Source organism: Mesoplodon densirostris, chromosome 5, assembly GCF_025265405.1.
Source record: "Mesoplodon densirostris isolate mMesDen1 chromosome 5, mMesDen1 primary haplotype, whole genome shotgun sequence".
NCBI classification, from domain to species: Eukaryota; Metazoa; Chordata; class Mammalia; order Artiodactyla; family Ziphiidae; genus Mesoplodon; species Mesoplodon densirostris.
The window spans coordinates 80,738,245-81,304,091 of NC_082665.1; the positions used below are offsets into that span (position 1 = coordinate 80,738,245).

Below are 565,847 nucleotides of genomic sequence, written 5' to 3' on the forward strand. Positions count from 1 at the left end.
TTTGCCCCAGCCCTAGGTGATATATGTAGCACAGAGGACACTCCAAGAATGCAAATGTTTTGTTATTAACTAAGCTACAATTCTCTTACCCTAACAACTCAGTGGTTTTCAACCCTGGGCACAGTGGCAATGTCTGGAGATAATTTTGGTTATGACAACTGGGTACCTAGTGCTATTGGTCTCTGGTGGGTGGAGAGTCCAGGGATACTGCTAAGCATCCCAAAGAACATGGGACAGGCCCCCTCACAACAAAGAACTGGCTCAAAATGTCAACTTCCTTTTGGTGAGTTGGGCTAGTTCATTTTCAAATCTTAAGGATTTTCTTGGCTCTTTCAGTCAGGCCTTGAATAGAAGAAAGCTAGAAGGTTCCTATCTCCTAAATCCACACCCTCTTGGGAATTTTCTATTTCCTCTTAAAAAGAGAGAAACAAAAGTCCTTTCTGAGGTGAAATTTTCTGAGCCATTTACCCAATGCCCTTTCTTTCCTATAAGTTTTGGTGCAGCCAGTGGTGTGAAATATTTCTTAGAGCAGGAAATGCATGGTTGGAAGCCCCCAGAGGGCATGGGCCTTGAGCACCCCTGAGAGTTCTCACTACTGCATCCCTGAACCCCTACAAGTGGAGAAGAAAGAACATGTACCTCTAAGGGAATGAGGGTCCTAGCCTGAAGCAGGCCACTGACATATCTTTGAATTCTCTCATTTTATCTTAAAAATGCATATGAATTTTTTCTACTCTGAATGTCTATATTAATTTTATATAACTTTTAAAAAGTATACTTCATTTTGTTATCCAAGTCTTCAAATAAAATTTAAGTTCCATGAACATGTACGTGTTTACCCTGTTGCTTTGCTTACAGGGCCATGTAGAGTTTCTCTCCATTGGCCCTCTTCAGGGTACTAGGAAGGAACCTACTTCCTTTCTACATCAAGGAGAGAACACCTGATTACTTTGGGTTGGGCCAGGGTTAGAAATGCTGAACTGTGCTGTGGTGTCCAGCTCCACCTGAATCAAAAGGAATGGTCCATCATGGTATCCAAACTCTTAGGAGGGGAGTGTTGAACACACCAGTGGATGCATCGTGAGTGACAAAGGGGCTCTTTTTTTTTTTTTTTTTTTTTTGGCCACATTGCGTGGCTTGTGGGATTTTAGTTCCCCTACCAGGGATCAAAACATGGCCCTCGGCAGTGAGAGTGTGGAGTCCTAACCACTGGACCACCAGGGAATTCCCTGAATGCTCCTCAAAAGAAGAGGGATGAAGGGAAGACAGCTGTAGTCTTGGGACTCGAGGTATAGCAAGAGTTTAACAGTGTTTCAGCCAGAAAGCCAGGACTGTGCCTTGCTGGATAAGATACCAGACCAGTTTCTGTGGAGAATTCCAGGGAGAGATGCCAGAAGACTGGCCTTTGGAGGGAGATCCGTGCCCTTAGTTGTCTGTCAGCCCCCTGAGGGATATGGCAAAGTTGGTCAAATGGCTTAAGCAGCAGCGACTCTGGTGGCTCCACTGGGACCCTGGCCAGATGGCCTTGAACTGACAGCACAACGAGTAATGTGGCCTGCGCTGGCTGTTATCAGGTAATGAAACCCAAAGATTTGTATGGGTGGGGCTGCTCAGAGAAGGTGTTCATGAAAAAACATACTAAGGAAGTATCACGAGGATGAAATATCTCAGAGACAGACTGTGGGTGGGTTATGGGTTATGGAGAACTTTTAAGACCACCTGCAGGAGGTCTGCATGTTTAAGGCCCAAATCCACTGGGTTGGTTTCGAGCAAATCACTGGGCAGAAATGCAACAATATTCTTGTCACCTCGAAGAATAAAACTTTTTCAGCCTGAAAGTTTTCTGATTAGTAGTGAAATTAGGGGACTTTTTCGTTAGGCAGTAGAGAAGGGACAGTGGGACATGTTATAATGGCTTGGACCTGCTGGTGCAGGTGAGAGGCACTGGGGTGGGATTCTCTTGATTGCCTTCCAGCTGCAGGATTGGCCTGAGGATCTGGACAAGCCTCCCTCTTGTCACAGTTAATGGTGTGTGCGTGGTGGGCGGGGAGTAAGGGGAAGCCAGGGCAACGGAGAACTACAAGAAGAGTGTAGGCGATCAGAATAGGCCACCCCAAAATATCTCCGTTTGGCATAAGGATTACTTTGAGCTGAAGACAACTGAGAAACAGCAGATGCCAAAAAAAGTTCTCTGCCCTCCCCCACTTTTTGCCTAAAATCAGACATAGACTCTTTTTTTGTATTGAAGTATAGTTAGTTTACAATGTTTCAGGTGTACAGCAAAGTGATTCAGCTATATATATATTCTTTACAGATTATTTCCATTATAGGTTATTACAAGATATTGAATATAGTTCCCTGTGCTCTACAGTAGGTCTTTGTTGGTTATCTATTTTATTTTTTTATGGGTTTTTGCATTTCTATTGCCTATTATATATTTCTATTTAAATGTGAGAAAGTTAGCTGTTTGATTCCATTTATACATATTCCAAAACAGGTAACAATAAGGTTATCTATTTTATACACAGTAGTGTGTATCTGTTAATCCCAAATTCCTAATTTATCCCTCCCCCTCCTTTCCCCTTTGGTAACCATAAGTTTGTTTTCTATGTCTGTGCGTCTATTTCTATATGTAAATAAGTTCATTTTTTAAATTCCACATATAAGTGATATCACATGATATTTGTCTTCCTCTGTCTGACTTTACTTAGTATGATAATCTCTAGGTCCATCCATGTTGCTGCCTATGACATTATTTCATTCTTTTTTATGGCTGGGTAATGTTCCATTGTATATATATACCACATCTTTATTCATTCATCTGTCAGTGGACAATTAGGACTTTTTAATGATGGCCATTCTGACCAGTGTGAGGTGATGCCTCATTGTAGTTTTTTTTTTTTTAATAAATCTATCTATTTATTTATGGCTGCATTGTGACTTTGCATGCAGGCTTTCTCTAGTTGTGGTGAGCAGGGGCTACTTCGCTGTGGTGCGCTGGCTTCTCATTGCGGTGGCTTGTCTTGTTGCGGAGCACGGGCTCTAGGTGCGTGGGCTTCAGTAGCTGTGGCGCAGGGGCTTAGTTGCTCTGTGGCATGTGGGATCTTCCCAAACCAGGGATCGAACCTGTGCCCCCTGCATTGACAGATGGATTTTTAACCACTGTTACACCAGGGAAGTCCCCTCATTGCAGTTTTGACTTGCAATTCTCTGATAATTAGTGATGTTGAGCATCTTTTCATGTGCCTTTTGGCCATCTGTATGTCTTCTTTGGAGAAACGTCTGTTTAGGTCTTCTGCCCATTTTTTGATTGGGTTGTTTGCTTTTTTTATTGTTGAGTTGTATGAGCTGTTTTTTTATTTTGGAAATCAATCCCTTGTCGGTCGCATCATTTGCAAATATTTTCTCCCATTCTGTAGGTGGTCTTTTTGTTTTGTTTATGGTTTCCTTAGATGTGCAAAAGCTTATAAGTGTGATTAAGTCCCATTTGTTTATTTTTGCTTTTATTTCTATTGTTAAGGCATTGACTCTTAATCACTGGAGACAACTCTGGACTCTTAACAGCCACTGAGAAGAATCTACCTAACAAATCTTACTAAATTAACCCTTATCTTTCATTAGTTTTCCTCCACATATTATTTTCCCACAATTTTCCATCCCTAAAAGCCTAAACCACTTTTACTTTGTCTTGTTGATTCTTCTACAGATTTTTTGTTTTCTGTTGAGATGCTATTTAAGTCTAAGTTCTGTCTCTTTGAGCTACTCACTTCCTTGCATGTATGTGTACTGAATGTGTTAATAAACTTGTTTTTATCTTGTTAATCGGTCTTTTGTCAGTTTAATTATCAGGGTCCCCGGCCACTGAACCTAGGAGCATAGAGGGAAAAAATTTCTTCCCCTACAAGAGGAAACCGCAGGATGCATCTAGACTTGAGCTCAGATCATGGAGGATGAGACTGACAGCCGTAAAGAGGCAGGCAGGTCAAATGTTGGCTGCTCACGTGGCACGGTGGAGAATCTAGAACCTCTCAGCCTCTTAGCTGAGATCCTTAATGTAGAAAAGATGTACCAATGCCAGGGGGTGGTCAGGAAATGAGCTTGGAGCCCCAGGCTGGCTCCCTATGGCACCAGTCTCCCCTCCTGTGGACACTCCAGACCCTCTCCACACAAGGGCTGCTCAGCATTTCTGCCCTTCTTTTCCATACCCTCCTCCTCTCACCTCATCTCCAGATCAGCAGGGTAGTAGTAGATTGTGTTAGTCAGCATCTAACCAGGAAAACAGAATCCTCATCTGGTACAGAGGGAATTTAGTATGGTGAAGTGGTTTTTGGAAGAGCTGTATGGCCAAACTGGAGACAGTGAGGCAGCCCAGAAATTAACAATAGCAAGAAGCTCAGAAATGTAGTTTGCAGGTGTCAACCTCCTGCAACACAGAGCAAAGCAGGGGAAGTATGGGGGGAATGGAAGCAAAAGCAAATGGAGAGCTAATCAGCACACGGATGAAGATGTCAGGACAGAGGGAGGGTTCTAGGACCCTATAGTTTATTTTAGTTAGTCTATGCATAGACTCTTACAAGACCTTATAGGACTAGCTTCTGTACTCTAAGCATCCCTGGACCTTGAATCCCTAAAGGAAGTTGTGGGGATCTCTGGGCTCTTAGACCCAGCCAAGGTGGTGAGCACAGAAGTATGTGGTCTGATCTGAGTATGTGTCCTAAGGAAGACCAGTCTCAGCATCTCCATTCTGCATAACCCATGAGCTAGCATGTGCATCACCGAGAGGCATTCTGACAAGCTCTAGCTAACAGAGGCTCAGTGGGACGGGCCTGAGGAATGAATTAACTTCAGTGATTTCCCTGGGCTTGTGGAATGGAAGGCAAACTAAAATTGGAAGCTTGTAGCAGGAGTGAGGGGTGCAGCTTGTGGAAAAGAGATACAGTTTGTGGAAAGCAGAGCAGCACTGGGTAGAGTTATAGTACTCTGTGCCTTTTGAGGTGTTTTAAAGGACTACTCCATCAGAAATCAACGATATAAGCAGTCTATTACAAACCTCATAATGGCATTTCAGGGTATGGAGTGAAACAGGAGGGGAGAATTTTGAATTTTGACTCTGTGACCTCAACAAAGTTATCTAGTCTCCCACAGACTCAGTCTCTCCTCTATAAAATGAGGATAATTGTAATATCTCATAAGATTGTTGAGATGATAAATATAAAATGATTTTCTCTATGCTTGGTATATAGTAAGCACTCAAAAAAATTGTTAAGTTTTACTGAGTGCTCACTGCATGCCCAACAATAATTTTTGTATTGTTTATAACAATACTTAGAATAATAATTATTATTGTGGGAGTTGTTATACATATTAGCCCATGACTAGACTGGGACTTCTAGAATGGATCTACCATAATCTGCTATCTTAAGATTCCCTCGGGAGATAAAAATGAGGGTCAAGTCCTCCCCAATGTCCAGGATATAGCAAAGGAGGACACCTGTCTTTGAATGTCAGTCTATAGGTGAGCTACAAAGATGCAAATTGTATGAATCCTCACACTGCAGCAACTGTGTTTAGGGAGAGATGTTTTAAACACATGGTGTCCCAGCTGTCATATAAGCTCTCTAAGGCCCTTTTGCCATCAGCCTATGCCATGAACCTCTATCTAGAAACTGGTGTTGGACATAACTGAGAGGTCCAATATTATGATAGGATCTTGCCCAGCAAGGTGGGCAGTCTGGTATATTGCAAAGAGCAGGGAATTTGAGTCAAAGGATCTGGATTCCAAACCTGGCTGAATGGAATCTTAGGCTTAATAGACTCTGAGCCTTAGTTTGTCCATTTGTAAAATAGTGATAATATAATCTGTACTCTTCTTAACCACAGAGTTTTTGTGAAAGTTTTTGGAAATGATAAACATTTACATGTGTTGATATTATCATTTTGATATTATCATTACTGCCCTCAGGCACAATAGAAAGTCTTCTTTATCTATATAAATATAGAAAAATAAGAAACGTACTAAAGGGATGAGAGGAGATGTTTTGTTCAGAAACCTAGAGAGATCTGATTTAGCTAAGAAGCTTTTGCCTACAGAAAGACAAGTACTGCATGATATCACTTACATGTGGAATCTAAAAAAGTCAAACTCATAGAAGCAGAAACTAGAATGGTGGTTACCAGGGGATGGGGGTGCATAGGGACAATGTTGGTCAAAGGGTTTAAAGGTTCAGTTATGCAGGGTGAATACATTCTGGGGATCTCATGTACAACATGGTGACTATAGTTAACAGTATCCTACTGTATACTTGAAATGTGCTATGAGAGTAGATCTTAAATTGTCATCACATACACACATACTATGTGGTAACTATGTGAGGTGATAGATTTGTTAATTAACTTGATTGTGGCAATCATGTCACAATGAATATGTATATCAAAACATCACATTGTATACCTTAAATGTATACAATTTTTCTTTGTCAATTATACTCAATAGAGCTGGAAATAAAATATAAAAAAAGAAGCACAGAAGACCATTGGAGTCTATGTAATTGTGCCCTTCACCCCACAGTGAGGTACCACCCCTCTGTCCTCCTATGGTTGTGACAGCTAAGAAGTAGCTTCCAAAAAAAAAGGTAGTTTCTGAATCACATGCAATCTGCCCAGCACTGCAGACTTTCTAGGATGTATTTCATAATGACTCTTATTAAGACAATTTTCTGAATCATTTGGGGGTAATGCTTCTCAGATCTTCATTCTGACATCTCAGTTAGAGACGGACACTTTGATGACATATGTTGGATGAGCCCACTGCTCTCATTTACGAAAATTGCCTCTATTTGAATCCAGATGACTAGATCCCTTTTCCCCAAACATCTGCTTGGCTTATGTAAAGGGAGCTGGATGGTGTTCACAATCAGAGCTTAAAAATCTGTATGGGTCTGTCTGTAGGTTTCTCTCTTCCCAGAAAAGTTAAAGAGGAAATGAATTCAGATTTATGCTAAGTTTTGAATTAGTCTGTCCTCATTACAGTATTGGGTAAGTCATTTGCTCAGAGGGTATCAAAGTAAAATGGCTTTCCAACAGAATACCAAGCAATTACTTCTCTGTAAACTTTCCCACAGTCCTTACATACGGACAGGCTCTTCTGTTCGAACAACCCGTCTCTCTTCTAAATACTCAGGATACAGGCTAGTCTTACATCCTTTGATTAATAATACGCCCTTTGAGGTTTGTGATTATACAGAATGATGTTTCATTGTACCAAGTTTTCAGCCTAAAGTGGAGATCATGGAGACAATGAGAATTCACATCAACATTCAATTTAGTTCTTTTTCACTAAAATCCAGTTTGGAATGAACCAAAAGAGCTCATCTGAAATTATAAATGACTATGAATACATTAAAGGGATAAAACAAGACAGCTCTTTGGAAAAGAGCAAAGGATAAATTAGTCAAGAATTATACTAAAATATCAATGAAGAGATTTTTAAAATATTATACTTCACATTTTCTTTGCTCTTTTTTTCAGGTTTTGTGATCCTTTAATGTCTTTTCAGCTTTAGATACTCAGGATTAAAATAATTACTTTCTATATAGTTTATTCTGCTTCCTTGGTAGATCTTTCTTCAGAGACTCAGTTTAGTCATTCTCCAAACTTAGCTTTCTATTAAGTGTGGCCTCTGAAATCTAATACTGGTCTAGGAAATCAGAAGCTTATAAGAATTGTGTCAACTTCACATACACATACACTCTTATTTTTTCTTTCTTTTTTTTAAAAAAGTCTTTCCTCTGAAAAGAATCCACATCAAGTTTCCAAGAGTGGACAGTAGCTGTTGCCCCACTGATAGAGCACAACTCAAGTCCAGCTCACTCATGACCTTCCTTCTGCATTTCCAAATTCCTCCTTCTCTTTTTCTAGACCTGTACAAGCCATCACTGTCTGCCCCATGTCTTAGACTTCAAACCTTATAGTTGGAAACATTGGATTTTGCTTTCCCCTCTTTCCATCTAATCCAATTAGCCACCAAGCCCAATTCCGCCGATGAAATATTTTTCTAAACAATTGTGTTCAAGTCACTCTTCTGAACCAAAAAGATTCAGTGCTCCATATTGTTTATAGAATAAAGATCAAATTCCTCAACCTGGTACTGTAGAATCTCCATGTCTTCATCCCAACCTACCTTTGGCCTTATGTCTAATTTACCCATGTGTTTATTTTATGCTTCTGGGAAACCAAATTTATAAAGGTTTCCTGATTATATCTGGTTCTAAATCATACAAATTTCTACCATTATTTTACATTAATTTAAAAAGTTATATAGTAACATATGGTGATTTTAGAAACCATAGAAAATACAAATGAGCAAAATTTTTAAAAATCTATCATTCAAACTCAGAGATGATTACTGCCAACATTTTGCTGTATTTTCTTTCAGACTTTTTTCCATATATATATATATATATATATATATATATATATATATATATATATATATTTTTTTTTTTTTTTTTTTTTTCCTTGCTGCACGCGGGCCTCTCACTGTTGTGGCCTCTCCTGTTGCAGAGCGCAGGCTCAGCGGCCATGGCTCACGGGCCCAGCCGCTCCACGGCATGTGGGATCTTCCCGGACCGGGGCACGAACCCGTGTCCCCTCCATCGGCAGGCGGACTCTCAACAACTGCGCCACCAGGGAAGCCCTCCATATATATTTTATACATATGTAAATTTATAAAACTGAATTTTATTATACATATACTGTAGCCTAAGTGTTTCAATAATTATATTTCTGAACATAATTACATGTTTATATTTCCATATCTTGGCTATCAAATGTATGGACGTTTAATTATTTATCTGATCTCTTATTTTGATCACGTAGGTTGTTTTCAATTTTTTTCACAATTAAAATTTTTTTTCCTACAAACTTTATTGTAGCAAACATTTTGTACAAATTCTTAGTTAATTTCTTAGGGTTAATTCCTACAAGTGAAATTGGTTCTTGAACATCTTTAATGTTTTCTTATCACTCATTTTCTAACCTATAATAATTTTGATATTTCTTTTTTGGATCCAATTCAACTTCTTTCCATTTTTATTAATATTTGAAGATTAAACTCAGAACTGTTATTCTAAGAAAAGATCAGACCACTGTACAGCACAGGGAACGCTGTTTCACTTCGCTATACAGTAGAAACTAACACAACATTGTAAAACAACTATATCCCAGCTCATGAGGACCTATTGTTAGAGTTTCAGGAAATTTGCAGTATAGTTGATACCACTTGGAATAGCTTGAATTCTGCCATGGTGGGAATATTTACACTACAGAAACCAGCAAATGCTACAAATCAAGTCCCCTTCCCCAAGCCAGTTGCTAAACATTTACCAACACATGAATGGATGTATTTAACTCCATACACCAGGGTGGGAAGTGGCAGCGAGTAGAAGTGAGAGGTAGGTATGATAAATGGTCATTGGATGAGCCAAGCAGCAGCATCTACCAAGCTTACCATCTGATGGGGAGAGTTAGATGCAACATATGGAAAAGGTTATTAGTCTTTTTATTTAGAAAGACTAAAGTTAACCTTTAGCTAAGGTTATTCCCTTCTGTAAACAAGTATGGATCAAAATTAGGTGTGTTCTACTGGGTATGTTAGTTATATTCTTAAATTTCCAATACATTGGTTTTTACTGTACTGTAGTGAGATCAAATTTGATATTTCAAACAGTAAACTATTCAAAGGTCTTTTAATACCAGTGATTGCAGAAAATCAGAGCTGGGGAGGACCTCTCGAGATCGTCTAGGACAGCGCCTTCATCAACCAAAGGGAACCTGAGGCTCCAAGGGAATGTGCTTTGCCCCAGACCACAAAGCCAGGGAGTGGAGCGGTCCTCCTGGAACCCAGATGTCCTGACAGTCCAGTATTCATTCCAATACCTGAGGGTTTACGACCCACCTTTCTGCTTCCTGCTTCTTCCCTCTTCTCTGTACATGCTCACGCTGGTATCCTTTTTACCAGCTTTGGTACCAGTACATGCTCACGCTGGTATCCCTTTTACCAGCTTTGGTGGTGCTAGGAAGTTTTGCTGCTATCTGCCATCTGTCTCCCAGGAAACCTACTTTAAACTGCTTTGTTTCAGATTTTAGAGAATAGAGCATTGTTTTTTGGTTTTGTTTTTGTTTTTTTTTAATGAGAGAAGCTTAAAGAATTTGATCTCTGCTACAGTACAGTACAAATTAATATTTGAAATTTAAGAATATGCCTAATATACCTAATTGGAACATACCTAATTTCGACCAAAAAAAAAAAAAAAAAGAAAAAGAAAAGATCAGATCAGAGCTAAGGATAAGGTAGAGATGACATTTTGGCTCTTACAGTTCATAACGCTTGTTAACTGCAACCAGAATTACATGTGCTGCTAATACAAAACTTGCTCACAACGTGGTTTATGTTTGGTTGGCCCCCATCCTCTCATCTCTGAGTGAATCAGCTCAGTCACTTCCCACAGTGCTGTTGATCTAGTTTAAGCTTTGTTACTGTGATATAAACTTTGTTAATTTAGGTTTGCCTGGCTAGCTGCCAGAGACTGTTTTTTTCCTTAAGGGCAGTTGGTCTGTTATTCAGGTAATCCACCACTGAATGGATGTTCATTTTATTCCCTTCTACTTAATTGAAAAAAGCATTTATTGAGTCCTATTGTGAAGATGACTCTGCTAGGCTCTGGGACACAGTGACAAATAGGACAGGCTCTCCCAAGATGCTTAAGTTCTAGTAGGAGAGGCTGACATGCAAATACCTAGATTCTTTCTCTGTGTCACGTGCAGCAATAGAAGCACGTGCAAGGTAACAGAGATAGTAACTCTTTAGGGAAGGGTCAGGGGAGGCAGCCTAGAACCGGGGACAGCTGAGATGCCTTTTTGAGGATAAACAGGAGTTTCTTTTTTGGTTGTGTAGTGAGATGGGTGGCGAAGAGAGGGAACAGGGAGAGCAGTATTTTTAAACACAAAGGAGACTGAAACAATATGGTGTACTTAGGAAACAATATGCAGTCTGTATTATCGGGAAAAATGCTGTGGGGAGAGGAAAGAGTGTGTGACAAGGTTTAGAGGAGGCCAGTGGCCAGGTCATGAATGGCTTTGTGCTATCGTGAGCTTGGACTTGACTCTGGAGGCATTGGTGACTTGATGAGATTGTTGTTTTAGAAAGATGTATCAGATAGCAACACAGTGCCTGGATTTCAGATGAGAGGTACTGGAAAACAAGAAGACTAGTTAGGAGACAATAATAATTACCCACGAAAGAAATGAACAGAGTTGGGGACAGGAGAGTGATGATGGTAGAAAAGTACAGATGCCCAGGGTACTGGACCAGGGCAGGGATCTAGAGGGCTTGAATGGGCACAACACTGAGACAGGACTTGAAAAAAAAAAACAAAAACAGGGCAGGGCAGTTGAATGATTTAGGAGCATCCAGGGGGGACAAAATTGAGAGCCAGTGATTCTAAAAGAGAGATGAGCAGGACAAGGTAGAGTAGAGAGCAGAAGCCACGTGAGATACAACAGACTGGGCTCTGGGAATGCCATGTAATAATACCCAGAGTGTAAAATCCATGAATTTTGTAAGTAGGACAAACAAAAAAGCATCAACAGGGATATCCATAAATAGACTACAAAGTAAAATTTTCCTCCAACCTGAAAATCTGTAAAATACCAGCAAAAGAGAAGTCCTTGCAAAAAAATGCCGAATTGATTCCATGGTAATCTTGATCTGGATGTGGAAATCTCATTTAGAATAAAATTCCCTGGGCAACTCTAATAGGCACTGAACACTTCCCCTATTTTACTGGCTTCTTTATATCTCTGGTAGGGAGAAATTTTGTGTACTTGCTTATAACCTTTACTGGATAAAGAGGCAAAAATATGTCATTTATAGATGCTGAAAACCATCCGTCTAAGTGCTAACATCTGCCAGTTACCCTCTACTTTTCCATGGGTATCATTCACTTCCTTTGGTTTGGACTGTGTTCTAGTTATGTAACTCTGTGTAAACAAACCAGTTCAAAAGTTAGTGGCTTAAAACAACAATATTTTGCTTATGAACCTGTAACTTAGCAAGGTCTTGGCTGGGGCAGCTTGACTCTGATCCATTTGATGTAAGCTTTGGCAGAGGCATGGAAAGTTCCCCACTGGCATATCTGGTGCAAGACTCAAACAGATGGGGTATGGAACAACTGGAGCTCCATGGCCTTCTCTCACTCTTTCTATGTGATCTCTCTAGTACGGTGGCTTCAAGGTAGCCAGACATCCTTTGTATGTTGGTAGAGGGCTCCCAAGGCATGGAGAGAGGAAGAGAGAGAGAGAGAGTGTGAGAGCAAGAGCCAGGAGGGAACCATAATGCCTTTTCTCACCTACCTTAGAAGACAGCAAGTATCTCTTTTGCTATATTAAAGTTATTAGAAATGAGTCACTAATGCCAGCCCATATACAGGGGAAGGGAATTAGATTCCACTTTCGGTAGGAGTGACAAATAATTTGTTTTAAACCAAAGCAGTCTAACTGAGGGATAGTTTGCAGGAAAGGAGAGCAGACCTACCATTGTAGCCATAGTTTGGTTGTAGACCCTTTATTTTAGAGGCTCTTACCAGAGACCTTTTTGATTCCTCCCAAACCCTGTTTGGGTTCCACCTGACCTAACCTTCCCAACTTCAGGCTTCCATAACTTCTGATGGCCCCAAAACAACATGGTATAGTGGAAAGAGCAGGTATTCAGAGTCAGAAAGGCCTGATTAGTACTCTACTGGTCTCAGGTGAGCTACTGACTTACTATGATTGACCTGTGACTCAGACAAGCTTCTCACAGGGGTGTGTGTGGGGGGGGGTTGGTCAGACCACAGTTAATATGCTTTTTCCTTTAGTTAGAAACAACCATAGGATTTATGTATGGAGCAATTAGCAAGTTTTCCTGAGCTCTTCTTACATGAAAAATGTTTGCTGGGCTCTGTGGAGGCACCAAAGACTGGCCCGGGAGCAGTAGAGCCTGGTTCTAATCAACAAGTGGGAGCAGGCTGTGCAGACAGAGACCAACAGCATTATTGTACTTAGACCTGGGGCAAGTGAAGCTCCCTGTGCCATCCACTGCTCCTCTCCCCTGGCCCCCATAGACTGCAGGGTTCCTATGCTTTGAAATACCTTCCTCAAATTTTTCTAAGTGCCTCTCCAGTGTTAGTTCCAGCTAGGGCCCTTAGTGCCATCTGAGCAAAGGTGCTCTGACTCTGTACCAGGTCCAGCATAGGCCCTGGTCTCCCTTTCTCTCCTTCAGGGTGCTCTCTGACTCTACACCTCTGTGTGTAGGGTTGACCAGATGTCCAGGAGCTTCAGGACTCATGACTGTAGGGTTGTTCCAGGACTCTGTGGCAGGGTCCAGGTTCTAGAAAAGCATGCTGGCAAGCAGATAGCTTCTCTTGGCTAGCAGAACATTTCTCTTGTAGGTGACTTATCAGAATGGTGCTGACATGCTGATTCTGAGGCCTGAGAATGTGAATTTCTAACAAGTTTCCAGATGATGTTGTTGATGCTTCTGGTCTTAAACCACTGCACTAGCAAGAAACTGTGCCTTTTGAGTGAACTGTGTTCTATTCTTTTTAATCCTTTGAGAACTTTTGTTCTTACATCCTGTGGTATTGGTAAAATGCCTAGCTCAAGAGTAATACAGGTCTAAATTTCCTCATCCCAATACTAGATACACACAATGAAACTGACTCAGGCATTGCCCCGTGAAACGACCTCTGTAAATGCCTTGCCTGGCTGACCTGCACTGTTGGTCACTGCTCAGTCAGAGCAATGAGTTTCTCATCTGTGTGGCTCATACAAACATGATACATGATAGGCCAAGTACTTGGCTTGAGGACCAGAAGGGTGACTCTGCAGCTCTAGGACTATCTGATTCTTACTGTGGTTAAATGCCATGGGGGTTGGTATGAGTGTGCCTTCTTTTACATATTTTCTCAAATTTTTGGTGAAAATAGCGTTTTAAAAAATCGAATCAATGTTTGCTGGAGGAAGTAGCTCTTCAAAGGAAAATGATAATGGATATTTGAAAGGCAGCATTGGTTTGGGAGTTTGGATTGTAAAGAAGGGGCTGAGTTTGTGGCCAGGGTTTCTGAAGTAAAAGAGACTGAAGTCACCCAAAGGGGACCAGCAGGCCAAATGATCCCTGAAGGGTTTTGGGACTTTGCAAAGACATCTCTAGTCCCTATGACTAAAAACAGCAGGGGATCTTCATCAGTCAACATTTACTAAATAACAGGTGAGGACCAGGTCCACCCCAAGATGTGGGTTCAGATGATGTGGAGGCCTTCTGGGGCTCAAGTACAGTTGCCGCACATATAAGCCACTAAGGAGCATTGCTGAGCAGGGAGGGAACTGAGAGGTGTCAACCAGGTGGTGATGCAGAAACCAGGAGAGGGAGGTGTGTGTGTGGAAAAGTGGAATGCAGTAAGGATTCACATACGTTATCTTCGTTGACATTCTATTTACTTAAGGAGGGATTATTATTCTTCTTTTCTAGGACTCAGGGGTTTGCTCGAGATCCTACAGGTAAAGTATCGCAGTCGGGATTTCAGTCATCTACACATACATCGTGTATGTAGAAACAGATCTCTAGAATAGGTGATCTGTGTCAAATCATCACTCAACCATCTACTGGCTAGTTAGCTCTTATAGAAAATAGGGTTGTTTACATAAACCAGGCTTATCAAGAGGAAGAGAGAGACAAGAGATGTAAAGTGCCTAGCCTGGTGTTGGACACAAAGTAGATGCTAGAAAGCTTGGCTTCCTTTCCTTCCCTTCTCTTCTCTGCCGAGGAGCCTAAGGACAGGGCTTCACTCTGATTCACCAAGAGGCACAAAACACAGGTTTTCTCTCAAGCAATTTACTTAACCTTTTCAGGCCTCAATTGCCTCATTTACAAAATGGAGATAATAATGCTTCCTACTTTATGGAGTTGTTGGGGCGTTTAAATGGGAAAATGCTTGTCAAGGTCTTAGCATAATGCACAGCATGTGATTAGTACTCAATAAATGTTAACTGTACATAATAATAATACAAATGCAAAGATTTAAGAACCTAGGGTCGTCGGAGCCAGAGGAACAGTGAGCCCTATACCTGTAGATTTGTACCCTGTGCCTGGCATGCCCTTCAATGCCGAGTTAGGGCAGGCCCAGGCCCAGGAGAAGGCCTAGAGGCCCCAGGAGGAATTCGGGACTCTTCTGAGTCATCCTATTTTATTTACTGTGCATGCTATGCAGCTCTTGCCAAGGAGATGGCAGGATTTTCTTTCAAATAAAACTGAATTTTGCACAGTTCTAAGAAAGGATTTTTTTCCCCTCTGTTGCTAAACTAAGCTTCCTAAGGGCTTCTCGCTGGAATGAAGAGAATGGAATGCTTGACTTTTCGATAACAGCCTCTGGTTTAATAATTAGACATTCCAGGAATAACTGCTTTGGCAGAAGTCAGCTACCTTTTATTTTGACAGTGAAAGTGTCTTCTATTTTCTCCCTTCTTCCTATCCCATCATAATAATGGAATAAGCTATTTGGAAGCCTGGTGTTTTTGTAACACATTTCATTGTTTAAGGACATCATGTGTGCTAAGATTTTCCCCAAAGGTCACAACTAGAAATATTTTATGGTGGAGAGATCATGCAAAAGGCCAACTTCCTGTGTATCCCAGCCAGTAGTATCAACCTGAGAAGTTTTCAACTTAAAGCTATATTATAACTCCTCAAAATTTCATTCTATCTTTGCAATAGGGGGCTGGCACTGTGGAGTTTAAAGACTGGGAAGCTTTGGGGTAGAGAGACCAAAGCATGGATTCCAGCCCAGCCATTAACTTGTCCCTGGCAAGTTATTGAAAATCTGTAACCCTCAGTGTCCTCATCTGGAAAATGCTGGTGATAAATCAATGTTGCAGGATGGTTTGAAGGACGAAGAAATGTATATAAAGCCCACAGTGTGGCTTGAGGTTAGCACTCACTCAGTACATTTCAATAAATACTGGATCTTTTCACTCACCTCCTCCACTGCTTTATAATTAGGTAATCATAGGCAAGTCTCTTAGGCCCCCCTGGTATCAGTTTACTCATCTGTAAAATTAAGGGGCTTGGCCAGGGACCAGAAAAGTCTATGATTCTATAATTCTTGATGATGTTATCATTCACTCACAAGCTGCTCCAACACTGAACTGAATCAGCTCCAAGGTGAAAGGTGGAATGACCACAGGGGGCTGGATGGCCTGTGTGGCCAAGGTGGACCCTGGAAGACTTAGGTTTACAATTCAATGGGAAGAGATCCTCTCTCCCCGCATGTCCACATACCAAATCCTGTGGAAGGGCTCTGATTGGATTTTGTTCATTATAGCTTGTAAATGACATACCACAGTGCTCAAAATACAAAGGCCTGGATGATGTGGCCACCAATATGATGTAGGCCTTGTGATTTATAGTCCAGTGATATCTACATGGAAAAGAGGAGTTGCCATTTACCAACAAAAAAAGACATGCCAGGCAAAAACTAACAATCACAACCCAAGAGATACCCATGGCAGGAGCCCCAGCAAGCAGAACTAAATCCTTGTATTGATCTCAGCCTCCTGTCCACTCAGCCCTGACCCTTCAGAGACCACAGAGAAACAGCAGTGAACCAATGAGCCTGGCCTGCAAGAACTTGACTTTTTTTTTTTTTTTCTATCAGCAGCTTCTTCTTTTCAGTGTCTTGTTCACAGATCTTACATATCATTATCCATCATATGTCTTTCCAGTGCCAATTTCCTCAACCCCCCCATTGGGCTTCCATCCCACCTGCCTGAAAAAACCCAGCTTTGGGTCAACCAAACCATCCCATTTCTCCATGCTTACACCTCGACTGCTGAGTACTCCAGGGACAACCACAGGCCAGCACTCACAAGTGCCACTGAAATTCATGGCCTCCCGCCTCAGGCAGGCCCCATCCCTAGGCAGCTCCTCATCCATCTTCCACAGTGGCCATTTCAAACATTCTCCACTTGCTGGTTATTTGCTGTTTCTCCTGTGGATCAATTCTCCCCCATGTCTTTTCTGTGCCCTGACTGTCTGAACTCTACAGATGACATCATCTGGTTTCTTGCCCTCTAGCTTCCTGTTGGGTTTGATCAAGGGAGGCGCCCACCGACGAATCAGAGGCCAAGAGGACAGAGAGGTTGGGTTTTCTATTTCCCTGCTTCCTCCCTGTCTCCCCATGGGCCTGGCAAGGGCCAGGTCCCTCTGACTAATGTCTGTGTTGAGCAATTCCCCTTTCATGGCTCCAGCACTCAAGGGCCCCTTCCCTCTTCCTGCCCACTGTTGCTAGTTCCTGGTACCTCAGCCTCCCTTATTTGTTCCCTTAACCCAGTCCACATCTATTTGACTCATCCCCTTGTTAATAATCTTTAGTTAAACTCTTTGGAGTGTGCCATCTGTTTCCTCCTGCAAAGTACCTGAGCACATCCTCTCCTCAAACACGTGGCCTCGCCAATGACTCCTTCATCCCCATAAGGGAAGTGACCCCTTCATTATTACATCACAGAGAGGACAGAGACCACCAGAAGGCAACCTCCTCAACTTCCTTCCATTAACTCTAAACCCTCCTGCATCTGTATCCACCCTCTTCCCACCATTTCTCCTGTGGTACTAACAGATTGTCCAGCCCCTGCCTGAAACCAATATATCTACCTGTGTTCTGGACTCTCTGACCCCATCTACTGGGGACCTTGTTCTGTCTGTCATCTTTTCTTTCTAGGATCTTCAGCCTGTCCCTCATACTGGATTCTCCCTTCCTTATAGCAATCAAATTTGCTCGAGCCTGTCCCATCTTTAAAACTCCCCCTCAACACCTACTTCTCCTTAGCTACCATCATATTCTCACCCCCACATCACTGCAATCTTCTGAAAAAGATTGTCTGCAATCTCCATATCCTCATCTCCTGTTTTCTGGGATGACACATGGCCTCTCTAGCCCCAGATGGGCAGCATATCTGTTTAGAGGATCACACCATCCTTTACTGATACATTTATAAAACACTCTAGGTGTTAAAATGTAAATAATGTAACAATAAATGATAACATGTTATCATAATAATGTCTATAGTTTTATGGAGCACTATACTTTCTACTCATTATCTATAATTCTCATAGAAATTGTAATCTGTACTTCCTGCTTGTGCCAATGGGGACACTGGGACTCAGAGAAGTTAATCAAACTTCCCAGGTCACACAGCTCATTCGCAGCAGAGCCTGGGTTGCCAACCTCTGTCTGATGTGAAATCTCATTAAACTACTGCTTCTCCAGATTTAAGTGATCTCTCAGACTCTCTTTTCATTACACAACCACTTCCTTAAATACATGTCTTGTTTTACTTTTGCCAGTCACGTTCTCATTCATAACGATTGTGGATTTTATAAATGAGGCTCCTCTTAACTTGAGGAAATGTGATCATCACATTGGAAAATATCAGTGAGAGCCTTCTTCAAAATATTTTAGTGAGTTTCATCTTAAACAAAATGGTATTCCTGAGGATCAAGAATGGGTGGGAAATGGAGTCACTTTTTCTACCAGGTAGTGAGGCAGTATCAGCCTACAAAAGGTGGGAAGAATACATCAGAAATGTGGGCCATTACTTGCTTTTCCACTGTGGGGCTGAAGAAATATTTGAGTTCATACTGAACTGCATGCTAAGAGCCCAGGTTTGTTATTTTTATTGTAAGTGATTGAATTGGGGTCAGCCCTTAGGACTGGGACCTAAATAGGAACTTGATCAAAATTATCACCGCATCAATACTCCAACAAGGGAGGAGTGGATTTAGATATTGGACCCCAAAATACTTTTTATGAACTGGAAGTGCTTTCTAAGTCTATTAACAAGTGGTCTTTCAAGTTTTAAAGGAATAAGTTTGAGTGAATTATAGCATTAAAGGGCAAAGCTTGGGACAGGATTGTTGTTGGTCTGACATCCCATACGTTTCCTGTATTATCACAAAATGTCATCGATCCTGGTTGTAGCCTAGCAATAGGGCCTGCCTCAGGTTCGAGGCCATGAATTTAAATGGCACTTATCATCAGAACTTATCTACCTTAAAAAATAAGAAAATAATTACCTCCCATTTTACACACTCTCTACTTTTCCTTTTTGGGACCCCTCTTCTCCTTCAAAGGGGAGAAGATGGAGAAAATGTAGACGATTTCTAAGTCTCTAGATTCTGTAAGAGGCTATAAAGCCTCATAGAGGAGAGTCATTTTTTCCTGTTAAGCATTTTTTAATTTAAGTATAGTTGATTTATAATGTTGTGTTAGTTTTTGGTGTATCACAAAGTGATTCTGTTTTGTGTGTGTGTGTATGTGTGTAAACACATATATTCTTTTTCATATTTTATTCCATTATGGTTTATTACAAGGTATTGAATGTAGTTCCCTGTGCTATACAGTAGGACCTTATTGTTTGTCTGTTTTATGGGCAGTAGTGTGTATCTGCTAATCCCAAACTCCTAATTTATCCCTCCCCATCTCTTTCCCCTTTGGTAACCATAAATTTTTTTCTATGTCTGTGAGTCTGTTTCTGTTTTGTAAATAAGTTCATTTGTTTCATACTTTAGATTCCACATACAAGTGATATCATATGGTATTTGTCTTTCTCCTTCTGACTTACCTCACTTAGTATGCTAATCTCTAGGTCCATCCATGTTGCTGCAGATGACATTATTTCATTCTTTTTTATGGTTGAGTAATATTCCATTATATATATGTACCACATCTTCTTTAGCCATTCATCTGTTGATGGACATTTAGGTTGCTTCCATGTCTTGGCTATTGTAAGTCGTGCTGCTGTGAACACTGGGATGCATGTATCTTTTCGAATTAGAGTTTTCTTCAGATATATGCCCAGAAGTGGGATTGCAGGATCATACTGTAACTCTATTTTTACTTTTTTAGGAACCTCCATACTGTTTTCCCAAGTGGTTGTACCAATTTACATTCCTACCAACAGTGTAGGAGGGTTCCCTTTTCTCCATACCAAGAGTGTTTTTTTCTGATGTTTCCTTAAAGCAGTGATTGCAGAGATAGCATAGCTTTCAGCACACATAGCACTGATGGCTTCAGGGTGTTTTCTTTGTTTGCCAAACACTTAAATATTTTCAGAGAGGGTTGCTCCATGCTTTATAAATAGCAATGTTCTAAAATCTATCAAGAGGAACTGCATTTTCTTTCAACAATGATATTCTAAAAGAAATGTGTAGCCTATTAAAGCAGCAAAAATGCTGTAGGAATACAAAGTGACTCACTACACAGTGTTAAGCATTTAAAAGATAATAAAGATGACCAATAGCAATTCATGGTTAGCAAATTAACAGGAAAGAAGAAACCAACCTTATAACAAGCAGGTAAAGAAAAAAATCCAAGGCTTTAGTGGAGCAAAGAACCCATGTGCTGTTTATTAATATCATAAACTGAGAGTGACAGGAACTGACCTCTTAAGAAATATTCAGTGCATAGAGAGTTTGCTCCTGGATAGAATCCAGATTATTGGTGGTGTAAAGGACTCTTCTCCATGTCTCTGGGTGCTAGTCCTTAAACTGGCAATTTGGGAAGAAGTATGGTCTATGAAACACGGTATCTGGCTTTGAGTCCCTGAAAGCTGGTTAAAGTCAAGCAAGGCACACAACCTCTCTGGACCTGCATTTCCTCATCTAAAAATGGAGAATGAAATGTGAACACATGCGAAAGTGATTCAAATCTCTAACCACATGGGTATTAGCCATTGTGGTAAATATTGTTGTTATTCTGACTGAAAGTTGTGACCCTCATTTGGAAAAGGCTCTGGTTCAAACTTCTTCCTGCTGAGACTTGAAGGTTAGTATCCTCATGCTCTTCCCTCTAAACTCTACCCATCATAGCCTATATATGCAATCCCGCCTATGGCAGATATATGTGTGATTCACTTACCTGGGAATGGCCTGACGGTTCCACTAAGTTCCACCAAGTTCAGACGATGCAGGGGGACATTGAAGCTATAAAAATATCAACAGTCTTAGGACGAGGGTTGAAAGAGTTTTAAATTTTACACAGACATGGCAGTCAGGAATACAGAAATATCAATATTCCTCAGGGTCTAGCTTACAAAACCTTCATTTCCATTGAGAACTGAACAAAAATTCTGCCAATTCAAGATCAACAGTCACTTTTGAATGTTAAATTCAGTCAGTTTCAGATTGTCTCCTTGCCTCCATTCTTTTTTGGGTGATCTAAGTTTCTAGGCGGACTTATATATTGTCTTGACCATAGGAAGGCTGTCTGGTCTCAGTGCAATCCTCAACCCTGACAGGCCTGTCCTTCAGGGCTGCTTGTCCCCCTGGGGTAAGAGTTCCTTCCCTCACATCAGGCCACTTTGCAATTCCTTTATCTTGACCCAGCTTTCATCACTGCTGGCTTCCCTCAGTCATTTCTGGATGCCTTTTGATGGGAAGGACCACTGCTACAGAAACAGTGGATGCTGTTCCATATGATGCTGAGGGTTAGGGTGGACACTGCCAGGTTTCGCCTGTTGTTTCTATGTAATTGTTATTAAAAGCACTCTCTTCACTCTCAAACCGGTCCCAGTTTCACAGTACATTCTACAGTCACCTTGGTATGTGCGACCCAGGGAGCCCTGCCCCCTCAGGCCCACATGGCCAAATGCCTCCCTCAGCCATGCTTTCCTCCCACTCAGATGCCTTCTTTGATACAGAGTAGTAGACAGCTCCCAGTGGCATCTCAGTCCTAATAACTCCACTCCTATTCTCTCATCCTGCTTCAAGTTTCTTTTTGTCCTGAGAGAAAGGAGAGGAGGAAAATAATTCTTATGTAATCAAATATCCTTCCCCACATCATGAACTTATGCTCTACGCTTTCACTCTTACTATTTAAATACAAGTTTCTAGAAATAAAGCAAAACAAAACCTTTCTTTTTCAGGTTCCTGGCCTTGTCATTGGCCTTCAAGAACCATGTTGGTGATGAAAGAGAAAGGTACAGTGGATAGGCCGCTGAAGGTGTGTGTGAAAGGAGGTACAGAGGAGAGAGACTAAGAGTAGGCGAAAGGGGGCAGGACATACATCAGAGACAGCAAAATAGTCCAAGACAACAGTAAAGAAGTTGTCACAAAAGCATGTGTGAACAAGGTACCCTAATTAGTTCAGACAATAGGGATGAAATGAGCAGTGAAGGAAATGCTCCTTTCAGGCTATAGGAGTCAGAGGAGGCCTATGACAGCCTGGGATTTCAATGAGGAAATAAGAAAGTGGGTAGGTAGAAAGCATTACTAATGGGAAGAAAGGGGAAGCGGTGATAAAAATGAAGTGGCAGGAAACAGTAGGTACTTTAGGGGACCAGTCAGCAAACCAGGAGTAAAGCAGTCGAATTAGAACACATTCTTTGTGGAGAGAGGCAGCTGGATATGAAACTGAAAACCTAGACTGGAGACAGATAATGATTCACCTTTAAAATCAGTTTGATGGGGAGTTCCCTGGTGGTCCAGTAGTTAGGACTCCGGGCTCTCACTGCTGAGGACCTAGGTTCAATCCCTGGTTGGAGAACTAAGATCCCACATCCACAAGCTGCAAGCCATGGCCAAAAAAATAAATAAGTAAATAAAATCAGTTTGATGAATTTCAACATTATCCTCTGGTATAAGGGAAACATTGAAGGATTTGGGGCAAGATAGAGGTATAATTTAAACATGTTTCTCTTCCCCCACTTCCATTTGTTTGTTTGTTTTTAAGAGAAATTTATTAAAAGGATCATACACCATGATCAAGTGGGGTTTATTCCAGGAATGCAAGGATTCTTCAATATACGCAAATCAATCAATGTGATACACCATATTAACAAACTGAAGGAGAAAAACCATATGATCATCTCAATAGATGCAGAGAAAGCTTTTGACAAAATTCAACACCCATTTATGATAAAAACCCTGCAGAAAGTAGGCATAGAGGGAACTTTCCTCAACATAATAAAGGCCATATATGACAAACCCACAGCCAGCATCGTCCTCAATGGTGAAAAACTGAAACCATTTCCACTAAGATCAGGAACAAGACAAGGTTGCCCACTCTCACCACTCTTATTCAACATAGTTTTGGAAGTTTTAGCCACAGCAATCAGAGAAGAAAAGGAAATAAAAGGAATCCAAATGGGAAAAGAAGAAGTAAAGCTGTCACTGTTTGCAGATGACATGATACTATACATAGAGAATCCTAAAGATGCTACCAGAAAACTACTAGAGCTAATCAATGAATTTGGTAAAGTTGCAGGATACAAAATTAATGCACAGAAATCTCTGGCATTCCTATATACTAATGATGAAAAATCTGAAAGTGAAATCAAGGAAACACTCCCATTTACCATTGCAACAAAAAGAATAAAATATCTAGGAATAAACCTACCTAAGGAGACAAAAGACCTGTATTCAGAAAATTATAAGACACTGATGAAAGAAATTAAAGATGATACAAATAGATGGAGAGATGTACCATGTTCTTGGATTGGAAGAATCAACATTGTGAAAATGACTCTACTACCCAAAGCAATCTACAGATTCAATGCAATACCTATCAAACTACCACTGGCATTTTTCACAGAACTAGAACAAAAAATTTCACAATTTGTATGGAAACACAAAAGACCCCGAATAGCCAAAGCAATCTTGAGAACGAAAAACGGAGCTGGAGGAATCAGGCTCCCTGACTTCAGACTATACTACAAAGCTACAGTAATCAAGACAGTATGGTACTGGCACAAAAACAGAAAGATAGATCAATGGAACAGGATAGAAAGCCCAGAGATAAACCCACGGACATATGGTCACCTTATCTTTGATAAAGGAGGCAGGAATGTACAGTGGAGAAAGGACAGTCTCTTCAATAAGTGGTGCTGGGAAAACTGGACAGGGACATGTAAAAGTATGAGATTAGATCACTCCCTAACACCATACACAAAAATTAGCTCAAAATGGATTAAAGACCTAAATGTAACGCCAGACACTATCAAACTCCTAGAGGAAAACATAGGCAGAACACTCTATGACATAAATCACAGCAAGATCCTTTTTGACCCACCTCCTAGAGAAATGGAAATAAAGACAAAAATAAACACATGGGACCTAATGAAACTTCAAAGCTTTTGCACAGCAAAGGAAACCATAAACAAGACGAAAAGACAACCCTCAGAATGGAAGAAAATATTTGCAAATGAAGCAACTGACAAAGGATTAATCTCCAAAATTTATAAGCAGCTCAGTAGCAAACAAACAAACAACCCAATCCAAAAATGGGCAGAAGACCTAAATAGACATTTCTCCAAAGAAGATATACAGACAGCCAACAAACACATGAAAGGATGCTCAACATCTTTACTCATTAGAGAAATGCAAATCAAAACTACAATGAGATATCATCTCACACCAGTCAGAATGGCCATCATCAAAAAATCTAGAAACAATAAATGCTGGAGAGGGTGTGGAAAAAAGGGAACACTCTTGCACTGCTGGTGGGAATGTGAATTGGTACAGCCACTATGGAGAACGGTATGGAGGTTCCTTAAAAAACTACAAATAGAACTACCATATGACCCAGCAATCCCACTACTGGGCATATACCCTGAGAAAACCATAATTCAAAAAGAGACATGTACCAAAATGTTCATAGCAGCCCTATTTACAATAGCCCGGAGATGGAAACAACCTAAGTGTCCATCATCAGATGAATGGATAAAGAAGATGTGGCACATATATACAATGGAATATTACTCAGCTATAAAAAGAAATGAAATTGAGCTATTTGTAATGAGGTGGATGGACCTAGAGTCTGTCATACAGAGTGAAGTAAGTCAGAAAGAGAAAGACAAATACTGTATGCTGACACATATATATGGAATTTAAGAAAAAAATGTCATCAAGAACATAGGGGTAAGACAGGAATAAAGACACAGACCTACTAGAGCATGGACTTGAGGATATGGGGAGGGGGAAGGGTAAGGTGTGACAAAGTGAAAGAGCGGCATGGACATATATGCACTACCAAACGTAAGGTAGATAGCTAGTGGGAAGCAGCCGCATAGCACAGGGAGATCAGCTCGGTTCTTTGTGACCGCCTGGAGGGGTGGGATAGGGAGGGTGGGAGGGAGACGCAAAAGGGAGGGGATATGGGAACATATGTATATGTATAACTGATTTAATTTGTAAAATAAAAAAAAAAGTTAAAAAAATAAATAAATTAATTAACACTAAAAAAAAAAAAAAAAGAGAAATTTATCTGTCAGTTATGTAGACTGGGTAAAACTTTGAAATGATTAGTGAGAGAAAGACCAGATAACGATTTAAAATCAGCTATTATAACTCTGCTCAGTGAGGTAAAGGAAAATATGCTTGCAGTGAATGAAAAGATAAGAAATCTCATCTGAGTAATAAAACTATAGAAAACAACCAAATGAAAATTCTAGAACTGAATAATACACAATCTGAAATTAAAAAGCTACTGGATACACTTAACATCAGAATATAGACAAAATGAGCTTGAAGAGAGATCAATAAAATTATCCAATCTAAAGAAGAGAAAAATAAGATTGAAAAACAATGAACAGAGCCTCACAAATATGAGGAACTGTATCAAAAGATGTAACATAAGTAGTATTGGAGTCCCAGAGGAGAAGAGACTATAAAAATAATGGCCAAAGTTTCTCCATATTTGGTGAAAGGCAAAAATTTACAGATTCAAGAAGCTCAGAAAATCCCAAGCAGTATAAATACAAAGAAAACCTGAGCACATCAGGGCCAAACTGTTCAGAACCAAAGATAAATAGAAAATATTGAAAACATCCAGCAAGAACTCAACCCACTGCAAACGAGGAAAAATAACTTGACATCACTGATTTCTCATCAGAAAATGTGGAGCTCAGAAGACAAGATGAAAAAACATCTTGAAAGTTATGGAAGAAGAAGAACCCAGAGAAAATACCCTTAAAGAATGAAGGTAAAATAGAGTTAGTTTTAGATAAAAGAGAATTTGTTGCTAATAGATCTATAAGAAATATTGAATGAAGTTCTTCAGACTGTAGGAAATGATAATGGATGGAAACATGGATCCTCAGAGCATCAAAAATGGTGAATATGTGAGTAAGTACAAAGCAACCCTCTAATTACACACACCCCCACCCAGCAAACTTGAGGCTCCTGCATCTTCCCAGTCTCAGCAAATGGCTCAGGTCAAAATCCGTTGGGCCATTCTTGACTCCTCTCATTCTTTTATTCTGCTTTCCTGGTAGCAGTCCACCAGGAAATTCTGTCCTTTTCACCTCCAAAATATGCATGCAGTCTGAACAGTTTTTTTTTTAACCTCCATTGTTTACCCACTGGTCGTCTCTCCTAGATTATTGCAGCAGTCTCCAAACTGCCCTCTCTTCTGCTTCCCTTGAACCCCTACAGTCTGTTCTAGCAGAGTAGCCAGAGAGGTGCTTTTAATAAATAAACCTGAGCATATCACTCCTTTCTCACTGCCTTCTAAAACTCCCTACTTCAGGGTTTTCAGGGGATAGATATTAATACATAATTTAAAAATGATACAACATTGTGATTTTTATATATTTATCTGAGAAGACATTTAAAGAATGAACAATTTTACTATAGTAAAAAGTCTTCAATTTCCATTTGTTTATCTATATGAACAAGGTCTCCCAGAACATATATCTTTAAAAGTAGAAAAAAGAAAAAAAAGGGAATAGAATTGATACTGAATCTTGTCTCATTCTACCGATAAATACTATTACTCTATGGATACATGACCTAATTCAGAAAAAAAAAAAATCCCAACCATATCCGTGTCATTAAAAGATACATTTTCAACAAAATTTTATTTTTTATGTTAAGCAGTAACTTATCAAAATTTAGAAAATCTAGTTTTGACCAATTATGTCCAATAATAATTGTCACAATAACTCAACCCCTAAGATATTTTATAATACTTAGAATCTTATGGACACAGAATATAAAAATTTAACATTTTAATTTATGTCCATATATTTGTTGCAGGGAATTATTTGATAGGGACATCTGTAAAATATTTTCCCACATACAAGTATTTTATATCAGAATAAAATTCTAGGTGAGAGGTAAACAAACCTAAGGAGAAACACGCCAAGATACATAGTAATCAAATTGACAAAAATCAAAGACAAAGGAAAATTATTAAAAGCAACAAGGGAAAAATGACAAATAACATACAAGGGAATTTCCATAAGGTTAACAGCTTACTTCTTAGCAGAAACTCTACAGGCCAGAAAGGAGTGGCATGATATATTTAAAGTGATGAAAGGGAAGAACCTACAACCAAGATTACTCTACCTGGCAAGGACCTCATTCAGATTTGACAGAGAAATCAAAAGCTTTACAGACAAGCAAAAGCTAAGAGAATTCAGCACTACCAAACCAGCTCTACAACAAATGCTAAAGGAACTTCTCTAAGTGGGAAACATAACAGAAGAAAAGGACCTACAAAAACAAACCCCAAACAATTAAGAAAATGGTAATAGGAACATACATGTTGATAATTACCTTAAATTTGAATGGCTTAAATGCTCCAACCAAAAGACACAGTCTTGCTGAATGGATACAAAAACAAGACCCATATTTATGCTGTCTACCAGAGACCCACTTCAGACCTAGGGACACATACAGACTGAAAGTGAGGGGATGGAAAAAGATATTGCATGCAAATGGAAATCAAAAGAAAGCTGAAGTAGCTATACTCATATCAGATAAAATAGACTTTAAAATAAAGAATGTTACAAGAGACAAGTAAGGTCACTACATAATGATCAAGGGATCAATCCAAGAAGAAGATATAACAATTATAAATATACATGCACCCAACATAGGAGCACCTCAATACATAAGGGAACTGCTAACAGCTATAAAAGAGGAAATGGACAGTAACACAATAATAGTGGGGGACTTTAACACCTCACTTACGCTAATGGACAGATAATCCAGACAGAAAATTAATAAGGAAACACAAGCTTTAAATGACACAACAGACCAGATAGATTTAATTGATATTTATAGGACATTCCATCCCAAAACAGCAGATTACACTTTCTTCTCAAGTGCACATGGAACATTCCCCAGGATAGATTACATCTTGGGTCACAAATCAAGTCTCAGTAAATTTAAGAAAATAGAACTCATATCAAGCATCTTTTCTGACTGCAACGCTATGAGATTAGAAATAAATTACAGGGGAAAAAACGTAAAAAACACAAACACATGGAGGCTAAACAATACGCTGGTAAATAACCAAGAGATCACTGAAGAAATCAAAGAGGAAATCAGAAAATACCTAGAGACAAATGACAATGAAAACATGATGATCCAAAACCTACAGGATGCAGCAAAGGCAGTTCTAAGAGGGAAGATTATAGCAATACAATCTTACCTCAAGAAATAAGAAAAGTCTCAAATAGACAATCTAACCTTACACCTAAAGGAACTAGAGAAAGAAGAAAAAAGAAAACCCAAATTTAGTAGAAGGAAAGAAATAATAAAGATCAGAGCAGAAATAAATGAAATAGACACAAAGAGAACAATAGCAAAGATCAATAAAACTAAAAACTGGTTCTTTGAAAGTAAACAAAATTGATAAACTTTTAGCCAGACTCATCAAGAAAAAGAGGGAGAGGACTCAAATCAATAAAATTAGAAATGAAAAAGGAGAAGTTACAATGGACAATGCAGAAATACAAATTATCATAAGAGACTACTACAAGCAACTTTATGCCAATAAAATGGACAACCAGGAAGAAATGGACAAATTCTTAGAAAGGTATAACCTTCCAAGACTGAAGCAGGCAGAAATGGAAAATATGAACAGACCAATCACAAGTAACAAAATTGAAACTGTGATTAAAAATCTTCCAACAAACAAAAGTCCATGTCCAGATGGCTTCATAGGTGAATTCTATCAAACATTTAGAGAAGAGGTAACACCCATCCTTCTCAAAATCTTCCAAAAAATTGCAGAGGAAGGAACACTCCCAAACTCATTCTACGAGGCCAAGATCACCCTGATACCGAAACCAGACAAAGATACTACAAAAAAAAAAAAAATTACAGACCAATATAACTGATGAATATAAATGCAGAAACCCTGAACAAAATACTAGCAAACAGAATCCAACAACACATTAAAAGGATCATACACCATGATCAAGTGGGATTTATCCCAGGGATGCAAGGATTCTTCAATATATACAAATCAATCAATGTGATACACCATATTAACAAATTGAAGAATAAAAACCATATGATCATCTCAATAGATGCAGAAAAAGCTTTTGACAAAATTCAACACCCATTTATAATAAAAATTCTCCAGAAAGTAGGCAGAGAGGGAACTTACCTGAACATAATAAAGGCTATATACAACAAACCCACAGCAAACATCATTCTCAATGATGAAAAACTGAAAGCATTTCCTCTAAGATCAGGAACAAGACAAGGATGTCCACTCTCACCACTATTATTCAACATAGTTTTGAAGTCCTAGTCATGTCAATCAGAGAAGAAGAAGAAATAAAAGGAATACAAATTGGAAAAGAAGAAGTAAAACTGTCACTGTTTGCAGATGACATGATATTTAGGATTTTCTAAACCCTAAATCTTTAGGATTTTAAAAATCCTAAAGATGCCACCAGAAAACTAGTAGAGGTAATCAATGAATCTGGTAAAGTTGCAGGATACAAAATGAATGCACAGAACTCTCTTGCATTCCTATACACTAACAATGAAAGATCAGAAAGAGAAATTAAGGAAACAATCCCATTAACCATTTCAACAAAAAGAATAAAATACCTAGGAATAAACTTATCTGAGGAGGTAAAAGACCTGTACTCAGAAAACTATAAGACACTGATGAAAGAAATCAAAGATGACACAAACAGATGGAGAGATATACAATGTACTTGGATTGGAAGAATCAACATTGTGAAAATGACTATACTACCCAAAGCAATCTACAGATTCAATGCAATCCCTATTAAATTACCAGTGGCATTTATTATAGAACTAGAACAAAAAATCTTAAAATTTGTATGGAGACACAAAAGATCCCAAATAGCCAAAGCAATCTTGAAGGAAGAAAATGGAGCTGGAGGAATCAGACTCCCTGACTTCAGACTATACTACAAATCTACAGTAATCAAGACTATATGGTACTGGCACAAAAACAGAAATATAGATCAGTGGAACAGGATAGAAAGCCCAGAGATAAACCCACACACCTATGGTCAACTAATCTATGACAAAGGAGGCAAGAATATACAATGGAGAAAAGACAGTCTCCTCAATAAGTGGTGCTGGGAAAACTTGACAGCTACATGTAAAAGAATGAAATTAGAACACTCCCTAACACCATACACAAAAATAAACTCAAAATGGATTAAAGACATAAATGTAAGACCAGACACTATAAAACTCTTAGAGGAAAACTTAGGAAGACACTCTTTGACATAAATCACAGCATGATCTTTTTTGACCCACCTCCTAGAGTAATAGAAATAAAAACAAAAATAAACAAATGGGACCTAATGAGACTTAAAGCTTTTGCACAGCAAAGGAAACTATAAACAAGCCAAAACGACAACCCTCAGAATGGGAGAAAATATTTGCAAATGAATCAATGGACAAAGGATTAATCTCCAAAATATACAAACAGCTCATGCAGCTCAATATTAAGAAAACAAACAATGCAATCCAAAAATGGGCAGAAGACCTTAATAGACATTTCTCCAAAGAAGATATACAGATTGCCAAGAAACACATGAAAGGATGCTCAACATCACTAATCATTAGAGAAATGCAAATCAAAACTACAATGAGGTATCACCTCACACGTGTTAGAATGGGCATCATCAGAAAATCTACAAACAACAAATGCTGGAGAGGGTGTGGAGAAAAGGGAACCTTCTTGCACTGTTGGTGGGAATGTAAATTGATACAGCCACTCTGGAGAACAGTATGGAGGTTCCTTAAAAAACTAAAAATAGAGTTACCATATGACCCAGCAATCCCACTACTGGGTATATACCTAGAGAAAACCATAATTCAGAAAGACACATGCACCCCAATGTTCACTGCAACACTCTTTACAATAGCCAGGTCATGGAAGCAACCTTAATGCCCATTGACAGACGAATGGATAAAGAAGATGTGGTACATATATACAATGGAATATTACTCAAGCATAAAAAGGAACAAAATTGAGTCATTTGTAGAGACGTGGATGGACCTAGAGACTGTCATACAGAGTGAAGTCAGTCAGAAAGAGAAAAACAAATATCGTATATTAACACATATATGTGGAATATAGAAAAATGGTATAGATGAACCGGTTTGCAGGGCAGAAATTGAGACACAGATGTAGAGGACAAACGTATGGACACCAAGGGGGGGAATCTGGGGGTGATGGTGGTGGTGGGATGAATTGGGAGATTGGGATTGATACATATACACTAATGTGTATAAAATAGATAACTAATAAGAACCTGTGTATAAAAAAATTAAATTTAATTTAAAAAAAAAGAGACTGAAGGCTTCCCTGGTGGCACAGTGGTTGAGAGTCCGCCTGCTGATGCAGGGGACACAGGTTCGTGCCCCGGTCCGGGAAGATCGCACATGCTGCGGAGCGGCTAGGCCCGTGAGCCATGGCCACTGGGCCTGCGTGTCCGGAGCCTGTGCTCTGCAACGGGAGAGGCCACAACAGTGAGAGGCCTGTGTACCACGAAAAAAAAAAAAAAGAGAGACTGAGGCAGTAAAAAAAAAAAAAAAAATTCTGGGTGAGGAAGAGACTGGACAAACAAGTTCAGAAAGGAAAAGGAAGAATGTAAAATTTCCAACTGCTAAAGAAGAGCATGTTCATGGATTTTTAATATGGATGATAGATATCAAATAGTTCTAGGATTTAAATTCCATGGGATACATTTAAGATAGTGATGTAACAATATCATTTTTAAAATAGCAATACTTATAATATGCTGGATGTGAGATCCTTTGTGACTATTTAAGTTTATGATGACAAATGTTGCATATTTAAAAATGTTTAAGTTGATGCTTAGTTTTTCAAATATTTAAAAGGAAACATAAACAGAAAGTTTGAATTCTAGTGCTGCAGTAGAATCTACCCTGGAGAATAAATACTTATTAAATGTTAATATATGCTAGACATTGATCTAAGTATTTTATAACATTTTGTTAAAGATTTGTAATAAGGGTATATATAATAATTATGATCCAGACTTTATTAGCGGTAAGAAAGCAACTTTTTGCCTCTCACCGTTGTGGCCTCCCCCATTGCGGGGCACAGGCTCCGGACGCACAGGCCCAGCGGCCATGGCTCACGGGCCCAGCCTCTCCGCGGCATGTGGGATCTTCCCAGACCGGGGCACGAACCCGTATCCCCTGCATCGGCAGGTGGACTCTCAACCACTGCGCCACCAGGGAAGCCCAAGAAAGCAACTTTTATTTAGCTCACAATGCTGTGGGTTAGGAATTTGGGCAGGGCTTGTGCCGTTCTCACTTGGGATATCTCATACAGTTGCAATCAGATGTTGGCTGGGACTAGTCATCTGAAGGATTGACTGAGCCCGAACACCCAAGCTGTCTTGTTCCCAGAGTTGGTGGTTGACGTTGGACATTGTCTGGGAACTTGTCTGGGGCTACTGATGAGAGCACCTACATGAGACTCTCCACCATGACGCTCTCAAGGTAGTCAGGTTCCTTACATGGTAGCTCGCTTCCTCCAGAATGAACGTTCCAAGAGTGATGGATGAAAGCCATATGGCCTTTCCGAGGTAGCTGTGGAAGTCATATAGCATCTCTTTTACCATATTTTACTGATGAAAGCGTAAGGGGGCGAGGCAGGCGTGCGGCCGTGAGCGCACGACCATCATCTCGCGAGACTCTTAGTTCGGTGGTTAGAGGTTGCGTTCTGCCAATGGTTGGCGGCGGCGGAACGGTAGTCCTCGCGGCGGAGAGTGAGGTGAGAGGTGGATAGAATTTCTCCCCTGGGTTATCTGGCCTCGGGCTGGCTGGTGAGCGGGGGTGGGGTGGGGTGGGGGCGGCCAGGGACAGGCTGAGGGCTGTGTCCTGCAGAGCTCCAGAGCCCTCGCCAGTGCTGCACACTGGCCGGGCCCAGGCCTGGAGGCAGCAGCTAACCTCTCCCCGATCTCCGTCTCCGCGACCTAATGGCAGTGGCTGTCACCCTGGGTTGCAGTCCACGGAACCTGGTCCCCCGTCCCCCATTTGGGCGGCCTGAGGAGCCTCAGGGCCGGCTGGGCCCTGGGCACCTGGCTCCCTCAGTGATGACAGACAGCTGGGCAGGGTCTGGGGACCTGGTCCTGAGGGCCTTGCCAGCTGAGATCTGCCTCCTCAGCTGGGCCTGGGCACTGATGGGAGGACCCAGACTGGGTGCTGGGCTCCGGGGCAGGGTAACCGGCCCCCGCAGGGACCCCCTCCTCATAGCCAGGACCTGGACCTCAGAGGGCGAAAGTTGAGCCTTGGGGCCTTGCCCTTTCTTGTCAGAACAGAGAACAGTATTTCGGTGGAGGTTTCCGGGAACATCGTGACCTGACCTCAAGAACAAAGTGTCTGACAGCAAGAATTTTGCAACAACTAATTGCACCCCTCCCTTGCCTTTCCTAAAAGAGGGCTTTGCCGAAAGCTTTTGGGATTTGGGGTTTTTAAGGCATGAGCCACGCATTTTCTTGCAGGGCCCTGCAATAAATCTTTCTCTGCTCCAAACTCCGACCTTTTGGTATTGCTTGGCCTCACTGTGTCTCAGGCACAGGGACTTTTGTTCGGTAACAAAAGCAGTCAGAAGCCCACTCAGACAAAGGGGAAGGGAAACAGACCCCACCTCTCAATGAAAGGAATGTCAAAGAATTTGAGGGCTGTATTTTAAAACTGCCACACATATAAAATTACCTCTGGTTTTTGTTGTTGTTGTTGTTTTTATTAGATGAGGAAACTAAAGCACGGTGGGGTTAAGTGATTTGCCTAAGATCACAGAGGAGGTGGGTGATGGAGTTAGGATTCAAATCCAGGCAGTCTGACTCCAGAGCAGAGCTCTTAAACAGAACAACCCTGCCTCCTGAGAAAGGCAAGCCAAGGGGAGTGTGAAGCCCCCTTGGCTGAATGAGCATAAACTCCTCTCCCCAGTTCTACCGCAGAGCCCCCTGTTGACACATCCCCAACAATATCAATCTGGGGAGACTGTCCCCAGAGTCTACACTTTCAGGAGTCTGTTGCTATGGGTACCATGTTGCCAGAGCTCTTCAATGACTCAAGGGATGGAGTGCAGGGAGAGGAGCTGGAGAGGCTGCAGCCACTGGTGTTACAGGTTCCTGAGCCCCCAGACTCAGGTGGAACAGATCTGGTGCTTGGTAGCAGCTGTCCTGTGGCCCTTTGATAGTTGTTTCAGGTGGCTCACGGCTTGGTGGTCACGGTTCTAAGACTACCCTGGATACTAATATTAAAAAGCTTTTACCTAAATGTGGGAGAGTCCATGTGGTGTGATTTGTTGTTCCCTCATCCTTGGCTTGGACTGGCTAACAGCCAAGATCCTCAGAGCTAACTCTTTAAGAAGGGCCTCTTTCCTTCTTTCTCTCCTGCCATTCTCAGAGGCTATAAGGCCTCACTATACCTCTATGATTTATAATTTATGGTCTTGCATGGACAGAGAAATTCACTAACTTTCCTGAGTTTTTTACATGTAGCCGACACTGAGGCAGTTCATACAGGAGGGACTGAGGTTGGTTAGGGGGATGCCTGGGGCTTAGGGCATCACCAAATAACTTTGTGGTAGACATCTAAGTGGGCACTGATATCACTGTCCTCTGAGCTAAGACAGAGGTCAGACTGGTTGGTAGGCATGTGGATCAATCCCATGCATCTTAACCAGAAGGGTCATTAACTGAATTGGCTTTCCATCTTTCAGAGCTAGTTTTCATGTGCAGTGGGCACATACCCCCCCAACACACACGCATCTGGACCCATGCACACATAGGCTCTCACCACTTCCTATCTACTATTTTTTTTCATTCCAACTTAAGCCTCAGTCTCCTCGATTGTAAGGTGATTCTTATGCTTCCACCCATCATAAGTATTGAGGGGGTCAGTTACTGAATCAGTTATGGTAGGCTGCAGAAATGAAAGCATGTTTGACATATGTGGTTCACTGACATTCGAAAAACCTCCTTCTCCCAAAGGATTATAAAATAGATTGAAAATATTATTTTAAGGTTTACACAAAAGGAATAATCCTGCCCGTGCTTTGGTATTGTTAAATTTATTTGAGGAAATTCACATTAAAACTTTAAAAACTCTAAGGGGACTCTAATTAAGAATGCCTAATGAGCCTCCAGTTGTTTTTTTATAACTCTAAAATGATGATCAAATATAATTTACCAAACTCTATGGTTCAGAGTTATCATTGTTAAATGAAGCAGAAGTCCAAACTTTGCAGAAGGAATAGCACCATAAAACTTCAGTGTTACAAAGTCGTTGGGGGTTGTTTTTGAAATTTCCATGTTCCAGGATATCACAAATAGTGGCCACCTTAGCTCTTCCTTAGGAAACTTAGAGATACCCTTTCATCCCCAGCCGGCTCAATTACAGCTTTGCGGCAGGATAAGGTTAAGGGGATGGGGGAGGACAGGAAAGAGGAGGGAGGCAGAAACAGAAAAATCAATTCAAATTACTTTGATGACAGTGACTTCGAGTCTTCTCTGAAAGACACGAACCTCCAGGATGATGGCAGCCCAGACCCGGACGGCAGGGAGTCAGATCTCAGAAGAGAACCCCAAGTTAAGGCAACCATCTGGGCTTCCCATAGAGAGCAAAGACACATCTCCCAAGAAAGCTTCAGAAAGTGGGAAAGACAGCAGCCTCAGCCCCTCGGGGCAAACCCAGCTCAGGGCTCGGCAACTGGCTCTGGTGCGGGAAGTGGAGGTGAACTGGTACCTAAAACTCCGGGAGCTGTCCAGTGAGCACACCACCGCCTACACCACCGGCATGCCTCACAGGTAAGCCTTACCCCTTCCCACACTGGCTTTATGAGACCCTGTTTGAAAGTGCTCTCCAGAGTGGATGCTTAGATTTCTTTTCCCGTGCTGCTGGAGATTTAACAACTCTAACTGCCTTACAGATGATTGACATTTCAGAATGTGTAACTACAAAGAGCAGGAACTTGGTGAAAATGTCAAATAACACTCCCTGGATTGTTATTCAGAAAACACTCTTGTAAGGAGGCAGTAGACACTCAAGGGCTGAGAGGAAGAAGGAGTATGGCATTAAGATTTGTCTTAAGTAACAATCAGAGAAGTTCAAAGATTGTGTGAAAATGCCCCCTTCCAAAGCAACAACAAATTCTTTGCAATCTTTCACCACTTCCTTTACCTTAAGACCTTGGGGATGAGGGAGGGAAATGTGTTTTGCCTGTTTGAAAAGTGTACAGTTGAATAGTGTGAATTTGTTGAATGAGAGCTCAGCATGCACTGGGGATACAGAGGAGAACACATTGTCCACCAACCTGGGGATCTGGGCCCCCTGTCTAAGACAGAGAACATCAGGAGAAAAAGGTACTTTTTTAAAAAAAAAGAGGTCAATGTAAGACAAATCCCTGTAGATTTTCTCTCTGCCCTTTTCTCAGCCTCAGCTTCAAATAATGCAGAGGAGGAATGATTTCACAAATCCCAATCTTATAAGGCAAAATGTATGGAGTAAAAGTGTCTGGAGTCCTGAAATTTAAGAATACTTATTCACTGTAATGGTTACTTTCAATGAAATGGTCAAAGAGTGGAAAACTTCTTTTGTAGAGACTGGTAGCATAGAAATTCTGGAATGTATTCTGTTTATCAAAGCATCCCAGTTTGCTCTGAGCTGCCCCATTTTTATATTTCTAATTCTAAAAAGATATTATAGAAAAACATTTAGCAATTGAATTAACTGATGCATATAAATTAAAAATTTGTTGGACCACAAACTTCAAAATGCCTGAACTTTCATTTACAAACCTTTCCAAGGCAGGAATAAAATAGATATTTCCAAATCTAAGCCACTATTTAAAAATCAGCATTTAAAAAGTAAAAGAGGATAAAGTGTCTGGAAGTGTTTGGTGAAACACATTTACTATTTATGGCTGAAGCGATTTGTCTGAAGCTCCTGTAAGCTGCGGTGCCTACATTTGGGATATAATAGAGGAAGGAGCAAGAACGTTCTCAGTCAAAGAAAGCATGAATGAGTTTGTCGGTGTTGGGAATGTACCTCATATCTATAAATCTTAAACCTTAAAGCCATTATTAAAGAACTTCTGGAAAAAGAGTTAGATGGCAAAGGAAAGTCTCGATAATGTTTTCCTTCCTTAACATAGTCTTTTACTTACTCCAGACCAGAAACTTTCCTTAAAGGAGTCTAACACAGGACTATAAAATTCCTACACTATATTACATTGGAATAACATTTATCAGGTCAGAGGTGAATATAAATTAAGGTAATCAGTTTGAGCCAGCAACTTTTGGGAAAAGAAAAACAAACTCCCTTCTTTTCTGCTTTACTCAGACAATAACAATTTGTCATTATTCAGGAGAGATGATCCGGAAGTAATTGTTTCCATGGTAACAATGGGCATATTATTAATCATCGATTCACAGTAGCCTTGTGAGTCCCTTGTCTAGTGACTCTGTTAAAGAACAGTGAAACTCATGTCTATCTTACATCATCAAAAATGAAAAATGTCTCCTCCCCCTTTATTTTTACAGCCTGACATTTCCAGGAGGAAACTAGTGTGTGCAGATGGCACTAAGCCCATTTATAAATTAGATTTATTGCAGAGCTCAATGTGTGTATAATTCAGAAAAAGGCAGTTTTACTTACCGCCAGCTCCTTTCCATTTTACACCCCAGTGGTAGAACCACTGCCTCAGCTGAGTTCTTGAGATTAGTGGGGCAATGACAATTACCGTGACAACGAGCCATGGTGCAATCCCTTCAAATTGTAATGTAAGCATTAGAACGTGCAGTTCCCCAAGCCACCTGTTTTTCTTTCATTTATAGATGTTGCCTGGGCAGAAGTTACAGAAAGTTTTTCTGAACTTTCAACTGTCCTTTCTTCCAACAGCACAGCCCAAGAGTGATATCTTCTTTAGAGACCTGTATGTAGAAGATCAATATGATTAATATAAAATATAAACAAACGTATCCATCTGTGAAATTTTACTTACAGGACAGAATATGAAATGCTTTGAAGAGTGCTTGAAGACATTACACATTTGCTATGGGCAATAATTCTTTGGGTCTTTGGTTAATGGCCATCAGTAGGGAATTGCTAGAGGGCTCTCACTCCAATTTCTTTTCCGAGAAGATGGAATGAAAATATTTTACAGCAGGTTAATTCTAGTTCATGAGGGACTTGAGGACTGTCTTATGCCCAGATTCAATGGTAACTTATATTTGAAACAAAAGGTATTATTAAATGATTGGAAGAAATTGTTAGAGAAGGGTCCAGTAGTTTTGGTATATTTAAGAAATAAAATTACAGGAATCAGGGCAGGCAATGCACATTAGTCTGGTGGTAAGTGGTTCTGACTCCCTTTCTGGGACTGTGTTTGCATATAGGACTATATATGAAACAATCTAATATAATTTGCTTCATATTGACTGACCATTTTGCCTAGTTGTCTGATGACCCAGTGATGCTGATGTATTTTATATGATGGCTCATTCCTCTGCATAGCGAGGGAGGGTAGTGCAGGGGCCAGAGTCCTGGAGTTGGAGGCAGAGGGCTAGCTTTTACTTCCTGTGTAACTGTGGATGTGATTTTTAAAAAATTTATTTGTTGTTTTTATTTTTTATTTATTTTTTATAAATTTATTTATTTTATTTATTTATTATTTTGGGCTGCATTGGGTCTTCATTGCTGCACACAGGCTTTCTCTAGTTGCAGCGAGTGGGGGCTACTCTTCATTGCGGTGCGCGGGCTTCTTATTGCAGTGGCTTCTCTTGTTGCTGAGCCCGGGCTCTAGGCGCATGGGCTCAGTAGTTGTGGCTCACAGGCTCTAGAGTGCAGGCTCAGTAGTTGTGGTGTACGGGCTTAGTTGCTCCGCAGCATGTGGGATCTTCCCAGACCAGGGCTCGAACCCGTGTCCCCTGCATTGGCAGGCGGATTCTTAACCACTGCACTACCAGGGAAGCCCTGTTGTTCTTTTTTTTTTCTTTTCTGCTGCAACGTGTTTATTATGTGCCAAAAAAACTACACCACAGCTTACTCCACACATCTGTAGGAGAGTGCAGTCTTGCCTGCATATACTACAATGAGGTAGAGACTTCACACACAGCTTCACAAAACCCACAGAGTAGCTGGGCTATGCAACAATGCAACGTCAGCTCAGCAGGGGGGCGGGGGGTTATGACACTGGTTCTTTGGCACACAGCTTCCCAAAGAGGGGCAAGTCGTTTTTTGTTTTTTTTAAAAAAAAAAAGAAAAAAAGAAAAGAAAAGGTCAAGTTTTCAAATTCCAGTAGCACTTCAGTCAACTGCAACTGTTGCTTCAAACATTTCTCAAATGAAAGAAATAAGGGAAGGGTACTTGTCCCCTCTGAGAGAAAGGGCTCCTGTGAGCCTTCATCTGCCCCCACCAAAAAGCAGCCCTTTTTAGCTCAGTTACAAAAGAAAAAAGTCCTGTGACTTTGTGATTAAAAACTTCTATCAACCCTCCCCCCCCACGTAAGTGCAACTTAAGAAGGTGCAATAAACCATTTAAAACTATATACAGCAGCCACTCAAACACCGTTTACTCGGTCCCGTTTCAAACCCCAAAAAAATTTTTTTTCTTGGTTGCAAATGCCTTGATTTGCAACTGTGAGAAACAGTGACCAGCAGTCCCCAGACACAAATTTGCTATAATGTTAAAAGCTGCCAGGAAAGAAAAAAAAATCTCTTGTTCCAAACGACTTAAAAACTGTTTTAAGGAGTGTAAAAAGGAACCGGTAAAAACCCTCGAGCGTGAAATATGAAATATGATTTTGGTTTAAATGAAGAGCAAAGTCTCCTTGTTGTTTACAGTAAAAAACACCAGCTGAACACTCAGTTTATGCCGTTCAGGTGGGGGTTAAATAAATGGAAAGGCACTGTATGGCAACTGCAAGAATGAAACCAATGAGACCTGCACATCATCACCATCAGTATTGCAAGGAATGTAAAAAAGCGCTTTTAATAACTAAACCTAGATGTAGGCGTCGTGTCAACACCTTCTGGACACGTAGTTCTTTTTTGCTTTTCATCGGCAAAATGAGGAACTAAAATCTGGGAAAACTACAGAGTCGCTTGGAGGGTGAGCCTGAGGGTCCGTGCCCTGGCACACCCCCTGAAAACAAAACCCGACAAAACTCATTGTGCATTAATTAGTGCAGAAACAAAGACAGATTCAGCAAGTGCAAAGGTGACTACGATTTTCCCTTGTCCTCGGGAAGCCAGCTCCCTGGTGGCCAGTGGCAGGGTGGTGCAGGCTACTGCCTGACCTGCCAGCCTCAGGCGCCACAGGCCACTGGGCAAGGCCAGCTCCTCTAGCTGGAATCTCGGTTCTTCTGGTTCCGCATCCGGGGGCTGTGGTGGCGCAGGCCCTCCATGCTGTGCCGCCAGTGCCAGCAGCTCCGGCCGAAGTACTCGAAGCACACCTGATCTCTACAGAAAAAAGGGCCGGGCTGAGAACTGCAGATATGACACAGAGAATCTTCTAAGTAGGGGTCAACCTGAACCTTCTTGGTGAACTTGGTGGTTTTGATCTCCACAGAAGCAGCACTGACTGCTTTCAGGTACCTACGTTGGTTATTGAAAGTCACGCGACCAGACCCAATGGGATACTGGTGCTTATCTGTGTCAATCCCAGCATACACCACACCACCAAGTAGGTCGTTCAGAATGGCTGCCAGGGCCTCGCCATTGAGCATCCCGTGCAGAGCACCGACAAATACCGTCCTGCTGGGGTCAAGTCTCTGAGATGGGCTCTGAACAAAGTTGCTGTCGGCCAAGACCCAGGGGATCACTTGTACCTCCTTGCAGCGCATCCTCCGGCTGGACATCTTGAAGTAATATTCACTCAGGCCCTCTGGGCTCAGCGGGTCATGAGAGCAAGCCTGAAGCAAGGCCCGGACAGACTTCTCTAGTTCAAAGACCAGATATACATACCCTTTAGGCATATTACCTTTGGGAGGACACCGGGGGTGCTTGCCATCCTTACCAGGCCACTCCACACTCAAAGAGCCAAAAACACGGAAGGTGTTAACCAATCCAGCTTCCGTAATATCCCAAGGGACACCTCCTAGGAACACCTTGCAAGAGTAGATGGGGTTCTTGTAGTTCCGGGGAGGAAGCTGGCCACTCCAGGTACAGGTGGCTTCATTCACAGCTGCAGCTTGCCTGTGTAGCCTGGCCTCTCTCTCTATGCTGAAGGGGTCTTTGGGAGCTTCAAGGAGGTCCCAGGATGGCCACACAGAAGCTCCTGGCCATCTCTTTGATGCGCTGGTTGGGGAGGGCGTGACTGCAGCCAGAGCAGCTTGCTCTTGGTCCAGCCAGGACCCAACCCCCATCTTTAAAGGGTCTCTGGGACCACCCCCCGTCAGAGACAGGAAGGGCAGGGGAGGAGAAATTCGGAGGCTTGAAATCAAATCTGAGAGATGATCTGATCCAGAGCTGAAGCCACTGGTGTCTGAGTCAGAGGGGCTGCTAGAACGGGAGTCCAGGATGGGCCGGGTGTCCAGGCAGGATCCTCTAACGGAGGGTGCTGGAAACTTGTCCACCAAGTCAGATCCAAGGGGGTCCAGAGGCAGGAAGCTCAAGGGGGGTTTCCCCAGGACACTGCCCAATGGATTGTGGAGCATGCTCAATACTGAGTGTGTGCTGCTCTGGGCTGAAGAATCTGAGTCCTGGGTGCTCCAGGGTCGGTCCCAGCCTGTGAGACTGAGGGACTGCAGGCCAAGGCACAAGTCATTTGCATCTGGGAGGCCACGGGAAGAATCTTGCGCAGAGGTGGGGAAAAGCATCCTGCTTGTAACTGTTTCTTCAGAGTCCTGGAAGTCTGGCAAATGATCATGGATTCCTCGATTTACAGGTGTAGTGCAGACTCTACTGAAATCCAGAGAATTATCCAATATGGCATTTATCCTTCGAAAGATATTGGCATTGCTACACGTGGAGAGCGCAGGTGCTTCCTGATTGTCCCAGCAATCTTTTATCCTTCCTGCGTCTTCCTCCAGCGGGAACGCCATGGGGCTGGCGTGGCCCAGCGGGATGGACGGACCGGCCGGCAGGCGGCTGACCGGCGGGGCGAGGGACGCGCAGACACGTGGGCACTATTTTTGCAGCAAGCCGCCAGCCCTGTTGTTCTTAAATAACTTTTTTTTTTTTTTCATTTTACAGAAGTAACATCTGAACTTGGTAGGAAGTTTTAAAAACAGAAACATAAAAAAGAAAGGGTAATCACTGGTAATATTTTGGTGTGCTTTCACCTAGCCTTTTGAATTGGAATCATACTATATATTTTCACTTAATAGTATGACAGCCTATTTTGTTATCTTAAAAACCACTTACAATTTTCTAAGGACTATATATTATGGCTATATTATTGCTTAGCCATTCTTATTTTACTATTTATCATTATCATAAATAATATTATAATAAACATCTTTATATCAGACTTTAAAAAATCATATCTCTGGTTATTTTCTTAGGCTCTATTTCTAGAATTGGAATTAATGGGAAATATTACATATATAATATTACCTATACATATATAAACTTGTATATATTTATTTTTAATGCAATTGCTTTCTGAAAATATTTTTGCAGTGTACATTCCCTCTGGTAATATTCTAGAGTGCTTATCTCATTGTTTTTTCTATACTAGATAGTGTTTATATGGAATCTATAGGTTGAGTTTTATAGTTTAACAATTTGTTGGGTAGGTTAATTAAATTTCCTGAGTTTCAGTTTCTTCAACTGCAAAAGAGGACTAATAGCATTATAAAGGACTGTTGTAAAAATTAAATGAGATAATGTAGAAATGATTTGAAAAATAATGTATTTTGCTTTCAAACTCTTTGAAGTAAGGGTCAAGATGAGTCCCTATGTTGTGTATGGTGTATTTAAGGCTTATGAAGATAATTAAGGGTGACTCAACATATCTAGCAAAAATTTACACTTCACCTAGCACCTGACTGCCAAGGATCCTATTGTGCTCAATTAAAATTTATGAGAGAGGCATGTTGGGCAAGCCGGCGGCGCTAGGGATAGGAGACGTTGCTGTCGCTGTTAGTGACCCTGTGGCGCGTCTCTGTGGGACCGGGAACTTAAAGATAGCCAGAATGGCAGAAAATGGTGATAATGAAAAAATCACTGCTCTGGAGGCCAAAATCTGTCATCAAATCGAGTATTATTTTGGTGACTTCAATTTGCCATGTGACAAATTTTTAAAGGAACAGATCAAACTGGATGAAGGCTGGGTACCTTTGGAGATAATGATAAAATTTAATAGGTTAAACCGTCTAACAACAGACTTTAATGTAATAGTAGAAGCATTGAGCAAATCAAAGGCAGAACTTATGGAAATAAGTGAAGATAAAACTAAAATTAGAAGATCTCCAAGCAAACCCCTCCCTGAAGTGACTGATGAGTATAAAAATGATATAAAAAACAGATCTGTTTATATTAAAGGCTTCCCAGTTGATGCAACCCTTGATGACATAAAAGAATGGTTGGAAGATAAAGGTCGGGTACTAAATATTCAGATGAGAAGAACATTGCACAAAGCATTTAAGGGATCAATATTTGCTGTATTTGATACCATTGAATCTGCTAAGAAGTTTGTTGAGACCCCTGGCCAGAAGTACAAAGACACAGACCTGCTAATACTTTTCAAGGAAGATTACTTTGCAAAAAAAAATGAAGAAAGAAAGCAAAATAAAATCGAAGCTAAATTACAAGCTAAACAAGAGCAAGAAGAAAAACAAAAGTTAGCAGAAAATGCTGAAATGAAATCTCTAGAAGAAAAGATTGGCTGCTTGCTGAAATTCTCGGGGGACTTAGATGGTCAGACGTGTAGAGAAGATTTGCATATCCTTTTCTCAAATCATGGTGAAATAAAATGGATAGACTTTGTCAGAGGAGCCAAAGAGGGAATAATTCTGTTTAAAGAAAAAGCTAAGGAAGCACTGGATAAAGCAAAAGACGCAAATAATGGTAACCTACAATTAAGGAACAAAGAGGTCACCTGGGAAGTACTAGAAGGAGATGTGGAAAAAGAAGCATTGAAAAAAACAATAGAAGATCAACAAGAATCCCTAAACAAATGGAAGTCAAAAGGTCGCAGATTTAAAGGAAAAGGAAAGGGAAATAAAGCTGCCCAGATTGGGTCTGCTAAAGGAAAAGTACAGTTTCAGGGCAAGAAAACTAAATTTGATAGTGATGATGAACATGATGAAAATGGTAAAAAGAGTAAGAGAAGTAAAGCAGTAAAAAGAGCAAGGGAAGAAACAGACCAAGAAGAACCTTCATCAAAACAACAGAAAACAGAAAATGGTGCCGGAGACCAGTAATTTAGTAAACATTTTTTATTCATTTTAACTAGATTTTAAGCTGCTTTTGTCTTTGGAGGCTTTTAAAAAGAAAACCGAATTAGGTCCACTTCAATGTCCACCTGTAAGAAAGGAAAATTATTTTGTTGTTTAACTTGTCTTTTTTTGTTGTTGTTATTGTTACCAAAATGAGTATTTTTTTATGGATAATTCTGTTTGTGTTCTTTCAGATTATTCAAATATCAAAAGAAACATTCTTCCACTGAATTGCCTTTGTAATATGAGAATGTATTAGTACAAAGTAATAAAATGTATACTGCATAAAAAAAAATTTATGAGAGACCACTGTGTGTTCTTACAGAGGCTTTTTAGGAATTCATATGATCACCACTCTCCTGGAGAAAAGTGACTTAGGGATAGAATAGAAAGAGCTTTTAAATACTATCAGAATTAACATTCCAAACCAGAACTGACTGAACCTATTTATTTGAACTGACTGGACATTTAGTAGGACAAGGCAACATATGAATGAATGTTGAGCTATAGCATTTCAATAGTGATTTCTACCATCTTAATAAATGTTTATTAGCTGGAGAGTAGTTACACTGAGTAGTTATATTTCTAATATTTCCTCTCTGCTGTCAAAGCTCCCTGAATTCTTAGAAGTCATTAACTTCTGTGTGCTTCCAGAGGATCAGACGTGGTCCTATGGGAAGGCAGGCAGTTCTCCCAGGTGAGTTTTGGTGGACTCAGTTCCTGCCAGCAGGGCAGCAGGTGGTCCATGAGCATAGCAACCTCTGGCTTGGGTTTATGCAGGAAGATCTGGCTGTTGAGAATCAAGCCTGCAGTCAGGGAATGAACACTGAAGAGCTGTTGATTGAACATCCTCTCTGTACAAAGACCTGTAGGTGACACAAAGGTGAATTAATTAAGAATTCTGCCCTCAAGTTAGGTGCAGCTTAGGGGAGATGAGACATGTATGTAAATAAGAAGTGCTACATAAAAGAATCATAACAAAGCTCGGAGGAAGGAGTGAGTGCTCCCAGCTGCAATGATTAGATCTGGAACCGCAAGATGCACAGGACTTGAGCAAGAGGAGATGGGGGCCGGGGAAGGCAACGCATGTGGGGAAGAGTGTGAGCAAAGGCACAGACGTTTGAAAGTATGGAGTGGGAATGGAGAGCTGCTTCTATTCACGAGGCTCCTGCAAGCATCCTGGAAGGGTTCTTAGAGGCTGGAGCTGGGAGTGTGGCCAGGAGAATGAGAAGAGAGGAGACCATTTCAGAGACTTGGGAGTTGGGCAGAGACCAGGTGTAAAGGAGAGGCGGAGCATGGAGGCTACTCTCAAGAAGATACAGTGGAGGTGGGGAGAGAGGATGATAGTTGAAGTCTGAAGCAGGGTCGGGGAGAAGTATGCAGGAGAAAGCAGATGTGTAGAAGTTTGTGAGCAGATTGGAGGAATCCAGGGGATAGAGAAAGTATGTAATGCAAGCAGTGAAGCAAAGTCCCTAAAGAGGAAGAAAATGGATTTAAGGGCACCAAATGCAGGTGCTGGCTTTGGCAAAGGGAAGTGTCGGTGGAACCCGGTGATGAAGAACACACTTCTGTAGTCCTGTAGTCTGCAGGGTGCACCCCAGTGGCACCACCTACCAGATGGAAGCTCTGGGCCTGACAGAGGCAGCTGACTTGGGGATTAAGATCATAGATCCTGGAGCCAGGTTGTTGGGTTCAAGCCCTGCCTCTGGCACATAGTAAGTGTTTTATTATACAAAGGTTCTAAGCATAATCCCTGCCCTTGTTATTATCATAAAACTATTATTGGATCTACCAAAATTAGGGATGCCTCCACTTTCTTCAGTCTACTGACTCTACTCTGGTTCTGTAAATGGGTATAAGAATACCTAACTCAGGGCTTCCCTGGTGGCGCAGAGGTTGAGAGTCCACCTGCCAATGCAGGGGACACGGGTTCGTGCCCAAGTCCGGGAAGACCCCACATGCCACGGAGCGGCTAGGCCTGTGAGCCATGGCTTCTGAGCCTGCGCATCTGGAGCCTGTGCTCCTCAATGGGAGAGGCCACAACAGTGAGAGGCCTGCGTACCACACACAAAAAAAACCCAAAAAAAACCCCAAAAAGAATACCTAGCTCAGAAGACTAGTTTTAAATGATGTTTAAAACTAGACATGTTTTAAATGATGTAAAACATGTGCTGTAGATTGGACACGTGATCAATTTTGGTCCCCTTGTCACTTCCTCTTCCCCCTCCTCTATCGACCTAGAACATAGTGAACAGCACCAGTAAAATGATGTCAGGAACTAGACAAAGATGTCTCAAAGAAAGAAAACTACAGGCCAATATCACTGATGAACATAGATGCAAAAATCCTCAACAAAGTACTAGCAAACGGAATCCAACAGCACATTAAAAGGATCATACACTATGATCAAGTGGCATTTATCCCAGGAATGCAAGGATTCTTCAATATATGCAAATCAATCAATGTGATACACCATATAAACAAACTGAAGGAGAAAAACCATATGATCATCTCAATAGATGCAGAGAAAGCTTTTTACAAAATTCAACACCCGTTTATGACAAAAACCGTCCAGAAAGTAGGCATAGAGGGAACTTTCCTCAATATAGTAAAGGCCATATATGAAAAACCCACAGCCAACATCATCCTCAGTGGTGAAAAACTGAAACCATTTCCACTAAGATCAGGAACAAGATGAGTTTGCCCACTCTCACCATTATTATTCAACATAGTTTTCGAAGTTTTAGCCACAGCAATCAGAGAAGAAAAAGAAATGAAAGGAATCCCAATTGGAAAAGAAGAAGTAAAACTGTCACTGTTTGCAGATGACATGATATTATATATAGAGAATCCTAAAGATGCTACCAGTAAACTACTAGAGCTAATCAATGAATTTGGTAAAGTAGCAGGATATAAAATTAATGCACAGAAGTCTCTTGCATTCCTATACACTAATGATGAAAAATCTGAAAGTGAAATTAAGAAAACACTCCCATTTACCATTGCAACAAAAAGAATAAAATATCTAGGAATAAACCTACCTAAGGAGATAAAAGACCTTTTGTATGCAGAAAATTATAAGACACTGCTGAAAGAAATTAAAGATGATACAAATAGATGGAGAGACATGCCATGTTCTTGGATTGGAAGAATCAACATTGTGAAAATGACTCTACTACCCAAAGCAATCTACAGATTCAATGCAATCCCTATCAAACTACCAATGGCATTTTTCACAGAACTAGAACAAAAAATTTCACAATTTGTATGGAAACACAAAAGACCCCGAATAGCCAAAGCAATCTTGAGAAAGAAAAACAGAGCTGGAGAAATCAGGCTCCCCGACTTCAGACTATACTACAAAGCTACAGTAATTAAGACAGTATGGTACTGGCACAAAAACAGAAATATAGATCAATAGAACAAGATAGAAAGCCCAGAGATAAACTCACACACATATGGTCACCTTATCTCTGATAAAGGAGGCAAGTATATACAGTGGAGAAAAGACAGCCTCTTCAATAAGTGGTGCTGGGAAAACTGGACAGCTATATGTAAAGGAATGAAATTAGAACACTCCCTAACACCATACACCAAAAATAAACTCAAAATGGATTAAAGACCTAAATGTAAGGCCAGACACCATCAAACTCTTAGAGGAAAACATAGGCAGATCACTCTTTGACATAAATCACAGCAAGATCCTTTTTGACCCACATCCTAGAGAAATGGAAATAAAAACAAAAATAAACAAATGGGACCTAATGAAGCTTAAAAGGTTTTGCACAGCAAAGGAAACCATAAACAAGATGAAAAGACAACCCTCAGAATGGGAGGAGATATTTGCAAATGAAGCAACTGACAAAGGATTAATCTCCAAAACATACAAGCAGCTCAATATCTAAAAACAAACAACCCAGTCCAAAAATGGGCAGAAGACCTAAATAGACATTTCTTCAAAGAAGATATACAGATTGCCAACCAACACATGAAAGAATGCTCAACATTAATCATTAGAGAAATGCAAATCAAAACTACAATGAGATATCATCTCACACTGGTCAGAATGGCCATCAGCAAGAAATCTACAAACAATAAATGCTGGAGAGGGTGTGGAGAAAAGGGAACCCTCTTGCACTGTTGGTGGGATTGTAAATTGATACAGCCACTATGGAGAAGAGTATGGATGTTCCTGAAAAAACTAAAAATAGAACTACCATAGGACCCAGAATTCCCATTACTGGGCATATATCCTGAGGAAACCATAATTCAAAAAGAGTCATGTACCAAAATGTTCATTGCAGTTCTATTTACAATAGCCAGGACATGGAAGCAATCTATGTGTCCATCGACAGATGAATAGATAAAGAAGATGTGGCACATGTATATAATGGAATATTACTCAGCCATAAGAAGGAACGAAACTGAGTTATTTGTAGTGAGGTGGATGGACCTAGAGTCTGTCATACAGAGTGAAGTAAGTCAGAAAAGGAAAAACAAATACTGTATACTAACACACATATATGGAATCTACAAAAAACAAAAACAAAAAAAAAGAAAAAGAAAATGGTCAGAAGAACCTAGGGGCAAGACGGGAATAAAGATGCAGACCTACTAGAGAATGGACTTGAGGATATGGGGAGGGGGGGAAGGGTAACCTGGGACAAAGTGGGAGAGTGGCATGGACATATATACACTACCAAACGTAAAATAGATAGCTAGTGGGAAGCAGCTGCATAGCACAGGGAGATCAGCTCGGTGCTTTGTGACCACCTAGAGGGGTGGGATAGGGAGGGTGGGAGGGAGGGAGATGCAAGAGGGAAGAGATATGGGGATATATGTATATGTATAATTGATTCACTTTGTTATAAAGCAGAAACGGATACACCATTATAAAGCAATTATACTCTAATAAAGATGTTAAAAAAATGATATCAGGGATGACAGAGTGATGGAAATAGGCTACAATGGAATAACTCTAAATTTTTAAACCAATATTTTTTTCTTAGAAAACACTCTTGATTAGATATTTTCTTATTAAAGAGAAAGCTCTTCTTTTCTTAAAAAGATGATATATATTTCTTAGAGCAGGCACACTTTCTTTAAGTCTCTAACTCTTGGAATATCTATATGAGAAATTACATAGAAGTATCTTTGTAGAGATATTAGAATATGAGGACATTGTTGGGTAGTTTACTGTGATTTTAGACATATGCTAGAAAGATTGCTTCCTAGCTCGTTGTCCTGTTGTTTTGAATGTTAGTGTAAATCTTAGTCTGCTGAACGATTGGATGAGGAATGAGAGGGTGAATCTGAATAGGACAGGGATTAGGTAGCCAGGGGAAGTTCCTAGCATCCCAGCAGCAGCCTCTGGGGAGATGTGGGTCCTTAATGGTGACGATGATGTCCTGTGACTTAAGGACCATAAGGCTGTACTTGCCGTGTGCAGCTGTACCCCCAGGGTGGTGAGTCAGAAGCAGACAAACCTGGGCAGGCACACCCACCCTCACCGTAGAGACTTGCTTCAGTCTGCATCTCTGTGATTGCTATTTGGGTTGTCTGGAGAAAATTGAGCCAGTTTCTCACTGTTACATTCCTATGTTGGGCCATGTTTCTGTGTGTCCAGTTCCTTCAGAAGGATTGCGGACACCTTGAAGGCACTGTCTATGTCTTGGTCCTCTGACTTGCTGTCAGGGTTCTCTCCTAACTGGATGTTAGTGGATTATATAGAGCACAGCAGCTCCAGTTCCTCTTCCCCTGGTATCCTCTGCCTTTCCAGAGGCCAGGCTCATGCAATGGCAGGAGCATTGGTTGAGGGGTTTGGAGACATGATTTGAATCCCATTTTGCTCTGTGACCATAGTTAGGTTTTAAAAGTTCTCCAGAACCACTGCCCCCTCTGTAAAATAGAAGACTAGGCAAGATGATCTCTTGGGCTCTTTCCAGCTCTGAGAATACATGGTATAATGATACCATAATCCAGAGCGAAGGAGCAGAGTTTGATTTTCTGCTCACTGACCTTTACAGGGACTGTGCAGTTGTGTTAACTCTGAAAGAAAAAGGAAATGAGTTGATGCTTCGTTCTGAAGTCCTAAGAGCAGTAGAAAATTCTCTTTGATATTTAGAGTATATCATTTTAGTAATTGGTTGATCATTGCCAGATATGTTTGATTTTTTAGAAAATAAATTCTTTAATAAATTCTTTAATAGAAGGAGAGTCACACAAACACCTTCAATTTGTAATGTCCCTGCTTATGAAATGTTTTCACCTTCATTATCTCGTGTGCCTTCTCGCAGCATAAATCACATGTTCTTATCTCCTACTTTCTGATGGGAGAACATGCCTCATGAATGTGGCCTGTCTGATCATCCAGGCCTAGACCTTGGGTCTCCTGGTACCTCAGCCAGGGCTCTTTACTTGCTTTCAGTGTTTCCAAAACTATGGCACACTAGTTGTACCTGAGATGATATTGGGGGACATATGGACGTTAAATCTCTCAGTGGTTTTATATTTGTTTTCATGAGCATTAGGAAAAAATGTATAACTTACACCTTAAACTTATGAATTCATGGTTATCGTGGCGGGGACAAAGCTAAGTTTTAAAGTAAGTGAGTCAGTTTAAAGGAAAATATTCAGTAAATATGAGTAGAGGTGGAACTCAGATCTGACAAAATCCTGAAGATGGTTCACAAAAGACTATTTAGTTCATCTCCTTCACATTTATCAAGCACCTATAGAGCGTCATGCCATCTGCCCAGGGCTTCTTACATTCATTCCATTTAATCCATACAACAGACCCATGGACTTGTTACAACCCACATCCTCACTGATGAAGAACATGGCTCTACTTATTCACTTTCTGTCTATTGCTGCTTAATTTTTTCTTCTTTTCCCATCAAGAGACTAAAAGATTCCCTGGGCTGTCTCTCTGTGAATAGGCTCAAGTATATTCCAGGTTACCTCTTTGAGCCACTGCTATTTTACTCCATGTCCAAGGTCAGCCTTTCTAGTTCTGTCTCTATATATTGAATATTCTTCTCCTGGGGTGGGGTAACATCATGCTGTGATTTTAAAATTTAGCTTTAGTTATTTAGCTTTGTTTTATTTTATACAGCTTAGGTATATTTTATATAGCTTGGTTTATTAATTTTTTACATTCACCCTTCAGCTTGTTGTGTACTTCTGGTGTTAGTCAACGAGAGACATTGTACATCTTGCTTTCTATATAAGCCTCCGGGGCTATGTAACCTGGGGGCAGTTCAGCATGAGCTCTGATGTCAGGCCAGCCCAGTTCTGAACTCTGATTCCACTGTGCACTACTCACCACTATCTATGTGACCTTGGACCTCAGTCTCCTTACTTGTAAAATGGGAATAACAATATTAGACATTCATAGAGTTGGGAGGATTAAATGAGATATCTATCAAAGTTTTAGCATGGTGCTGAGTGCATAGAAAGGACCCTTCAGCAAATGCTATTATCACTGTTCCCCTTTGGAGTGCCATCAGCCTTCATCTGTTACTTTACTTCCACAGTCTTTCTTCCTCTGGATTCCTTCCATGTGCTCCCTAAGCCTGGGAAAATTCCTGGACTCTAAGAGAAAGGTCTTGACATGCTGCTTCCCTCCTTGCTTCACTTAGAACCCCGTTCTTCTAAGATTTACATTTATGCCCTCATTTAAAATCCTTTCTGATTAGCAAGGACCAAATGTCTGTCTGACATGTCCTCTCTCCATGTGGAGAGGATCAGTCCATTGTCTTTGGAATAGAGCGGCCTGGGTTTAAAGTATGGCTCTGTTGCTGGTTAGCTGTGTGGATTTCAGCAAATCATGTAACATCTCTGAGCCTCAGTTTGTTCATCTCTATGGTGGAAATAGAAACATCTGCATTCTCTATCTTCTAGGATTTTAAAGGTGAGATCCAATAGTATGTGTGAAAATCCTTGGTATGCTATAAACCATTATCTATATATAAATAATCTATATATCTATATCTATATAAACCATAACCACTATATGTTTGCTACTTTATTATTTTTATTGTCTTCTGCCCTGAGACGTTGGCTCTGATTCAGTCTAGAACATGACTTGAGAGCATGGTTACCCCTAATCTGCTTCTCTAGCAAACACAAGGGTAGATACAGCCACACTTCTTTCCCAGACCCTGGGCAGGGTTTCTTGGGTACACTGCAGAGACCATAACACCTTCCTTCCTTTCCTAATATCAGCAACTGAATACCTATTATAGACCCAGCCCTTTCCTTATATTATTCAATTTAATCCTTTCTAATAATTCATGGTGTGGCTATTTTTTATCATCTCCACTTTATGGGAGGAAACTGAAACTTAGAAAAGATCCTCCCCATGGTCAGATTCAAGTAAGCAATAGAAATAGCACTTGAACCTGGATAGTGGGCTGCAGATGTTACCGCTTAACCCCACAGAATATTTCCTTCCCAAGTTTGGGTTAATTGTGGATGGCTACTGAGATGTTACTTTAGTAGTTTTACCTTCCACTTTCCATCACAGTAGAAGGTTCCTTACTGGAACACAGTAAGGAATCACAGCTTCCCTCTTCCTGCTTAAGGTCCTTGCCTTTACCCTGTGAAGGGCTGGGAGATGTCAGGCAGCAGCTCAGATGGGGAGGAAGTCACTCAGGTGGAGAGCAAAGCTCTGTGCAATAGAGTGGACTATGGATTTCAATATTTCTTCAGGCTTCTGTCCATCAAAACAGCTATGTAAGAACAGAGGCCCTGGAGCCCCCCAAGCGGCATCCTCTATTAGATGAATTTAACTCAATTTCAGATCTTAGGTTTGAGTCAGACTTTGGCCATCTCCCTTCACACAAGCTCTAAGAGGATGCAAAGGTTACACAGCAACAGCTGCCCTGGACTTTCCAATTTTAGATTATGATTGTCACTAAATGGCATGTGCTAACGTTCTGCCAGAGATTTTCACTGTTGTATTTTGTGCTTTTGCTTTGCGGAGGAGGAAGCCGCATAGTTCTGAGGAGCACTTGCTCCCACTTCTCTGGAAAGGACAGTTGAAACAATGTTTCCTTTCCCCAACAGCCTTTCTAGCGACCAGATATATCATCAGGTGTCAGTCTTACAGTTTTGGAGGAAAATCTCCATTCCAAGGCAAGACAAATTGGGAGTTTTTTGTGCATTGGCACATACATTGCAACCTAATCACAAACAAAGACTTGCCAAATATTTCTTCAGTCATCAGGAAATTAAACTGGGCTCCAGACCAGATATTTGGTTCTGGTTTCCAATCCAGAAAGAGCTTATTAAGGTTAGGCTGTGGGTAAATGCCCTTTACAAAATAATAGTCCATTGATTTTTTAATTAAAGGTAACCATAGCTGCTAAATCCTGAAACCTCATTGACCTGATATAAGAAAGTTTATTTCCTACTCATGTAAGTCCAATCAAGGGTAGGAAGTTCCAGTTAGGTGGGATCCAGGCTGATGCAAATTCTATCATCTTCAGCTTTTGTTTTCTAAGCTGGCTGGTGGCTGAGTATTGACATTGATCCAGCAGACAGGAGAAGAATATGGAGGATCATACGGAAGATCACTGTAAGTGGCAGCTGTGGATAGAAGTCACATTGGCTGGAATCCAGTCACATGACCACACTGAACTGCAAGGGAGGCTGGGAATTGTAGTGCAAATGTGTGACTAGGAAGAGAGGCAAACAGGCACAGTGAACAGCTGGCTGGTCTCTGCCACAGAACCATGGTCAGAGCAGAGTGAAGGAGGTGCTGAGGTAGAGTCTGGCTGCTTCCTGTAACAGGGAGGGGCCAAGGCACTCCTTTCCCTTCAACGTTATTCCTCTCATTCGAGGCCTGACCCCCCTGACCTGGCCTTTGCCACATGGTGGGTAAACCTCTTTTGGCTTCTCTACTTGGAACTCAATTTCCTGTTTCACTGAGAAGATTGAGAAGATCGATGGCCTCTCAGAAGCCTGCAGATGGTGATTTGACATCAGCTTGGCAGGCATTTGGAACACAGCCTTGCTAATGTCAATCCATGGGTGCTCAGCTCCCATTTTGAACCTCTCAGAGTTTTTTTAAATTGCCCTAAGAATCACAAATGGCTGAACGAGCCAGGAGCCTTCCTGCAGTTTCTGTTTTATTCCTACTGCAGGCAGTTGTGAGGTGGAGTTGCTACAGTGCAGCAGGTCACCCCTTCCCATGGTAACAGCCACAGGCTCTGGCTGACAGCTCATGAGGCAGGAGCAGGCACATGGAAACAAAGACCAGAGAACCTTGTTTAGAGCCAAGAGAGCTCACTGATTCAGTCTGTTATTTCAGAACTGGACAGGTATGTGTCTTTAAGAGGAGTATCTACGATAGTATGTTCATTCAAACAATGTAATCATTACATATGTTTTTCTATAATGCACTTGCAGGATTCTTGAAGGCAGATAAGCCAGTTGCTCTGTTCCCAGCAGCAGGGTGCACCATGGTTTTGAATATAATATTATTAGTAAAACTGCATATCATTTATGATGTTCTGGCATTCCTTCTCTGTTTCGCTATTCTCACACAAGATACATGCATATTTTTGTGTGGAAGGGTGAGGAATTTGAGGAAAAATTCAAGAGCCATTTTTTAATTACAAATTTGAAATAGTTCACTTAAAAAAATCAAAGCCCGAAGTGCATTTTGTAGCTTAATCTTAATATTTAATTTGATTATAGCAGTGAACATTAGGCATGAAACAAGCTGCCCAAAAGGACTGTTGAATTATTTAATTACCTATGGGACTGAGGAGGTGATAGTCAGCATAAACAATTCCACAAGTAGGGTGCATTAGAAAGATGAGCTCTTTCTGTCTCCAAGCTTAGTAAATTGTATTATGTGACTATCCAAACAGCAATTGCTTGTTGAACAAACTATTAAATGCTTAAGTCTGTTTACAATATTTTAGGTTCCAGATGGTCATTTATCTAAAAGAAATGGCAAAAAAATATTAAGTGTAAATGTGTTTTAAATGTATTTTCAGTTGAATGAATTTCCAATGAAGTCAATATTCAGAATTCAAGGACACTCTTTCCATGTATACAATATTGAAAGAATTTCTAACAATCAAACTAGAAAATTGAACAGAAATGCATTCAAGAGGTTTTATCATCTGTTATGTTCATTTCTGGGAATATGGTGATACATGAGGGAGGCGTCTTGCCCTGAATAATCTCAGAGTCTTCTCAGGGAAGACAAGTCTACAATAACATTTGTATCGGTGTGATGTTTGAAGTGTGAATGAAGCGCTATGGAAATAAAGATAAGGAAATAATTAGTTCTACCAGGAGGCAGGGAGACAGGGAATAGAAATGTCAGGGAAAAATACACACAAAATGCACCATTTCGACTTTTATAAGAATATGCAGGAATTTGTGTGCATGTGAACCGGCAAAGAGGCAGGTAGGAAAGGGGCAGCAGAAAGAAGTGTGTAGTCTGTAGCTCAAAAACAAAGTTGACTCTTTCCTGGGCTAGGAATCAGCTAAACCACTAAGTTACTAGTAACAGGGAGAAAGTTGGTGAGAATGGTCAAGATAATATTCCTAAATGCAGAAAATAATTCACTGTTAGGCCTCGTTCATTTGATATTGTCAGAGAGTGAAAATTTTCAGTCAAGCGATTTTCCCCAGTACCTGAAGCTTTCTAATTTAACTGTCAAGAATTTATTTTAACTTTTTAAACCTGAATAAGCAACATGACACCTCTAGTTTATCTCAATAAATGTCAACTATTGTGCTATGTTAAAGTGTCTTCAGGGACTATTAAGGTCTATAGAAATATGTGCCTTGAAAATTAGAGGCCTTGTTTTGCTATTTTATTTTTAAATGTTGGCTTCTGTATTTTTTCCCCCTCCGTGACTTTTTCTGTATCCTTACCTTGCTGTAAATTTTCCTGGCGCCTGTCAGGATGCCTACCTCTAATAGCCCTTTTCATCTAATTTGCTATCTTTGCTGAGGAATGGGAAATAAGAAAATCTGTCTTACTTGAATTATGATCAAGAAGGAGTGGGTTTATGAATTGAGGTACTCTCCCAGGAGGTTTGAAATGTGGGCTTTGTGATATCTTATTTGTTCATTTGTAGATTCTTGGCAATGTTATATCTAACAAGGTTGCTAAAAAGGTGACCTCTAAAAAAATTCAGTTGTGTTTTTTAACATCTTTATTGGAGTATAATTGCTTTACAATGGTGTGTTAGTTTCTGCTTCAAAACAGAGTGAATCAGCTATACATATACATATATCCCCATGTCCCCTCCCTCTGCGTCTCCCTCCCACCCTCCCTAGCCCACCCTCTAGGTGGTCACAAAGCACTGAGCTGATCTCCCTGTGCTATGCAGCTGCTTCCCACTAGCTATCTGTTTTACATTTGGCAGTGTATATATGTCCATGCCACTCTCTCACTTCGTCCCAACTTACCTTTCCCCCTCCCTGCATCCTCAAGTCCATTCTCTATGTCTGTGTCTTTATTCCTGTCCTGCTCCTAGGTTCTTCAGAACCTTTTTTGTTTCTTTTTGGATTCCATATATATGTGTGAGGATATGGTATTTGTTTTTCTCTTTCTGACGTACTTCACTCTGTATGACAGACTCTAGGTCCATCCACCTCACTACAAATAACTCAATTTCGTTTCTTTTTATGGCTGAGTAATATTCCATTGTGTATATGTGCCACATCTTCTTTATCCATTCATCTGTCGATGGACACTTAGGTTGCTTCCATGTCCTGGCTATTGTAAATAGAGTTGCAATGAACATAGTGGTACATGACTCTTTTTGAATTATGGTTTTCTCAGGGTATATCCCCAGTAGTGGGATTGCTGAGTCCTATGGTAGTTCTACTTTTGGTTTTTAAAGGAACTTCCATACTGTTCCCATAGTGGCTGTAACAATTTACATTCCCACCAACAGTGCAAGAGGGTTCCCTTTTCTCCACACCCTCACCAGCATTTATTGTTTATAGATTTTTTGATGATGTCTCTTCTGACTGGAGTGAGGTGATACCTCATTGTAGTTTTGATTTGCATTTCTCTAATGATTAGTGATGTTAAGCATCCTTTCATGTGTTTGTTGGCAATCTGTATATCTTCTGTATATCTGTTCATTGGTGAAAGTGGGATGTTAAAATCCCCTACTATGATTGTGTTACTGTCAGTTTCCCCTTTTATGGCTGTTAGCATTTGCCTTATGTAATGAGGTGCTCCTATGTTGGGTGCATAAACATTAACAATTGTTATATCTACCTCTTGGATTGATCCCTTGATCATTATGTAGTGTCCTTCTTTGTCTCTTGTAATAGTCTTTATTTTAAAGTCTATTTTGTCTGATATGAGAATTGCTACTCTAGCTTTCTTCTGATTTCCATTTGCATGCATATCTTTTTTCATACCCTCACTTTCAGTCTGTATGTGTCCCTAGGTCTGAAGTGGGTCTCTTGTAGACAGCATGTATACAGGTCTTGTTTTTGTATCCATTCAGCCAGTCTGTGTCTTTTGGTGGGAGCATTTAATCCATTTACGTTTAAAGTAGTGATCGATATGTTTGTTCCTATTACCATTTTCCTAATTGTTTTGGGTTTGTTATTGTAGGTCTTTTCCTTCTCTTGTGTTTCCTGCCTAGAGAAGTTCCTTTAGAATTTGTTGTAAAGCTGGTTTGATGGTGCTGAATTCTCTTAGCTTTTGCTTGTTTGTAAAGGTTTTAATTTCTCCGGCGAATCTGAATGAGATCCTTGCTGGGTAGAGTAATCTTGGTTCTAGGTTTTTCCCTTTCATCATTTTAAATATGTCCTGCTACTCCCTTCTGGCTTTTGGAGTTTCTGCTGAAAGATCAGCTGTTAACCTTATGGGGATTCCCTTGTATGTTTTTTGTTGTTTTTCCCTTGCTGCTTTTAATTTTTTTTTTTTTGTATTTAATTTTTGATAGTTTGTTTAGTATGTGTCTTGGTGTGTTTCTCCTTGGATTTATCCTGTATGGGACTCTCTGTGCTTCCTGGACTTGATTGACTGTTTCTTTTCCCATATTAGGGAAGCTTTCAACTATAATCTCTTCAAATATTTCTCAGTCCCTTTCTTTTTCTCTTCTTCTTCTGGGACCTCTATAATTCAAATGTTGGTGCATTTAATGTTGTCCCAGAGGTCTCTGAGACTGTCCTCAATTCTTTTCATTCTTTTTTCTTTATTCTGCTCTGCAGTAGTTATTTCCACTATTTTATTTTCCAGGTCACTTATCTGTTCTTCTGCCTCAGTTATTCTGCTATTGATTCCTTCTAGAGAATTTTTAATTTCATTTATTGTGTTGTTAATCATTGTTTGTTTGCTCTTTAGTTCTTCTAGTTCCTTGTTAAATGTTTCATGTATTTTCTCCATTCTATTTCCAAGATTTTGGATTATGTTTACTATCATTACTCTGAATTCTTTTTCAGGTAGACTGCCTATTTCCTTGTCATTGTTTGGTCTCGTGGGTTTTTACCTTGCTCCTTCATCTGCTGTGTGTTTCTCTGTCTTCTCATTTTGCTTAACTTACTGTGTTTGGGGTTTCCTTTTCATAGGCTGCAGGTTCGTAGTTCCCGTTGTTTTTGGTGTCTGCCCCCAGTGGCTAAGGTTGGTTCAGTGGGTTGTGTAGGCTTCCTGGTGGAGTGGACTGGGGCCTGTGTTCTGGTGGATAAGGCTGAATCTTGTCTTTCTGGTGGGCAGGACCGCATCTGGTGGTGTGTTTTGGGGTGTCTGTGACCTTATTATGATTTTAGGCAGCCTCTCTGCTAATGGGTGGGGTTGTGTTCCTGTTTTGCTAGTTGTTTGGCATGGGGTGTCCAGCACTGTAGCTTGCTGGTTTTTGAGTGGAGGTGGGTCATAGCATTGTGATGGAGATCTCTGGGAGAGTTTTTGCTGTTTGGTATTACGTGGAGCCGGGAGGTCTCTGGTGGACCAATGTCCTGAACTCAGCTCTCTCACCTCAGAGGCACAGGCCTGACACCTGGCTGGAGCACCAAGACTGTGTCAGCCACATGGCTCAGAAGAAAAGGGAGAAAAAAAGAAAGAAAGAAAGAAAGAAAAATAAAATAAAGTTATTAAAATAAAAAATTATTAAAATTTTTAAAAAAGCAAGCAAGAAAGAAGAGAGCAACCAAACCAAAGAAGAAATCCACCAATGATATCAAGCGCTAAAAACTATACTAAAAAAAACAAAAACAAAAACGGGACAGACAGAACCGTAAGACAAATGGTAAAAGCAAAACTATAGAGACAAAAATCACACAAAGACACATACACATGCACACTCACAAAAAGAGAAAAAAGAAAAAAAATATATATATCTATATAAAAAAAAGGAAGAGAGCAACCAAATCAATAAACAAATCTACCAATGATAATAAACTCTAAATACTAAACTAAGATAAACATAAAACCAGAAACAAATTAGATGCAGAAAGCAAACCCCAAGTGTACAGTTGCTCCCAAAGTCCACCACCTCAGTTTTGGGATGATTCGTTGTCTATTTAGGTATTCCACAGATGCAGCGTTCATCTAGTTGATTGTGGAGATTTAATCCGCTGCTCCTGAGGCTGCTGGGAGAGATTTCCCTTTCTCTTCTTTGTTCGCACAGCTCCCGGGGTTCAGCTTTGGGTTTGGCCCCGCCTCTGCCTGTAGGTCACTTGAGGGTGGCTGTTCTTCACCGAGACAGGACGGGGTTAAAGGAGCAGCTGATTCGGGGGCTCAGGCTCACTCAGGTGGGGGGAGGGAGGGGTACTGAGTGCAGGGGGAGCCTGCGGCAGCAGAGACCGGCATGACGTTGCACCAGCCTGAGGGGCGCCGTGTGTCCCCCCAGGGAAGTTGTCCCTAGATCACGGGACCTTGGCAGTGGCAGGCTGCACAGGCTCCCGGGAGGGGAGGTGTGCATAGTGGCCTGTGCTTGCACACAGGCTTCTTGGTGGCTGCAGCAGCAGCCTTAGCGTTTCATGCCCATCTCTGCGGTCCGCGCTGACAGCCGCGGCTCGCGCCCGTCTCTGGAGCTCCTTTAAGCAGCGCTCTTAATCCCCTCTCCTCGCGCACCAGGAAACAAAGAGGCAAGAAAAAGTCTCTTGCCTCTTCGGCAGCTCCAGACTTTTTCCCGGACTCCCTCCCAGCTAGCCGTGGTGCACTAACCCCTTCAGGCTGTGTTCACGCCGCCAACCCCAGTCCTCTCCCTACATCCAACCGAAGCCCGAGCCTCAGCTCCCAGCCCCCTCCCACCCCGGCGAGTGAGCAGTCAAGCCTCTCGGGCTGGTGAGTGCTGGTCAGCACCGATCCTCTGTGCAGGAATCTCTCCGCTTTGCCCTCCGTACCCCTGTTGCTGCACTCTCCTCTGTGGCTCTGAAGCTTCCCCCCTGCCCACCCCCTTCTCCGCCCATGAAGGGGCTTCTAGTGTGTGGAAACCTTTCCTCCTTCACAGCTCCCTCCCACTGGTGCAGGTCCCGTCCCTATTCTTTTGTCTCTGTGTTTTTTTTTTTTTTTTTTTTTTGCCCTACCCACGTACGTGGGGAGTTTCTTGCCTTTTGGGAGGTCTGAGGTCTTCTGCCAGCATTCAGTAGGTGTTCTGTAGGAGTTGTTCCACGTGTAGATGTATTTCTGATGTATTTGTGGGGAGGAAGGTGATCTCCACCTCTTACTCCTCCACCATCTTGAAGGTCTCCTCAGTTGTGATTTTATTTGAATCAACATTGGAATCTTTGGGAAAATGCCAAAAGCTGTACGTGCCTCCAGTTGAAGTTTATCTTGGAATAACCCTTAAAGACTTTAGAAAAGCAAACCATGTAGATGCAATTTTTCACAATGTTGATGGGACACTGTGCTCTTAATTGTATAAATTTCCCCAGCTGAAAAGAACATTCTATCATAAATAAAGTAAGCAAAGTGAAGCTATTCATTTGTCTTCCACGGCAGATGCACAGGGCGGGTTTTTCAGCAGATTGTTTTTCAACAGAATTGCCTTGGCACTTCAGTCAGTGATGAAACATTTGCTATTATGATGCAGTGAAATGACATTTCAAGAGGCAAGGTAGTACATGTGGGGCTTCAAAATACATAAACCAATTTAGCATAGTTAACTCTGAGGAGGTAATATTGTTTTCCCCATTTTTCTGAGGAAAAAACAGAAAACTCAGAGAGCACTCACATCACACAGTAGTACATTGTTGGGCAAGGCTTTAAACTCCTGTCCGTCTGGCTTCTAAAGCTCCTGGAAACTTGTACTTTATTCCAGTCCTTACAATAACTGACTTTTAATGTTGCCAATTTACCTGCATGTTTCTTTCCTCATTGGTAAAACAAGAGAATTGAACCAGCTGATTTCTAAGATTTCTTACAGTTTCAGTAGAATCATAGATTTTTTAGATTAATCTTAAGTGCCCAGAAGAAGATGATGAAGAGGTAGATTGGTTCAGACGGAATGGTCCCAATAAGACCTCTCAGCAGTGTGTCGTATCACAGCACTGAAACTATACATTTTTAGGCCTTGGTTTGTTGCTGAGGTTTACCTATAGGCCTCCCAGCCTTGTCTCGGACAGGTTCTAGACCCTGAAAGAATAATGTGCAGAAGACGATGGATGGGCCTGTTGGCAGAGCAGGAGCAGTAACCGCAGAGGTGAGGGATTCTCTGCCGCTTTCAAATCTGCTTTCTGAGTAGATGCTTAAGGAGGGATGGAGGGATTTCTCGCCAGATGAGGAACGAATCAACTTTATCCAGATAATCTTTCACGTCTCTTTAGGAAGGAGAAAGTGAAGAGGGTAGAGGCCGTAGACCCGTATTTAAAGCCATCCTGTCCATTTTGCAGTCATGTAACCCATAGCATTGAAATCTCCTGAAAATTGTTGCTTGCTCAGTCTGTCCACATCGGATGCATACAGCCAGGCCTGCTGTTCACTGCAACACAAGGGCATCATCCACACAGGCTGCAGTGTTGATGGGCAATCCCTGGAGTTGTGCAATGCAGCAGGTGCTATAACAACAACCACTGTTCATTCTGTGCCAGCTATTCAAATACCATATTCCCTTTAATCTTTGCAACAGCCTGTGTTGTAATATGGTGAGGTGTATTTTCCAGAGGAAGAAATGGCACTCAGAAAGTGCCCATGGTCAATCCACTACTGTGCTGTAGGGGTAGGGATCGAACCCAAGTCTTCCTGCTTTCACAGTCCATGCTCTTTCTACCATACTCCGCCCCAAATCCATGGAAATTCTCCAAGCCAGGCCAAAGCAGACTGGGATAAGGGGGGAACGTGCTCTTAGTATTTTGGAAGCATTGCTTCCGTGATGATTCGACAGCACGTGACCACAATACTATCCTGACCTCAAACCTTCTGTGGCTCAACATTACTTAAAAAGAGAGTGTGAAGCCCATATAATAGGACTAAGGCCTCACCTCCCACCTTGCTTCCTCCTCACCTACCTCTTCTCCAAGGCACTCTGTGTCCCCAGTGGCCATCTCTCAAGGCATTTCTGGCCACAGAGTGTACTTTTGCACATTGCGGCCCCATTGGCCACTTCCTTTGCATTAGCCTTAGAACAAAGTCCACGTTTTGTCATCTTTTGGGACACTTGCAGAAAGAGCAAGGGAGTCACACCCAAAGTAGTGAAGGGAGACTTGCTCCAAATGCCAAAATTCAAAGATGCTTTCTGGTTGTAGATGTGGGTCAGTGTGGGATAAATGAAGGTGCAGTGAAATACCAAGGGTCAGCCCTGCCCACAAGCCCTTTAGTCAAGGAAGAGACCCGAAGACCTCGTAGCCCTTAAGTATGCTTCTGTTTTTCCTAAGACAAAGCTACAATGTATATATCTATGCATATGTTAGCAATATGACAATTACACCTCGGGGAAGGGTTGTTTTTATGTTGTAGTGCAATAGTGTATAATATAGGAGCTGCGGGGATAAGGAGAAGAGATAAAGCGGGCTGAGACTGAGGTGGAGGCGCTGTCTTTGGGAGCTGAGGCTGCCTTAACAGGGGTTCTCCATTACTCCCATGCTGTAACCCCATGCACTGAATGTATGTCCCCTCCCCAGTCCTGCTGGGACTGTTTTATTCTATTCCTAAATACATTTTGGCCTAAAAGGAGGTGAGAGGGATTGTCTAGAAAAGGTCCAATCACTGATAAACAGACTTTCAACATTAGCCTTCTTGCTTGATTGCAAACCTCTGAAAGAACTCCCTCCACCCTTCCAACCCCTTCCCTTTCCTGCTGCTGTCACTGACGCTGGGTTTCCATGTCTCCTCACTGCTTGCCGGTATTGTAGCTCATAGTGCACTGCTCTGTAGCCTTTACTGGTCTCCCTCCTCCCCTCTACTGTGAGCTTCTCGCAGTAAAGAGCAAAGGTAATGTTTTCTTCATTGTGTGGTGTTCATACGACCCACACATCTTTAACTGTGCTCTCACCACATACAACTAGACCTGCAGGGAGCTCTGGCAAAGGTGAAGAGAAGATGGTAATGACAAGAAGAGAAACTTCTCTGATGGTTCTCAGCGGGATTGGAGGCAGACGTTTCAGTCAGGTGACTGCTTTCTGTCACAGCATCACCTGCAGAGCAAAAGGACGTAGTTCCCATAAGTAATCGGAGTGGGAAGGCAGGGTCGGATCTGTGGTCTGGTGTCTCTTGTCTCAATTCATTTGGACAGAACCAGCAGTCCTTCACCCCAGCCATGGAAACACAGTCCCATTCCCCTGGCCTCACTAGCTCCTGCCTCGGTTTTCAACTGTAGTCCAAGACAATTTTTAGATGACTGTACCCTGTCCATAAATCTAGGATACGGTGTTTAATAAGTCACCTCTTTAGCCAACAAAAGTTTAAAATTAGGCTATAAATACAATTGGTATATTCCAAGAATAATAGCATCAATCTCATGGGCCTGGTATCTTAGAGAACTAGCTAATAATTCATTGAGTCAACACAGGAAGGGTCTTCATCTCTGCAGAATGTTTAGCCCAAGTAATTTTTAAGACTCACAGGACATCAGATCTAGAAGAATCTTAGAGATTACTTAAGTCTGAGCCCCTAAAAAAACTAAGGGGACAGAGAGGTCAAGACCTGCCCAAGGTCACACAGTTATTTACGAATGCTGAGCAGGTGTGGATAAAGCCTGTTCACCATCCAGGGCTATGTGAGCTTCTATTTGTGACTTCTAAGTCCCAGGGCCTCTTGCACCGCATCAACAGAACATGGTCGGAAGCATCACTCTCATCAGTTGGCCATGTCATTTTTCCCACACTCTGCTGACCCTGGGTTTGCATAATACTTAAAGATTCTGAACAGTATGTAATAATTATCATCCCGAGACACAGAAAGACAGAAAGACAGACATTACCTGTCCCCCTAGCTGCTCAGAGCCATTTCTTATAGTCTTATACTTGTCATTTAAAATTGATTTGCGTTTGCATTGACAACCAAAAGGGCACACAGTTCCCTTATATAGTTTCTACTCCCCATCTTCAAACTGGGACTTTTTATGACAGTTTTCAACTTTTAGAACTTAGTGAAAAGAAACTTCAGTTTCAGACAAATACTGGCTTTCTCATCCCTCTCTCCTCTCTTGGGCCTGGTTCCATATTCAGAGGGCAGAAAAAAACATTGAAGGGGGCTCATGTCTCATTATTCATGACTGCTCTTCTGGTTCACCTCTGTTTCTTCCTTGGCGGGAGCTCCACTGGAGGAACCACTTCTGTGGCTGATTTAACCAGTGGCTAGTGTAAGTGACTGAACAATAGATATAACTTTACTTGGGAATTTGAGTTTCTCTTTAACTCTGTCCTGCTGCCTGATTTCTCTTCTAACTTTTCTGGCCTTCTCTTTGTAAGCTTTTATTTCTTTCTTGAGGCTCAGAGGCTGCTGGGGTGAAAATGGAAACAGATTGACAAGGGGAAAGGTAGCTTTGGGGAATTTAAAATTCAAGCAAGTAAACCATTAATATCTTTGAAGTGTCGATCGTGCACAGAACACCATGCTGATTATTATGGAGGTTGCAAGCTTTTGCCAGATACAGTCGTCCCTCCCCTCAAAGAGGAGTAAGTCTAGAGGGGAGGTTAGATGTGCACTTGCAGGAGGAGGTATCTAATACTCTGGGGCAATATATTATCATTCTGTGTTTCTCAAGGTAGGTACAAGTACCACTGGAGGACAAGGAGATGATTTTAGTGTGTACACAGATAGGGCATTAAATAAATTTGATTCCAATTGTGAAGGTGGTATATTCCAGTTTCAATTTCCTCTCAATTCTTCTGATAACCTAAAAAAAAAAGAGAGAGGAAAAAAAAGAAAGTCTCAGATCTGTGTTAAAATACCTTAAATACCTCTCTAACTCCTTTTAATCTTCTCAATAAAAACCGAAAAGATAGGACATTTGGACACCAATAATTTCCACCTACAATTTAATACTATTCTTCATTTTAAATTTTATTTATTTTTTACAGTTTGCATTCTATTTTATTACAAGTGATAACGTTTTTCTTTTTGTGATGCTTGTAATATAATGTTTCCTTACTGAATGTCTTAGTTAGGGTTGCTATAACAAATTACTATAGAGTATGTGGTTTAAGCAACAAACACTTACTTTTCATAGTTCTGGAGGTTAGGAAGTCCAAGATCAGGGTGTCAGCATGGTCAGGTTCTGCTGAGAGCCCTCTTCCTGTTTTACAGACAACCATATTTTGCTGTGTCCTCATATGGCAGAAGGAGAGTGAGTTAGCTCTCTGGCCTCATCTTGTAAGGGCACTAATCCCATTCATGAGGGCTCCACTCTCATGAGTTAATCACCTCTCAAAGACCTCATTTTCAAATACCATCACAATGGAGATTAATTTCAACCCATGAAAATTTGGAGGGACACAAACATTCAGTTCATAACATTTAGGTTAAAAAACGCAAGCTAACTCCAAACAGTAAATAAATAATGGTACAGGTGTTACAAAAATATGGCAGAAACCATTGGGGATGTGCAAATGTTTGGGAACAGTTTAGAATTGTTAAGTGAATGCCTTAGAAGTGAATTGCAAGATGAATTTCAAGGAATGATTGTACACCAGGGACTGGGATCTCGGGGAAGAATTCCTAGAGGAGGTGAGCTTTAAGGGAACATTTGAAGGGACTGGCTAGAAGCCAAGTGAGCAAAGATATGGTGATTGGTGGGCTGGGAGCAGGAAGCCTGTTGAACTGGATGAACCATTCATGTCCAGGAGTCATCGTTGGAGGAGAGTCACAGCTGGACTCACAAGGTGGAAGGACCTTATATGAGGAGACTCTTTGCTTTTTTTAAAACTTTTTATTTTCAGATAATTATGGACTCACATGCAGTTGTAAGAAACAATACAGAGAGATCCCATATCCCCCTTACCCAGTTTCCCCCAACGATGACATCTTACATAACTACAGTTCAACATCACAATTAGGAAATTGACAATGATACAAGCCATTGAACTTATTCAGACTTCACTCATTTTACATGCACTCGTGTGTGTGTGTGTGTGTTTGTGTGTGTATTTAGTTCTATGCAATTTTAGCACATGTGTAAATTGGTGTGTCCGCCACCATAGTCAAGACACATAACAGTCCCAGCACAAGAAAGCCTCGTCTACCCTTTTATAGCCAGAGGCACCTTCTCTGCCTTCTTCCCTCTCACCTGGCAACCACTAACTGGTTCTCCATCTCTATAATTCTGTCAGTTCAAGAATGTGATATAATTGGAATCATACAGTGTGTAACCTTTGGCATTGGCTTTTTGTCATTCAGCATAAGATTTACCCACAATGTTTGTATCAGTAGTTCATTCCTTTTTATTGCTGAGTAGTATTCATAACATGGACATACCATGGTTTACCATTCATCCTTTGTAGAAAATTTGGGCTGTTTCCAGTTTGGGGCTGTTATGAATAAAACTTCTATGAACATTTGTGTACAGGTTTTTTTGTGAACATAGATTTCATTTCTCAAGAGTAAATTTCTATTTCATATGGTAAGTTTGGTGTGTTTAGCTTTATAAGAAACTGCCATACTCTTTTTGGAAGTGGTGGTACAATTTTATATTCCTACCAGCAGTTTATGAGTGATCCAGGTTCTCTGAATCCTTGTCAGCATTTAGTGTTATCTTTTTTTTTTTTTTTTTTTGCGGTACGCAGGCCTCTCACTGTTGTGGCCTCTCCCATTGCGGGGCACAGGCTCCGGACGCGCAGGCCCAGTGGCCATGGCTCATGGGCCCAGCCGCTCCGCGGCATGTGGGATCCTCCCAGTCCGGGGCACGAACCTGTGTCCCCTGCATTGGCAAGCGGACTCTCAACCACTGCACCACCAGGGAAGCCCCAAGTGTTATCATTTTATTTTAGCTATTTTGATAGGTGTGTAGTGATATCTCATTGTGAATTTAGTTTGCATTTTCCCTAATGGTTAATAATTAAACATCTTTTCATGTGCTTATTTGCCATTCCTCCTCAGTGAAATGCTTGTTTATACCTTTTGTCCATTTGCTCATTGGATAGTTTATGCTTTTATTCTTGAGTTTGAGTTTTTGTTTCTTTATATGTTCTAGATATAAGTTCCTTGTCGGATATGTGATTTGCAAATACTTTCTCTCAGTCTGTAATTTGCTTTTTTCATTCACTTTACAGGGTCATTCACAGATCAAAAGTTTTGAATGTTGATGTGATACAATCTATAATTTTTTCCTTTTATGGATTGTGCTTTTGGCATCAAGTCTAAGATTCTTCTCTTAGCCCTAGTTCCTGAAGGTTTTCTCCTAAGTTTTTACCTAGAAGTTTTCTAGTTTTACATTTTACATTTATGTCTGTGATCCATTTTGAGTTAATTTTTGTAAAAATGTGAGGTTTTAGTCAAGGGTTCATTAATTTTGTTTGTTTGTTTTTGCTTATGAATGTCCGGTTGCTCCAGCACCATTTGTCAAAATGCCTATGCTTCTATTGAATTGCTCTTGCAATTCTTTGTCAAAAATCAGTTGGGCATATTTGTGTGGGTCCTTTGCTTTTTAAAGTCACCTTATTAATATTTCCTATCATTTGACTGTAACATCTGAAAAAGAAAAATGTTAGTGGGTCTTTCACCCAAATGAATCATGTCACTAGTATAATAAATTATTTGATTATGGAATATTTGATGATTTAGAGAGGTCTCATTACACACTCATGAATCATCCCCAAGGCTTATGAGAAGAGAATATTTGGCTTATCTCCCACCAAAATATTTTCTTTTACCTAAATAGAAAGACATGGGGAAGGGTGCCCATACTTTTTTTTCCCCCAGGGCCAATAAGGGGTTGCTTAAGTTCGACTTTGTAAACTTTACAGGGACAAGAAATGCGATTGGCCTTGGTCAGGCTTCGTTTTGCACAGGTTTTGGCAGGGACTTATAACCAGCAGAATAACCAGCAGTTCTGCCAGGAGCTTAGGAGCCTGCTCGCATACAAAAACGATAAGGGACATCTAAGGAAAACAAGCTGCTCCCTTTTAGGGACACGCCAAAGCTAGATAACCCAAGATAATCATAGCAAGATACAGCCAGTCTTAGAGCTAGTTACTGTGAAGTTAGCTTTGCTTCCTTGAGTTTCTGAAGCATGCATCTGTATAAACCTGCTTGTGCAGACATCCCCAGCCCCAAGCTGGGTCTGCCCAAATCCAGCGAATCGGCTCTGAAATGTAGACGGCACCTAGCAGTAACAAAGCCTCCGCCTCAGGCAGCCTGTTGGCCTGTTAGGCCCAGTGGAGCAGCGGAACGGAAATATCTGGAGAAGTTTTTACGTGTCCATGGAATTTCGTTGCAGGAAACCACCAGGGCAGAGACGGGCATGGCTTACAGGTACTTGCTGGTTGCAATGTTATCCAACCAGGGCACTGCACTGAAGTCAGAGGTTGTTGTTATTAAAGAAAGAAGGATTGAAATAGCAAAAAAAATACTATATAGCAATAGGAAAAGAAAAATGAACGCAGTGAGCCCTCTTCTTGGGCTGCCTTATTTTTTCAAGCTTTAATTTGTCCACTTTCTCTTCACTTGAAAGATTACATAAAGATAGTCAAATTCACCTGTGGAAGTTCCCAACCTTGTGCCATTAGAAATGTCTTTGGCTTGATACTTAAGCAAAAGTATGTGATTTAGCAGGTCATAATGAAGAATGGGTGCTCTCTTCTTCTTAAGGGAATTTATAAATTAAGACTAGAATTTTTTTAATGTTGCCTGGCCTTCAAGGCTGTTATTTTCTTTTAAGCCTGAATCATGTGGTTGTGCTAATAGCTAATAAAGTAGTTCATGAGGCTGAGCAGATTCTTGAAATGACAGCACTTTTTATCAGTGTAGCCCAAGATAAATTACTGGTTGTCCTCTAACCTTCCAATACCATCATTTATTCTGTGAAAGATTAACAAAAGGGAGAAATTTTTTCCTAGTATGGGGTTGGATGTATAATCTTTTAAAATTGCTCTGGAATGGGAAGATCATTCTTTTTCTGAGCAATTATTGTTCAAACCTCTATAAGATATGTCTGTGCTTAGCTAAATCACCCAGCTGTACCCGCACAAGTACTCCCTTGACAAATACCTAGAGTTTTAAATATCCAGGAAGCTGAGCAAAAGCTGTTCAGAAGGACAAAGGTGCTGGAAACTGAAAACAAAAGCAAAAACAAAAAACAAAACCCCAAGCCCTTAGCATTTATAAAGAACAGTTGTCTTAGCTCAAGTCAGAACTTCCAGTTCACAGAATAAGATTGTTTCTGCATAGACAAGTTGTCCCTAAATGATTTTATTTTTCTATAATCAAAAGGTCTATTTTAATGCAGTACCTACTGCTCTAGTTATCAGCTAGTTTGATTAATAAAGCAATTTGCAATGAGATAGCTCATCTCTGGAGAGCAAAGTATTTCACACAGACTATGCAATAAAGGGCTCCTGCAGAAGAGAAATGAACTCTTCTAGGTTTATAGGGCATATAAACATAAGACAGCTCACCCCATCATGCTTTAGAAGTGGAGCCTAAGAAGAATCCACCAACCTTTCCAAGAGAACCTATGGCTCCACACCCTGGGATGGAGGAGGAGATGATGTCATTCCTCACCCACCTTTCCTGAATCTGTCTTTATTAGAAGGAGCTGCCTTCTCTCTGCCTCTCCATATTCTCTCACTCTATTCTCCATGCTTTCCTTGACCCTCAGTGGTAATAGTGGTGGAATATAGATCTGGTGAAGATGGACTGTTTCACTGTTTGAAAAACAATCTGTCTTTGCATCTTTGTCCCAGGATGGGTGGTATCACCATGAACACTTTTATAAATCTTCAGAGGGCAGGCCTCTTTCTCTTAAAGTCCTGGTTTGAATATGTACTACATATTTTGTGATGTGTGCCAGCGTTCAGACAAAGATATGTTCTAGGACAGTGTTTTTTAAGCACTTATGGAGCACAGGAATGCTCCCTTCAAATAGGTAAGAACAAAGGTGTCCTAGTTGAGGGTGGGGGCTTGGAGCCCACCTGCTTGAGGGGAGCAGTCATCCCAGCCTGGTTTTCCAGGCACACCTACAGATCCCATCCTCTGCATGGCTTGAGAGTACAGTTCTGAGGTGACTCTTCAAGATGCCTTGGAGAGCAAGGCTGGCAGGTCCTTCTCACAGAGGCAGGCTCTTAGGCAAGCATATGTGCCACTAGACCACATTCTAGTAAGAAATGGGACTTAGAAGATCATTGTTCCTAGATCAGAATATGAGGAGAGAAAGTACAGTTAAATAGATACTTGGCCCCAGAAAATAGCCAAGGCTTTGAATTATGATGAACATGCTATTCTCTGCCACCTCTTCCTTACACATGTCACCTTTACCCCTCCCCACTCCTTTCTCCAAATGTCCATAGTACTTTGTCTATTCTTTTTTCAAGGCACTTATTAAGTATCCTTATTTAAAACATTCTCCTTTAAGCATTAGGGATGGATTTTTAAGGAAGAGTATCCAGGTTCTCTTGGTTCCTGCCCAACCTGGCTTTTGACCTTGACTTCTTATAGGCATAGTTGGGGTTAGGTGAGGAGACTTTTATATTCTTCTTTACCTTGGTTTCCACCTCCCCCCAAGACCATGGCTATGTCAAAAGACCTCATTCAACCTGCCTTTTCTATTTTCTTCTTTCTGAAGGGTATTATTTCATGTGTACTGGAAAGAGAATGGGCTTTGGAGTTAATCAGGCCAGAGCTCAAATCCCAGCTCTTCTGCTTTACAAACTGTGTGACACTGGGAGTCATATAAGTAGGTGTGACATGTAAGTTCCTAACACACAGTAGGTGTTCACTAAATGTAGGTTCCCTTCCTGCTTATTCTGTGTCTCCTGTCAGTCATTCTGGGGGCGGGGGATGTAAGCCCCCTATAGCTGAAACATACAAATGGATAAGATAGAGTATTCTCAGAAAGAAAAGAAAGAATTAAAAACTTTGCAGTAATAACCCTGTGAATATGCTAAAAATCATTATGTTGTACTTTAAATGGGTGAATTGTATGTATGTAAATTATATCTCAATAAAGTGGTTAAAAATAATAAGAGAAGGTTTTAAAAAATCTGCAGTAATTCACAATCTGTGTAGGTTTCCATGCTGAGCTTAGAATTCTGAGAGGTCTGGAAGAGCCGGGTAAGCTGTTTTCTCTTCCTAATTTGGTCAGATGCCATTGCAGCCTTCAGCCCAATACCAGCTGCTTGGGTCCCTCGATCATCTGTGAGAGAGCATTATGTTGTGTTTCCATGGAGACTTGGTTATATTTCTAACTAAGGGTGACCAGGGGAAGAAAAAAAAATCAGTAAATATGCAAACACATGTATCAACTGAAAAGAAATGCGAGGAAATTGTTTGAATGTGGTGTAAAAAGTGCCAAGTTGCTGTGTCGATCCTTCTGTTGGCTTAGAATTTTCAGCAAAAATAGAAGTTTTTTGTGAATTCATTTTTTAAATATCTATGAAATAGTCACCCAAGAGGTTCCTTCAGTTATTTCTAAGAGGCTATCTCTATTACAAAGCATTGAACTCTGAGCCAGACAGTGAACCTGAGCTTGGGTCAAAGTAGAAGTACACTGAGAATTAGTTTTATGGACAAAGCACAGAAACAATCTAGATGGAGTAAGGATGCAGTAGACACCCAGCTTTGAAGCAATTTTATAATACATAAGCCAGGAGGAACTCAAATGGATGTAAAATGAAGGTCTAATCCAAGGGACCCCAAACTTTTTCTGTAAAAGGCCACATAGTAGATATTTTAAGATCATGGGCCACATCTGCCTTTGTCCTACCTGCTGAACTCTGCCCTTGTAGGTGGAAGCAGCCATCGACAATAAGCAAAAGAGTGGGCGTGGCTATGTTCCAATTACACTTTACTTATGGATGCTGAAATTTGAGTTTCATATAATTTTCTCATACCACAAATCTTCTTCCTTTTTTTCCTCCCAAACCATTAAAAAAAAAAAAGCCAATCTTATCTTACAGACCATATGAAAACAAGTGGCAGGCCAGATTTGGCCAGTAGGCCATAATTTGCTGACCCCTGGTCTAGAAAACAAAGCTTTCAGTTGTACAGACTATTTGTTGTGTTTATTTATTTATTTTTAAACCTCCTTGTTTCCAGAGGTATTTAAGGTGCCCAACTGCATATGATTCAGAAGGATAAAAATAAATTAAAAAAGAGGCAATTCACTGGTGGTCCAGTGGTTAGGACTCCGTGCTTTCACTGCTGAGTTCAATCCCCTGGTTAGGGAACTAAGATCCCACAAGCCGCGTGACGTGGCCAAAAAAAACAAAAAAAGGATGAGACCTAGAAAGATTAAGAACAGGAAAGGAAGGCAGCCTGGGGTGACTGAGGGTGACACGGGCAAGCCATGCCCTTGCACCTGGATTTGGCTCTGCGCTTTCCAGTAGCACCAAGCTGGGAAGAGGGCCATGGAGCTCTTTACAGAAGTCTCAGAGTCCTTTAGGTGAACACGAGCCAGCTGCTCAGGGATGGAACACTTCTCTCTGATGTGGAGATCAGAGAGAAAGTTCTCTCATGGTTCTTCGTTGTGTAATTAATATCTTCAAAAAATATCCTTATAGTAAACACAGCAGTGGGATTCCTTGGGCTCTTTCTCATGGGGCCTCTAATATTAAAAAGGGGCATTATATAAAATAAAAATTCAGTAAAAGCAAGTGGATGTGGTAGAAGAAATGACATTGGTTTAATAGAAACTGCATCAATTAGTTTGAAATTATTTACACTTAAAAAATTCCCCAATAATAATGACACAGATTTTGCTATTTTATAATGACAGGGCTTGTCCAGGTTCATGGAATGAAACAATTGTTTCTCACATTTAAAACAAATGCTATTTGCCAACCAAAGACAAAATTTTCTATAGGCTTGAGCAGAAGGTGGGAGGGGACAAAAGAAGAAAAGGAGAGGTAGGGCGAAGTTTTGGAATTATTGATGTGGGACAGACCTCGGAGATAATCTGCTCCAATTTCTGGTCTTACAGCTGGAGAAAACTGAAGCTCAGAGATGTTGTGTTTCCAGCCAACAACAAAGCCCTTGTCCTTTGGGTCCCAGTCCAGTGCTCGCTCCATAATCCATATTTATTCCCAGCCCTCCAACCCCCATCCCACCCTATGCCAACACACACCCTCACACACACACTCCACACCATACACATGCCATACACACACACCACACACAGAGACACACCCCTACCATACATACCCTCACACACATCACATACCTACACACCCATATAGCCCCTTAATCCACACACCACACACACATACCCATACCCACATACCACATATACACACCCCCCACACACTCCATATCCCCACACACCACACACACACACACACATCACATACACAAACATATACACCCATACACCACACACACACGTACACACACACCCACATACCACACTCACACCCCCACACCCATATACACACCCCCCACACACTCCATATCCCCCCACACCACACACCCCCACACACATCACATACACAAACATACACACCCACACACCACACACACACTCCATATTCCACACACACCGTACGCTCACATCCCACACAGCCCCCACACACCTCCTCCCCTCCCCACACCACCTACACATTCCGTATCCCCCCACACACCACACACCACACGCCCTGCCTCCCGGGGATGCTGCAGTCCCCCTCTAGTCCAGTCTTCCAGGCCCTGCTCTCATTGCTCTGCTCTGCAGTCTGCCTCAATCCTACTTCTTGGCCCACTGGCCTTCCATCCCTGTCCTGAAACATCGAGTCTCACTCATCATTGCTTTCTCCATCTAGAATATTCTCACACGTCCCCCTTGCCGAGACAAATCCAAACCACAGGCTCTCCCTTCCCTCTCACAGAATGACTTGTCTTTGTTCCATATAGTTTGGATTGTTTGTGTGTGTGTGTGTGTGTGTGTGTGTGTGTGTGTCAAAAGTATGCTGTTGTCACCTCGAGGAGAACAACTAGAGCTTGTACTATTTTGCAATCCTCCTGTGCTTTGCACTTAGATAGCGTGTATTGCTTCTTTGAGGTATATGCATTCAGAAGTTGGGGAACAGAAAGAAAGACTCCAAAGACAAGTAGGAATGTCCCTTTCCCCCATTTATAGTGCTCTAGCCCCGTATTTTCTCCTGTATCTTAGATACAGTATGTTACTTAGCCTTGCTGAGTCTCAGTTTCCTCTTTTGTAAAATGGGCCTAATTCAACTTACCTCATGACAATGTAAGAATTAAATGAAGTCACATTTATGAAAGTGCTTAGCTCACTGCCTGCCATGGTGGGAGCCTAACAAACAGGGTTTCCTCGCTTCACCTCCTTCTTAACCAATCCTAGGAGTCCATCATTTAGTCATCTTTCAGAGATTGAAAGAAAAAGGGTGTGGTGTTGTATCTAAAAAAGAGAGAGGGGCAGAAAATAAACACGTGTAATTAAATCTTGCACAGTTCTGAGCATATCACTCTCCTTTCTTCACTTGCTTACATACATTCTTTTTTTGCTTCTACTATTGGAATATATTCTCAGGATCTATTGAGAAGGTTTTTTTTTCTTTTTACTTCACACATGGCTTCCTATGTAATAAAAACAGCCTCAGGAAACATTGGAATAAATTACTCTCCAAGTGGTGTAATAGAATGATAAAAATCATCTTTTATCAGTCTGTGTATTTCCAGTGCCTAGCATTGTGTCTAGAACAGAAATATTTGAAACAGAATGAAATTAAAAGGGCTAAAATACCCGCTGGTACCTTCTAGTACCTCTCCCATTCACTTGCCACACTGCCTGAGAATTTCTTCAACTAGAAGCTCCAGTTCTCCTGTTAAAATGGAGGTGTGTAATCTAAGCTAATAGGCAGCAGAGCAAGAAGGAAACAGGACATCGGCCAGGCCGATCTGAAAACAGAGAAGATAGGAAAGAAGGTTCTAGACTGGAACCAAGGGGCAAGCTTGGGTGTCGGGGCGTGGCACAGTGGTACAGGGGCTGTGCGGGGACACCGGCGGGCAGGCCTGAAGAAGAGGGCGGGAAAGCTAGAGAGAAACCTCACTCACCTACCAGCTTGTAACAAAGGTGTCCTGGCAAAGTGTTTGAAAACATTCATTAACTGATAGAATTTTCATTGATCTCTAAATGAAGATTCTAATGATAAGTAAGAGCTAGTTTTCGCTCTGAAAACTCTTTCCCTGGGTTCTGTCAAAGTGAGAATGTGGTGTCCTGGCTGGAGGATTTGAAGACCACCTTCCCCCCAGTGCCTTTCTCTGATCCTCTGATTCCTTATCTATGAAATGAAAATGCACATAAAGCCCTCCTCCCAGGATAGTGCTATTCACGCAGAGTCACATAGTGGAAGCTTAGGAAAGACTATCCCCCTCCTGACATTTCCGCTTTTCATGATTTCCATGACAGTGTGGAAGTTGAAAATTATTTTTGTTCCTAAACTGAACTCACTGTCTTCCTCCCAGCCACCCCCTGCCCAACCCTCCAAACCCTCCTTCACTGCATACTCCGCTGACCTACTTTTTTCATGGAACGCTTGGCACACTCAGACCTGCTTGAAAAGTAGCTATGGCCATGGCCATGAAAATCAAAAGCCTAGAAAAAAATGCTAGCTGAGCAGGGGGTTGTATTTTCCACATTAAAAAGAAAAAAGCCTACATGAGTTATTTTAGACTGGCCTCATTTTGGTCAGTCTCGGGGCCTGTGCTAATTTTCTCTGAGTCCTCTGGCTTTGGCTCTCCTGGCATCAACTGGGCTAGAGGAATGTGCAGACACTGAGATGGTCCAGGCTCAGAGCCTATGTGACTACTTGAAACCCTAAGAGCCTGCTGGTAAAGGACCTAGAAGGCTTAGTGAAAGGGGCCTGTTCAGAACGGGGCCGAATATTGATTTACTATTGAACGGAACAGAAGTTCTAAAACGAGTATGTTTTAGAAGTGTCAGTTTAGATAGAAAATGCCTTAAAATTTAAGCAAAAGTGAGAGATGAGTGCCCCTTGGATTTGGAATATTATTTTCATTCTGTTTTGAAATTTCCACTTGTGGTTTTCCAGAGGGAAATTTGCTTTATGCATAATGAAAACACTGGAAATTCAGGGCTCAAGAACAACACTGTGTTATATGAATACTCCCTTTCTCATATAGGAAAAATTTGCAGCAGTTTCATATTAAAAACAAAGCATTTTGAGACCTGGTTTTCCTGCACAAGGAACAACTGTGAGTCAAATATATTTTTACCCAAGGGGAAAAAACCAAACAAACAAAACCTCTTCCTAAATTTCTCTGCAGTGCCTGTAAGTGCCACTAGGATGCACTATTTCATTAAAAAAAAGAAGTGCTTCATTCAGTTCCCTGAACCACAGAAAGCAGAAATCTTTTAACTTTTTCCAGACAATCCTAGACCAGAACTTAAACTTGAATCTGTATATTTCCCTTGATTGTGAAAATTAAGAAGCATCTCTTTTTACATCACAATGGGAAATCTTCTATAGTGAGAAAAAGTAAGAAGTTATGACCAGTACACTTAGGATTCTGAGAATCTTGTAGCAGGGATATATGATCATAACCTAACCCAGTTAGATATTTGATAGAGCAAATTTTCTACGTCTGGGAGTTTCCAAGAATGGGATTCTGAACCACACTACAGACCTCTGTGGGTGACTGGTGGAGAAAAGAAAGGCAGACATGTCATCCCCTTGGCCTTCCTTCAGAGAATGTTCTGTTGATGTCTTCTGCCCCAGCTCAGGTGAAAGCATCTTGTCGCACAGTTAAGATGGAGCAGATGTAGTGAATCTGGAAGGATTGTGTTGTCAGGATTGCCTGGGAGAAGTCTGGCTCAGAACCCACGAATGTTCTTAGAACCATGACCCTGCAGGTCTGGCTCAGCACCAAATTAGAATGTGGTCGAATGATGGTGCCCTTCCTCCTCTGTGACCAGGGCTCGTTTTTGCTTATCATGGGACACCTCTCCACGCCTAACACTTTAGCCTCTCATCAGTGATTCCTCTGCCTTGCCCTTAGCTAGTTATCAACTGATGCTCCCTAAGATTTCAATTATACATTTTGTGATGTGCGCCAATGTTCAGATGAAGATACATTCCAGGACAGTGTGTTTCAATTATGATGCAGAAAAACACATGAAGGCAAAGCGGTCCCAGTTGAAGCTGGGGTCCTGGGGTATCTGTAAAATATGTCATATCCAAAGAAACCTCTAATGGTGGAAGTTCAGGTAGTAGAGGAGCTATTTTTAGACAACCTGTCTAGTCTTAAAATCAGATTATGAAAAAAAACCTTTTTTATTTGAAAATAATTTCAAACATACAGAAAAATTGCAAGAATAATATATAGAATATCTGTAGCACTTTAATCTTTAATATATTGTTAACATTTTGCTCCATTTGATCGTCTTCTTACCTGCTTGCTTTCTGCATCCTCCCCCCACCTCCAATGTATTTTTCCAAGCCTTGTGAGAGTAAGTTACATCCATAATAGCCCTTTACCCCTCAGTACCTCCTAAGAGTAAGGATATTCTTTCATACACTCCCAAGTACAATTACCAACTTCAGTCAGATTTACCTAGTTTTTATCTGATCTACTGTCTGTATTCTCATTTTGCCAGCAGACACAATAGTGCCCTTTATAGCAATTTTTTTACTCCACCAGTACTGCATCTAGTTCAGGATCACATATTGTATTTTGTTGTCATGGCTTTTTCATTTCCTTCAATCTGGCATAGTTCGGACTGGAATTAGTTTTAGCATAGGGAGGAGGTCAGTGGGAAAGAGGGTGGTGACTAATTGCAGTGTCTGCTTTGGGTTGGGAGATGGTGCTATGGTGCCAACACAATCTATAAGTTCGGCCCGAAGGCCTCCTGGCTACAGCTACCAATTCCGCATCGAGGACTGTGTCTTCCACAGCTCCCCAACAAGGCCACCACATCGTCATCTTGACCTTTAGGTTCAAAGCTGAGGTGGATCTCAAAGACATACTGACCTAACTGACCTACATAAATTCAGTCCCCTGTGTTTATCTGCTTAGCACTTCTGCTGCGGGGCGTGCCCTGTGGGGGGCTATTGAGAATTACCAGGACCTGAGTGAGGTCCTCTGAGCACTGACAGGCAGGGAGGGCAGGCAAGGCCAAGTATGCGATTACCTGGGACTCTCTAGCCTCCAAATCAGGCACCCATAAAGCTTGGCCAGGGAACCACCCCAAGAAACTAAAGCAGCAGCCAAAGGGAGAGGCCTCTTCCAAACTGGCTGCAGAGCAGAAGAGTGTGGCTTCTGGCCACACATCCTGGTGAGCCCACTGGGAGAGGTGGGAGTAGCTGAGAGGCCACAGCAGCCAGGGAGACACAGGCTCTCAGTGGGTCATGTGGAATAGTTTTAGATAAGGGAGTTTCGACCCAATTGTCTATTTTTCCCTCCATGATATTCCTTTTAATTTGTTAAGGCAGAATGAGATAGAAGCTCTGAAAATTGTAGAGTGTGGGTGCAGAATGTGCAGCTCATTAAGTATCTAAGCTCTTGCTTTAGCATTTGGGGGGTCTGTAACAGATCACTGATTCACCCTGCTTTTGAAATTTTGCAGCATTCAATAACTCAACACACAGTGACAACATGTGCATTTAGAACCTGGTTATGGCTTTTAAAAGGAGCTATGATTGCTTCTTGACATGACCATTGTGTAAGACCAGAATCTCTATGCATAATTTCCCAAAAGGTTAATCCTTGCTGTAACATCTTTGTAAAATTCATCAAATTAGCACCTCCTTCCTTTACCCCTATTTTTGCTCTTACCACTCTTTTTTTTTCCCCTTATGTTTTATGGCTCTAATGTCTTATTTCAAAAGGTCTTCCCCATAAAAGATATGTCTTTCCGCAATGTATTCTAGCACATTTATGGTTTCATACTTCATATGTAAGTCTCTATCACAGCTCAAAGTTCTTGTATGAGATAGCAACTTAAATTTATACTTTTAAAATTCCCGAAGTCATTTTTGATAGCCTAAATTTCCCCCACTGATTTGAAATTACAACATATATAGCCCAAATATCAGAAAAGCTTACCTTGTCTTTTGCGCATCAGATGAAATGGTCTTGAACTGGAAACATAGAATTCCTTCTACTCTCCAGATATTCTTGTGGAAGTTTCTGTTCTTCTAGTCGTTTTGGGCTTAAATTGAATGACCTCAGTTTTTGTTTGTCTGAAAGAAAATTGTATTTAGTTTTCTTTTTCTTCTATTTTTTTTCCTCTTACCACTTGTATTTGTTTGTTTCTGTATTGTTTGTCTCTTTCACTGGAGTGTGAACTCCAGGAGGACAGGGATGTTATCTGTATGGTTAATTGCAGAATTCCCAGAATCTGGTATCTAGTGTAAAACTCAATAAATGTTTGCTGAATAAATGAATGATTAAGCAAGAGTATGAGGAATAAGCCCTCATTTTTCACTGGCAGACAATCTGCTGGATTATCAGACACAGAGGGTTGCTCCACCAGACTCTCCATCCACAGCCTCCTTGCCACTTACTTCCCAACCTTCTCTCTTTACTGAAAAGATCCAAAGTGCCCTCATTTGTTTTAGTGGTACTTGGGGGACAGCATTGTTCTCATAGGAAATAGGTCCTTAAATCTTGGATGTTAGAATCCTTTGAAGCTGCCCATTATAATGTCATAAGTCCACTTTATTGTTTCTTCTCCTCAGATATCCATCTCGTTTCACTTTCCATTCACTCAGTTACTTCACTCTATTCACAGAGTCTTCACTGTACTTTCCTCCAGAAAATTCTCTGTGATGTCACTGTCCAGTCCTAGTGGAGTCCTGGGTTGTGACCAGACGAGATACTCAGAGCATTCACTCTGAGTATTCCTTGCTTCTCCTCAGATGTGGTGCTAACGTGTCCACATTACGGAGTTATGGGTCTCTCCTCCACTCCTTCCCACCACAAGCTCTCCCCTTCTTACCCCTGTCTATCAATCCCATAGACTAACCCTCTTTAGTTTACTCTTTTCCTAATCAATTTCCATTTCCATCTCATTACAAGAAGGGTATCGTCTCATTATAATACCCAGGTGTCATTTCCCAAAAGACCGAGATGAGTCTGGAGGGTCAGCCCTCCTGTTGGGATTCCTGGATGACTCTACATCATCCTAAATATACTAGAGATTCTCTACTCAGCACTTGTGGATGATTGTGAGTTCTGATTTGATCTTCTTGTTCTTGGTACAGATCAGACTTTTCCAGGAACAACATGGCATGCAACAAAGGCACTCTTCAGCTGGTGATTAACAATTGCAAGATGATACCTTGGGGTATCATTAGGTCATTGTGGGGTTTCTCGTTTGAGCCTGGCCCCATTCCACCTCCTGAGCAAGACCCTGACCTGTTCAATTCAGTGTTAGTGGGATGGACAATGGCAACAATAGGGTCGTACTTATCCACTCAGGGGCTTTAATTTCTTGAGGGAGCCTGGTTGAGACTCAATGACGGTGGACAGAGTCCAACTATCTTTTTTCTGCTCCTTCCTCACAACCATTTCCTATCCAAGGACCTTCCATTTCTGACTCCATGTCCACCTATCCTTGGTTTCTGCATGTCCTGTATAGGTTAAATATTTTCCCTGCTATATCTCATGACCCCTTTAAATTGTTGGGTGATCCAAAACATATTCTCTCAGAAGATGGAAAATCAGGTTCACACAGCCAAATCTACAAATCCATATTTTACTATTCATTGGTAGCACTCTTTTATGAAGTTATTTTGTACGACCACTAACCAGTCCTTATTGTTTCGGGTGTAGTATCTATTGTTTTGTTGAACTCTTTAGCTTATTTCCTCCCAGACAGACACAGATTTTATTCTTTCATTCAAGAGCTATTGCTGAGTGCTCACCTATATTATACACTATTCCAGACATGGGGGACACAGCAGTGACAAAACAGACTAAGTTCCCTGCTTTCCTTAAGATTTCATCCTAGTTGGGGTGAGGTAGACAATAAACTAACAAAATAAAGTGTGTAACATTTCAGAAAGGATAAGTTCTCTATAGAAACACAATACATGGAAGGAAGATGAGTATATGTGTCAGGAGAGAGTTACAGGTTTGTTTTTTTTTTTTTTTTTTTTTTTTTTTATGGCTGTGTTGGGTCTTCGTTTCCATGCGAGGGCTTCCTCTAGTTGCGGCAGGTGGGGCCCACTCTTCATCCCGGCGCACGGGCCTCTCACTATGGCGGCCTCTCTTGTTGCGGAGCACAGGCTCCAGATGCGCAGGCTCAGTAATTGTGGCTCACGGACCTAGTTGCTCCACGGCATGTGGGATCTTCCCAGGCCAGGGCTCAAACCCGTGTCCCCTGCATTGTCAGGTAGATTCTCAACCACTGCGCCACCAGGGAAGCCCGATTTACAGTCTTAAATAGTGTAGCTAAGGAAGGCCCACTGAGAAGACAGCATTTGGATAAATGTCTGAAGGAGGTGAAAAGGACAGTCATATGGGCTTCTAGGGGAAGAGTACTCCAGACACTGTGTACAGCACAAGCCTAGAGTAAAAGTGTATAAGGGAGAAACATCACAGAAGCCAGTGGGACATGAGCAGAGTGAATGATCAGTAGAGTAGCAAGAAAACATGTTGAGAAAGTAAAGGAAGTGCTGCAAGTTCAGGAGGTTCCCAAGACCTCCCTAAGGTTCAGTGATTCATTATAAGGACTCACAGAATTCAGCAAAGCTTTTATATTCACACATATAATTTTTATAGGAGAAAGATACAGATTACAATCAGCATAGGGACGAAGTGCCCAGAGTGGGGTCTAGGAGAACCAGGCACAGAGCTTCTAGCTGCCCTTTCCAGTGGAGCCATGTGGAGAGCGCTTTTCTCCCAGCAACAGTGTGTGACAATGTGCATAGAACGTTGCCAGCTAGGGAAGCTTAGCAGAGCCTTGGTGCCCAGAATTCTCATTGCAGATCGGCCACATAGACACACTGACCACCTGTGTGGTTGACCTTGGTCTCCTGCCTGTATGGAGGTCAAGCTGATTCTTTGTGGCCCAAGGACCCTACTATAAAACACACATTTAGCATAGACCATCAGGCATGGCCCAAGGCCTCCAGGTAGATAAACACACTCCTGGTGGGTAGAGCATTCCAAGGGCTTAGAGTTTACCTCTCAGGAGCTGGGGGCAAAGGGTCAGACCTTTCTTTGGTCAAGGTTAATACTTCACTGCACAGAAGCCAAATCATGCAGGTCTTTGTAGGCCATTTACAAGATGTTGGCTTCCAGTCTGTTTGAGATGGAAGACTTTGGAGAGTATTGGTCAGGAGAGTGACATGATTTGATTTATTTTTACACAGGGTTTCTTTTTTTAACAGGACCATCATGGAATGCATAACATTCCAACAGCTAAGTTGGAAAACAGACTGAAAGGTAGAAGCAGGGCTACTGATTAGGAAGTTACTATTGTGGTCCAAGTAAGAGGTATCAGTAGGTTGAATGAGGGTGAAAATGGTGAGAAGCAGTCTGATTTTGGGTCACTTTTAATAGTGGAGTTAAGAGCATTTACAAATAAATTCGATATAGCATATGATATAAAGAATAATCAAAGATGACTCTAAGTTACTTGGCTGAGCAATTGGGACAGTCAAGTTGCCCTTAAATGGGATAAGTTAAGACTGCAGGGGAAGAAGAGTAAGAGCATGGCTTTTGGACACGTGAGGTTGAAACACCTATTAGACCACAAGGGAAAAGTATCAAGTAGGCAAGAGCCTGGAGTTCATGGGAGAGGTCTGGGCTGCAGGTTTATATTCAAGATATAAAGATATACATCTTGAAGTCATCAGTCTATCATGAGAGTGTCAAGCCATGAGACTACCAAGTAAGTGTCAACAGAAAAGAGAAAAAGCCTAATGAAGAAAAAGCCAAATGAAAGAGGCTGGAGAGATGAACTATGTTAAATACTGCTGAGAGGTCAATAAGGTGAGAACTGAGAGGAGACCAAATGGATTTAGGAACATGGAGGCTACTGTTAACCTTAGTAAGAGCAGAGAGAGCTATGTATTTTGTTTTATACCCAGAGATATGCTTGATAGAAGAACAAAAAATACTTAGGAAAAAATTTTAAATTAATTCGGAACTCCTAATTAACAGAACTCTGACTACCACCCACTGAACAGCATCTCTGGATTTCCTCCTACCTATGAACAAAGAGAAAAATATACAAAATCATAGCTGAAAACTTAAATTGGCCCAACATATAACCGGAAAATAGAGTGATTTTCTAATAATAATTATGTTTGTAAAGCTGGATTATTAAACAGATAACTCATGGAGTTATCTGTTTGCCTCATGAAACAGAGCTTCTCTGCTTCCTGAATGACATAATGCCTGTACCTTGTTGTCTGCTTTTCTGATTTTGGTGCTCCCTTTGTTTTGACATCTGGAGATTTCCCTTTCTAGGCCTTAAGCTTGCATTTAAATTTATTTTGTTACATTTTATTCAGCAATTCTTTTTGCTTGGAGTGCATATGTGTGTGTGGGATGTTCCACATCAATTTAGTCTTTCATATTGACCTGATGTTCACTTTTTAAATCAAGAGAAATAGATATCATACTTAACAATCTGAATGGACTCAATTAAAGAAAAAAGGATAGCAAAAAGTTTAGAAGAAAAAACAACAAAATATTAGGAGTTGTTACTTTTAGGTGATAAGAATATGAATGATTTTCCCCCTTCCTCTATTCCTAATTTCCAAATTTGTGTATTACTATTACAAAAGGGAGGAAAATTGCAATTAAAATTAGATTCTAAGAATTTAAGGTACATACTTTTGAAGTTCTTTGCTGAGCTACCTTGGATCTAAAACAAGTATTGAGATTCGGCAGTTTGATCTGCAGTAAGGTTTACAGATAAGGACTCCCGTTCTGAATTTAACCTGGAAAAAAATTTGTGCCTTTATGTAGATAAGAAATTGAAATGCATTCTATCAGAATGCTTTCATTCTGTAGATAACCTTGAATAGCATAGACCATTGATCAGAAATATATGGGTTTTTTTTTTTGTTGTTGTTGTTTTGTTTTGTTTTGTTTTGCAAGTAACAGAAAAACTAACTCAAGCTGGCTTAAGTAACAAAGGAAACTTACTGGCACATGTAACTAAAAAGTCCAGAGATAGGGTGGATTTAAGGTACAAACACTGTAGAAAGGATCTAGTTTCTCTCTCTCTGTACTTGTGACTTTCTTTTTGGTAATGGCTCCACACTCAGCTCTGTACGATGGTGGGTCTCTGACAGCTCCAAGCTCTTCTCTCATCTTCAAGATGACTGACAAAAGCACTCATTCACTTCCAGAAGGAAGGAAGAAAGAAGGAGCTTTCTTTTCCTAGGAGTTCCATCTTCTAATTGATTCCTTGGTTTTGATTGGATGACCTGTCCACTCTGGACCACTTCCTGGATCTGGGTGATGGGAGAAGCTAACTGACTTCTGTGGCTTCATGCTCCACCCCTCGCTTAGAAAGGAGGGGCAGACTACTCTTGATGGGAGAAAAGGGGAGTAGATTATGGTGAGGCAAAATCGACTGCATATGTTGACCACACTCCCTACTGATCATATCTGGAGGGAACAGCATGGCAGTGAACTCATGGCAGTAAGATTCCAGTTAGTCAATCATCTGGAAATTGGGGATGAGGCTACCTCACCATTAACCACCTGTATGCTGTCTCCATTCCTTGAACTTTAGATCTGGTTCTTAGTTCTCTTCTGGCTCTAAAATCCTCTTTTCATATTTAGAGGGATATTTTCCAATATTAGTCTACATCTCAAGTAGCTTGTGCTACTTAATCATATAACCAAAATAAGCAGAAATCTCATTTAACTAAAGGTAAGAAGGGAAATATCGGCTTTTTTTTTTGTTTGTTTGTTTGTTTGTTTTGTTTGTTTTTTTGCGGTATGCGGGCCTCTCACTGTTGTGGCCTCTCCCGTTTCGGAGCACAGGCTCCGGATGCGCAGGCCCGGCGGCCATGGCTCACGGGCCCAGCCGCTCCGCGGCATATGGGATCCTCCCAGACCGGGGCACGAACCCGTATCCCCTGCATCGGCAGGCGGACTCTCAACCACTGCGCCACCAGGGAGGCCCTCGGCTTTTTTTTTAAACATCTTTATTGGAGTATAATTGCTTTACAATGTTGTGTGAGTTTCTAGTGTATAACAAAGTAAATCAGCTATACATATACATATATCCCCATATGCGCTCCCTCTTGTGTCTCCCTCCCACCCTCCCTATCCCACCCCTCTAGGTGGTCACAAAGCACCAAGCTGATCTCCCTGTGCTATGCAGCTGCTTCCCACTAGCTAATTCACATTTCGTAGTGTATATATGTCCAAGCCATTCTTTCATTTCGTCCCAGCTTACCCTTCCCCCTCCCTGTGTCCTCAAGTCCATTGTCTACGTCTGCGTCTTTATTCCTGTCATGCCCCTAGGTTCATCAGAACTGTTTTGTTTTGTTTTTTTTTTTTTAGATTCCATATATATGTGTTAGCATACGGTATTTGTTTTTCTCTTTCTGGCTTACTTCATTCTGTATGACACACTCTAAGTCCATCCACCTCACTACAAATAACTCAATTTCATTTCTTTTTATGGCTGAGTAATATTCCATTGTATATATGTGCCACATCTTTATCCATTCATCTGTCGATGGACACTTAGGTTGCTTGCATGTCCTGGCTATTGTAAATAGTGCTACAATGAACATTGTGGTACATGACTCTTTTTGAATTACGGTTTTCTCAGGGTATATGCCCAGTAGTGGGATTGCTGGGTCATATGGTAGTTCTATTTTTAATTTTTTCAGGAACCTCCATACTCTTCTCCATAATGGCTATATCAATTTACATTCCCACCAGCAGTGCAAGAGGGTTCCCTTTTCTCCACACTTTTGCTAGCATTTATTGTTTGTAGACTTTTTGATGATGGCCATTCTGACTGCTGTGAGGTGACACCTCATTGCAGTTTTGATTTTCATTTCTCTAATGATTAGTGATGTTGAGCATCCTTTCATGTGTTTGTTGGCAATCTGTATATCTTCTTTGGAGAAATGTCTATTTAGGTTTTCTGCCCATTTTTGGATTGGGTTGTTTGTTTTTTTGATATTGAGCTGTATGAGCTGCTTGTATATTTTGGAGATTAATCCTTTGTCAGTTGCTTCATTTGCAAATATTTTCTCCCCTTCTAAGGGTTGTCTTTTCATCTTGTTTATGGCTTCCTTTGCTGTGCAAAAGCTTTGAAGTTTCATTAGATCCCATTTGTTTATTTTTGTTTTTATTTTCCTTTCTCTAGGAGGTGGGTCAAAAAGGATCTTGCTGTGATTTATGTCATAGAGTGTTCTGCCTATGTTTTCCTCTAAGAGTTTTATAGTGTCTGGCCTATACATTTAGGTCTTTAATCCATTTGGAGTTTACTTTTGTGTATGGAGTTAGGGAGTGTTCTAATTTCATTCTTTTACATATAGCTGTCCAGTTTCCCAGCACCACTTATTGAAGAGCCTGCCTTTTCTCCATTGTATATTCTTGCCTCCTTTATCAAAGATAAGGTGACCATATATGCATGGGTTTATCTCTGGGCTTTCTGTCCTGTTCCATTGATCTATATTTCTGTTTTTGTGCCAGTACCATATTGTCTTGATTACTATAGCTTTGTAGTATAGTCTGAAGTCAGGGAGCCTGATTCCTTCAGCTCCGTTTTTCTTTCTCAAGATTGCCTTGGCTATTTGGGGGTCTTTTGTGTTTCACATACAAATTGTGAAATTTTTTGTTCTAGTTCTGCGAAAAATGCCATTGGTAGTTTGATAGGGATTGCATTGAATCTGTAGATTGCTTTGGGTAGTAGAGTCATTTTCACAATGTTGATTCTTCCAATCCAAGAACATGGTATAGTTCTCCATCTGTTTGTATTGTCTTTAATTTCTTTCATCAGTGTCTTATAGTTTTCTGCATATAGGTCTTTTGTCTCCTTAGGTAGGTTTATTCCTAGGTATTTTATTCTTTTCATTGCAGTGGTAAATGGGAGTGTTTCCTCAATTTGTCTTTCAGATTTTTCATCATTAGTGTATAGGAATGCAAGAGATTTCTGTGCATTGATTTTGTATCCTGCTACTTTACCAAATTCATTGATTGGCTCTAGTAGTTTTCTGTAGCTTCTTTAGGATTCTCTATGTATAGTATCATGTCATCTGCAAACAGTGACAGTTTTACTTCTTTTCTGATTTGGATTCCTTTTATTTCTTTTTTAAAAAATTAATTAATTAATTAATTAATTAATTAACTTTTGGCTGCATTGTGGCATCATTGCTGTGCGCGGGCTCTTCTCTAGTTGTGGTGAGTGGGGGCTACTCTTCATTGTGGTGCGCTGGCTTCTCATTGTGGTGGCTTCTCTTGTTGTGGAGCACGGGCTCTAGGCACGCGGGCTACAGTAGTTGTGGCACGTGGGCTCAGTATTTGTGCCTCACAGGCTCTAGAGCACAGGCTCAGTAGTTGTGGTGCATGGGCTTAGTTGTTCCGCGGCATGTAGGATCTTCCTGGACCAGGGCTTGAACCCGTGTCCCCTGCATTGGCAGGTGGGTTCTTAACCACTGTGCTACCAGGGAAGCCCCTCCATTTATTTCTTTTTTGTCTCTGATTGCTGTGGCTAAAACTTCCAAAACTATGTTGAACAATAGTGGTGAGAGTGGGCAACCTTTTCTTGTTCCTGATGAAACGTCAGCTTTAAATGCTATTTAATTTAGCATGGAAAGTAATGCATTTTTAATATGGAACACATTAAAAACTCATCAAATGGTTTATTTATGAGATGGTTAGCCTCTCCCCCCATTACCCCATAAATATAGTCAAGTTCCATCAACTATTCAGCAAATGCAATTATACAAATGCTGTGTTTCATTTTGCATCTTATTACAGTAGTTTTCCCTCCACACACATTGTATGCAAAGAGTAAGTGCACAGAATTTTAGAATCTGAGGAGATATTGGGGATAATTCAGTATCTCATCCCCAATTCCTCCATTAATTTTACCAATAAGTTTTCTGAGGCCTGAAGAGGTTAAACAATCTGCTAATACTCACATAGATGGTTTGCTAAATTCTAGTTAAGAATTTAACCAAAGGCTTTTGATCTACCAGTTTACTCTTTCCACAACACGATTGTTCAAATCAACAAAGATTGACAGAGTACCAGTTGTGCCCTGGGTAGTATGCAAATCACTGAGCTCAGAGCAAGGAAAGACATGGTTCCTGGCTTCAAGCAACTCCAAGAGCAGTCTAGTAGGGGAAAGAGTCATGTCATGCAGATAATTAGAGGCTGATATGACACAGGCAATGTTGCTGTTTAAAACATAGTCATAATGTAGTAGAACAAGTTGATGAATGCTCTCTTGAGAGTCAAGGATGACGTTGAAGAGTTGGTGATTCATGCACAGGGTTTTCTAGGATGAATAAGAGTTCAACAATTGGTCCAAGACAGGGGTGTGGGTAGCATTTGATATGGAGGGAATATTATATTTGAAGACTGAGAAGCGATGGTTATAAAACAAGTTTTGGAGACAGATCTGGATTGATTGCTGGTTCTAAGTCTTACTACAAAGATGACTTACACAATTTATTTATCCCTTCTGCCCATTCACTTTTTTCCTCAATAAAATGGAAAGAGCAATACCTATCCCATAAGGTTATGGAGAAAATGAAATAATGTTACAACTATCAAGCACATAACCCAGGAGGAACTCAGGAGCAGGCAGCTGCTCTTTTCCATCCTGCTTCTCCTTCTCTTCCTCCTTGTGCTGGCACACCTTCTGGGTGAGGAGATTGCTAGAACAAGAGCTAAGAGGCAGGAAAGAAATAGATCATTGGAGGAACTGGCCATGGAAGACTGCTGAGGCGTTCCTAGGTAAGAAATAACAAGATCAAATTTACATCCTAAAAGAGTATTTTTGGAAGAATGGTGCATAGGCAACGGATAGAAAGCTATTTTAATAATCTAGGTGCAAGGGCTTGAAGGTACGAGTAAGGGTACGAATAGAAAGAAGAAAGCAGGGGTTGAGCGATTTGGGAGGTTCTGTGAGCGAAGTGTATTCTGGTATAATTGTGTTCCCTGCATCCTGGTTTTCATTCCCACGTGTCCGGAAGGGAAATCGCCCACCGATCTAATTAGGCCCCGAGGTACCGCCACTGCCTCAGGAAGGAGGCGGTAGGGGAGCGCTCCGCCGCCGCCGCTGCTCGTGGCTCTCGTCTCTAAAGTGCTTCCACACAATCGCTTAACTCATCTACCTTCTCATTCACATGAAAAGAAACCTCAGAGAGAGCCTGCGCTATCAAATCTTTTCTCCCTTGTCTGACTTTAAAACAACTCCTTAAACTACTGCATTCCTGAGGCAATTATCTTTTCACTGCAATTTAGTAACTTGGAGTAACCTCAAATACATTACTTTTAAGCAGCTCAGGACTCCCCTCTAAGGCAGGCCTGTGTCTCCTCTTTAACAGGAATTGAGGGCCTGGTATGGGCAGGCTGGCTCCCGGGGAGCTCTCATCAAATGCCTGGAATTACCTGTATTACCTCCATCACCTCCAACATCACCGTTCTACTTCCTGTAAAAAAAAAAAAAACCCTGTGACCTTTACTACCTGTTTGTCTTTCTTGTCTCGTGTTATTATTAACGGCCCTTTTATTGATGCCCAAACTGAAATATGGAGTCATTAGTTTACACACACACACCTTACCCGCCATCCCCAGAGGACTGATACCAAGAAAAAGATTGTTGTTATCTGACTGCCAAACTCCTAACACGGGTGTGCCGGACTCCTGTCAGAGGGAGGTTTTTTTCCCCTATAACTTCATTTCATGCTGATTTGAGATCTAACTAGTATTTCACTTTTGTCTTATTTTCTTTTTGAATATAGCCATCTATGTACATTTTGAAAAATGTTTTGTTTTTTTTTTTTTTTTTTGCTGTACGCGGGCCTCTCACTGCTGTGGCCTCTCCCGTTGCGGAGCACAGGCTCCGGACACACAGGCTCCGCGGCCATGGCTCGCGGGCCCAGCCGCTCCGCGGCATGTGGGATCCTCCGGGATCGGGGCACGAACCCGTGTCCCCTGCATCGGCAGGCGGACTCTCAACCACTGCGCCACCAGGGAGGCCCTGAAAAATGTTTTTAGTTCTACCCACACATGGGTTTCTTCATAATCTCTGAAGGCTAGTCCACAGAAGCAAAGCACTGTAGCTTCACACTTTTCATAAAATGGTTGATCTTTGAATTAAATACCTACAAAATATCTATATATGTGAGACCAGATAAAAATGAGTGAAGAATTATTGGCAAGGTATTTCTACTTTTATCTGTAAAAATAACTGCTTTGACTATCCATATTAAAAAGACATTACTAATAATTTACTCACGATGACACATATGAATTTTTTGATTTAGGTATGAAAGCATCCTGAGAACTCACAAAACCTCAGAACAAACATTAGAAGAGTGCGCTTGGGATACCTGATTTTCAGCATTGGGCACATAAAAGAAGGCTTTGGAAAACTCACATCTGAAGTGCTTTCATCACTTGAAATCATAACATGGTTTACTAAACATTGCTTGAGGCCAAATTGAATGGATTGTATATTTAGGATATATTTATACTGGATGCTTTTAAGCAAAAAAGAGCATAGGGTAGCAATGTACTATCACTGTTTATTTTTGTGCAATATGTAAATCTGGTATTTCTTCCAATTTTAGGTCTATCAATTATGCAACAATCAGCTAATAATTTTGACCACCTGCTACATGCAACTTATGTTAGACGCTAATAAGACTAACTAGCTCTCAAAACAAAACTTCCCATCAGCTGCCTTCAATCATCTCCCTCCTGACCATCTTGCAAGGACTGTTGTCTTATTTCATTGTATGTTCAACTGAGTCTGCAGCAATTCAGAGTCAGGTTGAAGAGAATCACAGATGTTATTAACACATGGAGTCTTTTACTTAAAAAAGGATAAGGGGGCCACTAACATCCCTTGTAGACATGTGGTGTCGGAAATTTCTTCAGATCATTCTCGTTGGTGACTCAAAGTGAAGCTATTTGCCAGGCAGCATCCCGGCATCCTTGGGTTAAAAAAAAAAAACACAGCTTGACCTTGGAACAGCCTGGGAGTCTGCCTACTCTGCTGGCTCCAAATGAATAAAACAACTCTTCATCTCCTTCATTTGATTAGCTGCTTCAAACTTAAACCAAAGGAAACTAGAATCCCCACTGACCCTGCTTTAAGACAGAAATAAGATCAGAAAAACAAGGAAAAGCATTTTACAAAGTCAGTTATGGGATTCACAAAACTTTGGTGCTCTGAAGTTAGTAACTCACTGCAGAAGAATTAGGTAGTTTAGAAAACTGCTTTTAATACTTAAATTTCAATGTGGTGGAATCAGTAGTGTTTGAGAACAGAACTCATACTGTGCTATCCGATATGGTAGCCACTAGTCACATGTGGCTGTATAAGTTAGTTAATTGACACTAAATTAAATTAAAATTAAAATTAAAATTCAGTTCCTCAAGTAGCATTAGCCACAGTCAAGTGCTTAACATTCACATGAGGATAATGGCTACTGTATTGGACAGTGAAGATACAGAACATCTCCATCATCCAATAGAATAGCCCTGCATTAAAATAGCAACTCAAGGCAGGAATCTCAGACTCAAACTCCGTAAGGCTGTCTTTGCTTATATGAATTTTTTTGCAGGTTTTCAAATGAACTATGTTATTAAAAAATTTTTACATAGTCCCCTACCTTGAACCAAACCAAGTAGTGTGGGCTCTGGTTAACCATCATGTCAACCTCATGGTGAAAGTATAGGAATAATGATCATTAAGTATCAAATTACTACCTGGCAGTAAGGTTGATTTAGTAACTTGTAAATAAAACTCTGTTATGGAGAAGATGTCAGACTGTGCCTCACCAAAAAGCATTTATGCTATTCTACATGTCCAGCTATTTTTCAAGTCAATGAGGAGTATTATTTGGCCTTGGTGATCAAATTACCACAGTGAACAGATTCCTGGTACCAGCTGAACCCTAAAATTAGGGAAAGAAAAATATGAATTTTGTCTTTATTCTTGTCAGTTCAAATCCAGCCATAACTTTTTGCTGGGTGTAGACATTTAGATGAAGAAGTACTTTTTTTTTTTTTAAGAAACTATCTGCTTCATGTTTTTATTTTTACTCCTTTTAAACATCTTTACTGGAGTATAATTGCTTTACATTGTTGTGTTAGTTGCTGCCGTATAACAAAGTGAATCAGCTATACGTATACATATATCCCCATATCCCCTCCCCCTTGTGTCTCCCTCCCACCCTCCTTATCCCACCCCTCTAGGTGGTCACAAAGCACGGAGCTGATCTCCCTGTACCTTTATTCCTGTCCAGCTCCTAGGTTCTTCAGAACCAATTTTTTTTTTTTTTAGATTCCATATATATGTGTTAGCATATAGTATTTTCTCTTTCTGACTTACTTCACTCTGTATGACAGACTCTAGGTCCATCCACCTCACTACAAATAACTCAATTTCATTTCATTTTATGGCTGAGTAATATTCCATTTTATATATGTGCCACATCTTTATCGATTCATCTGCTAATGGACACTTAGGTTGCTTGCATGTCCTGGCTACTGTAAATAGTGCTGCAATGAACAATGTGGTACATGACTCTTTTTGAATTATGCTTTTCTCCAGGTATATGCCCAGTAGTGGGATTGTTTAGTTTTTTAAGGAACCTCCACACTGTTCTCCATTGTGGCTGTATCAATTTACATTCCCACCGACAGTGCAAGAGGGTTCCCTTTGCTCCACACCCTCTCTAGAATTTATTGTGTGTAGACTTTTTGATGATGGCCATTCTGACTGCTGTGAGGTGATACATTGTAGTTTTGATTTGCATTTCTCTAATGATTAGTGACATTGAGCATCCTTTCATGTGTTTGTTGGCAATCTGTATATCTTCCTTGGAGAAATGTCTATTTAGGTCTTCTGCCCATTTTTGGATTGGGTTATTTATTTTATTGATATTGAGCTGTATGAGCTGCTTGTATATTTTGGAGATTAATCCTTTGTCAGTTGCTTCATTTGTAAATATTTTCTCCCCTTCTGAGGGTTGTCTTTTCATCTTGTTTATGGTTTCCTTTGCTGTGCAAAAGCTTTGAAGTTTCATTAGATCCCATTTGTTTATTTTTGTTTTTATTTTCCTTTCTCTAGGAGGTGGGTCAAAAAGGATCTTGCTGTGATTTATGTCATAGAGTGTTCTGCCTATGTTTTCCTCTAAGAGTTTGATAGTTTCTGGCGTTACATTTAGGTCTTTAATCCATTTTGAGCTTATTTTTGTGTATGGTGTTAGGGAGTGATCTAATCTCATACTTTTACATGTACCTGTCCAGTTTTCCCAGCACCACTTATTGAAGAGGCTGTCCTTTCTCCACTGTACATTCCTGCCTCCTTTATCAAAGGTAAGGTGGCCATATGTGCATGGGTTTATCTCTGGGCTTTCTATCCTGTTCCATTGATCTATCTTTCTGTTATTGTGCCAGTACCATACTGTCTTGATTACTGTAACTTTGTAGTATAGTCTGAAGTCAGGGAGCCTGATTTCTCCAGCTCCATTTTTCATTCTCAAGATTGCTTTGGCTATTCGGGGTCTTTTGTTTTTCCAAACAAATTTTGAATTTTTTTGTTCTACTTCTGTGAAAAATGCCAGTGGTAGTTTGATAGGGATTGCATTGAATCTGTAGATTGCTTTGGGTAGTAGAGTCATTTTCACAATATTGATTCTTCCAATCCAGGAACATGGTATATCTCTCCATCTATTTGTATCATCTTTAATTTCTTTCATCAGTGTCTTAGAATTTTCTGCATATAGGTCTTTTGTCTCCTTAGGTAGGTTTATTCCTAGATATTTTATTCTTTTTGTTGCAGTGGTAAATGCAAGTGTTTTCTTGATTTCACTTTCAGATTTTTCATCATTAGTGTACAAGAATGCCAGAGATTTCTGTGCATTAATTTTGTATCCTGCTACTTTATCAAATTCATTGATTAGCTCTAGTAGTTTTCTGGTAGCATCTTTAGGATTCTCTATGTATAGTATCATGTCATCTGCAAACAGTGACAGCTTTACTTCTTCTTTTCCGATTTGGATTCCTTTTATTTCCTTTTCTTCTCTGATTGCTGTGGCTAAAACTTCCAAAACTATGTTGAATCAGAGTGGTGAGAGTGGGCAGCCTTGTCTTGTTCCTGATCTTAGTGGAAATGGTTTCAGTTTTTCACCATTGAGGACAATGTTGGCTGTGGGTTTGTCATATATGGCCTTTATTATGTTGAGTTAAGTTCCCTCTATGCCTACTTTCTGGAGAGTTTTTTTTGTTTGCTTTTTTTTGCGATACGCGGGCCTCTCACTTAGTGGCCTCTCCCGTCGCGGAGCACAGGCTCCGGACGTGCAGGCTCAGCGGCCATGGCTCACGGGCCTAGCCGCTCTGCGGCATGTGGTATTTTCCTGGACCGGGGCATGAACCTGTGTCCCCTGCATCGGCGGGCAGACTCTCAACCACTGCACCACCATGGAAGCCCCTCTGGAAAGTTTTTATCATAAATGGGTGTTGAATTTTGTCGAAAGCTTTTTCTGCATATATTGAGATGATCATATGGTTTTTTTTTTTTTTTTTTTTTTTTTGCGGTATGCGGGCCTCTCACTGTTGTGGCCTCCCCCGTTGCGGAGCACAGGCTCCGGACGCGCAGGCTCCAGACGCGCAGGCTCGGCGGCCATGGCTCACGGGCCCAGCCGCTCCGCGGCATATGGGATCCTCCCAGACCGGGGCACGAACCCGTATCCCCTGCATCGGCAGGCGGACTCTCAACCACTTGCGCCACCAGGGAGGCCCGATCATATGGTTTTAATCCTTCAATTTGTTAATATGGTGTATCATATTGATTGATTTGTGTATATTGAAGAATCCTTGCTTTCCTGGGATAAACCCCACTTGATCATAGTGTATGATCCTTTTATTGTGCTGTTGGATTCTGTTTGCTAGTATTTTGTTGAGGATTTTTGCATCTATGTTCATCAGTGATATTGGCCTGAGTTTTCTTTTTTTGTAACATCTTTGTCTGCTTTTGGTATCAGGGTGATGGTGGCCTTGTAGAATGAGTTTAGAATTGTTCCTCCGTCTGCTATATTTTGGAAGAGTTTGAGAAGGAGAGGTGTTAGCTCTTCTCTAAATGTTTGATAGAATTCACCTGTGAATCCATCTGATCCTGGGCTTTTGTTTGTTGGGAGATTTTTAATCACAGTTTCAATTTCAGTGCTTGTGATTGGTCTGTTTCTATTTTCTATTTCTTCCTGGTTCAGTCACGGAAGATTGTGCTTTTCTAAGAATTTTTCCATTTCTTCCAGGTTTTCCATTTTATTGGCATATAGTTGCTTGTAGTAATCTCTTGTGATCCTTTGTATTTCTGCAGTGTCAGTTGTTACTTCTCCTTTTTCATTTCTAATCCTGTTGATTTGAGTCTTCTCCCTTTTATTTTTTGTGGTACGCGGGCCTCTCACTGTTGTGGGCTGGCCTCTCCCATTGCAGAGCACAGGCTCCGGACGTGCAGGCTCAGCGGCCATGGCCCACGGGCCTAGCCGCTCTGCGCCATGTGGGATCTTCCCGGACAGGGGCACGAACCCGTGTCCCCTGCATCGACAGGTGGACTCTCAACCACTGCACCACTAGGGAAGCCCTCTAACTGATTCTTAACCCATTGGCTTCAGGGAAGGCTGCCTTTTAGAATCAATTACCTAAATATGGTGAACTAATCTGGGAAAGTAGTGAAATATGAAATATGACTTGCCCTATCTCCCCTTTGTCTGTTGACAATTTGCCCAACACTACAGTTTAGATGTGACCAGATAAGAAAGACAGGCAAGTGCATTCACAGATGGTGTCCCATTCGATCCTCACAACATTCTGTATACGAGCAGGGAAGGTTTTTGTGTCACAAATGAGGCAGCTCTCTTGAGAATAATTGATCATTGTCCACCTGTGTTCCTCCCTACATGCCTCTGTTTGTAATTATTTGTATACATGACCATCTCCCTCACCGGATTTGAAGGTACCTGGTGTGGGGACCATGTTCATATCCATCTTGTTTTCTGGGCATCTAGCATGATGCCTGGTGTATGAGTTGTTCATTTGCTCAGAAGAAGAAAGGTGAATGTAACACAAAAGATCTGTAAAGGAATTAGGATTTTTTTTTTAAGGGAGAAAAACATTATGCTGGGTTTTGTTGCTCAGTGTGTTTGCTCTACCCAAGTCCAGGAAGGTGCTGTTTAGCACGACCTGGGTCACACAGTAAGTACCCAGTGATGTAGTTGGATCTAGGACTCAGGTCTCCTTTCACAGGACATTTCCCACTAAAACTTCCTATTTTTTTTATACCATTGAATCTTTATTTTAAGACATTCCATCTCTTTTTGTAGCTAGTCCAGCAAAAGGGAGAGTGAATTGTACCTGCATGTGGAATAAAAATAGATTACACATGCTTAAGTAGGAAGAATTGAAAAGCTTTGCTGCTGATTATACTTTTGTTCCTGGGGATGTTGTCTAAAACCCTTTTGATGTGAAAGGAGATCGTGATGACAGCTAACATGTGACTGAAGTTTTATACTGTAAGCTGGGCTGTGAGCACAGATAGACGGATGGGTTAGCTGGTCCCTGGTGCACACAGATGTGTGATATTGTGTGTGGTCAGTGCACCAAAGGTCTCGGCCTGAAGATTCAAGAGAAGGGGGAGACAGAGCTTAGATGAGCAGAATAGAGGGGATTGAGGAGGTAGGGGTCCCCACAATCAGCAGGACTTTGTGTTTCTCATGAGTTCATGCTCCTAACTAACAAAATGTAGCACGAAGTTGGCTCTGTTAACAAACATCATATTCTGATACGATTCACAGACACAATGTAAAGCTTCTGCTTTACAGGAAATAATACCAGATTATTTTGTCATTTTATAGTTATACTAACAGGTTGTACTATTTTTTTTTTTTTTTTTTTTGCGGTATGTGGGCCTCTCACTGTTGTGGCCTCTCCCATTGCGGAGCACAGGCTCCGGACGCGCAGGCCCAGCGGCCATGGCTCACGGGCCCAGCCGCTCCGCGGCATGTGGGATCCTCCCGGACCAGGGCACGAACCCGTGTCCCCTGCATTGGCAGGCGGACTCTCAACCACTTGCGCCACCAGGGAAGCCAGGTTGTACTATTGACGGATAAGTCTGATGTCAAAATGCACTCCCCACTAGGGAACTAGTAATCTCTACTGCTACTTGGTGGCAGCATGCATGTATTGCAAGGGCAATTATTGTAGGAATCCAAATTAGTGGAACATTTTAGAATTGGAAGACTACATACAGATCATCTAGTCAAGCTTCCAACTATTATAGTTGTGAAAACTAAGGCCCATATAAATGAAATGATTTATCTCCAAAGAGCATTAGTGAAAGAGTATGAAATAAAACATATCTCTGAACTTTAAACAAACAAACAAAAAAACAAACATCATAACTCCTCTACAGATTTATGTTGCATTCAGTTTTCCTCTTCTGAGCAATTGTTTTGGTATATTTAATGTTTTCACTTATGTTTAACATTCCTTTTGTTTTTTGGACAGGAAAGTAGGATTTATTGGGGGTTGTGAGTAAGGTGGGAACAGCCCTGAGATTCTTAGGAGTGCAGGGCCCACCATTTGTCCAAGGGGCCACTATTAGGAATGTATTTGATCCCTCAGTCATCTGGGATGAGCCCCTTTTCTGCCACCATGTCCTCAACTTCTCTTGCATTAAACTTTGTAAATTCCCACTTCTTGGAGATGTGGCTCTTCTGGCAGCCTGGGAATTTGAACTTGGCCCTGTGTAGGGCCTCAGTCATATGCTCCTTGTTCTGCAGCTTGGTGTGCCTGGACATGATGACTTGGCTGAAGCGGGTGGACCCTGGCCACTATGCTCTAGGGCTTTCCAAAGGTACCCCACATACATGTCTGGAGCCTAGTTTGGGGAGAGCATGAGGTCAGGCATGAATGTCCACTGGAAAGGCTTGTCTCCAAGGTCCCTTAGGACAACCCACATGAGCAAAAGGCTGCATACATTACCAAGGAGGCTGCTGTTTGTGGCCATTGCCCATGGTTCTCCCATGGGGAAAAGAGCACGGTTGGCTTAACTGGCTGCAGAGTAACACTACTTTTATATTTATGGTTTACTTGCCTTTTGTACTTCTGATCACTCCTTGTTTCAGTTTTCAAATGCAAATAATCAGTTCCCATTTTTGAATACCATTTCAAATCTTGTTGAATTGGGGACTTGTTTACTGTGTTCTTACACGCCCTTTCCTCCCCTCTATTTCACAGAGTGATTCCTTGAAGGGGAGTGAGGGATTTCTAGAAAGGGAGTGAGGGATTTCTAGGTTGTGCAGAAGAAAGCCTATTGTGATGTCGGGAACTGAGGTGTGGGAATTGCCCGGCTTCTGGCTGGAGTTTACCTCCCTCCCTCATTTCTTCCTATATGCAGATGTTCAGTGACATGTGTTATTATAAGAGAAAGGGAAATGGCCTTACTGAAATAGAGGTAATGGGCCAAGATAAATTGTAGAAGTCATGAGAAAGTGTAATATGGCAAATAACATGATGGGCTTGACTTTTAAGTGTAGTATGAGAATCATTCTCAGTGTTATGCTATGGGAAAAAATAGAAATGAGGTGGCACATTAGTTCCTGCCTTGTGGTCCTGTGGCCTGTGGAGGCCACACTCAGGTTCTAGTACAGACAAAGGCCCTGAAGGTTTTAGCCATCCACAGGCAAAGTGAGCAAAGGATGCATTTGAAAACAAATAGTAATGTAATGTAGGGACCTGTAAAGAAATGGTGTGGTAGAACTAGAGGGGTAGTAACAGAGTAAGACTGCAGGTAACCCCCAAAGAAATAATGTCAATATATTATTTTATCATTGCACTAGGAAAATTTTAAATTATGTGTATATAAGTAGGCAATAACATGGGATATTTTAAAACAACCCTAATTAATGAAATTCAGTGAGATCTCTGTACTACTTACGTAGTTTTAAATCTGTTACAAGGCTTTCAGGTCTCATCTATTAGCTGTTTGCACAAAGTTTCTTTGCTTTTGTGGTACCTGCACTATTGTGCAGACAACCTTTCCAACTAAATGAATAGTTGAAATTGGTAGACAGAATGTGTTCAGTGAATAAACTGGTTGATAATTTTTATGACAACATCTTTATTCCATACAGGCTTCTCTCTTCCAAATAAAGTCCTTCTAGAAGACTGGGCTTTTTGAGTAACTTCTTATAAAGATTTTAAAGGATTTTTATGAACCAGTTTATGTTTGAAGTGGTTTAGTTTGGCAGAACATTTGGGAGTCATCAGGACATACACTGCTTGGCTGTGCTGGGCTGTGCCTGCAGGGCAGCATGACCAATATTGCCCCAGGCAGTCCAGGACCCTACTCTGACCCCAAGAGAGCAAAGAGTCCTTGGGACCCAAGGGATGTGCCCATCCAGCTGCTCCCCTTTCTGCACCATCTTCCCTGCATACCCAGAACTCCCTGCCTGAAGGGCCTGTACAGCCTCTTCTGTGGATCTCTTCCCTGGATAGTGTGGATGTATGGGCTGGGATGTCCACCTGGGCTGGGATGTCTGCAGCGGGTGGCATGTGAGGTTTTTTACAGGGACCGAAGGTGTAGGGGATGGAAAAGTAGGGAGCTTTCAACAAAGATTAGGCACAAGCTTGTCCCTGACTTATACCTACTAAAAGGCAGTGGCAATGTAATCATTGTTACAATCAAATCACTTCTGCAAATTTCTGAAATGCCCTCTAGGAAGTAATAGTACTACTGTTCTAAGTGAGAAGGTTGGCATTCTTTTCTAACAGATAAACTTCCTCTGAAAATGACATCAAACAAACCCCAGGGATGTTTTGTGCTATGACAACATCAATAGAATAAAAGTGTCTAATTTTCAAAGGTGCTTACTTTGAAGAAAAACTCATTGAAATGTGTAAGATCTGGTATGTTTGATAAAAACAAACAGCCAGTTTTAAACCAAATAGCTTTTTGACCGAAAGGAAAAAAAAGTCAGTGCAGATTGGGATTATTTATGAAATTTTTATCATGTAAATTGGTGTGGTACGATATATTCAGCCAAGAGTCAGGAAAACTGTACTCTGGTTCCAGTCCAAGGTTTTTGCACAAGCCATGTTCTCTCAGTTAGATGTGTGACATAACATAATCATCAAATCAAAGATACCATCAGTTGTAAGATGCAGCATTAATTTGTGTACCATTAAGAAAGAGACCCATTGCCTATGATAATTTTGACTATTGACTATAAGAAGCATTCTAATTGAGATGTAAAAATATTAGAAAGTATATCTTAAATCTCTAATATACAATAAATCTTATTCATCTAAACATTCTTCACATTCTTGCAGAGTACCTACCACATCTAGTCATTCATTTATTCATTCAATAAATAAATATAAATTTAGTGTCTATTTCAGGCAATACAGCATGCATGTATCAACATGTATTGAATAATGGAATTTTAGAAGTACATACACTTACCTTTCATAACATCAGCACGCACATGAAGCTGGAGACGCTGGTGAGAAATCAGCTCAAGACAGTGGAGAGATTGTCCTCTTTTGAGAACAGCAAAATCACCAAAAACTTAATCTCTAATGTGGACATTTGCTCCGTAGAAATTTATACTGGTAAATGGAAGGCAGGTAAACAAGAATTCCCAGATCAGTTTCTTAGTAATCAAGGTGCCCTGGTTACTTTTTCCACGTTTCTATGAAAATCTTGTTGAAAGAAGAACTTCTTAATTCTGAGACTCTAATGAAAGTTCTCCTTCATCTGTCATTTCTTTTCCAGTAGGAATAAGGCAAGGAATGAGTGTTCTATGAAACACTTTTATACTATATCATATAAAACAATTTTACATGACTTATTATCATGCTACATTGTTAAATTGATTTTTATACACTTAAATCTTTATATTATCCATTTGTATCTAATAGTAGCCCAAGACATAAATAAGCCCTTAAAGCAACATTTTGTAAAGAGTGATACTTCCCTAGTGAGCTCACTCTCAGAGTCAGAATCTTAAGTTCACCAGACAAGTGACAAATAAGGTTCAGTCAGCCCCAATATCTTCATCTAGAGATGTTGTACTGGGACCTTAGGAAGATGAAAAAAGAATGAGTTGAAAATGCTTGGACCTACTCTGTATAATCGAAACCATATGCAGTGATTTTAAGCCTCATTATATACAGCAAATACTGATGTTCTGTCCCTCTTCAAGAAGGAACTGGCAAAACCCCTTAGAGAACAGTTTCTATTCTTGTTCTGTTTGAATTTTGCTTCTTGAGCTGTTCTTGCCACATGGGATATTTGACTATTTCTAAATGGCCTTTGCTTTTAGTCTTTGTTCAAAGTTTGTTTTAAGCACAATATCGTAATCAACCTCATTTCCAAAGAGGCCCCTTTTCCCTTGACTGCTGCAGGCTGCTTATCCCGAGAATGGCTTCTCTCTGGGCTCACAAGGTCCCAGCTTTCTGTTTCTCTTGGATCTGAGCACACTGTGTTTTCTGATCAGCTAAGTCTTATCCAAACTGGGGTAAAGAGAGGAATTCCACATACTGCTCTCTGGGGGTGAACTGAACAAAACATGCCTGCGAGGACACTTCCTGAGGCATGATTCAAAGGTTATTGCACACTATCTGCTCAGAGTTTCTATGCTTACCCAATTATGTTGTCCTTACCTTTGTGTGATCTACCTGAGAAAAAAAAATTATCATTGGTTAAATATGTTGTTTAGGGCCATTTCTATCAAATCTGAGCATCAGATCAGTCAGAAACTTAACACACACAAACATATACACACACTTAAATCAGTTTCCACTTATATCATTTTGATCTACGATACCCTTTCCAGAAACATCATTGTAAGAGTAAGAATGGTCTATATTGGTTTCTCCCCCCTATAAATGTCATTGAATCATAGCTTTCCTGAGGAATCCTAATACATATGTCTATATTTTAGATATAAATTTCTCCCCAGTGGTCCTTTGGCTATGGAGAAATTAGCACAGTCTATATAAAGCAGAGTGCTTGAAAGAGTCTCCTTAAGGGAAATGGGATAGCAAGAAGGAAAGAGATTTGTACTTTTCATTTAGTGGCAATACTTATTTTATGCAATTTTATATCATTAGGCCCATTAAAAGGACAAGAATGTGAAATATGTCCTCCCTGAAGACAGTTCTTTGTGTTTGCATAACATTTTCTGCTTTGAATAAACCAATCACAAGGAAGAGTCCACTGTGTATGTACTCCAGTGCTCTGAGCACTTATTTCAAGGGCTCTCCATTCCCCACCACCACCCTACTCCCCAGAGAGCTGAAAATGTGCAAAGCCTGCAATCTTTAAGTGCATAACCAATTGTTCTCTTTGGACAGTCTGTTTCTGAAAATTCCCTTTGAAATCAATGACAAAAAAGCCCAGCCTACGGTGGATTCCATCTTGTAAGCTTCCCCCACAAACCACAGACCCTAATCTTTGTATTTATTCAATTGGACCAAGTCGCCACAGATATGGGGGAGTAGAATGTATTTGAGAATGTGAGTGTGTGCCAGGCAAGGAGGTTCTTTAATAAGAAATGTTATCACAAACACTTTTAAAATGCTTTTCAGCTCAACCTGGACACAGAAGACTGGGTTTTGTATTTCTTGGTAATATGCCCAGTACATAGAAATTTAAAAAAAAGATATATATATATATGATTCAAAGATATTTTGAGAAAAATCCTTGAACTAGAAAAAAGATGAATATTTGATGCCCAGTGGATTCACACATAAACCTGGTGATTTTCTTGGTATCTGTATTCATCAGAAGCTGTGAGCAATCACGCTCTAATTCCCTCTGGTGGGGTGTAACAGGCAGAGGGACAGTGGAGTTTCATAACAATTTTTAAGCATTGCCCTATTGTATACTTCAAATGACATTCTTTAATGGGGAATTAAGAATGGTGACGTGGTTGGTCACGTATCTAGGCCAGTGGTCAGTGGCAAGTGGTCACTGAGGGAAGATAGAGGCCTTTCTAGGTAAACTGACGCAGTCATCATGAAGTCACATAGGAAGATAAGACTGAGAGATAAGACTCTCTGGCCAAAGGACTAAGGTGAGATTTGGAACGTCCTATGGGTGATATCAGAGGCTGGGAAGACTCTCTGAGCCTGGGCTTTACCAGCCATAGAAAGAGCTAAGCACATCTGATGCCTTTCAAGATAGAGTGGTTCCTACCTGTCTTTGTAGCCCCACACGACTTCATAGACACCTCTGGATGTAAAGGTTTGGGCTGGGGAAAGATATGGAGGGCTCATCAAAAGCACTTGACAAGAGTTGTCTAGCAAAGAATCCTTCTCTGAAGGGAAAGAAAAGCCTGGAAGAAGGTCTGAATGTCAGATGCCTCAACCCACTGTTGTCAACTTCTGAGAGGGGTAAGGGACCTGGTTATAAAACCCTGCCATGAAATTTGTCCAGTAGAAATGGCCTCAGCACTTTTCTCATAGCACATCTATGATGTCTTAAGAAGTGCACCCCTGGTTTCACTGTTGGGAGGCAACAGAACTGTTAGCAAGATGGCTGATGAGTTGGCCAGAGTGTTTCTGAGATGAAAGAATGATGGGGGACATGGCAAGGCAATGGGAAGAGGAGGAGAAAAAAGGAAGAAAAAATTATCTTCTGGAAGGAGGACTCTTCCTAGTTTTAAACAATTAATTAAAAATGTTAAATGCACCAGAAATGGGTGATGAACTATTTGGGTAATAAGAACAATTATCATACTGTGGTGGTAAGAAAAAAAATGGCATAGTCCATCTGGGTTTTATTTCCAGCATGACCATCAAATATCTGTGAGATTCTGTCTCTTAACTTCACTAGGGACCTCAGTTTCTCCACCTTTAAATGAGAGCATTAACTCCAGTCTCCTCCAGCATTAACAGTCTGTGTAACTGACAGAAGTGCCACAAGGTGTAAGTGATGGTTAATTTTATGTGTCATCTTGATGGGCCAAAAAATATCCACATATTTGTTTAAACATTGTTTCTGGGTTTGTCTGTGAGTGTGTTTTAAGAAGAGTTTAGCATTCGAATCAGTAGACTGAGTAAAGCCCTCCTCAAAGTGAGTGGACAGCATTCAGTCATTTGAGGGCTTGAATAGATCCAAAAGGCAGAGAAAGGGAGAATTTGCTTTCTGCTTGGCTGCTTGAACTGAGACATTGGTCTTCTCCTGTCCTCAGACTAGGACTTACATCATGGGCTCTCCTGGTCCTTGGGCCTTTGGACTTGGATCTATAGCACCAGTTGTCCTGGGTCCCCAGCTTTCAGATGACAGATTGTGGAACTTCTCAGCCTTCATAATCACATGAACCAATTCTTTATAATAAATCTCTTTATATGTAAATATATATATACACATATATATGTATATATTCTCTCTCTCTCTCTCTGGGTACACACACACACATCTCCTATTGGTTCTGTTTCTCTGGAGAACCTAACACCTTGTGCATTTGGGAACAAAGATATTGCTCAAGTCTAGAGTTCTTGTCTCTAATTCACTTAACATAATTTTAGGGACTAAATACTTGGTATTTTCTATCTTTTCTCCCTTCAAGTAATAATTAATTTTTAATGGATTGTTCCCAGGTAAGAATTAGAAACATTGTGTGGCTGACAGTGCACTACATGCAGGGCTTATAAGGGGGAGCTGCTTTTCGCAGCTAGCTCCTTGATGAGAATTCAGCAGGAGGAGCTCTTTAGCTGTGCCAACAGCTGTCAGGGGGTGACTCATCAGCAGGGTCTATGGCACTCAAGAGAATAAAATTTTTCCCGCAGTGACCTGCCTCATAAGAAATGGATGGACCCTTCCCTGATAGCCTGATCGTTTCAGCATATAGTCGAAGTATAAACATATAGTCAAGGAAATCAGGAACCCGCATATCTGTCAAATCCCTCTGTAGGTCGTGTACAGGTGGCTAACTGCCCCTAAGTGTAAGATGTGGGTAAGGTCCAAAGGGCTGGAGTAGCTGATTATTTAGCAAACGTGGTTGCTTCCACTGGCTCTCTGGGTCTCACAGCTCAGCGAGAGCAGAAGGCATGGAGCCACTGATGCAGGCATGTAAAGAGGCAGTGGGAAGCCACGTGGCTTGGGCTGCCCATGAGGGGACATCTTCAGTGAGCTCTCATTTCTAGACGATATGCTAGCTTCTAGCTAACTCTGTCAGGTGCTAGTGGAATCCTTTAGGGCAACATGATGTTTCTCTGGCTGTCATGAGATTTATTGATTTTTTACTTACCTATTTATTTGTTTGATGGAGAATGCCACAGGGCTTAGAGTGGTCTCAGTCAAATAATCAGTTTGCTCCTGAGGCTTCTGATCTTTTGCAGTGGGTTTATATTTATATCCTGCAGGGCTGTCATTAAAGGAAAACAGGGATGCTTGGGGCTTTTGAGGCCCACTTGTCTCCTATCTTCATGCTCCTTTCTCTGTCAGGCTGTCTCCGTTCCTCGGGGTGTGGTGTCCCTGGGGTCCCACTGCCTCCTTCACATCCTCCAAATCTGCTTTCAGCTCCTCCATGGGTACTTTGGAAGCTATATGATGACTTCATCTCCATTGCGTGTGGTAATGATTTGTTTTATTTCTCCAGGGGCATCTGTATTCAAATAGGGAAAACTAATTATATATTTTATTATATACGTAATTATATATAAGGAGGAGAATTCAGGCAAAAGTCCAGGGGTACACTGAGGAGTTCTTATACAGCGGGGCTCATACTGCATTCTTCATATCTCATGATGTGAGGGTTTTAACCCCCAGTCAAACATAGCTGATCCTGCCTTACTCTACCCAGACACTTTGTAGAATTGCCTGGGAAGTAGCCAGTGCAAATTTGAACTTATGTTTCTTAGATTTTGGGGTGATGGATCTTTTTGAGAGTTTGTTAAAAGCCATGGACCCTATCCCCAGTTAAATGTGCATATTCACACATATCCAAATTTTGTATACAGTTTTAGGAGGGTCACCAGACGTCTTAAAGCTCAACTTGGGATTCCAGGGTTAGAGAAGGATTAGTATTTGGAGTAAGCAGACCTGGATTTGAGGTTCCGCTGTGATCTTGGGCGGGTTCCTCGTGTTTCCTTTGGACTATGTCAAAATCTCCGGTTTTACCAGTGGTTCTCAACTGGGGACAGTGCTGCAGGCATATTTTACCCCTCACACCATCCAGGGCATATCTGAGCCTGGGGGGACAAGCAAGTGTTGTTTTGAAAGATATCCACAAGTGAGCTGATATGCCCCCAAAGGTTTGAGAACCACAGGGCAAGAAGACCTCTAAGATGGCCTCTGGCTCCAGTGTTCTACGACTCTGAGGTTTTGCTCCAGAAATTCCACTGCACAAAGTCAGAGGCTACTCCGCCAAGAGCTAGTGGAGAGAAGAAGAGGGGTAGTGGGACAGAGAAGGCCAGAAACTGGGCTTTCCCTTTCTTACAACTTTGCCCCACTGTTCATGGAGGAAGGTGGTGGGAAGGGAGCAGAACTCTTCTAGAATTCTCTTTTCCTTGAGAGCCCATTGAATTGAGGATTTATCTATTTATCTATTTAATCCTCTTGAGAGGATAGAGAATCTAACATATCTTTATTTTTTGAAAGCCTATGTACTTGGCATATTATAGATACAGAATAAATGTTGTTTGGATGCAATAAGTTTATTTCTCATTAGTTACTTTTTTAAGAAGATAATGTGATGAATTCCTGCTGTCCCATTCTGGTTGACACATTTTCTAAGATTTTATTTTACTGAAGTCATTGAAATAGATATTAATTTAGTGATTAATTGAAATTCAAGGAATATTTACTAAGCTCTTATTATGTGCTTGACACAGTAGAGTTTTCAATATAGTGGAGATTTGAGAAGAGAGTTAATAGTCCTGTGCTAATACCAAAACCCATATGTAAGTACTAACAATTTGCTTACTTTTAACATTTCAGTGGATTTCCTTTTAGTATTTTTTAATATAAACATTTACAAATATTAAGAAATCAATATTGTACTATATATACTATTCTATAATCTGTTTTGTTAAAGAAAATTCTCCATGGTATTGAATAGTCTTTAAAGGCTTGAATTTATTTAAAAGAGTCATTCTTACCTTATATTAAAAAAATACAGAGTGAAGTAAGTCAGAAAGAGAAAAACAAATCCTGTATGCTAACACATATATATGGAATCTAAAAGAAATGGTTATGGATATATATACACTATCAAATGTAAAATAGATAGGTAGTGGGAAGCAGCTGCATAGCACAGGGAGATCAGCTGGGTGCTTTGTGACCACCTAAAGGGGTGGGATAAGGAGGGTGGGAGGGAGATGCAGGAGGGAAGAGATATGGGGATATATGTATATGTATAGCAGATTCACTTTGTTATAAAGCAGAAACTAACACACCACTGTAAGGCAATTATACGCCAATAAAGATGTTAAAAAATAAATAAAATTGAAAAAAAAGTAACAAAAAAATACATGCTCATCGTAAATAAAATTTAAAATAATATAGAAATGTACAATTTAGAAAAGTCCTTCATAATCTGGTTATAATTTTTAAATAATTGTGACATATTCTTTCAGACATTTTCCTATGCTTCTACTAACTTAAGTACACATTTAAAATTTTGTATTTGTGGGATAAGATGCTTCACACTGTTCTGAAACTTTATTAAAAAATACTTAACAGTGTATGTTTGAAAATATAAAAACAAACTTTAATGATGTTTCAATTGCAATGATCATTTTGCATTTTTCTCTTCTACTACAGTCTGAGGCCTTGGAAGACAAGCTGTTTTCCTGTAGGTGAACTTATTTTATTATTTTCAGCGTGATTTGGGAGAATATCAGACAGTTATGGCCACTTCTCTCCAGATAACTCCCGGCCCGCTAAGGGAAGATGAGTCCTCATGAACATCAGGCTTTGGCCAGGCTTTGGCAGATGGAGACATCTGCCAGGTGTGCGTGGGGTTGGCTGAGTGAGTCCTTCACTCTGGAGCTCGCCCTGCCCCAGGACAGGTCCCTACCATCCCAAATCCCAGGATACACTTCTCTTGCTCTCCAAAAGTGTTGGTAGTACTTTTGTGCATGTTGAATGATCGCCTTGTCCCTTTACCTGACACATTCTCAACCTCAGTTTCTGACTAGGAAGTGTGGCCTGGTAACCCTTGGGTAGGAGTGGAATCATTGGAGCTCAGCTAATAGGATCACAGGGCCGAGCAGTCAAGAGCTATCCAGATTCCTGAGTAGTCCAGTTAACCTGTTCCACCATGAGAACTACCCTCCTAAAATCCAGACAGCCATCTCAGAGACACAAGCTCTCCTTCATCCCAGAGACTGCGTGAGTAAGCAGTGGCCCATTGGCACTGCCGGAAGAAAGAGCAGATGGTGGGTCAGGAGCTCTGTGTTCCTCCACATGGGACAGAACACTGTGTTGTGGTTGGTACAGGCTGCCACATCACCAAACCTGGTGTTTTATTAAAAAGGGTGTTGGGAATGGGGATGCTGGGGCTAGGGCTCAGGTATTGATGGGTTGTGAAAAATTTCTTTCCCTTCTAATCTTTTCCATCCCCCTCTTCATCTTTCCACCATTTAAATCTCTAGTGCACCCATAAAATGAAGATGTGGCTAGATGGATGGGATCATCAAATGCAGGGAAAGAAAAGCTTACTGTTTCTAGTAGTTGTTAATTAAAAATTCACAATGGCACATGCTTAATACTTTACGGGGACAGGTCAGAAAACATCTGTCTCCAAAATGTACAGGCAATATAGGACCCTGTGTGGGCTGAGGGCATCCTTAGCAGCTAAGGTCACTTTGTTGGGACAGGTGGAAGGGGTGCACAGTCATGTTCCTTACGAAATAAATCCCCAATCAAATCTCTTCCAGATCTGATAATAATACTGGATTGAAGGAGCCTTTGACAGACATAGGGTTTGACCAAGTATTAAACCAAAAGGAATTATTAAAAATAATTTTTAAATGTTATTTATTTCAGGAAAATATGTACAAATATATTACAGGAGTTCAACTGCAATTAGTATCTGAATTGTATTGACTCATTATTCAAAAGCTTTAGTCCTGGGGAGTTCTGTGAAGTTCACAGCTTCACCTGCCCTGCTTTGCTTTTGCAGGTTTTCCCAGGCAACTTCCTAGAGTGTCTGAAAGTCCCTCTTCCTTCTGCTTCCTCCCCCAGTGCTTATCCATCCCCAGTATAGCTGCTAACTATTACCAGTTGCCATCCTGTCCCTTCCTTACCACTAGGGCCAGTAGATAGTGATTTTTTTCTTACTCTTTGTTAAACATAAAACGCTTAGCCCTACATATAATATTATTCATTTATAGAAGTTGATGTGTTCCTCATGACAGCACAAAAATATCAGCTTCAAAAAGTAGAAAAAAGAATCATTTAGGTAATTTCTAAATACAGTCACTTAGTACAAAGTACAAACACAAATTAAAGGGAGTAAATCGCTGTTATTTATCTAACAATTGGGTGTCTGCCGGCTCCCTTTGAGACTGAGGGGAAACCACTAACCCTCCCTGAGCCTGATCCCTCATCCCAAAATGGGAGCAGTAATACTGGCCTTGCTTTCCTCACAGGGCTGTGTGAGGGCCGACTAAGCTGATGCCTAGGAAGTGGGAAAGCACTTTAAAAGTGGCTTTTAATAATTTAAACGCACGGGAGAGAGGTGATATAAAGGCATGCCTCTTCTAGAATGCAGGAGCAGAGGCTTATAAGGATTTCTGCACTTGCTAGAGATTTGAAGAAGAGATGAATTCACTTGTAATTCACCTGTAGAAATAAGCTAATACCAAATGGTTGGATCACAGAGGAGGAAACTCAGAGCATCACATCAAGAACATGCAGAAAAGATCTCATGGCAGCAGCTGGTCAAGTGAGGGTTTGCCCTGTCCCAGAAGCAGCCTTATAAGAGTTCCATGGTTTCCAAATGTCAGCACGTTATGACTGTGATCTGTCCTCAGGGAACTTAGTCCTTCATCCTTGCAAAGAAACTGCACTTCCATCTCGGTGCCAATTTGCTTTGCAGGCCAGCAGCACTATTCCTGCACGGGGCCTGAGTTTCATTTGAAAAGGATTCCATGGGGATGCTTTCTTGTGTTACCAAATTCTCTCTCATCTTTGTTCCCTACACTGGCTGCTCCTGTCAGTAAAACCTATATGTAACCCCCATTTTTTTTTCTGAATCCAGTTTAGAGACACATAATAAAATTATTATAAGTGAGAAAAGGTCTCAGTCAGAGGTGGACAAAATGTGCCCAGAATCTTATAGTTATTGTGGTTTAAGAGAAATGGATTAAAAACCACTTTCAAATATCTTCTTTGTCCCACAGAAGCAGCCACATAGCACAGGGAGGTCAGCTCAGTGCTTTGTGACCACCTAGAGGGGTAGGATAGGGAGGGTGGGAGGGAGATGCAAGAGGGAAGAGATATGGGGTTGTACGTATATGTATAGCTGATTCACTTTGTTTTACAGCAGAAAGTAACACATCATTGTAAAGCAATTATACTCCAATAAAGATGTTAAAAAAAACCCAACAAAAAACAAATGTCAAAACATCAAAAAAAAAAAAATTCTAAGTAACTTAAAAAAAAAATCTTCTTTGTCCCACATATAGAAACCTAAATAAAGAGCTACTGGCTGTTCATAACATTTGCTTTTGCTGCATTCTTATTTTCCCTGATTTGTCTGTGCTTCCCTGCATCATTTGCTATTTCCATGAACAAAGAGAGTCAGAGTCACAATCCCATGTGTTGACTGAGGCAAGCCTCCCAGACAAGGGACTGAATTTGATGTGAAGGAAGAGAAACTAATTCTCCAAATGTCTTCCTCTACAGCTGGCTAATATCTGAAGTTTTACAGTTAGAACTTAATTCCTTTGGCATGTCCCTCCATGTCCCCCTTCTTCATCACCAGGCAATCATTGATCTGCCTTCTGTCACTTTAGATTAGTTTGAATTTTCTGAAACTTTATATAAATAGGATCATACAATATGACTCAACAAATTTTTTTTTTTTTTTTGTGGTACGCGGGCCTCTCACTGTTGTGGCCTCTTCTGTTGTGGAGCACAGGCTCCGGACGCACAGGCTCAGCGGCCATGGCTCACGGGCCCAGCCACTCCGCGGCATGTGGGATCTTCCCAGAATGGGGCACGAACCCATGTCGCCTGCATGGGCAGGCGGACTGTCAACCACTGTGCCACCAGGGAAGCCCTCAACAAAATTTTGAGATTCATCTATGTTTTGTGTAGCACAAATTCATTCTTTTTATTGCTGAATAGTACTCCATTGGATGGATATATTGTTATTTGTTTATTTATTCACCTTTTGATGAGTATTTTGGTAATTTTAAGTTGTCATTAGTATTCTTGTACACGTCTCTGAGGATTTTCTAGAGATCTTCCTGTTATTAACTTTTAATTCCAAGGGGATTAAAGAACATGTTTTATATGATTTGAATTTTTAAAAGCTTGTTGGGACTTTTTTATATAGTCCAGAATATGATCTGTCCAGATATAGTCCAGATATGATTGGTAAGTGTCCCCTAAGCACTTGAAAAGAATGTGTGTTCTGTTGTTTTTAGGTAGAATTTTCTATAAATGTCAATTATGACAAGTTGGTTGTTAATGCTATTCAAATCTTCTGTATCATTACAAATTTTCTATCTCTTTGTTTTATTAATTATAAAAGAGGGGTATCAAATTCTCCAAATGTAATTGTGGATTTTTCTATTTTACTTTACAATTCTATTAGTTTTTGTTTCATGCATTTTGAAGCTCTGTTATTAAGTATATAAATATTTAGTTTTGTTATATCTCATCATGAATTGACCCTTTTATCAATTTGCAATGAGTTTCTATGACCTAGTAATATTCTTTGCTTTAAAATTTACTTTGTCTGTCATTAACATAGCCAGTCCAGCTTTCTTTAGATTAGTATTATGAAAGGATATCTTTTCAATCCTTTTAGTTTTGACTTACTTGTGTCTTTAAATTTTAAAGTAGGACTCTTGTAGGCAGCATACAACTGGGTCTTGCTTTTTTTAATCCAATTTGACAATCTCTGCCTTTTTAATTGGGTTGTTTAAACCATTTGTATTAAATGGGGTTATTGATACGGTTAGATTTAAATCTATCATCACTGTATTTGTTTTCTCTTTGTCTCATCTGTTCTATGTTCCCTTTTAATTCTTTTTGGATTGAGTTTTTCTTTATGATTCCATTTTTCTTTCTTTTTTGGTTTATTAGCTATAACTCTTTGTTTTGTTATTTTAGTGGCTGCTTTAGGGTTTTTAGTATATATCTTTAATTTATTACAGTCAAGTCTTCATTTGATAATATGCTGCTTCACATTTAGTACAAGAATTTTACAAAGCATATTTCTGTTTCTTAGCTCCCAGCCTTTGTACAATTGTTCTCATACACCTTACTTTTACATATGCTATAAAACTGATAATAAATCACTGTTATTTTTATTTTAACCAGTCAGTTGTCTTTTAAAAAGATTTAAATACTTAGAAAAAATCTTCATGTTTACCTATAAACTACATATGTAGTTATCATTTCTGATGCCTGTCATTCCTTTGTGTGGAGCTAGTTTTCCTTTGTTGTTTTTTTCTGCTGAAAGACTTTCTTTACCCTTATGGTTCCTGGAAGGAGCTGGAGTTGTGTATCTTTCTTCCTCTCAATCAGTTATTCTCTAATAAAACCCCATATAGGTTAGTCTCTGGTAAAATAGTTTCTTTTGAGGACAGATCTTGTTGAACAGAATGCTCTGGCATATGTCGAAATGGTTACTTTTCCCCTCTTCTGAGAGAAGCAGGAAGGAATTTTTCTCTGGTCTTCACTGTGAGAATTTGGTAGAACTCCTGGAGGTAAAACTAACAAAAGCATGGATGTCCCCATAAGAGTGCCCCCTCCCCGAGTTTTTAATTCTGAGTTTTCCACATCGGGCCTCCAGCATTTCATTAAGTACAATTTCTGTTTTACTACCCTGGCACTGGTTCCCATAGAGCTTTCTGCTCCTGGGTTTGTACTCCAGTAAGTGTGATTCGAATTTGCCTGTCTGTCTCTCCCATTTTGGGGCAACAGTTTGCCGTGGGACCTCAATTCTCTGACATATGTAAAAAGAGTTGTTGATTTTCAGTTGTTCAGCATTTTACTTTTTGTTAGGACTGAGTGATGACTTCCAAGCTCCTTACATGCCAGATCAGAAACTGAAACTCCTAACTTGCTTTTTCACTTTATTCTCATTAGTTCTTGTAACAATTATATCACCTACAAATTATTGTAATTTTGGCTCCTACATTCTAATTTTTTTCTTCTGATCACATTACGTCAGCTAGAGCTCTCAGAATAATATTAAATAACAGTGTTGGGGAAGGTTATCTTTATCTTATTTTTGATTTTCACAGAGATGTCTTTAGTATGTAAGTCTTTTTCACAGTGCCAACAGTTTTTTGCATAAATATTATTTATCATATTAAGATAATACTGTTATTACTACTTTACCAAGATTTTAAAAATTAGAAATGGATGTTGATTTCTGAAAAATGTTTCTGAAGAACTAATCATATGTTTCATTTATTTTATTTATATGTATTATTAATTACAATAATAGATTTTTTAAAGTTGACTCTCCTTATACTGCTGAAATAAACTCTACTTGGTCACTGTGTAATGATCTTTCACTTGCTACTACTTTCAATTTGCAAAAATCTTATCTCTATATACTTTGTATCTCTATATTCATAAATGAGATGATTTTGATTTTTTGCATTTTCTTTCACTCATTTTGGTATTAGTGCTGTGATAGCTTCATAAAAAATGATTATCTTTTCATCTTTTATATTCTCTAGAATAGGTAATGGAAAACTATGGCCAAATCTGACTCAGTTGCTTTTGTAAATAAAGTTCTGTTGGGAGATATTTACGACCATCCATTAATATATTATTGTGGCTGCTTTCCCACTACAGTGGCAGAGTTGAGTAGTTGTAACAGAGACTGTATGGCCCATAAAATTGAAAATATTTACTCTCTGGCCCTTTATAGAAAAAGTTTGCTGACTCCAGGCCTAGAATAATTTAGATAGTACTGTATAGAAATGCTATCCATTTCTTGATGTTCTAGAGGAACTCACTTCTGAAACCAGAGCATGGGCTATAGATTAAAATAACATTGGGTTTGAACCCATATCCAGCCTGCATTACTAATGGTGTGCTTGCTGTTGGGTAACATATCCTTCCTATGGACAATTTCCCTCAACTATAAAATGTGAATAATAATAGTACTTATTTGAAATAATGCTATAAGGATGAAATATGCTAATGCATGTTCATAGTACTTAACAGAATGCTAAGAACCCGTAGATTCTTAACAAATGCAACTTTATTCTTGGGAGAGTTTCTTGACACTGCCTTCAAATCATGGTTTGTTTTCTGCAGTACTCAATAGCCTAGCTGGTGCCAATGATGTATTCTTATATTCAGTAATTTTAGTTTTTATCTGAAAGTATTTTTTCTAATCCAGATTCTTTCTTTTTATTACATACAATGTCTTTTAAAATCTTACTGAAATTACAAATTAAAGATTTCTAAAGTTTACTCTCCATCTTTTCAGCAAGTCTCTTTCATGGAGAAATATTTTCTTTGATTCTTCAGATCGTCTACTTTTAAACTTCTGTGATTCTACATATGTTCTGTGATTGTTTTCTGGTCATGCTTTCCAGGGGATCTTTTCACTCCTTGCTGGAACTGTAGAGAAGTCCATATTGAACTTATTGGGTCCTTCTCCAATATTTCAGGTCTGGGCAAAGTGTGAAAGGAAGAAGAACAGAAACCAAGTTGTCAGTGGGACATCCACTGTTGTTGAGTTCAGCTATGAAGTCAAAAGCTTCAACTGTCCAAACAAGTTTCTTTTCTATTATTGTTGCATTCAGAAGCTAGCTGAGCACTCTCCTCTTTCCAACCATCACACTTACTGCATTTTTAGGAGCCACCCACTCCCAGGTGGGGTAGGTTTGGCTCTCCTACCGATTGCTGCATGACTCTCCTTTTCTCTAGCTCCTATCACTTGTAGAAGATTGTCTCAGAGTGCCATCCACTTACTTCCCAAGTGGACAATTCCTTTTTAGGTCATGATTCCAGGTTTGGTCAACTCTTTCTAAAATCTGCTTTTGCATGTATTATATCTTACAGATATTCTCAAAGCTATTAGCATATAGAAGACACACTTCCCTCTGTCTAGAATTGACACAAATTCTCCACTCCTACTCATTTGAGTAGAAATAAGGGCATGGTAATTGGGCAGCTAGGTTGATAATTTTGAAACATGTATCAATTGATTTTCTTAGGTTTTAAATTGCAGTATTCAGACAAAAGAGAAAACATTTCAATGAAATAGTCAATATGTACAACACCAAAATTAAATGTCTCGTAAGTGCCCAGGGAAATGATAATTACATATTTAAGTGAGCAGCTCTCTTACCTTTTAGACTCAGCCTTCCTCTAAGCCCCACCCTCTACACTGCCTGTTCTATATTGTCTTTTTAAAATATGTACCTCGTCACTCCCCTGACTAAATGCTTTAATGCCTTTAAGGATAAGGCCTGAAATTCTTACTATTACATAAAGTGGTTCCAAACATCTTTACAGTCTGGAATGTTCCCCAGGTCCCATGACCCAGCCATGCTGGAGGTCCCATCATTCCTAGCACTCAGCACGCTATTTCATATCTCTGTGCGTTTGCACGTGCTGTTTCATTTGCCAGGATCACCTTTTCCCCTTCACTATGTTATCACGCACCATCTTGTCCTATATGTCTTTTAAGAATCAGGTAAAACGTCACCCAGCCCATTAGGGTTCTTGTTCTTGCTTCTGGAACATTTTTGCACCCGTATTTATTTTGTGATGGTTGCTTCCCTGGCATTCATTCCCCTTTTCTTCTGCCAACAGCCCTCAGATTGTCCCTTGGGGATCCGTCCCTCCTCCATTGTCAGGATATTGGGGTTAGACTGGCTCCACACTCAGTCCAAATGATGGGCTCTCACTGACTTAAGTTAATCTGAGCATTTCATTTTCCTGGCTCTAGTGACTGATTCAAGGATGATTCCTGTACAATTAGAGTGAATGAGAACTTTACAGGCATTGCTTCTCTTCTGGGTTTGGTGATGAGAGGGTGCAAGGCTTGGATTCCTATAACCATCCCTCCACCACAAAGAGAACCTTTCTGAGCATCTGTGAGGAGCACTGTGAGGAGAAAGAGCTGAGACAAGGAACCTGAAAACATCAGAGAGCCCCAAATCAGACCAAGGCTGAAGCCAGACCTACCTTCTGAACTACCCTTTTTTGTGAACCAAAAACAAACAAAAAATAACTACCTACATACCTGCCATCATTTTGGTTTAGCCAACATAGGTAAGGTTTATTTGTTTACTTTTATCCCAACATAGGTAAGGTTTATTTGTTCACTTTTATCTTTATATCTCAATGCACTTGAGGAATAGTAGTTCCTTAATAAATGTTTGAAAAAATGTGAAGGAAGGAGAACTGTAGTTTTATCTTAGCATTTTATGCTTGGCTATGTGAACCACAAAGCTTCACTCTGATATTTTTATTTTTAAAATTTATTTATTTTTTAAAATACATTTATTTATTTATTTATTTATTTTTGGCTGTGCTGGGTCCTCATTGCTGTGTGCGGGCTCCCTCCAGTTGGGGCGAGCGGGGGCTACTCCTTGTTGCGGTGTGCGGGCTTCTCACTGGAGTGGCCTTTCCTGCTGCGGAGCATGGACTCTAGGCATGCGGGCCTCAGCCGTTGTGGCACGCAGGCTCAGTAGTTGTGGCGCACGGGCTTAGTTGCTCCGCGGCATGTGGGATCTTCCCGGACCAGGGCTCGAAGATGTGTCCCCGGCACCAGCAGGCAGGTTCCTAACCACTGCGCCACCAGGGAAGCCCCACTCTGATATTTTTAGATTTCAATCCTTTTATTCTTGGCCGAAGGATAGAAAAAATTGTGTCCTTAAAAACAAAAGATTCACACAAGGAAAATCTTCCGGAATTTCTATTTTTCACTGATTTTTCAAGAAGCATATTTTAAAAAATTTGCAGAACCTGACATTGTCCCTGGAGGGGTTGGAAATTAAGAAATTTAGACTGTGAACTTATAGCTGTTCCAGGTGAAAGAAAATACTAAATTTTATTTTATTTTTATTTATTTATTTATTTATTTTGCGGTACGCGGGCCTCTCACTGTTGTGGCCTCTCCCGTTGTGGAGCACAGGCTCCGGACGCGCGGGCTCAGCAGCCATGGCTCACGGGCCCAGCCGCTGTGACTGGGATCTTCCAGCAGCATGTGGGATCTTCCCAGAACGGGGCACGAACCCCATATCCCCTGCGTCGGCAGGCAGACTCTCAACCACTGCGCCACCAGGGAAGCCCTAAATTTTAGTTTTTTAAAATAAAGCTTCTATTTGTGCCAGTTATCTTCTGTTTGCTTCTCCCGATCCACTCTCTCCATTTCTCCACCCCAGTCTCTGCCCCAGGAGGCAGACCTGTATGGCTTCCACGGGAGCCCTTACCATCTGGTTTAGCCAATGGAAGCCCCAGCTGCAGGGGAGGAAACTGATGCGGGGTATTGACTCCTTCCCTGCAGGGGATCACCTTAGGCTGATTGTGTCAACACTGTCAAGTTGTAAGTCCTTGACAATGAATTCATGGCAGCCTTCTCTGTAAGACTCTCTTCAGCTCAACTGGGGAAACTTGGTTGGTTGCAGTTTTGGCACCCACACCTTCCTCTCTGCTGCTACTCACCCTGGGTTACTGCAGTGTCTCATAATTCTTCTACACCTGTGCAAATAAACCTGGTTTGAATTGACTAATTTGAGTGTGCCATCTGTTTTCTGTTGGGACCCCAAGTGATACATATTTATTTCAGAAATTTAAAAATTAAACGTAAAACAAGTCTAATGCACTTTGATGGAGCTACATGAAACACTATCTTTTAAGACTAGTAGAAGAACAGAGTCTATGTTAGCTGTGCTCATGTGAAAATGACTAAAATGACAAACCAGGGAAGGGAAATGCTTAGAGGGCTTTCTTGATTTTTATTCAGGTGAGTCTTCCCATCACACAATCCCAGGGGTGCCATTCACAGGATGATTCAGGCTAACTTTAGCAATGTTTGACAGCCAGAACCATTTCTGCTTAACAAGAAGAGAATGAGAACAGATCAAGCAATTTTATTTGGGTGAAATGAGTTTAAAATGGGTACCAAGAAGAGTCACAAAGAGAAAAAGAAATTGCCAAACTAGTTATCTTCTTTTGGCCTTAGAATTTGCTCTTTTAGCTCCAAAGCTGTATATCAGAGTAAAGACAGATAGCTAGCTTTGCTTTGGAGGTTTGGTATAGGTTAGAATATATAGTGGCCTCCAAGATTTTTATCTAATACCAGTTGGCAAAACTCCCAGTTTCCTTAGACCTGCCATACTGAATTCTTGTCCAGCTCTTTGGTCAGGGCTAGGAGTGTGCCGTCCTGCACCCCGTTTGGAAAGGGGGTTGATCATGATTTCCTATTTCTTAGGGTTGCCCCTGGTCCATCTTGACCTTTGAAACAGTTCTGTTCTCTGAGAAGTGTTTAGAACTCCTCTCTAGATGCCGACCCTTGTTGATATTCTTTTTCATGGCCATGATTCCCAGGACTTGCTTCCCATCCTGTGAACAGGGCTGTGTCTCTGTCTCAGCTTGGCTTTCTCTGAAGTGCAGCTGTAGTGGTGTGGAGTTAAAAATAAAGACATCTTGAGAGATTAGGAGGAGGATGGATTGGGGGGGGGAAGCAGAAAGAATGTTCATTAAGAGCTTTCAAGTTTCAAAATGCCCCTTCTGAGTCATTAACACGCTTGGCTAAGAACATCTCCAACAACTCAGAGAGGGAGAGAGGTGTTCCTGTGTTGTAGTGTGCTATGAGTGTTTATGTTAATAAGGAAGGGTAAAAGTACTTGCCCATGCTGACAATGATGAGCTGGATTCCACGCTGTGAGCAAACAGAACAAAATGTTAATTCTGGGTAAGTCAGCTGTCCGAGGAGCCTGCATCCTGACCACCTACCCTGTTCCCACAATGGGCAATAATTAGCCAGCACTCTTGTTATTTAGGGACATGCTATATATACAAAGCAAGCCAAAGTTTCTCTATTGAAACCTCATTCACTCATACCAGTTGAAAGTGACAACTAATGAGACTTAACAAGAAATCTCAGCTCTGGAATATTTATTTCAGAGATATAGTTTCCAAGAATACACAGTAACAAAAATGCAAAATGGGCAGATATTCTCTCAGCCCTGTCTTCATGGATAACTAACCACTCTTATTCATGTATTCAGTGCTAAAAGAGGAATAGATTCTATGTTTTTTAAACTTTTTATTTATTTATTTTTAAAAACTTTTTAAAAATGGGAGGGGGCTTCCCTCGTGGCACAGTGGTTGGGAGTCTGCCTGCCAATGCAGGGAACACGGGTTTGTGCCCCGGTCCGGGAAGATCCCACATGCCGTGGAGCAGCTAGGCCTGTGAGCCATGGCTGCTGAGCCTGCGTGTCCGGAGCCTGTGCTCCACAATGGGAGAGGCCACAACGGTGAGAGGCCCGTGTACCACACACACACACAAAAAAGGGAGGGAAGTCCAAAAGGGAGGGGATATCTGTATGTGTATGGCTGATTCATTTTGTTGTGCAGTGGAGGCTAACACAACATTGTAAAGCAACCATATACCAATAAAAATGAATAAAAAAATAAAACCCTCCTCTTGTAACCTGAAAAAAAGTGCTTTTTAAAAAAGAAACAGACAAGTGGAGAAGTAAATTTGTGTACAGTGACATTTAGAGGTGATAAGTGTCCTAATCAGAGTGTGCACAGTATTAATGGTACACAGAGGAGCCACAGTTGAACTTGGTGGAAAGAGAGCAGGAGCCAAGAAAGCCTTCTGGAAGGAATGTGGAAGTTGAATTGGAGTTGGATTTGGATGAGCATTCTAGGCAGCACAAATAGCATGTGCAAAAGTCCTGTGGCAGAGAAATAGACTGCACTTATGTTAATGGTTATCTTGTTTAAGATTTATTCAGAATGGTGGAGAATGCTTTCTTTTGGGGAATAGTCCTGAGGGGCTACTTCATATGTCAGTATTTATACTAATTAATAAGCCAACATCCATGTCAATAAACCTTAGTATAAAAGTAGACCCTTTGAGAATAAAGCAGATTGTGCAAATATTTCCTGATAGATGTCATGGTTTTAATATTTTAGACAAAATATATACCACATGCATTTCTGTTCATGCTGACACAGAGGCTTTCTGAAATGTGAGCATATAAATATTCCATACCAGGTCACAAAATGTCTGGAAAACTCCATAAAGAGACATAATGAAGCATGTTGTGTGGGGGGCTGACGTGGGTGCTCATGTTGGTATGTGAGCAAGCCTGTGAAATTCACTTCAAAGAGTTTATTCTCTTGTCAAGGTGAAACACGCCTAGCATCTTGTTCATGCCATTCATTGCATAGTAAACCTTCAAGAATGGCAAAAAGAAAGATAAGCTGTAGCTTAGAGCATGTGATGGAAATCAAAATGAGCTAATTTCACAGGAGTGGACTCTATGTTCCACATTAGAGAAAATTTCTTGAAGACTGTTAAAAACATTACCTTGCTACTATTTCTTTAAAACTACTAAGTCATCAGTAGACTGTGCCCATTTCCCTCCCCCACCCCCAACACATGGCATCTGCAATGGTCTGGACTCATCACATGTGCTCACTAAGCAACCGTCAAGTCATATTGGGTTACGGACTTGGAGGGCAATGAGGCATGAGCTGAGCCCCCGATGGCGAGCAGAGGGCTGCTCAGGAGAGCGGCTTGCTGACCAGGAGTGCCTGTGCTTTCTCTTGCTTTGTTTTATTTTTTATATATCTTTTATATTTATTTATTTTTGTCTGTGTTGGGTCTTCGTTGCAGTGCTCAGTCTTCTCATTGTGGTGGCTTCTCTTGTTGTAGAGCATGGGCTCTAGGTGGGAGAGCTTCAGTAGTTGTGGCTCGCAGGCTGTAGAGCACAGGCTCAGTAGTTGTGGCACATGGGCTGAGTTGTTCCGCGGCATGTGGGATCTTCCTGCACCAGGACTCGAACCTGTGTCCCCTGCATTGGCAGGCGGATTCTTAACTGCTGCACCACCAGGGAAGTCCCTCTTCCTTTGTTTTAGAACATGGTCCTACTCTAGGAAGCCAGTTGCCCCTCCACTTAACTTTGTGTACACTTCACTTTTTCTGGAACTTTGGATCAAGGGCAGAGTTCAGGCCAGACTTGAATGTGTGCAGATTTCATCCTTAGATTTCATACTGTCCTAAATTACAATCCTCCCTCTCCTATGCAGGGAGCAGGATTGCATCTGTAGCATAGAAAATCTTAGCAGTTCCCCCTAGGTTCTGTCACATTGTGTGGAAGGTACCATGCTAGGAGCAGCCATGCTAACTAAAATGGCACTCCACCCATCACCGGACCTAATCCAGAGACAGTCCTAAAATCACAGGAGTAAATAGCAGCACTGACACCGAAAGCCATGTCTTCTCATCCCAGACCCTGTGCTTTTTCTGCTCCCCACAGTGTCTTTGTCAGTGAGCTATGGACTGGCCTCAGCAGGTGCCTGCATCTGGAGCTGCCATTCACTCTCCCTCAGCTACATGCTGCCCTTCTGGAAACTTCCCTTACCTTTTCAAGTTCCCTTTATTTTCTACCTGCTCAAAGAGAACATGGGGTGGAGAAACAAGTGGATAGGTGCCTTCAAGTATGATTTTCCATAAGGTTTGGTCCAGGCAGCAGGGTTGAACAAATGCAAAGTGGAGATTTCAAAGATTAAGAAAAAAGAAAAGAAAAATTCCTTCATGAGCAATAATGAAATCTGAGCTGCCAGGCTATATTTGATGTCATACAAGGGAAGATCTGAGACGGTCTTCAGTGTGAGTGTGGGTAGTGAGGAAAGGGATTACAGTGGGGTCCTGAGGACAATAGTGTAGGTTAGTCACAGACAGGAATCACATTACAGCACCTGAAGCTGCACTTTTCAACACCTTATTTTTATTTGTAGAGGACTACAAATCACAGGGGAGAATGAGGAAGAGAGTCACAGAATGATGAGAAATTGTCTTTAAGTCTTGCCTACTGCCTGATGCTTTCTAGCAAATTATTATTTTCTGATTTTGTTGGGTAATTATCTGCAACGATTAATATTTGGAATTTGAAAGCATGCCATACTTTCAGACATATGGTCAGTGCAATGAGCTGTATGTCTGGACAATTCAGTGGTTGGTTCTTCTGGATATCATCAGAAGGTGCAGATAGATGCCTTTCAGGCCTAATGTAATGGACTCAGTCCTGAAATGGCTCCCTCAGCTTCATAAACCCAGGTGCTATGCTAATGCACACATATAGGGTGATCAGTTAAGCACTATTGTGGAAAAGACATTCAAAGGGGAGTTTGCTCATTGCTATCATGTTATGCTCCAATGAAGATGGAAATAGATGACGCAGTAATGGAAAAATAAGTTAGTTTACTTAACCCATGACCAACAGACTTGCTTACTTCGATGCTTCTTATAATTCTGTGGCAATTACTCCAAGGAAATGAATGACTCCAGGAAACTCAGGAATACATTTGTATCCGTATGACAATCCCAGATGGTGTCCAGGTATGTGGCAGGCTGCCCAGTGGAATAGAGGTAGAGATGGAGCAGACTCAGCAAGAGATGTTTACAGGAAGATGCTCTGAGGAGGGGCTGTGCTCGAATCAGAGGAAGAAGCTGGGCTCTCAGATCAAAACGGGGAGGGAAATCCAGCCAGAGACGGTGATACTTACAAATGTAGCTGCACAGAGAGCTTTGTCCCCAAGATTCCAGGGATCCAACAATAATGGCAAGGGCTTTTATTTATCCCACACCTTGTAAGGGAACTTTACGACCCCCATCTATGTTAGGAAGGCAGCTATACTCATCACTATACCACCACACCATATCCTCTAACCATGTTAGTTCTTGAGGAGAGTCAAGTCTCTTCCTGGCTCCAGTAATGGCGGTAATTTACCCACACATGTGGATATAGAAGAGGGAGTGGTGTAGAGAACAGAGGCTGCCCCAGTGCCGTGGAAGAGGCAGTAAATTTTTCTTCTGGACCATTCATGTGAGCAGAGAAAAATTTTCTAATCTTTCCCAGGGATCATTTCATTTTATTGACCTCCTTAAGAGACTTGAAAATGACATAAAAAAGATATTTTTCATGAATAAAAAATAAAATATTTCTCATTCAATCATTCAACAATCAACAGCTAATTATGACGTCCCTACTATGCACAGGCACTAGGCCAAGCTTTAAAGAGAACCACAAACTGATGGGGGCACTCGTAGAACTGACTGTTTAGTTGGGGGATGCAGTGGGAGACAGAGTAAGGTAACTGATTGTAAATGCGCACCCACTGCTAAGTGGCAAAGGGTGATACGAACTTGTTACTCATAGAGTGTGTTGCAAAACAGTTTCACCAAACTGGGCTGAGATTTGCAAGGTAAGCATAGAGGGGAGCTGAACACTCCAAGTAGAAGGACTAGCAGGGGCTCCGGCCTGGGATGGAGGGATCCTGGGGAGGGCAAGGCTCTGAAAGTGTTAGTCATGTCGAGAGGGCCCGAGGGAAGGACGTAAGAGGTGCCACTGCAGAGGCAGACAAGGGTCAGACCACAGGGCCTTCTGGACAATGCAGAGTTGTGACCGTATCAGTGGAGCAGTGGGGAGCCGTGGAGGGCTCTGAAGAAATGGAGAGGGATGCTTCAAAATGAAAACACTCTGACTGCCGTTTTCAGAATGGATTTAGTGGGGCAAGTGGAGAAGCAGGGAGCCCAGGGCCAGATTTCAAAGCTACTTAGCAACTAAAACCAGTCGAATTTGTGATGGGCTGAGTATGGGGTGAGGGACTGAGGGCTGTCTTCCTGCAATCCTGTGCCTGTATTCTCTTAGTTACCCAAGTAAAGTACTTAGAGTTTTATCCGTCTAGTCAGTTGGAAGATCCGCCAAGGCTGTGACACCCACACGTCTGCACAGTTTCTGGGGGACATAGGACATGTCCCACTTTCCTCCTGGCAGGCTGGGACTGACTGGGGAAACTCTTACCACCCCTGTCATTTGCCTTTGTTTTGAGGAATCTGATAATACATAATAAGCCTCACTCCTTATCTATCCCTACCCAAGATAAAAAAATATGAAGCCTCATTAAAGATCAAAGTTCCCAAACGTCCTGTCATTGCCCCCATTATTGGAAGAAGGAGAGATTTTGTCACCTCAGAGCAAGTGGTTACCTGTGCAAGCGACCTCAGGGCAGGGCATCCATGTTAATGATTTCGGCCCAACCACAGGGTGTATAGACTTGGGAAACAGCCCTGCCTTATTCTTGAATGGCAGCAGGATGGATTGATTTAACAAGCACGCACAGCTTGATTCAAGCCAAACTCTAATTTCGCAAAAGCTCAGATCCAGGCGTATCTTCCCAGTGGATATGAGAAATAAACGTTGAAACATTCATTCTTGTCACCTGGGGATAGTAGGATCCATGTGTCTGCACCAAACACATCAGGCTGTCATGCACAGTTAGCAGGTTCTCAAAACCCCAGTCTCTCAGAGAAGGCAGGCTTCTCTGGAAACATCTGTTCCTCTATCTGCCTCGGGTGTTACTCCTTTAAACCCATTACCCAACAGTTAATTGTTTAAGAGGCAATCATAATTATTCTAAGAGTGATAAAATCATACTTGTTCTCAGTTCTGAGTCCTTACTCTATGACAGGCAGTACACTAAGTGTGCCTCTTACACTATCTCGTTTAATCTTTATAACAACTCAGAGAAGTAGGGGCTGTCTTTGAGATGGGAACAGGGAGGCTATAGAAGTTGGGTAACTTACAGAGTGTAGCTCAGATATTAAATGGCAGAGGTGGGGGTTAAACAAAACCCATGCCCTTGACCTTTATACTGAGCAAATCATCAGTCCTGGCAAGTTGGTCTGTGGCCCACAGTCAGTACCCAATTCAATCAACATTTAATGACTGTCTGCTGTGTGCCAGATACTGTGCTCAGTTTAAGCAACACAAGGTAGATAAACTGCGTTTCTTCTTTGACGGGGCTTAAAGTCTTTTGGGAAGTTAAGCTGTTGAAGGAAAATGGGGTGTGGGAGGATGGTCATGTCCCAGGTTTGAGGTGAGGCTGTGGAACTGGCTGCCAAGTGAGGGATATTGGCTTCACGCAGGAAATAATTCAAGAGGGAGCCATAGTACAGTGAAAGCAAGTTTATTTAGAGAGATACACATTCTATAGACAGAATGTGGTCCTTCTCAGAAAGTGAGAGTGGCCCTGGAGGATACCATTTCCACAGACAGAATGTGGGCCCCCTCATAAGGTGAGACCAGGCCCCGAAATACGGGGTTGTTAGTTTTTATGGGCTGGGTAATTTCATAGGCTAATGAGTAGGAAGAATATTCCAACTATTTTGGAGAAGGGGTGGGGATTTCCAGGAATTGGGGCACTGCCCACTTTTTGGCCTTTCACTGTCATCCTCAGAGCGGTCATGGCGCGTGGGCGTGTCATTTGCATATGCCAATGTATTACAATGAGTGCATAATGAGGCTCAAGGTCTGCTGGGAGTCAAATCCTCCGCCATCTTGGACCTAGTCGGTTCTAACCAGCTTTTGTCATATCCCGTTTTCCTCAAGGGGTGTGTTATTCTTTTCCTCGCGTCTCGAAACCTAGACGTCCACATAACAGAAGACTTGTTGTTTTGAATGCTACCCTGGAGGTCAGGCAGAGGTATGGGAGCACTGAGGTGACAGGTGAATTCTGACAGGGGTGGAGGTGGGGTGGAAGGCACAAGGAAAAGTTTAGAAGAGGTGCCCCCTTTTCTGTTGTGTCTCGGAAGACCAGCAAGCATCTGACAGGTAGTGGAGACTGCTGGAGGAGGTCATCTCGAGGCTGTGACCTCTGGTTAACCCACAACCTGTACCTGGGCAAGCAGGGGCTCCTCGCTCCCGCCGCTGGCCCGGGAATGTACGTTTCGCCCGCTTTTCCCACAGTGGGAGTCATTTCAAGGATGCAGCCTTGAAAGAGTAATGTGTCGCTGAGCCCACGTGGACTGTGTACGGGACTGAACCCCCGTTAAGGCTGCTGCATAAACTAAGATTATGGCGGGCGAGTGTGGAGACCTACCTGTCTTGCTGCGCCCAAGACAAGCCTCGGATGTAAGCTCCCGGGCTCATTAGAACTGCCAATCTGGAGCGGCTGCCTTTCTTCAGCTGCGTGAGGGACCAGTTTGCGAGCCCACGAGAAGGAAGGGGCTTCCACATCCATGCGGCAGCGGATCGAAGGCCCTGAGGTGAGAGGGTGCCTGGCGGGCTGGTGCTCCAGGACCGGCTGCTTCGGGGGCAGCACAGGTTCCGGGGAGGAGGGAAGAGGGGGATGCGGGGAGAGGCTGGGCTGGGGTGAGAATGTCGTGCAGTGCTGGCCCAGGGGTTTATCCCGGAGGGGCGGCCATGGAAGATTTGTCAAGGAGAGAGGTGACGTGATCACACTCCTTCCGTGGGAGAGCAAAGCTCTCAGGGGTTGTTGCTGGTGCTGTGTGAGGTACTACATTGAACTCTATAAAACCACTGGCATTTGACCATTTTGACCTACAAAAATGACAGTTTCATACAGTTCGACCTAATACATTTTGGGCTTTTGCTTCTGATTCTGGAAAAGCCTTTCTATATAGTGTGTAGCTATACATTTGGAATTTCCTGGCCTCTGGAGGCCCTAAGAAGTATTTTTGGTGTCCAGTGACTATTTTGAATATATTAGTTTAGCCAATCAGGCAATGAAATAAAATTTTATTTATTTTAGGCTGGAAGTAGATTAACTCAGGATGGTAACCCCAGCCATTTCATGGAGATCGGGGTGCTGATTAGTTGTTGATGAAATCAGAAATTTCCGATATCTCTTGGGAAGGAGGTGGATAGGGGATGACGATTAAAGAAGGGCCTGATGGTAAGAACTGCTGGCTGACGTAGACCGCCAGGGAGAGGCAGCATAAGCACAGACACACCATGCTTCTAAGCAACCTTGGCTGTCCTGGGGCTTGTGCTTACATTTCTTCATCCACAGACTGCTTTCTGAGTATCTCAATGTTTCATGAACAGTTCTAGGCACTGGGGATATGGTTGGATTTAAACCAGATATATTTGTGTATCTGGTTCCTGGGTTTTAGTGGCAAAAGTAGAATCAATAACAGATGATTAAACTGTTGTTCAGGAAGGTTATCTACTGCCAACCCTGCTCATGAATGTGGCAGAGTAATCTCTCCATGTGGAGAAAGGGTGGGATAGGAGAAAGAGGATCATTTGATGAAGGCCAGCTTAGTGCCAGACTTCTTTTAATCCTCTCCACCTCTGGGCATATTAGGTGTTGTTAGCCCCTTTTAACAGATGTGTAAATTGACTCTCAAGAAAATTGAGAAAATTGCTGGGGGGTCACCCAGCTGGAAGGTAGTGCAGCAGGGATTTAAGCCCGGATCTGTTTGTCTTCAAAGCCTTAGCTCTTTTCATCAGTTTCCCTAACACGAAGTGATTTTAGGTTTTGCATGACAAACCTGGAGGATCAAATGCTTATTTGTCCAGGGGCTTATTTTCTTTTCAACCAGAATGGAACTAGAAGAGTGTAATCCTGATCATTTTGTTGACAATGGCAACACAAGCTGTAGATAGAATTAGAGTGTCAAGGCCAGGAGGCTGACATCTGCCAAAGGCATGAAAACAGCATTTCAAACCCAAGGTAAAGATGAAGCAGCATTCCTGCGAGTCAAACAGATTCCACGATGATTACTATGTTTAGAGAAAGTAGAAAGATATTGCTTAGAGTCAGCAAGCATAATGAGAATTTGGTCCCTGTTTTGATGAATTTGTACAAGTTGCAACCCAGAGGTCATGCTGTTAATTTGAGTGACGTGAATTACCATGGCTTCTCTATCCCAGATGTGTTAAAACAACAACAAAAGTTTACGTGGCTTAAAGCTGCTTGTCACATTATGTTTTGAGATATGTAATCAGGAAACTGGAGTAAAATATGCAAAGAATTCCATTTTCTTTGTTTTAAAAATGACTTTCTGCAGACTTGAGTAAAAAAGACTTGTCCCGATGATGAGTCCATTCATCCTGAAAAGGTTTTTGTTCTTTTTAAAAGTCGTTTAATTTCCACCATAGTTTGGTGTGAACAAAGAAAACCAGCAACTCTTCCTTTAGTTGGGTGCCAGGGACATAGTGTGCAGAGCTGGTTTTCTTCTTATCATTTTAAAATTGCATGAGTCCTGGAGCTGCTTTGGTATTTATTATTGATATGAAAAGGGAGCTCATCATTTAATACACTTGCTCCTACCTCCAGGGGATGACAAGTCCCTGTTATTGTGGCTTTGAAACAGACTTGTCATAATGTCCCATCACATATGCATTTGTCAGGAAGTTGTGTACCTCCAGTGGCCTGGAATAGGGACTCTGGGGCTCAGTGGCAGAAAGTTTTATCTCCAAAAGCTTGTGAACAGCCTTCCATGTTTGGGGGATGATCCTTTCCTCCCATATTCAGAAAACACCCTGCAGCCAAACCCTGACTGCTTGGGGCTCTTCCTCTCTCTTGTATAAACAACAAGCACCATTAATGGTCCTTTCAGTCTTGATGAATTCTGTGCACAATGCTCAAGAGAGTATTTTGACTTTGGGGCAAGTCAAACCATGTGGACTATGTAACACAGACATAAGGTATAAACATTTATTAAAAGAGAAAAGCCCAGAGCCTGGAGCTGGCAGGGCTTGCATAGAAATAAAAGCACGTAAACATTGAATTCCAACTATAGATTAAAAATGCCACAGGGATGATCAAGTACTTTTGGGTTATTCTATTCTATAATTTTTAATGGTTTCTAAAATCTGAGTACTGCTTGGCTATAATGTTAAAAAAAATTATCCATTAGGTCTTTGTGTGAATAGTATTAGGCCATTAATCCACTGATCAGTATCTTCATGCAATGAAAAAGGTCTTTTTTATTCTTTTACAACATGAACCTGTTTTGATTTAGTGCTGAAATGACTGGCCTTTTGTAAGAATGTAACCAATTTCAAGGAAAATGGCAAAGGACATTGTTCTCAAAGGTATTTAATAGGCCCTAAAAGTTTGACTTAGAGAAAAAAAAGTGCTTGGAATATACCCATACCCAGGATGCAGTAAAGTGTGACAGTTCTGAGAGGATGGACAAGACTTTGTCTCTGATTTCAGTCAGAATTGTCTTTTCTCATGATGCTCCTACCAAGAGTGGGAAATATATATATGTATATATATATATGTTTTTTACATGCAGCTTAGCATGTGATTCATGTTTGTTTTGACAATAGGTGATGTAGGTAAGACGGGCATTATCATCGAATTTTAGAAAGGGAGGAAATGGAAATCAGAGAAGTTAAGAGATTTGTTCCTGGTCATGCAGTAAGTAAATAGAAATGCTTGTACATGAACCCTGGTCACTCTTGACACCAAATGGTTCTTCTCTTTTTGTAGAGGCACCAGGGCCCCATTAGCAGGCCCAGTGATCAGTTCTCACCCCAAGCCCCAACACCACGCTTCCAGGGTGCCATCCCCGCTCAGAGATTTTTCAGCAAGCTGTGCTTAAGCAGGGACCTCCCTGAACACCGCTTTTCTGCCCTGACATGGCTTTCCCCACCAGCCCTCTGTCATGTCGATAGTTCAAAGTCTGAAAGAAACACCACATCAGCAACTAGCATGGGAAGTGACTGCACGGTCCGCAGTGGCCTCCTGGAGACACAGAAGAGGGGCAGGGAGCTGGTAGGACACGGTTTTAACCTTACCTTCTTGTTGCATAAATTGAAACTAAACATCAGAAATACCTCTCCCTTAAGGTTCTGCTCAGTAATTTCCTGGACCTTGCTCTGTTCATTCCTTTGCCCATTCCTCACGTCTTGACGGCCCTGGCCCCCCGGCAGACACTGAGCCTGCCCTCAGGACATGCACAGTCCTCAGGGTACAGGGATGGGAGAAAAAAAGCCAGTGCTGGTTTGGAGGTGGTAGGCAGCTAAAACCTTGCGAGTCCCAGAAAGCCATATATCTCTTGTCCCCAGCCCCTTCCTGCGCTCTGCACATAACAACAGCATTTGATGGTTTTGCCTCCCCCTGACTGTGATGTTCTCCTCAAGCATTTCTGGAAGCCCCTGGAATGTGTCTCATGTGTGGTCATAAACAAGCCTGGTCCGCCTTCACGTAGCATCTGCTGTTTCTTCCCTCTCCTCTCCAGCCTGCCTCTTCTGGGTTTTGTCGTGTCCCACCAGAAACCAGAGCTGGTGTGCTAGGCCAAGAGGTGGGAAGGCCTCTGTGTGTAGCCCTCTGCTGGAGGACTTCCAGTGACTTACAGAGTTTTTAGAGAAATAGCTCATTCAGGTTGAGTTCCTGGCTTTCCTTCCCCCAGACCCAAGCTGGAGTTGTTGTGAGATGGGCCAGAGAAAAACCTCAGTGACAGCCACTATGTGGTCCTCAGAATTTCCCTCCAGTTCTGACCTCCACCATGTCTCTTTCCAATTGAGTGAGTTTTCTATCTGTGCCCACAGTCCCCCTTATAGGCCAGTTACTTCCTTATGTAAAGACTCCTGGGAAGCCCACCCATGAATTCTGCTGCATGCCTGAACCCCAGCAGGCAGTTGGGGCCACACTGAGAGGGTGCCGTGCTAGTAGGGAGTTCAGGGAGAGGGCCCTGGGCTGTACCCCACTGCACTCTCACACTCTTCTGTGGCAGGAAGGCTCTGGGGGCCCAGCCGCAGACACAGTCTCTTTGAGGGAGAGGCCTGAAACCCTGTTTAACAAGGAAAAAGACAGGTTTTCTTTCTATGGTTAGAAATAAAAATGTGTCATGATTATGTTGGTTTCATGAATGGAAAGGACAGCACTTACTCATCCTGAAGTGTAATCAGTGGAGGAGTAAAATGACGTAAGGTCATCTGCTAATTTGACAAGAAGGTGAGGTGAAGAAAGCAGGAAGGCATTGGAGGTCTGACATAAAGGAGCTGGTAGGGAGAGTACAGAAAAGAGAGACAATGGGTGAAAGCAGAAATGTAGCAAAGACTGTCCAGTTTTGATGGGGGCAATGCTTCTCTTCAGTTGGGTGTTGCTTAATATTGGCTGTGCCCAGAGGTCCTTGTTTGTGTGGCAGGTAGTGCCAACCGTGCAGTTTATATTTTAAACAGTGAGTTTTTTCTTAAAAACACAGACTACCTCTTATGTCCAAAAATGTGATAGTTGTACTCTAGGAAAACATTTCATTCAACATTTGATGCATATTTATTGAGGACTTAATTGTGTTTCAGGCATTGTACTGAACATTTATCTTGTGAAGATAAGATCACAGGCCTGGTTTATATGACATGAGCCAAAACAATTCATAGAAGGCACTAGCAGGCTTTGCACAGTAACATGGAATTCATAACAAACTTTGTGCCAATGCTGGTAGACATAGAAAAGGGAACATGGGGTAAGGGAAAGGGGAAGAGAGTTTTTACAGTTTATCTGAATCTGAGTGTGGACACTTTATTTCGTTTCAGCAGACCTTGCAAAATATTATAATAATTACGAATTAATCTGTCTGAGAGTGGACACTCTTGAGGGAGGCTTGTGTCATGGAAGCATCTGGGTTCTCACTCTGCCACTCACTGGGTATGTTTCCTTGGGCAAGTCATTGAATTCATTCCTCTGATATCTAGTTTCCTCATGTACAAAATTTGAAATTAGGCACAAGCTACATGGGATCCCTTCCAGTTTAAGATTTAATCATATTTAGGGCCTTGTGTTCATTTATTCCTTCAATTAACAGTATTTACTAAGACATCACTATGTGTCATATCCACTGTACAAGTCATACACAGTGACATTGGGTATATAGTGATAAATAAAGACAAGGAGCTTGGCTTGTGGAGTTTGCATATGAGAGGGAGAGACACAACAAACAAGTCAACATCCAAATAAATAAGTACATCAGCACGACTTGGGCTAAGAAGTAAACACGTGGGATGATGAGATAAAGAATAATTGTGAGGAGTGGTGCTTCAGAAAAGGAAGCCAAGGAAGTCCTTTCTTGATCTGGGTGGTAGACACAGGATGTATTCATTTGTGAGAATTACATAATTGGGCAATCTTCAGTATGTATATTGTATTTCAGGAAAAAGACTTATTTGCTTTAACAAAAAGGCCAGGTGTGTGCACATACTTTAGAGATTCAACTAGTTCTGTGGGTCTCTTGGGAGAAACAGCAGTCCACCTCTGTCCCCTATATTTCCCCTTCCTTGGGGGGAAAACTGCTTTTTCCTCTTAGATGGGTATGTTGGTACCTCCTTGTATTTATGGTTTGCGGTATTTTAGCTTTCTTTCCTCCTCCTTTCACCTGTGGGAAAGGCCCACAGGTGTCCCTTTCCAATCCTCCTGATACAGATTTATCTTCAGTGTGATTAGAGTAATATTCAATATTCACATTATTATGACCACACAAACACTATTCATAGCTGAACTGTGATTACTTGTAATCACATAGGATGACATTTTTTTTCTGCATAACTTTTTGCTTTTCCTGGATTTAATAATTATCTTGTCTTTGAACTAAGTATATTTCCCATATATGTATCCCTTATTCAATCTCAAATACTCTTCCAGTTGTTGATATATCCTCTCAAAATAGCCATTTACAACAGGCATGCTATCAGTTTCATGTTCTTGGAAAAGGCTCTCCTGAATTCTTCCAAGCTGTGCCGTTTGGGGTTAGCCTCTGTGCCTGCAGCCCAGCTCTCATCCTTCACCTCACTCCCTCACTCCCCAGTTGGAATGGTTTCCTCAATCCTACATCTTTCCTTTTTGTTGGTTTTATCCCTCGTTTTGCTGAGGCATACTTCTAATAGTTCCCTGGAAAAGGGTTCATGGGAGGCAAAGTTATTGAAATTTTACTTGTCCAAATACATCTTTATTCTGTCTTCACACTTGCTTGGTGATTTGGTTGTATGGATCTCTAGGTCAGAAATCATTGCCAAGAATTTTGAAGGCATTGCCTCCTTCCAGTCTTCCAGGCATTGTTTCTACCTTCTGGTGCTGCTGTTGAACTGTCCAGAGCTTTGTATACAACTTTGTATACAACTTGTTTTTTATATTCTCTCTGGAAGCTTTTAAGACCTATTCTTTGGCCCTAGTAAACTGAAATTTCATAGCAAATGTGCCATTGTGTGAATCTATTTTTGTACATGGTGTTGGGTACTTTGTGGGGTCTTTCAGTCTGAGCACTCGTATCTTTTTTTCCTGGAAAGTTTTCTTAATTATTTCACTGTTGATTTCTTCCCCTTGGTTTTCTCTTCTCTCTAAGTACTGTAATTGAAATGTGAGGCCTCCTGAACTGTTTGTCTAATACTTTTATTGTTTTTCCCCCCTATTTAGCATCTGAGTTTTTTATCTTTCTAGGAGATACCCTCAATTTTATCTTCAAAATTTTCTATTGAGTTTTTCTTTTCTCCTATCCTGTTTTTCATTTCCAGAGCCCTTTTTTTGTTCTCTGGGTGTCCTAAACAAACAAACAAACAAACAAACCCCATCCCGTCCTTCTTTCTCTTCATTTTCTCTTATATCTCTAAAGCTGTTAATGAGTGTTTTTTTTTCTTCTCTCTACATAGTTCTCTGTTTCTTGCAAATAGTCTCCCTGCAACCCTGCCCTTTAAAAATTTGTCTCTATATTATTAGTGTCTTTCACTAAGTAGGTGGTAAGGTTGTGTTGTCTGCTCACATTGAAGAGTGATGACCTAAAAGCTGATTAAAAACGTTGAACATGTGGGTAGGGCTTCTTAACTCCAAGTAGATCACTCCAAAGGTGATCCGGCTGCTATGTTTTTGTGGGAGAATCCTGGATGTTCATCATTTTGGGTCTTTCCTCTTGACTGGCCACATTCCCCAATAATTTTTCCAATCTCTTTGTGGAGAGTGAAGTCCTGGGAAAGAGGGCTGGGAGGTCTAAGCATACATTGCACAAGCCTTCTCTCTCCCTCCATTTTCTGTATGGTACCCTTGCCCTCAACTGTGCATTGTGTTCCCTGTACAGGGGTCCCATATTTCATCTTTTCTGGAGATAAACCTCTGATCTCTTGCTGGGATCGGGTGGGAGAGAGAACAGCCGCCCCGTTGCAGTCGGGGAGGGACTTTCTACACAGCTTTGGACTACGTTCCTTGTTTTATACCCCCATTCATCCCACTCCCTGAGGTGCTTAGGGCCACCGTTTTATGAACGATTTAGGATTCTACAGTGTACATCAGGTGTTTCTTGGCCTTCCTATAGCCAACTTACGAGGCATCTTTCTCAGAACTGCTATCAGTTCTTACACTTTCCATTGCTTCCCAGCCTCCAAAATTTTATTATTGTGGTTTCCTTTTCTCTTTTCCCCATCCTTGTAGGTTTATGTCTTTTTGAAAAAATGACTTTACTGTATATTTAGTGAGGTTTCAGGAGGGAATAAAAGTCAATATGTGAGTTTAATCCACCATCTTTACCTGTATGCTCCTGTGTGAAGCCTTTAAGGCATGGGTGTGACATGAGCTGATTTATTTATTTATTTATTTTTTTACTGTACGAGGGCCTCTCACTGTTGTGGCCTCTCCCATTGCGGAGCGCAGGCTCAGCGGCCATGGCTCACAGGCCCAGCCACTCCACGGCATGTGGGATCTTCCCGGACTGGGGCACGCACCCGTGTCCCCTGCATCGGCAGGCGGACTCTCAACCACTGCGCCACCAGGGAAGCCCTGATTTATGTTTTAAAATATCATTTCTCTGCTACATTGGAGAATGGATTGGAAAAGTGCAAGGTGGGGCCACTTGCTGCAGTCTGTAGTAGCAGAGACAAAGATGGGACCAGGCAGGGGCAGGAGAGACAGAAAGAAATGCATGGCTCTTAAGCATGTTTAGTGTGTACAAACAAGGGACTTGCTGATGATGAGAAATGAAGGAGAGGGAGGAACAAGGGTGAGCACTTACAGTTTTTGCTTGAGCAGCTGAATGCATGAAGGTGTTATTTACCAAGAGGGAGAAAGCTGGGAGATAAAGGCCTTTCATATTAGTTATTATTAGTTATATATTAGTTATTTGTTATTATTAGTTATTTCAGGGCTGCTCAGAGGTCTTTGTAGACCTGGGCTCCAAAGATTATTGTACAGTGAGAAAACAATTTTTATATGGTTTTATTTCCTGGCTGTTTGTTTTCATGATGGTAGCTTATAGGTGCTTAAGTAGCAGAAGAGTAAAAGGACTGAATGTGGTGTTGGCATATAGCCAAATGCTACTTTAAGTAAATGTTCCTTTTTGCTTTTCTCCTCCAGGCAGTGCTGTGCATTACAATAAGATATATATTTTTAAATAAATAAATTTATTTATTTATTTATTTTTGGCTGCATTGGGTCTTCATTGCTGCATGCGGGCTTTCTCTAGTTGCGGCCAGCAGGGGCTACTCTTTGTTGTGGTGTGTGGGCTTCTCATTGCGGTGGCTTCTCTTGTTGCGGAGCACGGGCTCTAGGCCTGCGGGCTTCAGTAGTTGTGGCACGCGGTCTCTAGAGCGCAGGCTCAGTAGTTGTGGCACACGGGCTTAGTTGCTCTGCGGCATGTGGGATCTTCCCAGACCAGGGATGGAACCCGTGTCCCCTGCATTGGCAGGCGGATTCTTAAGCCCTGCGCCACCAGGGAAGTCCCAGGTATGGGTTTTAACATCGGAACAAATCTAAGAAGTCACAGAATCTAAAGACATTCTTTCTGATTTAGGAAGCACCCATAGGAGTCTTAAAATTCTTAAGTATCTTTTCTCATTCTCACAGTAGTTTTTAATATCATTTGATTTGACTTTATTTAAGAGCAAAAGAACTTGTTGGTTTAGTCCAACAAATAACCAATATTATAAGAAGAATGAATTGAAGTTGCTGTATTCATTTGATATTCAAAGTAGGTAATTTGGTAGTAATTATGTGATCCCTTAGCTGACTTATTTTATGGACACAGATAGTGATACGGAGACAGTTTTACAGACCAACACGTTAAAAAAAACAACCACCACACTTCCCTTCATCATTTAAAACTATTTTCTATACCTATTTGTCTTATTACAGTGACAATCTTAATGAGCTCTTTAAAGTTCAGTTCAGCAAATCACTTAAGGGACTGTTTAATCTTTACTGTGTTTTCACTGACTGTTTTATAGGGTTACATACTTAAAAAGAAATTACATATTGAAAGCTCTGTTCTAAAGACTTCAGGAGCAAATCTCCTGCTGAAGTCTGGGAAGCTTATGACCACAATGCTCATTTGTAGGTTGCTTAAAAGATGTATTCCTTACCAAGGAAAGTTTTTTTTTTCCCCTACAATTAACTGTTAGAGAAGAACTTGTCTCTAGGGCGGAATATGAATGTGTGAATGAAAAGCCATTTGCTGAAGAAGGGGGGAAAAGGAGAGGAAGAAAGTGCTAGATATCCCAGTATTAGATCATAGCTATTTAATAATGCTATCATATTAAAAAATATAGGAAGAAAGGAAGGAAGGAAATGATTTCTAGTTCATGATTTGTTATAAATACTAGGTTATAGCATGTAGAAATCTATCAATGATTTTACTTAGAATTTAATAGTAAACGAGTTATCTGTAACTATGTGATTAGATAGATAACTTGTTTCCTAGTGTCTCCTTTCATCCAAACTCTCGCCTACCGCACCCCCCCCCCCCGCCATTGGTTAAATGGAAATGTAGATTTTATTTACATGGGTGGTTAACATATGCAAACAAAGCTAAAAATAGATAAAACTATCTGAATTATGGTAAATATTAATTTACCTTTCAACACAGTAATACTTACTGGTACTTCTGTTTTGGATCTCAAAGTCCAGGGAAACTAGACTTCAGACTGGCTCTTCCTCACCTCTATCCAGATGCTTTTGTATAAGGAGGCCAATGAGTTCCTTGATTCTTAGTCTGTAAGAATAAACACACTTCTCAATAGTGCCTGCACCACTCCTAGACCTCAGGCTTGGCTAAGAGGGCAAGGACGTGGCCAAGATACTGTACAACAGATCAAAAAACAGAAGCCCACGTGGGAAGGAGACATAGAATTATCTTTCCTGTCTTTGTGAATGCCCCAGGAATCAGAAATGCAAGGCTTATTTTTCATTTCAAAGTGAGACTGTAATGTTTTTCCTAAGTGTACAAGAATTTTAATTTGGAACTGTGAATTTTAAAAATAAAATTTAACAATTACCAAAGTTTTATAGACCATTTGGGGAGAATGAAGGGCAGGTAGTAATACATAAATATTGAAATACCTTAGTCACCATTCTAAAAATAAAATTACACTATAAAAGTATTTGATTTTCAGAAAAACACAAAGGCTGCAGAGAAAAAGTTTTCTTTTGATTTTCCCTTTTTTTCTGGCTTATTTCCTTTCTGGCCTTCCTTCCTTGAGCTGAAAGGTCTCATGCATTATTACATCTTGGAGGGCCATCTATTCGAGAGGCTGAGGTCTCAATGTTCAACTCTTACATTTATTCAGAAAATAATAGTTCTGCACTAAATCTGTCAGGCACTGTTTTAGGTACAATTTTGGGCATGGACAGGAGTGAACAAAACAGTTAAGTATCTTTGCCCTGTGGAGCTTAAAGTGGGTGGCAAAGGGTACAGAAAATAGTAATGTTAATTTAAACATAGAATATATTAGATAGTGATAAATGCTAAGGAGGACAATGAAATAGGGAGGATGAAATGGAAGATGAGGGAGCGGCAGTTGTAAACAGCACTGTCAGGGAAGGTCTCACTGAGAAGATGCCACCTGAATAAAGGCCTGAAGGAGATAGGGAGGGAGCCACTCAGAGATCTGGGCAGACAGAACAGCGAGTACAGAGCCCTAAGAAGGAGTGCAACTGATGAAGAGAAGGACCAGAAGGAGGCAGATGCGGCTGGAGGGAGAAGGTGGGTAGTAAGAAGTATCAGAGGGGTAATAGAGGCAAGTTGTGTAGAATCTTGTAGGCCATCAAAAGGACTTTTGCTTTCTCTCCCGAGTGAGATGGGAAGGCATGCATTGAGCAGTGTCTTAGGATATGGGGCTGAGAATCAAGTGAGGATTGGCAAGGGCAAAAACAGGGACCACTGTGGGGAAGCTCCTGCTGTAATCCAGGTGAAAAACGAGGTGGCCTGGGCCAGTGAAACACAGTGGAGGTGGGGAGGGGTGCTTAGACTCTATCTCTTTTGAAGAAAGAGTCAGGAGGATTTGCTGATTGAATGAATGTGAGGAATGGGCAAAAGAGAGGCCTCGAGGATAACTCTAGGGTTTCAAGTCTGAGATGCTGGAAGGGGCGCATATGTCTTCCTGAGAAAGGAAGACTGGGGGTGGGGGGGAGGTGGAACTGAGGGGAAGAGCAAAAGCACAGTTTCAACATGTAACATCGGAAATGACCATCAGCTATCCAAGCAGAGACGTCAGGTGTGCTGCTGGGTATGTAGTTCTGGAGTTTAGGGGAGAAAACTGGCCTAGAGATAGAAATTCGGGAGGTGTCAGCTCATAGATGATATTGATAATCCTGAGACTGATGATATGGACAGAGAAGGGAATTGTTCCAAGCATGCGACCTGGGGTTGGGAGAGGGCAGGAAGCAACAAAGGTGAGTGAGAAGGAACAGTCAGGGAGGCAGGAGGAAAACCAGGAGTGCGGGGTGCTCTGGAAGCCAGATGAGGAACATTTTAGAAGGAGAGCATGGGGCCTCCCTGGTGGCGCAAGTGGTTGGGAGTCCGCCTGCCGATGCGGGGGATACGGGTTCGTGCCCCGGTCTGGGAGGATCCCATATGCCGCGGAGCGGCTGGGCCCGTGAGCCATGGCCGCTGAGCCTGCGCGTCCGGAGCCTGCGCGTCCGGAGCCTGTGCTCCGCAACGGGGGAGGCCACAGCAGTGAGAGGTCCGCATACCGCAAAAAAAAAAAAAAAAAAAAAAAAGAAGGAGAGCATGATTGGGTCTGGCAAAATGGGTGTGTCTGCTTATGGGAAAGTACCAGTAGAGAAGGGGAAATTGAGTGTAGGAGACAGAAGGGATGTGATTTCCTTCAGGATCCAAGGGGGCCGGGTGCAGAATGTAAGTGGGGGATGGTTAACTAGGAGAGGACAGTTCATCCACAGTAACAGGGAAGAGGGAGAGGAAAGAGGCGCCTATGTAGGCGGTAAGGAGACCAGTGATGGGAGTATCCCATGTCTTCTGTTTCTCAGTGAAATAGGAAGTGAGGTCCATGGCTGAGACTGGGGATGGGTTGGGGGTGTCTCGAAGGTTTGAAGAGGGAAGACCAGGTGGGAAGAGAAGAAGAGTTAAAGGACTAGGGAAGCAGAGCATTGTCTCTGGACACACGAAAGGCCCCTTCAGGTCTGGATCATGAAGTTACAACAGCACTAGTAGGTATGGGTGTGGGTTTTGCTTCAGTTACAGCTGCCTACCTGGGTGCAAGTGTGGAGCAGGAGGGTTAGATTTAAACAGAGTCAGTGTTTGTCCCAGAAAGAAGACTCATGATATCCAAACTCACAGGAGCTGCCGATATATACCAGAGTTGGCTAAAATATAATGAGAAATGTAGCTATTACTGTCTTTGATCTCTTCTCTTTCTCTGCTTGTACATCAGCACCACTAGATGTTGATTTTCTAGTTTTTAATTTCTTCTTGTGAATATTACTGTATCAGCAAAGAGTCAGAACCCCAAGCTTATGTTCCAACATGTCTGTCCTCAGGTGACTGGGCTCGCTCACCAAGGGCTTCCCTCTGACCCAGCAGCCGTGCCGTGAGTGTAGGATTCCAAGTCATGATTCCAAAAATTCCATTTGCTGGGAAAGCACAGCTGCTGACTTCATAGACCCCAGCAGTGCCTCTGCTTGGGTTCATGTTTGTCATACACCTTCTTTACTCAGGCTGCCCTGCTGGCATATCCCTTACCCTCACATCAGCACACTGAATGCCCGGCATTGCTCTGTTCACATCCAGTGTCCACAACTATAGCTCTTCATCCCACCTTATATTTTGTGTCCTACCATCTCTTGTTCTCAAATCCTCAGCTTAATCTTTATATCCTGTCTGTTGTCTCACGTTGTTCTAATAAATGCTTCCTGACAATGTGGCCTCGCCTTGGCCTTCCTTTCCATTTATTAACTGCTCTTTCCCTTTCAACTCAGTCCACAGGCAGCTTCCCTGGGCGGCAGCCTTACTCAGTGCAAGCCAAGCCCTGGGGCTGGTGGCCCATAAAGCTGGTCCTTGTCTTTGTCGTGTATGACAAGTCTGCCTGGGGCCTGTGAAAAGCAATGAGGCCACGGCAGACACCTACCATGGCATATAGTAAAGAAACATAATGTGAAGTCTGTTACTTCTCTGCTTTTGAATGACAGATTCCTGCCAAGTGCAGATCACCTGGTCGCAAGAGGCCGAGGAGATGGGGAGGGTGGTTGTTCAGGATTGGGGTTTCTGAAAAGGTGGTCCTTGGATTCTCTGCAACATAATTGTTTGTCAAAGCTAGAAACTTAAGGATCCTATCTACTGAATCAGAATCTTTGGAGGTGGGGCCAGAATCTCTAGAGTTGCTTATTTAATTAGGGCCCGAGAGGTAGACACTCTCTGAAGTTTTAGGACTTCTAGTCTAGAGCAATTCTTCCTAAGCCACTCTCTCAGGATGGTTACAGTGCAGATTCATGAACTTCATTCCAGACACACTGCAGCAGACTCTGGGTGGGGCCAGAGAGTCTGTATTAAAATAATAATACCAATAAAGAACAATAACAGTAATGAAATCAACAGCACTTCTCAAGTGATTCTGATGATCAGCCAGGTTGGAAATGTCAAGCTTTCCTTATGCCAAGTCATTTTCCAGTTCATCTGAAAAAGATCCTTTGTGCTGGAAAACTTTCTCACTCAGTAAGAGAGCAGCAGCTTGGGGCGCTGGCTGCTATTCTGCTCCTGCCAAGTTCTACCTCATGATGCACTGCAAACTGAGGGCCTGCCAGCTTTGTGCTCTAAAGCTCGGGCTCCCAAACCCGGTTCTGTCACCTGCAGGAGATTTGGGAGAACACAGATTCGGAAGCTCCAACCCAGACCTGATGAATCGTGGTGTCTGGGAGATGAGTCCAGAAATCCCTGTTTTTCAGAAATATCCCGGATGACTGCAAGTCTGAGGCAGGTTTGGGGACCACCAGTCTGCGACCACGATGCAAACTTCCAGTGTGCAGGGACCATGACAGCTCTTTAGAGGTGCTCCGGGAACTGCCAGGTTGATCAAAATGCAAATGAGCCTGCAAACGATACATTTCCTGATCACATCACACCTGACACTTTGTGCTGCCTCCTACCTAAGATCCTTGTCCATGAAAGTAATTTTCAGACTGCCTATTCTCTTACCTCAGCTCCCAGCACACTTCTGTTTGTTTACTCACTGCTGCCACCACCTGCCCCCTGTGTGGCCACCTCCAGTGCTCTGTCACTACTGTGTCTGGTCACTGAAACTGGAATTGTTTATTTCCCAGAATTATGTGTCTACTCTGTGATTGTAGGATTCTAGCTTCTATAATAAGACATATATGACATCTTAGCTGTTGTCAACATGATAAGTTTACTAAGTGCAGCAAAACTCCTGGCCAGTTCCCTAACTGGAGCAAAGATGGAAGCAGGACCTGGTAAAAGGCTGAGTTAAAAGAACATTCTTAAGGAATTGCAGTGCTGTTGTTCTCAAGTGTAGGTGATGACCTGGGGCAGAGGCTGGGCTGGGCTTTTTGTAAGGAAGGCATGTAGACAACTGTTTGCTGTCGGTACCAATGGCGTTTGAATGGATAGCCTAGAAAAGAGCAGCTTGAAAACAGTTTATTGGTTTTAGCTCAACATTGGACTAATCACTTTCTTTGGATTACTTCCAATAATGTATTGCAATGGACAATAAGCAAGGCAAAGTTCAGTTCACTGTGGCCGGAATTATCCCAGATTTTGAATTTAAAAAGTCTAAGTAAGTGAAGTTTATTAAACAGATAAAAATGATCATTTTTTCTCTGAATTTGTATTTTATTGTTCTTAAGAAGGAAAACGAAACTTTTCAGAACAGTTGCTTTTATATTACATAAGTAATTAATGTTAATTGTAGAGTGATTAGAAATTGCAAGAAATGTAAAGAAGAGAATAAAAGTTGCCCATATTTTTACCACCCAGAAAATGACTATTGATATTTTGTAGAAAAACCTTTCAGACTTTGAATACACACACACACACACACACACACACACTATGTGTTGTTATGCAACGTTTAAAAACCATGATTTTAGAGACTGGGATTTTTTTGCAACCAGCTCTGCCTGAAATACTTTACCTACCCTCTCTTAAGTTTTCTTTTCAGATTCAGTGTCTCAGATCGAATGTCACCTCCTCAGAGAGGCCCTTCTGACTGCTCAGTCTAAGACTGCACCCCATTCTCCAGTCATTCCTGATCGATTTACCTCCTATGTCACTGTCTTCATAGTTTATACTTGTTTCCTGTCTGTCTTCCTCAATACAGTGTAGGTACCATCATTCTGTCCTAGTCTACCATGCCCCATTTCCTGGTGCAAATCCAGAGTAGGGGTTTAATAGGTATTTGTAGAATAAGTGAGGAAATGACTGACTGACTAACTGACTGAATGAATGAGACTGTTGGCCTGGGAGGGTGGATGCCACAGGCACAGATGAGAAGGGGAGCAGAGCATCTGGGCAAGCAAACAAACACATGAAGTGTAAGAGGCAGTTCTGAGGACAATCTATCACTTATAATAGGCCCAGAGGGATCTTAAAGGCACTGCTTGGCCCCTAACCAATGGCAAATAGCAAAACATAAAAAAAGTTTGTCTCAGAACCTGATTGAGGGTTTGGTAGAATTCAAATGCCTTTACAATTACCTTAGAGCTTTTAGATTCGTATCTTCATTTTTGGTTATAGTTTTACCTCTTTCAGATTAATTGTTTAAACTGAAAATTTATGATTACTCATCAATTTCCAGTAGTTGACTCCAGAAAAACATGGGTAATTTTCCCAAATGGTATTGCTTTCTGTGTCTTTGATTCGGCTCACTGGCACCTCCTTGCCTGTGATTTAAAATTATGTAAAATGAACAATATGTTGAGATATGAAATTATGCATGAATGCTCAGGCTATAAACTAGCTAGCTGACAATGAAGTTACTGTGAAAAATGTCTACAATAATACTTTGCTTTTGTATCACATAAGACCTTGATTTGAGGCAGGTAGAAAATTAATTATAGGTCCCTTAATTTTAACACTTTTGCGGGGATAAAAAGAGCAGGGTCATTACTCCCATTCAGAGATAAGATAATTGAGAAACAAGTATTTTAATTGAATATTGGTGTGGGAACTGTAATAAACTTGGAGGATTTTATCTAATATTCAGTTTCTTTAGCAGTCAAGGTACACATTGGATTGCATGTGAAATACATAAACAATTTATAAACCTATTTATAAACAAATAGGTGGCCATTCTGCTCCTTTCCAGGGTATTCTGTGGTTGTTGGGGAAATTCTTCTTTTTATTCCCTTTTCTTTCAGGTGTAATATAAAGATAAAAAGATGAACTTAAAGGTAGTAGTTTGTACTTCTAAATGACTATTAAGGAAATCCATCTCGTTGCTGTTGTGATCCAGAGCTGCTTAGCAGTCAGCTAATAGAGTGAGACTGTAAAGTAGGTTAACCTTGTCCCTATCATCTTCCATCTCAAGCTGCTTTCCTCTCCCCTGGCCTAGGTTTCCTTCCCTAACCACCATTCCTCTGGGGTGGTGGAGACCTTATACTTGTTGAAATGCCTATTCTAACCCTGGCTCTCAGGCAGCCCTCTGGAATGTTCTTCCTCAGGCATGTGCAATCCTCCAAGAAGCCTTGCTCAGTACCTGGTCTAAATGAGTCTTTCGTGCACTTACTCTCAATCACATCCCACTGTTTAACTCCTTTTATAGTATTTATCATAATCGGTCTCTTGTTTTTTTATTTATTCATTTATTCGGTCTCCCCCATGGGATGTAGGTTCCGTAAAAACTATGGCTCTGTCTTGACCGTCTTTGTATCCTCTGCCCTCCAAGCCAACGAGGACTTAAGTCTGTCCCCTCATGTTGGGTATTTATTTAGAAAGGGAATAAAAATGCCTTTGAAGGGATGGGGGGAAAACAAAGCTTCATGAGCTAGAGGTACTTTTTAGACTCCAGTGGCTGCAGGAAAAACATGTTGCAGGGAGAAAAGAAGAGAGAATGAGAAACACACACACGCTAATGAGGTCATTTATAACGTTAGTGAGTAATAGCAGATGTATTTAATTGTCTAAAATATTTCCTACAATAGACATGTTTTATGACTTCATGGTTCTCTAAAACATATTTGCCTAGCTTTGGATTTAACACAAGCCTTGGGGTTAAGGATAACAGTCCAGCTGGGGAAAGGCAGCTTCAGTCGTAAAACATTTTGACATTTCTAAGAGAGCTAGCCCCTTTTATCCTTCTCCTTTTTGAACTTCCTTCCTCTTCTCTCTTCCTTCCTTCTTTCCTCCCTCCCTTCCCTCTTTCCTTCCTTCCTTCCTTCCTCCCTCCTTCTTCTCTTCTCTTCTTTCTTTTTTTCTCAACTAAATGATATCAAAATAGTACGTGCTAGTAGTAATGCTATTAAAAGTAATAGTACAATTAAAGGTCAAATGATAATAAAGGGTTTATGTATCAAAATATGGCAATACCTTATCCCAACCTCTCCATTCTCCTGACTTCCTTTTCCCAGAAGCACCCACTTTTGATTCTTTCAGCTGTTCTTTCTGGCATTTATAGATTTCTATGCTCTTAAATAATATGTGAATACTGCTCTCTTTTGATTCATTGATTAGAGACATAATCTATTGAATTTCTAATATGGTAGATGAGGACTTAACTCTCTTATATCACCATACCCTCTTCTTCTCCCCTATTCTCCTCGTATAATTATACTATAAATTTTGGTTAAATATATATTGTTTTAACATTATTATGCCTGCAAGTTTTATTCCCTGTAATTTGTAATATCCGGGTTTCCCAGGAGCAGACCCTGGGGCAAGGATTCCGGTACAAGTAGTTTATTTGGGAGGCACAGAAAACACCAACAGGGAAGCAGGGAAGTGATCAAAGGAAGGAGAGACAGTCATAAAGTGTGCACTGTCAAGTGGTTACCACTGTGGGTAACTGGAGCTTCAGTCCTATTGAGGGACATTCTGGGAAATGGTGTAGAACACACTACTCATGGCATCCCACCTGGAAGGTAAGGGAGCTAAGGTGTTAATATACTAGCTCCTGTCAGAAATCTGTGGAGCATTGCTCCCAAGGACCGTTAATTCCTCAACACTTCCATCATGCTGTGTGCAAATGCTGGCAGTTAGAAGTTGGCTAAGAACACCAATTATATAGTCCATTTTGATTATGTTTTCATACTTTTTCCCTGAAATTAATAATTGCCTTTTAAAGTTTGCTTAATTTTCTTGATACCTATTGCAAATTCTCCCCCTGACTTCCAACAGTTTCTCAACACAAGATTTTACAAAGCAAATTACATCAAGTAATCTTTCAGCTCCAGTTTTTTTCCTTGGAGACACTCCTGCTGGCCTCTGTGATGCTCGATGGACTGCATGCTCTGGGGGTCTTTTTCTGAGATGTCATCCTGGAACTTCCTGTGCTCTCATCAAGGGAATGTGCTTTGCCTTCTGAGCTGGATTCCTTTCTTTCCTGGTCAAAGTATATTTCCCCTTCTTGGTGGAGCACATTGTTTAGAGCATAGTCTGGTTAGAACACTGCTGGGGAGAGTATCTTATCTCCTGAGTCACACTTCTCCCATCCGGCTGGTTGCCCCACTTGCCTCTGCATTGCTGCCATTCTAGTGTCTCCCTTCTACTGCTAAGAAGGCTCCCTTCAACACGATCCTGTGTTGGTTGAATCTCTTTTTTTTTGGTATTCTATGTTTTTCTTTTTCTTGGATTATTTCCTCACGTTGATGGAATAAACCTTCCAGTGTCTTAGAAGAAGTGCCTGCGAGATTAATGTTTTAGATCTTGCATGTCTGAAAATGTCTTTTTTTTCCCCTTGATTGATGGCTTGGCTGGATAAAGAGTTATATGTTGGAAGTAATTTACTTCCAGAATTGTGAAGACATTTTGGTAGTCTTCTACCTTCCAATGTTGCCAGGAAGTATGAAGCAATTCTATATATAAACTTTCGTATTTGGCCTGTTGTTGACATTAATTTTTAACCTCTGCTCTGGAAGCTTACAGAATCTCTTCTTTGGTTCCAATTTTTGAAACTTTATGATGAAGTCACTTGATGTGGGCTGACTTGTACCCATTGTGCTGTGTGCTCTATGGTCTGGGTCCTTTCAATCTGGAAATTAATGTCCTCAGTTCTGGGAAATGTTCTTAAATTTTTTTGTTGATTTTTTACTTTTTCTTTCTGGTGCTCCTGTTTTTCTAATGATGGACTTTCTGCTCTGGATCTCTAGTCATCTTATATTTTCTCTTCTACTTTCCATCTCTTTCTTTTTAAAACCCTTCTTTCTGAAAAATCTTCTCAACTTTACCCTTCAATTATTCCATTAGTTTTTCATTTTAGATAATGTGTTTTAAGTTTCTAAGAGCCCTTTTTAGTTTTTAGAATGTTCTTTTTTTAAAGCATCCTATTAGTACTATTTCATGGATGCAATATTTTTCTCTTAACTTTCCAAATAGACCAGTGATTTCAATTGTTTTTTTTAAATTCATTAATTATTTATTTAATTGGCTGCACTGGGTCTTAATTGCGGCATGTGGGATCTTTGTTGCCGCATGTGTGATCTTCCTTGTGGCACAGGGGATCTTTATAGTTGCGGCATGTGGGATCTAGTTCCCTGAACAGGGGTCGAAGCCAGGCCCCCTGCATTGGGAGTGGGGAGTCTTAGCCACTGGACCAATAGGGAAGTCCCTCAATTGTTATTTTTGTGTTATATTTTCTTCTCTGGTGCATAGTCTCTATTTCCTTCAAGTTGCTTTTTTTGTTTTGATATTGATTTTTGCATCTTGATATATATTTTTCATGTTCAAAGCTTTCCAGGTGTTTGATAATCCTTGATTGTCTGCTTATAAGAGTGAGAAATTAAAACTATGATTGGAAGCTCCAAGCACATGGGTGGGGCTTGTTGACTTTGAGCTTTGCCGAGGGATGAGCTATCTGAGCCCTTTGTAAGGAAACCCCCAGAGCTTGGCTGTGTTTTGTCAGGTTGGCATTACTGCTCCTATTTAAGATTGGGAATTACCTTTCCCAGATCCCCCTTTCCTGTGTGATTAACTTGAGTAAAGAGGGGAACCTGTGTAAGATTGGGAAAGTGGAGGTGAAGTAGGAGCCGTTACTCTCAGAGGTCACAGTGATCAGAGACAGTGACATATAGATACAGACGTATAGCCCATGGGATCCAATCTCTCATTCCGCCTGCTGACCCTGCTAACCGAGAGTGGCCTCAGTCCATCAAGTGCTTGACAACAGTGCTCATAGAGGCCATAGCTTCCACAGACCTGCCATGGGCCCCTTATTCACCATTCCACTTGGATGGCCAAACATGTACTCTTTCTGAAAATTTCCTGTATGCTCTATCCACACCCTTGCTTTTGTAAGTGTGTTTGTTTTCTATGTCTGCTATAACAAATCACACCAAACATACTGGTTTAAAACAACACAAATTTTCTTTTTTAAAAAATAATTAATTAATTTTTTGAATTTTATTTTATTTTTTATACAGCAGGTTGTTATTAGTTATCTATTTTATACATATTAGTATATATATGTCAGTCCCAATCTCCCAATTCATCACACCACCACCACCCTCCCCCCGCCACTTTCCCCCCTTGGTGTCCATATGTAAAACAACACAAATTTATTCTCTTACAGTTCTAGAGTCAGAAGTCTAAAATTAAGGTGTTCCTTCTTGAAGCTTCAGGGGAGAGATCCATTTCCTTGCCTTTCTCAGCTTCTAGAAGCCAACTACATGGCTCCTGACTCCTGCATCCTCAAAACACATCACTATAACCTCTGGTTTGTCTTCAAATCTCCTTTTTCTCATTTTGATCCTCCTGCCTCTTTCTTATAAGGGCTGCTGTGATAATATTGGGCCTATCTGGATAATCCAGGATAATCTCCCATCTCAGGATCCCTAGCTTAATCATACCTATGAAGTTTCTATTGCCATGTAAGGGAACATATTCTGGGGAATAGGATGTGGATGTCTTTGGGAGTTACTGTTTTGTCTACCACAGTGAGTAGTAACTTTCCCTGATCTTCTGATTCCTCTCCTCCAGACTTCCATTTCCCCAGCTCCTCCCACATTTGTGCAAGCTCTAATTCCTAGGATAAGCCCCATGGTCCCCCAATACTTATCTTGGCTCTGATTTCCTGACTGAACCCTGATTGGTACACTCGCAATATCAATATCTCCATGTGTTTTCTCTTGGGCTAGTCAGATTCCCCCTAAATTATTCTTTTAGTTTCCAGCCTGGAGAATAAATACTTGGCTGTCAAGGGTCTGGGAGTCAAGAAGGTGAAAATGGTAGAGGGGCCTTCATTGGTTGTATCCATTCATTGACTTTGCTTTTCTATTTTTGGTTTGACTCTCTCTCACTCATTTGCTATTCGAGTCCCCAGTACAGAGGTCCTTTGCCTTAACTGTCTCCGGAACAGAGCTCCAGTCTCTGGCAATGTGTAGGGGGAGGAGCAGAGTTTCAGGGGCAGAGAAGGGGGAGGCGCTCTAGGGACCTAACTACTTCTACAAGAGTCTTTATCAGATCCTGCTTTCATTAGCCTTCACCCTCTCTTCACTCCATTTCCAAGGGGGCCTTTTGTTACCGGTTCCCAAACCTTTTGAAGCTCCTGTGGTTAAATAAGGTTGCTTCTCAACTTTCCTACTGATTTCTTGGAATTTGGCTTCTGGAGTCAGCTGAGACAGTTATCACATATCTATCTGCTTGATGCTTCCAAAATTTTATTGATGTTACCCATTCTTTTTCTTCCTATTTTCACAGGTTTATTTTTTTAATTAGATTTATTATTTTGAGATAATTCTATATTCACCTGTAATAATTAATTAATTAATAAGAAATAATTCAATATTGTACATCAACTATACGTCAATTTAAAAAATAAAGGAAGAGGGACTTCCCTGGCGGTCCAGTGGTTAAGACTTTGCCTTCCAATGCAGGGGGTGGGAGTTGGATCCCTGGTTGGGATCCCACATGCCTCGCAGCCAAAAAACCAAAACATAAAACAGAAGCAGTATTGTAACAAGTTCAATAAAGACTTAAAAAATGGTCCACATCAAAAAAATCTTTAAAAAAAATAATAAAATTAAAAAAAATAAACGAAGAATTCTGAGAAATCCCGTATACCCTTCACCCAGCTTTCCCAATTATAACATCTTGCGTGAATAATACAATATCAGAATCAGGAAATTGACATTGATATAATCCACTGATCTTATTCAGATTTCATCAGTTTTACATGTACTTGTGTGTGTGTGTGTTTAGTTCTATGCAATTTTATAATATGTGTTTTATATTTTTTTAAGGGAAAAAGGCTCCTTACTGTAGTTTAGTGGAGTTTTAGAAGAAACAAAATTAGATGCTGTGTCCCATGTGCCATCTTTATATGAAAGTTGAATGACAGAAAACATAACAGAGTATTATGAACTTGTGAACAAAAGCAGAGAGCATGGTCAAATTTTATCTTCTTTACATCCTTGCCCACAGACTGACAGGTCAGCTAACAAAACTGTTCATTTAGCTCACTGGGTTGTAAATACTGTTTTTTTTTTTCCATCAGCTCAGAGAAAGGCATTTTGCAACACAAAACTGAATAAACAGACATTTTAGGATCATGATGTTGTATTTTCTCTGTGGTAGGTGCCTTGTCCATGCTGAATCATAACTGATGAGTTATATTAATTAAGCTTGGATAAGAAGAGACATAGTAATTTTTTTAAATTTCACATTCTCTTCTAGAGGAAGAAAATTGTATTTTCTGATTTTTGCATAGATAAAGAATTAATAATCCAGTAGGATGTAGGAACAGAGAGGCCATGAGGATCTATCTTTGGATATGTAGCTCTACCTGAGTCCCCTAAAATCACTCTTAGTAGTTGGGCACTCAGATGATTACCTTGTCTCAGTGGATCACTTGGACTCAATTTAATATAGTTGTGGAGAATTCGCAGTGTGTATTTACACTCAAAAGTCAGGAAGTAGGAGTGGAGGCTATTTGAGACCATCAAAACCAGGCAACTTCTAAACTAAAAGTCAACATAGGCAGTAAAAGAAACCCAACAGTTTATGTTTAGTTATTTATGTATATTGCTTCTGAATGTATTTAGTGAGAAAAAGGAATATTACTTTTCCTCTTTTCTTATTGACCTCTTCTAGGAGGTTGCTTCTGTGATTTCATTTACTGCGTTTGATCAGGAACAGGCAGGGGAGGTGATGAACGTGGTGGGTATAACAGAATGATAACAAGAAAAGATTTTTCTTTTTACCCTTCGGTCTTTTGTTTTAGTCTATCTGTGAGGCTGATCTAGAGGATGAGCACTGCATTGTTAAGGATTCGAAAGGAAACCATGATAGTTTAAAAGAATTAATGGAAACTCTGAGAGGCTGATTACTACACTAAGTTAGGACTCAATTCATTCTTCTTTTTCTTAGCCCTAACAAAATTGTAAACTCAAGTTAGAAGGAGCCCTTTCCATTAACTATAGATGCATAAGAAACCATTCCAAAATTTACTATCTTAAAACAACAACCATTTATTATGGCTCATGAGTCTATGGTTGACCAGAAGAAAAACTAGTTATCTTGACCAGTTCAGGCTGATCTTGGCTGCACTTGGACATGCATCTGTGGTCAGTTGGCAGACTGGCTGGGCCTGGCTGGTTTAGGAAGGCTCTCTTCCATGTGGTTACTCATCCTCCTGAAGGCTAGCTTGGGCTTGTTCACATGCTGGTTGCAGGGGTCTGAGATGGTGATGAAAGTGTGCAAAGCCTCATGAGGGCTAGGCTTGGACTTGACACCGTCACTTCTGTTGCATTCTATTGGCCAAAGTAACTCCCAAAGCCAATTCACATTCAGGCTGAATTCTATGGCAAAGAGAAAAGTACTAACACAGTAACATGACTGATATCTTCCTGTATTATTTTCTGCCCCAATAGGAATTTTTTTTTCTTATGCTCCCAGGCAAACTCTTATTCATCCTTCAAGTCCTAGTTGAAGCATCACCTCCTGTGGGAAGCCTCCTCTGGCCCTTCGCCAAGAAGAGTGGACCACAGCCTCCTTTGTGTCACCACTGAACTATACTGCTATTGTCTGCTTATGGTTTTCAGTACCTTGAGGACAGAGACTATTTTCTAACCTTTTTATATCTCCAGTGCCTAGCACAGTACTTGGCCCAACAAATAATTTGGCCATTATGGCCATTTCTCAGTTCTTTTACTTCGCCCACTCATATTGTCTTGACGCTGCCATCTTGGGGAAACTCTTTTTTCCCCTCTTAATTTCTCTCCCTTGAATGCCTTAACAAACTGTACTATTTGACAAGTGATAATCCATGGAATAATGATACTGTAATCCTCTGTGTTTTGCAGTTAGAGTTTTGAGCATTTGTGAAGTTTACTAATTGCAATGTAGCGTCTCTATTTTAATTTTTCTGCTTGGGCAGGGCTCCCTTCTTTATTCTTTTTTGGTGCAGTTATGAGCACCCTGGTTCTTAGCATTTTCAGCACAGAAATGTTTATGATCAAATGTTCAGAACTCCCTGGCAGTTGTGCAAGACTCAGCTCTTAAAAGTACTTACTTTAACTGGCTCTTTGGTGCCGCGGGAAGTTGGGGCCTATAATGACCCTTCCCTTTTGTAACAAACCCCTCTGTTGCTCAGTGTTGATCTCTTATTGCATGTCATTGCTTAAGGGCATAAGCACTGTAAAATGAGTACCTATAGTTAAGACTCCTGGCGTTGAGAGGATCAAAGATAACATGTAGTTCAATATAATCTTATTTTATAGAAGCGACAATGAAGGGCCACAGAGGTGAAGTAACATACTCAAAGTTACATAGTGACTTTAGGGCTTTAGGAACAGGGTTTGTGCAGTTGGAATAATTCAGAAATGTTCTAGAGAAACAAGCTGCCCAGCCAGATGGTTCTTTTCTAGTTAAGCCAGCTATAGTCCCATGTAATAAAAGTTCTCCTTTAACAGAAATTCATCCTCTTTGAAAATGCATTATTTACCTCCTGGGGGCCAAGTGTGGAGGGTAGCACTTCTTTGACTGGACCAGGAGTCCAGGTACCTATCTGAGGTACATATATGTGGCTCAAAGTCATCTGGTTAAATGCAGATTGCTGGGCACCTTCCCAGATGTCCCAATTTCTGGGGATTTGGAACATAAATCTGTATTTTTAGCAAGTGCCCAGGTGATTCTGATGTATTGAAGTCTGAGAATAAGTGAATATAATGTGTAATGTCAGCAACGATAAGTACTATGGAGAAAAATAAGTTAGAGTGAGGGAGGGTGGAAGGCACACTATTTGAATGGGTAAGTTAGTGGGAATGGCTTTGACCAGAGACCTGGAAAGATAAGAAGTAGCTGGCCATGCAAAGCTCTATGGTAAGAGGGAATATGTAACAGTAAACACTGAGGAACTGCCCAGGAATGAGCTTTGCAGGTTCAAGGAGAAAGAAGGCCTTGCTGAAAACAGTCCAATGATTTCCTACCAATTGTAGAATAAAATCCAAGCTCCTTACCATGCTCTATGAGACCTTTTATGATCTAAATCTCTGTCCACTGGCAAGAACTAGTTTCATGGCCACACATGGCTGTGGGGCTGGTTAGAGTCACTGGGAAAGGTAATTTCTAGTTCAGCAGCCATCTCTCAGCATGGATCCATGCTGTGGAATGGGGAGCACACACCTTTGGGGGAATCAGCTTTAGCAAGGTGAGCTGAAAACTGACCACTGGATTCAGCAAGATGAAGCTCATTAACGACCTTGATGAAAGCTGTTTGAGGGAGGCCAGGGGAAGCTTTGATCAGAGCAATTAATAACTTTTAGAGGATTTCTATTGTGTATGAATGAACAGCATGGTGGCTGGAGGGATGTTGGGTCTGGGAGATTTTTTTTTTAATTGGAGGTTCTATAGCATCTTTGAATGTTGTCGGGAATGAGCCAGCTTGGAGGGAGAAACAGACGATTGTAGGAGAGAGGCAAGATCATAAACTTTGAGAAGGGAGGAAAGGAAGGACTTGTGTACCAAGGAGTGGTTGGCTCTAGACTGCAACAGGGACAGCTGTCCTTTTTTAACAGGGAAGAAAGCAAGTTTGAAGAATTTACAAGTGCTGAAGTCACGATCCAAATCAGTTCTGTCTCATATCCTATTTTATAAATTTGTCCAAAGCCAGCTTTTGTTCAAGAAAAGGGGATTTCATTATTTTTCTCCTCCTCCTTCTTTTCCTCCTCCTCCTCCTATTGTGTGCCATGCGGTCCTTTGTTCCTAGATCCTGTAGTTCCAGCTAATACTACTTACACATTCAACAAGCTTTTCGTGCACTCACTCTGCGGAGTGTGGTGTTCCCAAGTGCGTGGTTTGACATCTGGATGAGAGGTGCTTACCATCAGTGAGGAGCCATTCTCTTTCTCACCCTTGGATATAGAGTAGCTGTCAGCATTCCCAGGAGAGCTGATGGTTTTGACTATCTGGCCACATTCCTGGGCCTGGACCTGGGAGGAGGGCCCTCTCCCATGAACGGGTGGCCTCAGGGGATGATGTAAGAAGAGAATTTCTGCCCTCTCAGCTAGATGAGCCAAAACACCCTGAGGATGGATGGGTGACAGATGTCACAGTCAGACCTCTCTCAATGCCCGAACTACCTTCAGGTCAATGCCTCATGTAACTTAATGAGAATGTTCCTTTAAGGACTAGTTTTCTTGCTAGAAATTGATAAGTGGTTTTATGAATGTATAAGGGAACTCTGTTTATTTTAATATTTTATTTTGTCTGCACAGGTTTTTTTTTGAGTCTACTTTATTTCTCATCATTCTTTGATGCATAACTAAGAAGTTGGAACGTACCCGGAGAGAGATCTTTATGAAAAATAGAAACTCAAGTTAGATATCCAGCTCATTGAAGAGTTTGGATTACTAATACATAACTTACTAGGCACCAGGTGAAAACCTGATGCTAGGAGACACAGCCAGCAAAGAGAATATCTGAGTATGCTTACAACATAAATTTAAATAGGCTTGTGTGAGATAGACTCTTTAAGTAATTTCTATGGTAAAATGTGTTCTGAGTTCCAAGGAGTGGACTGAAGCCAAAGTCCTGATATACGAATCACTCATATATAAGAGGAAGTATGCTTAATTGCCTAATTGTCCTTATTACTAATATTTAAGGTAATTAGCAGAAATATATGAAGGATTCTGGGTGGGGAGAAAGGATAGTAATGTTAACACCAGGATTAACACCAGAGCTAAAGTTAATACAGAGAAACATATGCCAAAAGGTTATCTGTACTTACAAGTAGGCAACAAAGCTTTATGCTTTAAGCTTCTTGGTGACCAGAAGAAAATGGGAAACGTGATTAATTCTGAGTCACAGTGTCCATAAGATGCAATCCGTTTGTAAATTAGAGGCGTTAAACCACTTTAAGGGAAGAACTTCTCTTCTTGAAACAGACAGGCGCGAGCAGCCTTGGGGGAAAAACAACACAATCCGTACAGACTGAGGGGGCCACCCTGGATCCTGTCTAGACCTCCCTGTTTTCTGGCTCACCTTTCTCTGTTCTCCCTTGGTGTGACCTGTTCGGTTTCTGGCTCTCTGTCTCTGTACTCTTTTTGGTGGCAGAATGGCTGACTCTTGGCTGCAGTCCGCCTGGTTCTGAGCTCTCTCTTCAGAACCCACCTATAGCTGCTGCCTTGTTCTGACTCCCCCAGCATCCTGCAGGCTTCCGACCTGCTCAAAGCTGGGGCTCGTCTCTCCCTTCAAACCCAGTCCCATTCCTTAGGCTCAAATCTCCTACTTGGACAGGTGTACACAAGGGAACAGTTGCCTGCTCTAAAATGGAGTTGCTTGAAACAAATATTACTCAACCTTTTCCTTATGGATATATTTGAATAAACTATTCTTAATGAAATGTGATACATTTTTGAATATTTTCTTTTATGATATTTGTTTATGTTGGTAATTTCTTCCTTCCAACTCTTCGTGATTAAATTTAGGTGCTGTAAAATGATAAAGTTCATGGAGCGGGGTGGGCAGAGTGGTGGCAAGCCCTCTAATTTGCATTTGTGATTTGTCGTATCTAAATTAAGGTGGTGATATGTTCTGCTATACGCTTACATGCCTTGGAAGAGGAAGGAAGGAAGGATGGAAGGAAGGAAGGAAGGGAGGAAGTTTGTTCTAAGAGTGCAGCAATTGCCTTGAATATTTGGGTATATATTATAATACTAGCAGAAATATAGAACATGTTTGTCCCTGGATAGGATAGCTGTCAGCATTCCCAGGAGGGCTGATAGCTTTTGCTCATCTGGCCACATTCCTGAGTCTGGGCCTGGAAGGCGTATCCTTTCCCATTAGTAGGTGGCCTCAGAGGATGATGCAGCAGAGAATTCCCACCCATTGGGTGGGTGGATTTATATTGATGAAAATATCTATTCATATGTTCTAAAATTTAAGTGTACAGTTAAACATCAAGAAGGAGCCTAAAATTTCCATAGGTGTGCTCTTTAAGAGTAGATATTCTACGAAGTTAAAATTTAGGCTGCTAACTATATTTTAAAACTGTCTGTAAAGATTCATAAAGTTTGGCGGATCTAATTATATTGTAGGTAAAAAACCCTGCTGCATGTCTATCAAAACCTTGTTAGTCAAAGCTGTGTTGGAAACTGAGAGCTTGTATTTTTCACGCAGTCTTCTTTGGAAGGAAGTGTGACTTCTGATCTTGACTGTCCAAGTACCTCTTCCCTGGTCCCTTCCAGTGACAATTCTAGTTTCCTCATCGCTGGTGAGTTGGACCTTTTTCCTGGGCTCTGATGACCCCCTAGGAAATGGAAAGGTCTTACACACTGAGCATAGCAGATTAGAAGCACCGGTCTCCCCCTGACGGAGGGCATCATTGAACCAAACAGCCAAGGACACTTGCCTGGGACACTGCCTCAGCATCGTCTATGCTGGAATCATGTGGCCAGGCAGAGAACAATCTGATGTGGATCTGTCCCCTGTCACAGTGCTTAATGTTATTCATACCAGAACTAAATCACTGGACTGAAAGTGGTGTCTTTTCTTTTACCTCTTATCAGTATATTTTCCTCTCTGTTTTCCCGCTGGGTGGGAAGTAGAGCGATACTGTGTACAGTTGATAAGCCAACACTTTTATTCTTTTGTTGTTTATTTTTTTTTGTATTTCAAATTCTGCTTAAATCAACAGGAGAAAGGCACAGCTAATGGATTTGTCTTTGACAGCACTCTGTTTCAAGAAGGTGATATCCTTTGGTTGAAAGACAGTATTAGTATGGTATACAATATATTTTCTCTTCCTTCAATATATGGAGTTACTGAGGCTGTCTTCAAAGAAACTGTCCTCCAGAATTGGCAAATAGATTAGAAGTGCCTCTTGGCTGACTTCAAATATATAAGGAAAAATACCCAGGGCCTTGGTGATAAAGTGGCTGTGAAAAGCTAAGTGCCCAGGATGCATTACCTATAATGCTTTCCATCATAATCCCCAAAGTACTCAGGGAAGACTCCTGTCTTAGTGCGGGAGCTTGGATGGGAATTTATGGCAGAAGAGGATCAACAGTTTCCCAGCACACATTGTTTCATAAGCTTTCATGTCCTGCCTATTGGATTTTCTGAACAAGAAAGTGCACCCATCAGTCACTCCATGCCTGAATTTGGTTAAATGACCCTAAGCAATCCTTCCTAACACAGCTTAAACCCTAAACTAATGAGAATCAAAACTGTGCAGGGAGCTAACTTACCTTGTGAGGAACAGCCAAGAAAAGACCAAATTAACAGATTATTGAATGCTTTATGTTCTCAGAGCACTGATGAAGCAGTAATATCTGGCTCAGCTCATAGCATAGCTGTAATTAAATACTTGGGTGTTATTGCACATACAGAGAAGGCACATAAAAAGCAGGTTGCTGCGCCAGGCTTGTATTTATAGAGTCCGGCTTAGTTCAGTTTAAAGGAGTAATTCAAGATCATTGGTTGATTGTTTTGTTTTGTTTTTTATCATGTTATCTCAGAAAATGGAGGTTGTTCCCCCAAGACATTGGATTAGAACGACCTGCCTAGCTGGTGCTACTTGCAGCTGTGCGTTGGTAATTGTGCCCTCCCATGGGGTCCTCTGAGCTGCATCCAGCGCTGATGGGTCATTGGCCATCTTTGGCATCAATCATCTCTGCCTCAGTTCTAGCCCTGGGCTTGTTGGGAGCAGCAGAGTTGAGTGTTATTAATCAGGAGAGCAAGAAGCCGGGCTCAATCTAGACCACAAAAGATTGGCTCTTTGTGAAAAAGTTTAGGTTTTAGTGGCTTCCAACCTAGGAGACTCAGATGGTTGCCATTTAACAGCCGCACACCCACCCTTCTCCTTGTTAAGGAAGCCCTGATTCTGTTCCTTTTCCTCCAAGCAACTGTGTGTTTAAGGGGAGGCTCAGCTTCCTCCCTCCACTTAAGTGTGAACCTTGACTTGTCTAAGCCACTCTCTCCACACGTGGACCCACAGCACAAACAGCAGCCTGAGAACTTGGTAGAAACGCACGCTCTTAGGACCCACTCCAAACTCACTGAATCAGAAATTCTGGGGAAGGAGACCAGCAACCTGTCTCCACAGCCTTCCAGGTGATTCTGACACCCACTCAAGTTTGAGAACCACTGGTCTAAGCCAGATACGGTGGCTTGTGCCCTTGGCTGTGCAGTTCGCTTAGGTGGGGGCATGAGATGCATTCCCAGTCGATGAGATGGGAGGGGAAACTGGGGCTTCTTTAAAAAAGGAAGATATATTCCTTCTTTTTCTCCACTTCTGACATTTATGTGCAAGGATACAATGCCTTCTGCAGCCAGTTAACTGACGATTTTTATGTAACAAGAGTTGTTTATATAGAGGTTTGACAAACAGCTGTAATTACTACTTTGAAAACATAAAATGTTACAAATAAAAAGCAAGGAGGGACTAAATATAGTTTCTGTGAAGAATTTATTTGGAGTATTCTGACGGAGTGAGACCTTATTCTGCTGCTTGTGTTTAGCAGGACCATACCTCAGTCAGCGCAGAACTGGACACACTGATGTCACCTCAAAGTCAGGCACTGGCTACAGGGATGGGGCTGTTCAGTCCATGCAGATCCTTTGCCAAATGCTTTGTCTCCTGGGTGCGGCACTTTCCTGGGGCGGTGGAGAATGGTTATTTGGACATCACTCAGCTCTTCCATGCTAGGGCAAAGAGGGTCCCCAGAGCTGTCTTCAGAGTTGCTCAGTGGCCATTGCTCAAGCCAAGAGCAGTGTTTGCAGAGCTCAACCACTTCTCATCAAGGACTGTTTGCTGTTCTTCCCAGGCTTATGTGAAGTCTCTGTGTGGACTCCTCACAAGGGCATCCCAATATCTGATATTTAGTTACAAAGGCTCACTGCTGAAAATGTGACCTTTCAGTTGGCTCCATTTTCTTAATGGAGCCTTAAAGCAGATGAAGCATTAGTTGCTAAGAGCTGAGCTGGGGCCTTTGGCTTCCTTTCCATCTCAGTGAGAGAGGTAACTTTGCAATGGTCAATCTTATTTCACACAAGTTCCCTTCTATCCTCCAGTCTTCTGGAACATCAAAATCTGAAGCATTTCCTGATTTGGGCTTTGGGGTTAAGTAATGTAGCCTATAAAGGAAGCAAGCTGATTTTTTTCTTTGCATTTTTAATACCAGTTGCCCTGGTAGAAATGAAACTGCTGTGAGTTACAATGGCAGAACATGGAGATTAATTAGCAGGCTCCTTCTCTTTCCCCTGCGGAGTTGACTGTGTGGGCCCCCTCTCTGTATGCACACTGAATTATGGAACATTCATCCGATTAGTTGGAAGGCCTTTTACCAACAGTGGCCTATCTGCCCCAGTATGACTATTTATAGTCTACTTTGTTCCAACAAACCACTTTCATTCTAGCTCCTTCATCTGGTTGGTATTGAACTATTTCCATTATCCATTAGGGTGCTGTGAGCCAAATTTTATTTACAGTTTGAGGCCATTAATATCATTGGTTGAAGGGATTTAATGTGGCACATTAGGGATGAATTTTACCATCACAGAAACAAATTGGGCACAGACACAAGGCAGTAAGATAGAGCAGCTATAGGCAGTGACACTCAAAATAAAACCACAAAAAATATATGTAACATTCATCCTGACCAGACATGGCACCCATCGGAGTCCCTATTACCTTGTGAATAGAGTTAAGTAAGCTGGTATTTAAGATGATCCATGATTTGACCCCAAACCTCTATCCTGCTTCATCTCCCTCTAACGTCCTCTTTCATCACCCCATCCACCTGTACTACCCTGCCCCCTGTGGTCTACATCATGCTTCCATGTCTGTTCACACTTGACCTTGACTTGAGGTGCTGTTGTCTTACCTAACAGTGGGCTCCTGTGTCTTCTAACAATATCCTGCTCATTTTCCAAAGTCCAGAACTAGCATTACCTCCTCCATGCAGCCTTGTCTGATTTCCCACAGTCAGAATTAATGTCTGCTTGGCATGCCCCCCAAAGTTACCTGAGCCTCTTTTAGCATGTACTCCATTCTGCCCTGTATTGTGGTTAGCTGTTTTCCTGTCTGTTTATCTTATTAGAATTTAAACTGCTTAAGGGAAAGATGGATCTTGTTTATCTAGGAATATTCCTTCTGTTCCTAGCACCTAGAACAGTGCTCAGCATGTGGTAGATATTTGACAAATATTTGTTTAATAAATGGAAGAGTAATGTGACTTCTCTCCCATATTAGATTCTCCCCAGAAAAAGGTAGACAAAAAGCAGCTTTAGTTGGACTGCTGAGTTTGAATAATTTCAGTGAATTTATTTGTGTCTTTAGGTTTTAGGGGATTAATTTTAAATTAAAAAATGGAAAAGCATTATGTTTTCAGCACCAGTTGTATTCTTATTTTAATCTTAAATGCAAAGCAATGCTCCCAGAAACCTGAGCTTTCTTTTCTATAATATTTTTCACTTCCTACTTTTCAAATATAATATTTCTTCACATTTTGATTAAAATTAGCCATTTGACTGAAAGAATGGAAGTATTATGTTCAACTGTCTCTTGGAAAATGCCTGAAGGATGGTGAACCCAGCCTTTATAGCTGGTGCCACTTAAAACAGATCACTCAAGACTGTCCTCCCTTTCCAGGGTCAATGTGCACTTAGTGGAGAGGGTAGGTTCTCATTTCATGGTATCCTTAGGCAGGGCAAGCTGGCTCCACCAACAGGAGTGGATGCTCATTGTCTGGTCAGGCATTGTCTTTGTTCTATACCGAAAACAGGACTGGATTGGCCTGTTGCAGTAAAGACTTATCAGTGGGCCATGCTGTACTGAGATATTTTTGCCTACTTGAAGGAAAATGTAGCTGAAATACATTTTGCCCCCCCCCATTTGTTGAATAATTTCCATTTACTGCTCCAGAGCCATGTCCTGCCCTTTTCTACTCTACTTTATACCCCTATGAGGTTCCTCAGTGCTCCTGTGGCCTCTGGCTTCCAGTTGGGTTCAGCCAATTGGCAGGGGATTGGGGGCAAGGGATATTTATTCCCTGAGCTTCTTCCCTGTGGGCAGGGTCACAGATTCTGCCAGGTAGCCTGTACTCAGCCTCCTCTATTTCTAGATTCTGGTAACCATTCCTTCCAGTTATGCCTTCAGGCCTAGGGGTGGTCACAGACCCAGCTGCTACTAAGCCTGAAGCACCATGGTTTAGAGATATACTCCCTTTAAGGGCCACTTGTCAATAGTCTCTGTAGTGCACTCTCCTTTACATCTTGTCAATAGTCTCTGTAGTACACTCTCCTCAGATGCCCTGTGAGTGTACCATCCTTTACCTGCTAGGACCTGACTGAATCGCCATGTCATATTAGCCAAGCCTGGGTGTTCCTCGCTTGGTTTTGTTTTTGAATCTCCTTCCCCTTGTCAAAAACTGATGCCCAAGCCTTCAGCAGGACAGGTATTGGGTAGTAGGTGAGGGAAGGAGTAGAATGCATGAAGCTCTCTGCTTGGCAACGTCCTTTAAAAATCCAAACAGAACAACTGAAAGAGAATTAAAAAGAAAAAAAAGGAACTGTAGAAACCTAAAATTGCAAAGGACACTGGCAGTTGTTTGAGGAGGGATCTGGTCGCATCCTGAAGACCACTTCCACATCTACAATATCATTACATAAAAAAGAAGTTTGAAGCTCTAGTCTCTTCCTCTTCTTATAAGGACACTAATCCTATCATGGGTGCCCCCACTCCCATGACCTCATCTAAACCTAATTACCTTCTAAAGGCCCACCTTCAAATACCATCACGTTGGCAGTTAGAGCTTCAACATATGAACTTGGGGGTAGGGGGCACAAATATTCAGTCCATAACAGTGCCTGACATAAGGACAACACTCCATGGTGGCTGAGTGTGACACCCATACTTTACTTGGATGCATCACATGGATGGTGACTGGCTGGTGCAGTCAGGTTCTTTTCCTTGGGGAATTTGAATAGGAAGTTTACCATTAGTCAGTCTGTAGTCCCAGCAGCCTGTGGGAGCAGAGACCAAGTAGCTGAGTCACTGTAACATGGTAGATAAAGCACCAGAGTAGGAAAGAGCAGATACCACCTGCTGAGGGAGGCCACCAGGAGATGGGCCACTAGAGAATGTGGTCTCCCTACGGACCTTCCAGTTCATACTCCAGCAGGTCCTTTCCTTGGAATAGCCCCTAGATTACTTTAGGCTTGTTTAGCTACAAGTCCAGAAGAAAAAGAGTTTCTCTTTTCCAATAAAAGTCCAAGATTTGAGCTGGAGATTATTGAACTGCAGGGTCACATGGCCATCCCGAGTCAATCACTGTGATGTGGGTGATGGAACTCTTTCACTATCTGGGCTGGGTCACATGCCCACACCAGGAGCTTGGGAGTGGGGTCTGTCCCACTTGATACGTAGGATGCTATTATCAGAAGAAAAGAAGAGGGATGTTGGACTTGCCAAAAGAACAAACCCAGGTCATCGAAGCCCATTTTGGTTTCTTACCGCCTGAAAGAACCCATCGAACACAGCTACCATTCTGAGAAGTATTATAAATCCTCTCTTTTCTCTATCATGTGCTGACATCTGGTACTGTGGCCACAACTGAAGTACTTGCAGTGACAGCAAGCCTACTGTATCTTCATGTGGGTAGCCTGATGTGCTGTTGAACAGCCCACATTGTCAGTCCTTTAGCCTGGGCCCCAACCTGCCGGTTGCCAGTTCTCCTCCGTTCTGTTTCTGTCCTACGTAACAACGTTCCCAAATGTCCTCCCTCCTCCACATGACAGCCTTTGAATTCAGAAGACAGTTAACAATGAAGAATAATTACAGGGAAATTAAAATCCAGCAATTTTTTGCTGGAAGGAACATATTTTCTCATTTACCTACATGTAACATCAAATAACTCACTCCTACTCAATTGAAAAAAAAAGGCCCCAAGCCAAAAACATTAGGAATCCAAATATCTTTCCTCCCCTTCCCCCACATGGAAGCTTTGCTAACAAACAACCATATTGCTATAAATAATGTGCTGTGCTGTTGAGTGAGTGACCGCTGGGCCTAAGCAATGGTGTTAGATGTGGAACGGCAAATCCCCCTCTGGAGGTGGAACACAACGGCAGTTTATACAGACAATCCAGTCTGACTAGCAGGGAAATGGAATGATTCTGCTTCCAATTGGTTTTTGTTTAATGATTTCTCACTTCAGACTGTTACTTAAAGAGTTACAAATGGGTTAGTTGATCTGTAAATGAATCTAGAAACACCTGAGGTATAAACCAAAGAAAGCTCTTGGGATCTAGTGATTACTGCAGAAGCAAACCCTGGCAGAGCCTCCTGTACCTAGGGAGTTTGCCTAAGGCTCAAAGTGAGAAGACTTCAGTGACAAGAAGCTAGTGCCCCAGCCATTATCTCTGGACACCTTGTCCATCTGCTCAGACCCCGCTTAAGAATACCCGAATCACACTCTGATAGGCAAGGAGACTTCCTAAGCTGATAAAGTGAGGTCCCTTTAAACCCAGAAGAGTTGGTCATTGTGGGACATGGAATGTTCTTCCTGGCAGGACAGTCTGGGAGGCTCGAGGTCAAAGGTGACAGCTCACTGGGAGCCTTTCACATCCTGCAAATGTCCATCAGTGGTCAGAAAGAGGAGTTGTTACTGACTGGCCTCTTCTGGTTCTAAAGCCCCTAGTTCTGCTAAGGGCACGGAAGAAGCCTGTAAAGGTAATCCGTCCACTTCCTAAATAAAAGGTTTGGGTAATCATTTAGCTAGTTCAGAGTTCCAGCTCCCCATCAGAGCTGGTCTTCCGGCCGTTCTCCAGGTTCTTGCTGCTCTCCTCTGAGTTGTCCCTTGCTCACCTGGTGCCTGTGTATTCCAAAGCTGTCTCACCTGGTCTTTGGGGGATTCTGCTGCACCTTGTGTCTTTGACTGCAAATCTTGCACTGCCTGGGCGCAGCTCTGTGCTCTGTGACCTCTTGTGTGCCCTGGAGGCCCTGATGATCCTTGGCTGCTTCGTTGCCTCATTCCACAACATGGGTGACTCTGTGAGGCTGCCTCTAGCACCGCGCTCTGCCACTGCTGCTCCGCCATCCCTTCAAGCCGTACCAGACCCAGGGTCATGCCCAATATGGAACTTCTTTGGGATACCTTGGACTCTCCTTCCACCTAGGTAGGGTTTCTAGTATCTCAGCCCTATGATGGAGGAAGCACAGACTCTTCTGGGGAATGCCACAGAAGCTAAACTCATTATGCTTCCTGATCCGGCTTGAAACTCTTCTCAGTGACTTCCCAGACCTCTGACCTCTGACTACTATGGCATATAATAAATTCTATGTTCCAACCTCCAGTTTTTTTTCTAATATAGAAAGGGAAGTCTGGGGCTTAAAAAAACACACTTTCTCTCTCAACAGAGTCATGCTTTGTTTTTTATTAAAAAACCCAGCTTTATTGATATATGATTTCTATACCATAAAATTCATGCAAAATAAATGGTTTTACCAATAATTTCAGTGAATTTATAAAACTGTACAACCATAATCAAAATTCAGCTTTAGAATATTCCCAAAGCCTGAAAAAAAATTTTTGTGCCTATTTGTAGTTAATTCCTGTTCCTACTCCCAGTCCCAGGCAACCACTGATCTGTTTTGTCTCTATAAATGTGCCTTTCGAGACCTGTCATAAAAATAGAATTACATAACGTGTAGTCTTTTTGTCTAGCTTCTTTCACTTAGCTTAGTGTTTTTGAGGATGATTCAGGTTGTTGCATGTATCAGTAGTCCATTCTTTTAATAGCTGAATAGAATACATAAATATAGCACTTTTATCCACTTACCATTTGATGGACATTTGGATAATTTTCTGGTTTTAGTTATTGTGAATAATGCTGTTATGAACATTCATGTACATGTCTTATATATGGCCATATGTTTTCATACTTGGAAGTAGAATTCCTTGGTCATATGGTAAATTTGTGCTTAACTTTTTTGGAAACTACCAAACTATTTTCCATAGTGGCTGTACTATTTGACGTTCTCAAGAGCAATGCATGAGTGTTCCAGTTTCGCCACATAATCACTAACTCTTGGTATTATATGGATTTTAAAATATCATAGCCATTCTAGTGGTTGTGTAGGAGTGTCTCGATTTTTTTGTGCATATCCTTAGTGACTAATGAGGTTGAGCTTCTTTTCTTGTGTTTGTTAACCATTCATATGCCTACTATATTTCACTTGGTAAAATGTTTATTAAAATCTTTCACCCATTTAAAAAAATTGGGTTGTAAATCTTTCTAGTTAGTTACTTGTGTTCTTTATTTTTCTGGATACAAATTCTTTACCAAGTGTATGATTTGCAAAATTTTTAAACCAGTCTATGGCTTGTCTTTACATTACTTAATGATATTTTTTTAAGTAAAATGATTTTTATTTTTAGGAAGTCCTATTTATTTTTTCCCTTTTATGGACTGTGCTTTTGGTGTCATATCTTTGCCAAACCCAAGTTCACAGAGATTTCTCCTATCTTTTCTTATAGATGATTTAGAGGGTTTTTGTTTGTTTGTTTGTTTTGCGGTACACGGGCCTCTCACTGTTGTGGCCTCTCCCGTTGCGGAGCACAGGCTCCAGACACGCAGGCTCAGCGGCCATGGCTCATGGGCCTAGCTGCTCCGCGGCATGTGGGATCTTCCCGGACCGGGGCTCGAACCCATGTCCCCTGCATCGGCAGGTGGACTCTCAACCACTGCGCCACCAGGGAAGCCCTGATTTAGAGTTTTAACTCTCAAATTTAGGTCTGTGATCCATTTGGAGTTGATTTTTGTAGTGTGTGGGGTAAGGGTCTGAGTTCTTTTTTTGTTTTTTGCATGTGAATATCCAATTGTACTAGCAGGATTCTTTGAAAAGACTATCCTTTCCCAGCTGAATTGTTTTGGACACAATTGCTGAAAATCAATTGACCATAGTAAATTTTGAAATCAGATAGTGTAAGTCCTCTAGCTCTTCTTATTCAAAATGTTTTGGCTATTTAAGATTTCTGCATTTCTATATAAATTTTAGAATAAGCTTGTCATTTTTTACAAAAAATCTTGCTGAGATTCTGATAGGGATTGTACTGAATTTCAGTTTGGGGAGAATTGCCATCTTGACAATACTGACTATTTCAATCTGTGAACATGAACATTATTTAGATGTTTAATGTCTCAGCAATATTTGTAGTTTTAAGGATATGACTTGAACTTTTTTTGTTAAATTTATTTCTAAGTTTTTTATTTTCTTTGAATAAAGAGAATAAAAACATCTCTTTGATGTTACAAATAAATTTGTTTTCTTAATTTTGGATTGTTCATTGCTGGTATATAGAAATATAATAGATTTTTGTATATTGATCTTTTATTCTGTGACCTTGTTAAATTCATTTTGTACTTCAAGACTAACTTTTTTTGTTGATTGCCTTCCTCTCTGTTAAATAAATATTTCAATTCCTTTGTTGACTTTTAAAAGCTATTTCTTTCAGTTATTTTCTTATTGATTGCTCTAATGATTACAATATGCACTTTTAACTTTTCACAATCTACTTCAGAATAAAATTAACTTCATTCTGTTAAAACATAGAAATTTTGCTTCAATATAGTTCCATGTTCTGTTCATTCCCCATCTTTTGTACTATTACATATATACATACATATATATTATATATACTATTATATACCATATATTATTACTATATGTACTATGATATATAAATGTATAAAATATTTAAATATATATTATATATATTTATATTTTATAATCCCAGCAACATAGTGTTAAAATTATTGATTTATACAGCATTATATCTTTTATTATTATATCCAAATTCCCTGTAAGTAATTTACGGGGAATAGAAAGTACTTTGGTTTAATATTTTCAGAACTATCCTTCCATTTTAGAGACTGGTCCACTTTGACCTCAGTGACCATTCTGCTGAATCAGTTCCTGACTATCTTGTCTCAAGTTGTCCAGATTCCAAACTTCCTTTTTAATGAGCAGTGCTCAGTCCTTTTGGATTAGATGTCATTCCCGGCTCCTTGGTCTTATCATGAGTCATATGACTGAAAGCCTCTTTTCTCATAACTGAGTCTGGAATTCAAGTTCCAGCTGAACTTGAGATGCTCTAGTCCTGGACCACATAATGCTATGACTACCAGATTCCAAAATCTCTGCTGACATGATGGTTCAAACTTTTACCGAAAAGAAAGATAAACAAAAAACCTTGATCTGGAATATGGTAATAATAGTAAAAAACCAGCCATTTCTTGGGGTTTTATCATTGCCTTGCTAGTTCCTCCATAGCTCGTATACCTCATAGCTTCCATCCTACTTGTTCCATTGCCAGTTGACTGTGTTATGCTGCTTCTACCTCCCAAGTAGTCCAGGCACCATTATCTCACCCCCACCCCCTGCCCAGGCCAATGCTCCTTCCAGAGAGGCCCTCTATTTAGCGAGCCATTCCATTCTCACCATGGATGTGATGATTGATGAACTTTTCCTATGGATCCTTTACGTGTGAATCTCTATGTCTAAGCCAGTCCTGTCATCCCTGGGCAAAGAGCTTCTGTGTGGGGCATGGGCAGGCCCACCTCCCTCATTTGACCGAGGAGAACTCTTCTTGTTCCTCTCTTCTCACCCCATCAAAGAAACCACTCTCAGATGAGAGCTGCTCAAACCTGTACTCTGAATGCCTTTACATCCCCATACAGTCTCAGACTGTTTTGTTGTATTTTCAGTTTTACTGTCTTGTCAGATTGGAAAGCAAGTGCAATCCACAGCCTTCTCCTCTCCCCATCTTTCTTCTGTCTTCCTCCCACTTAAACCATGCCTTTCCCAAGCTGACTACAGTCAGTTGAATGGGAAGCCCTCAAAAGATATGTCCATGTCCTAATCCCTGAAACCTATTAATGTGACCTTATTTGGAAAAAGTATCTTTACAGATGTAATGAAGTTAAAGATCTTGGAATGAGATCACTATTACCTAGGTGGGACTTAGACCCAATGACAAGTGTTCTTATGAGACAGAAGAGAAGACACAGACACATGGAGGAGAAGGTCATCTGAAGGTGGAGTCAGAGACTGGAATAATACATTCCCAAGGAATGCTGGAAGAGGCAAAGACTGAATTGTCCCCTAGAGCATAGCCCTACTGACACCTTGGTGTCAGACTTCTGGCCTCCAGAATTGTAAGAGAATAAATATTTGTTGTTTTAAGCCATCAAGTTTGTGATGATTTTTGATGGTAGTCCTAGGAAACTAATACCCTGACCTTTTCCCAAACCTGACCAACTACCTCCCCAGGGAGTTCAGTCAGCCGATTATGCTCAAGCTTTGTGTCTCTCTTCCAAATCAATCCCTATGTTTGATTTTTGCTACAATTTTTTCCTTTCTGCAACCCCTTATTTCTACTCCTTTGTCAATATTTCTAACATCTGCACAGAAATACCATATTACATTTCTCCCCTCTTTCATTTCATCACCATGGAACTATGTAAAAAACAAGTAAAATGGTAGGGCAAAGGGTGAATGCAGAATACTGGGGAAAAACAACAATTATCAGAGATGTCTTAGAAGTTTCAACATAGTGGTTTGATTTCTATATAGCAGATTTCCACCCAGTTCTGGCACTACCCCAGGGGTTGGTATAAATCCATTTATTCAGTCAAGGGGAATTAGTAAAGCACTCCTCTGCACAACTGTGTGATAGGATGGTTGAGACATGTCCTTTTCTCATAAGAAGCTCAGCTTGCTTTAACTCAATTAACTATGGACTTCCATAGGTTCCTTCCTTTTAGTAGAGGCCAACTCCAGGGAGGGTCATCCAGGCTTAGGTTGGGAGAATTCATAGTCACTCTTACCAAAAGTCCCTTTAATAGTCCATGCTTAACTACTGCTGTCATTAGTGGATCAGACCACTTCTTGCCTGCCTTCCCAGCAGGAATCCAAAACAGATCTGTAGAGAAACAAATAAACAGTAATTTAATTTGCTAACTGTTTCTCCACATCAGTCAGCAAAGCTTAATGGTCACATCTAGGATAATCTGCTCCCAGATACTTGTGTGTTAAAGATTAAGCTGAGTTGGCTTAGTGGCATTAATCCCACAGTACTGGGTGCTGTGAAATAAAAAATTAAAAAGTCATCAGTCTTTCCTCCCTGATAAGTACACCTACAGGCTCCTCATGCTTCAATCATCACTTCTTTTCTCTAGGTACCACTTTTTTTGTTCCATAATACAAAAATAATATGTATTCATAGCAGAAAATCATATACTATCAAAATAAAGAAAATAAAAATTATCCATAGTTCCACCACCCACAGGTAACTACTGATAGTATTTGGGTATATCTAATATATCCAATATAAGAATATATTTGCATATATCTTTTTGTTTATCTGCAGAGATAGGTAATTTTTGTTTCTGTCAAAATAGGCTCATACTGTGCATATTATTTTGTGAACTATTTTTTCAGCTCACAGTGCATTGTGAACATTTTCCCATCTATCAGAACTGGCAGTAGGAAGTATCATTCCTCCATCAGCAGGTTTTACCTTATGGCTGGCCGATTCCAGCAGTCTCCTACTTGTCTTCCTGTATTGAGTCTCTTATATCTCCAGGCCACTCTATTGGCTTCCAGATGGATCTTCCAAAAATACTGCTTACACCCTGGATCAGAATCTTTGATGAACTTTCTACCTTCAACCTCTCCCAACTGCCCCGAAGGGGGAGTCTTCACCCAGAATTTTATTCCAGGCTGTTCTCAACAGACTCCAATTGATTTATATACATTTGTTTTGCATAATTTCTTATGTAAATCCCGTTTTCAAACAAGGTGCCATCCAAAGTTATTAGTCATTATTCCCCAATAAGCTCCTCCACCTCCTCATCTTTGCTACAGCTGCTTCCTCTGCTGATGTAGCCTCTCTCCCCTACTCTCTTTCCTTGCCTGGGAGCTTCTCTGTACTCAATCTTTCAGATCTTTTCTGACACCACCATAGTGTCTCTAACTGCCACAACTCCCAATGATTGCTCCCTCTTCCTCTAGAGTGTGTATTGGCTATACCATTGTCCCGACATATAGGGTAGGCAGTAATCGTCACTGAATGTCTGTACATGCCCCAGCCAGGAAGGGAGCCCTGTGAGGAGGCACTGAGTCCTCTGACTCTTTGCCTCATAGACCTTGTCAACTGAACAATGAAAAACGCATATTAATGTGGTGAGCAATGCATGGTGAGGACAAATAATTGACTTAAGGATAGGTAATGTCCAAAAATGAAAAAACAAATGAACAAATGCCAAGTGATAGCATGAGGTAACTGATACATACCTTGAACAGTATTCACTTATATAGAACAACAACAACATCATCAATAACAACCACCACAAAACTATGTGTAGAAAAGTAAAAACCCAAAAACCAAGATGCTGTTGACAAAAATCTTAAAAATTGGAAGTCTGGATAAATGCATGATTTCTTTTTCTTTCTTGCTGCCATGTCTCACTGTTTCCTCTCAGCTGAATTTGTGATAAATTTATAATAGATAAAATAACTTAAAATTTTTATTTTATTTTACTTACAAGAGTAATGCATGTAAATTATAAAAACTTCAGTCAATACAGGCACTTGATGGAGCATAAGGTGAGAACCTGATATGTATATCGTCCAAAATGAGTTGCATTTTAAAATGTGATGAAAGCTTGAAGCGTCTCTTACAAGAACTTCCTGTGATCTGCCACAGGGAAAGACTTAAATGAGAAAGAATCCCGTAGGATCTTAGATCTGCTCTTTTACGACATCTTCCCTTTGAAAATGAACAGAATAAAGAAGTGAAAGAATACATCTTTTATAAAAATATATTAGATATTATGCCGTAGAGTGACATGTGTAATAATGGCTTTTCTCACCCTAAGAAGACCAACAGATTTGAACTGAAACAAGTGAATTTTTACCCATCAACATATTTTTGGAAAGACCTTCAGTTTGCTTATTTTTCTCAGCCCCATTGGGCAATGGTGACTTTATGTGGAAAGCTCTTTTGGAGTCTGATTCACTTCTCAGTTTTGGAGGAGTGAAGATGAATGCTTATGTAACTCCACTGAGTTATAGAATACTGAGTTGAGAGCTCAATTAACTTACATGCTTAACAAAGGCTAGCTTTTTTTTTCTTTCTTTCTTCTGAAATGAGTAATGGATGTAGAAGCCTTTGGCACAATGCCTAGCACATAGTGGGTGCTCAGAAATCCTTCCCTCCTCCCTCCCTTCCTTCCTTCTACAGTATTTTAGATTTAAATTGCCATGAAATAAGAGTTTATAATAAACTATCTTAGAAATCATCAATTCTTTGAAGCACATAGTTTTCCTTTGCTGAAATAGTGACTTAGTCTCTAGTTGCTCCCGACTGTGTGACCATCAAGATGTGGTTGACAATGCCTGTAAGTGTGCACCGCACACTTAAAGTGTGCACCTACTTTCAGAGTAGGTGTCAACAGCTTGGAATAAACTCCCAGAGACTATAGTTGAGCACGTTTTTAAAAAATTCCTGGGGCTTCCCTGGTGGCGCAGTGGTTGAGAGTCCACCTGCCGATGCAGGGGACACGGGTTCGTGCCCTGGTGCGGGAGGATCCCACATGCCGCGGAGCGGCTGGGCCCGTGAGCCATGGCCGCTGAGCCTGCACGTCTGGAGCCCATGCTCCACAATGGGAGAGGCCACAACAGTGAGGGGACCGTGTACTGCAAAAAAAAAAAAAAAAAAAAAAAAAAATTCCTGCATTACCAACACAAAGGATGACTGTGTGGAGAGATGTGGACATTGATGACTCTGAATAAAACATCCAGAAGCATCAAAATATGAATGTGAGGGCTTCCCTGATGGCACAGTGGTTAAGAATCCGCCTGCCAATGCAGGGGACATGGGTTTGAGCCCTGATCCGGGAAGATCCCACATGCCACGGAGCAACTAAGCCCATGTGCTGCGACTACTGAGCCTGTGCTCTAGAGCTCGTGAGCCACAACTGCTGAGCCCGCGTGCCTAGAGCCCGTGCTCCACAACAAGAGAAGCCATCGCAATGAGAAGCCCACGCACCGCCACGAAAAGTAGCCCCCGCTCACCACAACTGGGGAAAGCCTACACACAGCAATGAAGACCCAATGCAGCCAAAAAAAAAAAAAAAAAAAAAATCTGAATGTGAATACATTTTGGGAATACTTTAACCAATTTATTGTCCTTACATTTTCTTTTGTATGTATGTACAAGAATGAAATTTGGGGCAGAAAAATGTAAGTCTAAAAAGACTTGATAAATTTAAAATTGAAAGTTTGAGGGATGAAAAAAAGCATTGTGTTGTAATTAATTGGCCACAATTTCTATTTTAGTGGTGTACAAAATAATGATGTATCTTGTGGTTAATGGTATCTTAAATTGGATGAAGTATAATAATTCTAACTATCTTTGCAAACAAATTCTCTGTGTGTTAAGCTCTTTAGGAAAATCTTTTACCCAAAGACATGGCAAATATTTCTGACTAGCTTGTTGTATTATAAGGCAATGGCAGAAATTATACTAATGGCTAATAACTTAGGAAGAACTAATGATATTTGTAAAAAAAATAAATAGGCCTTCTGTCCCTATTTCCTCCCAGCTCTACATCCAGGTTCCAGACAAGCTTATGAGAAATTACTTTCCATGAAGCCTGAGCAAAATAGTCTGAATTGTGAATTTTTTATTCTTTCACACCTGCTTCCTATAGCACTATGGTACCTTGCCTTGAATTTATAAAGTGATGGATAAATATTGGAAATCTTGCTGATACATCTGATGTGTCAGAAGTTTCAAATTAAGGAAGTATCAGTGGCTGAGGGTATAGTTTAAGTGTTCATTGAGAAGCTTAACTATTCTTTAACTATATTTGGTTTTGGACTGTGGCCTGGAGTATGAGAAGATTTGTATTGAGCCTGTCCTCAGGGCTCCTGGTAGGGGTTCTCTGTTGAAACTTTTCTTCCAGGGAAGCAGAAGGGTAGACATCTGGAAATTTCTTCTATTCAGCATAGCCTTGAGTGTTTTCTTGTTCTTTTTTTGTTTTTTCTACGAGGACATAGTAACATTTATTTATTTATTTATTTATTTATTTATTTATTTAACATCTTTATTGGAGTATAACTGCTTTACAGTGGTGTGTTAGTTTCTGCTTTATAACAAAGTGAATCAGCTATACATATACATATATCCCCATATCTCTTCCCTCTTGCATCTCCCTCCCTCCAACTCTCCCTATCCCACCCCTCTAGCTGGGCACAAAACACCGAGCTGATCTCCCTGTGCTATGCGGCTGCTTCCCACTAGCTATCTGTTTTACATTTGGTAGTGTGTATATGTCCATGCCACTCTCTCACTTTGTCCCAGCTTACCCTTCCCCCTCCCCATGTCCTCAAGTCCATTCTCTAGTAGGTCTGTGTCTTCAACTGGCCTCTCAATTTTACTTTCTCTATTATTGGCCTCTCAATTTTACCTTCTCTATTATTCCAAAACCTGTGCCTGTGCAAATGTGGGCCCATGCTAATTTTCATGGCTGGTTCAATTTGTCAGAATGTAATAAATTGTTCTCCAAACCCACATGTTAAGTATTTCTAATAAATAGGAAACTCTCACCCTAAAAATTTCTTTTTTAATCACAAATAATAGGCACATAAAGTGGCTTGCCATCTGTACATTTGCATGTTTAAAATTCTTCAGATATTAACAGATTCTTTTCTGTTTTGAATGAATCCAGTTTTGCGTGGCTGCATAATTAAATGCTTCCGGGCTCCCACAGGCTGTGGTTTCCAATGGCATATAAGCCATAAGTTTCTAAGTGGACTCAGCACAAGTCATTTGGTTCTGACTTTATCTATGGGAAATTAGTCAAACAGAAATTTGCCAGGTAACTGGGAAATTTTTTTTTCTTGAGTAATAGGAATAAAGTATTATGAAGTATTTGAAAGGTTGATAAAAAGGTATACTTAAAAGCTACCAAGCGTGGCTGATTTAATTGTACTAAAATTTTTAGACTTTCAATATTGAATTTCTTTCCATCACTCATAGTAAGACTAGGACTTCCTTCAAATTATAGTCATAAAATGGCACCATTTAAAGCCCTTCTCAGAGGAAGTCCTCGCAGTGAGGAGCAGTATGCACAGTGGTTAAGAACCAAGTCTCTGGAGGTAGGCTACCCTGAGGTAAATCCCAGGTCTCAGTTTCCTGCCTGCGTCACCTTGGGCAAGTTATTTAACTTCTCTGTGTCTCCTGTTTTTTCATCTGTAGAATGGAGTTGGTAACATAGCACCTCCTCTTGGGATTATATGAGGATTAAGTGAGCTAATACGTGTAAAGTGTTCCTAAGAGTTCCCAGGACATAGGGAGTGCTGTGTAAGTGTCACTGATATTGGTAATTGCTGAGGTCTCTGGGTGAGCTTGTTTGGGAGGAGGTTAATGACTTCCCAAAAGCCTGCTTTTAATAAATTGAAATGGATGCTGATCAGTTACCAAGTGCCTGCTGTGGGTCACGCACTATTTCATGCCATTCCCACAGTCATCTGGAGAGGAATGTTCGGGCACCCTGTTTTTCTATGAGGATAGAGGCACAGGGAGGTTAAGCATCCCCCTCAGTGGCACATGGGAAGAAGAGGCAGAGCAGAGCTGGGATGCACACCCAGCTCCAACTGAGCCCACACCCTAGAGTCCTCCTATGTTACCATAAAGACTCTATGGACGAGCATGAGAAGACAGGGTGCAAGTTAACTAGCCTGGGTCTCTTCCTAACCAGCTCTGTCACCATGACCCAGTGACCCTTTGATATAAATGCCATAGAATCCCAAATATCAGGTAATGAATAGAGACCAGCTGAGACCCAGGCAAAACTGCAGAATAAGTGATAACTCTGTGTAATCTTGCAACTTCCACATCTCTCTGTGAAAGCACCTCAGGGAATCTTATAGCACAAGAGAGGATCTTGGAAATAAATACATATCCCTCTCCTGTTTCAGGTGAAAGAACAGAGGCATATGGAATGATAATAACACCCAAGGTCACAGGCAAAGCGACAGAGCTGGGTTTGCAGCAAGGCCTAGGCCCGCCAATGCAGGCCTATCTCCATTGCCTCATGACATTTCTGAGGTTGCCGATTCTGGATGCCCAGGATAAAGCAAGCTCGTAAAAGGGTGAACTGGCAGAATAAGGAGATCATTAAGAACAAGTACTAGAAGTGCCTTGAAAACCACTACCTCTTGTATCAAGAGTCACCAGGTAGAGGCTTCATGACTTGGTGGAAAGGAATAAATGGGTTGTATTTGGAACTCTTCTTTGGAGCACATTTGTAATATTTGCTTAGGATGTGTAGAGTGGCATGATAATGATATCCATCATGGCCTAATAATGACTTTTAGGAGCATTTCTTTGGAGAATTCCAATAGTTTCTCTTGACCAATAATATAAGAATTAAAATAAAAACAATATTTATAGCTGTATTAGTTTGTTAGGACTGCTGTAAGAAAATACCATACAATTGGGTGGCTGAAACAACAGAAATCTATTTTTTTTTCACAATTCTAGCGGCTAGAAGTCCAAGATCAAGGTGTCAGCAGGGTTGATTTCTTCTGAGGCCTCTCTCATTGGTTTGCAGATGGCTTCCTTCTCTCTGTGTCTTCACATGATCTTCCCTCTGTGAGTGTCTTAGTCTCCTTTTCTTATAAGGACATCAGTCATGTTGGATTAGGGCCCACTGTAATGACCTCATTTTACCTCAATTACTTTTTTAAAGAAACTATCTCTAATACAGTCACATTCTGAGATACTTAGGGGGTTAGGACTTCATATGAATTTGGGGAGGGCCCAATTCTCTTCATAGCAATAGCTACATCTATATCTAAATCTACATCTATATTTATATCCTCATTTGTGTGTCTTATTTGAACCTGAAATAATAATAGTGAGAATCCTCCAAATCCTATTGTGTGACAATGGAAAGATACATATTTGAAATTTAATTTTCCCAGCTTAATTGGGATATGGCCCATTAGCACAAACTTAGGAGGAATGAGCATTCTCACAGCAACCATTATCTAATTTCTGGGCCCCTGAGACCTACTGCTCCATTGATGCTGGGAAGGGTGAGTACAGCTGTGGTATGTCACCAGGCTGCTCGCTGGCTGTCAGAAAGCCCATGTAGGGTCAGATATGGAAAGGCTCACTGTGGGCAGCCAGAAAGAGGCACTGTGAGCGTTCCTCTGGCCTCAGTCCTTTGATTCTCTTTGAGGCATGTACTAAAGGTGGATACTTGTCTATACACAAGAGGTGCAGACATGAATGTGGGGCAGTTATTGCTACCTTTCAAGTGAGCAGCCTGTGCAAAACTAGGAAGTGCAGGGTTTTCTTTTTCTTTCTTTTTTTTTTTTAAAGGATTAAAGTTTATCTAAGATTTTGGCATCTTCCCATACCCCTTCCTTCCTCCCTTCTTCCCTCTCTCCCCTCTAAGCTTCCTTATCTCCCTCTCTCAATTATTTATAGAGTGAGGGCCTGCTCTAAACAAGGCACCTTGCTTGGTCCTGTTGGGGCTGAGTAGGTGACTCAGAAGTGCTCTGCCTTGCATGTTTTATTCTGATAACCTAGGCCCTGTTCTGGTCTTGGTTATGCTTTCAGGTGTTGCTCTGCTAGTTCTTGGCAAAGCCACTCAGTTAACTGTGTGCAGACCTCACACACCCTGAAACTCTCCCTCCTCCCTGTAGAACTGGCAACTCTCATACCTCAGCCCTTAGCTGCCTTCCCACACCTCCTCCCCCTCAGTCAGTGCCTAAGCCAGAGCCACTGGCTCTTGACCACTCTGGCCCTGTGGTAATCACCATGCTCCATCTTGCTTCCCAGGATGCTTTATTCCCACCCCCACCCCACTTCTGAGCTGTTCATTCTGATTCCTCCCACTTCTTCCTCTTTTCACTTTGACTATTTTCCTGATTCATATTGATCATCCCCGATGAGCCAGATTAGCATGAAAAAAATAAAAGTTCTAATGATCTGCTTCCTCTCTGCCCACTGTTGTTTATTCCAGGGAAAAAAGCTTTGCTTCAGGAACTACTTCCTTGGAGTTGAGGGTAAAAAAAGGAAGCCTAGGTTCATTTGTCCCTTTATACAACCCTCACCCCATCCTGAAGTTACTTTCTAACCACTGAACAGTAGGCAGTATATTTATTTCTTAAAATAAGGAGTGGGAAAAGCATGGAAGGTAGAGGATGAAATTCCATAATGTAATTTAAACCTCACCTGCAGGTTATAAGATGTTGTGATTCTCTAGGCAAGAAACACAAGAGAAGGAAAAGACCTACAATAACAAACCCAAAACAATTAAGAAAATGGGAATAGGAACATACATATCGATAATTACCTTAAATGAAAATGCATTAAATGCTCTCACCAAAAGACACAGACTGGCTGAATGGATACAAAAACAAGACCCATATATATGCTGTCTACAAGAGACCCATTTCAGACCTAGGGACACATACAGACTGAAAGTGAGGGGATGGAAAAAGATATTCCATGCAAATGGAAATCAAAAGAAAGCTGGAGTAGCAATTCTCATATCAGACAAAATAGACTTTAAAATAAAGACTATTACAAGAGATAAAGAAGGACACTACATAATGATCAAGGGATCGATCCAAGAAGAAGATATAACAATTATAAATATTTATGCACCCAACATAGGAGCACCTCATTACATAAGGCAAATACTAACAGCCATAAAAGGGGAAATCGACAGTAACACATTCATAGTACGGGACTTTAACAACACACTTTCACCAATGGATCATCCAAAATGAAAATAAATAAGGAAACACAAGCTTTAAATGATACATTAAACGAGATGGACTTAATTGATATTTAAATGACATTCCATCCAAAAACAACAGAATACACATTTTTCTCAAGTGCTCATGGAACATTCTCCAGGATCATATCTTGGGTAACAAATCAAGCCTTGGTAAATTTAAGAAAATTGAAATGGTATCAAGTATCTTTTCCGACCACAAACTATGAGACTAGATATCAATTACAGGAAAAACCTGTAAAAAATACAAACACATGGAGGCTAAACAATACACTACTAAATAACAAAGTGATCACTGAAGAAATCAAAGAGGAAATAAAAAAATACCTAGAAACAAATGACAATGGAGACACGACGACCCAAAACCTATGGGATGCAGCAAAAGCAGTTCTAAGAGGGAAGTTTATAGCAATACAATCCTACCTTAGGAAACAGGAAACATCTTGAATAAACAACCTAACCTTGCACCTAAAGCAATTGGAGAAAGAAGAACAAAAGAACCCCAAAGTTAGCAGAAGGAAAGAAATCATAAAGATCAGATCAGAAAAAAATGAAAAAGAAATGAAGGACACGATAGCAAAGATCAATAAAACTAAAAGCTGGTTCTTTGAGAAGATAAACAAAATTGATAAACCATTAGCCAGACTCATCAAGAAAAAAAGGGAGAAGACTCAAATCAATAGAATTAGAAATGAAAAAGGAGAAGTAACAACTGACACTGCAGAAGTACAAAGGATCATGAGAGATTACTATAAGCAACTCTATGCCAATAAAATGGACAACCTGGAAGAAACAGACAAATTCTTAGAAAGGCACAACCTGCCAAGACCGAACCAGGAAGAAATAGAAAATATGAACAGGCCAATCACAAGCACTGAAATTGAAACTGTGATTAAAAATCTTCCAACACACAAAAGCCCAGGACCAGATGGCTTCACAGGCAAATTCTATCAAACATTTAGAGAAGAGCTAACACCTATCCTTCTGAAACTCTTCCAAAATATAGCAGAGGAAGGAACACTCCCAAACTCATTCTACGAGGCCACCATCAACCTGATACCAAAACCAGACAAAGATGTCACAAAGAAAGACAACTATAGGCCAATATCACTGATGAATATAGATGTAAAAATTCTCAACAAAATACTAGCAAACAGAATCCAACAGCACATTAAAAGGATCATACACCATGATCAAGTGGGGTTTATTCCAGGAATGCAAGGATTCTTCAATATATGCAAATTAATCAATGTGATCAACCATATTAACAAATTGAAGGAGAAAAACCACATGATCATCTCAATAGATGCAGAGAAAGCTTTCGACAAAATTCAACACCCGTTTATGATAAAAACCCTACAGAAAGTAGGCATAGAAGGAACTTTCAATAAAAGCCATATATGACAAACCCACAGCCAACATCATCCTCAATGGTGAAAAACTGAAACCATCTCCACTAAGATCAGGAACAAGACAAGGTTGTCCACTCTCACCACTCTTATTCAACATAGTTTTGGAAGTTTTAGCCACAGCAATCAGAAAAGAAAAAGAAATAAAAGGAATCCAAATCGGAAAAGAAGAAGTAAAGCTGTCACTGTTTGCAGATGACATGATACTATACATAGAGAATCCCAAAATGCTACCAGAAAACTACTAGAGCTAATCAATGAATTTGGTAAAGTAGCAGGATACAAAAGTAATGCACAGAAATTTCTGGCATTCCTATACACTAATGATGAAAAATCTGAAAGTGAAATTAAGAAAACACTCCCATTTACCATTGCAACAAAAAGAATAAAATATCTAGGAATAAACCTACCTAAGGAGACAAAAGACCTGTATGCAGAAAATTATAAGACACTGATGAAAGAAATGAAAGATGATACAAATATATGGAGAGATATACCATGTTCTTGGACTGGAAGAATCAACATTGTGAAAATGACTCTACTACCCAAAGCAATCTACAGATTCAGTGCAATCCTTATCAAACTACCACTGGCATTTTTCACAGAACTAGAACAAAAAGTTTCACAATTTGTATGGAAACACAAAAAAACCCCGAATAGCCAAAGCAATCTTGGGAACAAAAAATGGAGCTGGAGGAATCAGGCTCCCTGACTTCAGACTATACTACAAAGCTACAGTAATCAAGACAGTATGGTACTGGCACAGAAACAGAAATATAGATCAATGGAAAAGGATAGAAAGCCCAGAGATAAACCCACACACATATGGTCATGTTATCTTTGATAAAGGAGGCAAGAATATACAGTGGAGAAAAGACAGCCTCTTCAATAAGTGGTGCTGAGAAAACTGGACAGGTACATGTTAAAGTATGAGATTAGAACACTCCCTAACACCATACACAAAAATAAGCTCAAAATGGATTAAAGATCTAAATGTAAGGCCAGACACTATAAAACTCTTTTTTATTTAAATTTTTATTTTTTATTTTTTAATTAACAAATTTAATCAGTTATACATATACATATGTTCCCATATCCCCTCCCTTTTGCGTCTCCCTCCCGCCCTCCCTATCCCACCCTTCCAGGCGGTCACAAAGCACCGAGCTGATCTCCCTGTGCTATGCGGCTGCTTCCCACTAGCTATCTACCTTACGTTTGGTAGTGTATATAAGTCCATGCCGCTCTTTCGCTTTGTCACAGCTTACCCTTCCCCCTCCCCATATCCTCAAGTCCATTCTCTAGTAGGTCTGTGTCTTTATTCCTGTCTTACCCCTATGTTCTTCATGACATTTTTTTCCCCTTAAATTCCATATATATGTGTCAGCATACAGTATTTGTCTTTCTCTTTCTGACTTACTTCACTCTGTATGACAGACTCTAGGTCCATCCACCTCATTACAAATAGCTCAGTTTCGTTTCTTTTTATGGCTGAGTAATATTCCATTGTATATATGTGCCACATCTTCTTTATCCATTCATCTGATGATGGACACTTAGGTTGTTTCCATCTCTGGGCTATTGTAAATAGGGCTGCTATGAACATTTTGGTACATGACTCTTTTTGAATTATGGTTTTCTCAAGGTATATGCCCAGTAGTGGGATTGCTGGGTCATATGGTAGTTCTATTTGTAGTTTCTTAAGGAACCTCCATACCGTTCTCCATAGTGGCTGTACCAATTCACATTCCCACCAGCAGTGCAAGAGTGTTCCCTTTTTTCCACACCCTCTCCAGCATTTATTGTTTCTAGATTTTTTGATGATGGCCATTCTGACTGGTGTGAGATGATATCTCACTGTAGTTTTGATTTGCATTTCTCTAATGAGTAAAGATGTTGAGCATCCTTTCATGTGTTTGTTGGCAGTCTGTATATCTTCTCAGACACTTTAAAGCTCTTAAAGGAAAACATAGGCAGAACTCTCTGTGACATCAATCACAGCAAGATCCTTTTTGACCCACCTCCTAGAGAAATGGAAATAAAAACAAAAATAAAGAAATAGGACCTAATGAAACTTAAAAGCTTTTGCACAGCAAAGGAAACCATAAAGAAGACCAAAAGACAACCCTTAGAAGGGGAGAAAATATTTGCAAAGGAAGCAACTGACAAAGGATTAATCTCCAAAATATACAAGCAGCTCATGCAGCTCAATAACAAAAAAACAAACAACCCAATCCAAAAATGGGCAGAAGACCTAAATAGACATTTCTCCAAAGAAGATACACAGATTGCCAACAAACACATGAAAGAATGCTCGACATCATTAATCTTTAGAGAAATGCAAATCAAAACTACAATGAGATATCATCTCACACCGGTCAGAATGGCCATCATCAAAAAATCCAGAAACAATAAATGCTGGAGAGGGTATGGAGAAAAGGGAACACTCTTGAACTGCTGGTGGGAATGTAAATTGATACAGCCACTATGGGGAACCGTATGGAAGTTCCTTAAGAAACTACAAATAGAACTACCATATGACCCAGCAATCCCACTACTGGGCATATACCCTGAGAAAACCATAATTCAAAAAGAGTCATGTACCAAAATGTTCATAGCAGCCCTATTTACAATAGCCCGGAGATGGAAGCAACCTAAGTGTCCATCAACAGATGAATGGATAAAGAAGATGTGGCACATGTATACAATAGAATATTACTCAGCCATAAAAAGAAACGAAATTGAGTTATTTGTAGTGAGGTGGATGGACCTAGAGCCTGTCATACAGAGTTAAGTAAGTCAGAAAGAAAAACAAATACCGTATGCTAACACGTATATATGGAATCTAAGAAAAAAAAAGGTTACGAAGAACCAAGGGGTAAGACAGGAATAAACACACAGACCTACTAGAGAATGGACTTGAGGATATGGGGAGAGGGAAGGGTAAGCTGTGACAAAGTGAGAGAGTGGCATGGACATATATACACTACCAATCGTAAAATAGATAGCTAGTGGGAAGCACTCGTATAGCACAGGGAGATCAGCTCAGTGCTTTGTGATCACCTAGAGGGGTGGGATAGGGAGGGTGGGAGGGAGGGAGACGCAAGAGGGAAGAGATATGGGAACATATGTATATGTATAACTGATTCACTTTGTTATAAAGCAGAAGCTAACACACCATTGTAAAGCAATTATACTCCAATAAAGATGTTACAAAAAAAAGATGTTATGATTCATGTCTGGAATGGAATTCAACCAGGTACCTATTCTACTTGAAAATTTCATTCCTACAACTTAATTTGGGAAGAAGTGGTCAGAACTGCTGTCTCTCTGTCTCTCTCTCTGTCTCTCTCTCTGTCTCCCTCTCTGTCTCTCTCTCTCTCTCTCTCTCTCTCTCTCTCTCTCTATATATATATATATATATATATATATATATACATATATACATATATATATATATATCTCACATTGACACAGCCACAGTGTGTGTTCTCCTCACCCCAGCCAACCTCTGGGAAGACAGACCTTCTCCTCTTCAGCTAATCAAATTCATGTCCCAGGCAAAGTCCCACAGTCTATGAGGGCTGCCTGGGCATCCATGAGCTCTTTGAGGTCTAGCCTCCATTTAAGCTATTTTGTATCCCAGCAACAAGCAGTCAGGTACCTAATTGGGATTCAGTAGAAGTGTAGGGAAATGAGGAACTTTCTCTAGCCTCCTGTAATCACTCCCCTGCTTAATTCTAGTGTACTTGGTGTCGGTACCACTCATTTAAACACTAATGTACCTCTGACATTGTTAATTAGCCTCTTTAAGACTGATTGTTTTACCCTTCCCATCCAGGTTGCCAGTTCCTTGAGGAGAAGGATAGTGCTATATTTTTTTCTCCATATTTCTCTCTGATGCCTAGTACAGAGATGGTGCTCATAAATATTGTTGATTTAAACACTGTTCCTTTTTGCTTGACAGCAGTTTCTGTTGGAAACCACCTTTAGAGAACTGATTGTGCAGAAGGCACAATTTTATTGTAAGTACATCTATTAAAAAACTGTCTGACTTCTGTGCATTTCAAACGGAGAGAGAAATCGTTATCCGCCAGTTGGTGCTTAGTTTGGTTCAACCACATGTACTGAGGAGTTTCTTTGCACCTGCTACTGAACCAGGCAATGTTCCTGCCTCACAGGAACATTCCAAGATGACAGGAGGTGTCTTGCTGCCTACCCTTGCCCTGGGGATAATGCTTGTCCTCACCAATGGGTCATAGATGACCAGCAGGCAGTGTACACAGTTCCAGCCACCTGGCCTGGACCTTCCTGGATGGTGACTTGGACCTGCAGCTTACCTAGTGCAGCCCCCTTCTGGGTGGTGCCAAATTGCTGCCTCCTCGCCCATCCTTCACCCTCCTTGGGGAGCCAGAAGAGATTTGGCAGTGAGTTAGGTGACTTGACTCTGAAAAGTCTGCACTGTGTCTTTTCAGTAAACTTCAAACTTATCAGCTTAAGAAGTAATGTGCAAAGGGGAAATAAATGCTGGTAAGGCTAATAACAGGGATTTCAAGCTGTGTTTTAACAAACCAGTCACAGAGTATTCACGTGTTCATTCACTGGCATGTTCCGTGGCAGGAGCACCCCCATCCTGCCTTCCCCCGGTCCCAACAGTTGTGCCGCCACGGGATTTGGTCTGAGCCTGGGCAGAGCCCCCCTTTAAGAGCAGCCCTCCAGCGTCTATCACAGCAAGAGTCTGGTGGAAGTGATTCTTGCCTTCACGTCGCACACAAAGGCGAGGAGCTCTTTAAAGGGACCTTCCTGCTCCTGCACGCAGCTGCTAACCCGTGTTGGTGCGGACACAGTGACCCAGGCTTCTGCCTGAAAATGAGTGGGGAGGGGTCTTGAGGAGCCCCCACGACCTCCCGGAGTGGGGCAGGGAGGGAGCTGACAGCCGGAGTGGCTGGAGACCACCGGTCTCCGGGGAGCGGCTTGCGATTAGCTGCTTCTTGGGATGCTCAGCGCGCCGGTAGAGCATCCTGCCTGTGGTCCAGAGGGTGCTGGCGGCGCATCCTGCAGCATGCCTGCGTGGATTTGAGCCATCGCCCAGAGGCAAGCCCGCATTCAGACACCGCGGACAGGCTCCTGGCAGGGCTGCGTGCAGTCAGCACAAATGCTTAGCTCCAGGCGTCTGCCTAAGCCTCCCGACTACATGGATTTGGCTGTTTAATCAACCGAGATTCCTGCCCGGGAAGATTTGCCAGCCTGATCCGCGCTCCAGCTGCTGTGACAACTTCAGGGCTAGCTGTTTACTTCTCTCGGTGCCTGGGACTCTGTCCTGCACCGCAGTCACTGCTGCCCTTCCCCTGGCTCTGAAGTCAGCCGCGAGGACTCCTCTGCCCCGAGGAAGGGGGAGCAAGGAGGGGTTAAAAGACAAGCAGACCCTCCCAACTGCTCGACCTCTCTTGACTGCTTGTGTTCCGGCGTTCTGAGAGGGACCGTGCACTGCCCGGGGAAGCAATGCAAGTCTCCATAGCCTGCACAGAGCATAATTTGAAGAGTCGGAATGGCGAGGAGCGACTTCTGAGCAAGCAGAGCTCCACCGCCCCCAATGTGGTGAACGCAGCCCGGGCCAAATTCCGCACGGTCGCTATCATCGCGCGCAGCCTGGGTACCTTCACCCCTCAGCATCACATCTCTCTCAAAGAGTCCACCGCAAAGCAGACTGGCATGAAATATAGGTATGGATGTAAGATTCTCTCTGTCCCAGGTTTCCGTGTTCTATACAGGTGCAGTGGAGACAGTTCAGCGGTTTTGAAAAGTGACTTACTCATTGGTGGGCTGCTTAATTTAGAACTCTCAGGTGTCTTTAAAATAGCTCTTTAGGAAAACCCAAGGTGGTTGTGTTGTGTTGTGTATGTATAGGATTTAAAAACTGTGGCCCATTTTGTATATTTTAAAGTGTTATGAACACCTTAGGAGCCGTATGACTTCCAGTCTGCAGAGAATAACACAGCTGCTGGAAACTGGTATTGAGATCAGGGCAGCTTTTCAAGAGCAAATGTGCTTGTCCTATTTTATGGTATAGACTGTAGTTTTTGTGATTATACTATTAAAAAATAGTTTCTATCTAGTACTGTATCATTTATCTTTTGAAAGCCCAAGGTAACAAATGATATGAAAGCTTTTAAGGAAGTTTTGTTGCAGGAAAGAAACACCTATAATGGTAAGTTAGTTTGAACACTGACATACTTAAACCTAAATTACTGCTTGAAATACAATGCAGACCTTGTTGTGAAATATGGAGAAAAAGTCAATTGTTGTAATACCGCTGGTTTCCTCATACATTTTTAAGCTCCCTCTTCCTCTGTGCTGCTTTCTAGAGTTAGAAATCTTCCTGGTAATGGTTGATGTTCTCTTTAATAGGGAATGACTGAAATGCAATAAGTAGAAAATTCCATTATTCAATTCTGTGACTCCTGCCTCCTTATTGTACCTGCTTTGTGCTGAGTCTTCCTGACTTTATTTCTTTAAAACTACTGTGTTTCTAGTCTCTAAAACTCTTTGCGGATGTAGAGAAGAGCTTATGGTGCATCTCCCAAAGGCTTTGTTGACTCTGGTTTGCAGATATGACTTTGTCCATTATTTATATTTAACTATTTCTCATCTTTGTTAGGAACTAGATTTTAGGATATAAGGAACTTAATGCAATTAAAATAAGGCACACCTAAGACTATGTTTCCCATGTGAGGTTTCTGAAATAAGCATTCAAACCAATTTCTATAAAAGTTGTCCTTGAAAAAGTTTCTTTGCAGAGCTAACAGGAAACTTTAACAGGAAATCTTCTCATTGAAAAACACCAAGCACTATTGTTTTGGTATATTTTTGAGCCATTAAGAAAGAAAGCCATGGGGTGGCTTGGACCCACTAAAAATTATAGCTAAAGCTCTTTGCCTCAACTGCAGTACAATGCAAGCAACTGACTCCAGGCAATTCCTTGAAGTGTTATCAGTGTGAGAACCTCTGCTTTTCTTGATATTTCCATGGTGGAGAATGGGACCCCACGACAGGTTGGTAACTAGGACTGCAATCTCGAGTGCATTGGCATTTTCTGTTGCTGCTTCTGTGGCACACACCCAGCCCCTGCCCCGTGGCCATGGCGTTGCTCTGCATGCAGTTCAGCTGGCCAGATAGAGATGGAGAGGAGCTGCTGCCTTCCTGGGCAGGGCCCCTGGGAACGAGACACTCAGGGTTAAGGCAGATGGCAGAGGTGGTTTAACTGTGGCCTCCAGCAGCACCTTGAGCTTTCTTTTTGTAAACCAGAAGGAATTAAAAGTAACACCCTTAATTTCTTGTGGCAGAGTTCCATACTTGCTTGTGGATCAGTGTATTGGAAGAGTTTGGTCTTATGAAGGCAGGAGATTTCCATTAAGTGTTTTCTAGTAATACGGCTCAGCTCAGATTAGATGGTAATTGTCTCTCTTTACCAAAAGTTCAGTATGTAAGATTCACTTGGGCATCTTTCATTACTGGCAACTAAAGACAGCTCTTTTCTGACAAAAAGCTAGCCATCTGCAGTCTTCAGGATAACTTGAGTTACTTGTTGTTTATGGTGACTGGACAAGTTACCTTGTTTCCACTCCCCCTCTTATTCTGAATTGTTCCATTGATGACAGGCCGGTGGCTTTGTGTGTGTGTGTGTGTAAGTGTGACTTAACCCCTTTCTCTTTCAATTTCAAATTCTACTTAGAGTGACCTTTAGGAAAGAGATTAGGAGGTTATACCAGATGTACACGAAGACTTTCTTAGGGTTGGAGAAAGAAAGAGAGAAAGACAGAAGTGGAAGGGAGAGAGACTAACTATAATACACTTTATAAAAATGGCAGAAATATTTTTATGAGCTGAGTTATCTTTTTCTTTGACATTGATGTCACTAAAATATAATGTGCATGTAGGGACTATTTATTAATGATAACAAATTTCAAAAAATAAAAAATCATGCCATCATGTTGGGGAGGTAATTGGCTTGGGTAAATAATCAGGAGAATGCCTGAAGGAACTAAAATCAGTGGCTAATTGTGCTTACAATAATATTCTCATCCTTGAAAATGATTTCCATACGCATAACTTAATCTTGGATCCATGAATCCTATAGAAAATCAAAAATGTAGTCTTTTTGTGTGTGTATTTTTGAGGAGAGGGTTCATAGCTTTGGTCAGAATTTTAAAAGTGTCTACCACTGAATAATGGTAAAAAAACAGTGTTGTGGAGTGAAGAGGTATTCATTTAGTCAATAAATAATTTACTGATCACCTGTTCTGTATCAGGAACCCTATTAAAACTGGGTACAAAAAGGTGCAGAAACCAGACAAGGTTTGGGGCTTTCATTCTTAGGAAAACAGACCATGAATAAGAAAACACACAAATACATAATAATTATCTACTATGAGATATTCTTATGAAAGTCATATTTTGGGGGGTCATAGTCATAGCTCAGCCAACCTGTTTGACCATTTTGAGGTTACCATCTCTGTTTCAGTTCCAGAGTTATGGTTGCATCTTGGGGCATGAGTCATTGTGCCCATATCTGCCACCTATTTGCCATCCCAAGGACTTCATTCAGGTTCCATCCTTGCTGTAGGGTGCTACCTGGCCATTGAGGACCTACTTATAACCCTGATAAATGAGTAGAATGCCTTCTACTCATTTAATACCTTATGATTTTTTTTTTTTTTTTTGCGGTACGCGGGCCTCTCACTGTTGTGGCCCCTCCCACCACGGAGCACAGGCTCCAGACGCGCAGGCCCAGCGGCCATGGCTCATAGGCCCAGCTGCTCCACGGCATGTGGGATCCTCCCGGACCGGGGCACGAACCTGCGTCCCCTGCACCGGCAGGCGGACTCTCAACCACTGCGCCACCAGGGAAGCCCTACCTTATGATTTTTAAAGCACAGCTCATATCATAGCCTGTAATTACCATCCATTAATCAGGAACTCGTGAACTTGGGATTTTAGAAAAAATTAATATACACTTGTATGAAGTATCTGAATTCTACAAGAACAAAATACTCAAAGCCACTATTACCGTCACATCAGCACTGTGCAAGAATCTAGCATAAAATTAACTATTGTTTCAAGGCTGAGGATGAGAAAAAAAATCCCCTAGAACAATCTGCTATTCACATGTCACTGTCAGAGCAAGAGAACAAGATTCCACCTACCATTTATCTTGGGGACTATCTTGTGTGTAAATAACACAGGACTATTATGTTTCTTATACTTGTGCCTTGTTAATACATGAGAGGTCCTTTATTTTAGTTTTGCATATATTTTTAATATTAGAGTTCATCATACTGTGTTAGAGTTTGATGTATACTCTGCAACCATATATGATAGATGTATACATTATATATATATATATATATATATATATATATATATATATATATATACATGATAGATATCACATAAATGTAAGTACATACGTGAACTTTTTATCCTATAAAGCCAAATCACTCAGAACACAAGTTAAGCCAGATTTGTTTGGTTGTTTTTGCTTGTTTGATGGGTGTTTTTTTTAAAATAACTTTTTAGAATGATCTAGCTACTAGTGTTAGACATGATCTCAGAGCTTTTGATATTCAGAATTGAGCACATTTGTACTGAGCTACTCCCCTATTCTAAAATTGTTACTTTAGTTCCAGAACAAGTTGAATATCAGTGAACCCAATTTCATGAAGAAAAATTTTATCTGTAACATATGCATTATATCAATATAACCTTGTGTTATATAGTTGCATAAAACATGCTTTGAAATTCTTAAGAGAATTATTTACAAGAAGGAAACTGAGCAATAATCTTTAACTCCACTAGAAAACTTCTCTTTTTTTGGAGTTAATGCACTTACCACTTTTGTCATCATTAAATTTTTTTATTCAAATAATTATAGATCACAGGAATTCACACACACACACAAAAAGTACAAGGAATTTTGGCATACCCTCAATCATGTTTTCTCCACTGGGAACATCTTGTATAACTATAGCACAACATCAAATCTAGTAGACTGACATTGGTACAATCCACAGAATTTATTGAGATTTTACCAGTTATACATGTATTCATGTGTGTGTATGTTTCTATGTCTATGTAATTTTACCACATGTAGAAGTTTGTGTAACTACCACCACAATGAAACATTAGAATTGCTTCATCACCACAAGGATCCCTCATACTACCGCTTTATAGCCACATCCACGTACTCCTCCCCAGTCCCTAATCCTCAGCAACTAATCTCTGATCCATCTCTATAATTTGTTTCAAGAACATTATACAAATGGGATCATACAGTTTATAATATTTTGGGAATTGGCTTTTTTCCATTCTGCATAACTTTCTTGAGACTCATCCAAATTGTGTGTATCAGTAGTTCATTCCTTCTTCTTGCTGAGTAGTAGCTCATGGTATGTATGTTTCACAATTTTTTTAACCATTCATTCACTGAAGAGCAATCAGGTTGTTGTCATCATTAGATAACTTCAGATACAACGTTATCCCCAGATTTCTTCAGTGCCATTCTGTAGCTCAGGGGATAAAATCCAGACTACCTAACATGGTACCTGAAGTCCTTCATGGTCTGGCTTCCATCATGCTTTACAGTCACCACTCTTTGTTCTTATCTTATCTCTGACCACTTGTTTTATCAGAAGTACCTACTTGAGAGAGAACTCCTTATAGTATACTGGACCTTCTTGGTTTTTTATGCCTCTGTATCATTTTCCATGCTGGTCCTTCTACCCTGGAATTCTCCTACCTTACTTGAACCGTTAGGCAAACTCCTATGCATCCTCCAAGACCCAACTCTAGCCTAACCGTCTCTGTGAAACCTTCCTTGGCTCCACCCCATATAGCATTAAATACTTCTTCTTTAGTGCCTCCACTGCATCTGATTCTTACTTCTGATATGGAAGTTATTGATTGCATAGTGTTGCTATTATCCATTTACATCTATATTTCCCTATTAGTCTGAAGCAGCTTGAGGTTTGAATTTTGCTCATCTCTGTAACCCCAGAGTCTAACCTGGCACCTGGCACATAATAGCTACTCAATAAATGCCTGGAAAATGTATGACTACATATGTGGGACACTATGTGAACTGCTGTGGATACAAAGAGTCCTCTCTTGGGTGGTTCCTCTCTTGCTTGTTTACAGTTTAGTGTGGCTAGATATCTACACAAAAAGGTTGCATATGTTAAGTGATACAAAGAAAAACTGTTGCTGTAGTTTGAGGAGCCATCATTCACCAGGGGCTGTAGGAATCAGGGAGAGGTTTCATGAGAAAGATCAGGGAAGCTTAATGTTGAGAAAGGAGAAATACAAAGATGAGCAGAAAGGAGGAGGAGAGCACACAGACTACAGCAGTGGGAATAGCCTGTCCAAAGACTGTGCCTGCCGTGCTGAAAAATCATGGAGTAGGGCAGAGGGTTCATACAGGGAAGTGGTGAGAGAGCATCTTGTAGAGGCAAAGAGGAGTCAGATATGATACATTGGAGGTCAAGGCAACCCAGTAAGACATAAGGTGAACATCAGCAATGGAAGAACCATTTCAGGTTTTTAAACAAGGTATCTGGTTACAAAGTTCTATTAAGAAGGAATTAATCTAGCAGCTGTTAAAAAGAAATCTAAGAGTTTTAAGTTTGAAACAAGAGAACTTATGTTGAATTCCATAACACTCTCTATTTTCCTATAGAGAATCAAGACTACATAGAAAAGACTCAGACCAGATGCCTTTCCCAGGCCCTTCCTTCCCTAGCCTCTTTATTAAAGCACACGTCTCATCCACCGTTCTTTACCTCCCACGAATGGTGGGCAGATTTTGAATCAAAGCAATTGAAGTGAAAGATCAACCTTGTCAGCTGATTACGTAAAAGGCAGTGAATGTGTGTGAGTGTGTGTGAGTGTGTGTGTGTGTGTGAGTTTGCTCGCGAGCCTCCGTATGGGGAAAAGTGGGAGGAAATAGGTGGGCTGAAGAGGAGGAAGGGGAGCAGTGCCAGCTCTGTGGCTGTGTTTCAAATAGAAATATCTGATTTTAGTCCAGAGAAGAGAGCAGCTTGGTTATTTAAAAAAATGTCATTTTCTTGGGTAAAGAATGCCATTGTCATTTTCACTTACACTCATGGGTGTGGGCTTTCCTCTCTTCCTCAAAGCAAAATGGTGAGAATGGGAGGTGGAGAAACCTTCCCAAAAGTTAGTTGCTGATTCAGTCTCATAGAGTTTATTCCACCTCTGCAAAGCACCAGCCAGAAGTCTGGCATCCATGGGATGGTGAGAAAATGGTAGGAGGGGAGGGAGCCTCCTGGAAGTTGTTAGGCAAACGTAGTTCCAGTTCTCCCGTTCTGGAAGTGTGTGTGTGCACGATATGTGCATGTGTGTGTGTGTGCACACATGCAAGTAAAGGAATGTATCCAAAGTGTTTCCAGAAACAGCTTGTCTTCTAGCTGAGATCTTCAATTGGGTTGCTACAGATGGAGCCCTTAATCCCAAATCCATTCAGTGACCCTCTTTAGAAGTGCGCTCATTTTATAGACATTCTTTTTTTAAAAAAATTTTCTGTAAACATTTGCACTTGTGGTAATTTGAGAAATGTTCTGACAGAAGAAGAAAAAAAGTCCCATTACATTAAAAAGGAAAGTCAGATTCATGTTTCACTTTGATTTTTTAAATTCATTTCATCAAATGCATAGTTTATCATTAGTATATGAATTCATGAACAGATGAGATTTGGGACCAGTGAATCTGATCAAAATATGGGACTCTTGGTTTCTTTGAGTATTCTTCAAAACTTTTTTTTTTTGGAGAGAATACCACTTTATGAGAATTGAATTCACAAGCATTGATTCATACTTTTCCTTATAAGAATTTCAAAGCCATTCTGAGAAATAGTCATCAGAAATAATAAAAAATGATTTGATGTTGCAAATTAATCATGCTGTATGCTTACAAATATTTCTACAACCAGTTTGCCACTCTTTTCAGAATTAGAAAATAGAGTAATGGAGACTGAAGGATTTAAGGCCAAAAAAGTCTTTCAAATTTCCATTTCAATATTGAGAAATTTTAATCCTATGTAATCACTAGAAATAAGTGAGTTAGCAGTGGATGTTGGCACTCAGGAAACTTCAGATTCCATCTAGTTCAGTCACATCACTTTGTACAGAATGACCAGTGCCTTGGTTAGAGTTACTCAAGGAGCTGATGAAAGGGTCAAGGCCAAACTCAGGTCCTGACTCCAAGAGCAGGATTCCTTATGCTCTGTTAGCTTCTATGCTGCAGCTCCTTGATCGTGCCCCATTTTTTAACACAGGAAAAAAGCACAGTGCATGAAACACTTCTAGAAGGGACAAGTCCTTTCTATACGTATGCACAGTCTGCGGTTCAAGCTTTTATCTCTAGAAGAAGCAAAGCCCTGCTGTGTACTCAGAGAGCCAGACCCGCTTTCTTCATCTGCTGCTGAGTCGTGAGGACCCCAAAGTGCCCCTGCGGCAGCTCTCTACTTGTACATATTCTGAAGCTGGACATAAATTAACTTTCAGATGATAGTGTGCTTGGTGTCACAGTTTCTAAATAAATGGTGTGTCAGAAAGAAATCTACAAACCCATGGCACAGATGATCGGACAGGGCTACATATCAACCCTGGATATGAAATGCTCTTTAGGGCATTCAGCACTTGAACATACTTCACTCTCCTCCATACTTTGAGAGATTACTTTGAAAACTTGTTCCTGAGAGTCAGAATCAAAATACATTTAAAAACTCTCCTTGCAGGTTGATTTTCAGTTACTCAGATTGGAAACAAAAACAGAAGCCCAGCAGGGATTTTTTTTTCCTTGGAATTGACAACTAGGGAGGACTCTGAGAGCCCTCACACAGGCCATCTGGTCCAGCCCTCATGAGAAATCTGTCCTGTTTTTCCAATTTGCACTGTGCAGCAACTACTTGTAAAGGCCCCTGAAAAAATACTGTGTAATCTCCTTTCACGGCAGTCATGAAAAAAATTTTGGCTTGTCTTTCTAAGAATTAGAATCATTTACTAAGCTCTGAAATCCTCAGAGGAAGAATAAAGTGAGGGCTCTTAGAATTCTTGTCTATTGTCTGGACCCTAACAGTCAAAGTCGGGTTGAAAATGATGATAGAAGATTGAGAGGCAAGAAAGCAAGGGCACAGTAGTGAGGCAAGAGGGGGAACACAATGGTGTGCCGGAGGCTCCCAACCTCCTGTTGACACTTGGGGAGGGAGATTTCTTCCCATTCTGGTACCAGCACCTGCTCACCTGGCCTGAGTGTTCTGCTGCTAAACCATCCAAGAGTAAAAAAAAAACAAGTCACCATGAGAAAATTCCTTCTTGCGATAGACTCAGCTCATTTCAAGCTGCATTGGAAGCTTCCTGGCCTGTACTCAATTGAAAGGAAAATGAGCTAGCCGTAATTTCCTGCCTTGTAAGTCTTCTGGTACTTGAAAACCACTATTATGACTCAGCCTCCTAATATCTATGATGGTTCCTCCTAGATTTCATTTTCTGATTCCCAACTGTAATTGTGACTCTCATCTAAACCCTCTATAACATGACTACATCTCTTTCAAGTCATCCAGAGCTGGATAAAATTCCAAGAAAAGGTCTAGACTTTTCAGTACAAAATCACAAGATTGCCTTAGAACAGAAACATGCTCTGTCCCCTTGTCTGCATTCCATGGTCATGCTTACTGTTTTAGAAGAAAAAAGTCATTTTTAACATTTTGAGCCAGTCTTTGAAAAAATTGCTCTGAAACATTTTTAAACATTCTCACCTATTTATTTGAATAATGGAGGATCACTCTGCTGATATGTAGCAACTCTTAGGAGATCATCAGCTCTATATGTTTTAATGGTGACAATTGAAGTCTCTTGGGTTAAAGAAATACGAAAAGTTCAAATCTGACTTATAGGTTTCAATAGCAGTTGAATATCCAGGTAGAAAAACTAACAGCTTGTAATATGATTAATTTGCCTTTTGATACACTCTTATAGAAGTTTTTTTTAATCGAGCAGGTTTAAATGTAAAGGCAACTGTGCATGGCTAGCTAGTTTTATTAACAGAAGAAGTTTATTGTATTGGTAATCAACATCTTCCAAGACAGTGCCCCTGAAGGGACTTAACCGCAGGAAATTCCAAGCACAGTGTTCTCCATGATGAGTTTGTATCTACTGGAAAGCCCATCTGCTTTGACAGAGCTCTTATATAAGAAAAGTGAGTTTTACTCTGAAGAACATATGCTATTAAAGCACCCTCTTTTCCATTTCTTTGAAATTAACTTCCACTTTAAACTTGATTTTTATGTTATATGGTTTTTGTTGTTAGTATCTTTGGCCTGAGACCACAGCAACAAGCTCATTATAAAAATCAGTTGAGGGCTTCCCTGGTGGCGCAGTGGTTGAGAGTCCGCCTGCCGATGCAGGGGACACGGTTTCGTGCCCTGGTCCGGGAAGATCCCACATGCCGCGTAGCGGCTGGGCCTGTGAGCCATGGCCACTGAGCCTGCGTGTCCAGAGCCTGTGCTCCGCAACGGGAGAGGCCACAACAGTGAGAGGCCTGAGTACCGCAAAAAAAAAAAAAAAAAAAAAAATCAGTTGAGTAAATAGCATGGCTTTAATGAATGCTATTCTCTCTCAATCAGCAAAGAATTCCTCTGAGGCATTTGATGAAAATAGACCTTTTGACTCACTCCTTCTCCATTTTCTACCTCTATATGAACAAGCACTTCTGCATTATGGAGTTTTTGCACTTAATGAAAAGAGTGGACATGCTCAGAAGATGTCTTCATCTGATTCTAGAGGGTTTTCATCTTGATGGAAAGCATACTTGTTCCATTCTGATGAAGAGAAAATAAACAAACTACTCAAGGAGACTCAAATAGAAAGTGGGAATTGGGAACTTCATGGTTAACATACAACTTCTCACTCAATAGTGGCTTATCTTTCATTTCGAAAGAAGTTTAAGGTTTCAGTTACACTCAAATACAGTTTTTCCAAAAGCAATCTTCTGGAAATCAGGAGGCTTGGATATCTTAGTCCATAAAAACACAGAATAATTCCTTGACCAGAGAAGCAAGTGTATATTTGCCTGAGGAGTCCAGACTCCACCAGATGTTTCCTGAGGGCTTCATCAGGACTTTTCTGTGGTCCTGTATCAAAACAGGAAGTAATTTAGAAGGGGATACGGCAAGTATCTTTAGGAAACAAAGCTGGACATTTTACACTGTAGTAGTTTCCTATTGCTCCTGCAACAAATTACCACAAAGTTAGTGCCTTAAAACAACACAAATGTACTCTTTCACAGTTCTGGAAGCCAGAAGTCTAAAAATCAAGGTGTCAGTAGGGCTGTGTTCCTTCTGGAAGCCTCAGGGTAGAAATTATTTTCTCGCCTTTTCCAGGTTCCAGAGGCCACTTGCATTTCTTAGCTTGTGGCTCCTTCCTCTTCTAATCACATCTCTCCAACTTCTGGAGACATCTCACATCTCCTCTTTCTCACTTTGACCCTCCTGTCTCCCTCTTATAAGGACTGCTGAGATAACATTGGTTCCAGCCGGATAATCTAGGATAATCACCCCATCTCTAAATCTTTAACTTAATCACATCTACAAAGTCCCCTTTACCATGTAAAGTAATATTATTCACAACTTGCCAGAGATTAGGGTGTGAACATCTGACAGGGGCCATTATACAGCTTACCACATGTATCATGCAAATATGTTATGCAAAAGAGGGGAGAGTAAAGGAAACCAAAGTATCAAGCATTACATCCTCATTACTTTCTCTAGTATCTAAGACTCATTCAGGTGAGGCAAGATACCAAAAGGAATAATGAGGTAATGGAAAATGCAGGGCACGGGAATTTTCTCTGTGTAAGGTTACAGCTTAGGTTTGAATCAGAATAAAAGTTACAGTGTGTAACTTCAGTGTGAAAACGTTTAAACAGTTTTATCTTGACCTTGACAATTACTACAATGGCAGCTATTGCCTGAATCTGCTCTGCTTCTTAGGCCCCTTAGTGCAACATCTGCCAGAAATACCCCTTTTTGCTTTTTTTTTTTTTTTAATCCCAAGACCTAAGTACAAATTTGGAAGTGGACAGTAATAGAAAAGTCAATGGATAGCCATAAAGATCAAGCTGTAATTAAAATTCCCATGACTTCAGAAATATATATCCGCTTCCAAATTTCATGACTGTAATCAGTGAGCTATAGAATCTTACTCCTGAGCACCTGGGGTGTGTGAGCCATGGCAATGCCTCTTTCATCCTGATGTGATGCATCTGTGAGGCTCTGTGCACCTCATATAATAGAACTTAACCTTTCCATAAAACTCATACTGTCCCCGCCTCCTTAATGTTGTCAATTCATGGTGGTGTTGCAGAGGAGGAAAGTAGGAGTTTCTTGCAGGGAGGTGAAATGCTTTTTCTGAATCCTTCTATTAAATATTATTCTCTTGAAGCCATTAGGTTGGCCAGTCATTTTATTTTAATCACAAAGATGCTTTTATTCTTATTCATAAAATTTGTACATATTCTGATACAAATTTTCAAATGTTTTAACTCTCATGCAATTTTCCTCTGTGAAGCTTGGTCTCACATACCAGTAGGGGTAGCTGGTTGTTTCTTAGTTCTCTTCATCCCTTTCTAAGACCCAGAGCTCCTCTATCACTGCCTAGAATATTGGGCTTTGAAGAATTACACTCTTGATGCCAAATCATTTAAATCTGTATACCTTCTCTTGGCCTGTAAGCAGTAAGTACCAGATTGTATCAGATTTGGAGAGAAATATTAGTGGCTGAAGATCAAAGTGACTTAGAAAAGATTAATTTGGAATTCAGAAATCAGAAGAGTCAAGAGTTAAAACTCAACCTTGGGTTATAATTCCTTCACTCATGGCAAGATATTATTTCCTGGAGCCTTTAAGGGACACAATACTTGAGTGAGAAGAAAATGAGGAAATGAGCCCTTTGGGACCTTGCTGATTTTGGACTGCACTGCCACACTGAACTATAGAGCTGGGATGCAAAGCATGGGTTAGAATGCAGTGGTGGAGGAAGTAATTCTACAATAGGAATAGGAAAGTATTGCTATAGAATCCCTTACAGGGCTAGACAATACCACATGCATTTTCAACTCAGTTGCACCATCTTTATATTGACATGAGTGTACTTACAGCCACCAGTGAACACCAAGCCCCTCTAGTAGTACATGGAGGGCAGGAAGGGGAGGAACCAGACCTATCCTTGATGCCCTCCAAACTATTGCCAATAGGGTCTGTATTCTAACTCAGAGAAGATATTTTCCTAATGCATATACAACAGTGACAACATTGGTTAATGTTGACAGCAGAAAAGAAAAATAAACAAGTTGAAGTCTGTATGTCTATTCCACCAATAAATTCTGCTTGATTACAGGTCATTGATGGCCACTAATGAAGCAAATGTGGTAAGTTTAATAAGTGTACTTCAATTTTATTTGTTAGCAGGAAAGTAATATTATCATGTGACAGTACCATTGATCAAAGTATTTGACTTTTAATAATGATTAGTTTTAGAAGTAGAGACATTCATAAAATGTTAGTTTATAATTTTTCTGGTTTGTTACTCTTGCTAAGGATATTAGCCTGGTGTATACCTACTTTGAGATGAAAATACCTTGGGGACAGGGTTTGACAAAGGACAACTACGAATTACCAAAATGTCTGAGTAACATCCTGTGCCACTAAAATCTTACTTTTATGTTATTGCTTCATGTAAACATTTCAACCAAGGGATTGAAAGAGCTTAATTAGTAGTATCTTTATCCTTGATCAGAACTCTGAAAGGGGTTAGCAAGTAGTGTTATGCCCATTTTCAGTTACAGCAACTCAGGCACAAAAATAGAACCTAATGACATCTTGTGCAATCCCAAATATTGAGCTTTAGGTTTCAACTCTAAGTTCAGATAGCTTCCAGCCAATTTTTTCTTATGGTGACCAGCATCTGTTTATGCCAGTCGTGATTCAGGACTAAAAGGAATCCAACATGGGCAAGTGACATTTCTGGGCAAGGTTCTATTTTCCCTTGTTGATATGAGCCATGGAATGTGCCTGGTGCCATTCATCTTTACTCTGTCCAGAAAACCAGGGCAGAGTAGTGGTACAAAGAACACATATGCAGGAGCTCAGGGCTGATCCAGAATCTACAGGCTGATGGAAGGTTCAGCAGCCATTATGCTTATTTTTGTCAGTTCAGACTATTAAAAGTTTTCCTCAAGGGGAGAATAGGACATCTTCAGGTCTTAGTAGGTAAATTTATATATAGCTCAAGAAGGTAACAAGTATTTTAATTTTTGGCAAATATTCATCACACATATTTAGTCCAGCAAGGTGTGTGTGTGTGAGTGTGTGTGTGTGTTTAAGTTGTAGACACAAAGCGTGGAGTACTAACAGTGAATAGCTCCACAGGAGCATGCCCAGTAGCTCAAGGTACTGTAATGTTCATTTACCCAGCTTTGCCTTTTTTTTTTAATTGAAGTATAGCTGACTTACAATGTCGTGTTAGTTTCTGATGTATAGCAAAGTGATTCAGTTATACATATATATATTCTTTTTCATATTCTTTTCCATTATGGTTTACACAGGATATTGAATATAGTTCCTTGTGCTATACAATAGGACCTTGTTGTTTATCCATCCTGTATATAACAGTTTGAATCTGCTAGTCCCAAACACCAAATCCAACCTTCCCCCACCCTCATCCCCACCCACCCTGCAACCACAAGTCTGTTCTCTATATCTGTGAGTCTGTTTCTGGTTTGTAGATGTGTTCATTTGTGCCATTAGAGAGAGAACATATGGTCTTTGTCCTTCTCTTTCTGACTTACTTCGCTTAGTATGATAATCTCTAGGTCCATCCATGTAGCTGCAAATGGCAGTATTTCATTCTTTTTTATGGCTGAGTAATATTCCATTGTGTGTGTGTGTGTGTGTGTGTGTATTTACATATATACATATGTATGCCACATCTTTTTTATCCATTCATCTTTCAATGGACATTTAGGTTGTTTCCATGTCTTGGCTATTGCAAGTAGTACTTCTGTGAACATAAGGGTGCATGTATCTTTTCAAATTATAGTTTTGTCCAGATATATGCCCAGGAGTGGGCTTGTACCTAGCTTTGTCTTTACTAACAAATTCCTTAATTTCTCTGTGCCCCAGTATCTGTAAGAAGGACCTGGTAATCCTTTATGTGGTTGCTTGGAAGATTGCATGAGGTAATATATGTAAAGTACCAACTGTTATCCATTATAATTGTCAATAATATTGAAAACAAGGGGACAAGAATGAATGAGGCTCTACAGGCATATGGTGATACCACTGCAATAGATCTTTCTTTAAACTTTTTTTTTTGAATATTCATATTTTAATCAGCCCCAGTTGCAGCACAGTATCTGACATTTTGCAGATGATCAATATAAGTTTGTTGGATGGATAATTGGATGCATTAATGAGCCAGTTTTCATCAGTTTCTAAGGCTTCTGTGGGATTGTATTACAGTGTAACTCCCTTGGCTTCCCCTGCAGGCTTCATTCTCTACTGGACTTGCCCTTCACATTCATGATGAGTTCTCTCTTTTGGAGGCAGGAATCCTGTTTGCTTTTGACCTTGGCTACTGAAGAGCATGACTATCCTTGCTGTCCCCTACTGTTTCTGTTATATCTACTTACACACAGCCTTGTACCAGAAAAGAATGTAAGGTGGTTCCCAAAATGGCATGGATTACAATGTGAAAAAAGAAAACTAAAATGGCAGAGTAAAGACAGGGATCATGGATGCTTGTAACCATTCGTCCTAAAGCATGCACATTCCTTGAGAAACCTCTGCCAGCCATGCACTGTGTTGCTCCAAAAGAGAAAAGTGCAACTATGTGCAGGGTCCTGGGGGGAGGATTGTGTGGGGACTACTTGAGTCTTTGTTTTTGTTGGTTTTCTGCTAAGAATGTAGTCTGCATAAGATGGTGATTCCCAAGTTATCACTTGATCCTTTACAAAGAAGGGGACAATGAAAGCAAGGTGGTTTATAAAACTATAATCCTTATGGTAGTAAACAGATTAAGTCATAAAAAGAATACCTGCATGCAAACCAGACTTTGTAGGGAAATTATTTATATTGATACATAATATTCACAGATTCATATTGGTCAATTAAAAAATAATACCCATTCCAAAACTCCTTCAGTGTGTGGATTTTGAACACATGATGCGCAGATGAAGCTGGCTGAGTCTACTCATGGCATATCCAGTCACTCTGGCCTTTTCTCAAGGGCTACAGCAGCTTGAGGACCTGAATTCCTTAGGGGTCCGGGTCGCAGGGCCTCTTGAAACCCCAAGTCCAGGTCGACTCCAGCCACACTGAGCTACAACTCCAGCCACAGTGAGCTACAACATTTTCTTCTGAGACGCAGGAACAGAGAAGGGATCTTCTGGTTTGGTTGCAATGGGGGCTTTCAGTATCTGCTGTAAGATGTTAACATATGTGGCTTCTCCCTGCATCTCTCCACTGTCTTTTCTCCATTCAAGCAAGTAGCTTACGCTTTCTTATTTGCAGAAAGTGTGATTTTGTTTCCCCAAACCTAAGTCTGTTGAAGAGAGTCAGGTTTGAGAGCAAAGCCATTTCCCAGATTAAGCTGAGATTCTGTTGGATGGGAGGTTAAGTGGAAGATCTATGAGCCCATGAGTCTTGCTCCCTAATAGCATCCAAAGAACATGATAGGATCTCAGAGGAAATGGCCCTGTGGTATCAGAGAGACTGGGTCCCCAGACAGGGGTTCAGCTTCTCCCAAGATCTGTGAAGCAACCTGTGTGGCATCAAAGTAGCAGAGTCAAGGACCGTGTGGTCTGGGACAGAGGCTGTCTCTGGAGTGACAGTGGACAGATGACCAATGATGGGAGGGATTCCCTGATGCCTGGAAGGGTAAGACTGGGACCTTGGCCCAACCTCAGCAGCATGGAGAGAGCAAGAAGAGAGCCAATATCATCTGAAAGTTAAATCTTCTCTCAGCTTGGCAGGAGGGGGTCCCTGAATTGAAATTAAGTGAATTTATAGAAAAATTTTAACATGCTGTATTTTGCAAACACCTAAGTTTGTGGCCTGAGATTCTTTGCTGCTTTTTGTACATTTTGGAAAGTGGACAAGTTGGACAGGGAGGACAATCCAGGCACTGTTTCAAGATGGGAAACAAGCCAACCAAAGTAAGAAGGACAAGGAAGAGGACAAATGCTTCCTGCTACAGAGACATTAGTGTACAGGCTTCTCCCTGCAGAGACTACAGTGTCCCTCAGTGTCCGCTGGGGATTGGGTCCAGAACCCCCACAGATATGAAAATCCCAGGATATTCAAGTCCCCTATATATAATGGCCTAGTATGTGTATGCATATAACCTCACACCTCCTCCCATATACTTTAATCATCTCTAGATCATATATAATACATAATACAATGTAAATGCTATGTAAATAGTTGCCAGCATATGGCAAATTTAAGTTAAGCTTTTTAGAACTTTCTGGAATTTTTTAAAGAATATTTTTGATCTGTGGTTGGTTAAATCTGTACATGTGGAACCTGCAGATACAAAGGGCCAACTATATGTGGATTTAAGAATGGCAGAAGTGGGGCCTCCCTGGTGGCGCAGTGGTTGAGAGTCCGCCTGCCGATGCAGGGGATACGGGTTCGTGCCCCGGTCTGGGAGGATCCCATATGCCGCGGAGCGGCTGGGCCCGTGAGCCATGGCTGCTGGGCCTGCGCGTCCAGAGCCTGTGCTCCGCAACGGGAGGGGCCACAACAGTGAGAGGCCCGCATACCGCAAAAAGAAAAAAAGAAAAAAAAAAAAAAGAATGGCAGAAGTTATTTTTATGGAAATAGAAAACTTTTCTTATTTAGAAAATTTTCATTATTTCTTTATGTTCTACCTTCTCAAGAATAGAAATTGTTTATATAGTTAAAAATTTCCTCTTACCAGCACACTTATTTCTCAAAAGAATGATTAAATGGTTTCCACTTCTGTTTAGGACAAGAGAGAATTTTATTAAATGAAAGCTGAGTTTCATAGTGCAGAGCCAAGTAGAAAGAGAAAATTAAGGGCTCTGAAGTTGTCTTGGTGCTGTTACCACCACTCGAGGGAGGAGAACTGAGGCCAAGGGAAGTGCAGACATATGGATAAGGCATAGCGATGCCATCTCAGGGAGGCTGTGACTGACCACATTATTATTAAAATACTGTGCAGTGTTCTAACCATGAAATAGCAGGAATTAGAGGACAGATCTGTCTCATTATTAAACAGTTGGCATTAAAGCTTTTTCATATGTAATTGTGATTATCCACAAAGTAGTAGGTATTTTACAGAATAAATAGTTCCTAGAAGAGCATCACACCCATATATATGGATGCTTAACTATTAAGGCTGATGGGATTTCAAGTGAATGGATTCATTCAACAAACACTCCCTGAGCACCTGCTCTGTGCCAGGCACTGCTCTGGGTGTTGAGGATAAGGGGGTGAGCAAAATGGAGCCTTTGCCTTTAAAAAGCTTACATTTTAGAAGAGGGAGAAAGAGAAACAAAGAAGTAAACATTTAGCATATCAGGAGGTGAGACCAGCTATGAAGATAAGCATGGCAAGATGCAGAGGCTCCTAGAGGGTGCTATTTAAAGAGGGTGGACAGACAGAATGGCCATCATCAAAAAGTCTACAATTAACAAATGTTGGTGAGGATGTGGAGAAAAGGGAACTGTTGGTGGTTATGTAAATTGGTACAGCCATTATAGAAAACAGGATGGAGTTTTCTCAAAAAACTAAACTACTGTATGACCCAGCAGTTCCATTCCTGTGTATATATTTGAAAAAACCAAAAACACTAATTTGAAAAGATACATGCCACCCCTATGTTCATAGCAGCACTATTCACAATAGCCAAGACATGGAAACAACCTAAGTATCCATCAACAGATGAATGGCTAAAGAAGATGTGATATGTATATATAATGTAATACTACTCAGCCATAAAAAAGAGCAAAATTTTGCCAATTGCAGCAACATGGTTGGACTTGGAGGGCATTATGCTAAGTGAAATGTCAGAAAAAGACAAATACTGTATGATATCACATATGTGGAATCTAAAAAGACAACAAACTACTGAATATAACAAAACAGAAGCAGACACACAGATATAGAGAACAAGCTAGTGGTTACCAGTGGGGAGGCAGGGGAGGGACAATATAGGGGTGGGGAAGTGGGAGGTACAAACTGTTGGGTGTAAGATAGGTTCAAGGATGTATTATACAACACGGGGAATATAGCCAATATTTTGTAATAACTGTAAATGGAAAGTAACCTTTAAAATTTCATAAAAATAAAAAATTCTAAAAAATGAAGAGGGTGGACAGGGATGTCTGTTGATAACTTTTGATCATGGACTGGAGGAAGGTGAGAGAATAAGCCTTTTGAGTATCTGGGGGAAGATCAATCCAGACAGAGGAAACAGCAAGTGCGAAGGCCCTGAGGGCATTTGCTGCATCTGGGAACAGTTGAGAGTCCAGTGAGTTTGGAATGGGCCAGGGAAGGAGAGGAGCAGCCAGGAGCCAGATCTGGAGGGCCTCATGGGCCATGGTGAGAACCCTGGATTTAACTCTGGGTAAGACGGAGACATGCAAGGTATTGAGCAGAAGTGTGACAAATCTGTTGTAGGCTTTATAAAGATTGTTTGGGTATCCCAGTGGATAAGAGACTGTATGGTACAAGTTAAGAGGCCAATCAGGAAGATGCTGCAGTCATCTTCAGGAGGATGAAGGTGGCTGGAACTGGGGAGATAGGGATGGAAGTAGTCAGATCTTGGGTAGACAAGTCCATGATGATAATGGGGGTGTTCTCTTACATATGGAGCTTCTAGTCTGGATCTGTTCACTGTAGTACTTAGACTCAAGCTTGAATCCAGCTCTGCCATTTATACTGTCTTTGGTGCTGGACTAGCTTTTCTTCAGTCTGGATGATGACAGTATCTATCTTATAGGCTGTTAAGAGGGTTAAATAAAGAGCTTAGCACAGCAGTGTTCTTAACATTTCAACATTTTAACTCCATCCTGTTAATGTTAGGAAGCCTGTTAAGACCAAAAACGAGGATTATTGTGGTCACGTTTCTTTGTTCTGAATAGCTATTATTAAATGGACCACACGTTTTCAATTGATGTGTAATGTTTGCATTTAAGAAATACAGGGTATCAACATAAAAAATTGGAACATACATATATATCCTGAGGAGGATTCATTAACATTAGCTTTCAGATTTTCACTAAAAGTTATTTTTCGCTTTTAGTTAGGGATCCATTTCTTATTTTTCCTTATTTTTTCTCTTCCAAAGAGAAAAAAAACACCCCCTTTCCCCAAATTACAAAACTGGAAAACCAACATTTCTTTAGGGATGCTAGCAAGTTACTTCTTCTTGCCTTGCCTATTTCTCTCTGGCACTCTACTGAGTTGCAAACAATAAATTATTTTTTTAGGAAAAGGAAAACATCCAATCATATGTATACTTTATTCCCCTGATACCAGAAATCTGGATTTTAATTCTGGATTGCTTGAGTTTTTGATGACCAGAATTAATCTTGAATATCATGTATGTACAGCCTTATAGGTCAGCATGTGGCTTCGGCCCTCTCTGTTTCTACATGGCAGTGGGTAGTCACCACAGGTTGCCACAGCACAGGCTCCTGAGGTCTATAGCTCCTGTTGTTCCCCAGTCAAGTCAACAAGTCTTTATCTAGTCCCTGTCTATTATGTTCATAGCACCCTGGTAGGGTCTGTGCATAAAGAAAAGGAAATACTGAACACTGCTTGTTCTTTAAGGATCATCTCACCTTTTACCTTATTGGGGAGAAAAAATTCACCTGCTTAAATGAATTGAGAACAATAGCAGTAATATAAAATAGATTACTCAGTAGAATTATAACAGTATATCAAGTTGAATGTTATAAACCATAGATCCCAACTCACCCAATTTTCGAGGTCAGCGTCAAAGAAAGAGGAGTTAGCTGACCTGTTCTCACAAAAGGACGAGGAGCCAAGAGAAGGCTGGAAGCCCCCAGTTTTCCTGCCATCTTGTGACCAACCTGGTCTATTAAGTGTCACATGCCAGAGAATGAAGGAGCAGGAAACTAGGGCTTCACAATTCTAGGAACTAGAGAGAAAGCTAGGTGCCTAGTGCAATGTTTCCCATTGCTCAGGGATTGAGATTAGTCCCATACAGACTGTACAGTCCTGTACAGCTGCCAAGTACGGTGGTCAACCATGTCCCCCAGGGCTTGCTGAGAGGTGGGATTTCAGCAGAACCAGCCCTGGAACCATCTCTACCAGCTGCTCACCCAAATGAATATAGAGAAGCCTACTAGGGAGAGAATGAGAGGTCTCCTTGTAAAGTAGTGTGGTGGTCTTCGTCCTTTCACTAATGCCCTACAAGGGAATGGGGTATTTCACCTCCCACCCCAAAGCCAAGACGGATTCTCCAGGAGAATCAGTCATCAACCTGCCAAACTGTCCACCATCCTCAAAATCAGGGACAGTGATGGATGCCATTCTGATAGTTATCAAGCCACTGGCAACTGCCAGGGTGTGGAGGAAAGATCAGGGGAGAGCTGGCTGGAACGACCTGGGGCAAGGGCATTAAGGGGCATAAAAGGGCGTGGGGCAGCAGTTAGGCCCTAAACGTGGAAGGGGCAGGAACTCTCCGTAAGCAGAGAAGCAGGGAGAGGTCTCTCTCTTCCCTCATTCTCTTGGATTAGCACCAGGAGAGACAAGCAGGAAGAGAGGGGAGAGGTATCCAAGGGGCGGAAGGCCTCCATCTTCCTCCACTGTCATGTGCCAAAAGTGTCTTGACTAAGGTAGGGTCAGGGAAGGGGAGGGAAGAGAGATGTGAATTAAATATGAGGTAGACATTTTAAAAGGAGCAGGTCTGAGTCTAGAAAGTGTTTTAAGAAAAGTGCCTAGAAAGATATGGAATTGAGCCAACATAGCCTCATGAAAAACATCACCCAGTGGAGGAGGTGGAGCAGGTCAAGCAGTGGAGTTGGAAGCAGTGACTGGGGAAAATGTTTATAATCCAATGAGGTAAGAGTCTGTGTGGTGGGAGGGCAGGGAAGGGAGAGGTCAGTTTGACCAGAGAGGTATCAAGGAGACGGCATGGCTTGAGTCCTCTATTGAAGGGTGGGTAGTTGATTGGAGCTGGGAGAACAGGTGAGCCATGTAGGGTGGTGAGGGGCCCAGCCTGGATGAAGTCCAACCTCAGGGAATGTGACGAGGCTGCACACCTGGACCAGAGGTACCTCAAGCTCCCTGGTGAGAAATTGGGGCTCAGACAGAAAGCCGGCAGGTAGTCATTGCATGTCCTTTAGCACCAAGTGATGTGATAGGAAGAGTGCCTTAGGAAGATGACTGGTCTGTGAAAGAGAGGAGAGGAAAAGGTGCCCTTAGGAAGCTATTCCACCCTCCGTGTGCGGGGCAGAGGGACTCAGAAGCATGACTGCGCCTTGTTACACCCGCACCTTTGTCTAGCCCCATTTATTGACTACAAATAATGTAGTTGTGCACTTGAGTCCCTTCTTTTCAGCATGTAAAGGGCTCACTGGGTAGAGAGGTGGGGGCTTGAAGCTCTGCAGCCTGTTGATAGTTATCCGTACTGAAGCCAAGTCTCCATGTCCTCACATGTGCAGCGATCAGCTTTGGAAACCCCAAATGTGCAGCACATATTTGATTTATGCTACTTACTTTTCTCCTGTTATCTATAATTTTACACTGCTCTATGCATTAGTCACCATGGAAACATGATGCTATGAGAACGGGTAGAACCCAGTGACGTGCTCAATGGGATGTCAGTATTAAGGTGGTTTCACGTGACAGCTGGCAGTGTGGATGTCTTTGCTGAGTAAAGTAGGTGACAGGTATTGTGACCACATTTATGTAGACTGTCACCTCTGGTAGGAGACATGGCTATCAAACTTAAAAAGAAAATAGGGCTACATCGTCACCTTGAAGAAGACCAGTTCCAGAGGTTTTAAATACAATGTAAAATGAACTATTGAGAGTACTAGAAAGAGGGAGACTTCTAATACGCTAAAACCAATCAAATTTCCCCAACATATGTGTACAAAAATGAACTGTGGAAATGTCAAATATCTCATAATAATGAGCATAGTTCTGTGTGTATTTGAATGGCTCAAACTCTACTGTGAAGAAATGGGATTATTACTGCAAGCTCAGAGGGTGCAGGTTGATTGTTCATTTGGCCCTTTCCCCATGGTTGTGGAAATTTCTCTCAAGGAAAGAGGAATGTCAGCAGCTGCCTTTTGGGACAGAAATGGCCACAAGCCTGGCTCCAGCCAGAATGAGCCCTGAAGCCCTCTCTCACTTTGTGAGCATTCTGCTCCCTGCAGCTGAGTCTCCTTAACCCCTCACCCCACCCAGCATCTCTGACTGGATCTTTTTTTGCTTCATGTTTCTATTTCTTACGAAATATTGACTATCTTACCCTTCCATGGCACCAGTAGCAAACAACATTAGCTCAAATCCATACATTCAAGTGAAATTCAGTGGAAGAATTTAAATTCTAATTAACAGGAGACACAGTATGACTTGGGTATGTGTCTTACTGACTCACTGACATTTGCTGGATTCAGTGTTAAGATGGACTGGAACAAATCCACGTTGTTTGGTAGGAACTTCCTTTCTCCTTATTTTATTGGCTATGGTGGTGGGCTGGATAACAGCCTTCAAAGATATCCAAGTCCTAAACCCTGGAACCTGTGAATATTACCTTATACGGCAAAAAGAACTTTCAGATGTGATTAGGTTGAGGATCTTGAGATGGGGAGATTATCCTGGATGATCCCAGTGGGTCTTAAATGTAATCACAACTATCCTTACAAGAGGGCGGCAGAAGGGGATTTGACTACAGAAGAGTCATAGATAATGCATTGTGATGACAGAAGCAATGAGAGATTTGAAGATGTTATGCCACTGGCTTTGGAGATGAAGGACAGGGCCAAGAATGGGCAAGGGCAAGGAATGAAAAAGCTATAGAAGCTGAAAAAGGTAAGGAAATAGATTCTCTCCTAGGGTCCCCGGAAGGAACCAGCCCTGTTTTCATCTGGATTTTAGCTCAGTAAAACTGATTTGGGTCTGACCTCCAGAACAGCAAGGCAATAAATTTGTGTTGTTTTAAGACACTAAGTTTGTGGTAGTTTGTTACAGCAGCAATAGGAAACTAATACAGCTACATATCAAGCTAAACCCAGGAAAATGGAGGGGAAACATCGTCAGTGTTTTAGTGACCAGAGCATGGAGTAACATTCTTTTTGAGCATTGGCCAGCAGAGGGAGGGGAATGATTTAAGCTCCAAGCCCCCTTCTCCATTTAGCCTTCCTTTCCCATCTGGTCAGAGGGAGCTCTCTTTTGCCTCTGTGTATACAACTCACATATGACTTACTTTCTGCCAAGCATAATTATTAATTATCTGGTAAACATCTTATCTCTCAATTTGACAGTAAACTCCTGGAGGGTAGAAACCCCATCTTATACTTTTCCTTGATTCACACATCCAACATTTATTGAACACCTGTATACTAGGCACAGTTCAGAGCACTGGAGGGACAGAGTGAGAGGTAGGTGTGAAAAGGCAAAAATGTAAGTAAATTTTTATAACATATTAAGTGCTATGTCAAAAATGTACAGGCTGGAGTTACCACTCATTGCATTCTTACTATGCATAGACACATTGCTAAGTTCTTGTATTTCTTCTATTTAAAACTCTCAAAAAAAAAAAAAACTCTCAACATGTCTATGAGGTTGGTGCTTTTATCTTCATTTGACAGGCGAGTAAACTGAGGCTTAGAGAGGAAATCAGTCCAAGGTCACCCAACCTGCCTGACTCCACAGGTCAGCCTCTTAACTGTTCTGCTTTATTACTTCAATATGTCTACCCAGCTAGAAAGCAGTGTGAGCAGGAACTTCAGGGATAAGTAACCTCCACAGCACTGAGTCAGAATCTTGCACATCAAAGGCATGGAATGCCAAATGCCTGTTGTCTAATTAAAAGCTGGTCGTAGATCAGGAGGCTGTGACAAGTGCACAGATAACTCCAGCTCAAGATACAAAGAATTAATTGTCCTTCATCTTTGTGTGGCAACATTTTCCTGGGTCCCTAAAAATATCTTTAGGAATCTTGTGAGCAAGAGGCTGGAAGCTGGTACATAGTTTGTTGATAAGAAAATTGAGTCATCAAACAATGACATGATATTCCCAGTATCAGAGAATGAGCCAAAAAGATGGCCAAAGGAAGGTGGGCTTATCTCTGTGGTGCTGAGTGCCCATTTTTCCCTCCTGATGCTGTGGCTGGCCAACCCTGGCAAAGGGGGAAGAGGCCACTGTCAATGCAGCTGTAAGCAGAGCAGGCTGGTGACCAGGGAACACTCAGGGACTCCAGCTTTGCCTCTACTTGACGGTGAACATCAGCCAAATTGCTGAGTGCTCCGGGAGCCCCCTGGCTACCACTTCCGCAGCAGGGAGCACCTTGCTCACTGAGGTGTCCTGGATTCCTCATGACCTGAGGCTTTATAGATTAAAACATTGATTCCCATTCCAAGCCAGTGTCCCAGAATATTGTCAAATATCTACCCACATCCCAGCAAGTAAAGGAGGGGAATCCATCTTTTCACTGTTCCTTACAGAAGCCTGTATCTATTTTTTTTTATCTCAACCGTAACTAGTATGGATTTTGTATCTCAGCTATAGCATAAATGGGCCCAATTTAAGAAAAGATTCCTCGTTCCTGTTCCTGTGGGAATGAAGCCATTTTATAAAATATATCTTCCTCTCTATATTATAATATTCCCTAAGGTTATAGGTATGTCTTGTTACACAGGGACTTATCAATGGTAAGTGAAATTTTCTTACTTTTTAAGCTGATTGAATATAAATGTGGGATCCTAATAGTTAGGACTTATACAACTTTGAACTGTGGACAAATAGTAGTAGATGCCCTAACAAAGGGTTTGTATCATGGAAGAACAATAATGTTTTAACCTACAGAAAGAATATGACACATTCCACATGTGTGAGCACACACACACATATATACATAAGTATTTATAGAGAGATCTACATCCTAATACTGTTACAAATTGTTTTACCCAAGGAGAAATAACTTAAATTTACGTAGTACTCATCCTTTTAAGGTCTTTTCACATCTCTTATCTCACTTTTATTCTTACGAGAATCCTGAGCAATAATTGGAACAAGTCTATTTCCCCCATTTTATTTTATTTATGTATTAATTTTTTTCTTGAGGTATAATTGACATATAACATTACAGATCTTCCTCAACTTATGAAGTTATGTCCTGATAAACTCATTATAAGTAAGTCAAAACTGCATTTGATGCAAGTAACCTACCCAACATCATATCTCAGCCTAGCCTACCTTAAACGTGCTCAGAACACTTACATGAGTCTACAGTAGGGCAAAAATCATCTACACAAAGCCCATTTTATAATAAAGTATTGAATATCTCATGTAATTTATTGAATACTGTACTGAAAGTGAAAAACAGAATGGTTGTATCAATTATTTACCCTGTGATGTGTGGCTGACTGCTGCCCAACATCCTGAGAGAGAGTATTGTACCAAATATTGCTAGCCTGAGAAAAGATCAACGTTCAAAATTTGAAGTACAGTTTCTACTGAATGTGTAGAAAGATTGGCGAAAAATTTTAAGTTGAATCATTGCAAATCAGGGACCGTCTATATTTAGGTTTCAGGTGTACAACATAATGATTTGATATTTGTATACTTAGGAAAATGATCACCACAGTAAGTCTATTTACCACTTATTTCCCCCATTTTATAGAAAATAAAACAAAGGTGGCTTTAGAAAACCAACATGGCCCAGTTCAACAGTGGTAAAGTTAAGCAAGCTCCTCTTCTTGGGTTGGAAGTCCAGATGCTTTTCTTAACACTTTGCAGAAAACCAACATAATGGGGATTCTGTTATAGACCTTGTTCAGTATTGGGTAAGAGCTTGGGCTGACATCTCAGTTCAAATCTTGACTCTAGCATTTACTAGCTGTACAGTCTTGTACATGTCACATAACATGTCAAAGCCTCAATTTTTTTTCAGTCTATAAAAGGGAAATGGTAGTACTGTGTTATTCAGAGTCCAGAAAATAGATGGCACTCTCAAAGTAACTGAGAGAGTTTAATGAGGGACTAGTGACAGGAGTGTAGGCAGAAATAAGAGCACTCAACAAAGGATGGTAAAATGTCCTGGAGAGAGCAAAGTAGCTCCCGTATCTGAAGGGATGAGGAGGGGAGCAATTACCGGAAGCTGAAGAGTATGGTAGCTTTAGGAGAAGACCTCAGACAGGAGCTGAGTGACAGAGGAAAAGCTAGCTCAGGGCCCCAAAGAGACAGAGGTGGAAGAATAAATACTCAGACTTCACTCTTATCCCACTCGGGGAACTCGACAGAAGCCAGAAGGCATGGGAACTCGATGATGACATCTATAAAGGTCAGCACCCAGGGCACAGAATAGGATAAGGAAAGATGGAAAATGGACCCAAAGAGTCAAATGGAAAATAAACTGCAGAAGAACCACGTCTTAGGGTAGTCGTGATGATTATACAACATAAGGCAGGTACCATGTTTAGCACAGGGCCTAGAACATAACAAGTTAGCAATAAACGTTCATTGTTGAAATTATTATTTCCATTAATATTTGGTGCTGTTTTTCAGCTTCTGGGAGATGTTTCTAGAAACTTAACTGAAAGGAAGCCACTTTAATCTGGAATCTAGAGTAATTATTCTGCTCAGAGGTGGGATAGGTAGGTCAGACATTAGAAATATAATTGTAGACACATCTACAGGACTAATTCATAGGATCAAAAGGGAACATTTATAGGTACATTTTAATATTGTGTCTGGTGACAGTGTAATTAAGATTGTGTCAGGGTTTCCCTTGTGTCTTGCTATTTTGAAGCTTTTATAACTTGGTTATAAAATTTTGCTCTGGTGGAAACTTGGCTTACTAAGTCTCAGCCATTAGATGAAAAATTTTACAGATAAAAATGATCTTTTAGTTATCTTTCACTTGAGTACTGGAATATATGTGTGTATGTGCTGTGGCTGTAGATATGTGTGTATATATCCATTAATATGTGTGGTAATAGCTTTGGTGTTCTGACTTACTTCTTCCCTATCTTGATACCATTAACCCTGCTACTTATTAAGGAAATGACTCAAAATATGACTCATCTACAACCCCTCAGGAAGAGAGAAGAAAGGAAGAGCAAAAGAACAAGAAAAGAAAGAAATAAAAAGAATTGCTATAGGATAGATGACTTATAATAATCTTGCAAATAATTTTCTAGTACCTACCAGCCCACATATTTTTTACAAAGCCCATTCCCATTGGACCTGAAACACAAAACCATTACTCGGCACCCACATGCGTTCTTGCATTTGCTGTGAAGGAGAATGATGATGTAGTTAGTAAATAACATTGCAGAGCAAACAGAAGATGTTCCAGAATCTTGTTAAAGGGATATGCTAATTTCCATCCAACTGCTGAACTAAAATTTTAGACAGGTAATTAAACATTTAAGATACCTAAGGTATGTGCACCCCTGGTTATTTACAAAGCTAATCTGCATCTCCAGAATGAAAAGCCTGCCAGAGGGCAGCAACAGAGGGAGGGAAGGAGCAGGATTGAAGCCTAGGAGACATGGCATGTGCTGGGTATATTTCTGTCTTTCCAGAATTGTACAGTCCAGTGAAAGATACTGGGGCTAGGAGGGAGAGAGGGCAGAGGCCATATCCTTTTTTTTACATATACCCACAGCTCAGCTTGTACAATTTGTAACAGTATTAAGATGTAGATTTTCTGTAACACACTTGAAAATACTGTTTTCATTTTATGTTGCGTGTACTTTTAGAATCATGGCTGTTAGGAATAAAGGACTCTGAGAGGTCACTTAGTCCAAGCATCACAAACTCAGGAGCCTACATGGGCCAGACAGGTAAAGTGAGGTCCTGGCTGGGCCTTCCCCACACCTGCAGAGGTGGGACCCGATACCTAGTTTAAAGGTACAGTTACTACTCAGCTTCTCAAGAATTCTTACTGTATTGAAATATGGGCCCCATGTTGCCAGATCTTCCAAATTTTTAAGATAAGCTGGAAATCCTCTAGAATGTTAACTCTAGGAGGGCATGGATTTTTTTTACTTGTATTGTGTATTACAGTAAATCCAGTGCTTAGAAGAGTGCATGGCATTCAGTAAGTGCTCAATAAATATTTGTTGAATGGATGCACGTAGAAAAGCAAGCAAGCAATCAGCAAGCTGGATTTTATGTGAATTCTTTTGACTTATAATGTTGACAAATAGATTTTTATGTTGTGACTGTCTGATTAAAATGTAGAAAAGCCACACCTATGTGGACTGAACAAAACCTATCTCAGGGCTATGTAAAATTCACGGGATGCTACTTTGCTACCTGGGGTCTAATTCAAGTTCCCTATGCCACAGAAAGGAAACTGAGGCCCCAAAATATTACTGCTTTGTTTAGGGGTCACACAGATGGTTAATGGCAGAGCCAGTAAACCAGTAAAACAACTTTCACCTTTTAATTCCCCATCTAAAGCGTTTTTCTCCTTCAAATCTCAATACTGCTTCAAAAACAACAACAGCAACAATGAAAGATCAAGAAATAAATTTATATGCCTTTATAAGGGGTCAAAGCATAGCTAAGAACTTTGAAATTAAAAGATAATTGCAAGGGGGTCAATGAAGCGATTTAGAAGGATACAGGAGGGGACCCTTTAGGGATTCCTGCCCAGCCAGCCTGGCAGCGAGAAAAGCTCTCCTATCCCACTTTTTGTCTGTCAGAACCTAAAGTCCAGGTTACGCTGCAGGAGCAAACAGCCCCCAAATCTCAGTGGCTTCAGGCACAAGGTTTATTTCTCACTCCAACTGCCTGTCTTCATGGGTCAGCTGGGGACGCTCTGCATTGTCCTTTCTCTGGGACCCATGTTAACAAGCAGCCACCTCTGGGACATTGACCATCACTCTGGCAGACAAAGAGAGTATGGCAAATGGCACGCTGGCTCTTAGAGCTTCTGCCCAGAAGTGATGCCTGACACCTCTGCTCACATGTCATCAGTCTTGTAAGTCACATGGCCACACCTAACTTAAAAAGGGCAGCAAGGAACAATTTTACCACATGCTAGGAATGCACGGGGCAGAGCCTCTGGTGAAAAACTTCGCTAACACAGCTCGAGAGCCCTGAGAAAAAGACACCACTTAAAAAGCATTTACTTATGCCTAACTTTATTTCTTAGTAAAAGGAAAACTAAATCTTCAATTTTTCAACATTTCCTATTGAATATTCTCTCTTGTGCTTTCTCTTTTTTTCAAATTATTCCTAATACCCTGGTAGTCAAGTGCTTAACCAGTTGGAAGGAAACAAAAAGCTTAGAAATCTGGCTTGTTATTACTCTGGATTTCCAAATAAATAAGTATGTGTCTGCTTTGATGAAGTCCAGTTTTAACGCCAATCAGAGACTCCCCCCACAATTTCATGAGCATCTTTAAACATGCACACGACCAGCATACTCACTCTGGGCAAGAGCAGAGCTGGGTTCACTCCAGAAAACGCAAAATGTACTCAGAGACACCATATGCCCTTTTTATGAACTCTGAGCAACCTCCAGGCTATCAGCAGGGCTGTGCACAGAGAGGGCCAGGGAGCCATACTTTGGAAGCTACAGGCTGAGTTGCTGTGTCCCAGCTGCACTGAAAAGCAGAGCTTTGGTTTGTCAACAACCAAAGATAAATAAGTCTGCATCTAATCAAAGCTGACTATTTGTTCTCCCTGATCTAAACTGTGAGCTCTTTGGGGTAGGAAATATTCCTTAAACGAAAAAAAAAAACAAGTAAAAGGCTTACTTACCCCTTTTTTAATGTTAAAAATTTTATAGTAACAGTTTTATTATGATTTGACTTCACATACAAAGTTAGAATGGCAATTACACTGATGATGAACTCATTAAAAAAGTTTAAATATCATATTACAGATATGCACTATTGAAGTTCCAGAAGGTGTTCTCAGAATCTAACAAAATTCTAAACAAAAGATTTACTGAGTAAGCGAATAAATGGATGAATGGTGCAAGCAATTGGGATGTACTTAAATGCACTGAAAAGGGTCAGGAAATATAATTTTCTTCCCCCAAATATGTTTTATTTGAGGATACCTTTCTTGAGATCGAGAAAGTGGTGAGGATCCACCCAAGATTCTGGATGTTTTTTCTTTGTGTACAATCCACAGTCTTCTGCCATTTTCCTGTGGAGGACATTTGGGAGACCATGGAGAAGATCTAGAAGTGGGAGGCCAGCCAGTGGGCCTGTGTGGTGAAGAGCTAGATGTAGGAAGGCAGGGCTGAGGGGAAGCCCCAGGAAGTAGCCAGAAAAGCTCTCACTTGTCCTCACTGCTCTGGGGCTGCTCTGTAAAGTCACTTCCATGAGAATTGTCCAGTGGACTTTGGGAAGCCTGGAGGAATTCTCCCCTTCATCACCTCATGTCCTTATCTGCCCCTGGCTGCAGACACCTCCAGACTGGAGGGGAGCAGAATAGGGGCAGCACAGCGATTGGCCAAGCAAAGAAGCAGGTATAGGAGCATGGTGAGGGGAACTTCTCCCAGCTCCCTTCTCTGAGCACACACCTCTCTTTTTCACCTTTCAAATTCAATCAAATATTCATTAGAGTGAATGTTTCTATACTAAGCATGGTTTGGTTAAGATTTCTGAGTTCCCCCTTCTCAAGAATGGCTGGTATTTGGAGAAACACAGGTACTGGAAATTTTTTAGTGTGCGAGCAGTTCATACCCAGAGAAGCAATTGTAGGAGCAAACACAGAGCGTTTTAACGTGCAATGTGCATTATTTTGGCTGACTGTATCTTCACACATGCCTCTGAGAAAAATACTCTATTAGCCCCATTGTATTGGTGAGCAAACTGAGACAGTTGGTCAAGGCCAAAAGCTAGTGAGCGATGGCCTTTGAACACAGGCAGCCTGGCTAGAGCACTCTTAGCCACTGGATTACATTTCCTTTTCTATGCCCCTTTTCCTTCTATTTTTTCTTGGCAAATATATGAATCTCAGAACAAAGATGTATGTGGTCTATTCTGGGAACACACATACCTTTTGCACCATTTATAGGATTGTTTTTATAGCAAAATGCATTCTGAGTTCCAAGCAGCCAGCTTGCAAATAAACTTTTGAGCCTCAGTCTATGTATAAGCTTGATATATTTTGAATATCATTTCAAATCTCAGGTAGTGAAAACAGCATTTGAAAGGAAACAGAAAGTCTGGTTCCAGAAAGTCAATGTCCTCTGACATATCCTAGAATTAAAAATAGGGGAGATGCATTTTACAGGTCAGGTACATTCCAAAGTCAGGGGCTAAGGAGAAAACTAGGTATAATCAAAGTTACCCTTGAAAATCCTTTAGGAAGCCTCCACACTGGAGGCCAGCAGACTACCTCCCAGCCTCCTTGTTCTCCAATGCTGTTGAACACCAGGTGAAGTAGTCAGCTTGTGTTTAAGGCCGTGAACTTCAGAATGGCTTAAGCCCAGTGAGGTGGTCACTCTGTGTCAGCCATGAGAAACGGGGTTCAGTTGAGGAAATGGCAGACTCTCTCTCCCACCTTCTGCCCATCCCAGAACAGTCCTTAGAGGAGGGAAATCACCAGCAGAACGGCTTGGATTATTTCTCCTCCTTTCATTTTTCTGATCCAGTGCCTTTTGTTAAATTCGAGTATGTTAAATGGATATTTGATGTGACTGAACTCGAAATACATACATAGTAAGCAGGACATAAGGCCTCAGAATTATCTTAAAAGCTTCACACAAGCTCTCATTCTTACCTCTTCATCCACCTCTGAAGAGCACTTTAATATTTAACAGATTCCAAGAGAATTTCCACTAGAAACACGACATTAAGGAGCAGAGGAATTACCAGACTGCTCAAAGCGCCTCTGAGGGTCCTGGCTCTCACTACTGAGCCTGCTTTCTTAGCTCACGGCAGGCCTCAGGTCTTTTAAGTCAACATGTCTGAAGAGACTTATGATAGAGAAGGAGCTGCTTGGGTTATGAGATATCAGCTCTCCTTTTTCTTTAAAAAAAAAGATGATGCTACAGATGTGCCAAGAGGTAGCCCACATTTTAAATGATTTTTCTAAGAGGGTGGATCTACACCAACCAGCCCCACCTTTTCTTTGGCCTCTGCTTGGTGCCTAATCAGCAGGTCCCTCAACCCTCTGGTGGACTTATCCTCCATTGTTTGACTCCTAAATCCTTCTTAATTTTTCATGATTTGAAACCCATGCAGGAAATTAGTCTTTTTTCCTTCCACATTGCTGTGTGCGTATAAGTGACTGGTTGCCAGAAAAATTCTTTAGATAAGATAGTAGATATTAAGGACCAATGACTGGAGTGTGTTGGATGTGCCTTTCAAAGCAGCATAAAACAAATGCTTCAATTGCACTGGTATTTGGGGAAGGGGTGGGAATGGCACTCACTTTCATTAATCTTTTCCTCTAACCAATGTACACAGGTTCGTATCAATTTACATCATTACAGTAGAACTTCAAGCCACTTAAACCTGCAAAAATACATAATAATCATTCATGTACTTGGTTCTTCATTTTGTCTATACATTGACCACCTGCTTCCTAAAATCTATCTTTCAGCTATTAAAAATAGCATTAGAGAAGTATTTTTAAAACAAATCCCTTGATTCTGTGTGAGATCTGTGTCATTCTGAAGAAAGAATTTGAGGTGTTTCTTTTGTGTGGTTGAGGTTAAGTTGCCATGGTAATGGCTTATTGTGAAATACTGGGAGAAGTGCATTAGAAACATTGCATGTGGCAACTCCATATTGGGTTCCTGTTATTATAGCCTGGGCAGAACTTGACTTTTCTTGGCTCCAAACAATCTTTCCATACTTTATAAAAACAGAAATTTGCATTTCTAGCCCAAGGCTGCCTTTTTCCTACCCCACGCAGCTTTTAGAACACACAAAAAAAGAAAAGGCTTTTTATTAGGTGTTACAGAGAAACAAAATTCTCATGACTTTTACAGCATTTCAAACATTTAGAGCACTTTATTTTCAATTCCTTCACTTATGCACTGTTACAACTTCTTAAAGCCAAGGAACATCACATAGAACAATTGCCAAGGACTGGAACAATTTATTTTGCATTTTTTTACTTTCACTTTCAATTCCTCAGGATAACACATATGTTTTATGAAAATGCATGAGGAATTGAGTGTGCTTTCAGTCTCTTTCCAAATAAATGTGACTCACAGACCTAGGAAGAAGTAGATACTATTATTTAATGCATTTCAGAAAAATTTAGGAGTTAAATAAAATAACTTTTCTTGATTTCCTTTGAATACTTGGTCCACTTTAAAAAAGCAAATTTTATATAATAAGAAATGCATATTTTACTTTTTAAAATAGTAATGTTTCTGCATTAAGAAAATATAAAGTTTCAGCATAACATGAAAGTCTGTGTCACGTGTCTTTGGCTGCTTTGAAGTTTTTCTCTATATCTTTGGTTTTTAGCAGCTTGACTTATGATGTGCTTTAGGGATGGGTTTCTTTGTATTTTGCTTGGAGTTTGCTGACCTTCATGAATCTGTAAATTAATATCTTCACAAAATTAAAATTCTAATATCAACTACTAAAGTTGGTAAGCGCTGAGTAGAGCCTGAATTTTACTAACAACTTTGGCCTAATTAGATTTTTTAATTGCACAAAGGCCCCGTTGCTTTGCCTGAAGGAAGATGGGATTTACTATTAGGATACTCACAGTGTTATAGAACATGAATGACAAGTCTCATGGACTTCTCAGAAAATAACCATAGAACAGCCAGTTCTCCCCTGAAAGAGGTGCCAGGCAGCTCTAAAACCCTCAGAAGCAGGAGTTAGTGCATCATCCACCTATGGTGAGTGCTTCTCCCCCAGTCGCACTCAATTACTCTCTGGCTGTCTGCTCCCTTCTACACCTCTGACTTGCTTTTTCATTTTTTCTTTCCTGGATTTTTTCATCTATCACATTGGATCTACTTATTTATAATGAATAACTCATAACTTTCTTTGCCATGACATTTCCATACATCTTTTTATACTACCTGTCAATAACCTCATTTTCTCATGTCTCCTAGCTAGAATTTCTGCAGGAGAGCATCAGATAGGTCCAGTTTATGACCATCTTCTCTGTTCAGGCAGAATCCTTGACACCATATGTCAGAACACTGGCAAGTATATAGAAATCTCAACTCCTGTAGGAAGGAACTCACCCATTCTAGTCCCAGCAGCTCTCAGTGTACAAGGGTGATAATAGCAGGGAGTGGGATTCTCATGATGTTGAAAATATGACTTCCTCATTGCTTCTAGAGCAAGGTCAGGAGTGGGATGTTTTCCATTAAGGGAAACTAGAGGCATGGTTGGTGCCATGATGGACATGTCTAGTTTATTCTTAATACTTATTTCCATATGTAAAATTCCAAAGTTGCCCCCAGAAAACTGCCATGGACAACTGTGCAGGTTGGGCTTTCTAGCTGGTGGCTTTCAATGTAGACTATGATGTTTTTAACGAATTTTTCTTTGGTCTGGTTCTGTCAGTTGCTGAAAGCTGAATTATTTCTCTTTTTAATTTTCAATTGTTTCATATATTTTGGAGCTCTGTTATTATAATGTATATAATTGTTATGTTTTCCTGATTAATTAACATTTTTATCATTATAAAATGTTTCACTTTATTTCTTTTTTTTTTAGCAGCAATATTTTTTGGATATTTTTATTTTATTTATTTATTTAGGCTGTGTCAGGTCTTCGTTGTGGTGTGTGGGCTTCTCTCTAGTTGTGGCATGATGGTTTTCCCTCTCTAGTTGTGGCGCACAAATTCCAGGGCGCATGAACTCTGTAGTTTGAGGCATGCAGGCTCTCTTGTTGAGGCAGGCAAGCTCAGTAGTTGTGGCATGTGGCTTAGTTGCCCCATGGCATGTGGGATCTTACCCATGTCCCCTGCATTGGAAGGTGGATTTTTTACCACTGGACCACCAGGGAAGTTCCTCACTTTATTTCTGATAATACTCTTTATCTTAAAGTTTATTTTATCTGATATTAATATAAATTCATATAGCCACCCCAACATTCTTCTTCATATTGTTGGCATGGTATAATTTATCCATCTACTTACTTTCAATTTACCTTTATATAAAAAGTGCATCTCTTGGGCTTCCCTGGTGGCGCAGTGGTTGAGAGTCCACCTGCCGATGCAGGGGACACAGGTTCGTGCCCCGGTCCAGGAAGATCCCACATGCTGCGGAGCGGCTGGGCCTGTGAACCATGGCTGCTGAGCCTGTGCGTCCGGAGCCTGTGCTCTGCAACGGGAGAGGCCACAGCAGTGAGAGGCCTGTGTACCGCAAAAAAAATAAAAAAGTGCATCTCTTGAAGAGAACACATATTTGGATCTTGATTTTTTATCCATTCTAACAACCTCTGCCTTTTAGTTGGAGTGTTTAGTGTATTAACATTTAATATAATTGTTATTAATGTTGGATTTATGTTTGGATTATGTTTTCTGTTTTTCCCCTCTTTTTTTTAAATCTTTTTTACTGTCTTATTATGGCATTTTAAAATTGCATTTGTAAAAAAATTGCATTTTAGTTTACCTATTATCTTTTTAGCTATACCACCTTGCATTATTTTTTTAAGTGGTTGCCCTAGGGAGTATACTATACATCCTTAACTTTTTACAGTTTACTTAGAGTTAATATTTTATTATTTTTTTTTAAATTTATTTTTGGCTGTGTTGGGTCTTCGTTGCTGTGTGCAGGCTTTCTCTAGTTGTGGTGAGCGGGGGCTACTCTTGGTTGCAGTGCACAGACTTCTCATCGCGGTGGCTTTTCTTATTGCGGAGCATGGGCTCTGGGCACGCGGGCTTCAGTAGTTGTGGCTCGCAGCCTTAGCTGCTCCACAGAATGTGGGATCTTCCCAGATCAGGGCTTGAACCTGTGTCCCCTGCATTGGCAGGCGGATTCTTTTTTTTTTTTTATTTTTTATTTTTTTTTTCTTTTTGCGGTATGCGGGCCTCTCACTGTTGTGGCCTCTCCCGTTGCGGAGCACAGGCTCCGGACGCGCAGGCTCAGCGGCCATGGCTCACGGGCCCAGCTGCTCCGCGGCATATGGGATCCTCCCAGACCGGGGCACGAACCCGCATCCTCTGCATCGGCAGGCGGACTCTCAACCACTGCGCCACCAGGGAGGCCCGGCAGGCGGATTCTTAATGACTGTACCACCAGGGAAGCCCAGAGTTAACATTTTAACACTGTATTTAGAATATAGAAACTTTGCAAACATATAGATCCATTTATAGCTACCACATACCCTTTAGATTATGTATGTTTTAAACTCTCAAGACAATGTTATAATTTTTAATTTATAGAGTCAAATGTACTTTAAAGAAATTAAGAGAGAAAGTCATCTTTTATATTTACCCACATATTTATTATTTCCAACACTCTTCATTCCTTCCTAAAGATTTTCTGTCTGGTATTATTTTCTTTCTACTTTAAGAAACTCCTTTAGCATTTCTTATACTAAAGATTTGCTGGTGATACATTTTTTCAGTTTTCTTTTATCTGAAAAATATTTTTATTTTGTGTTTGTTTTGTAGCATATAGAATTCTGGGTTGAAGCTTTTCCACAGTAATTTGAAGATGTTCTGTTGGTTTCTGGCTTTCTTATTTTCTACTGAGAGATTAGTTGATTGGAATCATTGTTACTCTGTCGATTATATGTCATGTGTCTTTGGTTGCATTCAAATTTTTTTCTATATGTTTGGTTTTTAGTAGTTTGTCTATAATGTGCCTAGAGATGATTTTCTTTGTATTTATCCTACTTAGGGTTTGGTGAATATATAAATTAATGTCTTCACCATATTTGGGAAATTTTTAGTAATTACTTTTTAAAGTATATTTTCTTTCACTTTCAATTACATATTTTTAGACTCTTGAATATTATCTCCTAGGTCCTCGAGGGTCTGATCATTTCTTAAAATCTTTTTTTCTCTCATTTTAATTGTGCATCTTCTATTCATCTAGCTCCAGTTATTGAGTTTAGTTCATTGAGTTTTTCCTCTGTTATCTCCATTCTAATGTTAAACCCATCTAGTAATTGTTTTCTCATATGTTGTATTATATAATTCTGAAGTATGCGTCTTTTAAAATTATGTAGCTTCTATTTATCGTCTGAAATAACCTTTTTTTTCATTATGAGGATATTTTACTTTCCATCCTTGAGCAGTTATAATTGCTGCTTTAAAATTTTTGTCAGCTAATTCCATCATCTAGGTTACCTTAGGGTCATTCTCTATTAGTTGTTGTTATCTTGAGAATGGGTCATATTTTCTTGTTTCTTTGTATGTTAAATAATTTTGGATTATATTCTGGACCTTGTAAACATGTTGTAAAGACTCTGAATGCTACTATACTTGTCCAGAGAGTTTTTGTTGTTGTTGTTATAGCAGGCAATTAACTTGATTGAATTCAAAGTGCAAACTCTGTTATTGGGCAGCTGCCGCAATCTTATTTCTGAAATTTTAGTCTCTCCTGGGCCATTTGCAGTCTGCCTTGTAAATGCATGGTTCAGAGGTCAGCAGACATTTGGGCAAAATTAATACACAGAATTTATAATTCCTCCCTTGGACTCTCTGATTTCTGTGATTTCCCTTTCACTTTCCAGTGGCTGTGGTTGTCCCAAACTCTGCCCTCTGATTGTTTGAGCCAGAAATGCTGCAGGCTTTCTATCAGAGTCTTAGCTACTCCATATGACATAGACTGAGACCTGCTGTCAGGCCAGAAGTCATGAAAATGGGAAATCCATCAGGTGCCATTCCCTTCTTTCAACGTCTGCCATTTGATTTTATGTATGTATAAGCCAATAAATAAGCCTGGTACTATTTCATGGGTCAGAAACAAGGACACAGCAAGTATCGTGAGTATCAACATGCTGGCATTGATTTCTCTTGCCCTCAGGTCCCACAGGAATGGCTTCATGGACCCAGATGGAGGCCTGCACACACAGTGGGTTACATTACAGGGGAGGAATACTGAGGTTGGAGAATCTACCTCTTCTACATTAAGCAGTTAACACGCCCACTGTTTGTCTCTCAGGGAGACCTTATATAATCCCTCAAGATTTCTCACTGCAAATTCAACCCTGAGTAATGACCCAGGCATTCTGGGCCTTACCTCCTAGACATACCCAGAAAGAACATGCAGGGGCACTCAGAGTTTACGGCAGGTTGTTTCTCCCAACACTCTCCATAGTGTACCTTCTTTCAGTTGTTCTTCAGTGCCTTCAGGTAGTTGGGCTTTTTAAAGTAGTTTGTCCAGAGTTTTTTGTTGTTATCCTCAGGAGGATCACTCTGATAAGAGCTTATTTGGCCACTACAGAAAGTGGAGTTGGCAGCTTTGCCATTGTAAACAACATTGCGAATAGATTGGGAAGAGCCCCCAGCAAGCAGTGGCCCAGAATACATACTGCCTAGTATAGCACCCTAACCTTACAGTAAGTGGATCTTGTTCAGACATCATAAAGCTAGTTGTGTGTGAAAGATCAGCTAGAAGACAAGGCCCTGGGGTCCACAGGCGTAGCCTTTCCACCCCTCTTCTTTCACAGTGCAGTGAATCAGCAAATCTGACACACACTTGCTCATTTTGGAGTTTGGTTGAATAAACTTGAGTTGCTAGATAAGAAAATGTCAAGACAACTAAGGTTCTCATAAATTGTACTAACAGAAAACCTCCGGGCCTGATAAATAGGGGTTTCTGTTGACTCAAGCCAATATTACAGAAGTGTCAGCCCCTTGAGGAAATCCCAGACCAGGATACACAGGATGAGAAGACAGGAGGATCTGCCTTATTTGCTGATGCCAGAAGATGAGGACTTGCTGTCATCATGGGACTGCTAACGGGGCAGTCCTCCCAGAGGGCAGAAACTTGGATAGGAAGATTTGCTGACCAAGAGGCTCTTTCTACTGCAAACAAGGTGAAGTAAAGAAGCTGTGCCTATTGGGTCCATCAGTCTTACCACATTCCTTATCATCTACAAGCATGTGGACTTTACGCTGCACTCCCTTCCACTGAAGCTAGAGTGACCCTTTTAAAATACAAATCATACCATTTGATTTGAGCAGTTACAAGCCTGCTCAAATCTCTAGTGACTTCCCATCACACTGAGAATAAAATTCAAAATTCTTCTCTGACTCTGCAAGATCTGGCCTCTGGCAACTTCTCCAGCCTCAACTCATCACTGTTTTCCCCATTCACCATCCTAACTGTGATATAGTCTCACCAGTCCTCAAACACTGCAAGCATGCTCCTGCTGTTTCCTCTACTTGGAATGCTAGTATCCAAGCAATTAGCATAATTCCCTTCCCCACTTCATTCACTTCTGTGCTCACATATTACCCCCTCCTTGAGGTCTTGTCTGGACACATTATCTAAAATGGCAATTGCTGTCTTTCTCTTTCCTTTTACCTCATTTATTTTTCCTTATAGCATTTATGACCACCTAGAATGATGTTGTATATTTATTAAATTGTTTGTTTTCCTGCCCTCCCCACTAGAACATAAGGCCCTTGAAGGCAAGATGTTGCCAATTCTGCTGCGTGATATATTCCCGGTACCTCGAATAGTGCCTAACACAGTGGGTGCTCAATAAATATTTGTAGAACAAATGAATGACTAAAGCTTATTAGCACTAAGAGTAGAAAGAACATTTATAATATTGTAGCTCAGGCTCCACGCTCTGAAAAGCAGATAAGAAACAACTGACAAGAATGCTGGCCCATGAACCTCTATGTGTCTAAGTTAGGTGTCATTCTTTTCAAAGTTTTCTCACCTACTTAAGCATATTAAAAAATCTGTTAAAGGCAAATGTAAGAGCAATAATAAAATAGCATGTTTCTATGGTAGGGATTTAACCCATTCACATATTCAAGATTTGAAGGACAGTGAAAGGGTTTTGTGTTAATATCAAGCATTATTATTTCCTTCTAAGCAGAATACTTACAGTTCACCTAAATTGGCCCTAAGCATTCAGGAACGCACATGGTGAAGCCATATGATCCAAATGCCTTGCCTTTGAATAGCTATGACTAATTTAGAACATGGATTGAAAAGCAGTTTCTACTCAATAATTATTTTTTAAAAAGATGATTCTCTCATAATGAGATAGTTCAGGATGCACTGATTGCTACTACATGCTAATATTGGCCTTATACCTTGAGAAATATCATTTTCAAGCAAGATTTAACAGGGTAGATTCACCATTAATTTATTAAATATATATTATATACATATATGTATATATATGTGTGTACATGAATACATATAAATACACAGGTGTGTGCATATATTTATATAGTGTATACTATGTGTCAGATACTGTGTTACTAATACAGATGTAATACTATGGGCTGGATCCTGGGATTACATAGGTAAATCATGGCCCCACCATCAAGCAAGCTTTCAGTCTGGTATGAGAATTGGAAATGTAACAAATGCAATTTTTTTTTTTTTTTGCGGTACATGGGCCTCTCACTGTTGTGGCCTCTCCTATTGCGGAGCACAGGCTCCGGACGCGCAGGCTCAGCGGCCATGGCTCACGGGCCCAGCTGCTCCGTGGCATGTGGGATCTTCCCGGACTGGGGCACGAACCCGCATCCCCTGCATCAGCAGGCAGCCTCTCAATCACTGCACCACCAGGGAAGCCCCTACATGCAATTTAATAGAGAAATATTCGGGGTACAGAGTTGCCACAAGGAAGAGAGTAGTCAACTCTATCTTGAAGTCAGGAGAGACGGGAAAAAAAAAGATTTTTAAAGTTTTGGGAAGATAACAAAGGAGGCAAACATCCCGGGTAGCTGGCTCCCCTCATTCCCACTTAACTCTTTTCCTTCAACTCCTTGACTCTCTACCATAGCTTTGATGTTTCCCTTTGGCACCCACCCAGCATTTGGGCTTCCCCAAATATGCACAACACCTGTCTTTGTTACTTTTCATCTGTGCTCTCATGCTGTCCAGTTCCTCACTCCGTGGGATTCTGTTCCCCACACCTACCCACTACCCCTAATTCTGACCCAACAGTCAGCATCCCTTCCCATCCACACTTTCCCGTACCTCACAGCAGAGGTGAAATTTTAGACAAGGACAAGCTAGACAAAGAAACAAAGGCACAAAAAAGCATTTGGAGGGAGTTTCATGTTTGGAATGAGACAGCAGGTAGGAAACCAGAACAATGGGAAATGAAACTGGGTAGTTGAAGTAGGTCATGTGGGCATGGCACACCATAAAGGGAGCTTGAACTTTGTTCTGGGGGCAGTAAAGAGCTATAGAATGCTTTTGAGGGTGAGTTGTAACACTTGGAGGTTGGATTGAGGAAAGATGTAGTTTTCTAGAACAAACTCTGATGAGATACAGACTTCTTATGGATACGGATCTTCTATTAACACAGCCCCAATCCACTAGATTTTCCAACTGTCGTGTCTCATTCCTGGCACATATTATTATAATGGTTAAGTCTTCTAGGATATGAATTTGGTGCACCTTTGTTATTTAACTGGGTCACCTCTATCCTGTAGTTATGACATTATTATATTAAATATAACTGCAAGACAGAATTATTATTGAGTTGAGTTTCATCAAGTTAGTCTTGGCCCATTGTTGCAGCCAGTTTGTCCTTCTTAATTGTGAGCCAACTACAAATTTGATAATCACATCTTCTGTTCTCAGCGAAATCATTAATAGACTTGTTGAACAGAATGCAGTACATTACAAAACAATGTTACACAGCATTAAAGATTTTCTCCCAAGGAGAAATTGATCTGTAATTCAATAAGCTTCAAGCAAGTTGTTCAGTCAGCTACAAAACCACTTGACTCCACAGTCCATCTGGTGAGTCTTTGCCTTATCAGAATGAAGGTATTTGATATTTATATCATTTTTCTAATCTGCCAATCTAGTATATCTAAGCATCTAGCATCTAAATGGGAAACGAAATTCTGTATTATCCAAATTTTCTATAGTGGGTTGTTTTCCAGGTGGGAAGTTATGGTGAAGTTCTACAAATGTACTTTTGCTGCACTTCCTTTTTGCTGGTGAGTACCTTGCATTCAGCCAGTCAACTCAAGCTCTCTAATACTTCCAGAGAGTTGTGGAACCAGGAACAAAACCACAAAATTCTTGACTTTAAAGATCAAAAAGCCAAAAGACAGGGGAAAAGATTTAAAATGCCTTCAGACTGAGGTAGTCCCCATCTTACTACATCTTCTTCCCTTTATCCCCCTTGTATGGATGTAAAATCAAGATACTGGGCAGAGGAAGGAGAAAGTGGGAAGCAAGCAAGAGAGTTAGATTCTGGGGTGGGGTTGAGGGAGCAGGTCCCCTACTACAGCCATAGGTCAAAAAGAGGATGGAAATAATGGAACTCTACTTTTAGGGATCCAAGAGTAGAGGGAACCTGGGACCTGCTGCTGAGCTGGAGCTTTTGGAGCGAGCTGCCTTGCAGACTGGCGTTATGCACCAGAAGCATGAGATGGGGCTAGTGTGGGTAATAGAATAGAGAGGGCTGTGAGGAGTGTCTTGGACGAGTGGTCCTAATGCAGCCACACAGAGCTTTCTATAGCCCCAAAGGAGAGTGGGAAAGCAGCTGAACTCTCCCAGGTTCCTAAGTAAAGCTGAGAAAGATTAAGAGAGTGGGAGGATGAGGCTGTTCCACTTTTGCAGAGAGGGAACAGCAGAGAAGAGAGTGGCATAGACCTTTCAATAGATAGCAGTAGGAGGACCAGACCAGCGACTCTTAGCAGATGTGGACATAGAGGCAACTGTCCTTTGATTAACCTCAGTCACTTCTACATTTCAAGGAAGTCCAGACCAGGCTAGATTAAGATGTAGAAGTAAAAGCTTTTCTTCATTCAACACTGGCATTTGCATAAACCCAGAGCTTATAATCAATCCCAGGAGAAAGGAGGTGAATAGAGAAAGGAATCCTGAATAAGACTGAGTTTTAATTGCAAAATGACTTTGAAATCATAACATTTCATTGACTTTCCCCCAACATAATTAGATTAAGTTTTCGGAGAATGAGACCCTGAGATAGTTACATAAAAATTTTAAAACTTTCTTTCTTGCAAACTATATCCCATCTGCCACACTTTCATAGTAAAATAATGAAAAGTGAGAAAATAAGACTAGCTTTGTATGGCTTATCCATGCTGGTGGCTAATTATGAGTTATCACCTTTTTCTCTGCTCAGTACACATCACTGGTCCGACTTAACCAGTGTAACACTTCCAGGCCCCATTTTTTTCTCATTTAAAAAAATCATGGCAGCATTTACCTGTCTCTGTTCTTCAGGCACTTCTCCTGCTCACCATGATTTCTCCCAGACCCTTGACTGGTTCTAGAATCTGGATCTCTAAGCTCATTGAGAGCGACCTGGAAGTCTTCCAAACAGAACATTTATATGGCCACAGGGCTGTTTTATTCTCATTCCCAGTGCTGGGTCTCAGTTCCACTTTGAGTCGTTTCTTCTGACATTTTCACCTTGAGAACATTGTTCTTCAAGGAGAAAGATGGGCTCAAAAGGAGAGCTGAGAAGTTTTGCTCCTAGTTGTCACCAGCCACAGGAGATCACCTGCCCCACGCAGTGACCATTCTTTTATGACTCCCCAGGACTGTGTCTGACACAAGAAAACTTCTGTGGAGTGAATGAGCACTCACAGCATCATCTTCTATGGCCCTTGAGCCGTTTTAGTGGTCCTTCATGCTTTTGGTAAACCTTAGCTCACTCACTTCTCCTCTCAGGACACACAGCAGGCTTTGAGTTCTTCCAAGCTTTGCAGCAAAAAGCCTGGCATTCTTGCTTCTAGGTTCCTGTTTGGGTCTCCTCTTTTAGAGTGTGCCCCTTATCCCTTATTAAAGCTGTTTTTAAAGAAAAGGGCAAGGAGACTGAACCTCCCCCTCACTGTGAGTATAGCCATCACCTTAGTCCAGGATGATATCTTGTGGGCATGGACATGGCTCTGGCCCCAGCGCACTGCTGGAGAGGGACTCCTCATCCATGGTCAACACTCAGGCACTGGAAACCGGTTCCTAGAAGCCTTGAAGTGATTGACTTGGCTTTGCAAACAAATATTTTTTAATCAGTTCTTAAAACCTCAGATTCTGTTCTGAACACTTAACCCCATAAATCCTGTAGATATTCTAAAAATGGACAGCACATTCCTGTGTGGGCTTGGTATTCAGAGGCAACTAGAAAACAGTCAAGCTGAGGAAAGGGAAGAAACAGGCAGGTGCTGTGCAGATCAATGGGATCAAACCACCTGGCTGGCATCCCACAACAGTTTTGGAAGAAGATTTCAACAGTACCTGCAGAATTAAAAAAAAAAAAAAAAGTATCCTTCTTAAGATAATTTTTAAAATATTTTTACATGTAGACACATATCTAATTTTACATGGATGACAGCATATATGTGACTTTTAAAGTAAAATTTAGAGTATTTTCTTTCACTTTTTGTGGTCTTAAAGGCTTTTTAAAATTTATGAAAGCATGGTAATAGCAGATGGTGGTGGGCATTTTGTTTGTACATTTGTTAATGTCCTAACATGGCAAGATAAAAGTTAGCCACCTTATGTCCATCCCCCAAATTCTTTTAGAATGTTTGCTTGTACTTGAAATCCAGACATCTGGAAACTCCTAGTGTTGATGAATTCCACGTGCATCAAGTTTTGGCAGTAAGGGGTCGCATTTTTCCCAACAGTCTTGGGTTCTGAGACCCACGGGGATGAGCCAGACAACCAGTAAAAGAAGGGGGGATCGGGAATTTCCTGGTGGTCCAGTGGTTAAACTTGGCGCTTCCACTGCCATGGGCCTGGGTTCAATCCATGGTCAGGCAATTAAGATCCCACAGGCCTCACGGCTCAGCCAAAAATAAAAGGGTGTGGGGAGGATCTACATCTAGGTAGAGGTCAGCAGGGATCTGAAACTTCTCCCCGCCCCTGTCAAAACATTGCTGAGCTCAGAGATCTAAGGCTGAGATGCAATACGACTGCCCTGCAGCCTTAATCTAAGTGGCCACATGTAAATATTACTCTAGTTCGGTATGATCTTGATCAGTTACACCTCTTGACAAATTTTATTTAAAATAGTAAGCCATGAATAATATGAGTTTTGTTTTCTTTTTTCCACAGCATGCCTAACTTCTTGGTTGTCTTTCAGATTCTTTATTTTGTTTAACTGTAGGTTTATTTTTTTTTAATTTTTTTTAACGTCTTTATTGGAGTATAATTTCTTTACAGTGCTGTGTTAGTTTTTGCTTTAAACAAAGTGAATCAGCTATACGTATACATATATCCCCATATCTCCTCCCTCTGTGTATCCCTCCCACCCGCCCTACCCCACCCCTCTAGGTGATCAAAAAACACAGAGCTGATCTCCCTGTGCTATGCAGCTGCTTCCCACCAGCTATCTGTTTACATTTGGTAATGTATATATGTCCATGCCACTCTCTCACTTCGTCCCAGGTTGCCCTTCCCCCTCCCCGTGTCCTCAAGTCCATTCTCTACGTCTGCATCTTTATTCATGTCCTGCCCCTAGGTTCTTCAGAATCATTTTTCTTTTTAAATTTCATATATATGTGTTAGCATATGGTATTTGTTTTTCTCTTTCTGACTTACTTCATTCTGTATGACAGACTCTAGGTCCATCCACCTCACTACAGATAACTCAATTTCATTTCTTTTTATGGCTGAGGAATATTCCATTGTATATATGTGCCACATCTTCTTTATCCATTCATCTGTCAATAGACACTTAGATTGCTTTGAAGTCCTGGCTATTGTAAATAGTGCTGCAAGTGAACATTGTGATACATGACTCTTTGAATTATGGTTTTCTCAGGGTATATGCCCAGTAGTGGGATTGCTGGGTCATATGGCAGTTCTATTTTTAGTTTTTTAAGGAACCTCCATACTGTTCTCCATAGTGGCTGTACCAATTTACATTCCCACCAACAGTGCAAGAGGGTTCCCTTTTCTCCACACCCTCTCCAGCATTTATTGTTTGTAGATTTTTTGACGATGGCCATTCTCACTGGTGTGAGGTGATACCTCATTGTAGTTTTGATTTGCATTTCTCTAATGATTAGTGATGTTGTGCATCCTTTCACGTGTTTGTTGGCAGTCTGTATATCTTCTTTGGAGAAATGTCTATTTAGGTCTTCTGCCCATTTTTGGATTGGGTTGTTTGTTTTTTTGTTATTGAGCTGCATGAGCTGCTTGTATATTTTGGATATTAATCCTTTGTCAGTTGCATCATTTGCAAATATTTTCTCCCATTCTGAGGGTTGTCTTTTGGTCTTGTTTATGGTTTCCTTTGCTGTGCAAAAGCTTTGAAGTTTCATTAGGTCCTATTTCTTTATTTTTGTTTTTATTTCCATTTCTGTAGGAGGTGGGTCAAAAAGGATCTTGCTCTGATTGATGTCACAGAGTGTTCTGCCTATGTTTTCCTTTAAGAGTTTTATAGTGTCTGGCCTTACATTTAGATCTTTGATCCATTTTGAGTTTATTTTTGTGTATGGTGTTAGGGAGTGTTCTAATTTCATTCTTTTACATGTAGCTGTCCAGTTTTCCCAGCACCACTTATTGAAGAGGCTGTCTTTGCTCCATTGTATATTCTTGCCTCCTTTGTCAAAGATAAGGCGACCATATGGGTGTGGGTTTATCTCTGGGCTTTCCATCCTGTTCCATTGATCTATATTTCTGTTTTTGTGCCAGTACCATGCTGTCTTGATTACTGTAGATTTGTAGTAGAGTCTGAAGTCCGGGAGCCTGATTCCTCCAGCTCTGTTTCTCTTTCTCAATATTGCTTTGGCTATGTGGGGTCTTTTGTGTTTCCATACAAACCGTGAAATTTTTGTTCTAGTTCTGTGAAAAATGCCATTGGTAATTTGATAGGAATTGCATTGAATCTGTAGATTGCTTTGGGTAGTAGAGTCATTTTCACAATGTTGATTCTTCCAATCCAAGAACATGGTATATCTCTCCATCTGTTTATATCATCTTTAATTTCTTTCATCAGTGTCTTATAGCTTTCTGCAACAGGTCTTTTATCTCCTTCGGTAGGTTTATTCCTAGGTATTTTACTCTTTTTTGTTGCAATGGTAAATGGGAGTATTTCCTTAATTTCTCTTTCCGATTTTTCATCATTAGTGTATAGGAATGCAAGAAATCTCTGCATTAATTTTGTGTCCTGCTACTTTACCAAATTCATTGATTAGCTCTAGTAGTTTTCTGGTAGCATCTTTAGGATTCTCTGTGTATAGTATCATGTCATCTGCAAACACTGGCAGTCTTACTTCATCTCTTCCGATTTGGATTCCTTTTATTTATTTTTCTTCTCTGATTGCTGTGGCTAAAACTTCCAAAACTATGTTGGATAATAGTGGTGAGGGTGGACAACCTTTTCTTGTTCTGGGTTTTAGAGGAAATGCTTTCAGTTTTTCACCATTGAGGACGATGTTGGCTGTGGGTTTGTCATTTATGGCCTTTATTATGTTGAGGTAACATGCCTACTTTCTGGAGAGTTTTTATCATAAATGGGTGTTGAATTTTGTCGAAAGCTTTCTCTGCATCTAATGAGATGATCATATGGTTTTTCTCCTTCAGTTGGTTAATATGGTTGATCACATTAATTGATTTGTGTATATTGAAGAATCCTGGCATTCCTGGGATAAACCCCACTTGATCATGGTGTATGATCCTTTTAATGTGTTGTTGGATTCTGTTTGCTAGTATTTTGTTGAGGATTTTTTCATCTATGTTCTTCAGTGATATTGGCCTGTAGTTTTCTTTCTTTGTGACATCTTTGTTTGGTGTTGGTATCAGGATGATGGTGGCCTCATAGAATGAGTTTGGGATGTTCCTCCCTCTGCCATATTTTGGAAGATAGGTGTTAGCTCTTCTCTAAATGTTTGATAGAATTAACCTGTGAAGCCATCTGGTCCTGGGCTTTTGTTTGTTGGAAGATTTTTAATCACAGTTTCAATTTCAGTGCTTGTGATTGGTCTGTTTATATTTTAATATTTCTTCCTGGTTCAGTCTCAGAAGATTGTGTTTTTCTAAGAATTTGTCCATTTTTTCCAGGTTGTCCATTTTATTGACATATAGTTGCTTGTAGTCATCTCTCTCATGATTCTTTGTATTTCTGCAGTGTCAGTTGTTACTTCTCCTTTTTCATTTCTAATTCTGTTGATTTGAGTCTTCTCTTTTTTTCTTCATGAGTCTGGCTAATGGTTTATCAATTTTGTTTATCTTCTCAAAGAACCGCTTTTAGTTTTCTTGACCTTTGCTATCATTTCCTTCATTTCTTTTTCATTTATTTCTCACCTGATCTTTATGATCTCTTTCCTTCTGCTAACATTGGGGTTCTTTTGTTCTTCTTTCTCTTATTGCTTTAGGTTTAAGGTTAGGTTGTTTATTTGAGATGTTTCTTGTTTCTTGAGGTAGGATTTTATTGCTATAAACTTCCCTGTTAGAACTGCTTTTGCTGCATCCATAGGTTTTGGGTCGTCGTGTTTTCATTGTCGTTTTTTTCTAGGTATTTTTTGATTTCTTCAGTGATCTCTTGGTTATTTAGTAGTGTATTGTTTAGCCTCCATGTGTTTGTATTTTTTTACAGATTTTTCCTGTAATTGATACCTAGTCGCATGGTGTTGTGGTCAGAAAAGATACTTGATACCATTTCAATTTTCTTAAATTTACCAAGGCTTGATTTGTGACCCAAGATATGATCTATCCTGGAGAATGTTCCATGAGCACTTGAGAAGAAAGTGTGTTCTGTGGTTTTTGGATGGAATGTCATTTAAATATCAGTTAAGTTCATCTTGTTTAATGTATCATTTAAAGCTTGTGTTTCCTTATTTATTTTCATTTAGATGATCTGTCCATTTGTGAAAGTGGGGTGTTAAAGTCCCCTACTATGATTGTGTTGCTGTCAATTTCCCCTTTTATGGCTGTTAGCATTTGCTTTATGTATTGAGGTGCTCCTCTGTTGGGTTCATAAATATTTACAATTATTATATCTTCTTCTTGGATTGATCCCTTGATCATTATGTAGTGTCCTTCTTTGTATCTTGTCATAGTCTTTATTCTAAAGTCTATTTTGTCTGATATGAGAATTGCTACTCCAGCTTTCTTTTGATTTCCATTTTCATGGAATATCTTTTTCCATCCCCTTACTTTCAGTCTGTATGTGTCCCTAGGTCTGAAGTGGGTCTCTTGCAGACAGCACACATATGGGTCTTGTTTTTGTATCCATTGAGCCAGTCTGTGTCTTTTGGTTGGAGCATTTAATCCATTTACATTTAAGATAATTATCAATATGTCTGTCCCTATTACCATTTTCTTAATTGTTTGGGTTTGTTATTGTAGGTCTTTTCCTTCTCTGGTGTTTCCTGCCAAGAGAAGTTCCTTTAGCGTTTGTTGTAAAGCTGGTTTGATGGTGCTGAATTCTCTTAGCTTTTGCTTGTCTGTAAAGATTTTAATTTCTCGGATGAATCTGAATGAATGAGATCCTGCTGGGTAGAGTAATCTTGGTTGTAGGTTTTTTCCTTTCATCACCTTAAATATGTTCTGCCACACCCTTCTGGCTTTCAGAGTTTCTGCTGAAAGATCAGCTGTTAAACTTATGAGAATTCCCTTGTATGTCATTTGTTGTTTTTCCCTTGCTGCTTTTAATAATTTTTCTTTGTACTTAATTTCTGATAGTTTGATTAATATGTGTCTTGGCGTGTTTCTCCTTGGATTTATCCTATATGGGGCTCTCTGTGCTTCCTGGACTTGACTGACTGTTTATCCCATATTAGGGAAGTTTTCAACTATAACTCTTCAAATATTTTCTCAGTCACTTTCCTTTTCTCTTTTTCTTCTGGGACCCCCATGATTTGAATGTTGGTGCATTTAACATTGTTCCAGAGGTCTCTGAGACTGTCCTCAATTCTTTTCATTCTTTTTTCTTTATTCTGCTCTGCAGTAGTTATTTCCACTATTTTATCCTCCAGGTCACTTATCCACTCTTCTGCCCTAGTTATTCTGCCATTGATTCCTTCTAGAGAATTTTTAATTTCATTTATCGTGTTGTTCATCATTGTTTGTTTGCTCTTTAGTTCTTCTAGGTCCTTGTTAAAATTTTCTCGTATTTTCTCCATTCTATTTCCAAGATTTTGGATCATCTTTACTATCATTACTCTGAATTCTTTTTCAGGTAGACTGCCTATTTCCTCTTCATTGCTTGGTCTGGTGGGTTTTTACCTTGCTCCTTCATCTGCTGTGTGTTTCTCTGTCTTCTCATTTTGCTTAACTTACTGTGTTTGGGGTTTCCTTTTCGCAGGCTGCAGGTTAGTAGTTCCCGTTGTCTTTGGTGTTTACCCTCAGTGGCTCAGGTTGGTTCAGTGGCTTGAGTAGGCTTCCTGGTGGAGGGGACTGGTGCCTGTGTTCTGGTGGTTGAGGCTCGATCTTGTCTTTCTGGTGGGCAGGTCCACGTCCAGTGGTGTGTTTGGGGGTGTCTGTGACCTTGTTATGATTTTAGGCAGCCTCTCTGCTAATGGGTGGCGTTGTGTTCCTGTCTTGCTAGTTGTTTGGCATGGGGTGTCCAGCACTGTAGCTTGTTGGTCGTTGAGTTCAGCTGGGTTTTAGTGTTGAGATGGAGACCTCTGGGAGAGCTTTTGTTGTTTGATATTACTTGGAGCTGGGAGGTCTCTGGTGCACCAATGTCCTGAACTCAGCTCTCCCACATCAGAGGCACAGGCCTGACCCCTGGCCGGAGCGCCAAGAGGTGTCAGCCACACAGCTCAGAAGAACAGGGAGGAAAAAAAAGAAAGAAAGAAAATAATAATAAAATAAAATAAGGTTATTAAAAATATATAATAGTAAAAATAAAAAATTAAAAAGTCATAAAAAAAGAAAAAAGAGAGCAACCAAACCAATAAATAAATCCACCAATGATAACAAGCGCTAAAAAGTATACTAAGAAAAACAAACAAACAAACAAATAAGAAAAACAGACAGACAAAACCCTAGGACAAATGGTAAAAGCAAAGCTATACAGACAAAATCACAGAAAGATGCATACACATACACACCCACAAAAAGAGAAAAAGGAAAAAAAAATATATATCTATATATAAAAAAAAGGAAGAGAGCAACCAAATCAATAAACAAATCTACCAATGATGATAAAGTCTACATAGTAAGCTAAGATAAACATAAAACCAGAAACAACTTAGATGCTGAAAGCAAACGCCAAGTCTACAGTTGCTCCCAAAGTCCACCACCTCAATTTTGGGATGATTCATTGACTATTCAGGTATTCCAGAGATGCAGGGTACATCAAGTTGATTGTGGAGGTTTAATCCGCTGCTCCTGAGGCTGCTGGGAGAAATTTCCCTTTCTCTTCTTTGTTCACACAGCTCCTGGGGTTCTGCTTTGGATTTGGACCTGCCTCTGCATGTAGGTTGCCTGAGGGCATCTCTTCCCTGCCCAGACAGGACGGGGTTAAAGGAGCAGCTGATTGCGGGCTCTGGATCACTCAGGCCTGGGGGGGAGGGAGGGGTACGGAATGCGGGATGAGCCTGCAGCTGCAGAGACCAGCATGACGTTGCACCAGCCTGAGGCGCGCCGTGCGTTCTCCCGGGGAAGTTGTCCCTGGATCACAGGACCCTGGCAATGGCAGGCGCCCAGGCTCCCAGGAGGCGAGGTGTGGATAGTGACCTGTGCTTGCACACAGGCTTCTTGGTGTTGGCAGCAGCAGCCTTAGCGTTTCATGCCCGTTTCTGGGGTCCGCGCTGATAGCTGCAGCTCGCGCCCGTCTCTGGAGCTCGTTTATGCGGTGCTCTGAATCCCCTCTCCTCGTGTACCCCTAAACAATTGTCTCTTGCCTCTTCGGCAGCTCCAGACTTTTTCCCAAACTCCCTCCCGGCTAGCTGTGGTAAACTAGTCCCCTTCAGGCTGTGTTCACGTGGCCAACCCCAGTCCTCTCCCTGGGGTCTGACCTCTGAAGCCTGAGCCTCAGCTCTGAGCCCCCGCCCATCCCGGCGGGTGAGAAGACAAGCCTCTTGGGCTGGTGAGTGCTGGTCGGCACCGATCCTCTGTGCGGGAATCTCTCCGCTTTGCTCTCCGCTAACCCCTGTTGCTGCGCGCTCTCCTCCGTGGCTGTGAAGCTTCCCCCCCGCCCACCCCCGTCTCCACCAGTGAAGGGGCTCCTAGTGTGTGGAAACCTTTCCTCCTTCACGGCTCCCTCCCACTGGTGCAGGTCCCGTCCCTATTCTTTTGTCTCTGTTTTTTCTTTTTTCTTTTGCTCTACCCAGGTACGTGGGGATTTTCTTGCCTTTTGGGAGGTCTGAGGTCTTCTGCCAGCGTTCAGTAGGTGTTCTTTAGGAGTTGTTCCACATGTAGATGTATTTCTGATGTATTTGTGGGGAGGAAGGTGATCTCCACGTCTTACTCTTCCGCCATCTTGATCTCTCCTAATATGAGTTTTTTAATTAAAATAAGTTGGTTTTTAAAAAACGTTGTTTCTTGGCTTTGTGTGTTTGGATTTTTAATTAGAGATTGTGGATGTGCTTTTATTTGAATGGTATATTTTAAAATATGAAGCACTAATGAAACTTTATACATGAGTAAAAAGGTCAGACATAAGTCATTTGAAATCAAGTTTTTCTTGCTTTCATACAGGATCTCACTCCTTCACCAAAAGGTTTTCCCTAAGTTTGGTCATCCAATTTCTTTTCATAAAGTGGATCCTTTATACTCTGACCGTTTAACCAGATCAGTTGTACAGTATTTATCCATATACCTGTGCATTTCATTTACTTGGAACTGGTGTGTAATGGAATAGTGCTCCCCCTAGTGTGCGGGTTAGTTCCAGCCAGTATTTGTCATGGTCCATTCCTGCACAAGCACAGCTTTTCCACGGAGAATGTCCTGGCATTTGGCAGATGACTCAAACCGAGTGCCCCTAAAACTGAGACCCTCTGCTGAGTTTATGATTAGCACCTCTATCCAAAATAATACTCCCTTTCTTGTCCAACATCTGTTCTCCTCAAGATTGAGGAGTATCAAAGAAAAGGCGGGTTTGTAACTGAGCAGAACCCTGTGGGGCTCCTGGGCACAAAAACCTTTCTGTGTCCCCAGGTTTTGGCAACATGTCTCCACCTGCCAGATGGGGCCGAGGCCTCCATACTCAGTAAACATCTACCCTCCCTGTAAATGCAGTGATTTCCATCCAGTACTCAGACCACAGTCAGAACAAGACCATGGTCAGACCAAGAGGCCTGATTTTTTTTTTTTTTTCCCAGAAAAATGGCTATTGTGATACAAACCCTTTTGGTAAAATTTTAAAGTAATAATGAAATTGTGATTTATTGTTATGAAAACTGATTTATCCTTAGGTTAAGGAAAATGAAAACACAGTATTGCCTACGATTTGTGACTTCCTCTGGGGAGACCAGTTTCACCCTGGATTTTATGATTAATTGTTGATTTCTAAGTTTTCATAACTGAGTTTGGTAGGAAGTCTAACTGTAAAATAGTTCTTATCTTTTCCTTGTTCCCTTAGCCAACCTTTGTGGGGTTAGCCTTACAGTGTGGAGCCTCAAGGAACCTTGAAGCTGGCCAGAGATGAATGGGAACAGGGCTAAAATGTAGTTGGGTGGTATTCCTGCACTCCTATCCTTCTTGTGTATCATTGCTCACTCCCTTTGCCCTTCTTTATTGCCTTTCTCCTTTTATTTTGGAAGAGGAAATAAATGCACACAGTAAAAAAATTTCAAAAAGGTACACAGTGACAAGTAAATCTCCCCCCCTTATCTGTCCTTAGTTCTTCCACCTTTGACTGTTACCCATTTTCCATGCATTTTAATAGTTTATGAACAGACAAATAGACACATGTACACGCATACATGTATACTTTTTCCTTAAAATATGGTGATATATTACATACATTGTTCTTCATCTTTCTTCTTTCCTTTAAAAATATATCTTGGAAATCAGGTGACTTCCATATGTATCTTCCGTATCCATTTTAGTAGAATATTCTTTGGGTAGCTATATTATAACTGACTTCGGAGGGTTCCTATTTAAATTGTTCCTAGTTCTTTTCTGCATGCAAACACAATCACTGCACTGATCAGCATGATACATGCATTTTTATGTATAAGTGTAAGTATAATCATAGGAGAAATTTCTAGAAGTAAAATTGCATGGTCAAATGGAAAGTCTATTTAAATTTTCCATGCATATTGCCAAATCACTATGTAATAAGATAGCTTCATAATATCCTCCTACTGATGATACTTGAGAATATCTGTTTCCCATGCCATAGTAATGAATAATAATAACAAAATTTTTGATCTTTGTTAATCTGATAGGTAAAAAATGGTATCACAATGAAGTTTTAATTTTTGTCTTTTCACATATTTAAAAGTCACTTCTGTTTCCATTTTCTCTCAACTTTCTGTGAAAGTGTTCATTTTTCACTTGAGTTGTTGGTCTTTTCATACTGATGTGTTCGAGCTCTTTATGATTTATTAAGAAAATTATCTTTTTGTATACAAGATGGATTTTTCCAGAAATGTTTAGTTTTTATATAGTTAAATGTATCAGGCTTTAGAGTTTGTGTCATGCTTTGAAAGTTGTTCTAGATCTTTTTTTTTTCTTTGGCCTCGCTGCGAGGCATGTGGGATCTTAGTTCCTTGAGGAGTGATCGAACCCACGCTCCCTGCATTTGGAGGCGTGGAGTCTTAACCACTGAATCGCGCGGGAAGTCCCTCTAGATAATTTTTTTTAAGTCCCATATTTTCCTCTAAACTTTTTAGGTTTCATTTTTTTACATTTAAGTTCTTGATTCCTCAGAAATTAATTTTGGTGTAGTGAGTATGTGCCTCTCTTTATTTTAGAAGAAATGAACGTTTCCAGTTGTGGCAGCACAGGGTCAGGGAAATAAAGACGCAGAGCCTAGTGGACCAGCTACACCATCAATAAGTAGCCTTCGCTGACCCGAGGCTCCATCTCCCTGGCTCCGAGCTTTTGACAAACAAATGACGTGTTGATAGAATGATGCTGTGGGCTCCTGAACACCAAGGCCTGTGGGGAAGTCTTCTTCCTTTGCCTCTTGCTTGCAGCATGGGTTCAGAGGCACACAGACCTGGGAGCGAAGCTCTGCTTTTTTTTTTTGCAGTATGCGGGCCTCTCACTGTCGTGGCCTCCCCCGTTGCGGAGCACAGGCTCCGGACGCGCAGGCTCCGGACGCGCAGGCTCAGCGGCCATGGCTCACGGGCCCAGCCGCTCCGCGGCATATGGGATCCTCCCAGACCGGGGCACGAACCCGTATCCCCTGCATCGGCAGGCGGACTCTCAACCACTTGCGCCACCAGGGAGGCCCGCGAAGCTCTGCTTTTCCCTTGTGAATAGTGAAGTTTCGGACAAGTTATTTTATTTGCCTCAGTTTCTGCACCTGTGAAACTAAGAACAACCAGTTCCTATACATGGTAGCTACTGTGAGGGTTAAGAAAGGAAAGGTACATGTTGCTGGTTGGCACTGTGCCAAGCTTCTAAATGCTGCCCAATAAATGTAGTTTGAGCTTTAATTTCCCTTTGGATTTTTTTTTTTTTAATTTAACTTTGGCTTTTTTTCTCATATAAGTAGAAGTCAAGCCTAGTCAGAAATCATGACCCCTAGCTTCCCATTTTGGGAACACATCTCAACCCCTGCACCCACCCTTTTCTGGGACTTGGGACCCTCCACACTACACCCATCAGCACTCACTGTGGGCCCTGTGCACCTTGTTGTGAATATCTAAGCCTGAACCTGGAATTCCACCTGGATTCCCTCAACTTCTAGACTGTCTCAGTGCTAAGATCAGACACTTTCCTCTTGATCATTTCCTTGATCATTTCCAGCCTTGCCCCCTCCTCCAAATGTGTGCTAGAACCTGCTGCTAAATTGCTAGATTCTGCTTCGGAAAACCAATCCATTCTTGTTACTTCCCTGCTTAAAGGTTAAAACCCCAGCGGCTCTCGACAGATACAGCTCTCCATGTGCTCACTCCTGTTGTCAGGTGCTTCTCTCCAGATGCTTCTAGATTCCCTAACACACTTCTTTCCCACACCTCCCTGGCTTGTCCCTTGCTATTCTTTCATCCCAGAATGCTCTTTCCCGTATTCTTCTTTTGCCAGAAAACTCTCCCTTATACCTCTAGACCCTGTTCCCACTTCCTCTTCCTTCTCTCTGTGAGTTCGCACCCCTCTCTTCCTTATCACTTCATTACTTCGCCTTTGCCTCCACCTTGACCTGAGGAGGGTGGCTTTGAGTTCCTACTTTACTTCATACACACGTGGATTACAACACTTACCACGTGACACCTCTATTATCCTCGCATGGGATTCAGTTATTCATACCTATGTCCGTTTTTTCCCTGGACTGTGAGCTCCTTGCACTTGAGGGCTACAGCTCTATTTACCACCAGCACACTGCCTAATACATAGTACATTCTCAAAATTATTTGTTAAAAATAAAGCACTAACCTGTCAATATCCTGACATTTTCTGGGTCTCCAGGAATAATCGAGTTAGGATTTCCAGGCTTTTGGAACATGTCGTTTTCAACTGACACCAAGATACCTCAAGGAAGAGCTTCCATTTTCTTTTCCTCTGTCAGCATTCATCTGTTGTTTGGTATTTTATAATGTGAACCTATTATAAAACAGTAGCTAATGAATCCGAATTTTGCTTAGATATGAAAAGAGCACAAAGACCTTTTTAAAAAGGGATGCTATAAAGCTGTTTTGGAGTTTTTATTTTTGTTTTGTTTTGGTTTTTTTGCATCACACAGATAATGAAAATAATAGCTTGACATCCCTTTGGCCAACGTTGTGTATCTTAACGTTTTTATGAGATTGATTTGTGGTTATCTACTTGGGAGTAAAATATCAGAAACATTGAGTACAACCCAAGGAACTATAATTATATGTCTAATTTGATTTTTGTAATTGAGAACATATTTAAGAGTAACAATACTGCTCACCATAGTGCTAAAATCTTTCTTATTATTGAATTAGTTTCATGACTGGTGGGGAGCAACAACAAAGCTCATCTACAGACTAAAACTCTGGACAGCAACTTGAAGAGAATTTGGAGCTTAATTCTGATGATCCATGGATTTGAAATATCCAGGATGGCACAGATTAAGGAAATTTGGTTGCTGATGTTTATAGTGAGGAAAAATTAGAATAATTTATTTGTACATATGTGACCCTGGTAAATTTCCAGAGATTAAACCAGGACATGACTTATGGAGATTATAAGAGAGCTTGTAGTCAGTCCTCTTCTCTTGGAGATTTTTCTCTCTTTTGAACAAGTCTTCACCATGAGAAAGAAATACAAGGAATGGTCAGGAAAGGAGGATGCCCACTGGGCAGCCCAGTTTGCAGAAACAGTTGTGGAGTTCCATGAGTTGATACATCACAACTCAGTCATACTCAGGTCTATAAGCAAGTTTCACATGACATACCTAAGGACCACAATTTCAAAACTAAAAGTTTTTGTCATAAATGCAGATTAGATCAGAGTATATGTTTATAGCCATTGATTGTGTACGTATAGGGCATAAGTGCCAGTGAGAGTGCTATTGCCATGTAACAGAATTGGTAGGCAAGTAAAAATCAGTGTCTTACTAATGAGACCCTGCTGTATAGCACTAGGAACTCTACTGCACTTCGCTGTACAGTAGAAACTAACACAGCATTGTAAAACAACTATACTCCAATAAAAAAAATGTATTCACTCTATAAGAGGGAGGAGAGGAAGCAAGGGATGTGACTAGGGAGGCAAGTGGGCTGGGTGAGGTGAGGAAGGGGCCACAAGGTCAGGGATGCTGGTGGTCTCCAGCAGCTAGAAAAGTCAAGGAAACACATTCTCCCCTACAGCCTCCAGGAGGAACCGGCCCTGCTGACACCTTGACTTTAGCCCAGTGAGACTGTTGCCAGACTCCTGGCTTCCAGATGTGAGAAAATAAATTTGTGTTGTATTAAGTAAGTCAAAAAAAAAATCAGTGTCTTAAGGTACTACTATTCCTGTCACCATTATTGTCTCATTTTTTTGACTTTGCTACCGATCTCACTAATTTTAACATAATTCACCTAGCATTTAGATGCACAGAAATTATTCAGATTATTTCCTTCTACCTGAAGACGTCAAAACTCCTCCTCTAGAAATAAAGTTTTGTTATATATAAGTGAGATAAGGTGGAAATAAATCATCATCTGGGGACACTGACGTTGGGAGGTTGCGGGGAGAGGAATTTGCTGTTTTGAAGAGTAGGTGGTGGGTGGCTTCAGAGCTATTTACCGGGAGCGGTGAGAGCAGTTTTTATTGGAGTCAGAGAGCTGAGTAATACATTTGACTTGCTTTCACTTTCTTTCTTCCCCACTTTCTTCTTTTTTCCTGTACTTATCTTTTATCCTCTGTTCTTATTTTTCTTATTCCTTCACTCTTCCTTCTGTTTCCTTTCCTTCTTCCTCTCCTCTGTCCTCCCCCAGGAGCCTAGTGACACCAACAGAAACTGCCTTCTCCACTAACGAAGCCCCCTTCGTGGAGCTGTAGCACATCCAGTGATGTGCTACGCGCTATGGGTACCATGTCCCATGACATGTACATGTGGTGCATGCATGGTCATTGGTACGTTTCCCTCTATTCTGGGAGCTTCTAGGACAGCATGGTGAGGGTAAAGAGAACAGACTTGGAGTTAGGCAAATCTGGGCTCAAGCCCTACCCTCTCCACTTGGTATTTGTCACTAGTAACCTTAGGTAAGCTACCCAACCTCACGTGTGGAAGGGGAGCAGCAACGCCTATCTCAAACGATTGTTGTGAGAATTAAATACAGTGAGAGATCAGGGCCTGGTGTAGCTACACAGCATGTGTTTGATAAATACCAGTTTTCTTCCTTTAGCTGGTTCCCCATTCAAAATATTGCCTATTTCTCTCTTCCAAACCCTGTGCAGTATGAACTAACAGCAGACCCCATCCTTAGGAAGCTCGTAATCTGGCTGGGAAGAGGATGTATACAGCAGCAATGAGAGTCCAGCACTGTGTGACATGTGCTGCCAGCCTCCAGAGGTGACAGGAGACCCATCTCCATGCCCCTCCCCTCACTGCCTGCCCCTCAGAGAGGTGGTCACAAATCTGATTGATCAAGTTCCAGGACACATGGAGTAGGTCAAGTCTGCCAGGCTGGTAGTGGGCACGGTTCTCTTTGTTCAAAGGTTTTTCATATGAGCACAGAGCTCTCTTTTCTCCCTTTTAGGTTGGAAAGCGATGGCCCACTTTCACTTGAGAAGGCAGTCATCTTATACTTTTGTTGGCATTTCCACTTCCTTTCACTTCATTAAGGCTTTCAGAGTATGGCAAATTTCAGATTTAAACTTAAGGAGGAAAAAACAGACCCTTTAGATCTCTATCCTTTTCCCATGATTCTGCTCCAGGATTGCCAGTGGATCCCCAGCTGGCGGCAGAGTGAGCAGTTTGCTCATTGCTCATCCTAAGTGTGTCCTTGTCCTGTGCTTGTATCTCCCTTGGCGCCTCATGGGGCTGTGGGATGGGCGGGCAGTATGCCACAGGGCAGGATCAGGCAAAACTAGGACCCCTGACCATGATACCATCACCACCAAGAAAACCCACCAACACTTCTAACACACGCCTTCGAGAAGATAAAATCAAAATATAGAGAAATTCCCAGAAGGGGAAAATTATTCCCAGGAGGGGGGCATAATGAGGGATGGGGAGGCAGCTCAGATTGGAAGAAGCAGTCAGGAACCTGGCCTAGGCTTGAGGGACAGGGATATGAATGACCCAGGGGGGTTGGTCTACACTAAATGATTGTGACATTTTGTCCAAGAAAGTAGGAATGTGGGCCTCGATATTATATTCTAGGTAGAAGCATGGTATGTCTATTTTAGCTAATATTTAATAATGTTTTGTTCCATAGTCACCCTTTTTTGATATCCTGGAACATAAAGACTATCTTATATACTTCTTATAATAAAGTTTAAAGCAACAGGGTTTATTCCAAATGTTGTATGCCCCAGTTGGGGCCCAAGAAAATAGTAATAGCATCCTCCTCCAATTATTTAAGTGACTACCATGTGTAACCTTCTGATCTTTACAAAAACCCTGGATGGTGACTTTTAACTAATTTTACAGAATAGGAGTTGGTGCTCAGAGAGGTGAAGTGAGCTGCCCAAAGCCTCACAGGTAGTAAGTGGCAGAGCCATGATTGGAACTTCAGATTCGTGGCTCCAGTGCCTGAGTTATCGTGGCCTCTCCCCACAACTCTGACAACTTCAATTCAGCCAAAAGACCAGCCCATTTCAATCACAGTAACACCTGTGTCCATCTACTGACCTTCTACTCAGGCAGGCAGCAGGCGTGTGCTGTGGAGTGTCCCAGTAGCAGTCGCAGACCTGCCCCAGGGTCGGTGCCTTCTCTTGCCTTTGTGCCCCTGGAAACTACAGGACCCAGTGGAGGGTAGAGAGGTCACAGCAGTCAGGATAATGAGCCTCACTCTGGTTTCATGGCCTCTTGTCCTCCTCCTGTGTGGGTCCTAGAGAGAGGGATGCTGGTTCATTCCACATCTTTCTGCTGCCTAGTCAGATGAGGGAAACTCCTCTCAAGCTTCTGTGTCTCCATTCTCTCACCTGTGACGGTAGATAATAACACCTGCTCAGCTTCTCTCAAGCTTATCATAAACATCAAATATGACTGTGAATGTAAAAAACAATTTCTGAAGTTAAAGTGCTATGTATTATCATGGTTTGTATCAAAGGTAACTGGGGGAGGCCTTATTTCTTAATATTAGAACAGAAGCATTTCTGAGAGACCCACAGAAGAATCCTACATATCTTGTTGCCTGGATATCAGCATGACTCTGAAATATCCTTTACTAGGGCCCAGTGGAAAAGTCCATCTTGACTAGCATTCAGCTTAACTAAAAGGAAAAATCCAATGGAAACTGACTCTGGATAAGCTAAAAAATTATAATCCCTAGAGGTGTTAGCAGTGACTCAGGATTCCTTCTGAAAGGGAGGAAAAACTCTTGACAACCACCCGCCATGACACCTCTTTCAGAGTAACAGGGTGGGGGGGCTTTAAAAACCACCACAGTCCACCATCCCCTGTGGGAAGCTCCTTTCCTAAGAGTTCCAGGTTCCTCCCTCAGGCTTCCAGCCAGAATGCCCTCCTCGCCCCCTCAGGCAAGGCTATCGGAAATAAATAACCAACATAGGAACCTCGTAGGCAGAATCACCACCTGCATCTTCAGTGGGCCTGCGATGATCTCAACTGATAGGCCAAGTCAGTGAGTGTGAGGAGAGGAAATAGGTTTTATAATTTGGATGCCTTCCCGGATCGTTATTGCCGTTTCTTCATTGGCCATCTCTGCTTTCAAGATAGTAGTTGCTTCTTCCTGACATGTAATAGTAGAATATTTCACTTTTCTTATTGTTGTTGTTTTTTACTGAGAGTTTTAGACTCTCCTAACAACCCCCTCCCCGCTTTGCTACCCACTGCGCCAAATTAAGGTGAGTAGTAGAGAGATCTTGGTCTTATCAAATGATTATCAATGAAAAGAGACCCTCTTCCCTTTGTATAATATGCTGGTTGGGAAATTGTAACATATTTTTACATGTAAGCATATTTTCATGGTAAACAATCATTTGAAATGCACTTATAAACTGGACTGTACAAGGAATATAAAAACTTCTTTTGTAATGTAAAGCCACTCTATGTATAGATATATATTTAACATATACATGTTAGTTTCTCTTAGGGTAACATACCTATATTTCTGGATAAGTCATAGGGTTGAAATCTGGTAGAAAGTTGTCAACTCTCAATGAAGGAAACTTATAAAATAAAACACAGATCTAGACCTAGGGGGAGTTCTTTTTAGGCCCATAAACCCATCAGACTCATACCAAGTTTGGAGTGAGTACCAAGAAAAAGCCAAGGTGAGTTGGTAAACTCAGCTGTCAGCATCTTAACCACATTGTCTTTCTCTGAATTTGTGCTGCAATTAAAGCCCGACTCATGCCATTGAACATCAGTACACATGCTGTCATACCTTCTACTCCTCTTATGCCTGTTGCTCTCATAGCCCTATCAGTCCCTAAGCTTTGTCCGGCTGAGATCATGGCTTATCTTCCCGGTGGCCTGTCTCATGGTGATATACAGGGCTGTGTCCAATAAAATTTATTTTTTATTCTGTTGCAAAGAAATGTATTCCAGTGGCTCTCAAATTCTTTGACCATAACCATAGAAAGAAATACACTTTCCATTGTAAACCAATATACACATACATATACATGTATACCATAAACCGAAGTTTCACAAAACAGTAATTATCCTTAGAAGGACTCTGAACTCCGATATTTTCTCTTCTGTTCCACACCATGCCATTTTATCCTGCTTAAAAATACTGGACGTGACCTTTAAAAGAGATTTTATGACAAACTAATGGGTCACAGCTGTCAACTTGAAAAACACTACCTAGTGTATGTCAGGAAAGGATTATACATATCAGAGCCACCCCCTGGCAGCTGCTTCCTGCCCCATACACAGCCCCATGCTTCCAGTTGAGCTTGGGCCACCCTCAGATCCTCCAGGGGCACCACCCAAACACCTGGCAAAGTCCCCTCAATAATACCCTATTCCCAAAAAACACATGAATTTCAAATAAGGTGTGACCATGGAGGAAGCCAAACTTCCTTTTACGTCTACATTTCTTTTTCCCTCTACAGCACCAATACTACAGGTAATGCTAAAGGGAGACTACACTTCCGGTTTGGGGAGACCTCAAAGGAATTAAAATGTTCAATTGGAAAAGTTGACTGTAAGCTGCATCGTCTGTCCTCTTGATCCAAAGGAAAGCACCACAATAAGTTCAGCCCTTCACATAGGGTCTCCTGATGGACAGGCCCCGGTCTAACTCTCCTCCCCTGTCCCCCAGTTCACTAGCTCCGCAGTATTTCTGTGCTGTGGACCTCCATCCCCTGGAGTTGACTAAATGTTGTCTAAATGCCACGTCCTTCACCCCCATGGTCTCTTGTGACACACTGTTCACTTTTCAATTCTGGAAGGAGTTAGCCTGACCAGCACACACAATAGCTTTTTTCTTTTTTTGGTACACGGGCCTCTCATCGTTGTGGTCTCTCCCGTGCAGAGCATAGGCTCTGGACGCGCAGGCTCAACGGCCATGGCTCACGGGCCCAGCTGCTCTGCGGCATGTGGGATCTTCCCAGACTGGGGCACGAACCCGCGTCCCCTGCATTGGCAGGCGGACTCTCAACCACTGCGCCACCAGGGAAGCCCCACAATAGCTTTTTAAAAATATATCTGCCCAGATCCTCATCCCCAGGAATTCCCATTTAAGTGGCCTGAAGTGGGGTGTGGGTATTGGAGTTTTTGAGAGCTCTCAGGTGTTCCTGATGAACAACCAGGGCCGAGCAACACTGGGATTGGCTGACATTGCACAGGGGACTTCAGGAACAAAGTCCAGGGGTCTCAGCCTCCAGGCTCAGTTCTCCTCAAGATGTTCTAACCACCCTGAGGTGCACAAGGAGAGTTCCCCTTGATCACAGAGATGGGAGTGATGGAATCAGACACACGGAGACTTCTCCCAGACAAATGATTAATTATTAGAGTCGGTGCAGTTTACATACATGTTAAGGAAAAAAACTCTTACAGGAAACATAATCTGCACAGACCCCTTCATTATTATAAAGAATTGTGTCAGCCTCCCTCCCCCCACCCCCTTCTTCAACCTCTACCTTCCAGGCTGTGAACTTAGATCTTCCTGCATAAAACGGGCTCCAAATACAAGCTCTCTAACTGCCACAGCTTTGAAACATTTTTCTCTGTGCCTTAGGCCAATGTTCCTTGTTTTTTTTTTTTTACTTTTTTTAAAACTTTTTAAAAAAATAAATTATCTTAGTTTATTTAGTTTTGGCTGTGTTGGGTCTTCGTTGCTGTGTGCGGGCTTTCTCTAGTTGTGGCAAGTGGGAGCTACTCTTCGTTGTGGTGCGCGGGCTTCTCATTGTGGTGGCTTCTCGTTGCAGAGCACGGGCTCTAGGCACATGGGCTTCAGTAGCTGTGGCACGCGGGCTCAGTAGTTGTGGCTTGCGGGCTCTAGAGCGCAGGCTCAGTAGTTGTGGCACACGGGCTTAGTTGCTCCGCGGCATGTGGAATCTTCCCGGACCAGGGCTCGAACCCGTGTCCCCTGCATTGGCATGCAGATTCTTAACCACTGTACCACCAGGGAAGCCCAGGCCAATGTTTGTCAAACTTTAACATGCACAAGACCCACCTAACGATTCTTGTTAAGTTGCAGTTTCTGATTCAGTAGGTCTGAGGAGGGGCCCCCGGTTCTGCATTCCTAAGGAGCTCCCACGTGTTGCTAATGCTACTGTTGCACTCTGAGTATAGGTCTTAAAGCAGATTGGCTTCTGGCCAGGGATCCCCTACATGATATAGATCAGATCTTTAATATCAGATCACAAGATCCTTATCCCAAAGATTCTGCTCTAGTGCATCTGGGATGATTCTGGATGATTCTGATCTGGTCTATGGACTGCACTTCTAGAAATACTACATAAGAGGTAAAAAATAAAAATAAGAAAGAAATAAACGGAGAGAGTAGCATACAAGCAAATAGGATCTGTTTATAAGTTTATGATCTGAGGCTCCAAGAGCCCATCGTGACATATGTCCAGTCTGGCCCTCCGCTCTCCTGTCATTCTAGACCCCGAGGGGGCGATCCTGAACAGAGGGATATCCCTGCTCCTTCCTGTCAAGGTTAATCATCCAAGTTCTGAGGCCTGGCCTCTTTCTTTAATAATTGATAATAAAACCCTCTATTTTTTCAGAGGGCCTCACCCTCCACCAGAAGGGTAGCTCATTATGCCACTGAGTCAAAAGGACAACCACATCTGAACCCAAAACAACATGCCTAATAGCTGCTCAAGAAGGAAACATAAACATATAGTGTTAATTAGTGGAGGGTGGGAGTGTGCCATTGGTCGTTAAAGAATAATGTTTAAAAGTTTATAAACAGCATAATTTGTTTTATCCATTTGTACTTTAATTGCATGCTGTGTGCAGCAAGCAGTAGATCAGATTCAGGAGGCTTTGTAATTCTCCTTTTCCTAGTGACAAAGGGGAAAAACAAATTACTACATTAATAATGTTTGTTTGGGGGCTAAAGAAATGGATTGATGTTTTAGAAATAAATGTACCAGTTTTCAAGTTGCATTTTAATTTGGTTAAATTTTTGGTCCTTAATTCACTAACTTTATTGTATAATTGAAAATAAAGAAATACTCTATTTGTTCAAGTGTAATCTTAACACGAGGAAAAACTCAAGTTCACTGAAATTCAGGAACCCTGGAATTTGAGATTATGAAACTTGATTTTAGAACAGATTTATGGATTTGTGTCTCCACTGTTAACACCTTATAGCCTACAAAATAAAAATGTTTTAGTTTGGGAATGTTCCATTTGAGATTCCTGGTCTCAAGGTAATGGAAATGTACAAAGTTGTTTGTATTATTATATTTTGCTGGAACAAGCTCTATTAGAAGCAGAGTTGATAAGTTGGCCCTGGTGCTGGAGCAGGTTTTAGCCATTAAGTTCCTGGATAGTGGGGACAGATGGAGGGGACAGGGTAGTAGCTGGGACTGTGGTGGTTGGGACACTTGGGGAGAACTCGAGGCAGGAATTATTTTTCAACTGATTTGGAAGTTCTGTGTTAGAATAGTCTCAACCAACCCTAATCTGAACTAGAAACAGAGAGAAGAATAATGACCAAATCCAGCCTCTATGTGAAAGGAGTAGAGAAAAAAAGGGAAAAGAAGAAGAAAAGAGAAAGGGAAATAAATCGATGAGGGTGCCTCATGCTGTGCATGTGTGTGAACAGCGTCTCACCATAGAGCTAACTGAATGAAAACAAATCCAATTTTCCTAAGCCTAATTTTTGGAGACGTCTCATTGTTCTGAAGGAACAAGAGCAAGCTCGAATTAAATGAACATTAAGCACTTACACTACCTGAAATAACAGCAAGGTATTTGTGTCTGTCATGGTCTGATACATAAATTTTCTATGCTCATATAGTTAATTATATAATCTGGAGTAGTTATTAGCAAAAAGCTCTTATAGCAGACACTTGAAGGGAAATAAAGCAAATCAACTACAGTTTAAGCTCTACATTTCATTATTTTTTAACTGGTAGGAGAGAAGCTCTGAGGAAATCATGTAACGCATCCTGTATGAAGTGCTGATGTACATGCGGTCCATGACACACTATGGTCCCATTAAAGTCCATTAAAAAATAAGTTAGCAGGAACATCATGTCTCCAAGCAAATAAGGAGCCAGCCACACTTCACTAAGGAGTGTGGTACCTGGTGCAAAAAGGCTCAGAATTTGGAGTTGACCATGATTTCTGTTCAAAATATGACTTTGTCTCTAAAATGCTATATAATCAGGAGAAATCTTACTGAGTGTCAGTTTTCTTTTCTAAAAAACAAGTGTAATAAGCCTCGGGGTTTGTGTGAGGATTAAATGAAGTAACATATGTAAATTATCTTATTCATAAGTGATTGTCCAATGCTAGCTATGATAATCATCAAAAATTAAGTAGTCAAATATGAAGGACTCTAGGAAAAATGAAGTTGATTGATGTTAGGAAAACATGTTTTGTTTTTCAGTTATAGCCCTTACATTAATTCAGCAGATGAATTTTCAGCAGATGTTTTTCAGGCATCTTGCCCACGTGATTCTGTTCTTGTCAGCATGCCACTGTCTTAAAACCTGTGAATAGAGCGATCAGAGTGCTAGAATAAACACAACTCTCTCACTGAGATATGTTAAAAAGAGAGAGTAAGGGAGAGAAGAAGAATTTAAATGATATTGTTTTCTTTTAAGAGTCTCTGCAGCATAAATACGTAAAGATGAAAAATAATCCTGAAATAGGAAACATGTATTTATTAACATTTTATCCATAAGGTTAAAAAAATGAACACAAAATTTAATAAGTTAAAAAAACAAAGAAAAAGTAAAAGAAGTTTACTGTCAAGTACCAGGTGAAAAGTGTGATCCAAAATTTGGAATGTGACAAAGGAAACTCTAGAGTCAAGAAAAACAGGGCACCCGGGGCTGAAATAATCCCAGGAGAAATGAGATCACTGGTCACACCTAACTCAGCTGAAAATGCAGTTTTCAGCCCCTAGGAATCAGGCCTGACAGGTGAGTTGGGGCACTGGCACTTGCTGTTGGAGAAAAGGTCATCTTTCTGGGCCTGAGCCCTCTGCAGACTCCTTATGACCCTGAGGAGATACCTCTGTCTTTCATGGATTTATCATCAATGAGAACCTGATTCACTGGAAGGAGCTAGAGAATCAATAGACTTGGGCTTGTATGATTTCACATCATAAGAAACTCATCCACCAGTTAGCATATTATGTACAGAAACGCACCCATTATAGTATTTTATTGCCTCTCTGAGGAGATTAGTCAAAACATCACTTAAAGAACCTGGAAACTTCCAGCCTTCAAATTCTTTCATAGACTCACATAACAACTAATTGAGAAAGCTTGTCCATCATTTCTGAGTGTTATTTTTCTTCCAAATGTTATTTTTTTAGCTCTTTAAAGTTGTGACCTTTAAATTTTTTCAAGATTCACATCTTTGTTTATTTTAAACTAACTTGGTGCTTCTGTGAGATTTCCACTGGAATTTCTCCAAATATGTGCAGTGTAAATCTGACAGGGCAGAGTCAATGAAACCAGGAACAGAGGGAGGGATCAATTAGGAGGAATCTGATCCAGTCTTCATTCATTTTTATTCAGGAAATATATATGGGCCATCTCTCTGCCAAGGGCCAGGCATTGTTCTAGACACTGGGGAGACAAAAAGAACAGGACACACAGGGCTCCCGTCCTCAAGTCACAAGAAACAAAAACACATTAATAAAGGAATTAGGGGGTAGTCAGAGCTATAAAAGAAAACAAACTAGTAGTTGAGATATAAAGCATGATGGGAGACTTATTTTATATAGAGTGATCAGGGTGGGCTCTTTGAAGCTGTGATATTTAGGCTGAAGTCTAAAAATGAGGAGACAGTCAAGAGTGGGTGGAAGAGCATCCTGAGAGTGGGAACAGCATACACAAAGGCCATATGCTTGGGAGGATGGCTTGGAGGGATGCAGGAGAAGAGCAGACCAGACAAAGAGCTATGTAGCAGTCCAGGCAGGTGATACTAGGGATCAGATTAGGGTGGTTGCTGCAGAGATTCAGGGCAGAGGTTAGAGTTGAGATATATGCTGGAGATGGAACTGACATTTCTTGCTGGTGAATTGGACATGAGAGATTGAGAAACAGGACTTCTCCCTGCTTTCTGGTTTGAGTCATTGTGAGGATGGTGGTGTTATTAACTCAGCTGAGGAGCAGGGTTGGGGAAAAAAATTGAGTTCCATTTTGGACATGTAAGGTTTGAGGTGCATGACACGTGGAGCTATAAGACAGACAGTTGTACTTGTGTCTGAACGCAGAGGAGTGCTCTGATCTGAAGAAATAACTTTGGGAGTCATCAGCGTAAATTCAATATTGCTATGAATCCATGGGAATCGATGTGATTCCCTTCAAGGCACGCACCTAGGATGGGCTCTCCTCTGTGTGAAGGGAGAGAGCTTCCTTTCATGGTACTCATTCTTGAGGAGTCTTTTCATTTTCAAAACCTCAGCTTAAAAATTAGTATTTACGGAGAGCCCTTCCATTCTCCTGGACCCTCCAAAACTCTCTTCTGGACCAAGTCAGGCCTCTGACTCATGTCAGAAGAGAAAACTGAGGCACAGGGAGGTTAAGTAACTTGTGCTTGGTTTTGCAGCTCCTAAACTGTTAAACACTTCATTTTACCACATTTACTAACAGAAGCGGTAACCAGTTCTAGAGGCACTGTCTTCTTTGTCCCTACAAGATTATTTGGGGGCAAATGGAAGAAAAGCAAAAGTAGAGGAATTTCAAGGCAGTACCTTCCTGTCATTTTCCAGCCAATGGTGGGACTGCAGCAGAAAACCACCCTTCCTGTCTCTAGCCCAGCACCATATTGGACCACCAGCCCACTAATATTCCCATTAAAATTCCACAGGAGGTCAAAGTTCCCTGTTTAAACACCTCTTTGTTTCACGAGTACCTTCTAATGAAGAAAAGATAATGAGTAGCAATTGAGGCAGTTGTTGGTGACCTTCACCCCACTACCTCAATCTACAACTTCTTGCTTTGTTTTTCTTCTTTAATTTTCATTTCCTACTGAGTTCTTCTCTCCTCTTTATAATTTGTTTCCCTGTTATTTCTTACACATGCCTAGCCCTATTGCTGTTGGCTAAAACAATTTCTGAGTTTTCTTCTTAGCTTAAGACAGGGAGCATTTAGAATTTTGTTCATCTTTTTTTTCACACTATTTTCAAAATGCAGAGCTAAGTGTTCTGTTTTACATATAGCAACATTTGTGTGCTTATCTTGCTGTTATATTTTTATATTGTTATCTGTGTCTTCTATCATTTTATTTTCAAAACACTTTGTGGACAGTAATCATGTCAGGATAATTAAAAGTTTGCCTCAGTGCTGAGCACACGAGTGCAAGTGGATTTTTTTGTTTGTTGTTTGTTTTAAATAAATTAGATAAGCATACTGATCAAACAAATTAGTTAAAGGAGGTGATTTTCTTCATGAGGAAAAATTATTCTTGGGACGGTAGTGTTCTTAATACCTTCAGATTTTTGTTTATAGAGCATTTACTTGACAGAGAGGTTGAATGAGGAAAGCTAGAATTCTAAATTGCTTCATAGCCATTGCCCCCTAAAGATGAGCAAAACATAAAAAGAAAGCATTTCAGAAGTTAAAACATATGTCCATGAAGATACATGTTTTGATTCCCCCAAATTTCCAGGAAAACATTGTGTATGTAGTGCCAGAGACCCTGCATCACAAGTTCAACTTCAGTATTCAATAAGATTTGGTTGAATTAGAGAATTCCAAGTACGTGCCACGTCCCTGGCACCAGGCTAGGTGCAGGGGGAGGTGTTGCCAGGTGCAGCCTCTGCCCTCACCCAGGGGTGGGGAGCAGGAGAGCAGAGACTCAGCAGTTGGAACACCGTGTGTTAATGATTCTTCGAGAGATACACACGGGGTGCAAGGAGGCACTTGGTGAATGAACGCAGTCAGACAAACAGATTAAAAGATGTTGCAGTGGGGGATCAACTTATTTTTTTTTTTTTAAATCATCCAGTGTGGAAAGGCAATGAAAACCTGAACTAGTCTGGAAGCTCTCATAAGAAAAGTCTCTGAAACTTTTTGAGAAATCTCAGCAGGCGCAGCAATACTTTTGTTATTCTCCTAGTTGGCAACACTGAGCAGATCTTGTGCCGTATGCGTTGGGGAAGGGAAGCAAGAGAGCAAATGGAATCCTACTGAACAGAAGAGTCAGGGCTAAGCAGACAGCTCTGGGATAACAAAGGAAAGTTCCATGTCACGGGAGAGCGTGGACTTCGAGGAAGAGGCAGCAGAGATGATGGAGCGGGGCAGGAAGAGAGGCAGGCTCTCTGTCCCTCTCGCTTCCCCGGGGTGCTGGGCTCAAGCCACTGTCTTATAGCATTCCTCCCCCAACCCCATGTTAATTAAACCCCAGTTTATCTCTAATTTAGCACTTACTGTCCTATGGTTCAGTGACCCCTAGTTTCCTTTTACTTTTTATTCCTCATTTGGGGTTTAACTGGTAGTACAAACTTCTGGACTCACACAGAGAATTTCTCCCAGCCTGTGTGCAAGTGGAGGGGCCTGGGGTAGTGGGTCGTGGCAGATGATTTCCTCGATCCATAAATCCTCTCATCTGCCCTCCTGACAAGTGGAAGGCACCGAGATGGGTAAGAGTCTCACCCAACCAAGTGAGCTGTGGGAGACCCATGACATTCTTCACTTCTCTGTAACCAAGCTTAATTCTACGTGTTTTGTCCCTCATCCTGGCGGGTGTGTGAAACAATCTCAGGTAATTCAGGGTCTCTCCCTGCACTTCCTCTGGGGCTGTGGCTCTGTTCCAGGGGACTCTCGTGGTGCCAGAGCTAGTGTGGGCCGGGCTGCCCTCGGGCCCATTCAGCCTTGAGTCTCCATCCCGACAGGTCCCACCAGGGAGACTCTTCAGGCCTGGGCTGCTGGCCAGGGCCCAGGGCACATACAGCTGGCCCCTTCCTACTCCCCTTCTCGCAGCTAGGGGGGAACTGAGGAGCACTGAGAGGCTGGCCCAGGCTCATCTGCCCAGGCCTCCCACCAGCCATTTCAGCTCAAGTCCACCATGAGGCCCAGGGCCTGGGACTGGGGGACTTTGCTTCCGGCCACACTTCTGTCCCCAGACTCAGCATCCCCCAGTCTATCTAGAGCATCTACCTCTCCTGAGATTTCCTCTCCAGGACCCACATCAATATCTAGTTCTCTTCCTTCCCTCTTCAGAGCCTGTTGTCCACAGGCTGGGAGGTTCACAGACTCTTCCAAAGCAGTTATTTGTGCCCAGCGTTCTTTCTCTTCTCCTCTGAGGGTGAACATCCTCATTCTGTGGTGTCACCATCTCTCAGCGATGATGAGAATTGCGACTCCAGCTTCTGAAATGGGATGTCATGGGGGCAGGGGTGTTTGAGGTCCCAGGAAGTGCAAGAGAATGACACCTCAGTGAATATGTCACAGTATCATGTCCACACACAGCTTACACTGTTGAAAAGGACCTCAGAGTTTATCCACACCAATTCCTCACCCCAGTTTGGCCCTTTCTATGTATCTAATGCTTTAATGGCAGGTACCTCACTAGATGCTGGGATAACCCCTTTAGTGGCTGGCTGTCTCCTCTTTACCAAAGTCTCCTAGTCAGATTCTGTCCTGGGGTCCCACTCAACGGATCTCTTCCCTGTTCCATTGATGTTCCTGGCCGCCCAGGCTGCTGGTGAGCAGCCTGGAAAGGAAACCGCACCCCCCGCCCCCCCGCCACCCTCAGGAGAAAGGCTTTGACTGGTCCTGGGCAGGGTAAGGCTGCAGAGCTCCCCCCAGAAGCCAGCTGGCCCCATCCTGCTGTCTGCCCTGTTCTCTGACAAGCTTCTCCTCACAGATTCCCCACCGGCACCTCCCCGCTGTGGGGTGGGATTGGCTACATGGTATCAAGCCAGGCTGTGGACTCCTTTGTGCTGATGATCAGGCTTGGGCCTCTCACCAGGAGCGGCAGGCTGTCTAGGATAACGAGTCTGGCATTCTGAGCTCACATGTTGGCCAAAAGCTTCTGAGATGATTTCAGCACACACCCAAGGGGAGAGCTCTGCTAGGAGCAATTGTTAAGCCATTTACCAAATATAAAATTAATTTGAAGTGGAGGTAAAATCTGTCACAGGCAGTAGGCTGTTAATTCTCAGCTTTCTGTCAGCCTGAGTTTCCATTCTTACACAGATACCTACCTTTTCCCCTTCCTCTCTCCTTCTCCCTGTCATTTTCTCCTTCTTTTTCCTCTTCCCTTTCTCAAACTTTTATTGAGCTTCTGCTATGTGCCAGGCAGTGTGCTGGGTGCCAGACATACAAGGATGAATCAGACCCAAACTCTGGCCTCAAGGAGCTCACAGACAAGTGAATATATTATTGTAAGTGTTGGAGTTGTATTAGTTGTTTATTGTTGTGTAACAAATTACTCCAAAATGTAGTGGCTTAAAAACCACACATTATCTCAGTTTCTCAGGAATCTAGGTGTCGCTTCGCTGGGTCCTGTGGCTCCAGGCCTCTCACCAGCTGACATTCAAGTGTTGGCCTGGGCAGCGGTCATCTCAAGGCTCAGCTGGGGGAAGATCCATTTCCAAACTCACTCACAAGCTCCCATATAGGTCAGCTCCTTGCTGGCTGTTGGCTGGAGGCTTCTCTCAGTTCCTTGCCATACGGTCCTCTCTGTGGAGGAGCTCATGACATAGAGGCTGGCTTCCATCAGAGAGAGCAAGTAAGAAGCAAGAGAGGGTGAACAAGAGAGGATAGAAGGAAGCTGGAGCCTTTTTGTAAGCTAATCTTGAAGGTGGCATCCCATCACTCACTGTATTCTGTTTGTTAGAAGCAAGTCACTGAGTCCAGCCCACACTCAAAGGGAGGGGATTACATGAAGGTGTGAATACTGGAGGGAAGGGATGTTGGGGGATGTCAGAGGCTGTCTACCATGAAGGTGTTGCCATAATGTCTTTAAAAACATTTAAGTCTCAGATCCCTTGGCTGAAACACAGTGAGTTAAAAATGTCAATTACCCTTTTTTTAAAAGATGCAATGAGGAAGGCAGGTGAGAAAACTTGAGGAGCATTAGAATAAAGCCCCAAAGGTAGAATAAAGATGTTTCATTATTCCTGTTTCCTAACTTTGTGAAAATTTACATCTCAGTTTCTGTTTCTAATGGAGAATTGAGATAACCTCAGCAATCCTGTCTGACTAAGCATATTCCTCCCACCCATCCCCCTAAAAAGACCAGTGCCAGTGAGGCAAGTAGAGGATGGTCAACTGAATAATAAATATTCAGTTCAATAGTTGTCCCTATTTAGTTCCAGAAAAACGAAGTCTCTACAGCTTGTGATGTATCTACTTTGACTCAATATGTTTTGTATTCAAATTTCCAAACAGCAAAACCTGCCTTAAGAAGAATACTAGCTCACACAAAATACCCAAATGAAAGATGTCCATTCAAGAATCTAGCCTACAAGCCCTGTTATTATTCATTTACTGTGTCAGATGAGAGGAAGATTGAAGGCATTCCTAATTGGCTGCCTTGGGATAAGGCATTTGAAATGGAGTCAATTGATATTTCAGTATCTGTTTGACCTTATTTATAGGGACACGTTTCATTTTAAAAGATTAATAATGTATCATACAAATGGATCCTGTGGTGAAATTTAAGACTTTTAAGAGTATATTCACACTTGGGCTATCATTTTTAAAGAAACAAATGCAGACTGGAAAGATCTAAATATTTTATACAGAACACATGACCCGTCACCAAAGAATCTACTATTTTTAATTTACATAAGTTGCCAGCATTGAATAAGACCCATGTCCTTAGATTCTAACTCAGACTCACAAGCATTAACACAGTGGCCCTGGAAAACTCTCTAAGAGGTAGGTCACAGATGGTGGGACTGAGGTAAAGGGGATGTACCACTGCCTGGCTGGCATCCTCACTCATGGTCAGTGCTCCACTTGCCTTCTTGCAAAGCAGTTAGCTCTGTATGTGTTGACCTACTGTAAAGGTTCTTGTTAATTGAAGTACTGCAGCAAATTCATAGTGGAGGGCTTTTTTTTTGGGAAAAATAAAATAAAATCATATTTACTCTATAATTCAAAACTTAGAATCTTGTTGCTAATTTTGTCAAGGAGTAAATTTGTCTCCATGATCAAAATTCAGTTTGGGAGCATTCCATATAATGTACATGTTTTCTGATATTCATCTACAGTCACCTTTAGGGAGTTTGATTTTGAACCCTCAGAACCTCAGATATTGCATCATTATTTCGTTATTCTAAACTGCTTGCAATTTCACACTACAGAAAATGACCCTGAGTTAGAAAAACATGGAAACCTATCTTAATACATCACTTACAGAGGGGGTGAATGTGAGCATGAAAACTTTTCATTCTGCAAAACCAATTTCCACAAGAGGCACATCAGGTAAGCCTAAGGTGGTAACCACAAAAAATAAATTCTGCCTTCATTTGTCAAATATGATAATTACTTCCAGAACTCATTTAAGTTTGTTTGTATTATTTCCTTGACCACAGCAGGGATCAGCTGCCCAAGTTGCTGATGGTACAGGAGAGTCACAAAGGGCCTGGGTGACATTGCAATCAGACACTAATTAAACCCAAGCTTTCTGATACTCACTGCCTTTTATAAACTCAGGAAGCTCCTATTTTTCAAATTTAGAAAGTAAGCAACTCTTCAAGCTCCCTTCCCTTGAGGTTTCCATGCAAATAATACAACAAAAAGCAGCACAAGTTAAATCTGTAATTAACTTGGGAATTTATAGTCACTGACCCCACAAAATACACATTGAGGTTCTAAATAAATTCCCTTACTGGATGCACAAATTTCTGCAGAAATGTCCTTTACCACTGTAGAAAAGAAGATCTCAAAGAGCAACATTTCTCTGAATTTTCCAGCAATGATGAAATCCCACAGGGACAGGACCATGTCTGAGCAGAAGTTTTGTGGTGTCAGAAGTGGCTCCCAAGATGGATTTTTTTATCTTGTTGACTCTGTCTTCCCAAGTTACAGCAATGAGGAGTTCCTTGAACTGCCCACTCACTTGGCAGAATGCCTCTGGTGTGTTGTGATGTGGTGGGTGTTTTATTTGAAATGGTAGAGTGGAAGAAACAAAGTCCCAATGGCCAAAGTCATGAAATATGAGTGTTTTCATGAGCATGTACTTAACCACCCCCCACTTCTCTCTCTCTCTCTCCCCCCTCCCTCTCTCTCTCTTCTCCTCGCTCTCTCTCTCTCTCTCTCTCACACACACACACACGCACGCACGCACACACACATGCGCACACCATCGTTCTGAAGACTGAGTTCTGTTAACCAGGCTTGAATACATGCATGCTGGTTCTTAACAAAAATGCTGAAAGTTCTGAATCCTTTGGCTGGTCCAAGAAGAGGCTCATGCTGCAGAGTGGGAGCTTTCAAGTGGAGACATAGGTCAAAAAGAAAGTCATAATATCTGAGCTGTAGGGGGAAATGTTATTTTTATGAGCTCCTCAAGAGTTCCATTTCTTGCTTCCTGTATGTTGTGTAATGTTTCATAAACCTAATGACTCTGCATTGTGTGTAGTATAAGATTCTTACTGTTTTTTCTTCTAGGCAATTTCACTTATTAAAAAATCGCCAGAGCCTATTTGATGCTCAGAATACTGTTTGGTGCTTTTATTATTTTTTTCTTTTGATGAGAACTCTTAAGATTTACTCTCTCAACAGCTTTCATATGTAGCATACAGCCGTGTTCATTATATTTTTTCATGTTGTGCATTACACCTCTAGTACTTATTTATCTTACAACTGGAAGTTTGTACCTTTTGAGTATCTTCATCCAATTTCCCCTCCCCCTCTACCCCCGCACCCACCAGCCTCTGGTGACCACAAATCTGATCTCTTTTTCTGTGAGTTTGTTTGCTTTGTGAGTATAATTGACCTACACTATGTTAGTTCCTATTACACAACATAATGATTTGATATTTCTATACAGTGATCACCACAAAAAGTTTAGTTACCATCTGTCACCATAAAAAGATATTACACAATTATTGATTGTATTCCCCACACTGTACATTTCACTCCTGTGATTCATTTATTTTGCAACTGGAAGTTTGTACCTTTTAATCTCCCTCATCTATTTCTCCCCTCCCCCTAGTCTCCTCCCCTCTGACAGCCACCTGATTATTCTCTGATCTGTGACTGTGTTTCTGTTCTGTTATTTTTATTCCTTGGTTTTGTTTTTGAGATTCTACATATAAGTGAAATTTGTCTTTCTCTGATTTATTTCATTTGGCTTAATATCCTCTAGGTCCACTCATGTTGTTGCAAATGGCAAGATTTCATTCTTTATGGCCGAGTAATATATATGTGTGTGTGTGTGTGTGTATATTTATATTTATACACACACACACACACACACACACATATATATATATACCATATCTTCTTTATCCATTCATCTTTTGATGGACACTTAGGTTGCTTCCATATCTTGGCTATTGTAAATAATATTGCAATGAATATTGCAAGAGTACATATGTCTTTTCTAATTAGTGTTTTCCTTTTTTCTAATAAATACCAAGGAGTGGAATTGCTGGATCATATAATAGTTCTATTTTTAATTTTGGGGGAAATCCCCACACGATTTTCTATAGTGGCTGCACCAGTTTACATTCCTACCAACAGTGCTTGAGGATTCCTTTTTCTCCACATCATCGCCAACACTTGTTATTTCTTCTCTTTTTGATGATAGCCATTCAGACAGGTGTGAGGAGTTATCTCACTGTGGTTTTGAGTTGCATTTCCCTGATGATTAGTGATGTTGAGCATATTTTCGTGTGCCTGTTGTCCATCCATATGTCTTCTTTGGAAAAATGTCTATTCAGATCCTCTGCCTATTTTTTTAATCAGGTTGTTTGGTTTTATTGATGTTGAGTTGTATGAGTTCTCTGTGTATTTTGGATATTAACCCCTTATCAGATATATCATTTGCAAATATCTTCTCTCATTCAATAGACAGCCTTTTCCCTTTGTGGATAGTTTCCTTCGCTGTGCAAAAGCTTTAAACTTGATGTAGCCCCATTTGTTTATTTTTGCTTTTGTTTCCCTTGCCTGAGGAGACAGATCCAAAAAAATATTGCTAAGGCCAATGTCAAAGAGCGTACTGCCTAAGATTTCTTCTAGGAGTTTCATGGTTTCAGGTCTTTAATCTATTTTGAATTTATTTTTGTGCATGGTGGGAGAAAGTTGTCCAGTTTCATTTCTTTGCATGTAGCTGTCCAGTTTTCCAAACAGCATTTATTGAAGAGGCTGTCTTTTCTCCATTGTATATTCTTGCCTCCTTTGTTGTAGATTAATTGCTCAGATAATGTGGGTTTATTTCTGGGCTCTCTATTCTGTTCCATTGATCTGTGTGTCTGTTTGGGGGCCAATACTGTCCGGTTTTGATGACTGTGAATTTGTAGTATAGTTTGAAATCAGGGATTTTTTTTTAACATCTTTATTGGAGTATAATTGCTTTACAATGGTGTGTTAGTTTCTGCTGTATAACAAAGTGAATCAGCTATACATATACACATATCCCCATATCTCCTCCCTCTTGCATCTCCCTCCCACCCTCCCTATCCCACCCCTCTAGGTGGTCACAAAGCACCGAGCTGATCTCCCTGTGCTATGCGGCTGCTTCCCACTAGCTATCTATTTTATGTTTGGTAGTGTATATATGTCCATGCCACTCTCTTACTTCGTCCCAACTTACCATTACCCCTCCCCATGTCCTCAAGTCCATTCTCTATGTCTGCATCTTTATTCCTGTCCTGCCCCTAGGTTCTTAAGAATCATTTTTTTTTTAGATTCCATATATATGTGCTAACATACGATATTTGTTTTTCTGTTTCTGACTTACTGCACTCTGTATGACAGTCTCTAGGTCCATCCACCTCACTACAAATAACTCAATTTTGTTTCTTTTTATAGCTGAGTAATATTCCATTGTATATATGTGCTATATCTTCTTTATCCATTCATCTGTCGATGGACACTTAGGTTGCTTCCATGTCCTGGCTATTGTAAAGAGTGCTGCAATGAACATTGTGGTGCATGACTCTTTTTGAATTATGGTTTTCCCAGGGTATATGCCTAGGAGTGGGATTGCTGGGTCCTATGGTAGTTCTATTTTTAGTTTTTTAAGGAACCTCCATACTGTTCTCCATAGTGGCTGTACCATACTGTTCTCCATAGTGGCTGTACCAATTTACATTCCCACCAACAGTGCAAGAGGGTTCCCTTTTCTCCACACCCTCTCCAGCATTTATTGTTTGTAGATTTTTTGATGATGGCCATTCTGACTGGTGTGAAGTGATACCTCATTGTAGTTTTGAATTGCATTTCTCTAATGATTAGTGATGTTGAGCATCCTTTCATGACTTTGTTGGCAATCTGTATATCTTCTTTGAGGAAATGTCTGTTTAGGTCTTCTGCCCATTTTTGGATTGGTTTGTTTGTTTGTTTGTTTTGATAATGAGCTGCATGAGCTGCTTGTAAATTTTGGAGATTAATCCTTTGTCAGTTGCTTCCTTTGCAAATATTTTCTTCCATTCTGAGGGTTGTCTTTTCGTCTTGTTTATGGTTTCCATTCCTGTGCAAAAGATTTTAAGTTTCATTAGGTCCCATTTGTTTATATTTGTTTTTATTTCCATTTCTCTAGGAGGTGGGTCAAAAAAGATCTTGCTGTGATTTATGTCACAGAGTGTTCTGCCTATGTTTTCCTCTAAGAGTTTTATAGTGTCTGGCCTTACATTTAGGTCTTTAATCCGTTTTGAGTCTATTTTTGTGTATGGTGTTAGGGAGTGTTCTAATTTCATTCTTTTACATGTAGCTGTCCAGTTTTCCCAGCACCACTTATTGAAGAAGATGTCCTTGCTCCACTTATATTCTTGCCTCCTTTGTCAAAGATAAGGTGAGCCTATGTGCGTGGGTTTATCTCTGGGCTTTCTATCCTGTTCCATTGATCTATATTTCTGTTTTTGTGCCAGTACCATGCTGTTTGGAATACTGTAGGTTTGTAGTAGAGTCTGAAGTCCAGGAGCCTGATTCCTCCAGCTCTATTTTTCTTTCTCAGGATTGCTTTGGCTATTTGGGGTCTTTTGTGTCTCCATACAAATTGTGAAATTTTTTGTTCTAGTTCTGTGAAAAATGCCATTGGTAGTTTGATAGAGATTGCATTGAATCTGTAGATTGCTTTGGGTGGTATAGTCATTTTCACAATGTTGAATCTTCCAATCCAAAAACATGGTATATCTCTCCATCTGTTTGTATCATCTTTAATTTCTTTCATCAGTGTCTTATAGTTTTCTGCATACAGGTCTTTTGTCTCCTTAGGTAGGCTTATTCCTAAGTATTTTATTCTTTTTGTTGCAATGGTAAATGGGAGTGTGTCCTTCATTTCTCTTTCAGATTTTTCATCATTAGTGTATAGGAATGCAAGAGATTTCCGTGCATTAATTTTGTATCCTGCAACTTTACCAAATTCATTGATTAGCTCTAGTAGTTTTCTGGTAGCATCTTTAGGATTCTCTATATATAGTATCATGTCATCTGCAAACAGTGACAGTTTAACTTCTTCTTTTCCAATTTGGATTCCTTTTATCTCTTCCTGTTCTCTGATTGCTGTGGCTAAAACTTCCAAAAGTATGTTGAATAATAGTGGTGAGAGTGGACAACCTTGTCTTTTTCCTGATCTTAATGGAAATGCTTTCAGTTTTTCACCATTGAGAACGATGTTGGCTGTGGGTTTGTCATATATGGCCTTTATTATGTTGAGTTAAGTTCCCTCTGTGCCTACTTTCTGGAGGATTTTTTTCATAAATGGGTGTTGATTTTGTTGAAAGCTTTTTCTGCCTCTATTGAGATGATCATACGGTTTTTCTCCTTCTATTGGTTAATATGGTTGATCACATTGATTGATTTGCATATATTGAAGAATCCTGGCATTCCTGAGGTAAACCCTGCTTGATCATAGTGTATGATCCTTTTAATGTGCTGTTGGATTCTGTTTGCTAGTATTTTGTTGAGGATTTTTGCATCTATGTTCATCAGTGATCCTGGCCTGTAGTTTTCTTTCTTTGTGACATCTATGTCTGGCGTTGGTATCAGGGTGATGGTGGCCTCGTAGAATGAGTTTGGGAGTGTTCCTCCCTCTGCTATATTTTGCAAGAGTTTGAGAAGGATAGGTGTTAGCTCTTCTCTAAATGCTTGATAGAATTCGCCTGTGAAGCCATCTGGTCCTGGGCTTTTGTTTGTTGGAAGATTTTTTATCACAGTTTCAATTTCAGTGCTTGTGATTGGTCTCTTTATATTTTCTGTTTCTTCCTGGTTCAGTCTCGGAAGGTTGTGCTTTTCTAAGAATTTTTCCATTTCTTCCAGGTTGTCCATTTTATTGGCATATAGTTACTTGTAGTAATCTCTCATGATCGTTTGTATTTGTGCAGTGTCAGTTGTTACTTCTCCTTTTTCATTTCTAATTCTACTGATTTGAGTCTTCTCCCTTTTTTTCTTGATGAGTCTGGCTAATGGTTTATCAATTTTGGTTATCTTCTCAAAGAAACAGCTTTTAGTTTTATTGATCTTTGCTATTGTGTCCTTCATTACTTTTTCATTTATTTCTGATCTGATTTTTATGATTTCTTTCCTTCTGCTACCTTTGGGGTTTTTTGGTTCTTCGTTTTCCAGTTGCTTTAGTTGTAGGTTAGGTTGTTTATTTGAGACGTTTCTTTTTTCTTGAGGTACGGTTTATTGCTATAAACTTCCCTTTTAGAACTGCTTTTGCTCCATCCCATAGGTTTTGGGTCATTATGTTTTCATTGTCATTTGTTTCTAGGTAGTTTTTGATTTCCTCTTTGATTTCTTCAGTGACCTCTTGGTTATTTAGTAGTGTGTTGTTTAGACTCCATGTGTTTGTAGTTTTTTACAGATTATTTCCTGTAATTGGTATCTAGTCGCATAGCATTGTGGTCAGAAAAGATACTTGATACCATTTCAATTTTCTTAAATTTACCAAGGCTTGATTTGTGACCCAAGATATGATCTATCCTGGAGAATGTTCCATGAGCACTTGAGAAGAAAGTGTATTCCGTGGTTTTTGGATGGAATGTCCTATAAATATCAGTTAAGTCCATCTCGTTTAATGTATCATTTAAAGCTTGTGTTTCCTTACTTATTTTCATTTTGGATGATCTGTCCATTGGTGAAAGTGGGGTGTTTTTAATGTCCCCTACTATGATTGTATTACTGTCGATTTCCCCTTTTATGGCTGTTAGTATTTGCCTTATGTAATGAGGTGCTCATATGTTAGGTGCATAAATATTTACAGTTGTTATATCTTCTTCTTGGATTGATCCCTTGATCATTATGTAGTGTCCTTCTTTGTATCTTGTCGTAGTCTTTATTTTAAAGTCTATTTCTCTGATATGAGAATTGCTACTCCAGCTTTCTTTTGATTTCCATTTTCATGGAATATCTTTTTCCATCCCCTTACTTTCAGTCTGTATGTGTCCCTAGGTCTGAAGTGGGTCTCCTGTAGACAGCATATATATGGGTCTTGTTTTTCTATCCATTCAGTCATCTATGTGTTTTGGTAGGAGCATTTAATACATTTACATTTAAGGTAATTATCGATATGTATGTTCCTATTACCATTTTCTTAATTGTTTTGGGTTTGTTATTGTAGGTTTTTACCTTCTCTTGTGTTTCCAGCCTAGAGAAGTTCCTTTAGCGTTTGTTGTAAAACTGGTTTGGTGGTGCTGAATTCTCTTAGCTTTTGCTTGTCTGTATAGATTTTAGTTTCTCCAACAAATCTGAATGAGATCCTTGCTGGGTAGAGTAATCTGGTTGTAGGTTTTTCCCTTTTATCACCTTAAATATGTCCTGCCACACCCTTCTGGCTTTCACAGTTTTTGCTGAAAGATCAGCTGTTAACCTTATGAGGATTCCTTTGTATGTTATTTGTTGTTTTTCCCTTGCTGCTTTTAATATTCTTTCTTTGTATTTAATTTTTGATAGTTTCATTAATATGTGTCTTGTAGTGTTTCTCCTTGGATTTATTCTGTATGGGACTCTCTGTGCTTCCTGTACTTGATTGACTCTTTCCTTTCCCATATTAGGGAAGTTTTCAGCTATAATCTCTTTGAGTATTTGCTCAGACCCTTTCTTTTTCTCTTTTTTCTTCTGCAACCTCCATAATTTGAATGTTGGTTCATTTAACGTTGTTCCAGAGGTCTCTGAGACTGTCCTCAATTCTTTTCATTCTTTTTCTTTATTCTACTCTGTGGTAGTTATGTACACTATTTTATCTTCCAGGTCACTTATCCATTCTTCTACCCTAGTTATTTTGCCATTGATTCTCCCTAGAGAATTTTTAATTTCATTTATCGTGTTGTTCATCATTGTTTGTGTGGTCTTTAGTTCTTCTAGGTCCTTGTTAAAATTTTCTCGTATTTTCTCCATTCTATTTCCAAGATTTTGGATCATCTTTACTATCATTACTCTGAATTATTTTTCAGGTAGACTGCCTATTTCCTTGTCATTGTTTGGTCTCGTGGGTTTTTACCTTGCTCCTTCATCTTCTGTGTATTTCTCTGTCTTCTCATTTTGCTTAACTTACTGTGTTTGGGATCTCCTCTTCACAGCTGCAGGTTTGTAGTTCCCATTGTTTTTGGTGTCTGCCCCCAGTGGCTCAGGTTGGTTCAGTGGGTTGTGTAGGCTTCCTGGTAGAGGGGACTAGTGCCTGTGTTCTGGTGGATGAGGCTGGATCTTGTCTTTCTGGTGGGCAGGTCCACGTCTGGTGGTGTGTTTTGGGGTGTCTGTGACCTTATTATGATTTTAGGCAGCCTCTCTGCTAATGGGTGGGGTTGTGTTCCTGTCTTGCTATTTGTTTGGCCTAGGGTGTCCAGCATTGGAGCTTGCTGGTCCTTGAGTGGAGCTGGGTCTTAGCGTTGAGACGGAGATCTCTGGGAGAGCTCTCACTGGTTGATATTACGTGGGACCAGGAAGTCTCTCTGGTGGTCCAGTGTCCTGAACTCGTCTCTCCCACCTCAGAGGCTCAGGCCTGACACCTGGCCAGAGCACCAAGACCCTGTTGGCCACATGGCCAGGTACATGGGGGGTTTCTTGCCTTTTGGGAAATCTGAGGTCTTCTGCCAGCATTCAGTAGGTGTTCTGTAGGGGTTGTTCCACATGTAGATGTACTCTTGATGTATTTATGGGGAGGAAGGTGATCTCCATGTCTTATTCCTCTGTCATCTTGAAGTTTCCCCTGAAATCAGGGATATGTATACTTCCAGCTTCGTTTTTTTTTCTCAAGATTGTTTTGGCTATTCTGGATCTTTTGTGTTTCCATATAGATTTTAGAATTTGTTTTAGTTCATGAAAAATGCCATTGGCATTTTGATAGGGATTGGAAAATTAAGTAGTATAAAAAATTCAGTTTCTCAGTTGCATTAGCTACATTTCAAGTGAACAATAGCCACATCTGGCTAGTAGCTACCCTATTAGACAGCACAGGTTTAGAACAATGAATCTTTTCATCATTTCAACCATCATGTATCTCCCAGCGAATGGACTTATTTTAAAGGATTAGAACTTTTGGCAAAATGAGGCTTAAGAATTTTTCCTGATTATTCCATATCATCCCTTCACTTAAATCAAACCAACACCATCGATAAATAAAAAACCCCAAATCGAAGGTCATGACATAATTTTGGTTGGTCATTTCTGTCCCTCCATCTGCCAACAGCTGTACAGAGTCAGATAAGCTCCATTCTCCTATGAGGTCTGCATGTTAGGGGAGGTAAGGAGATAGGGAGAGAGGGAGCTGTGCTCTGGGCCCTGCACAGGATACCAGAAAGGCCAGAGGAAGAGCCCAGAGGAAGCTGAGGCCCTGCTCACCTTACTGTGTTCTCACCTCCTGCAGTGCCTGTCTACTTCCCTCCCTCATGGTGCCTTTCTATCACTGCAAACCAGCTTATAACAACTTGGATCTCTGAAATTTCCTTGGAAGTCCCTTGGGAAGGGCTAGAAGTTTTCACACAAATTAGAAACCACTGTATATACCAGTGGAAATGATTACAATTTTGGTTTTCCTTGATTTTTTTCCCCAATTTTTTGGAAGAAAGAGCCTGAGCCAGCCTTTGGGTCAGACTTCCACTCCCCAACTTCCCACCTGTGTGGCCTCCCATGAGAAAAGATGGCTTAGTTTCCCCATGGTAAAACATGGTTTCTATGAGAATAAAATTAGCCAGTATTTAAAATACTTCTCAGGAGATCTGATGGATGAAAAGTCCTCAAGAGACAGTAGAGCTTATCATTATTGTTTTAGATTATGGCCGCTTACAAAGTTTATCAACAAAGAACTATATAACCACTATGCACAAAATATGAGTTTTTTGTTGTTGTTGTTTTTGGTTTTTTTGCGGTATGTGGGCCTCTCACTGTTGTGGCCTCTCCCGTTGCGGAGCACAGGCTCCAGACACACAGGCTCAGTGGCCATGGCTCACGGGCCCAGCCGCTCCGCGGCACGTGGGATCTTCCCGGACCGGGGCACGAACCCATGTCCCCTGCATCGGCAGGCAGACTCTCAACCACTGCGCCACCAGGGAAGCCCAAAATATGAGTATTTTAAGGGCAGTGCATTCTACAGTACTCAAAAGAGAAAATGCGTTGTATGATGTGGCAAAAAAAAAAAAAAAAAAAAAAATCTTGTGCTTATTTCATATGAATGTACCTAGCAGCAACACCATTCCAATTCCATTCTGAAGAAGAGTATATATTACCTGTAAACCCTCTTTCAAAATTGGATTGAGTCGTTCTGTTGGTGTGCTTTAAAAATGAATGCAGCTCCCTGCATTTCAGAAAAATAAAAATTCTGCCAGTGGTCACTCTGATTTTCTGTGTGAACTCATGACTTTTTCCTTTTTTTTTTCTAATATTCAATTTTATTTATTTTTGACTGTGTTGGGTCTTCATTGCTGAGCGTGGACTTTCTCTAGTTGTGGCGAGGGGGGGCTACTCTTCATTGCAGTGCACGGGCTTCTCATTGTGGTAGCTTCTCTTGTTGCAGAGCATGGGCTCTAGGCACGTGGGCTTCAATAGTTGCAGCATGCAGGTTCTAGAGCACAGGCTCAGTAGCTGTGGCGCACGGGCTTAGTTGCTCTGCAGCATGTGGGATCTTCCTGGACCAGGGCTTGAACCCATGTCCCCTGCGTTGGCAGGCAGATTCTTATCCACTGTGCCACCAGGGAAGTCCAACTTATTCTTTTTTTGCCAATTTCTTCTCTCCTCAGCTTCCTAGCCAGCACTCTATGGTATCACGGGCCTCAGGTCTGGCTTGGAAGGGACATAAGAGGCCCAGCTTCTATAGCTCTAAGAGAATTTTTGAGGACCTTACACCTTGTCCTTCCTCTCCCATAACACTGCTGCCATTGGTTTTTAAATGGATTTCAAAAGGTGAAGCCCTGTGAATAAGCAGTGATTTCCCTCTAGCTCATCAGCTGAGATCAATGGGCCCTTATTACCTCAAGATTAGAAAGGTCAGTGACCTTCAACCAAGATCCAAGAAGACAAAAATGAGCAAGGACACCAGGAAAGCGATGAATGATTTGCTTATGTAACACTGAGGAAATGATCACCATGGTGTATGTGAACCATTATGTGAATTTATGCCATCTGCAAATGATCAGATTAGATAGAAGTTGCGCATCACCATGTTATGCAATACATAGAGTGTGTCATTATAGATTCTATTTTTGAGCAACATCCTGAGACACTTAACAGATATTTAGCTGCAATAAACTTTCTATAGATTTGTCATAGCTCGAGAAAAGTAAAACTGGGAATGTTACCTTAGAGGTAAACATGATGTAGAAAACGCCTTGGAAAATACAAGTTTGTATCCTATCCCCCCATGTGCTGGTGGTGACCTTGAGCAAGTCATTTTACCTCATTGAAGCCTCAGTTCCTCATGTAAATGAGCATCAAAATAACTACACCATGGTGTTTGTGTGAGGATTAAGCAAAATAACAAATGTGGTTTTCCAGAGCTATTCTTAACCTCAAGTGTTTGGTTGATGTTCATTTTAAATGTATATAATTTTATTCAGGAGAAAGTGTTCATAATATATTGTTAAATGAAAACACTAGATTACCATATTATTCATAAGATAATCTAAATTTTGTAATTAGATATTCACATCACGGTATCCAGCATGAATTTCTCCCTCAGGCTCTGGATTTGTACCTGCAACTGCCCACTTGACATCTCTGCTTGGATCTTAGACTTGCCGTGTCGAAAACCAAACTCCTGACTCCCCAACCCCACCCAAGCTGCCTTTCCTCCAGCATTCTGCATCTCAATTAATGACAGTTAATTTCCTCCATCCTCTTAGTTGCAAAAGCCAAAACTTGGGACTCATTCTTGGCCCTTCTTTTTCTCTCCTGCCCCACATCCAATCTGTCAGCAAATCTCACTGGCTCTTCTTTCAAAATATATCCAAATTCCAACTGTTCCTCGCCTCCTCCAGTGCTGCCATCCAACTCAACTCCCATCCCTCCCCTGGGTTACTGCCATGGCCTCCTAACTGGTCCTAATGCTATTCCCTTACACAGCCTACTTGCAACCCAGCAGACAGAAGGATTCTTTTAAACCCTAAGTTATTTCATGTCACTGTTCTGTGTAGAACCCTCCAGTGCCTCTCCATCCACTCAGAGTCACAGCCAAAGCCCTTACAGTGGTCCAACAAAGCCCTACCTGATCTGACACTCCCAAATCCACAGTACTTCCTGGCCCTCTTCATTCTTCCTGCCTCTGCTCACTCTGCTCCTGCCACACGGGCCTCTTGGATGTTCCTGGCACAGACCAAGTCCACTCATGCTCCAGCGCCTTGTACCTGCATTTACCTGCCTGTTCTTCCCCAGCCAACCGTATGACTACCCCTTCACCACTTTCAGGTCTCATCTCTCAGGGAGCACCTTCTCAGTGAGGTCTTCACAGCTCCCTATTTCATATAGCCACCCCACCCCTACCCTGTACTCCCCATCCCCCTTCCCTGCATTTTTCTTCATGAAACTTATCACCATTTAACATTACTGACACTTGGTGTGTGTATATGTGTGTATGTATGTGCATATATGTATACACACATACACACGCAAGCATATATGTAATTTGTTTATTTGTTCATTGTCAGACAGTCCCCAGTAGCATATAAGCTCCATGAGGGCAGGGATCTCTGTTTATCACTTCTATAGCCCCACTACTCAGAATGGTGCCTGGCACAGAGAAGGCTCTGAATAAATATTTTTGGAATAAGTAAGTGAATTATTTAGCTGTATTTGCTTTAAAAAAAATGTTTTTGAACCTCCACCCTGTGCCAAGCATTGTTCCAGGAGATTGAAATACCACAGTAGGGCTTCCCTGGTGGTGCAGTGGTTGAGAATCTGCCTGCTAATGCAGGGGACACGGGTTCGAGCCCTGGTCTGGGAGGATCCCACATGCCGCATAGCAACTAGGCCTGTGAGCCACAGCTGCTGAGCCTGCGCGTCTGGAGCCTGTGCTCCGCAACAACAGAGGTCGCAATAGTGAGAGGCCTGTGCACTGCGATGAAGAGTGGCCCCCGCTTGCCACAACTAGAGAAAGCCCACACACAGAAACAAAGACCCAACACAGCCATAAATAAATAAATTAATTAATTTTAAAAAAAGAAATACCACAGTAAATAAAACAAAGAAACTGTTCTTACAGAGCCTCATCTATCTATCTATCTATCAACTATCTATCTCTACCTGTACTTGTATCTATATATCTATATATGTATACCTAGGTATATCTATCTGTTTGTCTATCTATCTATTTACCTACTTATCAAACACTGGAAAATGTATAGTGATGGGATTATGGGTGATTTTCCATATTTGCACTCTTCTGTACTTTCTAAGTTTTCTAAGTTGATGGGTGATTGCTAATCAGAAACAACTACGTAGGTAGGAAAGAGGAGTGAAGGAACAGTTAAATGCAGAGGAAAACCTATCGTGTGCTCGTGTGAACTCAGTCAAACACCCAATGAAGTATCAAACCTTTGTATTCCTGGTTTGTTTGTTTTGGCTGTGTGGCTTGTGGGATCTCAGTTCCCTGACCAGGGATTAAACCTGGGCCACAGCAGTGAAAGCCAGAATCCTAACCACTAGGCCACCAGGGAACACTCGCCTGCTGTTTTTGAAGCAATTGTGGCATTGAAAATTAAGAGCAAGATTGCTGGGGACAAATTGTCTGGGTTTTCATCCTTACTAGTTACATGACCTTAATTAAGCACTCTCTGTAGTTCAGTTTCCTCATCTGAAATTGGAAATAATAATAGTATCTACTTTATAGGTTCATGTGAGGATTGAGTTAATATATGTAAAGTACTTAGAAAAGTACACAACACAGAACTAACAATCAGTGATACACACTATTATTGTTTTGTTGGCATTATAGTTATCTTTATTATTATTGAATAAATGGGGGGGATATTTATTCTCCAGACCATTTCATTTAATTATGCATCCACTGGCTCCTAGAAAAAAATACTGTTTAGAATTTTACTCTCACGCACAAATTTGAACAACTTATTCATAGTAATGTCTTCTGCTGGTAAATTCCTTGGGAACTAAAGAACAATTCTTAGAATAGGAGTAGTCCACTCTTAGAAGTCCAGTTCAGCTCTTCGAACCATCTCAGACACGGTCTGTGGCAGCCGATTTTCTGATCATGTGAGTAGAGAGTCAGGATACCGTCTCCCGAGCTGCCACAGAAAGAGCAGTGACAATGAATCTGTGTAATTTGGCACTCCAGTGTGAATGCCTGGATGCCCAAGGTGAAGCTAGTTATATTAACTAGGGAAACCACTATGTTGTCTCAGAAAAAATAATTGATTTAACCCCAGATCACATTAAGATTTATAACAGTACTGTATCAGGTGAATATAGGTAACTCTTTGAGAAACTTATTTAAATGCCCCATAGTTTGACAAGTGGTTATACCTTATCAAGTTCAACCTTGCAGGTTTTAGTACTTCAGTACTTTAGTACTTTAGTAATTATTTATTTGTTCATTTGTTTTTGCTTCTCTGACTGTATGTCCAGCCCAAACCAATTATATTATTACTTGAATATGTTTTCATTTGGCATTTTGTCATACTCATTTACAAATAATTCAGTGAAGCTGATTAAGTGTAGTGTTTATTACAGGAAGTAAGTGTTAAGATATCTGTGAATTCTACACTTCAACAGTTATTTTTATTATAATTAGGGATGTTTACAAGTGTAGGGGAGGAAAAATGTTCCTCCTACCCTTTTAGATTCTGTGACTGGTCTAACAGTAAAAATTGGCTTAAGACAGATTACAGGAGAAAAACAAATTTAGTTTTGTACATACAGGAGCCATAAAAATATGAGACCCAAAGGCAGTCCAGCAGTTAAGGCTTATATTCCATCCTGAGCTAAGGAAAGGGATGGAGGCTTGGGGCTTCAAAGGGGAGGAGGGTAATTCACAGAAAGTTAAGAAAAGCAAATGTTTATCCTGTCATGCAGGTAAGTCTTCCAGATAAAAAAATACCTCTGGTATTAGCTCCTTTCCTGGTCCAGGCCCACTATCTAAATTCTTTTAGACAGTTAAGAGAGAAGTAAGAGTTTTTCCTGAGTCTGCTGGGTCTTGATTGTTTCAGGTCAAAATAATCCACGTGCCAAAGTGCCACATTTTGGGGTGGCATAAACTGCTCCCCTTTGCAAGGCAACTTCATAATATGGTGCAAAATCTCAACATTAACCCATGTCCTCCAAGACTAGGATGCTCCAAGGCAAGACTCCACGACTGCATTCCCATTTCAACAGCTAAACAGAAGTGACAAACTTCAAGTCCATTGCAGTAGCCTAGGTGCGCTTTGCTTATATACTTGACATTTGAACGCTTATTTTCTCTCTGTTCCACACAGTACTTAGCACTCTCTGTCACTACCTGCTCAATTTTTGTAATTTTAAGAGCCATGCCAGGGTAGCATGCCAAAGAGGGTACAGAATTATCAATCTGAAGGAAGTATCAGAGGCAATCTGTTCCATTCCTCTGGCTTCAGGCTGAGTTGGACAATTAAGAGTCTAAACTTCCACAGTCCTTTACCGTCTTCCAAGCAATTGAGATGTTTGCGTGATAAATGAGGTGTATTTGAACACCAGCGTAGAGTGCTTAATTCTAGTTAAGCTCAGTCCATTTTTCATGTCAGCAGTTCTCCCCTCAGACCTCAGCTGAGCATGAATCCAAGTCTTTTGATGAATATCAGATGATCATCAGCTCATGACAACATGTATTAGGAATCAATCTGGAGTATGTGCCTCTCAGCACAGAATCGATGATACCTGCGGGTGGTTTAAAGCTGTGACGCAAATAAACATAGCCATCTGAATGCGAAAAAGAAGCAATATTCAAAAATCTGTTTCATTAAAAGTCCCTTTGTACTTAACTGTCAGAGAAGGTGTGTCCAAGGAGAGATAATGGGAAGGACAACACCCAGGAAGGAGGTAGAATCAAAGTTAAATATCAAACAATCCATTAGTGATGAAAATGTGGATTGTCCTCTCCCAAAATGAAGTATAATAGTTACTTGAGGGACTTAGACCTTAGAGCTTTGGAAAGGAAGAGCAAATTCAGGGTTTTTCTAATGTTTGTTGTCCCAGAGACAGGAAGCTTGCCCCAAACCTAGGCTGTGTAGTAAAAGAGTTAAAGAGCAGGGCTGTGGACTAACATGGCCTGGGTTCATATCCTGCCTCTACCAATTACTTACTGTGTGATCCCAGTCAGTTTGCCAAAGCTCTTGGTATCCCATTTATTAAATGGGAAAAATGTAGTCAGTGGTAGCAATGGTACCTACTTCATAAGGGGGTTGGGATGCTTAATGATAGAACATGTGTAAGGGGCCTGGAACATAAATAGTGTCAATAACCATTGGTTTCTATTCTCTGTATAGAGTAGAATAGGAGACAAATGAGCGCAAGAGGCTCATCTTCTTCCTGACCTAAGGAAGATGCTTATTGCCATTAAAATTCCCTTAGCCCCACAAAATGTCAGCTACATTATTCAGGCAATTTTAATCCCCCCAGATTCTCCCTTTCCAATACGATTCTCCTAGCTTTGCACCCATTTTCAGTGTTCGCTCTTATGCATCCATATTTTTTCACAATTGTTATCATAGTGACTGCGTGCTTTTATATTTGGATATTTTCCTTTGGGTCTAGGCTCCTGCTGGACCACCTTGTGCTCTTTTGTCTGCTCTGACTTGGGAAGTGACTTGGGGGCCAGGACAAATCAGGCTATTTTGTCAGGAAGAGCCTGAGCCCTTTCATCTTGAATTTCAACTCCTGATTGCTCACGATCTTGCAAAGCATTTAGCCCCAGCTTCACCCTTCCCAAAATGAATTAAAATAGACAAGGTCCCACCTCCAGGAGTTTACAATCTTGTACATTCCAAACGAATGCAGACCAGACATGACCCAGGCAAACAAGATTTGAAAAATTGCAGAAATTAAATTGTACGTGCAGACTGAGAAAGCACAAAGGGTGAACACACTTCCAGCCTAGCAGGGTGGGCTTACTGTTCAGAAAGGCTGGGACAGGAGGGGGAAATGCTCCTCTTCCAAGCTTTTCTCTTCCTCTCTGTTGAACACTTAGTATCTTGTTCTATACTTGGCCTATGACATAAAAGTTAATGAAAGATAGAAGTTCTTAGCCCTCAAGAACATGCACGCAATATGGCATTTTCATGAATACTGAAGATGGACAATAGCAAATATTTATGGTCTACAGTTTCTCTTTTGAGACTATATGTTCCCTCCTCTTCTCCTATCATGTTTAAAATAAATGACAGGATGAGAAGAGGCTAGACTTTGAAGAACTGAGCAGAAAGTGAAACTGTAGAAGGATGATGCTAGAGGATGGTGGAGGGAGAAAATATGGAATCATGCCTTAGTCACTGATTTGTGGTTTGTCTCCTATGCTGAAACATGAGCTCCTTAATAGTAAGGATACTGGCAGCCTTATCCAAGTTCCATGCACCTAGAGGAGGGCTGGTCCATAGTAAGTGCTCAATAGACATCCATTAAAAAATAAGAAAATAGAGAACAGAATTTTGACCTCCTGAGGTTGCAGGGTTAATGAAGTTGTGCATGATAGCCTGCCCCCCGCCCCTCCCTGGAATATGGAAAGTATACCAATGCAGCATCCAGCTCTCAGCAGCCCTAGTATCTTCTCAGGTCACTTGAGGGAGAACTCCAAATCAGGATTTGAGAATTCCCAGCATCTCGTTCTTTAAATTAACGGGAGGAACGCTCCAGAGCCTGCAGCAAAGACTGCCACACTGCCACCTGAGCCCACATTTAGAGCTATAATTTGGAATCATTACCTAGTTAGAAGGGGAATCCAGTATCTCTGCATCTTAATTTTGTTTTATTAACATTCAAATAGGAGAAACCCCTTTGCTCACTGTGAACTTTCATGCAGCATATAGGTTGTGTGTGTCTCATTTTAAAGTCTTAACAGCATTTACATTTAAACCACATGGCTCTCAAGAATAATATTATTTAGCTACTGAGAATAAGCATATAGTTAGCAGAAGGAAGGGACGTGGTCCCTGGAGTATTTAGAGAAACCTGCAGGGGAAGCAGAAAGTCTTAACTGTGTCGTTGTGGCTAATCCAATACCTGGGCAGGTTGATTAGATTCTTGAATTTAAATGGAAAAATTTCAGAGATTTCTGTGGTTCATAAAAGTTCTTTGCATGAATGGTAAGTGCCCTTAACAGTTTCCCTCCCCAGTAAGTGGCATCTCAGAGCCATCTGACCACCTTAACACAAATCATCTATTTATAAAAAGAAGCTGTCTGGAGAATATGAAAAATCAATTCCCCCCTCAAAAATTGCAGCTGGTGCTATTTTAGTAGTTGGCAATTTTGTGGAGACACTTCATTTTCCTTAACAAATTGCCAGATGGAAATGGCTATAGCACAATACCATGAAGGCATAAGAGGGGCCCAGTGTTTAGCCCCTCTACCTCCCTGCTTCCAACACTATGGACAAATAAACCAGAAATGTGAAGGAACTCTGTCATAATTCATCTACAAAGCTAGGAGATCTTCCCCCCTTCCCTTTTTTTGAAGGTTGAAGATCTTTTAACAAAAAATGAACAAGACAAAATTTTTGATGCAAAGTTTCCCTACAGAATTTCCCTTTCCCTACCCTGAACCCCGGGGCTCAACAATTCTCCTTTCCTCACCAAAACTCTTTCAAGGTTGTGTTTGTGTGTGTGCTTGGTTAGTTACACCTAAGCTCTAACTGTGAAATGAAAGGCTCTAGTACTTACGGGTATCATGAAAACAGATGCGATGGGAGCAGGATAAGTTGCCAAATTTAGCAAAAAAAAAAAACCCCACAGTTACTTAGTTAAATTTGGATCTCAGATAGATAAATCAATAATTTTTCAGTATAAGTATCCTGCATGTAATACTTTGGACATACTTATACTAAAATAATTATCCATCATTTGTCAGAAATTCACATTTACCCAGGCATCCTCCATATTATCTGGCAACCCCTGGGAGGAACAATGCCCTATGCCCCTGAAACCTTAGTGAGTCCATCTGTACATAAACAGACCTGGTCAGCCACCCAAGGAGGGCCAGAGTGTCTTCTGATGAAGACCCTCTGTTGTCTTCTACTACTCTTTGTTGTTGTTGTTTGAAGAGAGTGTTGCCCTTTGCTTTTTTATCTTTATTTGCAAATAAAGTTTGCCTTGGAAAGCAGCTCAGTAGAATAGAAAGGGCACCCATCTTGGCAACATTGCGTCCTAGATGTAATTCCCACTCTGACATTTATTTGCAGTGTCACCTCAGACTAATTAACATAGGGATGATAAATATCTGTTCTGCACACCTCCCAGGTGGGAGTGAGTCTAACACAATGCCCAGTATACAAAACGATGCACAGTCTGCTCCTTAGCAAAGAAAATGCAGGAGTTACTATATCTCCAAACCTCTTGGTATAGCATTGATGGGTGGTTTTTCCTGCTACAGCTCTTTCTTTGTTTCTTTCTTTAATATTTCTATTGATGTATAATTTATATGTGGTAACGTACACAAGTATTCAATGTTCAACTTGATAAATTTTTTCATCTGTGTATGCTTCTAGAGCACAGATCAGGCAGATCAAGATCTAACAACATTTCCATATCCCCAGAAACTTTCCTCATACATCTTCCCAGTCAATACCACCTCCCCAGAGATAACCGCTATTCTGATTTCTTCTACTATAGATTAGTTTTTCTGTTCTGAAAGTTCACGTAAATGAAAGCAAACAGAATGTATCCTTTGGGTTCTGGCTTCTTTCACATAACATTACCTATCTGAGATTCATCTGTACTGTTGTGTCTATCAGTGGTTTGATCTTTTTCATTCCAGGGTGACATTCCATTATATGAATATACCAGGGTTTACTTTATTCATTTTATTGTTGATGGATATTAGGGTTGTTTCCATTGAATTATTATTAATAAAGCCACCCACCATGAACATTCTTGTTTATGTATTTTTGTGAGCAGACGTATTCATTTCTTTAAGATGCATAGGAGTAGAATAGCTGGGGCATAAGATATCTATGTGCTCACTCTTTCAAACTCCAGGTGGACCAGAAGTGCACAGCTTGCATTGTAAAATTCAAATGTTTTTTTTTTTTAAACAGGGAGGTAGGGAAGAATTAAATAATAATTCTAGAAGGAACTGCTAGCCTAGTTCCTTCACCAAACCACACCATATGAAGGTGCATGCTTTAAACTCATATTTCACTATAGGAGAAGCCCCTGGATTTACAGGGAGGAGCTTCTTTGACACAGTTCAGGAAACAGAATCCACAGAGAATCTTGGGACTTATACCCTTAGTCACATAGGAGGGATGTAGTTAATTTAAATTTAAACAAATATCATTAAATTAAAAGTGGTAGTTTTGTCTTACGTAAAATTTATCTTCCAACTTTCACATTCGTCTTTCATCGATCTTAACAATATTTTTGTCAGTTCTCGAGTTGCTCTGTCACATAGCATATTAACTCTTAGGAAAAAAAAATCAGTACTTTACAGACAAGGTTTTAAAGGTCAAAGATACACTAAATATCATTAAAGTTGTTTCCACGTTGGAAAGAAAGAAAATATATTGAATTTTATGCAAAATAAAGTTTCATAAACAGGGACAATATAATGAGTTCACTTTGAATTCCCTTGGGCAGTTTGTGCCTCTTACTGCAATTTCCCTGTATAGGGATAAAGTTCTCCCTCCTGTTAGGACCGTGAGTGCTGCTGCATGTTCGGCACTAGGAGGGGTGGGGGAGTTGACCTGGAGCTGGATCACCACTTGCAGTCATCCACTACTGAGCTTAGTACTAATCCACACAGGTCTGCGCTGTTGGAACTACTCGGGTAAGGAGGCTTGTGGGGGAACCAGGTCAGGGAGCAGAAATGAAGACCAAAACACTATTATTATTTATTAGACGTCTTTCTAACAAAACTACAAAAAGTTAAGAACGGGGTTGTAAAGTAAAATCATTTGTAAGTTGTTGTGAAATGTATTATTCTGCCTAAAAACGTATTTCTTTAAATGTATAATTTAAAAAAAATTTTCTTTGAAGTACAGTTGATTTACAATATTGTGTTAGTTTCAGGTGTACAGCAAAGTGGTTCAGTTATATACATAGAATATATATAAAATATATATAAAAGAATATCTATATCTATTCTTTTTCAGATTCTTTTCCATTGTAGGTTATTACAAGACATTGAATGTAGTTCCCTGTGCTGCTGTATACTAAATCTTTGTTGTTTATCTGTTTTATATGTGGTAGTGTGTACCTGTTAATCCCATACTCCTGATTTATCCCTCCCCCACCTTTCCGCTTTGGTAACCGTAAGTGTGTTTTCTGTGTCTGTGAGTCTGTTTCTGTTTTGTAAATAAGTTCCTTTGTACTATTTTCTAGATTCCACATATAAGTGCTATAAAGACTATATTTGTCTTTCTTTTTTTTTTTTTTTTTTTTTTTGTGTGTGTCACTGAAATAATCAACAATACCAAAAGCCCAGTGCCAGGATTATAGGATTAAGTACTCCAAGGACACATTTATCATGCCACAGGGCAATAGGAGGGATGAGGGCTCTGGCATGGTATCTGTTCTTTCAGAACCCATCTAGCAGGAACTGGTGTACAGGACTAAAACAGGTCACTGGAAAGGGAGGGAGACCAGAGACAAAAGAAGCTGAGGGCTGCTCCCTGACCTCTAGGATTGAGGAATTAAAGCCCTTCCTGAACTGTGCCTCTCCCACCATCCGCCTCGAGGAGTCAAGGAAATTGATTAGAGAGCAACATGGCCCTGGGAGGTAGCAGACCCAGGGCCAAATCTCAGCCTTGCCACTTGCCAGCTCTGTGACTGTGTAAAGATGAACCTTTTGAGCTCCAGTTTCCTTACCTGAAAAAGGTGAGATCCACAGTGGCCACCACAGGATGCCTGGGAGCGTCAAGTCAAATAGGGAAGTTCATTCAGCAAATGTTAGTTCCTTCCCCCTCCCTCGCCCTACCCTCCCCCCATTCTGTGTCTCTGCTCAAATACCCCTAGGCGGTCAGTACTCCCTTCTTCCTCTGGAGATTGTCTTGTCTTGCCTACTGACACTGTTGTTTTACTTCCTGAGATGTGATTCTATTTAGAGAAAAATAAGATACCTCAGACTAGGGTCTATGATAACTTTTGGAAAATTACAGAAATGCAATCTGAAACGGGGGTATTCAAGGTAGATTTTTCCCATGAGAAAAAGAAACCAGGGAAACTAGTGTTTAAATTCATTGCAATGCTAATCAATTTTAGTAAAACCCTGCCCCTCAGTTTTCACAGTATTTTGCATATGATAAATACCCCGTATAACCAATAGGTGTTGAAACAAATTATAATGGTCATTCTAACTCTGCATGCAACATAAGCAGAGCCAAAGCCAATTTTCCTCATAAAAACTGTTCTTTATAACCAGAAGGCTATGAAACAAACAAAAAAAATGGTGAATCTTTAAATCTTTGCCTCTTAGAGAATACTTGAAATGGTTTCAAACTCATTTTATTGCAGCAAACTGTTGATAAAACCTTGTGATTGTTTCATTTTTTCATTCATTAAACAAACGTTCATCGACCGTCTATGCCAGACCAGGCACAGGGTTTAAGATAAGTTACTTGCAGCATCTCTGTCCTGGAGGACCTCACTGGTCTCTGGCAAACGAGAGACTTACAGTTATTTATTATAATAACAAAATATGAAAAGAGAGATTATAGACGGGATACAACATACAGTTCTTCCCTCTCAAGTTTTACCTCTCTTGCAAGTCTTCAGCTACTGGAGGGCAGCACACGCCAGACACGTCATGAGCGTTTAATATGTGCTTGTAGGCTGAAAGCATATTAGCAGAAAGGGTAAAATTTTTTTAATTATAAAAATTATAAAGGGCAGCAGGTGACCAGTTAGTATCTTCCTAACTTGGAAAACACAGGCAACCCTGAGCTTCTAGGCTAAACACAAGACTTCAAGGTAGCTGAGTAGCTGAAACTGTCTCCTTTTGTTATTTCAACCCAACAGAACAGGGAAAATCCACAAAGCAATTTTATCTACTGAAAAACAATTACAGCTGGGTGGGGGAAGAATGTCACAAAAGCCTTGGAAATTTCCTGAGAGCCACGGGTATATGAAACCCGGGCAGATTTAATCGCCCTTGCTGCAGCCAATCCTTAAATGGAGAGCTTAATCTCATTTTTATTTTTCATAAAGAATAATTTGGAGAGGCTTCAGGAAGTAAGAGGCAAAAAGCCCCTCCAAGTTCAAGGGAGACCTTGGCAGTTCTAGGGTAAAAGGAAGAAGAAATGTAAAATGAAGGTTACAAAAGCTGAAGTGCTTTTAAATCTTTATATCCTATAAATCCACCCTTTTAACATGAAATGTAAAGTGTAAAATAATTGTAAGTTACAGAATAACAAAAGAATTTATGTTAAAAAAACCACTAAGTTTTTAAGGTAAGCTCTGTTGTCAGGTTGTGTGATAAAGATAATTTATTTCCACCTTATCTATGTCTGAGACTGTGTGTATGGCCACAGTAAGTGGAATGTCAAAGATCTAAATATGAGGCCCTTCATGGTTAGTAGACCTGGAGCAAATGACCTTTCCAGCCCCGACTCTGATAGGCCTTGGCAAGCTAAAACAAAAGGGGTTGAACTCACCTCAGGTATTGATCAGAGGAGGGCTCTTAAAGGCTTCTGTCTGTACAGGCCAGACAAGGAACAGGCTCCCCGGCTGCGTCTGTCCTACGTGAAAATGGGATGTGTCATTGAAGATCCAGGAGAAGGAAGCAGTGAAGAGGAGCCAAATGGCCTGGGGTAGACTCTTGGCACTGCCTTCACTGGGCAGGTCACTCAACCTCTCTATACTTCAGTTTCTTCAACTGTAAAATGAGGGTGATAAAGTGAGCTGTTGTGACCATTGAATGACTTAGGTCTTACGTATCACTCACCAATAGGCAGTAACCAGATGCCTACCAGCTGTGTGGCCTTAGGAAACTCATTTAACCTCTCTGGGCTTTGGTTTCTCAAAGAATGCAGTTGGATGAGAACCTATGTCTCCATCTCTGAGAACCTTCTTGTTCTTAAACTCTTTGATTCTGTGACCCTGCTGTGAACATGCTGCCTTAAAGTAGGAAGAGAAATAAAGGGATGGAGAGGAGTGAAAGACTAACTTCTGTTTCCTCTCCTCACTCATTTTGGCCATGAATTCCTGAGTTACTTCAGCGTTTGAACCTCATCCTGAGGACATTTTATAATACTTGCCTTGGGAAGCTTGATTTGTTCCTGACAGTTTGCAAATAGCAAGTATTTATTTGTCAAACGTCATTTTTTAGAAGGTACACCAATAAGGAGGTTTAATTCCTAGTACTAGATAGTTCCAGTACAAAAGCTTTTACAGCAGAAATGTCAGCCTTTCTGGTCCATTGGGTAGAGAACTTAAAGCAGGACTCCATTGGCCACAGCCCTCAGCATCACTGAGTCCTGGGAGCCAGTCCCTTTGCCTTTCCCACTAGAGATGGGTGGCAGAGCGCAGTGGTGAGTGGCACAAACTTCAGCCACATTGAGACAGATGTGGGGACCACACCCTGCTCGGCCATTAACAATACCTACTTCGGTAAGTTGTTGTAAAGATTAGATTTTTTTTTTAATGTAGGTTAAGTGCTTAACATGATGTTCAAAGTGAGTGCTCAGTAAAAGTGAGCTCTCATGATAGGCCACTTAAACTTAAAATGTTAAACCAGTGTCATTCCTGTGATATACAAGGGCTATATTCAACATGTAAGTCTCCCTTACTTCTCCCTTTTTTGACCATTGCACTGATATAGTTTAATTTAGTTTTGTGTTTAGAGTAGGTTAAGGCAAAATAATAATAAAGTAACAATATCTTGGGACTTCGCTGGTGGTCCAGCGTTTAAAACTCTGTGCTTCCAATGCAGGGGGTGCAGGTTTGATCCCTGGTCGAGGAACTAAGATCCCACATGCCATGCAAAAAAGTAGCAATGTCTTGCATTAGACATTCACCCTTTACAAAGCAATATTGCATGCATTATCTCCTATATTCCACAACCCAGATTTCTTCAAACACGAAAATTAACTCTAGTTTCAAAGGGCTGATGAACAGCAGAATGGGGAATAAAATGCTGTTTGCCTGACTCTCTGTTCCTTGCAGAAGCCACAACTTTCCTTTGTTGAGTTTACAAAGCCCACCCATATGCAGCCTCTTATTCCCAGCTGCCCTATGATCGAAGCTGGGCTGGTGTTACTCCCTCTATTAGTTAGGTGAGGACATTGACACTCCAAGAAGTTCAATGACTTTATGAATGTCCCATGGCCAGTGAGAGGCAGAGATAAGACCAGACTTGTTCGTTGTCTAGTGACACAAACTGAAATATAAATAAGCAAATCAAAACAACATAATAAGTGTTATAACTCTTTTTTAAATGAATTATAAGGCATTATGGGATCCCAGAGGCCAAAGAAAATAATTGTGTGTGTGCGTACCTTTGCAGGTATGTGTCGTCCAGGGAAGGATTCCTAGAAGAAGTAATGCTTGAATTGATATTTAAAGGAAGAATAAGCAGCAAAGTAGGCACTTGAAGGAAAAGGAGGTAGTGGGGAAACCATGTGCAAAAGGACAGAAGTTCGAAATAACTTTGCCAGGATGGCAGGAAATTCTCTATGCCTTGCGTTTGGTGTCTTACATGTTGGGTATGTTTTCCTTTGTGCTTTTAACAGTCCTTTATTGACATCTACTATGTGCGGGGCTCTGTAAGCTTGAGGTCCCTGTAACCTGTTCAACAGGGTATTCACAGGCAATTGGAAATGCCCACATGGAACTCAGGCATCCTGTGAACAATAACAGGAGGCACTGGAGTGGATGAAGTCACATGCAGGAGGAGAGAGCAGTGAGAGAAGGGAGGAGAGATGAGGACCAGCTCTGAAGTCCAACATGAAGAGGGGACAGAAGATGAAAGGTAGCGAAGATTAGAAAACAAAGGTCAAAGACTGCAGAGGACAATATGGAAGGAGAGGATGAAAAGTACGGGCAAGGTCAACACTATAACATCCCCTAGAGGAGATAAAGAAGCTGAGGATGGAAAGGCAACCACAGGAAAGGACTGTTAAGAGGTCACCTGTGGTTTTAATGAACACAGTTTTAATGACGTGCTGGGGAAAGAAGCTAGACGGTTGTTGGCTGATGAGTAATGAGAGGTAAATAAGGAAAGAGTCTGAGGTCAGATGACTTTGGTAAGCTACTTGGGAAGAAAAGGGAGACTCTGGGGTAGCCAAGGCAATGGGAGAGCTCAGGACACAACTGAGGATTTTGGGGGGTTTTTTTTTAAGCATGTAAGAGACTTGAGGAAAACACAAGGCACTGAAGATGAGAGAGGAGATAACGATAGAATAAGGACTCAAGGAGATAGGAGGAGATGTGATCAAGTACACTGGTGGATAGAAGGAAGGACACTTTCTCCCCAGATAGGGGTAGGTCTCTTGTTTTGTTGCAAATAACAACAGGAACAGAAATTAATCACTGGTTTGCAGAATGAAGATTTGAGGGTGAGGACGTTCTTGAGGAAAACCAGGGTGCTGTTGGCAGAAAAGTAGCAAAGGATGTTGGATCAGAAGAATAAATAAATATTAAAAAAACCAAAACCCCAGAAAACTAGGTATCTGCTACCGCTGTGACCAGGAAGTGAGGATACTTTGGAGGAGGGGACACTGAGGAAGTCCAGGTGAACGGCCTCTGTTTCATGTGCGAGGCAGGAGGCCTGACTTGGCAATGCTGTACAGGCTTTGCAGCGACCTCCATGGACCCCAGCACTCCCACCCACCCACATCCCCCTCTTCCCCTTTCCTCAGGAGTGAGGGGGAATGAAAGTTGACGAGGTGAACTAATAACCGAATGAAAGAAGAAATGCCGATCCTGAGTTGGAAAGAGGTCCCGTGCAGAGGTGGAAATACCTGTGGGTGTGATGGGGGGTGCGGGGGAGAAAATACAAGCCATGCCAATCAGGGAAGATAGCTTTTCAAGTTCTTTACTTAAGGGGAAAAAAAAGGCCCAGTAAAGATTGCAGAAGAACAATAAGCTCATGGAAAGTGCTGAGAAAAGCTGGTTTATTCTCGGTGCGTCTCCCTATTTTTATAACTTACCTCAACTCTTCTTCAGACAGGAATGGTGGGTCCCAATAATGTTGGGTGGTGAGAGACACCATCAGTGTAGATACTCACAGGGTAGTCTCCAGGGAGGTGTTATGGAAGGTGCTGGGGAGCGTGGGTAGTTAGCCTGCCTGGCTTTCTGAACAAGGAGGATTAATGTGCATGTGGACATGCAGAGAGGCTTTATCTTCAGAACAGATTTCAGAAATGAAAAAGCAAACAAAGCTGATTATGAGGAAAATAGATTTGCCGGAACCAAATTGTAGGAACAGACGGGGGGCAGAAGTAATGGTTACAGGCTCTCCAAAGTGTGAATGCCCCAGAGCTCAGACGTGGAGGCTGTGTATGTTTGGGTCTGCCAACTAGGGCACCTCTGTGGTCCCGGAACAAATCAGGGAGGAATGAGGAGCAGGAGCCATTGTTCGGAGGAGCTGCCCCAGCCTTAGAGTCTGCACAGAAAGAAGGCAGACACCTGCCTCCAGCCCAGATTTGGAGGAGGCCCCTGGCCTTGCTCACCCCAGAATTTTGCCCCTAGAATTTGGGCACTGAACTATGGATGTTTGGATGTCTCCAGAAAACCTGCCCCTTCAGATTGGCCTGTCTATCTCCTCTCAACCCTTCTGAGCCAATTTCAACCCTGCCTCTTCCATGGACCCTTCTTCAGGCATCCATGTTCCAGGGCTCCCTCATCCCTTCTCGGAATTCCAACGGTGGATCCTTCATTTAACACTTAAATTGGGTCCTTCTTCACTGCTTTCCCTTCCTTGTGCATTCGCCTCATCTCCCCAGTGGGGCTGTAGAATCCTAGAGGGCAGGCTCCTTGACTGGTTCTTTTGGGGTCCCTAGAACCTAGCACAGTGCCTGGCAGGTCGCTGATGCTCAGAACATGTTTATTGGTTGGATGCTCCCTTGCCTTAAGGTGGCTCTGAGCTCAGGAACCAGGAGGGCCAAAAGACACGCCAGCCCCAACTGAAGCCAGGAGTAGAGGACCAAGGACAGAAGGAGAAGGACGTAGGAGAGAGAAATGTCCCCAACACCTGGAGGTGCCGTGGAGCCATCCCAGAGTCAAAGCCTGTCTCTTTGACAGTTGCTGCTGAAAGTCCCCAGAGCTGTGGGAGGTCCTTGCCTGCAAGGATCACGCTTCCTGTGGGATTTCCAGTCATCCACTCACTAGGAGAGATTCGAGGAGGGCTTGCTGATTCATGTGTTTTAACTTCTCTGAGAATTATTCCATGTGAGCATTCCATGGCAGCGCCGTGAAGGCAGATGGCCCTCCTCCCGGGAGAAGCTGTATTCCTGTTCACTTCTGAGCTGGGTTCTAGAGTTCCCCCCATCAGTTCTGTGAGCTACCCCCAGCCATTCATTCATTCATTCACTTGACAAATATTCCCCAGACCCCTCTTACATCTGCTCCAGGCACTGGGGATAGAGCAAAAGCAAAACTGACAAAAATCCTTGCCCTTGAAGACCTTACATTTTAGTTGGGGGAGACAGATTATAAAGAAGTTGAGAAATGTGTACTGTTAGGTGGATGTAAGTGCATAAAAATAAAAGAAGGAAGGTGGATGAGGGCATTTGTGTGGGAACTGTATTTTTTTAACAAGGCAGTCAGGGAAGTCACCCTTAGGAAAGTGACACATGAGCTTAAGGAGGTGGGGAAGTCAGCCCTGTGATAGTCTGGGGAAGTGTCCAGAGCAGGAATGTGTCCCAGCATATTAAGGAAAAGCAAGGGGTCAGGGTGGTGACCACAGAGGGAAGTGGAGATTACAGAGGAGGTCAGAAGAGGCAGTGGAGGCCAGGTCCTGGAGAGCTCTGTATGCTTTGCATGGTGGGAGATGGAAGTTCACCAGAAGTTTCAGAGCACAGTAGCAATGAGCTCTGACTTGTGTTTTAACAATATTCCTCTGGCCACCAAGTAAGAGAAAGGTTAGAGGCAAGGAGACCGTCGTGAGGCTATTGCAGTGATCTAGGAGAGAGATGGTGGCAATGGAGGTGGTGAGAAATAACTCAGGTCCAGATATATTTTGAAGGAAGAAGAGGCAGAATTTACTTCCTGATGGGTTGGGTGGGTGGGGTATGGGTGTAAGATGAAGAGAGGAATGAGAACTGATGTCGTCTTAGTCTTTTCAAGCTGCTATAATAAAATGCCACAGACTGGGTGACCTATAAACAACATTTAGTTCTCTTAGTTCTGGAGGCTGAAGTCTAAGATCCTGGCACCAGCATGGTCAGGTGAGGACTCCTAAGTCGCAGAGTTTTGTTGTGTCCTCACATGGTGGAATGGGGCAAGGCATCTCTCTGGGGTTTCTTTTATAAGGGTATCAATCTCATTAGGTTATGACAACCTTCATGACTTAATGACCTCCCAAATGCCCCACCTCCAAACACCATCACTTTGAATTTCAACATACAAATTTGGCAGTTGGGGTTTGGGTGGGGCACAAACATTCAGATTATGACAGATGCCAACGTTTTAGCCTGAAGGACTGGAAGAATATGGTTGCTCCAAATCTTTGCAGCAAGTTCCATTTCCTACAGCTTGTGTTTCTAGATATGGGGGTTGCCATTGCAAGCATGTCAGCCACTGGATAGGTGACTTTCTGCTTCCTGACACCTTCCCATCAGCTGAGATCTGTAAACACATTTGGTCCTTCTCCAGCACCTTCCTCTCTATCCTCCATTGCCAAGGAAGAGAACAAAAACCAAGGTGACCAACGTGTAGCAGCTTTGTTTTCTCACCCAGCTTGGATTATAGAGAAATACTTGCCATCGGTCTCCTTCAGAGTTGCTTGATTTGATTTACGAATCATGTATTCTGTACATGGCCAGTATTTATCTTTGCAAGTGATGTGCGTTCTTTTTGGTACTGAGGATTCATCTGGGAAACCCTGAAGGATATTTTGAATCCTTTTGATTTAGATTTAAGAAAACTAAGGCCTAACTCTCACAACAGCACAACTAGTTCACAGAAAAGCAGAATTAGATCCCAGTCTCCAGGTCAAAAAAAAAAAAAAAAATCCTAGTGCACTTACCATATGAAATCATTGCTAAATTGAGTGATATCGGGGATGAGATGTAAATTCAAAGATGAATAACATACAGCCTTAGAGAGATTGGAATCTATGGAGAAAGGTGAAATAACCTTCTTCTCTTCCGTCCTTCCTCCTTACTTCCAGAAAGATGTATTCAATGTCAAACATTACAGGAATTATGCAAGATGCTAGAGAGACAAACACACCAAATAGACCTGGTCCCTGCTCTTGAAGGGCACCCTGCTGAGGGAGACATTGGCCTCCAAGTTAACTTACAAAAGGAAGTGGAAAAAATCTGTTTTAGAAGAAAGCTATAAACAAAGAGCCATTAGATTCTAGAGAAAGGAGTATTTAAAAAAATTTTTTTTGAAATATAGTTGATTTACAATATTGTGTTTCAGGTATACAGCATAGTGATTTGTTTTTTTTGCAGATATATTTGATTACAGGTTATTGCAAGGTATTGGATATAATTCCCTGTGCTATCCAGTAAATCCTTGTTACTTATCTATTTCATGTATAATATTGTGTATCTGATAATGCCATACTCCTAATTTGTCCCTCCCCCTCCTCCCTTTCCCCTTTGGTAACCATAAGTTTGTTTTCTATGTCTCTGAGTCTATTTCTGTTTAGTATATAGATTCATTTCTATTATTTTTTAGATTCCACGTATAAGTGATATCATATAGTATTTGTCTTTCTCTATGTGACTTACTTCATTAAGTATGATATCCTCTAGGCCCATCCATGTTGCTGAAAATGACAACATATTATTCTTTTTTATGGCTGGGTAGTATTCCATTGTATATACCACATCTTCTTTACTATTCATCTATTGATGGGCACTTGGGTAGCTTCCATGTCTTGGCTATTGTAAACAGTGTTGCTATGAACATTGGGGTGCATACGTCTTGAGAAAGGAGTATTTAATACTGAGTTTTGGGACTAGGGAACTTTGCAGAGAAGTGGCAGTACGTGAGCTGGTTAGTTAAAGAATGGAAATTTCAGCAAAAGGGGGTGGACTGTTTCAGACTGAGGGAACAGTGAGAGTTGCCATAGCAGGTGTCAGTTTTAGAGAACAGCTCTGAGCTGACACTTGAGCGGGTTTCAGGAGGAGATGAGGAGGTGGGTCAGGAAAGGTAGTGAAACCTCCCTTGTGGCGAGATTAAGCATGTTCACTCACTGCTAAAGTGGGAGTGTGGTCCTCACAGGCTGGCGTTCTTATGTGGTGCCCTCCAAGGAGACACATAGGCAGGGAGAGGCTTGTGGCAGAGCTCCCTCCTGGACTTTTCAGGGAAATGTATGGAACATCTCATCTAACTATATTAGTGCACACAGAGAAAGAAGGCAACTACCAGCTAGGCCAGAAACACAGTGAGGAAAGGACCTGGTTTGGGGAAGGGGAAGAGCTTCAGTCGGCAGGACACACAGGGAAGTGGACCAAACAGACTCTTCTACCTCTTTCCTCCCTGCTCACCCCAATATCCTCTTGCCTCTGGAAAAGATGGGGCCTGGGTAAAATTGGGAGGGCCCATCAACTCGTCTGACATGTGAGGAAGTACCCAAGATTCCAAAAACTGCCCATTAGTCTCACACAGATGCTCAATATTTCATGAAAGATTTAATCCTTTAGCTGAAAAAGAAAAAAGATAAAATGCAAACTCTTTTGAGGAAGCAGTGCAGCTTGAAAGAGCACTGGATCAAGAGTCCAGAAACCTGACCTCATTTGACTCTTCACCTAAGTAGATCACCTCATCTGTAGTTTCCCGACAGGCTGCCCCTTCTAAAATCCTGGAGAGCCTTTAAATCTACCCTGATTCCCAGATTTCACTCAGATCCACTGACTCAGAAGCTCCATGAAGCTGAATTCAGTCCCTGCACTGTATAGGCTTTTTGTGTACTCAGTGCTATTCACTGGCTATTTCCTGTCCAGCTCACTTCTGGGAACCAGGCAGAGTTGCATTCCGTGGCCCTCCTGCAGTTGTGTGGGGCTCTGTGACCGGTTCTGGCCACTGAGTTGTGAGTGGAAAGGGCCATTGTCTCTGCTCCCGGATGAGCACTGAATGGACAGAGTGAGAGAGTCCCCCACTGCCTTTTCCTTCTGGCATGGGATCAGCCACTCTGGGGTCTCCGAGTTACCCCAAGAAGCACAGCACTCTGCCTGCCTGCAGTAGATACAGATGGAGCCTGAGTGAAAAGTAACCCTTGTCATGATAAGCCACTGGAACGGGGAGCTTGCTGCTTAGCACAGCGTAACCTGGTTCAGACCAACTGATAAACATCCTCGAGTGGTTCTTGTACAGCCAGCCTGATGCTGGACAGGCCTCAAAGAACCCCTGGCTAGGTGACCTTTCAGGTGCCTTCCAAATCTAAACGTTTTTGGTTCTGGAAGCAGGTTATTAGCTATTAACCGCTGATAAGAGGCTAACTGGCCATCAGATTGGTAAGGCGTTTCTGAGGTGTTTCTGCTGAAGAATGGGATGTGTGGGGACATCAGACTGATGAAGGGGCTATCTGGAGTAGGAGGTACAACAGAGCTCTCAGAGAACAGGTATAGGTGGGGGCAAGGCTGGACATATTCTCAAGACTCAGATCACCATTGGGCCGAGGGCCGACTCAGCAGCTAGGATTCCTGCCTTTACCATATCAAATTTTCCTGGCATTAGAAATTTTAGAATGGGTTGATAATCTGCTTTTGCAGGGAGGCAGTTCATCATGGGTGAAGACAGTCCTTTAAAATTCCATTGCCTGGAAACTCTTCTGTGAGTTTGAGGCCTAATCTTCTTAGCACCAGAATTTGGGTCAGCTCAACCCAGTTTTAGGGTGAGCAATCATCCTGGTGTTCCCAGAACTATCCTGGTTTTAGCACTGAAAGTCCCATGTCCAGGGAGCTCCTCACTTCTGGGCAGACTGGGACAGCTGGTCACTGTACGGGCCTCGTTGTTTCTTTCTAATAATGTCACTACGAAGATAAACTCCCACCACCCCACCCCCAACCCACTCCAATCTCTGATCATTGGCAAAGTTAGATTTCAGGATCTTTCCATGTGCTGTAGCTCAAGTCAGGAAAAAATAAACCCTCAACAGCTTCTGTTCTACCGAAAGAGGTTTACAGATTTCAATATGCCAGCCAAAAGGAAAAAAATATTCTCAGCTTGAGTCTTGTGCCAGCTTGATAGGCAATGGCAGAGATGGGTGGTTTCCAACGGAGTTTTTCGCCCCTGAGCTGGTTTTGAACCTCACAGCTCTGCCACTTGACGGCATCCAGGTTTCCAGACGCTGGCAGGGATGCCACAGTCTGTCACCATCAGGGCTGCTATGAATTTTCCTGTTCTGACAACTAGACAAGATGTCTTTTGAAGGGTGTTTAGTACTTGGATGGTTTGTTTTCAAGAGAGATGAACCCCAGAGTAGATTTGCTTCAGAAAATACGAAATGCTGGAGACTGGTTGGCATCCTACTTAAAGAGTCTGCTTAAAGAGTTAGTTACACAGTTAGATGCTTTTCGTTCCTCAATTAAATCAATGCACTGACCTTTTGCTGAAAATGGTATAAAAACCGAAGGGGAGATGTTGGGAAATGACTGAAACCCTGAATTTAAGTTAAAGCTGATACAGCATTTGCTTCACCTCTGGCTTATACAGGGCATTATGAAGTGACTGAGGAGATTATATTGAACTTTAAGAAGATACCTCGGAAGCAAACTATTTGTCTGAATGTCCTCCTACTCTGCAGCCCAATAGAAAAAAGAGGGATGCAAGGAAAGGCCAGATGCCTCCAGCTTTATCACCCTTCTCCCCCCTTTAATTCTCAGAGGTACTGGGTCCAGACCAGAGGTTGTTGCAGAAACGGTTTGCCCCTCGAACAATGCACAAAGGGAAATAGAGTGCCAAAGGAAATATCTGCTTCCAGGGAGACAAAATTGGGAAGAAATGAGAACGTGAGACGTCAACCACAATGAGTGGAAAGATAAGGAGGGGAAGTGAGGACGTTCTGGGGGCAGAGGTACTGGGTGCCAGGCAATGCAGTTTGTGAAATGTTAGGACAGGCTTCTTATTTCATATATTCACTCTGGCACAGGAACAACGAACGATACCAAAAATTCTACCCTTCCTTCTTTTAGATTAAGTTCAGTCCTCCTCAGAAAACTTCCACTGTTTTGAACTGTCCCATCTACTGGGATAACGTGTGCGTAAGAGTGGGCTGATCACATAGGTTTTATTCTGCTGGCAGTAGAGTATGGCTCCTGAGGGGCAGGGGAAACCAGAAGGCCAAAAGGTATAGGAACAAACATTGTGAAATGCAACAAACATGATTTGCCCTACTTCAGCACTTTTCCAGTAGCTGACCCTGTGGGGAGGATAAGAAAAGAAGAAAGCCGAAAGTTGTTTGGACTGGGCTTTTTCTCCTCACCAGCCTCCTCGTGAATTTAATCTCAGTAAGATTTGTGGCAGTAGATCTCGCCTTCATGTCTTTCATTTCTACAAGACTTTTCCTTTTGACACCAAGGTGCCAGTCAGCCTCCTTCGTGGATTTCTAAGTCACGGGCTTTGAGGGAGACACCAATGTTTGAGGAACATGTGGCCGGAGGAAGCTCATAATGGGAAAGAAGAGTAAGAAAGATGTGGCCCTGGGAATCTCATCTGTTTCCAATAGGCCATGTCACTCACTCGGACCACATGAATTCCAGTAGTTTCAAGATCTTTAAGTCTGACTCTGGAAAAAGGAGCGTATCAGAGAAAGAACAAGTTTGCATTCTCCTTTAGACAAAAGAAGGATCTGGCTGAATGGAGGAAAAAGAAAAACTTTTACACTGAAGACATAGATATTGTCTAAAATAAAAAATTGATCATTTTAATGCATTTTTCTAAAGAGCGTGCTTTAAAAATTGATTCAAAGTTAGATAAAAAGTCAGATATGACACAGCTACCTAATGTGAGGGAAATGAAGGCAAAAATAGATTATGGTAAAGGAAATTTTTACAGAATATTACTTCAGATAAGACCAGCAAATGAAGTTTAATTTATATAATAATTTTAATAACAAAGTAAATACTTGAGAGTTTTCAGAATGTTAGAACCTTTCATAAGTTTATTCTCATAAGTAATGATTTCCATATAATGACTAGCTAATTAAGTATATCTGTAAATTCAAGTGAGCACTTTCTATTTTGTGTATTTGTTTTATTCTGCAGATTGGGATTTGAATTTTTTAAGTAGTTTTTCTGGTTGTAAAATTATTAAAGATTTTATCACCTCTTTAGGCCTCTAAGAAGAAACCTAAAGAGGTGATATGGCCCTTCCTACTTCCTTCAAGCTTCCAAGCAGTGGGTAGTTCAAATGATTCAACTATCATTGCTGATATCAATGTCACATTGGACCCAATGTATGCATTAGACACAGAGCATTGGTTAAAGTCATCTCACCTCTGTGAGGAAGTCTATCAACTCCTTTACCAAACTGAGCCAAGTTCCTTTAAGACTCTCTTAAAGGATAGTGGCCACCACTATACTTAGAGCAAATGAGAGAGATCCCAAAGAAAGGATGAACCTTGGAGAACAAGAGTCAGGGCACAAAGCTTTGCTTCCCTTCCATGTCAAGTCTCCACATTTTGCTGACTTTGGAGGATCTGAGCTTGAATTTTTTTGTCTTAAAGGGAGTCAGCATGCTACTCTACGATCTCCATGAAACTACAAATTCTTCCTAAAATTGAAAGGCACTTATGTGCCAGTCAGGGTGCTGGGCGTGTGGGTGATTAGTACAGGGCTGAGGTCCCAGGGGTACAAAGCTGGTGGAGATGGCTGAATACTGAAGCAGGCCAGGGCAGGAAAAGCCAGGGTATAAATCTAGGGATTGCCCAAGGCCAAGCCAGGGAAGATGAATGTTGTGATCGAATCCCAGGAAATAAGCACAGAGCTAGGATGAGAGACAAGCCTAAAAGTTAGAAACCAGATAGACTGGGGATGTAATGGAGACCAAGCGGCGAGTGATGCAGGGGGTCCGAGATGGCTCCATGTTCTCAACTGAAAATGTAGACTCCTGCCTTTTAATCCAGTCTATGATGTTTTTACATTATCCAGTATCTTAAGGGATTTTTGATGGCTGCATATATTCCATCACATGGCTGTAGTATAAGATCCTCAGTCATTTTCCTATTGTTAGATTACAGTGATTTTTAAGATTAATACTAGTTTTTCATACATTTTAAAAGGAATATTACTAAACAAATCTGAATTTACCAATTTAGGAAGAAAAATGTAGATGTTCATTATTAACAATATAAATACATTTAAGAGGTAGGGGAAATCTGGAAGCCATTAGGATGATCAGCGTTTTAGACACCAAGTAACTTTGAACCCTGAAGAAGGTAGTGAATGAACAGGCAAAGTCTTGGAGATGTATGTAAGATACGGACTTTTTCTCTTTTTTTAAATCCAAAACACTGTAAATGGAAAAATGTTAGAGATTTTCTTTTTTAGTGAAGAATAAATAAAGTAAGGACTAAATTAGATGGTGAAGAAGATTCACCTCAGATCTATTATTGTATTTTTAAAAAACTTGCTCTAAATTCAGTTTCCATTTGTTAATTTTAAAAACCTTTGAGTGCTATTTATAGTGAGTTTTGTTCTTGTAGACAAGGAATAAGTGATTTATGGCCAAAGGGCTGCTGTCTGCTGTCTGTGCTGGGGGAAGTCCAATAAATTTGGTCATGAAGCCCAAGGGAGGTAACTGCTTACCAGTGACCTGGTAACTGCTGATTGAAAGGCAGGTATGGTAACCAGTGCTAGGACCCTCCCTTCAAGCCAGCAAAAAGCAGAAGAGGATGGATCTTGTATCTGGAGCCAATCCCACCTAAATTTTTTTTGCTTCTGAAAATAAGATTTGAGCAAGGTCTTCAACAGGAACCAAGAGTGGAATTGAGTTCAGAGTTCGTAGAAGATTGGGAGGATGCAGAGAAGTTCAGCACTGGGGCTGTGAGAACCCTTTCACAGAGCAAAGAGCAGTATGGCCAGGACGTCCTGCTTCTCCCAGCCTGGTTCCGACATCATGCCTTAGATGTCCTAAATAACACTCCAACACCAGGTTTCTCAATACTTTGTGACTCTGGGCTGATTCTCTTCAGTCTGCCCTCTTGGTCAGTCCTAGTGGGGCCCCTAATCAAGATAGCATCTCTGTAGTGCAGGATGAGTTACACATTTGAGCAAGCAGCCATGGGAATGATTATGCCCATCCACATTCTTCCCAGCAGAGCCCCAGGACATGCTGGAATATCTGGAATCCTGTGGGCAGTTCCTCTTGCAGCTCCCACCATGTCCAGTATCTGCTCACAGTTGGTCTGCAAATCCCTTGACACCTTCACAGGGTTGAGGACTTGGTATCCAAGCTCTTTATATACCAGCCTCTGGCTTTGACAAGTCTGTCCTCTCACATCAGGGGCATTTGATGATTAAAGAATCTTAACTCTACTTGACAGGTGAGAGAGAGTGGGACTGATCTGATGGGGGTGTTCTGGCAGGTTCCCTTCCTGGGTGCCCCAGATGTTTCATCGCAGCCTGCATTTCCACAACAACAAGCCTAGTAAATCAAATGTGAAGGTATATGATCTGATACAATAACAAAGTAACAGGGACCTGAGTGTGCTGCAGCCCACTCGGGGTGAGCTAGGTCTTTGTGAATTCCCCCTGAACACTCTTCACTTGGCTCAGAAAGTTCCCCTGTTCTCTCCTGTACCTGGACACAAGCAAGTACAGTCAGCCAGGCCAGCAAGAAAAGGGGACAGTCCAACCCTCTCACAGCTTTTCTCTCTGCAGAGCTTGCTGGTAGTGCTAGCTCCAGAAACTCCTCACCTTCCCATGACCTTGGCTCCTTTTGCTTCCTTGCCCATCCTACCCTCACCCCAACAAAGAGTCAATTACAGGAACAGGCAAGTCTGAATCTCCCTGCTATTGCTGCCCCTATAGCCCCTGCCATCCCTATGTTCTCATGACCACATGCCCCCCTCCCCAGATCCTAGGTACAAGAAGACATCTCTTTATTGCAGTGGTTCTCAAAATGTAGTCCCTCGCCTGCAGCAGCCATGTCATCTGGGAACTTCTGAGAAAGACAAATTCTTAGGCCCCAAGCCAGACCTCCCAAATGAGAAATACTGGGATTGGGGCCCAGCATTCTATACCTAGCAAGACTACCAGGTGATTCTGATACATGCCAAAGTTTGATAATTCGCATTTCTAACAATTTCCCAGGTAATGCTGATGCTGTTGATTGGAAGGCCACACACTGAGCACCACTGTTTGTGGGCTTGGAGAAATTATTCTCTACTAGGGTTTGCCAAAGGAGAGTCATGGTCCAAATCCAGCCCACTGTCTGTTTTGTAAATAAAGTTTTATTGGAACATGGCCACACCCATTAATTTACATATTGTCTCTGGATGTTATACTACAGTGGCAGAATTGAATAGTTGCAACAGAGACAATATGGCTAGCAAAGCTGAAAATATTTACAGATAAATGTGGTTGACCCCTGCTCTACACAGACATATCCTCTTTGGCACAGACTACGTGGCCCCTTTCCAAATGGAGTTTAGGCAAAGACAATAACAGTAATAACACAGCGGGGAACCAGACACTTGCATATTGCTTCTGTCTAGAAATGAAAGGGCTTTCTTCAAACCCATGAAAGCAGCTGTAGCTGAGATCAGAAGTCTCTGGTAGAGGCTGTCACTGGCAATGTGACCGGGGCTACCTCAGCACTGGGGGCTGGACCAGTAGCAGAATTTGCAGGTGCACATGAATGGAGAGGCAGAAGTGCTGGGCTGTCAGTTATGTATCGAAGAAGCTAATTTTTAGTAGTATACTCATTCCTTGACTTAAAAAAAAAGCAACTGATTGCTCTTTCAGATCAACATGTCGAAAAACTGAAAGATTTTAAAGGCATATTTGATCAGTTTGGACTCTTTTTAAAAAGCGGTAATTGAATTCTTTCCCCAAGCAGCTAAGAAAGCCCATTTTTCTCTGTTGACTCTCTCTTTAGTGATTAAAAATGCTTTCCCCACACTTCCCAGTTGCAAGCTTTTCCAGAACATGAGCAGTCTGTAAATGTCTAAAGCTGAAGAATGTCATTAGATCAGGCTTCCAATTTAGATGTGTGGTTCTGTCTCTGATATTCATGGGGAGGGAGGGTATCCTCTGCTTTGAAAAGAGGGTATTTTCACTTTTTCTTAAGAAATACAGAAAATAGGAATAGCCATTCTGAGACAGCAATCTCTGAAGTTCAAGAAGGCAATCTAGTAGAGTGGCAAGAAATAGCTGCTGGAATTTAGCTGGAATTTTTGAATACCCAGATTGAAATCTCAGTCCTATATTTCTCTACTACTGTGGCCTTGGGCAAGTTGCTTTAATCTTTGCCTCTCTGAACCTGGTTCCTCATCTATAAAATAAGGATAATCACATCTAGATCAAAGATTAACTTAAACTTGATGTGATAGGTCCCTAACATGGTATGGGGGCCCTCAATCAAAGTTATCTGCATTTGTTCCTCTGGCCTGTTGGTAGAAATTTTCTTTTTCTGTTCTAGGATTTCTTTGCTTTGTAATTTCAGAAAATTTAGCAGAACTGAGAAAAGAGAGGTGAGGTTCTTTGGAAACAAATTGTGCTGCTTTAGGAGAGCTAAAAGAACATCTCTAATGTGAGGAAAGTGATCCTTTTATTCATATCTCCTGAGTAGCTGCCTTTGAAATTGCTTAGTCCTGGGTTAAATATCTCTCCAGGATGCTGGAGGAGGAATTCCTGGCCGAGGAGAAGGATTCGAGGCACATCCTAACTAACACCTGTGGCAGGGGAGAAACTACGTGTATAGATAATTCTAACAGAATTATCAAAGATAAGATCTAACAGCGCCACAAAGATAATAATTATTAACTAATATCTCAGCCTCTGTAGTTTTCAGATACCCAATAACATGGATCCATTAAGAGGAGAATCTTTGTGACCTCCAGAAATAAAAATACCTTGTCAACAGGTGTTTGGTTATTAAAGGCTCTGTGTGTTATTAAATTATTTATTAATTTAACTAATAAATTAATTAGAGAAAAGGACTGCCATGTTCTTGCTATTCAACATGAATTCTCATTCAAGGCAAAATTCACATTCACTTCCTCAGAGAGGACTTTCCATCCACTAGTCTGAAGTGACCTCTCTCCAGCTAGCCATGTCACTATATCATTATTTGAAATGGTATGTTTTATTTATCTGATTACTTGTTTTTTGTTGGTCTCTCCAACCAGAATGAAAAATGCCTTGGCCTTATTCATTGCTGAATCCTCAGGGCTCAGAGTGGTATCTGACAGGTACTCAATAAACAAGTATTTGATGAAGGACTTGATTTCTCCCCAAAACAATTTTTAAAAATCTGGCTAGAATTTGAGTTCCACCATAAAAGGGAGCTTTCAAACTTAAGTGATTTAGTAGTCTCTCGTTTTAGAAAGAATTTCTTCTATTTTGGGGTTTGTTGTTATCATTCATTGGCTCATTTCTGATCCTTATGCCTTTTATTTCTAGCCTTACTGTACTGGTTCAGTCAGTACAATATTGAATATAATAATAATAATGGGCATCTTTTGCTTATTTCTGATCTCAAAGGGAAAGCTTTCAACATTTCCCAATAAGTATGATATTTGCTATAGGATGCTCATTATCAACTTAGGAAAGTTCTCTTCTATTCCTAATTTGCTAAGTTACTTTTTTAATCATGTATGGATGATAAACAGATATTTTTGCTGTACCTATTAGAATGATTATAGGATTTTTTCTCTTATATTATCAAATGTTAAACCATCCTTACATTCCTGATATGAATTCAACTGGGTCATGATACATTATCTTTTCCATATTTTGCTGGGCTTAATTTGCTAATATTTTGCTTAGGATCTTGGCATCTATGTTTATGAGTGGGATTAACCAGTAATTTTCCTTTCTCGTAATGTCCTTTGTCCAGTATGGATATCAAGGTTATGTTGGCCTCATAGATAAAGTGGGAATATTCCTTCTTTTTCTAATTTCTGGAAGTTTGTGTAGGATGTGTGTTATTTCTCCCTGCAATATTTGATAGAGTTCACTAATGAAGCCATCTAGGCCTTGAGTTTTCCTGTGCTTCTCATGTGTTAGGAAAGCAGCAGATCTTATTAATCCAATTTTAGGGCTTGAGAGGATGCAAAGTTGGACTGCAGTCCCTTCAATGACCAGTCTACTTCCAATTCAGTCTAACTTCTGGGGTTTAGCTATTCAGGGTCCCAAAGTAAAGTGTAGGGAGTTTATCAAGCCCCCTACCATCATCCAGGCCCAGGAAGGATGTACAAAGTGCTGTTCAGCTCATCAGCCTTTTCCTTTGATAATCAGTGGAAGAACCTGGGGGCAAGGCAGTCCCTAAATCCAAGCTTATTGCTCGGGTTTCCAGCTTCTCCCAGATCTTGGTTCGATGGTGCTCCACTGTCCTGTTACTTTTCTAATATCTTCAAACATATATACTTTTATTCTGTCCAGCTTTTAAATTCTCTTCAGTTGGATAGCTTTTCTGAACTACATAGTCCATTATTACCAGAAAGTTGTTTGGTTTTTCCTTCCTCAAACAAAAAAGCGGACTAGAATCTGGACACCCAAGTGAAGTCTTTCAAAATAATAACTTGTGGTGGTCCTGGTGGTCCACATACCTATTCCTTATATGCTGCCTTTGCCCCAAAACTCTTTGGATCTCCTCATTAGCATCATCTTCAGGGCCAGGCTTGATCCACACCCCCTTATGCAAATCAGTTCAAAAAGTATTCCAGAATTCTTACTGGTACCAGATGCCCTGTAGGTACTAAGAATACAGAGCAGAATAACAGGGGTCACAGTCTACTGCAGAGACAGGCATCAAGACAGAAACATTACAGCAAAATGTAGGTACTATTGCAGACAGGAGCCAAGGTTATTTGCACAGAGAGGACAGACAGCATACTGATACTGCCTGAGGCGCTAGTTAATAGGTTATATTCTAGTCTGAGCTCTAAAGGAAGAGCAGAAGTTCAACAGAAGAGAAGAGGAGGAATTGTCACTCCAGGGAGAGGACAAAGAGTGCAAAGAGGAAACAGGGACAAGTTGAGAGACCACCAGGCACACCATGAAGAAAGTGACACCCGGTGTGAGGATATTGGAGCTGATAGCACTTCCCTGGTCATGTTACTTAACCTTTTAAGTCTCACTTCCCACTTCTGTAAAATAAGGGTAACAATCATTTCTACCTCATCAGTTTAATTAAATGAGATGTTACCTGTAAAGGGCATGAAACAATGCTTAATACATAACAAGCACTCATTAATTATTACAGTATATGATGTAGGGGAAGGGGAGGGTAAGGGATGGGAAAAACAGACTTATTTCAGCTGGCTGTTAAAGAAAAGAAAACACTATTGGGAATATTCAGAGAGTTATGTTAGAGTTGGAAAAACATGGAAAAGAGTTAGAGGATCCCTCCCAAAGAGCTCTAGGACCAGCTTGCATGAGGCAGAATTATAGGAATTAGTGTTTAGATTCCCAAGAACATGGCTCTGAAGGAGGTGGCACTTATCTGGATGAACAAGGCTGAACTTATTTTATTTATTTATTTATTTATACATTTGTAGTAAATATTTTATTTAACTCAATATATCAAAAGTATTATTTCAACATGTAAATGATACACACATTATTAAGGACATACTATATATACTTTGCAATTGGATATGTAGTTATCATTTTGGAGTAGCCACATTTCAAGTGGCTTGGCAGGTGGCTATCGTATTGGATTTCTCAGGTCTTGATGATATCTAGGATTTTTATTGCCTATTTTCCAGTTAACCGATTTAAAACCATGCTGTTGCTTTATCTTAAGCTAGAATGATGGTGAAAGTGTAAGCTTATGCTGTGTATAGCATTCTGTAGGCAACTTTATAGCATCTTTCTACCAGTGCAACCTTCGCTAGCTTGGCGATGGTCAGTGATGGTTCTCTCAGGGGCCCTGCAGTTACTTCAAAGTACAATAGGTTGTCTCTCTGGTGTGTTTGTCCCCTAGGCACATCCCCTTCCTCAGAGCAACCCCACCTGTTCCTCTCCACTTCTGCACCTTCACTGCCTCTTTCTCTGGAGAAGTCTCCCCAGCCCCCAGCCCATGGCTGCTCAAATCCCACCTTACTGCCAAGCCCCACCTCTTCTGTGGACCCCTCCTCTTACTAATCCAGTCTCCACTACCTTCCTCACGGCTGCAGCAACCGCACTGCACAACTAAGCATTTCACTCCTTCCCTCTTTGCTTTTCTGTATTTATTATTCCAAGTCACCATTCATGTCTGTCAACCCAAAGGGCAACCTTTTTCAAGGCAAGGATCAAGCTTCCCCGCCTCACGTGGTACTCCCATCTCAACAAATGCTCTTGAATTCAAAAATAACAGCCAGCGAGTGACAGAATAAGTGGTGAGGTCTTATTCTCCCTCCATACCCTCATTCTGGAGAGGGTTAAAGACAGGATATTCAAAAGAAAATAGCTCGATCTAGTTGAGAAATATGTGATTAATCTATTCATCTGCACAAATTGGAACCTGTGTTAAATTGCCAAGCTGAAAATGGTTACCACAGCAGTGCCAGGAAGAAGATGCTGAAGAGAAAGGCTTTTTCTTATCTTTAAAACCTTTTCTTCACTGGATGAGAGTGGCACGGTAGCTTAAGGAGAGAACACCAGCCCAGGAATCAGATGAATTGGGTTAGAGGTCAGCGTCTGTCCTTTCATTTCTTCTCTGCAAAGTCAGTTAACCCCTAGAGTGTCAATTAGACATTCATGAGGCAAGAGCAGGACCTACCCTGCCCACTTTGAATCAGAATAATGAGTCTAGTGGGTTCAAATGAGACAGATCTATATAGATACACAGTAGCTCTTTCACAGAGGCAGGATCTGGCTTATGCTCAGGAAGAAAAACCTGGAAATAAACATTCCATCTTTATTAGCCTCACCACCTCTTCTACAGTCTTCTAGAGTGGGGCTCAGCAGTAGTGAGGGAGCTAGAATAAGACAAATGTTGATTCTGCCATATTCTAAAAAGAATCCCACAGGAGTGAAGCCTATTTTCAAAGGTAGGGGCAAGAAGTAGGTGGGGGGGAATTTGGGCTAAGATTAGAACAAAGAGCCTTAGAGGTGTTTTGGCCCTCAGGGATGTCACAGAGTGCTGATTTGGGGCAGAGGAGAGGGGAAGAGAAACCTCCTCCTTAGCTGACTTGTGCAAGGGAGGGGGTGCCCTCCCAACCATGTGTCAGCCTCTTACCTCTACTGACACGGCGAGGACGAGCCCCATGGGGCTGGAAAGAAAAAAAAGTATATTTGAGGCCAAATCTCTTAGAGGAATTTGACATGTTTGCCTCAGGTAGATACCGTGAAGCTGTTTGGCCTCCATGTCACCCCTAAACACAGCACACCAAGCACAGTCACTACACTAATTTTTGTAACTACCAATTAATTTCCAGTTTTTGTATATTTTTGTTTTCCAGCTTTATTCTGTTCTCCTCAAGTCCAAGAAAGACTGTGATAGGAGTTCCCTCCTCTTTTTCATTCAGTGAAACTAGGAAATGTCTCAGGATATAAAATGAACATAATAATTCTGTGTCAATCATCCAGTGTTATTGAAAGCTGCTCGCAGCAAAAATGGATGTATTCCTAAATAACCAAAGGCAGCGATTTGGGAGCTGTTTTAAATGCAAGCTCTTGTTCCTCTTTTGCTATTCTATTTCATATAACTTTCAGGTATAAACTAGAACTTCTCTAAATTAGTTTTCTTGGCCTTCTTTGTTCAAAATATTGAAGTAATGGACTTGCAGTCTTTAATCTTAAGAATGCGGTCATCTTTCTTTCCAGATATAAATGCTCACAATACATGGTCCGATTTTCATGTATCAAGACAAATGCCTTTGTGTACTTAATCAATAAGCTTTCAGCCACATTGTAACTTGTAGCCTCAACACCAGGAGTTCTCATTGGTGAAGGCCGTCATCGGTCCCAACCAACTGTTTTCGAAAGGAAGCTGTTGTTGACATTTTTATTGTTTTTTTTTTTCCTCCTAAGAAAACAATAGATTGTGGATTTGAGGTAAACAGTCCCAAAGCAGAATGTTTTATTTGAGGAAGCTCTCTCTTTCCATGTTTTACTATGTACACTGCCAGTGGGGTGCACGAACCCCTATGTGGGCAGGTGGTAAGGGGCAGACTCAGGGCTGCAAAGAGCCTCAAATACTCAGGAAAAGCAGCCTCCTTCCTTCCTCCTTTACACGTGGTGACCAATGTGGGAAACATCCACTCAGCCCTGCCCGGGTTTGGTGCTTTTAAAGGACAGTCAAACTGAACTAGATGAGTATTACTATGAAGGGACAATGTGCTGGGGACTAGCAAAGAGAAGTTTAAACTGTACAGTGAACTCAGAAGATTCTGGTGGAACAATCTGGCTGTGTAAACCTTGTTTTAGATGACTTTGAAAGGCTAAAGAACATCCCCATTTGGAAAAGTCTTGTTTGTTTTCTTCTCTGAAGTCAGCTCTAATAATTCTAATGCATTTATTGGCCCTTGATGGTTTTTTAGGCATGGCCAGCGCTAATCTTGCTGTTTGCAGGTAGGTAGAGCTAACTCCGATGGACCTATTTCAACATGTATATTATGCAAATTCTAAAAGGAAGTGAGAAACTCTCTTTTGTTTAATTTTTTTAAAGCCACAAAAGCTATAAAATTAAAATTCAATATAATTATTGAACAGGGCAACCACTTTCATTCTCTTATACTTAAAATGTAGCTTTTCTACCAGAACGAGGCAAAGATTTCTCACCATGTTTTGCTTAGATTGGCCTCATTTACCAAAGAGCTCAGTCACAGCACATCAGAACCAATCAACCAGATAGAATGTTCAATATTTCCACTTGTTTGTCTCTGCCTCCTGTGACTTTAAGCCCTCCCACCAATTATAGGACCAAAAGAACATTGTAGAGGAGTCTAAAGCTTTCTGGCAAATACACAGTTTAAGTAAACATATGATTTCTACTGCCCTAAGTTTTCTAGGTAAGCCTTATCTGTCTGGGTATATATTTGATAGGAATACTCTTTTTTTCAACATTTTCAGTGACAATTAATTATTCTAAAAATAGGAGTAGACAGCAGATGTGTAATCACTCAGGAAGTTTACACGAGCAGCATTGGGGCTGGGAAGCCTGAGGTTCACAAGGAATTCTATTTGAGTGGCTCTGGCATTCACAGAACCAGTTACTTCAGTTCAGATTCCTTTCATCGTAATTAGGACAGGCGATGTAATGACACAAACAAACACGTATGGAAGAATTATAAAACATTTAGGAAGACTGCTGGCTGCTGATCTGGTGGTATTTACTAGAATATATTGATGTGCATGTGTAAAAATATTGGGCTGAGGAGTAGGAATCACCACTGTGCCTTGAGGCAAGAGAAATAACACACTCTGGCTACCAGAAACCACACCAGGTCATCAGAAGCTAGGCATCCTTTTACAAAACATTCAAGAGCCATGTGACATGGCAGAGTCAGGCAGGATTGAGTGGAATTCTCATAACACTTGCTAGCTAAGATACCTTGTATCAGTCACTAAAATTCTCTGTGACTTAGTGTTCTTCCCTGAAAAATGAGAGAGCTATCAAGTCTCAGTTGTTATTTATAAGGCATAGATGAGGTAATGTATGTTAAGAGCTTGGTACAAGTTTTCTGTAAAGAGAATATTACTGTGAGTACTGGGTACCTACTGTGCAGATTTGAATCTCTTTGTGAACTTCTGAATTGCCTATATGTTTAGTTTACACTAACTTGAAGAAAGATCTCTAGAACAGTTCACATGGGAAGTCAAGCTGCCTTTGTGAAGAAATGGAATTATCAAAATTTTCCATGCCTTTCTGTTCTGCTTTATAATGACACACACTGCCTCCTGGAGAACTGTAATGGCTTGGCTTCCGACAGCCGATATGAAGATGTCTGTGTTTCCTTCCTATTTCCTTTCATAGGGCATTTAAAAACTCCTTTCCTTTGGTGTATTAAGAATCCCATACACACAAGAATAACAACATCAACCCCCAGGGACCCATCCTATTACTGGTAAAACGGATGATCTTTGTTCTTCATCTCCATTCTACTCATTCTTTTTGTTACATCTGTCCTGATCTTTGAGAACCATTACCGTGCTCGTGTGTGTGTGTGTGTGTGTGTGTGTGTGTGTGGATCTGAGAAAACAGCAGCTATTGAATGTATGTTATGTATATGTATATTTTCAGCTCCCTAAGTAGAATGTCAGCTCTTCGAAAACAGGACCTTTGATGGATGGATTGTTTGTGCCATGGCAGGTATCTCCACGGTGCTTTCATTGTGTGCCTTAATTGGAAAAAACAGGCACTTCCAATAAATGAATATTTATTTTTAAAATCTGTGCATGTATTACTCTGCCAATATTATAGTAATTATAAAGTATATTTTAAAGTAGACATTTTAAAAAGAAGGGAATTAAAGATGCAAATATGAGTACTTGTCATCTTTCTTACCACACTGCAGTGAGCTGTCTTGTAGGGCATGTACATCTCTTTTGGAGATGGCTGCCCCCAGCACTGAGGAAGGGACCAGTTTGTTTTAGGGCTGAGCAGTAACACTGGCCACCCAGGACCCAGACGTCAACTCCAGGTAGCTTTTTTCCTGCCCACCAGTCTTCTGCCCACCATGCTCTCTCTCTTCACTGCCTCCCCCGCACACACTGACTCTGCAGGTATTTGGGGGAACATCTGGGTGACTAATTTCTTACTTAACTCATACTCGTGCTTTTCATGATTGTTCTCCTGGATGCAAAAGTTGCACCAGCAGCCTGCATTTTCCCTTCTTGCTAATAGATACAAGATGCCCCTAGAGGCTATGGTTCGCAAGGATCCTGCCGTCTGCCCGGTTACTCAGTCACGTTAAGTGTGCCATGTGGAACGGCCACCCACGAAAATTGTGGAAAACATTCTTTACAGAAACAATCGGGCTTTTCATTCCAGGGTACAGATGGTGGTGTGGTAAAGGGGTGGTGGGGATGGCTGGGGTATGTGTGACAGTAGAACCTGGGCCATCTTGTGGGTTTTTCAGGAAGCCCACACAATAGCTCTCTCACCAAACATGTGCTGAGGTCCTATTATAGGCTGAGAACTTCAAGACAGGGTTGTTCTCTGCAGGGAGTTTTCGGTCTTCCTGTGAAGACCAAGTGGGGACTAGAGAAATGAAATTACACAGCAAGCAGCTGCTATTGACAGGACGTGGCAAACTCATCCGTAGGAAGATGTTTGTGTCCTATTCGAGGCCTGCCAACACAGCCTATGAGACCATGACTGCCCAAAAGAGTTGCCCAAATTGACCAGAAATGGAAACTCGCGCTGAACGGGGTTCTGAATGCAGCCCTTGCAGTGGTTCCAGAAGCCATTCTTGATGAGTAGAATCAGCCTTGAAAAAGCAGACTGTAAAGTAAAATTTAAGAGGTGGGCAAGTCTCATCACTGGGAAAATTTTCCATCACTAAAAGCAGAAAAATAAAAATCATTCAATCGTAAAACAGTCTGCAGTCATCCACTTCAGAAGCAATCTCACATTACTGCCTCACCTTTTCAACCATCACTCTTCCCTCTGGCTTTGGGCCTCCATTTCTCCAGCTCAGGTCCCAGCATCGTCTGTTATTTTCTACAACCCACAGAGGCAACACTGTGCTCCTCACTCACCTGTATCAGAAGGGGTGCTCCTCTGTGGTGGCCACAGTTCTAAGCACCTGAGAGTCAAGACGAATCCATGAGTTCTTCGCAGGATTCCCAAATGTGAGCCTTTCATTTGCTTTCCATGCCTCCTAGGGAGAAAAAGAAGTTATCCATCAGTGACATAGAAATGAGGAGGAAAGGTTGCAAAGGTCTGAGGTTATTGCAAAAAAAAAATGTTTATATTTCCTGAGGATGATTCCTGGGTTGGTCTCCCTTCATTCACCAAACACACAAGCAGTGTTTTTAGAGCCTGTAAAACTCTGCAGTCTGTGAGGATAACAGCTGCTGTACCCCAGATCCCTTACAGACCTCTTGTCAATCAAAGGCAGCTGCTCTTGTTTAGACTCTGAGACTCTCTTCTGTAGACTGCTGAGATCACCTCCTAATTGATCTCCCTCCCGCCAATCACTGCCTCCTCCAAGCCATCCTCCACACTGCTGTCAGTATCTTTCTGCAATGTAAATTGGGTGATAGTTCATCCTTGCTTAAGTACTCTGATAGCTCTGCATCACCCACAGGTTACATTTCAAATTAACTAAACATGGCATTCAAGCCCTTCTCACTCTAGTCCCGATTGACCTTTCTAGCCCTGTTTCAAGATCCTCACTTTGACCCACTGTTAATCCATTCAACCATACCATCTGGTTTAGGTGCATCTCTCTATTCAAACCAGCTCCTCTGCTTGGGACGCCTCCCCCACCCCTTCACCTGTAAATACCTTCTCTCTCCTCAAATCTTAACTCAGAGCCTTCCTTCCTGAAGCTTCATCCAAACACCACCAAGCCGGGGTCCTCACCCACTTCTCTGCTCCTATCCCACCTCCCAGTTAGCTCTGCTGTGCACTCCCCAGTGGCATACACTGATTCTTGTCTACATATCATCCTTTTTGCCTCTATACCCCTAGACACTGACACAGTGATACCAAGGGCTACTCAGTAAATCCTCCATGAGTGACTACACGAAAGGAACTTAGTGATCTTTAAGGTTTCTCAATGAGGAAATCTCCTTCCTGAGGGGTTTATATAATCCTTGGTTGTAATTGGCCCAGTCCCCAGGTCTGGACATGGAGGACCTCAGACGCAGCCACCACTTCTCTATAAACATCTTAAATCAAATTATAGGGCTTTCTGTAAAACCTCAAACTGAAATAGAATATAAACAGCAACATTATTCAGAAAATGTCCTTCAGTGCTAATTTGTCTTCCTCTCACAGATATTGGCCACCTTTTAGATCTTAGTTCTGCTTTATGTATACATGTATGTGCAAACTGCATAAATCCTGGGCAAACCAGCTGCAAGTTGGATTTCATCAGCAACTCTACATCCGATGTTCTATGATTGGACCGGCCCTCGACATATAAGATGTACTTAATGAGTCACTGAATTGGGTCTTGATTGTCTTTTTTTCCCCTAATTTTATAGGGAGGCAGTGAATTCCAAGTTAATGGTGGTGGCTAATTGCTGCATCTTAGCTATGAAATGAGGCTGCTTTGACCCATCAGTGTCCAGGTTCATTCATTTAATCCGTAGAAAAGACTCCAGGAATGTCTGAGTCCAGATTTCCATTCTCTTTGTCTAACGATTAGAACCCACTTTCCTTTCAGCTAACGATTCACCACACCAAGGACCCGCCCCCCCCAATGGAATCGTCATGTTTTATAGAACAGCAACAAAGGCGTATAGCCAGTTTTCCAAAGTACTCTTTCCAAAATGAGCCAAATTAAATTTAAAGCTCATTCCAGAACATGTTCCTCTCTACATTTATAAAAGAATGACTGCTTGGCAAGGCACTATTAAGAGAAAAGGGCAGAGTCTCCACAAAGATTTTCAACTTTATTTTTTATACCAGTTAGAAAACTGTTTGGAAAAGCAAATTTCAGTTTGACTTAAAAAAAGAAAAGAAAAAGTGTTATGGGTGGGAACACGTTAAGAAATGCAACAATCATAGTGTTCTATAATCCTTTGAGACCAATATTAAGTACTAGCAGAATCTGATATCTCTAAATGTAGAAATAATATATTTACCAGTTAATCTAAGGGATACATTTTGTTGTTCACTGAGAGAAAAGAAATAGTTCTGTTCTTAAACGTCACACAAGCTCTCTTTGTAAACACACACTTTTGACTTACCAGGATTTTCACTGAAAATATTTATTTTAAATGTAATTGTCATCAAACTGCCCAGAGTTAAATAAATAGATTCTCAATAATTTAATCCACATTCCTCCAACACCTGCTATTTTAATAATAAATCTAGAGCATATTTTCCCCCTTTGCAGAACAGACAGGGCAATGACATGTAATTATTCAAAATGTATCTTGTCCAGCTAGAGAAGATTGGGACACTGGGATTTCCTTATCCGAGTAAGATCAATAGAGACTATAATCTATTAGCTTGCCTCTGGCGGATCCTGTGTAAAGGGCCATAAAGGAAGGTTAAATCCTTGTGATATCTGAGACTAGCTTGTAATATGATACCACAGGGAGACATAGTGCTGTCTAAGGCTCAGTAGCTGACAAAGATGATTCTCTAAATTCCTTAGTTGTTTTTTTCCTTCCCTGTTATGGTAACTCGATTTTTGAATATTAGTTCAGGAAGCATTTTAATATTTCTGCAGGATTATACTTGAATAGTCCAGGGTTGTTTTGTCTTTCTTGGTGTGATTTGAAGTTAGAGTCTCCATTCAATGAACATTTGTTGAGGGTCTCCCCTTTCCCTGGCCCTGAGCTGAGCTCTGAGGATATAAGTGTAGACTGGATGATATTTGCCCCTACTATTGATACTTACATGTGAAGGAAAAAAGACATTTCTTTGATTCTTATAACGGATCTTATTTTTCACTAAAGTCTCCATTCTTGCTGAGGCAGATGAGAGGGCATTTAAAATACCCCATTCAAAGCTAATTGTCTCTCTTCTGATTTTAAGGGTCAAACTCTCGATTAGGAATCTCTCTTCCCTCTTCCCCAGATGGTGTCAATGAGTAGGAGAAAGCTTAGGAGGCTTGCTGTCCTGCTCTCCTAGCCACGTGAGATTAGTGTGAAGCTTCCTGCTAGGACTCAGAATTCTCCTGGGCACCCTGGAGCCCAAGGAGCATGTACTTGGTCTGAGATTCCCACAGACCTCTCTGGTTATTTCTAATCCCTTCTCACTCTGGAGAGCCTTAACCATAGTGGGCAGGTGGGAGGAAAGTGGGAAGGTGTGAGCCTAGTCACTCACTTCTGATATTTCTTTTCCTCTCTGGCTGAAGGAGGCTCTATTTTCCTTCCAGTCTGATGCTGAAGGTCACATAGTTAACAACTGGATTAGATTAAGGTGATCACATACTTTATTATCCAAAGTAGTATACTCTGGAAAGTGAAAGAAGGGGTGGTCCCAAGAATAACTGTGCACCAAGTAATCAGAGGCTGGCCTGGATTAACCAAGATGTATGGTCTCTAGTTAAGTGGGACTATTCCACTTCCAGATTTAAGATTCTTTGCTTTTTGTTTCTATTATTCTTCCTAAATAACAGTGTACAGTGATGCAGCAAGAAATCTCCCAGTAAATTCTTTGTATATACTGGAGTTCTGAAAGGAAAGATTACCTGTGTATGTGTATATCCAAGAGTCTAGAGACATAAGTAGCCACTGACTGAACCCAGTAATGGAATCATCTTGACAGCTTCTTTTGTATTATAACCATGGAAAGAAAGGCACAAACAATAGAGGGTAGGAGCATAGGTGAATTTTGACCTGTAAAACATTGTCTAAGTCTACCTTGTGGATTAGTTACTCAGTTGATTCTTGTGGTTGTGGTTGTTTTTTGCAGCATTTAGATCCATTAAGTGTTAACTCAGGGAAGCAATGTATCCATTCATGTCTGAGGAGATATAAAAGTCAAGGAATGAGTTAGTATGAGTCAGAGTTCTCCTTGTTCTGTGAAATTGTAGGGAGAATGTCCAACTCCCAAGTACTATTTATCTACCTGAAAGAGCTATTTCTTGACTTAGTTGAGAGAGTTCATTCATGTATCCATCCATCACTCCATCCTTCCATCCACCCATTCATCCATACCATGTGTTATTCTAGTCAAGAAAAATAAGGTGGTGACCAAAAATAGAGCCAAGGATGAGATTAAATATGCATACTCTAACGATGTAAAATTGTTATCCTCTGGGCCACATATTTGATTCTAAGCTTTCTAGGAGCCTATCAAAAATTGCTTGCAAGTTTCACAACTTAAAGTCCATTAGACAATAGCTTATAAGGTAATAATTATAACAGGTAACACTTACTGAGTGCTTACTGTATGGTGGGTACTGAGCTAGGCTTTGTACATGAATAATTTTTAAGTCCCTTCAGTAATCCTAACAGATAAAAACTAAGAAATATCTATTTTATAGATGTGGAAGTAAAGCCTTAAACAGAATAAGTGAAATAGCCATAATCAGATCCAGGGACTGACCTTGAGAGCGCTTATTCTCTGCTTTAAATGCTCAAAAAATTCATTCCTTTTTGGTTTTGGTTCTAGATTTCACAGTGACTTCTTCTTGAGGGGTTTTATAATAAGGATGTCTTAGGCTGTGATACACTAGGCCTTTGACAACATGGGGGATGTGCTCATTGTACCCTGTACTTCTCCTTTGTAACCCTAACACAATGTAATAACATAATTATTTGTGTAATGTTTATCTCCCCAGCTTTAAAGACCATGAGGGCAAAGTGTGTTTGTCTTTTCTACTGCCTTGTCATCCCTTGCATACAGTGGACGTTTAACACGTATTTGTTGAATAAACAAATGAAGTAGGAAACTCGGAACTATTTATAAAATAATTTGCAATTGCACAAAGGAACTTCAGTTTAGTCTGAACATGATATTTTATTTTTCTTCCTATTTTTCGCCTCAATTCTGCTTATCCTATTCCTCTCCACCCCTGTCACACACACACACACACACACACACACACACGCACACACACTATTTACTACCTTGATAATTTAAGCGAAATCACTTCCTAATTTCTTACGTTGTCCTGAATTTGAGTGCAGGTCTCAATGAAAAAGGAGGGAATATGAACTTTCTTTTGTCACAAAATATTTGTCTTCACTTCTATTCAGAATATTTCTCTTTTTTTAAATTGGAGTATAATTGCTTTACAATCTTGTGTAGTTTCTGCTGTACAGTGAAGTGAATCAGCTATATGTCTACCTATATCCCCTCCCTCTTGGATCTCCCTCCCCCTCCTCCCACCCATCTAGATCATCACAGAGCACCAAGCAGAGTTCCCTGTGCTATGCAGCAGGTTCCCACTAGCTATTATTTTACTCATGGTAGTGTATTTATGTCAAACCTAATCTCCCAGTTCATCCCACCCTCCTCTTCCCTCCCTCTGTCCACACATCTGTTCTCTACTTCTGCATTTCTATTCCTGCCCTGCAAATAGGTTCATCTGTACCATTTTCCTAGATTCCACATATATGCACTAATATATGATATTTGTTTTTCTTTTTCTGACTTACTTCACTCTGTATAACAGACTCTAGGTCCATCCACATCTCTACAAATGACCCAATTTCACTTCTTTTTAGGGCTGAGTAATATTCCATTATATATATGTACCACATCTTCTTTATCCATCTGTTGATGGACATTTAGGTTGTTTCCATGTCCTGGCTATTGTAAATAGTGCTGCAATGAACACTGGGGTACTTGTGTCTTTTTGAATTATGGTTTTCTCAGGGTATATGCCCAGTAGTGTGATTTCTGGGTCATATGGTAGTTCTATTTTTAGTTTGATTGTGTTTTTTGAATTTTATTTTATTTATTTTTTTATACAGCAGGTTCTTCTTAGTTATCCATTTTATACATATTAGTGTATACATGTCAATCCCAATCTCCCAATTCATCCCACCACCACCACCACCCCCGCCACTTTCCCCCCTTGGTGTCCGTACGTTTGTTCTCTACATCTGTGTCTCTATTTCTGCCATTTGTTCTCTACATCTGTGTCTCTATTTCTGCCCTGCAAACCAGTTCATCTGTACCATTTTTCTAGGTTCCACATATATGCATTAATATATGATGTTTGTTTTTCTCTTTCTGACTTACTTCACTCTGTATGACAGTCTCTAGATCTATCTATGTCTCTACAAATGACCCAATTTCATTCCTTTTTATGGCTGAGTAATATTCCATTGTATATATGTGCCATATCTTCTTTATCCACTCATCTGTCGATGGACACTTAGGTTGCTTCTATGTCCTGGCTATTGTAAATAGTGCTGCAATGAACATTGGGGTGCATGTGTCTTTTTGAATTATGGTTTTCTCAGGGTATATGCCTGGTAGAGGGATTGTGGGGTCATATGGTAGTTCTATTTTTAGTTTTTTAAGGAACCTCCATACTGTTCTCCACAGTGGCTGTATCAATTTACATTCCCACCAACACTGCAAAAGGGTTCCCTTTTCTCCGCACCCTCTCCAGCATTTATTGTTTGTAGATTTTTTTGATGATGGCCATTCTGACCCATGTTAGGTGACACCTCATTGTATCACTGTATCATATTCTCTAATAATTAGTGATTTTGAGCATCTTTTCATGTGCGTCTTGACCATCTGTATGTATTCTTTGGTGAAATGTCTATTTAGGTCTTTCACAATTTTTTGATTGGATTGTCTGTTTTCTTGATATTGAGCTGCATGAGCTGTTTGTATATTTTGGAGATTAATCCTTTGTCCATTGCTTCATTTGCAAATATTTTCTCCCATTCTGTGTGTTGTCTTTTCATCTTGTTTATGATCTCCTTTGCTGTGCCAAAGCTTTCAAATTTAATTAGGTCCCATTTGCTTATTTTTGTTTTTATTTTCATTACTCTAGGAGGTGGGTCATAAAAGATCTTGCTGTGATTTATGTCAAAGTGTGTTTTTCCTATGTTTTCCTCTAAGAGTTTTATAGTGTCTGGTCTTACATTTAGGTCTTTAATCCATTTTGAGTTTATTTTTGTGTATGGTATTAGGTAGTGTTCTAATTTCATTCTTTAAACCCTTTTTTTTTTTCTTTTTGCTGCATAACTGGCTACACAGAACATTTCAGCAGAGTTCTTAACAGTGTGAATGATTTGATTCACTACAAAGTCTGTCCACCAGTCCATGGAACCTAAGGCTACTGTTCCCCCTGAGAGCACAGAAATGATGGATTGCCTTTTCCCCACTGTTTCACCTTAAGCAGCAGCTCCTGAAGCTATTAATCCCATTAGTTATTATCATGGCAATAACTAAGATTTGTAAAGACCTCTAAAACTCTGTAGGCCTTAACATACTTTATCTCATTTGATCCTCCCTACTACCTGTGAGCAGATTAGGCAAGGCACTGTGTTTATGCATATTTCACATATGGAGACACTGAGGCTTGGGGAGGCTAAGTGCCTAGCCCAGCAACCTGGTTTGAGTGATGGGTGGAGCCCAGCCTTAAAATCAGACATCTTTGCTGCTGATTCCAGCTTCTCAACATTACACCTCCTTGTCTCCACTTTCACTTGAAATATTTTTTTCTTTTGAGGAGGGTAGGGGTGTTATGGGAAGAGTAGTCAAAAATGACTTCGTGCAAAACAGTTTGAGGCTTTGTTGCTGAATGTTTCTGTTTGAGGAGAATGAGAAAAGAAGGTATCAGCCATAAGCAAGATGAGCTTAAGATTCAGAAGCAAAACTTAAGAGAGCTCACTGGGGGTCCCGAGCTGTATGTAGGTGTTTTGTTCCTGCGGGGTCAGGGTTGAGTTTCTGCAGCCCTCGGAGATCTGCTGTAACCTTCAGTCAGGCCTAGAAGTTCAGCTCCTTGTGATGGTTAGTTAACATCACTAGACGGTGATAAACTACACTAACAACAGAGTCTTAAGCTACAAAAAATGCCAAAAGAAAGTGATCCCTGCTGAGACTAAAAGCTCACTATAGCTGTGTTGAAACAAACCCAGAAAGGTGGTTCTTGATCAGCTGGGCAGCTAGTCTGGGACCAGAGCCTTTGTTCTACTTGGCCAAACCTGGAGGATTCACAGTTTCATCCTAGGCTTGCCCTAGGCAAGATGGAGCTACCCCAGAACGTGTCTTCTGTGCCCTCCCATCTCCTGGTATTCGCTTTTCCCGATTCCACCTGCAGGGGGCAGCACCCTAGACTGCCAGCTGGGCCCTCCGTGCTGTTCTCACACAGGCACAGGCTCATCTTGCCTATAAAGCTGTCCCCATCCCCTCCGGTCCTATCCTCTTTCTGTGATTGATCTTAGCAACTAGGAAAAGTGGTTCTGGTTTTCCAATACAATATATTTCCTTTTTTCCATCATAAAAGCAATACATGCTAAGTACAAAATGTTTATAAAATATAAATATATGGAAACTAAAAGTCAACCAATATCTTACCACTTAGAAGAACTACCACTATTTACATTTTTAGTGAATTTCCTCACAGGATTTCTTCTGTGCATTTTAAAAGATCATACTGCAACAAGTTTTATATCCTGCTTTTATCATTTAACATGGTAATGCAAGCGTTTCTTGTGTTAATAAAACATTCTTTTTAATGTAATTTTAAGTAGTTACATAAGAATCCATCATACTGATGAAACTTTACTTTGATTCTCCTCGTATTATTGAATGGTTTTCTTCCTTTGACCATTATAAATAATGATTACAATCCATATTTTTGTACATAAAACTAATTGCAGATCTCTAAATTTTCCACTAGGTAGATTAGAAAAAGTAGAATTATAAGGCCTTGACTTGGGATTCTTGATTCATTACATGGGGGAAAAAAAGCAGTTCCTTGTAAACTCCTTAGTATTTTGGTGTGAGTGATGAGACCGTGTGTTGCACAGAGCAGAGACACAATAAATGTGTTTTGTATGAATGAATGGACTTAACCCCATTAGGAATATTTGCATGTTAAAAGAGGAAATTTGTCAACCAATGCATCTTAAATGGGTAGTAATTCAGGCTGCAATATTTACAATATTGAAGAAATCAAAGTTGTAATGAATGCAGGTCTGTCAAGAAAGGAAGTTTTGGGTTTCCCTGGTGGTGCAGTGGTTGAGAGTCCACCTGCTGATGCAAGGGACACAGGTTCGTGCCCCGGTCTGGGAAGACCCCACATGCCACAGAGCGGCTGGGCCCGTGAGCCATGGCCACTGAGCCTGTGCTCTGGAGCCTGTGCTCCACAACGGGAGAGGCCACAACAGTGAGAGGCCTGTGTACCGCAAAAAAAAAAAAAAAAAAAAAAAAAAAGGAAGTTTTTCTAATAAGCATTAATTAAACTCAGCCCCGTGAAAATCATAGCCTACTATGATCAAAGTAAACACAGCTCTTAATGACCATTCCCAGCTCCTTGTTCAGATGGTCAACATGAGCATGGCATCATGTCAGGGCCCGAGGAACAGGAGAATGAGATATGGTGTCTGTCCTCAAGAAGTCCACAAGCCTGTAGGGCGACAGATCAATCAGACAATGAACAAAGTAACACAGGAAGGGCAGAACTGAGATGCAAACTCAGTGGAAGAAGTTAATAGCTCTTCCTTAGGGAGCCTCCTTGGGAAGGGGAATTTGGAGCTGGGTCTTGAGTGAGAATATGTGAGAAAAGCATTCCAAACAGACGCACATGCGAAGAGCACTTCTTCCTGATTCCTGAGAATCACAGGGTGCTGATTTCCTCTTCCAGCACTTTGTTCATGTTGATCATTTACACCTTAGTGAGAATGAGTTGTTCTGACTTTCCTGAGAGCAGAATTTGATAAAAGGAAAAGAGACAGAGCCTGAGAACTGGAGATACTTGAGACCAGAAGGAGCAAAAGAGAATACCATAAAGGAAAGGGGTACAGAAAGGGGAAGCAGGGAGCCCAAGACAGGACCACTGAACTGTACAGCTGGGAAATGGAGGTTATGCACATAGAATACAATGGGCCCCCAGAGCTGTGCAACAAGACAACCCGAGGTCCCAAACGCCACAACCATCACCAGTCTAGGGAGGTGTGACCTGGCCCCAGATGAAGCTTCCTTACCCTGATCTACAAAGTCTCAGTTCTCTTCTAAAACTTCTCCAGCAAAGATTAATCCGCTCTCTATTTTACAGCTCTATTTAAATAAAATAGTTCTTCGTATACAGTCCATAGCAATTTGGGGACCATTTCTACCTTCGCTGCCCAGGTAGAGAGTTAAGCTGGTTGCCAGCAGCCTTGTAAGTCCTGGCTCCCATCTCTCTCTCTAACCTCATCTTGAACTGCACCTGCCTCACACACTCACCTCCATCACAGTCTCTTCCTTCTGCTCCTTGAGCTTGTCCCATCTCAGGGCCTTGCTTATCTCTCTGTCTGAAACTCTCTTCCCCAAGATCTTTTTGGGGTTGACTTGGCTCCTTCTCATCCTTCATGCCCCTGCTTAGGTGTCAGCTCTTCAGAGGGGCTTCCACTGACCACCTTGCCTTTGCCATGAGCCAGCGTCTATGTTTTCAGAGCACCTCTCATTCACTGAACTTATTACTGTGTTGACTTATTTACTGTGGCCACCCCACTAGAATGTAAGCCTTATGAGGTCAAGAATCTGATTTGTTTTGTTCACTGTCACAGCCCTGGAACCTAGAAGAATGTCTGCAGTAGGTGCTCAATAAACATGTACTGAGTGAATGAATAATCCAGCTTTGAGATGTGAATTATTCAAGGTTATGTCCTTAGCTCCCTGCCCACGGTAACTCCAAAGTGTTCATTGGATGGTTGTGCTAAAAATCATTCTTGATCCAGCCTTCTTTTTCAGGCAAGGCTACCTCAGTCCTTCTGAACTTTCCTTCCCATTCCCCTTTCCATGCCCTTAACCCCACACCCCACAAGTTGTGAACGTGGTCTATTCCAGCCCCATTGGTCATCCCTTCTCCAATCAGCAGAGCACACTGATGACTTCATTTTTTTTCTCTTTTCAAAGAGCAAAGAACAGGAGGAAATCAGTTCTGTTGAAATGTGAACCAGTATGAGTGGTACATTTCCTTCTGCCTATTTTCTTCTCCAGTTGTTTCAGTCTGAAGGCTGATGGGGAGAGGGGTGAGATGAGTGGCAGTTCACCAACTCCTACCACTGCCATGGCATCAATCACAGAGACTGTGGAAAGCTACAGTCAGAGGTGGGAGGTTGGGGGGCCCAGAACAGATGGGGAGGCACCAGGAGCAGGTGTGGAAGCCTCGCAAGAGTCGCAGAAACTCAATTTCTCTCTTCCCTAGGCCTCCCAAAATGGCCTACTCCAGGCAGGGACCCCATCACTGCCTGTCTCTCTAGGGAATCACTAACAGTTGGGTCATTTCCGATGTGCAGGCCATGTGAAGGCAGGGAACAGTGGAAGGAACACACACTTCAACAGCAGACAGAGTTCTGCTCCTGACTCTGCCACATGCTAGGTGTGTGGGACCCTGGTCTGTTACCTAACCTCAGCCACCACCTCCTCATGGATAAAATGAGCACAGGAGCGTCTACTTGGAAAGACTGTGTGCCTTTATATGTGTGAATTATGTGTAAAAGCACTTAGGACAGTGCTGGCATATGGTAGGTACTCTATAAATTGTTGCTATTATTAAAAAGCCGAGTTCAGCTACAGGGAAAATAAAGTGTGTTTATGTTTACTCAATACGTGAAAAATAAAAAATAGATGATTGCCTGTACTTTTCCATTTTATTTATTTATTTATTTATTCATTCATTCATTCATTATTTTTGGCTGCATTGGGTCTTCGTTGCTGCACATCAGCTTTCTCTAGCTGCGGCAAGTGGGGGCTACTCTTTGTTGTGGTGAGCGGGCTTCTCATTGTGGTGGCTTCTCTCATTGTGGAGCACGGGCTCTAGGCGCGAGGGCTTCAGTAGTTGTGGCACGCAGTCTTAATTGCTGCTCCACATGTGGGATCTTCTCGGACCAGGGATCGAACCCATGTCCCCTGCATTGGCAGGCGGATTCTTAACCACCATACCACCAGGGAAGTCCTACTTTTCCATTTAAAAAGTCAAAGACATGTGTTATAGATGTTAAACATCCTAGTAGATTCAAAGTGGATTCAAAACTTTTATTCAATCGTCCAGTTTGGCATCATACTGTCAAAAAATTAGGCTTCATCAGTTCTTACTAAAATAACCAGCTCTTTGCCTGCCATTGTGTAGACAGCACCTACTTCCCATCATGATTTTCCTTCTCATCATATGATGATGATACTGGAGTTGGAAATTGACTTCTTTGGGGCCACATCAAAGAATTATCAGATCCTCAGCTATTCTGCCATCAATATTGAGCCCTATCCTGTGAATTCCTACCATCTAAATCTTGCTTAGGACCAGTTAGTCAACTTGAATGAAGTACCACTAATGATTTTAACCAACTGAAATTAATTAATTTCTGAGGATGGACTAATTCACAAATGCATAAAGCAAGATTATTTCACAGGATTCTATAGTTGCCATGTGTTGATTATTTTAAAATGCCTGGAGTCCATTTTTAAAAATTATATGTATTAGTAAAAATTTACCCAAGCCCAAGGAGAGAGAACTTTGATTTCATTTTCAAGAGAATTTCAGAAAGATCTTAAGGTCCTAAAGAATATATTCTGATGCCTTGCTGTTTCATAAGAGGGTGGTCTTCTCTCCCGTCCTCCCTTTCATGGATCTATAGGCAGAGCTTTCCCTTTGTATCAAGTGCAATCAGAAAGGACTGGAACAGAGAGAGCTCCTCATTTTGGAGAGCAATTCTCATGGCTGTAGGTGAGTGTTTTCCTAGTCACCACGAGAAGGTGCAGTTCTCTGCCCTCTAGTGAGCACTGTCACCACAGAATGAGGTGCAGTTTCCCTACTTTTGAGACATCACAAGCTAAGATATCCAGAAGAATTATAAAAGACCAACATAGAGGTTGGAGAATGAAAATAAACTAAATCCAACACTCCAGACTGACCAATCATTAGCCATTTATAACAGCTCAAAATCATCACGGGCCAACTGCATTCAGTTCTCACTAGTTCCCAGGTCAGTTTTTGATTTGTTATTCTTCTGGAGAGAAAGAGCATGCATTAACCTCAAAATCAGTGATGAACTCTGGATGCATCTTAGTAGCTGCTGAGTAAACATCTGCTGAATTAGAAAAGCAAAGAAGAAACAAACAACCAATGTTCTGTCAATGTGAGAGTGTTTACATATAAAATGAAACTAAATGAGAAAGGGATGTTGGCTTCAAAGGGTCCTCAATTTTGTTCTATTTTTGTTTAGTTTCTGGGTCTAGTGTTCACTCACTACATTTCTTCTTTGTCAACGTTAGTATTCAACCTTAGTTTCAAAATTGCTAATTCATACCCCTGTGAGAGACAAATTTGCCAACTAGACAACAGTGTTTGTGTACAATTCTTTTTGTTCTTAGCCTTATGGTATCCAGTCAAAAGTTATTTAAGTTAGATCCTTCATTCCCCACCCACTTCTGTGTGGTATGTCATCCATTTGTAATACAGTTAGATTCATATCTCACAGTCTGCATCTCATCTTGGGTTCCCCTGACATCCTGGTAGATTTTTTTTTAATTTGCATAGAGTGTATAATTCATTTTTTGTGTTTGTTCAGTTGTATGGATTTTGATAAATGCACAGTCATTCCACCACAGCACCATACAGAATAAATTTCATAACCCCAAAGTATCCCTCATACTGCCTCTTTGTAGTCAATCTCTCCACCCACCTCTAACTCCTGATAATTACTTATCTTTCTCTGCCCTTATAATCCTTCCCAGAATGTCATATAAATGGACTCATACAATATGTAGCCTTTTGATTTAGCAAAATGTATTTAACTGCATTTATATTATTGCATGAATCATGAATCAATAGTTTATTTCTTTTTCTTGTTGAGTGGTATCCCATTGTATGAATACACCTTAATTTGATTATCCATTCATCAGTTGACAGGCATCTGGGTGGTTTCTAGTTTTCAGTGGATTATGAATAAATTTGCTATAAATATTTTCCTAAAGTTGTTTGTGTAAACAAGTTTTTGATTGACTTGGGTAAATATCTAGGAGTGGAATTGCCGAGTCATATGGTATGAGTATGTTTAACTTTATAAGAAATTGTTAAACTGTTTTCCAAAGTGGGGCGTATCATTTTGCATTTCCACCAGCAATGTATGAGTTTCCATTTGTTCTGCATCTTTGCCAGCACTTGGCATTGTGTTTGGTTTTATCTTATACATTCAAATAAGTGTGTAGTGGTATCTCATTATGGTTTTAATTTGTGTTTCCCTAATGCCTAATGATGTTGAGCACTTTTTCATATGTTTAATTGCTATCCAGATATCTTCTTTAGTGAAGTGTCTGTTCAACACTTTTGACTAGACACAGGCCACCTTTTATTGGGTTTTTGCAGTTATTTTCTTCCAGTGTGTAGCTTGTCTTTTCATTCTACTAACAGTGTCTTTCACAGAGCAAAAGTCTTAAATTTTTATGAAGCCCAATTTTTCAAATTTTTTATGGATCATCCTTTTGGTACTATATCTAAAAAACTTTTACCTAACCTAAAGTCTCACAGATTCTCTCATATCATTTTTTTCTAGAAGTTTCATAATATAAAATTTTACATTTAGGACTATGATCCATTTTGAGTTAATTTTTGCCTAAGATGAGAGGTGTGTATCAGGTTCTTTTTTTTTTTTTTTTTTTTTTACATATGGACAATTGTTCCATTTGTTCCAACACCATTTCTTGAAAAGACTATCCTTTCTCTGTTGAATTGGTTTTGCACCTTTGTCAAAAATCAGTTGACTATATTTGTGTGGGCCTATTTCTGGCTTATCTATTCTATTCCATTTACTATCTATTCTGTTCCATTTATATGTGCTTCATTCCTTGTGATAATACCACACTGCTTTGATTACTGTAACTTTATATTAAATCTTGAAATCAAGTAATATGAGTGATTCCTACTTTATTCTTTTTCAAATTCTTTTGAATATTCCACTTCTTTCACCTTGCCGTATAAAGTTGAGAATCACCTTGTTGATCTGTATAAAACATTTTGCTAGGATTTGAATTGGAATTATCTTTACTCCACAGATCAAATTGAGGGGAATAGATAGTTTAGCAATATTGAGTCTTGCAATCCATGAACATGTTATGTCTCTCCGTTTAGTTAAATCCTTTTCCATTTCTTTCTTTAATGTTTTCTAGCTTTTAGCATACAGATACTGCCCATATTTGGATAGATTTGTGAATAAATGTTTCATTCTTGGGGTGCTATTGCAAACAGTTTTTTCTTTGAAGTTTCAGATTCCAATTGTTCATTGCTAGGAATACAACTGACTTTCATATATTGACCTTGTCTTCTGCAACCTTGCTAAATCCACTTATTAGTTCAAGGAGCTCTTTGGTAGATTCTTTGGGATTTTTCTACATAGACAATCATGTTGTCTTCAACAAGAGCCAGTTTTATTATTCCTTTTCGATCTGCGTGCCTTTTATTTCTTTGTATCACCTTATTGCACTATGATGTTGAATAGGTACAACTGAATTTTAATAGTCAATCTAAACACAAAAGACTTAGGACTAAAATAATATCAAACTCTGGAAGTTCACATCAGGAAGGTAAGAAAGGCATCTCAGACTTAGTCATTTGATTGTTAATTTAGTCAATGAAATATTTACTGGTATCTCCATGAGACAAAGTATTATAAGGAAGTCAAATATAAAATCAGGCTTGGATCTCTCCATCAAGTACTTTGCAGTTGAGGAAAGGTAATAAGACATGAAAAATAGTTACTACATACATATAAGAAGGTATAAAACTAATCAGAGATAAACAGCGAAAGAGTAGGAGAGGCTCTAAGGCAGAAGAACAGGTAGGAAGCCATTAATATAAAGGTCGGATCTGGTGGTGGTAACAAAGAAGTCAGGATGTAGGTGAGGGATGGTGCAGAACTGGGCTCCTAGGAATAGGAATAGGAATACAATTGACTTTCGTATATTGACCTTGTATTCTGCAACCTTGCTAAATTCACTTATTAGTTCAAGGAGCTCTTTGGTAGATTCTTTGGGATTTTTCTACATAGACAATCATGTTGTCTTCAACAAGAGTCAGTTTTATTATTCCTTTTCGATCTGCATGCCTTTTATTTCTTTGTATCACCTTATTGCACTATGATGTTGAATAGGTACAACTGAATTTTAATAGTCAATCTAAACACAAAAGACTTAGGACTAAAATAATATCAAACTCTGGAAGTTCACATCAGGAAGGTAAGAAAGGCTTCTCAGACTTAGTCATTTGATTGTTAATTTAGTCAATGAAATATTTACTGGTATCTCCATGAGACAAAGTATTATAAGGAAGTCAAATATAAAATCAGGCTTGGATCTCTCCATCAAGTACTTTGCAGTTGAGGAAAGGTAATAAGACATGAAAAATAGTTACTACATACATATAAGAAGGTATAAAACTAATCAGAGATAAACAGCGAAAGAGTAGGAGAGGCTCTAAGGCAGAAGAACAGGTAGGAAGCCATTAATATAAAGGTCTGATCTGGTGGTGGTAACGAAGAAGTCAGGATGTAGGTGAGGGATGGTGCAGAAGTGGGCTCCTCAGATTTTGCTGACTGATTGGCTGTGGAGGCCAAAGAGAAGGAAGAGATCTGTGGGAGTTAAAATATGTCGCTTATTTTTTGGAGGGGGTAGCGGCGGGGCCACAGATTGATATTCTGGATTTTGAGTGTACACCGAAAGTTCAGATGGGGTGACCTGCAGGTGGACTGACTGAACTAACAAGTAAGAGCAGGCTGGACATAGAAGTTGACCTTGGTCGTGATTCTCCCTTTAGCCCCAGCTCTAGGCTTTGAGGCTGTAAATACTAGAGGGCTGGGATTCACCCTCCCATTGGAACAGTGACCACACTTAACTGAAGGGTCAGGGAGAAGAGGAATGGTATGGGTGGAGATAGAATCCATCTTGCTAAGCAGGTTCCCAAGCTCCAGTCTCTTGTAAAATAGAAGAAGGAGCCCTAACACCTACATTGGTTGAAAGAGTGAAAGGCTACAATGTTTACTGTATCCCTCCACTCAGGGAGAGCATAGAAACTCATTTAACAGAAGAGGGAACCTGTATGAGGTGAAATGAGATGTCCATAGCTACCAGGAACGGAGCTTGGATTCAAACCTGTGTCTATCTGATAACAGCTTGCACTTAGCATTTACCATGTGTGAAGCATTACTTTAAAGGCTTTAATCCTCACACTTAAACCGCACAACAACCCTGTGAGGTAGCTTCTGTTATTATCCCCAGTAACATATGGGGCACAGAGAGGTTTGGTAACTTCCCAAGGTTTCAGTGATAGGAAATAGTACAGGCACTTCTTCACTATAAGCATATCATCACCACACTATGCTGCCCAGTGTTTCCCAGTAAACCACAGAGCCTCCCTAGCCAACAAGAGTAGAACAAGTGAGTGACAATGCAGTCTTTATCCACAGCAAAACGATGGCATCAGAGCACCCACTGTGAGCATCACTGAACACCAACTATGTGCCCAGGACTTTGCTAAGTGCTGGGAATAAACAGATGCATTAGACACAGTCACTACCCTCACAGATCTCAGTCTGGAAGGAGAAACAACCTTGTACACAATGAGTACAATATGCGCTGTGATACATGGCACTCTGACAGCAGGTGTAAAGGATTGGGCACACAGAGAAAACAGGCATTAATTTTATGTTCCTCTGTCAAGGAAAGTGAAAGGCAAACTAATGCCTAATGGCTAGAAGCAACCTTATACTTTTCATTAAGTGCATATTTAAATATCACCCTGCCCCTCAGTCAGGCTCATGCCTCAGTCTCCATCACATGGCTGACTTTACTTTCTAAAGAGAAAGCAAGAAATTCATGCACAGTAAACGGAATTGGGACGATGCGGAGCATGGGCTCTGCCTCAGATGCTTTTTTGTTTGTTTTACTTTGCCTTTGAAAACTACACAGCTCATTACAGTGGAAACTAACACAGCTGTCATTACAAAGTAGATGACAGAGAAGGCTCTACCTTTGCTTCATCTTGTGGAACTTCTTTGAAAATAAATCATCACCCCAGGGTGAAGAAAACTTTGAAATCTTTAGATTCTCTCTTCTTAGTGTTGAAAATGCAAGTACATGTGTGATATTCACATAGGAAAGTGTGATCATTCTGTTGTGAGGATAGAAGTGATCTTGGACAAAATTTGGAAGGTGGAAAAGTGTGTTCTCCCATTTGGGGGCCCACTTCCTTCATCCTCCTGCCACTCCACTTTTTTTTTTTTTTTTTTTTTGCGGTACGCGGGCCTCTCACTGTTGTGGCCTCTCCCATTGCGGAACACAGGCTCCGGACGCACAGGCTCAGTGGCCATGGCTCACAGGCCCAGCCGCTCCGCGGCATGTGGGATCCTCCCGGACCGGGTCACGAACCTATGTCCCCTGCATCGGCAGGAGGATTCTTAACCACTGCGCCACCAGGGAAGTCCATGCACTTCTTTGTGAATATATTAAACAACAAGCTCTAGGAGTGCGTCGAATACCACAATTTCCAAAAGGTGATGAGTGTAAATGGTGAGTGCAAATATTTTTTTGAAATTTTTGAGGCAACTGTGATGTGGTAGAAAAATACCTGTAATTCCTTTTCGCGGCAAAGTAACAGTTAATGTGGGTACTTCTGTGGTTTCTTGCCTACATTCATACTTGAAGGAGAAGCTACATTTCAGTTAGATGTTGGTGAAAATAAAAATGTATTTTTTCTCATTCAAGTTCATGAACCCCAAGTGATATGCCCTGAGATAAAGGTTCTAGATTCTTCTGATTTAAGACTCTGAATTATTGAGTTCCAGCTATTATGCTGCCTTGGATACTTGAGACAGAAAAAGCAGTGAGTAACTTTTATTGAAGTGATAAGTAGATTTTGGTGAGCATTTCTCAACCCTTCTCCCCATCCCCACCCCTGCAGAACAACCAAGTTCTGCCCCATCCGCACAACTTTGTGTTATAACTCTATTTCCCTCCTCCTGGCAATCACAGAAGAAAGGTTCTAAATTTCTCAGACCCACATGATTTCTCCAAACTGCCTTTACCAACCAAGTGTCACCTTCTCCTTCACGTCCCTTATCTATCTTTATCCCCTGTTTCCCACTATCCTAATGATTCTAGCAAAATGACTCACAATTCACATAAAATAGATTCAGGAAGTTTGCAATGTCTAAGCACAAATCCACGAAGTAAGAGGATCATAGAGTCACAGAAGTAGGTCTTAAAAGCCACAGAGGCAACCTCCTAACAGGTTTAGTACCTGAACCAGAACCTCACCAGATTCAGTGTTTGAGACACCACTTTTCCTAGAAAATAAGAAAGGAAGAAAGTAAATAGCATTTATTGAACACTGAAGTATCCTGGGACTGGTGCTGTATTTATATTTTCTCACTCTTTGGAAAATAAAAAGCAGTGAGCTCTTAATATCCCCATTTATGAATGAGGAAAGAGACTTAAAAAGTTTAAGTAACCTGTCCAAGGTCACACACAGTTAGTAAGCATTATTTCTGTACCTCCCCCTCCTCAGTCTGACCGACCTGACACTCACAGAACCACTGAACAGGACACTGAAACCACTCACAGAACCACTGAAATGACTGCCCAGAAGTCGCCAGCAGTCCCTGTGGGGCTGAGCGTGAAGGGCATTCCTCTGTCCTCCCGATGCTGGATCTCCCGCAGCCTTCAGTACTGGCCACTTACACCCTGTTGAAACCGACTCCACCTTTAGCTTTGACAGCATCACTTTCTGGTTTCCTCCTACATCTTGACCCCTCCTTCTCAGTTTCCTTTGCCAGTGTAGCTTCCTCTTGGCCACCTATAATGTTGGAGCCCATCAAAGCCGAGCCTTGGCCCCCTCTTCTCTAACTGAATGCTGTCTCCCTTGGCAAAGCTGACCCCAGCCCATGGCACTCATTACCCTTGATACCCAGAAAAACCCTCTCCCTGCTCTGTGCTCCAGGCAACTAACATGGATATCTTGCCCACATGCCCAAAGGTGGTCAAAACCCTTCTGCTTGTTGAATGAACCCCACTTCAGTGAAAAGCACCTTTCTTCACCCAGCTGCCCAATTCAGAAACCTGAGAATGGCCCCTTACTTCTTCTTCTCTTTCACCCTCCTATTCAAACACCAAGTCCTGTAGATTTTGCCCACTAAGAATACCTGGACTGAATCTGAACTATCACTTATCATCATCATTGCCAAAGCAGCCTCCAAGCTCCTCTTCTTGCCTCCCTTCACCCCATTTCTCCTGCTTAAGGTTTTCAGCAATTTTCCATCACTCCTTCATATTAAGACCAAAATCGGTAACATAATCGGTAAGGCCCAGTTTGAGCTGCTTCGTACCACCTCCAACAGACTCACCCGGGCTCACTCTGCACCCTCCTCTTCCCCTGACCTGTACTTCTTTTAGTTCATCAGTTACCCATGCTTCCTTCAGCCTCTGAGCCTTTGCATGTGCTGTTGACTCTGCTTGGAATACTGATCCCTACTCTTTTCATTAAGTTACTTCCTACTTGTTTGGATTTCAGTTTAAATGCTGCTTGCCTAGGGAAGCTTTTCCTAACCATCCAGACCAGGTCAGCTTCCCCAACAGGGCAATTTTTCACTTAGGGCATACTGTTCTTTTATTTTGTACTATGGTCAAATAATCAATTCACTATTTGACACGTTTCCCCTTCTATGATGTAAGCTCCATGAAAGCAGCAACTATCTGCTACTCAGCCCATCCCCACACCCTAATACAAGGCTTGGTATGTAGTTGAAACTCAGTACACCTCTATTGAACTAATTAATTAATTATAGGGAAGTCTCTTTTTGCCATACTTCTGTAGACTTTTCTAGAATGACACAGACCAACAGGTGATTTTATATGTCCAAAGGAAATGAATAAGAACCTAGTTGGAATTTACAACAGACAATGACTTGAACCTTTAAATCAAAAAATCTGAAATAATCCCATTCTACTTTGCTGCTACTAGATAAAGAAAAGAAAGTTTCATTGTGCTACTTATCAATGTCTGTCATCCAAATGCATGGCTAAATCATTTATGTGCCTGGCGGTTTCCAAATGAATCATTATTCACTATCAACAGTGATGAACGGTGCCCTCATAAGAAAACGTTATTACAGTTTGTAGTCACCTTCATGGCTGTCAAAATGTATGTTCTCATACAACTATCAAAACCAGCTGGCTGACAAATGCACATACTTTCTGCTCTGGATTTTTCAAGAAAGATTAAATGTACATTTCTTTCTTTCTTTCCTTCTTTCTTTTTTTTTTTTTCATTCCATACCCCAGATTTGACTAGTAGCTTCCAGGTAAGGCACCACACACAGCAGAGTGTGATTTAGAGGGATCAGAAAGTTGTTCAAGTAGACTAAAACAGCAGATGATGTAATGATCTGAGCACATGAAAACCAGGTCAAACCAAACTTGTTTCTGCCAGCTTGACAAGGCCACTGGAGTCCCTTACATGTGCTTTCAGGTTGTCTCTGTTGTGTCAACCTTTAAATAAGGGATTTTTGTCCTATGCAATATGCATCTTTCTTGGTCAAATGCAAGGTACCTATTTTAGCTAGCTATTCCTCTCTTCCAAGCAGTTTACAACTCTGAGTAATGTCTAAGATATATGTATTCAGAAGCAAGCAATTTAAAACAGCACATTTAGGTTGCTAATCTTCTGCTTTAAGCATCTTTGATTTGTAAAGGACCTGTAAGCATCAAGTGGCATTTGATACTGTGCCTAAGTGACACTGGATTTTACTTCTCACAATTCTATTATCGCCTTAAAATTAAAAGTGCATGATGGATGCTCCACAAAATGACACTAGAAATTATATTTAATGCATCTGCCATGGAACTAACCATTGTTCTAAAACAAGTTCAGACACTGAGAGAACAATTCTGCCTTCAGAAAGAAGAAATGTAACCTTGGCTTCTCAAGAAGCTATATCCCTTCTGCAGTAACTCTTTCCTGAAGCTTTGATTTAAGATTTAGGATTTCCAAAATTTGACTGACAAAGCTGTGTGTCCCGTGCCCCCATACTGATGTCATTCATTTCTAATATTAGCAGACGAGCAGCTCAGGTTCACCTGGGAAAGAGGAGATTTTATTTTGAGTTGAACAGGAGCACATACTAAAAATGAACACAGTGAGACTTCCTTCTGGTGTAGCTGACACAGATAAAATAGGAAAACCAGTACAATGCAACTGTTTTGAATCAAATGGGAAAGAAATTCAATCTAATTATACATTTGATGTGCTTACAGAATCTTTTTGTGGCCTCACCTGTGCTAACGCTGAGGAATTAAGAAATAAAATGCAATTACATTAAGTTGTTTCAATGCACAATGTCACACAAGGTCATGAAGTGTGCATGAAAATTCCTTATGACTGGGATAAAGAAGGTTCCAGGACATCTGTCACAGCCCAGCATGATGTGTAAACTTGGCCATTATTCGGTGTTATAGCCACACAAACAAGCTTTCAGATGATGTATTTTGGGCTCATTAGATCAAATGTGTCAAGTATTTGGGCTTCTATTATCCAGCAGAGCTCAAATGGATCAGAGGGGCTAAACAATCACCCTACCTCCACTTAGTATTGTGAAGACATGAACGCGGGATTACCCCTGGAAAAAATAAGACTTAGAGACCAGATATGGCTTATGCACGGAAAATACCTCTCACCTTACAAACAACCAACTGTAAGGAATTCCCTGGTAGTCCAGTGACTAACACTCCCTGCTCCCAGTGCAGGGGGCCCAGGTTCGATCCCTGGCCAGGGAACTAGATCCCACATGCCACAACTGAAGATCCCGCGTGCTGCAACTAAGACCTGGTGCAGCCAAATAAATAAACAAATAAATATTAAAAATAAAAATAAAAACAACCAACTCTATTTGGTAATCATTCCTTCTAGCAGGTAAAAATATTCAGAGAAAGAGTTAAAGGAAATAAAAACACTAAGGCTCAATGCGGGACTTATCACCACTGTATCAATATTTGTCTCTAATTGAACTTTTCTTACAGTGCAAAATCTTCTAAGGCTTTCATTCAAGAAAATCTGGCCTGGGTGTTTAAACAGCAATGGCAATAAAATGGGCCATGTTGAGTACTTGTTACTTTGCAGTTTGTGTTGGCTGACAATTCTCAAGTTTCTCAAGTGTGGCCTTCCAAACCCATAGCAGAGTGATCATTATCTCCCTAAGTCACTGTCGTAAGGGAACTTAGGGCAGGTCTCCCTACCTTGGGTGCTGAGATGCTGCTCAGCAAGTGCCCAGTGTCATAACCTTGCCCTATTTGAGTTTGTTAGAAAAATTTCTGCCTTTGCATAGTTTTCTGCACCAAGTTACGGTTCCCTATTGTGCTCAGAGTCACTGAAAGATTTTAAAATTACATGAAACTCCTTACCTAGATCTTTTCCCCCATGACACCCACATAGTTATGCAAATACAAACCTGAGATAGCTCCTCCATGTGCTCTCAAAGACCTCCATGGGAGGATATACCCCACTGTATTGTGATTATATGGTTGCTTTTCTGTGTCCCTCAGAAAAGGTAGAGGATAGAGAACTCCTTAAGGGTAGAGAACGGTGCCTTGTTCCTCTCTGTATCCGCATGTCCTTGCACATTGCCTTGAACATGGTAACCCATGAATAAATCTTCACTAATTCATCAATGTCAAGTATCTCTACCTGGAAGACTGTTATTCACTTATGTATTTTTTTTGCTTTTTTTGTTCTGGTGTAGGTCTTTTTTTATTCTCCCCACTATATAGCTTTTGCTCTAGATTCCTATCCTTTAAAATCAGCAGACTTTGGGAATTCCCTGACGGTCCAGTGGTTAGGACTCGGAGCTTAACTGCAAGGGGCATGGGTTCGATCCCTGGTAGGGGAAATAAGATCCCACATGCCCTGTGGCACGGCCAAAAAAAAAAAAAAAAAGTAGACTTTTAGACCACAAAGCAAGATCTTTTGGCTGTACATCCTGTGGTTTTCTGAGAAACTACTAAAAGAACAATTCCTGGTGCAAATTATTTTCATGGGAGAGGTCCAATTATTTTTCTCCTATTTAGCAGTTCAAAATATTTTTCACACATGCCTTTATGCAATAGTTTCCTGCCAGGTGGACATATCCAATTCATATGGAAAATTTAGCACTATGTCTGAGAGGGTGAGTAGAGTCAGAAAGCACCAAAAATAATTATGCTTTGCATTCGTTTACTGTGAACACATTAGCATACATTATCATGTTCTAGCCCCACCACAGTGATGCTGAATGAATGGCATAAGTATTAATACCCCATCGTACTATGAAGAAATTGAACTCCAAGGAAGGAAGTGATTTCTCTGAGGTCACCTAGCTAGTTGCAACAAATGCACAGAAACCTGGGTCTTTCAACTCTTTGCAGTGTGATGCACTTTGGACCATGCTAGGAAATGAAATGTGTTGCTTAGGTGGAATTTTATAGACAATAATAGCAAGCAGCGAAAAGAAATAGATGCAAAAACAGGAGCACTGGCTACTAGCTCTAAAGAAGGCAAACTGGGGAGGAATCAAGAGAGAACCTGGAAGAACCGAGCTGTGGAAAATTTTATTGGAAAAGTTGGTGCTGTTTTGTTTGGGTAGAAGCAAGGAGAAGAGTTGTGCTCTTATAAGAGCATCTGATCAGAGAATAAGAAATACACTTTTCTACCATGTTTCAATAGTGTAGATTCATCTCCTCACACTGGACCCCTACAAAATTCTATGAGGCATCCTCTCTGAGAATTTGATTTCTTCTCTGATGGCAGTTAGGTGGATGACCGGAAAATGGGTTGGGTCTGGGTCTCCACAGACAAACACTTTACAGTGAAGATTAGAGCACCTAGTTCTCTCCCTACTTAGAGAATGAAAATATATTTCCTTTCCCTGGATTAACTTTTAAGGATGAAAAGCAAAGGTGTTAATGAGGAAAGGAAGAATCATTTAAGGACTATCCGACCTTCTTGTAGGAATTTTGTGTAGGTTTTTTTAGGTTTGCATTTTCAGCTTTTTAATTTTTATTTATTTATTTATTTATTCATTCATTCATTCATTCATTCATTTTGGCTGCATCGGGTCTTAGTTGCAGCACTCAAGATCTTTGTTACGGCATGCGGGATCTTTTGTTGCAGCACACAGGCTCTTTGTTGAAGAGTGCAGGCTTCTCTCTAGTTGTGGCATATGGGCTCCAGAGGGTGCTGGCTCAGTAGTTGCAGTGCACAGGCTTAGTTGCCCCGCGGCATGTGGGATCTTAGTTCCCGACCAGGGATCGAACCCACCTCCCCTGCTTTGGAAGGCGGATTCTTAACCACTGGACCACCAGGGAAGTCCCTGTGTAGTTTTTTTTTTTTTTTAAATAATATATCAACCATAAAAAGAAATGAAATTGAGTTATTTGTAGTGAGGTGAATGGACCTGGAGTCTGTCATACAGAGTGAAGTAAGTCAGAAAGAGGAAAACAAATACAGTATGCTAACACATATATATGGAATCTAAAAAAAAAAAATGGTTCTGAAGAACCTAGGGGCAGGATATGAGTAAAGACGCAGATGTAGAGAATGGACTTGAGGACACGGGGAGGGGGAGGGGTAAGCTGGGACAAAGTGAGAGAGTGGCATGGACATATATACACTACCAGATGTAAAATAGATAGGTGGTGGGAAGCAGCCACATAGCACAGGGAAATCAGCTCAGTGCTTTGTGACCACCTAGAGGGGTAGGATAGGGAGGGTGGGAGGAAGATGCAAGAGGGAGGAGATATGGGGATGTATGTATGTGTATAGCTGATTCACTTTGTTATACAGCAGAAACTAACACACCATTGTAAAGCAATTATACTCCAATAAAGATGTAAAATATATATATATGTATATATATATATATATATATATATATATATATAATTTAGTGTAAATAGCCTAAAGGATTATTTTGTATTTGTTCTTTTAATAATCCCTATCCATCAAGTTGCCTTCAAGGAACTCACATTCTAGAAGGAGAGAGACAATACATTTGTAAGCAAATTAATGAAGAAGATCATTAGGGCTGAAAAGCTATGTTTTGTGGGGACACTTTGTTGTTGTGCTGAGCCTAAGCACATTTTGGGCTTTCTAGTGCCCAAATGGAGATGAAAGAGTCTCTTCCCCAAACCACAGGCCTGCATCTGAAGCTCTGCCTCTACCATGGCTCTAGTCAGGAGCAACATCATCAAAAGTGAGATTTATACATCTGAAACGAACACAACATTGTAAATCAACTGTATTTCAATTAAAAAAAATTTTAAGTGAGATTTAATACTCCCAGTTAAAATTCACCTGATGAAATGACCATGTGTTGCTTTATTTTTATTCTAGGAATCTTGGAAAATCAGGACTCAGAGTTTCTTGCTTGGGTCTTGGTAAGTACTCAGGGTATCATGTGGGGGGTGGGGCTGGGATGTGGGAGATTGGGGAGGATACCAGGGAATGACTGGGGTGTAGGTCAGGACCCAGTCTCAGGTGAGAAGGGACTTCCTGACCAACATTGCCTCACTTCTCCTTCTGAGCCTTTCCTGCCCCACACAGCCCTCCCCTTCTCAGACCCAAGGAGCCACTGTGATCATGATGCCTTATGGGGTCCCATTAAGCAAAAAGAAACCTGATATTAAAGCACATCTTAGAGGAAGAGACTCCTCTGTTATTCCCATTTAGCAAGTGTGAAGAACCTTGTGGCATGTATTTGTATGCTCACCTCACCTGCAGCATCATATGAATTTTTTTCTATCCTTATCTTCCCTTTGCCTAATTTTCTCACTTTTTTCTATATTTTAATGTATTTTATGTACTTTTATAATGTACCTTAAATGTTTTAGGGATAAAGTTTTATATATACATTTCCCCCCAGAAACTGTAAATATCTAAAGAATAGTAAGTAGAGATGGCAATTTTAACATCATAAGAATGAATCTGAAATGGTAAGATCTGAGTGTGAGACTTGGGGTAGCATACAGCTTCCAGACATCCCCCAGACAAGGGAAAAGGCAGCCTTGGTCTTCAGGCAATTCAACATCATCAGAACTATTTCTGTAACCTAAGAGAGTCTAGACCAGGATGATAGCTGAGGAAGTAGTGAGAAATGGTCAGATTATAGCTATGTTTTGAAGGTCAAGCCTGGCAGATCTTCTGTTGGACTCTATTTGGGATGCAAGAGAAAAAAGAAGAGTCAAAGATGACTGTAAGGTTTTTTTTTTTGCCTGAGAAACAGAAAAGATGGAGTCGCCAGTAAGAGAAATGTGGAAGAATGAAGGAAGAGAGACTTAGGAAGGAGGGAGAGCCAATTGATTTGGGACATATTAGACATCCAAGAAAAGAGGTATATAGGCTAATGGATATATGAATCCAGAGTTTAGAAGAGAGATGTGAGCTGGATGTAGGATGACTTGAGAGTCACCAATATGTAGATACTGTTTAAGCCATGAGACTGAATAAGAATATTAAGGGAGTGAGCATAGATAGTACAGAAAACAAAAGCACATGGTCTGTGACCTGGGAAGTCCATTAAGAAGTTGGGGAAATGAGGAAGAGCCAACAAAGAACATTGAAAACAAGCAGTGGGTATGGAGGAGGAGAACCAGGAGAGCAGGGAGTCCTAAGAATCCAGCGTTTCAAGAGGGATGGAGACCAGCCCTGTCCAATGCTGCTCATAGGTCAAGCAAGATGAGGGCCAAGAATTGATCATTCAATTTAGCAACATGGAAGTCACTGATGACTTTGAAAAGATCGGTTTTGGTGGAGTCAGGGGCTCACGCATGATTGGAATAGGTTCAAGAGAGCATGGAAAGAGAAACACTGGTGGCTGCTCTTTTGATGACTATTTTTATAAAGAGAAGCCTAGAAAGGGAATGGAAGCTGGACAGGCAAGTGTGGTCAGAGAGGGTACCTTTACACACAAAAGAAATGACAGTATATTTACATACTGATTAAGAAATTCTTTTGAGAAGGAAAAAAAATGGTTAAGATAAGTAGAGAGGGCCTCCCTGGTGGCGCAGTGGTTGAGAGTCCGCCTGCCGATGCAGGGGATACGGGTTCGTGCCCCGGTCTGGGAGGATCCCATATGCCGTGGAGCGGCTGGGCCCGTGAGCCATGGCCGCTGGGCCTGCGCGTCCGGAGCCTGTGCTCCGCAACGGGAGAGGCCACAACAGTGAGAGGCCCGCATACCGCAAAAAGAAAAAAAAAAAAAAAAAAAAAAAAAAGATAAGTAGAGAAAAAAAAATACCTGGAATGATTTCTTGAGGACACAAGAGGAAAGTAACATGAAATAAGGCAGAGTACATGGGCTTTGAGGCTGGTAGGTGGGTTGATGGGGTGGCAGTGGTGGTATCCTTAGAAATTATCTTCTACTGCTTCGGTATTCTCAGTGAAATCAGAAGCAAGGTCATCGGCTGTTAGTGAGGATGAAAGGGCGGTGTTGAAAGTTCGAGGAGAGAAAGGATGATGAGAGCAGAAGAGTGAATGGGCCAAAGGGATGGATCAAAGTGGCCAGACAGCATTAAGGACCTGCTTGAGATTCATGCTAATAAATTTGAAGTGAGACCATCTCTATGGCCATGTGTTTTTCCTCCAGTCATGTTCAACCATGCAGGTCCAGGTGGGGTTTTTCAAGGGCATAAGATAAGAAAAGAGAGGCAGAGACGCTGAGAGTTTATGCAAAGGGGTGATTGTAATGGTGGACTTTGGGGTTGAAGCTGAGCAGGGAGGAAAATGAGGACTGAAGCCAGGAAAATGAGGAGGCATAGGGACAGTGAAAAGTGGGCAGGATAAGTGAATTGTACCTCCAGAGGCCCAAAGGATTGTTGGAGTAAGATCAGCAGAGATAGTAAGTTGGAAGAATAGAAAGTGGTGGTTTGAAAGGGGGATCTTGAAACTGAGGTCATGGGGGGTTCAGCTATTGGTAATGACAAAGTCTAAGGCATATCCATTGGGAGAGAGTGGCTGAGGTTGTGCTGAGTGCAAGATCAGTAGACCAGAAGAGGTCAAGGGCCTGAAAGATAAAGGTTCAGGGAAGGATTACTTTGGGGGTCATTGAAATCACTAAAACGTATGGCAAAACTAATATTGGAGAGAGTGACAGTGAACCAGAGCTAAAATTTTCAGATGAGAGGGATTGACTAGGGATGGGTAAGTGACTGCAACATGGGGGGACTGATGATGTGAGATCCAAAGCTGGTTGGGGGGAGGAATTGGGAGGAGGGTTTCTTGAACCCTGTTGAATGGAAGTGTGGAGACCAGGGGAGGGATGGTAGTGAAAGAATAAAAGATAGTGTCAACAAAAAAATAAAAAATAAATAAAAGATAGTGGCAACAATTTCTGCCTCCTTTTACAGTATTGCAAAAACATTGAAGGCTAGTGATGCCTGAGTTTTTCTGATTCTTCTTAATGATATGATTTGGGAGGTGAGGGTGGTCTTTGCTCACCATAAAACTAAGGGAATTTGACATTTGCTTAATTTGTGGCTTTGATTTTGTTACCACTTACTTGTATTTGAAAGACCCTGTAGATTCATTATCAGGGATATTCTAACCTTAGTTTTTTTTGAGAGTGCTTAATGGTAAATAACTATTCACTATTTATTATTGAAAGAAATTAAGAAATATAGCAATTTAAGAAAATATGAATTAAGAAATACGGTAAACAATCATACACAATTATCTCATAGAATCAGTATCTATGGTGGAAAATAATTTCATCAAAAGTACTGAGAAAACTCAACCAAAAGCCCTTAAGACATAAAAAATTCAGGTGCCTATGAAGTGCCACATGTAAATGAGTCTTCAGAGGACAGACTACAGTTTTTTAAAACTGTGTGTGAGCTGTAGGTATTTTGGTGAACTTTGAAACAGACTTGATTCAGGAGCAGAAAGTCCTGATTTGAGCTTCAAGTTTTTTCTAAGATCTTGAATGCTTGTGGTTAGACACTGTGTGAAAAATTAGGAGGAAACAGGGAAGTTCATGGGATTGACTGGCTTCATTCAAAACAGGTAACAAAGCTTGAATAAGTATTCTTTGAGAACTTTTCTGAGCTACCTCTGTAAACCATAGGAGACCAAAAAATTCATAAAAAGGAATAATGCACCAGCCTTAGATAATTTGTCAGGCTCTGCGGACCTCAGCTCTCAAGTCCAGGTGGAGCTGGGTTTACTGTTATAGGCTTGGGATATCAGTTCAGTTACAGCCCATGTTCAACTGAGGCTTTGAAAATTAAGTATTAAATATTCCAAGCAATCACACAACTACAGATGTCTTTTATTGAAGTACTTTAAAGGTCATATTAAAGCTAACAATTCTGACTTTCTTCTCCACCAGAGGACAGGCTGGGAATTTCTTGCCCTGCCAAGCTTCCTTTTGATAAACTAAGAGCATATGTAAATGGGAGCAGAAAGGTGAAATAACCCAAGGACGAACTGAAGATACATCTAAAGGAACACAGTTCTGCTAACAAAAGAATAGGGGAAAAAAATAAGTGGAAACCTGCCTGTGGGCTGCTGTGGCTGGACTGGTTTGTTAATACACTGACCACTGCTATCAAGACCCAAAGTCAAAGAAACTGATGGGAAGGGAGAAAATCCACCAAAGAGTGATCGAGCGTCATCTCAGTCTAGTGGGAAGTGGGATCATCTTCTGAGAGAATTTATGTATTCATTCATTCATTCACTCATTCATTCTCAGCAAACATTTAGGAAGCCAGGCATCATGCTGGTTACAGGGGATATCCAGATGAAAGAAGCAAGGGCCCTGCTCTCAAACTGCTCACAGCGTAGTAGGAGTCAGACACACAAAAATAGTGCATTGGATGGATGCCATGATGGAGAGTACAGGATGAATCAAGCATGAGGAAGGTCTTCTGGGGAATCTGGAGCAGCTTCATAGGGGAAGTGCTGCTTGAGTTGAGACTTGAAGGGAGTCATTAAGTAGAGAAAGAGGCTGAAGGATGCAAGACAGAGGAGGCAACACGAGCAATGGCCTGGAGGGAGACCCATGGAGCAGGAGGTAGTGTGGGAAACACTAGTGCATGTGCAGAATATTTCGAATGCAGGGTGTTAGGGAACCACAAGAACCGAGCCTGGAAGGAAAGCTAGGCCTTATCAGGAGGGCCATTGTTTGCCTTGCTAAGACATTGAGCTCTAGTCCTCTAGGTCTCTGGTGTTCCTCCAAGTCCTACATCCCCAAGGTCTCAGGGAATACTTGGGGGATGAGGGACAGACAGGGCTCCACCTCTCCCTGCCCTCCTCCTTCCATTGCCACCGCTTCCATCAATGTAGCTCCACTTTTTCTAAATGCAAATATAAATATGACTTTTAGTGTAAATTTAAATGTAAAATTTTAATGTAGTATGTCATAAATGACTTCATGTTTTAGAACAGAAGTAGGTTCACAGCAAAATTGAGCAGAAAGTACAGAAATTTCCCCTCACCTCATATGCACACAACTTCCCCCACTATCAACAACCCACATCAGAGTAGTACATTCATTACCGTCCTGCACTGACACACCATTATCACCCAAAGACTATAGTTTACATTAGGTATATGTATAACTTTGGTGTTTTACATTCTATGGGTTTGGACAAATGTAATGACAGGTATCTGCCATTATAGTATCATACAGAGTAGTTTCACTGCCCTTAAAATCCTCTGTGCTCGGCCTATTTATTTCTCTCTGACCCCTAACACCTGGCATCCACTGATCCTTTTACTGTTTTCATAGTTTCGCATTTTCCAGAATTTCATACAGTATGGATATACTACAGTATCTAGCCTTTGCAATTGGCTTCTTTTACTTAGTAATATGCATTTAAGTTTCCTCCGTGTCTTTTCATGGTTTGATAGCTCATTTCTTTTTAGTGCTTCATATTACATTTTGAAGGAAAATAAGCATCCTTCTTCCAAAAGAAAAAGAGTTTTAAAACCCTGCTCCAGCTTGTGAAAAGCCATTGAGAAACTTGGATCAGGAGTAGGACATGATAAGATGTATCAGCACTGTTTTCTGGCAATGATATGAAGGCTAGATTAGAGGGGGAAAGGGTTGAGACTGGAGTCAAGATGATGAGGTAGTGGTATTAAAGATGTACAGGAAGAGGGTGATTTTTTAGGAGGAAAAATAAACAGGACTTGGTGACCTTGGGATGCAGAATGAGAGGTCTACCTGAGCAGAGGAGGGTGCCCCAGTTCCTGGGTTGGGTGTGAAGGTGGACGGGCTGAAATCTCAGAAGAAGAAGATGCAGGAGGGAGTAGGAAGAGGAAGGAGAACGGAGGAGAAGCAGGAGCAGTGTTGGGAAGAGGAGACCCGAGAGCCTGCCAGCTTCAGCCTCAGATATCCAGAGGGCACAGGGAGGGCTGGAGAGAGCTCCGGCTGAAAAAAAAGACCCAGGAAATTCTAACAAGGCTGAACCCATGGTTGTCACTGAGGTCACCTGCAAATACAGAGGACTGAGGTATTTGGACAGGTTTAGGACACCTGCCTTTTGGAGTCTGTCAGACTCCATGCTCCCAGAGATCACCTCTGTTTTTTCTACACCCCTATCGTACTGTCAGCAGATCACAGTATCTAGCAAGCAGTAGGTGCACAAATGTAGTTATTGAATGTATGACTGGGTACATGGGTCAATCTCTAAGGAATGACAAAATGCACAGTGGGTAATAGTGAAGATCCAAGGAAAGTCAGAAATCATGAAATGCTGCGGTCCAGCCAACCTGGTTCTTTGGCTTTCTCCAGTAGCGTATCAACACAGAAACCAAGAAGGCCAAGTGGAGGTGAGGAGAGGGGATAGAGAGAGGCCCAGCATCGAGGGTTATCCCCAACATGCGTCAGGGACCAGGGCGTCTACTCTATACACAGTGACATGAGTCTAGGCTGGGTTGGGGCTCAGAGTATGCAGCAGGGCTCTCACTGCTGCAGATGGAAAGGGCATCTACCCACACACATTAGGGGCAGGGGGCGCTTCTGATTCATGCCACTGGAGGTCACACCCCACAGCAGGCAGCTGCTCCTACAGGTGCTCAAAAGGGGCAGACTTTACCCTGTGCCACTCACCGTGGGATACACATGCTCCCCTCCACATAAGAGGCTTGCAGGAATAAAGGCATGTGATAGTTAACTTTATGTCAACTTGACTGTGCCACAGGGTGCCTGAATTGGTCAAACATTATTCTGGGTGTGTCGTGAGGATGACTTTGGATGTAATGAACATTTGAATTCATAGACTATGTAACGCAGATTGCCTTCCCTAATGTGGGTGATGGCCCCCCTTCAGTCAGCTGAAGGCCTGAATAATACATAAAGGCTGAGCCCCCTCAGATAAGAGGGGACTCCTCCTGCCTGACTGCTTTGAGCTAGAACATCAGATTTTTCTGACCCTTGGACTCAAAATGAAACGTTGTCTCTTCTTGGGTCCTGCTGGCTTTTGGACTAGAACTTACACACCACCGGCTCTTTTGGTCCTCAGGCCTTCAGACTCAGACTGAATCTACACATGGGTTATCGTGGGTCTTGAACTGCAGATGACAGATCTTGGGACTTCTCAGCCTTCACAATCATGGGACGCAATTCTTTACAATAAATCAATCTCTCTCTCTCCATATATATATATGTGTGTGTGTGTGTATGTATATATATAATTTCTCTCTATGTAAATATATTTTATTATATATTATAATTATATAGAAAATATATATAAGTATAAAATATTAATATTTATATATATAAATATATAATAAATTCTATAAGAAATTATAAGGTTCTATTTCTCTGGAGAACCCTAACTAATAAAAGCATTTTGCTAGTTTTGTAAAACATTGCACAGGTGTATGTGGCAAAGCAAACAGTCAGGTATTTCTAGGGAGTGAGCAAGGTTATGGGAAGATGGGAGGAGCACAGATGAGGGGGTATGTGGTCACTTGCTCATTTTTCAGCTGAGCACATATGGATCCTCATGTAGAAGACCATCATCCCCAAAGGAGTCCTCTTGGGGTGTTCACTGGTCAGGAGGGCATGTTACGTGTTCCTGCCCGACAGGGCTGGGTCTGGATCTAGCAGTGAAGAAGGGAAGGAACACCCTGTGCCTTTGGTGCCTGATTTCCATAAACGTCAAGGCGGTAATTCCCAGGCAGAGCAAACTGACTCCACGATCATCATGTTCTGTGTTCATTCAGGCAGGCCTTTCACACTTCATCTTTGAAGGAATGATGTCATAAAGTAAAATATTTAACACTGAGTCTCTCAAGAGGTGTTTCTTCCCAATTCTGGCTGCACAGCAGAATTACCTGTGGTGCTTTTTACAAAGCAGATAACCAGTCTCCACCCAGACCTTTTGAATAAGAGTCTCCCAAGGCACAGGTGTTTTTAAAAGACTGTCCCGATGATTCTGAGGCGTAGTGGTAGGGTTGGAACCCGTTGTCCTCACCAGGTGGAAGGAGATGGCAACATGTGTGGACTGGTATCTGGTGAGCCAGGTGCTGGCTGTGTTTCTCTCCTGGCTGCTGCCTCCAGGCCCAGGCCCTGGAGCTGGCTGAGGCATCTCCACCTGAACTGCAGTCGCCAAGAGGAAAACCTGCCCAGCTCAGGGTTGGCCTCGGTGTTCGCTGGAGCCAGTGTCCTGGGAAGGCTCCTGGGGCAGGCAGATTGAGCTCACCTCCCCTTCCATTCAGCGCCTGCCCCCTGGGCCTGTCTGCCTTGTGCCCTGCCCTAGCCGAGGGAACCTTCTAGAGCAAAAGCAGTGAATCTTATGACTAAACTGTGTGGGCTTCTTCTTAATGTGTTGCATATGTGCAGAATGTACTCCTGGCTCATCTCCCTCTGCCTTAGAGATGCTCTCACTGCACTAAATATTTTGACACTAGGAAAACATGACATTAAATGTTTAACATGAATGATATTATTTTTGACACCCTTCATGACTCTCATTCTTGTTGCTAAACCCAATGTAAACTGGCCATCTCTCCTATTATTATAATAACATAACAATGAGAACATTAAGTATTTATAAACTGCCTCTGAGACACGAGAAGCAATTTTAAAAGGGCAATTTCTTCTCTCAGAACGTTTACCAGTTTTTTTGCTTAACACAAAGTGAACTATCTTAAGACCAGGATACCCACAGAATTTAAATCGTGCATGAATATTAAACATATAACAAGAGAATTATAGGCTTGTCACTTTTCCTGGAACGTCTACCTTGAATAAATGCCATGGTGCATACACATTAAAAATGAAGAGGCATTTATATTTTTATAAAATTGTTTTAGAATATTTCTTCCTCATTTTCTACTTTGATGGATAAAATCCTTCTTCAGAATTGCTGATAACTTGGTTGCCCTCTGAATTATCAGTGGCTGCCAGCCATGAGCCATTGCTTCCCTCATAGAGGGTGTCAGGAGCTGAGACACAGCTGGGTGACAAACGGGCAGCCTGATGCTCCACACATTGTCAGAGTTGGGCTCAGGGAAGAACTTGAGAAGAGAAAGCAGAAGAGTCTACACAACCACAAGTGTACACACACACACACACACACACACACACACACACCCTAATCTCCCTCAGTGCAGTTATAAAAGGATGAGTAGCCCTCATTTGTTAATCTGTGATCCAAAAGTAAAACAAGTAGTTGCAAAACCATCAGATAGTTGGGGAGAAAAGGTTTTCCCCAGACCCAGATATGGGCAATGTGTTGGAAGTGATGATAATTTGTAAACATGGTCTCACATCTGTGAAACGAATTAGTCTTTGCAGTCATCCCTGCCTTTACAGATGAAAAAAACAGACAGGAAGAGGGGAAACGTCTCCTTCAAGGCCAGTGGTAGAGACGACAAAGCCCGCATCTCCTGCCCCTTCACCTCAGGATGGCCTGTTCCCCGCCATCCCCCACCTCCAGTCTCCATGGTCCCACAGCCACTGCCCTCTCCACCTCTCTCCTCCTTCAGAAGTGAACAGCTGGACCAGGCATGTAAGGCCCCCTCTAGCTCTATCAGCCGTGATATGGACAACAGTCAAGTTCACTAAGACTCCAGGGTGGCAGCTGGGTGAAAGTGCCTTTACTCTACTTTAGAACTAGAAAATGTCAGAGCCTAAACAACTCCTGGCATCACTCTCCAGAGTAGGGTAGACAAAGATCCGTCCAAGCTCCACAGGCAGAATGGGGGCCAGAATCTGTGACTCTGGTGCATGATCAGGTGAGCTGTCCCCATAAGAGATTTCAAAGTGAGAAGACAGCTGAGTGCAAACATTTTGTTTCTGTGTGGATGCCCTGAATGACTTTCCCTCCTGTGCAGCCCTAAAGACCTAAAGACCTCATGAAGTCCTGCCATAGCTCCTGTACTCAAAGAAGAAACATACCTGTGTATATGCAAGTGTATTCATATTGTTTACCCAGACTGTGCCCTATAAACACTCTACATTTATGAAGAGTACATTTATAAGATTATTTTCCTATACCCCCTTATTTTTTTTAAATCCAGGGATCGAACCCGTGCCCCCTGCATTGGAAGGGCAGAGTCTTTAACTACTGGACTGCCAGGGAACTCCCTCCTATACCCTTTGCAATATAAAAACCAAAATGAAAGTTTCAATTTCAATCAACCATGCAATTGAGCTACTCCAATAGTGAAGCTAAAACATGAGGAAACCCGATGGGGTGCTGTCTTCTCGTATGGTTGGGGCCGTGCCTCTGGTGTGCTTGGCTTAAGTGAGGCAGGGCCATAGGGAGCCATTCCTGGTGGGCAGCATAATGCCTGAGGGGCAGGCTGCTGTGGGTTAACACACTGAGGGGAAATGCATGGAGATTTGTATGTAGGCCTTTGAGGCCTCAGCTGGATGAAGTTAGGAATAAAAGCCCAGTTCTTTTTAGCACTACTAAATCAACCAGGAGCCTTCTAGAGTCAGTGAACAGAAAACCCAATTCGAAGCAAAGCGAAAGCATCAGCTTAAGCAGAAACAGAAATTTTTAGGCTCATAGGGACAGTGGACCCAAATGGCTTGATCCAGGGATCAGACTATGAGCTCTGCAAGCTGGAGGCTTGTCCATTCTCAGGCTGCCCTCAGGGTGACAAGATGGCTGCATATGCTCCAAGCCATATATCCCATTGGCTCTGCCTGCCTTATATATCCATCTGTGAATCGGTCACTGAAGAACTGCCGGCAATCAGGAACCACCCCTGAAGCTGGGGAAGGGTTTAAATCCACCCCAACCACAGAATGCAGATTCCTAAAGGAAATTTAAAGCACTCTTGCTTAAAGTGCTCTGAGTTTCTCTGCTCTGAGTTAAGAAGAAAAGATATCCCTGGATCCTGAAAGCCCTTCCCCCACTTACTTTAGCTTATCTGAGCCTTTTCTATGTCTTTGGTAGCCAAGGCTGGAAATCAAAATTCTCCCAGCCCTTTCTGTAGCATGAGGTATGCTCAGAGTTTGCTGAGTCAGCTCATGTTTACCTTCTGCTCCCTCAGTTTGCCTAATGGACAGAATTTTCCTCAGCAGGATAAATATGTAGCTTTGCCTTTTTAATACTTCCCCATCATGTTAAAGGATCAGTGAGACCTGAGGCTCATTTGCAAATAAAAGCTTCATCCTAACACCTGGAATATGCAAAGGAGGACCTCCAGGAGAGCAAAGCAGAAAATACCATCAATGCTCACTTTATATCTGACTACTAATTAAAATGAGAGGAGGAGGAGGCTACCCAACATGCAATTACAGAAAATGGGTGATGAGGTAATGAGCAGTAGCTAAATTAGAGCTGACAATCTAACCATGGGGATTCCTTCAGGCTGAAGAAAAGGAAACAGGAGATGAAGGTCCTGGCTTGGCTCTGCTTGCAATTACTAGAAACAAGTTTTCTGGGGGAACTTGTCATGTTTCTTCTTAGTCTCTTACTCTACCTTCCTTCCCGTTTCTCCACCCTCTGCTCTATGCCACCCTTTCCTTTGGCCCTTTCTGAGCAGAAACTGTAGCCCAACTCAGCCGACCTGCTTTCAGTGGTGATACTTAACTGCTTCTGGCTGAAGAGAGAAGGCAAGACTGGCCCTGAGACTCATTTCTAGAAGTGACCCTCTGTCTGGCTTTGTTACCTGTCACACCATTCCAGTCACCCTTCCTTCCAGCACCTTCTTGGGAGGGCTGGTTGGCTGCCCTGGTCCTGCTGGTGAATGGGCTGCCTCTGATGCCACCCATGTCTCAGTTTGAGCTCTTAGAGGGTAGAAACTGAGGCTGATTCCATCATCCCTGGAAAGCACTGGATCAGCGCTCCTCTCCTTCATTTGTGTGTCCAAAGATTTCACAAGATGTACCAGATGGCATGCTGGGGAAACAGGAGAAAAAACACACCAGAGCACCAGTGGCCACCCTCACTCAGCCCACAAGCACGGAGGCGGGGGGAGGCAGTGACCTGATTCCCAGGCAAAATGAGATCCTTGGCCTGTGTGCCCCCAGAGGACACCTTGCTTTTATGTTTGCTGGTGATAGCTTATTAGTCTGACTTATTACCTGCTTGATTATCAGTTCAGAACACATGCCTAGATCAGAGAAGCTGCTTATATATACTCATTTATGGAATGAATGAATGAATGAATGAATCACAGTGTGACCAGGGCTCTGAGAGAAATATGAGGTGCCATGCGAACACACATGAGGGCTGCCTTAAGAGGAGATCATGGAAGGCTTCCTGGGGCAAGAAATACCTGAGCTGAGTATGAAAGGATGAATAGGGTAGCATAGAGCCAGGTCAAAGAGAAAACAAGGAAAAAGCAGTTTAACAATAATAGAGGTAGAGAGACAGAGAGATAGAGGTATAGGACACAGAAACGGCACAGATGATGAAGCAACCGCCTCTTCTGGGGAATGAGGAAGGTGCTGATGGGGCAGTGGGGTTTTGAAGGATGGATAGGAATCTGTCAGGTGGATAAGGAAAAAAAGCCACAGGCATTCCTTTTTTTTTTTTTTTTTTTTTTTTGCGGTACACGGGCCTCTCACTGTTGTGGCCTCTCCCGTTGCGGAGCACAGGCTCCGGATGTGCAGGCTCAGCGGCCATGGCTCACAGGCCCAGCCGCTCCGCGGCATGTGGGATCTTCCCGGACCGGGGGACGAACCCGTGTCTCCTGCATCGGCAGGCGGACTCTCAACCACTGCGCCACCAGGGAAGCCCCACAGGCATTCCTTTTAAAGAAATTTCCTACTTACCCTTCACTCAGATCTAGGTTTGATGGTTGCTTTCCTGACATCCACGTCTAGACAGAGGCTTCCTGTTAGTTCTCATCACAACCCCTCTTACCAGGATGTGGTATTTTTCTGTCTTCCCCACTGGACTGGGAGCTCCAGGAAGAAGACACCATTATTATTATTTGCCATTTTGACCCCACCATCTGGCATGGCTCTGAAAAATTATGGGGCTCAATAAGTATTTTCTAAATGAATTGATAAATAAAGTTCAGGAAGAGAAGCCTGGGAGTCTAAACCAGCATGGCCTGGAGAAGGAACTACATGGGAGAGAAAATGATGAGAGATGACTTTGGGAAGATTATGAATAACGTTGGAAGCCATGCCACGAAGCTTGGAATGTATCTGTTTTGTGATGAGGAGTCGCTGAAATATTTCACTCCCGGTGTTGCTTGGCCAGATACATTTTAGGAAGCTCATTCTGGTCGCTGTGGTCACACTGCAGACAGCAAATTCGAGAGGACTGGGAATAGAGGCAAGGAGACGGGCTGCAAGCGACTCAAATATTCTCACTTTTACAGAAGATTAAATGTAACAGTCAGTTAATTGCCCACTAACTGTGAGCCCAGTTCATCACACTGTGAGCATATACACAGATCCTGTGCAGAATATGTAGGGGGACTGTGAGGTAAATGAGGCTTGACCAAATTAGCAAAATACTGGTAAAGAAAATACAGAAGGAAGTGTTTTTAAAAGCATAAAATATCTGAAGTAAAGAACTAACATAGGTGTCAGTGTAGTAAATTACAAAGTTTCAGTGATTGGGTTAAAAAAAAAAGTTCCTAGATATCTTCTTTAAGGGAGAGGATGGAGATAAATGGAAAATTTTTAAACAGGCAAATAAAAATTAGACAAATATGAACCAAAAGGAAGTGAAATGTGAGTGTAAAATTAATGAAATAAAGTAGGGGGTGGGTGGGATGGATTGGGAGTTTGGGATTTATATATATACACTACTATGTATAAAATAGATAACTAATGAGAACAGACTGTATAGCTCAGGGAACTCTACTCAGTGCTCTGTGATGACCTAAATCGGAAGAAAATCCAAGGAAGAGGGGATATATGTATACGTATAGCTGATTCACTTTGCTGTACAGCAGAAACTAACACAACATTGTAAAGCAACTATACTCCAATAAAAAAAAAAAAAGTAGAATTCAAGCAAAGAGAAGATGCAGTCATGAGAGATGATAGTCAATGGAGTGAGGGCCCTGAGAAGGACAAGGAGATGGGATCAGCAGAGAAACAGCCTCGGAAAGAAAAGGGACACTCTTCCACAGGGACAGGAAGCAAGGAGGAAAGGTTGGGTGTTGTCTTATTCTGTGCTCCCTTACCTCGCAAGCCAATGTTGAGCGCACACCCACCTGAGGGTGAGGGAGGTGGGCTGTTCTCATACCAGAGGCAGCTGGAAGCCCACATGGAAATGGGCAGTCACATCTGATAGTTTGATAGCTTTGGTAGCAGGAAGTAGAGGGTTTACATTTTATTTCTTTTATGTTCTCTGTGAAGCAGGAGGCAGGTTTATTTGGTGACATTAAAGAAGGAGGAGGTAGGACTGAAGTTGAGAAAAGCAGGGCAGGTTTGAAATCCAAATGGGGTGGGGGGAATGATTAAAAACCAGAGGACTGGTGGGCTCTCTGTGTAGTTACTGAAGACCAAGAATTTACGATGCATGTTCCTCTGCAGTCCGTGATTTTCTCCAGCACAGCTCAGCGTCTTGGTTATAGGTGATGAGCAGCCGGACAGTCAGACTCATCCAGGTGTGAATTTTTGCCAGGCAGGTGAAATGAAGGAACAGTGAAGCAATGGAGCTGAGAATAGGGCAACAGAATCTTCTAAATGGTGAACCACGTCATCCAGCTAGCCTAAGCTCCCTGGTTAAGGAAGGAATTGAAGTCAGAATAGATAGACTGGAGGAAGGTAAAGAGTTTGAGGGCAATGTGTATGGGGATGTACCTACACAAAATCTGCAAGAGTGACAGCTTGTAGCATGTGAGGGCTTATGACCTGGTCATTAATGCATATATTTGGAATACAAATGAGGCACACCTCCACCCAAGTTCTCTTGTGTGCAAGTTCAGTTCTATTGTTCATGGCACTGTTGTGGTCTTCTATTTCCACCCCATCAACCTTTACTACCATTTCTTCTGATGATCATTGCCTACATTTTCTGAAACTGAGTTTTATACTTGAGAGTTTGCAAATTCCAGGGTGTGCTAAATGTCTGTAGTTTCCAGTGTGACTTTAAAAAGACTGGGCACTTTATTCAGACACTTTAGTGGCTGCTGTGTTGCCCTTCCAGTTGAGCCACTGGAGACAGACATAAGGAAAAGACAGCAGACTCTCAACTACCTCTGATAAGAGAGGGGACAGTGACACAGAAAACTGAACATGCATTTACGTTTGTCTTTGGAGTGAACTTTGTATTTCTTTTGAATACGGGTGCCATAGACATGAAAACCTGTTAGTGAAAAATCAAGAGTTGTCTAGAGGTAATAAAACATGTAGGAACAGTGTAATGATCTCATAGTGCATCTCTGACTAGGCTTCAGCGAAGCTTTCAACTTTCCATAATGAATTAATCATTCTATATGGCACCACTGGGAGAAATTCCACCCTGACCCCATCAAACTGATGTGTCTCACTTGTACCCTATTCTGTTAGGATTGGTGGCCGTTGTAATCTTGTCCCAGAAAACAAGACTGCTGATGCTCTTTTTTATTCCACCCTTTTTTATTTCCACTAAGCTATTTTTGCTGCAGTCATTTACTGCCACGGGGATTTTTGCAGAAGATTAATAGTACTAATAAAATGAAGGGCAAAGTGCCAAAGAGAGCATCTTGAAAGAATAGTCTGTAACCCTTTATGTGGTCAGGGCTAAAGACTCTAAAAAGGCATTACATTCTCCAGTTTGGGGTCAAAGCCAACTTCCACCTTCTTTGTTGAATTGTTCTTCAGCCTCTGGGCCCAGTACGTAATGTCTCTCTCCCTACCACTCTGGGGCTTCCCATCAAACTGGGAGCTTGCAGAGGAATTGAGTTCATTCAATGACATCCTGACTGCTGCCTAGACCAGTTTTCAACTCCGGCTACCAGTACAGTTGCATGGGAGCTTTTAAAAAATACCTGTGCCTGGGCACTTCCTCAGATCAACCAGACTAGAATCTCTGGGGTGGGGCAGGGCATCAGCTCCCAGGTGGTCCTACTAACTGGGCCAGAGTTGAGGATAGCTGGCCTGGCTCGCCACCTGAGTTACTTGCCCATCAGATGGCTGGGTCCACCATGGAGGCTTTGAGCACCTAAGAGATTTGGATTCCCAGGCAGCATGCAGGAGGCACAACCAGAGAACAAGACGGATGCCACTTCTGGTGCCCAATTAAGAAACAAGTACCAGGTGGGGTGTTTGTCTTTCATCTAGCTTTAGTCCAACTGAAACTCAGAATTTTGCAGCATTTTTGACGTTTTAGTCTATTCCTCACTCTCCATGTGTCGCTTCAGAATGATCTGTAATAAATAATAAATCTTCCTGAGCTTTGTTGAGATGAGTAGACTGTTAGAATTGGCGCATTCCAATGTTAACTTTGGCTTTCACTGCCATCTCAGGAAAAGTCATTTATCTTCCTATGGAACTTTTGCTGCTTCAAATAGTATCTCTCGGGAAGATAAGAAGGAAAGTAACATTTAGTGAGCACCTGTTGTATGCTCGGTACTGTCCTAGACACTTGGCATGTACTACTGAAATTGTTAAGGGTGTGGACTGTGGAGTCACTCTGCCTGGGCTCACATCCCGGCTCAACCACCCCCTCCCCCTCCCCAGCAAATAAACTCAAATCAGAGTGGTCACGAGTTCCAAATGAGATCATGTCTATAAAGTGTGTAGCACAGCGCCTGGCACAAGGTAAGTTCTCCAGAAAGTGTTCATCGTTGTCTCGTTTAGTTCTCACAGCAATACTGGAGTGTAGGTATCAGTGTCTATTTTAGAGATGAACCGGGTCTCAAAAGGTGAACCATAGCCACAGACATAATGAACGTCAGGTGTATCTGAAAGAAAATGAAAATACCTACGCTTCATGATTTTTTGAAAAATAAGAGATGATTTGGAATGCTTTGCATAGGACATGTGAGATAGTTGATCTGCAAAACTCAAATCTGTGCTAGGTGTTGGAGAGGCAGTGATGAACAAGACAGAGAGATCCCCTGTCCTTGGGGAGGGTAGGCTGAGCTCTCCACCCAGCCTTCAGGAATCATGAGGGGTTGTACACAGCCAACTTTTTGGCAGCACACTCTTCACTGCCGTTAGGTACTCTTTTTCTTTCCTAGTTAACAGAAGGTTCTGATTTCTTCATAGTGAGTGATCCTTAAGGTTCTTGATTAACCACAAAATGATCAAAGATGGAGAGTCACCAGGAGGTTATCTTTGCTGCCCCAGGAGTTCCTTCTGGGCACACCCTCCCTTGCTTCCCCAAATCAGGGCCCCTGGTGCTAGCAGAAGGAGAAATAGATGCCATCACTGCCTTAAGATGGCAAATGCAAGTGTTATTTCTACCATAATGACTCCCTAGATCCAGGCCAAGCTGCCAGCCACCCTTCAGAATGTTCTCTCACTGTGTATATCAGTGTGGTGGCTGATAGGTACCCAGGTCACAGACTCATATAAAGGCCACAGATGGATTTATTCATATTTACTCATTTCCAAGCAATGAATTAATGAAAAGAAAATCAGCAGGCAATTAAAGAGTTTATTGAACACTACTTCTCTGAGGATCACTTCTTCTCTGCTTTTCTTGAATTCATTCATTCAAACACTTAATAAGCCCCTCCTATGTACCAGGTTTTATGTAATCTCTGGGGACACAGAGATTATCCCAAGATGTTAGTAGTTTTGAAAATGTCTCAAGAAGGGCTGTCCTCTGTGTTTGAGAACAATCCAAAGTATTGTTGACATAGCAGTATATTTTTTCTATTTTTTGATGCCTCTGATTATCTACATTTAACTTTCTATATAGCATGTTAGGAAATTTCATTCCAACCTGTAAAATCAGACTATGTGTTTATAATACTGCCATTGCCTCAGTGCCAAAGCCTGGGGGCACCAGTGTCCAGATGAGGCTGCCAGGAGCTGTTCTGGGCTTCTTCCATACCACAATTAAGCTTTCAGTATAATATAAAATATCATTTCAAAGGTGAGTGACTCTATGTAGAATTTGAATTAAACGGAATCTCCTAAAACTAAAGATATACCAACATGGTTTTATGATTTAGTATTGCTCTGTTTTCTTCAACATGATAAATTTCTACATACAGTCACTGAAAGAGGAAGACCTTTGTGGCTTAGTTAGAAATAGAGAAAGAGTGCATAAAAAATTTCATACATAGTTCTATGGAAAATGCTAAAATACCTCCTAATTTTAATCTATAATGTCCTTTTCCTAATTTTCCATTAGGAAAAGGACATTATAAATTTAAAAGAAAAAGCTGAAATCATTAACAGCTACAGATAAAATAAGCTAATCTTTGTATGTAAATATATAAATCTACAGGGAAACATGGGAATGGGGTTAACTTGAGTGTAATAGGGTTGGGAACTTCTTAAAACCTTTAAGTTTTTGCTAAATTATCCCTTATATATTTCCTCAGTTTTAATTTCTCTACATTTCAAAAACTTCATAGTCAAAAAGCATGTGAAGCACTTTGTATTCCAACTTTGAGTTTTCATTAGTGATATTTAATACAATAAACATCATGAAACTCACAGCACAAGAGGGAGAATTTGAAAGGACTGTTACAAAATTTTTTCATTCTTTTTCACAATATATTATCCCTATCTTGTTTTCACTAAGAAAGTTTCTTTGCCTCGCCATGGAATTAAAATTTATTTCCCAGTATATCTTGATAGTCCTGTGAGCACAAACTGTCTTTTATGTACAGCTACACCAGAGTTATTCAAAATTATTACTGTTTGGGGGAGAATAACTCACTGAACTATCAAAGAGATATATCCCTTCACAAAGATAAAGATTTGCCGTGAACTTTTTAAAGATAAAAGTAAGTGTACAGGAGGTCACCTTGACTTTCAAACTTCTTGACAGTAGTGTTTTTCCAGAGAGTTCTTATTCATAGTAACTTACTATGGAAAGACAAGAGATAAAGCCAAAAATAAAAATAAAAATATGTATTTGAGCACATACTGTGTTTCAGGTCCCATGTTAGGAGTTCACAGAAAAAGAAAAAAAAATATGTATATACATACTTTCAACCTTAATGATAGATCCCATTTTAGAATAAGATATTGAAAATATCTGAATTTGTTTAAAAAAAACGGAAGTTGCCATTTAGTCCTAGTATCCCATAGTGTCTAATTTTATTCCAACAGTGTTATTCCACTTATGTTAAATATTCTGTACATTTCTTTTTTTTAATTGAAGTATAGTTGACTTACAATATTATATTAGTTTGGGGTGTACAACATAGGGATTCAATATTTTTATAGATTATACCCCATTTAAAGTCATTATAAAATATTGGCCATAGTCCCTGTGCTATACAATATATCTATGTAGCTTATTTATTTCATACATAATGGTTTGTACCTCTTAATCCCCTACCCCTCTCTTGCCCCTCCTTTTTCTCCACTCCCCACTGGTAACCACTAGTTGGTTCTCTATATCTGTGAGTCTGTTTCTGTTTTGTTATATTCATTTGTTTGTTTTATTTTTTAGATTCCACATATAAGTGATAAAATACAGTATTTATCTTTCTCTGTCCTACTTATTTCATTCAACATAATGCCTTCCAAGTCTATCCATGTTACTGCAGATGGCAAAATTTCATGCTTTTTTATGGCTGAGTAGTACTCCATTTGTGTGTGTATGTGTGTGTGTACACACACACATACACCACATCTTCTTTATCCATTCATCTGTTGATGGACACTTAGGTTGCTTCCATATCTTGGCTCTTGTAAATAATGCTTCTGTGAACATTGGGGTGCATATATTTTTCTGAATTAGTATTTTCATTTTCTTTGGATATATACCCAGGAGTGGAATTGCTGGATCATATAGTAGTTCTATTTCCAGTTTTTTGAGGAACCTACATGCTGTTTTCCACAGTGGATGTACCAATTTACATTTTCACCAACAGTGTGCTAGGGTTCTCTTTTCTCCACATCCTTGCCAACATTTTTTATTTATTGTCCTTTTGGCAATAGTCATTCTGACAGGTGTGAAGTGTGAAGTGGTATCTCATTGTGGTTTCAATTTGCATTTCCCTGATGATTAGTGATGCTGAGCATCTTTTCATGTGCCTATTGGCCATCTGTATATCTTCTTTGGGAAAATATCTATTCAGGTCTCCTGCCCATTTTTTAGTCAGCTTATTTGTTTTTCAGGGTTTATTTATAGTGAGTTGTATGAACTGTTTATATATTTTGGATATTAACCCCTTAGCAGTCATGTCATTTGCAAATATTTTCTCCCATTCTGTAGGGTTTTTTGTTTTGTTGATGGTTTCCTTTGCTGTGCAAAAGCTTTTAAGTTTAATTAGGTTCCGTTGTTTATTTTTCCTTTAGTTTCCTTTGCCTGAGGAGACAGATCCAAAAAAAATATTGCTAAGACCAATGTCAAAGAGTGTTCTGCCTATGCTTTCTTCTAGCAGTCTTATGGTTTCTGGTCTTACATTTAGGTCTTTAATCCGTTTTGGATCTATTTTTTTATGTGGCTTGAGAAAATGTTCTGATTTTGTTCTTTTACATGTCCAGCTGTCCAGTTTTCCCAGCACCACTATTCTGTTCATTTCTTATAGGAGTGCTTCCAAAGAACAAAATGAATAAGGCACATTAATGATGCATGCTGGTTATAAGTGCCCTGGAAACTTTGTTGTAAGAAATAATTTTCAACATGTAAATATTAGTACAATAAAACATGAGAAATTTGACCAAGAAACTTATTAACAAAATGTAAACAGTGCCTCTGCCTCTTTTTCATGTTCAGGAAATAGGAAGAGTTGTAATTTGTTAGAATCCTTGTTTATCAATGGATTTCCCAGTAAAGCAATACGGATTTTTTTTTAAACTTTCGCTTCTTATTATAAAAGTAGTAATATTTATTCCAATAGTGTGGGCAGAAAATTAAAACACCCTAGGAAGAAAAACTCATCAAAGAATTTTTTGGCTTTATTTTATTTAAACTTTTCATAACAGGCTAAAGGTGCTAAATCAACCAATTCAGGAGTCACACCTACATGAGGAAATGTAAGAAGCTTTAGCCATGGATTTACATTACTAGGTATCATTAATTCTAACATTTAAATTTGGGCAGTGGGTCATTGCTTTCTGGGGGAAGATTTAAGGCAGTGAAATTTCATTCCTATGCTATGTGCGCAGCAGCTCCTGAGGGGACTGTCAACCCTGGCATTCTGCTTTATAGAACAGAACTGCCTCTTCTAAACTTCTCCCCCAATCCTTCATCCTACTTCTGTTACTACACTGCCTTGTCTTTAAACTTTACTGATGAGATTAATGGAGAAACAAAACAAAGTGGTTCCAGGTAGATTTGCCCTGAAACAAATCTTAAGACAAAATGGAGCTAGCAGTATCCCTCGGAATTAAAAGTACATAAAACTTTAAGTCAAAGAAAGAAGGAAAATATCAAATATTTGTACATTCTCTATAAGGATCGTGAAGGATGTAATGTCAGTCCTAGACGTTTAACCCTCAAAACCGCCAGCCTTCAGACAAGTATTAGAAGAAGGTCCACAGGTTTTTCTGGAAGACCCAGCCAGCCAGCTCTACGTTGGCCTTGCCTAATCTAAGACCAGGCTCCCCTCTGCCACTGCCTTGCCCACTGGTACACTCTGCTCCTTCATACACCCAAGAATACACCCAAGAATTCCTTCAATGACAGGTACATCTCATTATGACTCCACTCTCAGTCCTGGCTCTTAAGGGTTTGAGAGCTTAAAGCCCAGGATTGCTCTGTGCATGAGGTCTCATGGGAAGACGAGATAAAACCTGTCCTCAGGTGGAAATGGGAGAATCTGGGAGCAGGGAGGTGGCCCAGAGGAGTGGCCTGTTCTTCATCCATAGACAAGGAAGTTTGTGGGCAGAAACAGATGTAAAGCTTATCATAAGGAAGGTTCAGTCAGGAGGCATTTGGCAGAGGGAAGAAAGTGGGAAGATTCATGAAAGCAAGATATTGTTACAAGCATTCAGAGCAAACGCTAGGCCATACCATTTTGGCTGGAGCAGAGTATGTGGGGGAGATGGGGAGGCATCATTACCAGAAAACAGCATGAGGCTGGGGGAGACCACGGCCTTGGAGATCCCACCACTAACCACCTGTGGAAAGTCATTTCTCTACCACTTCACTTCCTCATCTTTATATACATGGAATTCTTCAGGTCTTGCAGAGTTGCCTGTGAATGAGCATACTACTTGCACTTCCCTTGCCTGAGAGCCCACTTTTATTCTGCATGGCCTTGACCACTTCCTTGCCTAGTTGCATTGCTATTTCAAGCTCTTTTATAAAGTGCAAGTGTGAAAGCAGCCCTTCATTGCCCCCCTCCCTGCCCAGAGTTTAAATAGTATTATTGGGTCTTGCAAGAAAAGGTAACCAAAGTAAAACAGTAAAGACTAGGCTGTTATCACTCCTGTTATCTCAGGCCAGATGCTCATTAGCAGTACACTAGTAACCAAAAAACGAGAGACCAGACTGCAGCTTGGATCCAATAATAAGGGCCAGGCTCGGTAGAAAACAAATACAAACCAGATATAAGAAAGAATGCTTTTTCTGTACCATTTGAAAAAGATAGAGCCTTGAGCTATGTCCCACATGCCCAGACATAGGTCTACATCCAGTTCTTCTACAGTGGCCACAATGGGGTTGCTCAGAATGTTGTTTTGCTACTTAGCCACTCACTCTGCTGCCTCCCCAGCAGGAGGACAGCTCCATTCCATGCCCTTCAAGAGGGCACCAAAGGCAATAAGCCAATTCTTCACCTCTGTCACCTGTCTATACATCTCAATCCCATTTTCTGAGACTTTCTCTCAGGCCTGATTTCTAGGTATCTGCTTTCTGTTTGTTTTGTTTTGATCCTGCATCAATATGAACATTAAGGTAACTGTGCAACTCACCTATCTTCCTGAAAGAACAGCAATCTTTCCATACCATACTGTGATTAAGAGTGCGATATTGGTTAAATCCTGGCTCCAACTCCACCAATTACTAGTTACTTGGACTCTGGGCAAGTAACTTAACCTCTGAACATGGGAATGGTAAAGTAACAGCTGAGTAAAAGAATTAGAAAGGCAAGTCAGAGTGTAAAGAAAAGGAAGAGGTACTAAAATATCAGTATGTGAAGAGTCTAGAACTGTGGTCCTCCAGTTAGTCTTCGACAAAAAAGGCAAGAGTATACAATGGGGAAAAGAGAGTCTCTTCAGCAAGTGACATTGGGAAAGTTGGACAGCCACATGTACATCAATGAAGCTAGAACACACCCTCACACCATATACAAAAATAAATTCAAAATGGCTTAAAGACTTAAATATAAGACAATACACCATAAAACTCCTAGAACAGAACATAGGCAAAACATTCTCTGACATAAATCATACCAATGTTTTTAGATCAGTCTCCCAGGGCAATAGAAATAAAAGCAAAAATAAACAAATGGGACCTAATCAAACTTATAAGCCTTTGCACAACAAAGGAAACCATAAACAAAATGAAAAGACATTCTACGGACTGGGAGAAATATTTGCAAATGAAGTGACCAACAAGGGCTTAATTTCCAAAATATACAAACAGCTCCTACAATTCAATAACAACAACAACAACAAAACAAACAACCCAATCGAAAAATGGGCAGAAGAACTAAATAGACATTTCTCCAAAGAAGACATGCAGATGGACAATAGGCACATGAAAAGATGCTCATCATTGCTAATTATTAGAGAAATGCGAATCAAAACTACAACGAGGTACCACCTCCCACCAGTCAGAATGGCCATCATTAAAAAGTCTACAAATAATAAATGCTGGAGAGGGTGTGGAGAAAAGGGAACCCTCTTACACTGTTGATGAGAATGTAAATCGGTGCACCCACTATGGAAAACAGTATGGAGTTTCCTCAAAAAACTAAAAATAGAGTTGCCATATGATCTAGCAATCCCACTCCTGGGCATATACCCAGACAAAACTATAATTCAAAAAGATGCATGCACCCCTATGTTCATAGCAGCACTGTTGACAATAGCCAAGACATGGAAACAACCTAAATGTCCATCAACAGATGAATGGATAAAGAAAATGTGATATGGATAGAAAGATATATATAGATATAGATACATATATTTTGATATATATATATATATATACATACACACAATGGACTATTACTCAACCATTTAAAAGAACGACATAATGCCATTTGCAGCAACATGGATGGACCTAGAGATTATCTTACTAAGCAAAATAAGTCAGAAATAGAAAGACAAATACCATATGATATCACTTATATGTGGAATCTAAAATACGACAGAAATGAACATATCTACGAAACAGAAACAGACTCACAGACATAGAGAACAGACCTGTGGTTGCCAAGGAAGGGGCTTGTGGGAGGGAAGGATTAGGAGTTTGGGATTAGCAGATGCAAGCTACTATATATAGGATGGATAAACAAGATCCTACTACATAGCACAGGGAACTGTATTCAATATCCTGAGATAAACCATAATGGAAAAGAGTATGAAAAAATATATATGTGTATAACTGAGTCACTTTGCTGTACAGCAGAAAGTAACACAACAATGTAAATCAACTATACTTCAATAAAGTTAAAAAAAATAGAACTATGGTCCTCAACCCTGGCTGCAATTAGGATTATCTGAAGATCTTTTAAGAATTCTGATGCTGGGGGTCCTGTTTCCAGAGATTCTGATTTAACTGGTCTGATGAGGGACCAGGTCAGCAGAGTCATTGAAAGCTCCCCAGTATATTCAAATGTGCATCCAGGCTTGAAAACCTCTGATCCAATGTAGTGAATCAGGGAAACAACCAACATGTTCTCATGTTAGAGACATTTCTTACAGGGCTGGATGCCCGAGTTTTTTTGTTTTGTTTATTTTCCTTACATTTTTGGCTGCGTCGGGTCTTAGTTGTGGCACACAGTATCTTCGTTGAGGCCTGTGGGGTCTTTTGTCACAGCTCACAGGCTTCTCTCTAGTTGTGGCGCATGGGCTCCAGGGCGCATGGGCTCTGTAGTTTGCAGCACGCGGGCTCTCTTGTTGAGGTGCACAAGATCAATAGTTGTGGAGCACAGCCTTGGTTGCCCTGCAGCATGTGGGATCTCAGTTCCCCGACCAGGGATCGAACCCACATCCCTTGCATTGGAAGGTGGATTCTTTACCACTGGACTACCAGGGAAATCCCTGGACACCCAAATTTTTAAAGTGTTTATTTACTGATTCAGTGAATGATTATTAAACACCTACTATGTGCCAGGCTTCACTTCAGTGGCTAGAATTAAAGATTTAGATTAAACTTGGTCCCTCCCCTCAGGACAGATGCAGTCTGGTGAACAAGTCATATGTGAAAAAAAATTTAAGTAGTTACAATGCGATATGGTTGGTGTGGTAATAATGCTTTGTTCAAAGTGGTAGAATGGGATGAGTTCTTCACCCTTCAAAGCCCAGCCACAGAATCATGAAATCATAGAGATGAAGGAAGCTTAAGGTCCCTAATTTTCTGTGTGAGGAAACTTGAAATCAAGAGGTTGGGACTTTCCTAGGGTCATAGAGTTAATGGAACAGAGACCTACAGGAGAGGAAGTGTTAAGGAACTGGTCCAGCAGCACTGGACTCTGAGGCTGAAGTTCTGGGTCCTGAGGAATAAGTAGGATTTGGATGTAAGGACATGGGGAAGGGTTCCATTCTCAGAAGACTCAGCCCAGAGCTAAGAGGGGAAGTGCACACAGTGCACTTGGAATGTGCAAGGAATGCCCTGGCCCTGGTGTCAGGTAGTGGCCAACAGCTTAGCACTTCGTCCTCCAAGTCAACACTGATTTGGGCTTACACTCTGTTTCCTGCTTTCCATGAAATTTGGGGGGATGCTCTACACTCTGTTTCCTGCTTTCCATGAAATTTGGGGGGGATGCTCCCACCCCCAGTTCTACTTCTCTCTGGGAATAATTCTATTAAAATGAGATGGTGAACACATTAATTTTGTGCAGTGTGTAGTCTAAGTTCACTGAGATCTGGGGTTTGAATCTCCAGCCTTAAATTCTTCAGTGATGTAACAGATGAATAACTCTAAACACCAGTAGATTCTTGATCATTTGGTCAGCCTTGACTACATTAACCTGGAGTCAATGTGTGCTCTATTTACCAAACTTAAAAACTGTCAAATCCAGAGTGAAGTGTGTTGAATTGGCTCTCTACTCTCCCCTGGCTCTGACCTTGATGTTGTACTTGAAGTCTCACCTTCTCTCACACCCTACATCCTTTTAATCGGCAAATCTTATTGCCTCTCCTTCAAAATCTATCAGAAACTCAAGCACTTCTGACTGTCCTCACTACCACCACCTCAGACCAAACCACTGTCATGTCTCACCTGGATTTACCATGACAGCCTCCTCACTGGTGCTGATGCTTCAGCCTCAGCCTCAGAGGTGTGCCATCAACACCACAGCAGAGGTTCCTTTTCAAAGAGTGTCAGACTGTGTCACTTCTCTATTTAAAACTCCTCTCCAAGGTCCTTCTTATGATTGATATCACCCCATACAATCTGTTCCCCATTACCCCTCAGACCTCATCTTCTCTTCTCTGGCCACACTGGCTTCCTCATTGACCTTGAACATGCCAAGTAAGCCCCCTCCACATTGTTTTCCCCATTTTCCCCATTGAAACGTTCTTCCCCAAGGTAACAGCATGGCAAGCTCCTTTACTTTCTTTGGGTCTTTTCTCAAAAGCCACTTTCATTGTGAACCTTATCTGGCCACCCCATCTAAAATCTCAACCCCATCCCCTGACATTTTACCTACTGTAGCCCACCTTATAAACATGACTTTCTTTAACACTCATCAGTCAACTGCATTTTATATTTTATTTATTGATGAAATTAACATTTGTAAATAAACACTATGTATTTAACTTATTTTTCTTATTATTTATTATTTATTATTATTCTGTCTTTCCTTTTAAATCTCCATGAGGGGAGAAATAATTTTCTCACTGTTGTATCCTGATAATTTAAGTACAAGGCCTGGCACATGGTAGACTCAAATAAATACTTGTTTAATAAAAGAATGAAGAAAAGTTAACTGTGGCATAATAAATATTATAATTGCATTTTTATATTGCCTTCTTGATAGTTATAAAAATATAGTTATAAAAATAAAATAAACATAAACAAGTCAAACTACAGTATAGAAAAAGAAGTCACCAAATCTATAAACCTAAAATGATCCAAACCCTAATTGAGGGACATTCTATCAAGTACTTGATCAGTGCTCTTCAAAAGTGTCAGACAAGGAAAGACTGAGGAATGTCACAGATCAGAGGACACTAAGGAGACATGAACATGAAATTCAATGTTGGGTCCTGCCTAGGATCCTGGAACAGAAAAAAGGGAAAATGAAATTCAAAACAAAGTCTGTAGTTTAGTTACTAGTACTGTACTAGTGTCCATTTCCCGGTTTTGATAATTGCACTATGGTGATGTGAGATGTTAAAGGGCCAGGGAGGTAGCCTACCTGCACAAACATTATTACTTCTGAATATCTAAATATGTCTTCATACAGGCAAGGGGATCATTTAAATGATATGCATGTTTACTTACGCTTAGCAAATACCCTGTAAACCACCACCAAGGTAATTAAGTAACCAAGATAGGTATGTGTGTGTGTGTCAAGGTAGTTTTCATTTTCTTTTTATGTTTCACCAATCATTTTCTATGCCCTGGTAGGTGTATGCCAAGGGCCTCAAACAGAGGTTTTCAAAGCATATATTTCTTGGTACATGAAGGAGTTTCATCAGAAGACACAATAACAGTTCAAAGTTCTCTTTATACTCCCTCTGCTTTTAAAAGGTTAGAAATAACAACTGTCAGTTAAGTAAAATGATCTTCTAAATGACATCCCACTAATTTGAGATTTCACAGTGAAATAATCATATACCATCCTATGTCTCAAGCAGGTGTGTTCTCATTAGAGGGAGAAAAACAATCAAGGGAACTGCCACCAAAGGTTTTTGAGAATTGTATTAATTAATAAACCACTGTATATCTTGTGGAGGGGGGTAGTAGAGATAAAATCGTACAAGCAGAGTTCCCATGTCTGGAAAGCTGCCACTTGATCCCTCTCCATCCTGAGGGAATATGTCCCATTTTTAAGTGGCAACTCTTCCTCATGGGTGGCGGTGGACCCTGCCTACACTGTGCCCTCACCCCCAACCCCCAGGCCTTGCAGCCAGGGAGAAGGACCTTCCACCTGCCCTTCTCCGGGGCGGGGGGCACTGCTGCGTGGGTACCAGGGGATGGGGAGAAACACATCAATCTCATAGGGACTAGAACTGAAGACTATTGATGAGCATTTTTCATGTTTCTATAAATCAAAATAAACGTTTATTTGGTGGGAAACTATCCCAGTATTTTGTACATTAATGATAGTCAAAAAGCCAATTCAATTCAATTTAACCAGATAATTACCAACCATCTACTAAGGACTCACCTTCATTCTAGGGCTGTGGAGGTAAGAAGATAAATGAAATAAAATCCTAACCCTCAGATAGCTTACTCTCTAGTAAAGGATATAAAGTTTGTAAACAAGTAACTATAAAAGATATAAATAACAAATGTCTAAAGGGCCAAGGATGTAGCCTACCTAAACAAAGTAAGCTGAATGGAAGAATGACAAAATCCCCAGAAGGAACCAAACTCTTCATTTTTACTACATTATGGTGTAGGCGTATAACTTAATGTAAATATATATGGTAGCCATACTCTTTTTTTTTTAGTAAAAAGGACTACAACTTTATTAAAAGTAAATAAATGTAACATATAATGTGTACAGATGGCACATGGTGCCAATTTTATTTGCAGATTTTATAGTATTCCAAAGTTCGCAAGTTACACATTTGCCACAGCCTTGGCTAAATCTTGAACTAGTGCAGAATTCAGCTGTGCTAGAGTGCTGATCTTAGTATGCTTAGATGTGGCATACTTGTTCTTGATAGTCGTGTGCTTTGTAAGCCCACGATTCACCATGACTATATTCTTAGCCAGGTGTTGCATAACAACAAGAAGGGATTCTTCAGTGTATGACAGGTAATGCTGTAGAGTTGGTGTCCATTCACCATTATCAGGAATTTTCAGTGCTAAGCAAAAAGCTCCCACTGCAATCTGAGAAGGAGGAAATTACACCATATGGTAGTTCAACATAGTTAGTTCCATCAGATATTTGGCCAAAGTATGTAGCTCAACATCAACCTCTCCAATCTTAGATGCTCTCCGAAGGAAATGCAGGGGTAGAGGGTGACCCAGACTAAAATTTAAAGCTCTCAGAATCTCCATTTCCATCTGTCTGATTTGGTACTTAGTGTAAGTGTTGTCAGTCACAAAGGCAAAGTCACCAATTTCTGGAGGGTACATTTCCTCATATTTGCTTGCAATAAACATGGCAGTGACACCAACCAGCTGCAGCATCTTCTTGGGCACACAATTATCCTGCATGAACTGATCAATAATGGAAACAGTCATGTACATGGTCTCCTGGAGTAACTGAATTTCATTTGAACCTGCACTAGCCAGTCAATTAGAATGGCTCTCATGTTTCCAGTGACTTCATGACCCAGTAGGTATTTTGGTCTGACTGCTTGCTCTTCCTCAAGTTGTCTCAGATAAGCATAGATATCTTTTACATGTTCACTACAAAGGTTTGGATCCGCTCCATCTTCTGCATCCACGTCATTCACTGTAAGAATTACGTCAGAGAAAGCCTGACACACGTATTCTTCTGCAGGGGCACAGCCAGATGTTTCCATGGGGCTTGGAGAGGGAGTATCAACCAAAATAGGCTCAGGAGGAAGTTTTTGTTCTTTAACAGGCTAGGGTTCTGGCTCTGGCTCCAGCTGGGGCTCCAGCACAGGTACAGGAGTCTTTTCCAGAGGTTTTGGTAGTTTTTTAGCAGTAACTTTTCCAGCAGCTAAAGTTTTTGCTTCCTTTTTCAGGGGCAGTTTGGCCTGTGGCTCTTCACTGACTGTTACCGATGTCCCCAAGAGCTGTTCTTGGCCTCAGCCCGGGCTTAGAGGCTGCAACAGTGGCCACAGGCACGTACTTTGCGCCTGCCATACTGACCTTCAACTTACTTTCAGCATTAATGCTCATGTTCCTGGTGATCCAGAGAGCCATGGCTTCCTCTGCACCAGGCAGTAGGTCAGTGGGGAGAAGCATAGCATGGAAGCCCCCGACCATCCAGGGACCTTGAACCCACCACAGGCCAACAGCCATTCCTCCGCAGCACTGATACCCATATTCTATTTTATATTTAAACTTTTGATCTAAAACTGAAAAAGAAAAACATTTATTATTATTATTATCATTACCTTATAATTCATTACTGCTTTGACCTGACATCAGAAACCTAATGTCTTTTCTTCTGTACCAAAATGTCAGTCAGGCCCTGTGGTTTTCTCTGTGATGTATGGTATGCAGCCTTAAATATGTAAACTAGGGTTGGTAAGTAGTTTTTTCAGATTAATTTTGGAATAAAACTGCTCCTAAACATAAGCTCTTCCCAATGTGGATAGGAAGATTATTTCCTCCAAGATGGGTGTACAGTCCCAGCTTTCAATGTTGTCATAGTCTTCAATACCATTTTGTAGTACAGTTTGATAACTTCATAGCCCTGCATCTATACTATCAAAAATTAATTAAGAAAGGTAAGCTAAATAATACTAGTTTATTTTCCTAAAGCATGAAATCCAGTATTCAAAAGCCCCATTTCAGAGAATAAATTTCAGGCTACCATTTTCATATCTGGAAACTGACTGCAATGTTGGAAGATGAACCAAATTATTCTTTAACAAATGAATTTTCCAAAGACTTTGTTGTCAGTACTGAGAGAAGCAAATGGGACATTTGTACAAATACTTCTGAATGCCCCAATAGAAAAATATTCACAAGGTGTTGATGAGGTATGATGTCAGCAAGAAGCTTGGGACTTTGAGCCAATCTTTGCTGCTAAGTGGAAATGGGCCTATTTCCTTTGATGTCATGAACAGTTAAAAAAAAAATTCTCTCCAACATCACAGCACAAGTAAGCCAGCAAATTCATTAAGCAAACACTGACCTGATTTTGCTCCAAGATGTAGAAGAATAGCTGATTCAGGATATTAATTAGTGAATCCATGGCCTGTTTCGTTTTAGCCCAAGCAATTCCTGATGAATGAGGAAATTAATGGATTTATGCATAGTGCCCCTACAAAATACTGTCACCTCTGATCTGTCGCTTGATGGGTCCAAGGTCAGCCCTACCCTTTGTGAGAACCTGATCTGTAGTAACACAATTTGGAACAGTGCCTTCTATATCCAGTGGTCTGAGACCCTTCTCATCACAAAGTAATTTTGCCTTGCAGAGACTTCTTGTTCAAAAATTCTTTGACCCCTCCAAGATTCTCAAAACATCACAAATAAATATAGCTAACAGTGTGCTGTTATTTATATCTGTGTGCTCATTTGCTGCAATAGAAGATGCCACCAATAATTTAACTTATCCTGAAAGTTCTCAGCCGTATTTTTTTTAAATTAATTAATTTATTTATTTTTCGGCTGTGTTGGGTCTTTGTTTCTGTGCGAGGGCTTTCTCTAGTTGTGGCAAGCAGGGACCACTCTTCATCGCGGTGCGCGGGCCTCTCACTATCGCGGCCTCTCGTTGCAGAGCACAGGCTCCAGACGTGCAGGCTCAGTAGTTGTGGCTCACGGGCCTAGTTGCTCCGTGGCATGTGGGATCTTCCCAGACCAGGGCTCAAACCCGTGTCCCCTGCATTGGCAGGCAGATTCTCAACCACTGCGCCACCAGGGAAGCCCTCAGCTGTATTTTTAACATGCTGAGCAACAATGTTTCTGATTATACGAACATTTACAAGTTCTTGTTTATGCTCTGGACACAATTTCTGCTACATTCAAAAGAAACTCTTTTATAAAAGTGTTGTCTGTAAAAAGGTTTAGATGCCAAGGCAATTTTTTCACTTAATAGAGAACTGCATTTCACAGCAGATCATTTGTTTTATTCTCATTCAAAACAAATGCTGCGGGCCTCCCTGGTGGCACAGTGGTTGAGAGTCCGCCTGCCGATGCAGGGGATACGGGTTCGTGCCCCGGTCTGGGAGGATCCCATATGCCGCGGAGCGGCTGGGCCCGTGAGCCATGGCCGCTGGGCCTGCGCATCCGGAGCCTGTGCTCCGCAACGGGAGAGGCCACAACAGTGAGAGGCCCGCATACCGCAAAAAGAAAAAAAAAAAAAAAAAACCAAATGCTGCCATTTCTTCAGTCCATTAAGTTTCCCAACGCCCATCTTTTCTGTGTACCAGTCATGGCTTGTTTAATTATAGTGCCTTAAGTTGTAATTTTTCTGTTGTAAATATTTTTTGTTTGGATATTCTTCACATCCACCAAAAAAAAAAGTGCACCCCTATTTTTTCTTGAAATACTAAACTTTGTTTTTTAGGAGATGCACAAGTCCATTTTTCTCTAAATTTTACAATAAGAAAAATAGCAGTAAACACATGGTACTAAATAACGACTGCCAATTGATTTCAGTGTTGGAAATACAAAGGAAAGTGACCTTTGACTAAACAGGGAGGGTATAGCCCTTCCACAGAGGGCATTGCCCCTCAGATTTAGGGGATGTCTGCCGTGTGGGGACACTGATCCTCTGTTGTTAAGAGAAGCTAGAAATCAGACTTTTAAAAGAAATATCTCGGGCTTCCCTGGTGGCGCAGTGGTTGAGAGTCCGCCTGCCGCTGCACGGGACACGGGTTCGTGCCCCGGTCTGGGAAGATCCCACATGCCGCGGAGCGGCTGGGCCCGTGAGCCATGACCACTGAGCCTGCGCGTCCGGAGCCTGTGCTCCACAACGGGAGAGGCCACAGCAGTGAGAGGCCCGTGTACCGCAAAAAAAAAAAAAGTAAAAGAAATATCTCCTAAGATTAAGGAGATTAATCTCTTAAGTTATCAAAATGTTGATAACTTATTCCAAGTTTATTAAAATATCATGTGGGTCAACATTGTTCTTGCCAGGCAAAACAAGTCTGCAAGCTGAGTGCAATCTGTAGGCCACCCATTAACAACCTCTGGGGATGTAGAGTGTAACAGTAAAATAACCTATATTCTACCTCTGTTTAGTCCCTGAGAACTAAGAAGAAAACAGGTACAGTTACATCAACATGCTTCTATGGAATATGAATCCAAGTGCCATAATTAATTTGGAAGCTTACTGATGAGGCAGCAAAATTCAGTGGAAAGGAAGCCCAGCATGTGCAGGAATCCCGAGTGTATCACTTATTAGGTTGGTTGATGTTAGAGTCCTCATCTGGAAATTGGGATAATAAAATTGCCTTGTAAGTTTGTCAAAATTATTAGAGATGAAAGTATACACGTTTCTCAGTGTAATGTTGGCATTTGGAAGATGTTCCATAAACAGTAGCTATCCTGTTATTACACACCACAAAACGTAAGTTTCCAACCATATTTCTTCGTTGCCCCCACAAACACGAACGGTGTCCAGCCACCTCCTGCCACCCCTCCCTCTTCACATCATGTTTCACTCCTTGGGGCAGGAGCCCACGCCATGGCTCATCAGCCCACTCAAGTTTTCTACTTGCCTTGCCCATGCTCTTACCTGTACCTGGAATGCCTGTCCCTCCCCTCTTCATTCAGCTCCTTCCTTTGCAACTCAACCAAAGTGTCACCTATTCTGGGAAGTCTTTCTTGAGGGCCACCTCCAGTCTGAATAGAGCACTCCCTCCCTTCCTGCCTTGTGTTTGCGTCCGTCATAGCATTTGTCGATAGTATTGTCAACTGTGAGCTCCTGAGACAGAGGAGCTGAGGCAGTCACCTCACTGTCCTGAGCACCTGGGTGCAGTGTCTTCGCCTGGCATGTAATTATGGCTCAAAAAAAAAAAAAAAGATCAAGGAGAGAATTATGAATACGAATGAGGTGACTATAGACTGGAGTGGAAACAGCCCACTCTGTGTCTGCTTCCCTCTTGTTTTACAAATGCAAATCTTTGGCTACTGGTTATGCCTCTCCTCCTTGCCTTCCCAAACCTCACACTGGCTACTGCCTCTACCCCACCCCAAAACCAATGACAATTTCCATTCTGGAGTAGCAGGTCATAAGAGAGAAGATGCTTAAGTGTCATCTCCTGGGGCTTGGAAGTGGGGACTGGAAGGACCCCTGAGAGGGTTCCTTTTGAAAGGGAATAGAGAACACAAAATAGAGTCCCTCACTGGAGGCAAAGAAAGGGAGAAATGTGACCCAAGGTCTTACCTTCATTTTCAGAACTGATAACTTCTTAGCTAACCTGGAGCAAGAATGGGTGTGCACCGAAGTGGGCTTGGGGCTTTTTGCACAGCAGCATACATGGTCCTACCATGAAAAAGAATTTAGTAGACAGGGCTGCCATTAGCATATACTGGGCCTTTGAATGAAGAAAAGGCATCCGGAGGGATGCAGAGGAATACAGATCCCTGTTGGGGAACTTAGTGACAGGAGGAGGATGGGCAGGACTTCAGCCCCCAAGTGCCCCTCATCCAAGTACCTTCATGAACAACCTACTGAAGTAGCCCTGATGTAAGAAAAAGTGTTTCCCTTAATGTGCAATATTAGAAAAATGATTATGAATCACATGCAAATATTTATTCTTTTCCAGGAACATGGGTGACGTTTGGAGGTCAAATTTCAGATGAGGTGAGTTACTTTTGGCTTCCATTATGCTGATTGGAGAAAATGCAGAGCAAACTATTTTACAGTACAGTTTCTGGGATTTTGGCATTTTACAAGGATAATAGTTCAATCACAGGAAATGGCTAAGACTGACTTAAAGATTATTTTCCATTTTATCTTGCTTCTTGTATTTTTCACATTTAGACTATTAATAACCCTTGAAGCTGTCAATCTATTGTAAGTGCAGTGCAGCCTCAGTAATTAGAGAACAAACCAGTTTGGAATTAATATTTAGTAACTTAATGAAAATTTTATTGCTGGTGTGTGTGTTTTGTGTGTTTTAGCTTCACCTAGAGTGACCAACAAGTCCCAGTTTGCATCGTTTCCATTTTAATATCTCTCAGTCTTGGAAAAACTGGGACAGTTGGTCACCCTGGCTTGGGCAAGTTAATGCAACCTCTCTGTTCCTCATTTTCTCATATGCAAAGTGGGATGATAATGTTGACCTTGAAGATCTGTTGAAAAGATTAACCATGTAGGGTAGCAAACACACAATAAATGGGACCTATAATAATTGTATTTACTACAAAACTCCTTTAAACCTTCATTTACACATTCAGAGCAGTGCTTACCAAAGTAATATTCTTGCCATTGCCTTTAACGATTACCTTCATGGCTTAAGTGAGCTATGCAGGCATTGAGTACCAACAACTTCCCTGAGGAAACCCCCTCAGGTCCCTCCAAGCCTTTCTTGCCTTCCTCCATACCACTGAGGAGTCAGGGATAGTGTATTTGAGTGGATACACTCAGTGGGATCCAGCTCACTCTGCATTAACAATAGATTCATTAACATTTCCCTTTACCAACAATTGCCACATCTGTAAAACACAGATGATGGCCCCTAAGATTAATGAAGGGCTCAGCCTGGTGCCTGGCCCAGGACAAGCCCTTTATAAGGGTAGTTCTTACTATCATTCCTAAGGAGATGCTTGGGGAGATAAAGGGTCTTTTCCACAACTCGAAATGTCACCATGTTATTTAATAGATCCATAGGGAGGAGTCTTATCTGCATATTTTTATCTGTCTGAATTTCTGTTCCCAGTATTGGGCATAGGTCACCACAGAGAGCTTGTTGCAGAGGGGAGTCCTTGGGAAGCAGACCTCTGGTGGAAATTAGCATGCAGAACAGTTATCAGGAAGTCGGGCCATGATGCAGTCTCAGCAATGACCTCAGCTGACCCCATGGGGAGCTCTGAAGCTCAGATGGCCCTGCAGGGTTGTTCCAAGTTGGGGCAAGAGGAGTTGAGTGTTTATATCCCTTGTATGACCAGTCGCTGGATAGAGGCAGCCCTGGGAGGCAGGTCTGACCTTGGGGTAGGTGACTCTCTTTAGCCAGGTGCCTTCTGATGGCAGCATTCCTACGAGCTGGGGGAATAAGTCCTTGAGCTCTGAAGGAGGACCAGGGTGGTCATCACAGGGTCCACTCCAGGGCCCTCTGACTGGCATCAGGAAGGGTGAGTTGAGGAGGCACAGAGGCAAATCCACAGATATCAAAGCAATGGCTGCAGACGTTAATCAGATGCACCATAAATGACAAGGAAGGAAGGAGGTCTAAAGTTAATAATCCCCTGTATCTAGCATGTGCGTAACCTTTTACTGCCTGGTATGGTTTTTGGAGCAGAGAAAGACAAATACATCTTCCCTTTCGGAGCAGAAGGATCAACTGTAAGCATATTATTTCCCCCTTCATCTTTGCCCTCCCCTTGACAGTGTCTCCTTTCTGCTGCAGTGAGCCCAGCTTGCCCAGGTCAGAGTATGCAGGGCTGGCCTCTGAAATAAATCATTTCAAAATTATGATTCTAAAAACTACATAGTAAAGCTGCTGTGAATGACTGCAGAGGATCTCACCTCAAACGCAGACCAAATAGCAGTTGTGCTTCCCAAGAGCAGCTGTGGCTTCCCCCCAGGGCCTGGCAGAGAGACTGCCAGCAAGGAGGAATGAAGGCACAGCCAGACCACAGTCACACCCATGGCTGAATTGATGGAGCTCAACTATTTCCATGTGGCAACGTAGGCACAAAGCAGATACAAATATGGGATCCCTGGATGAGCGCACTGTAATGTGCTGAGTGACATAATCATTAGTGCCACCTTGGGAGGTGGTGATGTCCCCATTACTGGGAGAGTTCAACCATTTATTGAATAGCCACTTGGCAGGAATATTATCGAAAGGGTTCAAACTGGAAACTAGATAACTCTGTGAGGTACCTCCCAAAGATGATTTGGCTTCATCATAAAACCAAGATAGATGTTACTCACGTGAATTATAATATTTTAAAATAATGATAAGAGTATATTACCATCTTATAGCACTTAATTTTTGGAGTTTTATTTATGTTTTCTCATCTGTGACATAGTTAAGCTTCCTTCATTTGCAGGTAACAGTAAACTCAACTGAAATTGGCTTAACCAATAAGGGAAAAAAATATTTTTACTTTTAAATTAGAAGTGCAGAGATAGAGCAGGCTTCCAGGTTGACTCATTCAGAGCCTCCACTCTATTTCCTAGTGATTCTCCTGACCCTGTGTTCCTTCGTATATCAACTTCATCCTCAGGTAGCAGCAGGAATTCTAGACCTCAGTTAGAATAGTAACTCCAGGGAAAGAGTGTCGCTTCTAGAAACTCTGCAAGCAAGTGTTCCCAGAAGTCCTCAGCCAATCTCCTCTCACATCTCATTGGCCCAGATGTGTCACATGACCTTCCCTGAACCATGTCAGGCCCACCAGGCCCCCCTTAGAGGGAGGTAAGGTCAGCTTCCCCTGAGACCTGTGGGCTCCCTAGGGGGCCTGAACAGAATCATCCTCATTTTACAGATAAAGAAACTAAAACACAGAGAGGTCAAATGATTTGCCCATGTTTATGTATCCAGTAAGTGGTACACTCAAGGCTGGACACTGATCTTCTGACTTAGTTCAGTGATTTCTTTTCATTATTCCACATTTGGATCTTCAAATCCCATGATTGGGAAACATCTCAGCAATCATTTAGTTCAATTCTCCATTCAGAATTCTCCATCTTATCTTAAAATTTCTCCCTAGGTAAGATTTATTATACACATTTCCCAATCATAATCTACTAGTATGTCATGTGACATAACACAAGGATGATACACAATACAAGCAAGCAAAATAATTTCTAAAATATAGGGCATGGGACTTCCCTGGTGGTCCAATGGTTAAGACTCCATGCTTCCACTGCATGGGGCATGGGGTCGATCCCTGGTCAGGGAACTAGGATCCCACATACTGCACGGGCCAGCCAAAAATATTTTAAAAATTTAAAAATATATATATATGGCAGTCATGATGGAAAAACTATACCGTTCTTAACTTTTAACTTCTACTTAAGAGAAATGTCATAACGGTAGCAAATTTAAAGCAGTAATAACATTTTTGCTGCTATTATTCTAAAGGATTTGCATGGAGTCCATTGTGCTAGCCTGACAATTTTCTTGGTATGCCAATTTAAAAAACAACAGGAAAAGAGTTTATCTTGGAAATGCTGATGAAGCACCTTTAGCCCACAATGAAAAACATGATGGAAAAATCAATTTCAAATATTTGTGAGGTGTGTAATTTTTCAGTTGCCTAATAAGTCTATCAGCAAAATGAAAAAAATGTCCTTTCTCCAGTGTTGTTTATGGCTGTCCCTCCAGAGCCATCCCTCAAGGTGTGGTTTACAGCGATTCCCTGTGCTCTTCTGTCGCACTTGCCACTTGTGTTCAGCAGCACGCAGGAAGGAGCAAGGAGCTTGGAGGTCTTAGGCTGACCTGTGAGGCGCCGGTGCACTCACCCCCTCCTCTCCATGTAGTGTCAGTGCGGCTGGTGGTCGTTCTGTGATGGTGCCTGGGGTTGTGCGTGGCAGGAGCTTTCCAACAGTCCCAGCTCCATGTAACTTTTGGTTCATCAGTACAGTCTGCTAAGCCTCCAGGGAAAAAAGTCACAAGCTTTTAGGTCAGGAGTCACCCAGCTGCCAGAACCTACTGTCTTGGGGAAAAGAGAAAGAAGAGAAATGAAGTCACCAGGGATATAAATGACCCTCTTGGTCAGTGAGATTGCAATGCCACAGAGCATGTTGTCAAACCACGTCTTCCAAGCAGAATGAGAAACACAAGTCTCTCCATCTCACTGTGTTCCTGGTGGCTGACTTATCCCAGCGCTGAAGGAAATCCCTCAGTACCCAGTATAGGTCTGAGGGAAGCGATACTTATACCCTATTCAGGCCGGTTGAATCTTCTTTTTTCTTCCTTTCTTTAATACAACTGAGAAAAACAAGAATGGCCAGTGAAATTTCCATGTTCATAAAGACCACCAGAGGATTCCAAGTTGCTTCACAGCTTTAGAAAGTATTTGGCTTTTACGACTGACCTTTTTTTTTTTAACATCTTTATTGGAGTATAATTGCTTTACAATGTTGTGTTAGTTTCTACTGTATAACAAAGTGAATCAGCTATAGGTATACATATATCCCTATATCCCCTCCCTCTTGCATTTCCCTCCCACCCTCCCTATCCCACCCCTCTAGGTGGTCACAAAGCACCGAGCTGATCTCCCTGTGCTATATGGCTGCTTCCCACTAGCTATCTATTTTACATTTGGTAGTGTGTATATAAGTCCATGCCACTCTCTCACTTCATCCCAGCTTACCCTTCCCCCTCCCCGTGACCTTTGCATCCTCTTGCAGGTTGCTGAACGGCTGATGACAATTGCCTACGAGAGTGGAGTGAATCTCTTTGATACGGCTGAGGTCTACGCTGCTGGAAAGTAAGTCAGTGCCTGATGTGTCTCTCAGGTGTCATTTCTGGAACCAAGAGACTCTGCCCAGACCATTGCTGACAAGGATCTGTCCTCACCACACATGTTGATGCCGCTGCTTTTCTCCCTCCCTCTCCCACCATCACCAGAACTGGGGCTATTGACCATCTCTGGGCCCCTCTGCCTACCTCTGGTCCCTATATGAAGAATGGACTGGAAACAATTGCCACATGAGGGGCAGAGGTGGTTGAGATCAGAGTGGTGGCAGTGGAGATCTATAAGTATTAGCTGAATGTAATTAACATAAGTGAGCAGATTCCAGCGTGGTGTTCCAAAGCTAGTCTCATAATTTAATAACCACACCTCGTAGTTCCTCAACCCCGAGGGAAATGGACACATTCTCTCTGCAGGGAAGCAGGGACTGCTTTTCCTGTTTGCAGGCCTGTCCCTCCACCGGGCATTACAGGTAAATCAGAGATTAAAGGAGGGACTCCCAAAGATGCCAAGAAACCCAATATCTTTTATAAGAGGACATTTCAGACCCCATTCTAAGGACAGAGAGCGCTGCAAAGAGGCCTTGCTTCTTTTGCTGGAGAAGTCACAACTAGCTATAATCTTCTTATGGACCTGAGAGCAGGTTTGGGGCTCTAGGACAGGGCTCACTGCTAAGTCAGAACACATGGGTGCTGTGCCTTCAGGGTTCATGCCCTCTGTTCCTGCACAATAAGCACATTCAACAGAAGTGGAACGCCTTGGCCTCCTGCTATGAGCGTGGATGCAGGAAAGAAGCTAAACATCTGGACAGCTGCTTGAGCAGCTCTGCAATTTTTTAACAGGGCTGAGGAGTGTAATCACCTGTACGCCTAATTCCCCCGCTTCCAGGTAAGAATAACAATCAAACTGCTGAATCAGGTTCATCACTGCCTGATAAAAGTGCATTTTCCTAGCCTGGGTTTCCTCCTTTTCAAGGGCAGGTCTATGTTTAAGGACCATCAGGGAGGTTCAGAGCCCACATCCTTGATGTTTTCTATTGAGTCCAAGGAGAGAAAATACAATTGACGAGGCCTTGTTCCTTTCCACATCCTACCCTATCTCAGCGTTTTCTTCTTTTGTTAAATCCTGCTTATTACCAAATGGGCCTAAGGCTGAAAAAGGGGGAGTGATTAACAAGTCTTTTAGAGCTCTGTTTGTATTCCTGTTGTGAAGGATAATCGGTCCTGATTAATTATTGATTGATTGTCCGTGTGTAATGAGATAGGTTCCCACTGTGAAATGCAAGGTTGCAAGAGAGACTGGGGAAAGAACCCAGAAGTAACATTCAACACGTGTCTACTTGGGGCATGCCCCGCAGCTAACCCACCTCATGGTTTATTGCCAGGCTGTACACTTCAACAGAGACAGATGCTAATGGACAAAGTGCTGATTATATTGATGTCCCCATTCAAAAAGCCTGAGAGCCCACCTACTTCTTACAATGTTGGTCTGGCTGGGAGGAACCTAGAAGAAAGTTTTGGTCTCCTTAAGCTTGGGTCCCAGCTGGGGTAGGTGGAGGGGGAGAGGATGGTGAGGGTGTCTTCAGTATAACTCTCCACGACTGGTGTCAGCGGCAGGAAGGACACTTCCCTACGACTTCTTATATCCTCCTCCTATGACAACACTTGTCACTGGAACCCAGGACATTCTCTATGTGGGCTGCTGTATCTACAATCCTGGCTTTGGGACATCTAAAGCCACACATGGGTTCTTTTACCCTGCAAGATCACCTGGAGTCAGTATTTTCTGTCTGAAAAGCATGAGGTCTCATTGTCCTCCCCAGTCACAATCGGAGACCACAGCCATTAGAAAGAAACCCTTGACTCCCTTTGGACACCGCCAAGCAGGACAGTTATATATGGGATCGTTGGTTTAAGAACACCAAACTGCCAAGTGACTCTGCTGTTTCCTAGTATCAGGACTGCAGGCGGTCTCCTGCCAGTGTGTCAGGATTTGGCAGGTGCTTCTGGAATGCTCCAGGAGCAGGATTCCGCAGGCACAAGCAGAAACAGTGGAAACTGTGCTACCAGCCGAGAGCAGCTTCTATTTTCGGGACATGTAGGCATTGAGAGTTCGAACAAGGAGGCGATCTGGTGTTTTGGATTGACTCTTGCGTTTCCAGGACACTGTATCCTAAGACATTATCTGTTTCCCCTTCAGGGCAGAAGTGATTCTGGGGAGCATTATCAAGAAGAAAGGCTGGAGGTAATGCATTCACCATAATCATTTACTTGCCTTTAAAAAGACTGTTGTTATCTTGTACCAGAGAAGAGAGAATAAAATTGCATGACAACTGACCAAAAGGCTGTCAAAAAAAAGTCAATTCTTAGTAAAGAAATGATTTACAGCACTTTGAAAATAAGTATTAGCTAGTTCATTACTTGTGCTTCAAAAATTATTGACTTGTCATTGATCACAATGAATTACCATGGGTTGAGCAGAGAATGTTCATGAGATATTTGTGCGTAAAAGAAAGTGGCATTTTCATGGTTTCTGACTGCCATTTGTGGTAATCTGGTGAAGGAAGCCAGCTGACAGAAAACTTATTATCTCTACACACATATTTATGTTCATTGTTCATTTTATTAACTCTGGATGCAAAGAAATGATGAAACAAGAAACCCTTGGGATAAATATCCCAAAGCTTTCTTATCTGAACACAATTAGCCAGCATCTCTCCTGTGCGCTGGGAGCCCTATTATCTGGGCATTCAGGAAAATGCTTCATCTGCTATCCTTGAGGGGTCCTGTTGCATCCCATCACCTTCTGTAGCCAAAACCAGTAGTAACGAGTGATGCAATAGCGGTGGCAGGGTGGGGGGCCAACCCCCTCCATCTCAGTACACCTGTCAGCCCCAACAGCTACTTCTCCCCCCACCTGTCAGCCCCAACAGCTACTTCTCCCCCAGCATGAGTACAGGATCAGGCCGAGTCCAGCCAAGGCCACCGGGCAAATCTGGAGTCCTCTTCTGCTCTGGTATAAGATCTGCTGACGGCCAAATAAATAACCATTCTATAGGACGAGTGGAAATGGAAACCCAGAAGTGTATGGCGATATGAACAAATAAACTTTGGTGACCTACTTTCTCCCTCTCCCTCTCCTCTTTCCCTACTCCAAGGACTGTAAGAGTGTGAAAAGAAAATTGTATTCAACCTTAAATACGGAAAAATATCCACATCCCCACCCAGTCCTCCACCTTGCCTGAGTCACCTTCCTACTCAGAATGTTGGCTCACCCATCACTGCTCAGATAGGACTGTATCACTTTCTTAGGGTGCTGTAACAATGTACTACAAACTGGGTGGCTTAAAACAACAGTAATTTATTCTCTCTGTTCTGGGGTCCAAAAGTACAAAATGAATATCTGGGCAAGGGCATGCTCTTTCTGAATCCTTCTTTGCCTCTTCCTAGCTTCTAGTGGTTGCTGGCCATCATTGGCATTCTGTGGCTTACAACTGCAGCTCTTCAACCTCTGCCTCTGGCTTCATATGGCATTCTCCCCTCGTGTTTCTGTGCATCTTCTTATAAAGACACCAGTCATATTGGATAAAGGGCCCACCTTACTCCAGTATGACCTCATCTTAATTTAACTAATTACATCTGCAATGACCCTATTTCCAAATAATCTCACATTCTGAGGTACTGGGGGATAGGACTTTAACATATCTTTTGCGGGGGACACAATTCAACCTATAACAGAGACCTTGGAGATGAGTCCACTAATGTCCAGTGAAATCAACAGCGAGGTGTCGGCTGCCAGAGTACACCTGAGGATGAAGGGGAAACTTCAGTGCTGTAGTTCTCTTCCCCTCTGCATCCAGAGAATGTCTACTCATCACTCACCATACTTTGCAAAGCTTCTTCTATACATTTTGTAGAAAATAGATTAACATGCATCTTTCACAAACTGCCTTTCTGTCTTGCAAATAAAAACTCAAGCTATCCCCATGCTACAGAAAATTGATATCAGGTCATATCAGTTCACAGCTGCCCACCCGAGATTGCTGAAAAGATAAACCATAACATCACAGCATGGAGGCTACAAAAGCAGTTTCAACCAGCATCCTTGCCTACTTGTCCCAAGACCACCACTTGCTAGGTGCATTGTCCAGGGCAAGTTACTTCTCTTTTCTGAGGCTCACTTTCCCCACCTGTAAAATGGATGGCATAACTGTTCATGGAGTGTTGTGCTGATAAAGTGAGATAAGGTGGACAAAAAAATATTGAAAGCTGTGCTATATCAATGTGAAATACTCAAAATATCATTCTTCACGCACTCAGAAGAATTGCTCTAGATGCCTCTGTGAGGTCAGTGATGATTCATCAGGTTGTTGTCTACTCTTGCTATTTGAACATAAATATTAGTGTGCACATCCATAGAGGCCAAACATTTTACAGAAAGCCTAATTTTGGAAAAATAAGTCTATGGTGGTCTAAGGATAGAATGTGCAGCCTTGGCAGGCCCAATTGCTCTGAATAATCCAGAGGGCTGCACTCATTTTTTAATCAGATTCCATCCAGAGCTTTGTGTTGAAGCTCTGAAAATGTTTGCTGAAGGAGACCCAACTCCCCTGTGGCAGATTGCTATTATACTGCGTGTCACGAGGTTGATGGATTAACCTGGAAAGTGCATCAGCCCTTTTGGGGTGTGTAATCTCCAGATGCATATATTTGTAGACCTTCTGTTACAGTGATTCAAATTACTTTTCAGGGAATTAACTTCAGGGGGATGGGGTTACTGACATTTTCTACAAATTTTTCTTGTTGCAGCCAAGTTGTCACCGCCATTCCGCATTGGTTATCATTAATTATGCTAGGCTTTTATATCTGAGGGCCCCAGGCATCGACTCCACAGCTGAATTATAAATGCCTTGTTTCAAATACTCCTGAAGTTTGGTCTTAACCTTTGAATCTCAAATGCCTTTTTTTTCCTGGACCAGTTCAATTGAATTATGTACTTGGAGAAAGTAAATTACATTGAGATCTGCCTCCCAATTTTAAATTATATGACTATAGTTCTCAAGACATATTCATATTCCACAATCATAATGGTGCGATTGCATTTCCTGCCCTTGGGTGTGGTTTTGAGGAAGTAATGAATTTGCTGACAAGATTTCCACATTTCATTCCCTTAGGAATTAAGTGGTAAAACTTTGAGTTAAGGATTTTTAGGATTGTTTTTCTAAAATAACATTTCCATTTAATAAGACACTCAAAGAAATTTTATTCCTATTTATTGACTAAATTTATTCGTATTTCCATGCAGTCAGTTCTTTCCTGTGAATGCAATTGGTTGCATGACTCTTTCCAATTGGTTGGAAAGAGTCATAACTCAGAGACACTAAGGTCCATTGCCCTTGGCAGAGGGTGGATGTACCCCCAGGAAAGTTCATGCTCAGTCAACACTATGTCAGATGCTCGATGAGTGTTAGTTGGTGACTGTCTATTTGAGTTCCTAATGCAGTCCATGCTTTAAGTCTTCTTACTTACTCTTCTCACTTTCCTTTCTGACTCTCCATGCCTACCACTCACCTTTGCTTTACTACCACCCAATCACCTGTGTGTTGTCACAGCCCTCCTCCTCCTCATCTGGCCCCTCCAAGTAAAGTTCCCTTCCCTTCAGAACTCCTTCTCTTGGATCTGACTTCAAGTCCCCACTCATCAGCTTCCCTTTGTCCTTAGGTTTCAATGACATAAATGAACAAGTTTATCTCTTCACCAATTTCTTAAAATGTGAGGTACAATAAATTCTTTCTGGTGCTATAATAATAATATGACTCAGTACTATAACCAGCAATTTACTTACTGTTTCTCTGTGTGTTTGTTTAACATACAGGAGGTCCAGCCTGGTCATAACAACCAAACTCTACTGGGGTGGAAAGTAAGTTAAACACCTTTTATTTCCTTGACAAGAAACAACTAGTAGTTTGTGCTTTGATTCTTTTAGGCAACCATTTTACATCTAACATACTAAAATTAATTGGTTTGGAAAGAAAGATTTTTTTTTCACTTGAAGGAAATAGCAATTAGCCTAGGATTCAATTTTAGCTAGATACCCCCAAAGAAGTTTAGTGCAAAGCATGTGGTCACTTGTTACTAAGTGATTCATGGAGATTTTCAAATACCAACATCATACTTAGAACCATTTCCAAAATAGAGTTCAAATTTCAGGAAAAGAAAATAAGCACATAGCATCACAGAAGAAAAGCTACTCAAATCTGCCAAAAACTCAGAGACTTCTACGGAAAACGATGATAAAAATATCTTGTCTGGCCCCACGTGTAAGTCTCTGATCATTTCTGCAGAGGGCTCTGAAAATGCTGATCAAAAGGACCATTTCATCAAAGAATAACAGGAAGCTGCCTGTATCACTCTCTGTCAGGCCAAATGAAAGAGTGGTCCTCTCTCTGTTGTGGGATGCAGAACAAATTTCACAGGATGAATTGGCTTCTGATGGGCCTATTGGTATTTGAACTGGTACTTATATTATTCAGCAGGACTTAGAAGACTGGCCTCTTTGTCAGACATGTGAGAAAACAGCAAGCTATTCCCTATTCTTTTTCATGGAAATCTCAACGATCTCCATGGAGTTCTAACAAAAAACAAAGCAGGGCTTCCCTGGTGGTGCAGTGGTTGAGAGTCTGCCTGCTGATGCAGGGGACACGGGTTCGTGCCCTGGTCCGGGAAGATCCCACATGCCGCAGAGCGGCTAGGCCCGTGAGCCATGGCCGCTGAGCCTGCGCGTCCGGAGCCTGTGCTCCACAACGGGAGAGACCACAACAGTGAGAGGCCCGCATACTGCAAAAAAAAAAAAAAAAAAAAAAAAAAGCAAACACAAACAAACAAAACCTTATTTATTTCCCTATAATTCATAAGGAATCGTTAAAGATAAAATTGAAGGGGAATCTTCCAATCAAAATGTATATGTGTATACGCACACTCATATTTTAATGCTGATTTTGAGTTTGTTTATGATAAATAAGAAAGAAATATGAAACTTAGATTTTTATACCTATTGTAGTCTATATGAAAATAAAGTCGCATGGTGCATATGAGAAACGTAGGTTTATATTGTGTATACTCTGACTCATGGTTCCATTGCCTGGTGCTATTGTCTATGATTTAGTAGTACTGAAAACCTTGCCTATGATTTAGAGATAAACAGGAAATATGACAGTCTGAAAGAACCATTATGTAGTAGAGTACTACATACAGTATTATCTAATATACTTCTAAAAGATACAAAATCAGCAAAGGCACATGATAAACTACTATGTTTTAAAAGGGGGTTGCTGGGACTTCCCTCCCTGGTGGTGCAGTGGTTAAGAATCCACCTGCCAATGCAGGGGACATGGGTTCGATCCCTGGCCTGGGAAGTTCCCACGTGCCGCGGAGCAACTAAACCTGTGTGCCGTGCGCCACTACTACTGAGCCTGTGCTCTAGAGCCTGCGAGCCAAAACCACTGAAGCCCGCGTGCCTAGAGCCCATGCTCCGCAACAAGAGAAGCTACCGCAATGAGAAACATGCACACCGCAACAAAGAGTAGCCCCTGCTCACAATTAGAGAAAGACGGCATGCAGCAATGAAGACCCGACACAGCCAAAAATAAAATAAATTAAAAAAAAAATTTTAAAGGGGGTTGCCAAAGGTATTGGTGTTAAAGAAGTATTTCATCAGTACTTTAAAACTCAAGGATCACATTTCTTTCTAATTGGCTAGAGTCTGAGAATGGTGTGGGCAGGCAAAAGTCCATTAAATATTCATCTTCTTAGGAAACTAATTTAAGGAAGACTCGGTACATCACCTTTTAAAAGAAAATAGTTGTTTGATTTCTTTTGAAAGTCAAAAGTCACTTTCAGATATGCTTCCTTTCTCAGAAAACCAATGCTGTCAATAGCCCTACAGTCTTATAGTAAGCTCGCAAACTTACGTCAAGTTTTTGTTTTGTTTTGTTTTTTTTGGCTTGGGATTGGTTAAAAACAAGGTGGGAAGGTTGAGCCATGTGTCAAGTGTCAAATTATATATGGACAAGGTGTGCACAGCTGAGTTGTTATTTACGTGGTGCGATGACAGTGATGGTTAGTTTATCTCCTGGGGTCTCCAAAGAAAAGCCGCTACATGTGCTGCCCACCAGCCTTCTCTCCCCAGCCTGCAGTGGTGCAGAATTTGCTAAGAACAGGGAATACCATTAACAACTCAGTCTAGAATGATTGTTCTGTCCTTTTGAAACAGTGATTTTTAAAAAAGCACACCTCCACTCAAAGTCATTTGCTTCTTTTTCCTGTCAGAGCTGAGACGGAGAGAGGGTTGTCAAGAAAACATATTATTGAAGGTGAGTATTGCTTCCATTTTATCTTTGTGGGCTGCCGATTCAAGAAAGGTATCAACCAAACAAGTTCAAAACACATTGGAAGGGGAAAAAAATTCTCTATGAAAAGAACCACAATCAACCACGTTTCTTCCTGGGGTTGAGTGTGGGGAGTGTAGTGATATAGAGGGCAAAATGAAAACTCAAAAGAAAAAGACTGGATCCTCTAGAACTCTTCTCTTTTACAGCTATGCTAATGTTAATAAAGCACTTCTGTAAGATTTTTTTTAAACTTTTTGAGATATAATTTATATACCATAAAAGTTTACCCATTTCAAATATACAATTCATTGATTCTGAGAATAATTACAGAGTGTTCAATCATCATCATCATTTGATTTTAAAACACCTTCATCTCCCCTTGTACCTACTAAGAGTCACTTCTTATCCCCTCCTTACCCACAGCCCAAACAACCATTAATTTACTTTTGTCTCATTTCATACACATGAGATCATACAATATGTAATATTTTGTGACTGGCTTCTTTCACTTAGCATAAAGTTCATCCATGTTGTAGCATGTATCAGTACTTCATTCCTTTTTGTTACCAAATAAAATTCCATTGTATGAGTATACCACAGTTTGTTTATCCAATCATCAGTCGATGACATTTGAGTTTTCACTTTTTGACTATCATGAATAATGCTGCTTTGAACATCTGTGTACAAGTTTTTATGTGGACATATGTTAAGACTACTATGCTTTTTTTAAAGGAGCATCTATGCATTAAAAAAAACTGGTGGAAAGTTACTACTAGGTACTTGATTCACAGTGCCATTGCTTTTGCAATGGTACTCAAAAATGGTATCATTTAGAAATAAACAAGAAATAATACAGTCTCCAAGATCTATTATGTAGTAGAGTACTGGTACTCTACTGTGAGGATTATGAGAATTGTGAGGAATTTTTTATTTATTTCTTGCTTGTCTATATATTACAAAAATTTTATGCTTCTACATTTTGCAATAAAGGAAAAATGTTAAAAGGGGCCGCCATATGTTTCTAACATCTTTACACTAGTTCCTGAACAATTCCATAAAAATTCAAGATTTTTATAACTTTAGATTCATAATTAATCATTGAGACAAATGATTCTCCATTTTAAAACTAATTTCATTTATGAAATACCAGAGTCACCCAAAACATAAGATGTACTCTAATCCCACTACTTTGAAAATAAATTTAGTTAAAGAAGTAAATTCCTCCCTTTGGTCACCTCATCTCATTCCACAGTTTGACAATACAGTGCATAGCCTGCCCTACTTTTCCCTGTAGTTTCACTGACTTATCTATCTACCTGTACACACTTACTTATAAATACAAAAATGTATGTATTAATCACTAACTGGTTTTTAGTATAGTTGTAGGTATCTGGGCTTTGAAATCAGAAAAACATTGGTTCAAGTTCCAACTCTTGTCATTTATGAGCTGGGGGACTTTGTGCAAGTTACTTAACCTCACTCATCCTGATCTCCTGGACTCTGAGATGGGCTATCAATATCCTACCTCACAAGGCTACTATTCAGGGATTGAACTTAGATTGTTCACATTGAGCACAGTGTCTGTCATATAATAAGCACTTAATAAATGTTATTTTTGTCATCATCACCATCATCATCGTTCTTAATAGTGTAACTACCAGTCTTCTTCCTATGGATAAGGACACTAAGTAAGTAATATTCTGAGGCTGCCACAATGAATGACCACATTCTAGCTCTTGAGAAAGCTTGCAAATTCCTTACCCAAACAAAATCCCTCCTCAGGTCATAGTATCCAATTTGACATTGTACAATCAAACCCAGCCTGCCTCCCCAAACTGTTACCATTCCTGCTCTAGCATTTGCCCCATGACTTGTGTCATCTACCACAAAGTTTGTCAAACAGAAAAAATCCAAGTCTTTGGCTTGTGTACCAAGCTGAACAAACATGGCAGGAGTGTGCTGCCTAGAAAGTTCTTGTTTTTCTTTTCTTTTCTTTTTGATCTTATTGATTCAAAAAGAGATTCAGAAATTGATTTACACTAGCTATCAACATAGAAATAGAAAAATTGATGAGAAAAAGAATGGAGAAGTTGTGCTACTGTGCTTTTCACTGAATCTCTATTGCTTTAATATTTACCAGTGTGTATTCATAATTTCAGAACTCTCCTTTTTAAGTCAGTTTTCTTCAAGCCACATACAACTCAATAGAAATAAAATTCTCTCCCCTTTTAAATGTCAGAAATCCTCTTGGGAACTAATCTCTCAGGATGGATAAAGCAGTTCAGCTGAAATTCAAATTGACCCAGATTCAAGCTAACACAAAATTTCAAACTTTTGAGGTTGAAGAAGAATTGGGATCAATTATTATGTTGTTACTGTTGGTGGTATTTTGCAGTTTATAGTTTCAGCCAAAGACAAAAATACTTATGACTGCAAGAGAGTCAGCTCAAAGGATATTTCTAGGCAGGCTGAAATTAGGGAATTGAGCAAATTTTACAGAAAAAAAGAAGGGACATGAGATTTCTAGACCCAGAATAAATTTTGAAAAAGTTTACAGATCATTATCCTCAGGTTTCATTGGATTGGTACTTGGCCTGTGATGAGGATGACCTTATTCAACATTGGAGTTTCATATGCACATTAAATTTGAGAAGCACTGTTAAAGAATGAGACAGAAGTCCAATTCATGTAGAGTTCAGGCCACTTGTGTGCTGGGTGACCTTGGCCACCTGAGTTAGTTTTTAGAGTGTAAAATTAGCCTGATTGGGGCATAATGCAATTTTGAAAAAAGTCATATGAAAGACCTTTTCAGCGAGCCCAAAGTCCTTGACTTAGATCCAGCTAGAAACAACATTCTTCTTAGATTCATAAGGAGGGAGTAGAAATTTCACTAATAGGTTTATTATATTCATTTGGGAATCACAAGATCCTCTCAGGCTCTGAAAGTCTATTTATCCATTCAGCCATTCCACAAACATTCATTAAACCCAAATTTGTGCCAGTGTTAAAATTTAGCAGATCAAAGTTCTTTAGTATCTAACATGAAAGAATGGAAATAGTTTGGTAAGTCAAATTGTAAGCTTAAGTAACTTGTTTCTATGCTTTTATAGGCAAAAGCTGTGTTTAAGTCTGTATTTGCCTTTCAGGTAAACAACAGTTTTGTTATGTGTTCAATACACAAACCCACTGTCCTTGTTTTAGGAGGAGGAGAGGAAAATAATCTGAGAAAGCTCTGCTTGAAACTTTTTAATGAATGGCAAATATTAAACCCTCCTATCTGAACTTTTTAAAAAAAGAGACAATTGATGATTTTTCAATTAAAGAATAAATTTCTTAACAAATGGATTCACCACAGGATTCCTTCCCAGTGCACCACATTCATGATAAACTGAACTCACTCACCCAAAACAATCATGTTTCATAATGGGAGGTGTAGCCAGTTATATTATTCTAACGCAGGGCAGTCTTTATAAAAAGAAGCATGTCTCAAATCATGACTGAAAGGTCTGCTGAGAAGAAGCTGGAAAATTATATTGGGAAGCAGTGTACATTATTTAAGGCAACATTTTTTTTCTAGCCTGATCGGAAAACAAATATGCCATAGGGGTAGAAGATGATGACACAGCATATTTGAAGAGAACATTGCAGAATTTCCAAAGTACTTGTGGCCTTGTTTCTACAGAGTTAAATCTGCAACAATGAACACATGTTCCACCTCTAACCCTGCCAAACTGCTTAACATCTGGAATGAACATATTCCTTTAGACGCCTATGAAATAGGCTTAAATTGAATCAATTTTTACCTTACAAACAATAGAGTTTCTGTTACACTTCAGAACCTAAAAGAGAGATTAACTTAGATTTCTTTTTACTATAGTCACTTGAAAGCTATTTTCTTTACATAATTTATTCTCCTGTGGACTTTTGAGGACTTGCCAGTTAACATCTAGACATCTCCTCAAGAGGAGGGAACGTTTCTCCTGCTTCTCCTGTCTTCACTCCCACAGACACTGGGTTAGCGCCAAGGGACAGACTAATGTCAAAAGTGCCTTCAGCAAGTACATTCACTGCACGGGATCACTTACCTCCTTAGGTCATGATTAGCCATTCGGATGCCCCTCTGGAGCCAAGGTTAATGCATTTTTGCACATCTACTTAAACTTAAAAACAATACTTGGCCCCAAGCCAATGCTCAACAAACATTTGCTAAGTAGAGGTAGAATATGACTATTTGTTTATTGGAGATAAACCCTAAATAGCTCTCAAGGAGACACTTGTTAGCATGTGTTTATGTTGTTACAGATTAAAGCATCCAAATACAAAAAGCCAGGACTACCTGATTTGTTTTGTAGTCACATGAAAGATCAAAACAGAAAGACCATCCAGCTCCATTTGTCTGTGGACAGATAAGTCTACTAAGGTCCAAAGAGGCTAAGAGACTGGCAAAGTCATTGAAGCCAGTGCGCTTTAGTACCCTGGATCCCAAGGCCTGTGCCCCACCTGCATGAAGACCTCTCCTCTGAATGCCAGACTGGTCCATCCAGCTGTCAAGAGCTCCGTGGGGTTGACTGATGTGCTGCTCAGACCCATCATGGCTCCCACCACCACCACCAATCTGCTTCTCCCATGACTTTCTCATTTACTAACAGTCACTTAACTTCTCAGGCCAAAAGTCTAAGAGTCCTCCTCGATACCTCTACCTCCACACTCTATATTCAGCACACCAAGAGTCCTCTTATTTCCACCTATACAACTTGTCCCGAGTTTGAACACTTCTCATCAACTCTGTCCAAGCGTTGTCTACTACAGTGACCTCCTCACTGGTCTCCCCTCCCTGCTGTCACTCTTGCCCCTGAAGGTCATTGTCAGCAGGCCAAGTGATCAGTTCAGAACGCAAATCTGATAGCATCGTTTCCCCAACTTAACTCCATTTCTTTACCTCCCAGCCCCTCACCAATGTCTTTCCATCTCACATAGAGTAAAATCCAAAATTCATGCCATGGATTACAAGACTTTATGTGATTGAGATTTTCAAAGTGAGCAGTGTCTCTTAGGTGCACAACCTCCTTTTACTCCACTTCAGAGTCAGAGTAGAGACCTGGTGGATCACTGATAGGATGCAACACATCATTTCTTATATTCTCACATGAATACTCTTGAATCTTGGCCTAAATATCAAGAAAAAAGGCTTTCCAGAGAAAGAATCGAGAGATGAGGAATGACTGAATACAATGAGACTGTCATTCTATCAAATCCATGTCATTATTTATGGATGCATACTATTACCTTGAACTATGAACCTATGCCAATAGATGCTCTCAGTATGTACTGTTTGCTCCCTGGAGAAAAATACCATGTCCATGCATCTTTAAGCCCCCAGAGCCCAGCACAGTTTCAGACCAAATTGGAACTCAGTGCTTGCTTATGGCATGGAAGAGGAAAGGACTTATGTTGTGACTGATCACACTGCATTCCAACAGGTCAGAGTTAGTCATAGCTCCTTCTAATTTCTCTCAGCCCACACTGAGCTGTTCAGAAGAGCACAGAGGGAGAGTGCCATCATCAGAAAGGAGGACACTTTGTTTCCAGTGCCAGGCATGGGCCAGAACTGTCACTAAATGTCTCTCTTTAAAACCAGGAGGTCCAGTGAAAATCTTTGGCATCTAGTCTTTGGCACTGTTCATCCTGAGTCTTTCCAGATGTGAGCGCCACTGTTATAACTACCACACTTCTATAGACTGTTGCACTTACCAAGTGCTTGCCAACTGATTTTATTTGCTGTCTGGAGCAGCGATTCTGAAGGTTGTAAGTATTGTTATCTCCACTACAGGTTAGAGAACTGAGTCACACACAAAAAGGTCAAATAACCCAAGTGGGATCACATGCTAGAGTACAGATTTCCAACCCTTCAGACCTTGGGATACCCTATTATTGTTTGCTTAATTATCTTTTCCTCTCCTTACCTCCTCCATACACACAGCTGCTTCCAAAGGTGGCTCATATCATAGTGCTTTTTAAGCTGAATTTAATTTCAAGATGCCCATTGAGATAGCTGGTAATACCCCGAGCCTGAAAGTCACTGGTTTTTTAAGAACAGGCATTAGACCTTACAACACCTGTCTGCCCTAATCTCTTCATCAGTGCTTCTTTTAACAAGCTACCATCACAGACAATCCTTTCTCAATTAATGAAAAAACATTTCCGGAACTGTATTCAAGCACTCCATCTTCCTGTCAGACAAGTAATTGTGGCTGGCTGATAAGCCAGTTCGAAAAATCAAATTTAAATGAGCCAAATTTAAATTTATAAGAGCCTCATTTAACATGCAATTAATTTTATGCCTATAATAAAAAGAAAAAAACCCTCAGTCTTCCTGTGGAATTAAATAGGCTGATAAGGAAATGCTGTGTGCCTCATAGAAATGAGATAAAATAATTCTTGAACACTGTCATCCTTTTGGTTGCATAATACTATATACAATATGTTCTGTCTCAGGGAAGTATTAATTGTACCGAAATTAAATATTTTTTGTGCATAATCATAGGAATGTGACTCAGTGGTTAGGGTTGAGACATAGATTATTGGCTCCAGATTTTTTTTTTTTTAAGCTCTCACTCTCTCCTTTATATTACCCCTTAAATCTTTAGGGCTTCTAGTGTTTTTGTTTCTTCTCAAAAGAATGGGGAATAATAGAAACGGTAGGGCTCAACTATATTTAAGGTTCTTCGAACTATTGTTTTAATTAGTAAAATGTTGAGCAAAGCATTTGCCAACCCTTTTATTCCTATTAAAACCCATGTGTACATTAAGATAGGGTTATCAGTCACTTATTTATGACTTACACCATTTTAATGTTTTTTTTTTTTTTTTTTTCTTTTTTGCGGTATGCGGGCCTCTCACTGTCGTGGCCTCCCCCGCTGCGGAGCACAGGCTCCGGACGCGCAGGCCCAGCGGCCATGGCTCACGGGCCCAGCCGCTCCGCGGCATATGGGATCCTCCCAGATCGGGGCACGAACCCGTATCCCCTGCATCGGCAGGCGGACTCTCAACCACTGCGCCACCAGGGAGGCCCATTTTAATGTTTTTGATATGCAATAAATATATCTCCATCCCATTATAAGCCCATTAAATAATTCAAAACATGACATTAACTTGCATTTTTCAAGAAGAAAGAAGTTAAACTCAGGCTGCTTTTTATTCTAAACTTTGCTTCTAGACACAGCCACACAGGAGCCACCGTGAAAAGTCATTACCAAGTGTGGATTTCCGGTGGAGCACTAATACCATTGAGAAAGTTCTAAGGCTTTTCTTTGTTGGGGACAACGTCAGCCCTTGATATATTTTTAAAAGGTTCTAGGGGCCAATGAACACATCACAGTATTCAATGTCTTTTTTGAAACTAATCCAATGCTTTTTCTTTTTTAAAGTAAATTCTTGAAGGAAACCAAGCTTCAACTATTTCTAATAGTGCTCATATTTAGATTTTTTGAGGTTTTCCTGCTTGTTCCCAGGACTGAAGGGCTCCCTCCAGAGGCTGCAGCTTGAGTATGTGGATGTAGTCTTCGCAAATCGACCAGACAGTAACACCCCCATGGAAGGTGAGTGAAGAAATTTAATAAAAGACGCTAGAGTTATTGATTCTAGCTTGACGACTTATTCCACTCACAGTAGGAAATGAAATATATTCAGACTGATTTGACTGAATGTGAAAAATAAAAACCTTTCCAGTTGATGTCTTTCAGCCTCAATATTTACCCACAAAGTCAGTGCTCCACATCTTGCATCTTCATTAATTTTTAAGCAGTTGCAGGCACTGGGAGTGTGGCTCCTACCATTACAGTGCTCGCTTTCTCCAGGTTCGTTTCACTTCTGTGATTTTATCAACTAAAACAATAAACGTAATTGGAAGGGGAGTTTATAACCCAGCCATCATTATTTTGGAGTGAGTTCTCTGAGGGTCTTCTTACTTTATAATGACTCTAGGTCAGATTAGTCTCCAATCTGTGGTGATAAGTGCTGAGTGCTACCATGAGCAGAGGCTTTACAGGAGCAACTACTTGAAAATGTGACTCTTTGTTGCAATCTGGTTTTTGATTCTCAAGGAGCTGCAATATTTTATCCCCATTGTGTTAACAACTGTTTAAAGACAATTTAAGTATCTCCCTGTGGAAGCTTTCAGAATGTTCCTAAAACCAGATTTTCTTCAATCTGCATTTATTTACGGAAACTACCTAGGATGATTGAAGATAGTTTAGGAGGAAAATTTTAAAAGAAGGTTCTAGTTAATTGAGATTTATAATCATATGGATTATCATATACCTGAGGTGAATGAGAATGAAGATATTTGGGAAAAAGAAGGAAAAAAGTAATGTTTTGGTTATTTGAGGTTTACTATATGACATGGATTTTACAAATTTTTAAAGAATTAGAATACTTGACAAAAAATTACACTAAGGTAAATTTAGTTTTGATGATTCAAAAGGTAGTTCAGGATCTTGTGATAAATCAGGTTCTGTAAAGGTTTGTTCTTGCTAGAGGGTTATAGAAGTTATGGAAGTTATAAATGATTGCAGTATATATAAATATTTCTGTAGGCTGCATTTCTGAAAATAAAAGTTGTGGAACCTATTTTCCTTGCTATTTATGTCTTTCTCAACCACAGAGAAATGGTTAAAATATATATTTATATATCTAATTTTCTCCTAGAGTTTTCTGCTTTTTTTGATTTGAGTAAATTAGGAGTTTATTATAAAGCAATATCAGTGTTGGAAATTCATAATAAGAAATTATCCATGGAAATGACATAAAATGCATATTTTTCTAAAAGCAAAGAATAGGTGTTTTATAAAGCAAACCATAAACATTTTATTAGTGTAAGAAGTGCTTATTGCAAGGATAATATGATGTCACACTATTCTCAATGCCACATTAAAACAGAGCACTGAAGCTATCGCGTGAGCACAATTGTCAAGTAAAATGCCATTCAGTGGCGGCTGTGAAAGACTGAAATTGCTTCCCATTTTAAGTGCCTAGTGACTGTTTTCCTCTTTGGAAAAATGTCCTTTGCAATTATGCTATGTACAGGAAAGAAGAACATCTGGGATTTTTCAGCATCTTTTTTTTTGGGGCTCATTTTCCCCATTCTACCACTATCTTTAATCTGAGGGATATAATATAGAAGTCTCTAAAACAGAAAACATTATAATTTGCATTATATACCTACAGAAGGAGAAAATTCTCAGTTAGGAGCCAAACTATGTGATACTGATAAGATAATGGTATCTCTTATATAAAGACTAATTATGTGTTGACATTTATCAGAAGGGAGCTTCAAAACATAGAAAACAAAAACCAGATTGCTACCTGATAGAATGTATAACTGCAGCATTAACCAGTCTCCACTGGAATCAGAGAATATTTACATTTTCTCTGAGTTTCTTACAAAAAATACCACAAAGCAGAATAAGAAGCTGGTTTTTTGGGGGTTTTGGGGGAGTTTTTTGCGGTACGCGGGCCTCTCACTGTTGTGGCCTCTCCCGTTGCGGAGCACAGGCTCCAGACACGCAGGCTCAGCGGCCATGGCTCACGGGCCCAGCCGCTCCATGGCATGTGGGATCTTCCCGGACCGGGGCACGAACCCGTGTCCCCTGCATCGGCAGGCGGACTCCCAACCACTGCGCCACCAGGGAAGCCCAGGAAGCTGTTTTATCATGAGTCATTGTCCAAGTTCAGAAGTCTAATGAAGGGTGTCAAATAGAGATTTGTACTTGTTGATAAGGTCAAGAAACATGGCATTTCAAAGCTCTGCAGCAACCAACCTCCTTATGCTGGAATGTAGCCTGCTCTCTCCCACCCCCAGCAAAGGGAGATCCACTCCTGGCTGGCAAATAAGACTCTGAGGCTTATTCCTCTGGGATGACTTAGCAGGTTCACACTACAGGCAAGTCCCCATGTAGGACTTATTCCAGATTGAAATAGTTTCCCTGTGATGTCTCCCTAGCTTTGCAGAAAATGTGTATCCTCAAACAATATACTTATTTGTTCCAAGGTGAACCAGATGGGAGGGCCAGTTTGGTATTAGTCTCTAGAAACTCATTCTCTACATTTAGTCTTTCCTTCTTTACTGTAACAGAGGAAAGGACTGATCTGGGCAACAGAGAGAAGAAGAAATAGGAAATAAGAAAAAAAATAAGAAAAAGACAGGGATTTCCAGGTAGCCTTGTGTGCATTTTCTCTTCTACAAATGAAAAAAAAAAAAAAAAAGGTGTGTAAGCTATGTCTGGATTCCATGTTGTTATTAAGTTTCATTTTTGCAATGATTTTGTGAATCATATATGTGGGTATGTGAGTGAGAGTTGTACCTGTACAATGGGGTCTACCTTAGGAACGCTATTAGGGTTTCTAAAAACAATAGAAAAGTAAATGTTACATATAATCAAAATTACCCTTGAAAACCCTATAGTAATGACTTGTTTGTCAATGTTACTCTATAGCCTTTAATTACTCAATTTCTTCTCCAAATATAGTGACAAAACCATCACTAGATACTTTCCCAGACACCTTTTTATTTTTGGTAACGGCCTTAATATCATTCACATACTTTTCTTACTTTAGCAACTCACATTGGCAATTTTAGGCTCAACTGCATCCATTTCTGTCTAATATAAGCGATGGAACAGTGGTTGCCAAGTGCATATTGCTGAATTTTCCTATATTAAATCTACATATGTTGGCACTGTTCTTTGTATGTGTGCCTCACAGTACACCCTTAGCATTTGTAGATAACCTTTATTGGTTTCAACCATTCCCGTCAATTCCATGGACCCACAACACACCCTAACTTATGATTTTGCCAAGGCACCTATATTAAACCCTGGGGAACTAATGAGAGAACTTAGCCCAGCTTTCTAAGACTCATTTTAAACAACTTTGATTTAAATTTATTAAAATGCCAACCCCATCCTCTTGATTCGCACCATGAAAGGATGTTAATTGGGAACACTTCTAGAATAAACCAACGTGAGTTTCATCCAGTTTCTACATATCACATGACGACAAATTGAGCCAGAAAGAGATTAGCAGTAGTATCTTCATAATATTGGCATCATGTATCAAATTAGTTGTTGCCTTCCCTCCTTCCTTAGAAAGCCACTAGACAAAAAGTGAGTCCTTTCAAAAGAATGGCCGTAAATTCCCAAAGTGCAACCAATGGAGAAGGGGGTGAGACTGCCTTTGTAATCTACAACCCTGTGGAATGCAATTAGACATTTTACAGCTATGGGAAGATGTTCCTGACAACAGAGGGGAACTTGTATACTTTTTCCTCTGTCCTTCTTGTTTATTTTTTCTGGTTCACCTAGTATTAAGTCATTTTTCTTTCACAGCACCTGCCATGCCATCTGTCTCTGCTATAATATCTGGCGTTGATGGCATGTTTTCCAATTCCAGAACAAAGCAGTCCCATGTCCCATTTCTTCTTTCTTATACTTCTGTGTTCTTCCCAGTAGAGTCACTGACAGTTCCTTGAGCTCCATGATACTCACATTCTTAAGTCTCTCACTTCCATAAATCCCCAAAGTATATTTCAAAATCTTCTCTTAAGCTCATTAGTCAAGAGAAAGTTCATTCCAACATGAATCATGTTGGACATGGATAGACACAGCATTTGTGTGTCTGAGGACCTGCACTAGGAGTTTTTGGTGTGGTTTTCTGTCATTCACAAGTGCTAGGCTAACTTCTCCATCCATACTCTTCTCATTGATCCAGAGAAGAAATAACTGAGCATGATTGTGGGCATGAAAGGAGGCTATAAATCATGTACCACTTGTGAATAGTAGAAAAAAGAGGGGACCCATTTTAGTTTAAGTAGCTTTTTTAAAAAGGAAAGAAGAAAGGCCACTAAATTCATTGATCTGAGAATATGATGATTTTAAAATTAAATTACATTTTAATTAAATTTTAATTTAAAAAAATTTGGAATTGAGTCCTCTTTTATTTATTTAGAATTTTTTGCCAAAACTAGTTAATCTCGCAAACTCCCTGAGTCATTAGATATTATTCTCAATCTAATTACAGTTCAAATTATTTATTTTTTTCCTGCTAGTAGGTCAATGCAGACATAAAACAACCCAGATGTCTTATTTCAAATAAGAGAGACAAGATCAAAGTTAGCTTCACTTAATTCCCATAACATCATCATGTCAAACAACCTATTCCAAAAGAATTTCCTTCCTTCTAAGCCATCTTTTTACTGTCCACATATGCCAGCAGGAATCTACAGATATTCAGGAATCTAGGACATCCAATGACAGCTCAGGAAATACCAGAGAGTGGCAAACATTACAGGATCCCAAATTTTCTACACTTTCTCAATTCCAGAACACTGGACCTGGATATTTAACATCCAAAGTAAAGTTTTCAGAACAAAAATGTAATGACCCCCAAGCCTAGAAATATTGTCTAACCACCATGGATCATCCCTTCTGCCTTTGTATTTTATTGACTTCCCTGAAAGACACCCTCAATTTGTCCCCTCCAAAAAAACATAATAGGAAGAAATCTTCTGCACATAGGCTATAACAGTCTGTTCCATAGAAATATTTTGAAAGCCACATATGTATTTTCAATTTTCTATTACTTACATTTAAAAAGTAAAAAGAAACAGGTGAGATTAATTGTAAAAATATATTTTAATTTAAGCCAATATATAAAAAATTATCATTTCAACATGTAATCAGTATAAAAATTACTGAGGAGATATTTTACATTACTTTTTTTCATACTAGTCTTTGAAATCTGTTATGTATTTCACACTTATAGCACATCTTAATTTGGGCCAGCCACATTTCAAGTGCTCAATAACCACATGTGGCTAGTGGCTACTATTTGATCACTTAGGTCTATAAACTCTAGTTCAAGTCTAGCAGAGCACCAGACACATACTGGGGGCTCAATAAGTATTTATTGTGTGGATGGATGGATGGATAGATGGATGATTAGATGGATGAGTGAACAAGTTGTTTGATTGAATGAATGAAGCTCTAAAGTTAAATAGATCCACCATCACCTTCTCTACTTGAAAACCTATTTCGGTTTCCTAACATCTATGAACATTCTGGTACCTGATCTGGTTCAGCATATTTTAGGGTGATATTAAGAAGGATAGGTTGCTGGCAAAAGGCGCCGGGACACTCTTACATCCTGTTTCTCCTCATCTGCCTTAACAGCAGCATCCAGATGCCAGATCTCTCTCCAGAAATCTGGCTGATATCTAAATGAGCAGAAATGAATGGAGGCATGATTCTTTTGCAGTTCAGTTGCCCCTGAGGATTACTATATCAAATATTAAAATTATCTAACCCATTTCATTTATGACCCTGGCCAGGATGCTCTGAGGGCCTCTGGTGTTCATCAGATCAATCTAACCTCCTGGCTTGAAAGGCTAGGACAGCTGAGTTTTCAAGAAATTAATTTGGAGAAAGTGATTTTCATATTTAAGAGGATGAGCCAAACCCTACCAAGCCCATGGCAAAAAAAAAAAAAAAAAAAATTGTGTTCCAACTTTACTAAATCAGTTTTATTTCCATTTTAACTGTGAATTCACCAAACATTTCACTGCTACTTTAGACATATTCAGCTGATATTTTATCCGTTACAAAACACCAAGTCATGCTGTTAAAAAAGAAATTAATTTCATTCGTTCTAAGAAATAACATGGGGGGATGGTTGAGTTCACTTTGTGTTCTTTCAGTCTCTGGTGTGGTTTTTTAGAAAAATCTCATGTTTCTGTCATCGTGGGCCTCCTTCTCATTAGGACAATATTTCTATAAAATGGACTGGGAGGGCATCAGATAGACACAGCTTTAAATCCTGGCTTTGCTACCTATTAGACTATATGCCTAGGGCAAGTTTCTATCCTCACTGAGGCTCAGTCTCCTCCCCTGAAATGGAGGTAACATATAAAGTGGCTTCTGAAGTAGTTAGCAGTGTGGGTACAGCACCTCACTCACAGCAGGGGAAGAAACAGAAGCCTCATTTCTAGAACGCCCCGCACAACACACATACACATAAAACTCCCTTCTCTCTGGGTCTCTCTCAAAGTTAAGCATAGGAGATGACTAAGACCCTAAAATTATGTGATGAAAATCAAATGAAGGTGGCCAAGCTTCAGGGTTAGCCAGGGTCTGTGGTGAGGCCATGTAGAATCAAGGTACACAGTTGGCAATGGAATTTTCTTCTAACTCACATTTTTCTCCTTGAAATTTTGTTCTGAAATTCTCCATGCCCTTTAAAATTATGTAATTACAGATTTTCCAGGGTTAATCTATTTAGTCAAAAAGTAATCTTAAGCCTGTGATTTTATTTTCAAAAGTGTATCTAGAAAAAAACTCAATAATAAGATTCACTCATTCATTCAATTGATATTTTTTGAATATCTGCACCAGCAGACAGAAGGTGCCTGGGTCAATAGCACACTTACTCTATTGGAAAGACTCAGGGACAAATCCACCTAGCCATTAACTGTAGTTCACCAGTTAGTCTGATGTGCAGATATGGACTCTTTGCATTTCTTGCATAGAGGATTTTTGAAGCCAAAATGGGGTCACCAGTGGGTGACTAATTTAAGACCACACTTGACAATAAAAATTATACAAAAAAAAAGACTTTGAGTCCTCATATGGTTCATGTATATTTAGTGTATCTTTTTTCTTTAAATTTATTTTATTTTTGGCTGCGTTGGGTCTTCGTTGCTGCACGCGGGCTTTCTCTAGTTGCAGCGAGCGGGAGCTACTCTTCATTGCAGTGAGCAGGCATCTCACCACGGTGGCTTTTCTTGTTGCAGAGCGCGGGCTCTAGGCGCACAGGCTTCAGTAGTTGTGGCATGCGGGCTCAGTAGTTGTGGCTCGCGGGCTCTAGAGCTCAGGCTCAGTAGTTGTACAGCATGGGCTTAGTTGCTCCGTGGCATGTGGGATCTTCCTGGACCAGGGCTCGAACCCATGTCCCCTGCATTGGCAGGCAGATTCTTAACCACTGTGCCACCAGGGAAGCCCTATTTATTGTATCTTGAATGATTTGTGTTTCATGTCATAGGCGTAAGGATGCATTGTGAATATCATTGTGAATATCATCACCCTTCCCTCAATGCTCAGTACACACATTTTCTACTTTGTCTATGGCTACCGTGACTCAGAGCTTACTAATCCACTTACTCTTACTATTATGTGAACTCACACATTATGTGAATTCTGCCTGTTTCACAAGCTTCTTGTTTCTCTAGCCAGTTTCATTTATCCTCCTTATTCACTTCTCTCACTTTCTTGAGCAAAACTGAATAATCTTAAGTAACACAGCAAAGGCACATTACAGAGTTCACCACCCTTACTTGTTGGCATGCTGCCTCAGATTTGCAGGGTCAACTTCTAGGGCCATTGGAAAAGTTTCCAGAGTTTGGAGCACGGATCACTCTGATATGTATCTAACAGGAACAGAGCCCTGGTCAACAATTTTCATTTTCCAGCTAGATTCCATAGAGAGAATAGGAGTTTTAGAACATACTGAGAAGTAAAGTTTGCCAAGGCTGAAGAAAATATGTGATGAGCTGGCTTTAGATGAAACAATATTCCCGATAATAATTTGTAAACATTTACGGGTATATTTTGTGCCTTCTATGGAAGCCAAAGATTCCTAACCTCGTTTCATAAAATCCTTTTGGAAGGGAGGATCCTGGTAATATTCTATGCAATTTACCTACTTCCTCTGTTCTCTCTCCCTTTTTTCCCTTTCTTCACATCTTCAGTCAACAGTGAAGGCAGAAGGGATACAACTGCTATCACTAGTAACACACAAAAGGAGAAACAACGTGGGCCACGTGTCTGGAGGCCCACTGTACCTCCTCACCACAAATTTGTGGTCTTCACCAAGCTCAGAAAGGGTGTTGTGTTTTTTTTCTCCTTAAGTTGTTTTTAATCAAGAAAAAAGAGAGAGAGAACAGAGACGGCTTCTGCTCACCCCAGGTGTCAGGTGGAAACAGAATTGCTTAGTATTCTGGGGCTGTGGGTTTGTGACTCATGTGAGCTTCCTTCTCTGTGAGTTCTCTCTCTGAAAGTAGCTGAAGTTGTGACAGTATTCACCTCCATATTCTGAGGGGATGTCAGCTCAATCTCAGGGGAATTCATCTCTTTAAGTTCCTCATTGTGCTGTAGCTGATCTGCGGTGACATGGGGAGACTAACATTATCCAGCTCTCCAGCCCGGACAGGTGGGGCTGTGGGTTTTAGCTGTCTGTCAAAGCAGCGTCTCGCTCAGGGTTTACTAGTATGTGGATTCAGTGGGCTGAGCAGAGCCACCTGTGGCATGGCTAATCTGGAATTCTCAGACAGTGGGGATAAACAAATACCCTTAAGACTCTGTCTCACTGTCTGTAAAAAATGAAGTAATGAAAGGCTCAATGGCTTTTTAAAGCCCTCCTGGATGCTGAATATGTGTAATGAAAAAATACAGGATCTGCAATCAGAGGACGAGGGTTCTAGTCTTAGGTGTGTGAACTTGCTTGAGTTGCTCAGTTACTGCTGCTCCGTTTTTCATTTGGAAAATGGGAAGAATAGAAACAGTGCCTGGTCTCTCTATTTCCAAGATTGTTGTGACAATAATGTGAGATAAGTGGAAACGTTTGATTCGTAATGCCCTGCGCAAATATTTTGAGATTGTGATTGTTACGAGTGTGTGTGTGTGTGTGTATATATAATACATATATTAAGGTGTCATAACTGAAGTTTCAACCAGGCATGGAGACACAGCTGAAAATTGGTGAATTTCAAAGAGAGGTGTCAAATCTTCATTTGTATATAGTAAGTATCCTACATATGAACGAATTCTGTTCCAAGAGTGCGTTTGTATGTCCAATTTGTTCATAAGTCCGACAAAGTTAGCCTAGGTACCCAACTAACGCAATCACCTGTATAGTACTGTACTGTAATAGGTTTATAATACTTTTCACACAAATAGTACATAGAAAACAAACAAACACAAAAAATAAATAAAACAGTTTTAATCTTACAGTACAGTACCTTGAAAAGTACAGTAGTACCAGCTACATCACCGCTGCTTTTACGCTTGCTTCTGGACATCCTGGGCTTGAAATAAAGATACTGTACTACTGTACTCTATACAGTACTGTACAGTAAAGTACACAAAAGCACAACCCCTTGTAGAGGATGCACGCATGTGACAGTGTACGCCAGACACGTGAACTAACTTAGGTGATTGGACATGCGAACGCACGTTCCCATCTTTGAAAGTTTGCACCTTGCAGGTGCATATGTAGGGGACTTACTGTACTTGTAAAGGAAAAGGGCCAGAGCTGGCTCTGTGTCTCTTTCTTCCCCTGATATTTTATTATGAGAAATTTAAAACCTACAGAAAAGTTAAAGAAATAAACAGCCAACGCTCTTTACCTAGATTTACCAAATTGTGCTATATTTTGTCTCTATTTTGCCCTCTCTTATTCTCTTGCACTGTGACCTTTCACCCATAAATACTTTCTTCTCTCTCTCCTGAGATGCAGCATTCTTCTACAAAAGCATCATGCACTCATCACACTCAAGAACTTTAACGTTGATACACCACTGTTATCTGCACAAGCCATACTAAAATTTCCTAAAATGTCCTTTTTAGGATTCTGTTGTTATTGTTGTTTGAGAGGGAGATGAGTCTGTGTTTGAATTAAGAGCCCCACATTACATTTAGTAGTAATGTTTTTTTAATCTCTTATAGTCTAAAATCGTTCCTCACCTTTTTTCTCTTTAACAACAATGACATTTTTTAAAAAATCCAAGCCAGTTGTTTTGGAGAATGTCTCTCAGTCTGGATTTGTCTGGTTGTTTTCTCATGATTATATTAAGATCAAGCATCTTTGGCAAGAAGATACACAGGTGATGTTGGGTCCTTCTCAGTGTGTCTCTCTGCAGTCCCTGGAGGGTCACTCTCTATTACTGGTCATATTAAAGTTGATCACTCGGTTAAGGTGATATCTGTCAGTTTTCTTCACTGTGACGGTACCTTTAAGACTTGGTACCATAGTGAATAAATAAGCTGGGGTGTGATTCTTTGTGACCATGTGAATAGCCTGGTTCCTCACAGCCGGATTTGGCATCCACTGCCGATCCCTGCCTGCAGCAGTTATTATAGTAGGGAGTTATTACAATTACCCTCCCCCATTTATGAATGAGCATTCTGCCATAAAGACGAACGTTCCCTCACTCTCAGTTCTATGCCTCTGGAGTCCCCTCACCTTGCTTCAAGAAAATAAAAGTTGAAAGAGAGAAGGTGCAGCCAGGAGAGTATAGCCTCCCTGGGGGTGACCGGAAGGGCAACTGTGAATGTTTCCTGTGTGGGGTCATCTTGGGTCTGTTCTCTAGGAGAACATCCTCCTGGAGGGTGTGGGCTGGATCTGGACACCCAGAGCCACTAGGAGAGGGCTCAGGGGAGAAGCAGAAAGTAGAGGAATAGAGAAGCCAGCCATGCCCCATCTCACTACCCCCTGCTGCAGGTGTTTAGCCTAAGCAGGTCCCAGCTAGAAAAGGGAAAGGAATTTGAGTTTGGAGTTTTGACTGAGATCTATAGAGGCTGTGTTTACAATCTAAAAGGGTGTCAGGACTGTCTGTTACCCAAGAGTGGGCAGAAAAGCTGTGGGACCAGTCTGAGTTTTCATCAGGGCCAAGTTTTCATTCTTCCTACTGAATATAAAGTGCTAGCGGGAGATTAAAAAATAAAGCTGGGTTGTAATTACATTACAACGAGTATGCTTGTTCCACATACTATTTACATATGTTTAAATACCTAATTTTAAATTGATCTGACTTAAATTACACATGAAAAAACTAACTTTTCCATTAGTTTCAGAAAACAAATTTGTTTGCTTTATAATACCATTATGTCCAATATAACTGGAAATTCAGGAAAACCTTGTGTGCTAAAGATTCAAATCTCCACAAATTACAAAATAACGCTCTTGGTCACCTGTATGAAGTGTGTACATTACACACAGACATCCCTTGTACCTCGCAAACCCTCCCGAGGCATTTGAGGACTTTTGAAAGTGTCACTTCTATTTTGGGGAGTAATTGTTTGTCAGTGTTCAAACACTAGAAAAGATGATAAGCCACAAAACCTCGACCTCTGCAGTTTGAACTTTATCCATCCTTTCTAAATGCATTTTTATGTTAGGTTTTATTTATTTGTTTTAAATACTGAAAGGTGACCAGTGTGACTAGCTTCAATGAAACCAATCATACAAAATTAATAACTAAATGAGATCCTTTTAGACAACTTTCTGAAACCCTAGTGGAGTCAACTCAGAATTAACTTATAAAAGAAAATTCATTTTTTGTTGTTGTTATTTTTTAAAGGCCAATGGACAGAAGGTGTGGGCACAGAAAAGCAGTAGAAAGAAGAGGAAAGTTTAGTATTATCAATATCTTCCTTTACTTGCATGAAAAAAGAAAATGTATCACTCGCATGGAAAATGGAAGTATATTTGGTGATGGAATGAACCGAATTACCCCTAGAAATGAGTGCATAATAAGACAAGAGAATAAACAAAATGACGTAAGAATTCACACAAAACTTAACAGAAAGCAAAAAAAGGAGATATGGGGACCAAAAAGAAAAATTGGGGAAGGGAAAAAGAATGAAATTTTATTTCTCCCATCCATTTCCCCTACTTCCTTCTCAAGCACAGTACAAATCTCACAAGCCCCTCCTCAAAACATAATGTCATCATACCACACTCAGGATGGCCCAGGGGAGAACATTATATAGTAAAAATACTCAGGTCTAAAACCTGCGTCATTCATTTATTCATATTCAACTAATATTTTTGAGTGTCTGCTATACACTAGACATTGTTCTTGATGCATGGGATAGACAAGAGAACAAAATAGACAAAGATCCCCATCCCTGTGGGACACAGTCATTCTAGCAGGAGAGACAGGAAATAAACAGTAAAACAATAAAAATTAACTTATATAGACTATTAGAGGATGATAAGTGTTATGGAATAAAGAAAAAGTAGAACAGGGTAATGAGAATGGGAATGCTGGGAGTCAGGAGTGGTCACTGAAAAGGTAGAGACTTGACGGAGTAAAGTGAGTAACTGGGAGGGAGATAAGGATAGCGTTTATGGCCGTAGAAACAGTGCAGAGGACCTGAGATGGAAGCAGCCTGCTGTGTTTGGGGAACATCAAGGACACCAGTGTGGCTGCAGAAAGGAAAGAGGAGTGTAGAAAAAGGTGAGTTTAGAGAGATTACAGGGTCCATATCTTTTGGGACCCTCCGAATTTTGGACAAAGAAGTGATGTGATTTGACTTACATTTTTAAAGGATCCCTTTAGCCTGGAATTAGAATACATTATAAAGGGGCAAATGTAGGAGCAGGGAGACATGTTAGGAAATAATTGTAGGGGTTCCCCTGGCGGTCTAGTGGTTAAGAATCCACGCTTCCTTGGGTTTCCCTGGTGGTGCAGTGGTTGAGAGTCCACCTGCCGCTGCAGGGGACATGGGTTCGTGTCCCGGTCCGGGAAGATCCCACATGCCATGGAGCGGCTGGGCCCGTGAGCCATGGCCGCTGAGCCTGCGTGTCCGGAGCCTGTGCTCCGCAACGGGAGAGGCCACAACAGTGAGAGGCCTGCGTACCGGTAAAAAAAAAAAAAAAGAATCCACGCTTCCACTGCAGGGTGTGTGAGTTCAATCCCTGATCCCTGGTCAGGGAACTAAGATCCCGCATGCCGTGAGCTGTGGCCAAAAAAAAAAAACAGAAAGAAAGAGTTGTAACAATCTAGGTGAGAGATGATGATGGCTCAGACAAGGGTGCTAGCTGTGGAAGTGTAAAAGTGGTCTGATTTAGAGAAATACTGAATGTAGAGCCAGAAGTTCCTGATGGATTGATGTCGGTGTAACAGAAAGAAAGGAGTGAAAAATGATGCCAAGGTTTTTGACCTGAGTCAACAGAAGAATGGAGCTGCCAGCAACTGATATGGGGAATACCATGGGTGGAGCTGGTTTGTGGGGGAAGATCGGGGGTCTGGGTTTAGCCATCTTGAGTTTGAGATGTTCATGAGACATCCAAATGGAGATGTTGAGTAGGCAGTTGGACACTGATTCTGAAACTCAGGAGACAGTCTTGGGATGGAGATGCAAATTTGGAAGTTGTCTGCATGTAAATGGTATTTAAAGCTTTGAGAATTGATAAAACCACACGGGGAGTAAAAATAGAAAGACAGAAAAAGCAAAAAAGGACATAGAAAGAAAGGACCAAGGACTGAGCCCTGGAGATTCCAGTATTAGGAGGTTGGGAGAAGGGGGAGAAGAGTGTGGTGCCCAAGGAGCAGGTAAAGAAAACATCAAGGAAGAGGAAGTAATCAATTGTATCAAATGCTACTGATGGGTCAAGTAAGATGAGAACTGGGAATTGTCCATTGGTGTTAACAGTGTGGAGATCGTCAATAACTTTGACAAAGAGTGGTTTGGGTGAAATAGGGAGTGGGTGAGGAAGTTAAAGCCATCTAATCTCTGAGTCTCAGTTTCCTCATTTGGAAAACAGTGAGGAAACCTCTTGATTTAGGATGACCAAGTAATATATTTCTGCTCCTTTCTCTTAAAAAAAAAATAACATACAAGGAACAGAAATAGAAACTTCCTTTCTGATGAAAGTAGCAGACAACTGGAAACCTGGACCAATATATATGAAAGTGGAAAAGGGATGGAGGAATGGTAAATGACTTAGCAAAACTGAGGAAAGATTTATTTAAAGTGCCCACAAGAAGCAAGTTAATTTGTACCACACAACCTCAGAATGGTTAAGGCATGAGAGGCATAAATGTCACAGAAGATGGGGGTGAGGTGGGAGCTAGAAACAAGGCAGTTTTTCAAAAAACTGTACAGAACCATTAGAGCTCCATATCCCCAGATCTGCAGGCAGGGTCCTGCCTTTCCCCTCCAGTGAAGGAGGCAAGAGATATTTTACCTCGAGAAATTGAGTTGAGAGGCTCTAGACTGAGGGGTACCAGATACAGAGGAAGGTGAGGCCAGGCTGAAAAAAAAAGAATTATGAAGTTTGAGATCCCCAGACCTCTCCTCTCACTTACCTCCAGGTCACTAACAACCAAGTTACACTTTCCCCAGGCAGAAAATAATAGAATATTTCTCTGGAGAAAATAAACTATCCCAGAAAAAAAAATCTACATTGTTGTGAAAGAAAATCCCAGTGGGAAAACGTGGCAAGTGCCCTAACTTCTCCCACAGTGACAAATGCTGTCCACACACAATTTTAGTGCTTTATTCTTAAATGTGAACAGAAACCCAAGAATCACCTGACATTCACAGAAAGCTACTGATGAAAAAAAGAGAGCTCAAGTAAATAGAAGAAAAGAAAACAGACTAATGCAGAGATATAAGAATGTTCAAAGAAACTGTAATTAATATACTTAATGAGATAAGAGAAGATATGGCATCAATTAAATAAGAACAGGATGAAAGAGAGAGCAAGAACAGCATAGAACTAGTAAAAAATCTTAGCCATTAAAAAATATAATGGCTAAAAAATTTTTAAGTCAATAAAGATGTTGGACGTTAAAGTTGAGGAAATATTCCAGACAGTAGGGGAAAAAAATGGACAATAGGAGTGAAAAGATAAGAAAATTAAGATTCTGTCCAGGAAGTCTGACATTTATTCAACTGAAAGATTTCTAGAGAGAGAATAGATAAAATGGAGGAGAGGTAAACAAACAAACAAACAAAAAGCCAATACAAGAAAATTTCCAGATTTAAAGAACATGAGTCTCCTCGGGGCTTCCCTGGTGGCGCAGTGGTTGAGAGTCCGCCTGCCGATGCAGGGGACACAGGTTCGTGCCCCGGTCTGGGAAGATCCCACATGCTGTGGAGCGTCTGGGCTCGTGAGCCATGGCCGCTGAGCCTGCGCTCTGCAATGGGAGAGGCCACAACAGTGAGAGGCCCACGTACAGCAAAAAAAAAAAAAAAAAAAAGAACATGAGTCTCCAGATCAATAGTGCCTACCAAGTACCCAAGACAATGAAAGAATAAAGTCCCGCACGAAGTAACATTATAATGACATTTCACAAGTGAAAAGATAAGGAAAAGCATCCTAAAGTATTCCAGAGACTTCGTAGAGTGTACACAAGAAGGATCAAGAATAAGGATTGCCTAGGGGTTTTCAACAGCAAAATTGAGAGCCAGAAGACCATGGAACAAGGCTTCAAAATTCCAAGAAAAAGATGGTGGACAAACTACCAGCCAGGGGTGAGGAAATAATAGCATTTTGGCTTTCTTGTCTCCCAAACACAATTCCTCAGAAGCTACTGGAAAATGGGCTCCACCAAAGTGAAAGGATAAAGCCACAAAGAGGAAGCCATTGATCCAACTCATTCAAGGCCAGAAGGGAATTTGTAGGATGACAGAGTGAGAGGTGCTGGGATGACAGTCATGCAGCAGGCATTGAGAGCACCAACGTAGGCTGTGGCAGGAGGATGGGGGTGGTGTTCTAGATGGAATGTTGCCAGGGGGTAAAAAAAAGGAAATGAATTTCTCACAAGCTCAACCAACACAGAAAACTGTATTGAGAGACACTTGCACAAATTACAGGAAGCGTTAGCTGTAGTGCCAAAGAAAACTAAGCGAATGAAGCAATTGTCAACTAAAGGAAAATGAAAAGGTATAGAAGACGGGAGATGTAATCATTGAAACTACTCTGCTCAACAGTGGACACTAAGTACGCAGTCATTGAAATGAACACACAGAGTATGAATTTAACCCTAACTGAGATGTGAATATATTGGGAAGATAGCGAACGAGCAGGAGCTAAAGCTCTCACCTCCACAAGAAATCAATGGATAATGTCTAAAAAAACTGGGCCAAGAAAATAATATGTACATATTATTGAGAAATGTAGAGGTTAATATCAGAAAAAACAGCTACATACGTTGGAAGTGGTTACCACCTCTGGGGTGCATGCAAAGTCAAAAGACTGCTGCTTTTTGTTACAAGCCTTTTGGCATCGACTCTTTAAACACTCTGCATGTGTTACTTTGACAAAGCTAGAGATTAGAACAATAACCACACACATACACACAAATGAGATAAAAATGCCAGTGGTATTGAGTTGTCGACATTAACTATGATATCATGGCTGTCCAAGTCCAGGCATAGTCCTGGGGATTTAGAAATACACAATCAATACTAGTTTTTCTACCCCAGATTCCATGATCAGAAGCCAACCCATTTCTCACCGCATCCTTCCAAAAACATGCCAGCACCAGAGACCCACTCACCATTTCCTAAACTAGCTGTGCTGAGCCAGACTCCCTCCCTCAGTGGCCTCCGAAGCAGGCTGTGCCAGATAACCCTTTGCAGGATGAAAAGAAAACATAATTTCCACTTATTTTATATCTTATTATTTTTAAAGTTTCTATTTGCTGTATATGTTTTACTTTTTCTATTTTTAAACTATCCACTGGTATAATTTCAGACATTAAAAAGTAGCAAAAATAGTACAAAAGACTCCTATATACCCCTCACCCAGATTCCCTGTTAGCATCTTACATTACCATTGTGTAAGTATCAAAATCTGGAAATTTACATTGACACAATAATATTGTATAATCTATGGATCTTATTCATATTTCTCCAGTCATCCCATTAATATCCTTTTCTGGCCCAAATCCAACTCAAAATCACATGTTGCAGTTCACTGTGATGTGTCTTGGGCTACTTTAAGCTGGATCAGTTGCTCATTCTTTCTTTGTCTTTCGTAATTTTGACACTTTAGAATACTATTAGCCAGTTATTTTGTAGAATGTCCCTCAGTAGGAGTTTTTCAGATGTTTACTAGTGATTAAATTCAGGTTAGGCATTTTTGGCAAGAGTACCACAGAAATGATGTTGTGTCCTTTTTGGTGTATTACATCAGGGGGTGCATACTGTCTATTTTTCCCATTAGTGATGATGTTAACTTTGCTCTCTTGGTTAAGGTGATAACTACCAGGTTTCCCCATTGTAAAGTTACTATTTTTCCTTTAGTATATACCTTTTCCTTTAGTATGTATTAGGTATGTGTGTGTATTCATATATATCACTCCAATGAGTATCTTTGGGGGAGACACTTCAAAATTATGCAAATATCTTATTTCTCATCACATTTTGCCTACTTGATTTTAGTACTCTTCAATGATTCTTGCCTGAAACTAGTACTGTGGTGTTTGCCAGATGGTGATTTTTCTATTTCCATCATACTTTCTACATTTTTTAGCTGGCATTCTACTGTAAGGAAGAGATTTCCCTTCTCCCTGTTTAGTTATTCATTTATTTAATAATTTTATTCAGTTATTTATATCAGTATGAACTCATGGATTCTGATTTTTTTCCAATGATTTATGATTCATTACTATCATTATTTTGTTGCTACAGTTATCCCCAACATGGCCATTTGAAGCATCTTTGACAGGTCTTTTGTGTTCTTTTGGCATGTCTCCATCTTTTTTTTTTTAAGGACTTATTTTGCTTCCCAGCACAAGGTGTTCCAAGCTCACCTGTGCTTTCCCCAGCCCTGTAATCAGCCATTTCTCTAAGGAGCCTTGGTTCCTTTTAATTGAAGCCAAGATGTGGGTGCCATTATATATATTTTATAACGTATTAGCTTGGTAGTACAGGTACTTACTTTACATATTAACCAATGTATCTTTGTTTAATTGATTGGAAAGCATAATAAATATTTTTGAAAAGCAGTGCTCTTTGTTTAAAAAACACTGCTCATTGCTTCCTTAGCCTGGGAAGCCATGGTGGGATTAACAGCTCTCCCTTTTCACCTGTACAGCATGAGGCCTCTTTCTCTATTTAGCGCTTACCTTTTCCTGCCTTATGTAGTAGACGGTAGTTCACTCAATCGTCTGTGTCTATCCTTCAACTTCCTATATTGAAGGAGGTTCATATGTAAAAGTTGAATGGCAATGAAAGCCAAGCAGGGAAGAGAGACTGTCCATAGTGTTGCCATGTCCCAGAGGAGCACCAGGTGGTCACACACACACTGGGCAGCCACCCATACAAAGGACATGCTCTCAGAAGACAGAGAAAGCTTTCTGTGGTTCCCAAAGGAGCCCTGTAGTTGCATTTAACTTCATAAATGTAACTGTGATGCTCTATCACAGCTTCCGGGTCCACCTTGCTGGATACAAGTCTGTCATTTGTAACTTGCCGAAGTGTTCTCTGTGGTTAAAAGCAGAGGAGAGGGACTTCCCTGGTGGCACAGTGGTTAAGAATCCACTTGCCAATGCAGGGGACATGGGTTCGAGCCCTGGTCCGGGAAGATCCCACATGCCACAGAGCAACTAAGCCTGTGCGCCACAGCTACTGACCCTGTGCTCTAGAGCCCACGCACCACAACTGCTGAAGCCCACATGCCTAGAGCCCATGCTCCGCGACAAGAGAAGCCACCACAATGAGAAGCCCGTGCACCAAAATGAAGAGTAACCCCCGCTCGCCACAACTAGAGAAAGCCCATGCGCGGCAACAAAGACCCAATGCAGCCAAAAATAAATAAATAAATTTATTTTTAAAAAAGCAGAGGAGAGCCAGATTGCTTACTTTCAAATCCTGACCCTGACACTTACTAGCTGGGTAACCTTGAGTAATTTACTCCCCTTTGTTGTGCCTCAGTTTCCTCATGTGCAAAACAAGATAATAACAACAACAGACCTATGCTATAATAAGATTGTTGTGCAGATTAAATGAGTTAATATACATAAAGTGTTCAGAACAAAACCAAGTACATTATACGTGCTAAATTAGTGTAAATTATTGTCATTAATACTCCAGAAGACAGAAGACCTTTATGTCTATGTGAGGGGGCCTCATAAAATGTGGCGTGGAAATATATAAAAGTTCAGGGCATAACAAGGGCTCTGTGTCTAATTAATGACCATTGCCCAAGAGGGACAACTCATTCCACCTTTTCAGTCACTGACCCCCTCTCCCTGCTCTTTGCCTCACAGCCAGGCATGCATTTCCCCTGAAGCACAGGAAGTGTGCTGTGTGTGGATAAGGTGGCTATGGGTGGCTGAGGGGAGTCAGACAAAAGCCACAGAGTAGACAGGAGACTGTTTCCTTTCATGGCAGTTTTACTCAAAGATTTATAAAGAAAAATATTATTGTTTTAAAGCAAATGCTTTATTACGGTATAAAATAGAGATTTGCATAAATTTCTATGCTAAAGCCAAGCCTTCTAATAACATATGCTTTTGTGTCCACTTTAGTGGGTTACATGATTGGAATGTTTAAGAAGCACCATCTTACCGTGAAACACCTTGATAAATCTTCCCTCAGCATAAAATTCTAATGGAGGAAATAGGGAGAAACAGCCATCTTTGGGTGGGGAGGGTAGAGAAGAACCTCAGAAATGGGAAAGGCCCCCCCCAAAAGAAGACATTAAGAGTCCTAGATACAAGCAGACAACTGTGGAACAGTGAAGTAGGTACTAGGAAAAGAAGGTGGGTGTCCCTGTGGACAGGGCAGCCTCCTCTGCAATGGCTCTTGCAGTGAATGTTGCCTAGCCACTACTGGGCCTGCCTTACATTTGAACGTAACAGAGCAGAAGGTGCCTCATTTTAAAATATTAACAGAGTGAGTAGCTCCTCTTTTTACCAAGTAGTTCACTGTTGAAAAGCTGAGAAAATCATTCCACTCCACCATGTCAAGTTTAAAGTTGCCTTTTGTTTAGTTACCAGATACCTGGCAAATACAGATAAGAACTGTGGAGCCAAAAAGGATTTGGGGCTGCCAGTGAGTTGCATCTGCTGTAGGGTAGAGGTTTTAATATCATTAAGATTAAGACAGCATCTCCTTCCAGACGCCTCCCATGGTAGAACCAGGAAGTAAAGCCAGCTCTACACTTTCAAAGAAGCAATAAAGATTGCCTCCTGTTAAAGCATGAAACTGGATTTGCCAGTAGAAAATCTCATTAGGGTAAATATTTTTTACTCTTATCAATCCTCTGCCAAGTTGGCTTGCTTTATTCTTTCCTCCAGAAGATAGAATTCCTTTCAAGATAAAGCCTGTCCCAAGAAGCTGATACACACTTGTATAAATAAAAAGCTCCAGATAGTATAATAGAATAAGAAGCTACATGTCAACTTTCCACATCTGTCTGTTTGACCAATGAGGACGACAGTCACACAGTTTAAAAGATCAGAAATTCGAGGCTTGAGTCAGGTAATCTACAATGCAATGACAGATGCTCCCAAATATAAAAACAACCACTGATAATGGATACAGAAATATTAGGCATTATGTAGAATGGGTGGATTTGGGTTAAATTTATGTTTTAGTATCTCAATGAACGTTTAGAAAACTATTCTTTATCGAGTGTTTTGCATAATACATTTCCTTTTGATATGTCTATATAATTTATGTACTCAAATAACAGAATCAAAAGAGTGGGCATAAAATATACAAATATGGATGAAAAAGGGAAAAAGATATTCTGCTTCATTTTGTTTGAGCATGGGGCTGGTTTTAGAGGAAATGTGCAAACCTGGCTTCATCAAGTTTTTAATCTCTTTGAGCTTCAATTGCCTCAAATATAAAATGGAAATGTAATAATACTGCCGCATAGGACTGCAGTAAAACTCGAATGCAGTAATGTTGGTAAAATGCCCAGCACGGAGCCCAGCACATAGTAGGCACTCAGTAGAGTTAGGTCTCTCCCTGGGCCCTCTGTTGTTGGTGTGCCCAGCAAGACCCTGTCTGAGCATAGTGAAAATTTTTGGTTGTCTGCCCAGCAGACATCCCTTCTCAGGTATCCACATTTTCATGTGGGTGATGACCCTTCCCCAGACTGCCAATTGACCCAGAGGAAGGCTGCTTCCTTTCCTTTTGCTGGACCTCGTTCCAAGGTGGGCTCTGCATTGTGTTAAACCTATCAGCCCATCTTTTCCTTAGCTAGAATCACTGGTTCGTGTGACCAAAGCAGCCTAATTAGAGTGAATCTCAGGGGTTGTGGAATACTGAGGCAAAAGGGCCCTGCTCAGTATGGATAAAAAACCACATGGCCATAAATACTACTGAGAGCCACCCTAATGTGACAAGGGAAACCAGTCTGGGGATAGCAGAGCGGAGAGTTAGAAAAAAGCTGATCCTCAACAACTTGGTTCTCTTTTATAATTTAAGGACTTTCAACTGAGTTTTCAATAACTTACTCCATAAAAAAAGCCCTGAAACTTAATTGATACACCAAGAAGTTTGAAACATCCTCATTTCTCAGTGAGGAAAGCTACAACCCACAGCTCAAGAGGATTGCAAAATAAAAAGCTAGTAATTCTCAAATCTTCAGACCTTTTATATATTATAGCTGACTGAAGGGTATCTGTAACTTCTATCATATCTTTCTATGTGATGCCGATATGTTTTATTGTCATATACCAGAATTAACTTCTTCCATAATTGTTTCTGATACATAAGAATCACTTCACTTAGCTATTCTAAAGTTAGAATAAATTGGTTCTATCAAATAAATCTACAAGGCAGATTAATTTCCTTGTTTATTTCTGCATACATTTTGTAGATTATTCATCCTGGTACATTCACTAGAAAAAAATCAGATGTTCACGGGAATGTCATCTATAGAAAGGATGAGCAGCTGGTAACAACTGCTTTGAGACTTTCCTAGGACATTGCCATAGCCTGAATGTTTGTGTCCCCGCAAAATCCATATGTTGAAACTTAACCCCCAAAATGATGCTATTAAGAGGTGGGGCCTTGGTAAGTGACTAGCTCATGAGGGTGGAGCCCTCATGAAAGGGATTAGTGCCCTTATAAAAGAGACCCCAGACAGCTCCCTCACCCCTTCCACCATGTGACAACAAAGTGAGAAGGTGGCTGTCTATGAACCAGGAAGAGAGCTCTCACCAGATAACAAATCTGCCAGAGTCTTGATCTTGGACTTCCCAGGCTCCAGACTGTGAGAAATGAATGTTTGCTGTTTAAGCCATCTATGGTATTTTTGTATTTTTGTTACATGTCTATGGTATATTTGTTACTGCAGCCCAAATGTACTAAGACAGCCATATTCTATGATAAAATTTGTGGGACTTAATTGACAAGAGCAAAACGTTAAAAATTTTAGAAAAAGAATCTTTTTCCAAATTTTAATTTTTTAAATTTATGTCAGAGGGATATAAATTAAGGGTGGGATATCCCACATTTGAATATGGGGAATGCTCATATTCAAACTACTAAACAGCCTTTTTTAAAGGTTGACTAATAAGATTGTCAAAGGAAATCCCGGATGTCAAAGGAAATCCCAGATGTCAAAGGAAACAAACCACTGATGATATAACTTTTAGCTTCACAGATGAATATATAAGTCAGGTATCTAGGAAATATGCTCAAGCCTGGAGTTTTATAGTTCATTTAGATTTGTTTCTTTAAATTTGTTTGTTGCCTTGCTCCAGACAAAATTTAAGGCAACAGGTTTACTTATTCTTATTTTGAATGTTTTTAAATGAATTGGAATGCATTCCCCTGTTCACAAATCCTATAGAATTTGACCTATGCAGGAAGAGCACTGTATTCTCTGCTCCTCATAAATGCTGCCTCCCTTTCATCAGGACAGAAATCACCTCTTTGATTACTATTTAGTATTAACCAACAGAAGAATTACAAACTGATAGGTTGGAATCACCAGGTTTTAGCAGGAAATAGTGGGCACCATGTTTAGATTATGTTGAGGAAAGAGGTGCAAATTTTTTTTAACATCTTTATTGGAGTATAATTGCTTTACAATGGTATGTTAGTTTCTGCTTTATAACAAAGTGAATCAGCTATACATATACATATATCCCCATATCCCCTCCCTCTGCGTCTCCCTCCCACCCTCCCTATCCCATCCCTCTAGGTGGTCGCAAAGCACCAAGCTGATCTCCCTGTGCTGTACGGCTGCTTCCCACTAGCTATCTATTTTACGTTTGGTAGTGTATATATGTCCATGCCACTCTCTCACTTTGTCCCAGCTTACCCTTCCTCCTCCTTGTGTCCTCAAGTTCATTCTCTACGTCTGTGTCTTTATTACTGTCCTGCCCCTAGGTTCTTCGGAACCATTTTTTTTTTTTAGAATCCATATATATGTGTTAGCATATGGTATTTGTTTTTCTTTCTGACTTACTTCACTCTGTATGACAGACTCTAGGTCCATCCACCTCACTGCAAATAACTCAATTTCGTTTCTTTTTATGGCTGAGTAATATTCCATTGTATATATGTGCCACATCTTCTTTATCCATTCATCTGTCGATGGACACTTAGGTTGCTTGCATGCCCTGGCTATTGTAAATAGTGCTGCAATGAACATTGTGGTACATGACTCTTTTTGAATTATGGTTTTCTCTGGGTATATGCCCAGTAGTGGATTGCTGGGTCGTATGGTAGTTCTATTTTTATTTTTTTAATGAATCTCCATACTGTTCTCCATAGTCGCTGTATCAATTTACATTCCCACCAACAGTGGGTTGTTTTTCTCCACACCCTCTCCAACATTTATTGTTTGTAGACATTTTCCTGATGGCCAATCTGACTGGTGTGAGGTGATACCTCATTGTAGTTTTTTTTTTTTTTTAACGGCCGATTATCAATTTATTAGAGCTGCTGGCTCAAGCATCTGCAATGGTGACTTCCACCTCGACTCCGGGCTCAATGCTGATGGAAGTGATCTGCTTGATGATCTCGGAAGGGCTGTGCAGGTCAGTGAGGCACTTGTGGATCCTCATCTGGAAACGGTCCCAAGTCTTAGAACCTTCCCCGCAGGGGGTTTTCCTCCTCGTTATTCTCAGGGTCTTGGTGGGCATCCGCACTGGCCCCTTCACCTTGAGATTCTTCTTCTTCGCGCCTCTGATCAGGTCGGCACACACCTTCTCCAGCAACTTCACGTTGCGGCTGGTGAGAGTGATCCTAATCCGGTGGATCGCCACCTCGGGCTCCACGGGAGTCTTTCCGGTGTCCTTAAAAGCCATGGCTGCAGTGCGGCCTCCTGACCAACTTGTTCCTCCGCGAGAGCGAACAGCGGTGAGTCAGGAGTGGGGGCGGGAGCGGGAAACCCGAAACTCCGCAGCAGCTGCTACCGCGTCTTCCTCCAAGAGTCTCACTGTAGTTTTGATTTGCATTTCTCTAATGATTAGTGAAGTTGAGCATCCTTTCATGTGTTTCTTGGCAATCTGTATATCTTCTTTGGAGAAATGTCTGTTTAGGTCTTCTGCCCATTCTTGGATTGGGTTGTTTGTTTTTTTGATATTGAGCTGCATGAGCTGCTTGTATGTTTTGGTAATTAATCCTCTGTTAGTTCCTTCGTTTGCAAATATTTTTTCCCATTCTGTGGATTGTCTTTTCATCTTGTTTATGGTTTCCTTTGCTGTGCAAAAGCTTTTAAGTTTCATTAGGTCCCATTTGTTTATTTTTGTTTTTATTTCCATTTCTCTAAGAGGTGGGTAAAAAGGATCTTGCTGTGATTTATGCCATAGAGGGTTCTGCCTATGTTTTCCTCTAAGAGTTTCATAGTGTCTGGCCTTACATTTAGGTCTTTAATCCATTTTGAGTTTATTTTTGTGTATGGTGTTAGGAAGTGTTCTAATTTCATTCTTTTAAATGTAGCCGTCCAGTTTCCCCAGCACCACTTATTCTCCACTTATTCCTCCTTTATCAAACATAACGTGACCATATATGTGTGGGTTTACCACTGCATTTTCTATCCTGTTCCATTGATCTATATTTCTGTTTTTGTGCCAGTACCATGCTGTCTTGAATACTGTAGGTTTGTAGTATTGTCTGAAGTCCGGGAGCCAGATTCCTCCAGCTCTGTTTTTCTTTCTCAAGATTGCTTTGGCTATTCGGGGTCTTTTGTGTTTCCATACAAATTGTGAAATTTTTTGTTCTAGTTCTGTGAAAAATTCCATTGGTAATTGGATAGGGATTGCATTGAATCTGTAGATTGCTTTGGGTAGTATAGGCATTTTTACAATGTTGATTCTTCCAATCCAGGAACATGGTATATCTCTCCATCTGTTTGTATCATCTTTAATTTTTTTCATCAGTGTCTTATAGTTTTCTGCATACAGGTCTTTTGTCTCCTTAGGCAGGCTTATTCCTAGGTATTTTATTCTTTTTGTTGCAGTGGTAAATGGGAGTGTTTCCTTCATTTCTCTTTCAGATTTTTCATCATTAGTGTATAGGAATGCAAGAGATTTCTGTGCATTAATTTTGTATCCTGCTACTTTACCAAATTCATTGATTAGCTCTAGTAGTTTTCTGGTAGCATCTTTAGAATTCTCTATATATAGTATCATGTCATCTGCAAACAGTGACAGTTTTACTTCTTCTTTTCCGATTTGGATTCCTTTCATTTCTTTCTCTTCTCTGATTGCTGTGGCTAAAACTTCCAAAACTATGTTGAATAAGAATGGTGAGAGTGGGCAACCTTGTCTTGTTCCTGATCTTAGTGGAAATGCTTTCAGTTTTTCACCATTGAGAATGATGTTGGCTGTGGGTTTGTCATATATGGCCTTTATTATGTTGAGGAAAGTTCCCTCTATGCCTACTTTCTGCAGGGTTTTTTATCATAAATGGCTGTTGAATCTTGTTGATAGCTTTTTCTGCATCTATTGAGATGATCATATGGTTTTTCTCCTTCAATTTGTTAATATGGTGTATGACATTGATTGATTTGTGTATCTTGGAGAATCCTTGCATTCCTGGGATAAACCCCACTTGATCATGGTGTTTGATCCTTTTAATGTGCTGTTGGATTCTGTTTGCTAGTATTTTGTTGAAGATTATTGCATCTATGTTCATCAGTGATACTGGCCTGTAGTTTTCTTTTTTGTGACATCTTTGTCTGGTTTTGGTATCAGCGTGATGGTGGCCTTGTAGAATGAGTTTGGGAGTGTTCCTCCCTCTGCTATATTTTGGAAGAATTTGAGAAGGATAGGTGTTAGCTCTTTTCTAAATGTTTGATAGAATTCGCCTGTGAAGCCATCTGGTCCTGGGCTTTTGTTTGTTGGAAGATTTTTAATCATAGTTTCAATTTCAGTGCTTGTGATTGGTCTGTTCATATTTTCTCTTTCTTCCTGGTTCAGTCATGAAGGTTGTGCCTTTCTAAGAATGTGTCCATTTCCTCCAGGTTGTCCATTTTATTGGCATATAATTGCTTGTAGTAATCTCTCGTGATCCTTTGTATTTCTGCAGTGTCAGTTGTTACTTCTCCTTTTTCATTTCCAATTCTATTGATTTGAGTCTTCTCCCTTTTTTTCTTGATGAGTCTGGCTAAAGGTTTATCAATTTTGTTTATCTTCTCAAAGAACCAGCTTTTAGTCTTATTGATCTTTGCTAGCATTTCCTTCATTTCTTTTTCATTTATTGCTGATCTAATCTTTATGATTTCTTTCCTTCTGCTAACTTCAGGGTTTTATTTGTTCTTTCTCTAATTGCTTTAGGTTTTTTGAGATGTTTCTTGTTTCTTGAGGTAGGATTGTATTGCTGTAAACTTCCCTGTTAGAACTGCTTTTGCTGCATCCCATAGGTTTTGGGTCGTCGTGTTTTCATTGTCATTTGTTTCTAGGTATTTTTTGATTTCCTCTTTTTTTTTTTTTTTTTTTGCAATACACCGGCCTCTCACTGTTTTGGCCTCTTCTGTCACGGAGCACAGGCTCCGGACGTGCAGGCTCAGTGGCCATGGCTCACGGGCCTAGCCACTCCGCGGCATGTGGGATCTTCCCAGACCGGGGCACGAACCTGTGTCTCCTGCATCGGCAGGCAGACTCTCAACCACTGTGCTACCAGGGAAGCCCTGATTTCCTCTGTGATTTCTTCAGTGACCTCTTGGTTATTTAGTAGTGTATTGTTTAGCTTCCATGTTTTTTTTCCTGTAATTGATATCTAGTCTTATAGTGTTGTGGTCGGAAAAGATACTTGATACGATTTCAATTTTCTTAAATTTACCAAGGCTTGATTTGTGACCCAAGATATGATCTATCCTGAAGAATGTTCCATGAGCACTTGAGAAGAGAGTGTATTCTGGGTTTTTTTGTCCTATATGTATCAATTAAGTCCATTTTGTTTAATGTATCATTTAAAGTTTGTGTTTCCTTACTTATTTTCATTTTGGATGATCTGTCCATTGGTGAAAGTGGGGTGTTTTTAATGTTCCCTACTATTATTGTGTTACTATCGATTTCCCCTTTTATGGTTGTTAGCACTTGCCTTATGTATTGAGGTGCTCCTATGTTGGATGCATAAATATTTACAATTGTTATATCTTCTTCTTGGATTGATCCCTTGATCATTATATAGTGTCCATCTTTGTCTCTTGTAATAATCTTTATTTTAAAGTCTATTTTGTCTGATATAAGAATTGCTACTCCAGCTTTCTTGTGATTTCCATTTTCATGGAATATCTTTTTCCATCCCCTCACTTTCAGTCTGTATGGGTCCCTAGGTCTGAAGTGGGTCTCCTGTAGACAGCATATATACGGGTCTGGTTTTTTTTATCCATTCAGCCAGTCTATATCTGTTGGTTGGAGCATTTAATCCATTTACATCTAAGGTAATTATCAATATGTATGTTCCTATTACCATTGTCATAATTGTTTTGGGTTTGTTATTGTAGGTCATTTCCTCCTCTTGTGTTTCCTGCCTAGAGAAGTTCCTTTAGTATTTGTTGTAAATCTGGTTTGGTGGTGCTGAATTCTCTTAGCTTTTGCTTGTCCCCAAAGGTTTTAATTTCTCCCTTGAATCTCACTGAGATCCCTGCTGGGTAGAATAATCTTGATTGTAGGTGTTTCCCTCTCATCATTTTAAATATGTCCTGCCACTCCTTTCTGGCCTGCAGAGTTTCTGCTGAAAGATCAGCTGTTAACCTTTTGGGGATTCCCTTGTATGTTATTTGTTGCTTTTCCCTTGCTGCTTTTAATATTTTTTCCTTGTATTTAATTTTTGATAGTTTGATTAATATGTGTCTTGGCATGTCTCTCCTTGGATTTATCCTATATAAACTATTTATACTTAATTAACTATTTCCTTTCCCATATTAGGGAAGTTTTCAACTATAATCTCTTCAAATATTTTCTCAGTCCCTTTCTTTTTCTCTTCTTCTTCTGGGACCCCATAATTTGAATGTTGGTGTGTTTAATGTTGTCCCAGAGGACTGTCCTCAATTCTTTTCATTCTTTTTTCTTTATTCTGCTCTGCGGTAGTTATTTCCACTGTTTTATCTTCCAGGTTATTTATCCATCCTTCTGCCTCAGTTATTCTGCTACTGATTCCTTCTAGAGAATTTTTAATTTCATTTAGTATGTTGTTCATCATTGTTTGTTTGCTCTTTAGTTCTTCTCGGTCCTTGTTAAACGTTTCTTGTATTTTCTTCATTCTCTTTCCAAGATTTTGGATCATCTTTACTATCATTACTCTGATTTCTTTTCCAGGTAGACTGCCTATTTCTTTTCATTTGTTTGGTCTGGTGGGTTTTTACCTTGCTCCCTCATCTGCTGTGTGTTTTTCTGTCTTCTCATTTTGCTTAACTTACTGTGTTTGGGGTCTCCTTTTCACAGGCTGCAGGTTCGTAGTTCCTGTTGTTTTTGATGTCTTCCCCCAGTGGGTAAGGTTGGTTCAGTGGGTTGTATAGGCTTCCTGGTGGAGGGTACTTGTGCCTGTGTTCTGATGGATGAGGCTGGATCTTGTCTTTCTGGTGGGCAGGACTATGTCTGGTGCTGTGTTTTGGGTTGTCTGTGAACTTAGTGTTATTTTAGGCAGCCTCTCTGCTAATGGGTGGGGTTGTGTTCCTGTCTTGCTAGTTGTTTGGCATGGGGTGTCCAGCACTGGAGTTTGCTGGTCGTTGCGTGGAGCTGGGTCTTAGCATTGAGGTGGAGATCTCTGGGAGAGCTTTCGACAATTGATATTATGAGGGGCCGGGAGGTTTCTGTGGACCAATGTCCTGAACTCGGCTCTCCCACTGCAGAGGCTCAGGCCTGGCACCCAGCCGGAGCACCAAGACCCTATTAGCCACATGGCCAGGTACATGGGGAGTTTCTTGCCTTTTGGGAAGTCTGAGGTCTTCTGCCAGCATTCAGTAGGTGTTCTGTAGGAGTTGTTCCACATGTAGATGTATTTTTGATATATTTGTGGGGAGGAAGGTGATCTCCACATCTTACTCCTCCGCCATCTTGAAGGTCCTCTCTCCAAACTCCAGAATTGCACGCTCCAGAGGCCCTCCTTTCAACGTGCTGCCTCTCCGCTTCTGCCTAAATGACAAATCTTTATTTACTTTGCCACTCTGTTCTGACAGCATGTTACAATTGGAGTGGGTACTGAAGGGTGTAGCTGGACCCCCAAAATCCCAGCATTCCCTTCGGGACTCCACCAACATTGCGGCACCCATGTTGCAGTCCTTTACCTCAGGCAGGTGGTTTGGTGCCCCAGGTCCTTCAGGAGTCTTGCCCCTGCGGCTGCGTGAGGCCCACTCTCAAGAGGTGCAATTTTATGATCCATATTCTACGTTATTTCTTGGAGTGTCAGCAGGTAAGAAGCTGGAAAGACTTGATGTAGTGATAAGAGGATTACAGAGAAATAATGAGGATAGAGAAGTATTGAAAGATAAGAAAGCTATTCATTGCCTGAAGCAAGTCACTTGGCCATTCTTATCTAAATGCAAAGTGAACATTTGCTGTCTTGCCAGGATTAAAGAGCACATGTCTGGTGCAGGAAGAAATAATATTAAAAGTATACAGCATCATGTAGCCTCCCCCTCTGTAGTGGGGAGCTGAACAAGGAATGAGCAGAATCCCCAGAACAGCCTGTGTTTGACTGTTGGAAAAAAAAGCACAGCATTCAGATCCTTACTGCAGGGAGCTGTCCTTGTTTGCAAGTTCTGCAAATGGGATTTTTAGTTTCTGGAGTTTTATTCAGTTCGAGACAAGGTGAAAGATGGAGGGGGGAGGGTGGCATCACAGGGGAAGGTAGGAAAATGTCACAGAACTCAAACAAGTCCAAATAAATTGTCTCTCAACCCTCACCTCCACCCACTGATTCTTTTAAGGTAGGGATTGACCTAAAGACGGCCAAACCTTTTTTAACCAGTCCTACACAGGTGGCCTAGTACCTCACTTCGGAACTTAGGGGTACTTACCAACTACTACTTTTGTTCAGGACCTTTGGTCTTTAGGTAAAAGTGAGGCTAAAAATGTCCCACTTCAATAACCTTTTCTATATTTCAGAAAACGTTTCAGAATTCACATCTGGGCAATTTCAAAGTCTCAGTTCAAACTGTCGGGGTCAGGGAAAACCAGTGTGTCAGAGCAGAGAGGCTGAGGACCCTGTGCCCTTAGAGAGGGTGTTCTGGGAAGCTTCAGGGTGAGGACGGTGTATTGTCCTTGGAGACACACAGCTCTATTCTGGGGTGAGAATTTGGAACAAGGTTTAATTTCTCCAGATAGTAGAGGTTTTACTGACTTGGCTTGGTGTGTGTAATCCTTTCTAGTCTCTTGAATCTGGTCTGTTCTGATAGAGAATCATTTTGGCCCTCGCCCTGATCCAGAAAGCTTATTCCTAGCAAACTATCTTGTGAAGACCACTCTGTTTCTAAGCTTCAACAGGTCACACACAGACTCAAACCTATTTTTTGTTTCTTTTTTCAAAGAATCATCAGATTTGAGGTCTTTCTTCAAGGAAGCAAAAAGATAGCTCACATTTCCCAAGTCATTCATATACATCATGAACTATAAGTCATCGGCATATGAAATGCAAAGGGACAGATAGACCCACACACAAGGCATCGTACATTCACAAATACACAATGAGGTCAATTAAGTAAATGCCCTGTTATTTTTTTGTCCCCAACCCACCTTCTCCCACAGTGTACTATCAAAGCCTTCCAGGATGACCACTTCTAGCTTCAAAGCTAGAAGTGGCCTTACCGACTATCTGCTGAGAAGCTGCCCAAGTGACTACCTTTTTGAGTCTCAGGTTCCTCATCAATAAAATAAGGATTAAGATATTACCCACCTAAACAGTTATTATAAAGATTACCTATATGCTCAATTAATATCAGTCTGTTCATTTGTGTTGAAGAAACTGAGATTCAGCAAGGTTGAAGAACATGTCCAAGCTCATGACAGTGAAGGGACAAAAACCAGAGTCTCCCGTGTGCTCTGGAAGGCAAATGGAGCCAGGCTGTCTTCAGACAGTCGGCAAACCTTTAAGGGTAAACATGGCATGACTCCATTTATGGTTATGAGTTTCCATTCCAGTGAGAAAAGGTGGTCCTCTGTCTCCAGATAGAGGAGCACTGAGTGAGGATTCTCCACAGCCATGGTGGTAAATGACTGATGAATATCCAAGAGGAATCCTCTAAGCCACAAAAAGGCATGATTATAAACCACCACAAGCTTCTGAAGTTAAAGTAAATAAACAGCTGAAGTTAGATAAATAACAAACAGCTGGTCTGGAGTAAAAATTGTGCCCGTGTCTAGACCTGTTTTTATTAGTGTTTACGACTCCTCTGTTGAAACCAAGTCTCTGCATTCTACCAGTGCCCCAGCCTCCACATGGTCCCAGTAAAAAAGATCAACCATTTTTGGCCTTTAAAAGTGGAAATTGCGTTTAGTTAAACCTAACATTTGTGAATGAACCTATAACATGTTAGTGTTTTAAAGTGGTGCTTTGCTGTGTTAGGGAATCTTCTTTCTTTTTTCTTTTTTAAATTATGAAAGTATGATAACACATTTACAGGGGACTTGAAAAATATAGAACAAAGTTACATACAGTTCCACTACATATTACAATTATTATTTTGTATATTTACTCTCAGCATTTTGTAAGCATATCTGAAATATTTATAATTGTTAACAATATTCAAGCTTTTAATTATTCCTTAAAACAATGAACTCCTAGCCTGTTTCCTTATCTAGAGTAAGAGGAAACTACACTGAATTATCTCTAAGGTTTCTTTTGTTTTCATCATTTTGTGTCCGTATGGCCAGATTAACTTGAGTACATTTGATCTGATAAAAACACTAATTTCTGCATATTTGTGTCTTTAGTCCCTATGATTTATTGTTCATGCAGTAAAGCCACTTGCGTACAACTTTCAAAGTTCTAGGGAACATTTCACGTGAAAAAGACTTAATGTGAGCAGCCAATTTTTTGCATGAGGGCCAATTGAAAAAATAAACATGTCTATCAACAAATTTCTTTCACTCAAAATAAATAGTTTTATTAAGTCCTTTCACATAAAATACATATTTTTAAACACAGATGACCTATGTTACTGAAAAGAATATCAACTTTTTTTTTTTTTGGTAACTAAAATGTTAGAATCTGAGCTTATTGGAGAATAAACAACCAGGGCCACATCCTGCTTACTTGTTACTCAGTTTGTGTTACTCTTTCAGATTCACAAATTGGTCTACACATATCATCTCATGTCAAGCTTTGAAAGAATTACACAGGATCAATACAGACTCCCTTTACAGATGGGAAATTGGGATACTCAGAGAAACAAAGTTGACTTGCAGCTTTTATAGAGGCCAGCTTTCTGACAAGAGTCCAGGGAATAAGAGAGTGCTGCCTGTGGCCTGTGGGTTATATAATAATGATTTCAACCTGGAAAGGAGTGCACAGGAAGGATTTAACCAAGTTTTCCCATAGTTTAGAAGTGTTGCTCAATCACTGAGATTTGAGAGCTAACGAACGTAATACAAAGGCCCAGGCTCATTGAAGTAGACTAGAACTTGGACCTCTGCATTTTCTTCAAATTCCTCTAATTCATGCTAAAGTGTGTATGTGCTTGTGTGTGTGTGTACATGCATGCATGCATGTCACAGTGACTGTTTGCATATGTACTAAAGCAAATAAAGGTTAAAGTATAGCATGAATCACTAAGATTAGATGACAGAGCGGAAGAGGAAATATGGGAGGAAGTTGATACTCACTGACATGGCTTACTTGGGGATGGTATAAAGCAGTGGTTCTCAACCTTTAGTCTGTACTAAAATTGCTCGGAGAGCTGCTTAAAACAGAATGCTGGGCCCTACCCACGTCCAGAATTTGTAATTCAGTACATCTGGAGTAAGACCCTAGGATATGCATTTCTACCGGGTTCCAGGGGTTGCTGTGGTCCAGGGGCCACACTTTAGGACCAGCCGTGTAGACAAGCACAGCAAGCAGCCCTGAACCCTGGCTGCACACTGGAATCATCTGGGATGAGACTGATGCCCAGCCTCACCCCCAGAGATTCTGATATAATAGAACTTCCGTGGAGCCTGGATAGTGTAGTTTTCAAAGCTGCCCAGGTGTTTTAATGTGCAGTCAGGGTTGAGAACCACTGGTGCCAAGGCTTCCTGGAAAAGTGGGCGAGTCTGGGCTCCAGGAGCCACATTCAGTCCTGAGTTGCCGGATTTAATCAGTTTGTCTGCATGTCCTTTCCCAGGGGCAGGTGAAAGCAATGCACTTTTAGTGATTTTCTTAAGGGCCTTTTCCCCACTCAGTACTGAGGCTCTGACTAGGATGCTTTAAAAACGCATTTCCGTGATGTACAAGTAAAACAAGCATTTAGACTCAGTTGATCTTTTTTCTTAACAATGCTGCCCTCTAGTGTCCTTTTGGTAGAATTATGTTAAAAACCCACCTCAGCTCTCAGTAGTTATTTCCTGTTATGTTAGATAGCTAAAAACTTCGGGGATTTTTCTCTGACATTAAAAAAAAAAAAAAATGAAGTGGGAATTCCCTGGCTGTCCAGTGGTTAGGGCTTCGCGCTTCCACTGCAGGGGGCACAGGTTCAATCCCTGGTCGGGGAACTAAGACTCCGCATGCTTGTGTGGGACAAAAAAAAAAAAAAATGAATATGCATTAAATTCCGTTTTCCTTTGTGGCAATGTGGATCTCTAACTGTGGCCTCTACATTCTCTGCATTCCTCCCTGCATTCCACGCTGCAGCCTCCTCCTCCCAGACTCCTTTCTGCATCCCACCAGCCCTTTCCTGCAGAGTCAGTAGCCAAACAAATCACGGAGCAAAGAAATTAACCCTCAACTAAAGTACCTGGGGCATAAGGGCATCTTGCACAGGCTCTTCCACGCTCAGAGCTGTTCCTTCTCACCTTTTCCTCACTTCCCACCTCTTTTTCACTTGATTGATAGTTTATTGAGAATTGAATTCATCAAACAGGGGCTCCCCTGTCTTCCTATGATGAGTTCTCCAAACCTCCTGAGGTCCCACCATCTTGCCAGAAGTGTCCTTCCCACCCCCAGGAGTGTTGTTCTCCTCCATCTCCCTGCGTCAAGTCTCTCCCCCTCCATACTCCCCAGCCCTCTAGCCCACATCCTCAGTAACTCCCGTATCTAGATCACTCCCAGTGGCATACAGGCTTACTCTTACATCTTCCAATTTTACAATAAAACTCTCCTTTGACTCTAAGTACCCCTTCAGCTGCTGCCCTCTTTCTCTGCTCCATTCATTTCCTAACTTGAGTCTACCCAGGTTGTCTCTAACGCCTTCCCTTCCCCACGCCCATTCTACCACTGGCTCCAGCCTGGTCTTGGTCCCAACACACCACAGACACTGACAGCACTCTTTTCATGGTCTGCAGTGACCTCCCTGTCACACAGCCAAATCCTGTAGACGCTGTTTTGTGCCCTTCTGACTCGAATGCTCATGTGTTCCAGTTCTCGGGCACAGCTCCTTCTGCAAGCACTCCCTATTCTTGATTCTGAACTGTCCCCCCATCTGGCTTCCTTCCTGCCCCTCTGGCTGCAGTGACCTCTCCCCGACTCCTGCTCTGGCTCTTTTCTCTGGGCAGACTTCCCTTTTATAGTCTCATCCACTTCCATGGATTTAAATACAGTTAAAGACTGGTAATTAATAAATAGCTCGCTTCCAGCCCAGGTTGTTCACCGTGTCATTATCCAGTTATCTCCACTCGACATCTCCCCTCAGTCTCTCACAGTCATCTCCATTTTTGGCATGTCCAAGGGGAGACCCTGGCTCTTCCTCCCAAACCTGTTCCTCGCTCAGTGCCCTGCATCTTGGTGAATGGCCAGTTATCTGGGAGATTGTCTTGATTCCTCCTCGTCCTCACTTGCCACGTTCAGTCCATCTGAAAGTCTAGGGGATACTACACCCCAAACAGATTTTGATCCATTCATGCCTCTGTCTTTGCTACCACCTCCTGATTCCAAGCCCCCTCAATTCCTGCCTGGGGTACTGCAATACCTTCCTAAAGATCTTTCTGCTTCCTCCAGGCCCCCCGCACCCCCACAGCACGGTCAGATAGTGTTCTGAAATGTTCACTGCATCGTCATTTCCTTATCTAAAAATGTTAATGATTTCCCATCAAGCCCTGAATAACAGACAAATAACATGGTTTGCCCTCTGCCAATTTCATCTTGTAGCCCTGTCCTCCTTCCTGACTCAGCTTCCATGGCTTCCTGATTGCGGGAACTCACCAAGCTCTGTCCAGCCTCAGGGCCTTTGCACATGCTGCTCCAGTGGCCTAGAATCCTCCTCCACTGTTCTTCACCTGACTGGTCCCTATTTATTTTTTGTGCCTGAACATTACTCCTCAGGGAGACCTTCCTTGACCAACTAAAATCGGTCTTCCCTCTTATTCCCTATCTCAGCCCCCTATTGGTTTTCTTCATAACATGTCACATTTTGTAATTACCTACTTGTTTACATCTCCATGTTCCCCACTCAAGTCAAAACTCAAGGACCTTTGTATCTGTTTTACTCACAGATGAACCCAGTACCTGGCAAATATTAAGCTCTTAATACGTGTGTGTGAAACAAGGGAATGAAGGTACAGGAGGAGTACCACCTCCACTCCACCTTACCTGCTCTTGCCAAGGCCTCAGTAACTGCCGCATGGCCAAGCCACTGGCCAGTCCTGTGCTCATCTTACGTGATTACAGAATGGAGGCAGGGGAGGCTCTCGGGCTCATTTTATTCTGTTAACCTCCTCAGTGTTTACCAACGTGTTTGATTTGCCACAATATCCCCAACCCCCAGCATAGCAGACACCTCATAAATCCTGTTGACTGGATGAACATCTCAGCTCTGGATGAAACAGGATGTGAAAGGAAAGGGGACTAGCACAACGATGGAGATCTCCAAAGAGAGAATACTTTGGGGCAGAGATTTAAATAATGGCTTTAGACTTCCAGAAATTTTAGCACAGGTACTTATTTCCATTTGTATAATAAAAGGAAAGAAAAGGTTTCATATAACTTTTTGTATCTCATTTGCTTTATAAATCTTCATAGATTTAGTTGCTGAGTAATAAACTGATATTTAGGAGTCTTTCTCCAAGAAAGAAAAATATTTTCCTTATAAGCCAAGTTCTACCTCTGTTGGGACTCTGGTGAGTAAAAGCATTCCCATCTTCCAAACAAAGAAACCAAGGGCAATTTAAAATGGTTTACATAAGCCAAACAAGCAAGCAAGCTAAGACCCTAACCCTCGCTGTCTCATTCATCCTGTCCCTGATCAATTAAAGCAGTGCTTGCTGGTGAGAAATAAAAGAAGAACACATCTACTCAACTCGAGTTTGAGAAAGGATTTGAGTCTTCTGAAGGACACGTAACCTACCAGATATTAGTGGGGCAAGAAAAGCCCGTGGCCTGCAGCCCCTTGAAAATGTCAAATGACCTAGCATCCTGGGTATTTGGCTGACCTGCTTTGTAGAAGAAATCCAACCGTGTCTGTGACTTATCACTCAATTGAACTTGAGGTTCTCCATGCTCCCTGATTCTGCATCACATCGGCTGGTGCCAAGAAGATTAGCTCAGCTCCACCCCTCTGGGAAGGGGTTCATTCTCCTATTTAGGAAATATGATGTCAAGCTGAAAGAGGCTGATGAGCAAGCAGGGCGGGGCCACACGCAGGCACCGGTGAAATGCATGACATGGGTGTCTTAGAATGAACTGTGGTCCAAAGTGGTCAAGGACAGAGTATGCCAGTGTGGGCTGGGAGCCACTGTGGCTTTGGCTGTTTGTTCAGCATTTAATATGTTTATCTTTCTGCCAAACACATTGTTGTTGAGTCATCTCTATTAAACAGCCACCCTGAGTGAGTCTTAGCTCTGCAGATCCCACACACAGAGGCAGGCCTTCTATCCCCAATGACCCTCCATTCTACAAAGTCAAAACAAATGCTTTCTCTCACTTCTCACTTTAGTGAGCCCTTAAGGTCCCCACGTTCTGAAAGAGGTGAATCATGTGTTCTTTTATCCAGCCAGGAACCCTGAAGCAATAAAAGTAAAGGAAGGACTTAAAGTGATCATTCTGTTTTTAATATCATTTCATGTTGTTGCTGCAATCTGAAAATGGAACGTCAGTTTACCCAAAAGTACCAACCACCTCCAAACTATCAATATTTTATGTTAGACTATTATGTTATCACCAGTGTCAAAGTAATTATATTAATCCAACAAATAATTGCATTAAATATCTAAGCTTTGGGCAGGAAAAAAAAAGACTATATAACTTTGAAAGGTACATGTAATGCTAACTATTTGGCTTTCCATAGAAATCGTTCGAGCCATGACACATGTGATAAACCAAGGAATGGCAATGTACTGGGGAACCTCCCGCTGGAGTGCCATGGAGATCATGGTAATTTCATTTCTGTTTTTAAATGGCCATTGAGTACCTATTATTGTTTGTTAGATATCCTATGTAAGTTGTAAGATCTTTTGCAAACTTTCTTCACAGTCACAATGGCACTAGAATTCTATGATCAATTCCATCAGTAATAGAGATGGATATGGGGGGTGGATCTCTTCAGCTCAGAATACAATAGGGAGGGTGCAGGTATCTAACAGGAATTGTGCTTTAGCATGTTCTCTGGTAGTAAGAGAGTAAATTTCTCAGCTAACAAGACATATGAACACAATATTCCAGGGTTTTTTTTAATGTATTAAATAATGGTACTGTTCATAACATGCTAATTACAGATCATTTTTATGTTATATATTAGTTAAGTTTTATTTCTTTAGGAACCTAGAAATAGTCAAACTACGTTTTCTTTGTAATAGTCCATAATTCATACTTTGACTAATTTTCCCTGGACCTTACTCATTCCAAAACCTCTCAAAGAATAATAAGGATTTCCCGCATTGGTATTTCTTAGTGAAATTGATGGTCATAACTTTGCTTACTATTTGGCCATCTACATTTTTCTTGGTTTATATTGATTTCACCAAAATGAAATTTTTTCATGCATACAGCCTTATTTCTCATCAGCTATAAATTCAGTTGCACTTTTATTTCTCCCTAGGAAGCCTACTCTGTAGCAAGACAATTCAACATGATCCCACCAGTCTGTGAACAAGCTGAGTACCATCTTTTTCAGAGAGAGAAAGTGGAGGTTCAGCTACCAGAGCTCTACCATAAAATAGGTAATCTTCACAATCAAATTTGCTGATTATTTTTAACAACAGGATGATCAGTGATCCAGAAAAAGAAATGTTACTGAAATGCTTTCCTAAATGTTCCTAATTAACCTAGGGGTTGTCAGCACTATGCATTCCAGAGACTGGAAGAATCAAAAGTGCCTGTATGTAGCCTCCAGAGTATCACTCATGAAAGCCAAGCAGAGCTGTAAATTGTGACTGGTGTACAAGCTGTACTCAGTAGGTGTTCAAAAAATGCATATAGAATGAAGGGAAGAAACAATGAATAAAAGTATTTTTCATAGGGTAGTTGCTCTAGCCAAGAATGCATCTCTGAGTGGATTATGACTGCCTTTCCCCAAAATTATGGATTTATACATCTGTATCTCCTACTTTGCCTAGAACTGAGTCAGAATGGGAATTGAGGAACGGCTGACAAGCCAGGGACACATGTTTTTGTAGGTAGACATAATGACAGAGGGAAAAAATATATACACAACATGTACACGAGAATTTTGGACATCAGAAAAACTTATGTAAGCCACATTTTCAGGCGTACTTATTAAAGCAGCTTCCAGAGATAATTTTCTTCATAAGAAATGGGGGTTTACACAAGTGGGAAAATGCTGGGTAAGAAAAAAAGGATAAAAAAGTTCAACAGGGCTTCCCTGGTGGCGCAGTGGTTGAGACTCCGCCTGCCGATGCAGGAGACGTGGGTTCGTGCCCCGGTCCGGGAGGATCCCACACGCCGCGGAGCGGCTGGGCCCGTGAGCCATGGCCGCTGGGCCTGCGCGTCCGGAGCCTGTGCTCCGCAACGGGAGAGGCCACAACAGTGAGAGGCCCGTGTACCACAAAAACAAACAAACAAACAAACAAAAAAGTTCAACAACAGCAATAACAATGGTTGTTATTGCTATCACTGCGTGTTTACTGTGCAGGGGGCATTGTGCTCCTGCTTTGCACCAGGCATTATTAAGGCACTGAGTGAACAAGCGAAGAGCTGGATTTCTGTGCAAGGAAAAGTGTTTCTTTTTACACTGAGTGTAAAAAGAAACATAAATTTTGGTCATCCGAAAACTATGGATAAGCCACATTTTCAGGCTTGATTATGTGGCCTGTTCCCCATAACCAACAGTGCACGTTTGATAGGTTTATAAAAATGAAGCACGATTTGTAGACGCCTAAACTGTAATAGAAAGATTTATGCTGATATTAGCTCATGTATCTGGCCAGTTTTCCCCACAACTAACCAAGTCCTTTCTAAACACCCCAGCACTTTTGATCCCAGTTTGCAGAAGTAACTTTTTAAGGTTTTTTCTTCTGTAGGCGTTGGAGCAATGACATGGTCTCCACTGGCCTGTGGCATCATCTCAGGAAAATATGGAAATGGGGTGCCTGAAAGTTCCAGGGCTTCACTGAAGGTATTTTCCTCCACCTCTAGGAAAGAGTCTGGGGATAGGAGCAAGGGGAAAAAGGAGATCGAACAGAACAGTTCTGCAGCAGCCTGTGGCTCCCTAGCTCAGGCCGAGTGTGGCCTTGGGCTGGCCGGTGTTCTCTGGCCAGCTCCCCAAGCCCTCTGGAGGTCTCTACTTCTGGTCAGGCATCAGTGCAGAAAGTTCTCCTCCTCTGGGGATCGGGGGAGATGCCCAATGACCTGGTTGGATTTGTAGACTCGAATTCTTACACTTATTCTTATATTCAAGGAGGCATTTCATTCCTCCTTCGAAACTTAGGAAACGTAAAATCCCTTTTCTATATAAGAGGATCTAATTTTACTTTTCTTGACAAAACAAAACTTAAGCCACAGAGGTTTAATCCACATGTGGCAAACCGGTTGTAGTTGAATAGGTTTGAGGTCGGTTGACGTTTTTTAATATGTGAGGATGGGGAGTAAGGAGGGAGGGTTTGGGAAGCAGTTACAGAGCCAAGCCTCTGTCACGGGGGCTCAGGGCCGGCATTTGCAGAGATCAACTTCGGCTGCTCAGTCTTGCAGCTTAATTTCTTCTCTGAAGCATAAAGATATTGAAGATCATTGACATAAAGTTACCTCCATTCAGAAGATCTTGATGATTAATTTACTGGAGAGTACTCCAAAATCTCTCCTTGTTAATAACAACATGTCTGTTTTTAAAAACTTGAGAGAATGTGTAATAACATTAGAATCACAAATTACTCTGTAATATCTAGGGAGAGAGCATAGGCATTTTCAAAATTCACACATGCCAAAAGCCCCAAAGAGGAAGCAGAAGTCTGACACAGCCTCTTGTCTCCATCAGCACAAAGTCAGCACAAGGACAACTCAAGTTAAGCCCAAACCAGCAACCCTTTAATCAGTGTGGCTGGAACCCCACCGTGTGCTTCCCTAATCAGGACCTTCTCCAGACTCTAGGTCTATCACTTTTCTCTCTGCTGTACCAGTTGACCTATTAGCTTGTTTGTTCTCTAAGATAATACAACATAAATATTTCCTAAAACATGGTGACATGGTCCTGCTTCTAGTTTTGCATTATTACAGTAATTATCCTAGAATATTATATAGGGTCTTGTTTCTGAAAAATGGAAGGTTTTGAATAAGTCAGCAAAGAAAAATGAAAAGCATCTTAGGAAAGAAAGGATAAAAGGTGGATGGCAAGAAAAGAGTGAAGAAAGAAAAGCATTGAAAATTGTGATTTTGCTGAGCACCTACTATGTGCCAAGCACCGGGCTAAGTGTTTTTATTCATCTCCTTTTTTCCTTGCAAAGATAAATGGATACAGATGGCTTTTAGTCAGTTGTAGCCAAGCATGTTGTCTTACATTCTTTCAGAGACTTTCTGAAAAACTCAAAGTGCTTCCATATATACCAGGTGTTTGTTCCAGACTATCCTTATAAGAGGGTAAACCTTTTCCAGATGCAGAAACTGAGCACAAAGAGATTAGATACAATCCAAACACATAAACTCATAATAGAAAAAGTTAATAGTAGAACCCAGGGTTCCTGGCTCTCAGTGCATCTCCCTAAAGGCATTTTTGTTTCCCTTCAAACTCAGGTTTTTAAAGGAGGAAGAAGTAGCTACTACACTGTATTTGGAGTATATGATTGGCTGATCTCCATCACTGTTTGAGAAAAGCTTACAAACAGCTGAAAAGCTTTTAAAAATGCACAACGAAAGGAGGAAAGAAAAAGAGATGCAAAATATTTGAAGGTGACTAAGCCCAAGAGCAACCCCAAAAATATTTCTGTTGTTGACTTTTCAGCATCTATTGAAACATCCTTAGCAATAAATAAGGACTCTCAACAGGTGAAAGGCAGCCAGTCACAAAGCGCGCTTCTTTAGAGCTCCGCAGACGCTCAAGGCTTCTTAATTCATCAGTCCAAGTGCTTTCTGGACTAATATATGTACACTTAGAAAAGCCACTTGAGTAGAGTAACTAAAGCAAAAAATACTACTACTACTAATTATATACATATATATATATATGTGTGTGTATATATATATATATATATATATTTCAACCTTAAGATTGAATGAGAATTCTAATAGTAAAAACATTTAGGGCTTCCCTCGTGGCGCAGTGGTTGAGAGTCCGCCTGCCGATGCAGGGGACACAGGTTCGTGCCCCGGTCCGGGAAGATCCCACATGCTGCAGGGCGGCTAGGCCCGTGAGCCATGGCCGCTAAGCCTAAGCATCCGGAGCCTGTGCTCCGCGACGGGAGAGGCCACAACAGTGAGAGGTCCGCCTACCACAAAAAAAAAAAAAAAAAAAAAATTAAAAAAAAATAAAGACCTAGGCAAATAGATAAATGAGATGGCAACTTTCACCTTCCCCCAAAATAGAATAAATGGTTGGTATTTCACACTGGCTGTTTTAAGTTACACCAATAAAATAAGGATGCTAATATTTTGTTTCTACTATAAATATTGAACTAGATTTGAAGGATAAACTAACTGAGTGTGAAAAAATACCTATCTTTTAGAAAGTAGTACTGCCCAGGGGGTTTTCTGGGAGGCTGCATCTGGCCCACCACTGTTACAAAGACTTCTAAATCAGTGTCATCAGCACTGACTCACCGCTGAGCTAAACACCACTACTTCTTCATGTCTATCGGACATCTCCATGTGGCTGTCCCATGGGCATCTGTCCTGCCTAATGGAATCTGTCCTCACTCCCCAGAATCTACTCTTCCTTCTCATTTAACAATGCCTCCACCCATCCATCTGGTCATCCCAGTCAGAAGCCAAGGCATTATCTCAGCTGCCTCTTCTCCTCCCTGTCTTATCCATCAGGGCACCAACTCCTCCAGTCCACATCCTGACGCTCTGTGGTCCATTCCTTGTACCACCCTTGTTCAGATCTTCATCATTGCTTACTTGGTTTGTTGCATTAACCTCCCATCTGGACTCTCTGATTCCCCCCCTGCCTTTTTCAGCTACCCACCAATTTTCTATTATCTATCTCAACTATGTGACCAATTATCTTTCTAAAAGATTAATCTGACTATATCATAACCCTGCTTAAAATCCTTTAATGACTTCCCAATCACTGATTATAGGACAAAACCTAAAACCCACAGAAAAAGCATTGAAGGAAATACTCTTGAACCCGTTTTTCATTCTTGTCTCTCCCCAAATCATATTACTTCATTTTTCACCCAAATGCACTGTACTCTTTTTTGCCTCCCAAAAATGCCCTTCTTTACATCCTGCTGTGGAAGCTCTCCTCATCTCTAAAGACGAATCTTGGTTGTCTTCACTCTGTGAAACCTGTCCTCACTTTATAAAAACTCAGTTATTGGTACTTTCTTCTATCATTCCATAAACACTTCTTACAGAGTCTTAGAATCCTCTGGCTGTAAGCAATAGAATACAGTTCAACCTAATTTAATCAAAGAAGGGAACACATAGACAGACACTCCCTGGGAAGGGTGGAGTGGGATGGCCTCAGGGGTGACTCCATCCATAGATTTGCACATCGTCAGGACTCTCCATCTCCTCTATTTCTCCCTGCGTGTGAGTGTCATTTTCTTCTACTACAAGTGGGTCTTCTCCACGAGGCCAGGAGCAGGAATGCTGGTGACTGCAGGCTTACATCCTTAAAGTCATATAACCTGAGAGAAAAGAGACTTTTTCTTTATCAGCTTCAGTCCAGAGAAGACTGGCCAAGCTTGGGTCATGTGCCAACCTGATAAACCAATGACAGTGGCCCAAAGGATAAGGTGCTGTGACCAGCTCACGTCATGCACCTACGGTGATCTATTTCCCATAAAGAGGCAGTACAAACAAGGCTTCTAAGGAAATCATTGAGGGGGCAATCCAACTCAAAACACTTCTCAAGTTACCAGACAATGATTTGTGAGTACCTATAGGACAGAAACTGAAACTCACCTTAACTCATCACAGAGCCTGGCACATGCTAGGTACTCAGTAAATGGTTCTGGAGTGAGTGCAATGGGCCATAACTGAGGATCAACAAAGTCTGATCAAGAGACCAGATGAGCAGCTTTTAAAGAGAAATTTTAAATAGAAATGAAAAGTGCAATAAAATTTATGGACAGCTCTTCCCTACTGGTGGGAAAATACCTTATAGAAAAATCATAAAAATAGATACCCTTCTGTCAAAGGTAAACAGGAAACATGCAAACTTATGTAGATCAAAGTGGGTGGAGAGGGGCAGTCCAAGTACCCCAGGTGTTCACATTAAGAAACTAAGGATATTGCACATTATGGTACAATTTCAGAAGGAAATTTTTTAGCTCCAGCATTTTACCTAGAGATTTTCACCTCAGTCGTGAAAACTTTGCTGCTCTTTTGAGCCAAAGACTTCGATGTTTAGATAGAAATAGTCAATGATCTTGAATGCTAAATTATTCTAGACAAGGCCCAGTAATGAAATGTGACTGATTCTGTCCATGGCTTTATAGTTGCTCCCTGAGTTCTAATCTACGATTAACTAACAGGCAACTGAGGGATTTGGGGCTGATCTCACTATTCCCACCCTGTTATGGCTACCTGTAATATGGGTGTCATACAGATAATGGTGACAGAAATAGGAGATGGCAAAGAAACAGGCTTTAGGAAAATTTAAAGAATTTTGTGACATGTATAAAAGTAATAGCCCACTAATCTGTGGAGAAAAGCTCATTCAGTTGTTCTTTTGGCAAATATTTACTGAGTGTCTACTCAGTGCTGGGCCCTGTGCTGAGGGCTGAGGATACAGGGACAGTCTCAGTGTAACTCAGGGTCTTGCTGGAGACAGACATGAGAAGGGGTGAATTATGAAACTATGTGGAATCCACAAGCACTGTGGAAGCACGCAGGGCTGCCAGCTGAGCTGTACTTCTTTAAGGAGGAAGTGTCTGTGCTCAATCTGAAAAATTGAAGAGATCTATCTTTACCCTGTGGAGCCCTGGTTTCTCAGATCCCTTCCTCACCACCATATTGGCTGAGCCCCTTCTCTGGGCCAACCACTGTGTCAAGACTGGAGATGTTGAGATGAACGAGAAGCCATCCCTGCCTTCCACTTACTTAGAAAGAACAAGCAACATGTAATCAAACCACTGCAGGAATAGGATTAAGCAAGTGGAATGGAAGATGAAATTTCATCTTCTGATTCGTGGATTATTATTATTATTATTGCATACAACCACACCCACCACCAGCCTTCTTACCAAAAACACTGGTTCACTTCCATATTTAATTAATATTTTAGTTAAGCCTCATCTCCTCCGTATGCTAACATTTTCCCACTTGTAAAGCAGTTCAAGTTATGTATTTCTGAAACACATTTGTTTCCTTTGGTATGAGGAAAGCAGTAGAAATACTATGCATCTACTTTTTAAAAACCTAACCTGCTTATGTTTTCCAGTGATTAGAGTGAGATTTATGTTGAGGGTGGGAAGAAAGGTACTCAATAAATGAATGTTTAGTATTTGTTACTTTTAGAAGTCTTCCTAAAGATTGATGAATCAGTCAATCTTTATGTGTGTGGTATATGTTGAAACCTCAGGAACTCTCCTAGTTCTAATAAAAAGCAAGTGTTCAAGAAGCATTTGGCTATTGGTTTTCAACCATGGTTTTTTTTTTTTTTTTTTCATTTGAATAACATTCAGAGATACTCGTCCTCTGAAAAATGTTTTGAAACTAAAGTGAGGATTGGTGATGTTTTTCCCCTTGAGGACAGTAGAAGTAGGTTCAGGGGCTCTGATGTACCCAGCATGCTGCCGGGACTGGGAAAACTCTTGGCCATCTCTCTAAGCAAACTTCATGTGAGGAGCCAGACCATAAGCCTCTGAGATCTAGGAGGAGAACAGAACTGGGGCCGCTTGTTCTTTTTTCTTTTCACATCTGCAAAATTATTCCAAAAATCATAACAAAACATAATGCGGTTTTTTCTTTGGAAATACTGTCTTAGAATGATGAAAAAATACTTAAAAAAAACAAAAGCCAGCAGCCCATTGAAATCATATGGGTGGAGATTTTGTGATGATTGCCCAGCTTTCCACTGCCTTTGAGAAGGTAAAGGTCTGTGGTGGTAATTATGTCATGAACGCATACAATGGAGAAAGTCCACGTTGCCACACAGGGAGATGGTTTTTATTATTGTCACTAAAACAGACTAACCGATTCTTACAAATATTCTTTTCCTTTGGGTGTTGCTGCATAGTGCTAGCTTTGTACGTAAGAGTCTATTGTTCCTCCTTTCATAGTAAGAGCAGAACCTTCTGAAAAATAGGGCATTGAGAAATTCTAAAATATTCTTTTCCTTATATTTAGGAAATCAGGCTCACTTCATAGTCTACATCAGGGTCAGTCTCTTCTCAGAGGTTTTAAAGATTAGTTTCTCATTTACCTTTTTAAGTTCCCTTGCCTTTTTAAGTTTCAAATGTTATACAAAAGGTAATACACGTTTGGGAAAGTGTTTATCCACTTTAAAACTTTAAAATGGGACTTCTCTGGTGGTCCAGTGGTTAAGACTCTGAGCTTCCACTGCAGGGGGCACGGGTTCCATCCCTGGTCGGGGAAGTTCCAAATGCATCGTGGTGTGACTTTAAAATGTACTCGGTACCTATCAATTACACCATTCACATTTGCTTCTAGGAAGGAGCAGAGAAAGCTAACAATAAAACACTATTATAAGAATACTGAAGAGACTAGGAGTAAATTGAAGGCAAGAGGGAGAAAGATAGTTACAGTAGGAAATGTAAGATAATGACTTCCTTTGAGAAGAAAGCTTGGCACCCAACTTCCTTGACAAAAAGGAAACATAATAGACCCTGGTGAAATGTAAATGCTTTTTCCCCCTACATTCTAAAGGCTATTGCAATATGAAACATCATGTCCAGATGGGATCTAATTGATTATATGTTAGGATTTTAACAACTTTTGTGCATGTCGATGGATCTGAATGGTGAGTTTTAGTCAAAATCAATCTGTCTTGAATCAGTAAACAAGGAAGGAGACCCGTGGGGAACATTTCCTTGCATGAAGACATAGGCATCCTTGTCACCATCAAACAGAAAGGTCAGAGCCAAGAAGATTCAGGAATTCACCACGAGGCTCTTATATTTTATTGAATTAACAATCTTTGCATCAAACCCTTACCAGACATTAATATTTAAATATTCTTCTTATCTCTAGTGCTACCAGTGGTTGAAGGAAAGGATTGTGAGTGAAGAAGGGAGAAAACAGCAAAACAAGCTGAAAGACCTTTCGCCGATTGCGGAGCGTCTGGGATGCACGCTACCTCAGCTAGCCGTGGGTGAGAAAGTCACTTGGGAGGGGAAGCCTTGCTGGATCATGGAAAATGAAATCATTCTCTATTGTTGATCCACATCTCTTGCATGATAACATACCTATTGCAGGGGCAGATGATCTCTGAAGCACAGACTCCTGGTTCATACTATCTAAAACGAGAGATAGTATTAGATAGGTTTTTCAGAGTTCCCTAGAGTAGTTCCACATGCTGAAACAGTTTTCCTACTTCCTTCTCCTTTCCCTTATAACACAGTTTAAACAAGAACACGTCAGTGAAAACGCACACATCCTCACAGTGTCAAGGGTGAGCACCCCTGAGCTGTGTAGTGACATCCACTGCTTCTGGCTCAATTTACCATCCCCGTCGAAGGTCAGGCGGGGTTGGTGAGAGGCTGAGGAGCAGGGCTGCGACCGTGGCCAAGGCTACTGCCACATGGAAGGCCTATCCCATGGGAGCAGCGTCACCGTGAAACTTCCAGAGCCACGACGATGGCTCTTCCAACATTGTGGAGTCAATGAAAGGTCATGATCACGGGTAACAGTTGAAAGCCACGTTGCACCAGAACAGTCCTGTAGAAATATAATGTGCACCATGCGTTTAATCTTTAAATTTCCAGTGGCCATATTAAAATAGTAAAATGGAAATAGGTGAAATTAATTTTTAAATGGATTTTATTTAACCCAATATAGCCAACATATTATCATTTTTAACATGTAGTAAATGTAAAAAGTTACTGAGATATATCACACTCTATTTTTCATACTAAGTCTTCAAAATCCAGAGTGTATTTTATACCTACAGCACATGTCAATTCAGGCGAAACACATCTCCCGGGTTCAATAGCCACCAGTGGCTAGAGACTAGGGATTAGACAGAAAAGCATTTAAACTTTCAGTTCCCTTGCTGGAGAGTATCTGCCAGGCTCTGTGATGAGCTCTTTAATGCTCATCTTCTTGTCTCCTTAATCGTGGGTCCCGCGAGGTGTGTACTAATCGAGGTGTATACTAATCGTAGCCCTATCTTACAGATGTTAATGGAGTTTTGCTACTATTATCTCCACTTTACAAATGAAGAAGAGGCTGAAGAGAAAAGAATTCATGTGGTAGCTAGGAGAAAAGAATAAAATGGGTATAGAGTCTAGAAAAAACTCCTAAGGATTAAGAAATAGCAGGAATTGGGACAAATCAGATACAGTGAGCCAACGAGATAAAAAGCTCAAGATAAGTTCTATGCAAATAAAATAAAAGAATATTTGTTAGATGCTTGACTCTTCTGAGGCTGGAAGGCAGGAAAATGGTAGCTGCAGTTAATAGTCACAGAAAGATGGAAATGGGAGACGGTTTTAGGAGAGAAATACCAGTTACCTAAGTATATGTGTAACTATTGCTGTAATCCTTTCTTCCAAAAAACAAAAAACAATGATCATATTTAATGTGATTAGTTAGCATCGCTATGCTTTAATGAGCCCAGTAAAAGGTATTAGCTATCGACCATGAGCGAGTTATTTAACCTGATTATCAATTTTCTCATCTGTAAAACGGGTATAGTAGTATATATCTTACAAACTTGTTGAGCAAAAGGAAATTATGTATGTAAAGAAAAGAGTAGGTGCTCAGTAACTGGTGAAGATGAGGATGAAGATGATGATGTTTTTGCAAAGAATTAGACACCCTCTGCCAAAACTCTGTCCACTCCTAGCCGTCATATATGGTCAGAGGCACAAGCACAAAGAGGAACACCTATTCTTAAACCATAGCCATAAATACAATCTTTAGGTGGTAACAAGAAAGCAAGTATTGAATCTAGCTCTGAAAGAGATAGAAGAACACTGTCTTTGTAAAGAGAAAATCTTTACAACATTTAGACTTTCACTGGATGTCAGATGTACATGACTCTTTACAGAGTCTGAGTTTAAATTAAAACATGCTTTGTTTCTCCTTTTCCTCCCTCTGTGCCCCCAGATGTCTTTCTCGCCTGTCATTTTTTTCTTTTCTTTGTAAACAGGTAGTTTTGTTTTTAACCACAGAACTCTCAAACCAAGAGGGAAATTATTTCCAGGCATATTACCTTTGATCTGCTAGAAGCGTGTCAGGGGAGGGGAGATCCTCTGGCAGGAAACAAACTACTTCAACCCAACTGTGGGCTGGTGCCCGTGTCTCACGGCTGCACAGGAGCCAGCATTCACACCTTGCTCATAGACACTCTGGATGTGCCTGTGGGGGACACTTGAGAAGATGCTAATTATCTGGAATCATCTACGTTACCTCTGGCATTGGCCAGCTCTGCCCAGTGGGTTCTCCTACATGGCCCAGCAGCCCGTGGGGGAATCATCTGTTGCTGGCATCAGGTAGTTTATGGGCAATAATTTTCTCAGTGCCCTGCTTTGCCCTCAGAACTTCCACTAGTGCCAAAAAAGAGTTCTAAGTGCAAAGTAGGAAATAAGGCGGCCAAAAAAGAAAATAGAAAGAAAAAGCCCAGGATCACTTGGCTTGTTGCCTTCATAGAGCATTATTTTTTCCACATGGAAGGATTTAGTGATTGCCTTAAAAGGTCTGAGTGTGGTAACAGCTTAACAGTATCAGTTGACAGCATGGCCTGACCAAATGGGGGCAGAAGAAGAGGTGTTCAGGGATGTCCGTCAATCATCCATGTCTCCATTTATTCAACAAACATCTAATGAGCACCTACTATGTGCAGGTGCTGGGCTGGGTGCTGAGCATCCAACTGCAAATAACACACACAGTCTGGTGGGCAAGTCAAGAAATTAACAGATAATTTTAATACAGTGTGAGAGTAAAATAATTGAGACGGGCAGGGTGGGCCGGGGGCGGGCGTGGGGGCGGTTTGGGAGTAAAATGTAGGAGCTCCCAACCCGGCCTGGGACTCAGGGAAGGACTTTAGGAGAAGGCGGTGCCCACGAGGAATCCCAGATGATGAGTAGATATTAGTGAGGCAAAGGAAGGGAGGAGGCAAAGGGACACTCCAGACCCAGGGGACCGCTTGAGCCAAGGGCTTGGGGAGGAGAAACACAGCATGATATTTGGGGATGGGGAGGATTTACAAATAGTGCTGCTGGAGCACTAAGTTCAAGGCAGGGAGTGAGGAGACCAGAAGCTGGAGTGGAGGGCTTTCTAGTAAGGTTTGTCAGGGTGAGAAGTGAGAGCTTCACCTCATAGGACCAGGATCCCGTCAGGCACACGTTGAAGAATGTTTAGCAGGCAAGTGACTTGAACAAATTTGTGTCTGGAGAAGCTACTGCTGGATGTGTGCGGGGTAGGCAGGGACAATCCAAACAAGATGTAGGAAAACCATTTGTGCAGGAGAGACGGTGAGGGCCTGAGGGAGGGAGTGGACAGTTGAACCAGGCAGTGATTTTCCAAGTGTGTTCCCATATCCACACACTGGAATACTGTTCAGCAATAAAAGAAATGATATACTGACCCGTGCTATAACATGGATGAACCGCATAGACATTATGCTAAGTGAAAGAAGTCAGGCACGAAAGACGTACTCCATGATTCCATTTAGGTGAAATGTCCAGAAATAATAAATCCATAGGGGCACAAAGTAGATGAGTGGTTTCCTTGGGTTGGGGGTAGAAATGGGATTAACTGTGAATGGGTATGAAGGATCTTATTGGGATGATGGGAGTGTTCTAAAACTGGATTTTAAATGGTGATGATTGCACACATGATAAATTTATGAAAAATTATTGAATTGTACACCTAAAATGGGTACATTTTACCTCAATAAAGTTGTTTTTAAAAAAAAGAGTACCTGTACCAGCAGCATCAGCATCACCTGGGAACTTGTCAGAAATGCAGATCCTCAGGCCCCACTCCGGACTTTCTGGGTCAGAAATTCGAGGTGAAGCACTGAGTAATCAGTGTTTCACAGGCCCTCCGGGTGACTGAGGCATGCTAAAATTTGAGGACTACTGGATTAGAGAAATATTTAGGAAGGACAATCAGCTAGATGACAATTAAAAAGGAATGTGGGATCAGAAAAGGACAGTGCCCAAGGATAGCTCCCAGGTTTCTGGTTTGGGAGGCCAAGTTGTTGGTGATGCCACCAAATGAGATTGGTAACCCAAGAGGGACAGGCTTAGTTAAGTAGCAAGAAGTTCGCAGTGTCTGTGGGGCGTCTAGCAGGGACATCCAGCAGACACTGCATCCCTGGGCCTAGAGCAATATCTAGTTCCAGGCAGCTACAAACTGCAAAGTCTACTTGAACCACAGGGAGTTTCCTGGGGACCCTGGCTTCTGACATGGTGAGAAGGGGACTGGGATGTGAGGGGGATGCAGGGAGTCTCAACCGGCCTTTTACAAGTTTAAGAAGAGGAGAAGGGTAGGGTGGCAGCTACCCAGGTATGAAGGGCCTGAGGAGGCTTATTTTAGAATGGGAGAAATTTGATTATGCCTTCTTGATAAAGAGAAAGAGGATAGTAAGAAATCAAACATCCAGGAGAGCAAGAGAGGGAGAGAAATAATGGATGAATCAAATCCAAGAAAAGGCAAAAGGAATGGGACCAGGGCAGTGTTTGGCTTTGAACAGACAGCACCCCATAGCCTCTGACACTGGAGTATGTGTGTGTCTACTTGTGTCCATAGGTGAGTGGGAAATTAAGGAATATGCTACCTGAGGGACTCAATTTTCTACATAAAGTAGGCAGCTAGGCCATCTCCTGAGAGGGAGGAGGCCTGGGTTGAAGAGGGTTTAAGTGTAGAGGTTGCTAGAGGCGGAGGAGGGGTGAGGGGTTTGAGGGCTGGTGAGAGAGACGGTCTCCCCAGAATGAACCTCGCGTCAGGAAGAAAGGCAGGTCCAGAGAGGGCTGACAGGTCAGCGGAGACAGAGGACCCAGGTACCCAGAGTCTACACGGACTCTACGTAACAGATGAGGGGGAAGTGAGAGCATGAATGAGATGGAAAAGACAGATGCAAACAGGAATCCAGACGTTCGCCCACGAGCAGTGTCACGTGTCTTCAGGGACAAGACAGTGTTTCTGGGCTGGGCAGCTAGACTGGGTGCCCCAGTTGTGGGGCAGAGGAGCCCGAAGCCCACAGTTCACGGGCACGGGTTCTACCGAGTCCCCCACACAACAGGGGTTGCTGCTGAGGTTTTTAACCCTGGAGCGTGCTGTCCATCCTCCCCCAAGGTTAATATGTTTTGTTTGGTTGTGACAACGGAAGCTACAAATGGTGTTTGCAAACTCATCAACAGTCAGAAGTGCTTTGACTTCCTGACCCACTGCTCTCTCTTCCCAGCGTGGTGCCTGAGAAACGAGGGTGTGAGTTCCGTGCTCCTGGGATCATCCACTCCTGAACAACTCATTGAAAACCTCGGTGCCATCCAGGCAAGTACTGCAGCCCTTTCCAACCAACTCCAGGGAATTCCCTGGTGCCTTTGAAGATGCCCCCAGGCAGTGTCCCGTCTCCCCACCTCTGTCCTTCATTGTGTCACAGCTGAGTGGCATGAAAGCCCCTAATATAGGGAATAGGCTACCTGTTCCTAGATAGGGGAAGAAGGGAAATGGGGACAAAGGCAAAAGAAGCAACAGAACTTTCACAGTATGTGGATCCAGGGATGTCCTCTTCTGATTAACAGGCAGCCTCCTCCGGGCTCATTTCTCAGGATGGCTTGTGTCTGTGGGACAGTGTATTCTATGACCCAAGCAATGTTACACCTGACGACTGGGTTCCCAGGTCGAACCACACAAGCCTGCCTAATAACCAGCTTGAAATGTAGTAGCCATAGGACAATATCCACACATCATGTATTTACTTTTTTCCCCCACAAATATTTATTGCCAATCTACAGTGTGCCAAGCCCCTCCTTTCTGCTCTCCTAGGATCCTGGATCCCTCTCCCCATCACAGCACTTACGATAACGTAGTATAACCACCGCCTGTCTCGTTGAGGTCAGAGACTTGTGTCTTTCTTGCCTCTCCACTGATTTTCCAGTTCCTAGACTCTATGGCCCATAGCCAACACTCAAGAAATACCTATTGAATGAATGAATGTTTGCCACTTTTAAGACAAATAAGCTCAGAATTCCAGGATCACATCTCCCTAACAGCAATTTCAGGAGCGCCCACCCCCATTCCCTCCCCTGCAGGGATTGCTAGGCCTGGAGGGAGCCTGCAGCTGTACCTGGGAAGCCTGTAAGGCAGCAGGAGGGGAAGTGGGAGAGAGATGTTCCTGGGAGTTCTGAGGAGAGGGTGGAGGTTGGTGGCTGTGGTGACCATCCCCTGCCCCCAAAGGTCACATCTCAGTCCTGAGCCTGCCCCACTCTCAGCCCAGCCAGAGGCCGCAGGAACGAGCTCGTCCACAGCTCTTGCCGTAGCTGTATCACCTGCACAAACAGAAGTGCCTCACAGCTTCTCCCCTGTCCATCTGTCCCCGAAACCAGCACTTAGCCCTGTTACCTCTCCCAGAAGGAAGTAGGTGGAGGTGGGGACAAGCTTGATTAAACTTAAAACTTTTAAAAATCCTTTTGAAGAATAGCCTCGAATATGCTGGGAGATAAACGGTGCAGACCTCCTTCTCTACCATCACCTTTCTTAGGGCTATGCAGCTGGGTAATCATCTCTGCCTCTCAGCTTCTGAGAATTCCTCCCAGATTGTGGGGTTCCCTGTCCCTGCCTGGGGAATGCTCTTTTAAGAAAGCCTTCCCAACTTCTCTTATTTTCACTTGTGCTCTGGCAACAGATAAAGGCTCCACAATGACGAGGAGGAAACGGGAACAGTCTATACACAAAAGAACTGAAATGCAAACCAGTGATTTCAATTCCACTAATGCTTATTGAGTACTTATTCTGTGTCTGGCACCATGCTAGGCAGAGAGTGTTCCGAGATAAGCACAGGACGGTGCCCTCAGGAGCTCACGGGCTGCCTGAGAAAGAGGGAATTAAGATTCACTCTAGCCCGTGGTTCATTCAGGAGATCTTTGGGAGCTTACTCTGTACCCAGCACTGGGGACACCACAGGAAACCAGAAAGATATTACCCAACCGTCAAGGAGCTTACATTCCAGTGGCAGAGGCACATAATAAAGAAACATATAAAATAATTTCAAGTGAGAACATTTACTAAGTAAATAAAGATGGTATTGTAATAGAGACTAACTGGGAAATGAGTGAGCCCACTTTAGAGAATGTCCTTGCCAAAAGCCCCTCTGGGATATGTGTATTCTGAAGCCTGGAAGTGGAGGACGCAGCACATGAAAAGCCCTGGAACGAGCAGACACACAGAAGAGCAGTGCAAAGGCCCTGAGATGCAGACGCACTTGGCTTTTTCCAGGAAGCACCAGCCTAAGGCGAATGTGGTCAACATGCATTGAGCATAAAGGATGGTGGGCGCGGGCAGGGGACAGGTCACACGGAACACTAGAAAAGTCAGAATTTTGTTCTACTCACAGCAAATCCTTTGGAGGGTTTTAAGAGGAGGGACACGCTGTTGTTATTTGAATTTTTAAAGATTGCTTTGGCTGTTGTGTGAAAAGCAGAATGAAGAAAGGCAAGGACAGGTTGTCCAGGTGACGGGTGATGGTGGCTTGGACTAGCGAGGATCGTGGCCATGAAGGTCAAGGAGTCCGTAGGTTTTGGAAAGAGAGGCATGACTTGCAGATGGCTTGGCAAGAAAAGGGAGCAGCCAAGGATTCCTGTCATGCTAACAGAGTGATCACTGCCATTCCAAGGGGGAACTCATACTGCCTGGGACGGTAAAAAAGAAAAAAGGTAGCTCCGGGGCTTGGCAATACTCCAGGTAGCCAAAGAGAACATTTCAGAGGAAAACTGAGGCAGTCATCTTCCCAAAGCACTTCCTCCCTAGCAAAGCTCTGGCTGGTAGCAGGATGGGGCTTCCATGCTCAACGCGTAAGAGAAAAGGGATGTTGTCCAAGCAGGGAGGCTGCTACCAGGAGGGTTTACCTTCCCTTTTCCCTTTCTACTCCACCTCCCATGGGCCCAGTGCCACAGATTCCACCCTTGGCAAGCTGTAACTGGGCCCCTTGATGTGGTAAGAGTAGATTGTGTGGCTGGGGGCTCCCTGCAGCGGTTGGTGGGACTGGATAGAGTGCAGTGCCAGCAGCTATAAGGAAAAGAAGTTTCTAATGGGCAAAGGAAGGCAGCTGCTCCAAGGAATGAATGTGCCTAAGGTGAGCATAAACTGGAGGGGCATTTATAAATCAGAGCCTCAAGAGATGAGAGACTGGAGAGAAGCCACAGCTGCAGGCAGCCCATCACCTGCACAGGTCCCCATCCTCCAGCCTTCAAGCCCTTCTGAGGCTCCCCACCATCCACTCAGAAAAGTCCAGGCTCCTCAGCAGTCGGGCCTTCCCATCCACGGCTCATCTCCCCTCCCCCACCTTCCCTGGGATCCCAATCCCCAGAATAGTGGTCCTCCTCCTGCAAAGTGTCCACCACCCCAGGCTGGCCAAATCCGGCTCCATCCCCAAGGTCCATCCTGACAGTGACCCAGTCCTGGGAGAGCTTCCCTAATGCCTGCCAGGCGGCAACGCTGGCCAGACCTCCCCTCACCTGCCAATTACTGCACTCAGGATACTACTACGCCTGCAGTTTGCTAGCTCATGGGATGTTTGTGTGACCTGCAGGGACGAAAATGTTTTAAAACAGTTGCCAACATTAAAAAATTGGGCAACTTCACATAAAATTCTTAATGTATGGCTTCTCTTGTTGAACATTTAGGTCTTATAAGTATATATTTTTTCATGTTTTATTCAGGTACTTTTATGGTTTCATTTTTCTAATGTTTAGATCTCTTTTCTTATTGGTGTAGTGAATGAAGAATTTTTTTCCTCACATGGCTAACCCACTATATTCTAGACACAAAACTTCAAACCAACTTCTAGATTTGAGTCTCACTGTTGCAGTCTCACATTTAAATAGCACAGTAGCTGAGATCCTCTGATGCTCCAAGGCTAGTGGGAAACCCAATCTGCTTTAGCTTCATTCGGAGAGGAAAATGTTACCAGACCAGTGAGGAAGGAGCTATACTACCCTGCCAAACCCTGAGGCTTCTGGGGAGAGCATATGAGTGGAGACAAGGTCACGCTGGCCAACATGACTGCAGCAGAGGAAGGGTGAGGTGGAAACCTCAGAATCAGTCATCATGAATGTATTTCACCAGACTCCACACAGGCTCAGACTATTCCTGCAAGAAGCCTGCCTCTGTCCCTTGTCTTATGGTGTAATGTGTGCCCTTGGCCCACTTCTTGCAATAAATGCTAGCTGGCCTTAGATGATCTCATCCTTCCCCAGGGCTTCAATGAGCATGACCGTGCAAATGACTTGCAAATTCTCAACTCCAGTCCTTCCACTACCACTAAGCTCCACAGCTGCACTTCTGGCTGCCTGCAAGTCACTTCTACATGGGATCCCAAAGGCACCTTCACCTCAACATATCCTACCCCAAACTTCTCCTCCTGGGGTCTCTCAATAATTAATTACCTACACCAGTATCTTCCTAGTTACGCAGTCTTGAGATCACCATGAGCCTCCAAAATGTCTCTCCGAGGCACTCTCCTTTTCTCCTCTACCGCCACTGTCTAGTTAAGGTTCTTAGTGTCTGGCTAGGACTGCAATAAATTTCTAACATCTGTGTCCCCTTTCAATCTCCTTCCAACTCTTCCTTCAGAATACCTCCAGGTGTCTGATGGAGTCACTCCCAGCTGAGAAGTCCTGAGAGGTTCCCCACCACCTTCAGCATAAAGTCCCAACTCCAAAAAATGGCATTCAAGGCCTTCCGCCGTTTACCTCAACTTCCCTTTTCCCTATTCCCACCATCCCCACCCCTCCCCCACTCACTCTACACTTGTATCACCCCGTTTCACGGACTTTTCACTTCTTCATGCTATTCCATCTACCTGGGATGCCTGTTAACCTGTAGCCATCCTTCACCAGGGTTCTGTCCACCAGGTGGGCTGAATCTCTCCTTAGTCTCTAGACCTGTGCTATCCACTACTGTAGCCCCTGGCCACCTGTGGCTATTAAAGCTAATCCAAATGGAGATGTGCTCCAAGTGTAAAATGTACCCTGGATTTCAAAGATTTAGTACTTAAAAACATGTAAAGCATCTAATAATATTCTATACTGACTACATGTTCAAATGATGTTTCGAATATAATGGAGTAAAACATGTATTAATTTCACCTGCTTCTTTCCACTTTCATTACTGTGGCCACTAGAAAATCTAAAAATACATATATGGCTCTCATTTCTATTGGACAGAGCTGCTCTAGATGTTCTATATTTCTATGAGCCTTCATTTACTCAGTCAACCAATAATTATGAGCACCTACTATGGGCCAAGTACTCTTACAGGCTCTGGAGATGCAGTGTCAACAAAACAAGGTCCCTGACCTTAGGGAGCTTCCTGTCTGCTGGGGAGGTAGCATTCTGGTGGTGGTTTATAATTGTATCCAATTCTAGATGACTTTGCTTAATATTGAGCACAAAGAACAAGTACCAAGTACTAACCACATCCTTTGTTCTTCTCATGCTCTCAGGTTCTCCCAAAGATGACATCACACGTGGTAAATGAGATCGATAACATATTGCGCAACAAGCCCTACAGCAAAAAGGACTATAGATCATAAGGCAATGCATGAGCCGCAGGAGCTGCATGGGTAAAGCAGCAGTCTATACAGGTACAGAACGGTGTTACTAGCCAGTGTTCTGAATCACTTAGCAGCCCACTGCTCAACCTCTAGTGTCCCCGGATTCTGAGGTTTCTGCTGTCGCTACCACTGTGCACCTGAATTATGAACACATCTGAAAACTCACAACCAGGAAAATCCATTCTATTTTCTTATCTGGGACTGCAGTCACCTATTCTTACATTGCTCTGTACATCTCATGTTTATGCAGAGGGAAGCATGTGGCGGGGGAAAGACATATTACCTTCAGGCACTTAGTAACTTAAAGAAGGTTGTACAGATATATTTTTTCAAATGAACAACATCCACAGATGCAATGTGCATTGCATCAGAAAGAGTACGCTCTGTTCACTCAGAAGTCTTGCTTGAAAAATCAGCTGAAACAATTGTACATTTTTTTTCTATTATCACATTCATGTTAGCAAGAGTTGTTTTCACTTGTCATTCAACAGAAGTGAAAATGCCTAGGTATTTGCTTTCGTTACCTTTTAAATATTTAGTGTTGCTTGGCCTCAAAAATGGCCCTGTATAGCAATTCCTCCAAGATGGTCTATTAGGATTCTAATAATGTTATGTCCATTTACATGGAGAGATGGTAAAAGGATGAAGACCCTAGTCTTTAACTAGAGACAGTCTGGTTAATTTATGAAAGGGAGAATTACACTACTACGGAAGCCTCGCTTTGAGTAAAATGTATCTGCAATGAAGTGTTCATTTTTACCTACGTTTTCCTAAAACCTGCTTTATACTTCTGACTGCTTGTAGGCACAGCTTCAGCAAGTTTAAATATTTGAGCTTTAAAAATACATATACACATGCTCAGTTTTGTAAGTAAATCTGTAAAATACCCAGAAAGGCAAATGTTTGCTGTTTAATTAGCACTGGGATTTTACATGCTTGGTGTTTTTGAGAAGTTATTAACATGAAAGTGAATCATGGGCTTCGAGAAAAATGCTGTCACTACTCAGCATATGCTGGGTGAAGTAACTTGCCCAAAGAAAAGTAAATGTTAAAGAAAGAACTTCCTAATTCCACAATCACACTATGTGCATTAAACTATATGCATGAAAGTTCTTTGCATGGATTAATGGGGCCTAGCCTTGTGGCACTCAGAAGCTGAGGTATATCCCGCCCTGCCCCTACTGGCTACCTACTCTCATGAATATATCACTTGAGAAAAACTGACAGTATACTGCGTGTACCTGTAAGGAGGGAGAAAACTTTTTTCCCCCACTTTTAAGGTGTATGTAGAGGGGGGAGGGTCCTCTATCTCTATTTGGACACCTGAGCATGTACAAAATTCTAATTTAATTTTCTGGCCAACAGGACCCCATGTAGAAACCACTGAGACTTACAGAAGAAATGTACTATCAGCTTAAAATGCGATTTTCTGCCATCATTTCCAGATATGTATTTCATGATTAAGTTCCCAGTCTTAAAATGTTAGTGTGAAGTACCAACAAATTTTCTTTTTGATTACTATTACCTGTATTCTAATAGGGAAACAGTGCGTTTTTTACCCAAGAGTATCAGATGAATGATGGAAATGGATCATTTTTCAGTTGTTCATTGTGCATTCAATCAATCCAGTGAACTACTGTATGCATAAATGAGCTGAAGTTGTCTAATTGGAACTGCAGTTTATTTGCTTAGAGTAATAAAAGCATTTGTGCATTTAATCTCACAATTAGTTTTTATCTATCATTATAAAGCTATATCATAATACGAGATATACATACATACACACACACACACACACACACACACAATCTTCATAAGAATCACTTAAAAATAATGTTGGCAGGTAAGCTGCACTGAGTGACACCTAACAGAAGTAACTTTACCAAAAGATTTAAATTGCAACCCAAACTTTTTTTCTCTTGTTAATGGAGAAAATGATTAGCTACTGAAGATATTTCTCCTTGGGTTTTAGAAATGTTCTGTACTAAGGTTAAAGCTTCTCAAACTCATTTAAAAGAACCTGCAAATTAAAATCATTGCTTGGCCGTGGGAGCATCTAGTTTTATACAAATCATCTGCCATGGTAAATATACTAGATAAATACATTTCACAGTTCTATCCTTAAGAAAAATTTCCAAGCACTCTCATTTTCTTTTCTTTTCTGGAAAGATTTCCTTGGCAGAGAACATACCATTCCAAAGGGTAACCTGGGTGGCAGCCAGCCACATACTGAAACCTCAGCCAAGGGAAATGAAAATTAGAAGCCCTGTGCCTGGCTTCCCACTTTAAGAACTGCCACTTCATCTTCATCCGTAGTGTGCACCAAGGGTCACCGGATAGACGTCAGGGCTTCAAGGGGCCTTCGCCATCTTTGAGACCACCCCACTCCCTGCAAATGAGGAACCCAGGCCTGAAGAGATTAAAGGACTCACCCAAACTCATACTGCAAGTTGATGGCAGAACCAGGCCTGGAACCCAAGTATTTTGTGTTCCAGTCCAGTGCTCTTTTAGGGATGATTTTTTTAGCTTTAAAGCTTTATGAAAAAGTAAGTGTGTGTGATTTTTTAAGTTAAAAAAACTTGGATATGAATCCAAATTCAGGATCAGTTAAGAAGAAGGAGGGCTTCCCTGGTGGCGCAGTGGTTGAGAGTCCGCCTGCCGATGCAGGGGACACGGGTTCGTGCCCCCGTCCGGGAAGGTCCCACATGCCACGGAGCGGCTGGGCCCGTGAGCCATGGCCGCTGAGCCTGCGCATCTGGAGCCTGTGCTCCGCAACGGGAGAGGCCACAACAGCGAGAGGCCCGCGTACCCCCCAAAAAAAAAAAAAAAAAAAAAAAAGAAGAAGGAAAGGTCAAAGAAATGCAATGAAAACTCATGAAGGCCAATGAGAAGTTCATCTCTAACCACCTCCATGAAAATCAAACCAACCACCCAAAAGACCCTCCTAATCTTCAATGAATCCCCCTACTTGGGAGTCCAAGGAGGTGGGAGATAACCCCTTACAGCCCTTACAAGCATTTGATCAGTAACTACAAAAATGTGCATTTACATGCATGGGAAAGTAAAATAATGGTTAACGTGAAATAATGTAATAAAGATGATATACTTAATCACACGGTTCTTATAAAGAAGTCTAGGGAAAATATAAATTTTACAAAGCAAAACTTAATGATACTCAGTAAGCAAGACCTTTTGGGAATTCCCTAGCGGTCCAGCCGTTAGGACTCTGTGCTTTCACTGCTGAGGGCATGGGTTCAATCCCTGGTCAGGGAACTAAGATCCCACAAGCCATGCGGTGTGACCAAAAAACTGAAAAAACTTAGCAAGACCTTTCATAAGAATTTTGGGTATAAATCCAACCTCCACATTTGTTAACTTCAAATTTGCTTCAAATTATTCTATCCAAGTTAGAATAATATACCATATAGGTCAACCAGTAGATTTTTACTGGCTAAGAATAATTTCAACCCAAGTATTAAGTTATAAATGAACTTCTAACTTATCACAAGGGGTGTAAAAACAGGAATTAAATCACTTTGAATCCCAATTACAGCAAAACCCCTTTTATTTTATTGGTGTTGGATAAGAGGTATTTTTAAGATAAAAATTCTCCAGCAGGCTTTTACTAACTAAGCCAGATCCAGCACATCATAATTCTATGCGCTACACAGTCTTTCTAGGTGACACGGAGAGTGCTGGGGAAAAGGTTCCACAGCTCCTAAGAGTAAAGCACTGTTACAGTAAATCCTTAGTGAAAACTGCAGAACCATCAGAATATGTCTCATAAACTTATATGCCGGAATTTATCTGACAGTATAGAAAGTTAGAAACTATTATCAGGATTAAAAACAAAAAGTGCCACAGGAAAATTTCAGGACCAAAACCAAATTTTGCTTCCTCACTTTTCTACAAATTATTCAGTTTATTAACTCAAGAGGCACTCTTATTAAGAACGTCACACTGATGCCCCTATTTTGCCACCCCATCTCAGGTATACAGTATTATAAGAATTTTTTTCCCGTCTATACAGGCACTGCCATCTAGTGTCAATTTTTTACCTGCAAGTTAAAAATTACAGGTAAAAAATTACTTGACCCAGCTCTGGTAACAAACAGTAGACACTGATGGTTTGTCAAATAGTCATTTTGTCAAATAAGCAAGCGCAATTGGTACAAATGCCACGCCACCAAACTACTGACCAGTTATTAATCAACAGAAAAAAAAAGTTAAAACATAATAAAAATCAACTTCTTATGTGCTACACTAACTACTGTGCAGGGTCTCTCTTCTGACTTCCCCATTAACCCCATATTACCCCGTGGTGGCACACGGATAACAATGTACCAGAGAAAAGTAAAGAACTGCAGACTTCTAAAAGCAATGGTGAAATCTAATCCTCAGTTGAAGATAATGATGATCTGGGTCACTAGGCAAACGTACTCCTGGCCTGTCTTCCTTCCAGGTTCTTAGATGTGACTTCCCAAAACATCCAACAGCATGGAATTGGAAGATGGACTCCTGGTGAATCTCTTTCTGTAGTTATAAACAGTGAATATTATTTGCAACATTCACCTTAAATTTAGAAGTGGAAACCAAACATTAAAGTTAAGATTAGCAACTGGGAATATATTTCCTTTAAGATACTGTTTGTAGAAAAGTACTGGATGTGGTCAAAAGCTGACAGGAATTATCACCTGTGAGTCCATAACCTTTTAAGTGATATAGGTTCAAGAAGAGCTTCCCAAACTTTTTCAAATCATGGCACATAGAAAAAAATAATTACCTGTAAACACACTGGTTAAAAAATGCAAGAGACTGCTCTTGACTGGACCCACAAGGTCTAAAGAGATCAATATTTTGTTTACAATTGATAGGAACCCGTGGACTAAAGGGTCAAATTTACGAAAAGTCCTCATGGAAAAATGCTGACCAGCACGAAAACCACTGTAATTTCTTGGAGGGTTCTTAGAATTCCAGAACTAAGATCACAAAAATTACTTTGGTCTTTTACACATCAATATTCAGGAAAGAGGTTCTCTTACTGAACATTCCTCCAGTGATGTGAGACCCTGGTCAAGAGAAAACAATGGGGCTTCCCTGGTGGTGCTGTGGTTGAGAGTCCGCCTGCCGATGCAGGGAACACAGGTTCGTGCCCCGGTCCGGGAAGATCCCACATGCCGCGGAGGCCCATGAGCCATGGCCGCTAAGCCTGCGCGTCCGGAGCCTGTGCTCCACAATGGGATAGGCCACAATAGTGAGAGGCCCGCGTACCACAAAAGAAAAAAAAAAAAAAAAAGAGAAAACAATGATTCTGTTCTCTTAATAGGTTAAACCAACATGGTAGGGTCAAGCTAACCTCCCTGGACACCCAGGACCAAAGCTATAGAGCTGAACAGTGTGTACTTTAATAACCGCATAGGACAACTCTCATATGCCTAGGCACTATTTTTAGATTATTACCTTGGCTGCCTTTCTTCCTTTAAAAAAAAAAAAAAGAACAACTTTTCCACAAGTTTCTTTTCTCCAAGTTGGAGAAACTAATGTTTTATTTAACTTTCAGTTATTTCAAATCACAAATTCAGAGACTTGCAAACATGAAGCTTCTGTTCAATCCCCCAGAGGGAGAGGACTCATTCTGATATTTATGGTTCAAAAAAAAGTTGTAATATTGTGCTTGGAACACACAGAACCAATTATTAACTTCTTGCTACTATTATAAATAATAACAGCTCAGTCCAGGTTACTGTGACCTCTGACAAGTCAAGGAAACAAGTTATTTTCTCCCCTTGTGATGATAACATATTGCAACACTTTTTGCCTTTTAATAAATGTCCTGGTACTCTGAGTTTCCCTTTCAATTCATTTAATTTCAACAATCTGTCAAAAAAAAAAAAGAGCCAATAAACAAATATTCAATTACATTTTGTTGGGTTTTTCAAACCCTCAAACTCCAGACTTACAAAAACAGCTTGTGTGTCTTCCACCCTGACCACCCTGCTACTTTTCCATATACCACAGGCCACCCATAGACACAAAGCCAGGGCGGTGGAGGGAAGCTGATGTGCTCTACTTGGAGCCAGTAGACAGGAGGGCGATGAGGCCTGAGGAAGCACTTATGGACAAAATGTAGTTCCTGTAAGAATTTAATGTTAAGGAAAAATCAACCCCAAATTGGTTTTCAACAAAACAAAAAGAACCCATCTCTTTGGAATGTACTGTTTCCCTCCTGACACTGTCTAATGACAATAATGTGCAGTCCCAATGTCTGCAAATGCAATTTACAAGAGAGGAGATTATAAAGAATGAAGAACATTCACAGAAAATGTGTTCCAATTTTAAAAAGAAAACACTTGAGACAGAAACCTAGAACACATGATCACAAATAAAACATCTGAATTCCATTTAACCTGCAGGAAACGAACTGATCAAAGAACATGGGGAGGAAGAAGGGATTTGATTTCCCCAACCCCCCAACCCCTCACATCAAGAGCAAAGGAAAAATAAGTCTTTCCTGTCTATCAGTGTTTTGGCTACAGCTAGCCTGTAAAAAGCAAGGATGTTCTGAAAGCCTGCAGCTACTCTCAGCCTCAGGACTAGAGTGTTTGGGGCAAACCACTCCCGTATTCCCAGGAGATACAAGTTGGAGGGTGTCTGATATTTTATTACATCAAAATCTCCAACGGTTTAAAGTCTGGCTGCATATTCCTGGATAATACCTTTAATAAATTACCTTAACAAGAGAAGACTGATTTATGCCCAAAAGCTCAATTTAAGAGCAGCTTCAAACACCGTTAAGCTATTATGAAATGTGCCAATTTAACTCCACTGCCTATCCACCCAACCCCAAAGCCCCAAAGTACCAGCAGACACAGGGCTCATGCCAGGAGGTAGCAAAGAAGCCAAGTTTGCTTTGTCTCCTTAGAACTTTTTTTTAACTAGGCAGGTACACATCATCATATACGTAAGACTGCTTTGTAATACTTGTTACTTATCATGAAGTCTTAATCCATAAACTTAAAAGAACTTCAAATCAAACCAAAAGCCCTTATTTTAAATGTCCAGAAACTTGCCTAAGGTCACAGTGCTTTTTAAAGGACTGACTCCCTGTGTAGTTTTTTGTTACCAGAAAATACTCAGACAAATCAAAACTAAAACGAACTGTTGCTAGACTTCTAAAAAAGATAATCAACCTTTAAAAGGATACACTGTGGGGTTGAAGTTCTTCAATATAAAGAAGGAAGCAACAATGACCAAGACCAGAAATAGGGTGTTATTGTAGAAGATGGAAAATGTTGTAGCTTCATAATCAGCAACTTCATTCTTCTTCCACAAGATTCTGTGGACACAAAACAAGTCATTTAAGTTTTTAAATAGGTACTAAAAATTTTAAATACCCCATGGCTCTAGCTCATAGTAAGTTTTTCCTAAGTGTTCTGGGCAGAATCTGTTTTTAATATTAAATTCAGTCAGCATTGTCCCCTTTTTCCTACTGAAAAAGATATTTCACTTTACTGATGCTCAGGAATTTCCCTGGTGGTCCTGTGGTTAGGACTCGGTGCTTTCACTGCTGGGGTCCAAATTCAATGCCTGGTCAGGGAACTAAGATCCCGCAAGCTGCACGATGCAGCCAAAAAAAAAAAACCAAAAACTTTATCGATGCTCAAGAAACAGTTGCTGGGTATGTTACCTTCTTTCCCAGGCAGTTAGAGCTTTGCAGGAAGTGAATGATTAATTGAAATTAGCTTGGTTTCATCAGCAACTGAAATAGGCATCTTTCTCTAGGTACTCATGGAAAACAAACTTGATGATTAGCAGCCTCACAGGGCTTTCTCAGCTGTTTGAGGCCTGAGACTCTCTACAGTCTACAGATGTCAGCCTTCAATATTTCACCTTAAGACAAGCCCACGGACAAAGCTAGCTGTGGCATCACAGAAGCGGACTTGTCTGCGACTCTCTTTAGCCATGTTTATTTAATTCAAACTAAGAATCCACTTGATCATTAGGAGTTTTTAACTTCTGTGAAACCCATTTACTTTTTATTTAATCTTCTTTACGCATTATGATATCATATTAATTTACTAGTACTTTATCAACCTTTTCTTTTACTTCTTCACACAGGCAACAGGAAGTTCCAGGGTGCCTGTGAATAAGGGAGCCTTTATTCCCTCAGTTAATTAACTTTGTAAAGCAATTTACAAAGTTAAAAGAGTAGGTAGGTTGTGACCCACTAGTGGGACATGAAATCAACTGAGTGGATCTGATGTTTGGGAAAAAAATCACTGGGTGAGTTGAGACCAGCACATTAAAAAAAAAAGAGGAAAAAATAGAAAAGTATCAAGTGCATCACATACAGTAGGGTAATAATTATTGTTCTGTGAAACATTTACATGTGTGTATGTAAAAGTGTATTTGGTCAAAGAGTAAAATATATATATATATTTTTTTTACTGTAGGTCATTATCAAAAAGGCTGTAACTCATTGCCATAGATGTTTTCTCCCCCAGAAAGATACATTACTCTGGGGCCAGATAGTACCCCCAACTAATCCGAAGGACAGCACTATGGCTAACATCAGTAGTAACTGCCATGTTTTAGTCACCAAATGTTCTAATCCAAAGTCAACAAGCATGGCTGTAAAGGAGCTAAATGGAAGGTATTAGCATCTTATCTTCATCAGAAGAAATTTGGTTTTTTTTGTTTGGTTGGTTTTTTTGTGGTACGTGGGCCTCTCACTGTTGTGGCCTCTCCCGTTGCGGAGCACAGGCTCCAGACGTGCAGGCTCAGCGGCCATGGCTCACGGGCCCAGCCGCTCCATGGCATGTGGGATCTTCCTGGACCGGGGCACGAACCCATGTCCCCTGCATTGGCAGGCGGACTCTCAACCACTGCGCCACCAGGGAAGCCCCATCAGAAGAAATTTGTGGTCTCTAATATATATGCCATATTTCCTTGATTCTGTAGATACCATCAACTTAATAAATCTTCAATTTGCTGTAAACTTTGGAAGAAGTGAAGGACATTACATTAAATGCAGCTATCAACTATAAAACAGCTTCTGATTTCAGAGAAGTTTAAATGTAAATTTAAAAAATATACGTGACTCAGAATTAATACATTATACCATTCTAACAATGATCAAAGAAAACACCAGCCCAGAAATATCCATAGTCCCAACATGGTTTAATGCTACAAAACACTCAGAACAATTGCCTCTGTTTTTAAGACTCCAGCACAAGACCCAGTGAAGACAGGTTCCTTAAGTAGGCCACTAGCATGCCTTTACTGCTGGTGATTAAATTATCACACCTCCACCACAGCACTTTTCCCTAACTCCCCATCGTGCCCTGAATCAGACCATCTTCAAGACATTTTTGATGAAAGAGTGGCTCAATCCTTTAGGTTATCCCAGCTCACAAAGACCATGTGTTACATCAGGGTATACACAGTCAGGACTGTCTGACAGCTCTCAACTTTTTCTAGTCCAGCCTGGTTTATTTTGAAAAAGTTTAGGACCCCCAATTGCCCTCATCAGCAATGGTTCTGCAAAAGCTTCACTGGTAGGAAATCTAGTTTGGGAGAACACTTCTCAAGCAGTCATTTTTCTAAGGAGCACTTCCTAAAACAGGAGAAAAGTTGAGACCAAACTCAATTACTCTTACAATCTGATAATACTAAATGATGGACCATCAGTAAGTCAAGGAGAAATAACATTCATACCTTGGGACAAATGTTAATGAATCTGATTCTCCTCTGCTAATTTCCTTGGATAGGTAGAAAAGTAGGTTCAAAAGTGGCATGTAGTCCATATTCCAAATGATTTTAGATAGAGCTTTGGAGATACCTATCTGGGCAGAAAGATGCGGTAAGCCTTCTCTTAAATCTCCTGGAAGTGACTAATCCTTTGAGGAAGAAAAATACTGGATCTTAAAGGGAGTCTTGGATCCAGTTATCAGCATCAATAATGAGTACAGACCTGGGTACAACTGTATCCAGCATGGCCTTTGCGAGAGAATTACAAACAGCACAAATTTCTACTGGTGGCAAGAATGAAAATTTTATAATCTTCTGACACTCTGCATTTTATATATCAATAAAACCTCCATTTCATCCTACTCTGAAATACCTGGTCCAGGCAACGGCAAAGAGGTTTCATTTCCAATTGCAACTCTGATCCACTAGTAGAGACTACCTGAATACCACACTGAGAAAGATTCTGAGACACATCCCAGGATCAAGAACAAGTGCCAGACCAAATCAGGCAAGTCTGTAGTGGGCAGAAGAGACCCATCTGCCATCTCTGATACAATTAATCACCTAAAACCTGTAAGACCTGTAAGAGCTTGTAACAAGCATTTTGAAATTTGGGTAACTATGATGTGCACTCCAGTTTAAGAACCAATGTTCTAATAAATATTATAATTCGATGAAAAGGTTAAAAGAAAGTGGTCTAGGGCTTCCCTGGTGGCGCAGTGGTTGACAGTCCGCCTGCTGATGCAGGGGACACGGGTTCGTGCCCCGGTCCGGGAAGATCCCACATGCCGTGGAGCAGCTGGGCCCGTGAGCCATGGCCGCTGAGCTGAGCCTGCGCGTCCGGAGCCTGTGCTCCGCAACGGGGGAGGCCACAACAGTGACAGGCCCGTGTACGGCAAAAAAAAAAAAAAAAAAAAAAAAAAAAAGTGGTTTAGATTCTCTATTATCTATCCATATGCAAAACTTTGCAATTAAAAAGCTATGCAGGGCTTCCCTGGTGGCGCAGTGGTTGACAGTCCGCCTGCCGATGCAGGGGACACGGGTTCGTGCCCCAGTTCGGGAAGACCCCACATGCCGCGGAGCAGCTGGGCCCGTGAGCCATGGCTGCTGAGCCTGCGCGTCCGGAGCCTGTGCTCCACAACGGGAGAGGCCACAACAGTGAGAGGCCCGCGTACCGCAAAAAAAAAAAAAGCTATGCAGGGCTTCCCTGGTGGCAGTGGTTGAGAGTCCGCCTGCCGTTGCAGGGGACACGGGTTCGTGTCCCGGTCCGGGAAGATCCCACATGCCGCGGAGCGGCTGGGCCCGTGAGCCATGGCCACTGAGCCTGCACGTCCGGAGCCTGTGCTCCACAACGGGAGAGGCCGCAACAGTGAGAGGCCCGCGTACTGCAAAAAAAAAAAAGCTATGCAGAGGGAGGAGTTGAGTAGCAGAAACTTTAAAAAGGCAAAGTAACTATCTTGTCACATCTCTCCTCCTAGGTAACGTATGCAATAGATTTTTGCCTAGCAATCCATTTGTATTCCAGTATGGCCCAGCATCCATTAGGAAATGCTTCTTTTTGTTTTGTAATATGTGTGTTCCCAGAGGTTGTCATGAATCAGCATGATATTCACAAGAGCTGTACATAAATGTTGAGCAATATTTGGAGATATTAATAAAAATTGTTTAAGGTAGAAATTTATTTCTTTGAAAGTATAATGAATTCTTGTTAATATTTTAAAAGAAAAATAACTTTGCAATTCTAAAAAAAAAAAGCTATGCAGAGCCAGAGGTCTTTAAAGCTGCTCCCTAAAAAATAGGCCTTCACTGTCATGATTTTAATGTTGTGCCTTCAGTTTTGTGAAGGATCCATAGGACATAATCATTTCAATAATGTTTTGGTGCCTGTCCAAAATCACTGTAGAAGACACTGTTCATTAAGTTACTCAGTGTCCCTTAAATAAGGATCCACTTGATAAAGTCCTTCCAAGGTTCAGTGCCAGGAAAGTTTCTTTTCAGAAGGACTTGCGTGCTGCTTCTCATCCGACAATGAAAGCTGGATGACTTTGGATGCTTCCTCTGACACTTGGAAGCTCAGAGCTGAGTTTAGTGCCCAACTGCTGTAACTAATGCTGAGGTCCTTGTTCATCTACCTTTTCTTACTTTTAAACGGTTTCTGATCTTTTTAAATTGTATTGCTTTGTTTCACATGCAGTTTAATATTGCAAGTCCCCACAAAGTCTTTCTGGAGAAAAGTAGGATAAAAATTCCATTTCATAAAGCACCTCATAGATACTAAAATTTAAGATCCATGAAAACAGCCTCGACTCATGACTCTATTAAACCATCTGGCAACTCTTAAGCACAAGTTTACTCAATCATTCAGAGACTTCTACTCAGATGTCAGACTGTTTATTAGCCTTCTAACAGCAGCTGGCAGGAAAGACTGGGGGTGGAACTAACAAATGTGGCACAGAATTCGGCGACAGGAGACAAACCTAATTCTTTTCTTTTTCCCAAACAATGCAGATAACCAAGAACCAGATGTCCCCAGGGAAGCTCAGGAGCAGAAATACCACCACCTAAAAATGCTAACACACAACACAATATAAACTCTTCAGACCCAGAGGGGTTAGGTGATAGCCTCAAGGTCACACAGCTACCAAGTGGCAGAGCCAGCACTGGCCACAGCTCTGCAGGCTCCTAAATTCCAGCAGAGCAGTTGAATACAAGCTCTCAGGTCAGACTGGCTGCATTCTTCTCCTGGTTTTACCACACACTAATCTATGGCCTTGGGCAAGGTACCCGAGCTTTCTGTACCTCAGATTCCTCAGGTGTAAAGTGGAGAAAACAGTACTTACCTCATGGAGCTCTTTGGAGGAATAAATGAACTGTGTACAGCACAAAGAAAAGTATCTGGTAGTAATAAAAACTCAAAAAGTCAGTAGTTATTCTCATTACCATGACTTCTAATACCAACGTTTTCCTCAGATAATTCTAATATCCACATGCTCTAAGCAGAAACCAAAAACTTATTTTCTATAAATAACCCCCTTTTTGATTACCACAAACACTTTAAATAGGGAGCCAAACCTTTCATCTTTTTCCTTCCGAGACATCTTTCTGTTATCAGCTTCAGAAAGTTTTCGAGTCACTTCTTTGGAAACAGCATCCTCCCTCTTCTGTGCTACTCTGGAAGGAAAAGAAAAAAAGTTTCCACATGCTCCAGGAGTGAACATCACACTCTCTCAGAAACACTCTGTACTCATATCTTGTATTGGCAACTGTATACTTTACATTTCAAGAAAATAAGCTGGACAGAAAGTTCCAAGTTTATTACACTGTGCTAGCCAAAAGAGAGGGAGTTCAAGAAACTTCCAAGATGTGGTTTATTAGTGATGTGTTTTGATTTCTGCTTAAAAGGGAGAATTTTCCTAAGTTAGGTATTTAATATGGAAATAAAAGTCAAATGCTATTAACACAGTTTAGTTATGAATCATTATAGCTCCACTTTGTTTTAACTCAAAATTTAACTGTTCCACAAATAAATTTGTTAAGGCATTAGCAAATGATACATGATTTCAATTCCAATAAATAACAGGAGAGAAAACTAAGCTTAACAAAGAGAGAATTAATAGCTGTAATATCTTAAAGTAAAGCTTTTAACTTTACTCCAAAGGGGAATTTCACTAAAAAGAAATAATACCACATGGTTAAGGAGTGACCACAGCACTTTTAGTTAAAAAAACTGCTGGTTTGAGAGTTGCACCAAGAGATAATATGGAATCAGCCAGAAAAGGCTGGAAGGGTTATTCAAGAAATCAGATCAGAATGTTTAGTGATGAGTCAGATAAAGAAAAAAATGACATAATCCTAAAAAAATCTATTAGGTGAATTTTATCAGATGGGGTTGCTAGTTGAAAGAGAGGATAAAATTTAACCTGTGATGAAATACAAAAAGCCTCCCAAAGATTAGACATTTAAATTCAACATGATTTATTTTTCATAATATGGGAGAAACTGGTTAGCCATAAACATAGAAAAAGTAATAACCGATCACAAGCAAAATATAACAAAGTCCCACTAAGAAAACATTCAACACGATACTGAGATGTATTGAAAGCAACAGCATGTGCACCATAGAGATAGACATCTGTTCAATCTATGTTCAATTACTCAATCCCTCATTACTATGTATATTAAGTTCTGGTCAGTGGACCAAAGGAAACTGGGGGAAAATCAGGATGGATTCCTGAAAAGCCCAAGATCATTCAAGGCAATAGTTCTCAACCTTTCTTCAACTACATGATCTTCTGGGCTACAAATTAAGCACAAATTCAGGCTGGTTTTACCTATATCTCCATCTCTATCTCTCACTCAAGAATCAAGTTAGAAGTGACATTATTAAAAAGAAAACATTTAGTCAGCTTCAGCTGATGTATTTTTCCACAAATTGATAACTGGAGAGAGGAAAATCAGTTTGTCTAAAAAAAAACAGGTAAAAGGAAATAAGTTCTGAAACCTAAAGAAAAAAGGCAGCTAAGAGAGCAGGTAGCTGCTTTAAGAGATACTTTAAGACACTATAATGTCCAACTTTCCCTGACTCATTTTATTATGTAAAAGTTCAGTTCCGCAGGGCAGAGACTCTCATCTCTTAATCTCTAGCAAATCCCAGGCACTTATTAAGTGTTTCCTGAACCTCACATAAGACTGCTTTTTTCTAGGAAAGGCCAGTTGATAAGAAATGGACATGGTTTACAGCAGAAACCTTTCTTAGCAGAACAGAGGGTAAAAAAAATACACACACACCACCACCCCCAACTGTCAGGGTGCTAGGACACAGGAATAAACTATTTTCAGAGGAGTTGGCTCTAAGCATCTCTTGGACAAATAGTCATCTGTCCACATGACAAATCTTCCTGAAGACACTGAACCAGATAACTAGTTAATTTCTCTTCTATGTCTACAATTCTATACTCGCCTAACAGAGACATTAACAACCACACTGTAGGCTTATTACAACTCAAGAAGCCCTACCCTCCATCTCAGTGCTCTTAGAAAACAAACCTCACTCAGTGCTGAATGCTCTAAAACAAAACAGGTAAATCCAGGGGCCCAGCTCTCAGCCAACTGAGATAAAAAAAACATCTTTGCAAACATTTTAAAAATCATGCCACCTTAAAAAAAAATTCCTATGGGATCTCTCACCCCCAACCTCTCCAACACTGCACACAAACATTTATTACATGCCAGACACCATGGTTTACGTCGCACGTATCATATTTAATCCTCACCATCCAACAAGGTACCATTAGTACTCCCATTTTACAGCTCAAGAATCTGAAGTGTAGAAAGATGAAATGCATGCCCAAGGCTCTGCATTTAAGAGCAGCAGAGCTGGGACTGGAATCCAGACTGTTGACTCTGAAGCCATTCTCTCTACCACCAACACCTACCCACACTCAGAATCTTGCTGGCTCTTTAAGCCTTAACAATCTTGCCAATCTGTAGTTTTGATGTCAGTAGCAATATTTAATATTACACCAAAACTATGACTAACAAATAATTCCATTCAGAGTGTATTAAGTCAGTAGGTCACTGAAATTTTACTGAACTAAATTAAACGTACCATTAACTATTGTAAGGGAAATTAATAAAAGACATGGCAGTTGCCCTCAAGAAGCCGAAAGGAGAAATGGGGGGAAGGAAAATGATTTTTGACTCCAACAAGGCAAATAAAAATGATATGCAGAACAAGTGAAAAAACACTAGGTCCCAAAGGGACTGAGTTCCAAGGGAATCACAAAGGATGGGTCATGCAAAACGCCCACTTCTGAGGGCTTTGCTATCCACAGATGGCCATGCCTCACAAGAAAGACAGCCCAGGACAGCAGAGGCCGAGACGGGCTGAATCCTGGAATGGCAGTTAGTGAAGAGGGGCTGTCAAGCAGGGAGACAACAAAGATAACCTGGATTTAGCCGTTCTAGCAACAGCCACGCACAACCTGGATTCCTAAGGGTCGAGAACGACAGTGGAGAGGCTGCTGAGGCCAGTTTCAGCTGCTGAGACCATTTCTGGCCTCCTTACAATAAATCCCTGTTAACTGAGATCATCTCAATGTATTTCTACTCCTCATCACTAGAAAGCTTAACACAGGAACAATAAGGACAGTTAAGATTTCTCTGGAAAAGATTCCTAAGTCTTGAAATACCAGGCATGTAAGAATGGAAAGAAAGGGAGATGATTCTAAATGAGGGAGGGAACGAGTCATGTTCAAAGGATGACACAAAAGCTGAGTCAAAAGATCTAAGGCCCAATCCTAAAAGACAAGGCCCCACTGGTAGGAGGCAGAAGACTTGCATTCCGGGGCCTGGAAGAATCTGGATTTAATACATTTAGAAAAGAGAAGGCCATGAAGAGTTGTTAGGAGAGTGACACGATAAAATGAAGGTAGAAATAGAGGAAATATAGTAACCTTTTACATTTTCATATTCTCATAAGAAAAAATGCAATTAGCATTAAAAATGTCAGTGTTGAATATAAGAAAAAAAGACCACTTCTTTCACATCCAAAAATTCTACATGGTGAGCCCAGAACAATTCCTTCTAGAAAGAATTCCATTTGACTTCTAAAATGTTACTTTACTTGGTGGATTTGTTTTTCTGAACCCCATGATTAAGGATGGTACTTAAGTGTTTTAATTCCACCATCAATACCCACTTCCATAGCAGTGTTAGAATCACTGTCTCTGCTTTTCGGTTAGTTGCTACTCCTTCATACCATTAATGTGCCTCCCCCTCCAAATATACATACATATATATCTCAAGATAGTGCTTACTCTAACCCACACACACAAATGGTCTTTAAGAAGACCTCCTACTATATAAAAATGCAACAATATATACTTTCTCTTGAGAAATATACTTACTTGTGCTTGAGAACAAATTTCACATTTTTGTATGCAAAGGCTACCAAATAAGTGCTTACTAGGGTCATCACACTATACAGAACAGCAGACTGAATAAGATCCATATGCCATATTCGCCAATATAGCCCTGAATTAAGATAAAAGGGGGAGAGGGGGGTACAAAAAGAAACAAAAGATTACCAGCCAGTTACAAAAGCCTGCTGAATTAATTATAGCTAAACCTAGTAAAATACAGCTGATTGGGGAATCCAATACAGTATAAGGGGAACTTAAGAAGTGTGATATCCAGTAAAACGTTAGTCTCAAGTTTCCCTAGTCGAGAACACTTGAAAAACATAACCTTTCTATAACTAGTCCATTATGAGATTTCTGCTTCTAAAATGAGAACCCTGGCTCAACAAAATCACAATTCAGACTTCAAATTTCATTCTAAAGGGTACTATCACGCTAACTACAGGCCATTCCAAAACGCCATGTGCAGCCCCAAACCAGAGTTTACACGCTGACGTGGCTGTTATCTGAAATCAAGGCAGTGCTCAGTGCAGCCAGTGAACCAAAAGGCTCCACACCACGTTAACTGCACGCTGGGTTTTATAAAGCCGAAAGAGAAAATATATCTGGATTTGACTGTCCAACAACAGTGCAGCAATGTGAGAGGAAATTCACATTCGGGAAACCTGCGCTCTAAAAACGACCTTGGCCAAGACTGTATAGTTTTTCCATCCAAGTAAGAATTCTAGAATTGCACTAATAGGCTTATTAAAAGGGTTACTACACATTGTAGAGCGCGGGCCCTTGGCACTGGTCCAACTTCTCTCGTCAAACTAGGAAAATAATGTTCTGCGTGAAGCAGTTCTCTTAAAGCTACACTTCTAATTCAGTGCGGGTGTTAATGTCTCTCGTCTTAATTCATGAGTTTCTCCAAAATAAGTAATAAGTTTAAGATCTCGTAACAGCAAACGACAGTTGTAGGGGAAAAAAGCAAATAGCAGGCTATATGCCTAAATGTTAGCATCACAAGATCTTAACCCGAGCGTTAGTTTTAATACTGATTCGGGGCCGCCATCCCGGAACGAGTAACTCACAATCCGCAGGAGTGAGGCCCTGGAACGAGCTAGCGTACTTTTAAAACGCGCCACAGGTGACTCTCCTGGGATGCCACCCACCACTACCCTGGACCAGATCACGGAGGCCCACAGAGGCTACGTGCTGCCCCCGAGCCCAGGGCGCGCTGGGGAGAGCGCGGGCCGCGGCTCACGCCTCGCCGGTCCGCCCGGCCCTGCCACGTCCCCGCCCAGGCCGACCCGCCGGCGGCCTCCCCGCCCGCCTCTCTCCAAGTGCTCACAGATGGGGATGGCAGACACGATGAAGGCGTTCCCGAAGAAGAGCGCCGAGGACTTGGCCGAGAGGTTGCGGCTGAAATCCTGCAGGAGCAGGTCCTCCTCGGACTGCTGCTTGGAGCCGCCTTTGGGAGCCATGGTGGAACCGCAGCTGCGAGACGAGAGGGCCGAGTCAGGCTCCGAGCCGGGCGCCGAGCGGAGCAGAGGCCGCTGGCACCACCCCTGCGGCCACCGTATCCGCTAACGACCCGTCAGCGCCGCGCGCGGAAGAGGGACCCGGCGTTGCGCGGCGCGGGGCAAGCGTCCGCGGGATTGGCCAGTCTGGCGCCGCTACGTAGGCTTCTCGGCATGATTGGGCGAGCGGGCCAGACTTCCGGATTCCTGGCAAGCCACGTGACTCGTCAGTTTCTAGGAGGAAGCCGGGACTTGTAGTTTAGTGGGTGCTTTTTTTTTTTTTTTCTAAATTAACAAAACGTTATTGACATTACAGTTCACAGATGCTGGTAGACTCATGCTTTCCAAGCCGTCGAAATTCCAAAATAAGGAGCTCTGAGTCATATGGTCATTCATTCAACGGGCGCATGGTTAGCCGGCTCTGTGGGTACCTACACTGGGGCGTTGGAAGAGGAAGAGGAGAAAGATAAGTATAGGTAGGTAGTATGTGTCGAGCCCCTTCTTTACACAGCCATTATTTCATTAAATATCCTCAAGAATCCTATGATATGCCCATTTTGAGGGTGAGAGACCAGTGCTGGTCTCCAGGGAGTGGGATCTTTTCAACAAAGTAACAGCCTACCTTTGTACAAAAAAAGTCACTCTTGCTTATAAGGAACTCATGGTCTCATTGCTGAAGATAATACTTAACATGTGTCCAATACATTTACAAATTACTACACTTTTATTACTTTAAAGATTTAGTTGAAATAATGTGGCCTCCAAAGCCATGCTAGGTAAAATAATACTAAGTAAGGACAATATGTTGGCTGGACAGGCCTCTGAAGTTCAGAAAATTGAATATGCTGATTAAAACAACTAAATACCATTAACTCGAGTTATCACTTTTTCTTCAAAAATTAATGCTCAACCACTTCACTCTCAGCAAAAGCTTCTTTCATCTACTGACATCAGGCAAAACTTCAACAACCAACTTAACAGATCTGTTAATAGAGATCTTTCTCACCTTCTCCAGTTGTAATTGACCTTCACAGCTTCCGTTCTAATGGAGCTTTCTGTCTTCAAGCTTTTTCAACCTATTCTCTTTTTTAAAAAAAAATTATTTATATTTTTAAAATTTTGGGCTGCATTGGGTCTTTGTTGCTGCGCACAGGCTTTCCTCTGGTTGCGGCAAGAGCGGTGTCTACTCTTGGTTGCGGTGCGCGGGCTTCTCATTGCGTTGGCTTCTCTTACTGCGGAGCATGGGCTCTAGGCGCGGGGGCTTCAGAAGTTGTGGCTCACGGGCTTAGTTGCCCTGCGGCATGTGGAATCTTCATAGACCAGGGCTCGAACCCGTGTTCCCTGCATTGGCAGGCAGATTCTTAACTACTGCACCACCAGAGAAGTCCTCAACCTATTTTCTGTATAGATACCACAGTGAGTCTTCCTGAAATATAAATCCTTTCATCATCTACAGCAAGTATTCCCAAATGCCAGAAGTTTTCACCAATCGCGGCAAAATAAGAAGAAAAAATGGACCATCTAGTGAATTTTTCAGAAAACAAACTATTCATTTAAAAATATCTACATTTATGTCTTCTTTTTTTTAATGTCTAAATGCACTTTCTTTATTATGTGGTGGTGGTGATAGTGAAGAAACTCGTATTTTTCTCTTCCAAAATATTCCTCTCTGTTTTTCCTACCTTAATAAATCACATCCTTTTTCACCATTTGCTAGGGCTAAAATATTGTTTCAACACTTAATTCCTTCCTTTTGCTCTCCATTTGTGACCAATTTATCAGCAAAACCTTTTGGATCTGTCTCTTTAACTAGATTCTTGCTTGCTATTTATAAATCAATGATATAAAAAGAAGATAACAGATAAAATCAGAAACTGTAAGATCAAAATCAACAAGCTAGTTAAAAGTAAAAGAGGAAGAAAATAAGAAACAATAATGATGAGGTTAAAAATAATTACACCTGAGAAAAATATCTAAACAATTAAAAAAAGATAAAAGTTTGAAATGTTAGTAGATAAAAATTAATGCACTTTGTAAACCAAGAATATAAACTAAAGGTAATAAATTTAAACAGAAGAGAATCTAAAATAGTAGGAATTTATAATTTATGGGGTAAGTATAAGAACTATGATAAGCAATGATGCTTATGACAGAGGTTTTTTCATTATGTTAACAATGAAAATCATGAAGGTAGTAGCACACCTGAAGTACTGGAGCAGTGTTTTTGTTGTTGTTGTTGTTGTTGTTGTTGTTTTTGTTTTTTTATTTTTGGCTGTGTTGGGTCTTCATTGCTGTGCACGGGCTTTCTCTAGGTGTGGCGAGCAGGGTCTACTCTTCATTGAGGTGTGCAGCCTTCTCATTGCGGTGGCTTCTCTTGTTGTGGAGCATGGCTCTAGGCACACGGGCTGCAGTAGTTGTGGCGCGCAGGCTCAGTAGTTGTGGTGCACGGGCTTAGTTGTTCCGCGGCATGTGGGATCTTCCTGGACCAGGGCTCGAACCCGTGTCTCCTGCATTGGCAGGTGGATTCTTAACCACTGCGCCACCAGGGAAGCCCAGGAGCAGTGTCTTTTTATACCAAATGCTATCTAGTACCTTTGGAAGAATAACAAGGTCTAAGGATCATCTATAAATGGCACATATGTCTATGGCACATTGGACAGCAGAGATAACAATCTGCTAAAATACAAAAAGAAGGGTGGGCAATAGATTCTATTCAAACAAAGATCTGCAATATATTTTTCCTATTTCAATATAGTTCAATTCTATGAAGGAGACAGATAGATGGACTTGATTCCATACCAGCCGGCTTCTAATCTGTGAATTTCAAGCTTAACATTTTCATTATATCACTTCACATTATCAGAATTTAAAAAAAAAGAAAAAGAGAAAAAATTTAAAGCAGTAATATTTATTGCTGGCAGGGATATGGATCACAAATTTCTCTCATCCACTGCTATTGGCTTTGTGGAAGAAAATCTGGCAAGTTAAAATTTAATATATCTTTCTGTGGCAGACACTGCAAGTTGCCTAGCCAATAAAGAAAACTACTGCTAGCTTTACACTGGGACATCATGAAGATTAACAAATGGATCATCTAGTACTACTCTAGGGACTGTGGGGTGGGGAAGCTCTCTGTTAAAAAGCCCATTTGCTATGCAACTCTCATTATGGAAATAATTTTTGAAAGAAGAGATGAAATACTTATATTAGTCTCTAGGTACAATATTTTAAAGTCCTACCTGGGAGACAATTTACTCAGCCAAACTACATATTTTAGGCACTGCTCTGTGATTAATTCATTGCTTCATGAATTCATTCAGCAAGTATTTTTAAAAAGCTACTATGTGAAAGGCACTGTGCTAGACCTTTGGAAGTATCCAAATAACAGCCATGATAATTATGATTATGATAACCAACATTTATTGAGTCTTTCTGTTTTATGTCCAGCTCTATGCTAGACCCTTCACATACATCATTTAATTTAATCCTTACAGCAGCACTATGAGATGTGTGTTATTATTATCCCCATTTGTCAGATGAAGAAACTGAGGCACAGATTAGTACAGTAACTCACCTAAGATCCCACAACTAGTAAGTGGTAGAGTCAAGCTATGAACCCCAGGCAATATGACTCCAGGACGTATGCTCTTAACTGCAATTGAGTTCTGGTCTCCTCTGTACCAGTGACGTCTCAGATTCTAAGTGCTTGCCCCCAAAAGTTCTATTTTGGACAAGCAGCCAAGGGTAGTTTCTTGTGTACCAGTTGCCTTGCAGAGTCATGTCACACACAGCAGCTCTGGCCAGCACATCCTTGGACAGACAGGATTCTGCATCTTATCCATAGGGAAACCTCAGTGAGCAAGCCTGGGCTCTCCATAGTGGATTCTCTGTCTCAGTGGGTTTGAACATAAAATCCCGGAAAGCGACACAATTAATAGAGGTGTTCAGAAACAGGTCAGACTGAGAAGAGGTGGAAAGCACAAACCATAACTCACCAGCAGCCATATATTAGAGAAAGGGTGATTGGAGAAATGCTCAAGGTTTCCTCATTTCCCTCTGTAAGCCAGAAAGAGACCCCCATCACCTGCAATAAAGCAAAAATGCTCCAAAAATGAAAACAAAACAGATGTGAAGTACAGTAAAAATAATATAAACAGATATAAAAATAATATAAAATAATATAAACATAAATAATATAAACAAAAACATAGATGAATGATTTTGCTCAATGTAATTTATCAATTTATATATCACCCCTCCCCCAATATGTTTAAGGCAAAAGTAAGGAAATCAAATTCATACAAGATTCAAGCAAGTACTCTGTGACATAATAAGAATTACATATTTGGTCTCTGCCCAGCTTCCTAACAGAGCTCCTAAAATCCTTGGAATTACCTGAGTAATGGGGGTGAGAAAAGCATCTCTGGTTTTTCTTCATAAACCCCTTTCAGCCATCTCTGAGTTTGTGCTAATGAGCTGGCCCGGGGAGAATGGGGGCTGATTGCTGGAGGAACCAACCATGTGAGGGTTGGAAGTTTCAGCCCCATTCCACCCGCCACTACCCTGGGGAGCGGAAGAAGATAAGGGCCTGGAGATCGACTTAATCACCAGTGGCCAATGATTTAATCAGTCATACCTGCGTAATGAGCCTCCATAAAACCCTTAAACAATGGGGTTCAGAGAGCCTCTGGGTTGGTGCTGGGAGGGCGGGGTGCCCGGAGATCACAGGGTATCTTCGTGCACCTTCCCACATAATTTGCCCCCATGCATCTCTTCCATTTGGCTGTTCCTGAGTTGTAAACTTTATCATAAACCAGTAATCATAAGTAAAGCACTTTCCTGAGTTCTCTGATCCAGTCTCACAAATTATCAAACCTGAGGAGGGAATTGTGGGAACCCTCGATGTATAGTCATTTAGTCAGAAGCACAAGCAACAACCTGGGACTTGAGATTGGCATCTGAAGTGGGGGGCAGTCTTGTGGGACTAAGCCCTTAACCTACGAGGTTTGCACTGACTCCGGGTAGTTCGTGTCAGAATTGAGTTAAATTGTAGGACACCCAGTCGGTGTCCACCAAAAATTAGAGGCTAGCTTAGGGTGGAGAAACCCACACCTTCAGTGTCAGAAATGTGGGAGTAGCGTAGAAGGAAATAGGTTTTTTCCTTTTATAACTCCAGTGAGTGAATTGTGCCAGGTATAGAACATAAGACATAAGGGATCTTGTAAAGCAACCATACTCCCAATAAAATTTTTTTAAAAAAAGAAAAAGACAGTGGCGGGATCAATATAACTGAAAAGCTCACTTTGCCAAAGGCCATCAAACTGAGATAGACAGAATCAACAACCAATGTGATGTAGGCCAAATACAACATGTCTGGGCTTGAATCTGCACCATAAACTCCCCGATTAATGGAGACTTAACTGTACACAAAAAAGAAAAAAATTAAGGTGTTACGATGTGTTTTTTCCCATACCTCTAAGCAATTAACTCAATTCCCTGAAACTCTGACCAGATGTCCCACAAATTGAACTCAATTCTGGCACTATATACCTGACCTGTCAGATCCCACAGGTTAAGGGCTCAGTCCCTCAAAACTGCCCCCCAAGTCAGACACCAATTGCAAGTCCAGGTTGTCACCCACACTTCTGACTGACTGGCTATAAATTGGAGGTTCCCGTGACCCCCTCCTAGGGTTGAATTAATTTGCTAGAGCAGCTCACAGAACTCAGGAAATCAGCTTACTCCCTAGTTTATCTTTTTTTTTTTTTTTTTACAAAAGATATTAAAGGATAAGAATTGAACAGCCAGATAAAGAGACACAGAGATCGAAGTCTAGCACACAGGAGCTTCTATTCCAATAGACTCTGGGACCCAGCACGTGAAAGCATTCTGGTTCACCAACCTGGAAGCTTTTCCAACCTTTTGGGTTTTTATGGAGGCTCCATTGTACAGGCATAGTTGATTAAATCATTGGCCACTGGTGATTGATTCAACTTCCAGCCCCTCTTCCCTCCCCAGAGGTCAGGGGGGTGGGAAGGAAAGGTCCAACCCTCTAATCAGGCTTGGTTCCCCTGGCAACCAGCCCCCATCCTTACATTACCAAGGGGCTTTCCAAAAGTAATCTCATTAACATAACAAAGGACACCCTTATTACTCTCAACACTTTAGGAAATCGCGTTTTAGGAGCTGCCTGCAGGAACAATGGACAAAGACCAAATATATATTTCTCATTAAAGTCACAGTGTCACAGGTGTAATGAAAAAAGCCTTACCATTCAGAAAGAAAGGTGCCCTTTTGTAGAGAATGCTGGGGAACGTTGGCCCTTAGACTTGTTCAGGCCCCTTCTCCCACCCACCAAACACACACCTTGACATTGACAGATGTTTTCCAGCTGTTTTGTTTTGTTTTTTTTTAATATAAAGATAAAGTCTTGAGAATTCTAAATTCACACTTTACTGCGGAATTGATTTTGAAACCAATTGAGACATTAAAATACTTGAGGGACAAGAATTTGTCTTAGAGCTTGAAGCTTATATTTTCCAAGATAAATATTTCCCTTTTTTAGGAAATGCTGATTAGCCTGTGTAAGTCGGAGACTATTTCTGAAGCAGACAGAAAATCCTGTTTCTTTTGTGCCTAAGGGAATTTATAAAGTCACTCACTTCTTTAAGAAAATGATACACATCTCCAGAAAATATATTATCTTAATATCCGCTGATAGAGGCCATAATACTTTAACTCTCAAAACTCCTCCTGGAATTTTCTAAATGTGAGACTTATCACACATGCATCATCCATGCAGCACTGCAGGGCACAATAAAAATTAAGATTTGCACTGGAAATCAGTTTTCTTTAGTTACACATTTAACCTAAGCTCTATGGCAACAGAATATAAGATAAAGTAGGTCACGAATTTCAATTGGAATGGCTTAGTTGATAGAAAAGCTCAGTTGTAATTTGTTGCTCATTTTTTAGGAGTCTTTCCTTAAAAATTCTTCTATTTCACACACCCCTGTCACTGTAATCTAACAACAACCTCGTAGATAAAAATCATAAGACCAAATTCTTGAATGGGGCTCATTCAATCTCAGTAGTTATTTGGTTTGCCAGTTAACTAGTAGTGTCCATCTCCATACTCATAAATAGATGAGGAAGGGAATTCCAGGTAAAAGGAATAGCTTTATGAGTGCACAGTCATGCAAGTGTACAGTATACAACTTGAGATCATTTGGAGGATGATCAAAACCAGACACGATAAGAGGATTTTAAAAAAGGATATGTTTCTGTCACTGTAAGCCTAATGGAATCATAGGTGGTCTCCTAGGAACCTAGCTGGACACCTACCCCAGCTACGTAGGCTATTTTTATCCAAGAAATAAGATGAAATTAAGTTCTAATCTCTTTTATAGTATTTTCTGATTCCATCTTTCTTTGCTTCTGGGGTAAATATGTCCCTTGGTCTTACTGACCCATATTTTTTTTTTTTTTTTTTTTTTTTTTTGCGGTACGCGGGCCTCTCACTGTTGTGGCCTCTCCCGTTGCGGAGCACAGGCTCTGGACGCACAGGCCCAACGGCCATGGCTCACAGGCCCAGCCACTCCGCGACATGTGGGATCCTCCCGGACTGGGGCACGAACCCGTGTCCCCTGCATCGGCAGGCGGACTCTCAACCACTGCGCCACCAAGGAAGCCCACTGACCCATATTTTAAAATTCCAACTCCTCTAGGACCTTTCTGTACTAAATATTCTTTCTGCTTTTCCATCTCTTCCATGCATAGTGCTTATAGGTCTCTAGAGTATGAAAGATCTGTCTGTTTAATCTGCCAGAATAATACCTGTGTGATCTTGGGCATATTACTTACCTTCTCTAATCCTCACTTTCCTCCCAAATTTGCCATGTGCATTAAATGTAACAATATGAAGCCCTAGCTGGAACAGAGTAAGCTCTCAGTGGCAGTAGTTATTCTTCTTCGTCTTCTCTTCTGTCTTGACGTGTTGCTTCCTACTCTACTTATAATGTGCTCAGCAGCTTTCTCACCTCCTGCACACACACACACTCACACGTGCACTCTGGCAAGCACACACTCTCCCTCAACTCTTTCACATGCTTAAACTCTCCACCTGCTCTTCACCGCCAAAGAAAGAAGACTTCCCACTCATTCCTAACCACACTGCAACTTGAATTATACCTCTGCCTCTCTTCCATATCTGCTCCAGCAACAGTCTACTAAATTGCCAAAGCCAAACAATGTTCCTCAGCTTTTAACCACCTCACCTATCTTCAGCATTTAGTACCACTGGACATCTCATCTTCTCGAAAGTTTCTCTTCTCTAGTCCCCAGTCAGCTGCCCTGACTACCCGGACCCTCCCTGCTTCTTGGGTAGGTTTGCCCACTCAGGCAGCTATGAGTGAGTCAAGGGGTAAAATCACAGTGGCTCTGATCAGAGGCCTCAAAAAGTAGAACCACGCTGGCAATAATTCTGGCAAAATGGAGCTAACTTTTCCAGTTAAGTCTTAAACTCAGTTTTGCTCCCTAATCAACAAAAACTGAGGAGATTTTTAAACTGCTTCATACCCCAGCAACACAGAACAAAGTGAAGGGAAACCAGCAAATGTGCCCAGAGCTTTACAGTAAGCACATCAGAGAATATCCTTCCTCGTCTTTTCCTACACAGATCTATGCATTAGCTGGCAGGAGCAGAAATATCTAAAACTACATGCACAACTACTGAACTGCGTGTGTTTGAAGTCTGAGCTGCAATCAGTTACAGATAGTTGAGATTCTTCTACAATTATTTTTAAATTCCTTGATCCAAAGAGGTCTTAATTTTACTGTATATCAGTTGTGAATCTCACACAGATGAATGTCAAGAAATGGTGCAGAATCAGATAATTTACAAAGGAACTAAAACAAGGAACTGAAACTTTTCCCTTACCACCTTTTGCAAGGGTTTCACAGATTCTCAGCTAAGAAGTCATTAGAGTTAATGCAGAAATCATGATGTATATTACCTCAGTGTGTCGTATACATATTGGTTAACAGGACAGGTCCTAGAATAAGATTGACTGGGTTCAAATCCCACTTCCACCACTTATTGGTTGTGTGAAGGTGAAGTTATCGCATATCTCTTTCTAAGACTTTGTTTTGCTAATCTATTAATCAGGGGAAATGATGATACTTTTTTCAGAGGGATTTTGAAAAGACTAAATGACAAAAATGTTTGTAAATTATTTAGCTTGCATTCAAAATGTGTAAATCTTCCGCTTTCTTTTGCTACATTTTCTGCTTTAGCTCCTCTCTTTCCGAGAAATTCTGCTTTAATTATTTGTAAATGAACAAGCGTGTGTGTGTGTGTGTGTGTGTGTGTGTGTGTGTGTGTGTGTGTGTTGTATAGCTAAATTGGAATATAAAGCGGGGGAAAATTGGCCTCAAGAAGACAGTCACCCCTGGTGGAAGATTACAAGGCCTGTCTCCACCCAGAGTAGAAACTGACCGCAATCCACTTCTTCTTTAAACAGAGGCAGAGGGGACTTCAGCCCCTGACGTGGAGAAAGGAGGAAAGGTGTGGGGCATCCTACATCAAAGGGGTAGGAGAGAGGGCGAGTTGCCTTCTCAAACCTATTCTCCACCAGAGTAACATTTTACTGTTTTATTATGATTATAAAAGAATTCTGATTCTGAAAGCTGGAAAGCACAAACACACATTAAAGAAGAAACCAAAAATGAACCCTGATCTCATAGGTCAGAGATAACTTCTATTAATATTTTGAAACAATTTCTTTAGTCATTTCCTATGCATCTATTTGCACATCTATAATTAACATAATTGAGATCAGTGATATAAATAGTTTTGTCTACCTTTCCAATTGTTCCATTATGAGCATTTTTCAATGTTATTGAAATATCTTCAAAACATTCTTTCCAATGACTACAAAATTGTCCTTTGGATGAATGTACTACAATTTATGTATCTATTTTAATAACTTATTATTTTCTAATGACAAAATAATTGCATGTTCATTTATAAACTTAGAAAATATATAAATCACCCATAATCTTATTGCTCAGATATAACCACTGTTAATATTTTGATAAATTTCTTTCTAGTAGTTTTCTATAACTAGCTGTTATTACATACTTAACTAATTGAGGTCATATATTACATGTATTTTCCCATGTCATTAAAAATGCTCTGGAAGTTTTTAGTGCCTATAAATAATAAATGATATATGTCTGATCTCACTCTCTTACTGGTAGGGAGGAAAGAAATTTCCAGCCAACAAGGACAGAAAATGTCCACAAATAGAGGGAAAAGGATTGTCTAAGGCCATGCCCTCTAAGTCATCAGTTTCTCTAGAAAGAGTCCAGACTTCCTTGGCATGCGAAGGCTGAATAGTTGCTTCCAAAAACCAAGCTGCCAAATCCAGCGTAGGGTAACTGTTTGAGTCAGAACTCCTTCTGTTACAAGCAACAGAGCCCTTTCTCAAACAAGCTTAAGAAAAAATCAACAACAGAAACAAACAAACAATAGGGATAAGGGAAAAAGGAAGGGAGGGAGGAAGGGGAGAAGTTTATTACCTGAGGAAGATAAAAAGTTCTGTCACTGCTGAATTCAGAGGCTCAAACAATGTCTTTAGAACTTATGTGTCATCTCTCATCTCTCTTCACCTGTGTTGGTATCATTCTCTCCAATATGGACAATATGGACATTTTCCTGAAAGAAAGCTATCCATATGACTGTCTGGCTTTTATCTTTCTAGCTCTTGATCCCAGAGGAGGAGATAGCAGTTTTCCTGATGGCTTCTGAAGAAAACTATCAGTGGGGCTCGTGGTTGCCTAAGCTGAATGACTCACTGGGTCAGAGAGATGGAGTATCCATTGGCAAAGCTGGTGTCTGGGAACCACACTTAGCGGGATGCAGGAGGGCCAGTTCTACTGAATTGCATGGTAGGAGGAGTCGGGTTCTCTCAACAAGAAAGAAATGCCAGCAGAGTCATGTCCAAGCTAGTAAGAGGTCGATGGTCACATCATTACAGGCAGCAGGATCAGGAGGAGGCTGGGGTGAGTCGGAGCCTGACCGGCCAGGTGCCCTCCACCCACTCAGGAGGAGGTGAGGCCCTCAACGGTGACGGGACACATGGATGCACTTCCATGTATTTAACCATTCGCATGTTGTTAACCGTTTAGCTTGTTCCAGTTCTTTTTTCATCAGTTACCCTGATAAGAAATACTTTATTTTTACATTTACTTCACAACAACATTTATTCACCTACGACTCTAAAATAAACATGTTCATGATAAAATGCAGAAGGCTAAATAAATACCTATATTTCTACTACCCAGGGGGCAACCAAATTATGTGTGTGTTGTGTGTGTATACACATGCACATGCAAACATATATATACACATATACACAATTGATGACATACTTGAAATAGAATTTTCATTCCTGATTTTTAGTTAACACTGAATTAGAAACATTTTATGTTATTAAATATTCTTTGATATCAGAATTCTGATAGTATATGATATTTCATCATATAAATTATCAAAAAATTTTAGCCATTTCTTGGTTTGGGGACACTTAGGTCATACCTATTTTTTCACTATTATAAGTAAACCTATATTTGGTATAAATATGTGTCTGCATCTCTGATTATTTCTTTGGCGTAGAGTCCTAGAAGTGGAGACACAGGGCTAAACTATGTGAACACCCTTATGAGTACAGTCACACAGACTGGCCTAGGGTCAGCTATATCAAGTTTGAAGGAGAGGGGAGACGAGGGCATTCTGTGTGGCCCAAGACAGTCAGAATGGGGATGGTAGGATGCCGAGAAGAACTAAGCTGACCGTGAGGGCTGTAACTCTGACCTCATGGGGAAAAAAACAAGGTTTGTTTACGTTGCCGTTTCACAAGATCAAATCTTAACATAGACGCATTGGGGGTTTCACATGTTAACTTACACAGCTGTTCCTAGTGGATTGACCCACAGAAAAACAAGCCCTGCTTTACCCCTGACCTCCACTTCACTTCTACTCTGAGTTGAGCCTATCTGCTTCCAGCCCCTCAAGCCGTCCCAGAGAGAATGATCTCCACCCAGGAATGCGGGTAGAACAAACTGGAGAAGCTTATTTGCCAGAAATGGGCCACACAAGAGTTTTTTTCACAAAACCGTCAGAGGGAGGGGCTCCACTTCCCAGAGGACTCTACAAACTCTGCTCTGTGCAAAGCGAGGGGGAGCAGGGTGGGGGAGGAACAGAGAATTCTCCAGCATCCTGGAGCAGCCTGGCAGGGCTGGCAGTTAGAGGCGGGAGTCCTGACAGCCAACTGCAACTGTGAAAGGAGCGCGGAGGTGGAGAAGGACCACTTCATGGACCAGGGTGAGTAGCAGTCATTTTATTTTTACGGGCCGCCATGAATACAGATTTTTGGAGAAAAGGACTATGGCCAGGGAGAATTTCTGGGATGCTTTCTGCAAGGTGCCGTGTATTTGGTCTGGTTCTTTAAAAAAAAACACCCACAACAAAGATATAAGTTCATCTTTAAGGCTGCCAGACAGAGTCATGTTTCTTTTGAGTGTGACTCTGTACAGATGCTGGGCCACACGAAACCTGGGAAGAAACTTTAAAAAGCAACCAAAATATGAACCACCATATCCTCCTTAGAGGCACTCACCACGTTTTATACAGGGTCTGTAAAATTCATTCACTCTACTCTTTTCCTCTCTGATTCTCCACCTAAATGTTTGATACCTTTCTATTTTATGATGGTATTGACATAGCATGTGGTTGTTTAAGAGGTATTCTGAGGTAAGTTCTGGTCTTCTCTGCTCTGTAATTTTCTCTCCTCACCTTACCACATTCTCCTAACTGATCACAGCTTATTATTATTGCAAGGGCCTTGCTTTACTTGCCCTTGTGTACTCCGTAGCCTGCCTGGTTCCAGAGCTTTACACCTCGTGTTGTAAAATGCATACTCGCTAAGTTACAGTGAAGGCAAGGAGTAACTCTTCCATGATCAAGGAAATCTGCTTTGTCTCCATTTATTCATCAAATCAACACACATGGATTAAGGATTTAATAGAGGAAAACCTCCTTTCTTCACTCTATTATGCAAACTGCTTTTCTGTTCTCCTTCAAGAATGTGACTTTTCATCTGTGGATGATTTTAAAATGGGCTGTAAGCAAAGCACATCCTGGAATGAAAAAGAAGGTTTCTTTTTGATAAAGACATGGCTTCTATTGTCAAAGGGCAGAAGAGGTCAGGCACTATCCTCCCTTTCTAAAGAGCAAGGCACCTTTTTTGTATTGAGATGTTTAAAATTCTTTAATCAAGAAGTGCTTTGGCCTGATAATTAAGGTATGTGTTTGGCTTAGTTTATCTTTTCTGAGGATGAAAGGAGAAAAGAACTGTGGTTTGGGAAGAGGGAGGAGGCCACAAGACAGAAAACAGTCTCAGGACCAAGATAGGCCAGAACGGCCTCATCAAAGCGACAGGGGTGGCAAAGGAAAACGGACAGGGGTTTTAGGAGTTAACCACGCGTGGGTGCTCCGCTGCCCCACGCTGAGAAGCCAGATGGAGCAGAAGGAAGGGAAGAGAGGAGTTTGTGGTCTCCAAGTAATTCTTAGTCCCCTTTCACCACATCTGCTTCTGGCCTGGAAACTGGCTTGCAGACATTTTCTCTGCTGGTCTCTCAGGCACGTGTCACCAGCGAGCAAGGGAGGGATGGTTGTAGGGGGGAGAGCGTCGAGTGACCAACCCTCCGGGTTTGCCCGGGACACTCTAGGTTTTGTGCTGACAGTCTTGCATCCCGGGAAACCCTTCAGTTCCTTGCAAAGCTGGACACTTGGTTATCCTACTCACCGACCTGGAGTTGTCTCATGGAAAAATCAGGTATTCACGGATTCACAAAAACTTACTTTTTTTTCACAATTTCAAAATGTTCAGATTGCATGTCCACAAATACCGAGTCACTCAGTCATAAAACCGGAAAGCCAGCGAGTATTGGATTAGACCGAATGTGGGAAGTGGGGAGATTTGTGGAACAGATTTGTAAACAACTCACTGCGAATGTAGGGGAGGGAGATGCTAATGATTTTAAGAAGCAAACAATGGTAAAAATGTAGAGGATTTAATTTTTACTCATTTGAAATATGTAGAAATGCTGTTGATTTTCTCTTTATTGTTAATATGTTTTATATCAATATAAGAGTTTTGTTTGTTCTTTGTTTTGGATTCAGAGAATGTAACTATTCACAAGGGATGTCATTGGTTAACTTCCAACCACGCCCCCGCCCCCTGCCCCAGTGCTTCCTATGGTCTTAGCTGTTTAACTTTGAATCCTCCCAACAACGGGGTTTGAAGAACGTAAACCTCATGCTTAGGGAGGTACTGTTTTCACATTTCTTAATGTTCTGCTGAAAACCATCCGCTTCACGTACCGCTGACGGTACAAGTCAGGGTCGCTAACCTAAAGCAGGCACTCAACCTGGCGAGTCCTCTCCATGCTCCAAATGCTGATCTCGCCACCCACCCACCCCCTTCTTTTTCCTCTTACTGATTCACAAAGAGCACGAGCTTCATAAGAAGCTTCCATCCTGCCAGCAGAACCTCAACCCTGACCCCGTCCACATTTCTTTCTCTCCCTTTCTCCTGCCATAAAAAGGAATTGCCTTATTTCTAAGTCACGGCCTCTACTTTGCTGACTCCTTCCTCACCTCCCTCCCAGGAGCTCCCACGTCAATCACCATCACCTCTGCTTCCATATCTTCAGCTGCCCCTTCTCTATGGCTCCATCCTTCAGCGTTTCACATGCTGAATTTACTCCCATCTTTCAAAGAAATCATTTTCCTATCCCAATTGTTCTCAGCGCTAGCTACTCATTAGAATCACCTGGGAAGTTTTAAAAACTTTACGGTGCCCAGGCTGCACCTCAGAACAATTAAGTCAGAATTGGCAGGGGTGGGACCCAGGTGTCAGAATTTATTTTGAAAGCTCCCCAGGTGATTCCAGTGTGCAGCCAGGATTAACAAACACTGATCCAACCTACCTATCCGTCCAGCCGCCCCCAGCTGTCCTCGTTCACTGTCAAACTCCACTTGCTACTCCTTTCCCTGACCCCTCGTTCATGCCTCTGCCAGTGTGACCCTGCACGCCCCCTTCACCCGCCAAGACATCAAGGTCACTGAAGGACTTCTCATTGCTAAATCCCACACTCTGACCCAGCTGCCTTGACCTGTTGACCATCCCTTCCTTCTTGAAGCATTCCTGTCCCCTGGTTCCCACACTGCCCTCTCCTATCTTTCTCCTTATCCCCTTTGCCTTCCAATTTCCTGGGCTCCCTCTCCTCAGATTCCTTCCTTATCCCTTTCTCTGCCCACTCTTTTTGGGCGGTCTCATCCACTCTCTTGGCTTTTATTGCCACCCAATGTCGAGGACTCCCAAAGAGCCTACCCAGCTTTCTGGACACCCCTATCCTACCTCCTGCGGCCTCCTGCACAGCTCCACCCAGAGCTCTCAGGAGCACCCTCCAATTAAATGCCAAGACTGAACGCTTCTTCTCACCCCGTACTCCCAAACATGTTCTTTCTTCATTGTTTCCTACGTCGATTTACATCCAGTTGCCCCAGTAATGTGGGCATTGCCCTTGCTCTTGGAAACCTCTCATGCAGTCGTTCAATTCCAGTTTGTGCTACCTCCTAAGTCATTTTCATTCAGCTGTCTTTTAAAATGCTACTCCTCTAGGAGGGCTTCTCTGATGCCTAGACTAGGTTTGGCTCCCTGCTATGTGCTTTGAGAGCACGTGATCCTTGCCCTAGCATAACACTCAGCAAAACCTATAGGAACTGCTTAATGCCTGACTTCCACTGAGGACAGGAAGGTGCTAGGGACTCAGCAACACAGTCTTTACCCACCAGCATCTTAGAGTCTAGAGAAGAAAATGGACCATTGTAGTAGACACAGAAAAATGCACAAGTATGTGTAGGGCTCTCAACAGTCTGTATAAGGATTGCTTGACTATTCATAGATGGCTTGAGGGGTCCAGCTGAAGAGGGGCTGTGGAGCAGGTGGGGCCCCTCCCTGTTTCAGTCTAGCACCTCACTGATAAGTAGGTCTACTGAATTGATTCCAAGTGAATTCTTTTGGAAAGAATAGAATAAATTACATGTATCTTCATTTAGAAATGCTGACTCTAATGGTTAAGAATATTGTATTGTATATTTGAAAGTTGCTGAGAGAGTAGATCTTAAAATTTCTTATCATGAGAAAAAATTGTTATGTGGGGTGATGGATGTTAACTAAACTTATTGCGGTCATCATTTCCCAATATATACATAAATCATTATGTTGTACACCTAGAATTAATACAGTGTTATGCTAACTAATTCTGAAGCTCTTAGACCTAAGTATGGTCTGAAAATCTAAGCATTTTAATTCTCTAAACTATCCTGAAATAAACAATCTTACTAAAAAGGCTTGGTATACCTTTGCAAAATCTATTATGTATTTATAAATACGATGGGCATATTAAATATTTGAAAATGTATTATAAGTTATTGTATGGTACCCCAAATTCAACCTACTTTCCCTTCCTAAAAAGAATCATGCAGCTGTTAGTTCATTTAAGGAAGCCTATCCTCCAGTTCTCTTGCACCATATGCACTAAGGAGGTGTGATTCATGTGTGGTGATAGCTGTGGAGAAAAGATCAAATTTGGTCATCTTGCAGCTGATTGAAATTTTGTGACCTTTCAGGTGTTTGTTTTCAAAGAGAGCAATGCCAAAAAAAATAAAGTTCTAAAGTCTGTTTTTCTTACGCTTTTTATTAAACTACAGTTTCTGAAATCTAAAATAAGTTCCAATTACCAGTTCTCCACAGGGCTCCTATGTGGCTTTTAGGAATTCCCAGGGTTAATAATTTGTCTTCGCGCCAAACCCCTGGCTTCATTTTCCTTTGCCCATCTGCACATTTTGCATGCATACAGGCTGTTGGTGTGCATATGTATCCAAGCCTTTGCATATGGAATGAGTATGCTTTCAAAAAGCAGGCCCATAAAAGTCCTAAAGCAGGCAGTGAGTTACTTGGAGGCGGTCCAGCCGCACGCTGCAGATGGCGCTACTGCGATGGGGTAGGGGGAGTTCGCAGCTCGGATCAAAACTCTCCAACGAACCTCTGCGCTCTCCAACGGGAGGTGCGGGCTCTGCGCGCTTACGCTTTGTGAGGGGCTTCCGCGCGGCACTAAGTATGAAATTAATGGAGGAAAATGCAAGGCTCTTTGTAATGAATGCAGAACAACGTCTGCACGCCTTTGTTTGCAACTTGGAGGAAAAAAATGGTCTAAAGGCTGAAACCAGTGTCAGTATTTGATAATAATGAGGAATAGTTACAGTGATCATCAAACTCTCTAACTTGCCATAAAAGAGGAAACCACAGTGGGCTGGTTATGATCTTGGGGGTGTCTCAATATCTTTTTCACTTAGTTCCACAGAAAGCCAATTGTCTAGTAAAAGTAATGGTTTATATAGATTTAAGTCATGTTACTGCCCGAGGAGGCTGCTAGATGGGAAAGGAGAGCGGAAAGAGTATATTTGATCTAAGAAAGAATTTTTAAAACATGAGGTCAGAATAGCTGGGGAGCGTTTGGAATGTCTAATTCTGAATTCAGGGTGTTTTACACCTAAGTTTGTACTAAGTTAAAGTTTGCAATAAAGGTTGTGATCAAGAACACAATAAACAACACCAGGGCTTCCCTGGTGGCGCAGTGGTTGAGAGTCCGCCTGCCGATGCAGGGGACACAGGTTCATGCCCCGGTCTGGGAAGATCCCACATGCCACGGAGCGGCTGGGCCCGTGAGCCATGGCCGCTGAGACTGCGCGTCCAGAGCCTGTGCTCTGCAATGGGAGAGGCCACAACAGTGAGAGGCCCGCGTACCGCAAAAAAAAAAAAAAAAAACCAGCACCAGCCCCTGACTGGTTTTGACTCTGAGCTCCAACCACAAAGCCCTTGTATCTGGGGATAGTGGCTGACAGCTCAGCTCAGGCCTGAAAGCTAGAGGAAAGGGACAGAAGTGATTTACTTTTGAAGATTCTTGTTCCATTATCTTGCTCTCCACAGTGCCTGGCACAGCTCTTCGTACATAGTTGGCACCCCAAATATTTGTTGAGCTGAAATGATTGGCTACCAACTGAGCAAGCACAATAAGGGCAGGGTGTGCAGGACAGGACAATACTGACTGAGCTTGTGCAGTTGCGAGAGAATTGCCTTAAAGAGTTTGGAGGGGAGGGGGGACTTCCCTGGCGGTCTAGTGGTTAAGACTTAGCACTCCACTGTAGGAGGTGGCGGTTGGAACTAAGATCCCACGTGTCCTGAGGTGCGGCCAAAAGGGAAAAAAAAAGAGTTCAGGGGAACCTCTGAGGGAGGGAAAGAGGAAGGGGAAGTGGCTGATGTGCCTTATCATAAATCTTTTGATGGGCTGAAAACACAAATGCCTTGATTCTCAGACAATGCAAAGCAATGAAAATCAAACACTATGTAAACCATTTACAAGGAAAGGTGGAGTTTGCTTAGGAAGGACAATTTGGGAGTTATCATGTTTTCCATTTATACAGAAAGTCATTCCTGGAATAGCTATTCTGCTTAGCAGGTGTCCCTCATTAGGCATGGCCAGTGGGTGGGCCATGAAGTGGCTGTGTACCCTGAATGCCTTCTTCAACATGTGACTTCCTCAAGTGAATTTTTCAAAGTACTGTGTTGACCGGACAATGGTTAAAACTATGGTGAAATAACTTCAGAGGAAGCACATTGAACACAAGAGACGATCTAGTCACCCTCACTCTGAAACATCAGCAATCAGACAGACTGGTAGAAAAGTAATCAAAAGATAACACATATACACTGTTCTTTGACAACCATTTTGGAGAGTCATCTGTTATTTAAAAATGAAGGCTAGGGTTTCCCCGGTGGCGCAGTGGTTAAGAATCTGCCTGCCAATGCAGGGGACACAGGTTCGAGCCCTGGTCTGGGAAGATCCCACACGCCGCAGAGCAACTAAGCCCGTGCGCCACAGCTACTGAACCTGTGTGCTAGAGCCCCCGAGCCACAACTACTGAGCCCAGGTGCCATAACTACTGAAGCCCGCACGCCTGGAGCCCGTGCTCTGCAACAAGAGAAGCCACCGCGATGAGAAGCCCACGCACCACAACAAAGAGTAGCCCCTGCTTGCCACAACTAGAGAAAGCCCACGTGCCACAATGAAGACCCAACACCGCCAAAATAAATAAATAAAATAATTTTAAAAAAAAGAAATGAAGGCTAATGAAAACGTTTATATTAAACCTATTTCTAAGTTATTAATACCAGCTTTTAGGGGCTGTTAGAGGCTGACGGCTCTTCAGAGGGCGGCAAGAGCTGAGGGAGTAGATGAGGTTGTCCAGGCGAGGGTGTAGAGAGAGGAGCTGAGGGCCTGGAGAGACAAGGTGAGCACGTAGATTTCGGAGAAGTGCCAAGTGGAGAGCCTCACAGGAGACAGAAGAACCAGCCAGAGATGATGGGAGGAAAACCAGGAGAGATCGCTGGGTCATGTAGACACCGAGAGAGTGTTTCCAGAAAGAAGGAGTGACTTAATAAATTATATTAATGAGCTTTGTAGATTGACTCCATGATAGAATTTGTGCTTGCTACTCAAGCTTCAGAGTTCTGCGCCTCCCTAGATACTTGTGGGGTTAGCGATCCAGAAACATATGTAACCTACCCAGGTACTTTATAAATATATAAGTTTTGAATACGTTTCCCATGGTCATGCTTCCTGAACCAAATACTGAATCACATGAGCTGACAGAGGGGCAAAATATTTGATGTCAGGTTGCTCTGGAAAACTGTGAGTGAGGGCAGCCACGGTTATCTCCTCCCGGCCTTTCCTGTGAGCACTGAGGAATCACAATTAGAATGTCTTCATGTGAAGCTTCTCCACCCCTCAGTAATTTTTACTATCTAAATAAAGATGTTTTCCAAGATCTGTACACCTTTTTCAAAATAAAGATTATCAGGAGTATTTCTGCTCTAAAAGTAGTACTCATTAGAGAACATTCTCATTACATAAAATACAAGAAATTACAGAAAATCACCCATTATACAGGGATCCTAGTCTCCTAACATTTTTAAGCATGTTTTTTCTCCATCTTTTTTTCTACACCTTTAAAATTTTCTTTTTGACAGTTCTGAATAATTTTTGTACTCTTATGTGTTGTTTTTTCTCCATTTGATATAATAGAGTTTCCCACTTTAAAGTCCTCATAAAGATTATTTATAATAGTTACATGACATAATTTAATTAACGAGGCCCCTATGGTTAAACATTTGTATGAATTTCTAATTTTTATTATTATTAAAAACTCTGCCTCTAACACATTTATTCTTAATGCTTTTACAATTTTTCACAACATTTGTTATGTGTGGTAGAACAGAATATTTAATTAACAGATTAAGAAATATAGGTGTTCTTGAGGCTACTGATTTAATTTGCTAAATTGCGTTCTAAGTTGGGTCCCAGTAGTCTTTATTGTAAGTACAGACTTTAGAGTCGGATCTGGGTTGAATCTTGACTCCAGGGGCTGCAGCGAGACCCTTAGGGACACTCACCAATGGCAAGGGTGCCAATAGCCCAAGCCCCCAACAAGTAACTCAAAATAAATTCAATACCCAGCTGAAAATATATTGTGAGGAAGGCTAAGGAATAGATATTTCCCTGTGATGACTACCTTTAATGCTTTTATTTTTTTTGACTATCGAACTTCAAACTCTACTGTATGTTTTCCCTCTTTTTTCATGCCCCTATTTTGCCAGTCCCCTTGGCACATGTTGTCTCACTTTGTAGAGTGATGGGGCCCCAGAGAACCACCCTTTGTGCCTGTGAGAACTCAGCAAGGTCAGCAGGTCTCTCCAAACCTTATCTTTAAACTGAGGATAACAATATCTATTTTATGACCTTGTTTTAAGACTTAAATCAAGTTTGCTCGCTTTGTATAGTATCTGTCATGTATTGATAGTAAGCACTCAATAAATGATAGATGCTGTTGTTATTTTTGAGGAGATGTGAGGGTTTACCTTCTTAAACACCAGCAAAGTATGACAATACTTACCATTAAAATTTTTTTAATCATGTAATAATTTTAAAAAATGGAGTCTCAGTCTTGTTTAGTTTACTTTTCTTTGCTTGCTAATAAGGTTAAACTTTTTTTCCGTGTGTTAATAGGTTATATTTTCATTTAGAATTGTGTGTATGGGTTCAAATCTCAGTGCTTCCACTCACTTGCTGTTACAAGGCCTTTGGTGGCAAGCAACAGAAGACCCAGGCTCAATGTGACTAAATAAGAAATGTACTATCTCCCACATAATAGAGGCCCAAATAGAGCCTCTGGCAGGCCGGGTGGGGTGGGGGGCGGAGTATGATTAGGATTCGGGCCTTTTTCCCTGCGAAGACTTGGCTCTGACCCACCTCCAATGATCACGACATGTCTATAGCATCTCCAGGTATCACATCCACACACAACCCTAAAAGTGTAGATGAATTTTCTTCTGTTTTCTCATTGGGAAAGAACTTTGTAATCTAAAAAAAACAGTGGGAAATTAGTACATAAAAAGATCAATACAAAAAAAAAGATCAATACATTTAAATTCACAAGCATTGTTAATTTCTTTAGGATATTTATTGCATTAGGTATTGCTTGTTTGGTTTTGCATTACTCAGAGAAATGCAAATTAAAATCACAACAAAACACCACTACACATCTATTAGATTTGCTAAAATATGAAACAAACCCAGAGACAAACAAACAATAAACTGGCAATACCAAGGGCCAGTAAAGATGTGGAACAGCCCATTAAATTTTCATATAAGCCTGGTAGGAATACAAAATGGTAGAGTGAAAAAGGCAAAGGAGGCACTGTCTGTTTATAAGAGTGCGAAATCATTTCCCACAAGCCCGTGAGAAGATTTCTCCCTGTCATTTTATTAGCCAGAATTTGGCACTTGTCCACTCCTAAACCTAATCACTTGGCAAGAGGAATGGGTCCACACCTTCAATAACTGAGACTATTCAGGACCCATCTCCTGGGCCAGGAGCAGGGCCATGAAAGAAATCAAGGTGTAAATATGAGCCAGGGGCTGGGAGGGAACACATGACCGATAGGCAGAAACAGCACATGACCCTGGAGGTGAGTGACTACGCAAGAACCTTCACACCTCTGACCCTCAGGTTTTTCCTGGACCAACAGGGGATGGCCACCTTAACTGAATGTTTGCAAGCTATCCAGCACAGACTTGACCTGGGCTAGGTGCTCAGAAATTGTATTTCTGCTGATTTCAATTTATCTGAATGAGCATTTTATATAATACAGTTGGCCCTTGAACAACACAGAGGGAGAGGAGGGTTAATCCTCATGTAATTTATAGTCAGCCCTCCATATCGGCATTTCCTCTGAATCCCCAGATTCAACCAACCTCAGAATGTGTAGCACTGTAATAGTTACCATTGAAAAATATCTGCATCTAAGTGGACCCTCGCAGTGCAAGCCGGCATTTGTTCAAGGGTCAAGTGTAATATGTTGTCTTTCATATTGATGCAAGATTTTTTTCTAAGGATATTGAGGATATATTAACTGGGAGAGTAAGACATCTATGGAAATGTGTAATGACTGTGTGGTCCAGCTTATTTAATCTCTTCTTTTAAAAAATTTCTTGTAACACTTTCAAGCTTAGAAAATACTTCCAAACCCTTTTGCACTTCTCTTCACTGATACCTAACACAAAGTCGTATTTTTGCTTCTAGTCTTTTTCTGATGTGATTTGTTACATTCTGCTCTCTTTAATCCATATTGGATTTGGTATGGTCTAGCTGTCAGATGAGGATCTACATTGATTTCTTTCCTAAAACTATAACCAACTGTTTCACTATCACTTATTAAATAATGCTCTCCCACATTGATCACATTGATCGTGATACCTTTGTTACAACGAATTATATTCTTATACAATTTGAAGCTAAAGACCAGGAAAATCTCTCCTCGTGAAAACCAAAGGATCAGGGAAGACACAGCCCAATAGCCACTCCCTGCAACCAAACCTATTAGTTTAAGAATTGGCAGTTGCATAAAAGTTCAGTTTTTCTCCCTAGTCAATCGCTCTTCCTCTCAAACCTTCATTAAGACATTTGGTTGACTTTCTGTAGTTTTCCTTATATCAAATCCTCACAATGCTGACTAAGATCATTATAGGTGGACTTCCCTGGTGGCGCAGTGGTTGAGAGTCTGCCTGCCGGTGCAGGGGACACGGGTTCGTGCCCCGGTCCGGGAGGATCCCACATGTCGTGGAGCGGCTGGGCCCGTGAGCCATAGCTGCTGAGCCTGCGCGTCCAGAACCTGTGTTCCGCAACGGGAGACGCCACAACAGTGAGAGGCCCGTGTACCGCAAAAAAAAAAAAAAAAAAAAAAAAAAGATCATTATAGGTATAGTTATTTTTCCTGAATGTTTGACATGTTGGAAATAACCTAATAGATAAAGATATGTAAATTCAATAGAATGTTATATCCTAATCAAAAATGAACAGAAATGAAGACAATAAAGAAGAAGAGGAGGAGGAGGGGGAAAATGTTTACTAAAATATATATAAATGAATTGTATGAGCAACTTAATTATAAGTAGGCATATTGGTCAGTGTTTGATTAGATGACAGAAGGGCTACTGGAACTAGGGCAGCTGTGGAGAGGGCGGAGCCTGAATCCTAATATTTGTCTTTGCTAGAACTCTGTCTCTCTGTCCCTCCCTGTCTTTCTCCCCCGCACCCTGCCCCACACCTCTCTCTCTCTCCCTCCCCCTCCCTCCCTCCCTCCCTCCCTCTTTCCTCCCCTTTCTCACTGTTACTTTTTCCTATTTAACTTAATTCTCTTGCACCACACTTAGGCTTTCTCCTTGGGGGTGGCGGACACAATGCAGACAATGACTACCAGAATCTACAACTCTGTGAGCCAGTTTGAAAATTTTAAAATCCTGGGAAGGACTCTGACAGGTATGGATTGACTCACAGCCTCACCTTAGGCCAATCGGCGCGATCATAGGAATGTCTACCTTGATGGTCAGACTTGGAACAAGACTGTCCCTGGCATCAGGGAGAAGGGCTAGTGTGACTGGCAGTCTCATCAAGATCGTTTGATTCGAATGGAGAAGCAGCAGCTCCCCGAAGGGAATGTGGGTGTGTTGGGGGGAAGAGCAGAGGGGAAGATCCAGGGAGAAGCAGCCAAGGTGCTGAGTAGACAGATAAACAACAGCTGCAGTCTTCGAATTGGCATGCAAGGTCATTTGTGACTCTCCCCTGACCTGGCCACAGTGTCCTTTTTCCTCCTTTTCCCTCACTCCATACTCCTCATCCCGTGTTAAGGACCTTGAACTAATTAGAGCACTGCATCTCCTGGGCTCCACTTTGCACATGCTGTTCCTTCTCCATCTGAGCTCTCCTACCCCTCCTGTCTCCACCTGGCTAATTCCAGCTCACTCTTCAGCTCATTGCAGCTGTCACCTGCTCTAGGAAGTCCACCAGGATTCCACACTTCCCCCATCAGAGTTAGAATCCCGTTAAGTGCTGGTTGTACTCAGGGCTTACGTCTAGCATAGCAGGTATCACATCAACTTGTGATACACTCCCACTAGTTTAAGCAGAAAGGGACTTATTACAGGGTAGAAGGTAGCTTACAGAATTTCAGAGAGGCTAGGGAGCCAAGCTTGGGTGTTACCCAGCCTGTGAGCTGCACAGCCAGGAGAAATATCCAACATCCTATAGAAACCCCACAGCCAGCCGCTGCCTGCCACTTGGCCTCTCCAGTGCTATAGAGACAGGACTTGAGAACCCTTCCAACAACGGTCACCGAAGAACCAAGCCCCTCCACCACCCCTCCTGTCTGAAGGAGGTCGTGGCCACCACTTCACAGTGTTTTCTTTTACCATCCACATCTCTGGTTGGCAGAAGCCTGGTCACAGAGAGAAAGGAAACTGGGAAATGTAGTCTTTACCCCAATAAACAGAGGGTAGAGTAGCGTTGCATGAGCCAGTCTTCAGTATCTTCCACAAAAACTCTGTTGTTAAAGGCATACAAATTTATGTTTTTTATACTATCTTGGTGAATAGTTTTGTAATCTGTATAAAATCTTTGTGCCCAGAAATACTTTAAATTTAGCATCCACTTTACCTGATATTAGTATCGCTAAGCCAGCTTTCTTCTGGGTATTAATTTCCTGGTATTGTATATCTTTTTTTCCCATCCCTTTATTTGCAATCTTTCTATGTTATTTTGTTTGTGGTGTATAAGTTGCAAGTAGTGTGGATAACTGGATTTTTAAAAAAAGCCAATCTAAGAGTCCCATTGTTTAATAGGCGAGTTAAAAATATTCATTTTTCACTGTGATTAGGAATCAAACAACTTATCTCTGACATTTTATAGTTTCTAATTTATAAAGACTTCTTTTTTCCCTTCTGTTCTTCTTTTGGATTATCAAGTTTTCCTAATTCCTTTTCATTTTCTTCAACAAGTTCAGAAATTACACATTCTATGTCTAATCGTTTAGTGGTTTTAACAAACTTAGGTTTACGTTTTCCTAACGAAGTCAATAGCTAATCCATATCTCCAGCATCCTCCTGGACAAGACGTTAGAACAGTGTAACTTCCCTCCTGACTCACCACTTTCCCCAAAGTCCCATGTTATCATTGTCTAGATTTCTCAAAATGTTTTTATCTGTGCTTGGAAAGAAGAAAGAAGTTTCTCTGTGTGATCACTCTACCATCTTGATCTAGATGTTACAACAGCCGTTGGATGGATCTCTTCCTTTCTCCTAGGTCCTCCTGACTCACAGCCTTTCACCTGCGTCCTTGACTTCCCGTTTCAACCATACTGTATGAAGACCCACAACTCCCTCCCTCCCTACCTCACCACTGCCCCATCCTGCAGGCCTTCGACCTGGGAGAGGCAGGCAAGTGCTTCATGCACCGAAGAACACGTGCCCTGAGCATGAAGAACATAAAACCACTGCAGTGTCTCAAGCTCCCTCACCCACTCTTGCCTTTCTCTTTTTCAGCATATGACCTTACCTCCTACTTCAGAGGAAATAGAAGCCATCAAGTAATAACTCTCAAAAATTTATTAATATTTATAGAGGCAATTAATGAATACATTTGTCATACAGGATATTTACATAATGGCCACAGTAGCTGAGATGTTGTTAAGAATATCAAGATAGGGCCTCCCTGGTGGCGCAGTGGTTAAGAATCCGCCTGCCAATGCAGGGGACACGGGTTCGATCTCTGGTCCAGGAAGATCCCACATGCCGCAGAGCAACTAAGCCCATGTGCCACAACTACTGAGCCTGCGTGCCACAACTACTGAAGCCCACGCACCTAGAGCCCGTGCTCCGCAACAAGAGAAGCCACTACAATGAGAAGTCCACACACCGCAAAGAAGAGTAGCCCCCGCTCACCACAACTAGAGAAAGCCCGTGCGCAGCAACGAGGACCCAACGCAGCCAAAAATAAATAAATAAATAAAATTTAAAAAGAAGAATATCAAGATATTGTAAACACTCAGAAGTGTAACTTTCTACTCATATTTGAAGATCATGTCATGAATCCATACCACAAATATCTGAGTCCAACAATTGCCCTATTGTAGGTGCTGGGGATAGAGAGTGAATAAAATAGACAAGGACCCCACCCTCATGTAGCAGGTACTCCAGAGGAAGGCAGGAAATAAGTAGTCAAATAAAAGAATTTCAAATGGTGGCAGAGGCTTCAAAGAAAAGAAAATGGAGTAATGGGTAGGAAGCAGCATGTTTGAGGGAAAACGAGAAGGCTGGTGTGGAAAAGCATAAAGAACAAGGGGAATGAAGTATGAGGTGAGGAAAAGAGGGTGGGAGCCAGACCATGACATCACGTGTAGCTTCCATCCTAAGTGCATTAGTGTGCTGTTGACTCTTTTAAACTGAAGTAAAACATACATTGTAAGGTGCACAGAAAGTGCACCACTTGATGACAACATGCACACAACTCAGGAAACAACCACCCAGTTCAAGATACAGAACATTTCCAAACCTCAGATGCTTCCCTCATGCCACTTCTCTGTCTAGCCGTCCCTCCACCCCAGTCCCCAGCAAAGGTAAAGACCAAGTAACCACCAGCTGGCCTTCTTTCACTACAGATTAGTTTTTCTTATTCTTGAACTTATAAATCGAATCATACAGTACAAACTTTTGTCTGTCTTCAGTTGTCTGTTTGAGAGATTCCTCTTTGTTGTTGCATGTGCCAGTAGTCTACTCTTCTTTTCTTTTTTTGGCTGCACCGTGCAGCTTGTGGGATCTTAGTTCCCGACCAGGGATGGAACCCATGCCCCCTGCAGTGGAAGCATGGAGTCCTAACCACTGGACCGCCAGGGAAGTCCCAGGAGTCTACTCTTTTCTATTACTTGTTATATAAATACATCATAGTTTATCTATTGTACTGTTGATGGACATTTAGATTGTTGCCAATTTTTGTCTATTATAGATAAAGCCGCTATAAATATTCTTGAACATCTTATAGTGGACATAGGCACTCATTTATCCTGGGTGTATATATACACCCAGGAGTGGAATTGCCAAGGTCATGGGGTAAGCATATGTTTAGCTTTCTTAGCTAACACCAAACAATTTTCCGAACTCATTACATATTCCCTTCCACTAGCAGTGTCTAGAGTCCTAGTTCCTCTATATTCTCAGCAATACTTGGTATTGTCAATCTTTTTAACTTTTTAAATTGTAGCCATTCTGGCAGGTGTGCGGTAATCTCTCATTGTAGCTTTAATTTTACTTTCCCCGATGGTTAATGATGTCAAACACCTTTTCATATTCCAACCGTCTATTTGGATTTTGACTTTTGATAGGTTTAAAGCAGGAGATTGACCCAACGAGTAGCTTTTAAGATATCTTTCTGGGGAATTCCCTGGCGCTCCAGTGGTTAGGACTCCGAGCTTTCACTGCTGAGGGTGTGGGTTCAATCCCTGGTCAGGGAACACAGATCCCGCAAGCTGTGGGGTGTGGCCAAAAAATAAAAAATAAACTCTCTCTCTGGTTGTTCTGTGGAGGGCTGACTCCAGGGAGCCCAGTGGAGACAGAGGGCACTTTTGAAAGCCGATTATGTAGTCTGGGAAGGAGATGTAGGTAGCTGAGACTAGCAGTGGCAAAGAAGTTAGAAGTGAAAAGATTCAAGATATATTTTAGAGGAGGCCTGCCAAATGTACCCATAGGCTGGACGTGAGAGAGAAAAAGAGGAATCGACGATGATCTGAACAGCTGAATGGCCGGTGGTGCATTTTCCACAGGGTGGAAATCTGCGGGGGGAGCTGGTTCCTTGATTGTTAGAAGGAAAGTTGTAGGAGATAAAAGAAGAGACTGAATCACACCATAGCAAACTGTGCTACTTCCCGAATAAAAAAAAAAATTCTGGACACAAACTGTGCTCAAAGGAACATTCTGGGCACTGAGAGAACTGCAGTGGACTTTGATTGGCTTCCCTGCCTTGCAAATGAGCTCTGTAGCACTGGGCAGTGTGAGTTTGCCAGCAAAACTTCTATAACTTCATTTATCACTCATGGCCTTGGGGTTTTATTTTTCCTTCCAAGAATAAGTACGTCTCCACCAGATGAAATGAAAAATCCAGAAATTTAAAATTAGATTAGTTTGGAAATTACTGGCGTTTTTCTTCTCATGTAAGGTCACTCTGCCCTTTCAGGTCAGTGCTGGGGAAGTGACACATTTCTTTCCGTCTCACACTTCTGCTTATTTTCGTGCAATAAAAAAGCAAATCCTCAACATTTCAAATGCTTCGTGCATGTGGCAAATATTTTTATTGTCATTTAAACCTTTAATTTGAAGTTATAGTATGTAAAAGGTAGGGTGTCAGACCACTAGTTTACCAGGCCACTTCTATGTGGAAAATTCTGTACTTGCAGAAACAATAAGCCGACTCTCCAAGTCTCCATGATGTTAGGCTGCCTGCTGCTTCGATTTGTGGGTGCTTTTCAGTTCTTAAACCGGTGACAATACCACATAAAAGAGGGACCTCACGATTAATAACGGCTAACTACAGATAGTCCCTGTACTAAACAACAGCCCTATGAGATATGCACTATTATTATCTCCATTTAACATATGAGAAAACTGACTTCAGTCATTTGCCCATGATCGCTTGGCTGGTAAGCGAGATCAGAACCCAGGTTTATGTGAATGAATCTAAAACGAACTCTTTTGATGGCTCCCAAGCTGGAAGAGTGTAGAGTGGAAGTTAAACGTGTATCTGCCAGAGCCAGTCATCCTGGGTTCATATCACAGCTCTTCCACTTACTAAGCTGTGGGTTCCTGGGCAGTCTCTGCTGGGGACCATCCTGGTACCTATCTCACTGGGTAAGGTAAGAATTAAATAGTTAACATATACAGTATACAACACTTAGAACTGTGCTTAGATTATGCTTTGAGAGTGTTAACAATTACTTTTTTAAAAAAAATAGCTTTATTAAGATATAATTCACATACTGCAATTCAAACATTTAAAGTGTACAGTTCAGTGGTTTTTAGCATATTCAGAGTTGTATGACCATCATCACCATCAATCTTAGAGCATTTCTACCCAGAAAGAAACCCAGTCCCCATTAGCAAGCACTCACCACCCTTACCCTACCTCCAGCCGTAGGCAACCACTAGTCTACTTTCTGTCCTTATAGATTTATAAGAATCTATTGAATATACATTGCCTATTCTGGACATCACATGTAAATGGAATTATGTAATATGTGACCTTTTGTTTCCGGCTTCTTTCTCTCAGCATAATGTCTTAAGGTTCATACCTGTTGTAGCAGGTATCAATACTTCATTTCTTTTTATTGCCAAATAATATTGCATTGTATAGATATCTCATATTTTATTTACCCATTCATCAGTTGATGGGCATTTGGGTTGTTTCCACTTTTTGGCTAATATGAATAATTATGTTATGAATACTTGTGGACAAATTTCTATGTGGACATATATTTTCATTTCTCTTGGGTGTATAACTAGGAGTGGAATGGTAGCTATTACTTGGCACTGCTATCCTCTCTCTCTCTCTCTCTCTCTCTATATATATATATCTGAAAACGCAGACAGATAATTCTCACAGATAAACACATACCTTAGTGTTTTTGTTCTAAGTGCCCTAATGAGGTAAGTATCCTTCCTATTTCACACCACAAATGAAGAAACCGAGACTCTGGGAGATTTGCCTTATTGTTTCTTGGTCTGCAGCTTTGCCCATGATATATACCCTTTTAAGCATGCCCTCCCCTCTGCCCCTTGCCAATCTTTTGGGTTTGAGCTAAGACTCTACTTCTTGCCAGGAAACTTTGCTCAGACCCCACGGGTGGGTCAGGTGCTGTGCTCTGTGCCTCCATGATGTCCTGAGCATTGCTTTACCATAATCTTCGTCACTTTCTACTACACTTATCACAACTACCAGATGGTAGGACCCTAGGGAAGGAATACTGTCTTCCTCAACTGTGTCTTTCATACCAAGCACAAGCCTGGCATGTAGTGGTTGCTGAATAGTTACCGGTGGAAGTTAAGAAAAAAAGAGAGGAAGGAATCCGGTCCAGATACATGACAGAAAGTAAAATCTTTTCTGTCACATCATGCAGCCTCAGTTTGAATTGACAAAATAGAAAAACCAGGGAGTGATTATTCGGATCAGAAAAAAAAAAAACCTTCACTTTATTAAATCACTGAGCACAGCCTTCTTATAAATAGTGAGACCTCCTGGGAGAATGTTGCCTAAAAGATGGTGTGTGTGCCATAGGGCAGTGGTCCCCAACCTTTTTGGCACCAGGGACTGGTTTCATGGAAGACAGTTTTTCTACAGACTAGGGAGGGGGAGATGGTTCAAGTGGTAAGGCAAGCGCTGGGGAGTGATGGGGAGCACTGGGGAGCGCTGGGGAGCTGTGGGAAGCACTGGGGAGTGGTGGGGAACGGTGGGGAGCGATGGGGAATGATGGGGAGTGGTGGGGAGCCATGGGGAGCGGTGGGGAGCGATGGGGAGCGGTGGGGAGCGATGGGGAGCGATGGGAAGCGGTGGGGAGTGGTGGGGAGCCATGGGGAGAGGTGGGGAGTGATGGGGAGCGGTGGGGAGCCATGGGGGCAATGGGGAGCGGCAGATGAAGCTTCGCTCGCCGGCCCGCCACTCACCTCCTGCTGTGCGGCCTGGCTCCTAACGGACCGCAGACCCGTACCAGGCCCCGGACCAGGTGTTGGGGACCTCTGCCATAGGGATACCCGGGATGGTTTTACTGGTGCATGAGGACACTTTTTTGCTTAATAGCTAATTATTTATCTCAATCTATATTAGAAATAAATATAACTAGGATATCAAACCTTTTATATCATTGTTCAGGAGCAAGCTAAAGTCTTTTTTTAAAAATTAGGACTATTCAAAATGTGTATTAACAGTGGTGAAGATGAAACACAGACAGCAAACATTGTGTAGATGGTACAAGAGAATTCAAGTTTAAGGACACTATTTAAGGACATTTAAAATATAAAATGTACAGGGCTTCCCTGGTGGCGCAGTGGTTGGGAGGCCGCCTGCCAATGCAGGGGACATGGGTTCGTGCCCCTGTCCGGGAAGATCCCACATGCCGCGGAGCGGCTGAGCCCGTGAGCCATGGCCGCTGAGCCTGCGCGTCCGGAGCCTGTGCCCTGCAACGGGAGAGGCCACAGCAGTGAGAGGCCCGCGTACCGCAAAAAAAAAAAAAAAAATATATATATATATATATATATATAAAATGTACAAAGTACACTTTATAAAGCTAAGCTTTCTCCAGCTTGACTGGGAACATGGATCACCTGCAGTCTTCGTAAAATTCAGATTTTGTTTCAAATAGGTGTTATGGACTGGAAGTTTGCATCTCCCAAAACTCATATGTTGAAATCTAATCCCCAGGTATTTGGAGGTGAGGCCTTTTAAGAGGTAATTAGGTCGTGAGGGTGGAGTGCTCATGAATGGGATTAGTGCTCTTATAAGAAGAGGCCAGAAAGCTAGCTCACTCTCTTCCCACCATGTGAGGACACAGCAAGGAGACCGCCCTCTGTAGACAAGGAAGAGGGCACGCACCCAGAACCTGACCAAGCTGGCGCACTGCTCTGTGACTTGCGGCCTCCAGAACTGTGAGAAATAAGTATTTGTTGTTTAAGCCACCCGTCTGTGCTAAATTGTTATAGCAGCCCGAACAGGCTAAGCCAGTAAGTCTGGGGAAGGAACTGAGATCCTGTATTTCCAACAAGCACCCAGAGGATGCTGACCCTGCTGATCCCAGGCCACACTCAGAGCAGCAAGGTCATAAAGCATAAATGAAAGTGTAAAGTATTGATAATAGCAATACTACTACCTGCTGTCTTTTCAGTTCTACTAGGTACTGGGTACTCTTCTAGGTGTTCGATAGATGTTAAACTTATCAATGCTCACAAAAATCCTACGAGGTAGTGATTAACATCTCCAATTTACAAATGAAAATTGAAAAATCAGAATTGGCTTGGCTTTTAGTCACAGCATTTTTCCCCCACAAAGTAAGACACACAGGCAGAATGGAAATGATAGTATCATTGTCTTTATTTTCATTATTAATATAAAACAGAAGAAATCAAGCTACAGGAGCCCGCACCACTGCCATGGCTTTGGCCAGTGAAGGTTTTCAGTGTCTGTTCTATTCACATGTCCTTTCTCTGGCCTCATTGTGAGTCAGAAAGTAATCTGGTCCAGGGATCAAAGCCTGAAAAGTTTTCCCATTTCCTTCCCCACATTCAAAACAAAACAGCTCTGGGCAAGGGACGCATTTCTGTCCCATGGTTCTTTGATGAAGGAAAATAACTACTAAAACCTGATTTGGAATAAAAAAGCGTTCTTAAAATAAATATTAACCACCTATGGTAAAAAAAAAAAACACACACATGGACACACACATACACGTACAGATACACATGACAGTTTCAACTTCTGGCAGAGGAGTTGTGTTGTTGTCTCTGGCTGATCGTACTGATTCATTCCCACATGGGTGTTTTGTGAGTTAAGTACTTCACATTTATGTGGTTCTTTTCTCGTAAAGATTCCAAAGTGCCTCATTAAAAATAAATCCAAGAAAAAAAAAAAAAAGCTAGGTTTCCTTTCAGAGGATCCTAGGGCCCCTTGTAGCTGGGTGGGTGGGGGGGAGGAGATTTTCTATTGCTCTGCACAAACCACTAAGGTGCCTTAGGTGTCTTCCTTATCATAAAAGCCTTCACCGGTGAAATTTACCCCCTACCTGGCTAAACAGCCAAGATTTCAAGAGATTTCAAAAACCTGAGGGTTTAGGGCTCAATCTGGCCTGCTCAATTGGGCCTTTTTTTGTTGTGTTGTTTACTGTCTGTATAAGTCAGATGCCCGGCTTCACTTAAAAAAATCAGAAGACCTAGCAACACTGGACCCAGATTTCTGCATTAGCTTTAGCTACTTGTAGGGGTGGAATGGACATCCCTCTTGACTGTACCAGCAACTTTCACTCATGTCTACTACCTGCCTGGCCCTGTAGCCTTCTGAGTTTGGAATTCCTGATTTATAAGCAGGATATATAAACAGCCAACATTTGCTCATCATTATCCTGGGGAAAATCTGGCCAAGTACATTGGAACACTGACAAACGGCTTCCTTTTAACAAAGCAAAAGCAGCTGGTTGACACAAGAATTATTCACTGAGTTTGTGGAAACTGGGCGCGCCCTGATTTAAATGCTATATTGCTCAGATATGCAAGCAACAAATCCCTTGTGTTCCTCCCTGTAGAGCAGCTGGTCATCGGTTGGTATACTCTTGGCTCATTTCCTGGGAGGCTCATTTAAAGTGCTGGAAGGGAGTTTAGAGGTGGCCCAGTAATTTCCCTGTCTAGTTTGTGGGTTAGCAGGAGGTGAACTTCCTGAGGGTCATAACGGTCCATAGAATGGATGTACAGTATACGGTAGAAAGAGATGACACCCAGAGAACTGAACTACTTTTATTTTTTTAAAAAAACCAAATACCTTCTTGTGCTCAATTTAGAGGGTGGAGAACATATAGTCATCTGGTCTTTTACTCATCCCATAAATATTTATTAAGCACCAACTTTGTGCCATGCACTGTGCTAAACTGGGGACGTGATGATGAAGGAGAACGAGTCCCCTGGCCTGGAGAAGTTTAGTCTGGAGGTGGTTATCCAAATATTTATACCCTGATAGCGACCCGAGAGGTTACTGGTGCCATCTTACAGGTAGAGCAAAGACCTGTCCATTAGGGTTCCCAAAGAGATCCCACAAAACTCCCATCTGTTTGCTTTCAAACAGATATATTCACCTCGAGAAAGATTTTCCAAAGGTCCTACTGTTCTTCACCCCTAAGACACCTCCGCCAACATAAATACCCTGGGTAAGGGTGAAACCTCAAAATCCTCCAGGGCCTGGCAGCTAAAAGATGAGTGGGAGACGCCACTCAGCGACTGCCAGCTGTTGGTGGGCAGGAACACTGGCCCAGTGTTTCCAGAACCTCAGGGTTTGTGAGAAAAGCCAGAAATAGGGATTTTAAAAAAAAGGTGACATCTTCTTTTGTGAGAGCTAGGGTTCAAAAATATTTTTAAACCCAGTGTAGATAATCAAAAATGGCAGACTTCATCAAAAGGCAGATTTCAGTTAAGGGTCCCCAGATTGTGATCTCAGTTCCAGGAGACCCAATGCCCCACCCACTCACTGTATTTAACGCAAATCTTACCAAAAACTGGCAACCTGGAATTTGCCTTTTCCAGGAAGTCCCACTGGGTCTTTCATGTTTTTGAAGATCCAACACATGGAGATATTGACTTCCTGCATCTCTCTCTCTCTCTCTCTCTCTCTCCCTCCCTCCCTCCCCCTCTCTCTCCCTCTCTCCCCCTCTCTCCCTCCCTCCCCCCCCTCCCTTTCTCTCTCTCTCTCTCTCTCAGTATTTCTCTTTCTTTGTTACTCTTGCTGTCTATCCAAAAATAATTATTCTCATTATAAGGGTGGAACTTGAACACATTCGTCAATACAAGTTATTCTTTAAGAGTAACCTTTGGACAATATGTGTATATGATCAAAATGTAATTGGGTTCTTCTGACACTCAAGCTTAACTGTCACATTCACGTCATTCTGGCTTGGAATCAGATCCTTTCCTGGGCACTTTTACTTTTGGACCGGTCTTGAACTAAAAGTCCCTGAGTGGCTTACTTTCAATGCCTGCAAAGACTTCATTCTCTACCATTCATAGGTGTTCTATTTGCCCTACCTGGATTGTATAAACTAATTACATGAAAGATTTTGTTTTGATTTTCCATCTCCCTGTTCTCAGAGCTGCTTTCTTTTTATCCAAATTCGGCTGAAGAGAAACAAGATAGAATTGAGAATATAAAGCCTCCCTGGTTTTGTTTTTATTCAGAGAAGGTATTTTCATTCTTTAATTATTTTACTGCAGTTTCTCACCTCATTAGGACCTAAGTTATGCACAATAAGTAGAATTAATTTTAATTAATAGCCCTGAATTGTGAACTTTCCTTAGCAAATCCCAGAAAAGGCCTCAGCTTTAATAATGCTTCAGATTCCCTGCCTTTCTAGAACACTATTTGAAAACACAAAAACAGAACCGATATATAAACCAGTTTCCCTAACACAATATATTTATTTAAAACATTCTAATCACCTTGGGATGCTTTGACTAATGCTGGGTCTTTTTTTCCTAATCTCCTTCTAATTGCCATCAAAAGAATCTGTTGAGTATTGCCGATGCTGATTCTTCCCTAGAACTACCTGTCCCTCGGGAATTTAAAAATGATGGTTTGAACATCATGACTTCAAGCTGAGGGCTTAGTAGTTAGTAATGCCTAAACGTGATCCAATTTTCTGAGAATGAGGAAAGTGACAATTTATGGACACCAAGACAATAATAATAGCTGGCGTTTTTAAGTTGCTTGCTACATGCCAGCATTTTTCAAATCACTCTGCCTCTGTCTGCCAGCTCATTGAACTCCTATTATCATCCCATTCTTCTAGGTGGCATAGCTGAGGCATGGAGAAGCGGTGTCACTTGCCCAAGGTCACAGAAGTGAGAGCACAGCACAGATTTGTATCCACACCCTCTGCCCAGAGCCTGAAGCCTTAACCACTTGACAGCCCCGCCTGCTGGGACTGAGGAAAACCGAAGCAGAGGTATGGTTAAAGCTGATGCTTTTTTCCTTGTTTTCTTTCCTTAGTTTGCCTTGGGTAGCCTTAGTTATTCCGTTTGTCCCAAATTCTTCATTTGTAAATTCCAACAGTCTATTTCCCAGGATGTTGTGGCGACTCATTATTTAAATGTATTCATAGTTCCTTGGAAGGCGACTCATTATTTAAATGTATTCATAGTTCCTTGGGAGAAAGGCTACATAAATATTACAGAACCATTTAAAAAATAGATGAAATGTCTTCACCTGAATATATGACAGTCACGTTTCTCATTCTGAATAAATGAATGGGCGCTGACTTTCTGAGTCCCGAGCACACAGTTGCTCTGGGCCCCTCTGTGTCATCTCACAATAGGGGCTCACATCCTACTCTTCAGACTAGGACAAGGCCCCCTGAGGCCTCAGGAAACCACCTCCCAGGCAGTGGCTAGGCCTCAGTGAGCCTTATTCTTCAAACCTTCCACTATGCTAAGTGCCAAAAGAGAAATATGATGAAGCAGCAAGAGAATGGATAAATTATGATGGACTCATACTGTGGAATACTACTCAGCAAGACAAAATGAACTAAATATTTGTACAACATGGGTGAACTTCCCAAGCATTTGTGTTGAAAGAAGACAGACAAAAAGTAATACATGTTGTATCATGTTATTCATATAAAGTTTAAAAACAGGCAAAACCCAGGGTGATGGGTGGGGTGTGTATAGGCCAGGAAACTTAGAGTGGAGAGAATGTTTTATGTCTTGGTCTGAGTGTGGTTAACCATGGATACAGATGTGTGTGACAATCGTAAGGCCACACACTTGTGATGAATGAACTTCATACATATTATACCTCAATAAAAAATAAAAGGAAAGGAAAAGTATGTTCGTAGAAGGCTGTGCGGCCGCAAATGCATGGAGGGGATCCACAGCCAGAGCTGAAGGCTGGGACTAGCTTGCAGCGGGGCTTGGATGTCAAGCTAAGGGGTTCGCCCTTTATGCAGTCAGCCCAGGGCCCTCATGAAGGAGCCAGGGGATCAGATGGGAGTGTTGAAATCTCACCCAGCATCATTCGGCAGAGAGGGAGGCCCAGAGTGGGGGCCAAGCAGAAAGCTGGGAGATGAGATAACTGTAAATAGTCCTCATCTGAGAAAACTAGAATTGTATTTCTACCCCCTTGATGAGTGCACATGTTGGGTGATACACATGTCCACCCATGAGGCTGGGGGAGCAGGCGGTAGCCACGTGGACCCACCGCACCACCCAGGCATGCGGACAGTGTTTAAACAGTCTGTCTGTGGCTGCACCACTGCAGGCCCAGAAAGCCTTGGGGCTCCCCAGGGCAGGCTTTCCTGGCTCCCCGCCCTGCTGGGCTTCTCCTACGTCCCCACTCCTCACTCCTGTCTGGTTGCAGTTTTCTTCTTCTCTTCACAGCATTTGCATGAAGGAGGAAGAAGCAGGCCCTGCTGGCCACACTGACCTAAATAAAATGCAAGGGTCACCAGGTCATCTCCATGGGGACTGTATATGATTTGCACATTCTCACTCAGGCATGCTGTCAAAATTTAAGACATTTTCCATATTAAAATTAAATACTGCTGACTTAAAGATAAGTGTTTTTGAATAACTGAATTGAACATAGATGATTTTTTAATGCAGGTCCTTTGTTTATATTTGTTTTGAGCTCTTTGTACTTAGTCAATGAACATTTCTAACAAAAAACTGAAGTTTATCTGTTTATATGCTTTAAATATATATACATTGGGTGTAGTGCTGTGTCAGTAATCTGGGCTCTTTTCTGACGTAAGCTTTTTCAGGTATGGTCATGTATTTTTCATCAGACACACTAAAGTAGCCATTTACAGGCCATTAAGTAAATAAGATATTTGGATTTAAAACAAATGCATTTCTGCAAATGTAATACTCTAATTTTAAAAATGAATTTGTGTGGGGCTTCCCTGGTGGCGCAGTGGTTGGGAGTCCGCCTGCCGATGCAGGGGACACGGGTTCGTGCCCCGGTCTGGGAGGATCCCGCGTGCCGCGGAGTGGCTGGGCCCGTGAGCCATGGCCTCTGGGCCTGTGCGTCCGGAGCCTGTGCTCCGCAAGGGGAGAGACCACAGCAGTGAGAGGCCCGCGTAACGCAAAAAAAAAAAAAAAAAAAAATGAATTTGTGTGTGTGTGTGCACACGTGCATGCTTGTGCATGTGTAATGTACAAGTACTAATTTACAAATGAACCTTCTGGTACTCTCAAAATGAAGTTGTGTGTATTTGTTTGTGTGATTACTCTTTCCTCTTTCATATGGCTACCTTAGTTTCCAGATAATACATTTTTATGAGTGAGAGAGAAAGAGGAAACCATAGTACCTCCTGAGTCAGGAGGAATGGCTCAAGATCTCACCAGGCCAGTTGGGAGCAGAGACACTAATAGATCCAAGGCCTCAACTAGTGTTTTAGCAATTCCCACATTACTTCAGAGTCTAGCATCCTCTAATCTCACATTTATATCTCCCCAAGATTCATGTGAAAGCCCCTTTGGTCAGCTTTAAGTATGCACTGTGGCTCAAAAGCAACTCAGGCTTCCAAAGAAAACCACAATCCAAAGATGAAATCAGAATTTCTTCAGGATTTAAGTGGGCATATATCTCAGTCTTACGATTCTTATACACTCGTTTCCCAAATAATCTCGTCTGAAAGAACACATCTGAAATGTTACACCTCCTGCAAGAATGTACAGTACAATGATTCCCTGTTCCAGAACATTATATGCTTTAGTGAGTCTTTAACAGACTTTGGATATTTTGTTTTCCTACTGAGGTGTCAAGTGAACTCATAACTGAGTTTAGGGTCACCGTGGCTTCCTTCTGACTGATCTAGTACATACTTAAAGACTTCCTGATGTCCAGATCTGAGAACATCATCACCCATGGGGTCATCGTGAAAGTAGCTACAGTTGTCTTTAAAATCTGCAAACAGTTCTCAGAATGGCTAATGTGATGTTTGCACACACACACCCCTCCCCCAACTCAAACTATTAATTTGGTTGTGCTGGAACTCTTTGGACTCATCTATACAGCCATTTATTCTGGAACAAGTTCATTTCTTGCCATGAGAATTTGAGCTATTTTGTATTATAGCTTTTGGACTTGATTGCTGCCAACTGGGATAATTGTATCCATGGAAGGTTTTTTCTTCTCTCTCTCATGTTTGAAGTTTTCCGTTGTTGTCATTGTTGATTCCTGAAGATATGGCAAAGTTTCTTTTTCTTTATATCATCCCAGCTAAACTGTTTAGTGTTTCACAAATAAATAATACATAGCACATAGTCATTCATTCAGGAAAAGAAAGTTAAGCCCCACTGAATTTCCTGGAGCCAAAGAACACCCCTTTATCTTTTCTTTCAGGGGGTGTTTAGGATATAAAATTAGAGCAAACCGGAGGACATGTTAGCATGCATCAATGTGCTTTGGATGCCAAGTACAAGAGGTGAAATGAGTCTCTGATAAATATCTCAGAGGGTACACACTCGTCCTGGACAACCCAAAAATGACTGCCCTGAATTGGGAAGAACACAGTGCTCCCTTCAGTAACTTAGAGGCTTCTGTCTTTGTTTGTGGCAGCCCGTACACGCTGGGTAGCTCAGTTGGCTGGAGCATTAAGTACCCACTGCTCCACAGGAGAGAACAGGCCCAGAATTCTCCGGGGGCTCTGAGATGGGAATGCCTGGCATGGACCCAAGGGGAGGGAGTGCAGAGATGGGCCCTGACCTAGGTGGGCTGGACACCACCGGGAGCCATCTGGCCGGTAGGGCCTTTCTGAAGTTGAGGGACACCAGGCCTACTTCCATTTTTTTTTTTCAGCATCCTGGTGTATTATAAAATAAATGCTGAAAAAGGTATTGAAATTGTGACAGATTTTAAATATTTGCAACAATTACAACTACAAATTGAACATCTTTTTTTCCCATTGCTATATTTTTGGGGTTTTACCTCATTGGAGCTTATAGCCAAAGTCTACATTTGAGGCCCTCAGGGAATGGTAGGCTCTGGCCTCCTTGGAAACCACTGCCCACAGTTCATGCCCAACTCAGACCAGACAGCCTGACAGGCAAGGCCCACACTGTCCTTAGAGCTTCTTTCTTACCCTATCCTCTGTGCTGTCTGTCCCCCCGAGTAAGTATATGTCAAATACATGAACTGAATGTTCTTTAAACATAAGCAAGAACTTTTTAATCTCATTCCTCTTCTGAAATGCCTCCTGATTTGGCTTGCGGCTAACTGTGCATCTTACCCATCTTTGAAGTTCTAGCCAAGCTCCATATTTTTTTTTAAAGCTTTTTTTGATGTGGACCATTTTTAAAGTCTTTATTGAATTTGTTACAATATTGTTTCTGTTTTACGTGTTTTTTTGTTTGTTTTTTTGGCCATGAGGCATGTGGGATCTTAGCTCCCTGACCAGGGATCGAACCCCACACCCCCTGCATTGCAAGGTGAAGTCTTAACCACTGGACGGCTGGGGAAGTCCCAAGCTCCATGTTTTTTTATGAAGTCTACCCGTCCCAGTCACTGTACCGTATTTCCTGGATATGCTCAGAAGTGCTCCCGTGCTTTTACCGACAGAACCATTTACAACAGTTTGACACTCCCACACCTCCATCCCCAACTCCCACCCCAGCCTGGAGAATTCAAGCTCTTTGCAGTCAGGAAACATGTCTTATTCTTCTTTTGTATCTATAGCATAAGGCCTAAAATTTCATGGGCTACCTTGACATCTTTGAGCCCCACGGGGCCCCAGAAGCCTAACCATAAGTTCTCCTGCTTTTGCCAGATGTCCCCCACCCAGTGGGTAAGGCACCCCACTTGGGTAGTTCCCCTATTAACCCCACCAGCTTCATTCCCCCTGGTCCTCAACCTGAGGGATATTACTTCCCTGTCAGCCGTGAAGTTGTTCAAACTAGCCAATCACATCCTCCCACCTGAACCAGGGGTCACCCTACCCTCTGGTTAATAGAAAGCCTACCTCCTCCCGCCCCTGCTTGTTTACTCAACTCCCAAGAGCAACCCCCATGTGGCCCTACATGGTGTGTGATGTCTTCCCACAGGCTGTGAGTATATGTGACTAATAACCTGCTGTCCGTCTCATCTGTCCGGGGCCAGGTGTGGTATGTTTGGCCATCTTGTACTACTTCGGGTGAGGAATCCCTCCTTCAATGAATAGGAGGTGATCAGAGCAGTATCCTAAACAGAGCTGGCACTCAACAACTTTGTGTTGATTCCATGATCTTCCTTCTGTGAAGTTCTTAGCCCCAGTTAGGAGACTGGAAATTAAATAAATGTCCACTGTAGATGACGACAGATTTATTCTCCTACGAAGAATCCATATCCATTAGAATCATACAGCAATGGCTTCCATTCACTTAATTATATTTCAAACAATCTTTTCTCTACTACTCACCATGTCGTTGACCAATAAAAGTAAAGTTGCCTTAGGGTGAATCTGTACTTAATTTCTATACTACTGATCTGGCATCTACATTGTACTTCCTAATTGCTAATAGAAATAAACTATAACATTGTCCACTTATGAAAACAAGATGCTAAGTATCAGTTGATATAATCAAGAGACTAAAATAACTGAAAGCATATGAGAACTCAGGCTTTTCCCACAAAAGAATTTACTTAATCTGCGCCATCGCTTTCATTTATCTCACTTCTTTGTAAGCAAAAATGGCAACACTGAAGGCACTGAAAATCAAATAGCATCTTCCTCCAGGAATACCACTGCAGTTAGCATTAAGCTTATTAGTGCTTCAGAGAGAGTTTCATTGTTTACTCTGCTATTTTATCACTGGGTTTCGGAAGGTCCAAGAAAAAAAAAAAAGCCACATGTTTTTACTTCTGAGGGCTCCTGCGTATCCTAAAGCAGCAGGTAAAAAATGCACAACAGCCAGCAGCTCTCCCATGCAGTTTCCAACTTACACTCATTCTTGCATGGGTCACCTCCTCCCAGCGCCCTGCCACTCCTCTCCTAGGGCTAGTGCTGGTGACTCAGGGACAGAGGCTCTGAGAGGGATCAGGAAGGCTGACGAAACCTCAGATCCACGCTGGTACCACTCCTCCACCACACTGGGCATGTCATGACTCGCTTTCTAGCCTCAGCTTGCCAAGAGGAAAACTCCAGGAGGCAAAAGCTATCGGAAAATGGTCATTAAATAATTCCAGAAAGCTTCAAACCATAGGCCAAGCACAGGGCCCTTCTCTAATGCCTGTCCCTGTCAGGTGCCTAAAATTCTGTGCTCCCAGCCTCTTCACTGCTCCTTCTCCAGAATGGATGGTATGCGTGAAACACTCAGTATACTGTGATACGCATGTGCTGATCACGTGATAACTATAAGGCTATTGCCAGAGGCAAGGGTATGCGCTCAGGGTGGGGAAGCAGACAAGGAAAAGAGAATTGCCCAACAACCCCAATGGCTTGCTACTGGTGTCTAACACTTCACTGGCATGTGGAAGAGGGAGCCAACCGGGCCAAGCATGCGTGTACTCGCTAGTCCTGCAGGCTCCACACGCGGATGTCTTAGCTGCGCACCACGCATGCGTCAGTTGCAGAGCGGGGCTCTCCATGCTTATGCAGTTCCTGGCCTCTGCCTCCGAAGGAGGATGGGCTTTGCTTCCCACAGCAACTGGAAAAGGCGGAAGTACAAAATAAAAGACTTTTTCCCTCCTTTACAGAGAGCGAAGGCAGGGTGCCAAGCCCCTAAGAAAAAGCAGAAATGATTCCTCTTGAAATAAGAATTCTGTGTCAAATGGAGAGAGACCTCTTGGGAAAGCAGCTGGTTTGCAGTCTTTTGTGCCCAGAGTTTATCTGCTTTGCTGCTCATTGCTGCCAGCTTAATCAGCCAAAAAAAAAGTCCCCACATGTGACCTGTAGATATGGAGACCTTTCTGAGTAGTCAATATACAAACTTTCCAGATTTTTAAAAAATTTTTCAGAAAAAAAAATCAAAAGAGAAATTTTTTTTTCCATAATCCAAGTATCCAATACCAATACTAATACACTAATGTATATATTCCAGTAATTACATGGGTACATATATGTATGTTTGAAAAGCAGAACATACCATATAGTTGTGTGATCTTTGTAAATTTTTTAAAAATTGCATCATGTTTATATTTACATGCTAAGAAATACATATATCTACTTCATAATTTTATTTATTTATTTATTTTTTTTGCGGTACACGGGCCTCTCACTGTTGTGGCCTCTCCCTTTGCGGAGCACAGTGTCCAAACGCGCACGCTCAGCGGCCATGGCTCACGGGCCCAGCCGCTCCGCGGCATGTGGGATCTTCCCAGACCAGGACACGAACCCGTGTCCCCTGCATCGGCAAGCGGACTCTCAACCACTGCGCCACCAGGGAAGCCCTACTTCATAATTTTTAAGGCTGCAAGTGGATGGATGTGCCAATCAACCCTCTATTATTAGATATTGTGGAAATGTTCCATTTTTCTGGATCATAAAATCAAGATGCCCTCTCTGTATAATTGGGTTCTAGAGCTGGAAGATCAGACCGGCTTTTTGGATCCTCCACATTCCTGCTAAATCTCACCTCCACCCTTTTCTAAATGCTACTCTGATTCCTTCTAACAATTTTCATCATAATCCATACAGATACTACACAGAAATTCAATATTCCTTTCACTGTGGTAAGAAAGCACACCTAGGAGTCAGGGAGCATGGATCCTAGTCTGGCATCTGGCTTGTGTAAAGAAAGTTCAGTGCAACCATTACAGACTGAATTATTCACCCCCCCGCGCCTGTTCACATGTTGAAGCCCTAACCCCCAGTACCTCCAACTGTATTTGGATATAGGGACATTAAAGAGGTGATTATGTTAAGATGAGGCTTTGAGGGTGGGTCCCTCTCTGTGGACTCACAGAGAGACCCCAGAGGAGTTTGAGTAGAGGAAAGGCCACATGAGGCCACAGCAACAAGCTGGTTGTCTGCAAGCCAAGGAGAGAGGCTTCAAAAAGAAACCAAACTTGCCCACACCTTGATTTTGGACTTCCAGCCTCCAGAACTGTGATAAGTTTCTGTTGTTTAAGCCACCGAGTCCGTGGTGTTCTATTATGGCAGCCCTAGCAAACGAATGCAGCAAACTTTGAGTAAATGATTTGAATCCATGAGCCTCAGTGTCCTTCCAATAAACTAGGGGGTGAGATTCCGAGATCTGCATGATTCCTAAACCTAAATATGTCATTTATTTTAAATGAGATTGGTATTAAAGAGAACACTGAGCTTCACTAGCACACACCCCTGGAAGTCCAGAGGACAGTCAGAGACTTCAGGGCTGTTGATTTAGTGGAGTCACCATGTTTTCAAGGGCCCAGATCTTTTTCTGTTTCTTTGTTCCACACACCACAAGTGTGGGCTTTGTCCTAAGCCTAGGTCTCTTTATGGTTCCCAGATAGATGGCTGTCCACAGCAATAAGGGCAAAATCCTTCCTTATTCACAACTAGAAGTGGGAGAGAAGGCCAGTACCCTTCTACTCATATTTCATTGGCTCAAAGGGCTTAGACCTCTCCATTCCCAACTTACTCACTCACTCAGAATTACAGGTCCTGTGAAAGGCTTGGATTGATCATCTGGCTGGAAAGGATGTGGAGAGTCTAATGTCCTCTAAAGCTCGGAGTAAATCATTTAATTTCTGGTTGGCTATGATTTCTGTGTAATCAGTATGCATACTCAGGAAAGTGACACCATAATCTGCAAATATATTTCAAGCATAATAACATTTTTATGAATACTAAATTTAACAATTAATGTATGAATATAACTATATAGTTTAGAGACACTTAACTAAATATTTAATGAGTTTTGATATCACTGTTTTCTTTGTGCATTTAGAAGCCAATACATTTTTTTCAGGTTTAAAATATTCAGACCCCTGAAAAGCTCTTAGACTCTAGGCATCGTGCACAACAGATAAAAAGGCCCCAGAGGCAAGACTAGAATGTGAAGGTAATTAAGAAAATCAAAAATGTGATAAATGATTTTATTCTTTGCCTGAAGGAAAACTGTTTATGGGTGAAACAAAATCCCTCAGGAAGGGGGAAGCAAAAATAGAAAACAATTTCAGTGTGTATCCAGCACCATCCAGGGAAATAAATTTTGACCACTAAAATCAAAGATGTGGGCAGGCACTACTAGAATCCCCTTTTCTTTACTAATATATCCTTGCAGTAATGTGTCCAGCAAAAAAAAAAAAAAAAAAAAAAGCAAAACCAAAGCCAACAACAAGGGCAGCAACAACAGGAAAAACCAAAAGAACTGTAATTCCTCTCTTTCTTGCAAATTGGGATCTTTGTTTGACAAATACAGGCCAATGAGAAACAAGTGAAAGTCTACTGAAGATTTCTGGAAAAGTCTGCTTTCCTATTATAGATGTCTCCCTTCCTCTTTGTTACTTTTCATTTTCTTCTCCCTACCTGGAATGCAGATTTATGGCTGGAGGTGGAGCAGCCATCTTGTGACTATAAAGTGACCATGAATAGAAACGCCCCACGCCAAGGTTATGGTAAAAATAAAAAGGCAGAAAGCACCTGAAGGTTGATGGTATCACGGAGCTGCTGCACAAGTCCTGAACTGCTCACCTCTGGACACGAGAAAGAGAAACACCTAGTTGATAGAGGTATCTAACTGGTTTCTATTGCATGCAGCTGAATAGGATCCCTATTTAATGCAGAAAGCCTCATTGATATGGCAGCAATTTAGTTGAGCCTAAGGATGAATAAGATTTAAACGTGAATTAAGATGGAGAAAGGCACTGCAGCCTGAGGAAACTGCAGCAAAAAAGTGCCCAACTAATAGCATTTTATCTTATGGGAATGAAGGAGGGGGTCTACATCGTTTATTCCTGTGCAAACATAAGGGAGAAAATGAGGCTCAAAGGCTAGATTGAGAACAGATTTTAAAACGGCTCTTCCCAATAGACATATAATGCAAGCTATATATATAACTTAACATTTTCTGGTAACCACGTTGAAAAAGTAAAAAGAAATAGGTGAAATTAATTTTAATAATACATTTTATTTAATCTACATATACAACATGACATTTCAACGTGTATCAATATAAAAAATTATTAATGATATATTTTATATTCTTCTCTTCATTTGAAGTCTTCAAAATGTGGTGTTCTGAAGACCTCATTTGAGGTCTTCAGAACCTCTCAGTTAATTCTGGCCACAGTTCAAGTGCTCACTAGCCACGTGTGACTAGCGGCTACCATAATGGACAGTGAAGTCTTAGAGAGTCTTGAATCTCATATTTAAAAATTTGAACTCTGGGAATTCCCCAGTGGTCCAGTGGTTAGGACTCCACACTCTCACTGCCGAGGACCTGGGTTCGATCCCTGGTCAGGGACCTAAGATCCCACAAGCCTCGTGGTGTGGCCAAAAAATAAAAGTTTGAACTCTAACTACGGAAGTATAAATAGCCATAATTTAATTTCTAAGAAAACCTCTAATATAGCCCAAACATTATTGTATTTTATTTCTTTTTTTTAAAATAAATTTATTTATTTATTATTTATTGTTGGCTGCATTGGGTCTTCATTGATGCAGGTGGGCTTTTTCTAGTTGCAACTTCTCATTGCGGTGGCTTCTCTTGTTGTGGAGCACGGGCTCTATAGGTGCGCGGGCTTCAGTAGTTGTGGCTCGTGGGCTCTAGAGTACAGGCTCAGTAGCTGTGGTGCACGGGCTTAGCTGCTCCGCAGCATGTGGGATCTTCCCAGACCAGAAATCAAACCCGTGTCCCCTACATTAGCAGGCAGATTCTTAGCCACTGCATCACCAGGGAAGTCCCTGTATTTTATTTCAAAATGTTATGGTTTATGGTTTTTGGAGGCAAAACCTACATACATAGTAAATTTTCAAGCTTATGTGGAACGGTAACACCAGTGGTCTGGAACCCAAGGTCAGGGCTGTCTGCTGAGTCCCCTTAGCATTAGAATGCTTCTTTCACAAGAACATTTTTTGGGGTATTTTAAAGAAAAAAACAGAAGCCAATAAGAAAGAAAATAAAGTCAGTTACCCCAGATAACTATGGTCAACATGTTAGCAAATTGACTTCTTGAAATTTTTTATGTATGAATACTTTTACACAGTTGACATTATACTTTTTATACTAGTCTATATTCTTAACATTATTTCATAAGCACTTTTTCTGTTAAAAATTCTTCAAAAACATCATTCTCAATGGCTACCTTATACTATTTCTTCATATGAATAAACTATAATTTTTTTGAACATTACTTTAATATAGACACTTAGGTTGTTCCAAACTTTTTGCTGCTGTAAATAATTTGTGCCAATCATCTTTATACACAAAACTATTCTCACACCTCAGTTTATTTCCTTAGGACAGATTCTTAGAGGTAAAATTACTGGAATAAAAATCATGAACTCTTCTTCATCTCTTGATATTGATCTGCCAGACTACTTCCCAGGAAGATATGAAGCAATTTACACTCTCACTGAAATTGTGTGAGCATATATATCCCTCCACACCGTTACCCACATTCTGTATTAACCTTAAGAAAAGGCAGTGGAGGAAGAGAATAAATGTGGGAAATGGTATGTCAATGTGATTTAATTTCAATTAGTTGATTACTAGTTAGAATGAACGTTTTTTTCCTTTGTTATTTAGCAACTAGTGTTTCTCATCAATTTTATGTACTGTTTATCTATTAACAATATGCATACTTTGTCACGCTTTTTTTTTAAACATCTTTATTGGAGTATAATTGCTTTACAATGGTGTGTTACTTTCTGCTTTATAACAAAGTCTTTGTCACGCTTTTTTTTTTTTTTTTTTTTTTTTTGCGGTACGCGGGCCTCTCACTGTTGTGGCCTCTCCCGTTGCGGAGCACAGGCTCCAGACGCACAGGCCCAACGGCCATGGCTCACGGGCCCAGCCGCTCCGCGGCATGTGGGATTTTCCCAGACCGGGGCACGAACCCGCGTCCCCTGCATCGGCAGGCGGACTCTCAACCACTGCGCCACCAGGGAAGCCCTGTCACGCTTTTTAAAAAACATTTTCCAGTTCGATTACCTTCTAAATTTCTCTTTTTTTAAAAGTCAGGTTTATTGTGATATATTTTACATGTAGTAAAATTCACCCTTTTAGTATAAATTTCTATGGATTTTTACAAACACATACAGTTGGGTAACCAGCATCACATTCAATTTATAGAATATTTCCATCACCTCCAAAAAACTTCCCCATGTCCTTCTGTAGTCAACCCTTCTCCTTCCTCTCTTTTGTTGCCTCTAGTCCCTGGCAACTACCCATCTCTTTTCTGTCCCTATAGTTTTGCCTTTTCCAGAATGTCATATAAAGAAATCATATAGAATATAGCCTTTTAAGTCTGGCTTCTTTCAATTAGTATAAGGCATTTGAGACATTCATCCATGTTATTGTATATGTCAATACCTTGTTCCTTTTTATTGCTGAGTAATATGTATGGAATCCCATATTTCGTTTATCCAAATACCAGTTGAAGGACATTTGGGTTATTTTCAGTTTTTGTCAACAATGAATATAGCCACTATAAACACTCACATACAAGTGTTGGAACGTAAATTTTCATTTCTCTCAGGTAAATACCTCAAAGTGGGATCACTGGGCTAAAAGGTGAGTGAATATTTAACTTTATAAGAAAACCACCAAACTGTTTTCCAGAATGGATCTACCATTTTATATTCCGACCAAAACTTCATGAAAATTTCCTTTTGCTCCACATCTTCGCTGGTCCTCAGTATTGCCAGTTTTGTTTTGGGTTTTTTGTTTGTTTGTTTCTTTGTTTTTTTGGCTGTGCCCCGAGGCTTGCAGAATCTTAGTTCCCCAATCAGGGCTCGAACCCAGGCTCTCGCAGTGAGAACGCGGACTCCTAACCACTGGGCTGCCAGGGAATTCCCTGTTTGGGGGTTCTGTTTTTCAGCCATTGTAATAGATGTGTAGTGGTATTTCATTGTGATTATAATTTGCATTTCCCTGAGAAGTGCAAAAACAAATAAATAATGCTTACTGCAATAAATATCCTAAAGAGAGAAGTTTATGAATTCAAATGTAGTGAACTTTTCATTTGTTATTTTTCCACTGTTTTTTAGACTAGAAAGTTCTTTCCAAATGAGAAATCAGAAGAAAATTCAGCTATATTTTTAGGTTTTTTTAAAAATTATTTTCTCTAAATTATCCACATTTTTAATCCATGTTTAGTTAGTTGTATGGTGGTGACAAGTATCTATATTCACTTTTTTAAAAAAAGGCTAGTCAGCTTTCTCTATAACCTTTATTGACTAATCCATTCATCCTATTTATTTGTGAAGCCTCCTTTATTAAATAATAGGGTCTTTTCCTCAGAAATCAAATCTATTTCATTTTTCTATCTGTCCCTCCATTCAACAATTGCTTATTAAGCACTTACTCTGTTCTAGGCTCCATGGTAGGTTCTGGGAACACAATAGTGAGCTAAAAAGTAAAGCCCCCTGATTTCTTGGTGCTTACATTCTAGCCAGGGGAGATAGGTAATAATTAAAGATATGAATAACTGTATAATATTTGGGTGGTAATAAATGCTAAGAAGGAAAGTAAACCAAAGTAAAGGACATAAAATGACAAGCAAGTGTCATTTGGGGCAGTTTGGTGAGATCACTCTCTCTGAGAAAGAGCTACTTCTGACCAGCATGTATCAAGCAAGGTTGTGCAATGTATCAATGCTCTTCTAGAGGAGGAGCCTTCCAGGCAGAGCCACCCCCAAATGCAAAGACTTTGTGTCTGGAATGAGCTTGACATGTTGGGGAAGAAGCAGGGGGGCCACTGTGGATGAAGCTAAGTTATGGGGATGGAGCATGTAGATGAGGTGAGGAGGGCACGTAGAGGCACAAATCACAAAGATCCTTGTAGACAATGTATGTTCTAAAGCAGATCAAAGTTATTGGAAGATTTTGAGCAGAGGGGTGATGTGACCTGACTGACATTTAAAAAATAACGTTCTGGCTACTTTGTGAACAATCGTTTCATACATTTAATTTAAATAAAAATCTATTGAAAGATAAATTAGTAAGTAACAGCAGAGTCACACTTGAATATAGCTCAAAACGATAAAGGTCGTATTTTAATGCCCACCATGTGGGAAACACTGGCTTAACTGATTATTGCTAGGATCCAGGCAACAATTCCTACAAGATTCTCTCATGACAAGCCATTTTCCTGTTAATTCTCAGTGTTCTCCCACCGATTCTTCAACAAGGATTTCTCTCCTCCCTGGTATTCAAGTCCAGTTACAGAGCTTCACGGTTTTCAAAGTTATTGTACATCTATGATTACAGCAGAGCTCGGAGGAACTCACCTCGGAAAGGTCTGGAATCCTGAAGCCAACCAAAGCTGTCCGAGCCTCCATCAGTGATCCATCAGTGATCCAACTGTGTGCTGAGAACAAAGTACCAGAGACAGAAGGACAAATAACCACAGATAAACTGTCTCAAAGGCACGCCCAGGCACAACCTCCTCCATCACAGCGCCTGTTCTTCTGGATTGGCATTATCAGTGAGCAGTTTGGAGAGCTGTGGTGTGATTCCAGATATGCCTAGAGAATCCCCATGAACTGTCTTGTGATCCAAAATACAGAGTTTGAAAGATGCTTTCCTACCCAACTGAATAAACTGGACAAAACTACCTATTTATTTTGGAAAAAGTAATATATACACATGATAAAAAAAAATTCAAATAATATGAGAGTATACAGTGAAAAGTTTCAAGTGGGAAGTATGTACACGTGGCTATGAATGAGTTAGCATATGCATGGAATGTTTCTGGAAAGATGCCCAAGAAATTATTCACAGTGGTTGCCTCTGCAGAGGGGAACTACAGGGGTCCAAAGTGAGGAAAATTAGAGGAGCTTACTTTTCATAGACTCTTGTACTTTCTAAACTTTTACTGGATTTTTTACTATGTGTATATATTAATTTTCAATTAAACAAATTCACTCAAAATGATACAAGTATGGCATTTGTTTCTATCACTCATGTGAGGGATCCTCGAAGTTCACAGTGCAGAGGCATTCAGCCAGGTACCTCAATTCTAGCCAGAGAGAAAGACAGTCCACCTGAATCTCAGCTTCCTAGCTGCTGCTGAGCCAGGAGACCCTGAGCTCCCTCCTGGAAACAGAACTCTAGCCTTGCCTGAGATACAATGGGAAAGTTCAGTTTGAATCCCAGCTATGAAACCCACTGTGGGACATACCGCAAATTACTTAACTACTCTGAGCCTCACTTCCTTCATTTGTGAAATGGGGGAAATAATACCTGCTGGTGTTTTTTTTCTTTTTCAAATTGAAGTAGAGTTGATTTACAATGTTGTGTTAGTTTCAGGTGTACAGCACAGTGATTCAGATATATATATATATAGATAGAGAGATAGATAGAGAGATACATAGATAGATATTCTTTGTCAGATTCTTTTCCCTTATAGTTTATCGCAAAATATTGAGTAGATTTCCCTGTGCTATACAGTAGGTCCTTGTTGGTTATCTATTTTATATACAGTAGTGTGTATTTGTCAATCCCAAACTCCTAATTTATCCCTCCCTTCCTTCCCCTTTGGTAACCATAAATTTGTTTTTCTATGTCTGTGGGTCTATTTCTGTTTTGTAAATAAGTTCATTTGTATCTTTTTTGTAGATTCCACATATAAGCGATATGTGTGTCTTTCTCCATCTGACTTACTTCACTTAGTATGATGATCTCTAGGTCCATCCATGTTGCTGCAAATGGCATTATTCCATTCTTTTTTATGGCTGAGTAATATTCCATTCTATATATATACCACATCTTTATCTGTTCTTCCATTGATGGACATTTATTGCTGGTGATTTTTTAATAATAGAGAGGGCTTTTTTGTGTGCAGAGGAACACTCCCAATTACTTGGATTTTAATTAATATTCACTATGTTGAAAGTTTTCATTTTTAAGCCATTAAATACTATTTGCAAATAGTACTTTTATATTTTTATGCTGCTGTATATTAGATCATATACATATATTTTTAAAGAAATTTATTTATTTATTTCTGGCTGCATTGGGTCTTCCTTGCTGCACACGGGCTTTCTCTAGTTGCAGCGAGCGGGGGCTACTCTTTGTTGCCGTGCGCGAGCTTCTCATTGTGGTGGCTTCTTGTTGTGGAGCACGGGCTCTAGGCGTGTGGGTTTCAGTAGTCATGGCACATGGGCTCAGTAGTTGTGACACATGGGCTTAGTTGCTCCGTGGCATGTGGGATCTTCCTGGACCAGGGCTCGAACCCGTGGCTGCTTCATTGTCAGGCAGATTCCACTGCGCCATTAGGGAAGTCCCAGAACATATCTTTTAAAAATCAGATGAACTCATTCTTTGATTAATGTTTAGTTCATTCATAAATTTAATAAATGAGAATTTCTTAAACGGTCAATACCTCCTACATAGTTAATGAGATTCCTTTAGACATTTCAAATATGAGTTTACTACATTTTATTCTCTCAAACACTTAACAGTACAGATTTATAAATCTCACAAACAAAATCTTTCTTAGAGTTTAAACAATTCTTTATCTAATAGATCAGACTTAAACATTTAATCATCACATTCTCCTAAGCTTATAAAATATCTTTTAGAAAATCATATATAGAAAACAGCCCAAGGATTTTTTTTTAAAACTTGCTACTAAACAATTTACACAAAAGTATCACTAACTCAAAGATTTAAAAAATTTCAAATACTTTTCTGGGGTTTTACTCACTACCACTGTATGTCAGCTGAGATTACTCAATTGAAAAGGAATCAGAATTTGAACCCACGTCCTGGGTTGTTATTGCATTCCACTTTGTTTCATAATTTTAGATGTCTGTTGACTCCCATCCTGTGGCATTTTATTGACTATATGACGATTAAATATGTTAATTTATATACACATTCTTACCGAATATTCAGAACACTGGGAGTATTCAGTTATTCGTCACAATTTACAGTTAGAAAGGAAGTGGAAGAAGATTGTGAATAGCTTCCCAATATTGTCCTCCCATTCCTTATAAAAAAACGTAATTTGTCTGCAGCCACCCTACAGGCAGCTAATAGATTACATTTGTCAGCTTCCCTTGCGACTGGGTGTGGCCATGTGACTAAGTTCTGACCAATCAGATGGAAGCAGAAAAAAAGGTGCAACTGTAGAATGTATAGGAATCCTCCTTAAAAGGAAGGGGTACACCCTTCAGTTTCCCTGTCACCTTCCTGCTGCTTCCAATGAGGAGCTCCAGCAACCAGCAAGTGCCACAGCCCAAGGATGACAGACACACAAAGCTGGAAGGAGTTCTGTTCCCTGGTGACCACAGAGCACCATGCTACTCCTGGACTGACTTCCTAAAGATTTCTTTTAAATGAAAAAAAAATAAGGTTCTATCTTGTTTAAACTGTTATTTTTCAGGACTCTGCTACTCACAGCCGGACTTAATCCAATTGCCCCACCTTCCTCAATAACAGAACCCTGCATTATGAGCTAGAAAACCAAGAATGTTACATATATTAGATACATGGACCCAGTGTTAATAAAATACGTATTTTTCATTGTTGCCACATTAGGGTCGTAGGTTTTTAAATTTTTTCTTTCATAATATCTTACAGATGTTAATTCATCTTTCATAAGATTAAACTGTTAATTTAAAAGATATTTAAAACATCTCCAGAAGAAAATAAGTAGCCTGAATCAATGCTGCCCTATGCCAGGGTCTGTGTAAGATGTGGGCCCCTCTGGGGCACATGAAGCAAGCCCTGGGCTCTCAGCCAAGTTAATTGGAGTCTTGGGGGTGCTAGCTTGTCCCTCCTCACCTACAGGCCCTCCTATAGCCTTTGGCTCAACCTCTCCCACACCTCACACTGCCAGATTGGCTCTCCTCATCCATTGCTCCCAAAGAAGCTTGGCAGAAGTATAACAAGAGGTTGGAACTTTTCTTTCATTTAGCACTTCAAATATTTGAATTTGTATGGGATGACTCAATTCCAGGAAACTTCAGACATCCTGTGACACTTGTTCAGTGCGGTGTTAAAAAAAGACCTACTCCAGGGTCTTACGGAAAGATGTGAGCAAGCCAGCTCGTGGGAGGCAAGGACAAAATGTAACTTCAGAAGAGCGTCTCTTTCATTGCCTTGTGGTTTGCAATGCTGGGTTTCCCTGCCCCACTCCCACAGTGTTCTCCTGAGCCCAACCCTGTGTGCTTGGCTCCAGAAGAGTCTGGCTACTGACTTTCCCATAGCAACTGGCTTGCACACTCTTCCAAATGCTATTTATGAACGTGTGTTTAATCATAAACTCTTTCAAATCCTTCGCGGGAAATATCTACTAAATGCTCATTAAAGCCTTGATACAAACACTATCTCCTTTACTTCTCTTATCTATCCTTCAAAGTAGGCTTCGTGAGACCCATTTTACAGAGGAGAAAACTGAAACTCAGAGGTTAAGAAACTTGCTCAGGGTCTCAAAGTCAGTACTTACTGGAGTTTGCATTAATCTCAGGTTCAGGCAGTTTTTCCTACTGGCTCGCTCAGCCATGCCACAAAGGAACTGAATTTTTTTTTTTTTTTTTTTTTTGTGGCTGCGTTGGGTCTTCGTTGCTGCACGTGGGCTTTCTCTAGTTGCAGCGAGCGGGGGATACTCTTCGTTGTGGTGCGCGGACTTCTCATTGCCGTGGCTTCTCTTGTTGCGGAGCACGGGTTCTAGGCGCGCGGGCTTAGTAGTTGTGGCTCGTGGGCTCTACAGCACAGGTTTAGTAGCTGTGGTGCACAGGCTTAGATGCTCTGCGGCATGTGGGATCTTCCCAGACAAGGGCTCGAACCCGTGTCCCCCGCATTGGCAGGTGGATTCTTAACCACTGCACCACCGGGGAAGCCCCAGGAACTGAATTTTTAATGTCATTTGTTACCAGTAAAATAGAATAATCACAGGCTTTGGAATAAGACCCACCTGGGTTTAATTCCACTTGGTTGTCTCTGAGCTATGTGACCGTGGGCAATGTATTTAAACTTGGTTCTTTCATCTGTAAAATGGAATAATAACAGTACCTACCTAGTGGAACTGTCAAGAGATTGTAAAAAAGAGCTTGCACATGCAAGATACTGGATGAGTAGTAAGCAATGATGGCTTTTTTTGCTGTTGTTGCTTTTTTTAAAAAATTGAAGTAGAGTTGATTTACAACGTTGTGTTAATTTCTGCTATGCAGCAAAGTGATTCACTTATATATATATATGCATTCTTTTTCATGTTCTTTTCCATTATGGTTTATCACAGGATATTGAATATAGTTCCCTGTGCTATACAGTAGGATCTTGTTGTTTATCCAATGATGGCTTTTTAAAATTAATTTATTCTTCAAGATGATGACTAACTGAGTGCCTAGACTATATCAGGCCTAGGAGTTTCAATTGCTTTTAAAATGGTGTTAGAGAAGTAGCAATTCATTTTTTCTACAAATGTTTATTAACACCTACTCTTTGCCAAGACTGTTCTGGGGACCAGGGGTCCTGGAGCTTACAGTCTATCGAGGTGGTGCAGGAGGATCAGTAAATCTAATAAATAAGTTAATTGTATAGTTTGTTGAAAGATAAGCGCTGTGGGGAAAAATGTTGACGAGAGGAGGAACACGTTGCAGTGTTACACAGAGAGGTCTTGGCAGGCCTCAGTGAGAAGGCAAGATTACAGCAAAACTTTGAAGGAGGTGAGTGAGTCAGCCAAGCAGACATCTGAGAGAAAAAAGAAAAAGAAGTGGATTTACCGTAAAGCTAGTGAAGCTGAAATTTCAAGATCCCTAACTTGCAGGGCCCCTTTAAGGACTTGCATCTAATTTTATTTTTGTGATTTTTTAAAGAGACTATTAAACAGTTACTTTTATTTTTAAAGAAGATGTAGGGGGTAGGAGTTTATTAATTAATTTATTTATTTTTGCTGTGTTGCGTCTTCGTTTCTGTGCGAGGGCTTTCTCTAGTTGTGGCAAGCGGGGGCCACTCTTCATGGCGGTGCACGGGCCTCTCACTATGGCGGCCTCTCTTGCTGCGGAGCACAGGCTCCAGACGTGTAGGCTCAGTAGTTGTGGCTCACGGGCCTAGTTGCTCCACGGCATGTGGGATCGTCCCAGACCAGGGCTCGAACCCGTGTCCCCTGCATTAACAGGCAGATTCTCGACCACTACACCACCAGGGAAGCCCTGTTTTTGTGATTTTTTAACAAAGTTGCATATATTTCAGTATTCAATCCTGTGGAAAAGTATTTCCAGCAGAAGAACCAGTTAGAGCAAAGCCTGTGAGGTGAGTCCACCTGCCTTGCTCAAGTCATAGCAAGCAGACCCTTGTGGCAGGAGCGGAATGAGCAGGAGAGGTGGGAAGAGGGCGATAGATTATGTCGGGCCTTGGAGGCCACTGTAAGGACTTTGACTTCTATGGGAAGCCATTGGGGGTTTTGAGCAGAGTTGTGACGTTATCTGATTTACACTGTAAAGCATTGTTTTGCCTGGTATTCTGAGCAGAAACATGGGAATGGTTGGGAGTCCAGGGGAGAAATTTGATGGTGGCTTGGACCAGTATGGCAGCAACGATAGCGGAGAAGTACTGGATTCTGAATATACTTTGAAGGTCAAGTCAACAGGATTTCCTGATGGAGTTACTGGGGGCTGTGAAGAAGAGTGAGGCAGAGGCACTACTATTTAAAGGAGTGAAACAGCAGGATATGACCAATAAAGTGAACCTAGAGAAGGGAAGAGGACCAAGTTTTGAGGCAGGAGACATACCAACTTTTCAACAAAAGAGTTTGGAAACTCTGACCTAATACTTGATTGAGGTAATTCTCTCAGACAAAGGCTGAGATTTAATTCGCTCAACATGCCCTTGTAATTTAATTGTCCTGATTGTTTAATTAAATTAAATAAAACTAAGGTGTGTGTGAGGCTTTTTCTTCCCTCTCCCACTCTGTGAAATTCAACCAAGAAGATGTATTATATTAGGTCAAAGAAAAAGGCATCAGAACTGGAGTTTACAGTTAAGGGTTCTAGTCTCAGTCTACGGAAAACGGGACCATGGGCAAGTCACTTAAACCCCCAGTCATTGATCTCTGCATCTGTGAGATGAGAGGATTGGAACAAATGTCCCTTACCCTTCCATAGTTATTCTTTTTTGAGATGAGTCTGTAATTGGTAAGATTTCTTGTTTTGTTTGTTTTGTTCTTGATATAGTATAAGAAGGATAATTTTGAGCAGAAGCAACTTGAAGCATGCTTTATTTATCTCCCTCACACCCATCTTGGTCTGCAAGGGAAGGACATAGCCTGAACCAAATGCTTCCATCAAAACTGAGTTAGACATGACATTGTAAATCAACTATACCCCAATATAAAATAAAAATTAAATTAAAAAAGAAAAACTGAGTTAGAACACCATCCCCGCTCTCTCTGCAGGATTCCTCTGGGAATATACTATGCAGTTCCTGCTGAGAAAGGGATGTTTCATTGGCCTGGCAACCTGGGGCTCTCCTGCAGGTATTTCGTCAGATTTTTGCCAGTAAGCAGTTTACAGGGCTGAAGCAAGAAGCAGCAGCTCTTACGTGTGTTGGATCATGAAGCCCCTTGAGAATTTGATGCAACAGCTGCTCTATCAGGTCAACAGGAAAGATATCATTGCTACCAAATATTAGAAATGGAAGCCTCATCCTTTAATAAATGAAGAGGCTGAAGATAGAAGTTAAGAGATTTGCCTTAGGCCTTGCTGTTGGTAAGTAGTGACTGCAGACCAAAAACCTAGGTCTTGACTCTTGGCCAGTGTTCTTTCCATTATATGATGATGCCTTGGCAAATTTTGTATTTCTCTTATTTTCCTACAAAGCTACTTTTAAAAAATATTTTTTTGGGGGGCATGCCATGTTTTGTTCTTAACAGCATTACTGAGATATAATTCACATACCATAATATTCAACCATTTAAAGGTACAACTCAATGGTCTTTAGTACAGTCACAGAGTTGTGCAGCTATCACCACTACCTAAGTTTAGAACATTTTATCACCCCAAAAGGAAAACCCATACCTATTATCAGTCATTCCCATTCCCCCATCCCAGCCCTAGGCAGCCACTAACCTACTTTCTATCTCCATGGATTTGTCTATTCTGGGCATTTCATATAAGTGAAGTTATACAGTATGTGGGGTTTTGAGACTAGCTTCTTTTACTTAGAATAACATTTATAAGGTCCATCCATACTGTAGCATGTATCAATACTTCCCTCCTTTTTAGTGCCAAGTAATATTCCATTGTATGGAACGTTTTGTTTACCCATTCATCAGTGGATGGACATTTGGGTTTTTTCCACTTTTTGACCATTGTGAATAATGGTGCTATGAACACTGGTACAAAAACGTGTACAAGTTTTTGTGTGGACATATGGGTTTTTTTTGCGGTACACGGGCCTCTCACTGTTGTGGCCTCTCCCGTTGCAGAGCACAGGCTCTGGACGCGCAGGCTCAGCGGCCATGGCTCATGGGCCCAGCCGCTCGGCAGCATGTGGGATCCTCCTGGAACGGGGCATGAACCTGTGTCCCCTGCACCGGCAGGTGGACTCTCAACCACTGCACCACCAGGGAAGTCCTGTTATCATCTTTTTTAATTGTAGCCATCCTAGTAAGTGTGAAGTGGTGATATATGTGGTTAGTGGTTACCACATTGGACAAAGTAGAACCAAATAGATACTAAAATGTAATTCAAAGCCAGATCATAAATTCTACCCTCATTTTTTTCCCTGCAGCCAACACTTAATGAGCCTTTACTATGTGACATTTACTATACTAAGCACTGTCTTAGATTATCTCATTTAATTCTCATGATACTACCAGCAATTGGTACTATTACTGGCCCATTTTATAAATGAGGAAACTGGCTTAAAAAAGCTAGGTTGGCTTGACTTTGTGACCAGTAAGTGGCAAGTCCAGGATTTAAGTCTAGGTCTACTTATCCCCTGAAACGAAGTCTTTAATCACTACACTATACTGCTAAATATTTTATTCAGTAGATTTGCTTTTCAAAATGAATCTTAGCACTCATTACTTTTCAAAGTTTTACCATCACCATGCCTCTCTCTAGCTCCCAGCGATATCTGAATAGTTGTTCTCAAACTTAGGTATTAGAATCACCGACTTCAATATGCTTTATTAGCCTTATGGGTGTTTCTGATATAAACCAAAATTTGAGAACCACTGAGTCTGTTAGAATTAAGTGCAGCTGCAATTAGAAGAAACAGTGCCATAACCAACTTAGAAGTTTATTTTTCTTATCCATTAAGAAGCCCAGAGATGGTCAGTCAGTCTAGGGTGAGTATCAAGCTCTGCAGTGCTGGGAACCAGGCTCCATCCATCTCTTTGCTTTGTGTGGCTTCCGTTTTCCCAAAGTCATCTCATTGTCCAACTTGCTGTTGGAGCTTCATCTATTATGTTTGCATTCCAGCTAGCAAGAAGGTAGAAGGGGAGAGGAATACATACATTCCCTTTAAGGATTGTCCAGGAATATGCACGCACCACTTCCACTTAATCCCATTGGCCAGAATTGAGATGTACGGCCACAGTCTGCTACAAGGGAGGCTGAGAAAAGCAGCCTTTATTTTGAGTGGCCATGTAGTCAGAGAACTATTAGAAGTTCTTTTATGATGGAGGAATTAGGAAGAGTAAGTATTTGGGACAATTAATCTTTGTCACACCCAGCAAAGAGAAAAGTTTACCTAATTCCACCTCTACTTTTGACATGAGACCTAAGAGACATTCTTTTTATGAGAAATTTTAGATCCCATAATGAAGGTGGCTAAGGCAGTGGTTCTCAAACTTTGCTGCACATAGGAATCACCTGGGGGTCTTAAAGACTATTGATGCCTGGCTTCCACAGTGGCCCCCCATGGTGATTCTAAGGTGCAGCAAAGTGTGGGAACAAGATTCCTAAATCTTGGATCATCAACCTAAGATCCATTGCATGTGGATTTGCTTCGTTCTATTTTTTTCCTCTGAATTGAAACCCCAGCAGTGGGACTGATACATATTACTGGTAACAGGGTTAGGTATGATCAGGGTAAATCCACTACCAGCCCTGCAAAAGACAATTCAAAGGGCATGTCCTCCTGACAATAGCCAGTGCCATTTTCACATACAGAGGAAAACACATTTTCATTGTAGCTATATTTAAACACATGTATTATTTCTGTGTGGCATGAAAATAACTATTCTGGTCGTGTGTGTGTGTGTGTAATAGGGCTCAGATATGATGGTGTGTCATCCTTTAGCATTTATATTTCAAACGCAAGAACTCATTCAAATCAAATTCAGATGACCCTCTCTATTTGGCGGTATGTTTGTCATCTAGAAGCTCAAAATAGCACTTTAGAGATCCAAACAGCCTGAGCTAGTGGCATCTCAAACCATTACTAGCTGTCAGATATTTTATCCATTCAAGCAGTTAGGTGGCAAAGGTTATGTTTCTTTGAATTGTTAATGTGGAGGCCTGTTTTCTAAGTTGAGATGTGAAAGGAGGAGAAGAGGTGTAAAATGGAAAATTTTCAAAGAAGAAATTTAGACAGGTCATTTCATCCACCTCCTCCCCTTCAGGAAGAATGACACTAAAACATTCCAAGCAGATGAGAATCTATACTATTTTTATAGCTCTTAAATGACAGGATTGCACAACCCCATTCTCCCTGTACCACATTTCATTGTACTAATTGTAATCGTAATTGAAATAATTTGCAGCTAGGAAATTTTTCTTTGCATTGAAGCCAAAGGCTCTAACCAGGTTAATCCTATTTCCTCCTTGCTGGTCTTCAGTTCAGATGTGCAACAGCAACCTTTGTGAAAATTTCTCACACACTTGGAAACTGTAATTAAATAAATCTTCAGGTTTCTCTTTTCCAATCTGAATAACCTCCCTTCACACCTACGTATTACACTGCTTTCAAACTTGTGGGATTAAACTTGTGGTTCTTAAACTTGTGAGATTCTCAAACTTGTCTGCACGTTGGAATCACCTGGAGAGCTTCAAAAAAACTACTGGTGCCTGTGTCCCACCTCCGGAGATTGTGATTTAACTGTCTGGGGTATGTTCTGAACTTTGGACTTTTTAAAAGATTTCCAAGTGATTTGAAATTGTGGACAAGTTTTCGAACCCCTGTCTGAACCTGCTACTGGCCTATCACACTCCCCTCCTTCCTCCTTGCTACTAGAACCTCAATAACAGCCCCAGATTAGGGATCATAATTGACCTGGAAAAGTGGTTCCCATCCCTGAGTACCATTAGAATCATCTGTATAGCTTTGAAATTAGGAATGCCTGGACCGCACCAACAAATTAAATCAGAACATGTAGGGGTGGCACCGGGGAACTTATACCGTTTAAAATGCTCTCCAGGTGTTCCTAATGCACCACCAGGGTTGGGAGCCATTGGTGAGAAGTCACTGGTTCTCAAAGTGTTTTCCTAAGACCAGCAGTATCAGCATCACCTGAGAACTTAATTTTTTTTTTTTTTTTTTTGTGGTACGCGGGCCTCTCACTGTTGTGGCCTCTCCAGTTGCGGAGCACAGGCACCGGACGCGCAGGCTCAGCGGCCATGGCTCACGGGCCCAGCCGCTCCACGGCATGTGGGATCTTCCCGGACCAGGGCACGAACCCGCGTCCCCTGCGTCGGCAGGCGGACTCCCAACCACTGCACCACCAGGGAAGCCCAGAACTTAATTTTTTTAATTAATTTTTATTGGAGTATAGTTGCTTTACAATGTTGTGTTAGTTTCTGCTGTACAGTAAAGTGAATCAGCTATGTGTATACATACATTCCCTCTTTTGGGGATTTCCTTCCCATTTAGGTCACCAGAGAGCACTGAGTTCCTTGTGCTATACAGTAGGTTCTCATTAGTTGTTTTTTTTTCCCTTTGCGGTACGCGGGCCTCTCACCGCTGTGGTCCCTCCCGCTGCGGAGCACAGGCTCCGGACACGCAGGCTCAGCGGCCATGGCTCACGGGCCTAGTGGCTCCGCGGCATGGGCATGTGGGATCTTCCTGGACCGGGGCACAAACCCGTGTACCCTGCATCGGCAGGCGGACTCTCAACCACTGCGGCACCAGGGAAGCCCCTAGTTATCTATTTTATACATAGCAGTGTTGTATATGTCAATCCCAACGTCAATCCCAATCTCCCAATTCATCCCACCCCTCCCTTCCCCGCCTTGGTTTCCATACATTTGTACCTGAAAACTCTAAATAATACAGATCCTCAGGTTCTAATCCAGGCCTACTGAATCAGAATCCCTGGGGGTGTTTTAACAAGCACTCCAAGTGATTCCTGCGCCTGTTAAACTTTGAGAAGCACTAGTCTACGCCCATTACAGTAAGCCTGGTCCCTGATCTCCCAGCCTCCCTTTCAACAACAGGTGGTCATGTGACCCAGTTCTGGCCAATGAGACCTGGTAGAGATCTGGGAAGAGGTGGTTTCTGGAAAGGACGGGAGAACTGTTAAGGCTAGCAGTGGTGCTTCTGCTTCTTCCTCCAGCGCCATCTTTAAGGTAGGAGACCCCTGGAACTGTAGCTGCCATCTGGGGGCCATGAGACAAGCAAACCCAAGAGAATCTCAGAGATCTTGATCCCGATTATAGCATGCTGTTGACCAATACCAGCAGTAAGCTACCTCCATACTTCTAGTTATGGGGAAAATAAATCCCTACTTATTTAAGCCACTATTAGTAGGATTTTATGTTGGTTGCAGCAGAACACTATCCTTACTGATAGAGAATCAGATCTCCCAGTACTTTCTACACAGAGAAAACTCAGAATTAGATCCAATATTTATAGTTGGAGTTAATGCTAACTTTAAGGGAATGTCACCTTCTAATTGTGGTATCCTAAATATTACATCAGTGGACCCCCAAACCTGGCTACATATCAGTACTACATGAGGAAGCTTATTTTAAATGATTCCTGAGCCTCACCCCAGATGTTCTGAATTGGAATCGCCCAGATTTGTACTGGGAAACTGCAACTTAACAAGGTAACTTTTGCTCCCTGCTGGCCCCAGTCTAGGTGTGGCTGCGACTAGGGTGAGGCTAGTAAGGAGCCCAAGGGCAAATTTTAAAGAGACACTCACTCTCAGAGTCATGCAGCCGTGGATCCTACACTTGCAAGCCCCTGCGAGTGAGTGCCTCCTTAAATTTTGTGCCCTAGGCATGTCATTTGGCCTCACCCTGATTCAGATTAGGTACATTTAACAGATGATGCCTATCTTTAAGAGGAAACCCCAAATAATCCTTTATAAAAAACAATCAGCTAAATCAACTAAATTATCTAATTTTTCAGTGGTGGTTCTAGCATCATAAATATAGACACATTTATTTATAAATTATGCCACATACAGTTTAATTTCAGATTGGGGTCTGCATCTTGGTGTCAGGTGACATCAGTTCCCTTCTGAGTTGAAAAATAACTACAGCACTGATTGTCTCAGTCCCTGTTCACCCACATGAAAACAGATATGTGATCTTGTGAGAGAAGAATTTAATTAGGTGAGTCAAAGGGTGTCAGATAGCCTGCTAGTGGCAGAATCCAGGACTGAGGTCCTCCTGTAGCTACAAAGCAATCAAGTATCCATTACTTGAATTAAAAGTGGAAACTAGTAGGTGTTTGTAAAAATATGTGTTGAGCTTGGCTATTTCTGTTTCCCGAAAGCATTTTAGGACACATATAGGCTGCGGTCTCCCAGAAATAGAAGTGTGGGTAACTTAACCCAAAGTTGTGGTTCCTGTGTGCAGCCTGTGTTGGATGGTGCGTCAGCAGAATGCATGGTGAAGAGTCTGAGTGGCCTGACCTTCAGGAGCTTCCTCAGGATGCCTTGTTAGGGTCGGCAGGGAGGTGGGGGTGCTGGCCAGGTGGACTAAGGGAAGTCGCACGTGACTTTGGTCGAGGCAGAGCCAAAGGTCCGGACTAAAGCTTAGATGCACGTGTTTCACTCCACGTTTCATGGCTCTGGCTTTTGATTTCATAGATATAGTACTGATGGCAACAGCTGGAGGCTTGTAGCAGGACAGCCTTAACCAAGTGAACTGTAAAAGGGCCCTCTTGTCACACTGCCCTCCTGCTGCAGAGGTGGCCTTAGATTACCTGTCATCTTGGTGTGGCTGGTGGGCACCCCAGCACCAATCAGGCAAATATTTAACAAGTAGTTGCTACTTGTTAAAAATAATGACCACACTTTCCTGTCTGATGTAGGCTAGAGACTCCAACTGACCTCTCTCTGTGTGATTGTCTCAGATTTACGGCAGCAAGATTAGATGTCCTCTCTCGCTGCGGAAGGGGATTAGTTACAAATTCTACCTGTGAACCAGGAATTGAGTAACTGTTGTCTTGAGGCTACTTCCCTATTTTCTTTTCTAACAGTCTTGAAGCAGGCAAGGTAGCACTCAGCAGCCACTGGCAAACCGAGACCGGATTAAATCAAAACTCAAATGTGTCAGAGGGTTTGGAGGGAGCCCAAAAAAGTGTTTGCTAGCCAGGATGACTGAGAACCCACACGTGGCGCCAGAGTGCAGCCAGCCCAGCCAGTGCACCCAGGCAGATCTGCGCGCTCGCTGGAGTCTGTGCTGTGAGGGCCCAGCTGGCTCTTTGCAAAGTCACCCTCCTTCAAACACAAAGCCTGGGTGTTTTGATGAGATGCATCCAGAAGTATGAAGGGAAGAAATGGCATGATGTCTGGGATTTGTTTTAAAGTATTTAAGAACTTCAGCAAAGAATAAAGGAGAAAAATAATAAAAGGGGCTTGATAGAGCAACTGTGGCAAAATCATGATGGTGGTTGAGTCTGGAGTTTGGGTAAATAGGAATTTATTATTCTATTCTTTCTGAGTTTGTATATTTGAACAGTTTCATAGTTAAAAATCTGTTTAAAAGGTTAAGCTGTCATTGTAAAGATTGTAAACGTTGCAGTAAGTTGATGTATTTTTTGTATACTACTCATTTCTTTTGGGTGACATCAAGCAACAAGGTGCCAGAACTATGTGAAATTTGATCTGGAATGTCCTTGCAACTCAGCCCCGTCCGCCTCCTGCTTGGGCTCAGGACCTTTATTTTTCAGTGAAAAGATGGCAGGACTGGGGCTCAAGAAATGTGGGTGCAAATTTGATCTGTTCATTAACAGTGAGACCTTAGATAAGTCACTTGCCTGTCCCACAGCTGCTTTCCTTCCTCTGTGAACTGAGGCTGATCCTGTGATAACACCAGCCTCGCAGGTTCTTGGAAGATCACATGAAATAAGGTACCCTGTGAAGTGTTAGGGAAGTGTTAGTAACAGCAGCAGCATGACCTTGGACCCGGTGGCCAAGTGCTCTGGCCTCAGAGTCCTCATTTATAAGATGAGAGGCGAGGTCACATCAGCATTCCCAGAGCCGTGTGAGAACCGCCCCAGAGGAGTGTTAAAATTCAGATTCTGGGCCCCACCATAACTTCCTGAATCAGGATTTCCAGAGGTGAAGCCCAGGAAATGTATGCAGCCGATTCTGCATTGCAGCCTATTGGGGGGTGGGGGGCAGGCACTGAGTTAAATAATAGAGGTTCTTTCCTGCTCTAACAGCCAAAATGGCTGTTTGGAGGATTGCGAGTCTTTTGTGCCCAGTTATTTTGATGGTTAGCTGCAGGTCACAGATTTGGGGTAATTTCATGGTGAAAAACAGAACCATAATAAACGAGGAGGAGGGAGTCTGAACTAGTCTGGTGGACCAAGGCCCTTATAGCCAGAGGTAGACACACAAATTAAGAGTGGAGAGTAGCGTCAACAGCTGTTCTGCTCTTGCAGCTGCTGTGTAAAAATGCCCAGTGAGAGGGCCTCAGCCAGCCACTACAAGAGCCTAGGGTGGGAGAGCGAACTGTCTCCAGTGAGAGCACCCATAGTTTCTGCTGTCTAGGGGACCCTGGGCGGCCGGTCCAGACAGCAGGGCCACGTATGGGAGGGTGACCTTGCAGTCCTGTCTCCAGGCGTGTGCCTCCGTCACCATCACCGCTGGCTGGAGAGGGGGACTGGCTGCCCACCACGCCCGCGTCCGTCTCATCGGCGCCCCTCCACTTTCGCCTGAGGCACATTCCAACACTGGTTCGTGTTTGCTCACCAGTCACTCTCCCCCGTTCTGAGTTCTCTCAGAATTCTTGCTTGTCTCATCTGAAAAGCAGTCCAAGTCAGTGTTTGTTGACTGTCTGATGTGTTCAAGGTCTTGTGCTACTGACCTCAGATGAGGCAAACAAGAGGAAAAGGGAGCCCTTGCCCTTAAAGCATCGGACTGATGTGGGGAGGGAGGAGAGACTGAGACAAGCACACAGATAACCCTGATGCAAAGGACCTGGCAAGCACCACAGGAATCCTGTGAGTTGTGTAAGGATTTTAAGGAGGTTGGTCACATTCAAAAGACTTGATAGAGAAAGCACGGGGACTTCCCTGGTGGTCCAGTGGTTAAGACTCCGTGCTTCCACTGCAGGGGGTGCGGGTTCGATCCCTGGTCGGGGAACTAAGATCCCGCGTGATGCTTGGCGTGGCCAAAAAAAAAAAAAGAGGAAGAAGAAAGTGTGGTATTAGAGATGTGTCTTGAATGGTAAGTAGGTCTTCTAGAGGCAGAAAATGATGGGCAAAGTATTTGGGGAAGAGCAGGAACAAAAGCATGGAGGTAGGAAAAGGGTGTGTGTGTGTGTGTGTGTATGTACACGTGGAGGAAAACAAGCAAAGACATTTCAGCTGGATCCTGGTCTGAGTAGGAGACCAGTGGGACACAGATGTAGGCTGGGGCCATTCAGAAGAGGCACTTACTTCAGCTTGCTAAGTAAGAAGGTTTTTGAGAAAAAAAATCTGATGTGATCCAAGCAGTACTTTGAGAACACTGAGTTAGTGGCCAGTGTGCAGACTGCAGAGACAGACGGACCAAGCTGCCTACCGTAGAGAGGACAAGAGAGTGGTGACCCTCAGGATGGGCCACACGGGGCCACCACATGGTGGTACCCAGAGTCCAGGAAACTCTGGAGTCGGGCTGAGGAGGAGATGTCATGAGGTGTTATTTTAAAAACTCTAGTTAGTCTGAGGTGAGCCACCCTCTGTTCTGACCTATACTTGAGGTCTGGAGAGGCCAACATTTTCCTGTCTTACACAAGAAACACAAAATCAAGTTTCCTCCCCAAGGGAGCTGCCAAATTCATCTTTTCCTAATATCCACAGCCATTCCCACAGCCATTCCACAGGGATCTGCAAGAAAAAAAAACAAGCGGTTGAAATGGAGGCCAGAGTACCCTGTCTTTGTGCCTCAGAGCTTCTAAACAGCCCCAAGGGTAGATGACTTCACTTGCGTGTGACGGCCTCCCTCCTCCACCTGTGCCCTCATTTCTGTCCCTTCCCTGCCCACAGCTCCTGCGAGGTCTCCCTCTCCCATGGCTCCATCCCTCCACCATCCATCCCATGCGCCTTCTGCTCCAAACCTCAACCACTGCTGGAGCCTCCTGACTGCCTCCTTGCCCTCTTGCCCCCTCCCTGGCCCTGCCCTTTGAGCCACAGACAGACAGACACCCGGAGTGGTCCTTTTCAGAGTGAAAGAACACTATGTCACTATCTTGCTTCAACCCTCCAAGGAGAACACTCTGGCCTCCTTGCTGCTTTCACACCCGCCAAGCGTGTGTCAGACTCAGGCTTGGCCCTTGCTCTCCCCTCTGCCTGGGATATTCTCCCTCAGATACTGGTATGGCCCACTCCCTCACTGTAGGCTTTTATCTGAATGCCACCTCCTCAGAGAGGACTTTTTGGGCTGCCCTGTCACTCTCTATCCACGGACCCCACTTCATTGTTCTTTGTAATGGAGATGGCGTCAGTATCTGTGTGGTGTCCATCTGCACCAGCAGCAGGATATGAGCTCCATGAGGATGGGGTCTCTGTTTTGCTCACCTCAGTTTGCTCAGGGCCTGGATAAGGGCCAGGTTCTCAAATATTTGTCGAATGAATGAATGTGGAGATCTCTCTGGAAAACACTTTCCTTTGGCCCTGCTTCTGTTTCTTGGTCCTCATTCACTTTGGTCCTTGAAGGTTTTGACTTACCTGAGCACCATGGCCTGGCCCCTTGACCAGCGTGGAGCTAAATGTTTCTCCTCCTCCATCTCAGACCACTCCCAAATACTTTCATGGGCTCCCTAAATATAAATACGCCCCAAGATTCACTCCTTACTCTCCTCTCACTCCCTCTGCCTTTTCTCCATCTTCATCTCTTATCTCTGTGCAGATGATACCTTACTGTTCACTTTCAGCCTAGATCTCTATAAACTCCAGTCCTTCCAGTGCCCAGTAGACGGGGCGGCACCTCATATTTCATATATTCAATACTTAAAATTTTCTTCCTCCTCCTCACTTTTCTACGCGATATGTGTTACTAGCATTACTGTTTCCTTGGCTTCCAAGTTAGAAGTCTTAGAGTCCTTTTTTTCATTCCTCCTTCAGACTCTCTTTCCTATTAGTCACCAGTCCTATTGAATCTGCCTTTGAAGTGCCTCTTATGTCTCTTCAGCTATTTCCATTCTCACAGCAACCACCCTGTTATGACCTTTGCCTGCCTGGCCAGAACCAGCTTGACCTCTCTGGTGGTTCCCTTCCTGCTGGCAGGCCCCTATTTAGGACCCCCTCCCCTTATATCTCTGCTTCGAGGAGTTGCTCCCGGCTCTGATCCACCAGCCTCACCTCACTGCGTCTCCAGCCCAGCTGTGGCTCCCTGCTTGCCCCTGCACTGCCCAAGGCTCCCAACCCTGCTCTTAAGTAAAAGCCTAAAAGCCACGTAGGCCAGGCCCACTCCTTTCGCCGCCTAGGCCCAACTCCTAGCACCTCGGTCCACTCAGAGGCCCCAGCTCCCATCTCCCCAGGCAATGAGATGTGAAGTCACTTCTTCACCAGCACCTCTTACCCCGCTCCAGTTTCCTCCCCTCATTCTGTCAGATGTGATGTCAAATAACAGAATCACTTTTGGAAAGAGTAGCTTTAAAGGCTTGGCCACCCTGCTAAAAAATGAATAGCTCTCTATTTCCTATATAGTGAAGACCGAATACCTCACCTTACAACTCAAATTTGAGTATGATCTACCTTTTAGCCATAAAATTCCTAAAATAGGCCTGAGACTCAAATGCTTAGAGGGGCTGGTAAGGTAATGGAAATGAGCAATATGTATACTACAATAGGGAGTGGTGGAGACTGGCCCACTGGAGAGCACGTGTGCTCTTTAAAGAGGAGAACCAGTTGTTGCCATGAAGAAATTTGGGCCTGGTAGCGCCAGATGTTCTCATTATTCAACAGAAGCTAGAAATCTGAATTTTTATGCAAAATTTCCTGAGTTTTTAAATGTTGGTTTAAAAAATATTTGGTACAGTGCAAATCATGTCTGCAGGCTGGATCCAGCTGCAGAGATACAGACTGGAATTCTGCCCTCTGTACCAAGCAAACCAGCCAAAAGCTCTGAGCCTACACCTGTGAAAATAGTAATAATAGCAATAAGCAAGTGTTAGTATGGTGTTAAAGATCTATTAGCTCCCAACTGAGACCTCCTCCTTGGTGTAATCAGAGGAAAGAGAATTCAAGTGGTAATAACTTTCTCACTATGTGAGTCAGTGGCATTTGCTGCCTGGTCCATGTACAGCCTAAAACCATTCCGTAGCTCCAGTAGCAATGGCCCCATTTGTGTCCCAAACCATGCTTGTTGTAGTAAATAAGTGGCATTTTCAGAGGCTTTGAGACAAAATTCTTTAAAGAGTCTGTGTTCCAAATGTTTGTTTATAAGGGTTTTGTTTTTTTTCCAACATGGAGCACACTTTCCCCAGAAATGGGGATATAAATAGGACCACAGAAGCAACACTGCAGATGGATTACTTTACATTTGCAATGAAAAAGAGTAGCCAAGAAGGCTGTTACAAATATATGGTGTGACACATCAACCCCACCAAGCTCGTCTGCCCTAGTGGTCAGAAATAAACCTCTGGGAGTCAGGCCTTTGAGAGGAGCCAGGACAGACAGAAGGGTGGGGTGGGCTGGTGGAGGAGAGTGTCTGACAGGATATAGAGTTTGTGAAGTCCCTGGAGGGAAGGTGTTGGCCCTCCAACCGCTCTCCCTGGACTTGTCATCAGCACTGGCCTAGGAATGGCCCTCCTTTGAGGTTGGGGGCCTTGGGTTTGGCCAGAAGTAAGGAGGGGGAGAACACAAGTTAGGGGAGCATCCTTCCAGCTGTCCTAGAGCCGGAGAGCACCACAGGACAGGACAATTTTCCCTCCTGACCAGGGTGCTAGTGCAGCGAGTTTGGGAGAACGAGCAGGCAAATACGTCTGGAAATGTCTCCAACTTACTCAGGTCAGAGGCCCCTGTCACCGCCCCACTCCTTTCTCCCAGCCCTGCCTCTCCCTGGGAGCTGGCTGGAGGCACTTCCTTTACCTCACATTTCAGTCTTTCTCCACAAGTTCAGCAAGTGGAGCTGACGGCACCCCAGGGGACTCCTACCATCTCCTCAGTCTCCAGGGAGATGCCTCCTGAATGAAAGGATCTAAATAGAGGCACACACACACACATTTATACACATGGCTTCCTGTTCCCTCAAGCCCCAGGATAGTTCCTGCTCTGGGCTCCCACACTCAGCAGCCTCATTATCTTCTAGGAGATTTTTTTCTCCTTCCTCATACCACTGCCTCGGCTTCCACACCCACCCGACACACACACACACACACACACACATTTCCCACTGTCACCTCTGAGGGCTAGGAGAGCTACTGAGAAGATAGAAGTGTCTAGAGCTTCATCTACCTGGCGACTTTACCTCAGTCTCGCTGTGGGATACTAAGAAAGCTGTTCCCAGAAGTATGGAGGGCATGTTGCTCTTTTCCCCTCCTCTCTTCACTCCCCTCCATCTCATTCCCATTGATCAGTGAGCCCATAATTAATTTCAAGGCTTCTGTTCAAACCTAATTTTCCTCCATCAAGACAGCCACCAACCCCTACACCTCTTCCTCCTTCCCCCGCCCTCCTCCCTCCACACCCCCATTCCCCCAGTTTGGGAGACTCTGTGTCTGGCTTTTCTATTTCTGCCATTGATGAGATGCAATTCTAAGGGTAAGTCACCACAAGGTGCTCAAAATGTCAGCCAAATTTGTTTGTAAACAGTATTTTAGTTACATTTCCAAGTAATATGCTGAATGTTTTTCTTCAATCTTCAAACCCCTTCTCAGGTGAAGCATCTTTAAATGTAATGCCGTAGGCCCAACTGTTAATCTGAAAAGTGCACTAAAAACACTACAGACGTATCCAAAAATCTGGAAACGCAGACAAAATTGTATCTACTGTACTTGTTTCAGATTAACAATTAAACCTACTGTTTTAAAGGGAGTGATTCCTCACCCAGTATGTAGTTGAAAACAAAACCATATTGAGCATTTTTTTTAAATGTGAAGACTGTGCCCTAAAAGGTCAGTTTCTCCCATGCTTCCTGACTTTACAAACACTCAGCATCATACCCTGTAATTTAAAAGCCTTAAAAAGTGGACAGTATAATAGGTGTATGTTCCCTTATTGCCTTCTGAGCTAATTGGATTAATAGAAGAGCTATTTAGCCACATGCAAACCCTCCCATGAGGATGACCAATTCAAATTCAGAGTAGGCTTATAATATATTTATCAGAATATGCCAGAAACGAGGATGATTTTGAGTTTTGCATTTTAATGAAATCCTGGAGCCTCCAATGAGAAGCAGAGTAGAAAAGGGTCATAGTGTCCTATTTCTCCTTTTCTCTAAAAATAGATTTCTTATTACATAAATATTCTATCTGTATTACACAATAAATCTAAATAAGTGCAAGAGAACTTCTGCTCAGAACCTTGTTGCCTCAGCAGAGCTGACTTTTTATTTGATCCTGCTCCCTTCCAGCCCTTGTGAAAAAACTGCAGTGAGTTCATTCTCCCATTTTCAGTTCATACCCTCTCAGAAGCATGTTCCGTGTTGCTGTGTAGTCTTTCTAATTTAAATTTTAATTACTACACCATATTTTAAATTATTCCCCTGCTGTCAGGCATCTATTTTGTAATCTTTTCTATAATAATTAATGTAGCAGCTAATCTTTATTTCACTTTTTTTCCTTGTGGGTTTTTTCTTCAGACTACATTCCAAGAGGTAGGATAAAAGGTCAGAAGACTGGATGCGAGGAGGTTTTGATGTCACCCTGTGACCAAGGGGGTCTGAGAGCCCTGCCCATGGGCTCCACCTTTTCCATCAGAGATGGACAGTACTCCATCAGAGGTTTATCAAGCAGCTGCCGTCCCCCACTAGAATACTGGGACAAGGTCAGGGTCCATTTCAGAAAACTATAGCTTGAATATTATGACCTTTAGCCCATATGAGCTTGTTATATGTTGTTATTACATGGTTCTCAACAAGGAGCATTACCAGCACTTTAAGATTATAACAGTCTAACTGAAGGAAAAAAAAAAACCCATGACCAAGTAGTGACATTTTAAGAGTTGTATGCCCCTTTAATAAGTGTAAAATGTTCCTCATTGTTGTTTTAATTTGCATTTCTTTTACATTAGTGAGACTGAATACGTTTCCATGTATTTACTAGTTATTTCCTTTTGAATGTACCATCTGTTTTTTTTCTGATAGGTCCTATATTCTATAATAAGGACCTAATATTTTTTATGAGCATTCTATATAACATAGATTTAAAGCCTTTTTAATACACGCTATAATATTTTCCAGTTTTTCTTTTTAATGTAATTCTAAAGTTGTGCTAATGAGCTATGTCCACCTCCAATTCTCATAGAATTGCTGCAGAAAGTTTTGGAGATTGATTTTGGTTCGAAGGTCAGGTACAAATCACTAACATACATGCTTCCAGAGACACTAGTACAAAAGTGTCAAATGTTGGGGTTTTTACAATATGCCAGGCTTAAATAATGGTAATACCTTTGGTAAATGCTGAATTATGTAGTAATTCATTTTGGGGGATGGGGGTACTGCATAAACAGAATAATCAGTTAAAATATATTGGGGGCGGGCTTCCCTGCTGGCGCAGGGGTTGAGAGTCCGCCTGCCGATGCAGGGGACATGGGTTCGTGCCCCGGTCCGGGAAGATCCCACATGCCGCGGAGTGGCTGGGCCCGTGAGCCATGGCCACTGAGCCTGCGCGTCCGGAGCCTGTGCTCCGCAACGGGAGAGGCCACAACAGTGAGAGGCCCACGTACCGCAAAATATATATATATATATATATATATATATATACATATATATATATACACACATATACACATATATGTGTGTGTGTGTGTATATATATATATGGGGCTTCCCTGGCTGTCCAGTGGTTAAGACTCCACGCTTCCACTGCAGGGGACACCGGTTCGATCCCTGTTCGTGGGAACTAAGATCCTGCATGCCGTGCTGCATGGCCAAATAAATAAATAAATTTTTAAAAACAGATTGGGATTTGGGGGAATCTCAATGCAGGTAATAGGGTTAGGGCCTTTTGGAATGAGGAGAGGCAGGAGTTGGGCTTTCAGGGGCTGGTGTGAGATAGGGGTGTGTGGAAGGGGATGGACATAAGATGAGGGGTGGACTGGGAAGAACTGAAATGAGAAGAGTTTTCTCCTGTCTCTGGTCTTCCCCATTCCCTTCCCCTTACCCCTTTCTGATCCCTGGATTGGAGTTCCGTAGGAAGTTGTTTGCAATTAGGTTTGGTGTCTCCCTTCATTGCCTCTCTGCAACATTCCTTCCCAGACTCCCCCGCTCCTTCCCCTCCTTTTCTCTTATGGCAGGATAGCACTATTATATTGGGGTCAGACAAGCTGGGTCCAGGCCCTGCCATTTGATTCTAGTTTGACTTTTGCCAGGTCACTCTCTGAGCTTCTGTTTCCTCATCTGTAAAATGGAGACAATAATAGTACCTATTTCTAGAAGGCTGTTATGAAAATTAAAGGAGAAAGTGTTTGAATGCATAGCATAGTATGGTGGGCTATTTTATTGTTCACAAACATTCGGTGCTTCTTCTTGGGGGAGGATTAGACTTCCCAATCCAAGTGATATCAGCCTTGGCCATGAGGGTTGATTTAGCCAATAAAATATGAATGGAGGTGACATATGACACTTTGAGGCAGAAGATTTAAGAGCCAGGACACTGCTTGCCATGTTCTCTTTTCCCTCTGCATAACAACCAACAATGTTCTAGAGAGCAACTGCTGCATGACGTTGAGTCTCAAAGAATATGTAGAATAGATAGTTGCAGGCAACATGCAGTGAACATGTAGCATGAGCAAGAAAGAAAGCTTTGTTGTAAGTTATAAGCCACTGAGCTTTGGGGGTTGCCTGTTATCAGAACATAATCTAGCCCATGCTCATTGATGAACACAGTATCTGGCTTATTGTAAGAGCTCATATAATGACTGGGGAGCTGTAAACCAATTCCAGTGCTCACATAGGCCTGGAAGACATTTGAGTCCAGCTAGAGTGGAGTGTCCTTGATGACACCTAGTAACAAAGCTTCAAAATACATGAAGTGAAAATTAACAGAATGGCAAGGCAAAATAGACAAATCCACAGTTATGGTCAGACATTTCAATACTACTATCTCAACAATCTATTGAATAAGTAGACAGAAAATTAAGGGCATAGAATACTTGAACAACAACCAACTTGACCTAATTGACATTTATAGAATATTCCACCCAACAGTAGCAGAATACACATTCTTTTCAAGTGCACACAAAACAATCATCAAGATACACCATATTCTAGGCCATTAAACAAGTCTCAATTCAAATCATTCAGAGGATATTCTCTGACTACAAGGTAAATTAATTAGAAATCAGTAACATATATCTGGAAAGTCCCTAAATATTTGGAAATTATACTACACGTGTCTAAACCTATGCATCAAAGAAGAAACACAAGGAAATTAGAAAACATCTTGAAAAGAATGAAAATGAAAGCATAACATATCAAAATTTGTGAGATGCAGCAAAAGCAGTGCTTAGGGGGAGATTTATACCTTTAATACCTTATATTAGAAAAGTAGAAATGTGCAAAATCAACAAAACTTTCAACTTAAGAAGCTACAAAAAGAAGAGAATTTAAACTAAAGTAAGCAGAAGGAAAGACATAATAAGGATAAGAGCAGAAATTAATAGAATCAGTTAAACACAAAGCTAGTTTTTTGAAAAGATTAATAAAATCAATAGACAAGAAGAAAGAAGAATATTAGAAACCGAAGCGGGGACATCGTTACAGATTCTATAAATATCAAAAGCTTAATAAATTAATATGAACACCTTTGTCAATAAATCTGACAACTTAAATGAAATGAACAAATTCCTTAAAAGACTCAGTCAACATTGATTCGAGAAGAAATGGAAAACCTGCTTAGCTTCATATCTATTAAAGAAATTGAATTCCTAATATCTATTTAAAATATTAAAGTTAGGCCCTAATCTGGGCCTAACCCTAGATGTGAATAGCTTAACTGGTAAATTTCACCAAACATTTAAAGAAAAATAATATCAATTCTATATAAACTCCCTCACAAAAGAGAGGAGGGGGGCGTATTTCCCAACTCATTTTATGAAGCCAGGATTACTGATATCAAAACTTGTTAAAAACATTATAAGAAGATCACTGACCAGTATCCCTCATGAATGTATATGTAAAGATCCTTAGCAAAATATTAGCAAATTGAATCCAGCAGTGTTAAAAGGAGACTCTGTCACGATCCAGAGAGGTTTATCTCAGGAAAATAAGATTGATTTGAGATTCAAAAATGGATTGATGTTATTTACCATATTAACAAAATAAAGGAAAATACAATATGATCATCTTGATAGATACAGAAAATCATTTGACAAATGTTTCATTTATGACAAAATCTCTCAGCAAATCAGGAGTAGAAAGAAACTTCCTAAACCTGAGCTAAAACATCTACAAAAGTCAGCAACTAACACCATACTTAATCGTAAAAGACTGGATGAGAAAACAAGGGAGAAAGTCTTTCTGAAGTTGGGATAGGCAAAGATTTCTTAAAACAAGGATAGGGACAAATTAAAAGAAAAAAAATAGTTGAACTTTGTCAAAATGAAAAACCTCTGCTCTTAGACAAATTCAGACAAGCCCAGACTGGAAAAAATATTTGCAAAATACACATTAGATGAAAGACTAGAATCCAGAATATATAAAGTACTCCTATAGCTCAGTAGTATGAAGATAAAACAATCCAATAAAACAAGGGGCAAATGATCTGAACTTCACAAAAGAAGGTATATGAGTGGCCAGTAAACACATGAAAAGATGCTTCATATCATTAGTCTTCAGGGAAGTGCAAAGTAAAACCACAATGAGTCACCACAACATATCCATTGGAAAGGCTAAAATTAAAAAGACCAAAAATACCAACTGTTGGCAAGGATATTGAGCACCTAGAGCTGTCATACATTGCTGGTGGAAACAGAAAATGTTACCATGGCTTTGAAAAATAATTGGGCAGTTTCTCAAAAAGTTAAACATACACATACCATACAATCCACCAATGCCATTCGTATTTACCCAAGACAAAGGAAAATATGTATGGGTATATATCTATACATGAATATTTGCAGCAGATTTATTCATAGTAGTCAAACTGCAAATCAAATGTCCATCAACAGATGAAATAATAAATTATGGAAAATCCATACAGTGGAATATCACTCAGCTATTAAAAGGAACTACTAGTGCCCACAATGGTATCAATCATCTCAAATAGTATGCTGAGCAAAAGAAACTAGACATAAAAGAGTGCATAGTGTGTGATTCTATTTATATGAAATTCTAGAAAGGAAAAATCTAATCTAGTTACAGAAAACACACTAGTGGTTGCCTAAGACTAAGGGTTGTGGGTCTAGGAAGCGTGGACTGCAAAATGGTACAACAGAACAGTTAGGGTGATGAAAGTGTGCTGTTTCTTGACTGTGGTTGTGGTATGGTTGTATACACTTGTTTAAACTCATTAAACCATAACTTAAATTGGGTGCGTTTTATTTTATGGAAATTATACCCCAATAAAACTTATTTTTTTAAAAAGTTACAGAAGTGCTTCAAGGGCACACACACTGAACCTGTCAGCCTGGGTTGGAAACCCAGCTCCAACTCTTATTAGTGATATAACTTTGGTCAAGTTATTTAACCTCCCTTTGCCTCTGTTTCATTATCTGTAGCATCAGGATGATAATAATAGTATCTACCTCATAGGATTGTTGTAGGGATTAAATGAATTAACATACAGAAAGCGCTTAGATCAGACAGAAAATATTAATATTATTACTGATATTTTCATTGGTCACAGGATGATCCACAGAAAGGCACAAATATTCAAAAATGAGCCACTCCCTCCATTGTTCATTTTTGTTCATCATCCGTGTTTATTGTTCATCTCCAGCATCAAGCATGGGATGATAAACCTGATGATAAACTTGACAAATATTTTTTTAGTGGATGAACTATTTATTTAATGAATAAGCACTTATTCAACATGTTGCATAAAATATACCTAGTGATACAGAGTTTCTGTTTAGAATAATGAAAAAGTTTTGAAAATAGATAGTGGTGATGGTTGTACAACATTGTGAATGTAGTTAATGCCACTGAACTATATGGTTAAAATGGCATACTTTATGTTATGGACATTACCACAATAAAAGAAAAATTTTTAAGTATCTAATGAAAAAGAACCTACAGCTTTGGATTCCAGCTTTGCAAAGGCTACAAATAACCTCAGAAGAGTCCCTGCAGTTGTTTTGTCTGTGGTTAAAATGTGGAGGAAAATGTTCATTTGTAAAGGCCTTTAAGGTCTGAAGATGGGGATGTTTGTGATCATCTTGAAGGGAAAAAGTAGAAATTTGGATCCATCATAGGGTGCATTAAGAACCAGAAAACTTGATCTATCAAGCATTTGTCTAGTAACATAAAACTTCTACCAACTAAACTACAGCTTGCTTCCCACACAAAAGCTATAAAAATATAGAAGAATCAGCACCTGTTAGCAAAATTATGAATTGAAATATCTTGAGTTCCGGTGTTAAGTTGCTTGATAATTTTATGATTAACATTCCTCTTCTTTAGAAATTTTGTAATATGATTTGCTTGCATATCTTGAACACCTGTGTAGAAACACTGATTTTGCTGAAGTGGTCAGTTTTTAGGAAATGTTGTCAAAATGACCACTTGAAAAATATCATTGGTTTATTTTAGACACTTCTAAAGCACATGGAGAAGTGTTCATTTTATGGATATAAAATACTTAGATGTTGTTCCTCCGCTTGGTGGAAATTACTTAAGAATTCATGTCCTGGTGTCTAAGATGATTAAAGTTACATAACAAGTACAGAAGAAAAACAGTTTTAGTGGTCAAATCAGTTTGACTAGCATGTAGTGTTACTTCCTATCATAAAGACAGAATTAAAAGATACCCAATAGTTCCATTAAAAAGGAAAGATTTATTCATTTCTTTCTTCTCCGTTCCTCTCTTTACTGCTTCATGGCAAACACTGAAGAAAAGAGGAGGCGTGTTAGATTCCATGGTGGCATCTGCCATGACGTAGAGCAATGCTTTGCCGTCTGTTACGTATTTGGGGGCTGGTAGACTATCTAAACCTTGAATAACTTATTATCAAAATACCACAATGATGGATTTCTCTCCCTCAAAGAATCTGATTCACTTTACAGTTACTAATCAGCAAAGAGCACAGGGAAACTTTTATGAAGAAAAAAGCTAGATATAAAGTGTATTATTTTCTTTACAAAATACATAGGCTAAAGCTTTGAATGGAATACCTGAAGGGAGTTTTGCAAGATATTTTAAATATTTCAAAAAGCCCAATGAAAATTCAGTCGATAATAAGAGCTACCTGGCTCTACTTTCGGCTTGCATATTTTTATAGCATGCTGATTAAGTGCTCTAATTAGGGGTTATATACGTCTAACTAAGGCATTACATATGATTAAAAATGGAAAAGTATATTATTGCCTATGATAAATATAGTTTGTTTACTAGACATATTTTTTTAAAAAATAATGAGGGAAAAGCATAATGAAACAAATACGTGGTGATGAAAACGTTGGGAACCACAAATCTATACTAATCATTTGGCAATTAGTCATCTTTCTATACTGCTTTAGTTAGTATTATTAATTTGTGATTTATACCTTACATTTTTCTGAAAGAATTTAAAGTGTCTTATGCTAGCTAAATATTGTTCTTTCAATATTTTGGTTACTTTCTTATGCGTCCAATGAGATTATAGGATCCTTAAGGAAAAGAAGCACCAGTCTTAGATATCCTTATGAACTTCATCCTGTTTTTCTAGCAGGCATTTTCTGGCATAGAGTAAGTGGTTTCCCCTTGTCCTACTCATTGACCAATGGATTGTTGGTAGAATTTTCTAGTCAGATCCACTTGTTGCCCTCATTCGGCAAATACTGATTCAAAGACTACTATGTGTCAACTACTGTACCTAATGTCAAGTGTAATTAGGCAAAGGGAATAAACATAAAAGGAGTAGGCTGAAAGTGTTCAAGGAAGAGGGAACAGTTTATGCAAAAGCCCTGAGGGGGGAAAGAGCTGGGCTGGTCCCAGGAACTGAAAGGACAAGAGGTTTAAGCTCTGTGGGCGAAGGAATGAGATGAGCTTGAAGAGGCTAGCGAAAGCCTGGTAGGCCATGGTATGAAGTTCTTAAAATTTTACTTTCTGACTGTTTGGGTGAAGAGATTGGGGTTGGGGTGAGGGTGACAAGAGGTGTATCAGAGAAATCAACACAGAGGCCAGGTGTTGGCTTAGACCAAAGTGGTAGAAGAGGAATAAAGAGAAATACATTTAGGATTTTTTGTGAAGGTAGAACCGTAGGGCTTACAGATGAGTTAGATGTAGGAGATGAGGGAAAGGCAGAGGTTTCTGGCTTGCAGAGTTGCATGAAACAGAATATAGCACTGCCTGAGTTGGGAAGACTGGGGGAGGACAGGTAGAGCTGGGAGACTTTGAAAGAGAATCAAGAGTTTGACTGGGGCTATGTTGTGTTTGAGATGCCTGAGAGAGATTGAGAGAGAGATGGCAAGTTAGTAATTATGTTTACAATCTGGAGCCTACTGGATATATGGTTGATCAGAGTATATAATATTTATATACAATGTATAGTTATTTAATTAAAATAGTATTTAAAGATATGTTAGCGGGACTCCATATTTCAGAGATTGAAGAGGATAGTGTAAGAAGATAAGAGAAGGAACGGGGAAAGGAAATAGAAAGGAAACTGGGATGTGTAACGTACCAGAGGTCAAGAGAAGAGAATGGTCAGCTGAGAAGTGTGCAGCTTGAAGGCTACTGAGAAGTGAGCATGAGGATAATAAAGTGACTATTAGATTGGACAACACCAAGGTCACTGGAGGCCTTAACCCGGTAGTTTGGAGAGCATGACAGAGGTGAGCAATTTGAGACAGTACAAGCAGATAAGTCTTTGGGGAGATTAGGTAGCATATAAAAAGGAAATTCAAAAAAAAGAGACAGATCTGGGGAAAGGAGATGGGGCTGAAATGAACTACGTTTTTAGGTACAGTGAGCTTCAGGTTGCTACAGAACATCTGAGTGATAATATCTTACAGGAGGCTGGATTATGAATTGAGAACTTTGGAACCATGTCTGTGCAGACAAAGCTGGGACAGGCATCTCTGGCCCAGATGTCCTTTTAACATACCAGGTCCCCTTGTACTGTCCCTGCTCAAGGTCCTGATGTAAAAGAGATTTAGCATCTAACCTCTCTTCCAGACATGAGGCTTGAACTACTCACCTCAGCTAGTAGCCACTGACTCCATCCTCTCTCTAGAATCTACAAGCCACCTTAGCCCTTTCCGTGGCCCTACAGTTTTTTTCTGTAAGCGAAATTTCTACAAGTAGCATTTCTGGGTCACAAGATATGTCTTGATCTGACACGTCAGAGGCATGGCCGTGGCAGGTTGGAGAAAGCTGAATGAGATATGCTGTCTCTCTCTGTTCCTGCTCTGAGTGGTACCTTCCTTCTGCTTGGTTTCTGTAGCCTTTGCTAAAGAAATCAAGAACTTCATCTTTCTTGGGTCAGTTAGTGTGGTCTCTTGAGCCACTCCATGGCCCAAGACTTTCTTTCAGTGTTGGGAAGGAGAAAATAGCTATGAAAATCAGAGGAGGTGGGAGGACTTTTGGAAGTGGAACCCATTATATATGATTACTGAGAACTTTTCTCAGCACTTTGGTTTAGACTGTTTTAAGATTCCTCATGGGAACACTTTCTTTTGAGAGTCGCATGCAGGTATATTTTACAGACTCCTTTTCCTTTTTTCAAAATAACTTTAACATACACCTACTCAAATAAGCCACCCATCTTATATGAACTGACTCATTTGTCAATAACAAGTGCAGAAGCCAGTGTGGAGGCTGACTGCTCCATCAAGAGCACAAAGTGTATTGTATTTCAGCTTAAGCATGTCGAGCAGTGAACTTTTCCTTGTTCGTAGGACATCCATTGACTTACATGTGGGTCCTCAGTGTCCTGAGAGAGACTGTAAGTTCAATGCAAAGGGGACAGGGACACAACATGGGTAGAACGTAATAGAGACGATGTGTGGTACATCAAGAAAGGACTATCTCATTGTATTCATTATTGTATTAGTGTCCTAGGGTGGCCGCAACAAAGTACCACAAAGGGGTGGCTTAGAACAACGGAGATGTATTGTCTCTCAGTTCTGAAGGCTAGGAGCCCCAAATCAAGGTGTTGGCAGGGCCATGCCTTCTTCTGAAACCTGCAGAAGAAGTCTTCTTTGCTTCTTTCTAGCTTCTGGTGGTTGGCCAGCGACCTTTGGTGTTTGTTGGTTTATAGCTGCATAATTAGTCTCTGCCTTCATCATCACATGGCATTCTGTGTCTGCATGTGGCTGCCGTCTCTCAAGAACACTAATTATGTTGGATTAGGGCCCACCCTACTCCAGTATGACCTCATCTTAACTAATTATGTCCATTTCCAAATTTTTGTGACCCTATTTCCAATTAAGTTCACAGCCTAAAGTACTAGGGATAAGGACTTCAACCTATCTTTTTTTTTTTTTTTTTTTTTTGAGGAGACACAATTCAGCCCACAACACTCATGTTCACATCAAGGAAGGGATGGGAGGGAGGAAAGGGGGAAAGAAAAGTGATAGTTATGGATAATGAGTTGGAAGGCTAGTTGTCCCCATTACTGTTTCCAGACCACTACTTCCCTACCCTCTTCTAACAAAAAATTGCTTCCAGGGGGCCCTGCTATTTGGCTAAACTACCCTCTCTTCCTTTCTTCTGGTAGATATTGTTATGTACTGAACAGTCTTCTGTTCTTTGCACTAAATACTGGGCAGTGGTTCTCAAACTCTTCTGGATATTCCAGATCACCTGGGAACTCGGTAAAAATACACAGAAGTCCAGGCCCTATCCTACTTCAACCAGCCTGTCTCTGTATCTTCTAAGGCTCTCTCGAGTTTGAGAACCACTGGCCTTGGATACATGGCTTGCAGTCTTTACCCCAGCCTTTGCCAACATCGTGGGTACGTCATCATCAGAGTCACAAAGATGACTCTGCCAGCACCAGACCTTTCATTTCTTGACCTCTTCACCCTCAGTGACCTTCTACTCCTTCAGAGCCAGCCTGTCCCACAGCCACACCCTGGACCTTGTGGGCATTATCTCATTAATGTGCAGAAGCAATGTCTCTTGCCTCCTACTGGCTTCCTACGATTCCTTCCTCAGCCCCTGGCCATCTGGTGGTGGCTCCTTCCAGCCCATCTTGAAATCTGAGATAGCTCCAGACTGCCTCTTCCCACAGGCCCCCACGTGGTCTAGGAGAAATACCCACCCTTACCCCACCGCTGGGAGGGGTGCTCCCAATGCAGCCTTACCGCTCCCCCCTCTCCCCTTTGGTCAGAGCTTCTCTTACCAGTCCTTACACTTTTCAAACTTAAGGAGGCACATTTGAAGCTCTTCAAGTTGCTTCCTTAAAGTATGTCTCTCACTTGGTTTAAGAAGAGAGGAGAACCATTCCCTTCACCTGGGCGGGGCGGGGGGGCCGGTTGGTGGGGGGAGGAAAAGCCAAGGTATTCCAACAATTCTCCAAAGAAAACTTCTCTCAATTTTTCAGCTCTTGCGCTTATACAAACTCCAGTTGGGTGGATTAAAGGTCACAAAGCCAGTTTGACCCCTCTTTACAAGTTCTGCATTGGAGGCATAGCCCCTCATTATAGCACCTATTGTTTTCTTCTCAGTCTTTAGGGCTTCAGCCAAAACTAAAACAGAAAGAGCCCCAACTGAACATCCTGTTTACATAGTACACTGCTCCCTAATTTAGGAAATGGCTAGTTTATTTGTTAAACAGTTTTCACTAGGACCATTCCTTGATCTTAAGGGGACCCTTCCCTAATTCGTGGTCCCATTTACTTTCACCACTAGCCTTCTCCCGCCTCCCTGCATCACAGGTTAGATTTCATGGTTCCTACTCTCAGTAATCCTCTTGCCAATGCCATAAATTTCCTTGTCTCCTTATCTTTTCCTCACATCAATCTGGAAAAACCTCCATCCTGGATGAACTCAACAGCCTACAGCCTCCATGCCTGCACCCAGGCAGCTGTGCACCACACTTTAGAAACACAAAAGGGCAAGTTGGTATGACTATAATTTTAAGGTCACTAGCTCTAGGCCCTTACTGCCAACAATTCTGTTATATTTCTTGGAGAACACAGAAGTCATTATACTGTAACACCTTTTCCCTAGCAAATTTGCCACCCAACCTTCAACTGCACCCATCCTATTCTCTTTCCCTCCTGTTAAAATAGAGATATTCCCCCTTTGGTCCAAGACCAATGCCTCTGTTTCTTCTTTGGATCTCATTCCCTCTCACCTTCTTAGGAACCATACACCATTAATTATCCCTTCTTCCATCTGGATTCCTATCGGTGTCTAAATATACTAAAGGCTCCCCTAGATTAACAAACCTGTAACAGCTTACACTTATAAAGTACTGTGCATCACTATTATGCGAAGTACTTCATATTTGCAAATTATTTAATCATCATATTACCCTGTGAAGTAGGTAGTATTTTTATCTCCATTTTTTTAAAGAGGAAACAGATTCAGAGAGATTACATAACTTGCCCAAGATCACACAGCTGATGAGTAAAGTGGGATTCAAACCCAAGGAGTTTGGTTCCACAGCCTTTTCTATTCTCTGGATTCCCTGTTGGTCTGTTTTTGTTGTCTATTGTTTCTCCAGATTTTCTACTTCATTGTCTTGTCTCCTCCATGACCTGCTTATTCCCCCCATCCCACTCTAACTTTTATTATGATAAATTCAAAATTTATAGAAAAGCTGCAAGAATAGTGCAGTGGGCCCCTATATACACTTTATTGAGATTCACACACATAAATAGGTGTATACACACACACACACACACACACATAGAGGCAGTTACACAATGACATGATTCAAATTTCAGTTACCATGGTATACTAGCTGTAATTGCATAAAGACTTCCCTGCCAGAGCTTCAAATAGCTACATAATGAACAGATGCCCATGATGATCGGTGACAGTGACCAATCATGACACTTCTTTCAAAAATCCGTCAGATTGGTCACTGCACATCTGTTACTCAGTTCATGCACAGACAGCAAAGCATGCAATTGTGTTGCCTCCTTGTCTCTCAGTGATAAACTCACATGACATTTTATAAAAATGGATATTGATCAAAAAAGATGAAAGTGCAGGAAAGGAATTAAAAGTGATAATGCTAAAAGTGAAATTCCAGTCAAACATAAATGGAGTTGTAGAAGACAGAACTGGGAATATTGACACTGCCACCATTAGAAACACTCTAAATATGCAGCCAGAGGAACTTAGTGAAGGCAAACCTATCAAGATTAATGAGGAAAGTGGTTGTGATGAAAAGGATGAAGATGTCCCAGGGGAAGTGACATTAGCAAAAACTTCACATTAAAGGAGCTTTTGGAGATATTTCACAACATTGTAAGTGCAAATGATAAAAGGATGCAAGCTGATCCAAACTTAGAAAGGAGTATGACAATTTGCAAAGGCATAGAGAAGATTCTATATAGTTAGTTATATGATCAGAAGAACTGTTCAAACTACTCTAAGTGTTTTACAAAGAAATAAAATATTTTAATCCTCAATGTTTCTAATGGTTTAAATTACGGTATACGGAATAAAAATTAGTTTTGCTAGTATTTCATTTTCCTACATTTATAACTGACCATAAGAGTTCATAGTGTTTTGACAAAACTGTTTAAAGGTCATGCAACAGTGGTAATTTTCCCCATTGATTATTAAAAATAAGTTTGCACAGTTTCACTTTATACAGTCATTTTTGAGTCCTGTACTACCATGCAAAGTGAGGACTGCATATATGTATACATATTTTTTTTTTTTTTGCCTGAACCATTTGAAAGTACTCTGCGGATATCATGATGCTTCATCCCCTAAATATTTCAACAGGTATCTCTATCTCTTAAGAACAGGGGCATTCTTCTAGGTAACCACAATGCCTCTCTTACCACTCTCAAGAACTTTAACATTGATACCATATCTAATATTCATTATGTATTCAAATTTTCCCAACTGTCTGAATAATATCCTTTGTAGCATTTTTTAAAATCCAATGGCTACATAAAGGCCAAACATAGCCTTTAGTTGCCTTTAACCTAGAATAGTTCTGCTGCTTTTTTGTTTCTTTTCTTCTCCTGACATTCATATTCTTTAATGAGTTCTGTAGAGTGTCTCACTATTTGGATTTGTGTGATTGTTCTCTCATGCTTAGATCTAGATATTTATGTTCTAGAACTTGTTTCCTTCACCTGCCCTCCTCCCATTTCCCAACCAGTGCCCAGGTAGCTATGGTAAGGTATGGTGAAATTTCTGTAATGTCCTTCTCTCCTTTTTATTCCTTTCTCTCTCCTTAACCAAGTAACCAACCAATCCTCTTATCTCAAAAACAAAACAAAACAAAGCAATACTACTCTGTAAGTAACTACCTCAACCCTGCCACACATTCTTATGACTGACTGAAATTCCATCACCATTCCCTTCATTCTGTTGTTTCTAGGAGAGTCTCTCTTTTCACCCCTTGGGTGCTCAAATGCCTGCACATTCTCTATCCCAATCAAAATCTACTCTCAAGAAAAGACTGAAAACCCTTACATTCAAAGTGAAATGACTACCAGCAGTTTAAAAAGGCACATCTCCCAGGGGAAGATGTGCCTTTTAGCAAAGTTCTGTGGAGATATATGCCTAGTGCTCAGCCAGTTGCCAGGGCATAATAGAGTCTCTAATTTTTTGTTGAATTAAATTCCCGTATAGCTCAGCAGGCAACTTAGAGATTTCCATATCAAACTCTGTCTTCATTAAAGCACTGCTTTCAGTGGTAACTCTTTCTACTGATAAGTTCATATAGGAGGGCTAGAGTCTTGGATGACCAGGTGGGCATTTGAAGAAAATCTTTGTAATATTGTTGTTTTACTCTTGGCAAACAAAGTAATTCTTGTAATATAATTTTCATGGATGGCTTGTCTCATGAACTTGTTTATAAACTTGAATTCAGAGAAAACAAAGTTATGATATCTTAAGGTCTCATTCTCCCACGGCTCCTAACACATGCCTTACCTGTAATCAAAGTTCAACAGATGTATATATTTGACAAGAATACTACATAGATGATGGTTTATCCTCTTTTGTTCATCATATCACAAGGTATATAATGTCTGTTCGTAGTCATTTAAGTTTTATCATTGGGTTAAGGTGGTGTGTGAGATTTCTTTAATTGTCAGATTACCTCTGTAATTATTAATGAGTACTGTATAAGGAGATACTTAGAGACTATGTGAATATTTTATTTTCCAACCTTTCACCTAGTAGTGTTAACATCCACTGATAATCCTTCCCTTCTCAGTTATTATTTTGGTGGTTACAAAATGAAGATTTTCTAATCCCATCAATCCATCTACATTTATTACCTGACATTTTTCTGTAAAGAAGAGCTTTCCCTCCTCTCTTGCACCCTACCCCCACGCCCTGCCTTTATTTTGAGTATTTTAATTGACTCATGGATCCTTTTACGTTCAATATGCTATAATGAATTGCCATCATTATTTTTATCTTTCAGATTGCCCTGTTTTGGCTAGTAGGAGGACCTTTAATCTGGCTTCTGTGTCTTTTGACATATCCCATTAGTTTGGAATGCTTATTTGGTTGCTCTTAATTGAGTGCCAGATATTGCATTTGGATAATTGTACAAATAGTTGGAGGCCTACAATAATATTATCTTTCTCCAAGGAGGATTTATGTTTGCTTCTGGCAAGAGGTTAAGGCCACTAGCAATCCTAGATCATTTTAATCCAATTGGAGAACCTGAGAGGATTTGAAGCTGGGAGGGCTGGTCTATTTCTGGTTTACCCTCACTCCCAATGTAGTCCTTTGGGTTCCAACCCAAAACCTGGCGTCACTCCCTTTGACCTTCCCTGAACTTCAGTTTTTATACCCCTATCGCTGCTAGTCTGTCAGAAGTTCTGTTCAGCTTCCTAGCCACCTCCCTGGAAAAAGTGGCTTGAAGTGTTCTGCTCACCTCTGAGTTTTCTTCTCTCAGGTCTTATTACCTTAAATCTTTGTGTTAGCTCTTGGAGTAATTTTTAAAGTATTTTTTTTCCAGCTTTTGTGGGTTTTTGGGTAAGGTGCTAGCCTGAATTACCTAATCCATTACTAGAAGTGGAAGTTCTCCTGACCCCAGAGTTGACTTTTAAAAATAAAGTATGGTCACATCATCTTTCTAATTTAAACACTTCAGTGACTGCCTATCTTTCTGCAGAATTGTTAATTAGGCCTGAAAGTCTACATCCCCAAATCATCTCCAGCCACTCTCCCTCTCACTTTCTGCTTTCCAAACCCACTCGCTCTTTTTTGCATGCCACACCTTCACAGTTCTGGCTTTGCACTTGCCGTTCCCATCTCCTGACCGCTGTTCATTTCTCCCACCCATCTCCCTCTGAGCTAGTCAATGCTTACTTAATCATCAGAGCTCAGTCAAATGTTTCTTCACCAAGGAAGCCTTCCCTGGCTCTCCCAGCCTAGGTTCTGAGTGATTATTCAAGTAATACTTGTCATCTTCCATATCCTATATGAAGGCAGGGATCATGTCTGTTCTGCTCACCATTGCACACTCAGCGACTGTTTGTGGCAGGCATTAAATAAGATAGAAGAATGAATAAAAATAATTGTCAATCAGCAAGTCCTTTTCTGGGTCACTTAATCTATGCAATTAGCCCACTTATTTTTACCAACAGGTCCTCATGTAGGGTTTCGTTGATGCAGCTAAAATTTCCTGGCTTTTAACTTTGAAGTCTGGTAAAAAAACAGTTTCGGTTTCCATTTCTCTTACAGTCACGTTGATTTCATGTCTCTAGAACATTATTTTTAACCAAAGACACACTGTTTTTTTGACGACTTTACAAAACTTTGAAACCAAGAGTTTTCCTAGGTTTCAATAATCAGAGAAAAAGCCAGTTCAGATCCTTGATTTCCAATTTAGTTAAGTCTTCAGAAAGTGAAAAATAAAAGTCAGAGTCTCAGGCAGGTGATGAAGTCAAAATAATACAGCAAATAATGTTGCAAATATTTTCTTTTGTTTAATATAGATTTCCCTGATAGAGTAAATTTCCATCTGTTTTGCATTTGAAAATAAAAGACAGCTGTTTTTTAAAGTTTGTAGGCAAGAAGTCAATAAATAATGGGAACTCTAATTGATACTATAGGTTTCTGTTTTAAAATCAGACTTAGGCTTACATTGCTAGAAACTTGTATGCACCTGTACCAATTGTTAATTTTCATATTGTAATATGCTTGACTTGGATATTTTTCTTTCTGTAAACTCATAGAACACACAGATGTCAACTGTCTCTTTAGACTCTAATTTCTTACTCAGCTTCCCCGAATGGGGTATTCATTGACAAAGTTAGGTAATAGGAACTGTAAATTAGCTTAGATTTATAGGGATTACAGTTTGCCTCAGCTGGAGAAATATGAAATGAGTGGACACCACTGGGCAGCACCTCACTTTCAGGCTTTGTGAAAATAAATCTCCCTCATCTACAAATGAAGAATGCAGCCCAGTACTCTTTTTAAAAGACACACATTTAGGGACTTCCCTGGTGGTCCAGTGGTTAAGACTCTGTGCTCCCAGTGCAGGGGGCCCAGGTTCAATCCCTGGTCAGGGAATTAGATCCTGCATGCCACAATGAAGATCCCGTGTACTGCAACTAAGACCCAGTGCAGCCAAATAAATAAGTAAGTATTTTAAAAAATAAAATAAAAGCTAGCCCTAGTCCCACCAGGGTCCCTAAGTTAAAAAAAATAAAATAAAAGACACATATCTAGGCCCTCCTAATTAACCTTTATGTCAAATGGAGGAACCAATGTGTTCACCATGTAGGTTTAGTCTTAGATATGATAGCAAACAGTCCCAACTTTTCTCCTAAACTCTAGCCTTCTTATCTGTCTACTAACCATCTCCTCTTTTTTTTTTTTTGCTGCGTTGGGTCTTAGTTGTGGCACATGGGATCTTTGCTGAGGCCTACTGGATCTTTCATTGTGGCATACAGGCTTCTCTCTAGTTGTGGTGTGCAGGTTTTCTCTTTCTAGTTGTGGTGCACAGGCTCCAGGGCGTGTGTCCCTGTAGTTGTGGTGCACGGGCTCTCTCGTTGAGGCATGTGAGCTCAGTAGTTGTGGCGCATGGGCTTAGTTGCCCCGTGGCCTGTGGGATCTTAGTTCCCCGACCAGGGATCAAACCCATGTCCCCTGCCTTGGAAGGCAGATTCTTTACCACTGGACCACCGGGGAAGCCCCTAACCATCTCCTCTTAATGTGTCCAAAACTACACTCTTGTTTCCCTTTGCTCCCAACAGCCTGCCTTCCGCAATCTTCACCATCTCAATAAATGACAATTCCATTCTCCTAATTGCTAAGCTGAAAACTGAGGGATCATCCCTGGTTCTTCAGTTTCCCTCATAAACTATGTCCAATTCAACAGCAAATCCTCTCAGTTCTACCCTTATCATGCTTCCAGAATCTAATCACATCTCTGCCACTGCCACGGTTAGTACACTGGTCCAAGCTACCATAATCTCTTGCCTACAATGATCTTCCTGCTTTTACTATTGCCATCCTACAAGGCTCCTCTACACTCAGTAGCCAGAGTAATCCTTTTAAAATGTAAATTAGAGGGCTTCCCTGGTGGCGCAGTGGTTGAGAGTCCGCCTGCCGATGCAGGGGACACGGGTTCGTGCCCCGGTCCCGGAGGATCCCACATGCCGCGGAGCGGCTGGGCCCGCGAGCCATGGCCGCGGAGCCTGTGTGTCCGGAGCCTGTGCTCCGCAGCGGGAGAGGCCACAGCAGTGAGAGGCCCGCGTACAGCAAAAAAAATAAAAATAAAAAAATAAAATGTAAATTAGATAGATTTCTATCTCAAGGTGGAGTACAAAGTCCTTACCATGGGCCTAAAAGATATGAGATCTGGTCTCTGGCCACCGCTTTGACCTCTTCAGCAGAACTTCCTTTCATTGATTCCACTCCAATCAAACTGGCCTCTCTGATTTTTTTTCTAATATGCCAAGCTTGCCTCTACCTCAGATGCTATTCCGTCTACCCGGAATGCTCTTCCCCTGATATCCTCATGGCTAGCTCCTTTATCTTCCTCAGACTTCTGCTTAAATGTTTCCCTTTAGGAAATGCCTTTCCTGAACAGCACATCATTTTTAAAAAGCACCATCTTACCCAGAGTGACTATACATCTCGATTTATCCAGGACAGTCCTGGTTTTATTTGCATCATCTTAACATAATTGTGAATAATTACTCTCAATGTGTCCTTGTGTGATATATTATGTGGTTGTCCACCCTTACCATGTCTTATTTTTACAGCTTTCATCACTACCTGATATCACCTGTCTGTCTCCTCCCATTAGAATATTTGATAAGAGTTGACCATTTGTTCTATTCTCTAGTATCCCTAGCACTTAGAAATGTCTAGAACATAAATACTCAGTAAATGTGTTGAATGAATGAATGAGTGAATAGGACATTAAGTATCTGATAATGTCAAGTGCTCTCCTGGGAACCAGAGAGGAAAAGATAAATAAGACAGTCTATATTCAATGCACCGGCCCCACCTGAGAGATTCTGGTTTGACTGGTCTTGTGTAGAGACTGGAAACAGATGTATACATATAGGGTGTGTGTGTGTGTACACATGTATATAGTCAGTGGCTCAAGTGATTCTCACAGACAGGCCAAGTTGCAAACCTATGGTCTAGGAGCTATATGCCTGTAGAGGAGTCAGAGGTGAAAGGCAGGTACACTTCAGAGCCATCTCTTTTCAGTGAATGGCTAGGATGTCCAATCTGCCAAAATCACCATATTGAGTTTGGACATTAGCATTAAAATTTATGCTCTGTACATGATCTTGCCCAGTGTGGCTGGCCAGGGCTACTGATGAATTAAATTCCTAAATTCTGTTTTTGTCACTGGAAAAAGTGTGTACTGTAGAGATAGAGTACTGGTTTTACAGAGCCTGAACAGCAAGACTGGGAACTATTTATGGTCCAGAATGTCTTAAGACAATATAAAAAGTAGGGACAGGGAAGTTGTCCATGGAGAACAGATTCTGGGACTTGATGAAGATGAGCACTTGGACACAATTTATTTGCTGCAGGGAATAGCTTTGTAATCAAACCTGTGCATAACCCTAATTATATCCTTAGGATAAATTTACACAGTAGAAATGCTGTTAACTCAGATGATCTCTGCATACAATTTTCAAGATCATCTTTAATTACTTGGGAATTAACTTTTTTAAAAAGGAACCTTTTTTCTTATTAAATTTAGGAGTACTTCAAGTAGAAACAATTGAGTTGCTTAACATTCTAAGGAATAATAATTCTAGATACTTCAAGAAATCTTGGTAATTCTCTCCTCTGACAGTTTATAGTTAGGCTTAATTCTTCCTCACTATATATTCTTAGCACTTTGCAGGTGTAACTCTATTATAGCACTTACCACACTATAGTGTATTTATTTGTTTTCCTCTTTGGCCATACCCTCTACATCTCCTTTCCCTCCCAGCACTACCTACCCCTGCTCCAAGTCCACCTCCCTAACCCGAGTGTTTTAAACTCTGAACTCTTAAAGCAGCAGTGCCTAGAACATCTTCAAAGTGCAGAATCCTCTGCCCTCTGAGATTTTGATTCAGGAGGTCTAGGGTGGGGCTGGGGAATCTGCAGCCGACTTTCCCAGGTGATCTGGGTGGTCAGTTCACAAACAACTGACAGAAAGTAGGAATTATCTTAGTCATCATTGCATAACTAGTACCTGGTACATACACACCCAATAAATGAATAAACTGAATGAATGGCCTGGAAAAAAATGTGGGACTTCTCTGAAGGAATCACTTCATATAGACCAAAACCAGTTACATCAGAAAGCACTTTGATTATGTGCTGTGTGAATTACTCAACAGGTCCAAAATGAAGGGGATTAAAGAGCACACGTGGCTGTCATGGATCCTGTGAAGATAAGAACAGTCCAGCAGATGATTAGGCAGTTTACAAATACAAATCTTGGCTAAACAGAATAGCTGGTGATCTGGCATAAGCATTTTAGAATTCATCCTATTCATATTTTATCTGTATTATTTTCCAGTAAGCCTTCACTTTTCCTAGACATACGTACCTTGTTGCCTCATCAGAGGTGGAGAAAAGAAGTGAGTTTCAAGAAAAAGATTATAAATGAATAATATTTTTAAAACTCGGAAATGGTCTGCAAAGCGAATATGCTATCACTCTATGAAAATATGCATCGAAAGTTTACATTTATCAAGGCATGTTCATGTCAAGCTCTAAACCAACCTACCTCTGAGCTTTGAATTAATTCACCCTTCATTCATGCTGATGAAATTTTCTACTTTTAGTTGCTGTGACATATTCTCTAGTAGCTTTTTCCAATCTTCTCCCACCAACACCATATTTAAGACCCACTTGAGGTAAATACATTTCAGCCAAAATCTTTTCTTACGCTAGGATCCAAGGGTGCAGAACTGCCTCTCCGGAAACTAGGAAATCTTCCTTCAGATACCTTCCAGGAGTTGGCCCATTAGTAACAACATCAAGACAGAATTTTCAATAATAGGCTTTATGTTTTAAAACATCAGTAATTCAGTTGCATAATAACAATTTGGCTTTTCTTTCACTTTGAATATAGTACATACATGCTCTTTGAGTTAGAAAATAAGTTGTCCTTATGTACATAGAAAAAATTATAGCTTGGACTTAGCACTCACATATAAGGAATTGTCAATCTGCCATTTATGCAAATTGGCTGTGTTCTCAGACAGCATTGCTAAGAGCCAAGGCCTCTGATTTCAAATCTCAGGTCTTTCATTACGCTCTCTGAGTCATGCTAGTCAGTTTCCTTCTTGGTGTGGTAACCAGAAATGATTATCTTTCCACCAGAAGGTTGTTGGGGAATTAAGTATTACTGATAATTGTGAAAACAGAAAGGAAGAAAGAGCTATTAATACTTTGTAGCATGTATTCTGTTAATAAAAATGAAAACAGGAGGTCTTTGGTCACTTGAAATTTCAAGGGGTCTCAGCTTTTACGTGAGTAAGTCGTTCATTGGAAGTGCTGTACTGAACTGATCAGTCACACTAAAGCAAATCCAGCAGACAAGGATAACAGAAATTATCAATAAAAGGAGTACATAGAAAGGTAATTAGAATATTTCAATCCTATAAGCATATTTAAAAGCAATTAAATGGCTTAGGGCCACATACAGAAAGTGTGCTCATGCATATGCTGTACATGTCGAATGTTATGTTTTGTCTTTTGTAGTTCTGAAGAGCGTTCAAATAGGAGCCACTTCTTCATGTACAGGTACTTGTAATATTTAATCCAGTGACTTGAATGTAGTAGATACTCAGTGAATAAATGATTTATTTTAAAAGTGAATTAAGTTCAGTGACAAGAAACGAGTTAGGTAAAACTTATTATAGTTACTTGGAATGTTAAACAGCTATTTGTTTAAAAGCTGTTTGTTTCCATGTGTTAACATGGAAAATTGCTTATAATATAGTGTTAGGTAAAATAGGAATACACTGTAATGTTATTGTGAAAAACATGTGAATAAAATAAGACAGCATAACTATAGGAAAATGTTAAAATGGGACTTGAGAAGTTTCAACTATGGGTAGTCTTATGTCTCCTATCTACTTTCTATTTTTTCTTTAGTAAACATGTATTTCTTAATCATATAATTTGGCATATCTGGAATTGGCAGCAAATGCTATAGGAGTTGATGTATTGCTTTGTGATAGCTCTTATATTTCTGACATACTAGGTCATGCTGCTGCTGTCTAATTGGTAGAGCTTGCAAGCAGGAAGACTAGTTAGAAGATAACTTATGACAGTTTATGTATTAGCCAAGAATATGTTTAGCTACACATAACAGAAAACAGTTTAACCAAATTGGGGTTTATTTTTCAGACTTACTAAGTCCAGGGGTAGCCACTCCAGGGCTGCTGCAGCAGCTTTAAGATGTCCTGAATGACCCAGGCTCCTCCTATCACTCTGCTCCAGGATCCTTAGCTTATAGACTCCATCTTCGTATTTTCCACATCATGTTCACCTTCATTTTTGTCATGAGGTTCCATCTCCATCTTCATGTTAGTATTCTAGGAGGAAGAAAAAAAAGGAAGAAATGAATTGGGGTATCTCTACATTAGGAAAAAAATTCTTTTTTAGACATCTTCACTGTGTGTCTAGAACTATATCCCATGGCCACCCAAAAGCATATGGGATCTAGGGAAAAGCATTTGCGGCTAGGCACATTGCTAGCCCTTCTCCTCAAAAAAAAAAAAAAAAAAAAAAAAAAAAAGTGTCAGGATCTTTCTAATAAGAAAGAGGTAACAAGCAATGTCTTTCCCTTCTTCTCATATAAGGAATACTCATCCCCTCCCTTAAAGAAAGAAAAAATCCCAAAGTCTCTGCAATGAGCTTAGAGTCCAAGATTCAGGAGTCCCAATGATGTGGAGTACTCCCCAGTAAGAGTGTTGATCCTCGTGCACCGGCACCAATTAAAAAAAGTTATCTACCTCAATACTCCTATTCAGTAATGATGGATATACAGGGTACATGATGTTGGTAAAACTCCTATTCAGAAAGGCGAAGATGGAAACACCCAGTGGTCACTGGCCCATAGAACATCTCAAATCCTATTGGAAAGAGCAAAGATTCCATGCCCTTGCTTAATCAGTCAATTCCTGGTTCTGTTCTTTAGGAGGATCTTACTACTCCATTATATTCCAGGGATCACATCTGAGGCAGACAATGTGGAAGATACATTTTCTGGAGCAGTAAAATTTTAGCAGTCTGAGAAGTCTAGATCCAAGAGTGGTGAGTCCAGAATCTGGTGCCATTTTTCCATTTGGGCCAATTGATACTCTGAAAGCAGTAATGCAGAGGTTGAGAACTAGCTAGAGTTCTCTGTTGCCTCAAGGGGAGTAACTGGGGAGCGGAGGGTGAAAAATAAGTTGGATTCCAAAGAGCTACATCCTGGGAGTAACTTTTAATTATTAATCCTTGATCGGGGATTAAGGTGATCTGCTCTTAGTCTAAGCATCTCCCAGTACTCATGGCCTCAAGCAGTTCCCTCCCACATAGACTCTGAGCCAGGTAGT

The 565,847-nt window shown here is 41.3% G+C and overlaps 5 protein-coding genes, 1 non-coding gene and 1 pseudogene across 13 annotated transcripts; 2 read left to right on the forward strand and 5 right to left on the reverse strand.

Moving 5' to 3' along the window:
- Positions 1-35,893: 35,893 nt before the first annotated feature.
- On the forward strand, positions 35,894-451,393 carry KCNAB1 (potassium voltage-gated channel subfamily A regulatory beta subunit 1). Of its 5 annotated transcripts, none has more exons than XM_060099973.1 (14): positions 35,894-36,168; positions 337,541-337,584; positions 372,354-372,391; positions 377,111-377,190; positions 379,375-379,419; positions 383,050-383,094; positions 385,503-385,546; positions 393,076-393,162; positions 431,180-431,265; positions 431,930-432,050; positions 433,371-433,465; positions 440,662-440,782; positions 446,045-446,133; positions 451,304-451,393. In XM_060099973.1, the coding sequence occupies exons 1-14, from the start codon at positions 35,894-35,896 to the stop codon at positions 451,391-451,393; spliced, it is 1,260 nt and encodes a 419-aa protein (XP_059955956.1). The 5 variants fall into 5 exon arrangements, with proteins under 5 accessions (XP_059955956.1, XP_059955960.1, XP_059955957.1 ...); XM_060099974.1 differs by lacking the exon at positions 35,894-36,168 and adding an exon at positions 69,347-69,588; XM_060099976.1 differs by lacking the exon at positions 35,894-36,168 and adding an exon at positions 186,251-186,471.
- Positions 39,925-42,404, reverse strand: LOC132491134 (cytoplasmic polyadenylation element-binding protein 1-like). Its single transcript, XM_060099971.1, has one exon. It carries the CDS (start codon positions 42,402-42,404, stop codon positions 40,704-40,706), a length of 1,701 nt encoding a protein of 566 aa, XP_059955954.1. The 3' UTR covers positions 39,925-40,703.
- On the forward strand, positions 43,408-44,864 carry LOC132491135 (lupus La protein homolog). Its single transcript, XM_060099972.1, has one exon. The coding sequence runs from the start codon at positions 43,500-43,502 to the stop codon at positions 44,727-44,729; it is 1,230 nt and encodes a 409-aa protein (XP_059955955.1). The 5' UTR covers positions 43,408-43,499; the 3' UTR covers positions 44,730-44,864.
- On the reverse strand, positions 99,394-99,528 carry LOC132491466 (small nucleolar RNA SNORA70). The gene has a single exon (XR_009532684.1). It is a non-coding gene; the product is annotated as a small nucleolar RNA SNORA70 (small nucleolar RNA).
- On the reverse strand, positions 366,511-367,830 carry LOC132491136 (G2/mitotic-specific cyclin-B1-like; annotated as a pseudogene).
- Positions 417,252-417,698, reverse strand: LOC132491138 (small ribosomal subunit protein uS10-like). The gene has a single exon (XM_060099979.1). The coding sequence runs from the start codon at positions 417,627-417,629 to the stop codon at positions 417,270-417,272; it is 360 nt and encodes a 119-aa protein (XP_059955962.1). The 5' UTR covers positions 417,630-417,698; the 3' UTR covers positions 417,252-417,269.
- Positions 451,394-455,541: 4,148 nt separating the features above from the next.
- Positions 455,542-469,675, reverse strand: SSR3 (signal sequence receptor subunit 3). Of its 4 annotated transcripts, none has more exons than XR_009532584.1 (8): positions 469,418-469,675; positions 468,073-468,199; positions 464,237-464,335; positions 464,005-464,059; positions 461,132-461,259; positions 458,619-458,750; positions 457,375-457,547; positions 455,542-455,947 (listed from the first exon to the last, which is right to left on the reverse strand). XR_009532584.1 is itself a non-coding variant. In XM_060099061.1 (7 exons), exons 1-7 carry the CDS (start codon positions 469,548-469,550, stop codon positions 457,481-457,483), a joined length of 741 nt encoding a protein of 246 aa, XP_059955044.1. In that variant the 5' UTR covers positions 469,551-469,675; the 3' UTR covers positions 456,928-457,480. The 4 variants fall into 4 exon arrangements, 2 of the variants coding, with proteins under 2 accessions (XP_059955044.1, XP_059955045.1); XR_009532583.1 differs by lacking the exon at positions 455,542-455,947 and adding an exon at positions 456,928-457,291; XM_060099061.1 differs by lacking the exon at positions 455,542-455,947 and having other exon boundaries at positions 456,928-457,547.
- Between the last annotated feature and the right edge of the window lie 96,172 nt (positions 469,676-565,847).

What these genes read in the sequence shown, in the direction of transcription:
- LOC132491134 (XM_060099971.1), bottom strand. Translation starts at nt 42,404, where the DNA reads ATGGCGTTCCCGCTGGAGGAAGACGCAGGAAGGATAAAAGATTGCTGG.
- LOC132491135 (XM_060099972.1), top strand. Translation starts at nt 43,500, where the DNA reads ATGGCAGAAAATGGTGATAATGAAAAAATCACTGCTCTGGAGGCCAAA.
- SSR3 (XM_060099061.1), bottom strand. Translation starts at nt 469,550, where the DNA reads ATGGCTCCCAAAGGCGGCTCCAAGCAGCAGTCCGAGGAGGACCTGCTC. An exon ending in CGTGTCTGCCATCCCCATCT is followed by an intron (nt 468,200 to 469,417) that starts GTGAGCACTTGG and finishes ATCTTAATTCAG; the next exon opens with GGCTATATTGGCGAATATGG. An exon ending in CGGAAGGAAAAAGATGAAAG is followed by an intron (nt 464,060 to 464,236) that starts GTTTGGCTCCCT and finishes TATTACTACCAG; the next exon opens with ATACTTTTCTTTGTGCTGTA.
- KCNAB1 (XM_060099973.1), top strand. Translation starts at nt 35,894, where the DNA reads ATGATGGCAGCCCAGACCCGGACGGCAGGGAGTCAGATCTCAGAAGAG. An exon ending in GAGGTCAAATTTCAGATGAG is followed by an intron (nt 372,392 to 377,110) that starts GTGAGTTACTTT and finishes ATCCTCTTGCAG; the next exon opens with GTTGCTGAACGGCTGATGAC. An exon ending in AAAACCTCGGTGCCATCCAG is followed by an intron (nt 446,134 to 451,303) that starts GCAAGTACTGCA and finishes TCATGCTCTCAG; the next exon opens with GTTCTCCCAAAGATGACATC.
- LOC132491138 (XM_060099979.1), bottom strand. Translation starts at nt 417,629, where the DNA reads ATGGCTTTTAAGGACACCGGAAAGACTCCCGTGGAGCCCGAGGTGGCG.